At 36.8% G+C, this 574,342-nt stretch overlaps 5 protein-coding genes, 1 long non-coding RNA gene and 1 pseudogene across 16 annotated transcripts; 6 read left to right on the top strand and 1 right to left on the bottom strand.

Annotated features, from left to right (window-relative positions):
* The first annotated feature begins 283,448 nt into the window (after nucleotides 1-283,448).
* CENPE (centromere protein E) lies at nucleotides 283,449-360,387 on the top strand. 5 transcript variants are annotated; one of them, XM_013054029.2, is made up of 51 exons: nucleotides 283,449-283,591; nucleotides 285,089-285,180; nucleotides 287,454-287,543; nucleotides 287,657-287,775; nucleotides 288,674-288,793; nucleotides 289,208-289,289; nucleotides 289,447-289,514; nucleotides 289,587-289,652; nucleotides 293,257-293,308; nucleotides 295,317-295,404; nucleotides 295,739-295,868; nucleotides 296,933-297,052; nucleotides 298,081-298,239; nucleotides 301,346-301,490; nucleotides 302,125-302,213; nucleotides 302,884-303,051; nucleotides 307,040-307,114; nucleotides 307,558-307,677; nucleotides 309,808-309,930; nucleotides 310,014-310,179; nucleotides 310,554-310,708; nucleotides 312,448-312,762; nucleotides 312,877-313,149; nucleotides 313,303-313,467; nucleotides 317,532-317,735; nucleotides 319,331-319,489; nucleotides 323,122-323,412; nucleotides 323,537-323,695; nucleotides 324,696-324,986; nucleotides 326,396-326,638; nucleotides 326,793-326,951; nucleotides 327,375-327,662; nucleotides 327,813-327,917; nucleotides 328,097-328,384; nucleotides 328,963-329,121; nucleotides 329,289-329,570; nucleotides 330,241-330,399; nucleotides 331,455-331,724; nucleotides 332,380-332,538; nucleotides 332,717-333,007; nucleotides 334,717-334,821; nucleotides 337,147-337,365; nucleotides 339,513-339,710; nucleotides 340,369-340,572; nucleotides 342,540-342,752; nucleotides 344,760-344,945; nucleotides 351,824-351,936; nucleotides 353,996-354,093; nucleotides 356,169-356,352; nucleotides 357,302-357,588; nucleotides 359,889-360,387. In XM_013054029.2, exons 1-51 carry the CDS (start codon nucleotides 283,536-283,538, stop codon nucleotides 359,981-359,983), a joined length of 8,445 nt encoding a protein of 2,814 aa, XP_012909483.1. In that variant the 5' UTR covers nucleotides 283,449-283,535; the 3' UTR covers nucleotides 359,984-360,387. The 5 variants fall into 5 exon arrangements, with proteins under 5 accessions (XP_012909483.1, XP_012909485.1, XP_012909486.1 ...); XM_013054031.2 differs by lacking the exon at nucleotides 332,717-333,007; XM_013054032.2 differs by lacking the exons at nucleotides 307,040-307,114; nucleotides 332,717-333,007.
* A 4,706-nt stretch (nucleotides 360,388-365,093) lies between these two features.
* Nucleotides 365,094-387,387, top strand: BDH2 (3-hydroxybutyrate dehydrogenase 2). Its single transcript, XM_004748141.3, has 10 exons — nucleotides 365,094-365,227; nucleotides 368,150-368,241; nucleotides 369,137-369,215; nucleotides 371,344-371,440; nucleotides 373,014-373,122; nucleotides 379,057-379,117; nucleotides 380,075-380,188; nucleotides 383,463-383,521; nucleotides 384,067-384,159; nucleotides 386,267-387,387. The coding sequence occupies exons 2-10, from the start codon at nucleotides 368,170-368,172 to the stop codon at nucleotides 386,318-386,320; spliced, it is 738 nt and encodes a 245-aa protein (XP_004748198.1). The 5' UTR covers nucleotides 365,094-365,227; nucleotides 368,150-368,169; the 3' UTR covers nucleotides 386,321-387,387.
* A 1,622-nt stretch (nucleotides 387,388-389,009) lies between these two features.
* On the top strand, nucleotides 389,010-440,001 carry SLC9B2 (solute carrier family 9 member B2). Of its 3 annotated transcripts, none has more exons than XM_045067081.1 (12): nucleotides 389,010-389,532; nucleotides 399,982-400,073; nucleotides 400,758-400,938; nucleotides 405,840-406,010; nucleotides 410,792-410,934; nucleotides 411,766-411,893; nucleotides 413,316-413,491; nucleotides 421,677-421,783; nucleotides 426,091-426,240; nucleotides 432,777-432,885; nucleotides 435,767-435,903; nucleotides 439,396-440,001. In XM_045067081.1, exons 2-12 carry the CDS (start codon nucleotides 399,984-399,986, stop codon nucleotides 439,615-439,617), a joined length of 1,614 nt encoding a protein of 537 aa, XP_044923016.1. In that variant the 5' UTR covers nucleotides 389,010-389,532; nucleotides 399,982-399,983; the 3' UTR covers nucleotides 439,618-440,001. The 3 variants fall into 3 exon arrangements, with proteins under 3 accessions (XP_044923016.1, XP_044923017.1, XP_044923015.1); XM_045067080.1 differs by having other exon boundaries at nucleotides 389,013-389,532; nucleotides 399,938-400,073; XM_045067082.1 differs by lacking the exon at nucleotides 426,091-426,240 and having other exon boundaries at nucleotides 389,011-389,532; nucleotides 399,938-400,073.
* Nucleotides 440,002-446,525: 6,524 nt separating this feature from the next.
* SLC9B1 (solute carrier family 9 member B1) lies at nucleotides 446,526-512,879 on the top strand. 4 transcript variants are annotated; one of them, XM_004748154.3, is made up of 14 exons: nucleotides 446,526-446,678; nucleotides 446,923-447,052; nucleotides 447,689-447,922; nucleotides 464,435-464,504; nucleotides 466,199-466,337; nucleotides 482,749-482,919; nucleotides 484,097-484,239; nucleotides 486,025-486,152; nucleotides 500,290-500,465; nucleotides 504,912-505,018; nucleotides 506,139-506,288; nucleotides 510,195-510,303; nucleotides 510,752-510,888; nucleotides 512,545-512,879. In XM_004748154.3, the coding sequence occupies exons 4-14, from the start codon at nucleotides 464,436-464,438 to the stop codon at nucleotides 512,755-512,757; spliced, it is 1,542 nt and encodes a 513-aa protein (XP_004748211.1). In that variant the 5' UTR covers nucleotides 446,526-446,678; nucleotides 446,923-447,052; nucleotides 447,689-447,922; nucleotide 464,435; the 3' UTR covers nucleotides 512,758-512,879. The 4 variants fall into 4 exon arrangements, with proteins under 4 accessions (XP_004748211.1, XP_004748212.1, XP_004748210.1 ...); XM_004748155.3 differs by lacking the exon at nucleotides 447,689-447,922; XM_004748153.3 differs by lacking the exons at nucleotides 446,923-447,052; nucleotides 447,689-447,922.
* LOC106005406 lies at nucleotides 479,364-482,427 on the top strand (annotated as a pseudogene).
* Nucleotides 512,880-531,494: 18,615 nt separating the features above from the next.
* CISD2 (CDGSH iron sulfur domain 2) lies at nucleotides 531,495-546,758 on the bottom strand. The gene is made up of 3 exons (XM_004748152.3): nucleotides 546,525-546,758; nucleotides 534,251-534,465; nucleotides 531,495-532,604 (listed from the first exon to the last, which is right to left on the bottom strand). Exons 1-3 carry the CDS (start codon nucleotides 546,625-546,627, stop codon nucleotides 532,515-532,517), a joined length of 408 nt encoding a protein of 135 aa, XP_004748209.2. The 5' UTR covers nucleotides 546,628-546,758; the 3' UTR covers nucleotides 531,495-532,514.
* Nucleotides 546,759-546,814: 56 nt separating this feature from the next.
* On the top strand, nucleotides 546,815-565,392 carry LOC123388078. Of its 2 annotated transcripts, XR_006602622.1 has the most exons (3): nucleotides 546,823-547,041; nucleotides 558,304-558,499; nucleotides 560,946-565,392. It is a non-coding gene; the product is annotated as an uncharacterized LOC123388078 (long non-coding RNA). The 2 variants fall into 2 exon arrangements; XR_006602621.1 differs by lacking the exon at nucleotides 560,946-565,392 and having other exon boundaries at nucleotides 546,815-547,041; nucleotides 558,304-558,593.
* The last annotated feature ends 8,950 nt before the right edge of the window (nucleotides 565,393-574,342 follow it).

Below are 574,342 nucleotides of genomic sequence, written 5' to 3'. Positions count from 1 at the left end.
GAAATGTATCATTATTTAGGATTTAATTGTTGAATATAATTTTTTATTTTTTATTTTTTTTAAAGATTTTATTTATTTATTTGACAGAGAATTATTTGAATTAAAGATACTGTCAATTTTGAAAGTATCTTTGAGAGATACTTTTGAGAGAAATCACAAGTAGTAGGAGAGGCAAGCAGAGAGAGAGAGGGAAGCAGGCTCCCTGCTGAGCAGAGAGCCCGATGCGGGACCTGATCCCAGGACCCTGAGATCATGACCTGAGCCGAAGGCAGCGGCTTAACCCACTGAGCCACCCAGGCGCCCCTATAATTTTTTAAATGTTCATTTCAAAACATGTAAATGCTTATCCTACAATGTGAAAGTGTCAAGAAAAAAGCCTCATATTTTAAAGCAAACATTATCTTCTTAAATTTACAAACGATTCTGAGACTGGCATTAATTAACATTCTAATTACATATAGGACCATATTCAGCTGCAGCCCATGAACATGAAGTTTGGCTCTTGGGTTCACTGTAGTTAGCCACCACCAAATGCAGTTTGAAAAACCTATTTCCTGGCCTTCGTATGCTAGAAAAATTTAGTATAATTTGCTAAGACATCTAAGGAAAAATATTGCTTCAATCTGCTGTTTTGTTTGACTCTTTTTTTTTAGTTTATTTGTTTGTTTGTTTGTTCGGGGTTTTCCAGGAGATTTGTTGTTGCTGTGCTTACCAGCTTTCACCTTTTGAGTGTGACAGAAATACCTTAGGTCCAGATGGCACCAAGAAAACTGACATCATTCACTCGGTATTTATGACATTAAAGGAAAGTTATGAAGCAGAATTTTTAAGGTTTAAAAATAATAAAATGAGAACAATGTGAAAGAGGATTTTGGCCCTTTTGTCTGAAATTTGACACTGAGAATTATGGAATAATACACATGGAAACCATATCCAGTAGAGGTCACTTTAAATAAAGCTATGCTGATATGTTCACATATGTCAGGGCTTAGAATAATTTACCTCCAAAATTCACACTACCCTCTGATGTGAAAGTTAACTCCAAATTTTTTTCATTATTTGAAGGTAAAAACTGACTAGAAATAATAGGCAGATGGTTAAAACATCCTAGGATATTTTGGATTTAGGTCAGCAACAGAAAAATACAAAATATTTTGAGAAAAGTCTGAGGGAATCAAAAAGACTTGCGTCATTGTAAGTATTTTTTAAAAGAGCAAAGTAAATAAATAATGGAGGCTGTATTTTCATTATTTTGTGTCTGGAAAAAGTGCTTTTGAAATTATCTGCATAGGAAAATATTAAAGCAAACATGACTATTGTAGAACCTTATCTAACATCTTTTATTTTTTAGCAAGCTTAGTATTCTGCTGCATTATTCCATCTCCCAACTTCATGAGGATGACATTTCTGACCCAGCAGCCAAATCTGTATTCTTCTCCAGATCCTGCCAATCTCTTATCAACAGAGATCCGACCAACTTCAAAGTGACCTCCGTGCTTACAAAGCATGCAGAAGAATGCCAAGAAGCTTACCATCAAAACTCCGAAGCACAAAATAAAATTGAAAAAAAATCAATGCTAGCCAGCTCAGATTTGAACTTGAATTTTGTTAATGCAGAATTACATCAAAAAACTTCTGATTAATGTCTGGTAAATTATTCCATGGAATGCAAAGTCAGGAGAGTTACAGTTTCTCATACTTTTAACAGTAACAAATTGAGATCCCACTTGTTGCTGATAACATTCTAAAAGTTAAGGAAATGAATTGGAGCATGACACAGGCCATGTAGAATAATGTTCTAATAATTTCCCTTAGGGCTAAGCAGGAATGAAGAATAACGTACAATAGCTCTATACAAGGTCAGTGATTGTGTGTTATAAAATAGGCAAAAATTCTGTGTATATAAGAAATAAATATAAAGTTTGTAGCTAGTGAATTAAGTATTTTTAAGTTGTTCTGATTATACTGAATAGTTTAATACATTCATACCCTTTGTATATGTGGTTAATATGTGACAGATTTGCTTTTGCTTTTTTCTTTAAAACTATTAAAAATAATATTAAAAACAAAAGCAGTCCTAGTATTTCCCTACAGGCTAGCAAAATATATATTATGGAAGATCCTATATTATCTAAACACTCTCACCCTCAGAACTAGATTGTGCTTTGCTTTCTTCCTTAGTTATCCTCATTGAAAATATCTAGTTTTTCTAAGTTAACTTGACGCAGGAAAAAAAGCATCTATGGAAAGAAAAGTTATCAAAATGTACAAAATATTCTGTGTGGAGAGTACATGAATTGGAATATAGAAGGGAAAGAGTATGAAGTTGAGTACAGAGCATAGCATTTTAGAGAGCATCAGATCTCTAATAAATGACAGATGAGTTTAAATCTAAGCCTCACCAACAGCAAGCTGCGGGAACGGGGGCAAGTAAATCTGCTCTAAGCCTCATTTAACTTATCAATAAAAAATAGAAAATAGTGATTTTTTCAAAACACTAATGTGAGAACTGAATGAGCTGATGCATGAATAGGACAGGGCCAAACAATAAACACATGTTCAAAACATCATTAGTATCATTATGTGCATGGGGAGAATATTAAAAGAACCTTTTCATGCCTGTCATTCTGCCCCCATCCAAAGCTCTTTGAGGCATTAGTAGCCATATAGCCTCCTATCCCTTAGCCCTGGGCCATTTTCAGAGTCTGCACAAGACTTCATGGATTATGTATGAGTGTTCTGGGAATGTGCTACCTGGCCCTGGGCCCCCAGGCAGGGGAAAGCTGGATAGGTGAAGGGTTAGAAATGGCCAGTTAATAGAAGTAGCTTTGGATGAGAGAAGTTAAATCACTTCTTAGGAAAGATGCAGCCATTTTAGGTTGAAGAATAAGAATGTTAAACTTCAAAAGAAAATAGATGAGGAAGAGAACACAGAAAAATTTCTTTTCAGGCTTCCTGGGCAGCTCCACAGACTGCTTTCTTTGCATTCTCCTATCTGCTCTGAGAAGAGTGGCCAGAGACAATTCCATGTCAGATGTCAGCAGTGACCCTCATTGCCTATCCATTTCCAACACCTGTAAAGACATCTTCTTTGATCTACTTCCTCAACCCCACTCAGATACAAGCCAAGTATCCTCCACCATATCTTACCAACTTAACATAAAGGGAAGAGAAAAACAGGAGCAGGATGTCTTCACTGTCCACCACACATCCAAAGCATCAGGACATTCTCTAAGCTCTTAAAATATACCCAAGGTTCAACTGATACCATGTCAACTGCTACAAACCTGGTCCAAGCTACTATCATCTCCTACATGGATTATTGCCAAAGTCTCTACCCATGCATCCCTAAAATTGATTCTCAATAAAGCAATCAGAGTGATTCTTTTAAAATAACTTCACATCATTTTACTCCTTTGCTCACAGTCCTCTTGGGGCTTCCCACTTCTCCTAGAAAAAAAAAAAAAATTCTTCAATCACACTAGAAGGAAACTAGAACTCAATAACCAAAAAAAAAGGGGGGGGGAGGGATTCATAAATATTTGGAAATTAAACGATATGTTCTTAAATAATCAAAAGATCAAAGAAGAAATCACAGGGAAATTAGAAAATACTTGAGATGAATGAAAACAAAAATACAGGGTGGCTCAGTCATTGAAGTGTCTGCCTTCAGCTCGGGTCCCCATCCCAGGGTCCTAGAATGGAGTCCTGCATTGGACTTCCTGCTCCTCGGGAAGCTTGTTCTCCCTCTCTGACTCCCACTGCTTGTGTTCCCTTTCTCACTATGTCTCTCTCTGTCAAAAAAATAAATAAATAAAATCTTAAAAAAAAAAAAAAGAAAAAGAAATATTTATTTGGCCCTAGGTCCCATTTCTACCACAAAGCTCTTAAAACTCTTGGAATTTCCTAAATTCTGAGAGCAATGATGAGTTGTTATGTTAATGAGGTGACTTTTGGACCCTGCCTAAGGACTGGGATTAGATGCCATGTGGGCGAACCCTGTGATGAAAGGGTTGGAGATTTCAGTCCTATCCCTTTCCCTCTAGAGAGGGGCCAGGGAATGAAGTTGAATTGATCGCCAATGACAGTGATTTAATGTGTCATGCCTATCTGTGTAAAGAAATCTCCATAAAACAAAAGCACTGGGTTCAGGGAACTGCTGGGTTGGTGAACACATGGGGGTACTAGGAGACTTGTGCACCTGGAGAGGACATAGATGCTCCACACACTTTCCCCACAAGTTGCCCTGTGCATCTCTTCCATCTGGTTGTTCCTGAGTTATATCCTTTTGTCATAAGCAGGTGATCTAGTAAGTGAAATATTTCTCTGAGTTCTGTGAGCTGCTCAAGGAAATTAAGTGAGCCCCAATAGGAGGTGATGGGAACCTCTGATCTATAACCAGTTGGTCAGAAGTATAGGTAGCAACCTGGACTTGCAATTGGCATCCTGCATGGAAGAGGGTTGTTGGAACTTCCAATCTGTAGCCAAAGGTAAGAAACAGGTAATAACCTTGGCTTGAGATTGGCATATGAATTGGAGGTGGGTGGGGAAGCAGTCTTACAGGGCCAAGACTTTAACCTGAGGACTCTGATAGACTGTCCGAATTGAGTTGAATTCTCAGACACTCTGCTCCTGTCTGTGCATTGCTTGGTGTTGTGTGGAAAGACCACCTACCACTACCTCCCCCTCAACACACATACATCCACGTTTCAATTGGGTCCAGGAACCCAAAAGACCTGAAATGGAGCCTAAGAATGTCCTTCAGAAAACCCTAACCCAGAGGAAGAATTTACCCTAGACTCAAGCATACAGCAATAGGAGTCCAATTATATAGTAAAAAGTAATCTGCTGATTCAGTGTTTCTGGTTACAAGCAATAGAAATGAACTCGGGTAATCTTAGTCAAAAAGAATTTTATAAAACACGTTAGCTATCTAACAAACTCTCTTTAAGAGCTGGAAGAACATCCATGAAACAAGATGGGATTGGGAGGGAGACAAACCATAAGTGACTCTTAATCTCACAAAACAAACTGAGGGTTGCTGGGGGGAGGGAGGGTTTGGAGAAGGGGGGTGGGGTTATGGACATTGGGGAGGGTATGTGCTTTGGTGAGTGCTGTGAAGTGTGTAAACCTGGAGATTCACAGACCTGTACCCCTGGGGATAAAAATATATGTTTATGAAAAATAAAAAATAAAAAAGAGCTGGAAGAACAGGCCTAGGTAAATGCATTCACTGGCGACAGACAAAAGAACATCTGAGAGCCACGAAAGTAGCAATACTGCCACCAGAACCACTGGGCACAATCATTCTTCGCAAAACCAGGCAGCCAGCATGGCTTAAGTACTGCCGCTGCTTTAGCCTCTGGACGTTGCATGTTGGTGCCCCTGCAGCACAGCCTTCCCTGGACTGGGTCCTCCTGCGTCTCTGCTGCTTTACTTCACTAGCTTTGAACCCAAAGCCCACGGCAGCTGCATCTGATTGGTGTAGGCTAGGCTGCTGGGTGCATGCCCTCAGCTCCAGACCCAGTTGAGAATGAGGATTAGCTTTCCTGCTTCCAAAATGGGAGACAGGCTCTGCCTCATAGATGGAAATTCCCCAAACACTCATGCTAAGTATTCAGTAAGGATGGCAGATGTTTATAATAGGTGCCTTGGGGAAAGGAAATATATTTAAAGGTTACATAAATATTTTTAGTTAGTAGAAGCACAGCTTGCAATTTTCCTTTTATTCTTGTGTTAACCATATTTTCCTTAACAAGCAAATACTGTATATGTTACATAAATTTTCAAGAGCATCATTCTGCAGAAAAAAAGTGAAGCTTTCTGTTTTAACTGAATTCCGTAGGAAATGCGTCCACTTTTTTCAAGATTATTTGTACCATGGCTTGCAAACCTGAGAAATGATTGTTACGGTTTTTGGAGGTTAGAAAATTTGGCTATTGATTGGCAGATGACATCACTATTAGGGGAAATGAACATATTTACTCTCTAGATATAATGTGACATTCATAAACACATGTTTAAATTAAAGCCACTCCTGTGACTCTGACAAGCCAAACAATGAGTGGTGAATGATGACCCAGTCTCCTCCTAAGGAACTTGAAACTGCCCAGTCTGAGATTTCAGGAGGACAAGATGAAGACCTTTTTAAATTAATTTACATTTTACCACAAGTAAAATGTTCTTTTGAATTTATAACAAGACACCTACAGTTCCTTTTAAAGTATATTGGAAAGGCTATAGAAAACGATCCTGGTGTATGAATGAAAAGGTATCAGAATATGGTCCTGTGTGCTAAATCAGAATTCTCATTTGTATGGGAGGTCTCAAATGTTGGGTTCCAACTTTCTCCAACCTCCAAATAACCTAAGAGTGGATCGGTATGGGCAGTCCTAGGTGGTCTGAGAGGACAAATGCATTTTAATAAATATATCTCACAAGCATATGCTTATGCACCAGGCTAAGCAAAGTACAAAAACATGTAAAGCTTCAACTTTGTTTCTAAAAGGCAGACCCCAAAGGTACATGACTTTTTATTTAACACTGCACCCTTACGTCTTAGATAAGCAAGTGTAGTGGATGGAGAGAGTTTGCGGGAGCATCCTTGAACTAACTGATTTCAAATAAGGGATCATGATAGCAACAACTTCTGAGACCCCAAGAAGCCACTGAGAACCTAAACTAGGCAAAGAGAGATCAAGTGAAACTGACTTAGTGAGGAGTACAGTGGGGACCCTGGATCAGTGAAGAGTTGTATGATGGTTTTAAGCAAGAGGAACTGACTTGGACATGTTTAGTACTACAGGAAGAACACAGACATTTCAAAGACAATTTTGCATAGTTAAATATATGTTTATGTATTCATAGAATTCATGCTAACATGACAATCTTGACAAATAAAGCTCATTACTAAAAAATGAAGGAATTTGGCTGAAATTAAACTTTCTCTGCTTACATAATAAATGCATAAGAGATCAAGAGCATAAATTTCCTAGACAACACTCTTTACCCTTTCATTACAATGCCTCATGAGTATAGGTCAGAATAACATTGTTTCCTTACTTAATAATAGTCATCGGGGCACCTGGGTGGCTCAGTGGGTTAAGCCTCTGCCTTCGGCTCAGGTCATGATGTCAGGGTCCTGGGATCGAGTCCTACATTTGGGCTCTCTGCTCGGCAGGGAACCTGCTTCCTCCTCTCTCTCTCTCTCTCTCTCTCTCTGCCTGCCTCTCTGCCTACTTGTGATCTCTCTGTCAAATAAATAAATATTAAAAAAAAATAATAGTCATCTAGATTAACTGGTCCAAAAAACTATGAAATGTAATGGCTTTCATATCTGAAAACACACACACCACAAACATATATATAGATTTAAGTGGAAAAATGAGGTATCATTAGCCTCCTTTAATATTGAATATGGATGTTAAAATATAAAATAAGTAACAATACTCCTTATATAAAAATAAGCCCACAAAATAATTTATCATTACATTTATTTTTCACCAATTGCACAGAAGTTTTTCCTAATATTCTGGTATGTAATTCAATTGCTTGCTCTTATATCCTGAAAGGTGCTGTATATTAGGTGATTAACAAATATGTTAATGTGCTTTGTATGAACACCAAAGAATGGAACTTTTAATATAGAAGATTTAAATACTTTAGAAAAATTTGTTTTCAAGTTTTCAAAGTATGCGTGCAAAGAAAGATTTTATAGGCAATATCCTTCTTTGTTCTTGGATTATGGGAAACCTTCTTTCAGACTTGGAGGTCTAAGTTCCTAGTGAACCAAAATCTAGCAACCTCTTTACAAGATCTTTTGGCCCTGAGTAAAACTCAAGTAAACATGCCAGCTGCTCCCTTCAGGCTGAAAAACCTATCACCTTAAATTTAGAGATGGCTGCTCCCTCTCCTCACTTAACTTCCCTTAAACTTCACCTCCTGATTTCTCTCAGAAGTCAAAGGAACTTCTGCAATCATGAACCAGGTACTTCCCTTCATGCCTGCCAGAGTCCATGGAGATGATGGTCAAATATAAAATGTAGTTCCCACTTACTTCATATGATAACAGAAAAGCAGACTATTAAGGTCAGTCCTATACAGATAAAGGTGAAAGCAACTAAAACTATCTAAACATTATGTAATTACATTGCTAATACTCTTCAGTGATTACATGACATTTTATTGTTCAGAATGGGGTTGAGATAATAATAATGTTTCAATTTATTTTTATGATCATCCCCAGAGAATATAGTAAGTATATAGACTATTAGGCCAACATGCCATTCACAAAAATTTATATTTACCAAGGACCTAAGGATCTCCTTCCCACATAGACTTAGAGAATGCTCAGTTATTCCTCAGTTATTCCTCTTATTTTGTCTGTTTTGAAGGGCAAATATTTGTGTGAAGGCAAGAGGATTTAGTAGGAGATTGCTTTTTAAGTTAACATGTTTATTTCAGCAAATAAAGTTCATCAATCAACCTCACATTCTTTATTACCAATTAGAGCACTTAGTCTACATTTTTGAAGTCATGGGTGGTTTATTAATTTTTCACACAACCTTATAAAGTAATAAATTAAATTAATAAAGAAATTTAAAAAGATTTTCAGATCTTGCCCAAATCACAGCTTGCTACTGGTAAAACTTGGGAGGGAGACAAACCATAAGTGACTCTTAATCTCACAAAACAAACTGAGGGTTGCTGGGGGGAGGGGGTTTGGGAGAAGGGGGTGGGATTATGGACATTGGGGAGGGTATGTGCTTTGGTGAGTGCTGTGAAGTGTGTAAACCTGGTGATTCACAGACCTGTACCCCTGGGGATAAAAATATATGTTTATAAAAAATAAAAAATTATATTAAAAAAAATTTAAAGATTTATTTATTTATTTGGGAGATAGCAGGTGTATGCATGAGTGGGGTAGGTGCAAAGAGAGAGAGAGATTCTCAAGCAGACTCTCCACTGAGCACAGAGCCCAATGTGGGACTCGATCTCACAATCCTGAGATCATGACCTGAGCTGAAATCAAGAGACAAACACTCAACTGACTGAGTCACCCTGGTGCCCCTGGTGAAACTTAATTTTGGACCCACAAAGCTTGACTCAAGAAACTACTTACACCTTTGACTAGTAGTGTGAGATCTAGCCACATGAACTTGGTAAAGTAAAGGCTGTATATATCTGTCTCTGATAATCATCTTAACGTGTAGTGTTTTCTGAGAAGATGCTGGTCAGTAAGATGTTAAGACCTTTCATGAGGTCTAGTTAATACCATGACTACACTCCACTAGTGGTTCTTATTCTAAGCCTGAGGGTATCCCAGGGTTGATTCCAAATCAGGAGAGTGATGTTATTTCAGCAAAACTAGCAAGAAAGTGGAGAAAATATCAGATATTGGTTAACTAGCACACTAATGTCCTACATGGAAAAACAATTATTCAGGAAATTGATGAAAATGGAATCACAACAAGGGTTATTATATAAACATTTTCTTTTATTCACTTTCTTTATTTTTTTCCCTTGGACTACAATTCTTATCTGTGCCTAAGACACTGTTGATAATTATAGGATCTATCCTTGTTGAATCTATCTTGTTGAATCTTCAAAATGTTAAGCTCAGGTACATTTATGAACAATATTTTCATTACAACATAATAAATGATTAAGAGATTTACAGTAAGTCACCATGGAAACAAACTAGGGAAAGCACCTCTGTCTCCCTGGAAAAATTGCAATGAACGTAGAGATGCATAAAGAATAATTTTCACAGATGATTTTTGAACTGAATCCTGAAGCACAAAATGGAATTCTCCAAAGAGAAGGAAAATTACAGAGAACAGAGAGCACAGAGACAAGGAGGCCTAAAAATTCTACAAGTGTTTTTCCTTTTTTTGCATTAAATTACTTTCAAAGTTTCGAGTAAAGAAAGCCAATACTAAAATTGTCTCGGGGTCTGCATATACCAAATATTAGATTATTTCTGCTAGCTTTTATAATACCATTTAGATTCACACAACCAAAGAAGTGCTCACATCGTCCTCACATTCTCCTGATGTTCTTCCAGCCATACATCAAAGTCATATGAATGGACACTAATCTGATTACGAATGACCAAGGACTTTCCTGTCTGAAACATTTCACATCAAACTCAGAATGCAGAGAATTTCCTGAATCATTACAAGCAATGAAAGGAATTTTTAATTATTCTACACAATTTGTACAAGCTGTTGGATTTATTGAGTACATAACACTTTATTTTGACTCTGAAACATTAGTGCAATCATTTTTTTTTTTAGTTTCAGAAAGACTTTAATATGAAATATTCAGCCTTGTTTTATTATCGTACTGTTTAAAACAGATGTGTTTGCTCTGTGTCTGATACCAGCCTCGTCAGGGATGAAATGAAGGAAAAGATGAGGGTCAAGTTTGAGTGAATAGTTAAATGGCTTAGGGTGGAAGAAAGAAATATATAGATATCAGAATTGAGTGATAGCAAGTTCGGAGGGAGTCATGGCTGGAATGAAGATCATTAATGAAGTAATTCTGAGGCATTACTCCATTATCTGTCATTTGCACAAATATGGGCAAATTACTTGCCCATATTTGTCATTTATCATTATTTAAGAGATGTGTGCAATATGAGAATAACAAAATAGATGTTGATAGATAGATTGATAACAGAATTATTTTGCTACAGAACCATGTATTAACTAGAGTGGCCCTCCTTGGAATTATTATTATTTAAGTCAATATGACAGTTCAAACTTTGAGTAGATTTTTTTAAAGAGTGAAGTTGAACAAAGAGACTTATTATAAGTTCAGTAATACTAACATTTTTAAATTTACTTATTTATTTTATTATGTTATGTTAGTCACCATACAGTATATCATTAGTTTTTTGATGTATTCATGATTCATTGTTTGTGTATAACACCCAGTGCTCCAAGCAATCCGTGCTCTCCTTAATATCCATCACCAGGCGCCCCCATTTCACCCAACTCCCTTCCCTCTAACATCCTCAGTTTCTTGGAGTCCACAGACTCTCATTGTTTGTATCCCCTCTGATATCTGCTCCTTCAGTTTTTCCCTTCCTTCTCCTAATATCCTCCATGCTATACTAATATTTTAAAAAAAACTATTCCAATAAGCTATCCTACGCATAACGTAAAGTTTAAAAAAAAAAAACAGTTGAAATTGGTTTTGTCTTTATCCTTACTGTTAAACAGTCCTTCCACTCCCACTTATGACTGAGAAGAGAATAATCCAAGTATTTACTGTTCGTTCACACTATGCCAAGATTTGTGCCAAACACTAGAAATATCGTTAAGAACAACATGGAGATCAGGATGTCTTAGAACTTACGGTCAAGTAAGAAGACAGTACTCAAATAATTACCTGGATATGTATTTAATTATGACCATCAAACAGTTGCAAAGGAAAAATTCACAATGAGAATACATAGCAAAGAAACATAACCTAACCTGAGAGGTCAGGGAGATTTTCCTGAGAAACAGACATTTAAACAGAAAGCTAAGATGATCCTGAGTATCCAAAAGAAAATGGAAGATTATTTTTTCAGGCACAGATAAAAGCATATGCAAATATTCTGAAGCAAGAACTTGTTTGTGAAACTAGAAGTTTAATAAGGCTTCAGCATAGATATTGAAGGAGTGTGACATCAAAGAAGTCTGGGCCATGTGGTGACTGCCAATACCTCTGCCTGTTGCAATTTCTCAGGTGATAAGTATTTACCCTCTTAGATGAGAAACACCCCACAAATTGTTACATCAGCCTCTGAAAGACAGATAAGGCTAACTTCCTATGGAAAAGGAATAGATACTCCTTTTTTAAAAGATTTATTTATTGGAGAGAAAGAGAGAGAGAGCACTTGGGCAGCCAGTGGGGGAGGAGTAGATGGAGAGGGAGAGAAGCAGACTCCCACAGACTGCAGAGCCTTACTCGGGGCTCTATCTCACGACCTTGAGATCATGGCCTGAGGCTAAATTCAGAGTCCAATGTCCAACCAACTGAGCCACCCAGGTGCCCCTGAATACTTATTTTCTATATCCACATGACTTAGATTCCATAGTGGATTTTGTTGTCAAAATGAAACAACTAAATGCTGGAGAGGAGAAGACACCACTGGTTTCACTGAACTATAAATGGCACCAGCAAAGAATGTCCAATTTCCACTCCGTTTCCCACAACTCCATAGATACCCTCTGCTTAAGGTTCTCAAGTTGTAAATCCAAAGATTATTTATCTTACAAGACAACTCAGGAGCATTTGTCACATACAATCACTTGCTTGTTGCAATGTTTCTCTTGGATCATGATCTCTCTCCTGGTGCTCTCCCTATCTCACCAGCTACTCTTCCTGGTCTTTTTGATATGTCTCTCAAAGTGCAAATGTATCCAAAGCTAAGTCCTGAGCCCTTTTCTCTTCTCTATACTCTCCCATCCAGGACTATAACTTGATATATTCATATCTCCTAATTCATATCTCCAGTTCTGATTTCTCACTGTTCTGGATGTGTATATCCAACTTGACACCTCCATGTGAATGGAATCTTCACACAGACACCTCAAAGGTACATGGCCAAAAGAACTCAATATCCCCTGTATTATAAGATCTAAATTCTCAAGTGCTGCCTTGACATCTTTGAGCCTCATAGACCCCCCAAAAGTCTGGCTGTGAGCTCCTCTACTCCTGCAGAAGTGCTCCTACCCAGTAGGAAACTTTCTCTATCTGAACACTATCAGCGGGACCAGCTGCACCCACCCCCAAACTGATCCCCAAACCAATAGATTCACCTCCTTGCTAAACCCACAAAATTATTTAAACAAACTAATCATCCTCCTGCAGGAACCAGTGGGAACTGCACCCTCCTGTTACCCAGGATCTGCCTCCCCACAGTCCTTCTGGCTCGCCCACCTCCCAAGTGTAACACCTGTATGGCCTAGAACGGCATGCAGTGTTATCTTCCCCTGCGTCGAGAATACATGAATAATAAACTGCTGTCAGTCTCATCTGTCCAGAATTAGGTGTTGTATGTTTGACCATCTCCTGTATTTTAGGGCACAGGATCCTTCCTTCACTGATGGAATGAATAGGAGGTGATCATAACGCCCCCAAAACTAACTCTTCCTCTGATCCACATCTCAACACATAGTGCAACCACCATCCAACAAGTTGCTTAAACCAGTGATTTGATTCTTTTCTTTCCCTCCTACACAATCTAATCAGTTTAAAAGTCCCATCAACTCCTGCCTCAAAAACTTTCTTTCCATCTGCAATACCTCCGATGTTTCACTAACATTATCTTACTTACCAACTATGGTGACCCCTCCGACCTGGATCCTTCACATTTACTCTTATCACAAACAATTCATTACTCACACACAGTTGGTTTTAAACTCTCCAGTTGTTTTCTACCACACTTAGAATGTAAATTGTTTTGTTAGATTACAGAGTCTTCCATGATTTTATTCTGCCTGCCTCCTCGGCTCCTCTTGCCTTACGCTTCCTTCTCATAACTCACTCTGCTTCAACCATAGTAACCCTCTTCTGTCCCTAGAACTAGATCCCTGCCTTTGGGCTTTTACACGAGTTGTTCTTTCTTTCTGGAAAGAGTTCCTTCTGATCTTGTCATGGATGCCTGATTATTTTCAATCAGATCTCAGATACAACAGTATCTTCTCTTAGATATACTCCCTGATGTCTCAATCTCTGTCATACCACCTTCTTTTAATTTTCTTCGTACATTACCTCCATCTGATAGCTTTCTTGCTTACTTATTTGTTCATTTGTTTTGTGTCTGTTTTGGATACCAGACTGAAAGCTGATGAGAGCAGGAACCTTGGTTGGCTTATTTACAATCTCAGCATCCAGGGCTGTGACTGACATATAATAAGAAATTAATGGTTAAAAGAACAAATGAATAAAACAAAGGAATGCAACCATTAAAGCAAAAAGTTCATATTCATACAAACCATTATTCAAATCCCAGTGTATGATCTCTCTGAATCTTAGTTTTCTTCTGTTTCAAAAGTGGTTGCAGTCATTAATACTCCTGTTTCCAGCAGTTCCACATCCTCAACAACTTTTAGATTATCTTCTTTTCACAATTAGCTGTCCTGGCAGGGGTTCATTAAGTTAGATTATTGTTTTAACTCTTTGCTTATGACCAAAGAAGTTGAGCACCTTTTAAAAAAATGTATTGGTCACAGGCACATGGGTGGCTCATTCGGTTAACTAACTTGTCTGCCTTCAGCTCTGGTCATGATCCTAGGGTCCTGGGATCAAGTCCTGCAACAGGCTTTCTGCTCAACAGGGAGGCTGCTGCTTCTTTCCCTCTGTCTGCTGCTCTGCCTACTTGTGCTCTCTCTCTATCAAAAAAATAAAATCCTTTAAAAAAATGTATTGGTCATACTAATCTATTCTTTGATGAATAGATTGCTTGAGTCTTGATGAATAGTTGCTTGAGTCTATTGTTCAATGTTTTATTGGATTATTTGTTTCTTCTAATTGACTTGTAGGATATCTATGCATTTTAAATATGAGTGCCTTGTCAGGTATGTACATTTAAATATATTCTTCTACTGTGTAGCTTGAATTTTCTAACATTTGATTATATTTTCATGAATAATCGTTCTTAATTTTAATATACTACTATTCATCAGTCTTTCCCTTTATAGTTAGTGCTTTCTGTGTCCTTAAAGAAATGGTTGTCCACCTCAAATTTAGGAACATAATCTCCTTGGATTCCTTTCAGAATCTTTTTTGTTTTACTTTTGACATTTAGATCTGCAATCTGTATGGAATGATTTCTGTGTATGATGTGAAGTAGGTGTCAAAATTTTTTTTTTCTTACATATATCTAATTGCTTTAGCACCACTTCATGGAAAAGACCATCTTTCTCCTGCCTCACTAAATTGAAATGCCACTTGTTGTCAGTATAAATATGTGTAGGTATTTTTCTGGATCCCACTCTGTTCCATTGGTCCATTTGTTGATCTCTGGTCCATACTCTCTTAATACTAGAGCTTTTACTATGTTGGTATGTGTAGGTGAAACCCCCCCAATTCTATTCTTCCTTTTCTTCAAGATGGTCTTGGCTACTCTAAGTTCTTTGAGGTTTTGCATTAGCTTGTCATTTTTAACAAGAAAATGTGTTTACCTTCAAATGAAATTGCACTATATATAAGAATAAATGGGAGGAAAACTAATATCTAACCAACACTGACTTTTTAATTTACTAACATATATACTTCCATTCCTTTAGGTTTATTTCATTATCGTCAATAATAACTCATAAGTTTCTGTATAGAAACCATTGGACTTATTCATAAATACCAGATGTTTTAAGATACTATATTAATCGTATCAATTTATAATTTTATCATATACCAATTGGCTTCTGGTACATAGAAGTAAAACTGATATTTTTATGTTGATTTTGCATCTGGATGGACTTGCTAATTCACTAAGATGTTCTAAAAATATCTCTAAGATTTTGAGGGAATCTCTTCTCGGCCTTTTGGCTAAGATCAAGAGTAGATTTGGGGGGATATTCTATAAATAGCATCCTATCACTTGCAAATCATAACAGTTTTATTTTTTTCCCTAGTTCTTTAACATTAATTTCCTTTTCTGGCCTTTTTGCACTTGCTAAGAACTCCAGTAAAATATTGAATAGAAGTAATGATAGTAGTCATATCTGTTTTGCTCACATCTCAGGGGAATGTTATTGTCATTATTAAATATATTGTTTTTTACAAGATTCTTGTGATTACACTGGGACCACTGAGCTAATTAATGAATGGATGAATATATGAATGATGGATGGGTTGACTACCACCTCAAAAAATAGATTTTATAAATTCCAGACACACGGAACTCAGAAAGGTTTTTAACTACAGAGAAATGTTTACGTGGTCAACAATTTCATCCAGAAAAAAAAAAAAAAGATTCTTTTGTTTATTTTTTTTAAAATATATGGCCAAATTCAAGAAAGCAAATGATTCATTTTAAAATTGTGATTAGCACCAGATCAGAGATATAAAAAACCTTCGTCTTTGTGGTAGGAGTAGGGACAGTTGAAAGACAGTAAAAGAAACAGTTGTTGAAACTTTTTTTTAAAGAGGATAAACATGTATTTTTTTTTTCAGTGTTCCAAGATTCGTTGTTTATATACCACACCCAGTGCTCCATGCAATAGAACTATTTTGAAAGTTGTTTATTTTTTACTTAAACCTGTAACGTTCCAGTCTAGCTATGTACCTGAGAAATCGACACACTTGTATACCAAGAAATGCATTCAAGAATGCTTATACCAGTACTATTCATAATTGCCCCAAGCTAGAAACAACCCAAATGCCTACCAGTAGTAGAATGGATAAATAAATTGTGGTATATTCATTCAACAAAGTATTACAATAGCAATTTTGCAAACAGCAACAAAAATGAATGATCTATTGAGAAAGAGAGAGATGTCTAAGATTCCCAGTTGTTTCAGTCCTCAGCTGTTTGAGTCTCCCCAGACTAGGCCCCAAACGAGAGTGAACATGCCTTTGGAGATGACTCTAGTCCTAGCCACTATCTGGACACATCAGCATGAGAGACCTTGAGTGCAACAGCCAAGGTGGGCCCAGCCAAGCCCCACATTCATAAACAAAATAAACCATTTTGGGAAGCCTATCTGGATCAGTTGGTTAAGCATCCAACTCTTGATTTTGGCTCAGGTCAAGAGATCGAGCCCCATCTTAGTCTCTGAGCTGGGCATGGAGCCTGCTTAAGATTCTCTATAAAAAAAAAACCTAAATAAGTAAACTACTTTGACTATTAAAAAAACAATAACCATAACAAATTGGGCAAGAGAGTACTAAGAAGGAAAGTCCTCAGTGGATTGCTTGGTAGCCATAATCTTCCTTCCTTCAATGTGTAATAATGTCCACACCCTCTCCTGATGATAAGAATCAATCACCTCTGCCAGGTTGATGATTCCTCTTTCTTCGGGATGGTTAATGAGCATAAAGAAGACAAAATGCACAAGTGGAAATTGTAGCTTGTAATTCAATAACCCAGAGTTCTAGAAACCAGGCACCCAAATTTCTCCAATCTGGTCAACTGGAATAATGGCAAGTGATGATCTTGCTTACATCCCCTTGTTTTCCAGATCCATGTACTACGCTTTTGAGGACCAGAGCCATACAAAAGTCTTTTGTTCATTGTGTATACTGAGGTCTAGAGAATGACTCCCAATGATACTAAAATGTTGCCTTGAAACAGAACTTCACATGGACCTTCAGTAGTCCATTCCAATCCTCTATTAGGCAGCAGCTTCTGGGTGGTGCAAAAGGTCATATGACCAGTGAATTCCATGTTCATGGGTCCATTTCCACACATTGTTGCTATGAAGTGGGTCTCTTCAGTTGATACTATTTTTTCTGAGAATTCCATGACAGTGGATCAAAACAAATACATGTAGTGTCTAATGTTTATAATAATCCTTTGCAGTGTTCAAAGCATCTTTATAAAAACAATTATTTTGTCTGTTCATAACAATCATATGTAATAGGTATTAGTGTCTATATTTTACATTTAATTAAGTCAGAGTTCATGAGGTTAAGTTCTTTGAAATGTACAAATAGATAACGTATATTTAAAATACACTTTAAAAATACAATCCATAAAAGGACGTGGCATCTAAGAAGTATAGATGAGATGCCTATCTTATAAGTAGATTAAAAGTAAACAGGTGACCAAGATTAGAAGCAGTTATCACAAGTATGATTTCTTTAAAAATCATGCGAGGGGCACCTGGGTGGCTCAGTGGGTTGAGCCGCTGCCTTCGGCTCAGGTCATGATTTCAGGGTCCTGGGATCGAGTCCCGCGTCGGGCTCTCTGCTCAGCAGGGAGCCTGCTTCCCTTCCTCTCTCTGCCTGCCTCTCTGCCTACTTGTGATCTCTCTCTGTCAAATAAATAAATAAGAAATCTAAAAAAAAAAAAATCATGTGAAAAAAAATACTATAAGCCTCTATATTTTTCAGGGTTCTACTGAAAAAAAAAAAAAAAGATAAACTTGCTCTACCTACTTTGAGCAAAAGACAACTTAATTCATTGACCCTCCTAAATCATTAGAATGCCTTGAGAAGTAGGCCCTGGGCAAGTCTCCGAGAATGACTCTAGGAAAGATATCAGAGATGCCATCTGTCCAGAATGCCACCTGCTCTGCCTTTCCAAAGTTAGAGAAGCCAGATGATTCTTCATCATCCATCCAGAGTTCAAGATTAGTTGTAATCTTTGGGAAGACTTTTCAGAACCACCCCCCCCCCAGATTTATGCCACCTCTGTAACCTATATGATATTAGTACAATGCAGTTTCCATTTGCATTCCATTCCATTTGTTTCAATGGGCACTTCTCCTTCTAAAGTCAGTCCTTAAAAATGTGCTTCCTTTTTAGCTACATCCCTAAGTGTTTATCACAGGTCCTGAATTATTGTAGGCCCTCAATAAGTTGTATTAAATGCTTATTTCATATCAGTCATAATTTTATGAACTTTACATGAATTAATTCATTTAAAATTCATAATTTCCCTGTGAAGAAGGTCCAGGTATTTAACTCATTTAACTCATTTAAACTTAGGCAGTCCATATCCAGAGCTCACATCCTACCACCATTCTACCTTCCCTCATTGTAAAGGTAATGTCTCCCAAAGAAAGCAGTTTCAGGAGATAAGACAAAAAACAGTTTAAAAAAAAAAGAAGAAATATCAGTGAATAAAAGAAACACTGAAGCTCCACAGATTCAATCAAGTTATAGAGACTTTGAACTAATTTGATGAAACTTTAATGAAAAACTTTTGAAAGCCATCTACTTTGGAATAAATAACCATCTATCAGTTTATTGCTTTTTGCAATTAAAACAAAGTAAAGCTACAACCTGTTTATAAAGGTTTTAAATGTGACATTCTATGAAAGAATTCAGATATGGTAGTTATGATTTACGAAAAGAGCTCACAACTCCCTGATCTGAAGCTTGCCGAGATAAAGTGTGTTGTAGATGGAGAGTTTTGTGACAAGAGTTTTGGGGGAACATGACTAGAAAGTACAGTCTTTCAGCAGTGTGAGAAGAAAGGGCTATTGTATTTTAAGAACCCTTAAATAGTTTTTCAGTAAAAGTTGGATATTAAGTTAAATGACTAAAAAAAAGTGGTAAAGTGACTGATTTTCCATTGAAAGCATTATTTCAGGAATAAATATCTAAAAAGGCACACAATAATAAAGAAGTCAATGTGAGGATCCTGGACAACCTGGATATTGGATAATCATGCCCATGGAGGGCTATAAAACAGAAACTACTGCTTTGCAGTAATTCATATTAATTACTCATTTCAACGACTTTTGGGGGAATAGTGCACTACTCCTACAATCCATTCTTTAACAACTGAAGGAAAGGTGGATTAGATGACACAAGACTGCCCATAGCAAGACAGTGGCCACTCTGACACCATTCCTTCTTGTCCATGTGTCCGCTCTCTACTATATCTGGAGAGGATTTTTTTCCTTCTTTTTTTTTAATTTTTTATTTTATTTTTTTTAATTAATTTTTTATTTTTTATAAACATATATTTTTATCCCCAGGGGTACAGGTGTGTGAATCACCAGGTTTACACACTTCACAGCACTCATCAAAGCACATACCCTCCCCAATGTCCATAATCCCACCCCCTTCTCCCAAACCCCCTCCCCCCAGCAACCCTCAGTTTGTTTTGTGAGATTAAGAGTCACTTATGGTTTGTCTCCCTCCCAATCCCATCTTGTTTCATTGATTCTTCTCCTACCCACTTAAGCCCCCATGTTGCATCACCACTTCCTCATATCAGGGAGATCATATGATAGTTGTCTTTCTCTGCTTTACTTATTTCGCTAAGCATGATACGCTCTAGTTCCATCCATGTTGTCTCAAATGGCAAGATTTCATTTCTTTTGATGGCTGCATAGTATTCCATTGTGTATATATACCACATCTTCTTGATCCATTCATCTGTTGATGGACATCTAAGTTCTTTCCATAGTTTGGCTATTGTGGACATTGCTGCTATAAACATTCGGGTGCATGTGCCCCTTTGGATCACTACGTTTGTATCTCAATGTGCGAAAGGAATCCATCAAAATCCTTGAGGAGAACACAGGCAGCAACCTCTTCGACCTCAGCTGCAGCAACATCTTCCTAGGAACAACGCAAAAGGCAAGGGAAGCAAGGGAAAAAATGAACTATTGGGATTTCATCAAGATCAAAAGCTTTTGCACAGCAAAGGAAACAGTTAACAAAATCAAAAGACAACTGACAGAATGGGAGAAGATATTTGCAAACGACATATCCGATAAAGGACTAGTGTCCAGAATCTATAAAGAACTTAGCAAACTCAACACCCAAAGAACAAATAATCCAATCAAGAAATGGGCAGAGGACATGAACAGACATTTCTGCAAAGAAGACATCCAGATGGCCAACAGACACATGAAAAAGTGCTCCATATCACTCGGCATCAGGGATTTTTTTCCTTCTTAAAGGAACAAACACCACACATAACAACTGCTCAGCACTCCAAAACCCAAATGAAAATACTGTGAAAAGAATAACCACTTCCTGAAGCTTTTTCTAAGCCAATACTCATAAATATTTTATTCTGTTTCTGTTCAAGATGATTGCATTGGTCTTTAGCCACTAGTAGGAAAAAAAGAGAGAGAGATAAGCTACATCAAGTCTTTGTTCATTGGCCATGCCTGCCACCAAATATACCTTGATTAAGGTATATTAAATATTTTTCTTCATAAGACTATCAACATAATTTGTGTTTAATATAACACATTCACATATAACCAAAATAATAATACCATCAATAATAATAAGTTATTGGGTTAAAGATTCATTTCCTTAATTCTGACCTTTTCTTTTCATAAATGGCATGCACCTGTTTTGTATGTTGAGAATTGTTGTGAAACCTATGTATAGTAAAGAGAATATACTAATAATAACACATATAATTTAGAATCCGATAATGCTTTTCAATTCCACTGTATATAATATAGATGCAATTATGTTAAAATGGATGTACAGAAGTAACTTAGTTACTGAGTGAGCCAACCAAAATTTCAGGATTCAAACCTCATCATTGCTTAAATGTTGCTGTTTATCATACAAATTCAGCAACCCTCAGGAATTTAAACTTACTGAGTTTTAATGTGTGAAATGTATAAGCTACAGAAATATTCACAAATTTAGAAATCTTCCAAGCTAACCAGAACATGTGTTTCAGAGATAAGATGACTTTATGTTCTGGTTCCTCTGGGACAAAGCTATTTGCATCTATTGGCTCTGCATAATAATTAGTAGCACCCCTTTCATTCTTGATGGACTGTGTTCAGACGACAGATCAAATGGCTTCCCTGCTTACTGACGACAAAACTCTATTGTATTACCAAGTTTTGATAATAAATATTTATCAAAATGTTCATAGGCTCCATTGGTAAAAACAAGTAACAAAGATATATAAAGTGGTTTTGCCTTTGTCTCTCAATTATTTTAATATAGACTAAAGTGTTCTCATTTTATTAAAGTTCCATTACTAAGACACCTAAGAATTTGAACCTTTAGTTACACCTTCCTTTCTCCTTCCATCCAACCTGTCAGTGACAGGTCACAGCCTAATACAGCAGTCCTCAATGTGCGGAGGATACATGACTATTTTCATAATAAACTGTTCACTCCCTTTTTTCATAAATGTAAGGTAGAGTTTTCCAGGGACTATATGGTGTATGATGACATCATCACTCTGATAGTTAATGGAAAGTATGCTTATGTAGACTATCATGTTCTAGATTTTTCTAAATTAGGATATAGGGTATAGAAATGTACATGTTCTGTATGTATATGTTCTTTTATCTCAGTACCTCTATAGTATTGCTACTATATTCTTTAATTATACATGTTATAATCTATATAACATTATAACACACCGTGAATCATTACTTTAAAATTTTAAAATTTTTCTTATTAATTATGTCCCACATAGAAATAAAACAAGTAAGCTTACTACATAATCTTGCTTTATAAAAGTAGGGGGTTTTTTTAAAGATTTTATTTATTTATTTGACAGACAGAGATCACAAGTAGTCAGAGAGAGAGAGGAGGAAGCAGGCTCCCCACTGAACAGAGAGCCCGATGTGGGGCTTGATCCCAGGACCCTGGGATCATGACTTGAGCCTAAGGCAGAGGCTTTACCCCACTGAGCCACCCAGGCGCCCCTATAAAAATAGTTTTTAACTTTTTGGAAACTTTTCTAAATTTTACATTTTATGTAGAGCTGTCATTGTTTTAAGATTTAAAAGTATTTGATTGAAAAATTGAAGAAAAACTAATTTTTCTCATAGGTCATTAGACTTATTTATTTATTTACTTATTTAGTTTTTAGAGAGAGAGGGTGCCAGCAGAATGAGGGTCAGATGGAGAGGGAAAGGGAGACTCCCCAGCAAAATCCGCACTGAGACTAGAGCCCAACGTGGTTTTGATCTCATTACCCTGAGATCTTGCTTTATAAAAATAGGTTTTTTTTTTTAAGATTTTATTTATTTATTTGACAGAGATCACAAGTAGGCAGAAAGAGAGAGGAGGAAGCAGGTTCCCCAAAACCAAGAGTCAGACACCTAACCAATGAGCCACCCAGGTGCCCAGATCATTAGTTTCAAAAGAGAGGGGGCCCCCTCCAAAGAAACTGGGCAAAACTGTAAATAGCAACACAAAAATATGATGAAAGTTACCTTTCTCTTCATTTTATAGATATTAATAATTTACCTATGTGTCATTTTATTCAAAAAAATATTTTTAATAATATGGTGATATCGGCTAAGTTGCAGTGTCATTTTGAGACTGTGTACAGTTTTTGGTTCCTTCTACTTTGCAAAATGCATTTAAAGTTTATCCATATTGTTGCAGAATCAATAGTTCATTTCGTTTTATTGCTGAATAGAGAACTCCAATGTATGGATGTACCACAGTTCTTGTTTGTCTGCTTTTACTTCTGTTTATGTTTAGTTATTTGTTTTTATGCATTCACTTGTTAAAGGACATCTTAGCTATTTTCAGCTTGGGGCAGTTATGATATAGCAGTCACAAGCATTCGTGTACAGGGTTTTGTGTGAACATAAATTTTCAATTCACTTGAGGAAATGCCTAGGTATGAAATTTCAGATTGTAGGATAATAGTTTCTTTACTTCTATAAGAAACTGTCAAATGGCTTTCCAAAGTCACTGTATCAGTTTACATTTCTATTGGTAATGAATGAGAATTCTTGTTGCTCCGTATTGGCTTTTAAACAAGTTAAAATTCCTTTTATTTTATTTTATTTTTTTTTTTTTTTAAAGATTTTATTTATTTATTTGACAGACAGAGATCACAAGTAGGCAGAGAGGCAGGCAGAGAGAGAGGAAGGGAAGCAGGCTCCCTGCTGAGCAGAGAGCGTATTGGGCTCGATCTCAGGACCCTGAGAAACAAGAGTTAACCCTCTGAGCCACCCAGGCGCCCCAAATTCCTTTTATTTTAAACTGAAGTCTGGACTAACCTGGAAATCAGGGATGTTCTACAGCTATACTGCTTGCAGCTCAAGGAACCCACTTCCAGAAAACTGTTTCCTTCTAATTTCATCCCACTGCCAGCATAGTCCTCATTAACGTAATTCTCTCATTCTTGCCAGGTCCTGGTTATCAGCATACGACTGGTACAGAGAAAAAAAATCCAAGTAAAGGAGGATATGCATGAGGTTCAGCCACTCTGGAAAACAGAATGCAGCTTTTCATAAAGTTAAAACAAACATGCTAATCCTATCACTCCTGCCTATTTATACAAGAGAAATAAACTTATGTGCACACAAATGAAATAATCAAAATTTCATCCCAGGTGGCTGCAGACGTCAGTTTCCTGTACTCCTAACTAGGGTCTATTGCCCAAAGCAGTCATACTCATAGGACACCAGGAAGACCAGAACAGAAATATTATAAGCCTGATGGCAGTTAAAGAGAAAATAAATGTGTCCTTTTTTTGGTTCATTTTGAGTCTGAAGGGAATCAAAAAGCAGCTAATGTTCTCAAATAGATTTTAAATCAGTTTTACTTTAGAAATTGACCCTAGTGAAGTGTTCCCCTACAAAACAAACTCTGTTAGGGTAGAACAGATTATTCGTTTGCTCCAGTTTCCTAGGGAGATCACACCCAGAGTTTGATTTTTTAGCCTCTCTGAGTACATTAATCTCTCAGGTTTGTAGGAGAATTCTGCAAAACTACCTTGTAGAATAAAAGATAGAAAAAGATAAGAAAGGATTTAAAGATAATTAAGATAATATCTCAATACCTTCAAAAAATTACACAACTTAATCCTTGATTCTTAGACGTCTATCCAGTTCTGTGACATTTTATTCATGCAGAGTGATAGGCTTAGTTTTAAATTTGGTTTATTTTGCCTTAGCATGAGTTTGTCTTCTAATCTCTCTTTTATCTTCTTTTCCAGTTTTTACCTTTGTGAATTATTTACATTTAAATAAAATGAAGTGAAAATTAAGCATGTTTGTATATTTAGGGGATAAGGAAGAATAGATTTACAACTGAAGTGCATTAATTTATAGAATAGGCCTTTTCCTGCCATCTCAATTTCAACGAAAGCCTCAAAGCTGGAGAAAATGGTTGATATATTCCAAGAGGAAGTAGGTCCTTTACAACTTCAAGTTAAATGAAAATGAAATAGATCCATATGCCTAGAGAGCATTATGGTGGTCCCCCCCCACACACACACCATGAGGGAGAGTGGAGGGGTGCTTAGCTTCCTCCAAAAGCCAACCTGGAAAAGGGAAAAGGAGTTCATGGAATCTGCAATTGCTTGCAATGGTAGACACTAGAATCTTGGGTTTATGAGATCTTCTCTTGACGCTGACTCATGGAAGCATGGAAGCCAAGTGAGTGATGTTTTTATCCCAAGCACACTGACCTCCACCTGAAGTCAAGTAATGGTAGTGTTGCAGCTGGATGATGGAGCATTAATGATCTAAATCTCGGAAGTGAAAAGCACATACTTCTAAAACAGCAATATAAATACTTATTTACTTCTCTCAATTCATTATATCTCAAATATAAACCCCAGGTAGTCAGCATTGTGTAATGGATTACAGCCTAAGCTTTTTCATCAGTTACACTTGTGTCTTCATCCTTTCCTTACCATTTATGCAAACTTGGGTGTGTTATACAACCTCTTTAAGCTTCAGCTTTCTCACTGGCAAAATATCAATATATTATATAACACATATGTGTGTAATATAAGTTTCTGATTGTTGTACAAACTGAATAATATGTGAAAAGCACTAAGCACAACATAATCCATAGTCATTCTTCCACAAGTATTGTTGTTGTTACTATTATTATTTCCTTAAGGACAAGGTTCATATCAGTATAATAGTACCTACTTACATGTTCACAAATATTTGATGATTAAATTATTTTTTCTAATTACTATCTAGTACACATATACATTATGTCAATGGAAGAAGATATTTGAAGAAAATTAATGTGTATTGATGAAGACTATCTTAGTACAATTATGATCTATAAAATATCTAAACCACACTTTCAAATGTTCTAAGACAAGGATTCTAAGAAGCTTCCTAATGACCATCTCCAGTCTCACTGAACACATTTTTGATAAATTTTCTAACATGCATTACCCTTAAATTTTTTTTAATAAACAGGGTTAAAGCTGTTACAACCAAACATTAGCTAAATACCTGGCTTGTCATTTATGACAAAGCATAAAAGTCAGGGTGATTTGTAGAGGAAATAATACATTATCCATGGTGTCCTCTGGCAAACACAACAGATATTCTCAGAGAGCGACTTGGGGAAAGGTTTAATCATCCCACTAGATGACTCACTGAAAGGTGGGAGGTCAATACTGGTAATCTGAAGGCAAACATCTCTTTTCGACTTTGTAAGTATTCTGTGACATTTTTATATGTCCAGGGAAAGAAGGTTACTTGAATATATACTTGCCCTGTTTTTCTATGAAAATAGCTTCCAGAAATTTTAGCAGGTTTTGGAAACTGAGTGATCAAGTCTCCCAATCTATTTCAAGTTGTTTTTTCCTGCCCTTGGCTCGGGTCATGATCACAGCGTTCTGGATCCAGCCCCACCCTGTTATCCCTGCTCAGTGGGAAGCCTGCTTCTCCCTCCTGCTCCCCCTGCTTGTGTTCCCTCTCTCACTGTCTATCTCTCTGTCAAATAAATAAATAAAATCTTAAAAAAAATAATAACAAGTGTTGACGAGGATGTGGAAGGAAGGGAACCCCCATGCACTGCTAGTGGGAATGTAAATATAAACGTAAAGCCACTGTGGAAAACAGAATGAAAGTTCCTCACAAAAGTTTTTAAAAAACTACCATATGATCCAGTAAGTCCACTAGTGGGTACTTACCCAAAGAATAAAAAACACTAATTCAAAAAGATAGATGCAACCATATGTTTACTGCAATATTGTTTACAATAGCCAAGATATGGAAACAACCCAAGTGTCCATTGATAGATGAATGGATAAAGAAAATGTGGTATATAGATAGATAGATAATATTATAAATTAGTAATATTATTCAACCATAAAAAGAGTGAGATCTTGCCATTTATCACAACATGGATGGTCCTAGAGGGTATTAAATGTAAGTAAAGTAAGTCAGACAGAGAAAGACAAATACAATATCACTTTATTTATATGTGGAATCTAAAAAAACAAAGCAAACAAAGAGGCAAACAAACAAAGAACAGAAACAGACTCCTAGAGAACAAATAGCTGTTTTCCAGAGAAGGGAGTGGAGGATAGGCAAAAGAGGTGAAGCAGATTAAGAGGTACAATTGTCCTGTTATAAAATAAGTCACAGAGATGGAAAGTACAGAATACGGAATATCATCTTTAATATTGTAATAACACTGGATGGTGACAGATAGTAACTACACTTACTGTGGTAAACCCCCAGTAGTACCTAAAGTAATTGAATCACCATATTGTACATCTGAAACTATATAACATTGTACACTATCTATAGTACATTATACCTCAATAGTATATTGTACATTATACCTCAATAGTAAAATTTTTCTAAAAAGTAAAAAATAATAATAAAGATTTACATGTCAAAGGAGCAGAGGAAGAATTTACAATTACAAGGGTTCTAAATTGGATACTCTAAGGGAGGGGAAGGACCTCTAGGATATAGATTCTGTAAGGACCAGACTGGAAGGGAAGGCCCTGAAGACAGAAAGAAGCCTGTCTAAATTTTCACTTAACTGAGGAAAACATTAAGGCCATCTTGATCACAGCAAAGTTGATAACACAAAAGAAGAATTTATAAAATAAAGAGATTATATTATTTTCCTCATTTTCCCCTCAAAATTACCATGCCCTTTTATTTTATTCCACTTAAACTTTAATTCCTCATTTTTATACAAGTTTTTTTTCTCACGCTAGTATTCCTTGAGATTATATTACAATCTGCCTCTTGTTCTTGGGCTCCCAGGAATGCTTAGATCCAGATGCGTAGTAGCAACAATACAACTTCCCATCAAAGCCCCAGCTGGAACCCGGAGGCTAGTTACTTTCAAGTATGTCCCATCTTCCTCTGTATTCCCTGCCTTTCAATTGCCCTTAAGGTATAATCACATTGCAAACCTTCCATCTAATTTATATCTTCTCTTTCTCAGAGCTATCATTCTCTTATTGATTCTACTTCTACCTCCTTTTACAGAAACTACATAGAATCCCCATGCTATTTCCAAAGAAACTTCTCTATGATACGAAAGACCTTGACAGTTCCCTCTACCTCTTGGCCCTAACTGTAACCTGGCTCTCCTCTAATGCTATAATTTTGCTCAATAAATCCTCAAAAGAAAACCAATTCTCCCTGCGTTTTATAGTGAGGAGGTATGTACATCTTTCTCTTCACCGTTCATTCTCATTAGAGAATGAGATTTTCACTACATGTGATTCTCATTTTCACTACATGTGATACTCATCCAAAAACCCCTCCTCAGGGAGTCCCTGAATATTCAACTATACCTTGTATTACTCATTTTCCTCACTGTCATCAACTGACCTCCACTTCCTTATGCCACATTTACTGAGGACTTTGGGATCTGGATGATAGTCTTTCCATAGAGTCCAGTCATCATTCTGAAAAACAACGCCCATGTGGACGGCCATCTAACAAACTTGGCTCTCATTGCCCTCTGACAAAACACCCTTAAAGTTTCTATTCCAGATCTCCTCATTGTCCCAAATTCATTTTCTGATCTGAGATTTGCAAATATAATTTGTACCTCTATTTTTATACCTCCACCACTACTTCTTCTCACTAAATATCCACGTGGCCTTCTTTACCTAATAACCTCAGGAACCCACACCTCAAGGATGGGGAGGACATAGGAAGGATGGTGTTCAAGGTACTGGTGAAGGTATGTATAAAATTCCTGGACTTCCTGATATGATTGGAATGTGGAAATTCATTACTTTTCTCTTTCCAACTGCTTATTTGACATAACCATGTTTATCAAATGGGGTCATATAATGAGTCCACACCTGAACATTTTTTATTCCAACCTCCAACCCCAAAACTGACATACCCACAGTCTTTCCCATCTTAGTAAATGTTATCACTATACCTAGTTGGTCAAGTAAAAAATTTGCAGGTCTACACTGTACACAAAAATTAACTCAAAATTTATCAGAGGTTCAAATGTTCAGTGGGAAAATGATAAAACGTTTAGAAGAAAACATAGGAGAAAATCTGCATGACCCTGGGTTTGGTGAAGAGATTTTACATATCAAAAACATGATCCATGAAAGAAAAAAAATTATTGTTAGACTTCATTAAATTTTAAGTCTGCTCTGCCAAAAACACTATAAAGAAAATGAGAAAATAAGTCACAGATTAGACAGAAATATTTGCACGAAACATACCTGATGTAGGATTTATATGCAAAATATACAAAAAACTCTTATAACCAAATATGTATACATAAAACTCTTAATATATATAATATAAATATATGTAATGTATATATAAAACTTTATATGTGTGTGTATGTATATATAGCTATATACAAAACTTTACATATATGTGTATATATGTAAAACTGTATTTATTTATACACATATATATACATAAAACTCTTAACAGTAAAGAAAAAACAAACTTAAAAATTTGTTTACTTAGGTCAAGTAAGCAGGCAAAGATCTGAGAAGATACCTCACCGAAGAAGATATACATATAACAAATATATAAAAAGATGCTCAGTACCATTTTTCATTAGGAGATGCAAATGAAAACAATGTGATAACACAATGTTTGCACCTATCAAAATCATTGAAAATACAATGTAACAGAATTCGCATTCATTGTGAATGGAAATCCTTATGTGATTCAGAGGACAATTCTCTTCCCTTTTCTTATACAGACTGTTTTCAAGATTCTACTTGACATGGTCCACAGTATGTTTCATATTTTGAAAATTAGAAACAATTCTACAAAATAAAATTGAACTCCGGGAGTAGATCTTCCAAAATACATATTTGTCTAAGTATTTTATAAGAAATTATAACCAATACTGAAAGCCTTTTATGATTTTTCAGATTTACAGTCTTGCAGTTCAGTAAAAACAGGAATCAAAGTTTACTGAGAAATATTTAGTTGTCGGGCACCTGGGTGGCTCAGTGGGTTAAGCCACTGCCTTCGGCTCAGGTCATGATCTCAGAGTCCTGGGATCGAGTCCCGCATCGGGCTCTCTGCTCAGCAGGGAGCCTGCTTCCCTCTCTCTCTCTCTGCCTGCCTCTCTGTCTACTTGTGATCTCTCTCTGTCAAATAAATAAATAAAATCTTTAAAAAAAAAAGAAAGAAATATTTAGTTGTCATCTGCCTTCTCCTTTATACAAGTGAATTTAATATACTTTTTCCCCCCAAAACTGAGTTTGTTGAGAATTTCAATTATCCTTATGCATCCTTCAGATAGAAATTTTTTATTTCTTTGTAAGAAAAATAAATGTTTTTTAAAAAATAAAACATTACCCCTTTAACCCCTTTCTTTTTTCCATGTTATGATCTTGTTCTTGTCCATACACATTCATATTTTAAATAGTTGGAAAAAGAGTGTCAAGTTATAAATTCTCCACCTCTATTCCTATTCCTTGTTTCAGCCAGTATTTGAATGTACTTTCCAATCTAATACACTACCCCACATCCAGCATTTTTCTCGTTTTAGGAAAGAACGTAGAAACTGCTGGATGCTATGCTCCCCAGAGTTTGGCTCTGAGTCTTGAGTGATGAGAAAAATCTGAATGGCTTCAGAGAGCAAGGCACTCCCTTGTAAGAAAGAAGGCAAAGTAACTCTCCCCCCGCAGAACCTACCCTTGTAAATTCACAGTATTCTCTTGCTATTCCTAGTCTGCCTGAAAGAGGTCAGCTACATGCTAAATTTCAGGTGAAGATGTTCATGACTTAATATATTTTTTTAAAGATTTTATTTAATTATTTGACAGAGATCACAAGTAGATAGATTAGGCAGGCAGAGAGAGAGGGGGAAGCAGGCTTCCCACTGAGCAGAGAGCCCGAGGTGGGGCTAGATCCCAGGACCCTGAGATCATGACCTGAGCCGAAGACAGAGGCTTTAAACCACTGAGACACCCAGGCGCCCCAATATATTTATTTTTTTTAACAGTCCTGTTACCATGCACTGGAGAGAGCAAGACTTCACTCCAAAATGATCACCTACACCATGGTGAAATTCTAGACAGTTTAAGATCTCAGGGGCAGAGATTTCGAAAATGTCTTTCTGGTACCCTCCAATTGCCTTCCAAAAAAGGCAAAGCCAGCTGCAAGCTCATATCCCAAAAGACATAGCAGAGGATTAAGCCTACCATGTAATTATAGAAACATGTAGCTCAATAAATGCTCTTTTTATCCTTAATTGCTCCCAAGTAGACAAATTGGGACTGCCACTTATCTATGCATTTGTTGGATTGATAATTTATATATGTGACCCATTATACATTAATATTATTCAAGATGGTTTCTTCTATTGTTCACCGAATTCTTTCTCCTTAAGTTTTGCTGAGTGCATTGGCAGAGAATGTTTTCCTCTTTCTCTTTCATATCCTCTGCTCTGCAGTTTAGTACATATTGAAACTTAATGTCAATAAGAACTGCTAACTGCAGATAAGAGCTTCCATCTCTGTTCCTAAATCCCATTCTCTTCTCCAGTGTGTGTGAAAGAAAAAGGACATTATTCCTTGATACTGCCCTCCTTTGAAGTTATTTACTCTCTGAAGTGGGTACTTTTAGTGGGCTAATCATTCATCTCACAACTGAGAGAAAATGTTCCTTAAGTCATAAAAAAAGGCACAATTATTAAATATAGTACATATAATAACTTAATAAATTGCAATATTCATTGTTCCAGGCCTAAAATATCCTCTCCAACAAGTATTCCTTATATAAACGGATAACATGAAATGTTCAGAGTTAATGAAATTGACATACCCTAAAATGGTGTTCACTGGACTATAAATTGGTAACCTGTGTAACAGAACGTTCAACTGAACATTTCCCATAACTAGAATTTCCTATAGTAGGAACAACAATGGACCCCCAGAGATGTCCACACCCTAATCCCCAAAACCTGTGAATACATTACTTTACAAGGCGAGAGATTTTGCAGATGTAATTAAGTTTAAGGATCTTGAAATGGAGAGATTACCTTTGGTTATCTGTGTTAGCCCAGTCTAGTCACTGAGTTCTTAAAAACAAGGGATGTTTCTTTTCTATAGTTACAGAAAGTCACGAGACATGACTATAAATTATAAACTTGTTTCTCCAAAATTCACTTGTTGAAACCCTAATCCCCAATGTAACTGTTTTTGGAGAGAGGCCCCTGAGAGAGACAATTAAGATTAATGAGGTCTTAAGGATAGGGTCCTAATCTGGAAAGAGATTCCAGACCTCACTCTGGCACTCCCCTCTCTTTGTTTTGTTCCCTCCCTAACCCTCTACTGGCCCCCACCTCTGTTCATGGACAGAGAAGAAACTGTGTGAAGACACAGAAGGAAGGTGGCTGTCTAGGGCTAGAAAGAAAGGTCAGAAACCTGAGGGTACCTTGATTTTGATCTCCTAGAATGCTAAATTCTGAGAAAATACATTTCTAATGTTTAAGCCACCTAGTCTATAGTATTTTGTTATGGAAGCCTGAACAGACTAAAACATTACAGGAAAAGGTTCAAAGAAATTCCATATTGCTTGTTTTGAAAATGGGACAAAGGGGTCATGAACCAAGAAATGTGGATGGCCACCAGGAGCTAAAAATGTAAGAAAGTAAATTCTCCCCAGAGCCTTTAAAAGAGAACACAGTTCTGCCAACACCTTGATGTTAAACCAGTGAGATACATTAGACTTCCAATTGAAAGAATGATAAAACAATAAATTTTGTGTTGTTTTAAGCCATAAGTTTGTGGGTAATTGGTGACAATCACAATAGAAAACAAATGTATTTTCTAAGACTGAAAGATACACTATTGATAGCAGAATTGTTAAAAAGAGGATCCTACTAAAGTTTGTAACCCTGAACTCATCACCCTCTCCAGCTTCTATTTATCTGTAAGAACTATCATGTGGAGGCATTTTCAGGAAAGTGTTAAAGGCCTATAGTAATATCTTGCAAAGGTTGTTGATTCCCCTTCCTTCCTGTCCTCAAAAGAAGGGCAGGTTGCCCTCCACGCCAGGAGAGGGGAGTAAGAAGCTCCAGGAAGCAGCAAGGTGGTTGCTAGAGGAGAGACTCATCCATGGACTGGATATTTGCTGACTGCAGAAGCTTGCCGGTCTTTGTTCTGAGGCTACTGAGGAGATAGTATGACAGTCCTTGAAGAAACTTAGGGATGAGGTACAAGGATTAGAGCTTTCCTTTTGTCTGGAAGACTCAAAAGGCAAGAAGTGGCAAGAGCTGCTCCTAGTTGCTGATTGATAGAGACAAAAAAATTGCAGAAAAAGAGGCTTGAACTTCTAGAGCATAGTAGAGGAGCATGAATATGCATACTTTCCATAAGCCAAAATGGACAGTCTAGAAGTTAGCCAGGCTTGGTCAAGTTTCAAAGGACTTCCTCCCAGGATAAAAACCTTCCGTGGTTATGAGAACAAAGCAGAAAGAAAGAAGCATGGCATATGGCATGAAGAGCCATGAGAAGCTACTGGAGGTCAAAGAGTATTCAAAACATCTATCAAAGTTATCAGCTGGGTGGGTAGAGTTCTCCAATAACCCACAAAAAGGGGCTACAAGGGAAAGCTAACATTTATGCATCTGTCAGACAGAAAACCTAAAGCCAAGTTACAACAGTAGCATTTCCTCTGAGGTTTCTCCCTGCCCTGACATTGAAGGTAAAAGAATGCAGCACAGGGAGTAGAGAGTGGAAGAACAGGTGGAAAAGAGGGAAAGGCAGATCACATCCTCTTACTCCACTGGACTGTAAGAGCTGGCCTGAGCTGGGGGTAGAGTCACGGTGGGAGTCTGGAATGGAAGAGAGATTGAAGTCTCAATTTAGACAGGTCTTGTTTTTTTAACACATAAAAATCTGAAGTATTAGTTAATACCTGAAGAATGACTAGCAAACAAAGTGCCCCACTATAAATCTAATCTCAACATATTTATGCCTCGGCAATGTTAATGAGACCTGCCGATAAAACTAGGCAATAAAAGCACGACCTTTGAATTTCAATATGCCTCTGCTTATGTTCGTTTCTTCACTTTATTTTCCCTTCTGTATTTATAGATCTGGTGTGGTTCTTTCCTGTTTATCTTTCATCTTTTTTGTCTGTCAGTAGGGCCTGCTCCATCTGGACATCTGTTTGTCTATTTCTACAAATGTAGGATTAGCACAGGAAGAGTTAGCTGCCAGGAAAGGGTCATAACGACAATGCTGGTTTTATAGTTGGGAATGTCCTACTACCCAACCTCGTTTGTCCTCTGCCTAGGGGCATGGCTCACTTTGCTTTTCAGAATTTAGGAGATAAATTCAGAGAAGCTCCTTAAGTCACCCTCTCGCCATGTTGAATCTAATGATGTTGTTTATCCTCTCTTTTCCACACCTGCTCCCACCTCCATATGCCTCCTTCAATAGAAGGCTGAGATGCAGATGACAATGGTGTCTGGGTGACACCTGCAGGTCCCCCTTCATGTCCCAGCCATGTTGTGGTTTCAGTGGTATAGAGTTGAGTCTCTTTAGAGACACAGCCTTGTTTCCACAGCCCTTTTATGCCTCAGATCTTGCTTCTCTAAGCTAGGAAAGGAGTGCTATAGGTATCCTTCAAAAGCACTTTTTTGAGATACCACCATATCCAGGTTCTAAGATGATATGAACATTTCCTAGCATCTTGTTTCATATGTTTCATTAATACTACAAAAACAAAAAACATTTCATTAATACTACAAAAATAGTGCACGTTTAGTGAATTTTGGCATATTGTATCTATAATATCTTTTCAGTGTTCAGCTGGTGGTTAATGGTTTGGAGTTGAGACTACGATGCTATTGTTATTATTCATTCTTTGAATGACAAGGATTGATACTATTTTATTAAACGGTAAGGGATTATTTTTCTTTTTTGCTGTTGTGGTTGCTATTTGTTTTACTGAAAGACTAAAGAACATGCAGCCTCGTCTTCAGACACTTCATACAAACATTTTGCTCTCCTCATACTTAGCATTTCCTAATGACTTAAGCATACATAGTTCACAACCCAGACCTTCAACCATGCTGCCCCTTCCACCTCCTAAACGTCTATTTCTTCATGACATTTCAAGATTTACATCTTTGTGACAGCTTCTCTGATTTCTCCAGAAAGAGTTAGTCAGCCAGCTCGGCCTCACACTCCCACAGCATTTTTCTCCTTCCTTGCTCTAATTTCTGACCTTTAAATGGAAAGTCTCTCTTTCCTACCCCAGAAACTCCAAGCACTCAAATCATACCTTGCACAAAACAGATACTCAATAAGTTATATGGAATAAAATTCATAATAATAAGTATCAACTAATCAAAAAAAATTTAACAATCTATTCAGTAACTTGTATTTTACACAGCATGGAAAAAATAGACAAAATTATGTAAATCCTTTATAAAATGTTAAATATAAAAACATTCAGTACTTAAAGGAAATATAATTAATTTATATGAAAAATAACTAAGTAGAATATGGATATTGGAAAATTAAGCAGAATTTGAATATTGAAAAATTAAGCATCATTGCAACATAGTCATTCACTTATTTCATTTTCATACTTTTAATAGTATTCTCAAATCATTTTCAAAATGCAGTTCTACTAAAACTGAAATATTCCATTTTGCAGTGGGATAAATACTACTAATACATTTCAAAAACTCTGTGTTTTAGTGTATTTGCTAATATATTGTTTGTGCAGTTAACCAAAAAGTTCTTTGAAGAGAACTAGAAAAAGATATGGGATAATAAATGAAAACAAAATTGAGAGTTTGTAGTCATACATAATTATTGAAAGTACACATTACTAAATATATTTTCTAAGAGTTCAGGTTTAATAATCTCCTAATTTCTTCAGTGACGTTAACTTATCTCTGTGTAGTAGATATGTATGCCAAAAAATAAAACTACATTATTTATTTATTTATTTATTTATTTTGCTCATTTGCTTCTTTTTTTTTTAATTTTTATTTTATTTTTTTTCAGTGTTCCAAAACTCATTGTTTATGCATCACACCCAGTGCTTCATATAATACATGCCCTCCTTGATACCCACATCAGGCTCACCACCCACCACTATATATATATATATATATATATATATATATTTATTTATTTATTTATAAAGGTATGATCTCTGGAATTTGCTGGAATAAAAAGAAGAATAAATCATGATGATTGCTTTCAGGAGTCCCATAATAACTGAAGAGACCGTTGTTCAGCAGAGAAACTATTTTAAGTGCCATAAAGACATCTGAATGTTGTGCCAAAAGAACCTGAAGGACATGAGCCCTAAATGAGTAATATTTAGACTGAGTTTAAGAAGTAACTTGATAGGGGGGCCTGAGTGGCTCAGTTGGTTAATCCTATTCAATGGTTTCCACCAATGTTGAGATTAAGACCAAGAGCCTCCTGTGTAGCTGGTCCCCTGCTTACCTACAACCTGTGTAGCTGGTCCCCTGCCTACCAGTCCAAATTAAATGCCTGTCTCTTGTCTCCTTTCTCTTTGTGTTCCACCCACATAGATCTTCTCTCTGTCGTTCAAACAGGCCATGTTCATTTCCACCATGAGGTCTTTGTTAATGCTAATCCTTTTGTCAGGAAAGCCCATTCCTCTGTTTTTCACCTAGTTATTTTTTTTCTCAGATTTTAGCTTTTCCTGATCACCTTTTCCTCTCAGGATATATAACAGGAGCCTTTTTCAGACACTCGTGGTACGCCATCCCTTTCATTCAGGGTATTATTCTGTTTTAAATTTTGTGTTCATTATGGTGATTATTTAATATCTGTCTCCCTTCCTTCACTATGTTATAAATTTACTTTAAGAGGAACAACACTTACTTTTGCTCACCATTATATTCCAAGTCCTTCTTCCAGTAGCTATCATGTAGTGTCATCCAATAATACATGTGCAGGATCAAGCACAAATAAATAAGGAAAAGAACGTGGTTACACTGGATGAGGAGAAGAGAGAGGAAACGTGCACAATTTCAGAATCTTGAAAAAAACCTAGCAACTATGGGGAATGGCAGACATTCAATGCAGATAGCAATGTTAAGTTGCCTGGGGAAAGTCAGTCATTAAAAAACAAGAGAAAGGACAGAAAGAATAGCTTATAACATTCTTAAAAGGCTTAGTATGCCAGAATGGTTTTTGTTCATATTTTATAAGTTAGTGGGATCAACAGATGTTTTAAGTAAGGAAATGATACACTCTGTTTTGGTTTTTGGCATTGTAATTCTGGTGAGGGGTGAAGGATAAATTGGAGTAGGTAGAAATTGGTGGAGTAGAGATCATTTTGAAGGTTATTCCAAAAGATGATGTTACCTTGGAAAACAGAATGGAAGTGAAGGTGGAAGAAAAGAAGTTACAGATAACTTTCAAGAAAAAGCATCTTCACCAGAGAGCACATTAATTGTTGGGTGTGAGAGAGGAAAGATCTCTAGATTGGGAGACTGAATGGATGCCATTCCCAGTGCAAAAATGGATATAGAAGTAAGAGTAGTTGAATATAGAATGATAGTAACTTCGCTTTTTGACATGCTAAATTTAAGGTTCATATCGTGCATGTAATCCAGTTGTTCAATAGGAATATTTGGAAATATGGGGTGGAAATGCATAGTTATGAATCTTTAGAATGCAAGATGGCAAGTGAAAACATGAAAGTGGATTCATTCAACCAGAGATGCCATCTAGAATTAGATAAGTAAATTTTAAGAAAAAAAAAGAAAAAATAGAGGAGGAGTCACTGAAAGGGCAGAGTTCAAATGTTGCTAAAGATGGAGGAGACCCAGGGTATGTCCTGGCCTCAAAAAAAAAAAAAAAAAAAGAGGAAAAGTCTTCAGTGAGTGGTCTGCTGTGTCAAAGGCTGATGAGAAATAAAACACAATAAAAACTGAGAATACAGACTGTGGGTTATAGAGAGGAGAGGGGTGGGGGGATGGATTGACCCAGTGATGGGTATTAAGGAGGGCACAGATTGCACGGAGCACTGTGGGTTACACACAAGCAATGAATCCTGGAACACTACATCAAAAACTGATGATGGACTGTTAGTAACTGATGTTACTAACATAACATAATAAAAAAAAATAATTTAAAAACTGAGAATAGGACTTCAGATTTGCAATTAAGAAGATATTAGTGCTTTCAGAAGAACAATTTCAGTAGAATGGGAAGGACTGATGTGGATTTTTAGGCACTGATGAGTGAAGGTGAGGAAAGAAACAGCCATGTGGTTTGTTCTTTCAAAAAGTTTGTCAGTGAAGGGAGAGAAAGACCAAAGTGATGGCTACAGAGAGGAGCATATCGAGGAAAAATTTTGTTTGCTTGTTTATTAATTACTTTTAAATCATCAAAAGTACCCCCAAATAGTTAATGCCTGAGAGGAAAGAAGAGGTTGTAATAAAAACTAAAGAAAAAAATTACAAACTGTGAAATATTCTTAGTGTTTCCATTTTATGTTTTTATTATTTGAGATGGAAAGTAGCTTCACAGCTCATTAATTTATTTAGTCAAGTGAGTAAGTTTTGTATGAATATAATGTATATATCTATATGTGTGTATGTGTATATACATATATGTATATGTGTGTATACATATATACACACAATAATTTATATATACACACACACACACATAGAGAGAGAGACATTGCTCCCTCCTTAAGGAACTTAAAATCTTGTTAGAGAAAGAACATAAAATAATAATACAAAGCTTAATCATGATTGATTCGTTTAACAAATATCAATGCTTCCAATCAGCCAAACATTATGACAGATACAAAGAATTTGGTGGGAGTCATGCCAGATGTGGTTCTGGCCCTCATGCAACTTGCACTGAACATTAAAAATGAAACAAATAGCATATAATGCAATAGCTATATTATAATTATTTTCTATACTCCAGGTGATTTAAGGAAGAATTCAGAAAAAAAAAAACAACAACTTTAAAATCAAGTCATCCAGAACAGTCTCATCTCTGACAGCCAAACAAGTCAACTAGAGGAAATCAAGCTGTTACCTTAATGCCAGTGATAGTATAACAGGATGAAATGTTAAAACTAAGGATTGTTTTTACTCTTTTAATGCCTAATGAAGTATAAATTTTTATATGTATGTGAAAGTTTTTAACTTGTTCTCTTTAGGGATATCCCAATTCAGAATATCCAGGTGTTTACATTTTTTACATATTTATACAAAACCTACCCAGCCCTAGAAGATGACAGAAGACTATTCTTTAAACTAGATTCCTTAATTCATATGGCATCTTTTTCTTGATCTTAACTATGAACACATGCTTTGTCTCTTTCTTCCGCAGCCCTCCCATGTGATGACTCTTTTATCTCCTAAAGCACACATAGCATCTATCCTGGAGGCGAGGTCATGCTCTTCTATTCCATATCACCACTTCTAAACCATTGTTGTTGCTTATTCCCTAAAAAGTACCTGCTCTCAAGTATCTGGCAGGTTGTTTTTGTCTAAACCATTCATCCTTCTGTAAGTCTTAACTCAAATCCCCACCTAGACAATTCTTCCACACCTTGACTTTATTGACTTTATGACAAACTGCATTTCCTCATTTCATTCATTCTCCCATGATGGCAAGAAGCTATTCCTACCTTCTTTCACCTTAAACCTCCAACAGACCCTCCCTTCCTACTATTTTCAGCTACTGATCTTTTTTATGTCACAGAGAAAAGAAAAGCAATTAAGAGAGAATGTCTGCAAACTTCCATTACCTCACCTGCCCACTTTTATCTGTACTCATTCATGTTCTACTTTCTCTCCATTCATGCACTAGATCCCACCTTCTCTCACTTTCTCTAAGCAATTGCTTCTGAAATTATACCTCTTGTCTCATCATCACATTTTCACACTCTCTACTGGCTTATTACTACCACAATACAGACATGCTATATAACATTACTATCACCATACAAACATGCTATAATATCAAAAGTCATTCCTCCCTAGACTCCATATATTGTTCTAACTACCACTCAACTTTGGTTCTTTTTATAAACACACCTCTGGGAAGGACTGTCCAAACTTGCAAACTCCACTTTCCACATCGTCTTAAGCCTGTCCCAGTTAGACTTGCCCTTCTCAAGACAACCTCATTGTCAAATCTAATGATCAATCCCTTCTTGCTCAACTCTTTACAGTATTTGACAAGAGTGATCACTCCATCCTACATGAAACAGTGTCTTCACGTGACTTCTGGGATGCCACAACCCTTGAAGTCCTTCCTACATAACTCATTGTTCTGTTAGCCTCCTTTGCTGCATCTTCTTCTGTGTCTGTTCCATAAACTGGTCTCCCTGAGGACTCAGTCTTTTTGCCATGTTTATTCTCTCACATACTATTTGCACAGTAATAACTTCCAAATTTTTACTCTCAGCCCACATCTCCCATCCCACACTCTTTACTTTTTATCCAATTCTACATCTCCACCTGATTTATAATAAGTGTCTTATGCTTAATAAGTGCATGACAAAATTCTTGATCCCATTCACGTGGAGCTGATGACCATGGATTCTGAATGAGATCAAACAGAAAAAAATGTTTTTGTTTTTCTCCCAGTTTCAGCTGAAGCAGTTTAGGCTTGGAGTAGACAAAGATTTGGATTTAACTACAATCTGATTTTATAAACAATTACAAAGAAACAAAAGAGGGACAGTTGAAGTTGCATGTGTCTATATAGTCATGACCTACAAAGCTTTTGGCCTACTGAACCCTGGCTGCCTCTCAGACTTCCTCTTTTCCTATCGCTTTCTCTATGTCTGCTCCTCTCCAGCCATCCTGACCTCCTTGTGCTTTCCCATCTCTGAGTCTTTGGACTGCCGAGCCTTCTTCTTCAAATACCCTCATCCTGAATATTCAGAAGGCTTGCCCCTTAACTTCATCTACATCTCTACTCAAAAGGCACATTTCAGAAAGAACGTCTCTAATTAACTTATCTAAAATACCATCCCCATCACTATCACCTCTCACTTTATTTTTTTATTGGTAGCTATTATATTATATACTTATTACATTTCCTGCCTTACCTTTGAGAATATATGGTACATGAGGTCTGAAGTTTAGTCTCTCCTATTTAGCTAGAATTTAAATAGTGGTTCCAATAAAGCTAACACTCAAAAATATGTACAAAAATGTGATCACTCAAAATATTTATTTTGTGGGGTAACTCAGATGCTATCTACTTTATCATAACATTAATATTCCTACAGGAATAGTTATGGAAGTTCTGCTAATAACAACAAACTTCAAATGAGAAACTACATAGAGTACTTAAAACAGTGCCTGGCAAATAATGATCATTTGATACTTTCTATCATCATTAAGTATCAATAGAAATAATACTTAAAAACTCAGAAATGCTCAAAGTATATTTTTGGATTTATATGTCCTAATATTTTGACTAATAACAAAGAAGAAAAAGGATTTTAAATGACCATTTCTCTTTTTCTTCTTGATCATTCTAGTTTGTTTCTGCATTTCTGTTATAAATATTATGAAAGCTTTAAAAGAAAGGAGCTAGAGTCAATGATCTCTACAATGCCTTTAATACTGTAAGGTATAAAAGTGTATCATGCCACCAGCTCCATCCAGTCATTCATATTGTCCTCAAAAAGCTGCCTTGCATTACCCCCTTTATCTCGAATGGATCTGTGAAATACTCAATAATTACATGCATTCAGATAGATATGGAGTAATCAAAACTCTTATGAAAGTCAAAATTGCAATTATTCTATGAGATATATATCAGAGAAGTAAAACATACCTAGCATTGACAATTTAGTTATGGTCTTCTTTAGTTTGAGGATATAGTTTCCTATAACGTTCACTCTAAACTGCTTCAAGTCTGAGTCATAAGACCATTAAATTGCCTGGTTGGTCATCACCATGTTGCTCAAAACTCTCAAATTCAACATGTCTTAGCTGAAGTAACAACACAATTTTGAAATAAATACGGAGTCTTTCTTATGAGAATCAGGTAAAAGTAATAAAATCTAATATTTGGGTAATTCCATTGAATGAAATAAATTTTTTATTGCATTGGACAAAGGCAATTTAAAGAATGAAGTCATGGCCTCCAATTCAAGATCCCATCAAAGTAGAAATGAAAATGGCTACTGAGCTTCTCAATGTATAAGTAATTTTTTTTCAGGCTTTGTCCTAAGTGAATTTTTATAGAGAAACAATCTATTTCCTTTTTTTATATTTATATATTTTTTATATTTTATATTTGGAATTATTATCTGTTTCAAAATTTTTTTAAGATTTTATTTATTTATTTGACAGAGGGAGAAAGAGAGAGAGATCACAAATAGGCAGAGAGGCAGGCAGAAAGAGAAGGGGGAAGCAGGCTCCTCGCTACCCAGGCGCCCCCTGTTTCAAGTTTTTAATTTAAATTCTAGTTAGTTAACATATGATATGATATTAGTTTCAGGAGAATTTAGTGATTCATCACTTGCACATAACAGCCAGTGCTCTAATTCTTCTAATAATGATGAAGACCAGTTACTAGCTGTCAAGGTATGTTATTGATTTTTATCATTATTAGAATAATTAGAACTGCTCGGTATGTGTTTAGTCATTTTCCTTGTGTTAATCCCTGGTCATTTCTCCAAGTATTTGTGATCCCTTTCCTTCTCTGGAGAAACACAGAGACTTAAAAAGCTGTGGATTTTGTCAATGTGAATTTTTAAGTACATCAAGTTTCACAAGGCCAAGGAAGTAGATTTTACATCATCACATCTCACATGGATTTATAAGCCCTCAAATTACCCACTCAAAAGATAAGTGGAGGTATGATGGTGTTCTCCAGTATCACCCTAAGGTCCTTTAGGTGAATATTTCGTATCAATCATGCACAGTTATATTTTCTTAGAGAAAATTGCCTAGGAACTCCAGAAGTCTAGCAAATCACACACTAAGATGGTAAGATTAAGAAAGAGTCCATCCAGACACTTGAATATTAAACAAATTAGGAAAGTTCTCTAAAGCTCATTTTTCTCACCTGTAAAATGGATCCCATTTTATAACAATACAATAATATCTGCTGCCTTAGTTATTTGAGACACTGTAACAAAAATACCATAGACTAGGTGGCTTAAACAACAGATATTTGTTTCTCACAATTCTAGAGGTTGGGAATTCCAATATCACGATGCCAACAGATTCTGGTAGGGTGAGGGCATACTTCCTGGTTCACAGATAGCTGTCTTCTCAAATATCCTCACATGGTGAAGGGGTGAAAGAGCTCTCTGCAGTCTTCTTTGTAGGAGCAATAATCCCATTCATTAGGGCTCTACCCTCAAGACCTAATCACTTCTCCAAATTCCCACCTCCTAATACAATCACACTGGGGGTTAGGTTCTGAATTTTCCAGGAACATAAACATTCAGTCCATAAAAATTCATTATAAAGTTTTGAGATTTGACGATGTCTTATACAGATCAGGTGTTAAATATACGTTGAATGACTGATTCAAATAAGACATTACTATTTAAAACATTTTGACACAACTTGGGCCATGGTATATACTCAAAACATGGTAGAAGGAGAAATAGCAATAATAATAATGTCAGTACTTATGATTGTTGTAGTGTACTATTAATGTTAATATTAACGTTAATCAATGCTAATATTGATTTATTTAATATTGGTTTGCTTGATCATTTCTCCAAGTGCTGAGAAAACAAGAATTATGCCTCAATCAGGTTTCTACACTGTAGATGTATTGTATGCTTTTCATGTTCAGCTCTTCACCCACTCTTCACTGTATATAGATTTATCAAAACAAACTTTATACTACATTATTCTTCTTGTTTCTCCTTCTCTCCAAGCCTATCCTAAAAATCCTAACATCTTGTGAAGAGTCAGCTCTATGACATTATTGAATAGGTAATTACTTCAAAATAGGACTTGTGTAATAATCCAGATATGACCTAAATACCTATTGCAGCAAGGAGAGAGGATATATTTTACAAATTAATTATCCATGGGATCAGATAGACTTGGGTTTGAATCCTGACTCTGTTCTGCATTAAATTCTCAAAAATGATTTGATTTCTCTGAATTGCAACTTCCTCTCTTATGAAATGGTGATAAAAAATCTACACCGTTAGCTTATTGTGAAGATTAAATGAAATAAAATGTGAATTAGTATCAGTGGTAATGTTTAACAAACAGCCTTGCAGAAACAACATGATTTGTAGCATTTGTCAATTTCTGTAGTATAAATACTCTCACCATAGCTGTTGTTACCAACATAATGTGATTGAACAAAAAATTGTGCACCATCAGCTCTCATTAAGTTGATTCCAGTACAGCATGGGTTGATAGACTTTTGTCAAATAATTGCAAACAATTTCTATTTCTCTTTGGCAATATAGACCCAGTTGTTAAGTCACAGTAAGATAAGGTAAAATCCTTATAACGGAACCTAGTGTTTTATAACTCAACAGATTTTGTGAGATACTAATCCATAGCAAATTTAAAACTGTAAATGGATCTCTCTTCCCATTTTCTAGGCCACTGAGCTCTAATTATAGATAGTTCTCCTATTACCTGCATTAACTGTAAATTAATTCAGCATTAATAAAATTAGTAATGTCCAGAGATTTTAGGTATTTTTGAAAATTCAAAATATAATCTAATAAAGAATCCTGCATATAAACAAAAAAAAATAAAAATTTTAATTTATCCTATCTGTATTTGAATAGCTATGTAGAATATTATAAACTGGAAACTGTTCACATTCTAGAACAATATCTATTTCAGCACAGCTTGTTTTTTGTAACTGAACATCTAACAAAAGTCCTTCTTGCTAACTTATAATTGTATCACTGAAAATATTACTTATTATTTGGAGAAAATTTTGATAGCATACTAAATTATGCAAAAATTAGAATGCTTCAATTTCTTCCGTGGGAATATGTTATTATTAAATTTTAATGTAGCGTAGCCCAAATATTGTGCATTGTGTTCATAGATTCTATTCTAACACCATACTCTTAGAATATAATTTCTGATTTTTTCCTTTTTAATAAAAATTCTAATGTTGTTTCTACTCTATAGTACCAGAAAATAATAGGAAAAGCTAATAATAAATAACACTAAAAAGACATAGACTTTAGAAATGATTTTATATTGAGTTTTTCATGAAAGACCAAATGCAATCAAATAATCAGTATAGAAATAGTAAGAACACTTAACATGAGATTTACTCTTCTAACAAATTTTTAAATGTACAAGACAGTATTTTTAACAATGGGCACAATATTCTAAAGCAGATCCCCAGAGCTTGTTCATCTTACATAACTGAAACTTTATGCTTGTTGATTAACCACTTTCCCTTTCCCCTTGCTCCCAGCCACTGGCACCCACCATTCCACTCTCTTGATTCTGTAAGTTTGACAACTTTAGATACTTCCTACAAGTGGAACCATGCAGTATTTGTCTTTCCTTGTCTGGTTTATTTCATTTAGCATAATATCCTCCAGGTTTATGCATGTAATTGCATATTGCAGAATTTCTTCCTTTTCAAGCCTGAATAATATTCCATTATATGTATATACCATATTTTCTTTTTTTTTTTTAAAGATTTTGTTTATTCATTTGACACAAGAGAGAGATCACAAGTAGGCAGAGGGCAGGCAGAGAGAGAGAGGGAGAATCAGGCTCCCTGCTGAACAGAGAGCCTGATGTGGGATTTGATCCCATAACCCTGAGATCACAACCTGAGCCGAAGGCAGAAGCTTAACCCACTGAACCACCAGGCACCCTATGCCATATTTTCTTTATCCATTCATCCACCAGTGGTCATTTAGGTTTATCTTGACTAATGTGAATAGTGCTGTAATAAACATAGAAGTGTTATTACTCTTTAAGATCTTAATTCCAATTCTTTGGAATAAATATGAGAAGTGGGATTGCTGGATCATACAGTTGTTCTATTCTCAATTTTTTTGAGGAATCACTATAATGCTTTCCATGGCAGCCACACCATTTTGGATTTCCCCCAGAAGTGTATAAAGGTTTCAATTTCTCCACATCCTTGCCAATACCTGCTGTCTTCTGGTTTGCTTGGTTTTTGGTAACAATAATCCTAGCAGGTATGAGATGTTATTCCATGGCTTTATTTTGTATTCCCCCTAATATTGATGACATTGAGCATCTTTTCACATATCTGTTGGCCATCTGTATGCCTTCTTTTTTTTTTAAGATTTTATTTATTTATTTGACAGACAAAGATCACAAGTAGGCAGAGCGGCAGGCAGAGAGAGAGAGGAGGAAGCAGGCTCTCTGAAGCAGAGAACCTGATGCGGGGCTCGATATCAGGACCCTGGGACCATGACTGGAGCCGAAGGCAGAGGCCTTAACCCACTGAGCCATCCAGGCGCCCCTTGTATGACTTCTTTAGGGAAATCCCTAACCAATTAGTTCTTTTACTGTTGAGTTGTAGGAGTTCTTTACATTTTAGAAACCAATCCCTTATCAGATATAAGGATTGCTAATATTTTCCACCAATCCATAATTGCTTTTTCACTCTGTTGTTGGTGTCCTTTGCTGTGCAGAAGCTATCTATGGGAAAGTACTTCAATATAATAAAAATTTTTATGAAAACCCTACAGCTAACATCATACTCAATGGTGAAAAACTGCAACCCTTCCCTCTAACATTAGAACAAGGTGGGCGCCTGGGTGGCTCAGTGGGTTAAGCCGCTGCCTTCAGCTCAGGTCATGATCTCAGGGTCCTGGGATCGAGTCCCGCATCGGGCTCTCTGCTCAGTGGGGAGCCTGCTTCCTCCTCTCTCTCTGCCTGCCTCTCTGTCTACTGTGATCTCTCTCTGTCAAATAAATAAATAAAATCTTTAAAAAAAAAAAAAAGAACAAGGTAAGATGCCCACTCTCTCCTTGACATAGTAATGAAAGTTCTAGCCAGAAAAATCAGACAAGAAAAATAAATTTAAAAACACCCAAATCAGAAAAAAAGAAGTAAAATGGTCCCTGTTTGCAGGGACAATATACAGTGTACATTGTACAGTTTGCAGGGACTATGTACAATGATCTCGTACATAGAAAACATGAAAGACTGCATTAAAAAAATGTTAGAACAAATAAACAAACTCAGTAAATTTACAGAATACAAAATCAACACACAAAATCAGGGGTGCCTGGGTGGCTCGGTTTGTTAAGCATCTGCCTTCGGCTCAAATCAAAATCCTGGAGTCCTGGGATTGAGCCCCACATCGGACTCCCCGCTCAGCAGACAGCCTGCTTCTCCCTCCACCCCTCACCCCACTCATGATCTTTTTCTCCCTCTCTCTCTCTCTCAAATAAATAAATAAAATCTTTAAGAAATCTATTGTGTCTCTATACAATGACAATGAATTATCCAAAAAAAATTAGGCAAACAATTCCATTTATAATAGCATCAAAGGAATAAAATATCTAGGAATAAACTTAACTAAGGAGGTAGAGGACTTGCACATTGAAACCTACAAAACATTAATGAAAACATTAATGAAAGAAATTGAAGACACAAATAAATGTGTCTATCCATGCTCATGGATTAGAAGGACTTAATATTGTTAAAATGTCCATACTACATAGTCTACAAATTCAGTGTCATTCTTATCAATATCCAGATAGCTACTTATTTATAGGAAAAAAGGAAAAAATCCTAGAATTTGTATGGAACCATGGGGACCCCAAAAACCCAAAGCAATCTTGAGCCTGAAGAACAAAGCTGGGGAAAAAAAAATCACATCTCCTGATTTCAAATATCTTACAAAGCTATAGTAATTAAAATGATATGGTACAGGAATAAAGGCAGACATATAGACCAATGGAACTGAATCAATTCATTCTCAGAAATCAGTCCATGTGGGCACCTGGGTGGCTCAGTGGGTTAAGCCTCTGCCTTTGGCTCAGGTCATGATCTCAGGGTCCTGGGACTGAGCCCTGCATCTGGCTCTCTGCTCGGTAGGGAGCCTGCTTCCCCCTCTGTCCATCTGCCTGCCTCTCTGCCTGCTTGTGATCTCTCTCTCTGTCAAATAAGTGGATAAAATCTTAAAAAAAAAAAAAAGACAGAAAGAAAGAAAGAGAGAGAAAGAAAGAAATCCCTGCATATATGGTCAACTGATCTTCAAAATGGTGCCAAAAATACAAAATGTAGACAGTCTTTTTTTTTTTTAAGATTTTATTTATTTATTTGACAGAGAAAGATCACAAGTAGGCAGAGAGGCAGGCAAAGAGAGAGAGGAGGAAGCAGGCTCCCCGCCGAGCAGAGAGCCCGATGCGGGACTCGATCCCAGGACCCTGAGATCATGACCCGAGCCGAAGGCAGCGGCTCAACCCACTGAGCCACCCAGTCTTTTTAACAAATGTATTGGGAAAACTGGATATCTGTGTGCAAAAGAATGAGATCAGACCCTTATCTTACACTATACACCAAAAGTTACTCAAAATGGATTAAAGACTTAAATGTAAGTCTTGAGATTATAAAATTTTTGACAGATAACATGGAAGAAAATTTTCATGGCATTAGTCTTGTCAAAGATGTGCTGGATATGACACCAAAAGTATAAGCAATTAAAGCAAAAAGAGAAAAATGACATTATCTACTATAGGTAAATAATTTAAAATACTGAAAATAACACTAAATATATGCCTACTCCACCATAAGTAAAGCTGCTGTAGTATTTTTGTACAAGACATTTGATGGACATATACATTTATTAATCTTGGGTATATACCTGTGTATGCCTTAGAATATACTCTGTGTACACCTGCATATGTTTCAGACTAATGAATATATATGCTCACCAAAACACTTGTACGAGAATGCTTATAGAAACTTTATTCACAGTAGCACAAACCTGGAAACAATACAAATGCCCAATAATAGTAGAAGGACTTAGTAAATTATGGTCTATTCAAAATAAATGAAATCTTGCCATTTGCCACGACATGGATGGAACTAGAGGATATTATGCTGAGTGAAATAAGTCAATCAGAGAAAGACAACTATTATGATTTCCCTGATATAAGGAAGTTGAGAGATAAAGTGGGGGGTTTCGGGGGTAGGGAAGGAAAAAATGAAACAAGATGGGATCGGGAGGGAGACAAACCATAAGTGACTCTTAATCTCACAAAACAAACTGAGGGTTGCTGGGGGAGGGAGGTAAAGAGAGGGTGGTGGGGTTATGGATTTTGGGGAGGGTATGTGCTATGGTGAGTGCTGTGAAGTGTGTAAACCTGGCGATTCACAGACCTGTACCCCTGTGGCTAATAATACACTATATGTTTATTAAAAAAATTATGGTCTATTCATACATACACAGCAATAAAAACTATGAATCTATTGCCATATGTAATAACATGAATCAATGTCATAGATATAATGTTTACAGAAAGAAGTCAGGCATAAAAGAATTTATATGGTATATTTACATTTATTTGGATTTCAAGTATTATAAAAATTAATGTCTGGTTTTAGAAGTCAGAAAAGTAGTTGCCTTGTGGTGGTAGTCTTATTGAGTTGACAGTGACATGAGGAAATTTCTAAGGGGCCAGAAGTCTTTCATATCTTAATCTAGTTAGTGATCACATAATTCATACATGTTTTTAAAATTCATTGAACTATATGCTTAGGATATATGCATATATCTTACATCTTTTTAAAAATCTACTGCACTGTACACTAAGAAATGTGTATACATCTCTACATCTCAATTAAAATGATTAAACCCTCTAAATTAACTCATTACCTGTCTAGTACTAGCTCTGTGTAATTTTGCAACCAGTATTGACAAATGTGTTGAGTCACTTGTTAAAAGATAAAATAAAATAAATTTAGAAAATAGAGCCAGAACAGATAAAAAGTAAAAACTACTCATGTCCTATTAGCATATTTAATCAACAACCCATATTTATGCTTAGCTCATAAGGCAGTGAATTTGTATACACTTACAGGGAGATGTTTCAAATTTCCCAACCTATCATATCTTCTAATAGATGCCTCAGGTCTTCTGGTTTTCTAAGGAATTAGGATAAAAGTTAATGTTTTTGTTAAATAGTCAGTGCATTGTCTTGAAAAGCAATTCAGGAAATGAATTTTTTGCTCAAGAAAACACTGCCTTAAATATCACATTAGAAGACCTTTTCTTCTGGTTCATTTTCTACCTTTCTATCCTGTCATTCCGGATATTGTCTAAAAACAGGGATGACTGAAAAGTATAATTTTTTAACAGAGATGCTGTGTATTTGACTAAATGGCTACTTAGGGCGAAACGCTGACAATGACGGTCTACAAGCTCACCCACAGTTCTCATACCAGCCCTGTGTGCGCATGTGCACACATGCGCTGCATAAACAAAACTCCGTGAACTCTGCCACCGAGAGTAGAACAACATCTTTGACGTTCACAGACAAAAGGAACTGGGATTCCATCCAGGGGTTAAACATGAAGGGCCAGGAAGGTCCTAATGAGAACCTGAACAATTTTGAACCAAGTGAAAAACTGTCCTATATCCTAAGTGTTTTAGGAGCCTCCCGGAGATCGCAGCAATTGACAGCCCTGCAACAAGCACCAGCCCACACAGAGGAAGGCGTTCTCACAGCACCACAGTCCTCTGGGCCTTATTAGCAAATCCAAAAGGAAGAGGGAAATACAGAAACAGAAAAACAGACCATATTGTTGAGGGAACTTGTATCTTTGTAGGGGGAAAGAAAAAAAAAATGTTTAAAATGAAAGTCATAAAATTCTTAGAAAAGTTGTCTTGGGAATCAATTCTGCATCATTCTTGCCTAAATAAAGTTTTAATTATCAAATCTCATGGACATACAATCCTTAAGAATTTCACTTTCTGAGAACAATACCTCCTAAAAGAGAAAAGCATATAATAATGTCTTTTCAGAAAGGCTACTTAAAGAACTGACTGTGAAAATTGTACTGAGAAAAGTAGCTAAAAGACAGAAAACACATTTTATTTAAAAAAAAAACCTTATGACAGGTCATTTTTAAAAAGAGGAAGATATTATGGAGGCACATATTGCATGGAGCACTGGGTGTGGTGCATAAACAATGAATTCTGGAACACTGAAAAGAAATTTTAAAAAAATAAATAAAAAATTTTAAAAAGAGGAAGATAAGAGCTGCATACTTCCCTATAGAAAAAATTCTCTCAGTTTGTCTAAAGACTTTGAAGGGTAAAACATAATGCCATTACCTACAGTTTGGGGGGGGGGGCGTTTTTCTAATACACTTTCCTCTCTTTATTAGAAAGTAAAACAGGGACAGTGGTCCAAGGACAGGAACAGAGGTAGAGCAAAACAAGTATGATAAAGACATTTTCAGACAGTTCGAAAAGTCATGGTCCCAGCAAGAAACAGGCAGCTCACCACAGCTGAGTTATAAAAGATTATTTACAAAAGTCTGTACAGGGTGTAGAGAAATCAAAAGATGGTGCTAATTGTCTTTCTCTGCTTGACTTATTTCACTTCGCATAATACCCTCCAGTTCCATCCATGTCGACGTAAATAGTAGGTATTCATCCTTTCTGATGGCTGAGTAATAATATGCCATTGTATATTTGAATCACACCTTCTTTATCCACTCATCTGTTGAACATCTCAGCTCCTTCCACAGTTTAGCTGTTGTGGACATTGCACTGGGTATTAAATGCGACTAATGAATCACTGAACATTACATCAAAAACTAATGATATGGGGCACCTCAGTGGCTCAGAGGGTTAAGCCTCTGCCTTTGGCTCAGTTCATGATCTTAGGGTCCTGGGATTGAGCCCCGCATCAGGCTCTCTGCTCAGTGGGGAGCCTGCTCCCCGCCCCCCACTCTCTCTGCCTCCATCTCTGCCTACTTGTGATCTCTCTCTCTCTCTTGCTCTCTCGCTCTCTTTGTCAAAGAAGCAGAGAGCCAATGTCTCACTCACTCTCCTTTCTCATTCTAATCTCTTACTCAAGCCTCCACTGGAGGCCCAAGAGCAAAGGAGACTGTAGAAACTGTCCGGTCCCTATGAGATAGCTACCCGGGGCACAGAACAGGGCACAGAAAGGAGAGTGCATCTAGTGCATAAAACAGAAAAAAAAAAACAAAACAGGTTCTATCAAAATAACACCACAATGTGGTAGTTTATGAGAGTAGTTTAATTTCTACTTAGTTTATGTGGTAGTTTAATTTCTAATGAAATTAAACACTCTGCTGGAATTGCACAGAGGAAGAAATCTCTTGATTTGAGTAATCAAGGAACACTTCAAAAAGAAGGCATTGCTACAGAATGCTGGCTGCCAGAGGCTCGGGGCTGGAGACTGGACAGGGAGTCATTGTTTACTGGATACAGGTGCGGTTTTGCAACTCTTTTGAAAAGAGTTGTAGAGATCGGTGGCACAACAATGTGAGTAGTTAACACTAAGAACTATGCACTTGAAAAAGTAGTTAAAACTCAGGGGCACCTGGATGGCTCAGTTGTTAAGCATCTGCCTTTGGCTCAAGTCATGATCCTGGGTCCTGGGATTGAGTCCTACACTGGGCTCCCTGCTTGGCAGAAAGCCTGATTCTCCCTCTTCCACTCCCCCTGCTTGTGTTCCCTTCCTTGCTGTGTCTCTCTCTGTGAAACATATAAATAAAATTTAAAAAAAAATAGTTAACACTAAGAACTATCACTAAGGTGATAAATTTTATGTTGTGCATATTTTATCACAATTAAAATATTTTTTTTTTTTAGATTTTATTTATTTATTTGACAGAGAGAAATCACATGTAGGCAGAGAGGCAGGCAGAGAGAGAGAGAGGAGGAAGCAGGCTCCCTGCTGGCAGAGAGCCCGATGCGGGACTCGATCCCAGGACCCTGAGATCATGACCTGAGCCGAAGGCAGCGGCTTAACCACTGAGCCACCCAGGCGCCCCACAATTAAAATATTTTTAAAGGAGGAACTACATTTTAGTTAGATTTCATTAATATGCCAAAAGCTTTGCTAAGAAGAAATAAGAAGATGGAATAAAGGGCAATCCAAATGTGAGACTTTCTGTTCAGAGCTGAAGGAAAAAATATAGGAATGTCAGAGAACTAGCTACGAAATTTCAAAGGAATTGAGAAGAAAGTAAAATACATTTTTCAAAAAATAAACCAAGCAAAAACCAACCAAACAAACAAAGAGGCCAGAGGGTAGGAGTTTCTGTAATACAAGCAGTGTTTTTTATTAGTGAAAAAAAAAAAAAACCAGAAATACTGTGCTTAAAGAGTCTGAAAATATAAATTTATATCTGTATTTCAGGTATAAATAATTTATGTTATTTAGTCAAGAATTAAACAAAATCTCTGAGGCAAATTCATTAGTTTCCTATTTCTGTTGTAATAAATTACCACAAATTTAGTGCCTTAATAAGACAGATTTGGGGTGCCTGGGTGGCTCAGTGGATTAAAGCCTCTGCCTTCAGCTGAAGTCATGATCCCAGGGTCCTGGGATCAAGCCCTGCATTGGGCTGTCTGCTCAGCAGTGAGCCTGCTTTCTCCTCTCTCTGTGCCTGCCTCTCTGCCTGCTTGTGATCTCTGTCTGTCAAATAAATAAATAAAATATTTTTTTAAAAAGCACAGATTTATTATTTTATGGCTTTAAAAGTCAGAAATCAAAAATGAGACTCAATTGGACTAAAATTGGTGTATTCTTTCTGGAGGCTCTAGGAGAGAATCCATTCCCTTGCCCAGTTTCTAGGGATCATCTGCATTTCTCATTTCATGACCCCCCTTCCTTCTTCAAAGCAAGAAATGGCTGGTTGAGTCATTCTGACATCACATCACTGCACTGGGACACCAACTCTTCTGTCTCTCTCTTTCACATTTTAAGGACACTTGAGAGGAGATTGGGCCCACCCAGATAATCCAGTATAAGGTCAGCTGATTAGCAACCCAAGTGTAATTCTACCTGCAGCCTTAATTCTTCTTTGCCATGTAATGTAACACACTCATAGATTCTAGGGATTATCATGTGAACATCTTTGGGGAGACCATCATTCTGCCTACCACAGCAAAATTACACAAGAAAATTTTAAATTATCTTACCTCTCTAAATATTTTATCAGTGAGGTGTTTATCTAAATGCTACACTTTCACTGTCTATGTGAATTATTCTATAGTCACTACATATATCAGAGAAGGTGGGAAAGAATAAAAAATGGAATCTATCACTCAAGCTGACTAGTTGAAATTTAATCAGAAATCAAGCTCCCTTAGTTTTCAGTTGAAAGAGAATTCTTAAACCTGCTCGGCATGTATTCTTTATACCACCAAGAACAAAAAGAAATTAGAAAGAGCAGGCCTCAGTATGGTTGTTGATAGAAGAGTCTCTAATAGAAAAATGTATGATTTATCTGCCTACCGGATGGGCCCTGTGCCATTACACTACTGCTTTACAATTGGACAGAGCTTCCAAGTTATAGCAATTTTTGCATGTGTTTGTTCACTTGATTCTTTCCAGAAGTCAGGAGATTTGGCAACACTGAGATAACTTTTTTTGGGGGGGGAAGAAAATGTTTGCCTCCTAATAGATTGTCTCCTGTAAAATTATTATTGCTTTATTCTAAAATAAGACTTTGCAGATTCATTTTTTAAAATATTTATTTATTTATTATTTTAGAAAGAGTGTGAATATGCCGGGGTCACGGGTGGGCAGAGGGAGAGAAAGAATCTCAAGCAGAATCCCTGCTGAGTGCGAGCCCGACCGGGGGCTCCATCTCACGATTCTGAGATTATGATGTGAGCCCAAATCAAGTCAAATGCTTAACCGACTAAGCCACCAAGGCGTTCCCAGATTCAATCATATTAAAATAAAATCAGCAAAAGTGTATTCATAAGAATTCTAAGAAAGGGATGCCTGGGTGGCTCAGTCAGTTGGGCTCTTAATTTTGGCTCAGGTCATAATCTCAGGGTTGTGGGATCAAGCCCTGCTTTGGGCTCTGTGCTGGGTGTGGAGCCTGCTTGGGATTCTCTCTCCCTCACTTTCTGCCCACCACTCACTCATGCACATGCACATGCACACGCACACTCTCTCTCTCTCTCTTAAAAATCAAAGATAAGATAAAAGAATTCTCAGGAAACCTGTTTGTGACTGGAAGGAGTGCTTTAATAAGTCTGTGGGTGGGTAAGTAAGATCCTCACACTTTGAGTAACAATAGAGAGTATAACATTAATGGTGGGTAATTTCTAAACTCAGTCAATTCTATAGAGTTCGCTAATGTTTGTTTGAAATTGTGAATTATTTTATAGAAACCAGAACAGGTGTAGTTGCTTTGGTTAAAGTTTCCTGAAAATAAAAGAACAGATAATAAACTTGGAGACAAAAAAGAAGATAATAACTTTTAGTAGTTCAGTAGTCAGGGGATATGTGATTGTCAGATTACAGTTCGAAGAACAAAACCAATGAATTCAGCTCCTTCTTAGAAAAGAAATAGGAAATACAATCCCAATATATGGATAATTTAGGGAAGGATATTACTGAGTTATTTAAGGATAGGAAGGTAATTCAGGCAATTATTATTCAACAATCCTTTGGCAAGATCATATGTTTTCTTTCCCAATTCATATCTCTTCAGCTATATCAAAGCCTTTCAGTAGCCTAACCCTGACTGAAATTACCTAGTTTGTAGAAATCAGTGTGGAGAAAATCATGAAAAGTAGTCAGTGAGTCCTCAAATACATTATCATTCATTAATTTAATAAAGATACATTAATAATCTAGTGTGTTCAAAATAGCACACTAAAATGTTCTGAGTAAAAAATAAGTTAGTAAGAAAGTCACTCCCTAAAAGAACTTGTGATCTTGAGTCATTTGTAAAATATTAAATTTTTTTTAAAAGATCAAATTAATTATTCAGGCAAAATGATTGATGAACCACTTACTCTAGCTCAGTGCTATGTTTTATACTGGGATTGTTACCAGGCCAACAAATTAAATAACTTTGCAACTATCTTTCCCATTTATGGCAAATGCTATTGATGCATCTAGCTTCCCTTCAACCAAAAAGAAGATTATACTAAATTCCATCCTGAATTTCCCATAGTGATATTGTGCCAGATTATCTAAACAATGTTCTGCCCGTCCTCATAGGTCTAAACTAAGGATCTTGTGTACCAACATCTTAAGGAACATTTAGTTACATGGACAATTGCTTCCCTATAAATTACAGTGTACAAGTTGTCCTATGACTTGTATATGGTCTATCATAGGTTGAATTTCTATTTTAGACCTGGAAAGAACTTAGAGAAAATCGTATATTCCACTTCTATTTACAGATTAAGACTTAGGTCTGAAAAATTTAGAGACATTTCTAACATCACTCAGCTAGTTTGGGATAAATAATTATCTTTTTTGAGTCTTCATTAAATGCTAAACAATGTGGTATTTTATACGTATTAAGTGATTCTCACAAAAAACTGAAAGATGTTATTCTTATTCCCATTTTACATATTAAGAAAAAAAACACCTGATGCTCAGAAAAACCATATAAAATACCCAAAGTCAGACTAATCAAGGTATTTGAAGCTTTGAATTAAACATAGATTTGCCTGATAATAGTGCCCATTCTCCTAAACACTCTGAAATTGTTCAGCTCCTGATACTCAATTTCATACTTTACCCATTAAACTACATGAAAAAGTCAGTCTACACTATTATACATCAAATAATAATTAGTCTGAATACTTAGCTGAGTAAAAACCTAAAGCAAGAACCTAGTCCCAGCATTTCACAAGAATCCTATCCTTTAGGCTCTATTTCTACATCCACTCTATATTTGAAGAACATGAGGCACATTGAAGTTGAGTAATTTGTTCCAGGTCACAAAACTATTAAAAGGCCGAGCTGAGATTCATGCCCAGAAAGACTACTACCAGAACCCTGCTTTTTACCTCTATCCAATACTGCCCAAATCAGAGATATATGAAAAGAAAAAAAAAAAAAATTACTGTCACTTTTTGCAGTTGATAGGAATTTCTAATTAGGAAATCCAAAAGAATCAACTGAAACTTTATTTGAACTATTAAGAGAATTCATATAAAAGATAAACATTGATGTCAGCAGCTATCATGTTCACCAACATTTAAAAATTTGACAATTTAAGAAAAATAAGGATACAGTAAACAAATATAATGTACATGTAACAGAATAATATTCAGACAAAAGAAACTGTTAAGTAGATTTTGGATGTATTTACCTTAAAAGATATATTATTTTTAAGGTTATATAACAATATGAAGCAAAGAAATAGGAAACATCTCACTTATGTACTCTTTATATATAAATCATTGGCACTTTTTTAAAACAAGCACTCATTCATATATTATCTTGTGTTTAATTTTGAGTATAAAATTGATACATCACATATATGTAATAATTTATTATTTCTCTGAAAATGAAACTTTCTCCCCAAAAGGATTCAAGTTTAGGAAAATGTGGGTCTGTGCCATTAACAGGGCCACAAACAAAAAAGCTCATTTGCCCTTTTCTTTGACTATTTGCCAATTTGCAGAAAAATTCAGCATAGGTTGTGTTGGGTCGGCTGCTCCGGGAATACAGAAGAAACAATAGAAATAACCACCAGGCCACCATCTTCCAGCCCCCCCCCTTTCCTAACCCTTAACTCTCCCGCCATATGGATGTATGCCCAGGTCAGGTCTCCAGAAGTAACCCGATACCTATGCAAGAAACCAGAACATTAGGACTCCCCCAACCCTCCAATCCCTGAATACTGAACCTAAAATGGCTGTGAACCTATTCCCTATCTTAACCCAGATAAAAGACCCAATTGACAATCTCCGGGCGCGACTTCCCCGACTCCTCTCCAGAGTCACAGAAGCTCCATCGAGAGCACCTTTAATAAACCTTGCCTTGTGCCTACCTCGCCTGGTGTCATGTTTATCTCGCCTGTAAAACCTTACATTTGGTGCTGAAACCAGGAGGAGATTGAGCCCCCACCCTGGTGGGTAGGCTCTCTCCTCTCCCTATCCATACTGTGGACCTCACCAGTCACCAGGTGACCTCCGTGACCCGGAGAAGCTGGGAGTCATCCTAACCTCTACGGCAGTCAACACAGTTTTTCTGCAACCCAGTGGTGGATGAGGGGACGCCTTCCTTCAGCCCTCAGGTTGCCCGGCAATGGATCATAGGGACCTGCCAATCCAAATTTGACCCTAAAACATCCCTGGGGTGTTTTAGGACTGTTGGCCCATCATAAAACCCTGGAACTGGACCAGGACGTGCAAAAGCAACATTACTGTACTGTTGCTTGGCCACAATACCGATTAGACAATCAGTCCGAATGGACCCTGGAAGGCACGTTTAATTACAGATTCTCATGGACCTAAATAACCTCAGCAAACACAAGGCAGATGGGCCAAGGTCCCTTATGTTCAGGCTTTCTGAACTGGTGCCCTCATCTACCCCACCCCCTTCCCACTCCTATCCCATCTCCTGACAAAGTTATCAGCAGTTGTGGAACTTCAAAGTTTACTGAAGGTCAAATTGATGAGGGAGCAGAAGACTAGCTGAAAACAAAGCAAAAGCTGGCACCTTATACCCCCTCCCTTCCTCCCACCCCGGTAACATGTATGGCATTCCTCAGGCACTTCTGGCTGCCCTAAAAGAAAGAAAAATAGTTAACTTGCCGAAATCACAATCCTGCAAGACAGGAGTCTCCCTCAGTTTACAAAGGTCCTACTGATTTACAACAAAAAAAAAAACTATCTTATTAATAGCCCAACTTCCAGAGACAAGTAATTCAGTTCCTCAAGCCCTAACATCGCCCTCCCCTCCATAAAACTGAAGGAGGCTGAGGCAGAAGGAAATGGAAATAAAGTTAAATTTCTTCTAAAACTAAAACTTACTGACAAGCATGTTTGATAGCAGGAATGTAACATTCCACCAGGAAACTCCCAATTGTCTTCATGTTAATACCTCATTAGAGGGAAAAACAGCCTTGGCTTGATAATAACCAGGCCTCCAATTTCCTGACAGTCTTCTTTACCCTGATAGCCCTTCTGAACACCCACTTTGTCCTCACCTACCCACTCCTGTGTATATAATCAGCCATTCCTCAGAATATCAGGACAGCATCTCTCCTGTCCATGGGTCCTGTCCCCATGCTTTAAAGTTGTAGATGGTTTATGAAGGGAAGCCATTCAGGAACCCAGTGAAAACTTGGCCATGTTTCTTAACCGACTTACTGAGGCACTGACTCAATACACTTGCCTAGACCTGGCCTCTCTGGCAGGGGTGACTGTTTTAGCTACCCACTTTATTTCTCAGTCAGCTACCGACATTCGGAAAAAAAATAAAGAAAGCAGAGGAAGGTCCTCAAACTCCCATTTCTGATCTGGAGAAAATGGCATTTAAAGTCTTTAACTCCCGAGAGGAGGCAGCAGAACTTAAGCGCCAACCCAGACTCCAACAGAAGGTCCAACCGCAGACCCAAGCCTGGTAGCAGCCCTGAGGCAGGCAGGTTCTGGGGACAAGAGAAGGGAGCACCTAACTGCGTCCCTCCGGGGGCCTGTCTCAAGTGCAGGGCCAAGGGACACTGGGCCCATCAATGCCCCAATCCAAAAGCACTTACTAGGCTGTGCCCTCAATGCTGCATGATGGGCCACTAGAAATCGGACTGCCCCAGCCTCGGGGGATTCCCGGTGTCTCCACGTGGGGGAGACCCTGAGATGGTAAGTTTTGCCTTACAACTTCTCGGATTGGAGGATGACTGACGGAGCCCAGACTTGGACACCGCTCTCACCCATGCCGAGCCCAGGGTCACACTCCAGGTATTGGGTAAGTCCATTTCCTTTCTGTTGGACACTGGGGCTACCTATTCTGTCCTGCCTTCCTACTCGGGTCCTACTCGTCCCTCCCCAGTTGCAGTTACAGGAGTTGATGGTACTTCCTCCACTCCAAAGGCCAGCCCACCCCTTACGTGCAGCCTGGATGGGTTCGCCTTCTCACTCCTTCCTCATTATCTCTTCCTGCCCTGTTCCCTTAATAGGCAGGGACATCCTCCACAAACTTCAGGCCACCATTCATCTCTCTCCCTCTCCCTCGACTTCTGCTCACCTCATCCTCCCTCTACTTCCCTCTGACTCGTCCTCTATCCCGGACTGTCCCCCCTCCGGAGACCAGCAGGTATGGGACATTTCCAGACCTATAGGAGCAACCTACCTGTGAGGACTTAAGCCAATCATCGATCACCTCCGGCAGCAGGGTGTCCTTATCCCCATTAACTCTCCAAGCAACTAGATGTCACTGCCCAGGGATGGCAGCCCTGCCTCAGGGCCCTAGTGGCAGCCACTTCTCTTACAAAGGAAGCCCTCAAACTTACCTTAGGACAGCCCCTCAGAGTCTTCTCCCCCCATCGGCAGATGGACTTAGTCAGCCACAAAACCTTGGCACAACTCACTCCTTCCTGTCTCCAACTCTACCACCTGCTGTTCATAGAAACCCCCAGGTCACACTCTCTGTCTCCCCTCGCCTAAATCCCACCACTCTCTTGCCGACACCTTCGTCTACCCCCACTCCTTCCCACTCCTGCTCTCAATTCCTGGAAGAAGTCTCTCTTTCCCATCCAGGACTTTCAGACCAGCTGCTGCCTGACCCTGATCGCACTCTGTTCGTGGATGGGAGCTCCCTCATAGCGCCAGATAGACAGTGACAAGTGGCCTATGCAGTGGTCACCCTGGATGCTGTCATAGAAGCAGCCCCCCTTCCTATCAGGACTACTTCTCAAAAGGCAGAATTCATGGCTCTCACCAGGACCCTTCACTTATGAGGGCCAATGGGTCACTCTTTATATTGACTCCAAATATGCTTTCCTTATTACCCACACTTGCTCTGTCCTCTGGCGAGAAAGGGGATTTCTCACGACCAAGAGAACCCCCATAGTCAATGGGCCTTTCATTGCCAAACTCCTCGAGGCTCTCAATTACCATACTGAGGTGGATCTTGTCCACTGCCATGGCCATTGGGCATCCAAGGACCCCATCTCTTTAGGGAACAGCAAGACTAACTCTATTGCCTGACAGATGGCCTTAAACTCTTCCCCAGCCCCTCTCCTGTTTCTCAACACTCACCACAGTCCCTCATACACTGATGAGGAGACTCGGGCCCTCAAAACATTAGATGGCAGGTTGGGTGACAAGGGATGGTATTATGTCCAGGACAAAACTGCCCTCCTGAACAGCCTAATCCAAACCCTCATTACTGACATTCACCAGTCTCTCCACATCAGTCCAAAGGCCCTATGCCAATTTCTCCAACCTCTCTTTCACCTCCCCTCCTCCGAAAGACCATTAAGGAGGTAAACCAGGCCTGCAGAACCTATTCTGTGGTCAATGCCCGGGGCGACCTCCACAGACTGGGACCCACCCACCACCTCCACGGGCATCAGCCACGCAAGGACTGGCAACTTGACTTCACTCACATGCCTCTACACAAAACCTTCAGATACCTGCTAACTCTTGTGGACACCTTCACAGGCTGGATCGAGGCATTCCCCACCACTAGGGAAGCAGCAGACATGGTCACCACAGTTCCCACTGAGCACATCATTCAGAGATTTGGACTCCCTCAACCCCTACCAGCCTTCATCTCCAGCATCACACAACAAATCTCCGAGAGCCTTAACATCACCTGGAAACTCCATATCCCCTATCACCCTGAATCCTTGGGTAAGAATGAGAGGGCCAACAGTCCCCTCAAGGAACAACCCACCAAACTCACTCTTGAAACCCACCTCTCTTGGCCAACCCTTCTTCCACTAGCTCTCACCCACCTTAGGGCCTCTCCTTGTGGCCAGTCAGGACTCAGCCCCTTTGAGCTCCTGTACGGCGGGCCCTTCCTACTCAATCACAACCTACCTGCCTCTCCCCTAGCCCTCCTATCTTATCTGCCCTATCTGACCCTCTTATGAGCCCTCCTAAGGGCTCCTGCAGATACAACCATCCCCGCCCCCAACAGCCCAGATGGAAACTTCCCCCAGGCCCCAAATCCTAGGAACCAAGTTCTCCTACAAAAATTTCACCCAAAATCCTTACAGTCCCAGTGGACCAGTCCCCATACTGTTATTCTTACAACTCCCACCACAGCAAAACTTCTGGAGCACCACCCATGAGTACCTATCTCCAGCATAAAGCAAACTCCACCACAGGATGGCTGGACTTCCCAAATCCTGGGGCCCATGAGGTTGCAGATTTCCCGCACTTCTTCTCCTCACTCTCCCCGTCCTCCTAACCCTCCCTAGCCACTCCTCTATCACACCCGGGTTCAGGTGGTGCTTCTTCCTAGTGAAAACTTAAACTCATGGGGACACCACATGGTCTAGTCAGCTGGTCACTACAGATTGCCAGCCCAGAAAGTGCCAGCCCTAGCAGAAATGGCCGTCCTCTCCACCCCCTCCCGTGACAGAAAAGGGCTGTGTTTCTTCCCCTGGTTATTGAGGTCTCCTTGGCGTCTTCTCTAGTGGCCACTGGGCTGGGCACCAGGGCCCTAGCTCACTCCATAGATGCTACCCGAGATTTATCTGAACAGCTCTGAACAGCCATGGAGGCCTCAACCGAATCCTTGGCATCCCTACAACAACAGATTACCTCAGTGGCCCAGGTAGCCCTACAGAATTGATGAGCTCTGGACCTACTCACCACAGACAAGGGAGAAACCTGTGTATTCCTCAATGAAGAATGCTGCTATTATATCAGTGAATCCGGTATAGTCAAAACCAATATCAATGCCCTGGCAAAAATCTGCAACTACCTCCATGGCCAGCACCACCCTGAAACTACCCCCTCTCAATGGTGGCTCTCCCCCTTAATGACCTGGCTCCTCCTGATCCTAAGTCCTCTCATTCTCCTTTGCCTCTCATTACTAATCTCCCCTTGTGTTCTTCACTTCATTCAGGATTGCATCCATGAGGTTTCCAGGGTCACTGTCAACCAACTCCTCCTGCGTCCCTATACCCGCCTACCCACATCCAAAGGACCCTATAATGATGTCCCTTCCCAGCAGGAAGTAGTCAGATCTGAATCACCGCCCCTATTACACCAAAAAGGTCAGAATGTTGGGTCAGCGACTCTGGGAATACAGGAGAAACAATAAAAATGACCACTGGGCCACCATCTTCCAGGCAACCCCCTTTCCTAACCTTTGACTCTCGCGCCATAAGGATATATGCCCAGGTCATGTCTCCAGAAGTAACCCGATACCTATGCAAGAAACCGGAACATCAGGACTCCCCCAACCGTCCAATCCCCGAATACCATACCTTATATGGCTGTGAACCTATTCCCTATCTTAACCCAGATTTTAAAAGACCCACTCAACCCCCTCCCAGTGTGACTTCCCCGACTCCTCTCCAGAGTCACAGAACCTCGCCCGAGAACACCTTTAATAAATCTTGCCTTGTGCCTACCTCGCCTGGTGTTATGTTTATCTCACTTGTAAAACCTTACAGGTTGTACTCCTCAAAATCAGAACAAGGTATAGCACTGTCAACAGAATCTGACAGCCCTAGGTTCAAAAAAATCCCAATTCCTTAACTTATTGGGACTTTGCATTTAACCTCTCCATCTCTCAGTCTCTTTAAATGTAAAAAAGAATGAAGGACACAGTAAGAAAAAAGCACTGAGTGGTTAGTTGCCCTAGAGAGGCGGCTCAGCAAAATGGTTAGGGACAGTATCTGCTGCCAATCTTCCTGAATTCAAGTAATGGCTTCATCACTCACTAGCTGAGTGACCTGGGTTTCATTTAATCAACCTCTTTGTATCCCAGTTCTCCATTTGGAAAATGGGGATAGTAATGGATCAAGGTGTAGCATCAGTAAGCAAATTAGCACATACAAAGCATACCAAACAGTGCCAGGCTCATAGTTAAGTGCTATGCATGCGCCTTCTAAAATTATTAGTGCCCACATCCCCATTTCTTCAAGTTTTTATATTTATTTATTTATCTATTTATTTATTTACTTATTTATTGTTTCAGAGTTCCTCATCAATTTTTTTAAATTTAAATTTTGTTAGTTAATATGTAGTGCAGTATTAGTTTCTGGAGTAGATAGAATTCAGTGATTCATCAAATACCCAGTGCTCAGTCAAGTTCCCTTTTAAAACCATCTTCCCCTGAGGCATTGCAGAAAAGCTTGTAGCTCATCAGAGATCTTCCCACTGGTTTCCCAGGTATTTATGGTGGGATGGATCTGAGACTGCAGCATGGAGTTGAGAAATGTACTTGGAACCAGGATCTACCAACATGGAAAATCTATCATAGGTGAGGATATTCTTGATTCCTAAATATACTCTACCCTGTAATTATACTATGTTGTGTACACTCAGAGATCATTAAGCTGCACCAGGAGCTAGTCTCTAGCAAGTATAAGACTAGGTTATATGCGAGCCTGCTCTATCATCTGGATTTAGAGACTGTTACACTTCCAGACCAGATTCCAGTCAGACCTTACCATGTGCAATGATCCATTTCTCAGTGTGGTTTGGGATCAGGGAACCTGTACCTTCCTCTGCCCAGGAAAATGTTGCTGAGCCATCCCTCTGCCACATGTTTTGACTAAGCTTTTTCTAAATTATTCAGCTAAGTAGACCTTGGTTTTTCTCTTAAGTAATGTATATACCTGGTTTTTACCTTTTATTAATAATTAATATTCATTTAAAAAGTGGTAATCCAAGCCCTTAATATGTCACATTCTTTTTTTTTAATTAATTTTTTATTTTTTATAAACATATATTTTTATCCCCAGGGGTACAGGTCTGTGAATCACCAGGTTTACACACTTCACAGCACTCATCAAAGCACATACCCTCCCCAATGTCCATAACCCCACCCCCCTTCTCCCAAAACCCCTCCCCCCAGCAACCCTCAGTTTGTTTTGTGAGATTAAGAGTCACTTATGGTTTGTCTCCCTCCCAATCCCAACTTGTTTCATTTATCCTTCTCCTACCCACTTAAGCCCCCATGTTGCATCACCACTTCCTCATATCAGGGAGATCATATGATAGTTGTCTTTCTCTGCTTGACTTATTTCGCTAAGCATGATATGCTCTAGTTCCATCCATGTTGTCGCAAATGGCAAGATTTCATTTCTTTTGATGGCTGCATAGTATTCCATTGTGTATATATACCACATCTTCTTGATCCATTCATCTGTTGATGGACATCTAGGTTCTTTCCATAGTTTGGCTATTGTGGACATTGCTGCCATAAACATTCGGGTGCACGTGCCCCTTTGGATCACTACGTTTGTTTCTTTAGGGTAAATACCCAATAGTGCAATTGCTGAATGTCCTCTTCTTCTATATGAAGATTTTGGTGCATCACTGCAACTTTATAGCCAGTCATAACCAGTAAGCCTTTTTCCATTTTGTCCCAAGTTGTCCCTTTCAAGTTCCATTCATAAAATTTGTTACTTTTCTTTTGTTTCATTTTTATTGCTCCTTCCTGCATGAGAGTTGTTTTTGCTTTTGGGTGTTTTTTTTATTATTATTTTGTTTTGCACTATGGACATATGGGTGTATTCTGTATTCCTTATTTTGTCTTCCTCAAATTATAATTTATTTTATGGTCTTGTCCTTTTCTAACTAAAAAGAAAACAAAAATTTCCAAAAATATCTTCCAAGAGGAACTCATTCAGTAAACATAAATATGTTATTCCAAAATACCCATTGGAATTATTACAGTAATCTGCCCCCTTATCCACAGGGGATATGTTGCAAGACCCCAATGGATGCTGGAAATCATGGAGAATACCAAATGCTATATACATTTCTTTTCCCATACATAAATACATCTGACAAAGTTTAACTTTTAAGTTAGGCACAATAAGAAAGTAACAATAGCTAAAAACAAAATGGAACAATTATAACAATATGTTGTAATAAATATACTCTAACAAAAAATATACTATAACAAAAAAAAATATGTGAATGTGGTCTCCCTCAAAATACCTTATTTTACTACTATACTCACCTTTCTTGTGATGGTGTGAGATAAAACACCAAAGTGATGAGATGAAGTAAGGTGAATGACATGGGTGTTGTGATGTATTGTTAGGATACAACATATTAAGAGATCATCTGCTTCCAGGCCATGGTTGACTCCAAGTAGCTGAAATCACAAAAGCAAGACTGTGGATAAGGGGGCATCACGATATTTTCATCTCCCTTTACTTTTATTGCATTTAATTACTTTGATCCTATCACTATATACTATACATGAAAAAAAACCAAGGCTCTCAAAATGTCATACATATGGTTGACTGCCCTCGGTAAGATTTCTCCTGTGAGAGAAATAATTTCATTTCATCATTACAATGCAGTATTATTGCATTTATTGAGTTTGCTCTTCCAGAGCGATAAAATTAATCAACAATAAGGACAGGATTAGGATAAAACTCTAGTGATAAACGTTCAGATACTTTCATCAGCGCCTATATGAGTCTCTTGTTTTGTAATATGTAACTATGCCAACCATCCTTCTGCACTTGATTATGGCCTCTACTCATTCTTATGAGTCTCACGGATGAAACCTCTTTATTCCATTTTAGTGAAGCCTTTTCTGCAGGCCCAAATGCAGTTGGAACAGAGGAAGGAAAGAGCAATACATGTGTAAAGCAGTGCAAGATTTGAGTGTGGGAATAGGGTAAAGGGTAGGGAGCCTAAAATGGGATGTTCATTCATTTATTCATCAAAAATGCACTAAGCACCTTAAGTGCACTAGATACTGTGTGCTGGGGGCATATCAGCGGTGAAAGTTGGGGGCATTGCTAAAGGCTTTTTTTCAACACAATACTAGATAATTTAAACTTTTTCTTCTAGGTATTAGAAACCATAAAATGGTATTAAAGGAAAAATCAATATGATCTCACTTTTTTTTACTATTTTTTTTTATTTTCAGCATAACAGTACTCATTATTTTTGCACCACACTCAATACTCCATGCAATCCATGCCCTCTCTAATACCCACCACCTGGTTCCCCCAACCTCCCACCCCCCGCTGTTTCGAACCCCTCAGATTGTTTTTCAGAGTCCATAGCCTCTCATGGTTCACCTCCCTTTCCAATTTCCCCCAAATCCCTTCTCCTCTCTAACTCCCCATACTTTTTGAAATGACTTGTTATACTATGGAGCAGAAAAGATTGCATGATTAGAAAATAATAAAGTTACATTTTTTAAAAAAGATTTTATTTATTTATTTGACAGAGAGAGATCACAAGTAGGCAGAGAGGCAGGCAGAGAGAGAGGGGGAAGCAGGCTCCCTGCTGAGCAGAGAGCCAGATGCCAGGCTCGATCCCAGGACCTCAGGATCATGACCTGAGCCAAAGGCAGAAGCTTAACCCACTGAGGCACCGGCACCCCTAAAGTTACATTTTAAATAGTCAAGGTAAAGGACCAATGAGAAGACCAATCAATGACCAATCAATGGCAGTGGGACTGGTGTTGGGATATGTCTAAAAGATGCAATAACTAAATTGGCTCCTTATTAAATGATAGAAGTTCAAGAATCTTGGCAAATTTTTTTCTTATTTCCTAACATGAAACTAATGAAATCACTCCTTAATCCCATTAAATTAAAAATATTTTATTAAAATAAAATTTATAAATAAGCAGTGACTATTATAATTTTAGAATTATTTTAAACTAAAGCAGTATGAAGATTATATTAATGGTTAATGGGGGTTTATAGTAATATTTACTTTATTTTCACAACTAATGATCTATGACATTAGAGCATAAATAAAGCCAAGAGTAAAATAGAGGTACTGTCATATAAGAGACAGTTAATTTGGGAAGAATTGAGAACATAATCGGTGATACTGATATGTCTATCCTGTTTTTAATTATTTTATAATCAAATCAAGCCTCTTTTTCTCCTGTTTTCACAAAAAAATCCTTAATAATAAAAACAGTCACTGACACATATTATCTCTAAATGTCTTCAATAAATTTAACACTAAATAAATCACTTTGTCCATATTAGTTTCAGGAACATCTGAAATATAATTACATTGTTTTAGTTAGTTAAAGTTGTTTTTTAAAGTTTAAAATATACTTGCTAATCCTTCTTCTATCAAACATATGTGAGTTTTTACCTGTGACTTTTAAACACCAAATAACTTAAAAATAATACATCAGGCAGGTGTAAATATACATGTTCTAAAGACTTAGGGAAATCTTACATCAAACATTGCCTTTCTGATTCCACAATGATTTGATGCTTTGTGCCAGATTCTTTCACATACATTGTCTTGTTTGGTCTCCATAACCACCCTGGGAAGGACGATTTTACAAATGAAGAAACTGATAAGCTATTTCCCACATCACATGATTCAGAAATGGTGGAAATAATAATTTCAAATCTGATGCTGTTCTATATTGCTAAGATACCTCTGCAAATAATATTGACAGTCACAGTGATATGGTAACAATAAAAATTAAGAAGAAAAGAAATTCCAAATAACAAAATTAACAAATGGGGTGCCTGGGTGGCTCAGTCATTAAGTGTCTGCCTTCATCTCTGGTCATGATCCCAGGGTCCTGGAATTGAACCCCACATCAGGCTCCCTGTTCAGCAGGAGGCCGGCTTCCCCTCTCCCACTCCCCCTGCTTGTGTTCCCTCTCTTGCTGTCACTCTCTCTGTCAAATAAGTAAAATCTTTCAAAAAGAAAAAAAAAGAAAAAAGAAAAACTTAACAAATTATTCAGGAGGCAGAAAGATCTTCTCTTTGTAAGAAATACCCCTCTTTCATGATATCTAATAGGCACTATGAATGCCTAACCTGGATCATTTTTATTCCAAGTTTACAACCATCTAATTTATTACCATAGCCCTCCAGAACCACTTAGAACAGGAGCTTCTAGACCATATTTCAGCATATAATAGAAATGTTCTCTGGAAAACATGTCTGTGTTGTAGAGACATCTCAGAGCATATGGCCACTCTCTGGCTCAGTTCCTGGTTCTGCTTTGCAGATTAAACCACTCTTTATAGAATTAATCATCCCTATTGTTAAAACCACAGATGGGACCCTGTAGGATAGAGGAGACTAAGTAGAGCAAACTACTTTTATACTCATGGGCAGGGTTTCTTTGAGTAAAATTATATGGAAAACAACTGAATTACCAAGTATCTATTAAGGTCATGTATTTAATAAATAAAATAACAGAAAATAAAGGAAAGGGTTTACATATCTTTTATTTTCATAATAAAATAAGGCTGGAAAGGGAAAATTTAAAGCAATTTCCCTTTAGTATCTGTATAAAAGTAAAATAATTCTTGGGATGCCTGAGTGGCTTGGTTAATTAAGCATCTGACTCTTAATTCTAGCTCAGGTCACAATCTCAGTATCATGGGATCAAGCCTCACATTAGGCTGCAGGATCAGCAGAAAGTCTGCTTGGGATTCTCTCTCTCTCCCTCTCCCTCTGCCCCTTTTCCTCACCCTCTCTCTCAAATAAATAAATGTCTTTTTAAAAAAAAATTTAGTAAAAATTTTTTAATTTAAAATAAATAAAAGTAAAATAATTCTTTTTGTTCTATTCACAGCAGGCAAATTTTCCTAAATGACTAACCATAATAGTAACTTATAGCCTATAGGAAAACAATATGACTACTTTTACCAGTGTGAGATATTTTGATGCTACAACCAAGAGTAGGGGGAGTCACCATGAAGACAGTGAAATGAGCCATAAGACTTGGATTAAATACACAGTGAAATAAGCCAGGAAGACCTCCATTTCCCCCCAGGCATTCTTCCCCTGCATCATGTGCAATCCCAACTTGATTTGTTGAGCTAATAGTTTAAAGAATTTGAACAGTCAGCCCCAAGTCCTCTAGACCAGAAAGAAAATCTTGGACAGAAAAGACCATAAAACAAGTAGGAAAAGGCATTTTGGGTATTCCCATTTTATTAAGTTGAACTATTCATCACAATGATTAAATATGCATTAACTCTAATGTACTCAACTAATGTTATCTACTATTATTATCAGAGACTTTACAAGAGAAGACAATAGAGCAAAGGAAATGTCTTGCCTCCAAAGAATTTAAAAGCAGCCTTAGCAGACATTTTTCTAAAGAAGACATACAGATTGGCCAACAGATACATGAAGAGATGCTCAACATCACTAATCATCAGGGAAATGCAGATCAAAACCAAAGTGATATAACACTCATACCTGTAAGAATGGCTAATAACAAAAAGATAAGAAATAATAAGTGTTAGAGAGGATGTGTAGAAAAAGGAACCCTCATCCACTATTGGTGGGGATGTAAATTGGTACAGTGTCTATGGAAAACAGTATGGAAGTTCTTCAAAAAATTAAAAATAGAACCACCATAAAAATCCAGAAGTTCTACTTCTAAGCATTTATCTGAAAAAAAAATACTAATTTGAAAAGACACAGGTACTTCTGTGTTCATTACAGCATTATTTGCAATAGCCAAGACAGGGAAGCAGTACAAGTGTCCATCAATAGATGGATGTATAGGGATAGCTGGGTGGCTCGGTCAGTTAAGTGTCTGCCTTCAGCTGAGGTCATGATCCCAGGGTCTGGGTCGAGTCCCACACCAGGCTCCTTGCTCAGTGGGGAGGCTGCTTCTCCCTCTCCCCCTGCTTGTTCTCTCTCTTTCTATCTCTCTCTCTCCAATAAATAAATTAAATATTTTTTTAAAAAAATAGATGAATGCATAAAGAAGATGTGGCATATATAGGGAATACAATAGAATATTACTCAGCTACAAAACAATAATGAAATCCTGACATTTGAGAGAACATGGGTGGATCTAAACTGTATTATGTTAAGGTAAATAAGTCAGAGAAAGAAAATACTGTATGACTGTATTTCATATATGAAGTCTAAAAAACAAAACAAATGAACAAGAACAACAAAAACAAAAGACACATAGATAGAAAAAACAAACTGATCACTGCCAGAGGGGAAGTGGGGATGGGGGGGATGGACAAAACACATGAAAGAGATTAAGCAGAACAATCTTCCAGTTATAAGGTAAGAAAGACATGGGTATATAATGTATAGCACAGGGAGTATGGTCAATAATATTGTAACAACTTCGTATGGCAACAGATGGTAACTAGACTTACAATGGTGACCATTCTGCACTGTATATAAATATCAAATCTCTAGGTGGTACATCTAAAAACTGATACAATGCTGTATGTAAATGTTGTCCAGGATGCAGAAAAAGGGGAACCCTCTTACACTGATGGTGGGAATGCAAGCTGGTATAGCCACCCTGGAATACAGTATGGAGACTCCTCAAGAAGTTAAAAATTGAGTCCTACACTGTTGGTGGGAATGAAAGCTGGTGCAACCTCTCTGGAAAACAACTTGGAGGTTCCTCAAAATGTTGAAATTAGAACTACCCTATGACCCTGCAATAGCACTACTGGGTATTTACCCTAAAGATACAAACGTAGTGATCCGAAGGGGCACGTGCACCCGAATATTTATAGCAGCAATGTCCACAATAGCCAAACTATGGAAAGAACCTAGATGTCCATCAACAGATGAATGGATAAAGAAGATGTATATATATATACACAATGGAATACTATGCAGCCATCAAAAGAAATGAAATCTTGCCATTTGCAACAACATGGATGGAACTAGAGCGTATCATGCTTAGCAAAATAAGTCAAGCAGAGAAAGACAACTATCATATGATCTCCCTGATATGAGGAAGTGGTGATGCAACATGGGGGCTTAAGGGGGTAGGAGAAGAATCAATGTAACAAGATGGGATTGGGAGGGAGACAAACCATAAGTGACTCTTAATCTCACAAAACAAACTGAGGGTTGCTGGGGGGAGGGGGATTGGGAGAAGGGGGGTGGGATTATGGACATTGGGGAGGGTATGTGCTTTGGTGAGTGCTGTGAAGTGTGTAAACCGGGCGATTCACAGACCTGTACCCATGGGGATAAAAATATATTATATGTTTATAAAAATTAAAAAATTTAAAAATTAAAAAAAAAATAGAGCTACTCAGTGACCCAGCAATACCCCTACTAGATATTCTCCCCAAAGATCTAAATGTATTGATCTGAAGGGTAGCTACACCCCAATGTTCATAGCAGCAATGTCTATAAAAGCCATACTTTGGAAAGAACCTAGATGTCCATCAAAAGATGAGTGGATAAAGAAGATGTGGTACATGTACATAGGAATATTACTCAGCCATCAGAAAGGATGAATACTTACCATTTACACGACAGAGATAGAACTGGAGAGTATTATGCTGAGCAAAGTATGTCAATCAGAGAAAGACAATTTTCATATGGTTTCATTCATATGTGGAATATAAGAAACAGGGCAGAGGATCATGGGGCAAAGGAGGGAAAATGGAATGGGAAGCCATCAGAGAGGGAGAAAAGCCATGAGAGACTCTTAACTATAGGAAACAAACTAAAGCTGCTGGAGAGGAGGTGGTTAGGGAGATGGGGTAACTGGGTGGTGGGCATTAAGTGCATATGATATGATGAGCACCGGGTGGTATATGCAACTGATGAATTATTGAACTCTACATATGAAACTAATGCTGCAATATATTCAATTTAAATTAAATTGAATTAAATTTTGAATTGAATTTAAATTTTAAAAATATGGTAATTTTAAGAAAAATTATTTTTTGATAAAAAATAAAATTTTAAAATAAAAAGGAAGGAAAACACAAAGAATAGGACATGCAAGAGGAAAATGAATAAGGAGACAACTTATAATCACATTAGACAGAAGGATTCATGCTTTCCCTAACAGACATTTTGAGTTATTAGACAGTATATTTATTCAGGGTTCTCTAAAGAAGCAGAACTGAAAGGATGTAAAATACGTGTGTGTGTGTGTGTGTGTGTGTGTGTGTGTGTGAATAAATTGGAATTGGTTCATATGATTATGGAGGCTGAGAAGTCCCATGATCTGCAGTAAGCAAGTTGGAAATACAGGAGAGCCCATGGTATAGTTTTAGTCTGAAAGCCAGAGCCTGAGACCCAGAATCAGCCACTGCTTTGGTTCAGTCTAAAAGCAGAAAAAAACTGATCTTTCAGTAGGAAGGCAGTCAGGAAGAAATTCCCTCTTATGTTGGGGAAGGTCAGCTTTTTGTTTTGATCATGAGCTCAACTGACAAAATGAGACTCACCCACATTTGGAAGGGAAATCGATTCTACTTACCTCATCAGTTTCAGTGTTAAACTCATCCAAAACACTTTCACAGAAACACCCAGAGTAATGTTTGACATTACTCTGGGAGCCTGATAGCCTAGTCAAGTTGACACTAAAAATTAACTGTGATAGATAGAAAATCGGCAAATTCAGATGCTGTATAAAGCACACATCTTTGGAGACTAAAGCAGAAACTATTAATGCCCAAAACAGAGATCAGAGTAGTACCAGACCTGCAGTAACTGATTCTGAGGAAGAGCAGATATCCCCATATCCATAGGACAACATGCTGGATGGCATATCTCTACCCCCTTGAGGATCATGGGAAGCAGGCAGCAGTAGACATTGTGGTGAGTGAGCTTTCTCAGATATGAAGCACCCATCTGAAAATCACCAACTTTGTAAGAAAACAAATTTCACAGAGAGAAATGTACTCTACATTTAAAAGTATATTACATGTAAAATTAATCATGAAACAAATAATACATTTTGGGCAATTAAAACTAATACATTTACAAGATATGAGAAAAACGGTAAGGGACATGGAGAATACATCAACAAGATGCAACGTATATCTAAAATGAATTTTAGAATAAGCAGCAGACATAATGAAAAAGGGAAAAATATTACTGTAGGAACATTTATACAGCTGTTAAAAAAATAGATTTTCATCTTGAAAAGATTTTCAGAGTTATACTCAAGATGGATAGTAAGAAATCCAACCTTAGAAATTTTATAATAAAATATATGAATATCATGGATGAAGGATGAATTAAAAATTTCAGAAAGAACGTTTAAAGAATCACCTAAATTATTAAAATCATATTGGCACTGAATTTCTCATTAGTTACACTAGATGTTTAAAAAAAAAACAGCAATAAAACAGATTTAAAGTTAATTTGATTATTACCACAGTAAGCCAGTAATTCTAAATAATGTCAGTAATAAACACTCCTTTCCTCAGAAAACTTCTGGCGGTCTAAGTTTTAAATAAGTGCCCAGGTGACTGGGGATTCTCCATATTAACTTTCATGCTGAATACAATAATGCAAATTCTACATGAAAGTTAATTCGAAGACCAAACTTACATTTATGATTTTTTTCTGGTTTTATATCTGTCCCTTTGTGTGATAAAATTTTAAATTAAAATGAATAAGAAGTGTTCTGTTATTGTGAGCAAAGATAGATTGGCAAATTTGGTAACACAGTCTATTAGATAAGATTATATAGAGAAAATCAAGTTTGACAAAACAATTAACAAATTTTCCATAGTTAAGTGTTAATAACAAAAACTGTAAAGTTAAGTATTCATTACTGTAACAGACTAATATATTGGTGTGTTAGTCTTCTCAGGCTGCTCAGACTGCCATAACAAAATATCACAGACAGGATGACGCAAGCAACAGAAATTCATTTTCTCACAGTTTTGGAAAGTGGAGAGAAATCAAGTGTCTGGCTGATTCAGTTTTTGGATTCTCTTCCTGACTTGTAGATGATTATCTTCTGTCCTCACAAGGCCTTCCTCTGTGTGTGCACAGAAAAGGAGAGAAAGTAAACTCTCCAATGTCTCTTCTTACAAGAACACTACTAATCCTATCAGATCAAGGCCTCACCTCATGACTTCATTTCATCATAACTTCTTCCAAATTCCAAGTACAGCCACACAGGTCATTAGGATTTTGACATATGAACTTGGGAAGGGAGAGGTAACATAAATATTCAGTCCATAACAATCAGTGTATATAACAGACTACCTAGGTTTCCTTTGCAAAAAAACACATTAATGTAATTTAAAAATATCAGTCCATTATTTTTTTCACTTGTATACTGTAATATTTATTTTAGTTACTTATTATTCTTTTTCATTGGTATAATTACATATAAAAAAATCTATGAAAAGAAAATTTTCATGGTCTCCCTTTTTTTCTAACCATTTTTTTTGTTTCATTTCCTACTACTGGAAGTAATTTTCTCATATAAATAAGCTGCTCCAAAAATCTAATATACTAGGTGCAACTTATTGTTTTTATTAGCATAATCTCCATAATCAGCTTTGTGAGGCACAGAGTGTATTTAAAATTCTATGAAGGATTTGTGACTCAGGGAAAATTAGAGAGGTTCTCTGGAACTCAGGTTTCTACTCTATAAAATGTGTGTACCTTGCAGGCAGAGGGAGAAACAGAGAGTAGGTAGAAAATACTTTGCTAATCGCACTACTAGGTATTTACCCTAAAGATACAAATGTAGGGATCCAAAGGGGCACATGCACCCTAATGTTTATAGCAGAAATGTCCACAATAGCCAAACTATGGAAAGAACCTAGATGTCCGTCAACAGACGAATGGATAAAGAAATGTGGCGCGTGTGTGTGTTGGAATACTATGCAGCCATCAAAAGAAATGAAATCTTGCCATTTGTGACAACATGGATGGAACTAGAGGGTATTATGCTTAGTGAAATAAGTCAATCAGAGAAAGACAACTATCATATGATCTCCCTGATATGTGGAGGTCGAGAAGCAACATGGGGGTTTGGAGGGTAGGAACAGATTAAATGAAACAAGATGGGATCAGGAGGGAGACAAACCATAAGAGACTCTTAATCTCACAAAACAAACTGAGGGTTTCTGGGGGGAGAGGGAGTATGAAGAGGGCGGTTGGGTTATGGACATTGGGGAGGGTATGTGAGATGGTGAGTGCTGTGAAGTGTGTAAGCCTGACGAGTCACAGACCTGTACCCCTGGGATTAATGACACATTATATGTTAACAAAAATAGTTAATAAAAAAAAAAGAAAATACTTTGCTAAAATGTATTCTTTGAAAGACTGGTCTTTGTGTTCTATGGTCAGGTATGTTTGTGAAGTGCTGGTTTCTTTCTTTTCTTTTCTTTTCTTTTTTAAGAGGAAGTGCTGGTTTCTTTATAACACAACTCTCAGAGCACCCCTTACTTCCAGGCACCCTCAATCCCCCTTACCCTGCTGTCCCATTTCTTATAGTACATATGGCCTTCCTTATACTATATTATTTACATTTTATTAGGCTTATGTTTGTTATTTATCTCACTCACTGGAATGTAAACTTCAGAAGTTAAAGAACTATATCTGTTTTACTTTTTGATATATCTCAAGCACTTGGAATAACTCTTGGCACATAGCAGATGTTTAATAAATACTAGCTGAATGAATGAATATATGTATGAATGAAACATTAATGTGTTACTGTGCAAAATAAACCTAAAATGGTAATGTAACATACAAAAACATCTTAAATTTATTTGGCTTTAGCAAATGTTAGGCATGGATTTTCCCTCAAGACTGTGTTATTTTGAATAAAGGGTGAAGACTTCTCTGAGGAAATGATAGTTGAGTTAAGATTCAGTGAAAAAAAAAAAAACTACCATGCACACAGCCAGAGGAAGAATATTCTAAATGAAAAGGTTCTGAGGTGGACAGGAGTAGGACTTATTCAAGGGACAGAAAGGAGGAAAATGTGACTAGAACAGAGCAAGCTAGAGAGAAAGGGTAAGGAAATGATCTCAAAGGGACATCCAGAGACCAAATCACTCAGAAATTTGCCATAAAGATCCTCAACTTTACAGTAACCACTGAAGGACTTTTAAGAAAGGTCTTTAATGATCTGATATATAGGTTACTAAAAATCACTCTGACTACAATGCAGTCATGAACCAAAAGAAGGAGCAGAAATAGTAGTTAAGAAGCTACAAGAATTGTCCTGGCAAGAAATGATTGTGGCTTGCACTAAGGCAGTGATAGTAAAGATGGGGAGGAAGTAGACACATTTAGAATATACCTTGAACACACTTACGGATTCTGTGAGGAGAGTTTAGAAAAAAAAATGGAGAAATTTTGGATGACTTCTAGGTTTAGGGCTTGCATAATTGAGTGGATACTGGTATTACTTATTGGGATGGGAGAGACTGCTTGAGGAAGAGGTAGGTGTGGGGAGCCATCAAGAGTTCTGGTTTGACACTCTGGAAAACAGCATGGAGGTTCCTCAAAATGTTGAAAATAGAACTGCCCTCTGACCCAGCAATTGCACTACTGGGTATTTACCCTAAAGATACAAACATAGTGATCCAAAGGGGCACGTGCACCCAAATGTTTATAGCAGCAATGTCCACAATAGCCAAACTATGGAAAGAACCTAGATGTCCATCAACAGATGAATGGATCAAGAAGATGTGGTATATATACACAATGGAATACTATACAGCCATCAAAAGAAATGAAATCTTGCCATTTGCGACAACATGGATGGAACTAGAGCATATCATGCTTAGCGAAATAAGTCAAGCAGAGAAAGACAACTATCATATGATCTCCCTGATATGAGGAAGTGGTGATGCAACATGGGGGCTTAAGTGGGTAGGAGAAGAATCAATGAAAGAAGATGGGATTGGGAGGGAGACAAACCATAAGTGACTCTTAATCTCACAAAACAAACTGAGGGTTGCTGGGGGGAGGGGGATTGGGAGAAGGGGGATGGGATTATGGACATTGGAGAGGGTATGTGCTTTGGTGAGTTCTGTGAAGTGTGTAAACCTGGTGATTCACAGACCTGTACCCCTGGGGATAAAAATATGTTTATAAAAAATAAAAAATTAAAAAAAAAGAGTTCTGGTTTGAAATTTTTAAGTTTGAAGTGCCTATTAAGTATTCAAATAGGAATGCACAGTAACCATTTAAATATATAAATCTGGAACTCGGAGTCTGGATAGAAAGAAATATATTTTCAAAATTATTAGCATTTAGTCACTGTGACTAAATGAAATCACCTAGCAGGAAGATGTGGATAATGATGATTTCAGGTAGAGGGAAAGTACCAGCACAAGGAGACTAAAAGCAATGAATTAGCATAGAGAATCAATTTTGAAGGAATGAGTGGTGAATTGTATTGAATGCTAGTGAGTGGTAGAGCTAGATGAGTACAGAAGGGTTCACTAGATTTACTGCTGCCCTTGGAAAAATATAAAAGGGAAGGAAGGGAGGAAAAGTGATGAAGAGGGATGTTTCCATGAAGTGGAAGAGATGAAAGCCAGACAGACTAGAGTCAGTTGATGAGTAAGAGTGAAAAATGGAGAGCAAGACAAGAATCTTAGGAGAAAAACCTTAGAGGAAAAATAGTTGGGTTTTTTAAATGAATGACATAAAAGCTTACCAAGAACAGATGGAAATAATCCAACAAAAAGGAAGAAACTATTGATACAATTATTTAGAATGAAAAGGTCTTGAAAAAATGAGAGAAGTTGCGATCTGAAGTACAAGAGAAAATATTGGCTATTGATAGGTTTTAAATGAATTGAAGAATATGGTATGCATTGTCTTATGGAAATAGGGTTATAACATGGCAATATGTTATATTGATGAAAGCACTTCTGTGTAATTGTTTCTATTTTTTTTTTAATGAAGTATGAACAGTCATTTGGCTGAAAGTTGCAGTGACAGCTAAAAGGAGATGTTACACAGGTTTTAAGGAAGTAAAGAGAGCTGGAAAATAGATAGGGGCCAGAATGTGAATGAAATAATAAAGCAGATGATACAGAATCGAAAGATGTAGAAATAGAAGAATGCAACTATTAATATGTTTTAGAAAGATAACTATGGCAAGGGGGATGATGGAATTGGGAGCAGTTATAACACAAGAATTCATGGTTCAAAAGGTCCCCAAATGAGGACACTGATAGAAAAGATTTTTTTGAGATAGTGGTGGGGGTACCCAGAGGCAAGGTGGAGAGCTAGGAAATAGATTAGTTAGGAAATGAGTATGTGTTTAGGGAATGGCGTTGATCTCTTCCACTAGAATGCAAATTCTTTAAGGCAGGAACTTCATATATTTTGTTTACCATTTTGTCCCAGTTTCTAAGATATTCTCAAGAAATATTTGTGGAATGAATAAGCACGTAAGTAGTAGGCTTCTGACAAATGTTTCTTTCATTAAATTTCCGAAGGCTCAAGCTACTTTTTTTACGAATCACAAAATCATATTTTTGGTTTTTGTCGCCCTTTTCAGTCCACTGCAATGTTTTCTGAAGATCCTAGATTTTTAATACTCTTTCACTTTTGAATCCAGATTTTTTACTCTTACCTCTAAGGAATATTCATGACAATAATAATCTGAGACATATCAAAGTAACATAAAATGAAATATAGTAACAAAACACAATATTCTACTATATTAAATTATGTATTGTTTATTTGTAAGTTTGTCTCCTCCCACTAGAAACAAACTCTATGAGGACAGATATTCTTTTTGTTGCTGTGTTGATTTCTTTTCACTGATGTATTGCCTAGTTCTCAGAGGAGTGGTTGACACACAGTAGATTAAATTAATGAATTTGCTACAGAAAATGAGGAGAAGAGTAAAGCTAAATAGGATTACAGAGACTTATGACCTTAAAAGTAGGTTGTGATAATATTAAACAAGAACGAAGGAGAGAGTTCTGGGGGAAAATAATGAGTAGGTTTGGGGATATACATTTGAGATCAATGTATATCGCATTAGGATATGCTTTAAAAAAAGTACCTATATAAATTACTTCTAAACTAGGCTTTTTAACTCTCCCTAAGCCCATAAGCATGGTGCAATGTATTTAATACCCTTCAAGCCAGATTGGGTTTAGTACATTCTTAAAAGAAAAGAGGTATAAATCACCCCTTTATTCTTCCCTCCCTGATTCCAAGATAAGAGATGATCACAGCTTTCTGAGCCTTCTTCCTTAGGACAGAAAAGACCAGACATGTTTATAATATTATTAATGTCCTCTTTTGGACCCTGAGTCACTCTTCCTTGGCCTCCATCTGTTTCTCCTAGAAGAAATGATCAAGTGCAAGCTAGGTCTCAAAGCACACTGGTGCTGTGTACTGTTGCAGTCCCAGCCCTGAGAAAGCTCAGCAGATTCTCTTGCTCCACCACATTCATGACCTGTGTCCTGACCCATTCAGGCCATTTCCAGGGGAGTCCATCAATCTCCCTCTGCTGTGGCAGAAGTAGGAGCTTAGCCCTCATTGGCTTATTTCATCTAAGTCCTACTAGTAAGAGTAGCAAAGAATTATAACTACCCCATTACCTTGCCGTATTAAGGAGCAGAGTTCAATATAACGGATGTTACTTACATGTTAAAGCATTCTTCTAACCATCTCACACTGATCAATACGAAGTCTTCTCTAATTCACTGTACATCAAAGTTAAATCTAATCATGGTCAGTGAGAATTCGTACCCTTTTCAAGGGGAGATTATTGTAACATCAGTTACATAGAAAATTCCTTCTGCAGGTTTGCATTTTATACGCTTTTCTCCTAATCTTACCCAAGCAATCAATAATAATAATAATAATAATGCCCTCACAGATTTCTAAGCATGACTCTAATCTTTTTTATAATTATATAAAAACTGAATTACATAATTCTCATAATAATATTGTTGGTAATTACTATCATTATCCTCACTTTACAATACAAAGCTTAAGTTCAGAAAAAATTACTAACATTCCCAAGATGGATAATACCAGTGATGGAACTCAAATCCTGACCTGGTAATTGTGACTCCTAAAATAGTAATATGCAAATGTGACATATTTTGAATTTTAAAAGTAAGAAAAATTGTAAACAAAATATTTCCCAAGAAAAATCTGTGTATATGTACCAAAGAATAGAATAACTTTTAAATGACCAATACAGAGATTTGGAAAATATTTTTCACTGCTTGAATATTAGAGATCTATATTATAGCCATTACTTTGAGCTGCCTGTGAAGACAGCACTTACTAAGGAAATTAAAATCTGTATCTAAAATATTTAAGTTTCGGGGCACCTGGGTGGCTCAGTGGGTTAAGCCGCTGCCTTCGGCTCAGGTCATGATCTCGGGGTCTGGGGATCGAGTCCCGCATCGGGCTCTCTCTGCTCAGCAGGGAGCCTGCTTCCTCCTCTCTCTCTCTCTCTGCCCACTTGTGATTTCTGTCAAATAAATAAATAAAATCTTTAAAAAAAAAATAAATAAATAAATAAATAAAATAAAATATTCAAGTTTCTTTCTTAAACTTTCCCTGAGAAAACACACACAATCTATGTTGGAGTTTGAGCACATAAATGCAAGAAATGAAAATTAGTAAGAAACCCACTAAAATTTTCCATATACTCTATTGTGGGCCTTTCTTAAGCATTCAGAAGATAATTAAAAATACAGTGACATGTATGTGGAAGTATAAATCATACTATAGACCATATCAGCTGGTTTAATCCAATACATGTATTTCAGACATGATCCTATCTATAAATGAAATTCCAGTGATCAGATTCATATATACAATAAGGAAACCAAAAAAGATATTCTTGTTTTGTTGATGGTTTTATTTAATAGTTTATCTTTGAAACACAGAATTTCTTTTTTTTTTTATTTTATTTACTTTTATTGGACAGAGAGAGAGAGAGACCACAAGTAGGCAGAGAGAGAGGGGGAAGCAGGCTCCTGCTGAGCAGAGAGCCAGATGCAGGGCTCAATCCCAGGACCTGAGATCATGACCTGGGCTGAAGGCAGAGGCTCAACCCACCAAGCCACCCAGGAGCCCCTGAAACACAGAATTTCTATTCATTTTTCTAGATATGTCTCCTGAGGCAAGGGAATCAAAAGTAAAAAGAAACTATTGGAGCTACATCAAAATAAAAAGCTTCTGCACAGCAAATGAAACAATCAACAAAACTAAACAGCAACCTACAGAATGGAAAAAGATATTTCCAAATGATATATCCAAAAAGAGGTTAATATCCAAAATATATAAAGGACTTATACAACTCAAACCAAAAAAATTAACAGAGCATTTAAAAAGTGGGCAGAGGATCTGAATAAACAATTCTCTGAAGAAGATACACAGATGGCTAATAGACACATGAAAAGATGCTCAACATCACTAATCATCAGGGGAATGCAAATCAAACCATAATGGGATATCATCTAATACCTGTCAAAATGCCTAATCAAAAGACAAGAAATAAGAAGTATTGGCAAGAATGTGGAGTAAATGGAACCCTCATGCCTTGTTTGTGGGAATGTAAATTGGCTCAACCACTATGGGAACAGTATGGAGGTGTCTCAAAATATTAAAAATAGAAATACCACATGATCTAGTAATTCCACCACTGGGAATCTACCCAAAGAAAACAAAAACACTAATTCAAAAAGATATATGCACCCCCATGTTTACTGCAGCATTATTTATAATAACCAAGGTATGGAAGCATTCCAAGTGTCCACTCATAGATAAATTCATAGAAAGAAAGTGGCATGTATATATAATGGAATATTACTCAGCCATAAAAAAGAATGTATCTTGCCATTTGCAACAACATATATGATCTTGAGGTATTATGCTAAGTGAAATAAGTCAGATAAAGAAAGACAAATGCCATATGATTTCATTATATGTGGCATCCAAAAAATCAAAACAAATAAAAAAGCAGAAACAGATCCATAAGCACAGAGAACAAACTGATGGTTGCCAGAGGTTCAGGGGGTGGAAGGATGAGCAAAATGGTTGAAGGAGAGTAGAAGGCACAGACTTCCGGTTACACAATGAAGAAGTTATGGGGGAAAAGGTATAGCACAGGGAGTATAGTTGGTGATATTATAATAGCATTGAATGGTGACACATGGAAGCTACACTCATGGTGAACATAGCATAATGTATAGTCATCAAATCATTACACTGTATAGCTGAAGCTAACATAACATTGTGTGTCAACTATACTTCAATTGTAAGGAAGGAAGGAAAGAAAGAAGGAAGGAAGAGAAGGAGTGAGGAAGAGAGAAAAGAAAGAAAGAAAGGCAACAAAGACAGACAAATAAAGTGTTTTACTAAATAGTTAGAAAATAAACTGAGGCCTTCAGGGTGCCTGGGTGGCTCAGTTGGTAAAGCATCTGACTCGATTTCGAGATTGAAGAGATGGTGCTTAGTAAAAATGAAAAATAAAATGGGAGGAGAAGTTAAAGCAGAGTTTGGGAAGGATAGGGCTTATCTTTTCTTTTTCTTTTTTTCTCTCCTTAGCACTCTAAAATAGTTTGGGCTGGGCAGGACTGTAAATGTGGGTGGTTTCAAGGGAGAGAAAGAGGAAAGAACAGTTAGCAAATGGCATTTTCCTACTACTTTTCTCCTCATTCTTAGCTTTGCTTCATTCATAAAAAAAAACACAAAACAAAACAAGACAAGACAAACTATAGATCTTACACAAGATACAAGATGCTTTGAAGTTTTACCCAAAGCAAAAAAAAAATTTTTAGAGGGAAATTAATACAAAAGATTAGCAAGGTAAATGTTACAATGAACTACAAAATTAAATCCAAAGTGTGCAATGTCTGACATTACAGTTCTGGGTTCTCCTGTGACATTTGAAAATATTAAAAATTTTTAACAGTGTGTATGATAACATTTGCCAACTTATAATCTAACTTAAACACTTTTTAGTAGCCAAAATACCCGAGAAAGCAACTCTGTACCTTAATGATATTATCAGTGGTAGTTTAGAAACACTAGAATCTCAAATGCATTCATAGTATTAAAAAACTTTGGAATTTACATGTTATTTCTGCACTGAGACTGTACTGAAGCTGTTTACTTAGCATTACCTAATTTAGACTATTTAGCATTACCCTTTTATATAGAATATAGAGCTTACTTGTTGTTCAGCCTGAGAAAAATTCCTAAGGAAACAAAGTACCATGAATGCACTTGAGCAAAATTTGTCCTTCATTTAAATATAGGCTAAAAATAATGCCTAGGAGCAGATGAATCATTCAGGTCAATGTCAAGTACAACTAAAGAAGGTCACATGGGATTCTGTGTGATTTAAGGTGACAGTAGTTCACATGTGCAAAAGCATTCCTTTGTCCCCTAGGAGGGCCTGTAGGATGGCAGCAAGAATTCTGGAAGGTGGGGGACCTCCCAACTTTCTTCAGAGGGCATCATTGAGGATCTTCTTGGTGGATCAGCCAGACATGAGTGCTCACAGGTTGTTTTCAGGTTGCAAATTCCCCCTGAATTTTCTTCTTCCTTCACCCTAAAAAATATATTTGTCCCACCTTTGAAATTTGTTCAGTCTTGGTTTCTCTACCTACTGTAAGTAATGATAATAACAATAATAATATAGCTAATATTCATTGAGTGTCAACCAAATGCCAGGCATTTTTTGTCTCACTTAGAATTTATAAACCTATTAAATTCTCACAGCAATCCCATGAAGTAAGTACCATTATTATCCCTATCTCATAGATAAGGACACTGAGGCACAAAGAAGTTAAATATGTTGCTGGAAGTCACACAGTTAGGAAATAACATAACTGAGATTTGAACTCAGATAATCTGGCCCCAGAGATCATGCTCCTAACCATTAAGCTACTGCCTTCTTAACAATGGCCTCTTGGGAAGATGGCAGAGTAGGAGGACCCTGAGCTCACCTCATCCCACATTTTCAGATATCATCCACATCCAAGCCAACAAACCAGAGAGTGATCTGAAGACTGGAAGAACAAATTCCATAACTAAATACAGAGATGAGTGTTTCTGTAAAAGTATCAGTTAAGGAACACAAAAAGGATATAAAATATAATAGTATATACCTAAAACATGAAAAAGAGAGGAAAAAGAATGGGTTCAAACTTGAACTACTGTGAACTTAATGTAGACTGTTTTGTGCAGAAGAGGTTAAATACAAATCTAATGATAATCATATTTTATCATACAATAAACATACAAGGAATAAATAAGAAGAAATATATATCACTATATAATATTACTAAATTAAATATATCACTAAATAAATCACTAAATATATCACTAAATAAAATTAGCAAATATATCACTAAATAAAATTATATCACTAAGTAAAATTAGCAAAACAAGAAAGAGAGGGACAAGAAAGGATCAGAGGAAATCTTAAAAAACAACCACAAAACAAATAATAAAGGAGCAATAAATACATATCTATCAATTACTTTGACTGTAAATGGAGTAAATGCTCCAATCAAGACATAGGGTGACAGAATGTATAAAAAAAGATCCATCTATATGCTGCTTCCACAAGATTCATTTCAGACCTAAACACACCTACAGAGTAAAACTGAGGAGATGGAGGAACATCTATCATGCAAATGGATGTCAAAAGAAAGCTGGGATGGCAATACTTTCTTCAGACAAAATAGACTTTAAAACACAGACCATAACAAGAGACAAAGAAGGACTCTGTATAATCATAAAAGGAACAGATCAATAAGAAGATAAAATACTTGTAAATATTTATGCACACAATACAGGAGCACCCAAATACATAAAAAGGTTAATAGCAAACATAAAGAAACTATCTGATAATAATACAATCACAGTAGGGGACTTTATTATTTTTTTTAAAGATTTTATTTATTTATTTGACAGACAGAGACCACAAGCAGGCAGAGAGGCAGGCAGAGAGAGGAAGGGAAGCAGGCTCCCTGCCCAACAGAGATCCCAATGCGGGGCTTGGGACCACGACCTGAGCCAAAGGCAGAGGCTTTAACCCACCGAGCCACCCAGGCATCCCACAGTAGGGGACTTTAAAACCTCACTTATAGCAATGGACAGATCATCTAAACAGAAAATCAACAAGGAAACAATAGCTTTGAATGATACACTGGAACAAATAGATTTAACAGACATATTCAGAAAATTCCACCTTAAAACAGCAGACTACACATTCCTTTCAAGTGTAAATGGAACATTCTCTAGGACAGATCACATATTAGGCCACAAAATGAGCCTCAACAAATTCAAGAAGATCAAAGTCATACCATGTAACTTTTCTGACCATAAAGCTATGAAACTAGAAGTCAACCACAAGAAAAAAATATGGGAAGACCATAAATACATGGAGGTTAAAAAACATGCTACTAAACAATAAATGGGTCAAGTAGGAAATAAAAGAAGAAATTAAAAAGCACATAGAATTGCACTACTGGGTATTTACCCCAAAGATACAGATGTAGTGAAAATAAGGGCAACCTGTACCACTATGTTCATAGCAGCAATGGCCACAATTGCCAAACTGTGGAAAGAGCCAAGATGCCCTTCAACAGATGAATGGATAAAGAAGATATGGTACATATATACAATGGAATATTACACAGCCATCAGAAAGGATGAATACCCAACTTTTGTACCAACACGGATGGGTCTGGAGATTATGCTGAGTGAAATAAGTCAAGTAGAGAAAGTCAATTATCATCTGGTTTCACTTGTGAAGCATAAGGAATAACATAGGGGACATTAGGAGACGGAAAGGAAAAGTAAATTGGGGGAAATTGGAGGGGGAGATGAAACATGAGAGACTGTGGACTCTGAGAAAAAAACTGAGGGTTTTGGGGGGAAGGGAATGGGGGATCGATGAACCTGGTGTGGGTATTAAGGAGGGCATATATTGCATGGAACACTGGGTGTGGTGTATAAACAATGAATCTTGGAACACTGAAAAAAAAATAAAATTAAATTAAGATATTAAAAATTTTTTTAAAGATTTTATTTATTTATTTGACAGAGAGAGATCACAAGTAGGCAGAGAGGCAGGCAGAGAGAGAGAGAGGAGGAAGCAGGCTCCCTGCTGAGCAGAGAGCCCGATGCGGGACTCGATCCCAGGACCCTGAGATCATGACCTGAGCCGAAGGCAGCGGTTTAACCCACTGAGCCACCCAGGTGCCCCAAGATATTAAAAATTTTTTAAAGATTTTAAAAAAGAAAAGCACATGGAAACAAATGAATATGAAAACCCAATGGTCTAAAACCTTTGGAACACAGCAAAACCAGTTTTAAGAGGACTAGAAAAAGAACAAACAAAACCTAAAGCCAGCAGAAGGAAGGAAACAGCAAAAATTAGAGCAGAAATCAATGATATAGAAACCACAAAAACAATAGATCAATGAAACCAGGGACTGGTTCTTTGAAAAAAAACGAGTAAAATTGATAAAATTCTAAACAGATTATCAAGAAAAAAAGAGAAAGGATGCAAATTCATAAGAGTACAAGTGAGAGGAGAAATAACAACCAACACCATGGAGATCCAAACAATCATAAGAGAATATTCTGAAAAACTACATGCCAAGAAATTGGACAACCTAGAAGAAATAGATAAATTCCTAGAGCCATATGAACTACCAAAGCTGAAACAGAAAGAAATAGAAAATTTGAACAGACCAATAAACCAGCAAGGAAACTGAGTCAGGAATCAAAAACCTTCCACCAACAGAAGTCCAGAACCAGAAAGCTTTACAGGTGAATTCTGCCAAACACTCAAAGAAGCATTAATACCTATTCTTCTCAAACTACTCCAAAAAATAAAAAAGGAAAGAAATCCCAAATTCATTCTATGAGGTCAACATTACCCTGATATCAAAACCAGATAAAGACACTAATAAAAGGGAACTACTAGCCAATATCCCTGATGAACATAGATGCAAAAATTCTTAACAAAATACTAGCAAACCAAATTTAACAATACATTTTTTAAAAATCACTCACTATGATCAAATGGGATTTATTTCTGGGATGCAAGGGTGGTTCATGGCACCAAATTGTAGTAATCAAAAGAGTATGGTACTTACACAAAAACAGACATACAGATCAATAGAACAAAATAGAAAATCTAGAAACAAACCCACAATTATATGGTCAATTAATCTTCAACAAAGGAAGCAAGAATATACAATGTGAAAAATACAGTCTCTTCAATAAATGGTGTTGAGAAAACTGGACAGCAACATGCAAAACAGAGAATCTGGACTCCAGGAACCAAACTGAGAGTTACAGAAGAGAGGGAAGATTGGGGATAGGATAACTGAGTGATGGGCATGTGTGTTGATGAGTACTGGGTGTTATACAGAATAATGAATCGCTAAACACTTTATCAAAAACTAATGATGACTAATTTAACATAATAAAAATAATAATAAAAAAGAATGAAACTGGACCACTTTCTTACACTATACACAAAAATAAATTCAAAATGGATTTAAAGACATAAATGTGAGACCTGAACCACAAAAATCCTAGAAGAATACAGAGGCAGTAACTTCTCTGATATCAACCATAGCACTTCTTTCTAGATCTGGGTCCTGAGGCAAGGGAAACAAAAGTAAAAAGAAACTATTGGAGCTACATCAAAACAAAAGGCTTCTGCACAGTAAAGGAAGCGATCAACAAAACTAAATGGCAATGTACAGAATGGGAGAAGATATTTGCAAATGATGTATCCATTAAGGGTTAGTATTCAAAATATACAAAGAACTTAGTCACCTTGATACCCCGAAAACAAATAATCTAATTAAAAAATGGGAAAAAGACATTTCTTCAAAGAAGACATATAGAAGGCCAATAGACACATGAAAAGATGCTCAACATCACTCATCATTAGGGGAATGCAAATCAAAACTACATCACATCTGTCAAAAAGGCTAAAATCAACAACACAAGATGTTGGTGAGGATGCAGAGAAAAAGGAACCCTCTTACACTGTTGGTGGGAATGTAAACTGATGTACCAACTCTAGAAAAAGGTATGGAAAATTCCTTAAAAAGTTAAACTAGAACTACCCTAGGATCCAGCAATTGCCCTATTGGGTATTTACTCAAAGGACATAAAAACACTAATTTGAAAGGATACATGCATCCTTATGTTTATAGCAACATTATCGACAGTAGCCAAATTATGCAAGCAGCCCAAGTGTCCATCCACTGATGAATGGGTAAATTGACAAATGTGGTATAAATATATACACAATTTACTCAGCCATAAAAAAGTAAGAAGAAAGAATTCTTGCCACTTGCAATGTCATCGATGGAGCTAGAAAGTATATTGCTAAGCGAAATAAGTCAGTCAGAGAAAGATAAATACCATATGATTTCCTTCATATGTGGAACTTAAGAAACAAAACAAAAAAGTAAAAGAAAGAAAATAAGAGAGAGAGAAATCAAGAAACACTCTTATTATAGAGAACAAACTGATGGCTACCAGAGGGAGGTCAGAGATGGATGGGTTAAACAGGTGGTAAGCACAGGGTGATATATAGAAGTGTTGAATCACTATATTGTACACCCGACAATATAACACTGTAATCAAGTAACACTAATATAACACTGTATGTTAACTAACTGGAATCAAAATTAAAACTTAAAAATTGTAGGAAAAAAGAAAATAATGGCCTCTTCCCTGAATTCTTATCTATTCAGGTGTCTGAAGCCGTATTTCTCCTTGACAATGGTCATTCCTAGAATATGAAGGGATACCCTATATGCAGTTCCTATGCTGGCTGTCAGAGGCCAGAGTTCTTCTATGACTATAATATTAGCTCAAAACTTTAATGCTATGGCCCACTTGATTTGGGGCATTAGCTATGCTGCACTTTTTTAAGACCAGAATCAGCATATTAACTTTCTTTCTTAGAGATAAATAGAACAAAATAGAACAGGTTTCTGGGTGTCCAGAAAAAAACAAACAAACACATTGTTCATGAAAGTCTAAACTGGAAATGCCATATTTTGTCAAACATTTCAAGAGACTAAAGAATCAAATCATGTGTAGAGTTAACCTAAAGAAAGCATTTTGTACATCAGTAATATGTGTAAATATCCTTTATGTCTACAATGGGAATAGATGGAGCTGAGAAAGAAGTAATGAACTTACTAGGGGGGTATCCCACATGCATTCATTGACTCACTTAATCAACAAAATATTTATTGAGTACTTCAATAGCCAGTGTTAGGTGTTACGGATTGCTACTGGGAAGGTGGGGGGAAAGTGTAAGGGAACCACACTGGAAAGAAAAAGGCTGAGAAACCTAGCCTAGACTCTCAAACCTCCACAAGTCCCAGTCTTTTACACAGGAAGTACATGCTTGACGCTACTGATGAATTGTTTTCTTCACAGTATTTATGTGACGATAAAAACTGCTTCTGAAATAACTGGATCTCTATTGTGAATGATCCTGTATGTTTTCTTGGACAACTCAGAAACTAGCTTTCTGAAACTCTGTTTATGTTTTGCTTAAAGTATTTTCAGTACTCCAGAGTATCCAAAAATGTTTATTCCAGTAATATCTTAAAATGAAAACAGACAATAATGTTTGCTGAATACCTTTGCAGCAAAACTATATAATGCAAACACCAAAAGGTCATATTAATTACAAATCACAAATCAAAAGAATTATAAATCAAAAACTCAGATTCATATAGTTAAAACAATCATCATAAACAAAGAATTAGAAAGTATACTGAGTACAAAATCCTGCTCTATATTAAAATATGATGAAATTCATACTATGAAAAATTTGAGAACTGAAGCTAAAAGACTGGAAAAAGCAAAGAAAGTTTACAAGAAAGAATTTTAATAGGTTTGGAAATCTTATGCCTTGGAAAATATTACATGAGCTGAAAATGTTGAACCTGAAGAACCAAAGGTTGAAAAATAAAGTATTAAGTTTTAAAATATGCAGAATGTTTATAATAAATTCTGGCAACAACTATTTTATAATTCTCTAAATGACAGATTCAGCAAATACATCAATATGACAGCAGAATGTCATTCTTATCATCACTGTAGAATATATGGAGTATTTGGTACATGCCAGCACTGCAATAAATGCTTTACATATTTTATCTCATTTAAACTAAAGCACCCCTAAGTTTTAATAATCCCCCTTTGAGATATTAAAAAACTGAGATTCATAAATATTGTATAACTTGCCCAAGGTCACCCAGTTGGCAAGGGCGAAGCTAGAATAGAATATTTCATTTCAAAGCCAATGCTAAGAACCACTACTAAGATTATTCTAAGAGTGAACAAATTGAAATATTTAACTCCAGCTCCCTGGTTCTGCCTCTCCCCAACCATGGTAACTTAATTAATCACTTAAAGGAGGATTTATTTTCTTCATCTATAAGATGATCTATTGAAGGACTAACATCTAAGATTTCTTCCCACCCTACAGTTTGGAGGCTCTGCAACTTAGATAAGCCAGCCAACATATACCTAGACTTTGAGAATGTGTAAGAGACTATGCAGTATTATAAGAAATTCGAAATTATTGATTGTTGTCTCTGTCTTCAGAAGTTTACGTTGTGCTTAGAGTGATGGCAAGTATGTGAAAAGCTGCACAAAAGTTACATAACTGTTTGAGATGGCAAATGGCACCATGGAGAAAATAACTTCTACAGGAATTCAGAGTAGAGAAGGGTGTGGTTCAACAAAGAAGACATTAAGACAAAGATAGGATATGAGCAAGATAATTAAAAATGACACTTTGGGTCTACAAACGCAGGAGCAAATTTTATTACACATATGTTATGTGTCAAGCTCTCTATGAGGTGTTTCATTACATTACTTTACTGGGACTTCAAAATGGCAATCACACTGTACAGGTCAGGATTCGAAGATCCAGAGGGGTGAGGGAGCAGAGGACCCGTACCCCTGGGGATAAAAATATATGTTTATAAAAAATTTAAAAATTTAAAAAAAAAAGAATACGTGACAAGCTAGGGTGGAAACAAATTCAAATCCAGTGTCTTTGCACCATTTGACAAATTCATAGACACAACTTCAGTGGGACTAAACAATGCCAAAGCTGTTCAGTGGCCTGCAAGGGAGCCACTTTGGTGGGGAGGGGAGGGTGGAAGCTGAGACACAGAGGGAGGCCAACATCAAACAGAGCCTCTCAGTAGGGGAGCCCATATGTGAACAACAAATGCAGTTGAGACAAATTAACAAATGGGGGGGATGCCCTAAACCAGAAAGATAGTTGTCACTGTCCCACTTTACTGTGATTGCAAAGTGGCAAACAACCAGCTGACTCCAGCCTTCTGAGGGGTTTTACTTAATTTACAACAAAGTTTTTAAAGTTGTATATAGTTGCCAAAATTTACAAAATAGAAATAAAGACACCAAAATTCCTGTCTTCTTGTTTCAAAAATCAGACCACTTAATAATATTGGTCGTTCCCTTCCTGCCATTCCCAGAAGATAAAAGGCATTTTCCTTCTAAAATGGGTATGGGAGCACCTAGTAGCTCAGTCAGTTGAGCTTCTGCCTACTGCTCAAGTCACAATCTCAGGTCCTGAGATGGAACCAGATCAGGCTCCCTGCTCAGCGGGGCTTCTGCTTCTCCCTGTCCCTCAGATCCTCACCCCCCACTCTTGTGCTCACGTGTGCCTGCTCTTTCTCTCTTTCTCAAATAAATAAAATCTTTTTTAAAAATAAATAAAAGTGGAGCATAAACTCAATCTAGACAATTTCCCCATTCTAACAGAGTGGCTCTCTAATCTCTCCTGCTGATACTTGAGGGTAGTTGAGCTTGTAACCTATGTTTTGAATCTCTTAGGTGAGCTTTAAAACAGTTCTAAAACTGGCATTTTGAAATCATTAAGTTGGATAGGCATAGGCAGAATTGTTTGCATTTGCTTATTAATATGACCAGATGACAACATGATAAAATTATGAATGACTTTACTGTTTTCATTTTTTCAATTAGAAAAAAAAAAATTTCTTTCTTTAAAAATACTCTGAATAGTCATCAGCAGAGAGAGAGGAAGGTGAAAGGGATGAAAGTAAGGTTTAAACTGTATGTTACATTTTTTTTAGGTTAGGAATAGGTGAGAGAATTTTGTATCTTAATTTGTTGATTTAGTACAAAGAGACACATTACTTTATATTGCTAATTTTCCTTTGGATTATTGGATAGATGGATAGGTAAATAGGTAGATAGATAGGATAGAATTCTGAAATGTAATTCTAACCTACCTTAATATTGTGTCTTAATGGACAAGTGTTCAGTTGGAATTAATGATGTCATTTAATCTATAATTAAATGTTAAAAGTGCTTAGGAACATTTTCATTGGATTTTTTTGCAATTTAAAAATTAAAGTATTTTACAATTGTAGCAAGCTAACAGATTTATTCTTTCTGTAACTCAAATACAAAATAACTTTACTTTTCTTTCTCTCTTTTTTTAAAGATTTTATTTATTTATTTGAGAGAAAGAAAAAAAGAGAGAGCATGAGCCAGGGAGAGGGGCAAAGGGAGAGGAAGAAACAGATTCTTCACTGAGCATGGAGCCCAGTACCGCCCTATCCCAGGACCTGGAGATCATGACCTGAGCTGAAGGCAGGTGCTTAACTGATTGAGCCACCCAGGTGCCCCTTCTTACTCTTTTAAAACATATTTTTCTTACCTATTAGGTGGTTACAAAAGAACTTTTATAAAATATACCTAATATCTTAAAAAGAAAAGACAATGAATACCAGTATACTCACAATTAAATATCAAAAAGATAACATTACCATCATCAAAGTCCCTTTCTGTCCCTTCTCAATTCATTTTCCTCCACTTTACCACTTCAAATGTATGTTTTCCATTCCCCTGCATTTCCTCATGGCTGTATCACATATGTTTGTGTCCTTGATCTATGTATCTATCTATTTATGTATCATCTATCTACCTACCTACTTGCCTACCTACTTTTATGAAACTACAGTATACGTAATTTTCTGCAATTTGTGTTTTTACCCCTCATTATGTTTGCAAGCTTCATCTATGTTATTGAATATAACTGTAATATATTAGTGGATCTTTGTATCTCTTCATACAAATATACCACAACATATTCTTCTCTTCTACTGTGACAGATATTTGAATTGTGTACTTTTTTGCTTTGTCTACCTGTTTTTTTAATTTACCAGTGCATTTATAAACTTGTACAAAGGTCTCCTTAGAATACACACATAAAAGATAAGGTGATTTCCTCCATTATAGTACATATATGTGTATACATATAAAATATACATATATATACACAAATACATATATATATATATATACCTTCAATTTTATTACAAAACACTACACTACTTTCCAAACTATATCAATTGACCTACTATCAATGTATGAATATAGTTCTTGTATTTACCAACGCTTGGAATAAGAAGGCTTTAGTTGCTGCCAGTATGGTGAGTATGAAATAGTATCTCATTGTGGTTTTAATTTATATTTCATGATTATTAATGAAGTTGAATATCTTAAAATACGTTAATTAGTTCAGGTTTCCTCTTTTCTGAACTGCATCTTAAATCTTTTTTTTTTCATTTTCCTAATGAGATTTTTGTCTTAAATTTTTTGTCTTTGTTAAAAGGTTCTTCATATATTTTACAATAGTAATACTTTGTCAGTATATCAATGCAAACATATCTTCCAATTCATTGCTTGTTTTGTCACCTTCTTTACAGTATATTTTTCTGAAGGGAAGTTTTTAGTTATATTGTAGTCAAACATACCAGCCTTTCCTTTATGACGCATACATTTTGTGTCTTGTTATTCATCTCCTATATCAAGTTAATAAAAATACTTTTCTATTGTGTTTTCCATATTTTTGCCTTTTACTTTAAAATACATGTTTATTGCCTGTGGTTCTGTGGGTGGGGACTTGAAGCAGGGCTCTGGGATAATGGCTTGTCTGTGGTCCACAGAGTGTTTTGGGGGTCACTAATTCAGCTGGCTGGTGGCTAGGCTGGTTAAAAGGTCCAAGGTGGCCTCAGTCAAGCAATGGGTCCTTGGTGCTAACTGTTAATGATGGTGCTTCAGTTCAGGCACCCTCCTTTCTCCACACTCATTCTTCAGAACCTCTCTCTCCAAGTGGCATCTCCCATTATCTTTCACTTTTAAATTGTTTATCTATACTGAAATATTTTCACTAGTAGTATAAATTAGAGGAGTTCTTTTATATTTTTATCAAAGTATAATTAAATACAGTTTTATATTAGTTTCATATGTACAATATAGTGATTCAACAATTCTACACTTTGTTCAGTGCTCACCATAATAAGTGTATTCTTGGTTGGCTTCCCCAAACTACACCCATCCCTCCACCCACCTCAAAAATTTAGAGATTTAATATCGTATTGTTGAAATAAAACCTACTGAATTTTTAAAATGATAAATTTACACCTTTACAAATTGTCCACACATTAACTGAAAAGGCAATTTTGGTAAGTTAAATACCATGAGAAAATGATCAACCAAACCCAGAATGTGAGATTTTATTTTTTTTTTAATTTTTTCAATTTATTTATTTTCAGAAAAACAGTATTCATTATTTTTTCACCACACCCAGTGCTCCATGCAATCCATGCCCTCTATAATACCAACCACCTGGTACCCCAACCTCCCACACCCCCGCCACTTCAAACCCCTCAGATTGTTTTTCAGAGTCCATAGCCTCTCATGATTCACCTCCCCTTCCAATTTACCCAAACTCCCTTCTCCTCTCTAACACCCCTTGTCCTCCATGATATTTGTTATGCTCCACAAATAAGTGAAACCATATGATAATTGACTCTCTCTGCTTGACTTATTTCACTCAGCATAATCTCTTCCAGTCCCGTCCATGTTGCTACAAAAGTTGGGTATTCATCCTTTCTGATGGAGGCATAATACTCCTAGTGTATATGGACCACATCTTCCTTATCCATTTGTCCGTTGAAGGGCATCTTGGTTCTTTCCACAGTTTGGTGACCATGGCCATTGCTGCTATAAACATTGGGGTACAGATGGCCCTTCTTTTCACTACATCTATGTATTTGTCTCAGTCCAAAGTAAGGCCATGCCTCTTCCTACAGGATGAACTCCTGCTTCTTACAAGTATTTACATAATAACAAAAATTCATGTACTTAACTTTCTAAATGGCATGATTTCACCAAAGATAATGGCCACTCTGGAGAACTTTTGATATAATTCACATTTTTAAAGAGATATCTCAGAACAAAAGGGAAACTCTCCTTCCAATGGAAGCAGGACATTTTAAAATGAGCATTTTGAAATCACCTTAGAATGAAAACAAAGTATAATCATGAATAAATGTATGCCCTAATGGATGAAACAATTAGATGCTCCTACATCAGTCCTCCAACCCTAAGAAAGGAGTGTCTTAATAAATATACTTGTAGATACTGTAAACATAAAGGACTCTCCTGGGGGTTAAGTGGGTGAGAAATTTTCCTGTCTTGGCTAAGAAAACAGGAAATAGGGAAAAAAGTAGAACAATTAATCGATGAGGTGCTCAGAAGAAACTCTAAAGGAAAAGTCTCTCCAAAGAAGATTAAAGAGTTCTTCTTAGTATTTGTAGAGATAAGTACTTATATATTAAAGATTCCTAAAAAATTCCAGCAAATAAAGACACTGGACTATTGCTTGTAATGCTTAAAGAAGAGTATTCTGATAGAATCTTAACTCAAATATTTTAAGAATCCAAGTTCCCATATCTTATGTATTTTACAAAAAAGACTAGTTTATTCTTTTAATAAAAATAGTTATGTCTTCCCTGACTTATCAGCACAAAGTATAATATGAGCTTACATTTTTAGTCTACTAGGATGTTCTTCCTAAGTTTATGTAGAATTAATAATCAAATAAGCTACCAGTAAATCTACTTAAGCATAAGTCTTTGAAAAATGGAAGTTGGCATTAAACCAAACTGAGTCACTGAAACTCTGAAATTTTTGTTTCAACAGTAATTATGTCTTATAATATATGAGTTCATAATATTTTTTCAAAGATATTTATTTATTTATTTATTTATTTATTTATTTCAGACAGAGAGAGAGCACAAGCCAGGAGAAAGGTAGAGAGAGAAGCAGGCTTCTGGTGAGCAGGGAGCCTAACGTGGGGCTCGATTCTAGGACCCAGTGCAGGGCTCCATCCAGGATCCTGGGATCATGACCTGAGCCAAAAGGCAGATGCTTAACTGACTGAGCCACCCAGGTTCCCCAAGAGTTCAAAGATTAGTTTGCAAGATCTTTAGGACTACCATAAAACTGAGTTAAACAATCAGTATTAATTGAATACCTAGATCATTTCTAAGCATTCAGAATACTAAAGATTGATTACTAAGCATAGCTTTAAGTTTGCATACTTTAGCTTCTTATGTTTATAGTCTACAGAGAAGTTATTTTTCACTCTTTTTCAAGAAGTTGTAAAAAGGTATTTTTGTGTATGTAGAAAGTTATTCAATCTGTGTTCATATGCTCTGCTTATCGAAGATGTTAGTGTATGACAGCTAAATATTATCAAGCTCCTGAGTTTTCTCTGTGAAACAGAAATTGCTTCGGCCAAATGTTAAAATTAATATACTTTAATGAGACTCTACCATAAATAGTCTTGTCAGAGAGGCACAATTTTATGTGCAAAATAATAAGATATGGTTTTCTTTAGAAAGAGAGAATAGTTTTGTCTTAAAATAGAATGACAAGGACAAAACCTGATAGATACAGAAAGTAATAAAAGGCATACTGAAAGGAAGTTCCATTTTCTCAGGTTATAATAAGCACAGATAATGAGCCTGACAAGCAATGAATGTGTTAAAATCCTAGCAAAGATTGTTCAATTTTGATGGGCTTGTGTCCTCAATTTACTGTTTATTGCTTTCACCTAAAATATGAAGGGTTATTTTTTTTTTCTGCTAATCTGCTTGGATAGCAAAGATTGTGTTTTTTGTTAAAATAATTTTCTGTGCTTTCCTTTGGTTTTATTACATCCTTGTTTAAGAAAAGAAAAAAAAACTTCCTACTTAGGAGTTACAGTTCTTAAAAATTACCTTGTCTTCCCTGTTTATTTTTCAGTGTTTACTGTTACTCTCAATTGAGTAGCCAATTATTTCTCAACACTCACATTCCTAAATATTCAAATCCCTTGACAACCTTTCATTTTTTTTCCTTCCTAAGATTTAATCCTAAATGTTAAATGAAATAAAATACTTTCAGGATATCTTTTGTTTCTAAAACTATCTTTGGGATTTCCCAGAGGATCCCTAGAAAAGTACAAAGATTCATTCTTTCACTGTAGAAAAGAAGGTGACAGAAATAATTAAGATTGTTCCAAATATTACTTCTGGGGAGTTCCATGGCAAGAATTGTCAAATTAGAAAAGATGCTCAGCTTTCTCTAGATTAAATTGTGTGAGTAAATGCCTCAATATTTCAGAAACTATATGCTAAAGGGGAATTAACTAGAGACTGGTCGGTATCCTTGCTGGCCTTCATATATTTCTATTTATTAGAGTCTTATTGGCACTCTGCGTGATGTAGGCAACAGAAGTATAATAATTTATCACCAAAATTATTTTGATAATTAATTATCATGGTTTCATAATTACAGCTATTATTTAAAATGTTAGCTTGGTCACAATCTTACTTCTTTCATTTGAATCTAGCACTTTCTAGGACAGCGCTTTTTAATACAGGATGTACATCAAACTTATCCACAGAGTTCTATTAAAATAGAGGAGCATTTTTGTTATTTTGTTTTGGTTTTTATTTTTTATTATATTATGTTATGTTAGTCACCATACAGTACATCATTAGTTTTTGATGTAGCGTTCCATGATTCACTGTTTTTGTGTTACCCAGTGCTTCATGCGGTACATGCCCTCCTTAATACCCATCACTGGGCTAACCCATCCCTCCACCCTCTTCCCCTCTGAAACCCTTAGTTTGTTTCCCAGAGTCCATAGTCTCTCCTGGTTCATCTCCCCCTCCAATTTCCCCTCCTTCATTTTTCCCTTCCTTCTCCTAACATCCTCCATATTATTCCTTATGTTCCACATAAAAGTGAAATCATATAACTGCTTGACTTATTTCACTTAGCATAATCCCCTCCAGTTCCATCCATGTAAATGCAAATAGTGTGTATTCATCCTTTCTGATGGCTGAGTAATATTCCATTGATATACAGACCACATCTTCTTTATCCATTCATTTGTTGAAGGGCATCTTAGCTCTTTCCACAGTTCAGCTATTGTGGACATTGCTGCTATGAACACTGAGGTACATGTGCCCCTTCTTTTCACTACACCTCTCTCTTTGGGATAAATGCTCATAGGGCAATTGATGGGTCTTAGGGTCATTCTATTTTTAACTTTTTTTTTTTAATTTTTTATTTTTTATAAACATATATTTTTATCCCCAGGGGTACAGGTCTGTGAATCACCAGGTTTACACACTTCACAGCACTCACCAAAACACATACCCTCCCCAATGTCCATAATACCACCCCCTTCTCCCAAACCCCCTCCCCCCAACAACCCTCAGTTTGTTTTGTGAGATTAAGAGTCACTTATGGTTTGTCTCCCTCCCAATCCCATCTTCTTTCATTTATTCTTCTCCTACCCACTTAAGCCCCCATGTTGCATCACCACTTCCTCATATCAGGGAGATCATATGATAGTTGTCTTTCTCTGCTTGACTTATTTCGCTAAGCATGATACGCTCTAGTTCCATCCATGTTGTCGCAAATGGCAAGATTTCATTTCTTTTGATGGCTGCATAGTATTCCATTGTGTATATATACCACCTCTTCTTGATCCATTCATCTGTTGATGGACATCTAGGTTCTTTCCATAGTTTGGCTATTGTGGACATTGCTGCTATCAACATTCGGGTGCACGTGCCCCTTTGGATCACTACGTTTGTATCTTTAGGGTAAATACCCAGTAGTGCTATTGCTGGGTCATAGGGCAGTTCTATTTTCAACATTTTGAGGAACCTCCATGCTGTTTTCCAGAGTGGCTGCACCAGCTTGCATTCCCACCAACAGTGTAGGAGGGTTTCCCTTTCTCCGCATCCTCGCCAGCATTTGTCATTTCCTGACTTGTTGATTTTAGCCATTCTGACTGGTGTGAGGTGATATCTCATTGTGGTTTTGATTTGTATTTCCCTGATGCCGAGTGATATGAAGCACTTTTTCATGTGTCTGTTGGCCATTTGGATGTCTTCTTTGCAGAAATGTCTGTTCATGTCCTCTGCCCATTTCTTGATTGGATTATTTGTTCTTTGGGTGTTGAGTTTGCTAAGTTCTTTATAGATTCTGGATGTTTGTTTGTTTTTAAAGACCTACTATAGACTTACCAAGTTTGTTATCTGCTTAGCATAGTCTTGGTATGATATATATATATATTGTCTTTAGAAAATTGTGTGTTACATTTCTAGATATTTTCCTCTGTGAGAAAAATTCATAGATTTTTAAAAATAAGATGTAAACATTATCTGCTAAAACACTCTTCATGCTTAATCATTATACTTATAGCCATTTTGTCTAAAACTTCTAGATTTTCTTCATTATGTTTGTTTTGCATGCCACAGAAACAACCAAATTTCCCTGCATTACCTTATTGTTGTATAGCTGTATTACTATATGCATTACTGTATGAATTGCATTACTGTAATGAATTCTTATCAGATATTTCACTTTAAAAAATTATCAGTAATAACAACAGCCATAGTAGGTCTTTGTCATCTCCAGATACTCTTTGTTTGGCTCTGATACTTCCCTAAAGCCTCAACTACAAGTCAGGGTTTTGTGTTTAACAAAAGACTGTGTCACAGTCTGAAAACAAGGACCCTATCAGGTATTGGCAATAACTAGCACAGCAGTGAAACATAAATATCTGACTCTTTGACACATATCCCTCAACCAAACACAAACATCCTCAAAGACTGTAAGATTAGCGTTATTGGAGATCTCAAACTGAGACTTCTCAGGAATACAAAGCAGCTTGTCTTTAGATGTAGATAGCTTTCACCCAAGATCACAGAACAATACCACAAATTGTCACCTTTTAATCTGCATTCTTCTCTATAGTAACTACTTTCTTTCTTTTACTGGCTTATGGCTATTTTTAACCATGTGGCTTCTAAGTCCCTTATTGTTAATATTTAAGATTGTTGTCTGTACCATTAGTCACTGTCATGTCTTGGCATGAGTCCAATAGCTGGTTATAATTTTGCCACAAACTGGCTATAAATCATTCAATTGATATAGGTGAAGCAGATTAAAAGTTACAAACTTTCAGTTATAAAATAAGTAAGTCACGGGGATGAAAAGTACAGCATAGGGAATATAGTTAGTCATATTGTATTGAAGTTGTATGGTGACAGACGATAACTACACTTACTGTGGTGAGCACTGATTGTCAAGTCACTATGTTGACACCTGGAACAATTATAACATTGTATGTAAACATTATTTAATAATAATTTTTAAGTACTTAATCAAATTGGTGATGGGATTTGAATACATTTCCCTTTGGAAATTATCCAGCTTCCTTTGGTTCTAGTACCTTGTAATAAATAAGTTAGTTTCCTGGGTATCCAAACTCATTCATGTGACTATTTACATGGATAACACCAAAACCGTCCAAGCATCCTAAAATCTAAAACCTCCTATCATTTCATGCATAGTAAAGGAGGTTCTTGCTTGTACTGAAATAGTATTCAGGGACTTTTTGTGAAAGCAAGTCCTTGCAATGGAACTTTCATGGAAATAGAACTTGGAGGGGAATAGGAAATAAGTGATATATATTGGGGTCACTTTCATGGATCTTACAAGGAAAATATATTACTTTTCTTTTGCTTTAGATCCACCTTAATGATACTACAAATCACAACATGGCACAAATCTGTTCTTAATAAGCGGTGCCAAAATGTTATAGCATTATTTGAAAATTCCATTTTTCCAAAGATGGATCATTCCGTGTCCCCTGATGATTGGTATTGGATCTGTGGTATAAAAGCCTACTGGCTATTACCTCCAAACTGGACAGGAACTCGTTGTCTTGGCAAACTACTTAATGCCTGCTTTCAGAATCGTTTCTGACATCACCCAGAGTCTGTTTTGGCACGCTGAATTGTCTTCAAGGAAAAAGAAATCAGTAAGCAGTTTAGCTCAAGAAGGAGAAAGCCAGGCTCTGATTCAAGAACTGAAATGGTAATTACATTCTGGGGATTCTGAGAGATTAGTAGGTGATTTAGATAATGCCACTAGGGCCAGGAAACTCCTAAACCAAGAAGTGATGAAACTGGACACTGCTGGTTCTAAATAGAGTTGCACTAGATATACTATTGGCCCCTTGAGGGGTAATGTGTGCTCTTTTAGTGGAAGAACTTTGTACTTCCATGCCTGCAGACCTCTCTGATTTTTATGATTACTAAAAATTCCTGGGAAATAAACAAAGAACAATAGCACTCTGTGTCTGAAAGTGTGAGGGGAAAAAAGGACTTCTCATCTGTAGTGGACAACACTGAGTATACCTAATACTTCACTTGATGAATTCTGAACTAGAAATATCTACTCCCAAGTGCTTAGCAACTAATATAAAACACAGTGATGAGGGACTTTGTATGCAAAAAGATTATATATTCTGTTATTATTAACTGTCAAACTGGTTATTACATTCATTTCTCCAGAATATTATAAACACTGAAAAGAATTTTCAGCCCAAAATACGTACAGTTTCAAACCCGAGCACAACTTAAAAATTGAATTCTAAAGCTGAACTTGAGCTTAAGGCTTGATCGCATGAAGAATAGGGAACTTTGGTCAACTGTCCACAAAGGAAACTAAGAAAATTTTATGAAAGATTACCCCCTATATTTTAAAATTGGTTGTTCTGAGTGATAAAACAAGATCTTTGAAATAAATCTGGGTCAGGAGCTCACATTTCATTTTCTTCTCTGTCAATATTAAAGGGCTGAATTATGGCATGGGACTTCATACCATGTGTTTGACAGCACAAAATCAATACAGTGTGCTGCTGTGAATAAACTCAGTAGCAATAAAACCTCAAATCACCTGGATGATTTACTAGCTGAACTGGAAATCTTTAACAGTTTTGGTCTGACCAAAAGGTAGTAACTGAGGTAGTAACTGTAAAAAAGTAAATTGTGTCAGTGAGTTAAGAAAAACCACTATAATTACATAATACATAGTTTCTATAGAGGAAAAAAAATCACAAGACATATTCTAGAATGCCTTCTCCAATTTATCGAATCACAAAAATCACCTGATACGTTCATTTTAAAAAGGAGATTCCTTTGGAAAATCTGCTTCTGACAGACCGGTTGAGCTGGACTCAGGATTCTCTAATTTTTGCAAATGTCCCAGGTAACTTTGTCATCAGGGAAGTTTGAAAAACTCTTCTAGAGTATATGTTGTATTTTCCTGTAGGTCTCTCCAATTGTGAATCTTAATTCCTCTGGTCTAATGTTGCTCATATTACCCTAGTCCACTAGGCTAAACATCTAACACCTCCACTTCAGTTTATGCCTGCAGCTCTTAACATACTCAAAGATTAAAATAACCTCCAAACCAATAATCCTCTCTCTAGGCTCTTATGCCGATGCCAGACTAATCTTCTAAAACTACTTTCGTAATTATGTTAATCCCTTGATAAAGAAAATATTTTGAGAGCACAGCCAGTAAGAGTACAGGCTCTGAAGCAGACTTCCTGCATTGGAATCTTAACTTCACCAGTGACTCACTAGTTCTATAAATTTGGCAAGATATTTAACTTCTCAGAGTTCTATCTTACTTGTAAAATATGTAATAGTATATACTCCTTAAAACTGTACTTATTAATCAAATCATTAATCATTTCATCAAAATGAGATAATCTATGAGTATTGTCCCACGTTCTGGGACAGACTAAGTAGTTAATCAACATTAACTATTATTATTCTATAGTGAGAGGATAGCTTAAAATATTACTCTTTCTATCTTATTTCCTTATATGTAATTCTTCAGGCACAGGCATCTACTTTGCCTAAGTGAGATTAGAACCAGGAAACAGTTTTGAAAATTAAAAGAAACTGCTAGTGTTCAATTTTTGTTCTTGTTAATTTAACTTAAAATAAGCTCTTGAACCCATATCAAGAACAAAACAAAACAATGTTTTTGATTTGTGGAAGGCAAGATTATTGAGAAATAAAAACTCTTATGAATCAGAAAGAAAGGCCCAGAAAGAAGCAAAGCGTAGAGTTTGTGCCATTAAAATAGATTCAAAAAAGACAAGAGGGTGTCCCTGACTATTCTCTTCAAGTAAGACTAAATAAGAATCAACAGGACTCAGAAAAATTAAACTGCATGGTAATATGTAGGATATCTATGGACTTTGGACTGAAATGCTGAAGATAAGCCCTGAGACTCCAGGGAGAGGAGAGGAATTGCATCTAGATGCTGCCAGGCAAGGTCTGGCACCAACAGTAGGGAGCCAAGGCAAGCCTACTGCCCATCCCTGTGATAAGAAGCCCTGTGAGGTGTGATGTTTATAGCTGCCTGGAGAGGACATTCCTTTGAGAGCAGTCTGCAATTCTTCCCCAGAGCTATCAGCAGAAATGACACTCTCTGACTGTCAGGAATTTACTGAGTCCCACCCAAAACCTCCAATGTGGATTAACCTTTTTCAACAGTCTAGAACATTCATAAGCATCCCAAAATAGAGAGTGACTCCTTAGAGAAGTGGTAGAATGGAAGGGAAGTCCTCAGCAATCATACCTGGGCTGATAATACTAAAACTTATTACCCAATTACACGGTATTATTATAATGACTTGTTATTGTCTTTTATGCCATGTTTAAGCCCAGGGCCTCCATAATCTTGACTCCAGAATCCAATAATTTCATATTACTTCCCTCTTGCTCATAACATAAGTTATCCAGCCAAATGAGATTAGTCACCCAATATCTATAAACCATGATGATATCAATTGATGTTTCCAACCATGTTTAGGCTATTTCTTGTGTTTCTCCTTTGTCTATTCCAAACCTACCCGTTTTTCAATGTCCACATTACATCCAACCTTCTCCATAAAATTTCTATAACCAACCCCAAGCAAATCACCAATTTCTAAGCCATTTGTCAGCTTACAAATGCTATATAGGTGAGCCCTTGAGTATATATTTTCTTGTGTCTCTCTCTTTATATTTTGTGCATTTTTCTCATCTTTTCAAGTAGATTAGATGTTTTTGGTGGTTAAAGGCTGTCCTATTTGTCTTATGTATGTTAATATAATGTCATTCCAAATGCTGAGTCATATAGTAGATACCAAATAAATACCTATCGATTAATGAAGATGATCTGAACACTGTAGGTTTATAAACCACACACACATACACACACATACACACTATATATATATATATATATACACACACATACATGTGTGTGTGTGTGTGTATTTACATTCACACTTTAAATGCAATCTATTTAACTATGTACTAGTTACATTTCAAAAATGACATATAAGGGGCACGTGGATGGCTTAGCGGGTTAAAGCCTCTGCCTTCGGCTCGGGTCATGGTCTCAGGGTCCTGGGATCGAGCCCCGCATTGGGCTCTCTGCTCAGCAAGGAGCCTGCTTCCCCCCCCCTCTCTGCTTACCTTTCCCCCTACTTGTGATCTTTGTCAAATAAATAAATAAAATCTTTTTTTTAAATGACCTATAAAATCAAACCAACATCACTTTGGTGAAAATAAGGAAGTACAAACGAAAATTTTTCTGAAAGAATTTCTGTAAATTCTTTATAAACTTCTGTGTTTTGCATCAAAATGTGTTACATATGCTTTTTCACTTTTCTTTCCGTGGGCACAAAAGAAATCAACAGAAGTGTGTGAAAAATCAGTTAAAAATATTTTCTGACCTATAAAGTTCCCTATCAGTTTTTCTTGTTATACTGACCCAGCTTTAATATACTATTCTTGGTACTACAAAATCTTTAACATACGGAATTTTTCATAAAATATTAATAACTTAAAAATTAGTAAAATAAGGATCAGCAATATATGTTGACAGTGTTTCTTCTGGGGCTGATACCTGATTCGAATTATGTGCTAGACCTACCTGGTGGGGGTAAGTCAATGACCAGGGAAACAAAGACAACAATCCAGTTTCTTCAGAGGTTCTCTTTTTATTTTATTACCTCTGAGCAAGGATAAACTATTTATTCCAGACAACCCTCTGTTAATTCCCTCTCATTTCCCTTCTTCATGTCTTCTACAGTAAATATGAAGAGAAACCTAAGTGTGAGGGATATAATTATACTTGGTCTGCAGTGCAGCATTTGACTCCAGCCTGTCCATTCCCAGCCCTCCCCTGGTCTTTAAGTACACCTAGTTCTGACAGAAAGAACTGTTGTCCCTGGTTGGGAGTATGGGATCATTCAGTAAGATAATCTTTTTAATTTTTTAAGATTTTATTTATTTATTTGGGAGAGAGAAGGTCACAAGCTGGGGCAGGAGCAGAGGGAGAGGAAAAAGCAAACTTCCACAGCACAGGGAACCCGACATGGGGCTTGATTCCAGAACCCTGATATTATGACATGAGCCTCCTGGGATCATGACCTGAGCCCCTGACAGGCACTTAACTGACTGAGCCACCCAGGTGCCCGAGGAAAGTATTCTTTTTAAATTGGCCCAAATCAATTTAACTACATATAGCTTTTACAAGGAAAGATAGGCAAACAATAATATCTTACAAAATACTAGGCTGTAAATGGTAAAGGACTTTCTTGTGTCTACTCTGTTAGTAGTGTACACACACACACACACACACACACACACACACACTGAGGCAGCCATGGAGATGTGCTATTTGGGTCAATCTTAAAGAAAGAACATGCCACTCCGCTGCAACAAGTCCAGTTACTGACAGCTCCCAGCTCTTAGTGCCTTCAGTATCCACCTCAACTTCTGAGTGGAAGTCACACTCTGCCAACAGCTGGGGACTGAGCATGGTGCAGGCACTAAAGCCTCATTGTTTCTGACTAACTAACACCAGACTCCTCTATCCACCATCTTTGATGGGGAGCTCCTTGTCGTTTTGGCCACAGCTCTGTCACATTTGCATCACTGCCTAAAACTCTCCTACCCAGACATGCTCCACCTGCTTTTTCTTTGGCAGGTGTCAAAACTGTTTCTTCCTCCCTTTATCTCTCATAGGTATTTCGCTCATTAAGCCTCCTGGACTGCTAATTGTCTCACTGTCTTCTCCTCAGAGGATGCCAACTGACACACCATTTTTTATTTTATCTTGTAATATTTGAATTAAAATTTGATGTGTGTGTGATATCCCTGTATATACATAGACACACACATAAAATTACCTCATGCACAGCATGGAGAACAAGTACTTTTCAGTTTTTAGGACTGGTTGAATCATCTCAACTTTTCTGTAAGTTACTCTGAAATTTGTTACCCTCTTTTTGTTAAAAAAAGAAACCATCACTTCAGCAGAAACTAAATCACTGTGTTCAGATATAGATAAAGGAGCATAATAAGCAAATTCTTTGTATTACACAGAAGTCTGCCAAATGTTATTTCTTATAATCATTAGCTATTTGAAAAAGGTATTTGTAGGGTTTTTTGTGATAAATGTAATACAACAGAGTTTCACAAGTTGTTAGTAGAAAACCTCAACATTATTCCTTCACATCCATATTGGGAAAATTGCACTCTTTTGCTCTGAGCCATACCCACAGTTATTAAGAGAAAACTAAAATATATAGTATTAATACAGTACTGATCTCCATAAATAGCAATCATTAACAATGGCATAGGAGAAAACGTCCACTGAATGAAGACCTTGATTAAAAATAACTATTTTAAATATGGTTATTGAAGTAGGTATTTTAAATAGGATAATCAGGGTGGATGATCTGGAGTGAAACATCCACATGAGCATTGTCCTTCAAACAATCATCTTGGGAAAGTATAATTTATTCCAATAAAGCTATTTTGATCAGGTAGTTTTGTACTTCACTTTGAGAGTTATGTTTACTTTTAGTTTGTAAACCATTCCAAAAAAATGAGCTGCATAACTATAGTCACATATTTTTAAAATCCTCTAATATCTACCTTATACATAGCACTTATTTCAAGTAGCTTCTACGTTTTTCCAAGAATGAAACACAACTCCAAAGAATAAAGATATGCCACATTCAGAGACATTTTTTAAAAATATATTTCCCAAAATAATTCTCAGAAATTTCAGAAGTTTCAAACAATGGCAGAATTTCTCGAATGAATTAATAGTTCCCCACTATCAAATCTGAAAGAACAACACATACATTTTTTCCTCTGTGTTTGCAAAATTTGTTTTCTTACCTCTTAGTGACCTGCCATTCATCTTTAAATGCCTCTCAAAATATTTATAGCTCAATCTCCCCCAAAATAATGTTATTCATAAGAGACTTCCTCCCCTGGATACTTCCCTAGATTTACAAAAACAGTCTATAAACCTGTGGTAAATTTGGTCCTTTCTTATGAATAACACTTTTTGAAGATTCTCTTTCTAACACTGAGCTAACAGATTAGATTGTCAGATTTAGACAAACATGAATCAGAGATTTTGTTTTATTTTATTTTTAGATTTTATTTATTTATTTGTCAGAGAGGGAGAGGGCACAAGCAGGGGGAGTGGCAGGCAGAGGGAGAAGCAGGCTCCCCACTGAGCAGGGAGCCAGATGCGGGGCTTGATCTTAGGACCCTGGGATGGTGACCTGAGCTAAAGGCAGATGCTTAACTGACTAAGCAACCCAGGTGCCCCTGAATCAGAGATTTTAACCGGTATTACACCCAAGTAAGAAATGTCAATATTAAAAGGACCAAACAGACAAAGGAAGACATCAAGACCTATTCCCCCAGGTCCTCCTTTACTGGATCAGGCACCCTCCTCCTGGTCAAGAACGGATGAGGTTTCTAAAGGAGTTTCATAGAGTCCTCACACAGTGGGGCACCCAATTATAATTTTTTTTATGCCCCAGGGTCTTCCATAGTTTAGAAGACATTCTCCAGGGTGCCAAGCTCCTAATCCTAGTTTAATTTGGCTTAGCCTAGATATGATGCTGAAGGCATTTTCAAGACAAGGCTTTTTTTCCTGCCAAATATCATCAGTTCTTTCTCCTTGAGAAATTGTTGACAAAGAGACTAAAACTGCCTTAACTCCTTCCTCTCGAACACTTAGCAACAATTTTAGGAATGGGAAGAAAGAAAAGAAAAGAAAAACAACAGTAACAACTCTAGAAATCTTGTCTGTCTATGAGGTTATCTGATCTTGAGGTTTATGGTGGTTTAAAAAAAAAAAAAGTTGATGCACAACAATTAGAAATGGCAGTGAGAATACTTGGACTCCCAGTTGTTTAGTAACTGAAAATCACTTTCTAAGCAGGCAAACCACTAATCTTCTAAAAGAAGGTTCTATGGTAGATTATGGTCCCTTAACAAAAATGTAAACATAATGTGTCTGGATGTCATCATCCTCCAGTAAAGAACTTTAAAGAGTAAAGATACCATCTGCCAGTAAAGAGAAGTATGTGCTTCCAGCCACACTGGATGTTAAGAAGAAATATGAAGTTATTTAAAAGCATGGGGACATTAAGGGAAGGAAGAGAGAAATGAAGGGAGGAAAATCAGAGGAGATGAACCATGAGAGACTATGGACTCCAAGAAACAAATGGAGGGTTACAGAGAGGAGGAGGGCAGGGGGATGGGTTAGCCCAATGATAGGTTTCAAGGAGGGTATGGATTGCATGGAGCACAGGTGTTATACACAAACAATGAATCATGGGACACTGCATCAAAAACTAATGATGCACCATATGATGACTAGCATAACATACTAAAATACTTAAAAAAAATTTTTTTTAAAGCCGTACTACAACAAAGTCAAGTTTCTTGCAGTGACTTTCAAGTTCCTATATGATCTGTTCAATAAAAAACCTCATTTGTTTTCTGAATTTACCCTACTTAATCTCCTCTGGCCACACTGCCTATTTTCCTTGCATTGCCTATATTCCTCCACATGAACTGCTCTTTCTCTGGATGGGCAAGGTCACTTCTTCAGGCTCTTCTCAGATGGAATTTTCTCAATAGGTCTATTTTTTTTTTATCTATTCTTATTACCCCTAAAATAGAAAACCACTCCCATTGCCAACTCCATATACCCAGCTTTACATTTTTGTGCATTGTACTTATCATCTTCTACTATATATTATAATTTCCTTACTCAATTTATTTTTTGTGTCTGCCAAGAATGTAAGTTCCAAAGGGATAAGGATCATTTCCAGTTGTATTTATTAGAATATCCCAAACTTAAAGTAGTCCCTGGTATATAATAGGTGTTCAATAAATACTTACTGACTAAATGTGTCATTCTAAAGGCAACAATAATCAAGAAACACGGACATGAGACAATCAAGAACTGGCATGATATATTCAGAGCACTAAATGAGAAAAACATGCAGCCAAGAATACTATATCCAGCTAGGCTATCATTGAAAATAGGAGAGATTAAAAGCTTCCAGGACAAACAAAAACTAAAAGAATTCATAAAAACCAAACCAGCTCTACAGGAAATATTGAAAGGGGTCCTCTAAGCAAAGAGAGAGCCTAAAAGTAGGAGATCAGAAAGGAACAGAGACAATATACAGTAACAGTCACCTTACAGGCAATACAATGGCACTAAATTCATATCTCTCAATAGTTGCCCTGAATGTAAATGGGCTCAATGCCCCAATCAAAAGACACAGGGTATCAGAATGGATAAACAAACAAAACGCGGGGCTGCCTGGGTGGCTCAGTGGGTTAAACCTCTGCCTTCAGCTCAGGTCATGATCTCAGGGTCCTGGGATCGAGTCCCATGTAGGGCTCTCTGCTAGGCAGGCAGCCTGATTCCTCCTCCCTCTCCCTCTCTCTCTCTGCTTGCCTTTCTGCCTACTTGTGATCTCTCTCTGTTAAATAAATAAAATCTTTAAAAAAGAAAAAAAGAAAAGAAAAACCATCAATATGCTGTCTACAAGAAACTCATTTTAGACCCGAAGACACCTCCAGATTTAAAGGGAGGGGGTGGAAAACAATTTACCAGGCTAATGGACATCAGAAGAAAGCTGGGGTGACAATCCTTAGGTCAATTATATTTTAAGCTAAATACTATAATAAGAAATGAGGAAGGACACTGTATCATACTCAAAGGGTCTGTCCAATAAGAAGATCTAACAATTTTAAATATCGATGCCCCTAACATGGGAGCAGCCAACTACACAAACCAATTAATAACAAAATCAAAAAAACACATCGACAATAATACAACAATAGTAAGGGACTTTAACACTCCCTTCACTGAAATGGACAGATCATCCAAGCAAAAGATCAACAAGGACGTAAAGGCCTTAAATGACACATTGGACCAGATGGACATCATCACAGATATATTCAGAACATTCCATCCCAAGCAACAGAATACACATTCTTCTCTAGTGCACATGGAACATTCTCCAGAATAGATCACATCCTGGGTCATAAATCTGGTCTCAACTGGTACCAAAAGATTGGGATCATTCCCTGCATATTTTCCGACCACAGTGCTCTGAAGCTAGTACTCAAACAAGAGGAACTTTGGAAAGAATCTAAATACATGGAGACTAAACAGCATCCATCTAAAGAATTAATGGGTCAACCAGGAAATTAAAGAAGAATTGAAAAAACTCATGGAAACAAATGAAAATGAAAACACAAAGGTTCAAAATCTGTGGACAGCAAAGGCATTCCTGAGAGGAAAATATATAGTTCTACAAGCCTTTCTCAAGAAACAAGAAAAGCCTCAAATACACAACCTAACCCTACACCTAAAACAGCTGGAGAAAGAATAACAAAGAAAGCCTAAACCCAGCAGGAGAAGAGAAATCATAAAGATCAGAGCAGAAATCAATGAAACAGAAACCAAAAAAACAGTAGAACAAATCAACGAAACTAGGAGCTGGTTCTTTGAAAGAATTAATAAGACTGATAAACCCCTAGCCAGACTTATCAAAAGGAAAAGAGAAAGGATCCAAATCAATAAAATCATAAATGAAAGAGGAGAGATCACAACCAGTACCAAAGAAATACAAACAATTATAAGAACATACTATGAGCAACTCTACGCCTACAAATTTGAAAATCTGGAAGAAATGGATGCATTCCAAGAGACATATAAACTACCACGATGGAATCAGGAAGAAATAGAAAACCTGAACAGACCCATAACAAGTAAGGAGATTGAAACAGTCATCAAAAATCTCCCAAAAAACAAAAGCCCAGGGCCTGATGGCTTCCCAGGGGAATTCTACCAAACATTTAAAGAAGAACTAATTCCTATTCTCCTGAAACTGTTCCAAAAAATAGAAATGGAAGGAAAACTTCCAAACTCATTTTATTTATGAGGCCAGCATCACCTTTATCCCAAAACCAGACAAGGATGCCATCAAAAAAGAGAATTATAGACCAATATCCTTGATGAACACAGATGCAAAAATTCTTAACAAAATATTAGCCAATAGGATCCAACAGTACATTAAAAGGATTATTCACCACGACCAAGTGGGATTTATTCCAGGGCTGCAAGGGTGATTCAACATCCACAAATCAATCAATGTGACACAATACATTAATAAAAGAAAGAACCAGAACTATATGATCCTCTCAATAGATGCTGAAAGAGCATTTGACAAAGTACAGCATCCCTTCTTGATTAAAACTCTTCAAAGTGTAGGGATAGAGGGCACATACCTCAATATTATCAAAGCCATCTATGAAAAACTCACTGCAAATATCATTCTCAATGGATAAAAACTGAGAGCTTTTCTGCTAAGGTCAGGAACACGGCAGGGATGTCTGTTATCACCACTACTATTCAACATAGTACTAGAAGTCCTAGCCTCAGCAATCAGACGACAAAAGGAAATTAAAGACATCCAAATCGGCAAAGAAGAAGTCAAACTATCACTCTTTGCAGATGATATGATACTATATGTGGAAAACCCAAAGGGCTCCACTCCAAAACTGCCAGAACTTGTACAGGAATTCAGTAAAGTGTCAGGATATAAAATCAATGCACAGAAATCAGTTGCATTTCTTTACACCAACAACAAGACAGAAGAAAGAGTCAATCCCATTTACAATTGCACACAAAACCATAAGATACCTAGGAATAAACCTAACCAAAGAGACACAGAATCTATACTCAGAAAACTATAAAGTCCTCATGAAAGAAATTGAGGAAGACACAAAGAAATGGAAAAATGTTCTATGCTCCTGGATTGGAAGAATAAATATTATGAAAATGTCTCTGCTACCTAAAGCAATCTACACATTTAATGCAATACCTATCAAAATCCCATCATTTTTTTCAAAGAAATAGAACAAATAATCCTAAAATTTATATGGAATCAGAAAAGACCTCGAATAGCCAGAGGAATATTGAAAAAGAAAGCCAACGTTGGTGGCATCACAATTCCAGACTTCAAGCTCTATTACAAAACTGTCATCATCAAGACAGTAACCTACAGGCACAAAAACAGACACAGAGATCAATGGAACAGAATAGAGAACCCAGAAATGGACCATCAACTCTATGGTCAACTAATCTTCGACAAAGCAGGAAAGAACGTCCAATGGAAAAAAGATAGCCTCTTCAACAAATGGTCCTGCGAAAATTGGACTGCAACATGCAGAAAAATGAAATTGGACCATTTCTTACACCACACATAAAAATAGACTCAAAATGGATGAAGGACCTCAGTGTGAGAAAGGAATCCATCAAAATCCTTGAGAACATAGGCAGCAACCTCTTCAACCTCAGCCACAGCAACTTCTTCCTAGGAACATCACCAAAAGCAAGGGAAGCAATGGCAAAATTGAACTATTGGGATTTCATCAAGATCAAAAGCTTTTGCACAGCAAAGGAAGCAGTTAACAAGACCAAAAGATAACTGACAGAATGGGAGAAGATATTTGCAAACGTATCAGATAAGGGGCTAGTATCCAAAATCTATAAAGAGCTTAGCAAACTCAATACCCAAAGAACAAATAATCTAATCAAGAAATGGGCAGAGGACATGAACAGACATTTCTTCAAAGAAGACATCCAGATATCCAATAGACACAAGAAAAAGTGCTCCATATAGACTCGGCATCAGGAAAATACAAATCAAAACCACAATGAGATACCACCTCACACCAGTCAGAATGGCTAAAATTGACAAGTCAAGAAATGACATGCTGGCTAGGATGCAGAGAAAGGCGAACCATCCTACACTGTTGGTAGGAATGCAAGCTGGTGCAACCACTCTGGAAAACAGCATGGAGGTTCCTCAAAAAGTGGAAAATAGAGCTTCCCTATGACCCAGCAATTGCACTACTGGGTATTTACCCTAAAGGTACAAATGTAGTGATCCTAAGGGGCACATGCACCCTAATGTTTATAGCAGCAATGTCCACAATAGCCAAACTATGAAAGGAACCTAGATGTCCATCAACAGATAAGTGGATAAAGAAGAAGTGGTGTATATATATACAATCGAATACTATGCAGCCATCAAAGAAATGAAATGTTGCCATTTGCAATGATGTGAATGGAACTAGAGGGAAATAAGTCAATCAGAGAAAGACAACTATCATATGATCTCCCTGATATGAGGAAGTGGAGATGCAACATGGGGGGCTTGGTGGGTAGGAAAAGAATAAATGAAACAAGATGGGATCGGGAAGGAGACAAACCATAAGAGACTCTTAATCTCACAAAACAAACAGGGTTGATAGGGGGAGGGGGCCGGGAGAGGTGGTTGGGTTATGACATTGGGGAGGGTATGTGCTAAGGTAAGTACTGTGAAGTGTGTAAACCTGGCAATTCACAGACCTGTATCCTTGGGCCTAATAATACATTATATGTTTATTAAAAAAATAAAAAGAAGGAAATAGCTCAAGAAACATGATATGGGGACACCTGGGTGTCTCAGTGGGTTAAGCTCCTGCCTTTGGCTCAGGTCATGATCTCAGGGTCCTGGGATCAAGTCAGGCATTGGGCTCTCTGCTCAGCAGGGAGCCTGCTTCCCTGTCTCTTTCTCTGCCTGACTCTCTGCCTGCTTGTGATCTCTGTCTGTCAAATAAATAAATAAAATCTTAAAAAAAAAAAAAAGAAAAAGAAAAGAAAAGAAACATCATAAGGAGGCCAAAATGAACACCAGTGATACAGAAGCAAGACTCTGGAAGAACTTCAGGAAACTCTACATGGTAGTTAATCTGCCTTTTCAATACTCAAACTGCCAGGCTCAGGGACACTGGGAATGAGAAGAGATTGTGTCAGACAATGCTCTTTGGCCAACTCAAAAGTCATTTCCCAACTGTCCTTCCTATTCTGAACTACTATAGAATCCAAAAGCTAGATACTTGTTCTCCCAGACTCACAGTAATTTGTTGCCATATGACCGAGTTCTGATCAAAGAGCCACAAGGCAAAAAGGGAAATCTAGCATAGAGTTTCTGGGAAGGATTTTGTTTGCTGATATTAAAAAATAAAAAAAGCAGGGGAGGGTATGTGATTTGGTGAGTGCTGTGAAGTGTGTAAACCTGGTGATTCACAGACCTGTACCCCTGGGGATAAAAATATATGTTTATAAAAAATAAAAAATTAAAAAAAATAAAATAAATAAAAAAAGCAATAGATAGTACCAGTCTTTCCTCCTTTCTTACCACCTTGAATATTGGCATAAAAGCAGGGATTGCAGCAGCCACCTAGGGTGCAAAAGTCAAAAAAGGAAGCTGAGCGTGGACATAGAGAGTAGTATGCTACGTGAAGTAAATCAGACAAAGACTGATACCATATGATTTCACTTATATGTGAAATCTGAAAAACAAAACAAACAAAAAGCAGAATCAGACCCATAAATACAGAGAAGTGATGGTTGCCAGAGGAAAGGCGAGGATGGGCAAAATGAGTGAAGGGTAGTAGAAGATAAAGGTTTCCAGCTATGGAAGCAATAAATCATGGGGGTAAAAATTACTCATAGGGAATATAGTTACTGATATTGTAAAGGTTTTGTATGGTGACAGATGGTAGCTATCCTTGCAATAAGCATAGCGTAACATAAAAACTTGTTGAACCACTATGTTGTACACCTGAAACTAATATATCATTGGGTGTCAACTATATTCAAATTTTTTAAAAACTAATTTAAAACATTTTTAAAAGTAAGCTGACATAGTAGGATAGACATATTAGAGGCTTGTACAGCGGGTAGGATTGCAGGTGTCAATGCAGAGAAGCTGACCAACACGAACTTTCACCTGCCTACAGATTTGGTACATGAGAAAAATAAACCTTATTTAATTAAGCCTCTGGTTTTAGCTGAATGTACTCCTAATAGGCATAAGACTTTAACAAACTGGATCGATCTTTATTTCATTTTGTCAGAGTAGAATCAGCCTCATTTGGATTTTAGGAGTTTCGACTAAATGATTAATGGGTTATTTATGACATCTGTTACCCTCTATTTCCCAGTTGATAAAGCATTTTGTGAGACTGAAGCTAATGCCAGTAAGCATGGAAGGAACTTTGGGTAGATTAAGGGTTTTCTTCATTTTTTAAAAAGTTTATCTTAAGTGTTATTTTATGACCCATATTTTTTTTTCTCCCGCAAGATCTTTCAATGTTTTATCTTTCACCATTTTAAAATAAAGAAAACCATACATTTTGTGGCACATTGCAAAAATAAAAGGTTACAAGTGTTTCCTTTCTTTGTAATCAAAAGTAATTAAATATGTTGCTTTAAAGATTGCAAATGCCGGGCGCCTGGGTGGCTCAGTGGGTTAAGCCGCTGCCTTCGGCTCAGGTCATGATCTCAGAGTCCTGGGATCGAGTCCCACATCGGGCTCTCTGCTCAGCAGGGAGCCTGCTTCCTTCTCTCTCTCTCTGCCTGCCTCTCAGTGTACTTGTAATTTCTCTCTGTCAAATAAATAAATAAAATCTTAAAAAAAAAAAAAAGATTGCAAATGCCTAGGTCACCACAGTGATTCAGTATTCTAATACATAAACTAATTAATTATTCACAAATATTAAGCATCTACTATAGGTTCATTCACAGGCTGAGCTATGAATGTAATAAAAAGATATATTTTCTGTAAAATTATTGTTTTCACTATTGTATGGCCCATTTATTTATGTTAATCATTGCTTATGTTAGATATTGTGGGGATTTCTGGAATAAAGGTTCTCAAACATGAGGGAGGGTAAGAATTGCCCAAAACACATATTAAAGATGTAGATTTCTAGTCTTAAACTCCAAATTCTGATTTAATAGATCTGTGGTAACACCCAGTAATCTTCTTACATAATAAGCACCCAAGAAATTGTGATGGAATCAGAATTACTGGAATAGCATTTGAACAACTATCCTGAAAGGCAGACACAATCTTTCTAGTCCTCATTATTCAGGAGGGGCTCAATCTCTTAATAAAGGACACACAGGGGGCACCTGGTGGCTCACTGGTTAAGCGTTTGACTCTTGGTTTCAGCTCAGGTCATGATCTCAGGGTCCTAAAACTGAGACAGGCACTGGACTCTGCACTGAGTGCTGAGTCTGCTTGAGATTCTCCCTCCGCCTCCACTACCCCATTCACACATGCGCTCTCTCTCTCTCTCTCTCTCTAAAATAAATAAATAGACTTTAAAAATATATAGGACAAACAGTTGAAAAGCAATATAGTATCTCTACATACAGTTTTGAATAAATTACAGTATAATACATATAATAATAAGTATAAGGTGTTTTTGTCTTGTCTTTTTGTTTGTTGTCTTTTGTTTTCACAGAGTTTATATTATCATACTCTATTATTATTGAAAAGTTTTAACTATAATACAAGTTCAGACAGAAGTTAGAAATTTTATAAGTTCTTTTATATTTATTGATATTTATTGTCCTTATTGGTATTTGTTGGTCAGGTTAGTTAGAATAAATTGACTTTATTGTAAGCAAAACCTCCATTTTAATCCTTCTCACTTTGTTAAAGCCCTAATTTTTTTAATGTCTCTCAGCATTCATTCACATATAATTTCACTGAAAAGTCTGTAATTTGAATGCACATTTGTCTAAATATTGGAATTCCCCCAACAGCAGTGGATTAGTTTCCTTCAACCCTCTTTGATCTTCTCCCAAGAGGTAGAATCTTTATATATTTTATATATGTAAATCTATATATATATAAATATATAATTTATAACATAAATGTTATGTTAAGGCTCTGTTGATATCTTTGATTGGCCTCACTTTTTTTCTTATACTTTTTTTTCTTTTTCTTATACTTTTTTTAACTGAAGTATAATTAACATACAATGTTAATAACATAAATTATATATTAATATATATATAAATTTATATATATGAACAAAAGCAAAATTATTTTTGCTTTTGTTTCCTTTAGTCAATTTCTCTCATCCCTTTTCATTTCTTGTATGTGGTCTGATGTGTTCCATCACTCAGTCTAAAGTAAACTAATTATTTATGATTGAGAAGAAATTCACATCGTAAAAAAATGATAATGTAAACATTTTTCCACATGATGGATAACGGATGAAGTACTCTAACATATTGTGTCTCTCAATATGAGAGGCAGGATGAATATGAAAAGGATGGATTAGAATAAAAATTACTGACATTGAATGAAACATATATTACCAGATACATCAGAAACATATCCTATTGGCCTGTGAGGCTAAAATTGCTCTATATCTCTTCATCTTCTTTAAACAAACATGCCCTTCCAATTTTCCTCACCTCTCTGAACTGGCTGTCTCCAGACTTTGAAACTGAATCTATTTTTCTTTCCTTTGTGTCTCTGACATTCAGTGCCCCCACCCACCACAGCTCTGTTGATGCCTTTGATTGGCCTCACTTTTTTTCTTATACTTTTTTTTTCTTTTTCTTATACTTTTTTAACTGAAGTATAATTAACATACAATGTTCTACTAGTTGCAGGTGCATAAAATACTGATTCAACAATTCTATACATTATTTAATGCTTACCACAGAAAGTATAGTCAGCATGCCACTATAAAATGTTACTACAATATCATTGACCATACTCCCTGTGCTGTACTTTTCATCTCTGATCCAGTTATAAAATAAATAAGTCATGCCTCTCTCTTTTTCCCCAGTCACCCCCTCCATCAGAGGCTCCTTCACCTCACTTGCCTCTCCCAGGGGCTGCTCTCTCTGCACCCATTGTTTTTCCAATCACAGGGATGATATAAATTTGCTCCAAAATATGTTTATTTTTTTTAAAGATTTTATTTATTTATTTGACAGAGATAGAGAGAGAGAGAGGGAAGCAAGCTGCCCACTGAGCAGAGAGCCCGATGCAGGGCTCTATCCCAGGACCCTGAGATCATGACCTGAGCCGAAGGCAGTGGCTTAACCCACTGAGCCACCCAGGCACCCCCAAAATATGTTTATAATATCATTTTCCTGCTTAAGTATCTGTAGTCCATTCTCTATCTCTGAATGCCAACAAGTTTCTTTGTCTGCTGCATTGATTTTTCTCATATCAGCCATGGTATCCAAAGAGGTGTATATGGTATCCTCTTAGCCAAAACAGGCAGAGAATATGAGGTGAGAACCAAAAGACTCAGGAAAAGGAGGCAGTAACAGACTTTTACAAATCTAGGGAGTGCCAATTATTTGACAAAACTACATTATGCATGTTTATTTGTTAAAATCCATACTCTAAATCAGATTGTTTCAATAAGCAATTCTAATTTGCCAGAAAGTAACAGCAACACTTTAAGGCTCATGATAGATAAGCCAGCAAACGTGGTCAGGGTCTGAGGCTGTGAGAGCCCAAGAAGGTTAGGCATCTAAACAAGAAATCCTGGCTATAAAATGGTTACTTACACTTAGGAGAAAAGCAAAAACAATGTAGTTATATAAGAAACATTCCAAAATCTTTGGATTTTAAAAGTCTTTATATCAAAGAATAAAAATAAACAGGGTACATATCAAAGGATAAAAATTAAAGTTTGGTATCATTCTGCAAGTGTTGTCACAAAAAGACTGAAGCCGTAACAAGCTGATTGGGAAGACAGCTGAAGGCCACAGTAACAAAGCTTTTTAACATGGTCAGAAATAAGAAAAGAACAAGGGAAGAATAGAGCTGCTTTGAGAACAAATAGTGTCCTGTTGATGGGTGACAGTGGGAAAGCAAAACAGTTCAACTTTATTCTTTTTTTCTCTGTAAATAAGAAAGATTATAAAACAAAGTATAAAACCTTCTGGCATTCAGAAATCAAAGCCCAGGAGAAAAAAATGAGAAAGAGCCAGGCAACAAGGGCCAGTCTTCAGGCTAGGCTAATGATGTGTCAGACATAGAGACAGTATCATGAGATCTTTCTCTTAGCACATAACATAACCCTAAGTATAACTGAGAAGAAATGGGTTGCTCATGAATTTATAGTGGTTATAAGACAAAGCACAGAATAAAGTGTAAAATATAATGACAGATTGCTCACAGATAAAATACATCTGCCAGTTGTTCTCATTTCTCCTCTGGGAAAGATAGCATTGAGATGGGCTAAATTGGCATCCTTAACCTCCATCAGACCTTGTACACCTAGATACTGTACCATAACTTGGAACCATGAAGTGTGAAAAGGCATGTGACTCCCATGTCAGCTTTTGCCCTGAGGCAGGGCTGCAGAGCACTGGGATGAGGAAAGATCTGCCAGCTCCCACAAACCAAAGGAAAAAGGGGTGTATGCAGCTAGTATATTGATTTTAAACTCTATGAGATATAAAAATGAAATTTATTTTTTCAATTTCTGATTTAAAATCCATTGGTGAATCTCTCTTTCCTGTGTGTTAACTGCATTTTAAGTATTTCATACTTCTCTAGATATTTTGGTTATCCAAACTTATTCCAATCCATTCTAAAACTCCAAACTCACACCCAACTCTGAGCTTTCCTTTTCTTCCTATAAAGATAGGTATTGCAGTTCTGTTCCATGATCACCAATTTATTTAAATTTAAATTTATTTAAATTTTAGAAAAGCATGAGGTTAAAACACATAAAGCAACACATTTTCGGGAATGGAAATGGTATCTCAGAAAACAGAAAACAACCTCCTTATTTCTGTAGGTGAAGGAACCAATTCAGAGAAAGTAAATATCTTCTGAATGTTAAACTAAAGAAGACTTAGCCTAAAGAAGACCTAGAGAGTGAGCCCACAATTCTCTGTTTGATGCTTGCTTTATTGTAGCACTAATCCACTTTACATTAGTTTATTTGCAGTATCTCAAAATGCCAAACTAAAATGACAAACTTTTAAAAATTCTTTTTCTTGAAAATTATTTTTAATTTACTGCTTAAAATAGAGAATATGGCATTGAGTCTTCATCCGCATAGAGAACAGCTAGTGCTCTTGGAGTAGACTTATTCTGATCTACATAAACATGTAGTTCAAATACTGAACTTTGCTAAAATCTCCTGCATTTCCTAAGTCAATAGTATTTAGCATGTCATATGTCCAACTCATTCCCTATTCCTTTCTCCACCATACATTCAATGAATACCCAGGCCATATATTAAGATATTTTCACATATGCTGTGCAATTTTTATAGCCTTTCAATTTGTTAAGCTTCTTCCTGGAAGGTTCTATCTCTTCCTTCTTCATCTTTTTCATTCCTGCCTAGTCTTTCCACCACCCTAAACAGAATGGTAGTCTTCTGTGATGCATTTATTTCATTCTGTGACTCTATTATAAGCACTTTTTACTTTATAACATAAATAATGCATGTATGTTTTCCCAATGAGACATAAGTTCTTTGACAGCAGGAGCATGTCTTCTGCATCTTTATAAAAACAGAACCAGCTACAGAATCTGGCACATTGTAGGAGCTCAACAAACAATGTTAATTTATGGATCTGAACTTTTGGCAACAGATCCCAAAGTGTTCTGAATCAACATCTCTTCATTTAGGGAAAGAGAGCATTCGAAGAGGGCTTTATTTAGGAGTTTTTCACCTGCAGATGACATAAAACCAAAATGCAACAGATTACAATTTAAAATATAGGAATACATTGCCTCCATGACTGAGAATTCCAAATGTGAGGCAACCTTCACGAGTAATTTGATCTGAAACCTGGTTCCACTTGTCTTCTCACTGCCTTCCTTTCTATGTCAGCTTTATCTTCAAGATGGATACAGATGAGGAATACTTTGATTCCTTGATTTTGGAGAATACAATAGTAGAATGCTGATAAATATTTAACAACCAGGTTTCTGGGTGAAAAAAAAAATGGCTTTATTTTTAGCATTTGCAAATTCCCATAACATAAATACTCCCACCATAACCCATTTCAAGTTACTAATATGATGTCACTGTGCAGAGATACATAGTAGCATACCATTGTCTCATATTTCTGCCTTAAAAATAAAGTGAACATAACTTTAAGAGCATATATAATATCAGGGAGATCATATGATAGTTGTAACCATAAGTGACTCTTAATCTCACAAAACAAACTGAGGGTTGCTGGGGGGAGGGGGTTTGGGAGAAGGGGGTGGGATTATGGACACTGGGGAGAGTATGTGCTTTGGTGAGTGCTGTGAAGTGTGTAAACCTGGTGATTCACAGACCTGTACCCCTGGGGATAAAAATATATGTTTATAAAAAATAAAAAATTTAAAGGAAAAAAAAAGAAAAGAAAATACTAAGGAAGAGAAAAAAAAGAGCATATATAATAGTAAAATGATGAAGTGATAAAATTTGGGGTTTTATTAATTTTTCTTTTAATATACTTTCTTTAATAAGCCTATTTAATTTTAATAATGGCTGTGGATATGACTGATTTACAAAATTCATGAAAATTAATAGTTTAATGAATTGCTAACTCTTGTCAGCTGACTTCCCCATACCACAGATGATATCCTCACCCATGGCAACCAGATGCAGTTTATCAACAGCAACACATATTTCAAAACTACCTAAATATTAGAGGAAAGATATGTTGGTCAAGTAAAAGTTAGGTAAGATACTGAAGCAGAAAATGTCCATTGGAACATGACAGAATTAATACAAATGTTTTTCTACCTGCCTTCCAAATCAACTAAAATGTCCATGAAAAATTTTTAAAACAGTAAAATCCACCAGGCTAAAGAGAATGGGAGAGACCAAGTTACCAGGAAAAACATGTAACCCAGATTTTGGAAGCTCAGAAGTAGAGACAGGAAATGCAACTGTTTTATTAACAGAGTTTGGAAAAAAGAAATCTACCAATATAGGAGCATCTAGATCTATTTCTCATTCACACTTTCTTTTTTACACAGTGAGATGATCTTCTCTCCCCAAATATTGCAGGAGACAAAAGATGTATGTGGGTAGGGATTGTGGGGATGTGCGTGTGGATGTGGATGTGTACAAAACATGAGAAAGTGCTTAGTCCTGTTTTAAGATTGTACCAAGCAAAACCAGAGGCTGAACGCTGGAGCCATTATATTTGAATCACATTAGTGATTAGTGATATGCATAGTATAGCCTTGGAATACGGTGGTCTTTCTACCAACTCTAAGTCCTCTAAGCAGCTGCAGCTGTGTCTATCTTTACATGCCCCATTAATTCAATAAATGGTTTTTTGAGTGCCTGCTCCAAACCGACAAAAATTCATAGGCCTGGGGCACCTGGGTGGCTCACGGGGTTAAGCCTCTGCCTTCAGCTCAGGTCATGATCAAGCCCCACAAGGCTCTCTGCTCAGTGTGGAGCCTGCTTCCCTTCCTCTCTCTCGGTCTGCCCCTCTGCCTACTTGTGATCTCTGTCTGTCAAATAAAAAATAAAATCTTTTTAAAAAAATTCATAGGCCTTAGGTATACAATGAAGAATAAGAGGCATTTACTTTCAAAAGATACCCAAAGATTAATATAGAAGATATTTTTATAATGATTTCATTATTATAAGAATATAAAGATAGAAAAGAAGTAGGAATAAGAACAGAGCAAGCACAAAGCAAGCTGAATCCTAACAGCTAAGTAGGTGTTGAGTGGCATGGGGAAATTGTGTTTTGTCACAGAAATAAACTACAGGAAAGCCACCATGGAAAAATACCTCAAATCTGGGAATCAGTGAGTAGATCAGTATTAGTTCAGGGTAACTATAAAGTAGAAGGAGGAAATGGAGAAGATATAAATGCAGAGATAAACAGGCACCATATTATGAATTACCTTAAAAGTCATGTTAGGAATTTTGGACTTTGTCCTAAAAGTGATGATATGCTTCATAAGAAGTCACAATTCACAGTTTTTTCCACACCACTGGGATCTTGACATGACACTTGCTATTCTACCTGCTCTAGCTACCATTAGCAGGACGTGAGTATTTGTATCCAACATGAGCATGAAATCTTCTTATAATTCACAGAAAAAGAAAGATTAAATTATGTCACAGAAAATAATTCATGCTACATTCTACTTAAATTTCTACTCGTTGATTTTCAAGGTGCATTATACAATATTTACTTATTCTTCAAGCAATTTTCAGAATGCTCGTGTAAGGAAATTAAAGACCTAGCAACAAAGATAATTTAACTTGTAATATGCTTGGTCAGAAGGTGGGATTTTGGTGATTTAGTGTTTTCTTTAAATAATTCTTTATCGCTCATGGACAGCTATGGAATTCTAATTCTCAGAATTCCCGTGCAATGATATATTATAGGTGACTCTCTGACAGTCTGTTTCGCATCACTCTAATTTTATGGTCTTTCTTGTTATGTATAATATCCTCAAATTATCCAACACAACTTAATTTATGAACACTCAGGTTCTGAAATCTCTTGAGAAAAAAATTTTTTTTTTCTAGAGGTGAAAAGACCAGATGCATGCATCTATCTATTCAAAAAAGCCAGAATGAGAATGCAGGTAAGAGAAGGATCCAAGTCCACTGTCAGGATGAATATGGAAGCCGGCCAGTGGTAAATGAGGAGTATGTAAGAAAATTCAAATTTGTATTTAAGATCGATGTTTATGGACAGAAGATGAGCACGTGGATGTGTGTGTGTGCGTGCATGTACATGTGTATGTGTGACTCACACAAAGTCACAGAATTAAGACAAATGCTGTATTCTCACAATGTTGCTGCCCATGGGTCTCTGCTAAGCCATCTCTAACAGGTGAGACCATGCTACATCAAGTTTCCTCTGGAGCTTCTCTCTTCCTTGGATGGGCTTGCAGGTGGAGGTATCGAATTAAATTGTGGTCTTAATTTTTTAATAAATATGTCTTCACATAAATTAATAGACTTTTCATTAGCAAGAGCCATTCTTACCCAAATGCACTTTTGTGGGTGGGAGTGAAGAGCTTTCCTCTAAACTGTTGGTAGAGTATTCTAGCAGGACCTGTGTCTTCCTAGGGGTTGTCTTACCTTTAACACTAAGAGGAGCCGTTCCTGGACAAAGCAGCTCCTGAAAGTCCTGAGTGCTCATGATCTATTTCTGATTATTCAAACCTCTGCCCCAGTACAATCTCTCTGCTAATGCACACGGCCGGCTCATCTGTGTCATCCACCTCTCCAGTTTCCGGAGTGCCCAGGCTTCTCAACCACCAATCTTCATCTGCTGGCCTAGGGTCTAATCCCATTTTCTCCAACAAGCTAATTACTCTCATAAGAGGCTCTAGGCTTACCTGCAAATTTGCTTTATTCTCTCCTGCTCTGCCTTCCCTTTCTCTGCTCTAGGTATTTTGAATAATTGGCAAATGCAATAAAATAGTACATGCCTTATTACATGGAAAAATACAAGTCAAAGTACAAACCAGAGAGTAAAGCTTGAAATAAGAAATCAAAGGAGCAGATGCAAGATGATGATGAACTTAACCTACCAAGACTTGAAGGCTTGGTCTGAAAGTTTTAGAGTAACTGATACTCTATAATATATTCTGTAGAGTATATATATATATATATATATATATATATATAATACTCAACTGCAAGTAGGAAAATAGAATTTAAGCAGAGCAAAACAAACATCAAAGAGATTCAAGTTGGAGGAACTCAAATTAGGATTGTCAGATAAAAGATACATAATTAAATTTGAATTTCAGATAAACAACAGTTCAAATGTAATTTTAATTTTCCTAAATCTGGCCATCCTAACTCCAGTGGAATTTTTTTAAAGGATTTTTTTAATTTGTTTAACAGAAAGTTAGAAAAGAGCCAGAGGACATAAGCGGGGTTTGGGGAGTGGAATAGCAGAGAGAGAAAGAGGCAGGCTCCCCACTGAACAGGGAGCCGATGTGAGGCTCGATTCCAGGACCCCGAAACCATGACCTGGGCCAAAGGCAGACGCTTAACTGACTGAGCCACCCAGTGGAATTTTAATATATCCCCAGAGAAGTATTTAAAACTCATATTTACTCCTATTTAAATGTGCACACTTGGGTCAAAGAACTATAGACCTTGTAAAAAGAGGAAGGAGCCAACAACCAGTTATCATTCCATCTCTTGAAATCTTTTTCAAGTCAAAATTTACAGGTATGGTATATATCAACAATGGGTTTCCATGCAATTTAATTTCATTGAGCACATGAGGGACGCCTGGGTGGCTCAGTTGGTTAAGCAGCTGCCTTCGGCTCAGGTCATGATCCCAGCGTCCTGGGATCGAGTCCCACATCGGGCTCCTTGCTCAGCAGGGAGCCTGCTTCTCCCTCTGCCTCTGCCTGCCATTCTGTCTGCCTGTGCTTCCTCTCTCCCCCTCTCTCTCTCTGATAAATAAATAAAATTAAAAAAAAAACAAACCTACACATGAATAATGACACACATGGCTGCTTTATAAAACATACAATTTAGGGATACATAAAATTTAGCAAGCTTACTAATATATGACAAACTGAAGCAGATAGCTCTGGTTATGAATCTCATTTCCACTTTAGCAGTGTGACCTTAGGAAACATACAAAATTTACCACAGATTCTCACATTTGTACAATGAGAATATTACAGTACAGAATACTATAGAACTGCTATGAAGATTTAATAATACTAAAGTAGTAAGAGACTTGACACAGAACCTGGTTCCTAGAAGTAGTCAATAAATATTAGTTACTAGTCAATTCAATCTACATCTCTGGTCAGAAATACATCAATTGCATAAAACAAAACATACTAGTTATTACTATTTTTAAACAAATGTTACAAATATTTCTTTTCCTATTGCATATCTCTGGAATTTTGAAAAGTCATATCCACTATTCCACTGTTTACATCAGCCCCTCTATTACAGTTTCTTCAACAAAAAGGAAAAACGGGCTATGAGCTCTTGATTTCTGGCATTCTGCTCTACTAGGATGAGCTCTCCTCTTCTGAATCAACAACTAATTATATCTCTGCCTCTTTTACCTTACAATTTATGCAGTGACATTTTCTAATGATAATTGCTTTGTAAGGAGTGGATTGCTTCAGTGCTAAAACCTATTTGCTGAAACAAGACAAAGAGATGTCTAGCTATGCCATAAGCATCTAGGCTCTCAAAATTGTATTTTATATATGTGAAATGCTTTGGCCAGTCTTACCATAGCCAAAATTACTTCTGACATTTCCAAATGTCACAGGTAATTCAGTCTTAACAGCAAGGTTTTAAAATGTGTTACAAGGAAGACTTCCAAAAATCATGTCTGAGCTAGAGGAAGAATAGTGATTTTAGCTCAGGACCACTCAAAAAAAAAAAAAAAAAAAAAAAGAAAAGAAAAAGAAAAAGAAGAAAGAAAAAAAAGCCAAGTTATTTAGACATGCATTTGGAAAGCCATTATAATACTTGGAGAATCCCCAAACAGTTTGATATAGAATGTTTAATGTTATTTTAGTGAGAACCTAGCATTAATGCTTTCATGCATTGGATTCTAAGATGGCTGAGTTAGCTTTGGTCTATGTTATGACTACAGGCTACCAGTCATGACATCTCACTAAATCCCTGTTATGTTCCAAATAATTATGCCTGCCCTCCCAAAAAATATTTATATGTAAAGGTTTGGGGGGGGGTCTTTGGGAGGTAATTAGGACTAGATGAGGTCATGAGAGTGGAGGCCTCATGAATGATATAGTGATCTTATAAGAGTCATCAGAGAGCTTGCCTCTATGTTCTGCTCTCCATCATGTGAGAATAGAGAAGCTGGCCCTTACTGGAACTTGACCATACTTGCACCCTGATCTCAGACTTCCAGGTTCTAGAAATGTGAGAAATGAGTTCCTATTGTTTGTAAGTCATCCAATCTGGGGTACTTTGTTATAGCAGCCTAAACTGACAACTCAATCACAGTAACATGTTGCAAGCCTCTTTTACAAAGTATATCTTTCCCTGGGCCATATAATCGGCCTAAAAATCAGCAGGTGACCTAGTTATCTCTTCCCCTGGACCATATAATTGGCCTAAAAATCAGCAGGTAACCTAATCCAGGCCAATCAGAATCAAAGTATGAAATTGTATAAGTGGATGTCATGTCTTTTCTCAGTTGTAGGTCACTGGACTGGGATGATATAATCCTGAAGAACTCTGTTGGCTATGCCATCACTTTCCCCACCATATGGAGAAAGTCTGTCTTTTGTAAGTGGCCAACATACCAATGAAAACAGGACCAAGTGATGAAAGAGAGATGGGCTAGAGAAATAGAGCAAGAAAAATACCATTCTTTGAATTTATATGATTTTAAAGGTAATCACATGCTCTTGGAATTCTTAGTTACATACATGTTTCAATAAATTCCCATTTTTATTTTTTTAAACATAAGTCTGCAAGCATTTTCTTAAATTTTTTTATTTTTTATAAACATATATTTTTATCCCCAGGGGTACAGGTCTGTGAATCACCAGGTTTACACACTTCACAGCACTCACCAAACCACATACCCTCCCCAATGTCCATAATCCCACCCCGTTCTCCCAAACCCCCTCCCCCCAGCAACCCTCAGTTTGTTTTGTGAGATTTTATATGAATTTTTTTAAGATTTTATTTATTATTTGACAGACAGGGCAGGAAGAGTGGGAGAGGAAGAAGCAGGCTTCCTGCTGAGCAGAGAGCCTGATACAGGGCTCGATCCCAGGACTCTGGGATCATGACCTGAGCCAAAGCCAGATGCTTAACAACTGAGCCACCCAGGTGCCCCTAAATTCCCATTTTTAAACTAGTTTATGTGGGCTTCTGTTACTGCAATAGAATGACATCATGGTCATAAAATTTAGCCCACCTAAACAAAAGGAGTTTTCACATTTGATAGCAAAGCCAGTCTTAAAGACTGCTTTGAAGATTCAGTCACTTATTGCCATATGATGCTCTTAATAACATAAATGGATTTAGTTAATCTCTACAGAATAGTAGAGTTCAACTGGAAATTTCCATTGCAGTAATCATAAGCACACATTATGTTATCAATGCCAGGACCTATCCAGACATCTTTTACCTTTGTGCATGAATTATTAAATGACAAGATTCTGAAACTTTCACAGGATAGGAATATGTATGATGTTGGGACACCTGGGTAGCTCAGTCAGTTAAGCAGCTACCTTGGGCTCAGGTCATGATCTTAGGGTCCTGGGATGGAACTCCCTGTGGGACTCCCTGCTCAGTGGGAGAGCCTGTTTCTCTCTCTCCTCCCGGTTCCTGCTCTCTCTCTCTCTCAGCGCTATCTCTGTCACTCTCTGTTAAATAAATAAAATCTTAAAAAAGAAGTTAAAATAAAGAATATATATGATTTCACTTTCATGTACTCATCAGGTGAGTTATAGAAATAATTTCTGAGCTTAAAAATAGTAAAATATTTGTCCTCTCTTTCCAGAGGTCAATCAATAATGCTTTTTTCTTTTTTTTTTTTTTTTAATCAGTGGTATGGTACAGTGGGTTAAATAGTGCCTCCTAAAAATTATGTCCATGTAGAACGTCATTGGAATAAGGATCTTTGCAGGTACAGGGTAGACTCTTGGGATAAAATTATGCCAGGTTAGGGAAGATCTTTTATACAGAGACATAAAAGAAGAAGACACAGAAAGATGTATAGAAGAAGGCCATGTGAATTAGAGGCAGAGATTGGAGTGATGCCACTATAAGATAAAAATCAATTACTGAGAGCCTCCAGAAGCTAAAGGAAAGCAAGGGAAGATTCTTCCCTAAAGCCTTCAGAGGAAACATGGTTCTGCCAACATCTTAACTTTAGATTTCCAGCCCCCAGAACTGTGAAAGAATAAGCTTCTATTGTTTTAAGTTGACAAGTTTGTGATAATTTATTATGGCAGCCTAGAAAACTTACAGAAATGCATATTTCCTCTGATCAATTTGAGTGTTCTTTCATTGTTATCAAGGTTAGGTTTTTAATTGTATTCTTAGAAAATCTACCATAACACATTTTGCCACGTGTGAAAGTTTCTAAAAGTTTTGTGTTATTTTTCCCTGATAATTATCTCTTATGAAATAATTTTCTTGTGAAAGTATGGATCCACTGATACTCTGCAACTAAATTGTATTTTTCAACTATATTTTCTTAAACTTAGTATTTGAATAAAATGTCTACTAACATAAATTTATGCTGTTATTCAGAAAGTATCTGTTAAGTCTTAAAGTTAACAACTCCATAAGCAGTTCCTTTTTCTGCTTTAGACCTAGTTTGTTTGAGGGTTTCTTTGACTTTATAAATCCTATTTCTTATATGAAAGTCTCATGTCTCCTTTGCTTATTGTGATCTTCACTGGCTTGGGTTTCCAACATCAAGATAAAAATAAAAATAACATTTGAAGGACATTTTTCAATTTACAAGAAATTTCTACATAAAATATGTCATTCAGTATAAACAATTATAATTAATATAATTCTATCTTTTTAACATTTGGAATCTCTGGTTTTTAAGTAACAAATATGAATAACACTTCTGGGATTCTTCTTATAGATGATTGTCTTATATGTCCTACAGTGCCTACAAAAGTGCTTTCTAAATATAACTATCTGGGGCGCCTGGGTGGCTCATTGAGTTAAAGCATCTGCTTTGGCTCAGGTCATGGTCCCAGGGTCCTGGGATCGAGCCCTGCATCAGGATGTCTGCTCAGCAGGAATCCTGCTTCCTCCTCTCACTCTCTATGCCTACGGAACTCTTTCTGTCAAATAAATAAAATATATATATATATATATATATATATATATATATATATATATATCTTTAAATAAAAAAATAAATAATAAATAATAATAACTAGCTGCTCAGTGTTTGTCTAATGATTAGATAAATAAGTAAATGGCTTTCTATTCTTATTCCAGAGAGAAATGCAGCCTCAGATTCAATACATCCCTCCCACCTCCACTGTTTGTTATAGATAGCACTAAGAGCAGGAAAAGGAATACCATAGCACAGTTGGGCAACACCCCAAACCTGCTAAAAACCAAGGAAAACCATTACTGAGAGTAGTTTCCTAACACAGGATCTGTAAAGGACTCTTGGGATAGGGTCTACAAGAAATTTTCTTTTTTTTTTTTTTTCATAGATACAGCTTATATTTTTAATTCATTCCCACTATTCCCATTCTTTTCATTGTTTTATATAACTTTTTTTATTAACATACAATGTATTATTGGCCCCAGCGGTACAGGTCTGTGAATCGCCATGTTTACACACTTCAAGGCACTCACCATAGCACATACCCTCCCCAATGTCCATAAACCAACCATTCTTTCCCTACCTCCCTACCCCCAAGCAACCCTCAGTCTGTTTTGTAAGATTCAGAGTCTCTTAAGGTTTGTCTCCCACCTGATCCCATCTTGTTTCATTTATTCTTCTCCTACCCACCAAGCCCCCCATGTTGCATCTCCACTTCCTCATATCAGGGAGATCATACGATAGTTGTCTTTCTCTGATTGACTTATTTCCCTCTAGTTCCACTCACATCATGCAAATGGCAACATTTCATTTCTTTGATGGCTGCATAGTATTCAATTGTATATATATACACCACTTCTTCTTTATCCATTTATCTGTTGATGAACATCTAGGTTCCTTTCATAATTTGGCTATTATGGACATTGCTGCTATAAACATTAGGGTGCATGTGCCCCTTAGGATCACTACATTTGTATCTTTAGGGTAAATACCCAGTAGTGCAACTGCTGGGTCATAGAGTAGCTCTATTTTCCACTTTTTGAGGAACTTCCATGCTGTTATCCAGAGTGGTTGCACCAGCTTGCACTCCTACAACAGTGTAGGATGGTTCGCCTTTCTCTGCATCCTCGCCAGCATGTCGTTTCTTGACTTGTCAATTTTAGCCATTCTGACTGGTGTGAGGTGGTATCTCATTGTGGTTTTGATTTGTATTTCCCTGATGCCAAGTGATGTGGAGCACTTTTCTTGTATCTGTTGGATATCTGGATGTCTTCTTTGAAGAAATGCCTTTTCATGTCCTCTGCCTATTTCTTGAATGGATTATTTGTTCTTTTGGGTGGTGAGTTTGCTAAGCTCTTTATAGATTTTGGATACTAGCCCATTATCTGATATGTTCTTTGCAAATATCTTCTCCCATTCTGTCAGTTGTCTTTTGGTTTTGTTAACTGTTTCCCTTGCTGTGAAGAAGCTTTTATTCTTTTTTTGCAATTATTAATTTATTTTCAGCATAACAGTATTCATTATTTTTTCACCACAACCAGTGCTCCATACAATCTGTGCCCTCTATAATACCCATCACCTGGTACCCCAACCTCCCACCCCCCCAACACTTCAAACACCTCAGATTGTTTTTCAGAGTCCATAGACTCTCATGATTCACCTCCCCTTCCAATTTACCCCAACTCCCTTCTCCTAAGACCCATTGTCCTCCATGATATTTGTTATGCTCCACAAATAAGTGAAACCATATGATAATTGACTCTCTCTGCTTGACTTATTTCACTCAGCATCATCTCTTCCAGTCCCGTCCATGTTGCTACAAAAGTAAGGTATTCGTCCTTTCTGATGGAGGCATAATACTCCATAGTGTATATGGACCACATTTTCCTTGTCCATTCATCCATTGAAGGACATCTTGGATCTTTCCATAGTTTGGCGACCGTGGCAATTGCTGCTATAAACATTGGGGTACAGATGGCCCTTCTTTTCATGACATCTATATCTTTGGGGTAAATACCCAGGAGTGCAATTGCAGGGTCATAGGGAAGTTCTATTTTTAATTTCTTGAGGAATCTCCACACTGTTTTCCAAAGAGGCTGTACCAACTTGCATTCCCACCAACAGTTTAAGAGATTCCCTTTTCTCCACATCCCCTCCAACATATGTTGTTTCCTGTCTTGTTAATTTTGGCCATTATAACTGGTGTAAGGTGATATCTCAATGTGGTTGGTGTTAATTTGAATCTCCCTGAGGGCTAGTGATGATGAACATTTTTTCATGTGTCTGATAGCCATTTGTATGTCTTGATTGGAGAAGTGTCTGTTCATATCTTCTGCCCTTTTTTTGATATGATTGCCTGTTTTGTGTGTGTGTTGAGTTTGAGGAGTTCATTATAGATCCTGGATATCAACCTTTTGTCTGTACTGTCATTTGCAAATATCTTCTCCCATTCCGTGGATTATCTCTTTGTTTTTTTTTACGGTTTCCTTTGCTGTGCAGAAGCTTTTGATTTTGATGAAGTCCCAAAAGTTCATTTTTGCTTTTGTTTCCATTGCCTTTGGAAACGTATCTTGAAAAAAGTTGCTATGGCTGATATCGAAGAGATTACTGCCTATGTTCTCTTCTAGGATTCTGAAGGATTCCTGTCTCACGTTGAGGTCTTTTATCTATTTTGAGTTTATCTTTGTGTACGGTGTAAGAGAATGGTCGAGTTCATTCTTCTACATATAGCTGCCCAGTTTTCCCAGCACCATTTTTTGAAGAACTGTCTTTTTTCCACTGTATATGTTTTCCTGTTTTGTCGAAGATTAATTGACCATAGAGTTGAGGGTTCATACCTGGGCTCTCTACTCTGTTCCACTGGTCTATGTGTCTGTTTTTATGCCAGTACCATGCTGTCTTGGTGATCACAGCTTTGTAATAAAGCTTGAAATCAGGTAACATGATGCCCCCAGTTTTATTTTTGTTTTTCAACATTTCCTTAGTGATTCGGGGTCTCTTCTGATTCCATAAAAATTTTTGGATTATTTTCTCCAGCTCTTTGAAGAATACCGGTGGAATTTTGATCAGAATGGCATTAAAAGTATAGATTGCTCTAGGCAGTATAGACATTTTAACAATGTTTATTCTTCCTATCCAAGAGCATGGAATGGTCTTCCATCTTTTTTTGTCTTCTTCAATTTCTTTCATGAGTGTTCTGTAGTTCCTCGAGTACAGATAATTTACCTCTTTGGTTGGGTTTATTCCCGAGTATCTTATGGTTCTTGGTGCTATAGTAAATGGAATTGATTCTCTAATTTCCCTTTCTGTATTTGCATTGTTAGTGTATAAGAAAGCCACTGATTTCTGCAGTTTGACATTGTATCCTGCCACGTTGCTGAATTGCTGTATGAGTTCTCGTAGTTTGGGGGTGGAGTCTTTGAAGTTTTCCATATAAAGAATCATGTCATCTGCAAAGAGAGAGTTTGACTTCTTCATTGCCAATTTGGATACCTTTTATTTCTCTTTGTTGTCTGATTGCTGTTGCTAGGACATCTAATACGATGTTGAACAAGAGTGGTGAAAGTGGGCATCCTTTTCTTGTTCCTGATCTCAACAGGAAGGCTGCAAGCTTTTTGCCATTGAGGATGATATTTGCTGTGGGTCTTTCAAAGATAGATTTGATGAGATTCAGGAATGTTCCCTCTATCCCTATACTTAGAAGCGTTTTATTCAGGAACAGATGCTGGATTTTGTCAAATGCTTTTTCTGCATCAATTGAGAGGACAGTGTGGTTCTTCTCTCTTCTCATATTAATTTGTTGTATCACATTGATTGATTTGTGAATTTTGAACCATCCTTGTAGCCCAGGGATGAATCCCACCTAGTCATGGTGGATAATCTTTTTAATGTGCTGTTGGATCCTGTTTGCTGGGATCTTGTTGAGAATCTTAGCATCCATATTCTTCAGTGATATTGGTCTGAAATTCTCCTTTTTGGTAGAGTTTTTGCCTGGTTTGGGGATCAGGGTAATGTTGGCTTCATAGAAAGAGTCTGGAAGCTTTCCTTCTGCTTCAATTTTTTGAAACAGCTTCAGGAGAATAGGTGTTATTTCTTCTTTGAAAGTTTGGTAGAATTCCCCAGGGATTCCATCAGGTCCTGGGCTCTTGTTTTGGGGGAGATTTTTGATCACTACTTCAATCTCATTTCTAGATATCGGTCTATTCAGGTTTACAATTTCTTCCTGGTTCAATTTTGGTAGTTTATAGTTTTCCAGGAATGCATCCATTTCATCTAGGTTGCTAAGCTTATTGGCATATAACTGTTGATAATAACTTCTGATGATTGTTTCTACTTCCTTGGTGTTAGTTGTGACCTCTCCCTTTTCATTCATAATTTTATGAATTTGGGGTTTCTCTCTTTTCTTTTGGATTAGTGTGGCCAATGGTTTATCGATCTTATTGATTCTTTAAAAAAACCAGCTTCTAGTTTCATTTGTATGTTCTTCTGTATTTCTGGTTTCTACCTCATTTATCTCAGCTCTAATCTTGATGATTTCCCTTCTTATGTGTGGAGTTGGTTTGATTTGTTGTTGATTCTCCAGTTCTTTAAGGTGTAGAGACAGCTGGTGTATTCTGGATTTTTCAACTTTTTTGAGGGAGGCTTGGATGGTTGTGTATTTCCCCCTTAGGACCGCCTTTGCTGTATCCCATAGGTTCTGGACCGAAGTGTCTTCATTCTCATTGGTTTCCATGAATTGTTTCAGTTCTTCTTTGATCTCCTGGTTGATCCAAGCATTCTTAAGCAAGGTGGCCTTTACCTTCCAGGTGTTTGAGTCCCTTCTGAACTTTTCCTTGTGATTGAGCTCCAGTTTCAAAGCATTGTGATCTGAGAATATGCAGGGAATAATCTCAGTCTTTTGGTATCGGTTGAGTCCTGATTTGTGACCCAGTATGTGGTCTATTCTGGAGAAGGTTCCGTGTGCACTTGAACGGAATGAGTATTCTGTTGTTTTAGGGTGGAACGTTCTGTATATATCTATGAGGTCCATCTGGTCCAATGTGTCATTCAGTGCTCTTGTTTCTTTATTGATTTTCTGCTTCGATGATCTATTTCTGAGAGAGGCATGTTAAGATCTCCTACGATTAGTGTATTCATATCAATATGACTCTTTATCTTGATTAACAGTTTTCTTATGTAACTGGCTGCTCCCATATTGGGAGCATAGATATTTACAATTGTTAGATCACCTTGGTGGATAGTCCCTTTAAGGATTATGTAGTGTCCTTCTATATCTCTGACTACAGTCTTTAGTTTAAAGTCTAATTTATCTGATATGAGAATCGCTACCCCAGCCTTCTTTTGAGGCCCATTGGCATGAAAGATGCTTCTCCATCCCTTCACTTTCAGTCTGGGTGTATCTTTAGGTTCAAAATGGGTCTCTTGTAGACAACATATGGATGGGTCCTGTCGTTTTATCCAATATGCAACCCTGTGCCGTTTTATGGGTGCATTTAGCCCATTCACATTGAGAGTGATTATTGATAGATACGTTTTTATTGACATCGAGTTACCTTTGAAGTATTTCTTTCTGTAGATTGCCTCTATATTTCTGTTCAATGCTATTCTTAGGATTTTTCCTCTTTTATAGAGCCCCTCTTAATATTTCCTGCAGTGTTGGCTTGGTGGTTGCATAGTCTTTTAAGCCTTGCTGGTCTTGGAAACTCTTTATCTCTCCATCCATTTTGAATGTCAGTCTTGCTGGATAGAGTATTCTTGGCTGCATGTTCTTCTCATTTAGTGCCCTGAATATATCTTGCCAACCTTTTCTGTCTTGCCAGGTCTCTTTGGGCTTCCCTCTGTAAGTAAGGAGCCTCTTTGCCCTAGCGGCTTTCAAAAGATTATACCTACAATTATAATTCCTCAATTTGACTATCAGGTGTCGTGATGTTTTCTTGGAATGTATAATCATGGGTGGAGACCGTTCAGCCTCTAGTACATGAATGCTGGTTCCATTTGCGAGATTGGGAAAATTTTCATGAAGAACTTGTTCCACTATATCTTCTAGATATCTTTCTTTCTCCTCCCCTTCAGGGATTCCAATAATTCTGACATTGGAATGCTTCATGGCATCATTTATTTCCCTGATTCTGTTTTCGTGGTTTCTAAGCTGTTTGTTCCAGGCTTCCTCCTTTCTCTCTATCTGTTTGTCCTCCAGATCACTAGTTCTATCTGCTGTCTCAGTTACCCTAGCTTTGAGAGAGTTTAGATTAGATTGGAACTCATTGTGCATTGTGAACCTCTTCCCTGGTAGCTTTAAGCACGCCCTAACATTGTGAACATCATCTCTCTTCACTTTCAGCTTGGCCCTAATCAATTCCATTTGGTCATCCATGGCTTTCTCCAACCTAGCTATTGCCTGGATAATTGTTAGCCTGAATACTCTTTCTGACATATTGTCTATGTTGGTAGCCACTATCTCTGTTGCAGAAGGTCCATCCTCTGTATTTTTCTTCTGTTGGGCATTCCTCCTCCTAGTCATTTTGGTGGGAGATGACTGAACAGATGTAGCTGGATGTATCAACCGTGGTGCAGTCAAGATGCACCCTGGAACACTTCTGAGCAATCAGGATTCCCCACCCAAACGAGAGACAAAAGAAAAAGAAAAAAAGAGAGAGAGAGACAGGAAAGAAAGGGAAGATGAAAGAGAAGGTACATCCAGATTGGCCCCAAGGTAAGATTTATGAAGTAGACAAACAAAAACAGACAAACAAAAAGACTGATACAAGTATATGACAAGAGAAAAAAATATATATATATGCAAATAAAGGAAGAACCTCATCAAATAGAACCCCAAGTGTAAGATTTATATGCTATCAGGACAAACACAAAAACACAGAAACACTGGTGGAAGAAGAAGAAGGGAGAGTGGTTATAAATTCTAAGTATGTGCGAGGAAGTTTGTTTTGATTCTTCCTGGATGTATCTTGATATCTTTGTTAAAGGACTCAACTTTCCTAAGATAAAGGTGATTAAAAATTGGTTTACCTATAGGGGTAGTATTGATTGGGGAAAAGGGATTACTTTGAAGTTTAACTCTATATGAATATTAGAAGATAAAAATAAAAAGGAATAAACTAGACTAAACTAAACTAAAATTAAAAAAAGAAATTCAAAAAATAGAAATGCAAAAATAAAACATAGGTGTATGTATCAAAAAGTTCAGGTTAGAAGGGTATTATGGAACTTTATGTACTGTACAGCTCACTGTGATGGTAAATAGGTTAAAAAAAATTACCTGTGTGTAAAAAAAAAAAAAAGAACCAGAATAGTGGGAATGAGTGAACAATACAAGTTTTCCTATGAAGTAGTGGTTGTTCTCTTGAAGTCCTTTTTTTCTCTCTTTTTTTTTTTTCTTCTTGGTTTGTTTTCTGCGGGAGGGGCCTGCCACGTGGGTTGTCAGTCAATGATGTTTCCTGAGTTAAGTCCTCCCACGCCCCTCAAGGGGGTGGGCTCTGAGGAAACTGGTTTTTTTCAGGCTTTTGTTCTCTGGCGGTTTTTTGTTGTTGTTGTTGTTGTTTTTCAAGCACTGATGTCTATATTCAAAAGATGGGTGTATCGACTTACATGAATTTTCCTTTTTTTTTTAATTTATTATTTTTTATAAACATATATTTTTATCCCCAGGGGTACTGGTCTGTGAATCACCAGGTTTACACACTTCACAGCACTCACCAAAGCACATACCCTCCTCAATGTCCATAATCCCACCCCGTTCTCCCAAACCCCCTCCCCCCAGCAACCCTCAGTTTGTTTTGTGAGATTAAGAGTCACTTATGGGGGGGGAGGAGTCAAGATGGCGGAGAAGTAGCAGGCTGAGACTACTTCAGCTAGCCGGAGATCAGCTAGATAGCTTATCTAAAGATTGCAAACACCTGAAAATCCATCGGCAGATCGAAGAGAAGAAAAACAGCAATTCTGGAAACAGAAAAACAACCACTTTCTGAAAGGTAGGACCGGCGGAGAAGTGAATCCAAAGCGACGGGAAGATAGACCCTGGGGGGAGGGGCCAGCTCCCGGCAAGCTGCGGAGCAACAGCGTACAAAATAAGGACTTTTAAAAGTCTGTTCCGCTGAGGGACATGGCTCCTGAAGCTAAACCGGGGCGAAGCCCAAGCAGGGTCAGCGTGGTCTCAGGTCCTGCAGGGTTACAGAAGGATCGGGGGTGTCTGAGTGTCGCAGAGCTTGCGGGTATTGGAACGGGAAAGCCGGCTACAGAGACAGAGCTGACATTAAGCTCACAGCTCGGTGTTACCTTGAACCGGTCGCAGGCTCGGTGAGCTCAGAGCGTGGCCAGAGGTCAGGCAGACGGGAGTAACTGGGCGCTGTTCTCTGAGGGCGCACTGAGGAGTGGGGCCCCAGGCTTTCGGCTCCTCCGGGCCGGAGACCAGGAGGCCACCATTTGTATTCCTCTCCTCCGGAACTCTACGGAAAGCACTCAGGGAACAAAAGCTCATGAAAGCAAACCCGAGCGGATTACTCACCCCGGCCCCTGGGTAAGGGCGGTGCAATTCCGCCTGGGGCAAAGACACTTGAGAATCACTACAACAGGCCCTTCCCCCAGAAGATCAACAAGAAATCCAGCCGAGACCAAGTTCACCTACCAAGGAGTGCGGTTTCAATACCAAGGAGAGCAGCAGAATTCCAGAGGAGGAGAAAGCAAAGCAAGGAACACATGGCTTTTTCCCTGTGATTTTTTTTACTCTTGCAGTTAATTCCATTTTTTTCTTGTTCATTTTTTGTTTTTTTTCTCGCCTTCTGCTTAAATTTTTTTTTAACTTTTACCTTTTTCTTTTTTAACGTTTTTTAATTAGTTTATCTTATATATATATATTTTCTTTTTTATATTTTTCTTATTTGTTTTCTTTTTTTAATTCTTTTCTTTTCTTTTTTTTCTTTTTTCATTTTTTTTTCTCTCTTTCTTCCTTTTTGAACCTCTTTTTATCCCCTTTCTCCCCCCTCACGATTTGAGATCTCTTCTAATTTGGTTAAAGCATATTTTCCAGGGGTTGTTGCCACCCTTTTAGTATTTTACTTGCTCCTTCATATACTCTTATCTGGACAAAATGACAAGACGGAAAAATTCAACACAAAAAAAAAGAACAAGAGGCAGTACCGAAAGCTAGGGACCTAATCAATACAGACATTGGTAATATGTCAGATCTAGAGTTCAGAATGACAATTCTCAAGGTTCTAGCCGGGCTCGAAAAAGGCATGGAAGATATTAGAGAAAACCTCTCGAGAGATATAAAAGCCCTTTCTGGAGAAATAAAAGAACTAAAATCTAACCAAGTTGAAATCAAAAAAGCTATTAATGAGGTGCAATCAAAAAATGGAGGCTCTCACTGCTAGGATAAATGAGGAAGAAGAAAGAATTAGTGATATAGAAGACCAAATGACAGAGAATAAAGAAGCTGAGCAAAAGAGGGACAAACAGCTACTGGACCACGAGGGGAGAATTCGAGAGATAAGTGACACCATAAGACGAAACAACATTAGAATAATTGGGATTCCAGAAGAAGAAGAAAGAGAGAGGGGAGCAGAAGGTATACTGGAGAGAATTATTGGGGAGAATTTCCCCAATATGGCAAAGGGAACGAGCATCAAAATTCAGGAGGTTCAGAGAACACCCCTCAAAATCAATAAGAATAGGCCCACACCCCGTCACCTAATAGTAAAATTTACAAGTCTCAGTGACAAAGAGAAAATCCTGAAAGCAGCCAGGGAAAAGAAGTCTGTAACATACAATGGTAAAAATATTAGATTGGCAGCTGACTTATCCACAGAGACCTGGCAGGCCAGAAAGAGCTGGCATGATATTTTCAGAGCACTAAATGAGAAAAACATGCAGCCCAGAATACTATATCCAGCTAGGCTACCATTGAAAATAGAAGGAGAGATTAAAAGCTTCCAGGACAAACAAAAACTGAAAGAATTTGCAAACACCAAACCAGCTCTACAGGAAATCTTGAGAGGGATCCTCTAAGCAAAGAGAGAGCCTACAAGTGGTAGATCAGAAAGTAACAGAGACCATATACAGTAACAGTCACGTTACAGGCAATACGAAGGCACTAAATTCATATCTCTCAATAGTTACCCTGCATGTTAATGGGCTAAATGCCCCTGTCAAAAGACACAGGGTATCAGAATGGATAAAAAAACAAAACCCATCTATATGTTGCCTCCAAGAAACTCATTTTAAGCCCGAAGACACCTCCAGATTTAAAGTGAGGGGGTGGAAAAGAATTTACCATGCTAATGGACATCAGAAGAAAGCAGGAGTGGCAATCCTTATATCAGATCAATTAGATTTTAAGCCAAAGACTATAATAAGAGATGAGGAAGGACACTATATCATACTCAAAGGGTCTGTCCAACAAGAAGATCTAACAATTTTAAATATCTATGCCCCCAACGTGGGAGCAGCCAACTATATAAACCAATTAATAACAAAATCAAAGAAACACATCAACAATAATACAATAATAGTAGGGGAATTTAACACTCCCCTCACTGAAATGGACAGATCATCCAAGCAAAAGATCAGCAAGGAAATAAAGGCCTTAACGACACACTGGACCAGATGGACATCACAGATATATTCAGAACTTTTCATCCCAAAGCAACAGAATACACATTCTTCTCTAGTGCACATGGAACATTCTCCAGAATAGATCACATCCTCGGTCTTAAATCAGGACTCAACCGGTATCAAAGATTGGGATCATTCCCTGCATATTTTCAGACCACAATGCTCTGAAGCTAGAACTCAACCACAAAAGGAAGTTTGGAAAGAACCCAAATACATGGAGACTAAACAGCATCCTTCTAAAGAATGAATGGGTCAACCGGGAAATTAAAGAAGAATTGAAAAAAATCATGGAAACAAATGATAATGAAAATACAATGGCTCAAAATCTGTGGGACACAACAAAGGCAGTCGTGAGAGGAAAATATATAGTTCTACAAGCCTTTCTCAAGAACAAGAAAGGTCTCAGGTACACAACCTAACCCTACACCTAAAGGAGCTGGGAAAGAACAAGAAAGAAACCCTAAGCCCAGCAGGAGAAGAGAAATCATAAAGATCAGAGCAGAAATCAATGAAATAGAAACCAAAAAAAACATAGAACAAATCAACGAAACTAGGAGCTGGTTCTTTGAAAGAATTAATAAAATTGATAAACCCCTGGCCCGACTTATCAAAAAGAAAAGAGAAAGGACCCAAATAAATAAATTCATGAATGAAAGAGGAGAGATCACAACTAACACCAAAGAAATACAAACTATTATAAGAACATACTATGAGCAACTCTATGGCAATAAATTTGACAATCTGGAAGAAATGGATGCATTCCTAGAAACATATAAACTACCACAACTGAACCAGGAAGAAATAGAAAGCCTGAACAGACCCATAACCAGTAAGGAGATTGAGACAGTCATTAAAAATCTCCAAACAAACAAAAGCCCAGGGCCAGACGGCTTCCCGGGGGAATTCTACCAAACATTTAAAGAAGAACTAATTCCTATTCTCCTGAAACTGTTCCAAAAAATAGAAATGGAAGGAAAACTTCCAAACTCATTTTATGAGGCCAGCATCACCTTGATCCCAAAACCAGACAAGGATCCCATCAAAAAAGAGAGCTATAGACCAATATCCTTGATGAACACAGATGCGAAAATACTCAACAAAATACTAGCCAATAGGATTCAACAGTACATTAAAAGGATTATCCACCACCACCAAGTGGGATTTATTCCAGGGCTGCAAGGTTGGTTCAACATCCGCAAATCAGTCAATGTGATACAACACATCAATAAAAGAAAGAACAAGAACCATATGATACTCTCAATAGATGCTGAAAAAGGATTTGACAAAGTACAGCATCCCTTCCTGATCAAAACTCTTCAAAGTGTAGGGATAGAGGGCACATACCTCAATATCATCAAAGCCATCTATGAAAAACCCACAGCAAATATCATTCTCAATGGAGAAAAACTGAAAGCTTTTCCACTAAGGTCAGGAACACGACAGGGATGTCCATTATCACCACTGCTATTCAACATAGTATTAGAGGTCCTAGCCTCAGCAATCAGACAACAAAAGGAAATTAAAGGCATCCAAATAGGCAAAGAAGAAGTCAAATTATCACTCTTCGCAGATGATATGATACTATATGTGGAAAACCCAAAAGACTCATCTCCAAAACTGCTAGAACTTATACAGGAATTCAGTAAAGTGTCAGGATATAAAATCAATGCACAGAAATCAGTTGCATTTCTCTACACCAACAGCAAGACAGAAGAAAGAGAAATTAAGGAGTCAATCCCATTTATAATTGCACCAAAAACCATAAGATACCTAGGAATAAACCTAACCAAAGAGACACAGAATCTATACTCAGAAAACTATAAAGTACTCATGAAAGAAATTGAGGAACACACAAAGAAATGGAAAAATGTTCCATGCTCCTGGATTGGAAGAATAAATATTGTGAAAATGTCTATGCTACCTAAAGCAATCTACACATTTAATGCAATTCCTATCAAAGTACCATCCATCTTTTTCAAAGAAATGGAACAATAATTCTAAAATTTATATGGAATCAGAAAAGACCTCGAATAGCCAAAGGATATTGAAAAAGAAAGCCAACATTGGTGGCATCACAATTCCGGACTTCAAGCTCTATTACAAAGCTGTCATCATCAGACAGCATGGTACTGGCACAAAAACAGACACATAGATCAATGGAACAGAATAGAGAGCCCAGAAATAGACCCTCAACCCTACAGTCAACTCATCTTCGACAAAGCAGGAAAGAATGTCCAATGGAAAAAAGACAGCCTCTTCAATAAATGGTGCTGGGAAAATTGGACAGCCACATGCAGAAAAATGAAACTGGACCATTTCCTTACACGACACACAAAAATAGACTCAAAATGGATGAAGGACCTCAATGTGCGAAAGGAATCCATCAAAATCCTTGAGGAGAACACAGGCAGCAACCTCTTCGACCTCAGCCGCAGCAACATCTTCCTAGGAACAATGCCAAAGGCAAGGGAAGGAAGGGCAAAAATGAACTATTGGGATTTCATCAAGATCAAAAGCTTTTGCACAGCAAAGGAAACAGTTAACAAAATCAAAAGACAACTGACAGAATGGGAGAAGACATTTGCAAACGACATATCAGATAAAGGACTAGTGTCTAGAATCTATAAAGAACTTAGCAAACTCAACACCCAAAGAACAAATAATCCAATCACGAAATGGGCAGAGGACATAAACAGACATTTCTGCAAAGAAGACATCCAGATGGCCAACAGACACGTGAAAAAGTGCTCCATATCACTCGGCATCAGGGAAATACAAATCAAAACCACAATGAGATATCACCTCACACCAGTCAGAATGGCTAAAATCAACAAGTCAGGAAATGACAGATGCTGGTGAGGATGCGGAGAAAGGGGAACCCTCCTACACTGTTGGTGGGAATGCAAGCTGGTGCAACCACTCTGGAAAACAGCATGGAGGTTCCTCAAAATGTTGAAAATAGAACTGCCCTATGACCCAGCAATTGCACTACTGGGTATTTACCCTAAAGATACAAACGTAGTGATCCAAAGGGGCACGTGCACCTGAATGTTTATAGCAGCAATGTCCACAATAGCCAAACTATGGAAAGAACCTAGATGTCCATCAACAGATGAATGGATCAAGAAGATGTGGTATATATACACAATGGAATACTATGCAGCCATCAAAAGAAATGAAATCTTGCCATTTGCGACAACATGGATGGAACTAGAGTGTATCATGCTTAGGGAAATAAGTCAAGCAGAGAGACACCTACCATATGATCTCCCTCATATGAGGAAGTGGTGATGCAACATGGGGGCTTAAGTGGGTAGAAGAATCAATGAAACAAGATGGGATTGGGAGGGAGACAAACCATAAGTGACTCTTAATCTCACAAAACAAACTGAGGGTTGCTGGGGGGAGGGGGTTTGGGAGGAGGGGGTGAGATTATGGACATTGGGGAGGGTATGTGCTTTGGTGAGTGCTGTGAAGTGTGTAAACCTGGTGATTCACAGACCTGTACCCCTGGGGATAAAAATATATGTTTATAAAAAATAAAAAATTTAAAAAAAAAGAGTCACTTATGGTTTGTCTCCCTCCCAATTCCATCTTGTTTCATTGATTCTTCTTCTACCCACTTAAGCCCCCATGTTGCATCACCACTTCCTCATATACTATGCAGCCATCAAAAGAAATGAAATCTTGCCATTTGCGACAACATGGATGGAAGTAGAGCGTATCATGCTTAGCGAAATAAGTCTCTGGCGGTTTTTATGTTTGTTCACTTTTTTTTCTCTCACCTTGACTGCTTTTGATGGTTTTTGTAGTTTTAAAGGAAAACAAACCGCACCCTGATCTCCCTCTCAGAGAGAAGCCTCAGTCTGGGTGAAGAGCCTAAATAAGTTCCCCCTTGGCCACTGGCAGAGCAGGTTCCAAGTCGTGGTCCCTGGGGATGCAGGATCTTTTGCTTGTACCCAAAGCCAAGGAAGTGGCGGCTGTCTTGGAGCTCCCGACCACCAGAGAGGTTCCATGCAGCAATCGCACACTGAGATTTTCCCGCTGGCCCGGGCTAGGATTGCCTGGTCTTTCTGGGTCTAAGAGTGCCTGGCTTGCGCAAACCTCTTTTAGGGGTGGCTATGGGTGGCCGCGTGTCTCAGGCACTGAGAACGGGGCGCAGGTCCAAAAGTTTTTGCGCACCTCTGTCAGGGGAGAGATTGGGACGCACGTCTTAGGCTCTGAAACAATGGTGCGGGTCAAAAAGCACTGGCCAGGCCTTTGTAACTCTCTCAGGGGAGTATGAGGGACCTGTGCGCGTTATCTCAGGCTTTGTAACAGGACTCGCGTGTTCAGCCCACCGGCGTGGCTCCCGTCCCCTCACAGGAGCTAGAACCCACACATTCTCGGGCACGCTGGAGGCTTAGGAACCAAGACCTGGTTTCTCCGCCACACTCTTTCTGCCTCAGCGCCAGGGGAGGCTGTCCTGGGACCAGGGACGTAAGTCCCTGTCCCTAGCCACCCTGATTCCCACAATTTCCCCCCATGATCCTTTGCTCTATTGGAGTGCCTTCAACCAATCTCCAAGTTAATGCTGGTCCCCAGACGCAAAGCACCCTCACTCATTTTGGGGTATTACTTTCCAACCAGTCGCCTCTGGTGGCTTCCTCCCCCTTTTGTTTATCTTCTGACCTCAGTCCACCATTCCCACTCTGCTTTACCTGCCCATGGCGTCTTCTGCCCCTGTAGAGATCCAGACGTGTATAATTCTGATCTCAGGCTGATTTCATGGGAGTTCTTTGGTAGGTAATCAGCTACAGGTTGAAAAGGCGCCTCCTCCTACTTCCCCGCCATCTTGTCCCCCTCAAGAAGCTTTTATTCTTGATGAAGTCCCAAGAGTTCATTTTGCCCTTGCTGACCTTGCCTTTGACAATGTTCCTAGGAAGACATTGCTGTGGCTGAGGTTGAAGAGGTTGCTGCCTGTGTTCTTCTCAAGAGTTTTGATGGATTCCTTTCGCACATTGAGGTCCTTCATCATTTTGAGTCTATTTTCATGTGTGGTGTAAGGAAATGGTCTAGTTTCATTTTTCTGAATGTGGCTGTCCAATTTTCCCAACACCATTTGTTGAAAAGACTGTCTTTATTCCATTGGACGTTCTTTCCTGCTTTGTTGAAGATTAGTTGACCACGGAGTTGAGAGTCCATTTCTGGGCTCTCTATTCTGTTCCATTGATCTCTGTGTCTGTTTTTGTGTCAGTAACATACTGTCTTGATGATGACAGTTTTGTAATAGAGCTTGAAGTCTGGAATTGTGATGCCACCAACTTTGGCTTTCTTTTTCAACATTCCTCTGGCTATTTGAGGTCTTTTCTGATTCCATATAAATCTTAGGATTATTTGTTCCATTTCTTTGAAAAAATGGATGGGATTTTGACAGGGATTTCATTAAATGTGTAGATTGCTTTAGGTAGCAGAGACATTTTCACAATATTTGTTCTTCCACTCCAGGAGCATAGAACATTTTTCCATTTCTTTGTGTCTTCCTCAATTTCTTTCATGAGGACTTTATAGTTTTCTGAGTATAGATTCTTTGCCTCTTTGGTTAGGTTTATTCCTAGGTATCTTATGGTTTTGGGTGCAATTGTAAATAAGATTGACTCATTCATTTCTCTTTCTTCTGTCTTGTTGTTGGTGTAAAGAAATGCAACTGATTTCTGTGCATTGATTTTATATCCAGACACTTTACTGAATTCTTGTACAAGTTCTAGCAGATTTAGAGTGGAGTCTTTTGGGTGTTCCACATATAGTATCATATCATCTGCAAAGAGTGATAGTTTGACTTCTTCTTGGCCCATTTGGATGCCTTTAATTTCTTTGAGTTGTCTGATTGCTAAGGCTAGGCCTTCTAGTACTATGTTGAATAGCAGTGGTGATAATAGACATCCCTGCCGTGTTCCTGACCTTAGTAGAAAAGCTTTCAGTTTTTCTCCATTGAGAATGATATTTGCTGTGGGTTTTTCATTGATGGCTTTGATGATATTGAGGTATGTACCCTCTATTCCTACACGCTGCAGAGTTTTGATCAGGAAAGGATGCTGCACTTTGTCAAATGCTTTTTCAGCATCTATTGAGAGATGCATATCGTTCTGGTTCTTTCTTTTATTAATGTATTGTATCACATTGATTGATTTGCGGATGTTGAACCAACCTTGCAGCCCTGGAAGAAATCCCATTTGGTTGTGGTGAATACTCCTTTTAATGTACTGTTAGATCCTATTGGCTAGTATTTTGGTGAGAATTTTCGCATCTGCATTCATCAAAGATATTGGTCTGTAATTCTCTTTTTTGATGGGATCCTTGTCTGGTTTTGGGTTCAAGGTAATGCTGGCCTCATAAAATGAGTTTGGAAGTTTTCCTTCCATTTCTACTTTTTGGAATAGTTTCAGGAGAATAGGAATTAATTCATTTTATCCAGATAAGAATATATGAAGGAGCTGATAAAATACTAAAAGGGTGGCAAAGACCCCAGGAAAATGTGCTTTAACCAAATCGGAGGAGACCCCAAATCATGGGGGGAAGAAAGGGGGTAAAAATAGTTCATAAAAATAATTAAAAAGAGAAAGAAAATAAAGAAAAATATAAAAAAAGAAAAATATATATTTTAGACTGGTGAATAGAACAGGTTCACCCACTTAATTTTCAGAGTATTTTGGTCTCTTAGAAGAAAGTACCTCTCAAAATTTAAAGAATGAAAAACATATATAAGGGTAAACATGATGAAGGGATGGAATATTACCAGAAAGATGGAAAAAATTTTTTTTTTTTAATTTCTAAAAAAGGAGTTGATAAGTTGGTTGGGAGAATAAAGAAAAAGAAAGTGGAGAGAATTTTCTGAGGCTGGAGACTAGAACACAGTCCTGTGCTAGATTTAGGGTATATTTTGATAGATCAGAAGAAGTTCTATCCCAAATTTTTTTAGAAGAAAAAACCCAATGTGTATACAAAAAATAAAGTTAGATACAATGAAAGATAAAATGTGACTATAATAATGATGGTTCAAAAAAGATTTTTTTAAAGGTATTGTTAAGACAAACTAGTTAAAAAATGTTAAAAGAGGAAAGGGTAAACGTTTTTTAAAAATTAGCAGAAGGAAAAAATAAAGTTAAAAAAATTAATTAACTTTGCAAAACTAAAGAATCATGGGGTGAAAGCCATAAATTCCATGCTTTGCTTTCTCCTCCTCTGGAATTCCGCTGTTCTCCTTGGTAAGTGAACTTGGTCATGGCTGGATTTCTTGCTGATCTTCTCAGAGAGTGGCCTGTTGTAATGATTGTCACATGTTTTGCCTGAGGCGGAATTGCACCGTCCTTACCGGAGGCCAGGCCAAGTAATCCGCACGGGTTTGTTTTGGGAGCTTTTATTCCCCGAACGCTTTCAGTAGAGTTCCGGAGGATGGGAATGAAAATGGCGGCCTCCCAGTCTCCAGCCCAGAGGAGCTGAGCGCTCGGGGCCCCACTCCTCAGAAAAAAGCGCTCAATCACTCCCATCTCCCTGGCCTCCAGCTGTGCTCCAAGCTCACCTAGCCTGTGACCAAGCATCTCTGTCTCTGGCACACAGCCCTGCCTGGAGTCTCCAAACCCCAAAGATCCCTGCACTCTTCCAGGAGAGTCTCCCTGGGTCTTGTGGGGTCCCCACTCACAGAGCAGTAACCAGTGTAACAGATCATGATAAGGTAACCCCGAGTTGTGAGCTCACTCCTCAGCTCCGTCTCTGTAGCCAGCTTCCCTGCTTTAATATCTGTGAACTCTGTGACACTCAGACACCCCCAATCCTTCTGTGACCCCGCAGGACCTGAGACCAGACTGTGTTGTATGGGCTTCACCCCTGTTTAGCCTCTGGAGCAATGTCCCTCAGTGGAGCAGACTTTTTCAAAGTCCTGATTTTGTGCTCCCTTGTTCTGCCGCTTGCCGGGAGCCAACCCCTCCCCACCGCGGTCTATCTTTCTGTCACTTTTGATTCACTTCTCCACAGGTCCTACCTTTCAGAAAGTGGTCGATTTTCTGTTTCTAGAATTGCTGCTCTTCTCTTCGATCTCCTGTTGGATTTGTAGGTGTTTAGAATGGTTTGATAAGCTGTCTAGCTGATCTCCTGCTACCTGATGTAGTCTCAGCCTGCTACTTCTTTGCCATGTTGACTCCTCCTATATAACTTTTTTTTTTGTACAAGAAATATTGACTCCTCCTATATAACTTTTTTTTTGTACAAGAAATTTTCTATAAAAATGTACAAATATTCCTGGAGAGGAGCTGTATAACTTTAATCCTGTTCTTAAAAGTGTCCTTGATCTAAAACCAAGTTTAGACTTTGTTTTTAGAACTGATTCATGAGTGAACTGATTCACAAGTGTTGATAATATAAATCAGAGATAAATGTAAACAAACATAACGTATGTGTGAAGATATTTATTTATTGCTACAAAAGAAAATACAAAGCTATGAAACAGTTACCTGTGTAGCTACCTAAAATAGTCTTTTAACACTCAAGTTATACAGTGAGACAGTAATTTCATAATAGATAGCTATCTCATTATAAAATTGTGGTCTTGACCAGAGTTACCTGTCTCATATGTTGCCAGTTTCATTTATACTGTAAACACAAGAGGCTTGATTTGGCCAGCAAATTAATTTCACATTCAGATGCCTTGTTAGAGAACTTATCATGATTTATTTCCACATTTGTTACTTTACCTTAAGAATTTCATCATTATTCAGATGTAGTTGACATAAAAAAGGTAAGTAACCATCTTTTACTTAAAATCCATATATATAGAGGCGCCTGGGTGGCTCAGTGGGTTAAAGCCTCTGCCTTCCTCTCAGGTCATGATCCCAGGATCCTGGGATCGAGCCCCGCATCAGGCTCTCTGCTCGGCAGGGAGCCTGCCTCCCCCTCTCTCTGTGCCTGCCTCTTTGCCTACTTGTGATTTCCGTCTGTCAAATAAATAAATAAAATCTTTAAAAATATATCCATATATATATAGAAAATCTTCTATTAGACTTAGCACTTTTAATAAGTATCTGAAGTGAAAAATATTTCTTAAGTATAATTTGTCCACCATCCAGGAGATTTTTCTCATTTCTGGACCTCTTCCCATTTCTTGTAACCAGTTCTTCTTTTCTGAATTTAGATCTGGGTCCATGCCCTTTGTAGTCTCCCCCAAATAACAGGATAAGCACAGCAACCTCAGAAGAAGTGAAGCAAGAGATTGGGGGCATATTCTAATCACATTTTCAAGGTCTCTTGCATCCTCCCATATTGCTACACAAAACATAATAAAGATTATTTCCTGCTTCTGCTATATGCTGTGATAAGAATCAAGTAACAAAGAACAATGTCCACTCTGACCAATACTGAGAACAGCAAAACTTGCTCAATACCTACCAAAGTGTAAACTGACTCCTGATGTCACTGAATGGAGTTACACATTTCAGTGTGTTGGCAAGAAAAATAAAATTTGTGAGAGATGGAAAGCCAAGTGAAAAGGAGAATCAAGGACACATGTTTTAAAATCCTAAAACAGGAGAATTCCCCCACACCTGTAACTTTCCATTTAAATGCTAATTTGCCCATGATGATTTTTCATACTTTGTTGCTTTCCTTCTCTCCACCTTATATAAAATGGTGTTCATTTTGTGTGGGACCCAAGAAAACATGTCCTAAGATTCTATTTCAACTCACACTGTGATAAGAATACAAGCGTTAAACATTTTTTTAAATTGAGGTGAAGGGGCACCTGGGTGGCGCAGTCATTAAGCGTCTACTTTTGGCTTAGGTCATGATCCCAGGGTCCTGGGATGGAGCCCGCATCCAGCTCCCTGCTCAGTGGGAAGCCTGCTTCTCCCTCTCCCATTCCCCCTCCTCATGTTCCCTCTCTGGCTGTCTCTCTCTCTGTCAAATAAATAAAGTCTTTAAAAAAATAAAAATAATAAATTGAGGTGAAGACTTTATTGAACAAAGTATGAAGTTTCTCTAAAAAACATAAAAACAAAAGTTCAAGAAAGCACAAAGCATGTTAAGTCATGAAACATCTGCTCTACAAAGGCAAAATAACAGTTACAAAAGGCATCATTGCTATTAATATTTTTCAATATCCCCTCTTAAAGCCAGAGATCAATCAAAGGTTAACAACTGCCATAGTGAAGACCTACATAAACTTCTTACTTAGAATACCCAAATAGTTGAAAGCTTTTTCCAGATGTCACCTTTCTAACCAGTTTAGTATTTAATGATTAGCTTATATGGTAAAATTCAATCCTTTATTTCTGAGGCTATTCTATTAGAATTTTATCTTCAGTACAAAAGGGATATAATGTTTCTCCAGGAATCTTGGAACAAGCAAAGAAGGAAAAAGGCAAAGAAACAAAAAAGAAAATCTTTAAATACTTGAAAAGCCACCTGCCAGAAACACATGATATTTATCATTTTAGACTCTTCATAATATATAGGCATTATGGATGGAAATGATAATTGCCTACATGCCTTCTTCCACATTCTCCTCTATCCTTCATGTGCCATGTGTTGAAGATGGCAGTGCCAGAGAAGCGAGAAGCTGATCCCCTATATTACCACAGGGAGCATCACCCACCAAACATCCAATTAGACTGAGAGGGAAGTAAAATAAACATATTAGAAATAAGAAATAAGCATATTAAACTACTTACATTTTCACTATAGTTTTTTTAGTAAGATTAGCTTATTCTAATATAGTAATTTATAATTTGAAGTGAGATGTTGTCTTTACAAATCCTTAAATACACGTCATCTGCTGAGCTGTTGGATTCTGAGTGGTGAAAAATCTGATATCAGAGATGAAAAAACAATGGGCCTTATGCATAGTGGAAAATGGTTAGAGAGAATATAAAAAGTAGTGTGTGTTGGCTATTACAGGAGAGCAGCTATTATGCGAAACAGATAAGCCCAGGAAAGAATGTGCTGATTTGCAAAGGAATGGAGAGCTAATAAATTGGGCACCCTGAAAGAACTGGAAAATTTGATTACTTCTAGAAACCAAGCAGTAAGACATAACATAGAAAAAGTTGGAGGGACCAAAGCCCTTTAAGACACAGCCTTGTGAAGAAGGCAGAACAGGATATGGATCTTTAGCTTTGATATCCCATGATTAGAAGAGATAGGTATGAAAGTAATAGATCTATATCTTCATTAAACAATTTTTATCCTCTGAATACACACACATTTTCAAGACACCTTGCATAAAAAGATGATGTTTAACTATTTCTCCTCAAAGAAAGCGAGCAGACTTTCTATGTCTCGAGCAGTGAAGGCAATTATGCCTTCTCTACACTCCTTTTTTCCCCCCTTGCTGACTAGATGATGCAGGTATACTGAAGCCAAGTTTTGAGTATGGAGTAGCCTCATGATATACTGTGATAGATCTCTGAATGACTCCATGGAGCAAGCTTTCCTCACTACCTTTCCCCTACCACATTCACAAACAGATCAAGATCAGATTGTGAAACAAATGACTTTATACTGTATTAGGAACTGTGATGTTAGGATCTTGATAGCAATTAGCATTATTTCCCTAATACAAATGGATAAATAGATCATGTTATATTTATGTAATGGGATACCAAACAACAATGTAAATGAATAAATTAATAATTACAGGCATACATGATATCAAGGGCCAACCTTAGGAATAATGTTCCTGAGGCAAAAATAAATAAACAAGTTTAAAAAAAAGAAATAAAAAAAACAAATTTAATATCTCTAAGAGTTAAGCTATCTCTGAGAGTGAAGAAAGGAGTATGAAATTGGGGAGGACGATCAGACACAATGTTCAAAGATTAAGGTAATGTTTGAAGTCTTTGTATCATGTGTTTTTAATACATTTACTTTTTATAAAAATTTTCATTGTTCAATCAACATTTGCTTTAAAAAGCCTTAAAACCAATATATTCAGTAGTAACATTTTTGAATCACAAATATATACCTACAGGGTAAATAAATGAACAACTCCCCTAATAATACAGAGATATGTACTTAGCACTTTGTAAAAGCCTCCAATGATAGCATTAGGCAGGCTTCACAGAATGCTGCATCTCAAATAACTTTGTAGTCAACATGATGTTCTCTGGACAATTGAAGGCAATCATAAAGTGGCTCTAACAATTAAAAAAAATAAAATACAAATTACTGATATCAAATACACAACCAAAGAGTTTGAATAAAATTATTTCTTAAAATGTGAGGGGGCAATATTTACACTTATAAATTGACATACAGTATACAGTTTGAAATATGTATGCATAACTATAAAGTAAATATAAACAGATATGTAACCATCAGCGGTGTGATTTTTATACTTTTTTGTAAAGTTTTTCCCCATGGGTGTGTGTGTATCATTTTTACAAAAACTATAGTCATTCCTTTAAAAAAAAAAATCGGAAAATACTTTGTACCATAATGAGTGTTCTTAAATGACTTTGCCACTTTATGTTCTATATCATTTAGCTATTAATGCATAATAAACCACCCCTCCCATAATCTGATAGCTTCAAATAGGAGCCGTTTATTATTCCATCATGAGTCTAAGGATCTGCTGGGTAATTCTGCTCATCTGAACAGGTTCAGCTGATCTTGACTAGCCTAGCTCATGTTTCTTCAATGAGTAGATGGGTCAGCTGGAGGCTGGTCACAGCTGGGATGACCTGGCCAGATCCACCGCCACAGGCTGTCCCAGGTTTACTCTCATAGCGGAGGAAAAGGTTTACAAGCGGCAGTGAAATTACAATGCTTTTTGAAGCTTATATTCAGAACAGTCACTTCTACTGAATTCTTTTAATTTAAGAGAGTCAAAAGCGCAGCCCAAATTCAAGAGGTAAGGAAAAAGACCCCAGCTGCTGTAGGGAGAGATGTAGGTATTGTAACAGGATGATGGGGTGGGGAATAGGGCCATTTGGGCAATTAATCTATAAAGGATCTCATTTAGAGGCTAGAAATAAGAGCCAATTCTTCACTGAACCAACCCAAAATCTACTCCTACATCTCTTTGACATTACTTATTTCATCTGTCCAAATGCCCTGTTTCTCTAGAGCTTCCAGTGGGACCTGAACTGTGATAATTTTATATCTCATAATCCTGAGCCTCATTTCTACATATTTTAGTTTAGTCATTTATTTAAAACAAAACTACTGAGTACTATGCTAAGTATAGGAATAAAACAGTAAATGTGGCATAGTCCTTGTCGCCAATGAACTTTCAGATTAATGGAAACTGCAAACATGGGAATAGTGACTTGGGGGGAAAAAAGGGGGCGGGGGTTCAGTGTTTCATCTGAGTCTGGATGTGGTGTAAGGAGCCAGAGCTTCCATGGGATTAGTTGGTGGTGTTTTAGAATATGACGTACAGGTGCTGTTCCTGAAGCAGCAAGCAAGAAGGCAAGAGAGGAAATGAAACCAAGGAAACCAGCAGGTCCCATACAGAACAAATGAATAAAAGAGCATCACACATAAAGGACAGATGAACACAATCTTTCTTCTATTATCTCCTATATTGGGGGAAAAAAACCCAAAAACTTTGACCATCATTTAGTGTACATAGCTCTACATGTCCATAGAGATTCACTCCTATACCCAATGCCCAGCCTAGGATCCGGAGTTCTACTTCCTTCCCAAAATTCCACTTCAGAATACAGTGGAAGCCATCAGAACATAGTAGGACCTCTTCTTCCACCATTACACGTCCACATTAGCCAAATTCCTCCTAACAGGATGAAGTTCCAAAGCCTGGAACATTTGATTTCTTTCTCTAACATATATGCAATGCAGATATATTAAAGAAATATTGCATTGCCATACCATTTTCGTGATCTCCTTAATTCCTACTAACCTTAAGTTTCCCATTTTCTAAAAATCCAAAGCAATTTTAATGAATTTCTTCATGGAAAATAAAGAGGAGACCCTAATAATTCCCAACATGTAGCAATACCTATTCCCTGAAATTTCAAGACTCTGGAACCAAGTAAAAATTTGTGATCTCAATAATGACTGCCACAGCTTCAAAGGCCTCTCCTCATATTAAAATAACATTGGAGGTAAAGTTTTACACCTGTGGAAATTTGAAAAACTGCTATACCAGAGGACCACTGGCTATCCCTTTTTTCCATATGAATCTAAAGTTAAATATGCTGTTTCTTTTTTTTTAATTTTTAATTTTTAATTTTTTTTAATGTTTTTTAATTTTTTATTTTTTATAAACATATATTTTTATCCCCAGGGGTACAGGTCTGTGAATCACCAGGTTTACACACTTCACAGCACTCATCAAAGCACATACCCTCCCCAATGTCCATAATCCCACCCCCTTCTCCCAAACCCCCTCCCCCCAGCAACCCTCAGTTTGTTTTGTGAGATTAAGAGTCACTTATGGTTCTTGACCATAATCTTTGTATATATTTAATTACTCATCATGACTGCTATCACTACCTTTAATAAAATTACTGTATTCTCATATTGACACTATGTAAGGTCTGACTTACACGTTTGTGATAATAACAATAACAGCAATAGTTAAAATAAGTATAACTAAAATTTGTTGATGACTTTAATATCTAAAAAACATTTTCACATATACTATTTTATCCTTTTTCCTTGGAGCAAGTTATTATCATTTCATTTTAAACTTGGGATAATTAGAAATTGTTTTGAAATTTTTCAATAAAATCTTTTTATTAACAGGTTTTTATGTTACAAGAATAGTATATTCTTATGGCAAAACTAAACCATATAGAAATAGGGTAGGCAGAAGTTCAGAATGGCCCATGACCTTTGGCACTCAGTGATTATGTTAGAGTATATGGCAAAAGGGAGATTATACAGGTTGGGTCTAATATAATTTCATGAGCTGTATAAAAATAAGTTTTCTCAGGCTGGTAGGGAAAGAGGAAGTCAAAGAAATTTGAAGCATGACATCATAGCTGGTTTGAAGATGGATAGTGCCACATAAGAGGGATATGGGCAACCTAGCTAACTGACAGGAAAGAAACAAGACTTCAGACCTACAACCTCACAATAATGATTTGGGGCACCTGGCTGGCTCTGTCAGTGGAGCACATGACTCTTGATCTAGGGTTTGTGATTTCAGGCCCCATGTTGAATGCAAGGATTACTTAAGAATAAGATCTTTTTAAAAAAATGTACACACAAAATAATGACTCACTTCTTAATTTGCACATTTTACACCTCACTTCTTTCTCTAGTTTAATCGTATTAACTAGGTAATTATAGTACTGTTACTCTATTCCCAAATGCTTTTTGTTCCAAATAAAGCCAAGAAGAACAGTCATGCCCACGAGATAATAATAGTAGTGGTTTGTCTTTAACTTTACTATGAATATTGCTTGCTAAATTTTTTATAATTTATTTAATGTAAATACCAGATTGAGTTTTATAAATATTACATCATCAAATTTTCATATGTAATATAGGCTAAGTAATACTTATCCTCATTTCACAGTTGAGAAAACTGAAGCATCATGAAAAATGTTTTCCACAATGAATGATCATAAAATTAATAAATTGAACATGATCCCCATTAAGCTAAGATCAAATAAATAAAACTGAAACAAGTTTTAATTATCTCCGAAAAGAAGGTAAATTTGAATAAACCCCATGATACAGAGTTTTATATATATATATATATATTTAATATTTTATTTATTTATTTGTCAGAGAGAGAAATGGGGACAGGCAGAGGGAGAAGCAGGGTCCCCATTGAGCAAGGAGCCCAAGAGGGGACTCAATCCCAGAAACCTAGGTTCAAGACCTGAGCCAAAGGCAGACACTCAACTGACTGAGCCACCTGGGTGCCCCACTATACAGAGTTTTAAATGTGATAGAAAACTGTTGCTCTATTCCTCTTATCAAAAAAAATGCTAATAAATTCTCTATAGTCTTTAAACAAATGTCAGATTAAGAAAGTAGTCCAACCAGGAATCTGAGAATTTTATAAATCTAAGTAGACATTATAACATAGCATAAGTTTCCATTTTTATACTGAATTATTCTCATACTTATTTTTAATTAGAATTATGAGATACGGTTACATGAAGTTACATGTAATAAAATGCACTTTTATCCATATGATAAAATGGATATGTTATGGGTGCATTTTGTTTTTTGACAAATTTATGTATCCATATAAGCATCCTAACACAAACATATCTCACATCTTTTTGCAGTCAATATCCTCACTACCACACACAGCATCAGCGACTGATTTGCTCTCTGTAAATATAGATTATTTGCCTTTTCTTGAATATTATATGACTAGAATCACATAGAGTGTGTTTATTATGTCTGCTTACCTTCAGACAGCATGTTTTTGAGATTCATTCACATCGTTGCAAGGATCAGTATATTTCTCCTACATAATATCTGTGGAATGCATTTAAAGAGACAAAGGAAAATGCTAATTTTTAAAACTAATTTTTTAAATCAATAAAATAAAAGAATTAAAATAAGTGGACTAAATTCCCAATTTAAAATCTAGGAAAAGATTAACTTAAGTAAACAAAAAGAGAACACAAGAAAGGAAATAAAAGATAAAAGCAAAAAATAAGGTTAAAAAAAGAAAAATTGTAAATAAGTTAATAAACCAAAAGCCTAATTTTTTCAGAAAATATGTACTACTAATTTAATTAAGATAAAAGAGAAAACACAAATATACAAAATAAGAAAAAAGAAATAATTATTGCTACAAATGAGGTTTAAAAAATCATATGAAACTACTTTGTAAACCTCTATACAAATAAATTTATAAATCTGCATAAAGAGGATTTTACAGGAAAATATAGTCTATCGAAAATGAGTTCAATGGAAATAGAAAGTAGAAGCAGATCTATTTCCACAGGGGGGAAAAACAGGTTTTTTTTGTTTTGTTTTTATTTTTTGTCAAGGAACTATCTCACACATACACACACTCATACACATACACACACACACACACACACACACACACACCAGATTCAGAAGATTCTATGTGGAAATCTTACCACACCTTTCCAAAGCTATATAAATTTCTTTAGGCTACAGAAAATTTAGGAAACCTTCCAAATTATTTTAATGGAGCAAATATAATTTTGAAACGTATACCTGATCAATTCATCATATGCAAAAAAAAATTTACAGATCAGTATCACTTATGAACACCAGTGGAAAATTCCTAAATATTAGAAGAGAGACTCTGATGCTCCATTATGAAAATATATATCATAACCAAGTGGGATCTAAGCTAAAAACACAAGAATAGCCCAATATTAAAAAGTCTATTGATATAATTCATCAAATTATTTGATCTAAAAAGAAAAAAACATTATTTTCTCCATAAATGTTTAAAAAGGCCTTGGCAAAAATTCAATACCCATTTCTAATAGAAATTTCATGAAAATAGAAATGATGGGATACATCCTTAAAATAATAATATATATTACTCAATCCTCTAGTCAGTATCTTATGTAAAGAAAAACACTGTAAGGATTTTCAAAAAGACTGGAGAAAAAGACTGGAGACAGGACAAAGAGAGCCATTATATCCACTATTATTTAGTAATGTACTGGAGGCATCAGTTAGAAGAATAAAAAATTTAAAAGAAGCCAAATGATATGCATTTGCCAATAGCATGATACTCTGCCTGGGAAACATTATAAAATCTATTATAAAATGACAAAAAAAAACATAATTCAGCAAGGTAGCAGAATATAAGCTTAACATGTAAAAATCAATGACCTTTATATACACCAATAACAACCATTTAAAAGAAGAAAATGAAAGGATAAGTAAACAAATACAGTAATAATGTTGAAGATAAAATATTTAGGAATAAACTTAATAACTGTATTTATTTAAAAACCTTAACTAGAAAAATAGACAGTAGCAAATGGACAGATGCCTCTTTTACTTAGATATGACCACATTATCAAGATGTCAATTCTCCCTAAGTTAAATTATAAATATAATGAAGTGCCAGTAAAAAATACCAAAAAAGTTGTTTCCCCTGTGGCTAGACAAGTTGATACCAGTGTTCATGGGTAAAAAACAAAAATATATGTAAAAATAGCTCAAGAAATACTAAAATGAAAAAGCTATGAGAGGAGCCACAAGAAGATATTAGAATACATTACAAAGCCTCTATAAGGAAACAGTATGATACAAGAATGACAGATCACAACAATAAGTACCCACATTTTGGCTTCTAAATACCATTCTCCACTAAAATAAGCCAGATCTCAACAGATAAATGGTGAATTTCTAACCTGGGATATGAACACTATGAGCAATATCTCATTGTGTACAACAAAGTAGGAAGTGCTTATAAAGCAATTAAGGCAAGTGGAAAGGACACAAAAGTCAGCTTGAATGCCAAATCATAATAATAGAATTAATTAGTAAACTGTGGAAGCAAAATTAAGTCCCCTATATGCGACTGCAGAACCTGAGCTCTTAACCACACTACTCTGCCTCTTGGATGCATATATACGCAGAGATATACATACACTCCTGCAAACACACATCACAGGCAGTTTTGCTTGCAGTGTGCTAGAGCCAGAGCACAGCTGGTGAGAGCTACCTGAGTCTCTCAACTCTCCAGCTACCTCTTACCTACCAGTGTGTGTGCTGTTCTCCTACCACACACTTGTTCCAATTCCCCATGTAAATAACTCTTTGCTTCTGTTTGACTCTCCCCCTAGATACCACTTTCTCTAAAAAGCCATCCCTGACACCCCATTTAATTTCTGAACATTTCATAATTCCCTCATCAATTGTCACACCATTATATTAGAGAGTAATAATAGACCTTATATGAGATAGATTAGTGTCTAATACAGTTCCTGGTGTATAGCAAGTGCTCCATAAGTGTTTACTTAAATGAATAGAAAAAAAAATAGGTTCTATGTGTTTAATTAAATGAATAGGGAAAAAAATGTGTTCTAAGAGTCTTCCATAGGTATAACATATTCATGGAATATTTTACCTCAAGATGTTACACAGATTAAAATAAAAATTATAAACAACACATACATTAAATAGACAGATAAATGGAATTTTGACAATAGTGACCGCTATCTGGATAAATCCGGAACATTTGAAGGTCAGCATGAAGCACTTGGCCTCTAACACAGAGACTGGCAAACTACTTGCCCATGGGCCAAATCCAGCTCAATGACTGTTTTGTAAATAAAGTTTTATTGGAATACAGCCATTAGTTTACAGATTCTCTACGGCTGGTTTTTTTGCTACAATGGTAGAGTTGAGTAATTACAACATGCCAAAAAAAAAAAAAAAGGGATTTCATCAAGATCAAAAGCTTTTGCAAAGCAAAGGAAACAGTTAACAAAATCAAAATACAGCTGACAGAATGGGAGAAGATATTTGCAAACGACATATCAGATAAAGGACTAGTGTCTAGAATCTATAAAGAACTTAGCAAACTCAACACCCAAAGAACAAATAATCCAATCACGAAATGGGCAGAGGACATAAACAGACATTTCTGCAAAGAAGACATCCAAATGGCCAACAGACACGTGAAAAAGTGCTCCATATCACTCGGCATCAGGGAAATACAAATCAAAACCACAATGAGATATCACCTCACACCAGTCAGAATGGCTAAAATCAACAAGTCAGGAAATGACAGATGCTGGTGAGGATGCGGAGAAAGGGGAACCCTCCTACACTGTTGGTGGGAATGCAAGCTGGTGCAACCACTCTGGAAAACAGCATGGAGGTTCCTCAAAATGTTGAAAATAGAACTGCCCTATGACCTAGCAATCGCACTACTGCGTATTTACCCTAAAGATACAAACATGGTGATCCAAAGGGGCACGTGCACCCGAATGTTTATAGCAGCAATGTCCACAATAGCCAAACTATGGAAAGAACCTAGATGTCTATCAACAGATGAATGGATCAAGAAGATGTGGTATATATACACAATGGAATACTATGCAGCCATCAAAAGAAATGAAATCTTGCCATTTGCGACAACATGGATGGAACTAGAGCATATCATGCTTAGCGAAATAAGTCAAGCAGAGAAAGACAACTATCATATGATCTCCCTGATATGAGGAAGTGGTGATGCAACATGAGGGCTTAAGTGGGTAGGAGAAGAATAAATGAAACAAGATGGAATTGGGAGGGAGACAAACCGTAAGTGACTCTTAATCTCACAAAACAAACTGAGGGTTGCTGGGGGGAGGGGGGTTGGGGAAGGGGGGTGGGATTATGGACATTGGGGAGGTAATGTGCTTTGATGAGTGCTGTGAAGTGTGTAAACCTGGCGATTCACAGACCTGTACCCCTGGGGATAAAAATATATGTTTATGAAAAATAAAAAATTAAAAAAAAAAAAGTTTGCCGCTTCTCCAGCAAAAGGACCCTTACACCAAAACCACATCCTGCCTAAACTATTAGTACAACCTAATTTTTCATGTTTACAGTACTCGGGTCATTTTTCTCCCTAAACTTTCACTTTTTATCTTCATTAAATGAGTTGTTAGAGTTTTAAGAATGGAACTGGATAGAAAACAATGACATTTTTAATTATAAATTAGAACTAATGAAGAGAAGTTTGAGAAAACAACAAATCTAAAATGCAAATTACATGAAAATTCAATACTAAGTAAATAGTTCAGTTGTTAAACGAGAATTTAATTAAGAGCTAATATGACCTTAAAGAGATTATGGATGCAAAATTAGGACTCTAGAAAATTTTATATCACCAGAAATTATATCCTTTTTCATCTTTGTATTGGACCATCATAAACATGAATGAGTTCTAACATAAATGTTAATGAGTTCTAACATTTTCTAACAATTTAACAGGTAAATTTTTACCTGATTATCAAGGTCATATTTCACTAAATTTATGTCTTCTACAGAATATTTGCTTCTTTTTTTAAGTTTTATTTATTTATTATGGAAAGAATGTATGTGCACACAAACAGAGGTGGGGTTGGGGGAGAGGGGGAGAAAGAGAGAGAATCTCAAGTAGACTCCCAGTGAATGTAAAGCCAGATGTAGGCTTCAGTCCCACAACCCTGAGATCATGACCTGAGCTGAAATCAAAAGTCCGATGTTTAACTGACTGAGCCACCAAGGCACCCCCAGAATATTTGCTTCTAATTGAAAGGCCTGGGCTACTTGTTTATTGTCCCTTTGACACTATAAGTCAGATTCTGCCATTCAGTAAGTTGTGGGGAAACTGCTGAATATTCCAAGACTTTTCTTTAGACTGGATAATGAAGGACCATATCTCAGCATATGATCCAAACATCCTACTTTTTTTAAATAGAGAAATCCAAGTAACATATAAAATATTAATAAATTATTAATGTACACTCACATGTGTAAATGTAGAATAAGATTTATAGTCACCAAACACCTAAAGAGAATTAAATAACTTTACCAACTCATCATAGTTTAGAGTAACTGATAAAAGAAAGAGGGGTAATACTAGAAAAGAGTATTAACAAGATTAGATATTTTCATAGCTATTGCTAATCAGAAGCAATGAGTGGTTGTGGTGTGGGTACATTTCATGGAAACTCATATCATGGCCAACAGAATGAAATAAAAAAACTTGTATAATCAGTATTCATGACTCATGGAAGTTCACAAAGCCATCACCAGAGATCAAAACTCTTATATCCTGTATACCTGGCAGAAGGTATCTAATGTCAAGTTCATGCTCTCGCATGCAGTTAAGTGTGTGAAATGTGACAGATAGAAGGCTATTTAGAGTAACAAACCTCATTCTCTAAATATTATCCATTCCAAAAAGATCATAATACAGCACTAAACAGCGAAAAGCTCTATGTGAATATCTAATGGCTTCTCGAATTTAACATGTCCAAAAATGAGTTTCTAACTCTACTTTTCAAACAGCTCTTCCCACATGGCTTTCCCATCTCAGTCAACAGCAACTTCATTGTTTAGGCCAAACACCTCTGCGTCAACTCTCTCCATTCTCCATTCACATAGCCAATCTAAACTTGGCAGTTTTCTCTACAAAATATGGCCTGGACTCGACCACCACTTACCACCTTCTCTGTCAAATTCCCAGCACAAACCACCATGATCTTGCTCAGTGATTAATGCATTAGCCTTCTACAGGTCTCACTGCTTCTACCCTTCCATGATGCAGGTTTTTTCTCCAAGTAGACTTAAGAGATTCTTTTAAAATAAAATCAAATATGTTACTTTTTTGCACAAATTACTTTAGTGCCTTTTCATCTCACTCTGAGTAAAAATTGAGGCTTTCGTGTCAGCCTATCTTCTCCCCAACTTCTCTGCTCTTATTTCCTACGACCACTCTCTTCCTCTTTACTCTACTCCAGCCACACTGGCCAACTCCTCACAGCCATGTTCTTCAAAGATGCTATGCATGTTCCTGGTGCAGGCCTGTGCCCTTGTTGTACCCTCTCAGAGATAGTATTCCATAAGAAATCCACATGGCTCACATCACTTTCTTTCAAGTCTTTGCCCAAATACAGTTAATTCTTGTTATTTATAATAATAATGTTCTATATGGTCTATAATATAATAGTGACTGGAACACAGAAGACACCCAAATCATAACTGTTAAATGAATAAATGGTATTGGCTAAAAAAGAAGAGGCAGTTTTCTATCAACTATTCAAAGCACAAGATTATCATCAAAGAAGATCACAACCCAGCACAGACTCCAAGTAGGGAGCTTTGGGAACTACGTACTCTCTCCCATGAAGAACTCCTGAGGTGCCTGCGTGGCTCAGTGGGTTAAACCTCTGCCTTCAGCTCAGGTCATGATCTCAGGGTCCTGGGATCAGCCCCCCGCGTTGGGCTCTGTGCTCAGCAGGGAGCCTTCTTCCACCCCCCTCTCTCTACCTACTTCTCTGCCTATTTGTGATCTCTGTCTGTCAAATAAATAAATAAAATCTTAAAAAAAAAAAAAAAAAAACTCCTGAAGAAGGTTAAGGAAGGAATTGCTAAGATCAATTATATCTTGCCAAAAACACATTTTTATTATCACATAAAGTGCCCAAGGGAGATAAAAAGATTGCCATGATCCAACCTCATACATCCACTACTGTCATGCAGGGCCAGTGAAAAGAAGGTGACATCCCCATAACAACTTCCCTGTGTTACCTGATTCCTATAGGCGGGGGCAGGGTAGAGAGAGAGATGATACAGTGTAAAGCATAAGACAATGACCTCAATTTGTAAAACTCAAGGAATGAAATATCTACCCCTTATATCCACATATGCTATTCAGAATCCACTGTGCTGGCTGAAACCTTTTTTCTGTTAAACATTCTAAAATTTCTACCTTTCCAAAATGGCTACATTCATGACAAGTTTATAGCTCATTTGAGGCATCTATGTTTTTAGGCCTCAGCAACCAGGAAAAACTTGGATTCAGTACAGAGGAGGTTAGCAATATTGTTATCTCTTCCATTTCATAATACACACTTATTTACTCTAAAATAGAGATGCAGTTAAGAGTCTTAGGACCTGGGGCACCTGGGTGGCTCAGTGGGTTAAAGCCTCTGCCTTTTGCTCAGGTCATGATCTCAGGGTCCTGGGACCAAGCCCTGCATCGGGCTCACTGCTCAGCAGGGAGCCTGCTTCCCTCTCTCTCTGCCTGCCTCTCTGCTTACTTGTGATCTCTCTCTCTGTCAAATAAATAAATAAAATCTTTAAAAAAAAAAAAAGAGCCTTAGGATGTCATCATTTTTCCTATCTTATATGTCAAATAATACATAATCTTAGAACCACTGGTTTCTTAGATTCAATGAAATATGTTTAAAGCAATTTTAGAAGTATTAGCCAGAGCCAACTGAGATTTAGTAGAAAGGTACTGCCTATTAAAAGGAAGGGGGTTCATAAAACCTTTCACTTTAATAAGATTCTGAAATAACATCTCATGTAGACTGGTGTCTATTTTCAGAAAAAGTCATGTTTATAAGAAAACTTCATTTTTACTCTGGTTCCTCTTGATACCTTTATGACTGCTTTGGGTGGAGAGTTCATGGAGAAAGGAATTGCAAAAGAAATAATCCTAAGAGCTCATGGACCTGGACAAGCTAAAGCAGAATCCATGGGAAAGTGTCCTCTCCAGCCTGATGTTGTCCTCTTGAATTTTGGCAGAATACTCAGGCAGTGTAGACAATTAAGAGATGGTTCAAAAATCTGGATACAGTAATTGAAACCCTGGGTACTGAATTTCAGTACAGCTGTCACCACTGCAAGGAACACACTGAGAAAATAGGGTGGAAATGGTGTCGTATAGAATGTTCAGAGGGCACTTAATCTTAGTCGGTTCATCACAAAAACGAAGGACAGTTTCATCTTCCCTAAATAGTAATGTTAGTTATCACTGCAAATGAATCTTAGCATTACAACTCCTTTGAGTTCTCTCATGTTGTTCAAAAGATTAAGAGACTTTTTTAAAATCTTAGACTGGACAGTGCAATCATTTTAAAGCCTCTAGAATGGATCAAAGAAGCACAAAGTTTATTTATTAGGGAGAAAATGCCTTGTGAATAAACAGAAGTCTCCAAACTAAAAAAATGTCCTCATTGGTAGTTATTTTATAATGTTTTTAAAATAGTTCACATGCCACCATATATTAATTTATTCTTGAAATGAAAAGATAGCAACTTTTCTGGGGAATTTAAAAATAAATATTTAAAAACATGAATAAGGATTGTTGGTGTTTTTCTCTTTCTTATTCCCTTCCCCAAAACTCTCCTACCTGCTATAGAGGGACTGTGTGTGTGTGTGTGTGTGTGTGTGTTAATCAGACCATTTGCCCTTCATTATATGAACCCACTTCTTTCCTCTATTTCATTTCTTCTAAAATTTTTTAAAGAAGGCAATTTCTAACTACTCACTTGAGGAAATTAGTTTTGGATCAAAACAGATCTAAGGCCTGCCTATGTAGTTGAAGTTTCCCATCATGGGCTTTCAAGGTAATGTCCATGTAAGTCCAGCCAACTAATTAGCTGGCAGTCTTCTCCCTCTTATTTAATCAGTTTTCAGGAAAAGTCACGCTTTCTCACTAGTTATGGAATTTTCCTTGAATCTCAGTAACACAAGAAAGCCCATGGTACTTAACATGACACTTCTATTAACAGTCATTACACATGCTGTTTCTAAAATTTCCTATCCAGAAGAATAAGACTTATTTCTCCTAAATAATTTCTCTTTCAAAGTCTTCCACAGTCAAACCCAGCTAAGAAATAATGTAACAAGATTCTCTTCTACTCTCAAGTCTGACACTTCATTTTTCTTCTCACCACCTTGTCCCTTTAACCCCATTTGCAAATATATCAATTGGCTACTGTCCAGTTAATGTTCTCAGCTTGCTAACACATACAGTATAGGCTTTGGCTCCTTGGAGATCACTTAGAAACTATATAATAAAATAATTATGATAATAATAATAAAATAAACTATATAATAAGCATATACACATATAGGCTACATGTTTGTATGTGTGCATGTGTGTGTGTGTGGTTGTTTTTTAATATATAACAATAATTTGATTATTTTGTATTTGATTAGTTATCATTCATTTTATTCTTTAGAAAATAAAATTCATCTGGCTTTTATAAGAGGAGTTATATTTCATAACTTTCAAAGCACTACAAATTTATTCTTTAAACTGGTTAAACCGAATAAAAGACCAAATATGGTCACCAGTAATCATTTATCTTGTTTAACAGTCACATTTTTCTTTACCATTAGTTCTCTGACCCTCAGGTCAAGAAAACTTGTCTGTATGTATGTAAGTGGATAATTTCGCAAATTTTCAGCCCGCAAAGCTACTTGTAAATGTCCATATATAAACAAGTACAGTCCTTCAAGCAATGACACTGTAACTTTCCAGCTAGCACCTCACAGAGCTGAATAATGTCATCCCGTTGCTATAAGCATTTTCTCAGCAAGTTAACTTCTAAAGCTAAGCTGGATGGTGAAAGGCATTTTTTTATGCATTTGCATCTCTGAGCTCCTAAGCTCCTATCAGTTTTGAGTGCAATCAACTTGGTATTGTACAAGTTCTTCAGGCAGACAAACAAACAGTAGAAAATAATGTCTTCACCTTTAAGCACAGGGGATATTTATAATCTAAAAGAGTAATGCAAGCCAAAAATAACCCTAAGGAATAAAAGGTAAAATACTGCCTAGCTGACTTTAATAGTCCTCTACTGGGTAATATTTGAGACACAAATGATCAACCCTCTATTTCACTTTATTTGAATAGATATAGGATGTACATATATTAAGGAAAATGACCATGACCTTCTAAATTATAATGAAGTGATCTGTTACCTAGTTAGCAATTCATGTGTGAACTTCTATCCTTCTTATCCTTTTTAAATCCTGGATTCTCCACTCATGTAGTGTGTATCCTTGTCCTTCTGAAAACTATCACCTACTACAAAAGGAATGCTTATTCTTGTCTTTGAATGAAAATCTGTCTCTGTCCATGTTCTGCTGCCTGCAGTGTGGATGAACTTACAGTTTTTAAACCTTTATGAGCCAGCATGTTCTCATCTACCTAATGGGGATAATTATGACTTTCAAAAATTTTAAGTGAGTATAAAATGAAATAATGAACGAAGATCCTTTTTTTTTTTTTAATTTATTTATCTAGGGGCACCTGGGTGGCTCAGTGGGTTAAAGTCTCTGCTTTGGCTCAGGTCATGATCCTGGGGTCCTGGGATCGAGCTCCACATCGGGCTCTCTGCTCAACAAGGAGCCTGCTTCCTCCTCTCTGCCTGCTTCTCTGCCTACTTGTGATCTCTGTCAAATAAATAAATAAAATATTTAAAAAAAATTTTTTTATCTATTTGACAGAGACAGCGAGAAAAGGAACACAAGCAGCCAAAGTGGGAGAGGGAGAAGCAGGCTTCCCTCAGAGCAGGGAGCCTGATGCAGGGTTCCATCCCAGGACCCTGGGATTATGACCTGAGCCCAAGGCAGACGCTTAATGACTGAGCCATGCAGGCATCCCATGAATAAAAATCTTTAAAAAGAAATGCAAGGTGCTATGTCAGTGTAAATTACTATTTTCCATAGTTACATGCAATGACTAAATTACATACAACTTGTCAAATGTGTGCCCAAGTTATTATTCAAATCCAGTATTACCTAATGCAAATGTCAAATTTTGCCACAGCCACTAGAGTAAAGTAAGTGCTTTCCTGGTCTTTTACCTTGAGTTTTGCTAACCAGCAATGAAGAAAACCAGATATACATTACTAATATATTTTTATAGGTATTTTCACTTTTAATATAAACCATGAGAGACTATGGACTTTGAGAAACAAACAGAAGGTTTTGGAGGGGGTTCGGGAGTTGAGGGAGCCTGGTGGTGGGCATTATGGAGGGCATGTATTACATGGAGCACTGGGTGTGGTGCATAAACAATGAATTCTAGAACACTGAACAAAAATTAAATTAAATTAAAAATAAATATATTAAAATATGTATAAACATAAACATTATGAGATTTGCTTATTGGGTGATTGCAGGTAGACAGAAAGACCACTTAGGAACCACAAGTCTGTGCTTTCCTAATAAAACAACAACATCTTAATTGCATCCCTTTCCACTTATCTTTCTAATTAATGACCAAATCTGGCTAAACATATCTTAACTATGTCTAGGTCCCTTCATCCCTCTGAACACTGCTACTGGCCCTGTTCTGGTCCAGTACACCATCATACAAGTTGTTCAGATACCCTGCTGAATGTCAGGATTTAATACAGTGTAGTTAAGGACAAGCAGAATAATCATCTTTATTTGTGCTTGCATATTATTCTTGGGTTTGATCTTATTTTTCATAAGCACTAACTTCAGTGAACTCTCTCTAACCATCAAATATAACTCTCTCTAACCATTAAATATAGTAGAGAAAATATTTCATTTTTCCCCAGATCCACTTGATCATTCTCCATTTCTATATTCTGTATTTGTCATATTCTCTCTCACTTTAAAAATTTTACAAATTCTGATTCCTTACTTGGACTCTCATTACCCAAAGACCCTCCTCCATGAGTTCTCTTCGGTTCACACATCATTCAGATTATTTCTTTAAAGACACTCCTCTGGGAAGCCTTACTTGCCTATTCTTGAATACATAAGTGTCCCTGATATAACTACACATTGTATCCTCTAATTTCAACAGGGCTTTTGCCAAAACTGTGAATGAGGTTAATTTCTTCTCCACTGCACCTTTAGTTTGGTGAAGATAGTAACTGTGTCATTCTCTAATGACATTCCCTCATTCTCTCCCTCATTTTTTTTTTAATCCCACGCACCTAACACCATATCTGGTATATATTAGCAGCTCATAGTATTTGTTCAATGAACTGAGACTGCAGAGAGCAACATTTACCTCTTCCATCGATCTTTCCTATTTTCTTGAGGCCCTGTCTCCATCATATGTCAATATGTCTACTCAAAAATTTGGACTGGGGTGCCTGGATAGCTCAGTCAGTTAAGCATCTAACTCTTGTTTTTGGCTCAGGTTATGATCTCAGGGTCATGCGATTTTGAGCCTAGCATTGGGATCTGCACTAGGTAGGGAGTCTCTTTCCCATTCCCTCTGCGCTGCCCTCTAAAAAAAATGGATTTTGCTTCCGTTTGTAATTCATTCAAGATGTGATAGCTTTTAACTTCTTATATAAGTTAATGACCTTAGTTGTAAGTCCTAGGAAGTAATTCTCACTATATTAAATATTCTGAGTAAGTCACAGAATCTAAAGAGCCCAGCAACTAATCATAGAAACTTCCCAACCAGGGAAATAGCCAAATTCATATCTGGTCTCATTGAGACATCACAGCCATCTCCCAGGGGTGCAGACACCTTAGGTAATTCCACCAACTCAAGCAATGCTGGCCATTAGGTGCTCCTGCTATAAACCTATCACTGTTGTCTGTTGCCTCTGAAAGAAGATGCAGCAGTGGCCACTGCCTCATCTTTAGCTGAAGGCATTCTGAGTTGTCCCTCCCATATCTGAGCATGTGTATCTGCTTGTCAGACCTGGGTCAAGGGCCAAGCCTAGATGCAAGGGTGGCTGTGGAGAGTTCTTTAGTAGGAGGAAATCTATTTTATCATTAAGTTATATCTATCAAAACATCCAAAACAATGTACTGCATACAGTAGAACTTAAATGATTAATATTTTAATATAGGAGAAAATAGCAGACACATCAAATAATGACACCGACAGGGGCTCCAAAAAACACAGTTCAAAGCGGAGTCCAAATTTTAACACAATCCATGTGACCTTTTTATTTATGACACACCATCTGTGATATTACAAAAATCTAGGCCTATTTAAATGTTGTGCAAAATATATGAAGCAAATACTCCTTTCAGCAGCCCACAGGTGCTAACTGTATAGCAATAAGGAATAATGAAGCAATTAAGGGACTCCATAAAGAATATTATAGACTTACACAGTATTAGGAGAAAGGCATCATGTAGCATGCAGACGCCAACTCTCAATAACAGATTCTCAGACAGCTGGTCACCAGCACCACTCAGAGGAATGACTGGTAGACAGAAGCTGTAAAATTGGACTCACTTATCTCTGAAAGCCAACATTCCACCAATGAAACAGTAACAGAGAGATCAAAAACAGATTGCATACAGACACATGGTCTTTGCATCATAAAACCATTGTCTAACCTCATTCTACTAGAGCAATTCTTTGAACTAAAAGATACTTAGCAGATTTTAAAACCTCATTTCACAAAGCTAGGATTAGTAAAGATGCACTGGCATGGCATTATTTATGTGAACAAGAGAGAGATTTTATTTTCTGCCTGAAATACTGAAGTGCCCATATTTGAACAAGCTTCCTGCAGTAGGCTGTGACCAGGCCAGGCAGAGAACAATTATGTACTAGCTTGCTTTTCATGTCTAAGCTTGGATATAAAATTTAATCTGAGCAGAAGCAATTTCCCAAAAAATTCACATAAAAGAGATTACCATGGCTTTTCTTTCCACACACAAATCTGTTCAATAAAATCTTAGTATCTGGTGTCTAGCAATCATTCAGAAAGAATAAAGAAAGAAAAATTTAGAAAAGAGAGAAATTCTCTATCTTGCAGTTTACACTGTGGTGACAGGATTTCACACACAGCTTTCATAGATTAAAAACCTGTTAAGACCTTTGAGAAATCTCTCAGTCTTCCTCTCCATACCTTTTTTGGAAACATTAAAGATTTCAAGCCATGATCAAAAGGATAAGGTCCAAAATCTTTCTTTAAATGTCTGCAATAAGAAAACTCAGTGCCTTCCAATAACACTAAATTGTGGGGGAGGGGGAATAGGCATAAATTAAACAAATGGAAGAAACTCTTATCTCAGGAAACAAACTGAGGTTTGCTGGAGGGGAGGGGGATGGGAGGGATGAGGTGGCTGGGTGATGGACACTGGGGTGGGTATGGGCTATATGGGTGAGTGCTGTGAATTGTGTAAGACTGATGATTCACAGACCTGTACCCTGAAACAAATAATATGCTAATAAAAAAAATTAAATGGAAGGTGTGATGTCCCACAGCTTTTACACACACTATCCTAAAATAATTCCTTTAAATAAAAAGAAGATAGCAATAAATATTATCAGGATGATGCCATTTTTAGGACAATGATAATGCAGAGTGTTCCTTTCTGCACACTGGCAAAGACTACTAGCAATCCCTCCATTCCATTCTCTTTCTTGAAGCCTTCTTTTTTAATAGGCACTAATTTGTACCTCTACACATAGCTATCGGTCATAAAAGGTACTTTTCTCAGTCTCCCTAAGACTAAGAATCAGACAGTAGACCAGAAGCAGAATGTTTCAGAGCAGCCTTAAGGGATCCAACCTAAAATAACAGCCAGTACCTGCCCTTTTTGACTTTATCCTTTTCTAATCCTACTGCTCAGAATATAGTCGCCATTTTGAACCTTGGAAATGAGGCCCATTATCTAGGGATGGCAAAGTGACAACCTGTAAGGAATCCCACTCCTGGTACTACCTGCTCTGAACTTTTACAAGAGAAAAGAAATTTCCCTCTTTATTTAAACCAGACCTACTTGGGGCCTATATGACTTACAAGCAAACCTAAAGCTTTACACATACATTGATACATTGATACTATAGAGTGTATAGCAGCCACTACTAGTAGCCTACTCAATAGCCCTCTTCTCCTCTCTTTCTTTTTTTTTTTTTTCATTTCTTTTCAGCATAACAGAATTCATTGTTTTTGCACCACACCCAGTGCTCCATGCAATATGTGCCCTCCTTAATACCCACCACTGGGCTCCCCCAACCTCACACCCCCGCCCCTTCAAAACCCTCAGGTTGTTTTTCAGAGTCCATAGTCTCTCATGGTTCACCTCCCCTTCCAATTCCCCTCAATTCCCTTCTCCTCTCCATCTCCCCAAGTACTCCATGTTATTTGTTATGCTCCACAAATAAGTGAAACCATATGATAATTGACTCTCTCTGCTTGACTTATTTCACTCAGCATAATCTCTTCCAGTCCCATCCATGTTGCTACAAAAGTTGGGTATTCATCCTTTCTGATGGAGGCATAATACTCCATAGTATATACGGACCTCATCTTCCTTACCCATTCGTCCATTAAAGGGCATCTTGGTTCTTTCCATAGTTTGGCGACCATGGCCATTGCTGCTATAAACATTGGGGTGCAGATGGACCTTCTTTTTACTACATCTCTATCTTTGGGGTAAATACCCAGTAGTGCAATTGCAGGGTCATTGGGAAGCTCTATTTTGAATTTCTTGAGCAATCTCCACACTGTTCTCCAAAGTGGCTGCACCAACCCTTCTCCTATTTTTTAAAAAAAAGAAAAAAAAATCTGTTCTAGAAACAACTTTCCTAGACAATCCCCCCAAAAAATTATGGGGGCAAAAGAATTCATGTCAATTCCATTACCCTCTCCTAGATAATCATTTTCTCTTTCTTCTTTGTAGCAAAAGTGTCAAATATACAGTTACCCATGAAAGTAAGGAAGATTTATGGAATTACTTTTCCTAACTAATGAAAGGAAGACCCCTTTCTCCATTCAACCTTTTTTCCTGCCAGTAATGCCTTTATATAAAGATGTGATAGTTGAGGTTGTGGCAGCCGCCTTATAATCATGAAACAAGAACTCTGGAGAGAAAAAAAAGCAAACAGGTAGGTTATGACCTTGCTGAGCTGACCCACTAACCCCAGAAGCACTTATCTTCAGCTCCTTGATTATGTGAAACAATTTAATCTTTTAAATGTAAGTAACAAATGGTCCAGTATTTAGTTATAACAGAGAACTTTCTCTAGTGATACATTTTGTACTTACATAGAAAAAAAAATCTATTCATCTTTAGACATTAGGATAACAGGTGGGTTTATAATTACACTTTAGATTTGTAATGGTTGGATTGGTTTATAAATATAAATTACTTTATAATAAAAAACAATTATTTAAAAAAGAATGGACTTACAGTACCTCTACAAATATTTTTTAAATCTTGCTCATATATAGCTTGAAATATTTATATTTTCTTTATATATGAAAAATTATACTTTTTAATGTTTTATTCTCATAGATACTATATCTTTATCTCACAGTTTGCTAATCCACAAATATCTATTCAATAAATGGATCATTTCATTTGATATTTTAATACTTAGGCTTTGAAAGAAAACTCACTTTACAGAGAGATTATGTTGTCTCACTACCTAATAAGAAAACGCACATTGAGGGGAAGGAGTCAAGATGGCAGAGGAGTAGCAGGCTGAAATGACATCAGGTAGCAGGAGATCAGCTAGATAGCTTATCAAACCCTTCCGAACACCTACAAATCCAACAGGAGAGTGAAGAGAAGTAGAGCGGCAATTCTAGAAACAGGAAATCTACCACTTTCTGAAAGGTGGGAATGGCGGAGAAGTGAATCCAAAGCGACAGGAAGATAGACCACGGGGGAGGGGTCGGCGAGAGGCAAGCGGCAGAGCAACAGAGCACAAAATCAGGACTTTTAAAAGTCTGCTCCACTGAAAGACATTGCTCCAGAGGCTAAGCTGAGGTGAACCCCATGCAAGGACAGTGTGGTCTCAGGTCCTGCAGGGTCACTGAAGGATCAGGGTGTCTGAGTATCACAGAGCTCACAGGTATTAGAGCGGGGAAGCCGGCTACAGAGAGGATCCAAGAAGTGAGCTCTCAGCTCTGGGTTACCTTAAACTGTGATCTGTGGCACAGCCAGGCCACTGCTCTTTGAACAGAGACCCCACAAGTGGCAGATCTGGGGAGACCTCCCTGGAAGAGCAACAAGGATCTCCTGGGATTGGAGACTCCAGGCAGGGCTGTTTGCCAGAGACAGATATGCTCAGTCACAGGCCAGGTGAGCTCAGAGCGCAGCTGGAGGCCAGGGAGATGGGGGTGATTGAGCGCTTTTCTCAGAGGGTGCACTGAGGAGTGGGGCCCTGAGCTCTCTGCTCCTCTGGGCTGGAGATTGGGAGGCCGCCATTTGCAACCCCATCCTCCAGAGCTCTACAGGAAGTGTTCAGAGCACAAAAGCTCCCGAAAGCAAACCTGAACCGATTACTTAGCCCAGCCCCTGGCAACGGCGGTGCAATTCTGCCTTGGCCAAAGACATTTGAGAATCTGGTTCCCAAGAAGACCAGCAAGAAATCCTCCCAGACCAAGCTCACTTATCAAGGAGAACAGAGGAAATCCAGAGGAGGAGAAAGCAAAGCATGGAATTCATGGCTTTCTCTCCATGATTCTTTAGTTTTGCAAAGTTAATTAATTTTTTTAATTTTATTTTTTTCTTATTCTAATTTTTTTAACTTTTGGTCTTTCCACTTTTAATGTTTTTAACTAGTTTATCTTAACAATACCTTTCAAAAAAAATCTTTTTGAACCTTCATTGTTATAGTCATATTTTTATCCCTCATTGTATCTAACTTGATTTTTTTGTATACACATAGGGTATTTTCTTCCAAAAAATTTTGGGATACAACTTCTTCCAATAGATCAAAATATACCCTGAATCTAGCATAGGACTTTGTTCTAGTTTTCAGCCTGAGAAAATTCTCTCCACTTTCTTTTTCTTTCTTTTCCCAACTAACTTATCTTATCAACTCCTTTATTAGATTTTTTTTTTAATTTTCATCTTCACAATCATATTCCATCCCTTCATTGTGTCTGCCCTTATTTGTGTATGTGTATGTGTGTGTGTGTGTGTGTGTGTATATATATATATATATATAAATTTTTCTTTCTTTAAAATTTTGGGAGGTAGTTTCTTCTAAGTAACCAAAGTACTCCCAAAATCAAGTGGGTGGCTCTATTCTATTCACCAGTCTAATATCTATATTTTCTTTCTTTCTTTTTTTTTTATTTTTTTTAACTTCTTTTTACCCCCTTTCTTCCCCCCACCCCCCACGATTTGGGGTCTGTTCTGATTTGGTTAAAGCACATTTTTCTGGGGTCTTTGCCACCCTTTTAGTATTTTATACTCTCCTTTATATATTCTTATCTGGATAAAATGACAAGGCAGAAAAAACCACCAAAAAAAACCAAAAACCAAAACAAAAAAAAACCAAGAGGCAGTACCAAAGTTTAGGGACCTAATCAATATAAACATTGGTAATATGTCATATTTAAGAGTTCAGAATGATGACACTCACTAGCTGGGCTCAGAAAAGGCATAAAAGATATTAGAGAAACCCTGTCTGGAGAAATAAAAGCCTTTTCTGGAGAAATTAATGAACTAAAATCTAACAACGCTGAAGTTTAAAAAAGGTCTTAATGAAGTACAATAAAAAATGGAGGTCCTTACTGCTAGGATAAATGAGGCAGAAGAGAGAATTAGTGATATAGAAGACCAAATGACAGAGAATAAAGAAGCTGAGCAAAAGAGAGACAAACAAATAATGGACAACGAGGGGAGAATTCGAGAGATAAGTAACACCATAAGACGAAACAACAGAATAATTGGGATTCCACAAAAAGAAGAAAGAGAGAGGGGAGCAGAAGGTATACTGGAGAGAATTATTGGGGAGAATTTCCCCAATATGGCAAAGGGAATAAAAATCAAAATCCAGGAGGTGCAGAGAAACCCCCTCAAAATCAATAAGAATAGGTCCACACCCCATCACCTAATAGTAAAATTTACAAGTCTTAGTGACAAAGAGAAAATCCTGAAAGCAGCCCAGGATAAGAAATCTATAACATACAATGGTAAAAATATTAGACTGGCAGCAGATTTATCCATAGAGACCTGGCAGGCCAGAAAGAACTGGCATGATATATTCAGAGCACTAAATGAGAAAAACATGCAGCCAAGAATACAATATCCAACTAGGCTATCCTTGAAAATAGAAAGAGAGATAAAAAGCTTCCAGGACAAACAAAAACTAAAAGAATTTGTAAACACCAAACCAGCTCTGCAGGAAATATTGAAAGGGGTCTTCTAAGCAAAGAGAGAGCCTAAAAGTAGTAGATCAGAAAGGAACAGAGACAATATACAGTAACAGTCACCTTACAGGCAATACAATGGCACTAAATTCATCTCTCTCAATACTTGCCCTGAATGTAAATGGGCTCAATGCCCCAATCAAAAGACACAGGGTATCAGAATGGATAAAAAAAAAACAAAACCCATCAAAATGCTGTCTACAAGAAACTCATTTTAGACCCAAAGACACCTCCAGATTTAAAGGGAGGGGGAGGAAAGCAATTTACCATGCTAATGGACATCAGAAGAAAGGTGGGGGTAGCAATCCTTATATCAGATCAATTAGATTTTAAGCCAAAGCCTATAAGAAGAGATGAGGAAGGACACTATATCATACTCAAAGGTTCTTTCCAACAAGAAGATCTAACAATTTTAAATAACTATGCCCCTAGCATGGGAGCAGCCAACTACACAAACCAATTAATAACAAAATCAAAGAAACACATTGATAATAATACAACAATACTAGGGGACTTTATAACACTCCCCTCACTGAAATGGACAGATCATCCAAGCAAAAGATCAACAAAAAAATAAAGGCCTTAAATGACACCCTGGACCAGATGGACATCGCAGATATATTCAGAACATTCCATCCCAAAACAACAGAATACACATTCTTCTCTAGTGCGCATGATACATTCTCCAGAATAGATCACAACCTGGGTCACAAATCCGGTCTCAACTGGTATCAAAAGATTGGGATCATTCCCTGCATATTTTCCGACCACAATGTCTGAAGCTAGAACTCAATCACAAGAGGAATGCTTGAAAGAATCCAAATATATGAAGTCTAAAGAGCATACTTCAAAAGAATGAATGGGTCAACTGGGGAATTAAGGAAGAATTGAAAAAATTCATGATAATGAAAAAACAGCAAAGGCAGTCCGGAGAGGAAAATATACAGTGCTACAAGCCTTTCTCAAGAAACAAGAAAGGTCTCAAATACACAACCTAACCCTACAGCTAAAGGAGGTGGAGAAAGAACAACAAAGAAAGCCTAAACTGAGCAGGAGAAGAGAAACCATAAAGATCACAGCAGAAATCAATGAAACAGAAACCAAAAAAACAATAGAACAAATCAATGAAACTAGAAGCTGGTTCATTGAAAGAACTAATAAGATTGATAAATCCCTGGCCAGACTTATGAAAAAGAAAAGAGAAAGACTTATGAAAAATAAAATCATGAATGCAAGAGGAGAGATCACAACCAATGCCAAAGAAATACAAACAATTATAAGAACATATTATAAGCAACTCTATGTCAACAAATTTGACAATCTGGAAGAAATGGATGCATTTCTAGAGACATATAAACTACCACAACTGAACCAGGAAGAAATAGAAAACCTAAATAGACCCATAACCAGTAAGGAGATTGAAGAAGTCATCAAAAATCTCCCAACAAACAAGAGCCCAGGGCCACACAGCTTCCCAGGGGAATTCTACCAAACAGTTAAATAAGAACTAATTCCTATTCTCCTGAAACTGTTCCAAAAAACAGAACTGGAAGGAAAACTTCCAAACTCATTTTATGAGGTCAGCATCACCTTGATCCCAAAACCAGACAAGGATCCCGTAAAAAAGAGAATTACAGACCAATATCCTTGGTGAACACAGATGCGAAAATTCTTAACAAAATACTAGCCAATAGGATTCAACAGTACATAAAAGGATTATTCACCATGACCAAGTGAGATTTATTCCAGGGCTGCAAGGTTGGTTCAACATCCGCAAATCAATCAATGTGATACAATACATTAATAAAAGAAAGAACCAGAATTGTGATCCTCTCAATAGATGCTGAAAAAGCATTTGACAAAGTACAGCATCCTTTCCTGATCAAAACTCTGCCAAGTGTAGGGATAGAGGGTACATACCTCAATATCATCAAAGCCATCAATGAAAAACCCATAGCAAATATCATTCTCAATGGATAAAAACTGAGAGCTTTTCTGCTAAGGTCAGGAACACAGCAGGGATGTCCATTATCACCACTGCTATTCAACATAGTATTAGAAGTCCTAGCCTCATCAATCAAACAAGAAAAAGAAATTAAAGGCATCCAAATTGGCAAAGAAGTCAAACTATCACTCTTTGCAGATGATATGATACTCTATGTGGAAAACCCAAAAGACTCCACTCCAAATCTGCTAGAACTTGTACAGGAATTTAGCAAAGTGTCAGGATATAAAATCAATGCACCAACAGCAAGACAGAAGAAAGAGAAATTAAGGAGTCAATCCCATTTACAATTGCACCCAAAACCTTAAGATATCCAGGAATAAACCTAACCAAAGAGGCAAAGAATCTATACTCAGAAAACTATAAAGTACTCATGAAAGAGATTGAGGAAGACACAAAGAAATGGAAAAATGTTCCATGCTCCTGGATTGGAAGAACAAATATTGTGATAATATTTATGCTACCTAAAGCAATCTACATGTTTAATGCAATCCCTATCAAAATACCATTGATTTTTGGGGGTGCCTGGGTGGTTCAGTGGGTTGAAGCCTCTGCCTTCAGCTCAGGTCATGATCCCAGGATCCTGGAATCGAGCCCACATCAGACTCTCAGAGAGCCTGCTTCCCCTCTCTCTCTGCCTGCCTCTCTGTCTACTTGTGATCTTGGTCTGTAAAATAAATAAACTAATAAATCTTTAAAAAAAGAAATACCATTCATTTTTTTCAAAGAAATGGAACAAATAATCCTAAAATTTATATGGAATCAGAAAAGACCTCAAATAGCGAGAGAAGTGTTGAAAAAGAAAGCCAAAGTTGATGGCATCACAATCCAGATTTCAAGTTCTATTACAAAGCTGTCATCGTCAAGACAATATGGTACTGGCACAAAAACAGACACATAGATCAATGGAACAGAATAGAGAGCCCAGAAATGGACCCTCAATTCTATGGTCAATTAATCTTCGACAAAGCAGGAAAGAATATCCAATGGAAAAAAGATAGCCTCTTCAACAAATGGTGTTGGGAAAATTGGACAGCCACATGCAGAAAAATGAACCTGGACCATTTCCTTACACCATACATGAAAATAGACTCAAAATGGATGAAAGACCTCAATGTGAGAAAGGAATCCATTAAAATCCTTGAGGAGAACACAGGCAGCAACCTCTTCAACCTTAGCCACAACAACTTCTTCCTAGGAACATCACCAAAGGCAAGGGAAGCAAGGGCCAAAATGAACTAATGGGACTTCATCAAGATCAAAAGCTTCTGCACAACAAAGAAAATAGTTAACAAAACCAAAAGACAACTGACAGAATGGGAGAAGATATTTGCAAACAACATATCAGATAAAGAGCTATAAAATAGATAAAATAAAAATATAAATAAGATATAAATAAGATAAAATATAAAATCAGATAAAATCTATAAAGAGCTTAGCAAATTCACCACGCAAAGAACAAATAATCCAATCAAGAAATGGGCAGAGAACATGAACAGACATCTCTGCAAAGAAGACATCCAGATGGCCAACAGACACAAGAAAAAGTGCTCCACATCACTTGGCATCAGGGAAATGCAAATCAAAACCACAACGAGATACCACCTCACACCAATCAGAATGGCTAAAATTAACAAGTCAGGAAATGACAGATGCTGGTGAGGATGCAGAGAAAGGGGAACCCTCCTACACTGTTGGTGGGAATGCAAGCTGGTGAAATCACTCTGGAAAACAGAATAGAGATACCTCAAAAAGTTGAAAATAGAGCTAGCTACCCTATGACCCAGCCATCGCACTACTGGGTATTTACCCAAAAGATACAAATATTGTGATCCGAAGGGGCCTGTGCACCCACATGTTTATAGCAGCAATGTCCACAATAGCCAAACTATGGAAAGAACCTAGATGTCCATCAACAGATGAATGGATAAAGAAGATGTGATATAGATGATATAGATATAGATATAGATATAGATATAGATATATACACACACACATACATATACACACAATGGAATACTATGCAGCCATCAAAAGAAATGAAATCTTGCCATTTGGGAAAACATGGATGGAACTAGAGGGTGTTATGCTTAGCAAAATAAGTCAATCAGAGAAAGGCAATTATCATATGATCTCCCTGATATGAGGAAGTTGAAATGCAATGTGGGGTGTTTCGTGGGTAGGAAAGAATAAATGAAACAATATGGGATTGGGAGGGAGACAAACAATAAGAGACTCTTAATCTCACAAAACAAACTGAGGGGTGCTGGGGGAGGAGGGTCGAGAGAGGGTGGATGGTTATGAACACTGGGGAGGGTATGCGCTATGGTGAGTGCTGTGAAGTGTAAACCTGGTGATTCAGAGACCTGTACCTCTGGGGCTAATAATACATTATATGTTAATTTTTTTAAAAAAAGAAAGAAAGAAAACGCACATTGAAAAAAAAAAGATTCAAGACATAAAAGGAAAGGAAAGAATCAGGAAATCATATTAATAATTCCAAAAGAGTAATAAAGTGTATGAACTATAATCTTCCTAGGACAGAGCAACATTCCATAAAAGTAAGATAAAATTGGAATATCTTAGAATGTTAGAGGGAGATGGGAAAACAGGGTTTGGGCAAGAAAAGAGAGCATAGAACATCTATACCTGGTTATAAGCACCTGATTCATGCCAGGAGAAAGCAAACTAGTCAATAACTGACTAAAATATTGGAAAAATGAAAGCAAAAAAAAGTAGATTAGATTGTGTGTCAGGATAAGGAGGAAATGGACAGTTGCTGATAATTAAATGTGGGATGGCCAGGTAAGAAAGACAATGTACAGATAAGTCTAAGTTAAAAAAGGAAAGAATTATATAAAGCTGGACCCTCTAAAACCATATTCCATATTTGTGCATCTTATTTCACTTCGAGAAACTGGAGCAAATTTTTAGTAAATTGAATTTTTGTTTAACTTATACATGTACATAGTATGGAATTCAAAATGTGCAAAAGCTTATAAAGTAAAATACCACTTAAGTCCTTCCCCAGCAGCTATAATTGTCACTAGTTTCTTGTACGTATTAGGGAAACATTGTTAAAGACAAAACTTTTTAAAAATAGAAATTTTTAAAATTAGATTTGGGAGTAAGATTTGTCCACAGAGACCTGGCAAGCCAGAAAGGCTGCCAAGATATATTCAGGGCACTAAATGAGAAGAACATGCAGCCAAGAATACTCTATCCAGCAAGACTGACATTCAAAATGGATGGAGAGATAAAGAGTTTCCAAGACCGGCAAGGTTTAAAAGACTATGCAACCAACAAGCGAACACTGCAGGAATTACTAAGGGGGGTCCTATAAAAGAGGAAAAATCCTAAGAATAGCATTGAACAGAAATATAGAGACAGTCTACAGAAAGAAACACTTCAAAGGTAACTCGATGTCAATAAAAACATATCTATCAATAATCACTCTCAATGTGAATGGGCTAAATGCACCCATAAAACGGCACAGGGTTGCATATTGGATAAAACGACAGGACCCATCCATATGTTGTCTACAAGAGACCCATTTTGAACCTAAAGATACATCCAGACTGAAAGTGAAGGGATGGAGAAGCATCTTTCATGCCAATGGGCCTCAAAAGAAGGCTGGGGTAGCGATTCTCATATCAGATAAATTAGACTTTAAACTAAAGACTGTAGTCAGAGATATAGAAGGACACTACATAATCCTTAAAGGGACTATCCACCAAGGTGATCTAACAATTGTAAATATCTATGCTCCCAATATGGGAGCAGCCAATTACATAAGAAAACTGTTAATCAAGATAAAGAGTCATATTGATATGAATACACTAATCGTAGGAGATCTTAACACGCCTCTCTCAGAAATAGACAAATCATCGAAGCAGAAAATCAATAAAGAAACAAGAGCACTGAATGACACATTGGACCAGATGGACCTCATAGATATATACAGAACATTCCACCCTAAAACAACAGAATACTCATTCCGTTCAAGTGCACACGGAACCTTCTCCAGAATAGACCACATACTGGGTCACAAATCAGGACTCAACCGATACCAAAAGACTGAGATTATTCCCTGCATATTCTCAGATCACAATGCTTTGAAACTGGAGCTCAATCACAAGGAAAAGTTCAGAAGGGACTCAAACACCTGGAAGGTAAAGGCCACCTTGCTTAAGAATGCTTGGATCAACCAGGAGATCAAAGAAGAACTGAAACAATTCATGGAAACCAATGAGAATGAAGACACTTCGGTCCAGAATCTATGGGATACAGCAAAGGCGGTCCTAAGGGGGAAATACACAACCATCCAAGCCTCCCTCAAAAAAATTGAAAAATCCAGAACACACCAGCTGTCTCTACACCTTAAAGAACTGGAGAATCAACAACAAATCAAACCAACTCCACACATAAGAAGGGAAATCATCAAGATTAGAGCTGAGATAAATGAGATAGAAACCAGAGATACAGTAGAACATACCAATGAAACTAGAAGCTGGTTTTTTAAAAGAATCAATAAGATCGATAAACCATTGGCCACACTAATCCAAAAGAAAAGAGAGAAACCCCAAATTCATAAAATTATGAATGAAAAGGGAGAGATCACAACTAACACCAAGGAAGTAGAAACAATCATCAGAAGCTAATATCAACAGTTATATGCCAATAAGCTTAGCAACCTAGATGAAATGGATGCATTCCTGGAAAACTATAAACTACCAAAATTGAACCAGGAAGAAACTGACAACCTGAATAGACCTATATCTAGAAACGAGATTGAAGTGGTGATCAAAAACCTCCCAAAAAACAAGAGCCCAGGATCTGACAGATTCCCTGGGGAATTCTACCAAACTTTCAAAGAAGAAATAACACCTATTCTCCTGAAGCTGTTTCAAAAAATTGAAGCAGAAGGAAAACTTCCTGACTCTTTCTATGAAGCCAGCATTACCCTGATCCCCAAACCAGGCAAAGACCCTACCAAAAAGGAGAATTTCAGACCAATGTCACTGATGAATATGCATGCTAAGATTCTCAACAAGATCCTAGCCAACAGGATCTAACAGCACATTAAAAAGATTATCCACCATGATCAGGTGGGATTCATCCCTGGGCTACAAGGATGGTTCAACGTTTGCAAATCAATCAATGTGATACAACAAATTAATAGGAGAAAAGAGAAGAACCACACTGTCCTCTCAATTGATGCAGAAAAAGCATTTGACAAAATCCAGCATCTGTTCCTGAATAAAACGCTTCTAAGTATAGGGATAGAGGGAACATTCCTGAATCTCATCAAATCTATCTATGAAAGACCCACAGCAAATATCATCCTCAATGGGAAAAAGCTTGCAGCCTTCCCGTTGAGATCAGGAACAAGACAAGGATGCCCACTTTCACCACTCTTGTTCAACATAGTATTAGAAGTCCTAGCAACAGCAATCAGACAACAAAGAGAAATAAAAGGTATCCAAATTGGCAATGAAGAAGCCAAACTCTCTCTATTCGCAGATGACATGATTCTTTATATGAAAAACCCAAAAGACTCCACCCCCAAACTACGAGAACTCATACAGCAATTCAGCAACGTGGCAGGATACAAAATCAATGTGCAGAAATCAGTGGCTTTCTTAAATGTCTTCAAAATAATTTGTTGTTCATGGCTTAGAAGACTTAATATTAAGATGACAATATTTTTCAAATAGATCTACAGATTCAAAACAATCCCTGTCAAAATTTCAGCTGCGAAAAAAAGCAGCTTTCTTTGTAAAAACTCACAAGCTGCTTCTAATATTCATATGGAATTGCAAGGGACACAGAATAGCTGACTTAATATTGAAATGAATAACAAAGTTGGAGACCTCCTTCTTACTGATTTCAAAACTTAATACACAGCTACCCTAATCAAGACTGTGGTACTGGCTTGAGGATAGACATACAGATCAATGAAATAGAATTGGGAGATCACATATAAACCCCTACATTTATGTCCATCCGATTTTCTACAAGGATGCCAAGACAATTCGAATAGACATGAAGAATGTTTTTGAAGATTATCCTAAAATTGTGAAGATGATTATACAATTCTATAACTTTACTAAAAGTCATTGAATTTTACATTTGAAATGGGTGAATATTTTGATTTGAAAATTGTTTTTCAATAAAAATTTTTAATTGTTTTAATTCATTTGTTTATATTTGTCATTAAGTTGTATTTTAGTCTTATGTTTAATTTTTAATTTAAATAGCATTTTAATGATATAGCGTACATTCACCTAAATAATAAGGATCTTTTTTTGCTAAAAAGAGAGAAAATATTATCAGACACATATTAAAGCCATTTAGACAAAATAACTGATGAGTAAAGTCTAGCTATTATTAGTACAAAATTAAAGCAACTGTTAGCACCCAGTAATAGGTACCAAAGCTGCATGAGTAGACTCTATTGAAGTTAGGTAGGGAATCCAAAGATATACAGTGATAAAAAATAATAGAGACAAAATCTTGACTTAAATGTTTCACTGAATATAGGAATGGAAAAAGACTTGTACAGTCAATTTTTCTGAGGTCTTGTAAAAACAAGCCTCTTTCAAGCAGATTTTATATGCATTAAAAGTTTAAAAAAAAAAATCCAGGGTAGGGGTGCCTGGGTGGCTCAGTGGGTTAAAGCCTCTGCCTTTGGCTTAGGTCATGATCTCAGGGTCCTGGGATAGAGCCCCACATCGGGCTCTCTTCTCCACGGGGAGCCTGCTTCCTTCTCTCTCTTTGCCTGCCTCTCTGCCTACTTGTGATCTCTGTCTGTCAAATATATAAATAAAATCCTTTTTTAAAAAAAATCCAGGGTATAAAGTTATTATCAACAGAGATCAGTAAAAAAAAAAAAAAAATATTTTGTGACACCATTGGAACATCTCCTTGAAAGCTTAACATTAAAAACCAGGGGAAATTTATAGAATTTAGGGTGTATATCATCTGATTTAATCTTGTAGAAATTAGGAATGTACCCCTCCCTCAATTTGGGGATTAATCTAAACTGAGTCAAATCTTTCATAAGATTTGAGGTTAAGTCTTCAATTGACAAATAATAATTAAAGTCCTATGATATGCCAGGAACTGGGGATCTAGTTATGAACAGGACATATATATTCTCTGACCTCCTAGAGCTTATACACTAGTATGAAAAATACACTTTATACAGATAATCATGTAAACAATCATCTAATTAGTATGAGTCATTATGCTTAGTAGTATATCTATTTTATTCCTTCATTTATTCAATAATCACATATTAATTGAACACCTACTATGATCCAGGTCCTGTAAAAGTACATCTTGCTAAAACTCCTAAAATCTTGAAGTCTTAGTTATAGCCTAAAAATACTTTCATCCCAAAATGTCAAATGAATGTTCTCATTTTTGCAAAGTCTGAAAAGAGTCAGACCTTGGAGAAAAAATTGGAAATTGTATAGATGAGCTTATAGGACTTCAGTGAGAAACAGTATCCCCAACCCTTTCCCTGGCTTGGACTGCTTCTAGACTCCAGATGTGCAGACATTTTCAGCTGTACTTCTAATAGAGAGTGTCCATGGTGATAACTCAGGAGCTCTATAGGGAGATCACCCCCAGAAGCTCATCCAAGAAGCAGCACTTTAGCTACAAGAAAGATATCTTTTTAGGGTCAGGGATTTCATGAGAATGGTTCCATCAACAGGTTCTGAGAGTAATCACATTGGGTTGCTTACCTTACTGAATATGTAATTTAAAAAATTTTGTTAAAAGTTATAATATTATTTTCACTATTATCTAAAGAGATCTTAACAGAAAGTCTTATGCTTGGATCAGAGTGCTAATGGAAAGACAGTGACCACCTCTCATCCCTCTACCCTTTTTATTCTTTAAGCACATGCCAAGGCAATGGTGGTGGTAGTAGTAGTGGCCAAGGAGCTCAGGGAGCTAGTACTAGACGAAGTACAGATACAGCCAAAATCAGTGAGAAGACACCATTTGGGGGACATCCTGAGAGAGATTATATCATATAGGGAATCTCAGTAGGGGAGTAAGGACCCAGATCTCAAAAAGGATGCAGAAGGGATGACAAGCCTGTCATTGCTCAAGCATATCTGGGACTGAAAAGTGGATTACAAGAGCAGCACATTTGGTTTGCAGGTGCAACTATCATTTGCCAAATTAGAGACATTTGACTCTGACTGTTAGAACTACACTGTTATTGACATAAACAAGTAAGTCTTATAATCAAAACAAATAGAATAAAAGACTATGATGTTCCTTCCATAATTCAATCCTCAGTAACAGTAAAACAGCTTGTTTCCAAATTGAAATGCGAAGCATGTATGTTGGTGAGCACCTGTTAAAGAGGCAGCATGAATCTACTTGACCTAATTCCATTCCGTATGTCAGCCTGAAATGCAATAGAAAGCCCAGAGTAAAGATAAACAGAAAGCTCAAATTTCAATATGTGGTCTCCCCCTGCCATTTGGGAATAAATGGCACAGTAGTCAATCTTCTAAGTTTTAGCTATTTTCTTCCTTCTAGCCAGAAGGAGGGGGAGCAATTTAATCAAAAAGAGATCAGATAGTAAAAATAATATATAAAAGGAATCATCAAGAAAGAATGCAGTGAACATTTCCAAAATGAAAAAAAAATGATATAGTTAAGATTGAACATGACTACCATATTAATAAATAGAAGTATGATAAGTTTATGTACTAAATACAAAAACCTTTTAGAGTTGGATCAAAAAACACAACTATATGTTATAAACAAACAAAAATGTAAAGCAAAATGACTTGAAAATGTTGAAATGAAAAGCATAAACAATTGTTTACTTATCAAGGAAAACCCAAAGGCAAGATGGGGCTAGGTAAGGGAGGGAAGAATGGCATGAAGAAGAGAATTTTGTAATAATAAAGGTTATATCTGCTGTCAGTAAATAAATCCATAGATAGGTAGATAGGTAAATATGTAGGTATGTCAGTGAGTAGTTAAGTAGATAAATATAGTTAGATCAAATAAAATCAACAAACATAGGCAGAAAAAAATTATAAACAAATTAACTGTAATTTTTCTATTTTTAATTTTTATTGAAGTATGATTAACATTTTTCAATATTAGTTGTTGTTGTACAATATAATGACTCAACAATTCTATATATTTCTCAGTGCTCATCAAGATAAGCGTACTCTTCAAAAACAGAATTATCATGTGATCCAGTAATTTCACTACTCAGTATTTATCCAAAGAAAACAAAACAACGAATTCAAAAAGATATGTGCACCCTTATGGTTACTGCGGCATTATTTTCAACCTAACTGTATTTTAGATGAATAACATAATGACACTAAAGGGTTAGGGAGTGGGAAAAATTAACCTGAAGAGTTTTGAACAGAGTAGGTTGATTCTTTATCTTCAAGTGAAAGTAAAAAAAAAAAAAAAAAATTATTCTAGTTGGTAGATTTGTCTCTTGCAAGAATATGGAATAGCAACTACTGAGTTAGATTATGTTTAGCAAGATTAGCAGCTGCCTAAGATTAATTTATCTCTCATTACCAGGAAAGAGAGAAGGAAGATGACACAGCCTAATCTCCTTATAAATGTATAGCTAATAGACACATGGTTTATCTACGGAACCTATAGAATGATTTTATCAGGATGTCCCTGGTTTATGACTAATCATGGTAAACAAATATAGACTCTATAAATTTATAAGATAATTCTCCCTGGAAAATTTTATGTAATCTATTAATATCTGAGTATAAAATGGAGATTATATCTGAGTATAAAATACTCCTGTCTGTGTAAATTAGGAGCCTAGTCTGCACTCATGCTATTCAATTATACTTCTTTTTTCCAATAAAGGATAGTAAATTAATATATATTTTTAAAAATTCAGAGGATTCTCAATGTTATTAAGAGATTATATCATAAATAGATTTACTTACCATGACCTGAAACACAATTTTGCTGTTTTAAATTTAGTAATATTGATATTTTATCTATTTGCTTTATAGCAGATTTACTAAATACTACAGCTTTGATCCATAATTATAAAACTATAACCAAAATTGCAATTTTGTCCAATATTGGAATTTCCAACTCATCGGTATCTTAGAGAAGAATTAGAGCCTTGATTCTCCAACTTGTTACACATTAGAACTACCTCAAGTATTTTGGAAGCATAACCAAGTGCTCAGATGCTCTATTTCTATATTAAAAAATGACTCCAACACTTAGAGGCTTAAAACAACAATCAATTTGTATTCTACAATTTTATCAGTACAGAATTTATAGAGGGATTGGCTGAGTGACTCTTCTATTCCTGGTTGGGCTGAGCTGAAGGATCCAATACAGCTCCTCTGATTCTGACATCTGGAATCATGGATTCAAAAGGACCCCTCTACCTCACTACATATTCTCAAGGCTTTTCTGTAAGGCCCTCCAGCAGGTTTATCAGATCTCTTAAATGGAGACTCAAAACTCAAAAAGCTAGTGTTCTGTGAGTCTGGAAGAAAGTGCATAGGAAGCCTTGATATAGCTGCAAAAAAATTCCTCAGAATGTCACTCTACTCATTCTAGCCACTAACATCAGCCCAGAGTCAAGGAAAGAAAATCAGACTCTATTTCTCAAAAGGAATAACAAAAATTTTGCAGTATCCTTCATCCACTCTGGTGGACCTCACCTAATACTAATTAAAACAGGAATTCTAGAGATGGGGCCCAGCAAGAATATTATTTTAAAACTTCCTAATTCTAATGTCCTCTAAGGTTAAGAATCACTGAATGAAAGTAAAGGGCAGTAGTAATTTCCAAGTCATTCCCTCTATTTGTTAGTTATTTTTAAACTAACTTCTCAAATATTTTCCTTCCTATTTTTCCATAATCACCATCCTGATCAAAATAAGCATTAACATGTGGAATGTTTGAACTTATTTACACACACACACACACACACACACACACACACACAATGCTGCTAGTCTATCCCCAGGAGACAGATTTAAGATGATTTTCCAGCATTTATAAAGGATTTGTGTTGATTTATGCCTTCTTTGCCTCCAGGTGTTTCTTATACATGATTTCATTCATTATCACTTTTCTAATTATTTAAAATGTTTACAAAAATATTAATCTGATCTGTCAGTGTCCTTTTTTGAAGAATATGATTAACCAGCTCCTTGTTGCCAAATTCCATAAGTCAATACCATTTACCTTTTCAGTTCCATCCCCCTCACTACTTTTCATTCCAGCCATAATGAACTCTCTATTATCTCTTCACAAGGCTCAAATGTCTCTGTATATTCATTTTCCCAGACCTGCATTTCCTGCATATCTAAGATCTATGACTGCTACATCAATATCAAGCATCTTGTGATCTGTGCTTTTTGTTTTTTGTTTGTTTGTTTGTTTTAAAGATTTTATTTATTTATTTGACAGACAGAGATCACAAGTAGGCAGAGAGGCAGGCAGAGAGAGAGGGAGGAAGCAGGCTCCCTGCTGAGCAGAGAGCCCGATGCGGGGCTTGATCCCAGGACCCTGAGAGGTCCCACTGAGCCACCCAGGCACCCCTGATCTGTGCTTTAAAAGCCAACTCCAATGTCCTCTCCTTTGTGAAGACTTTTAATACCTACCATCCTAACAAACTACCAGAAAGATTTGTTCCTTTCTTTTGTTCCTGCAATTAGTGTGAAGTATTATTCTCTTTTTTTTAAGATTTGTTTATTTATTCAAGGGGGGATGGGCAAAAGGTGAGGGAGAGTTTTAAGCAGACTGTATGCTGAGCACAGAGCCTGACACAGAGCTCAATCTCATGACCCTGGGATCACATCCTAAGCCAAAACCAAGTCAGAGGCGTAAACAACTGTGCCACCCATGCACCCCAAGTATGAAATATTATTCTATTATAACACTCATTTCATCATATTCTAATAATTTTATATGTCTGTCTTTTTCCTACTGGAAACTCCAAAAGAAAGAAATTGAGCCATTAATTTCTATATGTACATTACTTAGCAGAGTGCCAGATACATAACTGGTGTCCAATCAATATTCTACTGCCCAGACTTCTTAAAATATGTCAAAACATAAAATAATAGTGCAATATAACTAGGAAGCCAATGATAAATTTTAATTGGTAGTTACAGTAATAAGAAATTGACTTTGGATGTTTTAAGTACCTATGCCAGTAATTACTCATTACTTCACTTTTTCTGTGTTGTCCCAAATGTGAATCCAAATATCTGTGGTATTCCATATAATTTTTTTTCATTTTATTTTATTATATTTCTTTTCAGTGTTCCAGAATTCATCGTTTATGCACCACACCCAGTGTTCCATGCAATACATGCCCTCCTTAATACCCACCACCAGACTCACCCACCCCCCAACTCTCTCCCCTCCAAAACCCTCAGTTTGTTTCTCAGAGTCCACAGTCTCTCATGGTTTGTCTCCCCCTCTGATTTCCCCCAACTCACTTCTCCTCTCCATCTCGCAATGTCCTCCATGTTATTCCTTATGCTCCACAAGTAAGTGAAACCATATGATAATTGACTCTCCCTGCTTGACTTGTTTCACTCAGCATAATCTCTTCCAGTTCTGTCCATGTTGATACAAAATTTGGGTATTCATCCTTTCTGATGGGGGCATAATACTCCATTTCATATATGGACATAACTTCTCTATCCATTCATCTGTTGAAGGGCATCTTCGTTCTTCCCACAGTTTGGTGACTATGGCCATTGCTATGAACATTGGGATACAGGTGGCTCTTCTTTTCACTACATCTGTATACCCAGTAGTGCAATTGCAGGGTTATAGGGAAGCTCTATTTTTAATTTCTTAAGGAATCTCCACGGTGTTTTCCAAAGTGGCTGTACCAACTTGCATTCCCACCAAGAGTGTAAGAGGGTTCCCCTTTCTCCACATCCTCTCCAACACATGTTGTTCACTGTCTTGTTGATTTTGGCCATTGTAACTGGTGTAAGTTGGTATCTCAATGTGGTTTTGATTTGAATCTCCCTGATGGCTAATGATGATGAAAACTTTTCCATGTGTCTGTTAGCCATTTGTATGTCTTCATTGGAGAAGTGTCTGTTCATGTCTTCTGCCCATTTTTTGACATGATTATCTGTTTTGTGTGTGTTGAATTTGAGGAGTTCTTTATAGATCTTGGATATCTGCCCTTTGTCTATAGTGTCATTTGTGAATATCTTCTCCCATTCAATGGGTTGCCTCTTTGTTTTGTTGACTGTTTCCTTTGCTGTGCAGAAGCTTTTGATTTTGATGAAGTCCCAAAAGTTCATTTTTGCTTTGTTTCTTTTGCTTTTGGAGACATATCTTGAAAGAAGTTGCTGTGGCTGATGTCAAAAAGGTTATGTTCTCCTCTAGGATTTTGATACATTCCTGCCTCACATTGAGGTCTGTTATCCATTTCAAGTTTATCTTTGTGTATGGTCTAAGAGAATGCTTGAGTGTCATTCTTCTACACATAGCTGTCCAATTTTCCCAGCACCATTTATTGAAGAGACTTTCTTTTTTCCACAGTATATTTTACCTGCTTTGTCGAAGATTATTTGACCATAGAATTGAGGGTCCATGTCTGGGTCCATGTCTCCCTATTCTGTTCCACTGGTCTATAATTCTTTAAACAAATGTAACAATTATAGTGTACGTCCAGATCCTTCACTCACTATCTAACAGGGTTTGGAAACAATTATCACTACTCTTTCCCCACACACTTTGGTAAGTTTTGGGTAAAAGACAATATGACTGCGCAGAAAGGCATCCAAATGATCAACTCTTGCCTAGAAAATAGAAAGTGGCAGATCTGAGAAATAGATCCAGGATATCTGCCTCCAGAGTCTATGATCTTAACTATGCTATTCCAGAGAACATATTTCCTTATCAGAGAGCTTTCTGCTTACCAGTAAATTAAGTGAGATTAATTTCCTAAACAAAGAATAACAATAACTAATTTACTGAGTGTTTACTATATGGATGGCATTATGCAAAGAACTTCCCTTGAAATATCTCTTCTAATGCTACAACAACTCAATGAAGAATTTATTTTTATCTCAATTTTATAGATGAGAACTCCAAGAATACTTACATATAATTAATCCTGCTGAGGACACTTATAGCCTTGGGCTTATTTCTATACAAGTTCCTAGGCCAGTACTACCAGTTTCACAGGGATATAAAAGTAAGTCATTTTCCCCCAATCAGGATAGCCAGTGACATATAATGGCCAGTGACAACAGCCCCTAGATTCCCCAAGTCAGCCTCCTTTGTTTGCAGACTAAACCTGGAAATTACTGATCCTACCTCACTTGTCCCCTCCCATTCCCCCTCTCCTCTCTCTATCCTCTCCTCACCTGTTTTAGTCCCCACCTTGATCAATTTTAATCCTTAATATGTATTAGTGGATAAAAAAGATATAGTTCCTGATTTCTGTGCATTGATTTTATATCCTGACACTTTACTGAATTCCTGTACAAGTTCTAGCAGATTTAGAGTGGAGTCTTTTGGGTTTTCACATATAGTATCATATCATCTGCAAATAGTGATAGTTTGACTTCTTCTTTGCTGATTTGGATGCGTTTAATTTCCTTTTGTTGTCTGATTGCTGAGGCTAGGACTTCTAGTACTATGTTGAATAGCAGTGGTGATAATGGACATCCCTGCCGTGTTCCTGACCTTAGTGGAAAAGCTTTCAGTTTTTCTCCATTGAGAATGATATTTACAGTGGGTTTTTCATAAATGGCTTTGATAATATTGAGGTATGTGCCCTCTATCCCTACACTTTGAAGAGTTTTGATCAGGAAGGGATGCTGTACTTTGTCAAATGCTTTTTCAGCATCTATTGAGAGTATCATATGGTTCTTGTTCTTTCTTTTATTAATGCGTTGTACGACATTGATTGATTTGCAGATGTTGAACCGACCTTGCAGCCCTGGAAGAAATCTCACTTGATCATGGTGAATAATCCTTTTAAAGTACTGTTGAATCCTATTGGCTAGTATTTTGGTGAGAATTTTCGCATCTGTGTTCATCAAGGATATTGGTCTGTAGTTCTCTTTTTTCATGGGATCCTTGTCTGGCTTTGGGATCAAGGTGATGCTGGCTTCATAAAATGAGTTTGGAAGTCTTCCTTCAATTTCTATTTTTGGAACAGTTTCTGAATAGGAATTAGTTCTTTTGTAAATGTTTGGTAGAATTCCCCCAGGAAGCCATCTGGCCCTGGGCTTTTGTTTGTTTGGAGATTTTTGATGACTGTTTTAATCTCCTTACTGGTTATGGGTCTGTTCAGGCTTTCTATTTCTTTCTGGTTCAGTTGTGGTAGTTTATATGTCCCCAGGAATGCATCCTGCTCCATATCACTCGGCATCAGGAAAATACAAATCAAAACCACCATGAGATATCACCTCACACCAGTCAGAATGGCTAAAATTAACAAGTCAGGAAATGGCAGATGCTGGTGAGGATGTGGAGAAAGGGGAACCCTCCTACACTGTTGGTGGGAATGCAAGCTGGGGAAACCACTCTGGAAAACAGCATGGAGGTTCCTCAAAATGTTGAAAATAGAGAACTACCCTATGACCCAGCAATTGCACTGCTGGGTATTTACCCTAAAGATACAAATGTAGTGATCCAAAGGGGCACGTGCACCCGAATGTTTATAGCAGCAATGTCCACAATAGCCAAACTATGGAAAGAACCTAGATATCCATCAACAGATGAATGGATCAAGAAGATGTGGTATATATACACAATATAACACTATGCAGCCATCAAAAGAAATGAAATCTTGCCATTTGCTATGATATGGATGGAACTAGAGGGTATCATGCTTAGCGAAATAAGTCAAGCAGAGAAAGACAACTATCATATAATCTCACTGATATGAGGAAGTGGTGATGCAACATGGGGGCTTAAGTGGGTAGGAGAAGAATAAATGAAACAAGATGGGTTTGGGAGGGAGACAAACCATAAGTGACTCTTAATCTCACAAAACAAACTGAGGGTTGCTGGGGGGAGGGGGGTTGGGAGGAGGGGGGTGGGGTTATGGACATTGGAGAGGGTATGTGCTATGGTGAGTGCTGTGAAGTGTGTAAACCTGGTGATTCACAGACCTGTACCCCTGGGGATAAAAATATATTATATGTTTATAAAAAATAAAAAATTTTTAAAAAGATACAGTTCCTCCCTCACAGGACTTATAAATTGGCAAAGAACAAAAATACAAATGTGATAAAAGATACAAAGTAATGCAGTATCTTAGGAAAAACCAAACTAGCTTTTGAAGTGGGAATAACTTCTTTGGGTATTTAAGGTGAAGTCTGAGAGATAAAAGGCAGAGAGAGGAAGAAGAAAAAGTTTGACTCTAACAAAAACTAAAATATCAACATCTTAATATGAAAACTTACTAGTCAATTACAAAACAGTTCAAACATAAGCAATCTAAGTCCAATCTATTTGCTTCATAGGACTAGGAACTCAGTCTTCTTCTCTCTTGTTGTTCTGCCTTATTCAACAAACAGCTTCCATCTTATTGTCTAAGATGACTGTTCCATCTCCCAATCTAGTTTCCAGCCATAGACAAAGAGAGGAGAATTGGAAGACATGGTCCTCACCCTTTAAGAGCATCACCTAGAAACTGTACGAATCACTTCTACTCGTGTCCTACAGTCTAGTCACAAGACCATGACAAGCTACAAGGAAATCTGGGAAATAAAGCATTTAGCTGGGCAGCCATGCTAAATACCTTATAATAAATAAAACTCTAGCATTCTATTAATAAAGAAGAAGCAGAAAGACACAACCTACAGAATATGAGAAGTCCTTGACAAAGAAAAGAATATAGTGAATCCTGGGAACTAAGAAAAGCCCAGTAAGAGATAAATCATGGATATAATGATAATATAGCAAGCAGAGGAAGACAATGAAAAAAATCTCATAGAAGTGATCCTAGCTCTCAATTTCTAAATTCTAAGTTCTCTGGTTTGAAATTTCAATTTCTTCCAGTCTTGAAGTCCAACCCTGACCCCTATCCCAACCAGCTACCCTCATGCAAAATGTCTTGCCTCAACCCTATTCTATCAACTAAGCTCCACTTTATCAATAGATCATCAGTTTTATAACCTATTCGTTCATCTGATATCTCTGGACCTCACTCTCTTCATCTGGCCCTCCAGGGCAGCCTAACCCACCTTATTGAGAAGATTTTCAAAGAAACTGTGACTTGCAAAAAAAAAAAAAAAAAACCAAAGGTTATTATTCACATATTATTTCACATGAGTTACTCTGGTTCAGTTATCTATAACAGGGCAACCATTGTAGAGTTGCAAAAAACTTTGTTTTCATCCACCTTTTATCATCCCATTGTGTGAGATCAAGAATCTCAATAAAGTGGTTTTTAAAAAAAGAGTCACTGTAGAGCACTCTATCTCCAGGCTCATGCCTTTCTCCTAAAAGTATGTTCTAGTTGCTGCTAAACTTTTAAAGCTAGAGTTGGGTGACTCTAAGGAAACATAAAAATTACCAAAAGAGCCATCAGGTAATCCAGACTGAAAGAATCAGAAATGACGTTCAGGTCTGACAATAGTTTGAAAAAAGAAAGTTAACCATAGTTCTTCAACATGGTAATAATCAGTATTAAATTTTTGAGCTCTTTATTAAGGACACCTTTTTTTTTCCCAACATAAGTAAAATTATATCTCAAGTAGATTTTTGTATCCAGATTGTTAGAAGCATTTTTAAAAGATTCTGAAAAAATCTTTGAAGTCTACATATTATCAATATCTTTTTATATACCATAATCTGTTAATCTGTTTCCTGGTTACGGGACATTGGTGAAGTTTTGGTGTTTTTATTGAAATTCATAATCTAATAACCAATCATCTTTGGATATAAATTTGCATAAATGTTCCTGATTATTTTCTTCTCTGGAACTGTTGTGTCTAAATATGTGATAAATTTCATTTTTAAAGGTTTTCTCAGTTTTTACCCATATGAGCTGTATATAAAAGTGAATTTTTCTTTTTTTTTTTTTTAAAGATTTTATTTATTTATTTGACAGAGAGAAATCACAAGTAGATAGAGAAGCAGGCAGAGAGAGAGAGGGGGAAGCAGGCTCCCTGCTGAGCAGAGAGCCCAATGCGGGACTCGATCCCAGGACCCTGAGATCATGACCTGAGCCGAAGGCAGCGGCTTAACCCACTGAGCCACCCAGGCGCCCCAAAAGTGAATTTTTCACTATGAGTTCGTCACTATTTTTAAAATAGTTTCTAATTAGATGTGTAAAAAACAATATCTTATGGTCTTAATTTGCATATTTTATTTTGGTAAAAAAAGTCAGGCTTTTGGAGAGTTCATATATTTAAGAGATAGATATATGTTTTGTCTATCAGTTATAGATCTGGTCCCATCTGTTTGGCTGGACCTCAAGGGGATGGGGTTTCTATTGTTCTGAAAGGTCTCTATGCAATCATCTTTTACTGTACTCTTTGAAACTATTAACTACTCTGTAGTCAAATTATGAATTTTTACCTTTGTGATTTCTTTTACTTCCTTTAGGAAATCCTTTTCATCTGGGCATAAGTATTCAACCATATTCCCTCTAGAGTTTGTAACTGTTTCCTTTTTAACATCTAACTCACATATATTTGCAATTTACTTTGAGTGAAAATGGAAGTTGATTTTTTCCATCCATTCAGATTTCAGTTTTCCCTTAGCTAAGATTGAAATTCTAAACATACGTGAGCAGTGAGAAAATAATTGCCTCAAAATCATGAAACTATATAAACTAGAATTTGAAAATGATGGCATAAGCTAGGGCAGAGGCAAGTAGCTTAAAAGTCTCCCCATGAAACTTGACCATTGCCTCAAAGAAGGTCAACTATTGGCTTGGGCTGGGATTTTAGGTTTTGTTTTGTTTCGTTTTTGTTTTGTTTTGTTTTGTTTTTTAATCCAGACATTCCCCCTCAAGGAGATCACAAAAGAGCAGTTTTATTTGAGAACAACATATTCTATTAATTTGAACCATTCTAGGATGTAGGAATCTGAACTATCTCACAACATTGCTTCAAATGTCTAATTCACTTAGTATGTAAAGACAGCCTTGGAACAGCCCCTGTCTTTCAGTCTATCCTAGTGACATGACAAAGCTGACCTTTCTATTGTAATTCCTTCAGGGCATGATTTTACAATAATCAAATAAAGAAATAAAAATCCACAGAGAAATCAACTTTTCTATACCCATATTCCATAAGAATTATACATACTGCGAAGTGATGCCTAAAACACATTCAGGAGGGGCTTTCTGGGTGGCTTAGTGGATAAAATCCTCTGCCTTTGGCTCAGGTCATGATCCCAGAGTCCTGGGATTGAGCCCCACATAGGGCTCTCTGCTTGGTGGGGATCCTGCTTCCTCCTCTCTCTCTGCCTGCCTCTCTGCCTACTTGTGATCTCTGTCTGTCAAATAAATAAATAAAATCTTTAAAATAAAATACATTTAGGAAAGAAATCACGTAAGTGATTCTTAACCTAGAAAGAAAGAAAACTATCAATAAAGGGGAGCATTCTCTTATTTATTAAGTTGCATTGTTTTATAATAACAACCTCAAAATTTCAGTAATATCTTTAGTGGAGTAAAAGAGTGGCCAGTCTTAGATGGAACTCCTTAAATAGAGCCTATATAGGTGATTCTTATAAAAGAAATTTACTGGGTGCCTGGGTGGCTCAGTCAGTTGAGTGGCTACCTTTGGCTCAGGTCATGATCCAGGGTCCTGGGATCAAGTCCCATTTTGGGCTCCCTGCTCAGTGGAGAGCCTTCTTCTCCCTCTCCCTCTGCCTACAGCTCTGCCTACTTGTGCTCTCTATCTTTCTGTCAAATAAATGAAATCTTTTTTTTTTTTAAGTAATTTATTGATGGAGGTCAGGAGATGGAGACTGAAGGATGCTGGATAGGGCAGGAGAGGGAAACTAAGCTAGGAGGAGCTCTCAGCTGGAGATAAGCTTCAGGCTTCAGATCCCATAGGGAGCTCAGCTGCATTAATTTCACCATAGAGCGGCTACCTCCTTGAGACAAGAAAGCCATTCTTCTATTCCATGAACACAGTTAGTCATTGGCTCTTGGCTAGGTGGCAGCTCTGAGCCCTGCAACTCTCACCCATATATGTAGTAGCCACAAAAATGGTATCTACTACAGCACCCCATTGCTGCTACCACACTCACCAAGCTGTACTCACTCTTCCTGGAATGTCTGTCCTCCCTACCCAAACTCCAAAGTTACCTCATAAGTGAAGTCTTTTCCAGCCTTCCACCCAGATACCTAAATCATTGCTCTTTTGTGTATATGTTCTCACAACCCTCTTTCTTCTACTGTAATATTTATCACATATTGTAACAATTGTTTTACAAGTCTTTTTCTTTCCTTCTGAGAACTCCTCAAAGAAAGAAATTGTGACGTTAATTTCTCTATGCCCCAATGCTTGGCACAGTGCATAATACAGAACTGGAGTTCAATAACTGTTGGAAATCCAAAGATCTAAAAATATGACCAAATTTTAAATTATGATGTTGCATAATAGGTATCCAACAATCAAACCTGGGCCACAGCCAATACAGCAGAACTTACTGTATTCCTTAAGTACCTGGATTCCTTTGGATTCCTTAAGTACCTGAGTGTCACTTGTGATCAGACTTTAGTATTTGCCTATCTTAGTTATTTCTCTGTCACCAGACTGAGAACTCATCAGTAGGATTTTCAACCATCTTCTTAAACTAATGTACCAGCTACACTATCTAAGATCTCTCATAGACAAATCAGCAAGTATGGAAAATAGTCCCTGCTACTCCATATCCAATGGCTCAATTCTTCATTCAAAAATTTCATGAAAAATTCAAGATGTCAATTAGCTAGCCATCACTGTAAAATAAACCATCTCAAAACTCAGTATCTTAAAACAAAAATTACTATTTCTCATGCATAGGTGTTGAACTACAGGTAGGAGAATCTAGGTCTGTTTTGATTAGGAGCCTTTGCTTCAAAATACTTGTCTCAGCTATTTATTGTGGGTTGAACCCACGGCTTCTCCATCTGTGTCCTTCTTCATTTACCTTGTAAAGTTTAAGGAAATAAGGCTTCCTTATGAGTGTGATGAGATCTGCAAAGTAGTACAGTGTCCTTGGGGGAAATGATTCATTAGTCTGGGGAGTCAGAGAATCTTTCCTAAGGAATTGGTATTTCAGCTGAGACCTGAGAGGTAAGTACCCATAGCAAGACAAAAAGAGAGAGGAATAGTAGACAAGAGATATCTGATACACAGATATGGCTGAACTGCTATAACAAAGGCCAAAATAGCAGTGGCTTAATTAAAATTAAAGTTCATTTCTCATCATGCAAAAGTTTGAGTGAAAAAGCTCTAGGCCATTATGAAGGCTCCATGGTGCCAGGAATCAAGGTTCTTCAGTCATCCTCAACATGCAGCTTCCATTCAAGAAATAAAGATGGATGTTTCAGTTGTGTCATTATCTCCACAAGGTCACAGCAGTCCAAAAATCTGGTGAATGCTGTGTGTTAGAGATGGTATCCTAGGTACAGGGGATCCTTTGCCATTGTTTCATGCTGTTCAATATTAAACTGTGAAGAAACTGAATTTTCTGCTTCAACTACAGGGACTTCATGTAGAAACCTGTTATGTATTTCTTCTCCTTCTAATATTTCAATTCTTATTTTTGAAGTCATAATGTGAAATGGGGATATATTCAGGAAGTACAGTTCTCCTAGAATATAAACATACTCCCAACTTCTTTGTTTTATTCATCATTTGAAAATCTTGGGGATATCAAATGGTAACTTGACCATGTATATATGTCTAGCCCAAATTACTGTAGTAGATACACTTAAAACAATACCCCTGGGCCATCTCTATACCATTTATTGACTTCACTGCACTCATTGCTATTTAAAATTATTGAGTTCATTTTTTTTACTCATTTGCCACCAGAAAGTAATGCCATGCTTATGCCATGGAGCATAGATCTTTCTTACCTTGTTCACCACTGTATGTCAAATGTCTTAAATTGTGCCAGACATAAATGTGCATTTAACAATTATTTTGTTCAATGAATGAATGAATGGCACCCAGAGGCTTATTCATATGGGGTGCAAGGGCTCAGAGAAAGAGTTGTGAACTGGAAAAGTGTTCCAAAATTATCTAATTTATATATTTAAATTAGACAAAGTAGATCTCCAAAATTCAGAGAAATTGACAGAATTATAAAAAGAATAAATAAATTAATTCATCATATTTCATATTCAATTTCTTAAAATCAAGGATTATAAAGAAAATTTCATTTCCACCCTTGTATCTCTCTCCTAAAGAAATGTACCTGGCAAATCCTGACTATAAAATCAATAAGTCTTGGGGATATAATGCATAGCAAGGACTATAGTTAATAGTGCTGTTATTGTATATTTGAAAGTTACTAACAGAATAAATCTTGAAAGTTTTTGTAACAAGAAAAAAAATAGGTAACTATATATACTGACAGATGTTACCTAGGCTTATTGTGTTGATCATTTCACAATATATACAAACATGATATCATTTGTAAACCTAAAACAAGTATAATGTTATATGTGATTATATATAAATTTTTAATATAATAAATGTACTTGTTCCTTCCCAGCTCAGAACTTAAACTGGGTGACTCAGAGGAAATAAGAAGATATAGATGAGTGGAAAGATTTTCCATGCTTATGGATTGGAGGAATTAATTTTGTTAAAATGTGCATACTACCCAATCTACAAATTCAATGCAACCCCTATCAAAATTTCAATAGTATTTTTCACAGACATAGTACAATCTTAAAATCTTCAAGGAATCATAAAAGACTCCAAATAGTGAAAAACAATCTTGATAAAGAAGAATGTTAGAGGCATCATACGCCCTGATTTCAAACTATATTACAAAGCTATCATAATCAGAACAATATGACACTGGCATAAAAACAGACACATAGATCAATGGAATAGAATAGAGAGCCCAGAAATAAACCCACACTTATATAGACAACTAATCTACAACAAAGGAGCCAAGAACATGCAAGGGGAAGAACAGTCTCTTAAATACTGTTGGGAAAACTGGACAGACACATGCAAAAGAATGAAACTATCTTACAACATACACAGAAAGTAAGCCAAATGATTTTACCAGTGGAATGTAAGACTTGAAACCACAAAATTCCTAGAAGAAAACAGTGGTAAGCTCCTTGACATTAGTCTTGGTGATGATTTTTTTGGATCTAACTCCAAGAGTGAAGGCAGCAAAATAAAAAATAAACAAGTGGGACTACATCAAACTAAAAATCTTCTGCATGACAAAAGAAACCAAAAATAAAATGAAAAATCAACCTACTAAATAGAAAGTATTTGCAAATCATACATCTAACAAGGGGATAATATTCAAAATGTATAAAGAATTCATACAACTCAATACCAAACAAACAAGAAAAAAAAAAAACAGTTAAAAACTGGCCAGGAGATATGACTAGACATTCTTCTAAAGACATACAGATGGCCAAAAAGAGAGAGAGAGAGAGAGAGAGAGATGGCCAACAGGTGAATGAAAAGGTGCTCAACATCACTAATGAACAGGGAAATGGAAATGTTGGTTTGCAAACGCTCCCATACACAGAAGGCAAGGCGAGACTGAAGAAATTGCCAGGCCACTCCAGATTGATGGTTGACAGATTTTTGTTTGTTTGTTTGTTTGTTTGTTTTTGATATATCTAGATAGTATTTTTACTATTATCTCAAGTATTATTATTGTTTTGTTTTAATTTTTTAAATTTATTTTCAGCGTAACAGTATTCATTGTTTTTGCACCACACCCAGTGCTCCACGCAATCCATGCCCTCTCCAATACTGGTTCCCCCAACCTCCCACCCCCGCCCCTTCAAAACCCTCAGATTGTTTTTCAGAGTCCATAGTCTCTCATGGTTCACCTCCCCTTCCAATTTCCCTCAACTCCCTTCTCCTCTCTAACTCCCCTTGTCCTCCATGCTATTCGTTATGCTCCACAAAGGTGACAGTTTTAATAAACTTACAGAAGGGGCTTGTCTTGGACAGCCACAAGACACAAACCAGTAGGTCTCCACATCTGCCTGCCAGAATCTTAAAAGTTTATATAGAGGCCATAACTGGATTCAGTCATGAATTTAGTCCAGATGGTCTCAGCAACACATTACTCTCTCAAGGCTGTGTTCTTAAAACAGCCCCTAGCATGGGAATGGTGGGCAGATGCACATTCTGAGGACAGGGGAGAATTAAGAAGCTTTGGATTGCCCAGGTCCAGCTTACAGGTCAACTAGCAGTCGTGTTCTCTTAATAACCTTCTCCAACACTACACCTATCCTGTTGGCTCTTATAATCTTACATTTTCCCTTCTTCGGCAGTGTGTCCAGAGTGGTCAGCAAAGGGTTTCACTAGGATGGAGGTAGCTCATTTGGCATCTATCTGATTCCAGACAGATGTCAAATGAGGCACATACCATAGCAACAATTAGGGTACATGCAAGAGAAAACACAGATCAAGATAATGATTCCCAAAATGACTAAATATTTTTTTCTACTAAGAAGTCCATGAATCTAGCCATTAATTTATTAAGTCCCCTAGGCTGAAGGTTGGATCATTCAGGATTTCACTTGTGTTCCTGGGTGACCTAATAAAGATGATACATTAGCAGATTCATCAGGTATGAACACACATTCTGTTTGGATAATGGCACAGGTACCTCCTTTTGAGGCAGTAATAATGTCTAAGGACATTCTGGTTTTGGAAGACAGCTTTTCTCAGAGACATTTCAGTATTAAGTAAGGATGGGCTTTGTTGGTTATCATTTAAGGCTTGCTAAGTGAATTTAGTAAGGGCTTCCATGTGTGCTCTACTGTTCTGCAGGCCAATGAAGGAACAAAGATGGCAGCCAAAAGATTTTACCAGTGGAAAACAGAACATGTCCAACTAACCTTGGAGAGAGGGAGGTTAGCAGCTATAGGAACTTGACCTAGTTGTGCATACAATACATGTTGGTTGGGGGAGGGAATCCTGTCTGAAGAGATAGACTGGGGGTGGGATATGCCAGACCATAGCTCCCACCTTCTCCCCCTTCAATAATGTGTTTTCCATTCCAAGAACTTCAACAGGTTCAGCTTGCATCAGGACAATGAAATCCCAATGGAGATGAGTACTTTCCCTTAATCCAGGATTGCAAATGAACTCACGCAACATTCCAGAAAAGAAACCGTAAGACTTCACTTTACTCCACTTATTTAACATGTATTAATTTGTATGAGGCTCATATCTTCAGTATTGTCTTCAGTGAAGAAAGAGAACAGTTAAGTGTGCCCCTTCAGAAAATAACAGGATACTTGATAAAAAAAAAATACTTACTCTTCCATTAAACATTTCCATTTAGCTAAACAAGTTTTTTTTTAATATTTTATTTATTTATTTGACGGAGAAAGAAAGATCACAAGTAGGCAGAGAGGCAGGCAGAGAGAGTGGGGAAGCTGGCTCCCTGCTGAGCAGAGAGCCTGACCTGGGGCTCGATCCCAGGACCCTGGGACCATGATCCAAGCTGAAGGCAGAGGCTTAACCCACTGAGCCACCCAGGCGCCCCAACAAGTGTTTTTTGTTTTGTTTTGTTTTGTTTTAATATGTATGTCTTGTGGAACAAAAAAAATTCCATACTAACTTGTTACTCCTGGGTTTCTCCTCTCAGTATTTTGCTTTCCTCTCATTCAAGCAAAGAATTAGATTCAAATAGAATGATATACAGCAAAATAATAACGGGGGCGCCTGGGTGGCTCAGTGGGTTAAGCCGCTGCCTTCGGCTCAGGTCATGATCTCAGAGTCCTGGGATCGAGTCCCACATCGGGCTCTCTGCTCAGCAGGGAGCCTGCTTCCTCCTCTCTCTCTGCCTGCCTCTCTGCCTACTTGTGATCTCTCTCTGTCAAATAAATAAATAAAATCTTTAAAAAAAAATAACAAAAACAAAAACAGAAAAACCCTAATTTTTCTCTCAGGCTTTTCTAAAAAGCCTAAGTCCCAGATAGATCAGGAATTCTGAGTTGTGTCATAGACAGAATAATGAGCACCAAATATGTCCACATTCTAATCACTAGAACCTGTGATTATGTTTCCTTGCATGGCAAAAGGGACTTTGCAAATGCTATTACATTAAGGATCTTGAGATGGGCAGATTACTCCAAATTATCCAGGTGGGCCCAAGGAATTCTCGAGGGTACTTAGAAGTTAAAGAGGGATATGGGAGTCTAAGAATCAGAAAAAGATGTGAGGATAAAAGTAGAGTTAAAATAATGTGGTTGCTAACTGCAGGACACGAGCTAAAGACAGCCTCTAGAAACTGGAAAAGGAAAGGAAACAAATTCTCCCTGAGAGGTCCCAGAATGAACACAGACCTACCAACACCTTGATTTTAGCTCAGAACTGTAAAAATAAATGTGTGTAGTTTTAAGACGTTAATGTTGTGGTCATTTGTTACAACAACAATAGGAAAAACTAACACAGGGTATCAACAAAATATTTTGGACAAAACACAGAGAGAGATCTCTTAACCCCTATACCCAACCCAACACCAAATAATAAAGTAGAGTTTCCCTGACTGGGGGCCTGGGACAGGGGAGAAGGGGAAAGGGGTAAATTTCCTCTCCGAACTCTACAGCAGTTCTATGTGAAATATCACAAAGACCTGGAAGAGTTTTGCCAATATGATATATCCAAGCTCATTGTAACATGATCAGCCTCCTAGGAAGATTCCCCAAGCATTACACTAAATTAACATAAAGCCACAAAATCAGAATGGCCATGCTAATTCAAACCATGACATATCAACTGCAACCTTCAAACTAAGATATTTATTTAATGATGACATCCTGTGTTCCCCAATATCTCGATATAACACATTTCTGAAACTAATTTGGGGGAAGGAAGCAGGAAATACAAGAGACTAAGTTTAAAATTTTCTGACTACCCAGAAATACTAAACAGTAAGTGGAGTCAGGAGAGTATGTTTCTCTGTAGATGAGTTTTTAAACTGCAGTTCATAACTGTCTCATAAGTATTCCTTGATTCTACACAATAGATGTTTTCTTAGCATATAGTAGATACACACAAAAAAGTATTTCTGTAAATAATTCATTAAAGTATAAATCAACTTTGAAATAAAAGAACAATTTAAATGAACAAAGTAATTGCTTTACAAATAAAATCCCTGAATTGGCTTTGGAATATAGCCTATAAATTTAGCTAGAAGAAAGGTATGCACCATGCTTCCAGTGAAAAATTATTTTCTCATTCTAATAACATCTTGATTGCTCTCTCTAGATTTTCCCTGAATTCTACATATCACTAGCTGTGAAAAACAGAAGTGGATGTATTATTTAAATGTATATCATATGACATTAAGTTCAATAAAGAAGTTTATTTTATAGTTTCTATACCATATATTTTGATCTATTTTAATATATGAACCACTAAAAGGAAACCAGAAAGCTTGAGTTAATCCTATTTATAAACTTTACTACTTGTATATATTTAAGCATTTTACCTGCCCCCTTGTATACTTCAAAGATAAATGGGACAGATATCTTCCTCTGTTTATTTTTTCATGAAGAAGTTATAGCACAAATAAGTATAACCCAAGTTCTTTAATCTTGACTAGCCTGTGGTATAAGAAAAAACAAATTAATAGTGGTAATTTGGATTTCATTTGCTCATTTCTCCCAACTCTATTATGTAAATAACCTTAGTCCCTACCTCCTTTAAATCACCAAAGCTCTCACACATTTATGAATGAATATCTTATAATCTGCTATGCCCTTTGCATAGTGTTGTCCTCTATCTCAAAGCCAGTTAGCTGACACTATCCCTGAATGCTGGGAACAGGAGTGCTGCCTGTGACTCTACAGCTGAATATGCTGGGGTGGAGGGAGACACAGAAATATGCTAGCGATCTCATTTAACGTTCATGACCGCCAGCTGTACACAACACACTGACACCACAAACGGGTCATATTTCAACATCCTCTCTTCTTCCACAACACATCTGCAATAATTATATATTTTACGGAATAATGAAAATTGAATTCTCAAAAAAAAAAAAACCCATAACAATTCACAATTTGAACTCTGTTCCACTGTTGTAACTTATAAACAGTTAAAAACTCCAAGTGCTCACATAGAAAATGGCAATATTGAAATAATTCAAGTACTGTTGTCTTTACAATCACTGAACTATCATTGTTTATTTTCAATTTACTGTTAACCTTGGGAATATATACAGAGGCGAATTCACCTGAAGCAAGAGCAAATGATTATAAACCATTTTAAATTACAAAAGAAACCACTGAAGTTATCTCTGCGTTGGAGCTCAGAGGCCAATTTTTTAAATAGTAATTCCCCAAAATAACTCAACAGAATACAATATTTATTAAAGAATAAGGACATTAGCAATGTAGCACATTTTAATGTGCTAAATTGAAGCTATTAAAACTCGAGAATAATTATAGCAACCATTTAGATTAGAACTTAGATTGATAAAACATTTTTTTCAGGGAGTACAGTATCACAGACATTGCTTAAAATTGCCTACATGTGATGATAATAAATAACAGACCAATTTTTTTTTGTTTTGCTTTGGTTTTTGGCTTATTTTGTTTTTCATTTTATTTCTTTTCAGTGCTCCAAAATTCATTGTTTATGCACCACACCAAATGCTCCATGCAATATGTGCCCCCCATAATGCCCACCACTTGGCTCACCCAACCCACCACTCTCCTCCCCTCCAAAACCCTCAGTTTGTTTCTCAGAGTCCACAGTCCCCCTCCAATTTCCCTGAATGCACTTCTCTCCATCTCTCAATGTCCTCCATGTTATTCTTTATGCTCCACAAGTAAGTGAAACTATATGATAATTGACTCTCTCTGTTTGATTTATTTCACTCAGCATAATAACAGACCAATTTTATTTTTTTAAGATTTTATTTATTTATTTGACAGAGACAGATCACAAGTAGGCAGAGAGGCAGGCAGAGAGAGGGGGAGGGAAGCAGGCTCCCTGCTGAGCAGAGAGCCCGATGCAGGGCTGGATCCCAGGACCCTGAGATCATGACCTGAGCCAAAGGCAGCGGCTTAACCCACTGAGCCACCCAGGTGCCCCGACCAATTTTAATTTAAAATTTTAACATAAATCTTAAATTTTTATTTAAATGTTTAATTTACTTGCATTGACATTTAATTATTGATTAAATTTTGATTTGAATTTAAGATTTAAAATTGTTTAAATTAATAATTTAAAATTATTTTAAAATTTTCTAGAAATTTTCAAGAAAATTTTCAAGAAAATTCATGGCTTACCGTCTGTACCCAGAGGGAACAGTTCTCATTATTCCCACCCTTGCCCGCTGTTGATGACCACTAACTTCAGCCTGGTCAAAATGACTGTATTTTCCTTTCTTCCCAAACCCCCATTGCCTCATTTTTCTCTTAACTTTTAGCTGATTTTGATGCATTGTAATTCCCTGAGAAAACAGAAGCCAGCATAAGAGAACTTCATCTTCCTACTATAAAATCAACCAACCCTCCATTATCAGTACTCATAGTCTCAAGTTACTTTTTAAAATAAATGAATGTCCAATTCCTTAACTTCCATACTGTATCCTTCCCCTTTGACTTACTCAATAATTTTGCTCTTGCAATTATCCTTCTCCTGCAATCAAGTTTTTTCTCTCATTTGAATCATTTCCATCAGAAAATCAATTTGTCATATCTGATAGTAAAAGAAAAAAAAAAACAAAAACCATAATCTCGTATTCCTTTCCACTGCTTCTCTATTTCCTTTCTCCAATTTGTTACGTAAGTCCTTGAAAAACATTTGTATATCCATTTTTTTCAAAGAAATGGAAAAAATAATCCTAAAATTTATATGGAACCAGAAAAGACCTCAAATAGCCAGAGGAATATTGAAAAAGAAAACCAAAGTTGGTGGCATCACAATTCCAGACTTCAAGCTCTATTACAAAGCTGTCATCATTAAGACAGTATGGTACTGGCACAAAAACAGACACATAGATCAGTGGAACAGAATAGAGAGCCCAGAAATGGAACCTCAACTGCATGGTCAACTAATCTTCGACAAAGCAGGAAAGAATGTCCAATGGAATAAAGACAGTCTCTTCAACAAATGGTGCTGGGAAAATTGGACAGTCACATGCAGAAAAATGAACCTGGACCATTTCCTTACACCACACATGAAAATAAACTCAAAATGGATGAAGGACCTCTGGGGCACCTGGGTGGCTCAGTGTTAAAGCCTCTGCCTTCAGCTCAGGTCATGATACCAGGGTCCTGGGATCTAGTCCCACATCAGGCTCTCTGCTCAGCAGGAAGCCTATTTCCCTCTCTCTCTGCCTGCCTCTCTGCATACTTGTGATCTGTCTCTCTGTCAAATAAATAAGTAAAATCTTTTTTAAAAAATGGACGAAGGACCTCAAAGTGAGAAAGGAATCCATCAAAATCCTTGAGGAGTAGGGCATGCAGAATAAATCTTTTGAAGATGTCTGGAATATATCTCTATAGGACCCTCTCTTTCATGATACTCATGTGATCATGATCATGTGAATTCTAGCTCCCTTGAAATCCTACAATCTCTCAACTCTATTTCCTCAACTCAGAGACATCTTCGGGTTCTGTTTGAGTTTACTTTTCCTCTTGGTAGACTGTAAATTCTCTCCAGGCAGTAATAAGAAGATTCAAAAGCACATCTAATTTCTTTACTTTCCCTCAGGGATTAGTGTTTTGTTGCCTGCTGTGCAATGTGAAAATTCTTATTTCTATGATTTGAACATTTTTTAAATTGTTAGAGACAGGAGAGTCAATCTGGTCCCTGTTACTCCATCATGATTGGAAGCTAGAAATGAGAATACTGGTACTTTACATTGAGACAAGGTTTTGAGATTTCTGTGAAGAGAACCAATCATCTTTGGGGATTATTGTTAGAAAACAGAACTATCCTGAGAAGGTAGAGCCTCTGTTACAAACCAGAGCCAACTGCAACTGCATACCACAGCACAAGCTAAGACTTTAATATAGTTTCATTAGCACACTTTAATAGATTTGTGTCTTAAAGTCTTAAAATTTAATCTTAAAAGAATATCTTAATGGAAGCTTAATTTAAGTGTCTTTACTTTCAACGCTCATGAAACTATGTGTTTTATTCATGAAACAAAGAGAATAACTTAAATAATACAGAAATTTTTTATAAATTTTAGAATGAAGTTTCTGCCTGCTAAATCATCTATCAAGCCAAAATTATTCACTAATCCCCTGAAAACAGATTACTCAGTAATTCTTGATCAAAAAGTCATATGTATTTTAACAGCAACAACAAAACACAAAAGAAAGAGAAATTAAGGAGTCAATGCCATTTATAATTGCACCTAAACCATAACATATCTATAAATAAATCTAACTAAAGAGGCAAAGAATCTATACTCAGAAAACTATAGAATACTCATGAAAGAATGTGAGGAAGACACAAATAGAAAAATGTTTCATGCTCATGGATTAGAAGAAAAAATATTGTGACAATGTCTATGATACCTAGACCAATCCACACATTTAATGCAATACCTATCAAAATACCATAAACTTTTTTCAAAAAAATGGAACAAATAATCCTAAAATTTATATGGGACCAGAAAAGACCCCGAATAGCCAGGGGGATGTTAAAAAAGAAAGTCAAAGTTGGTGGCATCACAATTACAGACTTCAAGCTCTATTACAAAGCTGTCATCATCAAGACAATATGGTACTGGCACAAAAACAGACACATAGATCAATGGAACAGAACAGAGAGCCCAGAAATGGACCCTCAACTCTATGGTCAACAAATCTTTGACAAAGCAGTAATGTTCATTGGGAAAAAGATCATCTCTTCAACAAATTGTGTTTGGAAAACTGGACAGCCACATGCAGAAAAATAAAACTGGGCCATTTCCCTATACCACACACAAAAATAGACTCAAAATGGATGAAAGACCTAAGTGTGAGTTAGGAATCCATCAAAATCCTTGAGGAGAACATAGGCAGCAACCTCTTTAACCTCAGCCACAGCAACTTCTTCCTAGAAACATCACCAAAGGCAAGGGAAGCAAGGGCAAAAATGTACTATTGGGACTTCATCAAGATAAAAACCTTTTGCACAGCAAAGAAAATAGTCAACAAAACAAAAGACAACTGACAGAATAGAAGAAATTCACAAATGACATATCAGATAAAGGGCTAGAATCCAAAATCTATAAAGAACATATCAAACTCAACACCCAAAGAACAAATAATCCAATCAAGAAATGGGCAGAAGACATGAACAGACATTTCTGCAAAGAAGACATCCAAATGGCCAAAAGACACATGAAAAAGTGCTCCACATCACTTGGCATCAGGGAAATACAAAGCAAAACCATCTCATACCAGTTAGAATGGCTAAAATTAACCAGTCAGGAAACGATGGGTGTTGGCAAAAATGTGGAGAAAAGGGGACCCTCCTACACTGCTGGTGGGAATGAAAGCTGGTGCAGCCACTCTGGAAAACAGTATGGAGGGTCCTCAAAAAGTTGAAAATAGAGCTACCCTATGATCCAGCAATTACACTACTGGGTATTTATCATAAAGATACAAATGTAGTGATCCAAAGGGGCATGTGCACCCAAATGTTTATAGCAGCAATGTCCACAATACCCAAACTATGGAAAGAGCCTAGATGTCCATCAACAGATGAATGGATAAAGAAGATGTGGTATATATATACAATGGAATAGTATGCAGTCATCAAAAAAATGAATTCTTGACATTTGCAATGACATGGATGGAACTAGAGGGTAATATGCTAAGTGAAATAAGCCAATTAGAAAAAGACTATTATCATATGATATCATTGATATGAGGAATTTGAGAAACAAGACAGAGGATCATAGGGGAAGGGAGGGAAACATGAAACAAGACAAAACCAGAGAAAGAGACAAACCATAAGAGACTCTTAATCTCAGGAAACAAACTGAGGGTTGCTAGCATGGGGGTGGGGTAGGAGGGATGGGGTGACAGGGTGATGGACACTGGGGAGGGTATGTGCTATAGTGAATGCTGCGAATTGTGTAAGACTGATGAATCACAGAACTGTACCCCTAAAATAAATAATACATTATATGTTAATTCAAAATAAATAAAGCCATATGTATTTTATTATTGAAAATAATAGCCTTGTTTTTTATTTAAAATATTTTCAAAAAATAAAATGAAAATATGTTCATATATAATATGCAATTATATATGTGTAAGTATATTGGATTTATTTCATATTGATCTTTCTGACAAGTCTCAATAAACATAATCTTAAAAATAAAGAATTTTGCTTTCTAAGCTTTGAGTTACTAAGTTATAAAAAATATAAATAGATTCACTTATAAAAATATTTGTTGAAGCTGTATTTTTTAAAAGCTTGGAAGAGCCTGTCTTTTATCAAAATACCTATATAGTGACCACAGATACTTTATGGGAAGAGACAGAGTATAAACAAGTAAATAAAAAGAAAAGAAAAACCTTCCTTGGTATGCCTATACTCAAAAGATCTAACCATCAGGCATAGCCCAAATATGTTACAGATTATTTACTTTTCTGTGTTTTTATTAAATTCTAAGATTCCACTGTCCCTTTATTATCTGTTACTTGAAAATTAAGGTTCCATTCATAAGAATCCTAAAAGTCAAATGGGAAATGGGGCATTGCCTGATAGTTCTGAGTTCATTTATGTGGTGCATTTCTAAACAAGCATTCAGCTTTTAAAAAATAAAAAAAGTCATGAATAATTTAGTATGTAACAGTTAACATTCTATAAGACACACTCTACAGGTGTATCGAATATACTTCAGAGTTGTTTTGAAAACTCTGAAAATTCTCTCATCCTGCTTTCTCTTTATATAATCTTCAATTAAGTCCCTTCACACCCTCAAACCCAAAATTCATAAATATTACATTGCATGTTTTCATGTATTTTTTTTCCAGAGAGCCAAGTGAGTTTTCTCCAACTGAACACTGCCTTGTCTAATGTGATAACTGTCTTGGAAGATGAATTCAATTCAATTTCAACAATTTCCTGGAGTGCCTACTTCTGCACTGAGGTCCTTGACAGAGATTAATACAACATGCAATCTGCCCCAACAAATAATAATAGCAAAGATTCCTTGAGCATAAGGATATGTTATACACTACTAAGTCCTTTACAGTTTAGCATTACAAGTGCATTTTAAGTGCTAACTCACTTAATTTTCACAACTACCTTCATTTTAAAGATAAGGAAAATGAAGCATTTTTTTTTTAAAAATGTGAGCCATTGGCTAAAAGCTACACAGCTGGTGATAGGTAGAGATGAGTCTTAAATCCAGGCTGACTGGCTGTTCACCACTATGCACACTGCCTTACCCAGAAAGAGGTAGGCCCATATATATCTATGCTCTAAGGGAATTTAATTACCCAAAACACAATAAAGGAAAGTGTCATGAAAGCATCAAAGACTGTGTGATTCATTTCATCTAGAAAAATTGAAAATAGCTTAATAAAAGAGATAATATTTGAGCGGAATATTAAAGTCTGAGACTACCAGCAGAGACAAAAGCAAGTGGCATTCCAAGCCAAATGCTCATCTTGGATGTTTGCCACATCCTATTTTTGTGGTTCTTAGACTCCATGATACATTAAGAATCCTACCTAAGATGCTTTCAAGCCATGTAAATTCCTTGACATACACTCAGGCACTTAGTTCAGAAAGTCTGATAATCTACATTTTCAGTAAGCCTCCAAAATTATTGAAATGCAGGTAATTTCAGGATTGCACTGAGAAATGCAAACCTAATTGATTTTCAGCACCAGCATCAATCTTTGCACATCCTCCTCCTGGAAGCTCAAACTCTCACCACCATCCTCACCCCAACAAGGAAATTCTAAAACTAATTCCAACATCCACCAAGTAGCATTTAAGAAACACCAAACCTCTACTCAGGATTCAGCATCCATCACTGTCACTGCTAGTCCAGCCCTGATCTTGCCTTTGAAGTCAAATAGTTAGAGTATTCCATTGCTCCCTCTTTTTTGTCCCCAGAACTGCTTCATATCAGTCTTTTCACAGACATGTGAAACATTAAAAATACTTGCTTTATTCTAAGTTCTATGCCTTAAGTGAGTTGGAATCCTTTATTACATAAAACACCCATAACAACATCTCCAAAACCAGGGCCCTGGATACTTTATTCTTTCCAAAGCCCCACCGATGAACTAGAGTGCTGATCCTGACCTCTAGTCCAAGGGTTAGAATGCATGGTACCAAATGACCAAATGTCTTCTTGCCTGGTTTTTCTAAGTATCACTTGCTTCTGGACTACCAAGCCATGCTCCAACTGTCAGCTGAGATGCCATCATCCATCCATCCATCCATCCATCCATCCATTCATTCATTCATTCATTCTGTACACAGCTATACCTTATCTCTGGCCCTGTTACTCATCATCTCCCTTAACCAGGTGGAAATTTGGCATTGTGCTATTAATTAGGAGGAAAGCATATTTTTTTTGCATTTCTTTATAAATTGAAGAATGTATACACAAAGATAACAGAGACAAGCAAAGGGTTACAAAGAGCTTTTAGAGCTTTCAGCAAATCAGGCAATATTTGCTTCCAATAAGAAATATAAACTATATAAAACTCTAAGATTCCACTGTTTCTTTTAGATATTACATAGGCTCTTTAAAAACATAACATTTATATGTAATTTCCTACCTGTAACAAAAATTAGGTCAGGACTCAAGAGATTGAACAAGAAATAAAAACAAATCTAGTTATAAAAACGGATTCATTTCCAGATTTTAAAAGCCAAAAATGTAAAAATTTGTCTTTAATACTATATTTTAGATGATAAAAGTGTAATCACAGAAAAAATGTGATTCATATTCAAAGGAAAACACCCATATTCTCACCACAAACAATATTAGTATTTTTGAGGCATATCCTTTTGTTTTTGTGATATGCTTGCTAAAGGTGAATTTCAATCAAGACCAAAACAGGATTCATCTTTTATATCAGAAGGAAGAGCCATACTCAAATGTATAATTTATCAATTTAAACAAAAGGGGAGGAGGTAGGATTCTTCCAAGGCTCTTGGTACTCTCAACCACCACAGGGATGCAGAAGGAAACCCTAATTAGAGAACAAAGATTTCAAGAGAAGATATGAGTAGAGAGCTATTGAAATTCTGGGTGTTCAACTGACATCCAAGGGAGAAGCATTAGGAATGCCTGCCCATACTTAAAGCTTAATAATGAAGGAGGAGGAGATACTAGCTTCAACAGAACTGCTGAGAAGTTTAATATGTGATCCCAAAATGGGGGTGTGGTGGACGAGAGTCCGACATTCCCCTGGAGAAATCTAAGGAATACAACAAAGGCCAACTTCTCTGATGGTGAAGCCAGGTGAACCATTGCTGCCTGGAGACATGGCCTAAACTTTCTGAGTTGCTCAAGTCAAAAGATAAGTGAAAATTTCCCAAGTGAAAAAGTACTAGGATTGTCTTGTGTCTGTCAAAGGGTAAATGGATCCTAGTAAGAGGAAACTGGAGATGGACTCAGGATTTCTAGGGGCTGCAGAGAGCTTCCCAGAAGAACACACAGAATAGTAATTCACATGAGAGGCATGGCAGGTAAAGAAGTCCCCAGATATGAGGTTCTGAGAAATCCACCTATGTGCTCCATGGAAGGAGTCATGCATCCGACATCTGTCAGCCCAGAGAGGCACAGCCAGTTCACAGCGCTAGTAGTTCCAGTGAGAACTTTCTTATCCCTCTTTTTCCTCCTTTCTCCCACATAGACCTATCATGAAAAGGCATGAATTCAAGATTGGACGATACTGCAGATCAAGAAAAGGAGGAGGAGAAGCCTCCTTCCTTGGGAAGGGTATATATATCCATATACCTTCCCAAAAGCAGGTAGGCCACCCGAAAATTGTCCTATCCAAAAGAAGGGAAAAAATTTAATTTTAAATAAAGTTTAGAATTTTGATTATTAAAACTTCACATCCTATTTTCTAAATGAATACTGTACTTCATAATTTAGACAATTGGTTTTTAAGTTTGCATTCAGGGGTAGAAACTTCCTCCACTAAATTAATTTTAAAGGGTCCATAGGAGAAAAAAATAAAATTTTTTATTCCATTCCTATAAGTTATCAACTTATTACCAACTTACTGGGCATATTAACATTATATACACATATATGAATATAATATATCAGAGGACACAATGTGTCCATACTATATATATCATGGAAATATAATACAATAACCCACACAACTTTGTCTCAGGTTTTAGTTTCATAAAGTAATATATTGGAAATTTTTTTTCTCTTGCCAACAGATATTATTCTACAACCTCACTGCTCCAATTGTCCCCAGAGCAGCAGCCAACAAAATGACCTAAGAGCTTTTTAGATATGAAAAGTCTCGGGATTTTTCCCAGAACTTCTGAATCAGAATCTGCATTTAAACAAGGCCACAAGTGATTCATTCTTCAGTGGTGTGCTAGAGGTGGCTGCATTTTAAGTGAGCCAGTAGTGGCATCTCTCCCCAACTCTACATTCAGTGGCATCACTTTGGTAGCATTAAATCAGACATGGTAGAATATTTGAACCACTTAAATCATCAAATACTTCACATAAATTTTATTTCAGAAAGCCAGTTGCTAAACATTTCTTAGAACACCCACTGATTCATATGTACATTAAAGTTGAGAGGCATTGATCTACATTATTTGTCATGATTGTGTTGTAGTGTATTAACAAAAACATGCCGTATTTAGTCGATCTATGTTTTATTCAGAGTGCTTGCATTTTTGCCACTGTAACACTAAAATGAACGTTCATATACATATATATTTTTTCATCTATACTTTTTTATTTCTTTAGGATAGAATTTTAATTGTGACTGCTGCATTTGTATATTAACATTTATCTTGGCACATATTACCAAATTCCCTTCAATTTTCATCTCTGCCACTGATCTAAAGAGGTAAGTCATTTTTTAGAATTCCCAGAGAAATCATCTATTAAGTATGCATAGCCAGAAAGCCAATAATCTGAAGAACAGTCTATACATTAAACTTATTTATTATTTTTCTTTCTTTGTTTTCTTTTATCTTACCAGTGATATCTTCCCCTCTCTAACTTAACCTGATCCCTACATTACTTTCCCCAGTTATTCTTAATCTTAGAGTTCTACAAACTGCCCATTATTAAATTTAAAAATTTGAGTGTATCTGTATGTGTACATTTCTATTGAAGAAGTTCTATGAATTTCATCATATTCTTAGAATAGCCTCACTTCAGTTCCAGTGTTGGAAATTCAGGTAATGAACGCTCATAAAGTCCATTTCGGATGTGAAGAAATATAACAGAGGACTAAAGAACACCTGCATACATGCAGTAACTGGGTTCCAACAATAGGGGCCAAATATAAGTTCACCTCTACAGTAAGTCTACTGCAATACGGTCAATTGTTTGTTTACAGACAGTTGTCACACTGTTATCTACATGTAACAATCTCCGTGCAAGTAGCCACCTTTCTACTACACAATATTCATCTGAGTAAAACTGTCTATGATAGTAGAAATTACACTTTTTTAAAAATCTGACTTGGTAAGGAAAGAATATGTGGAATCAAATAAACTAGACTCTTTCTTAAATTTTTAATTTAAATTCAATTTAGATAACATATAGTGTTAGGGGTAGAATTTTGAGATTTATCAGTTGCAACACCCAGTGCTCATTACAAAAAGTGCCTTCCTTAAAGCCCATCACCCAGTTACCCTTTCCCCCTACTCACCTCCTCTCCAGCAACCCTGTTTGTTTCCCATAGTTAAAGAGTTTCTTATGGTTTGTCTTTCTCTCTGGTTTTATTTTATTTTTCCTTCCCGTTCCCTATGTTCATCTGTTTTGTTTCTTAAATTCCACATATGAGTGAAATTATATGGTATCTGTCTTTCTCTGACTGACTTATTTCGCTTAGCATAATATCCTAAAATTCCAACCATATTGTTGCAAATGTCAAGATGTCATTCTTTTTGATGGCTGACTCATATTCCAGTGTGTGTGTGTGTGTGTGTGTGTGTGTGTGTGTACCACTTCTTCTTTACCCATTCATGTGTCAATGGCCATCTAGGTTTTTTCTATATTTTGGCTATTGTGGACACTGCTGTTATAAATGTTGGGGGGATGTGCGCCCTTTGAATCACTATTTCTGTGTCCCCTGAATAAATACCTAGCAACATAATTGCTGAGTCATAAGATAGTTCTATTTTTAACCTTTTGAGGAACCTCCATACTGTTCTCCAGAGTGGCTGTACCAGTTTGCATTCCCACCAACAGTGAAGGAGGGTTCCCCTACCACCACATCTTGGCCAATGGATGTTGTTTCCTGAGTTCTTAATTTTAGCCATTCTGACCAGAGTGAGTTAGTAACTCATTGTAAACGAGACTCTAACAGATACTTTTCAGTATGAATTTATTCACTCAATCTATAACAACAGCACATATTTTGTTCAAGTGCACTATGGTTCATGTTTAATTTCCTTTTCTTTCCTGGGAAGTTATAAAATCTTGAAGACATTAACAATTTAAAAGGAAATGAAAATAAAATAACAATAAACTTAACAGTCAGTTCAGAATATGGAAGAAAGGATTATTATACAGGTGAAGATACTCACAAAATATCAAAGCCTTGAAGATTGGAAGAATATAGTTCAGTTTAATAAGTAAATCACAAAGAGAAATTTAAAATAGTATATAATAAGCATATTCTAACAGGCCCTAAAGAACAGCACACAGACCAAGCTTACTAATCATTAATGGCATTCAACTATTCCCATTAAAAGCAAGTAAGATAATTTAATGTTTAATCGTCAATCAAGGATTGAACTGTACACCAAAGGAAATAAATGGAACTATTTATGCTTTATTGATTGTTCATATTTTAAGTAAGTATATTGAAATAACAAGTTTCAGCAAACTCTCATCCTGCATTGATGAAAACATAAAGTATCTGACAAAACAAAAGATGCTAGGCATACAACTGGTTAACAAACAAACAGAATTTGCATTTTAACATGACTCCTATATGATTGAAATTTGAGAAGTACAGTTGACCCTTGAAGAATATGAGGGAATACAAGCACCTCTATGTTCTCATGCTAATATCAACAGTTAATTAACACATACTCTGTATGTTGCATGTATTATATGCTGTACTCTTACAATAAATAAACCTAAGGAAAAGCAAATGTATATTAAGAAAACATAAGATTATTTGCTCCAGCTCCTTGAAAAATACTGGTGGAATTTTGATCAGAATGACATTAAAGGTATAGACTGCTCTAGGCAGTATAGACATTTTAACAACATTTATTCTTCCAATCCAAGAGCATGGAATGGTCTTCCATCTTTATGTGTCTTCTTCAATTACTTTCATGAGTGTTCTGTAGTTCCTCGAGTACAGATCCTTTACCTCTTTGGTTAGGTTTATTCCCAGGTATCTTATGGTTCTTGGTGCTATAGTAAATGGAATCAACTCTCTAATTCCCCTTTCTGTGTTTTCATTGTTAGTGTGTAAGAAAGCAGCTGATTTCTGTACATTGACTTTGTATCCTGCCACGTTACTGAATAGCTGTATGAGTTCTAGTAGTTTCAGGGTGGATTCTTTTGGGTTTTTCATATAATCATATCATATGCGAAGAGAGAGAGTTTGACTTCTTCATTGCCAATTTGGATACCTTTTATTTCTCTCTGTTGTCTGATTGCTGTTGCTAGGACTTCTAATACTATGTTGAACAAGAGTGGTGAGAGGGGGCATCCTTGTTGTGTTCCTGATCTCAGCGGGAAGGCTGTGGGCTTTATCCCATTGAGGATGATATTTGCTTTGGGTCTTTCATAGATAGATTTTATGAAGTTCAGGAATGTTCCCTCTATCCCTATACTTTGAAGCATTTTAATCAGGAACAGATGCTGGATTTTTTCAAATGCTTTTTCTGCATCAATTGAGAGGACCATGTGGTTCTTTTCTCTTCTCTCATTGATTTGTTCTATCACATTGATTGATTTGCGAATGTTGAACCATCCTTGTAACCCAGGGATGAATCCCACCTAGTCATGGTGGATAATCTTTTTAATGTGCTGTTGGATCCTGTTGGCTAGGATCTTGTTGAGAATCTCAGCATCCATATTCATCAGTGATATTGGTCTGAAATTCTCCTTTTTGGTGGGGTCTTTGCCTGGTTTGGGGAATCAAGGTAATGATGGCTTCATAACAAGGGTCTGGAAGTTTTCCTTCTGCTTCAATTTTTTGAAACAACTTCAGGAGAATAGGCGTTATTTCTTCTTTGAAAGTTTGGTAGAATTCCCCAGGGAATCCATCAGGTCCTGGGCTCTTGTTTTTTGGGAGGTTTTTGATCACTGCTTCAATCTTGTTACTAGATAATGGTCTATTCAGGTTGTCAGTTTCTTCCTGGTTCAGTTTTGGGAGTCCATGGTTTTCCAGGAATGCATCCATTTCATCTAGGTTTCTTAACTTATTGGTGTATAACTGTTGATAATAAGAGTTGTTATCAGTATGCTGTTATCATCAGCTACAACAGATGATTGTTTCTACTTCCTTGGTGTTAGTTGTGATCTCTCCCTTTTCATTCATAATTTTATTAATTTGAACTTTCTCTCTTTTCTTTTGGATTTGTGTGGCCAATGGTTTATTGATCTTACTGATTCTTTCAAAAAACCAGCTTCTAGTTTCATTGTTTTGTTCTACTATATCTCTAGTTTCCATCTTATTGATCTATGCTCTAATCTTCATTATTTCCCTCTTGTGTGTGGAGTTGGCTTAATTTGTTGTTGATTCTCCAGTTCTTTAAGATGTAGAGACAGCTGGTGTATTCTGGATTTTTCAATTTTTTTGAGGGAGGCTTGGATGGCTGTGTATTTCCCTCTTAGGACTGCCTTTGCTGTATCCCATAGGTTTTGGGCCGAAGTCTCTTCATTCTCACTGGTTTCCATGAATTGTTTCAGTTCTTCTTTGAGTTCCTGGTTGATCCAAGCATTCTTAAGCAAGGTAGTCTTTAGCTTCCAGGTGTTTGAGTTGCTTCCAAACTTTTCCTTGTGATTGAGCTTCAGTTTCAAAGCATTGTGATCTGAGAAAATGCAGGGAACAATCTCAGTCTTTTGGTATTGGTTGAGCCCTGATTTGTGACCCAGTATGTAGTTTATTCTGGAGAAGGTTCCATGTGCACTTGAAAAGAATGAGTATTCTGTTGTTTTAGGGTGGAATGTCCTGTATATATCTATGAGGCCCATCTGGTCCAATGTGTCATTCAATTCTCTTGTTTCTTTATTGATTTTCTGCTTGGATAATCTGTCTATTGCTGAGAGAGGTGTATTAAGATCTCCTACTATTAATGTATTCATATCAATATGACTCTTTATCTTGATTAATAGTTTTCTTATGTAATTGGCTGCTCCCATATTGGGGACATTGGTGCACCTTGCCTGCAGCACAGTCGAAACATTCAGCTACAACTGTTCAACCATCTCTCACCAAAATGCCTAGGAGGAGGAGTGCCCAAAGAAGAAAAATTCAGAGGCTGGGCCTTCTGCAACATAGCTAATGGCTATTGACATAGACAATATGTCAGAAAGGGAATTCAGGCTAACAATTATCCAGGCAATATCTAGGTAGGAGAAAGCCATGGATGACCAAGCGGAATTGATTAGGGCCGAGTTGAAAGCCACCAGGGATGATGTTCACAATGGTCTCAATGAGTTCCAATCTAATCTAAATTCTCTAAAAGCTAGGGTAACTGAGACATAAGATAGAATTAGTGATCTGGAGGACAAACAGATTGAGAGAAAGGATCAGGAGGAAACCTGGAACAAACAGCTTAGAAACCACGAAAACAGCATCAGGGAAATAAATAATGCCATGAAACGTTCCAACATCAGAATTATTGGAATCTCTGTGGGGGAGAAGAAAGAAAGAAGACTAGAAGATATAGTGGGACAAATTCTCTGTGAAAATTTTCCCAATCTTGTGAATGGAACCAGCGTTCATGTACTAGAGGCAGAACGGTCTCCTCCCAAGATTATAGAATCTAGAAAGACCTCAAGACACCTGATAGTAGGGATGAGGAATCATAATAGTAGACAGGATCTCTTGAAAGCCGCTAGGACAAAGAGGCTCCTTACATAAGGAGGAAAGCCCATCAGAATAACATCAGACCTGTCCACAGAAACCTGGCAAGCCTGAAAGGGCTGGCAAGACGTATTCAAGGCACTAAATGAGAAGAACATGCAGGCAGGAATACTTTATCCAGCAAGACTGATATTTAAAATAGATGGAGAGATAAAGAATTTCCAAGACTGGCAAGGCTTAAAAGAGTATATGAACACCAAGCCGACACTGCAGGAAATATTAAGGGGAGGTTCTATAAAAGAGGAAAAATCCAAAGAATATCATTGAACAGAAATATATGGATACAATCTACAGAAGGAAAGACTGCAAACATAACATGATGTCAATAAGAACGTATCTATCAATAATCACTCTCACTGTGAATGGCTTAAATGCACCCATAAAATAACACAGGGATGCAGATTGGATAAAACAATAGGACCCATCCATATGTTGTCTACAAGAGACCCGTTTTGAACCTAAGGATACACCCAGTCTGAAACTGAAGGGATGGAGAAGCATCTTTCATGCCAATGGGCCTCAAAAGAAGGCCGGGGTAGCGATTCTCATATCAGATAAATTATGTACCCAATATGGGAGCAGCCAATTACATACGAAAACTATTAATCAAAACCTATGGGATACAGCAAAGGCAGTCCTAAGGGGGAAATACACAGCCATCCAAGCCTCCCTCAAAAAAATTGAAAAATCCAGAATACACCAGCTGTCTCTACATCTTAAAGAACTGGAGAATCAACAACAAATTAAGCCAACTCCACACACAAGAGGGAAATAATGAAGATTAGAGCATAGATCAATAAGATGGAAACTAGAGATATAGTAGAACAAAACAATGAAACTAGAAGCTGGTTTTTTGAAAGAATCAGTAAGATCAATAAACCATTGGCCACACAAATCCAAAAGAAAAGAGAGAAAGCTCAAATTAATAAAATTATGAATGAAAAGGGAGAGATCACAACTAACACCAAGGAAGTAGAAACAATCATCTGTTGTAGCTGATGATAACAGCATACTGATAACAACTCTTATTATCAACAGTTATACACCAATAAGTTAAGAAACCTAGATGAAATGGATGCATTCCTGGAAAACCATGGACTCCCAAAACTGAACCAGGAAGAAACTGACAACCTGAATAGACCATTATCTAGTAACAAGATTGAAGCAGTGATCAAAAACCTCCCAAAAAACAAGAGCCCAGGACCTGATGGATTCCCTGGGGAATTCTACCAAACTTTCAAAGAAGAAATAACGCCTATTCTCCTGAAGTTGTTTCAAAAAATTGAAGCAGAAGGAAAACTTCCAGACCCTTGTTATGAAGCCATCATTACCTTGATTCCCCAAACCAGGCAAAGACCCCACCAAAAAGGAGAATTTCAGACCAATATCACTGATGAATATGGATGCTGAGATTCTCAACAAGATCCTAGCCAACAGGATCCAACAGCACATTAAAAAGATTATCCACCATGACTAGGTGGGATTCATCCCTGGGTTACAAGGATGGTTCAACATTCGCAAATCAATCAATGTGATAGAACAAATCAATGAGAGAAGAGAGAAAAAGAACCACATGGTCCTCTCAATTGATGCAGAAAAAGCATTTGAAAAAATCCAGCATCTGTTCCTGATTAAAATGCTTCAAAGTATAGGGATAGAGGGAACATTCCTGAACTTCATAAAATCTATCTATGAAAGACCCAAAGCAAATATCATCCTCAATGGGATAAAGCCCACAGCCTTCCCGCTGAGATCAGGAACACAACAAGGATGCCCCCTCTCACCACTCTTGTTCAACATAGTATTAGAAGTCCTAGCAACAGCAATCAGACAACAGAGAGAAATAAAAGGTATCCAAATTGGCAATGAAGAAGTCAAACTCTCTCTCTTCGCATATGATATGATTATATGAAAAACCCAAAAGAATCCACCCTGAAACTACTAGAACTCATACAGCTATTCAGTAACGTGGCAGGATACAAAGTCAATGTACAGAAATCAGCTGCTTTCTTACACACTAACAATGAAAACACAGAAAGGGGAATTAGAGAGTTGATTCCATTTACTATAGCACCAAGAACCATAAGATACCTGGGAATAAACCTAACCAAAGAGGTAAAGGATCTGTACTCGAGGAACTACAGAACACTCATGAAAGTAATTGAAGAAGACACATAAAGATGGAAGACCATTCCATGCTCTTGGATCAGAAGAATAAACGTTGTTAAAATGTCTATACTGCCTAGAGAAGTCTATACTTTCAATGCCATTCCGATCAAAATTCCACTGGTGTTTTTCAAAGAGCTGGAGCAAATAATCCTAAAATTTGCATGGAATCAGAAGAGACCCTGAATCGCTAAGGAAATGTTGAAAAAGAAGAAGAAAACTGGTGGCATCACGTTACCTGATTTCAAGCTTTACTACAAAGTTGTGATCACCAAGAAAGCATGGTACTGGCATAAAAACAGACACATAGACCAGTGGGAACAGAGTAGAGAGCCCAGATATGGACCCTCAACTCTATGGGCAAATAATGTTCGACAAAGCAGGAAAATATACAGTGGAAAAAAGACAGTCTCTTCAATAAATGGTGCTGGGAAAATTGTACAGCTATATATAGAAGAATGAAGCTTGACCATTCTCTTACACCGTACACAAAGATAAACTCAAAATGGATAAAAGCCCTCAATGTGAGGCACGAATCCATCAGAATCCTAGAGGAGAACATAGGCAGTAACCTCTTCGATATCGGCCACAGCAACTTCTTTCAAGATATGTCTCCAAAGGCAAAGGAAACAAAGGCGAAAATGAACTTTTGGGACTTCATCAAGATCAAAAGCTTCTGCACAGCAAAGGAAACAGTCAACAAAATAAAGAGGCAACCCACGGAATGGGAGAAGATATTTGCAAATGACAGTACAGACAAAAGGTTGATATCCAGTATCTATAAAGAACTTCTCAAACTCAACACACACAAAACAGATAATCATGTCAAAAAATGGGCAGAAGACATGAACAGACACTTCTCCAATGAAGACATACAAATGGCTATCAGACACATGAAAAAATGTTCATCATCACTAGCCATCGGGGAGGTTCAAATTAAAACCACATTGAGATACCACCTTACACCAGTTATAATGGTCAAAATTAGCAAGACAGGAAACAACATGTGTTGGAGAGGATGTGGAGAAAGGGGAACCCTCTTACACTCTTGGTGAGAATGCAAGTTGGTGCAGCCATTTTGGAAAACAGTGTGGAGATTCCTTAAGAAATTAAAATTAGAGCTTCCCTATGACCCTGCAATTGCACTACTGGGTATTTACCTCAAAGATAGATTGTAGTGAAAAGAAGGGCCATCTGTACCCCAATGTTTATAGCAGCAATGGCCACAGTCGCCAAACTGTGGAAAGAACCAAGATGCCCTTCAACAGACGAATGGATAAGGAAGATGAGGTCCATATACACTATGGAGTATTATGTCTCCATCAGAAGGGATGAATACCCAACTTTTGTAGCAACATGGACAGGACTGGAAGAGATGATGCTGAGTGAAATAAGTCAAGCAGAGAGAGTCTATTATCATATGGTTTCACTTATTTGTGGAACATAACAAATAACATGGAGGCATGGGGAGATGGAGAGGAGAAGGGAGTTGAGGGAATTGGAGGGGGAGATGAACCATGAGAGACTATGGACTCTGAAAAACAATCTGAGGGTTCTGAAAGGGCGGGGGGTGGGAGGTTGGGGGAGCCAAGTGGTGGATATTATGGAGGGCACATATTGCATGGAGCACTGGGTATGGTGCATAAACAATGAATTCTATTACACTGAAACAAATAATTTTTTTAAAAAGTACATGAATATATATATATATATCCTCTCCTACTACCCTGAAAAATATACCTTGACCAAACCCTGGGAAAGTAGGTTCAAACGTCTAACTCTGATTCCTCAAAGTTCCACACCAGTACCTAGGGCCACTGAGAAAATCATACCCCCTTCTCTGTCTCCATCTCACCCATGGCTTATCCCCTCTTCTTTTCCATGCCTAGTCTGTTCTTGCTACCTTAAACTCCTTCCACATAGCTACATCCCAAGTCTGCAGGAGTCCACAGGTAGACAGGGCTACTTCATGAGAAACGACCTAAGTCAGAGGTTCCTCAAGCCCTTAAAGTGGATTCAGACCATTTAGTTACAGAATTTCAGGGTCTGGGTCCACATATCACAGTTCAGAGGCAGGCATAGGTACCAGATGGGCCCACCTCCCAAGCAGGCATATCTTTGTAGTCCTACAGACTCCTAGTCCTTAGAGGGGCAGAGGGCAAGAGGAAGACCCAAAGGAGGCATTATGAGTAATAATGTAAACTAATATCTATATTAGATATAGATATAGATACTAATACAGATATTAGTGTGGGGCTACCGTAACAAAATACTGCATACTGAGTGGTAAACAACATAAACTTATTCTGGAGGCTAGATGCCCAAATCCAAGTCATCAAAAGGTTGGTTTCTTCTGAAATACCTCTTCTTGGCTTACAGAATACCACACCCTCACTGTGTCCTCACATGGTGGTCCCTCTCTCTCTGTTTTCTGTGCCTTAATCTACTTTTCTTATAAGGATACCAGTCAGGTTACATTAGAGTCAACTCTAATCCTATTTTGCTTTCATTATCTCTTTAAAGGCCCTTTCTCCAAATACAGTCACATTCTGAGATACTGGGGATCAAGACTTCAACATACAAATTTAGAAGTGGGAGGACACATTTGAGCCCATAACAATACCCAAAGAATAGGCTCCTTTGGTCTGGGTTTAAGGGTGGTACTAGAGATTACTATATAACCTGGAGAATTTCAGATCATGCATGATCAGGGAACCTAGCCCTCACATAGTAATCTCAAACTTCTACAAAATAATGAGGCAATGGAAAGTTGGCAGCTTGAGTGGGATGAAAGGAGTTCCATGAGTCATGAAAATTCACCCTGTGTTTTCAGAGTAAGCATCTTTATTCCTAGCCACCTATGGAATTTACATAAGGGACAGATACAATAAATATGAAAAAAGAAACAAAAAGCCTGAATCACCTTCAACCTTAGAAAAATCACATCCAAACCAGTGCTTATTGTTAAGCACCAATGCCTGAATTTAGTAATATATAAATTATGTCCAAACCAAAAGAACCTTCTGTATATTAGTGTTCAATACATATGTGAAGCTTTGGTTTAGTAACAAAAAAAAATTTAATACTTGTAAAACAGACTTGCAACTGAATTGTTGAAAGATTACTCAATCATTAAACTATAATATTAATCAAGATCTTAAAATGCTGTTTGTTGTCTAGTCTCTCTCCAATATCCTCACTGAATTCCCAGAAAGAATATACTCTAAACTTCTTTTAATCTATCCTATTGGGAAAGCCCCTATGAAAATTAAAGAGTATAATTTGCCACCACAAATACCATCTCTTAGTGACCCATTTCTACCCTCTTTCTCCCCACATGACTTCTCCAAAGGTAGGCAGAATTTCCTTCTAATATCTAATAACCCTCACCGCAATTAAATACCAATTCCTTTTTATTTTCTTCAGCAGAAAACGGACAATAAATAATATCACCCTCTGCTTATAAGATTTTCTTACAGTTGAAAACATTATTAAATTGCTTCTCAGTCTTCAGCCTGATAAGAAAAAATGAAGTTCTAGTAATTGTATATATCATGAGGTATAATCACTGAGCAAAACCAGGTATTCAGCAACTGCATTTCACCATCTGTAATGAATGCCCAGCTCTACTGGCTTACCCTATCAGAGTCATGGCTTACAAAAAGTCAGCTAGTTGGATCAAAGATCCAAACTTAGAACACACAAAACAACAACACAGGAATGAAGCAACATAATATAACTTTTGTATGCACACCTTTTTTTTCTTCATGCTAAATGCCTTAGGTGTTATAGTTGAAAAACTTTAAGACTCAAAAATTTTATAGTGTTCAACTAAGAGGAAAACAAGCAAGATGAATGTTGAAGGGTAAAATTAAAAAAGAAGTAGTTAATTTTATGACCAGTAATGATACTGTGGTGAGATTATCAAATCAAACAGATACTGGATAAATAGACCTGAGAGAACTCCTCTCTGCCAATGCTTGCTATTAACTCTACAGGTCCAGACTCCTGGGACAAATACAGTTTTATTCTTAACCCACAAAAGAATAATATTATTAGTGCACTTAAAAATCATCTGAATGTATTTTAAAGCTGCATAAACATAAAAAGAACAGAATAAACATGGCAAGAATAGCTAAGAGCCATGAGAACCTCAAAAGTCATGTTATAAGCAGCCCTACCCTCAGGTTCTTCACCACCTAGGAACAAACATTCCAACTGAAGAAGATTGTTTTTAATTTGGTTTTGTTTATTAATTTTTATTTTGGCTAGGTTTGTTGTGGGAATTTTGGGTTTGTTGTTGTTGGGGCGGGGTAGAGAGAAAATAATATAATCAGAACAAAACAAAGAAGCAAGAAGCTCACTACTTGGAACCATCTATCATCTACAATACATTGCTAACAAATAACAGAAAATTGGTCTCCTATTTGCATCCATCCTTGCTTTAAAGAGAAAAGCCTTTACACAAAAATGGGTAAAATATATTTTTAAAAACACACAAAAGACCCCAAATAGCCAAAGCAATCCTGAGAAAGAACAAAGCTGGAGGCAACACCCTCCCTGATTACAAACTCTGTTACTATAGTAATAGTAATATATAATAATTAAAACAGTACATTATTGGCATAAAAACAGACACAAAGATCAATGGAACAGAACAGAGAGTCCAGAAATAAATCCACACATATATGCACAATTAACTTATGACAAAGGACTCAAGAATATACAGTGGGGAAAGTCAGTCTCGTCAATAGTGATGCTGGGAAAATTGGACAGTAACATGTGAAAGAATCAAACTGGACCACAATCTTGCAGCATACATAAAGATTAACTCAAAATGAAGTAATACTTGAATGTATTTAAGACCTGAAACCATAAAACTCTTAAAAGAAAACACGGGCAGTAAGCTCCTTGACATAGCTCTCCTCCATGATTTTCTGAGTCTGACACCAAAAGCAAAAGCAATGAAAATGAAAATAAACAGATGGGATTACATCAAACTAAAAGTCTTCTACACATCAAAGAAAACCATCAACAAAATAAAATGACAACCTACGTAATGGGAGAAAATATTTGCAAGTTATATAAGGGGTTAATATTCAAAATGTACAAGGAAGTCATACCACTCAATAGATAAAAATACAATAAATCAGATTTTAAAAATGGGCAAATCTGCATAGATATTTTCCCAGAAAAGAAACAGAGATAGCCAACAAGTAGATGAAAGTATACTCAATATCATTAATCATCAGACAAAGTCAAATTAAAACCACCATTAAATATCACTTCACAGCTGTCAGATTGACTATTATCAAAAAGACAAACAAGGGTTGGTGAGGATGTGGGGAAAAGGAAACCCTGTGCACTGTTGGCAGGAATGTAAATTGGTGCAGCCACTACGGAAAATAGCAAGCAGTTTACCCAAAAAATTAAAATAGAACTACCATATGATCTAGAAATTCCACCCTGGGTATTTATCCAAAGTTTAAAAAAAAGTCACTAACTAGAAAAGATATATGAACCTTCTACGTTCACTGCAGCATTATTTACAAAAACCAAGATAGGAAGAAACCGAAGTGTATGTCAACAGAAGAATGGATAAAGATGTGGTATGTATCTACAGTGGAATATTATGGAGCTATAAAAAGAAATGAAATCTTGCATTTGTAACAACATAAATGGACCTCAAGGGCTTTATGCAAAGTGAAATAGGTCAGACAGAAAAGGATAAATATGGTATGATGTCTCTTATTCCACAAAAATTATATATAAGGAATCTTAAAAAAAAAAAAAAACTCATAAATTCATAGTAACCAGAAGCAGGGAGTATGGTATGGGAGAGATAAGTGAAAGGGGTGAAAAGTTTAAATAAACAAACAAATAAATAAATAATTTAATGATTAAAAAAGTTTACAAGAGTTCCAAAGTTTACTTCAAACCTGTTTGAGGAACATAACAGATATGTGATATTTAGCTTGTTATTACATTTTTGTCCATTTATCAGTTCCTCACATAAGGTCATACTGTAGCAGACAGAGCCAGTTGGTTTCAGGTAATGGGTTTTGACCTGCACTCCTGGTCACTCATGGTTTACTTGCGTGAGATAAGGGAAGGAATAGCTCACCTAATAGCTCCTTTAGCTCTTCAACAAATCTAAGGACATCATGTCCTTGAAGTGTGGATTTCTTTTTTAAAATCCAGATGAACACTTCTATGTTTTTCTGTATCTTTTACATGTATTTGTTTCCATATTTTTATGTATTTTTTCCATATTTTTAAACTTTCTCACCCTATTTCTGAATCTTAATGTCAACAAAGGTAACAGCTGTGCTCAACATTAACACTCTCAGGTGTCAATATAACAGAAATGTGGATTTTAATAAGGAACGCCTCTTGAAAATGAATTTATTTCTGTTTTCAACCTTGTAAATGAAAGACTCTTAAATAATAAGAATTTTAAATTCAGAGCTAGATTTAAATATAGTGCACAAATTTGCTAGCTACTATTCCCTCACTGTGCATGTTAGATAGTGTCCACTTTTTCTTCTTAACTTGCAGACTACTGTTGTGCCTAACAGGGAGCAATTTCAATCCTTCCATAACTTTTTTAAAGGATTAAAATCCAAAAAGGATTAAAATCCAAAATTGGTGACTCTGTTTTAAATTCAGAGGGGCTTAACTAGGATGAATTTTATCCCTGAATACTAAAAGGATTTGCAAATTCAAAGCAGGACAAATGGCAGCATTTGAGACATTAAACCATTCAAAAGAGATGACAGAAGACTGAGGATGAGCAAGCAAACATTTCATTTTCTAAACATATTATCTGAAAACTACAGACTTCTAAAATTTATTTCAACCACTGGTGAAACAAAAAATAACAATAAAAACAACCAAAAAGAAAAAAAAAATCTGGAACAAATCATTAAAAAGGTATGTAAACATTTTCAAGTGTTAATGACTAGGAGCCAGCCTGGCCTTTGAACAATAAATCATGCAAATTAAGCTAATATTTTTTCTTATAGCCAGACTGGCATAGAATGCTATATTTGGATTACAGAAAGACATTTGAAGTTTTTAATGATATCTTTACTAATTAGGTGGAGAAATGTGATCTGGATAATATCACAAGTGAGTGATTTAATACCTAAATGAATGAGAACTACAGAGTGCTTAATAGATAAAAGTGGATAATAGATAAAATTCAAATTAAGAGTGGTTAATAGATAAAATTTAATATATAACATCATGCTTTCACTACCACTTGAAAGGAAAATTTGATTATCTATTTATAAAATTTGTAAATAAACAGAAATTAGAGAAATAATATTCTTGACACCATAATCCAGATCCAAAATATGCAGTAGCCTATACTACAAAACCCATTAGGAAGATACAAACATTTTAAAGGAAAAGTCTAAAATACTACCTATAGATTCCAAAATGCAAATACCCAAACGCAAAATTAGGGAAACATGCCTTAACTAGGTAGTTTGGTTTTGGGGGGTTTTTTGGGTTGTTTTCCAATTCTGCTAAGATTCTTACCAACAACCTCAGGGCAATGCTAACTTCCTAATAACCCAGGGAGGTAAAAAGACAATTCTCTAGACCTTGAACAAGATGCATGCAAAGGACCAGAAGCAAATTATGCTCTTCAGGCTGAGAAGCCAGCAAGTAACTTTGGTTAACCAGGGCAGGGAGCCTGAGGTAAAGAGAAACAAGGAAAAGCAGCTAGACCAGAGGAAGGAACTGATGCAAAAATAGTCTGGGAATAACTGTGAGGGCAAGAAGCAAGGAAACAGCAAGACTTCAGAACAAAGAAACAATCATCCCAATGCCATCTTAAGTTTATAATTTTTTTGCTGCTCTGTGGCTTACAGACTACACAGTAGGATAGTGGCTTGAACCATGCTGAAAATGCTGTATTACCATCCAGGTAGATTAGAGACCATCTGAGTAACAGTGAAAAGACGAGGTAAACACCTGTCATACTTGAGGAGGCATGAATAATTCTCCCTACTGCCCTGTGTGGTTGGCCAGTTCAAAACAGAAAACTTTCAAAGGAAAAAGTTGAATGCAAGGCATTGTGCGAGGCATTCTGGAAGAAACAAATATAAGCAAGACACATATGGGAAAGTTTTCATGCACATTTAATCCAAGACAGTATCTGTTGTGTTCAATGAATAGGACAAACACAGTACTAGACACATTTAAAAGATAGCAAGCTCCTTCTGGCTGGGTTTATGAGAAAGCTTTCTTGAAGCAAATGGCATTTAGCAAGTTAAAGTTAGTAGCATGGGCCTTCCCCAAATACAACAGCCCTCAAAATACAGAAAACTGTATGCTTAGCTTGATCTCTTCAATTTGCCCTTCAGATCCTCTTCCAGCCTCATCTCTTCCCTGGGAAACTGGCCTGTGGGGACTGCTGCAAGCTTCCAGTTGGGTTCAGTCAATCTGAGGCAACAGCAGGACAGCAGAAAGCAAGAGACTTATGAGGTCAGAGTCTCTCTTGCTCCAGTTCCTCCCTGCCGGCCACCCAGATTACATGTGTCTGCCTCTCAAAAGCCAGCTCCTGTCATAGGGTCCTCTTTATACAGCTCTCTCAGCAAGTTCATGAGTCACTCTCTCCCCTTGCCCTTTTAGCCCTGTCCACAGCTTTATATATTGTCCTTTCATGAAACTCTGCTCAATTACCCAGTTTGAGTGTGGTATCTCTTTCCTGCCAAGACCCTGGCACATACAGTGAGCTTTTGGGTCTCATATTCATATTTCTAAGCTGAAGACTCTTATCAAGCCTTAAAATAGGAGTCTGTGAAAGGAGAATGAAACAGGGATTTCAGACCCAATCTGACTATAAAGGACTCTTAGAAAGGAGATGAGTTTAGGCAATTGGCAGAAAGAGGCACAAGGTCTTGCTCTTTCCAGCATCATTAATAACTTTGTGCTTGCATATTCGGAATCAGAAGGACAGATGTGAAATGTGAAATGCACTACCTCAATAAGATAAACAACCCTTAACTTTGCACAACTGGACTAAGCTAATGACAAATTAGTACTCTTGACTCACGCATGCCTAAGAAGTATGATCCCATTAACCCTGCCTCAGCTGTTGGCATCACCCATATCCAATGGCTCCTGGCTACTAACTGCCCCAGGCGAAGCCGCCAAAAGACCAAGCAAAAGCTTCTGACTTAAGTAATAAAAATGAAATAAAGTAGGATTTGCCATTTGGGGGAATCTGTTGCTTGCTTTATTAAAATGTTGCAAAGGCAGAATTGACATTATTAATAATATTATTCCTTAGATTAGGCAGATCCATGTGTTTATTTCCTTACTATGTTTTTCTCCTTTTTCTCACTCCATCTGGTCTCACCCTTGTCTCTCAGCAACCAAAGACTCAAAGCTGTGCCTGCAAGAGATTCCACAGAATTTGGAGAGAGCAGACAAGGCTCACATAACTGCACAGCACCACCAACAATTTACAATTAAGAATTAAACCCCCCTTCTACCACTTCCAACTTAGAGGAATTTTTCAATGACTGTGTCTTCCCAGGCCCCAGCCTCATATCAGTCTGTAGTCTCCACCCTCTTCTTACCCCTCTGCTCTCTTCCTCTTCCCTACCTAGATTGCTCAGCTCTGAACCCTCCAAATTTGTTTATTTCTTAGTACAGAGAAGTTTAGCAATCTCCCTATGCTTCACTGAGCCCCATAAAGCCTTATCTTGGTAATCAAATATCTCTATTAATCTAGGTTCCCAAATAAAGACAATTGTCTCATTGAGATAAACCCTCTACCTTTCCTTAGGTTTCTCTCTACCACAACTATGAATGCACTTTATAATGGAATGGATTTTCATGTGCATATTTTAAGAAAACTTGACAAAATCTAATCACTTCCAGCTTACAGACACCATCAGTGTCCATACCATAAGGTTACAGAAGAGATGGAGGAAATACACCATTGGAAACTTCCTTTCCATGATAAGGTTTTTTAAATTTTGAGGCTTAAAATACACAGTACTTTTGAAGAATAAATGAAACAAGATGGGATTGGGAGGGAGACAAACCACAAGTGATTCTTAATCTCCCAAAACAAACTGAGGGTTGCTGGGGGAAGGGGGGTTGGGAGAAGGGGTGTGGGGTTATGGACATTGGGGAGGGTATGTGCTATGTTGAGTGCTGTGAAGTGTCTAAACCTGGTGATTCACAGACCTGCACCCCAGGGTATAAAAATATATTCTATGTTTATTTAAAAATAATTAATTAATTAATTAATTAATTAAAACAAGCAACAACAACAACAAAAAAAAAAATACACAGTACAAACCTCCAGACTCTCACTCCCCTTTGCACTACAAAGCAAATGCCAGAATTGTTTCACAAGGCAAGCTGACCCTGGCTGGCACGCACAATCAACACTGCAGACTTTAGAGCTCTTGGTACAGATTTTTGCACACAGTGGGTGCTCAATAAATATTGCTGGCTGATTGATTCAGGCTCCAGTGATCCAGAGAGCTCACACAGAAGCAACCAGTTTGAAAGAGAAATTGTGCGTGAGTTGCAAGCTAATAACTATTATACAAGCAGAATCCGACTAGGGAAAACTGATTCTAGAGTAAACTGAATGCAGTTTTCACTTTTTAATTTTCAAACAAGTACTCTTTTGAGGGCTAAACTGTAATCCCCGCAAATTTATATGTTGAAGTCCTAACCTCCAATACCTAGAAGATCACTGTCTTTAGAGATGGTCTTTAAAGAGATAATTAAGTTAATAAGAGGTCATTAGTGTGAACCCTATTCCAGTATGACTAGTGTCCTTATAAGAAAAGATGATTGGGACATAGACATGTACAGAGGGAAGAACATGTAAAGACATTGGGAGAAGACAGCCATCTATAAGCCAAGAAGAAGAGACCAACCCTGCTGACACCTTGATCTCAGACTTCAAGACTCCAGAATTGTGAGAAAATCCATTTTTGTTATTTAAGCCACCCAGTCTATGATATTTGTTCTGGCAGCTCTAACAGAGCCATACATACTCTCATAATTTTCTAGTAATACGGTCCTGAATATCTGGGGGATGGGAATTTGCAGAATTCTCTAAAAGCCTGAAAAGTCTCTGAAATCTTCCTAAAATCTGCTCATAAGGGCAAAACCACAATTTTACATTTAATTCTAGGGGATTCATGGACCTTTTTGATCCCAGACCATAATTAAGATTCTCTGTGTGTTGTATCAAAAGCTATCAAAAGATATGCATGAAAAATTTGCTTGACTAGTTCTGAGAGTTCTACAATTGGTATACCCAAATCTCCAGTGATTGGTATAAGAGGTATGGTCATTATCTTTGCAACCAAATAATAAATAATACATTAATTAAATGATTAATTATATAATATTTTAAAATTTCACAGAGAAAAGTAAGAAACTAAGGAAACAAACCTTGAATATAACTTTGATTCAAAATTACAGTAAAATAGGGGCATGGGGCCCCTGGCTGGCTCAGTCAGTTAGAGCATGCAACTCTTGATCTTGGGGTCATGAGTTCAAGCCCCACATTGGGGGTAAAGTTTACCTTAAACAAAATTGTTTTTGTTACAAAATTATAGTAAAATAATTGTGAAAAAATAATTTAAGGAGCAAGTTGAATATGCTTAAATATTTCTCCAATCTAATACTCAAGAAAATATTGATTGATATTGATATTGAAAGTATTGAGTATATACCAATATTGAAATATTTATATTAATCAGGAGTTTTCAAAAAAGTGAAGAAAACTTCCATGCAAAAATGAAATGAACAGGGGCACCTGGGTGGCTCAGTGGGTTAAAGCCTCTGCTTTTGGCTCAGGCCATGGTCCCCGAGTCCTGGGATCGAGCCCCGCATCTGGCTCTCTGCTCAGCAGGGGACTTGCTTCTCTTCCTCTCTCTCTGCCCGCCTCTCTGCCTACTTGTGATCTCTGTCTGTCAAATAAATAAATAAAATCTTTTAAAAAAAAAATGAAATGAACTAGAAAAATTATACTCTTTTTGAATTACAGTATTATATGATTTGTGTCAATAAAGGAGTTTCCACTGAAAAAAGAGAAGAAATCTGTCTCCCCCAAAACAGGTTATGAGGTAAGATAACTCATGACTGGAAATGTTGGACCAGGGGACAGATAATCAGTTGTTAGGGGTATAAGAAAATATTCTGGTAGGGGACAGGGAGTTGAACTATATGTCTCAAACACCTACCTTTTACTAATAAGGGAAATGTTACATGCAAAATAAAATTCCACTGCAGAGTATACTGTGTCTTAAGAAAGACAAACTGATAGAGGAACTCAAAGAAAAGTACTACCTTTTGTATGTGAACTGCTAACTCTGAGTTCCCTGAACCCCTTTCCTTTGTTTTCCAGCTGATCACAGAGGTGAAGGGACAACATAATCAATTCAAGGTTACATCTCAGAGAGCACAAAAGGGGCAGCTGCCAACAAAAATCAAACCTGCTGCTTTTCCACACAAGCCAGCCAGGAAAGCAAAACCCACATCCACTTTAGAGGAAGGAGAAGGAAGGAACCATACAGGCACCATCAGCCAGCCACCAGCATGAGCACGCATTTCCACACCTGAGACTGATGAGCTCTCCAACACCAAAAGATCTCCAACATCTGCCTTTTTCCATACGTGTGAAGTATTTCTTGTTAATTTTTAGTTTTAAGATTCACCTTGAAATATAGCTTATTCCAGAATATTTTTAACATATTCTGTTAAAAATAAAATATATATTTAACATAAACATTCAGAAATAGATTTCCTCCTTAAAAAAATGAAAATTTTCCCCATAAAAATTTATAATAGTTTGAATATTTTAGACCAAAAAGTTTTAAGTCTTTAGCACTAGAGAAACTACCACATTAAAAAAAAAGCAGTTATTTTTATTTAAAAAAAATGCATTTGCAGATAAATATTACCTATCAATGTCTACTAAATGCCAGAGATGGTTTTTTTCTTAATTTGTAGAAGTGGAAAGATATGTGTTAGTGAGTCATTTAATTACCTTATCAATATAAGCTAACATTTATTGAGCCACATAATGTGCCAAGCACTTTACATGCTTTATAGCATCTATACTTCACAATGGCCCTAGGAAGCAAACACGATTAAAAACTCCATTTTGTTGATGAGACAACTGCAGCACAGAACAATTAAGTAATCTGCCCAGGATTACACACCAAATTAAGAGGTAAACCTACAATTTACCTCTGATTCCAAAGCACATGCCCCCTATGATATTCTGTTTAATTCTTCCCAGTCTTGGTTTGCTTGGTGTTTTTTGTTTGTTTGTTTGTTTGTTTTGCTTTCAGGAAGTGAGGGCCTAGGCCATCTATGGAGTTTTTAATAACCATAACAGAATAGCTTTGAGAAAGTAATTAAAAATTAGCAATATGCAGCCTAAAGATACAAGCAAAATAATATATGACACAAAAGCAAATATACAGAAGCAAATCATTTCATAGTATGGGAATCCCATTACTTTCCAATCAAGCACTTCATTTTTCAAGTACTATGCACTGAGCCACACTGCACTCCTCTAAGCATGGTACTCAGGCAACCACCTCCATCCCGTACACTCCACAAATTGTTCTGTCCATTTTTCATGAGTAGTTTATGACGATACCAAGACAAAGCTAAAGAAAGGTACTTCGGACTTCTCTGTAAGAGAAGGATTCTCTTGTTCTCCTCACTGCCACCCACCGATCTTCGGGACACCATTCATCAACAGTGAGCTCCTTCTACTATGGCTGGACCATGACAGCTAATTTTACTCACAATCATGATTCTCAACAACAACCGCTCAAAGGTGTTGATAATTTGATCTTACAGTAATTTGATCTTACAGTAGTCCCCCTTTATCTGCGGGGAGTCCTCTCTCCAGTGGATGCCTGAAACTACAGATAGTATTGAACGCTATATATAGTGTTTTTCCTATACTTACATACTTAGAATGAAGTTTAGTTTATAAAGTAGGCACAGTAAGAGAGTAACAACAATAACTAATAATAAAATTGAACAATTTTAACAACGTAAATGTGGTTTCTCTCTCTCTCTCAAAATACCTTATGATACTATATTCACCCTTTTTCTTATGATGTGAGATGATAAAATGCCCACATGATGAGATGAAGCATGGTGAATGATGAAGGCACTGTCATATAATATCATGCTACGATTGACTTCTAATGATTCATCATAAGGACTGTCTGTTTCTATGGTTGACCTCAGGTAACTGAAACTACTGAAAATGAAACCATGGCTAAGAGGGGACTTCAGGCATACCTCAGAGCTATTATGAGATCACTGCAAGAAAACCAGTATCACAATAAACCAAGTCAAACAATTTTTTTGGTTTCCCAGTGAATATTAAATTTGTGTTTACACTGTGCTAGTAAGCCTATTAAGTGTGCAGTAGCATTATGTTTTTTTAAAAATACATACCTTAATTTAAAAAATACTTTATTGGGGTGCCTGGGTGGCTCAGTGGGTTAAAGCCTCTGCTTTCGGCTCAGGTCATGATCCCAGGGTCCTGGGATCGAGCCCCACATTGGGCTCTCTGCTCAGCGGGGAGCCTGCTTCTCTCTCTCTCTTTCTCTCTCTCTCTGCCTGCCTCTCTGCCTACTTGTTATCTCTCTCTGTCAAATAAATAAATAAAATCTTTTTTTAAATTGTTTTTAAAAAATGCTTTATTGCTAAAAAATATTGCTATCATCTAGGCTTTCAACAAGTCATACTCACTGATCAGATAACCATAACAAATATAATAATAATGAAAAAGTTTGAAATATTTTGAAAATTGCCAAAAGGTGACAGACACAAAGTGAGCAAAAGTTGTTGGAAAAAATGGTGCCAACTGATTTGTCCAACAAAAGGCTGCCAGAATCCTTCAATTTGTGAAAAAATGAAATATCTAAAAAGTGCTATGACGTGAAGCATGATAAAACAAGGTATGCCTGTATTATATTCCATCCATTCACTGAAACTTATATATGTTTCTATCTTGGAGTTCTGCTTACTGCCTTATTCCCAATGGTTTTAAGGATCATCTAAAAAACCACTTCAATATTACCTTTACTTATTGTTTATTATGGTCTTGATGTATAATTATATTTTCAGCTTAGTTCCTTCTGATTATTTCTGATTCTTTTTTTTCCTTCTCTTTATTGCTTAAATCCATACTCATATTTCTCTTTCACTGTATCCTAAAGCAAAGTCCCACTACATTCCAATTCTTATAAGACTAATGAACAAAAATGTTTTTCCTACATAGGTTTTCTACTAAATTTAACCCATATAAATAAACATGCAAAAAACTGATATACTCTTGTGCAAATTAAAATGGGCAGAATACTAGTCAGAATGTGCCCTAAAGAAACCCAAAAACATTATTCAGAAAAAAATAGCTAAAGTCTTTCCATGTAAAAAAACTGATGCTGTCATTCACCCTCAACAATAACATTTAATTGGACATGTTGAAAGATGACATATGCTAGTTTTTTTTTTTTCAAGGAAGCCTTCAGATCTTTTCTTGGCTTGAAAGGTATATTTTAAGGAAAGAAAAACTTTAATTACCTAGACTAGCCTTGGACATAAAGGTAGGCAGGAATGTGGCAGAGACACAAGGGGAACAGAAAGAACAAAGGGCCTAGTTAAGCAGTCATACAAAAATTTTGACACAATAATACAAAAGCCAATTACAAAATGACAAGCATTCTAAGTGCTTGAGTCCTTTGGGTTACACTCATAATATTTAAAATCATGTTCTGTCACTGATATCCTTTATGCAAACAGTGGTTAATATTCTCCCTCCATAAATTATGGGATACCCCAAGCACATACGTGATGGCAAGTGGCAAGAAACTAAAAGTAAATACAGTCATCAAGTCTACAAATCTGAGCCAAAGAGGAGCAACAGCCATATGTTGAGGCTCACTAAATAAGAAGACATATTCCTCAATACTGAACTTTTCAAATTACATATTATCAAATGTAGTGCCAAGATCTTCCAATTGCTCAGACCAAAAACTTTGTACTTACATCAATTGACCAGCAAATCCTATGATACCTACTTTCAGATTGTATGCTGAGTCGCTTCTCCTCACCTACACCACTACCTATCTCTTACCCCATTCCAATCCACTTCCGTCGCTTCTCTGGTTTATTGCAATAACCGCATTCCTAAATATTCTCTCTGCTCCCAACACCCAACAATCTGTTCTTAACTGGGTAGCCAGAAAAGTCCTTTTAAACATAAGTAACATATCACTTTATGCTCATGATTTCAACAGCTTCTCATTCCATTCATTGTAAAAGTCGTGAGACCCACCATGACAGACAGTATCTATGTAATTTGTCCATCCTCAGCTCCACCACTTTTCTGGTCTCTTTTTTCATGCTGTCCTATTCCATTCCAGCCACACACTGGCTGCCAAGCTCTTCTGCCAACATTCTAATTCCTTCCCATCTATATTAGTTACGGTTCTCTAGAGAATAGAACCAATAGGATATATACAAGAGGAGATATATTCTAAAAATTGGCTCGTGCAATTCTGGAGACTGAAATTCCACAACTTGCTGTCTGCAAGCTGGAGAACAAGGAAACCCAGCAGTGGTGTACTCAGTCTGCGTCCAAAGCCCTGAGAACAGGATTGATGTAGTTTTGGAATGTTGATGAGGTCCAGAGCCAACCACTAAGAAAGAATTTCTTGAGATGTTTTGGTGCAAAAAAAAAAAAAAAAAAAAAATGGTGATTATAGCCCAAGGACAGGTCCAGTGAGCCAAAGGAGTTGCTGCACTGGGATTGTGAGGAATGGCTGATTACACACTTGGGAGTGAGGGAGATAAGGAAAAAGGGAGGTTTTCAAAAGGACTTTGATATGCCAAAGAAGACTCTCAAGATATTGGAGGCCTTGCTATTGCCAAGCTAAGACTGTTTTTCTTTCTTCTAGGAATGCATTAACATTAAGACAGTTGGGAGTTGAAAAGCTTCTGGAGCATAGGTATTATTTCTTCTTTGAATGTTTGGTAGAATTCCCCAGGGAATCCATCAGGTCCTGGACTCTTGTTTTTTGGGAGGTTTTTGATCACTGCTTCAGTCTTGTTACTAGTTATTGTTCTAGTTATTGGTCTGTTCAGGTTGTTTCAGTCTTGGTAGTTCCCAGGTTTCCAGGAATGCACCCATCTCTTCTAGGCTGTTTAATTTATTGTCATATAGCTATTGATAATAATTTCTGGTAATTGTATTTATTTCCTTAGTCATGCTCTTTCCCCTTTCATTCATAATTTTATTTATTTGGGTCCTTTTTCTTTTCTTTTGGGTAAGTCTGGACAGTGATTTATTGACCTTATTAATTCTTTCAAAGAATCAGCATCTAGTTTCGTTAATGTGTTCTACTAATGCATTTCTGCTTTCTAATTCATTCTTCTCCAGTCTAATCTTAATTATTTCCCTTCTGGTGTCTGGGTTAGGTTTAATTTGTTGTTGATTCTCCAGATCTTCAACTATTCTTCTACACCATACACAAAGATAAATAGACCCATCAATTGTCCTACTGGTTATTTACCCCAAAGATATAGATGTAGTGAAAAGAAGGGCCATATGCATCCCAATGTCCATAGCAGCAATGCCCACAATAGCCAAACTGTGGAAAGAGCCAAGATACCACTTATCAGATGAATGGATAAAGAAGATATGGTCCATATACATAATAGAAAATTATTCAGCCATCAGCAAGGATGAACACCCAACTTTTGCAGCAACATGGATGGGACTGGAGGAGATTATGCTTAGTGAAATAAATCTAGCAGAGAAAGTAAATTTTCATATGATTTCAGTTACTTGTGAGACATAAGGAATAGCATGGAGGACATTAAGAGAAGGAAGGGAAAATGAAGGGGAAGAAATCGGATGGGGAGGTGAACCATGAGAGATTATGGACTCTGGGAAACAAACTGAGGGTTTTACAATAGAGGGGGTGCAGGGATGGCTGAGCCTAGTGATGGATATTAAGGAGGGCATGGATTGCATGCAAACATTGAATCATTGAACACTACATCAAAAACTAACAATGTGATTAACATAAAATAAAAAAATAATAATAATAATTTACTTCTTATTTAAAAAAAAGAAAAAAGACAGTTGGGAGTTTCCTGGAGAAATGTTATACTCTTACAAGTCCCTGTCAGTAGGCTGCGGGTCATTAAGAAAGTTAACTTTATATTTCCTTCTGCCTCTGTTTCCCACATCACACATGGAAGGGAAGGTGATGTTAGGACCCCGGGGATTTGAGTTATGAGTCTCTAGGAGTTAGGTTATTGATAAGAATGCTTTCTCCTCAGCTTCGGCCAATGGCTACATCTTATATAATTATAGTCAAGTATCAAAACTAGGAATTTTACAAATAAAGCCATTATAAACCATAGAAGATTTTTGGGCAAATAGTTTTCATTTCTCTGGGATAAACGCCCTGGACTGCAATTTCTGTGTCATATGGTAAGCGTATGTTTAGTTTTTTAAAGAAACTGCCATACTATTTTCTAAGGTGGCTGTACCATTTTACACTCCCACCAGCAATGTGTGGCAGATTCAGTTTCTCAGCATCCTGGCCAGCATTTGGTATTGTCATATTTTCAAATGTAACTGTTCTTATAGGTATGCAGTGGTATCTCATTGTGGTCTGAATTTGCATTTCCCTAATGGCTAGTGATGCTGAACATCTTTTCATGTGTTTATTTGTCATGTATACATCCTCTTAGTGAAATGTCTCTTCATGTCTTTTGCCTATTTCCTACTTCAATTGTTTGCTTCTTAACGTGAATTTTCAGAATTCTTTATGTATTCTAAAAACTGGTCCTTTTTCCAACATAAGGTTTGCAAATATTTTCCCCTGGTTTAAAGCTAATCTTCTAGACTTCTTAATGATGTCTTTTACATTTAAAAAAAAAAAAAGTCTTTAATTTTGATGACATGCAATTTATTGATTTTTGTATTTTATGGATTGTGGTCTTTTGCGCCATGTCTAAGAACTTTTCACCAAGCTCTAGATCCAAAATATTCTTCTCCTATGCTATCTTCTAAAATTTGTATGTATTATCTTTTGCATTTATATTTATGATGCATTTTGGCTTAATTTTTGCATAAAATGTGAGATTTAGTTCAAGTTTTTTTGTTTTTATTTTTGTCTATGAATAGAAAATTGCTTCAGCACCATCTGTTGAAAAGATTGTCTTTCCTTCACTGAAGCGCTTTTGCACTTTTGTCAAAAGTCAGGTGGTCATACTTTGTGAGTCAATTTCTGGATTCTCTATCCGTTCCACTGATCTATGTGTCCACCTCTATGTCAATACCACACAGTCTTGATTACTGTTAATAGATAATAAATCTTGAAATTAAGCACACTTTTTCTCCCACTTTATTTTTCTTTTTCAAAATTGTTTTAGCTATTCTATTTCCTCTATCTTTCCATATACATTTTAGAATAATCTTGAGTGTACCTGCAAAAAAATCTTATTGGGATTTTTAATACTTATATCAATTAGAGAAGAACTGACCTCTTTATTATACTGATTCTTCTAATCCATGAAATTGTCACATCTTTCCGTTATGTAGACCTTCTTTGATTTCTTTCATCAGCATTCTGTAGTTTTCAAAATAAAGGCCTGCAGATGTTTTGTTACACTTACAAGTAAGTATTTCTTTCTTTTTTGAGTGATTGTAAATGGTATTGTATTTTAGTTTCAGTGTCAACACTCATTCATGATAAAAACTCTCAGAAAACTAGCAATAGAAGGAAAGTTCCCCAGCTTTAAAGAACATCTACAAAAAACCCTTAGCTACCATCACACTTAATGGTCAAAGACTGAATGCTTTCTCCTAAGATTGGGGACAAAGCAAAGAATATGTTAACTACTATTACTCAGCATAGTATGGGAGGTTTTACCCAGTACAATAAGCAAGAAATGGGAACAAAGGGTTTGCAGACCAGAAAGAAAGAAATAAAACTGTCCTTATTTGCAGATGACACAATGGCTTACAAGAAAATTTCAAGGAATCTATTTTAAAAAACAAAAAAAAAAAAAAACAAAGAAAATCAAACAAACAAAAAATTCCTACAACTAGTGAGTTCAGAAAGGTTTCAGAATACAAGATCAACATACAAAATCAATTACATTTCTGTGTAATAGCAGTGGGCACCCTCTCTCCTACCTCCTTTTAGAAGCAAAGACGAATTTTTATAGCCCCATCTGTCCCTAAGGCTCTGTTCATTTTTTTTCAGTTTTCCTCTGTTGTTCAGATTGGATCGTTTCTATTGTTCTACATTCAAAGTCACTGATTTTTTTTTTTTTCACTCTGCCTCTCCATTCTTCTATTAAGGCTATCCATTGGATTTTTATTTGGCTTTTTGTTGTTGTTGTTCTAAAATTTCCTTTTGGCTCTTTTTTATATCTTCTATTACGTTGCTGATATTTTCCATTTTTTGCCCAGACTTTCTGTTTTTCAATGGTTTCAAGTGTATCTGAAAGTGTTCACTAAAGCGTTTTTATGATGTCTTCCTTAAATTCATTGTCAAATAATTCTAACATATTTAACATCTTGATGTTGGTGTTGATTGTCTTTTCTCATTCAGTTTGAGTTCTTCCTGATTCTTGGTATGAAGAGTGATTTCCTATTGAAACCTGAATATTTTGGGGCGCCTGGGTGGCTCAGTGGGTTAAGCCGCTGCCTTCGGCTCAGGTCATGATCTCAGGGTCCTGGGATCGAGTCCCGCATCGGGCTCTCTGCTCAGCGGGGAGCCTGCTTCCCTCTCTCTCTCTCTCTGCCTGCCTCTCCGACTACTTGTGATTTCTGTCAAATAAATAAATAAAATCTTAAAAAAAAAAAAGGGCATTTCTAAAAAAAAAAAAAAAAAAGAAAGAAACCTGAATATTTGGGGTCTTATAAGCATCTGGATCTTATTTAAATCTTTTTAAGCAACCTTTTAAAAAGATTTATTTATTTATTTAAGAGTGGGAAAGAGAGAGTATGCAAGCAGGGGGAGGGACAGAGGCAGAGGGAGAAGCAGACTCCCTGCTGAGCAGGAGCTCCATGCAGGGCTTAATCCCAGGAACCTGAGATAATGAACTGAGCCAAAATCAAGAGTTCCATGCTTAACCAACTGAGTCACTAGGAGCCATAGCAACTTTCCTGTGATACCACTCCATTGCAGGAAAGGGGGCATCACTTCAGTACTACCAGGCACTGATGGATACACAAGTTCTCCACTCAGCCTCTGTTGGAACCTGAAGGGGCTAGGTGTTCTTGATGCTGGACAGAGTGGGAATTTAGGATCCCACTAGGATGATACCCTGGCTGGGAGGGTAAGGGGTGCCATGTCACTGCTCCACTGACATGGCAAGCAAGGGAGGAGAGCTTCGTTGTGCCCAGCAGGGATGAAAGTCTGTTTCTGACTCAGCCTTCTCTGACACCCCAGCATGAAGACTGGGGCAACTCCTACTGTCTGGTAAGGGTGGAAGTCCAAGGACTCTATCCAGTCTTCACTGGAAGGTGTCATCACAAAGCTGCAGTTTTCTTCTGTGATATTTGGCTGGAGCAGATCATTTATTGTCTACATATTTTCTGCCTTTCTAGGCTGCCCCTTCCCTCATCCTTTAGTAAGAGAGAACAGGCTTTTCTTGGGCTTTGTTTTGCTTTGTTGTTTGTTTGGGTTTTGTTTTGTTTTTGGGGGGTTTTTGGATTGTTTGGGTTTGGGGTGGGGGCTATTTGGTTTGTTTTGCTTTTAATTTTATTTTTGTCTGGCCTATTGGCATTCTAATGTGTAAAGCTTCTCCAGGACCTGGTTTGGGATGCACAAGTCAAGGCAAAAAGAAAACCCAAGGAATTCACCACTGTGTCATTCCTTGGTCCCAAGATACATAGGCAGTTTATCTTGTTCCCTCTACCTTTCAGGGTCTTCCTATGTTTGTGTTATATTTAAGTCCAGAGTTTTTAATTGCCCTAAGAGGAGGAACTAGAGAAAAATTAAATCTATACCATTGTCCTTCAAGTGAAACATCCTTAACTCTTTTGTAGAAGAAAATGAAAAATAGTCCACTATAGCCAAACTCAAAATTCCCACCATTTATCTATTATTGAACTTTACTTTTATTTAATCATCAATAATTACTGAGTTCATCTATCACTAAGTACCTCTTAATGAAAAACATTATGTTTAGGAGAAAATAGCCTCTGTTGTACCAGCTTTGGAAACACAAACCTGTGAAGAGATAACAAATATTACCCTATATGCAGTAAAGAACATCAGGTTATAAGAATTTTGAGTTATTAGGTCAAATTATTCTTAGCTATTTCTGCCTTAAATTAAATATTTTTAAAAGGTGTAGTCTATATTATCATGAGATGTTTAATTTTCTAATTTTCTAAACGTATAATCCCCTCAGAGATCATAATGCTATAATTAGCATTATCCTAATATGATATATATATATATATATATATATATCATATATCACAGTGGCTCATATTGTTCTTAATTCTAAGATATTTTAATTTTCCCCATAATTCTAAGCTCTCTGCTGAAGATGGCCATTGAAACATAGTTTTTCAGAATTGGAATAAATCTTATATCTTAGTTATTGATCTACTTTCTACTCATTTTCCAAGAGTTTCTCTGCTAAAACTGAGAAACTTGGCAGACACTGTATATCACACTCCTCACTATATGGCTTTAAAATACGCTGGCAAAAATGGCCCTCAAATTCTGCTTCTCTACCATACCTATCACCTACCCTTTCCTTTTCCACTGAGAGGTTGCCAATCCAAATTATAAAACAGGTGAGGAAACTTTCTCTACTATGGATCCAAGACCAGGAGGAAAAGATTAGCAAAGCTAAATTCATTATTAACAAGATTGGGAGTGGGGGGTAGGAGGAGAAAGGGGGAAGTGACTGCCTTATCAAACCATGGACAAGAAGTTGGAAAGTACTGCCTTTTCACATGCAAAAAGTTCTTCCTATCTTTTTTGTTATGATTTTATTTATTTATTTATTTATTTATTTGTCAGAGAGGAGAGGGGAGCGAGCACAAGCAGGCAGAAGGGCAGGGAGAGGGTGAAGCAGACTCCCCTCTGAGCAGGAAGCCCAACATAGGACCCGATCCCAGGACCTAAGCCGAAGGCAGGCACTTAACTGACTGAGCCACCCAGGTGTCCCAAGATCTTCCTATCTTTAATAATTTTTGCAAATATATTCTACTACTAACCCAGATACTGAAGACAGAAATGTGTATTTATCTTTCTTGTACACGGCAATAGTCTTTCATATACTGTACTTCTCAAATTGGTCTCTAAGTTTCTCAAAGGCAGAGGTCATGCCCTATGATCTCTGAATCTATGAATCTATGAATTTCTAAGCTCCAACCCAGTGTCAAGAACATAGTGATGTTCAATAAACATTTGTGAATAAAAAAATAAATGTACTTGAAGATCATCTACTCACTACCTCCTTACTAACTTAAATTTCAAGGTCAATTTTTATAATTACTTCCTTAATCATACACACATATTATAACTCCATGTCTAGTTAAATCCAACACTCTACCTACAACATTTGCTTTAGCACTGAACATAGATAACCATAAGCCATACTTGACATGTCTGATCACTCTCCTTGAAACACTTTCTATACTTGACTTCTGTTATGAACTGAATTGTATCCCCCTAAAATTCATATATTGAAGTGTTACCTCCCATTGTGACTGTTTTTTTGAAATAGGGCCTTTAAAAAGGCAATTAGGGTTAAATGAGGTCATAAGAGTATACCTTAATGCAACAGGATTGGTGCCATTAGAAGAGGTAAAACACCAGAGCTCATCTTTGTACATACACAGAGGAAAGGTGATGGAAAACATAGCCATCCACAAGACAGTTAAGAGGAAACCGAATTTGCCAGAACCTTCATCATTGAACTTCTAACCTCTAGAACTGTGAGAAAATAAATGTCTATTGTTTATGCTGTACAGTTTGTGGCAGTCCATTATGGCAGCCTAAGCAGAGTCATACAACTTCAAACACATCACACTGTCCTGGTTTTTCTCTTACTTCACTGGAGACTCCAAATCCATTTCCTTTGATAGTTCCTCCTCAGCTCTCCATCTTTCCATATCGGGATGCCCCAGTTTCTTTCCTCAGAAATATTCCCTTTACAATATATACTTCTTGTTTGGTAATCTGTCTCAACCTCTTGATATTCAGCATTAATTATGTGTTGATGATAACCAAATGTATGTTTTTGCCCACACCCCTTTCCTGTTATCTATCTATTCAGCATCTCAAATTTAACATATTGATCTTTCTCCCACAGCATGCTTCTGCCACATTCTTCTCCATTTCAGTCAGGGGCAAATTCATCCTTCCAGTTGCCCAGACCATAAACCTGGGAGCCATTCCTTGACTCCTCCATTTCTCTTATATAGTACATTCAATGTGTCTGAAAATTCTACTGGTTCAGCTTTCACAATTTATCAAGAACCAAACCACATCTAACCATCTCCCATGCCACCTGTATGGTTCAAGCCACCCTCACCACTCATCTGGATTCCTGCAGGGACCACTTTGTCTCCCTGCTTCCGCAGAAGATTCTCAATAGAGCAGCCAGTGTAACCAGTTAAAACATAAATTTTACCATGGCACTCCTCTAATAAAAATCAACTACAGTAGAGTAGATTTCATTCTTTACAGTCACTTTAAGACCAAAATGATCTGTATCCCACACACCAATCTTTCCCCCACCACATCTTTGTTCTAATAATATGTCTCCTCTCCTTTTTGCTCACTTTGCTCTATCCATAAAGAACTCTTTGATCTTTTTTCTAAAGAGAGAGCATGCATGAGGCAGGGAGGGGCAGAGGGAGAGGGAGAGAGAGAATCCCAAGCAGGCTCCATGCTCAGTGCAGAGACTGACACAAACAAGGTGCTCAGTCTCACAACCCCAAGATCATGACCTGAACAGAAATGAAGAGTTGGACACTTAAGCCACCCAGATGCCCCTCTTTGATGTTCCTCTAATATACCAGATATTTTTCACTTCTGAGGTTATGTATTAACTATGGCTTCCTGTCCTATAAAATTAAAATAATATTTACCTTGGGTAGGTGCCATTAAGGATTAAAGATAATGTATAAAAACTACATGGCACATAACAGACATAGCTCTTAACATGGAAATTAAATTTCCTTATAAAAAGTTCAAAGCCTTATTTTTATTGCAGTTAAATAATCTCAAATATTTTTCTGTAAAGAATTTAAAGAGTTTATTTAAGTCATTAGAAATTATATAAACTAAAGCAAAATATAATAAAAATATCTGAATTCTTGGGTCTTATCAAGATGCAGAAAGTCAAAAAAACATACTTCAGATACAAAGAACAAACAGCAAAACATAACATCTAACAGCAACAATTATTACCTATAATCCAGCATTCAAGACACATATCTCCTTGATTTTATATTCTAGGAAAGGGACACTAAGAAAATTCATAATATAAAATTTCTAGTTCATTGTATTTTTTTTCTTCTTTATTTTACCAAAAAAAAAAAAAAAAAAAAAAAAAAAAGACGTACCTCCTAGAGAATGTGAGAAGATATTTTGGCTTGGTTTGGTTTTTCCAAAACCTGTAACTTCTCACCATAACACAATCCTTGGAATAAAAACAGACTTAGAGACAAACCTCCCTTCATCCCATTGTGGGCTCTGAATGAGCCTGAAAAAGCAAGGGTTTCAGAATCAGACACATTTATATCTGAATCCCAGCTGTGATTACATGTAAGATGCTGGACAAGCTGGTAAACCTCTTAAATCTTTGGCTTCCTCATTTATAAAATCAAGATAGGAAATTTGCATGGATTAAAGAAAATAAATGTGAACTCTCTGGCCCACTAGAAACTCAGGAAACATCTCTCATTACTGTGGATTAACTTCATAATAAAAAAGCTCTAAGAGATGGTGTTTGGCTGTAGAGAACTTCTGTTGTACTAAATATTACTAGCTTTCATTTGATATTCTCTATAACACACTCAAATAGGTACACTTTCAAGCTTTTTTCCTGATACTTTTCTAACAAAATGGGAGAAAATTCCAACTCAAAGAATTATTGGCAAAAGCTGGTAGCAAGTTGTCTTTAGGTAATAAGCTTTACTACAGTATTTAACAATAGGTAAGAGAATGAATGAATGCTAGAATCACCATAGCTGAGGGTCAACATTGACTCTACTCAAGTGATTTTAGGGAACTCACTTAACCACTCTGCATCAGTTTCTTCTTTGTGAAATAGAGTTAGCTCATAAAATTCTTGAGGGTATTAAATGAAGTAATACATGCAAACTGCCTAGAACAGTGCCCAGAAGGAAACAGACATCCCATAAATGTTTTCTATTAATACTCTGAAAATATAAACTTAGAAACAACTTTCACAATTTCAAATATCAGATGTATTTTTCATTACCTGATTATTTTGTCATATGCAGATTTTTTTCTAATTCAAAAACCAGAAACTGGTACAAACAATTCCTTACAAACAGAATATATATATATACCTATTATCCTTATAATCCTTATTTTTTTCTGAGGGCAAGGAGAGCAAAAATTTATTTAAATTATTAATCAAGGGAGAAATTCTAGATTTTAATCAATTCCATGTATAATTTCTATATTGTCTGTGGTAAATTTTTAAAAATCAATTCCACATTATTTATATTCAAAATAACATGCTTTGGAAAAGTGTCAAAGCTTAATGTCAATTCTAAACAAAATTCAAAACTAAATTATCCACACGTGATCAATAGATGACTTAAGAAAATAAAATGTCAAGAGTAAATAATGTCAAACTAATCTAATTTCTTTCACTGGCAAGTTTTCTTCTGAAGTGAGAAACAGGAGAATCTTATTGATTTTGTGGTCTTTTTTAGATTTTTAACAAGATATTTGATGAAATAGTTCATATTACTTTTATGATAAAAAGAAGAAAGTATTACCTAAGTGAAATTACTACTAAAATGAACTTCCAATAATTTAAAAATAGCAGCCAAATTGGGGTGCCTGGGTGGTTCAGTCAGTTAAGTGTCTGCCTTTGGCTCGGTCATGATCTCAAGGTTCTGGGATGGGACCCCACATTGGCTCCATGCTCAGCAGGGACGCTGCTTCTCCCTTTCCCTCTGTCTAGCCACCACTCATGTGCGTGCACACTCTCTCTCTCAAATAAATAAATAAAATATTTTTTTAAAAAAGCATCCAAAGTTGGAATTATGCACATAATGGTGCATTAAAATCTATATGAATACACACACATATTTGTGCATTGCATAACCGGTGCAACTAAACAGAGGCAATGAATTATTAGTTTCTTCAACTATAAATTTGAAGGGATTTTAGCATGATCAAAAGTTTGGCAACAATTTAAAAGGGAGTCTCTAATGAAACACAGTAGAGTTCAACCCTTGGCTCTTTCCCACTTAATTTTTCCAAATCAATTACGTGTATGAAAACAGAAAGCATTCTTCACCAATTTTCAGAAAGATAGCACTGGGATAATAGCTAATAAATAAAAAAAAATCAAGATCTAAAAGTCTGAATAAGCTGAATCATTAGCATGCAGTAATCAAAATGAAATTTAACCGTGTAGGGGTTTTTTTATTTTTTGTTTTTGTGTTGAGCTCTACACCCAATGTGGGGCTTGAACTCAGTACCCCAAGGTTCAAGAGTCACATGCTCTACCAAATGAGCCAGCCAGATGCTCCAAAAGTGTGAATTTTTTTCCCCTAGTTTTCAAAAAATCAATTGTACTAGTGTCTCAAGGAGAAAACCTAACTTGGTAGAAGTTCTTATGAAAAACACCTGAGGGATTTAGTATACTTCAAGTTCAATATGAGACAAAAGAATAATGGACTTTACAAAAGAGCTAATGCAATTTTAGATGGTAATTGAAGTATATTGTGCAGGACTAAGTTACTGACAGTACCACTGTATTTTTCATTGGTGAGACTCTTCATGAAGCACTGTGTCCAGTCTGAGTATCAGACAACAAGATACACTGTAATGGAAAGTACTAAATCAGGTTAAAGTTAAATTATGGTCAATAGTATCTTCACAGCTGGTACTTCAAAAAATCTATACAATTATTTCCTTAACTTTCATCTTAAAATCAGCCAAATCACCATTTAATTTCAATGCATTTTTGAGATCTTTATATCACTATCATAAATAGAAATCCAGCACCACTTCCCAAAAGTAGAGAAAATGAAAATAATACTATTACATCTTAGCTGGTTACTGTTGTCAGCCAGGGCTCAGTTTAAGACCTGCTCCTTCTTTATAGGAAGTCACATTATGAAGTATTAGTTGTTAAATATATCCTACCATCAAACTTAGATCTTTCTTTACTAATGAGAAGAATTATAAAAGTTTTAAAAAATCTGTGATTAGATGTTATTTAAGACCATGTCCCTCAGGTGTACTGTCTAAAATTATCTCCTTTTTTAAGTAATGTGTGTCTCCACTTTGGGAAACTAAATTAAAATTTACTGGTATACCAGGCTATTACAGTCTGGAGATTTAATATGGAGAACACTAGAAACACTAGAGAGCTCCTTACTCAAAAATATCTCCCCTGAATAATGAGAAAATTATCTGGATATGTATCTATTTGGTAATGGTGCCCCACTGACCATGATTTATCTGCTCTTGGCAACATCTTTCATGGAGACATTTCTTATGGGACAAAAGGATAAGTGTCCATGAAAGATAGCGGGCTGAGGGGACGGGGGTGAGAGGGAATGGAAAGAAGTAGGGAAACCTGAAGAAAAAGAAAAAAAGGATCCATGGTTTCTACTCTTTGGTTATCTTCTTCATCTTAATTCCTCTCTTTATCATTAACCTAAGTGTTCTGAAGAGACTGATATATCTGTGGAATTCATTGTCCTCAAATGCCTGAAACCAATTCATTCTCTAATCCAAGAAAACATCTTTGCTCATTATAATCCAAAAAATTGAGATAAAAATTTCTACAGAATAAAATGTCCTAAATTCACAAATCATTAACAGACTCATTAAGATTATAAATCTTCTTGGCTTAAAGTTCTCTGACTTGGCAACTTGTTCGAAGGATGAATTTTCAATAACCCTAATTGCCTAGATAAATAGATAAATCAAAGAGTATATGAAATGTGAAAACAACCCATGATAAATCTAAAGAAAGGCTTCACTTTCACATCAAATATTTAACACTAACGCAGTGTCATACATACAGTAAGTGTTCAAGATGAATTATTAAGTAGCTTTTCAGCATCACTCAAGAAACAACAATAGTTTGATTGAAAAAAAAAAGAAGAAGAAGAAGAAGTAGCATAGATCAGGAGAAAAATACATATATATTTATTCAGTGTCAAGAAATTCCCAAAATTCTTTTAAAATCCACTTAAGAGTTCTCCAAGTGAGAAAAACACACATACAGAACTGACAGAGTTTAAGTAATTTCTCAAGACTAAAGAGTTAGTAAGTAGCAGGGCAGGAATTAAACCCAAGCAGTACAAACTTCCAGGTATAAGATGAATAAATTCTGTGGATGTAATGTACAGCATGGTGACTATAACTAACAATACTGTATTATATTCTTGAAAGTTGCTAAAAGTAGATCTTAAATATTCTCACCATAGAACAAAAATTTTTAAAAAGGCAATTATGTAAGTGATAAGGGTGTTAACTAACCTCATTGTGGTAATCATTTTGCAATATGTATGTATATGAAATAATCACATGTATGTCTTAAACTTAATATTCTGTACTAATTATGTCTTAATAAGGCTAGAAAAAAAATGCCTTAAAGAAACTGAGGCAGCAAAAACCATCTGAGACTCAGGGACAGCAAAAGTTATCCTGATAATTATCATCATCATCATCATAGCATAACTTTCTCATCAGATCTTCTCAAATTAGATTCTCAAAACTTAGCAGGCCACAACAGACACACGAAAAAGTGTTCAACATCATTCAGCATCAGGGAAACACAAGTCAAAACCTCAATGAGATACCACCTCACACCAGTCAGAATGGCTAAAATTAACAAGTCAGGAAACAACAGATATTGGCGAGGATGCAGAGAAAGAGGAACGCTCCTTCGCTGTTGGTGGGGATGCAAGCTGGTGCAGCCACTCTGGAAAATAGCATAGAGGTTCCTCAAAAAGCTGAAAATAGAGCTACCCTATGACCCAGCAATCATACTACTGGGTATTTACCCTAAAGATACAAACGTAGTGATCCAAAGGGGCACGTGCACCTGAATGTTTATAGCAAAAATGTCCACAATTGCCAAACTATGGAAAGAACCTGGATGTCCGTCAAGAGATGAGTGGATAAAGATGTGGTGTGTGTGTGTGTGTGTGTGCATGTGCGTGTGCGTGTGTGTTTAGGAATACTATGCAGCCATCAAAAAACCCCGAAATCTTGCCATTTGCAACGACGTGGATGGAACTAGAGGGTATCATGGTAAGTGAAACAAGTCAAACAGAGAAAGACAATTATCATATGCTCTCTCTGATATGAGGAATTTGAGAAGCAGGATTGGGAGTCATGGGGGGTAGAGAGGGAAAAAATGAAACAAGATGGTACCAGGGAGGGAGACAAAACCATAAGAGACTCTTAATCTCAGGAAACAAACTGAGGGTTGTTGGAGGTTGAGGGGGACATAGCGTGGCTGAGTTATGGACATTGGGGAGGGTATGTGCTATGGTGAGTGCTGTGAATTGTGTAAGACTGATGATTCACAGATCTGTACCCCTGAAACAAATAATACATTATATATTAATTTAAAAAAAAAAAAACTTAGCAGGCCACATATTTTTTTTTCAGGCCACATGTTTTCAAAGATCTAGCATCTAATATAAAGAGATAGTAGTGTCTAATATTTGTTGTATATATGAATGATTGTGAATAAATACTATTTATGAGAATTATCAGCATCTATTGAAAATTACTTAAATTAGTTGTAACAGATACCCCAAAATTATGAAAATATATTAGTACTCCAATTACTCTTAACTTACAGTGTTTTCATAGCAATAATGAAGTAAAAAGAGATATAATTAATAAGTGTGATATTCTTTCTTGTACTTCCAAGTTTCTTAACTCATATCTATCGTAAAGCACATACAGTATTGAGACTTTCAAATACGTCAAAGAAACCAGAAACTATGTTTGGGTAAATTATTTAATAGATGGAAAATTAAGAAGAAGTCAGGTTGGGCAAAACATGAATTTTCTAAAATATGGTTTTTTCCCATATATTTAAGTAAGGTCAGACATTCTCTGCCAATAATAGCATTCTAACAAGAAAAAACAAACAAACAAACAAAAAAAAACATTGTTATTGCAGACACATGAAAAAGTGCTCCATATCACTCGGCATCAGGGAAATAAAAATCAAAACCACAATGAGATATCACCTCACACAAGTCAGAATGGCTAAAATCAACAAGTCAGGAAATGACAGATGCTGGCGAGGATGCGGAGAAAGGGGAACCCTCCTACACTGTTGGTGGGAATGCAAGCTGGTGCAGCCACTCTGGAAAACAGCATGGAGGTTCCTCAAAATGTTGAAAATAGAACTGCCCTATGACCCAGCAATTGCACTATTGGGTATTTACCCTAAAGATACAAATGTAGTGATCCAAAGGGGCACATGCACCCGAATGTTTATAGCAGCAATGTCCACAATAGCCAAACTATGGAAAGAACCTAGATGTCCATCAACAGATGAATGGATCAAGAAGATGTGGTATATATACACAATGGAATACTATGCAGCCATCAAAAGAAATGAAATCTTGCCATTTGCAACAACATGGATGGAACTAGAGCGTATCATGCTTAGCGAAATAAGTCAAGCAGAGAAAGACAACTATCATATGATCTCCCTGATATGAGGAAGTGGTGATGCAACATGGAGGCTTAAGTGGGTAGAAGAAGAATAAATGAAACAAGATGGGATTGGGAGGGAGACAAACCATAAGTGACTCTTAATCTCACAAAACAAACTGAGGGTTGCTGGGGGGAGGGGGTTTGGGAGAAGGGGGGTGGGGATTATGGACATTGGGGGGTGGTATGTGATTTGGTGAGTGCTGTGAAGTGTGTAAACCTGGTGATTCACAGACCTGTACCCCTGGGGATAAAAATATATGTTTATAAAAAATAAAAAATTAAAAAAAAAAAAAAAAGAATTTGCTTGTCCATCCTTTCTGCAGCCATAGGGAAAGTGGATGAGAGATAATGTATTAGCTCTCAACCTGTCAAATCAGCAGTATTAAAAGCCAATGATAAAATTCATTACAGGCTACTGAATAGGTTCACAAAAAGAGAGAGGAGCAAGGGAACTCAAACCGTTTTTACTTATAAATCAACAAATATCAATTATAAACTAAGTGAAACCGATTGCTAAGTGCTGTTGAGAATATAAAAACTTCATGTGACACGCAATTTCTATACTCAATAATGTGATTTTAAATTCAGAGAAATTTTTTAAAACACATAAAAATGAGTAAGCAATATGAGCAAGCAATTATATTAAATGTAAATATTATCTTAGTGCTTCTCAACAAAGGTCAGCAGACAAAACAGACTACAAGCTTCCACTCTTCTTGAAATGTAGAGAATCACCTGAAGATGATATTTTGTTTTTATGATGCACAAACGTGAAAGAATTCTGAAACTCAGTAGAAGTCTATGAGGGATTACTTCAACAGAAGATAAAAATTAAGTCAGAGGACTCATTACTACCACAGGCAGTAGCCAGGAAGAGATACAGAAGCATTTACTCTAAGCTGACTGACAGTTCCAACTGCTGAGGACATCCAAGGACTTCAAACTTCAAGTAAAGTATCACAAATGTATTACTAAATACATGCAAATTAAAGTCTGTGGATCAAAGTGTTACTGAAATATGCAAGTAATAAGAATTAGAAGAGTACAAAATGCTACAGAAGTTTGTGTTTATCCTGTTAAACACTATAAGAAATATTTCTCTTACTGTCTAATTTTGTTATTTACCATAGCATTTTATATTTTTAAGTAAAAGTAAAAACTAACCTGTATTTTATATAAAGCACTAGATGAATGAGACTAAAATGCCCAGCCACCCGCTCAAGAAAACACGCTTCATTCAAGACAAACCTTAAAATCTTTAAATGATAGTACTGTGGGGAAAAAACCTAAAACATAACCACATGTACTACAGACACATAAGCATTTGAGTATAAACATCATATTAAAACAGTGGCTGACCTATATTTTATTTTTGTTGATGTTTATCACTACCATTTAATCCAACAGAGATTTATTGAGTACCCATTATGGACTAACCAGTGTGAAAGATGCCAGGGTAGAGAGATGAATGAACAAATTAAATGGTGGTTCTGAATCTAGCATCAATTTCTCCCCACAATTTTCACACTCCCTCTTCCATTCATCTCATCCCACCTAAACTGAATTTTGAACCAATAAAAATTAACCTGATAAAAAGTATTTGGATATGTGCATCTCATTTTAGATTCGATCAGAATATTTTCCAATTTCAGTGAAATAAGCAAAGTAACTCAATAATAAAATTCAAAATAGACTATTGCACAGTTTTACTTCCACTTTGCATTTTACAGGAATAGTTACCCTTTTCAAGAGTCCTCTTTTAATCTGTCTCTCTCACACGTACCCTTACAACATTAATCCACATTTAATCTTTTAGATGTCAATCATTCTGAGCTAATTAGTTAGCTTCCTGAATGATCACAATATCCACATTTTCATTGGGCATGTATATTATTTAAAACCTAAAATCAAATAATGTGCTATCTCTCTTAACAGTATATGAAGTAAAGGCTATTAAAATAGCTGTATAGAGAGGCAAAATATAAAACCCATCTTGGATGTGAACTCATTTCTGCTGATTCACTGTGAGAAACAACATAGTGGGAAGGTAGAGGAATTTAACTTGAGCACCCCTGAAGCCTCAGGTAGGTAACAAGGTGGGCACAGGGAGTGCTTTGTCTGCCTCTACTAAATGAAGGTCATGATTTTGGAAATGAAAACTGAACAGCAACTACACAGATGTTGCACAAGTATAGGGTTTGTTCATTCATAAACCCTACGGTGCCAGGATAGTGGAAAGCATTAAGACGAGGGAGAAAGTGAATAATGAAATCACTAGAGATCCCCATATAGAAGAAAGGAGTGACACTTCCCTGACAGCGGTTACAAATCCAGCACAAAGGCAAGAAATTGTAATCTCAATTAATCAGGATATTATGCTAAAAATCACATCCTTCTTTAGAAATAAAGTACTCTGCTCAGAAATTCTTCCTCTCTCTCTCTCTCTCTCTCTCTCTCTCTCTCTCCCTAGCATTCTCGTTTCTCTGATAATATCTTCATGCACAAAATTGAAAAAAAAATAATATTTTATTTTGGACTCATTTGTAATGTAGATATATAGAAATTTATATAGAGAATGGCCTCTTCATTTTCAAAATAAATAATAACAGAGAAAGGAAATACTGGAAATAGTCCATCATAATCAAACTGCTGATACAAAATGTATTGAGAGAGAAAAGGAGAGAAAAATATGATGATCTCCAAGTTTTAAACACAAACATCACAACAGTGACATAAAGCCTTAAAATAGGTTTATTTGGAAAGGTTTAAGCCCAGGATATGCTGAAATTGTGGGAAATACAAAAAGAACTGAAATTCAGCTAATTCCAAAGAAGCAGTAATCAAGGAGTGTCTATTTCCCTGCTGGAGGTAGAGAATAATGTTAAGGCATAATAAAGGAAAGGAAGAAAGATCCATTAAGCAATTTCATTTTCATCTTCCCCAACGAGTTTAATCTTTATCAATATGTTGTCTCATAAGCTTGCCTGAGCTGTTAAGATACCAACTGCAAATGCTAAACAACTTATGGCAAGCCAATGAGGCAGGACCAAGTAACCCTTTCCCATGGGGAACAAATATCAGACATTTCATTTCACCCATAAATGTTTTAGGATATATGTCTACCAGAAAAGGATTCTTAAAAAAATACCAACATCACGCTTCTTAAGATTAACAACTTTTTCATATTATCAAATACCTAGTCAATGTTCAAGTGTCTCTAATTGCTTCATTAATGTTTTAGAGTTGATTTGTCTCAAACAAGAACCAAATCAGGTCCATATGTTGCATTTGATTAACATGTTTCATAAATCTCTTTAATTCACACATTCCCTCTCCCTCTTCCTTTCCTCACATTTTATTTTATTTTATTTATTTTAAAGATTTTATTTATTTATTTGTCAGAGAGGGAGAACAAGCAGGGGAGGAGCAGGCAGAGGTAAAGAAGCCGGATCCCTGCTGGGCAAGTGGCCCAGTGTGGGACTCGATCCCAGAACCCTGGGATCATGATCTAAGCTATAGGCAGCCACTTAACCAACTGAGTCACACAGGCATCCCACAATTTTTTTTTTATTACTTTAAAAAACAGGACTATTTTTCCTACACTTTTCCACATTCTAAGGTTTTGCTGACTATATACCTATGGTGTCAACATATTATTCCATCTCCTATGTTGGATATAGAGGTCTGATTAGATACAGTTTGGTATTTTGTCAAGAATGAGTCATATTTTTGTGGTGTACCTCTACTAGGAAGTAGGCGGTATTCAGTTTTCCCTCTTTTTGTGAGTTTAGGTGTTGCTGGCCTGATTCTTCCATGAAAATGTTTTTAACAGCTATTATTGGCTAGATATACTTTTTACTAGAAATTAGAAAATGATAATGGTCTCATCATTTGATTTCTTCTTTATTAGCTGGAATACTTTAGTAAAGATCTACTTATGACCTATATGGCTACCCTGAGGTTCTTCATACAGGAAAGACATGTTTGATACACTCCCTTCCTTACCAGGATGGAGAAGAGTAAGTTGGTTCTGTAACATTCTTCAAAGGTAAACAATGAGTATTTTTCTTAAGTTTTTATTTAAATTCAGTTAGTTAAATACAGCGCAACATTAGTTTCAGGTGTACAATATTAGTGATTTAACACTTCCATACAAGACCTGGTGCTTATCTCAAGTGTGGTCTTAATGCCCATCACCTATTTAACCCATCCCCACTAACTACTCCCCTCCTGGTAATCATCACTTTGTTCTCCATAGAGTCTGATTCTTGCTTAGCTCCTCTCTCTTTTTTTTCCCCCTTTGATCATTTGTTTTGTTTCTTAAATTCCATACATGAGTGAAATCATATGATACTTGAGATTCTTTCTCTGACTTATTTTGCTTGGCATAATACTCTCTAGCTCCATCCACATCATTTCAAATGGCAATATTTCAAACTTTTTTATGGTTGAGTAGTATTTCAGTGCCTGTGTGTATGTGTGTATGTGTATGTGTACCACATCTTCTTATCCATTTATTTGAGTATCATTATGAAGTCATGAAGTTTTACACATTTGATGTCCTTTTAATCTAATATAGTCATTAATCCTCATATGAGGAGGGCTCTTTTAGTTCCTATGCCATTTTTGTCATAATTCATAATAGTATTTGGTAGCTTCCTAATTTTCTGGTATAACAAGGTCTTTCTGACTCCTCTTGTACACTCTCTGCCCTGGACTTGGAAACACTCATTTCTGCAAAAACTGTGGGGATTTTTTATGGGAAAAAAATATTTAAAGACCACAGGTTGGGTACTATTATGTATTGTCTCAGGACTTTTATAGCAGACAGGGCTAGGGAACAACTCATTTGAAGAGAAAATATATCATCATGAATTTATGTTAGTATTTCCAATCCATATTTAGCTTGCTATTTTTAGTTAATTTTTTGTTTGTACTTTTTTAAAAAAGATTTTATTTATTTATTTATTTAGAGAGAGAGAATGAGAGGCGGGGAGGGTCAGAGGAAGAAGAAGACTCCCCACTGAGCAAGGAGCCCGATGAGGGTCTCGATCCCAGGACTCCAGGATCATGACCTGAGCCGAAGTCAGTTGCCAACCAACTAAGCCACCCAGGTGCCCTGTTTGTACTTTTATGTCACTTGACTTATGCTAAAAATATTGGTTCCTAACAGCCTTAACATAATTACTTATTAATTAGTTTTGAACAATATTCTCACTAACACTGATAACTGAAAAAAACTATTGAATATTTCTTTGCAGATCTTTTTCTCCTTGGAACATCTTCACCAGAGTTGTACAGTCAAAATTACTATGTTTCAAGGTCCTTTGAAGAATCTACCCTCTGTGTCATTAACCTACCAACTCAATCTGTTTCATTTTGCTCCCAATTTTTTAGGAACTCCTTTTAATTTTTTATTAATTTATTATATAGCTATATAAAACATTCTCATGGTTCCAAATTCAAATCTAAAAATTAAAATTAAAAAGATAAATTCTGAGAACTCCAACTTCCATTTCAACCCCTCTACTCTGTTCCTTCCGCATTCATTGTGATTCTCAAAATATTGTCCCCTAGGAACATTTGGCAATGCCTGGTTGTCACAACTAGATAGGTACATTGGTAGGTAGAGGTCAGTATGGTGTTAACCATCCTATAATGCACGAGATAGTCCTACAACAAGGAATTATGCAGTCCAAACTTTAATACTGCTACTGTTGAAAAACCCTGCTCTATAAATAACACTTACTCCTTTTAGTTTGGGGTTACTCTTTCATTTTTCTAATACAAGCCAAAGAAAAATTACTTCCTTAGATAAACAGATAAACTATGCATAATACATAGTTTTCTCCTTAAAATTTTTTATGTCATGATCTACCCTGGAGCTCATTTCAAAGCAACATATATATATATTCTTCATTCTTTTTTTATAGGAGCATAGTACTTCATTATATGGGCACATAATAGTTTATTCAACTACTTCTTATTCATGGATATTAGACAGACTTGAAACTTTCTCTATTGAAAACAATTCTGCAATGAATAGTGTTGTGCATATTTCCTCTTGTACTTTTGCAATGTCCACACATTTGGATGAACTTCTAGAAGTGAGACTGTTAGGTCAAAGAGAAAATTCAAATATAACTTGGTAGATATTGTCAATTCCCCTCCATACAGGTTGTACTTCTTTTCATTCTCATCAGCCAATGAAATGTGTTTTCAGATTCTTTATTATTGAAGATGGAGAAATTGTATGTTGGTATAATTTTCTTTTGTGCTTTTCATTACATGTGAGTTGAATATTTTTCATTTCATCGAGGACTATGAGCATATATTATTACTTTTAGTAGTTAACTTCTGCCAATTTTTCTTAGTGTTAATGGTCTTGCTCTACTGTAGTTTTAGAAGCTCATTTTGCATTAGCAATAGAAACCCTTTGACTGTAATATAATCCACACTTTTTCTAGTTTGTTTTTAATTTTAATTTTCTTACAGTTTTTTCTTATGTGAAATTTCTTTATTTTAGCACAATCAAATTTATCTGTGATTTCCCAATATCTTCTAAATTTTTGAATTTTTAGTAAGAAAATTTTCTCATTTACAAATTATAAAGGAATTCCCCCATTTTTTTTCCAGTAGTTGCATGACATTTCTGATACATTTGGAATTTATCCTAGTATACAGTTCAAGGAAGGAAAAAATTTTATCATTTTCCATGTAGCTATTCAATTATGCCAATACCATTTATTAAAGTATCCATCTTTTCAACATGGCTTTGATATGCCATCTTTATCTTATAACAATTTCTATATGCATTTGGGATTATTTCTGGGTTTTTTATTCTATTTGTCTAATTACACTATTTTGTCTATTACATTGGCCTATCTAATTCATGCACCAATAATATCTGCTAAAACTAGCATCCCAATCATTTCTCTTCTTTTTTAGGGCTTCCCTAACTATTATTGCTTGGTGTTCTTTCAAGTAAAAATTGAATAAACTAGTGTATCTCCACTTTTCATTTGAATAATTATTTATAAATTAACTTAGGATGAGTTGTCATTTTTCATTTCTCCAAAGAAGACATACAAATGGCTAACAGACACATGAAAAAAAAGTTCATCATCATTAGTCATCAGGGAAATTCATATCAAAACCACATTCAAACACCACCTTACATGTCAGAACAGCAAAAAATTAACAAAGCAGAAAACAACAAATGTTGGAGAGGATGTGGAAAAAGGGAAACTCACTTACACTGTTGGTGGGAATGCAAGTTGATGCACCCACTTTGGGAAACAGGGTGGAGGTTCCTCTAAAAATTAAAAATAGAGCTACCCTATGACCCAGCAATTGCACTACAGGGTATTTACCCCAAAGACACAGGTATAGTGAAAAATGGGCTATATGCACCCCAATGTTCATAGCAGCAACATCCCATCCACAATAGTCAAACTGTGGAAAGAGCCAAGATGTCCTTCAACAGACAAATGGGTAAAGAAGGTATGGTCCATATATACAATGTATGCCTCCATCAAAAAGGATGACTACTCAACTTTCACATCAACATGGACGGGCCTGGAGGAGATTATGCTAAGTGAAATAAGTCAAGCAGAGAAAGTCAATTGTCATATGGTTTCACTTATTTTTGGAACATAAGGAATAGCATGGAGGACATTAGGAGAAGGAAGGGAAAAAATGAAGGGGTGGGGGATGAGAGGGGGTGCTGAACCATGAGAGAGACTATGTACTTTGGGAAAAAAACTGAGAGTTTTAGAGGGAAGGGGAGTGGGGGGATGGCTGAGCTTGCTGATGGGTATTAAAGAGAGCACAGATTGCATGGAGCACAGGGTGTTATACTCAAACAATGAATCTTGGGACACCACATCAAAAACTAATGACATACTGTACGGTGACTAAAATAACATAATAATAAAAAAAAAGTTAGGGTTGTCATCTTTATGTTATTCAGTCTTTCTGGTTAATAATATAATGTGCCTTTCCAATTCTTCCAATCAAATTTTGTGCATTTTTATAGTTTTCCTCAGTTAGGCTTAAATATTTCTTAAGCCCATACCTAGATACTCTATTTTCAGTTCTTCTCATTTTCTTTTTTTTTTTTTTAAAGATTTCATTTATTTACTTGACAGAGAAAGAGAGAGAGAGACAGCGAGAGCAGGAACACAAGCAGGGGAAGTCGGAAATGGAGAAGCAGGCTTCCTGCAAAGCAGGGAGCCCAGTATGAAGCTCGATCCCAGGACCCTGAGATCATGACCTGCGCTGAAGGCAGAGGTTTAACGACTGAGTCATTCAGGCACCCCTGGTTCATCTCATTTTCTAATCATAAAGAGGATACTCCATTCCTATTGTATTCTAATAGATTATTATGTGTAAATATCAATACTATTGATTTTGTCTATTGATTCTTTAACAAACTATTTTCCTAAATATCAGATGAATTTGAGACAGTTTTGCATTCCTTAATAATAGCTGGAAGAAGTCCAAAGAAATACTGCTTTATTATGTTTGAGAGTTCCTATTTTTAGCTCAGGTTGATGTGGCCAAGGGAAACAGATTGCCATGAATCAGAAGAGTAAAACAAGTACCACTGAGAAAAAATAGAAGCCCCATCAGAAAAGGAAATAGTAAAAGCACACTTAGGGGAGGCAATTTTCTGAAGTGATGGAAATACTTTGTGTATCTTGTTGGATTTGTGCGTATGCAAGTAACACGAATTTGTCAAGATTTATGGGATTACACATGTAAGATTTCTACATGTCACTACACAGAAATTTTATTTCAATAACCTGTAAATAAAAAGAGTACCTAGGTTTTTTTTTTTATTTATTACTTTTTTAGCCTAAATAAATATCCACTGAAAAACATCAAACCAACTGCTATAGATGGTTAAAATTTTCCACCCCCTCCCCAAGCCTACTCTTCAGACGAAATCATTGTCAGTACTTTGATGGTCATAGTCCCAGACTGCCTATAACATATAAATTCTCTCTGCATTCCTCCTTCCCTTCCTCTCTCTCTCCCTTTATTTCCTACCTCCCTTTTCTTTCTATCTCCTCTCCCCTTCTTCCTCCTCCTCTTCATCCCTCTTCTATTTCTTCTTCCTCCCATCCTCTCCTTGGTAAAGCCAAGAATCCACACAATTCAAATTCAAGGAAGAGAAACCTAAAGGAAGAGAAACCTAAAGCAACCAAAAGCTAATATCAAGTTCTTTTATTTCTCAAATAAAGCAAACAAGACATATGCTTCATAGTAATATTTCTTAAAATCCCCCCCTTTATCTAAAAGATTTATTTATTTATTTAAGAGAAAGAGAGAGTGGGAAGGTGGGGAGAAGCAGAGGGATATAATCTGCAAGCAGACTCCCCACTGAGTCGTGGGGCCAGACACTGGGCTCAGTCTCGGGACCCAAGCAATCATGACCTGAGCAGAAACAAAAAGTCTGGGGCACCTGGGTGGCTCAATGGGTTAAGCCGCTGCCTTCGGCTCAGGTCATGATCTGACCTGAGTCAGAAGGATCGAGTCCCACATCAGGCTCTCTGCTCAGCAGGGGGCCTGCTTCCCTTCCTCTCTCTCTGTGATCTCTTCCCTTCCTCTCTCCTACTGTGATCTCTCTCTGTCAAATAAATAAATAAAATCTTAAAAAAAAAAAAAAAGAAAGAAACAAAAAGTCTGCCAACAAATCAACCAGGTGCCTCAAAATTCCCCTTATTCCATCAATTTCTAGTATAAATGAAGGACCTTCATCAACTTCTAGGAACAATCCTCTGAATTATCTCTTCCCCATTCCCAGATTATACTCTTTTTACCTCATTCCTTCTCCCACTTCTACATCGCTAACACAAGAAGTACTCACAGCTTAGACTGCTGTTGGACCATTAGAGAGAAGAAAAAATGTGAGAAAGCAGAAGCCACCAAAGAGTGGGAAGGAAGCTGAGAACAATATTTGTCATAATAAAATTATATGCATATAGGTACAAAGATACAAATTATAATCCTATTTTACAAACATCCCGCAGTATGATTTTCAATTTACTCAACTATAAATTCAAAGTACTTAACTGTACCAAAGACAGATTCTTTAATTATTTCAAGTCACTAGACAGGTCACAAGACTCAGAGGTGTGAATTGGATAAAATAGCTAGGTCTGGTTCCTGTTACTGTGAATAGTAACTAGATTGCTGATTAATGAGTGCTGTGTTCTGGAGAGTGTTTTCTAGTGACTTGCTGTAGAATTCTATCCTTGTCCCTGCCCTATTCAACATCTTTATTGCTAATTTAGATAGTGATATAAAAATCATGCTTCTGAAAATTGTCTGACACAAGTATAAGAGGAATTGCTAATGCAATGAGTGACATAATCAGGATTCATAAGTTTAATTAAACTAAAAATCAACAAGAAAAAATATAAAAGTAAAATATAAAGTTTGAAACAAACCAAAACCTCAATAACTTAAGTGTAAAATGAAAGACTAACAGCAATTCCAATAAAATAACCAAAAAAAGTACATGCCCAAAAGTAAAACATTAAGTAATAATAACTCATGAAATCTAAAATAGCTAACGGATTTCTTCATTTGCATTAACAGGAAGTTAACATCCAGATCAAAGGAGGTCATAGTACTCAATACCCACTGTAACCTGACAATGGTCAGCAACATTAATTGACTTAATTCTTGGCACCACACATAAGAAGGACATTGACAACAGTGCATTGAGAGGACAACAAAAACAATGAGGTATACAAAGTCTACTTTATATGGGGTGTGACTTAAATAACTAAAAGTGATTTACCTATAGAGGTCCTAATTAAACATCTGAAGATCTGGCATGTGAGAAAGAGGACAGATACAGTATGTATCATCCAAAAGGAAAAAATAGGATCAATGTATTGAAATTAGTGAAAAGCTATGCTTATTAGAAATAGCCATACACAAATTTTAACCTGCCAGCCTATATATAAAGAGAGAATAAAGAAAAATGTATATTAATTTTAGAGATAGCACATCATTTATTTAATGTGTATTTTTTCCTTTGTTAACTGAAAAGCAAAAGAAACATTTTATATCTCAATGTGTTATTACCAAGATGTCTATTTTTGCAAACTCCGGTTATGTAGAAACCCCCTCTCTAACACAAAGTCCAACATGTCTAATGTGAGTAAGGTTAGTGACATAGAAGAACTGCATCATTTAAACTAGTGGTTTTGAGCCAGGAGTGGTGGTACCATACCACATTTGGAAGAATATGAAGATGTTTTGATTGTCACAATAATTAAGGATGGTATTCCTACTTATTGGGTGGTACCATGGATAATAAACATTCTGGAAAGCATGTGAGGATACCTTAACAAACAAGCAAAAACTACTCTGCCCAAACTCCCAATAGTTGCCATGTTGAGAGAAACAGGTTTAGACCATGATTGTGTTCATGACACACTGTGAATACTAGAATTTTTTGCTGCAAATTTAAAGGAAAGCAATTGTATCCACATATTATTACAGTATTCTCTTGGATGACCTTATCTTAACTGTGAGAGTTGAGGTGTTTATTGCCTTGATTTCTATCTCATAAACTCCCCAGCCCAACTGCTAATTTGTTCCAGTAAACATGAACTTTTTGTTCATGGTGTTAACTCAGTGATATATGACACCTCTTATATGTTCCTTGTGCTCCACTCCTCACATCTTTTTTTTTTTTTTAAAGATTTTATTTATTTATTTGTGAGAGAGAGAGAGTGAGAGCGAGCACAGGCAGACAGAGTGGAAGGCAGTCCACTCCTCACATCTTATAATGCTCACAGCCACAGGTTCAGTCTGTCAGACATGCCTACAATAGTTTCTATTCTCCCTAATAGTCAAGACCCAGTGAGCAAACTCTAGGAACACATTTTGGGAGGATTTATAGCATGCATGCCACAGGAAACCAGTTGAGAATCAAGGACGTACAAACCATCAAATTTTAATTTTACAAATTTGCAAGTAAATTCCCCAAGCTCTTTCTTTTCTTATGCTAAGCCTTCCTTTCATATTTTTCACCTAAATGAATATAAAAGCTTGTAAGAATGATAATTTATCAAGAGTCTTCAATTAACACTTTGTTTTTTACATCCTTTTCCAAATGAGGTATGCTCTGCTGTCAATAGTGATACCAATCATTGGTTAGTTAGGTCTTCTACTGCCTCCTTACCCTGGTCCACCCAGAGCTAGAACAGTTTCTTTGCCCTAGGATGCTAATCAAACTCGTTTTCAATAACAGATGGTTCAACAGCTGTTACCATTTGAGAAATCCTTTTGTTCTTATCCCAGAAAATTTTGTGTATTCTCACTAAATGTAAAGGGAAGAAATGAAAGAAAACCCAAGAGAGAGAATGTGGACAAAACTATTTTTCAGAGAACTCTGTAGCTTAACCTATGTGCCATGAAATTAGTGATGTGCTAAACGACATAGAAATTTGACAATTTAAAAATCCTCACAATATAGTGCGGGCTATTTCCTTGCCCATGTACATAAAGAAATAAATTACGGACACAAACTGCCATTTATGTAAACACACAAATAGAACCCCTAAGACAGGGTTTGGTAAACAGGCCCACAGGCCAAATCCAGGCTGCTACCCACTTTTGGATGGCCCAGGAACTAAGAATATTTTCTACATTTTTGAATGTTGAATGACTGAATAAAAACAAAACAGAAATAATATTTTATGATATGTAAAAGTTAACTGAAATTTAAGTTTCATTGTTGAAAATTATTTATAGAACATCACCACACCATTGATTTATGAACTGCATATTCCTGCTTTCACACTGTGATGGCAAAGTTGAGTAATTGCAAAGCCTAAAACATTTATGGCATGGCCATGGCTTGTTAGGGAGAAATAAAGGATGAAGAGTCTCAGAAAAAGTTTAATCATGCAAATAGATGCTTAGTAAATACTTTTGAAACCAGTGGTAGTGGGACGGAAGCATCGGAACTGTACTTCACTTCTCATTCAGTGGCCAACAACTCAGTCTTTAAAGTTTAGATAGCTCGACCATGAAATAGAAATGAGAATATTTAACTGACCTTTTTAAAAATTAACTATGTAACTGAAGTATAATATACATAATATACAAACTACAGGAGTTAGCTCAATGAACATTCACAAAGTGAACACACATTTACAACCTCCATGAAGATCAAGACATAGAATACAATAGGACCCTCAAAATCCCCCTTCTAAAGTACAATGCTCCTCTTCCCAAAAAGAAACTACTATTGTTGGGGTGCCTGGATGGCTCAGTCAGTTAAGCATCTGCCTTGGGCTCAGGCCATGATGCCAGGGTCCTGGGATCAAGCCCGGCATCCAGTTTCCTGCTCTGCAGAGAGCCTGCTTCTCCCTCTCCCTCTGCCTGCTGCTCTACCTTCTTCTACACTCTCCACACCTCACTCCCCAGCCCCCGTCAAATAAATAAATAAATAAATAAATAAATAAATAAAATCTTTTTTTAAAAAACCACTATTGCTGGTTTCTAACACTATGAATTTGTTTTGCTTATTTCTTATCTTTATTTAAAGTAGATCAGACAGTATATATATATCCTTCTGTGTCCAGCTTCTCCTGCTCAGTGTTGCATCTGTGAGTTTTACCCATGTTACTGTAGGTTGCAGGACTCCCTTCATTTCATGTCTGTATTGTGTGTCATTGTATGAAAATACTATATTTATTCATTCTACTGTTAATAAGCCTGTAGTTCTTTCCATGTTTTGGCAATTGCAAATAATGCTGCTATGAACACTTTGTGTGTGGGGGTGGTGTGAGATCCTTAAGCAGGCTACGTACTCAGCACAGAGCCCAACACAAGACCCCTGAGATCATGACCTGAGCAGAAATCAAGAGTTGGATGCTTAACTGACAGAGCCACCCAGGTGCCCCTGTTATAACCATTTTTATGTGTCTTTTGTGCACATATGTATGGATTTTTGTGGCATATACAAAAGTTTCTATGATATATTTACTTATACCCCAAAGAGTATTAGACAGTTTTAACAATTGCTATAGTCAGGTTGGAAGTATTATTAGTAGCTACTGTTTAAACTCTACCTAAAGAAGAATTGTTAGGAATGAAAGGTAATAAGATTCTGAAAGTACAAACTGGAGAGAAATAATGAGACCAAAAAAAACCACCCTGCATTTTTTTCTTTTAATGAAGAAATGTATGGGTAAGAAAAAGCAAAAGAGAAGAGGAAAGAATTTACGGAGATAGAGAGATAAGACAATATGGCAGAAGGCTAGTCTATAGATGTAAGTGGTCTATGAGAAGTCACCAAAGAACTTTGAAGAAGAGGAATATTAAACATTCAATATTACCTTGCATGAACTGTAATATGTAAACCATCTCTGTTTACTCCCACCTGAAAACTCTGCAGCTCATGCAAATGCCTTTGTGAGTAAATTGGTCAAATTGTTTCTTTCATGAATAGCAAAAAAAGAGGGAGTTACTACACATGTAGAGTGATATAGCACAGCAAATTTAAGAACAGAGTTAGAATACAGAACAGCAAAAATAAGAAATAAGCGAATGTGTTGAGTGTCTGAAGCAATGACTGTGTCTTATTTGTTATGGACTATGGAAGCAAACAAAGGTAAGCAAGATACAGTTCCACATTGAAGTCCTATATAATTGGCAATCTATAAATATTAAGCAAATTGTTTTTTATAAGTTATATGGCTTTATTTTTTAAAGATTTTATTTATGTATTTATTTGAAATACAGAGCACAAGGCAGGGGAGGCAGGCAGAGGGAGAGGGAGAAGCAGACTCCCCTCCCCACCCCCACCCTGACTGAGCAGAGAGCCCTAGGCCCTCAACATCAGGACCCAAAGATCTTGATCAGAACTGAAGGCAGACACTTAACCCACTAAGCTGCCCGGGCACCCCTATACAGCTTTCTTTAAACATACAAAATAACAAAACAACAAAATAACAAGCAAAACATTTATAAATATATTACCTATAGCATGAAGAGTCCATCTTCCACATTCATAGAAAACCTCTCCATTAAATATTAATTCAGGGTGTTTAAAATTTTAACATAGAGATTAAAATAATCATTACAAAACTGCTAAACATTAAGTAGACAGCTTTTTCAACTTTTAATTTTAAGATTATTGTAAACTCAGTAAATTATAAAAGAAAAGATGGAGGGAGGCATCATATGCCCTTCATCTAGTTTCCCCCAATAACATCTTTCATATTTACAGTGCAATATACCAAAACCAGGTAAATTACATTGGCACAATCTACAGAACTTATTGAGATTTCACTAGTTTTTTATGTACTCACGGCTGTGTGTAGTCACCCATGTAGATTTCTGTTATCACTACCACCATCAAGATACAGAACTGCTGTATCACAAGCTCCCCACCTCAAAGCCCCGATCTCTTTATACCAACTCTCACACCACACCCACCTCCCATCCCTAACACCTGGCAACCAACCATTTATCTCAATGTCTCCATTGCATTTACCTCCCCAAAGAAAGTCTGTCCAAGCACATTTCTGCATTCAGGAAGTGGAATTAAAACAAGGATATTTAGATGTCACAATAAAGGACATTCTTAGTTCATCCATATGGCCTAACTTACACATTTTTAACTCTAATTTTTTATCTAAATATAAAATTTGAGGATCTTCAAACAAGAACCTTAGCATGTTTCAACTACCCATTGAACACTATTCCTCTCTCATATCCCTTATTATTTATAAGGGTTTTGTCTTTTCTTTAAAAAAATTTTTTTTTAATTTTTTAAAAGACCCTAAAAAACAGATTCTTTTTTAGAATCAGTAGTTGGCTAAATGCATCAGAATATTTGCCATTTCCTGAATTTGTCACTGTTTCTCCCATTCCACTTCTCCCCTCCTCCCCCACCCAGCCCGGCCACAGCACATGTTTTGGTAGTTTTTCAATGAATATCTAAGTCCTCTTATTATTTCTATGTTTGCAAATGTCAGTATAATTCTACCCTCACTCTTGTAATAGGTTCACTAGACATAAAATTTTAGATGACAGTTATTTCACCCCAGCATTTTGAGGATAATTAGTATATCACCTTCTGTTACAAGTTTCTGTTGGTGGGGAATTTGCTGTCTAATGCCAATCCTCTTACTCCTAGGTAAATTTTTTTTTTCCTTTCTGGAAGCTTTAAAAATATTTCTTTTTCTTCCTCAATGTTACCCAATTTCACAAATCTGTGACTAGGTTTGAAATTACTTTTAATTATTCTACTTGCTCTTTGCAATACATTTTCAATCTCAGGAATTCTGAAAATTCCTCAAATTTTGAAAATTCCTCAGTCATTTGAATATTGAATATTTGTTTATTTCATGTTTGGAATTACTGTTAGTATTAAGTGCAAATATTGGAGCTTCTCTAGCTATCCTTCATGTCTTTTCATTAATCAAAATCATTTTGTTTATCTGGGCTACATTCTGAGCAAATTCCTTAGTATTATTATTAGTATATATCTTGCAATTAGTATTATCTTGCAATTCACTAGTTCTCTCTCTGATTTTGACCTCTCTAGGAGGAAGTCAACTTCTACCTACAGCTTTTGTTGAAAGTGTTTCCTAAAATAAATTTTCCACATTTTGGAATTTGGAGCTTTTGGGTTCTCTACTTGAAAGACTTGAAAGTTCTTGATGACTCTCTCTTTCCTCTTCTCACCTCTCTCTTGTCCAGTATTTTGACACTCCAGAACTAAATCTCCTATCAGCAGCTCCAAGTTCCTCGCTCCCAGTAAATCTGAGCATACTACAAATCAGTTTGCTGCTCAAGACTGGTAAAAACATTATTTCCAGAAATCTCCATAGATTCAAGCTTTGCATAAGCCACAGCCCCAGGCAGTCAATGGTAGTAAGATTCCAGTCTTCCCAGCTGAATAGAGAAGTCCTGTTGTAGCCTCTGGATTCAAACCAAACCCAACTTGTTTTTTTGGTTTTTGTGGGGGGTTTTTTGGTCCTTACCCCTTTACCTCACAGGAGTCAAACATCCAGAAGATCCTCAGCTTTAAATTTTCACTCCTTTATACTGCTGTATCATTTCTGATTTATAGAAATTCTGACTTTATTTTAATTTTCTCCTCTTATACTGTACCTAGCGTTAAAAATGGCTTTGGATGCAGAGAGTAGAGTGAGGTCTTGAAATACTCAAAAGAAGGAATTTATAATCTTGGTTCTTTCTGTTTTATATTTATCAATTAATATTTCTTATAAAATAAGGGAACCACATTCATTACTATATAAGACAAAATCCAATTTCATTAATTTAATTGATACTTAAAGAAATAAAATGATGTACATAATGCTTCAAATGCAAAAACACTGTGCTTGAGAGACATAAAATAAAAGACATGTAAATGATCACTTACCTTTCATTGTCTGTTGGTTGAAAACAACTCCTAATACACAACAGCTTAGCTAAAATAAAAATCAAAAGCAAACATAACAAAGATTCAGAAAGAATATATTTGACGGTGTGTAGCAGAAAAAAAGTAGGAGTGAGGAGTGAAAGGAAATCTAATTAAAAGTACATTTATATTTCAGCATTTACCATTAAATACTCCAAATTTTAAATAAGTGAGTGAGTGCATGCGTGTGTGTGTCTGTCTATATGTCTATATAAGGAGGAAAAACAGGTCTACAAGGAATGAAAATGCAGTTGCAATTTTGAATATTTTGGTCTAAGCCATTATTAAATGTGAGTAAAACAAAACATGCAAAATTAGGGCAAAATATTTTTATGTTTTGTTGAAAGATGATTCCTAAATTCCTAGTTCTGGGCACAAAGAGATACTCAATTACTAATTGTTGATCAATCAATAGTATGTGGCTTGACATACTGTATCTTGATTTCATGAACATAATTAACAAGGCTCTTGTTACCTGGGTAACAATTATAGAAATAAGACTGAATAACAAGTACAATTACATAAACTAATCATTAGTTCCTGATCTTCCTCAATGTTCATTTACTAGTGAATTGAAGTAATATGAATCAAAATGAAAATAAAATAACAGTTACAGACAATCTAATTCCAGGACAGACAGGAAGAATGCCAGCTATAGTCACCCATCTGGAAAAACTGATAGGATCCATCTAGAGGCACTTCTTCTAACAAGGTGTCATTAGCTACATGAGTTGCCTTCTATTTTAACAGGCTGCTCCCTACATAATCCAGGGAAACCAGCCAAAATTCTATTTTCCCTTTCCCTTATACTTTACCTGGAGACCTGCTCTGGGTTGTCTGGCAACCCAAATGGATTTCACTGATGAGAACAATGTGTTCGTAGTAAGCTCTACCCAGGTAGCAGGCAGAGGAGGGGAAATGTCATTCTTGTCTATATCTTTCCTAGCTCTCCCCATGAACCATAAAATAAATCATTCTAGCTAACTTTCTCCAGACTTCATGATGATTTCTCTTCAATCATCCTAGGTCAAATTACATAATTTGATCAAAGAAACAAGGACTGGTAAGAATTATAATTTGGACAAGCTAGAAACACTTTTATTTTATTTTACTATTTCTTCAATTAGCAAGCAAAGGAGATCAAGCACATTTAGAGGTACAGGTGAATTCTACTTTCATGCTTCTCACAAAGTCAAGACTAGATTTAGTGAAGGATCCACATCCATATACCCAAGCACGCCAGAACTACTAATGTTTGGTTTTCATTCTCTTTTAGACAGGAAACATCAGTCCACCACACTAGTTTTTGGAAGCAAGGTGGAGAGGACTGCATTGGAAAGCAACCTTTTCTCTTTGGGAGGGCTGAAGGAATCTCTTGCCTATGGTTCATTTGATAAAGTACTGATTCCTCCGTGTTATTTGGTCATAACTGACTCCTGCCTCGGCCACTGATCCCCTGTGTTTCATTCTCCTCTGGGGTCCCCTCCCTCTAGGAGTGTCTTTGGAGGAAGACCTGCTTAGGGAGAATGAATCCAGCTTCCTTTCTGTTGGTGTACATCTAACCCATAAGAAATAACATAAGAACAAATGGCCAGATTTAGGGTTGATAAATTCTTTTTGTAATTTTTTTATAAGTTGTTTTATTTTTACTAAAATAGCATAGGCATATATTTTACAAATCAAGGAGTGCTAAAAAGCTTAAAACAAAAAGAGCAGTTCCCTTATGCCCTCTACTCCCTATCTACTATCCACTCCCATTCCTCAGAGACAGCGACTTTCAAATCTCTTAACTTGTAATGTGCGCACTAAGCATGTTTCTAGTTAATAGATACACAAATTTCTACAGGATTAGGTTGTTATCATTGGGTTATTTGTTTGTTTCAGTCTGAAGAAGCCAAAATCGGCAGTAAGAGAAAGTGATTAGCTACTTCTTAGGGATATCCTGGGATTTGCTTCTACTTTCAGTTAACTTTCCAACAGTTTCTCATAAAATGACAGTTTATCTCACAAAGAGATCAAATTACAAACCCATTAAGAAAAAAACTGAAAAACAATTAAGAGTACATGCCAGCAAAAAGCTCAGTGTTTTACTGGGGGAAGTGCTACTATTGGGTTTTCAAATAAACCCATTCCATGATTATTCTGTGTACCAAAAAAATCCATGCTGCTCCCATGTATATATTTGCAAAAATATTTCAAAATAACTTTCAAAAACTAAAGCAGTCATGCTTACAATACTTAAGAGAAACATTCATAACAGTAAGGTTAAACCAGCATGTTTTACCAGTGAGCGATCTTAAACTTCACCAAATTAAATAAATATTAACTTTAAAAGGTCAATGTAGCCTCTGGTAGTAAGAAATACACATTAAAGATTGTAAAAGTCAAAGAAGCAAAAAACCTAATACACAGAAATCAAAATCAAAACAATCATTCTTACCCACCATGCAAATGTAAAAGTATGTGCCCCACATGGTGATTTGTTCTGCTAATTATATATGCAATGCCTTTTATGGATCCTAGAATGAAATGATGTGCTTCTCAATATTACTGGTATACACATATTCCTGGGATTACATTTCAGAGACAGCACTAGGCCTGAAAAAATTATGTGTTTAGGGTCTATTCTAGTTATAGTATACTTACTAAACATTTTCAAGAAGACGGTTACTTCATGTGTATTTACAGCTACTTCTCTCAGTACAGAAAGAAGATGAAATTTGATACCTGATAAGGAATATCCACTCAAGGACTTCAGATAACTTTTTTAAAGTGATTCTTCTTTTTATTATTTTATAGCCTTTTTTCTGAAATAGAGAATAATTCCTGAAGCAAGATCCTGGAGAAGCCTGAAGAGGACAGAATCAGCGTGTAAACAGAAGAATCCGCCTCAGTCTCTCAGAGGTGAAAAATGGTTCATTCTCCAGAAGTGTGTGAAAATAGAATTGGAGGGATATGGGTCAGTTGGGAGACCATGGGAGACAGAGGGTAGGAGAGCTGGGAATTGAGATATCTTGCCTGGTTTCTCGGTAAGGATGAATATGGGACGAAGGCATGAGGAGAGTGAGGGAGGTTTGGAACCGTCTCTGAGGAAAAGAGGAGGAATGTTTACCAAGGATAAGGGAGGAAATGTGAGCCCATGAAGTTTTTATTATCTAAGCCTAGAAGCAGCAGCTTTAAGTGCAAGGCCTGCTTTCTGGCCAGAAAGAAAAGAATGGATTTTGGTGGACTCCCACATCTGGTCTGCAGCACTGTGACTACCTGAGCTACCCTCAGCATGCTGCATGGCTTTGCCTACCCCCTCACTCACTCCTATTCTAGTTGACACGCATCCAAACTCAGTTTTAACAAGTTCCTCTTTTCATGAAGACGTCATAGACTTACTGAAGCTGGCAGGAATCCTCGATATTCTCTGAGCCAATCTCCTCATTTTGTGGATGAAGAAATCACATAAATAAATGATTTTCTGGTATTTTGGCATAGCTTGGAAACAGTGGAGTTGGGCTGACCGAGGTCAGTGCTACTTCCATGACGCCATTCAAATCCCATGTAACTATGATTAAGAGGAAAAGGATACTAGGTTTGTGATCATTACAAATAGTTATAGCAAAAGTAAAGATAAGACTTGTGCTTTGGAAATTAAACATCGTATCTATTAAAGAAAAAAGCATTCTTGATGAAGGTAATATATGATATAAATACATATTGTAATTTATTTTATATGAAATCCATAAAGCAAGTGAGGACAAGAGGATAATTTGAATTGATGCTTATTTCTAATATCAGCAGCTTCCCTGAATCATAAAATTTGCTGCAAAACAATCAAGAACTGCAAAACAATCAAGGCTATGCCATGCTTTTGGAAGGAGTACAGTGCCCTCTGCAGCTTCAGCAGAAATAAACACTGTTTGAAGGGAAAAACGGTAATTTAAACATCAACATGGAAGTGTGTGCAATTAACATGCCTCAAAAATTTACTTTACCTTCCAAAACTGAATGAAAATATTTATGTAAAGATCACATTTTTAGCAAAGTGCACCAAAGCATGTACAGCAGGTATTTTTGTAAAAAGATACGCAATATGGGAAAAGAAATACATGTGCACATCTACAGATTAATTTGAGGATAACACTCTAGGAAATGGCAAAATTGCCTTTGGGAAGACGACAGCACCCTGGGGGTCAGATGTGACAAGAATTTTTATTTTTTACTGTGATTCTTCATGTACTACTTAAATGTTTTCATCACATGCATGTATTAATCTTCCAGGTAAGAAAAAAATTAATCAATAAATGTTTTAAGTACCTTTTAGAGAAAGGATATTTATCCAAATCTTAAGCTACGCTCTCTAGAAGTTCCATAACTTCAGACAAGTTGTTCAATCAGTTAAAAACAAAACAAAACAAAAAAAAAAAACGGGCCCCAAATAAAGTCATTTATGCCAATACTCGCATCACCAAACTGAGACTTAATTAAGGTTTCAGCTCTCCCAGAAATGGAATCTTCAAATCAATCAATCAGGAATCACCTAATCTGCACTAAATAGGTAATACGCCTAATAAGCCCCTACTATCCCCTAAAGGAAAGTAACTTTTCAATAACTGACCTCCTTTTTTTAGTTTAGTATGACTTCCTTATTCCCTTTCCCTTCTGCCTATAGAAGACTCATTTTGTACAGCTCCTCAGGGCTCCTTTCTGTTAGATTGGATGCTGCTCAATTCGAATCACTTTTTGTTCAAATTAACTTAAAATTTTTAATATGCCAGTTTATCTTCTAACAAATCTCTCTGCCCTCCCTGACAAATTAAAACATAGCTTCCTTCACTTTGTTTTATCTTATTAGATACAGCCCAGCATGTTCACAATTTAAAGTAGTCTATACTAGTTAACCAAAACCAATCCTGGATGAGTAGATATTTTACACACAGTTTTTAATCTATTAACTAATTTCTTAAAGTTGAGGGAAATAATTAATATTCATTAATTAAGATATTCATGATAATTAAATAGCATCCAATGAAAGGTAGGTCTATTTTCTAACACACTCCTCCCCTCCAAAGATTAGTTGTCCTCTGTGTAGCTTTCCAGAAATTATGTTAAATAAGTACTTAAAAAGTGACTGAATAAGCAATTTTATAATTGAATGTTTCCTAGACTCCAAATCTCTTTCTAGGTGTAGGTGGTAAAGGATAAAAACCAAGTTGCTAACCTCATAGAGCTGACAGTTTAGTGGGAGGAGACAAATAATTTTTACATAAATTGATACATACATATTATTTCTGAAAGTTATAAGTCATGTTTTAAAAGAAAAGTAAAGAACGCAAAGTCACAGACAAGAGTGTTGTTATTTTATAGAGAGAGTTCTGAGATGGTGACATCTGAGCAGATACCAGATTTTTTTTTTAAGATTTTATTTATTTATTTGACAGAGAGAGATCACAAGTAGGCAGAGAGGCAGGCAGAGAGAGAGGAAGAGAAGCAGGACCCCTGCTGAGCAGAGAGCCCGATGCGGGACTCGATCCCAGGACCCTGAAATCATGACCCGAGCCAAGGGCAGCGGCTTAACCCACTGAGCCGCCCAGGCGCCCACAGATACCAAATTTAAATGGAAGAAGGAAAACATGGATATCTAGGGTAAGAGCATACGAGGCAGAGAACAGCCAATGCAAAGGCCTTCAGAGAGTACCTGTCCAGTATCTAAGAAACTGTCAAAAGACCATTGTAGCTGTAGTGGAGAGAGCAAAAAGAATGGTAGAGGGTAAAGCCAGAGGGATAACAAGGGACAATACCATGTCAGGGAGACAGCTGAGACTATGGATCTTATTCTGAGAAAAATCAAGTTTAGGGTGGTACTGGGGGTCTTAAGAGAAAATTAACATGCCCTAACATATTTTTTAAGGATCACTCAAATCACTGTGTTGTGACTGACTGGTAGTGGAAGGTGGGCAAAGATAAAAACATGGAGATGAGTTCAGTGAGAGATAAGGGTATTTTGGACCAACAGGTAGCAGAAGTTGTGATAGATGGTCATATTCTAGAATTTTCTCAAGGTAGCCCCAACAGAATTTTCAGGCATGCCAAATGTAGACTTTGGGAGAAGGGAAGTAGCTGTGGTTTGGGAAACTGGAAGGGTGGACTTGCCATCAACTGAGATGTTGAAAATTGCAGATCCTCTAGATTTTGAGGGGAAGATCACAAATTTGGTATTTTAAGTTTGCAGTATCTATTAGATATCCAAGATGGAAGAAATTAAAGCATATGTTTGCTAAAGACCAGTCTATTAGAGAAGGGGAAATAATAACATCAGACAGAGAGAAATTAAGCAGGAGGGGGCAGGGTCTAATGCAAACATGGAAAATTTTTCAGAGTGAAGGATAGATAGTTGTTCATCTAGTTACAATCTAGAAGATGAGGTAAATGGGCACAGACAAGTAGGTGGGTAACCAGGTTGGCAGGAATCAGTGTAAGTTTCTGCTATTTACTTCTATTTTCATAATGAAATAGAAAAGAAAATCTTGTTTCAATAAATTAACGAAAATCTTTCTATCCCCTTGCTTAAAACCTCCCATTGACTTTCTCTCACCATTGGAATAACAGCCAAACATTTACCACAGCCCACAAGACCCCACAGGGCCTACCCCTCACCTATCTCTCCATTACCCAAAATGTTTCAGCCACATGGGCCTTTATTTCCATGCCTCAGACATGTATAAGACAAACTCATCCAAGCCTTGGGTTCTCTGACTGGGACCCTCTGTCTGGGACAAGTAAAAGAGGTACCCTATCTTCCCAAGTATGACTAATTCTTATCATATAGATCCCACCTCAGAAGTCCCTTCCCCAGGCCTTTCTTGAGCATCCCATCTAAAGTAGCACCTCCTTTTATCAAAAGTTATTTTACTTATGTGTTATTGTCTGCTTCTTCCCACGAATGTTTCATGAGAAACCATCACCCCTAACTCGCCTCCACCTTCTCATTCTCTCTCCCCTGATCTGCTGTTAACTCTTCTCAATACTCATTACCACTGTATATATAGGGCATATCCATCTCCCCTAAGAGAATAATAGCTACATCCAGCACACAGTAGATACTCAATGAGTATTTCCAGATCAACATATTTGGGAAATTAAATGAAAAAATGCATGTAGAGCACACAACAGAGCACCTGGCACATAGTAAATTTCAATAAATATTAGCTGCTACGATGATGACAACAAAGACTACCATGGCAACAATCACAAGCACAACTATGAAAGGCAAATCCTCTGTGCTCTTGAACCAATCCCCTTCGTGCTGTCAGAGACTTTTTCTCACTAATTGCATGTCCCTCTTTCCTCTTTACAGACTCCTTCCCTTCAGCTAAAATGTGCAATATTTCACCAGTATTTTTTTTTAAATCAGTTAAAATATATTTTTCTTAACTCTGTCTTACTAAGTATAGCTGAGTATCTTCACAGGGCAGCTACAAAAAAAAAAGGATATACTAGCTTACAGTTGGTTAAACAAACAAATCTTGAATGATCATTCATTTTATTTACTATTTTTTTCTATTAGCTAGTTTCTTCAAGTTGAACAAAACTACTTAATATTTGCATGGTTAAAATATTAATAATTATAAAATATTACACAACATAAGGTAGATATATTATCTCTGTCCTCCCTCTCCAAGGAAATCAGGTGGATCTTTCCAGAAATTGTGTATGCATATCCAGACATAAAAATATCCTTTGACATACCAAATAGGATCATATTGTGAACACAATTAAACACTTTGGGTTTCTTTCAGGTTATGAAACACCTTGAATGGCTTTCCAAAGTTCACATTAAGAGCTGTATCATTCTTTTACTGGCTACATAGCATTTCATTGTATTGATAAAATGCCATCTATTTAACTAGCTTCACATGCATTATTTATTGGCATTTAACGTGTTTTCAGCCATTTCCTATTGTAAACAATGCTGTAACCCATATACATATATCCTTGCAAAGTCCTTTAAATACATGTATAAATAAATTCTTAAAAGCAGAATTGCCTTCATAAAAGGCACATGTGCCTTCAGTTTTGTTTTGTTTTTTTTTTAATGTTATTTATTTATTTGACAGAGAGAGATCACAAGTAGGGAGAGAGGCAGGCAGAGAGAGACGGAGAAGCAGGCTCCCTGCTGAGCAGAGAGCCTGATGTGGGGCTCTATCCCAGGACCCTGAGATCATGACCTGAGCCGAAGGCAGCGGCTTTAACCCACTGAGCCACCCAGGCGCCCCGTGCCTTCAGTTTTTTATTGATATTGCCCAAATGTCTTCCAAATAGTTTTATTAAATCACTAGAATTTTCTAGTCTTCTAAATAATAAAAATTATTAGTAACCGCAGGTCATATTTTTGGTGAGGGAAAGGGAATAATTCCTGAAGCTCCTTAAATCTACTAAGAAAGCGAATGAAATCACTCTTCAAGAAAATATTAATACTTTACCATGTTACGTGTTTTTTAAAAAGAAAGGAGCACTATTTCTGGGAAAGAATTATTTTCCCACCTTTGCTAATAAAAGTTCACCTCATTTCTGTTTTTTTTAGCCCTCAATAATGCCTGGGTGGCTCAGTCGGTAAGGGTCTGCCTTCAGCTGAGGTCATGATCCCAGGGTCCTGAGATCCAGCCCGGCATGGGGCTCCCTGCTTGAGGGAAGCCTGCTCCTCCCTCTCCCACTCCCTGTTTGTGTTCCCTCTCTTTGTCTCTCTCTGTCAAATAAATAAAATCTTTAAAAAGAATAATAACTTTTTCTAAACCTCTTAGGAACTCACAGCCAATGGAAACAGGAGCTGAAAGAAAAAGGAAAACATTAAGCTCGGTTTCTAAGGAGCACGACAAGATTCTTACGTTTCTGGGCAGTGCAGTGCAGTGACTTTGAATTCTTGTCGTTAGAGACGTTTTTAATTAGAAAAACAAAAACTGTGAGTGGATTGTTTTAAAGGTCTGTAACTCTCGCCGACGAAAAAATTTTTTCTCTGCCTTATTTGCCCTACAGATTGCAAACTCTTCGGGTGAGGTGGAGGACGGGGTTTGTAAACGGCTGCCTGCACTTCAGGCGCTTTTAGCGGATAATAACTGTCCGAGCTTTAGCCAGAAGAGCCGCTCACCTCCTGCTCCCCTCAGCCGGGCTCTGCGACTTCCTAGCCTGTCTCCTCCACATCCTTTAACCCCCCCCCCACCCTTTATCCGTGGACGCGCCGCCGGCCTCGCGTCCCCCCGCGCTGGGCGCTGTGGAACAATCCGTGACGTCATGAGGCCGCGGCTCAATCAGACGCAGCGTTTGGGAAATTTTAAACTTAAAGGCGGGGCGACCCGTGCTCTCGGAAACCCAGAAGGTAGAGCGTCTGGGCCAGTTCTCGGGGGTCTAACCGAGCAGGATGGCGGAGGAAGGGGCTGTGGCGGTCTGCGTGCGGGTCCGGCCGCTCAACAACAGGTACGTAGGCCAGACCCAGACCGGGATCCCTCTGGGGCCTCGGGTGTGGGCCTGAGCCGGAGAGTTCTCGCTGCTCGTTCCCGGGTCCGCGGCTTGGGATCTCGGCCTCTTACCGACTTTGTGTCCCTCTCTGTAAGTGAAGGAGAAGGATCGGAGGATCTGGAAGGTACTTTCCATCTGTAGGAGTCTCTTAAACGTGTAACTCGGGCTGGCCAACGTGAAAGACCTCGCCGCTGGCACCGCACCTTCTCCATCTGAGCCTCCTTACCACACCCCACCCCATTCCTTAAAGGATGTCTTATCGGGTAATTCTTACTGGCACTCATCACAGTTGGTCATTTTGCACCTAACTCTCTCCCTCTTTGCTGTGTACTCCTTGAGAGCAAAGACTAGTCTGTCTTATTGCACTGTATTCCTAGGCACTCAAGACTTCATTCAGTCAATGACTGAATTCAACGTCCGGAACGTTGAATGGCTGAAATTTATCAATCTTTTTTTTTTTTTTTTTTTTTTTTTTTTTTTAGTTCAGTGTGCACTATTAAACAGACATTACCATCATTGCCCCTGGGGATCCACATTCTAGGAGGGCAGACAGGAAATGAAGTAAAAAATAGAGAATGTTAAGTTGACATTCATGTTACGGGAGTAATAAATGTTATAGAGAAAAAGCAGAAAGGGGAAGAAATGAAGTCTTTGCTTCTCTAGTCTCTGGCTCTTACCCCAGAATACTAACATACTTTGTGTTTGAAAAATATGTGTTAAATATCACAAGACGTTTAATAAATGACAATATCAAAACGAGGAATTTCCTCTTTTTAAAGGGCTTCTTATCTAATGTATTAGGAGACAGTTACATAAAGAAACCATTACAATACATGGTAAACAAGTGTTATGATAGGTGGAGAGTGTTTGCTAGAGGAGTCATTAATCCCTCTGAGATGACACTAGTGACAGGGGGTGTCAGGAAAATCCCGACACTTCATGAATTAAAGAATAGTTAAATAACTTAATGGAAAGGTTAGTCAGGTATTCCAGACACAGAAGGGCTGCATTTCTTATTTCAATGGGGACCTTCAGGTAGCTGTATGGAGTTAGGTATATATCAGAATTTAGAGCAAGAGAACATTAAAGAGAGAAAGAAACATGATCCAAGTCTAGTGTGCCATATTAAAAATTTTAGATGGTCTTTTTGAAGTTTTGAGCAAGAGGGACATAATCAGAGTTACACTTTCAGTGTATCTTTTTACCAACCAGTACCGGGTAGGAGGGTGGAAATGGAGAACTTGACAAGGAAATCTCTATGAGAAGGCAGGAGGTCACTGGCCCCCACTTAAAAGTGTAGACTCCTCAAAGGTGGATTTTCCATATTTCTCATATATAGTATAAGTCAATACTGTCTTTTAAAGTATTCTTCAGAAGATGGAATCTTTTTTATCTGTCATATAACATGACTTCTATGATCAGTTATACTAAAATGCAGTGTTTTTATTGTTTCAGAGAAGAAGCTCTTGGAGGAGATACCCAAGTTTACTGGAAAACTGACAATAATGCTATTTATCAAGTTGATGGCAGTAAATCCTTCAATTTTGGTAGGCTTATCATAGCATCAAAAGTTAATCTGTTATCCTTTTCCTATTAGGAGTTAAAAGGCTTATCAGTGATAGTGGATTTGTCATTAAAGATCAGACTAAGCCTTATATAAACTGCTTCAGTAGAAACTAAAAAATTGTTCATCCATCATGTATGATAAGTAAGATAATAAACTGATATTTAAAATGAAGTTATAGTCATAGTGCCTTATGGTTGAAACTAACATTCTTTCCTTTCTTCACTAGTTTTTTTGTGGACTAAAACCCCATAAACCCTAAAGTATGTTGCTTAATGTCAATTCATGTTTATGATCTTTCAATTTAGTATATATTTCCCACAGTTATTTTTGAGAAAATTCTTTAAAGAATAAATAGTAAAGATAGTCCTTCATTTTCTGTTGGAATACAGCAGAGACCTACCCTGGCTTTTGTGGAACTTATCATATGGTGAGAAAGACTTTAAACGAGTAATTATACATGTGTTGACATAAGCTTTGGGAGAGTTTACAGCAGGTCTAACTAGTCTAAAAGGATGTTTAAAAGGGTACCACTGATACTGGGACCTGCAGGATAAGTGAGACCTAGCAAAGGCAGAGGGACGTGGAGATTCCGAAGATTGACAAGGCTGATTTGTGTATTGATTTAATATAGATGCATTGGTGACAGCGTGTCAGACACAGTTCTAAGCGTGTCATACAGATTAACTCAATCCTCCTAACAAGTTGATATTGTAGGTACCTTTCTGTTTCAGTAAGGAACTGAGATAGGCCTGGAGTCACACAGCAAGCAAATGGAAGAGTCAGCCTCTAAATCCAGCCACACTAACATGCTGCCGCTTAGACACCTTAGAACAGCATTGAGGTCTTCTCAACAACTTGTAAGAATGGTTAGGTTGTTGAACTAACATTAAACTAGAAAGCCATCATAAAAGGTTTTGGAGCGGGGCGCCTGGGTGGCTCAGTGAGTTGAGCCTCTGCCTTCGGCTTGGGTCGTGGGATTGAGCCCCGCATCGGGCTCTCTGCTGAGCAGGGAGCCTGCTTCCCCCTCTCTCTCTCTGCCTGCCTCTCCACCTACTTGTGATGTCTGTCTGTTAAATAAATTAGTTAATTAATTAATTTTAAAAAAAAAAAAGGTTTTGGAGGAAAGATCTATGGAAGAGAAAATAATTTCTGGTTAAAGGACTGTTTTAGAGCATTAATATAATTTTTAAAAAGGTAAAACAATATATCCCAGAGATTAAAAAACCAAGAGTGAGGGATACACAAGCATTCAGACACATGTACTATAGATTCCCAGTAGCTGTGTATGTCCATAGAGGATTTAGAGTTATCCACCCATCTAAAGCAAATGGCATTAAGATTTGAATCATCCTATCATTCTCCATGCTCTGAAATCATAACCCCTAAGCTGCCTTCAGATGGCACTTTGGTTTTCCATTTTGTTCTGCCAAAATGGCAGATGTGTAGTCAGAATGTAAGCAGTCTGACCATTGACTTTCTTGTTAGAGATGGATACATTTCCTTCCTGATTTACAAATCCATTTCTTGTGAGATTTTTAATATGAGACCAGCATTGAAAGAGTAGGCCATTTTTAATGTGCTGATTATGCTAACAAAACCAGAGAACCACATCCTAAACTAGTGAACTCATCAGCATGAATGCACTGTAAACCCAGCCTCCTTTAGCAGCCAGCCAACTAGTCATTCCCTGTAACCTTTCAGCTTTTCTCAGGTCTCCTCCATATGTGTGCATTTCTCAGTTAAGTTTGAGGTAGACCTTCTTGTCAAATATGTTATAAACTTTAAAATTTATCAAAGCATAGTAATAGTTCACATTTCATAAGTATTAACCATATATTCATAATAATTCTATGAGGAAGAGAACACATATCCATTTTGCAGATTAGGTAAGTGAGGCACAGAGACATCAAGTACCTTGCCCAAAGTCCCACAGCTTATAAGTGGTAGAACCAGATTTGCAAAAAGTCTGATTCTATACTCCTGAACTCAGCCACTATGTCCTACTGTCTCTTGAAAATGCATAGGATAGCTGAGAAGTCTGATGTGTATTTTTTCTTTGTGAGGACCAACACATCTTACATTATAGAGAAGTATATTTTCAAAGGACCAGTAAGATGAAGAGAATATTGTGTCCTAAATATTTTATCTTACCATAGCCTGATAATCTTATTTCTTTGGACAACCACTAAGAAAACAAAGTTGATTTGTTTGATTTAACCACAGTGTGTATGTGTTATTTTTTTTTTTTTTTAGATCGTGTCTTTCACAGTAATGAAACTACTAAAAATGTGTATGAAGAAATAGCAGTACCAATCATAGATTCTGCCATACAAGGCTACAATGGTTTGTATTCACTGTAGAAATATCTTAGTATGAGTTCTCTATTCAAGTATTAATCGTTTTACACCCCATAGATTCATTTTTAATCTTTGCGTGTGTGTGTTTTGTTTTTACAGGTACCATATTTGCCTATGGTCAGACTGCTTCAGGAAAAACATATACCATGATGGGTTCAGAAGATTATTTGGGAGTAATACCCAGAGCAATTCATGACATTTTCCAAAAAATTAAAAAGGTAAATACCTTAGCTAAATTTCTGTTACATATAGGTAAAAGTATTAATAGTCTCTTGTAATGACGAAAGGAAGTAGATTTATAGTTGTCTCTTCATTAGCCATGGGTAAAGAAGGCATAACATAGATTCACTTTTTTCCCCACAAACTTACTTTGTAGAGACTAAAGGCCTTTCGGTCATTCACTTAAATTCTGAAACAATGCCAATCACACCAAAAAGTGGTTGTTGAGGAACAAGAAAATCTTATCAGAATGGTTAGCTCCTCCTTACTTGTTTGTTTACCTACCAGTGATTATTAAGGAGTAGAGAAAAGTAGAGGTAGGAAAAAGGCCAGAATACGCAACCTAACTAAAAGTTTGTTTTAGGTTTATTTTTTCGTTACTGTTTTAATGTCCTTATTTGAGTATCTGTTGGTGGGGTTTTATTTATTTATTTATTTGTTTATTTATTAAAGATTTTATTTATTTATTTGACAGAGAGATCATAGTAGACAGAGAGGCAGGCAGAGAGAGAGGAGGAAGCAGGCTCCCCGCTGAGCAGAGAGCCCGATGCGGGACTCGATCCCAGGACCCTGAGATCATGACCTGAGCCAAAGGCAGTGGCTTAACCCACTGAGCCACCCAGGCGCCCTGGTGGGGTTTTATTTTGAGTTTAGAGAGTTGGACTGGGCATTCCCCTAATTATTTGATACTATACTTTTCATTATTTCTGAAACATATTTTTATATTTTTGTGTTTATCATCAATATTAAACCATATGAGGTTTCATTTCTTGTTTGCTTCACAAAGATAATTTCTGAGAATATTTTAATATTTAATGCTAGCACATAAGTATTCAATATTAGGTTTTTATAAATGGATGATCTCTGATGTTTTTATACATTTATTTTTCCCTCTAGTTTCCTGACAGGGAGTTTCTCTTACGTGTATCTTACATGGAGATATACAACGAAACCATTACAGACTTACTCTGTGACACTCAGAAAATGAAGCCTTTAATAATTCGGGAAGACTTCAATGTGAGTTACAGAGTTGAAATAGCTCTAAAAATAGTTGCTTATTGGGATTATTGTTCTTGAACATTTACCTTTAATTACTATATTTTTTAAACTATCTCCTGTTTTATGTTTTATTTTTTCTTTCGTGTTTATAAAGATAACATTTGAACAATATGTATAATTTTAAACATTGGCAATTGTAATATTTTGGTGTACGTACCTTAAAAAAGAACAAGATGGAAGTATCAGGTTAGAATTTGCTGTGCTTTGGTATAGGAAATAAATTGTACATATCATTAGTTTACTTGTTATTTTCATACATTTTCCACCAGTAGCTTCCACAAATGAATTCTATTATAGTTGACAACTTCTTTTTGAGATGTACACTTTTTAGTGACTTCTCCTCTACTCTTTTCATAATTAAACTTGTTTCAGAGGAATGTGTATGTGGCTGATCTCACAGAAGAAGTTGTTTACACATCAGAAATGGCTTTGAAGTGGATCACAAAAGGAGAAAGTAAGACTTTATAGTGTATTTCCCCAAAACACTTATAAAAAGTATTCAGTTAAACGTATTTAGGCTTCAAGTCACACTTTTCACTCTTAAAAATAGAAGTTAATGTTTTTCTTTGTATTTTAATGTACACAGCTGAAATATGACTTACTTTTTACAGAGAACAGACATTATGGAATTACAAAAATGAATCAAAGAAGCAGTCGCTCCCATACCATTTTTAGGATGGTAAGTAACTCTCTGTTTGGCCTTTCCAATTAAAAGTACCCTAATTTTTTACAAGCTTTCTTTTCTCTCTAGATTTTGGAAAGTAGAGAGAAAGGGGAACCTTCCAATTGTGATGGATCCGTCAAAGTGTCCCATTTGGTAAGTATTGATGGACCACAGTACTGTACTGTATGGGCCAAAGCATAATTTAATTTGGCTGCTGAATGTTTGGTTTCATAAGGACTGTTAACTGAATCAAACAGGCAAAAACATGCATAAATTAGTAGTTTAACTAGTCTCATTAGTAAACATGGGATTACTAGCTAAAACATAGGAAGAATTCAGAGGGTCTTTCTTCCTGTTATGTTATGGCTGCCTTTCCTAAATTTAGATGGAAGGACTTTTCCTAACCAGAGTTGTTGGAGGGAGATTTTCGATATTCATTTAAGAGTTAAGAGTGTTCTTGGAACAGTGTGGGAAGAGGTTTCTTGGAACAAGAGTGGAAACCGTTCTGTTTTGTTGTTGTTGTTGTTGTTTTGTCCCAGCCAATAGAATTGAGACTCATGAGATCAACAAAAACCTAGCTGGGACTGTTAAACAGTAAATCACATCATTTAAGTATATTCTTAAATATAATAAGAAAATGTTTTGTGTTATAAACATAGTGTTTTAGACTATTAATTCCTTGAAGGAAAGAGTGATATCTTAGTCATCTTTATAGCCTCAACACATTATACATAGTTTATATTCAATACCTGTTTGTTGAATAGTGAATATATACATTATGGAAACATTCTTTTTTTGGACCAAGTAAACCTTCCATTTCCTTCTTACTGCAATATATTATTTCTCTCTCTTTTTCTGTGCTTCCTTCCGTTCCTTGCCAATATTCTCTGTTTTCAAGGTCTAAATTTTTTAGCATGTGGGAAATGACGTAGGATTATTCTATACTATTTGAAAATTTCAGGAAAAAAAAATCTATAATATGTTTTTTCATTTTCAGATTTGAAAAATCAGTCTTGATTAAATATCTAATTCTAGTTCACCTCAGTTATTTACTTTACAGCATAAAATTTTAGTTAATGGCCTTGCTTTGATTTAGCAACAATAACACAAAACCTAACTTCTGTTTTGTCTTCTAAACCTAATCTGTGATACTTCACTACAATTTTAACATTTCTCTTAATAAATGTTTTTAATACTCTTGACATACTCTTGACATTTGGTAACTTTTTCCATATTCTTTGATGCTATATCAAATGGTACTATAGATACCTTCTGGTCCAACGCTTCACCTTCTCACTTACTCTAAGCATCTTCAGAAGAAATCTTCCCCAAAAAAGTCATTTTCAGGCTCTTTGGAGGTGGCATGCGTGCATTTATTTACTTACTTACTTACTTATTTATTTTAGTGTCTTTTGCTCTTTCGGTTCTTAATACCCAGCTTCTTTCAGCTCCATTCCTTCTTTACTCCCTTTGTGGTTTCTTTTTCCTACCCTCCTATCAAAAGCATAGGAGTATTGTGCTGTGGCCTTCTTACTTCTGTTTGCTCTCAGACATCATTGCTATGTCAATGATAGTCAAATATTTATTTTATCTAGAGTTTCTGAGTTCTAATTCATGACTGTAAAGATGATTATAATTGTGTGTCCCACTGTTATTTCAAACTTCAATGTGTCTAAAACAAAATTAATTTCTTCCTATACTAATGAGTATTCCTGTTTTCTAGTAGTACCAGTGTTACCCTGGTCACCTAGGTCAGACCCAAGTCAATTCTGACTCATCTTTTTCTGCCTTCCCCTTTTGTCCAGGTATTGACGTTTCTTATTCATTATTCCAATGGGTGTCACACTCATTTAGGCTCTCATCCCTTGAATTACTATATCATTCTCCTAGACCTGGCCTCAAGACTCTAGTTTTCCTTTTTGCAATCTGTTTGCAGATTTTTAATTTTTCTAATATTACTATGTACTGCCCATGTTGTTTTGCCACTCTTAACTAACATACTTTCACTTCCTTCTACTCCTTGTGAGCTCCTCTCTTATGGACACATTGGGCCTCCTGGTGTCTTTGAACAGTGATACTGGTTCCCATCTTTATTCCTTAATTTATGCTGCCTTTCTCACCATTTTGCCCCTTTATTATGGTTCTAGGTCTTCTGTAATATAGATACTATACAAGAAAGATTACACTTTGAGCATTTTGGAGAAAGTGGTGTCTAGATATGACATAATTAAAGCAGGAGTACATAATTACTGTCCATCCCTGAAAGTGTCCACAGAGAGAGAGAATTTAAATCTCTGACCTTGTTTTAATGCATTAAGAATATTTGCCGAAACTTCATCATGTTCTGTACATAGTACAGCTCCAAGATTCAAAGAATAAAGAAGATATCCCTCCACCACTTATGTCTCCATGACTACCTCCTTAGCCCAGGCCTCTCACTGAGATTCCTGCAGGACCCTCCTCCTTGGACTCCCTCCTTCCACTCTTGCCCCTCTCCAGTCCTCCACCCAGGGACAACAGGCAATCCTTCAGAAAGTTAAATGAGGAGATGTCTGTCACTCTCGTACTAAAGCCTTTCCTGTCATATTTAGAAAATCCAGAGTTCATACTCTTCCTTACACTACCCTCCACAGTCTGACCCCTACCTATTTCTCTTACCTTATATTGTCCTATCTCTCCTTCACCATGCTGCTCTTGTATTTTTTGAATACACCCAGCTCATTACTGCTTTATGACTGAGTGTACTAGCTATTCATTCTATATAGAGTATGATTCCCTTGGTCTTTGCTTGGCTGGCCCTCTCTTCTCTGTCATTCCAGATCCTAGCTTAATGCAAGGCCTTCCCTAACGCCTGGTCCCAAAAACTTGCTCTGTACTTTCCTCTTCCCTCTTCCAGCACTCTTTTTAAATTATCTCTATTACATTTACCATGATGTGTTTATCTGTCTTTTTCTCATTTCTCATGAACGTCCTCCTCTCCCCATCCTGCCTCATGTGGAATAAAAGTTCTGTGAGAACAGAGAACTTATTTGTCTGGTTCATTACCATATCCCTTGCACCTAACACATGACAAGCAGTCACTTTTTTGTCAATAATATTTGTGAAATGAAGAAGAGACCCATGCTTTTAAAGATGCTGCAGTGTAGTCATAGACATAAATGACTAGCTCGGCACAGGAAGTACTAAGGATTAAGCATATCTTTAAAGACCACTGGGTACGCTGTTGAAAGAACAGCTCATTCAAGGTGTGAGAAAGGAAGGATAAAGGTGGCAAAGTTTTACTAAGGAGGTAAAAATCAACTTTGGTCCTGAATAAAGAGTAGGGACAGAATAGAACATTAGAACTGAATAAACAAGGGAATGGTGAAAGGTAGCTCTTGGAAGTATAGAAATACATGAGGCATTTAAGGCATAGCGAGTAGGTCAGCTAGAATTCTGACTAATGGGTAGATTTAAGGCTGGAGCAACACAAGTCCCAATTGTGAAGAATCATATTCACTGGTAAGGTTTTGAAATTTGTGTGTGAAATGGAGAACCTATTCTGAGAGCATTATGGGGGATATATCATAAAGAAGGAACAAGGTATACAGATGAATTTGACTCAGAAAGGGGAAAGCCTAATTAGCGCAATGAAAGACAAGCATCTAGATGGGGTATGCAAATAAGCTGTGTATTAAAATTTGTTCTTTCAGTACTTGGGTTTTTTTAGTTCAAGTTAGACTTAGTTCAAATTATCTACCTTTCATCTATCTTACAGAATTTGGTTGACCTTGCAGGCAGTGAAAGAGCTGCTCAAACAGGCGCTGAAGGTAATGGAAACTTATAAACGTGTTGTTCTCAATGTCATCTTGTTCTTTTACAGAATTAAAAAAAAATGCTACTTACACTCTAGAAACTAATAAATCTAGTAATTTTGTGATGAAAGTCTTTAATATAAAAAGCAGCTTCTGGGGGCGCCTATGTGGCCCAATCAGTTGGGTGTCCAGCTTCAGATTTCAGTTTAGGTCATGATCTAATGGTTGTGACATCAAGCACTGTATTAGGCTCCCACTGGGCATGGAACCTGCTTGAGATTTTCTCTCTCCCTCCCCTTACCCCTCTCATGTTCTCTCTCTTTCTCAAAAATTTCAAAAAAAAAAATTTTTTTTTTAAGTCCATTTAAAAGCAGCTTCTATATCTGGCAAATTATCTATTTTGGGCTTCTATAGCATCAATTAAAAAACTAAAACCATGCAGTTGATAGGATTGCATAGCTGCAAAGCTTGTGAGAGTGCCATGAAAACCATCTAGATTTTCATAATTAGTAAGGAAATTCAGAAGGGTGGTGGAGTACAAAGTTAATATACAGACATTAATAACTCATAATACAAACAACAAGTTGGAACATTTAGTGTACAAAAAGACTCCATCCATTTACAGTCTTAATAATGACTTAAGAGATCTAATACCTAAGTAGAAACTCAACAAAAATTACCCAAGACCAAAATAAAGAACACTTTAAAACAGACCTAAAGGACATAATCTAATACTTAAACAAATGGAAAAGCATACTTAGATGGGAAGTTTCATAATCATGAAGATGTCAAACCTTTCTATGTCAATTTCCTATAGCCTGACACAGAGACTGCTCATCTGAGCATGGCCTACATCCACCAAACCAGTGGATCCTGCAACTAATTGGCCGAACTAATCTAATGGCCCTCTGTGAACAAGAAATACATGCTCGTGTTTTAAGCTGGCATGTTACAGCAGTGTAATAGCAGTAGCTGAATCATGCTCCGGTGAAATAGCAGGTGTCCAAAATATTTGTTGTAATACTTTCTGCATATGTGGTAGATTGAAATCTTGCATGTCCCCCAATAGGGTGCTGAGCGAATAAATTCTGATACATCCATTCAGTGGAATTTTATGCTATAAAAAAGAATGAAAAACACCAATGTTTACTGATAGGCTATATTGCCAAGCTTAAAAAAAAAAATACAAATTAGCCTATATAATGTGCTACTATTAGTATAAAAAGGAAAAGGAAGAAATAAATGTATGTGAACTTGTATTTGTAAAAATCTCTACAAGAGTAGACTAATAAAAGTGGTTTCCTGGTAGGAGGATAGATCTGTTTGGATGGAGCACAGGAGTAGGAGAGAGCTTTTTCAGTGTTCTTTTGGATTTTTTGGACATATGAGCCATGTGAGCATTAATTTAAAAATTGGAATATTGTTGGTGGTGAGCTGATAGGAATTAATTTGATTAGTCTATAGTTGCCTATATTTGGAGGTTTGGAAAAAAAAACAGATTTGAACTGAGGAGTTAGACAGGCTCTCTTAGGAAATGAACTTTTCTTCCCTCTAATTCTTTTTTTTCTTAGCCATCTGTTTCTTTTTGCTCTTTCTCTCAGGTGATAACATTTCTAGTTTACTTAATAGGCTGGAGGAATAGGGAGAGAGCTCCTTTTACTAGAGGTATTAAAAGTGGGCTCAGGGCGCCTGGGTGGCTTAGTGGGTTAAGCCTCTGCCTTCAGCTCAGATCATGATCTCAGGGTCCTGGGATCGAGTCCTGCATCAGGCTCTCTGCTTGGCGGGGAGCCTGCTTTCTCCCCTCTCTCTCTCTGCCTGCCTCTCTGCCTACTTGTGATCTCTCTCTGTCAAATAAGTAAGTAAAATCTTTAAAAGAAAAGAAAAGTGGGCTCAGATCTAATCCAAAGCAGAGACTACAATCTGACCCTTTAATTTCTAATTTCTTTTATGACTTAGTGATAAATAAGTTCATCATCTAATACAGAGGTTAACTTTAGATTTCATATTTGCCTAATAAATGCAGGTGTGCGACTCAAGGAAGGCTGTAATATAAATAGAAGTTTATTTATTTTGGGACAAGTGATCAAGAAACTTAGTGATGGACAAGTTGGGTAAGTTTATTCCATTGTACATTTACCTATTGTACTTAAGGTTGAAAATTATAGTACTTTAGTAACACTCAAATAATGTACTGATATCTTCCCTGTATTAAAAACCTTTTGTGATTCTGTGAGCATGGCTAGCTTCTTAGACATATGACTGTAACCTACTATATTTACTTTTTTATCTTAAATATAATTTAGTTAGTAGTTTTGATATGCCTCGTGTAACCTATAAAGAATTAATTTTTAAACTATACCTAATTTAAGGTTCTGCATTAAAACCAATCACATTTGTTGTATAAAAATTCTACTATTTTTTTTCCCAAACCCCTTTCTCACTAAGCGGTTTCATAAATTATCGAGATAGTAAATTAACACGAATTCTCCAGAATTCCTTGGGAGGAAATGCAAAGACACGTATTATCTGCACAATTACTCCAGTGTCTTTTGATGAAACCCTTTCTACTCTACAGGTGAGTTTGATTTTTATTTCAATATGGGGGAAAATCATGTTTAAGCAGAAAAATTACACACTGAAATTAGACATTTTTTTTAATTACATAACATACCTTTTGCAATAAAACTGACATATTGCCTACTAAATACTATTCCTTTATTTTCCCAAATTTCAATCATTCATATCCCAGCTCCATAATTTTTGCCACATCCAACACTTCTTTATAAAAAAAAACTCACTTTTTCTATTTATTACAGAAGGAAACTGTGTCAGTCCAATGAATGAAAAAGTAGTATCACTTTCAACAAATAGGTGAACCAAAAAACACGTGTGTGTGTGTGTGTGTGTGTGTCTGTGTGTATTTATAACAAAGTAATTCTTGAACTGCTAGCTGGTTGTTGCTTATCTTTGCTCTGAGCCTATGGCTTACATTTTCTGTTAAAAAAAAGTGGGGGGGATGAGAAGTGTCAGTGAACAGCTGTCTCAATCAAGGATTTAGTGTTATTTAGTGGTCACCTTCATGGACCCACTTACAGTTACTTCTGCTGTTCACACGCTAAGAAATATTATTCTAAATAGTTATCGAGCACTGCGTCGAGGTAGTGTCAGAGAAACAAAGAAAGTATAGTCCCTGACTTCACAATTTATAGCATCAAAATTTAGAGCCTTAGAGGAAGATGAGACTTGTCTTCCAATGTGATTGCCTTGGATTAATTAACTATTAATAAGTAGACTAGAGTTCAGAGGAAGGAGAGATAAGTAAGTTCAAGTGGAAGCAAAGCTTCAGGATAGAGGGGGAAGTTGTGCTGGACTTGAGGGGTGGCTGGGATTCCAGTAAGCCAGTGTTTGTAGGCTCTCTGTTGGCATCCATCCATCTTCAAGATATTTCCTTCACTCTTCTGAGGACTAGCAGCCAAGGTAAGCTACAAGAACATGGACTAATCTACCATGTTCAAAAGTATTAAGCCACCAAGGAAGAGTATTGATCTTTCTTTATAAAACTTAATTATAAAAAACCTAAATATTATTAATTATGTTAATTTTTTATATTGAACACTTAGCACTCATATCTTTCCCCAGTTTGCCAGCACTGCCAAATATATGAAGAATACTCCTTATGTTAATGAGGTATCAAGTGATGAAGCTCTCCTGAAAAGATATAGAAAAGAAATAATGGATCTTAAGAAACAGTTAGAGGAGGTATGTATGAACCATGTATTTCAGTAAAGATCAGGGACAGATTGAGAACTAAGATCTGCCCACATGCTCAGAGATTCTTAATTCATCAGTATCCAAGGTCTGTAACCTAATTTAAAACATCCTTCAAGGACAGAGAAATCAACTCATAAAAATTTTGGTTTAATTTACTATAAACTAAAAACTTAGGTTTCTTGAAATTATTTTAGATTTTGTTTTTCATTTCCAAAGGGCAAAATTTGAGATTTTCAAATGAGCCAAGTAGAAACATTCTTTCTAAAATGTCACAAATACATAGGGAATTAGGTTAAAAAGAAAGACCATGTATAGTTACTTAAAACCTTATTTTTTGTATTTTCACAGTATCTTGAATTCTTACCTGAAGGTAAAGTCTAATAAAGTAGCATAATCAGTTGTCATTGTAATTTGTTTGTGTTAACCATTGTAGTTTTATATTTTGTAAAAACCTTGTATTTTAGTTATCTTTTTTAAAATAAGTTAAAATTTTAAAAAAGTAAAATAGAATGAGCTAAAATATCCAATGGAAGTCTTATGAAAACATCTGTTCTTTTACCATAGGTATTTAAGTCTCTGCTTTTATGACTTTTCTGCCTATTATTTATATATTTATAGGCAGTTAATAGAATGGCTTTAACAGCCTTGCTATAATCTTATATATAGTATCTAGAATACACAGGAAGAAATGTGTATTTTACTTTATTTTAGGTTTGAGAAATTACTGATTATAGTAACTGCCATAGTAGTAGTATTTTGTAGGTAGGGTCTATTTCATTTCAATAAAGTCCAATGCAGGGCTCGATCTTACAACACTGAGATCATGACATTAACTCAAATTAAGAGTCAGACACTTAAAAAAAAAAAAAAAAAAAAAAAAAAGTCAGACACTTAACTGACTAAGCAACCCAAGAGCTCCCACATACAAATTTAATATTCTATTCTTTTAAGTTACTTTCAAGATTTTAAAATCTACTACATTTATTATTAACATAACTTAATATTACATTCTATAGGTTTCTTTAGAGACTCGGGCCCAGGCCATGGAAAAAGACCAGTTGGCCCAACTTCTAGAAGAAAAAGATTTGCTTCAAAAAGTACAGATTGAGAAAATTCAGAACTTAACACGGATGCTGGTAACCTCTTCTTCCCTCACATCACAACAGGAGTTAAAGGTAAAACTTAAAACATGACAGCTCAAACTTGTTATACAAAGACTAGGATTGGTATTCCTGTATGTTTATTACATAGTTACACATTTCTTATCCTTTAATATAGTATATTCAGAAAACCCAGAACATTTTGTGTGTTAGTCTATTCATCAGCAAAACCTAAGAGTTCATTAAATATACTGATCTTTAATCCCTTAGGATCTAGAGATCCTAATTCAAGAAGTCTGAAATACAAGGAATTTATATAAATATGCTTCTTAAGAAATTCTAATGAAGTTGATCAGGTGATTAAGAACCATCCCTATCTAGGTTGAATGATAATATTTTCTATTTAAAGATACAGAAATATTAATCTCAAGAAAATTGATCTAGAATATAGATCAACATAGTGATCACAGTTCTGACTTCTAGTATATGTAGTTTTTGTTTTTACTAGAGCTGGGGGTATTTTCAGTCCAGTAGGCACTTTTTGACTGATGGTATCATGATTAAAAGGATGGCCTCTGGGGGCACCTGGGTGGCTCAGTGGGTTAAAGCCTCTGCCTTCGGCTCAGGTTATGGTCCCAGGTTCCTGGGATCGAGTCCCACATCGGGCTCTCTGCTCGGCAGGGAGCCTGCTTTCTCCCCTCTCTCTCTCTGCCTGCCTCTCCACCTACTTGTGATCTCTGTCAAATAAATAAATAAAATCTTTTAAAAAAAAAAAAAAGGATGGCCTCTGGAGCTTGTCTGCCTGGATTTGAATCCTGGTGCTGTCAATTCCTAATTCTTTACCTTAGGCAATTTCTTAAATCCACTTTGCAACAGTTTCTTTATCTATGAAATAGCTTGATTCCCAACTCCTAGGATTGTTACGATAATTAGGTGAAATAATACATAGAATGTGCTCAACACTACATTTTCCAAATCCATAAATGAATGGTCTAAAGATAATTATTAATAGTATAAATAAACATTATATTCAAGTCACCATACTAGGTATATAAAAGACATTCCAAGAGCTATTTGTTGACTGAGTGTTGAATAAGAAGCAGCCCAGTGGAACTTTCAGGGAAGAATATTTCAGGAAGAGTCCACATGTAAAAAAGCTTGGAGTCATAAAAACAACATAATGTATCCCTTAGACTTAAAATGTTTTGGTGGCAGGAGCATTTTAAATCCTAGAATTTGAGGATTTGAACATTGCATTATGCTAAGGGCAAGGAAACGTCTGGTAGGTAACAGGATAACAGTTGTATTTCAGAAAGGTATGGCAGCTTATGTGCATCAGATGGTTGGGGCTCTACAAGGACTGTAACTCTGGAGATGGAAAAAAATGGGTAAATTGGAGACCTATGTGGGAGATAGACTCAACAGGACTTCGTGATTATTTACATGTACGGGGCAGAGAGAGAGAGAACGGTATCCAGAATGATTTGCAAACATTGCTGGGTAGCTGGTAGCAGTAGTCATTGTTAAGGAACACCGAATAAAGAGCAGTGCATCTCTCGGGGTTTTATTTGGGACATCTCCAGTTTAAGGTTTCAGACAATGAAAGATGTGAGGTAGAGTTATCAATTTGGACATTAGCTACTGCAGATCTAAGTCAAGTCATGGGAATGAATGGGCTTGTTCTGAGAGCATGTTAGGAATGAAAAGAAAACCATACCCCAGAACAACTTTTAGATAAAGGTAGAAGAATCCCAAAGGGAGCCAGGATTCGCTCTAGAGTTAAGAAGGAAGCCGGGTGAATTGTGGTCACTTAGGGAAGAGAATATTTCAGAGAGGTAGTGGTCAGCGGTGTCCCAGTTTGCTAAGAAGTTAATTAAGATAAATATAGACAAAAACTTTTGGGATTTGGAAACAAAAACTCATTTACAAAGCAATTTGAGTTACGAACTAGGAGGGAAACCCACCTTACAGAGGGTTGAGATGACCCCAAGGGATGAGATCATGAACATAGTAGAGGGGATTGATCTCAGAAAAAAAGAATCATTTATAGATCAGCTCACCTATAAAAAAGATGTAGTAATAGGATAGTTAGAAGGATCAAGTAAGAGGAGATAGTACTTATATCTCACAGAGGCTCAGGAGAAGAATGGTAGCTGTGCAATATGGAAAAACACAAGCAGAGGAGGAGAAACCAGCAAAGCCAAATGAGTGGTGAGGACAGCTAGCTGGGTGGGATTAGCAACAGGAGACAGGTGTTCCTGAAAGGATGCGGAAGGAGTAGACAAATGATGAAGAAAGAGCACAAAAGAGAATCAAAAAGAAACTTGTAGCCAGAGAGAAGTAAGGAGTGAAGGGTTTGTTTTTTAAAAACCAAAAGCAAGGGCACTTGGGTGGCTTAGTGGATTAAGTCTCTACCTTCGGCTCGGGTCATGATCTCAGGGTCCTGGGATGGATTATCAGGCTCTCTGCTCAGCAGGGAGTCTGCTTCCCCCCTCTTTCTCTGCCTGCTTCTCTGCCTACTTGTGATCTCTCTCTCTCTATCAAATAAATAAAATCTTTAAAAAACAACAACGACCACAAAAGCAAACCAACTAGAGCATTCATTCATCAGGCTGTTATGAGGGAGTTGGCGAAGATAACAGACGAATAGATAACCCAGGGAGCAAGGTCCCCAGGGAGAAAGCAACAATGAGGTTAGGAGCACTGAAGGAGGTATTAGTTTTACTTAATTGGAAGAGAACTGGCATTGTGAAGGCTGTGTGGAGATTGACTCACTGAAGGAAGTTCCAGTAGACCGTCTCTCCCTTTCCAGTTAGAGCTGGTCACCCCAAAGTGCTTTTGGTAGCTGTGGTATGGTGGCAGCAGCTTCCCTACTAGAGAACACTGGATTATTTGGAAAGTTGTAAACCTGTTCCTTTCCATTAAATCCCAGAAAAGTTTGTAGGGAAACTTTCAAATAAAACATGAATTTTAAATAATAGTTTCATCAAATATTTTATGGGGTAAAAACTGATTTTAAAATGTTTTCTTAGGACATCCTTAGACTGGTATGTTATTAAAGTAGGCTTAAAAAGAATTCTACCAAGTCCATGGTTTCCAAAAAATGTAAACTAATTCCCTCATTTCATGATATTTGAGCCCAGATCTGTGTGAGGTAATTTCGATTTTTTTTCCTCTTTAGGCTAAAAGAAAACGAAGAGTCACTTGGTGCCTTGGTAAAATTAACAAAATGAAAGACTCAAATTATATAAATGAATTTAATATGTCAACAAATGTAACAAAAACACGTAAGGCGGCTGTAAACGTAGTGGGGGAAATTGATGAATGTGAGTGCTTTTTCAGCTGTTTTTAATTACAGAAGCATCCCTTTAAAGAACTACATTATTTATAACTCAGTTAATGTGATAAACACATTTAATAAATATATGCATTTTAGATGCAATTACAATGGAGATAATGATAAATAATAGTGCTTTCAAGAAAGTGAACATTCTATATTATTTTCACACTCTTAAGAATGATACAGTTTAGTTGAAACGTGAGACATTTTGTTGTTGGTTCTAATCATTATCCAATTAAATTAGTATCCATATAACATCTGTCTTAAACTTTGTTTAATCTTGAAAGAGTAGCATTACACACGTGTGTTTCATAATAATGTCTCCAACATCAGCAGTATTTTTTAAATCTATTTATAGGGATCAAATCTCAGAGTTAGTATTTGTCCCTGTTACCTATATTGTGTCAAGGATCAAATATTTTATTGCTAATTCTAACCAGGGATCTCAATTCATATAATAATATAATAATATAAATGATCATATATGTTAATATATTCTTGGCATTCATATTGTGAGCACATTAGCTAATTAGAGCTTAGTATTACCCCTGATCAGATTATTTTTTTAGTCTTTGACTTTTAAGAATCTATGGATAAATTTCTTTTTCTCCCAATTCTAGCTTTCTGCTCAGAGTCTGATATTTTCAGTAATACTTTTGATACATTAAATGAGACAGAGTGGAATCCAGCAACAAAGCTACTAAGTCAGGTATCTTAAATGTATTTTATAAAACATTATCCTCTTACTCTTTAAAATTCACTTTTTATTGATGTTTAATTGTTGTAGCACCACATTGCTAGCTCTGACTTAATTTCAGTAACAGTTTTGGTTCTAATCACTCATTACACTCCTAGTTAATAACTGGCATGTAGAAGGAAACTAAAAATTTTGTAATGCAGGTGTATGGTAATAAGTAAACCTTTGCATCTAGTTCTTTCCCAGCAGATCTTGGTATCTATGATTTTTTTTTTAGTTTCTCTTTTTCTTTAGACAATCCCCTAAGGGTTTTATAAAGTGTCAAAATTCTCAGGTATATAGTAGAATGACACAGCAGGGAGGGGGTAATATTGCTAAATTATACTGAAAAATAAAAGTAAATGTATTATATGTGGTTTCACCAAAATTTTAGGGAATACTACAGTGAATACTTTAGTAGGTATATAGAGTCCATATTGACTTTCTAGACTACTAATGTCCAAAGAAGTACAGTATAGTTTTATAAATGTCTTTGTTAAGAAAATTTCATTTTAGTTTTAGAATAAAATTGCAGTGATTCTTGGGAATTATTATTATCATTACTTAACCATTGTATTAGTTAAAATTAGGTGTTATGGTTAAAGTTAGGTGTTATAGTTAAATCTGGTTTTGGTTACAACAGGAAAACTTAGAAAGTGAGCTGAATTCACTTCGTGCCAACTATGATAATCTGGTATTGGACTATGAACAACTAAGACGAGAAAATGAAGAAATGGAATTGAAATTAAAAGAAAAGAATGATTTGGATGAATTTGAGGCCCTTGAAAGAAAAGCAGAGAAAGATCAGGAGGTAAGAGATATGGAAACATGAAACTAAAACACTTTTAAAAGAAGTATCATTCTCTTAAAGATATTTATTTCTATGCATGATGTATGGAAAATCCAACCATTTTCTATGTGTACACACAATATAGAGAATTTAAGAAGTAATTCATTTATATTATTTTTTAAATATTTAAATCATTTGTTTCACATATGAATTATTTTGCTCAAACATTAATGTGTTGAGCACACCAGAAATACTGTCTAGAATATAACCATTTCCTGCTGAGACCAATATGAATTTTACTATCTGGTTGAATGTTTTATTCATGGATACTCTGTGTTAATGGATTTCATTTTCTTTAAAAGTATATTCCCAAATATTTAGAACATTATTAGAATAGCTGGTAAAGCTGATTTTGATCATGTCTTTTTCCATAGCAGAGAGTTATGAAAATTAGTGTAACTAATACTAAATACTAGTAATGAAATTTTTAGAAATGAAACAGATCACTTAAATTTTCCAAATATATAATATTAAGTTACATGTTAAGAGAACCTAATCCAGAAACACTCAGACTTCAGACACTTAGAAATTGCCCAAGAAATTCAAGAGATTTCTTAAGAGCAGACTGTCCTTAACCTAGAGGTCACAGACATTATAAAATTACTCTGCAGAATTTTTAAATGCTTATTCATTATTCTGGAACAAAAATTTATAGCCATTATCAGATGATGAAGCAATCTTTGGCTCCCCCTACCCCTCAAAATAAGAGCCAGTGTTCTGGTGTAGTTAAAATATGAGTTAATTTGCAGCTACTTCTGAGATTTCTGTGAGGATAACCCAAAGGGCCACAATGTTTTTACCTCAGTATTGTTTCATTTCTTACCCTCTTTTTTTTTTTTTACATAAGGAAAAAAGAATTCAGTGCCAAAAGTATTATTTCCATTCTACCTACAAATTAAAGTTAATCCTGGGACGCCTGGGTGGCTCAGTTGGTTAAGCATCTGCCTTCGGCTCCGGTCATGATCCCAGAGTCCTGGGATCGAGTCCCACATCCGGCCCCTTGCTCAGCAGGGAGTCTGCTTCTCACTCTGCCTGTTCTGCCTGCAGCTCTCTGTGCTCCTGCTCTCTCTGACAAATGAATAAATAAATAATCTTTTAAAAAAATAAAATAAAGTTAATCCTGCATTTCATGAGTATGTATCCTAAGATGCAAAGTCTGTATGTTCTCCACAGAGTTTTATTTAACTTATTTTAAAATTTGCATGTTAACAAAATACAAAATGTTGTATATTGACCTGTAGACTTCAGTCAATAAAAGTGGAGTTTTTCAAGGAAGAGGGTGGTCTAGTGTCATGGCTAAGAGCATGGTCTCTGGAGCCAAATTTGCTTCTGAGTAGGATACAACGCCTTGAGCGAGTCCCAGAATCTCTTAGGATTTACTTCCTTTTTCTCTCCACCCTGGAGGTTGAACCAGGTGCTTGCCAAGGCCCTTTCTAACTCCAAATTTCATCTAATTGTATCTTACTTATTATAAATAATATGTCATAAAATTAACTTTGGGCATAAGTATAGCAATAATTTCTCTAAGTTTTTTATATCATTTATATAGTCAATTAATAATAAAAACTGAAGCTCATAGAGTATATGACTTGACTCACATCCTGATTTTTTTTTTCCTTTTATCCACAGTCAAGGGGGAAAATAATCCTATTCTTTTCATCTTCATTTGGACACAACTAAAATTCTAGGTTCTATATGGTAACCTAAAATATTAAGTAATATAAACTTACTCTTTTGAAAGGTAGCTCTATTCTATTTTAAACTAAAAATACAAGTCTGTGTATACAGTAAAATATGTTCCCAAACCTCCATTTTGGGGAAAAGCTTAGCCAAAAGAAGTAAAAAATCAAATTATGGCCTTGGGACATGTGGTAATTGCCCTGGTTTGCCCTAATGATCTTATAAATCACCAGAGCCCTATATAATTTTCAAATGGGCATATAGGAATACAGTATGCTTAAATAATAATTTTTACAAGCAGGGGTAAACAAAGTCAAGTATCATCAAGCTCAGGGAACAAAGGAAATTCCAACCATCTACCTGATTTAACTTGCTTAATTTTAGAATTTTAACAACTTGGAGGTTTTTGTCTTAAGGAATTAAATATTTTTGTTTAATCTGCTGAACATTACAGTTGAAATCTGTAATTTTTTTTTATATAGCCGCCAACTAACTTTTAATCATATCATATATTTTCTCTTTATGCTTAGCATGCTAAATAATACCTCATTCAGACGTTGTTGTGCGGGCCTTACAAAAGTTCATCTTTAGATTTAGATTAATGAGAACTAGTACTTAAAGTGCTATTTTAAATGAGAGGTGAGAGAAGTTTTCTTTCTAGATGTTTATTTTCTAAAATAAGAGTAATTTTTAGTTCTTCCTTATTGGTCAATGTGATTTTGTTACACAGAATTTAGAAACAAGAAGAAAAAGATAAAAGATGGAGTTATTTTAAATTACAGCCAACACAAATGTCTAAAATTTTGCAGAACAGTTGATAGCCACTAACCACATGTGACGATTAAGTACTTGAAGTGTGGCTGGTCTGAACTGACTTAAAAACATGAAAAAAAGAGAATGTAAACTATTTAGTTTTTTATATTGATTACATGAATAAGTGGTAATATTTTGGATATATTAGGTTCAAATATATTTTTTAAATTAGTTCTATTTTTTTAATGCAGCCAGTAGGAAATTTTCAATGACTCACATAATATTTCTAGATGATACTGACCTACAATAGGAATGTCAACACTAGTCTGAATCTAAAACTAGTTAGAACTGAATTAAGCATTCAGAAAATACTACTTTAAAAAGATGCTATTTTCATAAATCCCTTACATTCTACAAGAATTTGCCTTTACTTTTTTCTTCTTTTTTATTTATTTTTTTTTATTTTGTTTAAATTTAGTTAATTAGCAGGTAGTATATCATTAGTTTCAGAGGTAGAGTTCAGTGATTCATCAGTTGCATGTAACCCCCGGTGCTCATTACATCATGTGCCCTCCTTAATGCCCATCACTCTGTCACCCCATCCCCCCACCCACCTTGCCTTTCCTTTTTCAGGACTCATTGAATTATGAAGATTTCATAATTCTAAGAGAAAGTATGTTTATCTATGATAAGTTGTCATTTATGTGTTTTGACACAAAAATATGTAGTATTCAAATATTTAATGCTCCAGATATTTGATGGAAAGGAAACTTTAATAGAAATATATGTATCTTTAGGTATTCTTTATACTTTTAGACAGCTGAAAAATATAAAATTAATAGCATATCTTTCTAATATTTTCTGTGGAATGAACAAACAAGGTAATAATTGAAAATCTTATATATATCTCTGGCTTTAGTGAATAGTGATATTATTTTAAAAGCACCACATGAAACTACCCTAATCCAGACCTAAATTTTAAAACCTAAATCCTTAAAAAGCATGCCCGTATAAAGCTAAATGGCTAATTTGTGGGAAGAAAACAAAAAATCTTGTAGAATAAATACATTTCTGCACTTAACTTCCCCAAAACAAAAATTTATTAAGAGTTTTAAAGTTTAATTACCAGTATATCTCCTCCAAGGGATGCATACTAATTTGCTTTTGACATTTTTATAGCATTATTAACAGACAGCATAACTGTTACTTGGGTCATGCTGAGGTGTTTTTCTTGTTTGCTTGTTTTACAAGGTTTGGGGATATTTTTGTTTGACTTACTGGGTTCCTGTTTGTTTTGTCTCTTCAAATAATGAGATGCTCTGTAACAGTAGCTTGAACAATTGATCTCTCAATCCCTTCTTAACTGTTTTGGTGATTCTGAAGCAGTGAATAAATGCTATCTTTTGGGGGAGTTCCTTTTTTCTTTTTTCTTTTTTTTTTTTTTTTTTTTTTTTTTTTTTTTTTTTTGCTTTATTAACTATGGTTTGCTCTGTTGCCTATTCACATGCTCTTACAGATGCAACTAATTCATGAAATTTCCAACTTAAAGAATTTAGTTAAGCATGCAGAAGTGTATAATCAAGATCTTGAGGTGAGCATTTATGTTGGTATTTCTATTATAAAGAACTAGAACTATAAAATGTACATCATACATAATTATTTCAGAAAATAAAAGGATCATTTTGTTTTTTAAATATCAGCTTTTTAGGGGTACCTGGGTGGCTCAGTGGGTTGAAGCCTCTGCCTTCGGCTCAGGTCATGATCCTAGGGTCTTGGGATCGAGCCCCACATTGGGCTCTCTGCTCAGCAAGGAGCCTTCTTCCTCCTCTCTCTCTGCCTGCCTCTCTGCCTACTTGTGATCTCTGTCTGTCAAATAAGTAAATAAAATCTTTAAAATAAATAAATATATATATATATATCAACTTTTTAAATTTTACTAACAGTTTTAACTATTAAACATAAGTTCTTCTTACTCTCCTAAAATTTAAATCCAATAAAATATGTTTCACTTTATTTTTTTGTTTCCACTTATAGAATGAACTAAGCTCAAAAGTAGAGCTGCTTAGAGAAAAGGAAGACCAGATTAAGAAGCTACAGAAATACATAGACTCTCAGAAGTCAGAAGATATGAAAATGGACTTGTCGTACTCATCGGTAAGAATTAGGTTTATTTTGTTGTTTAATCATGTAGGCATTTATAGTACACCATCACCATTATTATAGCAAATGCTTTTATTGAACTCACCATGTGCCAGATGTTGTAATTTTTTTACATATAGTATTTTATTTAATTTGTCAATGACTCTGAAAGAGAGACTGTTAGTATCATTGCTGTTTTTGGGTAAAGAATCATTTGTACAGAGTTGAGGATATCTTTCTTTGAATATTAGTAAGTCAAGGATGAGTTTCCATTAAAAATCAGTAATTCAGGGGCACCTGGGTAGCTTGAAGCCTCTGCCTTTGGCTCAGGTCATGGTCCCAGGGTCCTGGGATCAAGCCCCACATCAGGTTCTCTGCTCAGCGGGGAGCCTGCTTCCCCCTCTCTCTCTGCCTGCCTCTCTGCCTACTTGTGATTTCTGTCTGTCAAATAAATAAACAAAATCTTTAAAAAAAAAAGGTAATTCAAAATTTTTTATTTTTTAAATTGTTTTATATAAATGCGTGCTGAAGTATGTAGTCAGTATGTTCAGGTGAACACTTGTATTGGTATTGATAATTAACTAGAACTGTACATATGGCATGTAATTGAGCATGATTTTATAAATTTTATTAATATTAATGCGTTCTTATAATTTAAATAACTATTTTAACAGTTTGGTATTTTTTGGAAACTGTAGTTCTAGATGATTTTAGTTGGTATAAGATATGTCACTGGGGCACCTGAGTGGCTCAGTTGGTTAAATGACTGCCTTCAGGCTCAGGTCATAATCCCAGGGTCCTGAAATCAAGCCCCCGCATCAGGCTCCCTGCTCAGCAGGGGTCCTTTTTCTCCCTGCCTCTGCTGCTCTCCTGCTCTCTCTCTATCAAATAGAACAAAATCTTAAAAAAAAAAAAAAAAGATATGGCATTAAGGGTCTTCTGGGTGGCTCAGCAGGTCTGCCTTCCGCTCAGGTCATGATCCCGGAGTCCCAGGATCAAGCTGCATCAGGCTCAGTGGCGTCTGCCTCTCCCTCTGCCCTTCACCCCACAGGTGTGCTCCTTCTCTCAAATAAAAAAATAAAATCTTAAAAAAATAATAATAATAATGGCATTAAATAACATTTAATCTCATGGCAAAATTGTTAATTTTTGCTACGTGCTTTCTATTCTATTTGCTTTGATATTCCTGATTACTTCAAGAAAGTATCAGTTTGATTCTAGTTTTTAACACTCTTTTTTTTTTTTTTTAAATATTTTATTTATTCATTGGACAGACAGAGATCACAAGTAGGCAGAGAAGCAGGCAGAGAGAGGAGGAAGCAGGCTCCCTGCCGAGCAGAGAGCCCAATGCGGGGCTCAATCCCAGGACCCTGAGATCATGACCTGAGCTGAAGGCAGAGGCTTAACTCACTGAGCCACCCAGGTGCCCCTTTAACACTCTTTTTAAGAAGGCAACAGTTTCTAGCTGAAATTTTGGTTTCTGTCATTCTTTGGTTTCCATTTGAGTTTTTCTGGAGTACTTTTTATTACGTTCTATTAGGACTCTTTGGTTACCTGTTATCAATGACAAATGATCCTTTGTAAAAGTAATCTTACTGTTTTAAGGCACTGGGAAGATAGGCACGTTCGTATCATCCAGGAGTGTCTGTTGATAAGAGTGGCAAGCAGAATTGCCCATTTTTTAAAAGTTGTTATTTCTTTCTCTTTATTCATCCAGTTCATTCATTCATTCATTTGTGCATTAATATGCTGCCAAGGATATATGTGGTTGAATTTATGTAAGCTAATTTTCAATTTGTGATTTCATATCCTTAATCTTAACTATGACTACTCACCTGCCATGTTTTACAATGACTTAAAACTACACAAGAAATTTTAACAAGCTGGCTGAACAACAATTGTGTTAACCTTTTTTAAACAGTAAGTTTCCTTAGTCTACATAATGCCTCTATAACTTGGGAAAGCATAATCAGAGTTTTTTAAATATTTTTATAATGGAAAATATTATTTCAGCTTTCATAAATAATGAACTTGATAATTAGCATATTTTCACCATTCTTTATTTATTCAGAATAATGTTCTCTAAAATCTTTTCCAACTCTCACTAAGTTAGATTTCACTAAATTCTTTTTGTCGTGTATATAGGAAATCACTGAAGACCTAAGACAAATGAAACAGACTTTGCTTGATGCTGAAACTGTAGCCCTTGATGCCAAGAAAGAATCAGCCTTTCTTAGAAGTGAAAATCTGGAGTTGAAAGAGAAAATGGTAATTGTTTTCTGTAATATTTATAATAAAACAGTTGTCACAACCAGTACATTTCTGTGAATTTGCAGTGTTTCTCCTAACAGAAAGAACTTACAAGTACATACAAGCAAATGGAAAATGATATTCAGTTATACCAAAGTCAACTGGAAGCAAAAAAGAAAATGCAAGTTGACCTGGAGAAAGAACTACAATCATCTTTTAATGAAATAACAAAACTCACCTCCCTTGTAGATGGCAAAGTTCCAAAAGGTATTTCATAATTTCAGACTTGATTCTTTGCAGATCTGACTTTGTCTAGAAACCTACCTGAAGGATTAGAAATTTTTTATTATCTTATCTAATTGTTTTAATAGCCTAATAATGAGTTTCAATATTATTTGAGATCAGTATTTATAACTGCTTTCCTGAAATTCTGATTCTTAAGGGTTTAGGAATTATTTTTCAAATAAATTAGACCTGATTTTCAATAAGTGGTTGAAGAACTATTAACTGTTCACCTGTTAACCAACATTGACTCTTTCTTTCATAAATTTTATACAGTCTGATTAAATAATCTAACTTTGCATGTAATTTAGATTGTCCCAATAACTGCAGGCTGTTTTAATTTACCCAAAATGTCCTAGATTTGCTCTGTAATATGGAATTGGAAAGAAAGATTACTGACCTCCAGAAAGAACTTAATAAAGAAGTTGAAGAAAATGAAGCTTTGCATAAGGAAGTTAATTTGCTCTCAGCATTGAAATCTTTACCCTCAGAAGTAGAAATGCTGAGGAAAGAGGTAAACTCATTTTTAAGCAAATAACTCTTCTTTTGAAATAAAAACCTTTGTAATAGCACTTTAAATATTTTGCTGTAGTGTATCTTAAAATAGCAGTCAAGAGACTGTAAAGATTTGACTCAACTTGTTAGGAATAGAAATGAATGTAGTTCCTCCTCTAATTTCCTTATATTATTAGAAAGCACATTTTCAAAGCCTATTTAACAGTATGCATAGTAACCTGATCAACGTAACAACCATTTCTACAGTCCTCAAATGTTTCACTTAAACAGAATTCTAGGAGGACCTGGGTGGCTCAGTTCGTTGAGCATCTGACTCTTGATTTCAGCTTGGGTTGTGATCTTGGGGTCGTGGGATCCAGCCCCACAGCAGCAGTCTGCTTATCCCTCTCCCTGTGCTCCTCCCCACTATGCTCACTCACTGTCTGAAATTAATTTTAAAAAAAAAATTTTTTAAAGCAAGGTTTTATGGGGGCATCTAGCTGCTCAGTTAGTAGAGAGTATGAACTCTTAATCTCAGGGTTGTAAGTTCAAGTCCCACATTGGGGGGAGAGATGACTTAAAAATAAAATCTTTGAACAGAGTTCTATGGTCCATACTTTTTTCATCGTTTTTTTGGTACTAATTCTGTCACTATGTTGAATAAAAAAGAGCAATGAGATATAAAGGAGGGAATTGATAAAGTTTAGGGGTAAATCTTGCAGTGTAAATCTTGCAGGCTAGTGAACAGTCCTATAAACCATCTGCCAAGCTTTCCTTTCTCTTTACCTTTCTAAAAGAAATAAAACTGACAAGTGGTTGAAGACCAAATGGCAGATATCATGCTAAAGGACTCTAGGAACATTAATTAGTCATTCTAAAAACTCTTTAAAGTAGGTGCTGTTTTTTAGCTCAGCAAGTAGTTATGAAGCCAGTAGTTGAGCCAAACAGAAGTGCCTCCTATCCTGAGCCCATGATTGAAACAACCCTGCTGTGTTACCCCTGTCCTTAGTCTCTGCTTTAAGTTTGCTTCTCTTCTTCGCACCATTTCTACTTTACCATTAACAAGGATTGTACTGTTCATAAGCTGGATATGGTTTATTTAAATAATAATTCAAATAAACCTTAATTATTTAAATCATTCAGGGATTACATTTTTAGAAATTGGAGCTGCATTCAAAGGCTTTAGAAAAAATGTGTCAAATTCTAAGAAAAAAAAAACAAAAAATGATACACCAAGAAGTTAGAAAATACTTTAGAATGATAGATAAGGAAATAAAGACACATCCTGAAATAATGTTTTTCTACTGAGTATCCTTCTCCATGTAATCCTTATTAGAACCCAAAGAGATTAGAAAACAAAACTGAAGGTAAAGTTAAAGAGGATAATATACAGGGATGGTAACAATAAAAATGTTGCCTTTAGGGGCACCTGAGTGGCTCAGTGGGTTAAGCCAATGCCTTCAGCTCAGGTCATGATCTCAGGGTCCTGGGATCGAGCCCCACATGGGGCTCTCAGAGCTCAGCAGGGAGCCTGCTTCCCCCTCTCTCTCTATCTGCCTGTCTGCCTACTTGTGATCTCTCTCTGTCAAATAAATAAAACCTTTAAAAAAAAAAAAATGTTGCCTTTACTTAGTAAAATCTTTGCTTAATTTCAATGTCTTCCCCTCCCCCAACCCCAAGGAAACTTTGTTTCACCTAAAAGCTGCTTCAGTAGATCCTACAATGCTAACATAGCTAAATTTTACTTCTTTTCCATAGATGCATGATAAATCTGAAGAACTTTGTATAATAACATCAGAAAGAGACAAATTGTTTTCAGAAGTAGTTCAAAAGGAAAGTAGAATTCAAGACTTACTTGAAGAAATTGGGAAAACTAAAAATGACCTAGCAACTACCCAGTTGAATTACGAAAACACTGACCAAGAATTCCAAGATTTTAAAAATCATCATATTGAATTTGAGCAAAAGTATAAAATGGTCCTTGAGGAGAATGCAAGAATGAATCAGGAAATAGGAAATCTCTCCAAACAAGCTCAAAAACTCGGTTTAAGTTTGGATGCTTTGAACACAGAGGTTGGTACAAGACATCCTCTAGGGAAGCAGTCTTTAGCCTTCTGAGGTTTGGCTTCCATATGTATATACCACAGAATGCTCTGCTTTTCACATTTACTTTTTCTTATTTTAAAGCTTGCTCCCAAATCTGAAGAACTTCAGCCAAAAACAACTGAGAGTCAAAAAAGTTCAAATGAAGTGGAAGAGCTGAAGGAACAATTAGAAAATAGAGATTTGAGGCTGCAAACTATGGAAAAGGAAAAAACAATGATCGCTGAGCAACTTCAACAAACTTTAGCAGAAGTAAGAACCTTAACCCAAGAAAAGGAGGACCTAAAACAACTCCAGGAGAGCCTGCACATTGAGAGGGACCAACTCAAAAGTGACATTCAGGATACTGTAAACATGGTAAGGCTATGACTGAGTAAACTGAAAACGCAGAGCCTCTTTACAAACAGTACCGGAGCCATCACTCGTGATTAATGATCTAGTAGTCACTATACAATTACTTCCACTATTTCATATTATTCTAATGGAAATTGTTTTATTTCTCTGACAAAGAATATAGATACCCAAGAACAATTAAGAAATGCTCTTGAATCTTTGAAACAACACCAAGAAACAATTAACACACTAAAAATGAAAGTTTCTGAGGAAACTTCCAGGAGTTTGCATACAGAGGAGAACCTAGGAGAAAGAGAAACTAAGGATGAATTCCAGGAAAAGGTAAATGGTGTTTCCATTCAAAGTTTTATATATGTGTAGATGAGCTTTCTCTTCTACCTCAAACACTTAAGTACATGCTGATAATTGCAATCTTGTTTATTATTCACAGTGCTGTTAACTAACAATACTTTATAAGCTGTAACCCTAATGTCTTTAAGATAATTTCAGATATAATTGCTTAAAATCAATTTAAAAAAATAAACAAAAATTAATTCAAACTTTGAGCTGATATTTTCTGAGGCCTGATGTATTTTAAATGTCTTTAAAAACCCCTTTGAATTCTAAGAATATAAGAGAGATTACTAATTATTAACCATGTCTAAAATATTTGTTTTATGACAGATTTTACATAATAAACTTGCTTAGAGATCCCTATAAAATCAATGTGTATATTTTATTTATGCCTGTTTTCTAGGGTTTATGCCATAATTTAACTATCAGGTTTTTAAATCTCACCTTAATTTATTCTAAGTAGTATGGTTTATTTTGTTCTGAGATCTTAGGAGAGTAAGGGCTTAGCTGGTTTTTTAATTATGTACAAGAAAGGCTACGAGATGCTAATGATGATTTTTTTTTTTTTTTAAGAGATATGTGTTAGTCCAATAGGGCAGCCATCACAAAATATCACAGACTGCTGGCTAAAACAACAGAAATTTTCTTTCTCCTGGTTGTGGAGGCTAGAAGTCCAAGATTAAGGTGCTAGAAAATTTAGTTTCCGTTAAGTCTTCTCTTCGCTGCATACAGATAGCACCTTCCTTCTGTGTTCTCCCAAAACATTTCTCCTATGCTCAAGTTGAGAAGGAGCACTGGTGTTTCTTCCTCTACTTAAAAGGACACCAATCCCGGGGCGCCTGGGTGCTTCAGTCAGTTGGGTGACTGATTCTTGATTTCAGGTCAGGTCTTGATCTCAGGGTTGTGAGTTTGAGCCCCACGTCTGACTCTGCACTGGGCATGGAGCTGAATGAATGAATGAATGGACACCAGTCCTGTGGTATTAGGGCTCCAGTTTTATGACCTCATTTAATTACCTTAATTACCCACCTTAAAGGCTTTCTCTTCACATATAGTCACATAGGGTTTAGGAGTTCAACATGAATATTGGGAGGACACAATTCAGTCCGTAACAGGTAATTGTCTATAATTTTACCCAATGGATTCATTTACTTTATACATTTCTGTTTTTCAAAAGTGCCTTTGATATATATTATCAACAAGGTATTTTATACTCTCTTTCAATTTTATGCACTTAATACTATTTAATCCAAAATATTTGCTACTAGGAATTTAAAACATCCATCAGTGGAAGACTGGTGAAATAATCTTTCATACATCCATAGCTTGGAATTGCATATGTATATATAATATGTATCTATGTACATAGATAATGCAACTGGGTTTATACAGTCATAAAATTTTTAAAAACTGCATATTACATGCAAACAGAAAAATCACCAGGATGGACATATTATTAACTAAAAACAAATACTGCTTCAGAATAATTCAGTAAGCTTCAACTTATATAAATAAATCTCTTTATAGATGTATATGCTTTATATAATGTGACTTTATATAATGTGCTTTTTTCCCCCATTTGCCGTGGGGTACAGTATTTTTGCCTTGGAAAAGCTTTTCCTCTCTCTCCCTATGCTTTAGTACTTCTCTCGTAGAAAAGCATTTTCACTTGTTCTATATGTTTTATGTTCATAGCTTATCTATAGTTTGGATCAATCAAATGAGCCAAAGGCATTTGACTTTGATTTAAAATTTATAACTTTCACTTTCATTGGGGGAAGGTTTTTTGAAAAGATTTTTGAAAGTAAGATACAACAATTAATAGCTGCTTTTAAACAAATGCAAAAATGCAGTCATAGGGCCTCATGAGAAGGGGTGTAATAGCAGAAGAGTAAGGGAAAAGGAGAGTTCTGTTCACTGGGACCAGCTGGTGTGTAGTATTAAGTTTATGTTAGAAGCATCTATGTTGATAAAAAAGGTCCAACAGGCTTTTCTGTTTCCCAGGGGTTTCTCAAATCTGGGATGGAAGGCTGGGGTCAGCTTGGTCTTCTGTTACTATTGTTAATGATGGAATCCCACATGGACCCCTCTGTTCATCTGGGCCCCACAGGGCTGCATTAGTAGGTCTCTCATAAATCCCCTAAAGGTGCCCACATTGAATCCTACTTGATGTTTCTCTCTCTAGAAAGGCAGTTTCTCTAGTGTCTTGCAACAGAAAGTTTAAACAATGATTAGTAAGCTTATCTCATGTAAAGGACACAATTCTTTTTTTATTTAATAATAAAATCTGTTAGATTTTCTCATGGTAGCTGAAATACTTTCTAGGCTGAGTTTAGTTCTAAAATATCCTTTGGGTATTCTCACATACTTTGTCTCAGCCTGCTTTGTCCTTGTGTACAGTCCTATATTTAGGAGCACAGATGTAAAATTCTGAAGTACAGTATCTGACAAACTCATCCCAATGACTCTTTGTTCTTTACCTTAAGTTCTAATGTATTAGATCTGTGTTTGCCATTGTTAGAAATGCAAGCATATGCTAATAGTAAGATAATAGTAAAAGTATGATTTGTCCAAACCCATTCTAGAGAATTGAGCAACTACTCAAAATTATAATTTGAAGATTAGGTAACAGCATGGGAAAATGTATGTGATCTAAATGGAATAAAGCAAAATTGAATATTTTATATATATATACTTAAAATTACTGTATTCAAAAGAAATTTTTCAAGGACAGACTCTAAAAGGAAATATTCTAGAATTCTGGTAGTGGGTTGTGTGAAGCTGGTACATTGGATGATTTTTTGTTCTCTTTGTTTTTTAGTTTTTTTCCAATTTAATTGTAGATTATTATAAAAACTTTTTTGGGGGCGCCTGGGAGGCTCAGTGGGTTGCGCCTCTGCCTTCGGCTCAGGTCATGATCCCAGTGTCCTGAGATCGAGCCCCGCATCGGGCTCTCTGCTCGGCAGGAAGCCTGCTTTCCTTCTTTTCTCTCTGCCTGCCTCTCTGGCTACTTGTGACCTCTGTCTGTCAAATAAATTAAAAAAAAAAAAAGTTTAAAAAGCTTTTTTTAAAGATTTTATTTATTGGAGCAAGAGAGAGAGCATGGGTAGGGACAGAGGAGAGGAAAAGAGAACCTCAAGCAGACTCCCCACTGAATGTGGTGCCTGACACAGGGCTAGATCTCACAACCCTGAGACCGTAACTCAAGCCAAATCAAGAATCAGATGCTTAACTGACTGAGCCACCCAGGTACCCCATTATTAAAATTTTTTAAAACTTCATCAAATACAACCAATATGGAGCTATATTTATTTTCTGGGTGTGTAAAGTTACATAGTGATAACCTAATTTCACACCAATGATTTTAATGCCAGTCTTCGTCTCACTTGATCAAGAAGGATACATGTTAGGTTACCTTTGCTTAAGACTTACTTATGGATAAATTAATTTATATAACATGCTTTTTTTAAGCAGAACATAAAAAGTATGTATTTTTAAAAGGTGGATTTTACTACTATAATATTAAATCTATTTTTATCAAAGTTATTTTGCCCTCTCATATGATAAAACTCCAACCTTTTGTGAATACGACTGCTTCTGAAAATAATGATTTGTTGTGAGTTGGAGCATAGAGAATCATTTTCAGCTTTTGATGAAAAGAACATGGTGGAGTTCAAGGTGGCTTACTCTTTCTTAAAATCAGGTTGACCCATCATCATACATGAAGATAATTGTTAATTATCTACAGCTGTTCAGGTAGTTCTTAACCCATGAAAAAGAGTACACTTAAGGGCACAAACTCTAGAGCCAGACCTCTTGGCTTCAAATCCTGAGTGACCTTGGGCAAGTGACCTATCATCCTCTCTCAGATTCATGTTCCACATCTGTCAAATGGAAATAATATTCCTACCTACCTCATAAGGTTAGAGTGAAGAGTAAATGTGTCAATAAATGAAAAGAATGCCTGGTAAATAATAAGTAATGTAAGTTTTTGCAATTTTCATTACTATTAAAATTGTAATTAACTGAGAAATTCTTTATTTACATTTTAGATGGTTGACACAAATAAAAAACAGAATTTGAAAGCTAAAAATACTCAAGCACTGATTGTGAATGTTGAAGATAATGAGCTAACTGAGCAACAGAGAAAGATGTTTTCTTTAATACAGGAGAAAAATGAACTGCAACAAATGTTAGAGAGTATTACAGCAGAAAAGGAACAATTACAGACTGACCTAAGGGAAAATATTGAAATGGTAGGATTTAGCACATAATTAGCAATATATTCTTGTCTTGCATGTTGTGGATTTTTACAACTTTATTGAGGCATAATTTACATGTGAGAAATGCAAGTGTACAGTTTGATGACTTTTGACAAATGTCTCTATTTGTGTACCCTCCTCCCCAGTCAAGGTGTAGAACATTCACCTCTCCCTTCAGAGCTCTCTTGTGCCTGGACCCCTGCAATTCTGATCTCACTCTCTACCCCATGTAGTCGCTGTCCTGATGGTTTTTAACCGTAAGACACTTTGTCTCTTCTAGAACTCCATACAAATAGAATCATACAGCATGTACTCTTTTGTACCTTACTTTTTTTACACTCCTTTTGATTGCAGGGTAGTGTTCCATGTATGAATAGGCCACAAGTTGTTTAGCCTTTCTCCTGTTGATGGAAATTTGAGTTCTGTCCACTGTTTGGCTATTTTGAGTGAAACTGTTGTAAACATTCTTACACAAAACTTTTTATGAACATTTCTTTTTAAAAGTTCTCAAGTGTATCTAAATGGAATAGCAAGGTCATAGCAGATTACTAGACTGATTTCCAAAGTAGTTGTGCCATTTTACATTCCCAGCAGCAAATTAAGAGAATTCTGATGATTTCACATCCTCACCAATGCTTCATATTATTGGTGTTTTCAATGTTAGCCATCCTATTGGGTATGTACCTCATTGTTTTCATTTGCCTTTCCTTAACGATTAAGGATATTGATCATCTTTTCATATGCTTATTGGCCATTGCATATCTATCTATAAATTATCTGTTCTCTCGGTGATGTGTTATAGATTTTAGTGTACATGTCTTTATTCACGTTTTGTTAAATTTGTCTCTAAATGTTTCTTTTCATTTATTCTGTTGTAATTTTTAAACTTCATTGTTAATGTTTGCCATATTGTCAAATCTACTTTAGTTTTTGATTCCGTATTTAGAGACAATATAATATGTATAGATTTGAAATTGACATTTTTTTGAAGTTTGCTGTGGATTATAGGAGAACCTGAACTTTTGTATAATTTCCCATATTTCTTGGGGTTTTCTGGTCAAAAGAGCTAAGTTCAAAGAAGAATACAGACAAAAGTCATAGTCTGTTCTTGGTCTCATGTTTGTGGTGTTTTTGTGGTCATGACTTGAGACTGTCACTGTTTAAGCTAGGGTTAGCCTACATCATGCTAGCAAAAGATAGTTGCCATTTTGAGCTTGCTGTTAACTGGTGCTCTAAATCATAACTATTCTGGCGTATGAAGAGCCCATAACTAGTCTTGTCATCAGCCCATGAAAGTTAGAAATAGTCTCCTTTGGCTTAAGGGTAGAAAATGGGCAAACCTCTCAAGATAAAATATTAAATCCAGTTCTAATTTTCATGATAGGAATGTAAGTGAAGTAGTAATGAAACAGCATAAAAAATAGATGTTTGGCATCTATATGATTAAATTAAAGACTCTCTAAGATAGCCTTTTCCAATAGAGTTTACCATGATTTCTTCATTTTTAGGCTGAGGTAAATGCTGATTTTTACCTGATTTATAAATGTAAGGTAATATGTATCTTAATCTCAACTTTTTTAAAATTCTAGACTATTGAAAACCAAGAAGAATTAAGAATTCTTAGAGATGAACTTAAAAAGCAGCAAGAGCTCGTCGTACAAGAAAAGAACCACACCATAAAGAAAGAGGAAGAGATTTCTAGGACCTGTGAGAAATTAGTAGAAGTTGAAGAAAAGCTAAAGGAAAAGGTGAATTTTTAAGTTACCTTCCCAACCATATTATATTTCCTGACTAAACTTTTTTTTTTTTTTAACACATTTTGATTGCTCTAGAGCTAAATTCTAAAAATAGCATGTATCTCCCAAGTGAACACATCTTAATGCTAATATTGTGGACAGTTTCAACTCATACCTATATTCAAACCAACACTCTTTTTTTTTTTAATTAACATATAATGTATTATTTGCTTCACGGATACGGGTCTGTGAATCATCAGTCTTACACAATTCACAACATTCACCATAGCACATACTCTCCCCAATGTCCATGACCCAGCCACCCTATCCCTCCCCCTATCCCTCAGGAACCCTCAGTTTGTTTCCTGAGATTAAGAGTCTCTTATGGTTTGTCTCCCTCCCGATCCCATCTTGTCCCTCTCTATCTCCCATGACCCCCCACCCTGCCTCTCAAATATCAGAGACATTATATGATAATTGTCTTTCTCTGATTAACTTATTTTGCTCAACATAATAGCCTCTAGTTCCATGCACGTCATTGCAAATGGCAAGATTTTGGTTTTTTGATGGCTACATAGTATTCCTCTGTGTGTGTGTGTGTGTGTGTGTGTGTGTGTGTGTGTGTCTATACCACATCTTCTTTATCCATTCATCTGTTGATGGACATCTAGGTTCTTTCCATAATTTGGCTATTGTGGACATTGCTGCTATAAACATTCGGGTACATGTGCCCCTTCAGATCACTACCTTTGTATCTTTAGGGTAAATACCCAGTAGTGCAATTGCTGGGTCATAGGGTAGCTCTATTTTCAACTTCTTGAGGAGCCTCGATACTGCTTTCCATAGTGGCTACATCAGCTTGCATTCCCACCAACAGTGTAGGAGGGTTCCCCTTTCTCCGCATCCTCACCAACATCTGTCAATTCCCGACTTGTTAATTTTAGCCATTCTGCTGGTATGAGGTAGTATCTCACTGTGGTTTTGATTAATATTTCCCTGATGCCAAGTGATGTTGAGCACTTTTTCATGAGTCTGTTGGTCATTTGGATGTCTTCTTTGCAGAAATGTCTGTTCATGTCCTCTGCCCATTTCTTGATTGGATTATTTGTTCTTTGGGTGTTGAGTTTGATAAGTTCTTTACAGCTTTTGGATACTAGCCCTTTATCCAATATGTCATTTGCAAATGTCTTCTCCCATTCTGTCAGTTGTCTTTTGTTAACCAACACTGTTTGTGAGGATTATATTATTCTCATCTTCAGATGAGAGAGGCCTTGATTCATTTAAATTATCATATAATATATTCATTCATCAGAAACTTTTTGGAAACTACCATAGCCTAGATGCTGTTCTGGGTGCTTGAGATCCATTAGTCAATAACACAAAGATCCTGCCTTTATTAAGATACAGTAGTGATTCTTTAAAATGTAAGCTTTATGACTATTACCATCTCTTAGACGTTTACAGTTTCCTGTCTCGTTTCTTTTATGGAAGTAAGGTGCTGTTGTAGTATTTGTACTGTAATAATTGTACTGCCCATGTAAGAGCTTTCTATTTACTCTAAGGACAGTGCCACATGCATTATAAATGATATATTAAGATTTCCACTGCACTTCTGTGGAGTGTTTTTCTCCTACTAAGTATTCTCTTATTTCTCCTTCCTTTCACTATAACCTAACTAAATTTACTAAAACCTGATGTCTGTTTCATACTCATTCTAAAGAAGTTAAATTAATAGGCTTATGTAAATTTAATGCCTCAGTAATGAGCACTAGGTATTACATAAGACTGACGGATCACTGACCTCTACCTCTGAAACTAATAATACATTATATGTTAGTTAGTTGAATTTAAAAAAATAAAGAGATATAGACTTATGCATATTTATTAACTTAAAAAAGTTAATGCCTCACTAAAATTAACAACTCAGGAAACAACACAGGTTGATGAGGATGCAGAGAAAGAGGAACCCTCTTACACTCTTCGTGGAAATGCAAACTGGTACAGCCATTCTGTAAAACAGTATGGAGGTTCCTCAAAAAGTTATAAATAGAGCTACCCTACAATCCAGCAATAGAATTACCGGGTATTTATCCAAAGAATACGAACAGATTCGAAGGTGCATATTCACTCCAATATTTATAGCAACAATGTCCATAATACCCACAATATAGAAAGAGCCCAGATGTCCGTTGACAGATGAATGGATAAAGAAGATGTGATGGTATATATATTTATAATGGAATATGACTCAGCCATCAAAAAGAACGAAATCTTGCTATATACAATGATGTGGATGGAGATCATTATACTAAGCAAAATAAGTCAGAGAAAGACAAATACCATATGATTTCACTCATGGGTGGAATTTAAGAAACAAAACAGATGAACATAGGGGAAGGGAAGGAAAAATAAAATAAGACAAAAACAGGGAAGCAAACCATAAATTCTCAATTATAGGAAACAAACTGAGGGTTGCTGGAGGGGAGGTGGGTGGAGGAATGGGGTAACTGGGTGATGGGCATTAAGGAGGGGACTTGAAGTAAGCAGCACTGGGTGTTATATGCAACTGATAAATCACTAAATTCTACCTCTGAAACTAATACACTATATGTTAATTAAATTGAATTTAAATAAGTTTAAAAAAATTAGTGTCTCAGTGGTTTTTTGAGCTACCCCGTAAGGACCTTATTAGAAGTAAAAAATAGATTATCCAAAAATTTTTAGGAGATGAGGAATTATAGTTATTTGTCAATTATACCTTTATATTTAATTAATCTTTTTTTAAGTTTTTCTCATATTCACTTTGTTTCCTTGATTAACCTACTGACACTGTATTAGTTTCCTGGACCCTCTATCAAATTACCATAAACTTGGTGACCTAAAGAACAACAAATTTATTGTTAGATGTCTGGATCTTAGAGGCCCAAAATCAAGTTGCTGGCAATACCATGCTCCCTCTGAAGGCTCTAGGGAAGAATGTCTCCTTGCATCTAATAACTGTCCTTCACTCCCAGCTGCCCTTAGTGTGCTGGGCTTATAGCTTTATCACTCTTATCTCTGCCTCATCTTCACTGGACTTTCTCTGTATCTCTGTGTGTCCTTTTTGTCTCTAATAAGGACATTCTGCATTTAGGGCCCACCCTAATCCAATAGGATTTTTTCTCAACGCTTAATTAATTACATCTGCAAAAACTGTACTTTCAAGTAAGGTGATATTCTGAAGTTCTGAATCGACTTGAATTTTGGGTAGGACACTATTCAGCCCACTACCGTCACCATGCTTAGAAGGATACTTTACTTTTAAAGCTGCTTGTCTGTATACATTGGGAGTGTAGCCAGGGCTGTGATAATGATTATTTCAGTTCAGCAAAGTATATTTCACATGAGATTTTAAGAGTATATAGGGAAATTGATAATTAAAAATTTTATTTCTTAGGGCACCTGGCTTAGTGGTTTAAAGCCTCTGCCTTCAGCTGGGGCCATGATCCCAGGGTCCTCTGCTCGGGCTCTCTGCTCGGCGGGGTACCTGCTTCCCTTCCTCTCTCTCTGCCTGCCCCTCTGCCTACTTGTGATCTCTGTCAATAAATAAATAAAAATCTTTTTTAAAATAAATAAATAAATAAATAAATTTTTTTTTTCTTAAGAGCCAACAACTACAAGAAAAACAGGTACAACTTCTTAGTGTACAAGAAGAAATGAATGAGATGCAGGAAAAGATGAATGAAATGGAGAATTTGAAGAATGAATTAAGAAACCAAGAATTAACATTGGGACGTATAGAAATGGAGAAGCTGGAATTGGCTCAGAAGCTCCATGAAAATTATGAGGAAATGAAATCCATAACCAAAGAAAGAAATGATCTAAAGGAATTACAAGAATCATTTGAAATAGAGAGAGAGAAACTTAAAGGATACATAAAAGAAATTGAAGATACAGTAAGTTATTACCCTTATCTTTCATCTATTGAATGTTTCTTTAAAATGGAGCCAGTTGGAAAAGGGGGAGGCAATGTTAAGTTAATCTGGCTGAAATATTCATTAAATATCACTTCCTACTAAGGGTCTAGAAACAAAAGAAGAACTAAAAATTGCCCACGTGCATCTTAAAGAACAACAAGAAACTATTGACGAGCTAAGAAAAAACATTTCTGAGAAGGCAGCTCAAATAATAAATATTCAGAAGCGTTTAGAAAAATCCAATACTGAATTACAAGAAAAGGTATGTCCCTTCTTCTCTCATTTGTCCCTTCTTTCCTTTTTTCTTTGAAGGAAAGATGAGCAATAAGTAGTGACTATGTTAGTAGTTCATCCATTTATTGGATACTATTTATTGAGTGTGTAATATGGCAGGCAGAGTCCTGGGTTATAGAAATAAAATGGGAACAAGGTGAACAAAATTTCTATGATTATAGAGCTTACTCTAGTAGAAAGAGGTAACTAGTAAATTAGTAAATGAATGAATAATATAATTTAACATAATGGCAAGTACTGTAGAGGAAATAAAACATTGGGATAAGTGAACCAACTTATGTTAAAGGCTGCTGTGTGCAAGCCATTGAAACTATGGATATGACTAAGACATTGTTCTCTCCACACACACACACCCCAGTATGGGCATATAAAATAATCCCTCAATTTGAGTAGGACAAATGCAGAAATACGATATGCACAGTTACATGGAACCACAAATGACCATAGGAAAGAAGAATTAATCTGTAAACAAAAAAATTGGCACATAGCATTGGAGCTCATCCGAGAATTAGGGACCATTATTTATTGAGATGTAATCTGCTCAGTGATTATTTTTCTCCTGTGGCATTTGGGAACTAGTATAGAAATGAAGAAGTGTGCAAGTGACAGAATTAACAGTGTGTTAGTCAAGTATAAGAATTGATTCACTTTGGTTGTAAGCTAGAGCAAAAGAAAATTATGGCAGAATATGACCAGCAGAAAAGTCATAAATAGCTTCAGTAGGAATCAAGAGAAAATTAATAAGATGGAGTTCATGATCCACAGTTAGCTATGGTTTCAGGATCACTTATTTCTGTGGATAGTATCCTCATCTTGTCCCTTTAAAAAATTATGATAACATGGCAGCAGCTCTTTCTGGCCATGGGTCCTGTCCCCCTATTTTGATAAAATCACCTTTTTGCACACACACAAAAAATTATGATAATAATCTCTAGATAGTAACCTTGGTGTTTTATGCATATCACAAGATCCCAGTGCTTCCTGAGGAACAGGAGCTACTGCGTAATGTGAAAGAAGTCAGTAGTACTCAGGGAACAATGGATGAAGTGGAGCTGTTGGAAAAGCAGTCCAAAGCCAAGGAGTCAGTGACACCGGCATGCACAGAAATAGAAAGGATCAAGTTGACTGAAAAACTTCCAGAAAGTCATGAAGAAACAAAATCTCTGACTGAGGAAAGAGACAACCTTCAAACGATAAAAGAAGCGGTTCAGGTTGGACAAGATCAGCGGCAAGAAGACATTAGAGAAACGTTGGCTCAAGTAAGTTTCATCCTTTCCTTCCATTTAATAAGTGTTTTATGGGAATCAATCTTGGGGAAAGGAAGGTGCTGTGTTATAGTTACAATGTTATGATCATGTTTTCTTTAAATGTCTCTTGATTATGAAGTGATTAGAAATAGAACTAAAATTATAAATACTAAAAAAATGCTGAAATTGAGAGAAAACATTTCAGAAAAGACAGCAGTCTTCTTTTTTTGTAAGATTTTATTTATTTGACAGAGAGAGATCACAAGTAGGCAGGCAGGCAGAAAGAGAGAAGGGGAAGCAGGCTCCCTGCTGAGCAGAGAGCCATAGGATCATGACCTGAGCCGAAGGCAGAGGTTTTAACCCACTGAGCCACCCAGGCGCCCTGACAGCAGTCTTCTTAAATATTTAAAAATGATTTAGAAAAACCAATTACAGGAAAGGATAAAGCCAGAAAAACCATGTTTTTCCCTTCTTTAAATCTATTCCTACAGCATCTCATAAGGCACTTCCTCAATCTGAGAATCACCCTTCCTTCCCAGTATCCTTTCCTCCCACTCATTCTATAATCCAAGCACCAAACCTTGTTGATTTTAAGTTGCTTATGTGTGTCTGGGTGCATGTGTGTATGTGTGTGTGTGAAATCTTCCACCTTTTCTCCCCACATTGCCAACACCTTAATCCAAGCCATCATTATTTCTGTCCCTGGCTTTCTGCGGTAGCCTTCTTATTGGTCTACCCATATTCATTCCTGTACTTCTGTAATTCATTTGCCATTCTGAACCCAAACAATATTTTCTTCTTAAAAACGCTTTAATAGTCTATCCCTCCTCTTGAACCAAAGACTGGAATTCTTCACACGGCCTCTGAGGCCCTGGGTCCCATTCCTTGCTGGTCTCCAGCCTTATTTCTGCTCACTCTTAGCCCCGCTCATGATACTCCAGCTTAGGCTTCTTCATCTCGTGGCTTCCAGATGTTCTGGTCTCACTGCCTGCAGCATTTTTCTCCACCCACACCTAATTAATACTCTCACCCTTTAGTTCTCAACTGAAGATTTCCATCCCCCAGGAAGGCATCCTAACCACTCAGGGTAAATTAGGTTTACCACATACCCTGCAGGAACCCAGAAACTCCTTTGGTAAGATTTGGCATAATGTCTCTTTCCCTCTAAAGTGCAAGTCTCAAAAAGGCGAAGATTATGTAAGTCTCTTCTACCATTGTATCTCCAGCCTCTAAGAGGGTAGTAACAACACAGTTGAGCCCTCAGGAAATACCTGCTCAATACCTGAGTAATGACGAGTGGGAGAGTGAAAAGAATGCTCTGTAATGAGCCACTGAATCCTGACTTAATCATTTTAGAAAAGGTCCTGATTTCTTTTCCCCTAGACTAAAAGATCTTTGGCTGTCAACACTATTGTTTTTAGGATTCGCTTAAGATCCAGGATCCTCAAGACAAACAAGATCAGTCCTTCAATGTGAAAGAAAAGTACGAGGAGGCTGAGGAAATTCTGAGTGAGCTGGAGCTACCGCAAGAGCAGCTCGAAGCTAGAGAGGCGGCACTGCCACGAGCCGGCGTGGAAAGGCTTGAGATGGCGGAGGGGCTGCGAGAAGTTCTTCAGTCTGAAACTCACCAACTCAAAGAAAACATGCGAGAAATGACAGCTATGGTAAGTTTCATCCTTTCCCCCATATGCTTTTTTTTTTTAAATTATTTTATAAGCAGGTATTTTTTGTAAAAATTAAACCTTTGGGAAAAGGAGTTAGAGTATGATGGCTATAATGTTTCTATAAATTTCTCAATAATTTCCTCTAATAATAAAGTATCTGGCAACTGAAGAGGAACTGAAAGTTGCTCGTTGTCACCTGAAAGAACAGGAGGAAACTATTGATAAGCTGAGAATGAATCTTTCCCAGAGGGAAACTGAACTCTCCAGCCTTCGAAAGGAATTACAAACAACTAATAATGAATTACAGAAAAAGGTAAATTGGGGATGAAGGGCATGTAGGAAAAAACCTGAGGGAACTAGTTAACTGAACTACAGAAACTAATTTTGCATGCTAGATTGTTATCCAGAACATTCTGGGTGTTTTTCCTTTAGAAACTAAAACAGATCTGGGACTCCTGGGTAACTCAGACTGTTAAGCATCTGCCTTCAACTCAGATCATGATCTTAGGGTCTTGGGATCAGGTCCCGCACTCAGTAGGAAGCCTGCTTCTCCCTCTATCTCCACCTCTTTCCCCCCATCCTCTTGCTCTCTCTTTCTTTCTGTCAAATAAATAAAATCTCTTAAAAAAAAAAAAAAGGAAAATAAATCTGTATATATACACACCCATACACATATATAAATACACACATTTTACATGTATGTATATTTTGGTTGTTAATTTATTATTATTTTAAGATCCAAGAGCTTCATGAGAAACAGGAACAATTTATTAGCACCAAAGAAATCACTGAGATGCAGGAAAAAATGAGTGAACTGGAGCAATTAAAGGAGCAACTCAAAGTCAAAGATTCATCATTGCAAAGTATAGAAAGTGAGAGGCTCAAGTTGACTGAGAAACTTCAGGAAAGTCAAGATAAAATAAAAATTATAATTAAGGAAAGAGATGAACTGAAAAGGGTGCAGGAGATTCTTCAGATGGAGAGAGACCAACTCAAAGAAAACATTAAAGAAGCTGTAGCTGAAGTAAGTGTCCTTCTTCTAATTTTTTTTAGGTACAAAAACAATGCTAAGATAGTTAACAGTGATATTCCGTGTTATTTTATTAACTTTTATTCAATCAGAAAGGGACTGAAAATCAAAAAGGAACTAAAAACTACTTATGTTCTTTTGAAGGAGTACCAACAAACCGTTAGTATGAGGAATATTTCAAAGAAGACAGAACAAAAAGCAAATATTGAAAGAGATGCAGAAAATTCAGATGCTGAATCACAGGAAAAGGTAAGGTCTTATTTTGTTAAGTTGGAAAATGACATCTGATTATTGTGTTGCTCATTTCCCTGTGGAAGAAAACAGTATGTACATTAGATAAAATGTAAAGATGACTGACTTAATTTAGAAACAATTCCTCTTTTTCCTACAAATTTCTGCCTGTGTCCCAACTTGTTTTATTTTCTCAGATTCCAGAACTTCAGGAAAAAGAACATCAGCTTCTTATGATGAAAGCTGTCAGTGAGACTCAGGAAAAAATATGTGATGTGGAATACTTCAAGAACAAGTTTGAGGCCCAGAAGTCAATTCTGGAAAATACAGAAATGGAGAATGTAAGGTTAACTCAGAGACTTCATGAAAACCTTGAAGAAATGAGATCTGTTATCAAAGAAAGAGATGATCTTAGGAATATAGAGGAAACTCTCAAAGTAGAGAGAGACCAGCTCGAGGAAAACCTGAGAGAAACTGTAATTAGAGTAAGTTACCGTCTTTCCCCCATCCTATAAATACGATTTTGTGTCCTAAAAGAATCATGGGTGATAGGGTTGGTGGGAACGTAAAACTGGTCCAACCTTGGGGAAGGTTGGAGGGGGGATGTTTGGTACTATCTTCAAATATTTCGATAAATTTATTCATTGACCCCAAAAGTCCAGTCATAGCTATTTATCTTGTACACATTAACACAAATTGTACAAAGATACCTGTAGAAGGATATCCATTGCAAAAATTGTAATAATAAAACAAAGCAAACCAAAAAATAGGGAAAATGCTTAATGTCCATTAGCAGGGGACTGGTTAATTAAGTGCCACACATCCAGACCATAGAATACTAGGCCACCAGTAAAGAAAGAGGTAGTACCATGGTGCTGATTTGGAAATATCCTATTAAGGAAACGGGTAAATTGTAGAGTAATATATCTAGCATGTATTGACATTTAAGATGAACTTAGAGGATGAGTCCTAATGGAGGCAGGGGGCATAATTACCTCTTACCTTCTCACTGTTTAAATTTTGTTACTCTGAATATATCATTTTCCTTTTTCTAATGATAAAGGAGCTGGAAAAACAAGAGGAACTAAGAATTGCTTATATGCATGTGAAAGAACACCAGGAAACTATTGATAAACTCAAGGGCCTTGTTTCTGAGAAGACAGATGAAATATCAAATATACAAGTGGATTTAGAGAACTCAAATGCTGCCTTAAAAGCACAGGTATTTTATTTTTCAATTTGAGAGTTTGAATTACGTCTTCTGTGTAATGAAAGAGGATATGAATTATCCTACAATTAAAGGCAAAGATGAGCCTTCTTAATTTCAAAGGGGTTATTTAGCATTTTTTTCGATATCTATCTATATCTTTATTTTATGATTATCTCAAGATCCAAGAGCTTCAGGAGAAGGAACATCAACTTCTGAAGGTAAAAAATGATCTCAGAGAAAATATGGATCAAACAGAGCAATTGAAGAAGCAATTAGAGACCCAGAATTCAACCCTGGAAAGTATAGAAACCGAGAAGTTAAGGTTAAGTCTCAAACTTCACAAAAACCTTGAAGAAATAAAATGTGTCACTGAGGAAAGAGATGGCCTCAGAAGTGCGGAGGAAACCCTTAGGATGGAGAGAGACCAGCTCAGGGAAAGCCTCAAAGAAAAAGAAACTAAAGTAAGTCACTCTTCCTATACTAGTGAGTAAACGTGATGTTTTCCTGACAGCAATGAGCCTTTCTTTGACGTAAGTGGAGGTGTTAGTGTGAGTGAACTGATAACAAAATTTCAGACGGGTAATTTGGTATTGTTCTAAAAATATCAAATTCTGTAAGCAGTATTTTTTTTTTGTAGATTTCATCCTACATGTATATTTATATACTACACAAACACACATACTCACAAGTTGTTCATTGTAGTGATTTGTAATAAAAAGTGGGAAACCATCTAAATGTCCATAAGAAGGAAACTGTAAATATATCAGAATACTATGCAACACATTAAAAAAAAAAGAAAAGAAAGCAAGAAGTAGATTTGAATGTCCTGATTTGGAAGCCCAAATCACTCAGAGGGAAAAGCAAATTTTGAATAGTATATGGATCATGTGTTTGCCTAAAGTAGAAGTAGGTTGTGGGGAGGTGAGGACTGGGAAAGGGAGACAGGGAAATCTTAAAACTTCTTAAACTTATTCTTAACTTATCCTTATCCTTAACTTATTCTACAACAAAGATATAGACTAAAAAGTAATGGCTTTATTATTTATACTAAGGAAATATATCATTTTCAGAAAAAAAATGCTACTTAATATTAAGCTGTGTCACATTCTTAAAATTTCTCTAATGATAAAGGACCTGGAAAAACAAGAGGAACTAAGAATTGCTTACATGCATGTGAAACAGCACCAGGAAACTATTGATCAGCTCAGAGGCCTTGTTTCTGAGAAGACAGTTGAAATATCAAATATGCAGTTGGATTTAGAAAATTCACATGCCAAATTACAAGAAAAGGTATGGAGAATTTGCTTGTTTGGATATTTGATTTATTTGTGCCCAAAGTCCTTTGGGGATGTAAAACTGTTTAGCCACGTTGGAAAACATCTTGGGAGTTTTTACTAGCGCTGAACATATACCTCCCTGTGGCTCTGCATTTCTGTTCCTGAGTATGTACATAAGAGGAAACAATGCATCCTTCCACATAAAGTTATGTACAAGAATGCTCATAACAGTTTTATAATCATAATGGCAAAAAAAATGGAAGATAAGTGAAATGTCTGTCAATAGGAGAATGAATAAATACATTGTGATTTTAAGTTCCAAAGCAGGCAAGACTCATCTAGGATGCAAAATGTTCAGAATAGTGGTGAGCTCTAGGAGGGGGTGCGCACAGGAACTTTGTGGAGTGCTAGACAGTTTTTAAATTTTAGTCTGGGTTATAATAATATAGATGTATACCATACATCAAGAATAATTAAACTTTACACTTAAGATTAATGTGCTTAAAAATATTATACCTCAAGAGTGCCTGGGTGGCTCAGTCAGTTAAATGTCTACCTTTGTCTCAGGTCATGATCACTGGGTCCCAGGACTGAGTCCCACATCGGGCTCCCTGCTCAGCAGGGAGTCTACTTCTCCCTCTGCCCCTCATCCTGCTTGTATTCTCTCAAATAAATAAATAAATGAAAGTCTTAAAAAAATTTATACCTCAAAGGAAAATAAATTTTGTGTAAAATTATGCAGAATATTAATGAGCAACATAGGAAGACTATTGTCTTAATCCATTTAAAAACTATTCTTTAGGGGCGCCTGGGTGGCTCAGTAGGTTGGGCCGCTGCCTTCGGCTCAGGTCATGATCTCAGGGTCCTGGGATCGAGTCCCGCATCGGGCTCTCTGCTCAGCAGGGAGCCTGCTTCCTCCTCCTCTCTCTCTCTCTCTCTCTCTCTCTTTGCCTGCCTCTCTGCCTACTTGTGATCTCTCTCTGTCAAATTTAAAAAAAAAAAACTATTCTTTATTCTTTGCTTAAAAACTATCTGTATTCTAACACATTATTTTATGATTATCTTAAGATTCAACAACTTAAGGCAAATGAACAGCAACTTTTTAAGTTAAAGGAAGATGTCAGTGAATCACAGAAGAAAATGTCTGAAATGGAGCGATTGAAGAAACAACTTAAGACCCAAAGTTTAACTCTGGATAAAATAGAAATGGAGAACTTAAATTTGGCTCAGAAGCTTCACGAAAACCTTGAAGAAATGAAATCTGTAATGAAAGAAAGAGATAATCTGAAATTGGAGAGAGACCAGCTCCAGGCAAACCTACAGGAAACGATAAGTAGAGTGAGTTGTGTGTGCTCTTTATATCTACCCAGTATATGTGGGGCTTTTTTCCTTTTTTTCTTTTTTTTCAGTATATGTGGTTTTAATGCCAGAAGCTTCCTTCTTATAATACTGTTGGTGAAAATTTAAATGTTTTAATCTTTTCAAGGAGACATTTTGATACTGCCTTATTAAAGATTTGTCAGCATATATATCTGCTACAGTGATTCTATCTGTAGTAATTTATCCTACCAACATATTCACACATTTGGGCAAAAATACAACATTTATTGCAACATTATTAGTGCTGACAGAAATCTAGAAGTATCCACTAATAAGGCACTGGCTAAGTGGGGTCCTTTTTTATGTGTTAATGATTTAGAATGATGTCCAAGTGGTATGAGAGAGAAGAAAGCAGTGGCAGAGTGCACCAGGCAGCCCAAGGAGGATGGAGGAGAGTAGGGAAAGGGGTTTTAGTTTGTGTCCTTCTGGATACAATTCTGTATCCTTTGGATACAATTTGTATCCTTCTGGATACAATTCTAATCTGGGGGTGGTGTGCTGATTGTTTTTAATTATGAGCATGCACTTTTTAAGACTTTGTTTAACTAGTCCATCACTAAGGAAAGGTAATGTGCCTTGATATAATGATATTTTTCAATTTTTTCTAATAAAGGATTTGGAGACACAACAAAAACTAAAAATTGCTCATATGCATTTGAAAGAACACCAAGAAACTATTGATAAATTCAGAGAGAGAGTTTCAGAAAAGACAACTCAGATTTCAAATATTCAAAAGGATTTAAATAAATCTAAAGATGAGTTACAGAAGAAGGTATGTGTTGTTTTGTTCTTTGGGGTATAACTGTCTAAAACCATTTGTGGTATGAGAAAAGATATAGATACAGATATATAGATAGAGACATAGATGTACATGTATAACCAGTAAACACTATTTTCCTTCCTTGAGGGAATTCTATTTGCATTCTAACTTGTTTTATAATTATCTCAAGATACAAGAACTTCAGAAAAAAGAGCTTCAGTTTCTTAAAATGAAAGAAGATGTCAATAAAACTCATAAAATTATAAACAAACTGGAACATTTGAAGCAGCAATTTGAGGCCCAAAATTTATCTATGCAAAGTGTGGAAATGGATAACTTATACTTGACTAAGAAACTTCATAAAAGCCTTGAAGAAATAAGAATTTTAGCTAAGGAAAGAGATGAGCTAAGGAAGATAAAAGAGTCTCTCAAAATGGAAAGAGACCAATTCAGAGAAATCTTAAGAGGAATGATAGCTAGCGTGAGTTCAGAATCTTCCCTTATTTAGTAACTGTTTATAAGAATCAAGCTTTTTTGGAAAGGGGAATAATTTGGTTTTATTGTTGTGGTGTTTTGGGGTTTGTTTTTGTTTTGGAGGGACTTGTGGTTTTTTTTTTTTTCTTCTTTTTGGAAATTTCTACTAACAATAAAGAATAATGGGGAAGCTATAATTTTTTACACAAATAGAAGATTATACTGTTTTAAAAGAAGCCAAAATGTTTTTCAGGAAATATCATTTTTATTATTTACTTTTAAGAAAAGATTTGTTGGGGCACCTGGGTGGCTCAGTGGGTTAAAGACTCTGCCTTCGGCTCAGGTCATGATCCCAGGGCTCTCTGCTCGGCAGGGAGCCTGCTTCCCCTCTCTCTCTGCCTACTTGTGATCTCTGTCTGTCAAAAAAATAAATAAAAATCTTTTTAAAAAAAAAGAAAGAAAAAGATAAAAAATAAAAGATTTGTTACATAATGCGGACTATTTTCTTTAATGTAATTTTTAAAGGGGTTTTTTAAACCAGAAAATGGCATTAACCTCAATAGGAAAAGATATGAAGGACTAGATTTATAAAACAATAAGTGCCCATTTCTCTGCCTCCACAGGACAGAATTTTAGGCATGCGTCCTTCTCAGTAAAGTTGAAGGGAGGTGGCCAGACACACAGAGGAAGGAAGTTCAGCCAGTGTGACTGTTTAATGTATTTACAATCACGTCTTAAAAAACTCAGCTAATCCTCTAGAAAATAACATAAATTTCAGATAAAAAAGAAATTCTATAGGGGCGCCTGGGTGGCTCAGTGGGTTAAGCCGCTACCTTCGGCTCGGGTCATGATCTCAGGGTCCTGAGATCGAGTCCCACATTGGGCTCTCTGCTCAGCAGGGAGCCTGCTTCCCTCTCTCTCTCTGCCTGCCTCTCCATCTACTTGTGATTTCTCTCTGTCAAATAAATAAATAAAATCTTTAAAAAAAAAAAAAAAAAGAAATTCTATAAAATCTATAAAACTTTTTTTATTTTCATAATTCAACAAGAATAGAAGACCGTATCATTTGCAGTATTATCAATAGAAACATGAACACTTAGGAACCATCCTTATGAGGACCCTAACTAAATTTGTAAAGAAATTTAATTCATTCAACAAATATTTATTAAACAGTCTTTCTTCTAAGTAGTGTAGTGAATAAATGGGAGAAACAGTCATTCTTCTAAGTAGTGTAGTGAATAAATGGGAGAAAAGGTTTTATTTTATACTTCTAATCAGAAGTACAAAATGTAACAGGATATGCATTTTGTGTTCCAAGGTACGGGGAAGAGTATGAATAGAGATATTTCAGGTGGTTTTGCTAATGTATTACTTGGCAGCAATTCTAGAGACTAATTCTAATTCAGAGACTTGGAATTGTAAGAATCAGGTATAAATCTAATATCTAGTTTTCAATTCTGATGGTTACAGGAATAAATCCCACCTCAAAAAATATGTCGTTCTTCCACATTTTTTCTCAATGAGTTGCGGCCACTCACTACAATACTTAGTAGTAGTGTTATTCATTTTCTAGACATTTTTAACTTTGTTTTTGAGTTATAAGTTTATAATTCCATTATTGAAATGATGGGGGAAAATGTAATTAGAAAAACATACAGACATTATATGTGGATGTAATTATAGTTGAAGCTTGTTTATTTCTTTGTACCAATACAGGACCAACAGAACCATAAAGAGGTAGTAAAATATGAAAAACAGTTACAATGTAATGAAAAACACTTACTCACAGAAAGCCTAAGAAAAAAGTGCTCTAGGATAAAAGTAAGTGCCTTGTGTTAAAATTACAAATGAATATTGGTATTCTTCCAAAGGCCTAAATGAAATCCAAGGAACATCTATGGAATGAATAGAAAGTGCTCAGTGTTTTTTTTAAACTTCATGATCTAGTGTATGTGTGCATGTGTGTGCATATGTACATACTTAAACACACAAAACAGTGGGGGGTTATGATTTTAAGGCCCTACTGGAAAGGTGGTATTTGAGCAAATACCTAAAAGAGGTAAAGGATTAAGCCTTAAAGCTGCCTGGGGCAAGAATAGGATGAGAAGGAAAAATAGGGCGTACAAAGCTCTTGAGGCAGAAGCCTGCCTGATGGATTCATGGAGCATTAAGAAGGGGGAAAGCTGATAAGAAATGAGGTCAGAGAGCTCATGGGGAAGATGCAAGCTGTGGGGCCTTGAAAGATCTTTGGATTTTACTCTGAGTGAGTCAGAGACCTTTTGGAGGGTTTTGACCATGAGAGAGACGTGATCTGACTTACATTTTAAAGGGATGACTCTGATTGTTGTGTTGAAAATGCACAAAGTGGAAGGAGGAGGAATATTTGAGAGACTAAGTTCAATAATCCAGGCCAAGATGATGGTGGCTCAGCCTAAGGAGGTATCAGTGGAAGCAGTGGGAAGTACTTGGATTCTGAATATATGCTGAGGGAAAAGGCCAACACGACTGTTACTCCTCTCCGAATGCAAGATCCCTAAAGAATTTTTGTGTGTGTTTATTCACTTAGCACATTCCTATCAGAATATGTATTAAAAGTACAAAAGAAGTAATAAAAAGTAATATGTATTTTTAAAAAGTCTTAAAAAAAATACATATTAGAAAGTAAAAAAGTAATATGTATTAAAAGTACAAATCAAGGACTACACAGTGCTGTTCCATATCATAATGTGATTCATACTAAGACCAAAGGCAGGAATCCCCTTTCCAACATCCCAGATAAATGAACACCTAGCTTTTCCTTAAGTTATTGAACAAGAAGTTCATTATTGTCAACAGCCCCTTATTCCATATTTAGCACCCTGAATTAAATGTGTTATTTTTATATGACTAACAATTTGAACTACTGTGTTCCTCTGCTTATACTTTGACTGGTGTGTCCTCTGCATGGCCTCTAGTCATTTGAGCTCAGAGGCCAGACTTATTGAGTGTCTACCATATGCACTAATACCAGGTGCTTTTACCTCATGAGATGATCTTTATTGCTCCATTTACAAATAAACTGAAGCTCAGAGAGGAATTTAGTAGTTGCCTAAGTTCACATGGCCAACCTTCGAAAGATCATCTTTGAAATCAGGATTTGAAATCAGGTATAAGTTTAAAACTTAAATATGGAAACATTTTTACAAATAAAATTTAATTTCCTTAAAGTCATAATGTCTATATATAATTTGTAGATTACAAATAGATACAGTTATCCTATAACATTAACTTTCCCCCAGAAAACTTTGTAGCAATTACCATAATCTTCATTTTGTAACTGGGAAACTGGTTCAGTGATTTCCCTAGTCAGGAAGTAGCAGAGATAGAACCTGAACTCTAACTCTGATAAAAAGTTAGAAAACTCAGATTCTAGGCAGATAAATAGAAATATGTAAAGAGGCTACACCAAGCTGGCAAATAGCTAGTGTGATTCTTTGTGAGCCAGCATTCAGTCTTGAACTATAATACATACTAGATTGAATTCACTCAAATTTATCTTCACTCTTTGTAGATTGTCATTTGAATCATGAGTACTCAAAAAACTTAAGAAAATGTATCAAAATGATAACAGTGGTTGTTTCTGGTTTTCTTTGTTTTGTTTAAATTTTTCTAATTTCACAATAACTAAATATTACTTCTATAATTCAAAATCAACAATAAGACTTTTTTTTAACACAAAGGTCTTAATTTCTGTACTACAGAAAATGTTAAAGCATAAGTTTTATTACAATTCTAGGGCAAGGATGATAGGGAAAGAGAGGGAAAAAAAGAAACAAGATGAAACCAGAGATGGGAGACAAATCATAAGAGACTTAATCTTAGGAAACAAACTGATGGTTGCTGGAGGGGAGATGGCTGGGTGAATGGGGTAATTGAGTGATGGACATTGGGGAAGATATGTGTTATCATGAGCACAGAGTATTATATAAGACAGATGAATCACAGACCTGTACCCCTGAACCAACTCATACATTATATGTTAATTAACTGAATTTACATTAAAGAAATTAATTTAAAAATGAAAACGAAAAACAATTCTAGGACAAGGACTATTTGTTGTTAAGTTAGGATGAATTGTTAAACTGAATGATTTCTAATTTTCCTTAGGAGCTTCTAAAGAGATACTCAGAGATGTATAATCATTATGAGTGCTTAAATAGACTATCCCTTGACTTGGAGAAAGAAGTTGAAACCCAAAAAGAGCTTTCAGCTAGAGTAAAAGCAAACCTCTCACTTCCATATCCACAAATCAAACAAATTCAAAAACTTCTCACCGCAAACCAAAGATGTTCAATGGAATTCCACAGAGTCATGAAGAAACTTCAGGTACCATCTTTTTTAGTAATATCTTTGTAAATATTGCTATAAATTTTAGTTTTAACATAAGTGTATTTAAGTCCTATGTCCTACTTTGGGAGTTGGCATATTTGCTATTTAGTATATTTACTGCTGAATTAATTAATGTACATCTCAGAATAGTATGTATGAGACCCACTGTGCCTCTAGGACCTGTTCATTCAACAAAACTTGAGCTCTACCTGTGAGCCTAGTAACCCTCATGGTGCTCCAGATACAGATAGGAATAACGTCTCAGGTATATCCTACTCTAACACATGAGGCAAACGTATAAGGAGCCAGTAAATGTGATAGAACCGCATGCAGGTTGTGTGACATATCAGATAAAGAGTTACAAAAAAGGAGATTGCAGGAGAAGCTGGAGTCCGTAGTAATGCTTAGAGTTCATTTTGCAGATGATGGGAGCCACTGGGCAGATATTTTTAAGTGGTAGCGGTAGCATGACCAGATTACCATTTTAGCTACTGCACCGTAGAAAAGCAATGAATTTGTGGCAGAGAGAAGAGACAAGAGGCAGTTATAGTGGTCCAGATGAGATATTTTAGGTGACCATATTATTAAAGAAAGGATTCATAGGCACAGGAAGGATAAAAGAAATTAAATACTCAGCTTAAAATAGTAGGTTCATGTGATGGAGAGTGGAGGTAAGGCGGGAGATGCTTAGATTGAGTGCCAGGATTTGGGCATGGCCAGATTTGTGGAGAGTGGTTACCATTAACTGACAAAGAGAAAAGAAAAAGGAGCAAGGCAGGCAAGGCAGGAAAAACAATCAGGTGTTTAGTTTGAGATATTTGAGGTAGAAATAGCCATGATGGAGCATTCAAGAAGAGAAACAAGTAGGCATTTAGTTGTGAGTCTGAGGTTTGTCAGGAGACAAGTCAGGACTAGAGATAAAGGTTTGGAATTCATCAGCATATAGATGCTAGATAATACACATGGGAATAAGGTCACCCAGAAAGTGTAATAGAAAAATAAGAGCCTTGGGTTAAGATGAGAACTCTGGAAAAGATAAATTTTCAAGAGGTAGTAGCAGAAAAAAGAGCAACAAATGGATTTGAGGTTGGAAATGGCAGAGACAGGAGAAAATCAAGCAAAAGCGGTGTTGCTCAAGTCACTGGAGGACAGCATGTCACAGATGAAGTGCTCAAGAGTGGCAGATACTGGGGCGCCTGGATGGCTCTGTCGATTAAGCAACTGCCTTTGGCTCAGGTCGTGATCCCGGGATCCTGAGATTGAGCCCCCACATCGGGCTCCCCACTCGGCGGAGAACCTGCTTCTCCCTCTCCCTCTGCCTGTCACTCTGCCTACTTGTGCTCTTTTTCTATCTAAGTAGATAAATAAATCTTTTTTTTTAAAAAAAGAGTGACATATTTCAAACAGCCAGCATATGAATCAGGAACCATGCCCTCCGTTTGTTGATAATAGAGCTTATTATTGACCTTTGTCAGAGCACTTTTAATTGAGTGGTTAGGGAAGAGCCAGATTCTAAGAGGTTAAGGAGTTGTGGAAATTGAGGGAGTAGGGAGTTCCTGTCTGTCTTTTCTAGGTAGATTGCCTCTCAGGCCCTGATTTTCTTCCACAAATACTGGCAATCAGATATCCAGAATTTATCCAGGAGATCCATAGAATATATGACATTCAAATTATTGTCACCTTGAGGCCAAACAACTAACTACATGTGAGAAGTACATCTTGAGCTGGTATACCCACTTTGGTTACCCAACCAAAGTAGGCAGGAGAGGATGTTGAAAATGTATCCCAGGTATCCAGCTGGGATACCTACGTGATTGGTGATAGAATTAACCAAAAAGTTAGCAGAAGGGAAAGGTGAGTTTATAGGGAAAGAGATTTTGTTACATTTTAACAGTGAATCTGAGGTGATTATAAGACATCCATGAGATGTAGCCAGTAGGGAATCTGAAGTAAGGAACATGAAGTCTAGAAGTTAGCTCTCAAGATACTGGGAAAAGAAAACTGGGGCTAGAGAGAGGCTTTTTCCTTCTTTCTCACTTACCAGAAGATATAGATAAACGAGATGCCATCCCTTTTTGTCTTGAGAGTTTAAAATTTCCTCTAAATGGGATAAAAGGTTCATTTCCCAATTTGTTTTCCACAAGTATGTGTTAAGCCATGTTACAAAGATAAAGGAAGAACAACATGAATCCATCAATAATTTTGAAGTGGTTTTTATTGATGAAGTGGAAAAGCAAAATGAATGGCTAATTAAAATACAGCACCTTCAACAAGATTATGATGTACCAACCAGAGAATTAACGGACCTCAAGTTGAGCCAGAATATGGATCTACATATTGAGGTATTATTTGTTTTAAATGGTTTAGTTAGTTTTTAACCCTTTTTATCATATAGAGAAGGTAACTTTGCATGCGCTTAGAACCATTTTCATTTTTCAGAAATTTAAAAATATGCTGCAGGGTGACAACTGGCCAGATGTAAGGAGTACCAGGACTCCACAGACGCAGAAAAATGGATTTAGTCCCAACAAGGGGAATTCAAAGAACCCCACAATAAGTTTCCAAATGCTTTCTAAAATGTCCTAGATCCGTGGCTGGGAGTCAGGAGCAATGTTATTACAACTTGTCATGGAGTATCCTTGCTCTCCCCCAGCAGTGTGAGGCTGGCATCCAGTCCCAACATGTGTGGAAGGCCTGGTGCACAGAGGAGCTGCATGCAGAAGCCCTGCATATGTATGAGTAGTAGTCACAGATAGTTTTGGTGGTTTTTAATTCCAGCAGGAAGAATTTGTAGACATTCCTTACATAGCTTATACTGCCAGATTTTTATTATTCAAATAACTAGAACAAAGGTTTAAATTAGAATTATGTTTATTTCAATATACTCAAAATATTAAGATGAGAGTTCAGTAAGATATTTTCCCCTTTTCCTGATATTTGTATGATATTTAGATAAAAACTCTTAATGTACAGATGACTCAATACTTATTTTTCAAACAGGAAATTCTCAAAGATCTTTCAGAAAATGACTTCCACTGCATAAAGACTGAATTTCAGCAAGTGCTGAGTAATAGGAAAGAAATGACCCAGTTTTTGGAAGAATGGTTAAATACTCATTTTGATATAGAAAAGCTTAAAAATGGCATCCAGAAAGAAAATGAGAAGATTTGTCAAGTGAATAACTTCTATAATAATAAAATAATTGTAAGTAGTGATTTTTGTGTGGCCACCTCATTCTTTTTATTGTTTGCTCTAATTTGTACCTTTTTCTTAAAAAAGACTTAGAAGAGCAATTTAATCTTAGGTATACTTCTTTAATTTATTTGTATATACTTTATTTTTTGTTTGAAAAAAAATGTGTAAACATGTTCTTCCTCTAACATGTTATATATGCTTCCTTATTAAGATAATGAAAATAACCACTTACACTTGTAAAGAAGATAAAATCTTGGGGTGTAATAATCAATTTCCACTTAGGGAATCTTGAATGCTCTTTCCTTTCTCACTTCTCACTGCCTCTGGAGGAATTGAGCTTTCCCCCAAGTAGTCTCAGACAGTGAGACTTGAGCCTCTTTCAGAGCTACAGGGAGCAGCTGTGGCCGTGCCAGAAACAAGTTTGTGCAGCGACGTCACAAAGATGTCCTTTTCATCTTGGTGGTATCACTGCCTTATGCCCTGATCCTTCAGCTCTGAGGTTCAGAGATGTGGTGTATATCTTTGTTCCCAAAGCAACTGGCTCTAGTGTACAGATTCACAAGAACCAATATGGCTTAAGACCAGCTTGTTAATTTGTTTTGCTTTCCACCGATCAGAATATTCATTCTGCTCTCAAGTAATCCCTATCTCATATACCTGGTAAAATATGCAGTAGTCAGAAAGTTACTTGTTATATATGTGGCACGAGCAAAGGGAGCTAGATTAATATTAAAACCTCTAAAATTGGTTTTACATTTCATATGTTTGGGTAGATCTTGTTTGACACTTTAATTTCATCTGAAAACTATACTTAAATCACACTGAAATATAGATAATGTTTTTAAAATATGCTTTCCTGTGGATATTCCCGTTTGTTGTATACCTCAAGCTATCAAAACAGTAAATGACCTACCTCCCAAAAAAAAAAAGTTCACAGCAGAGGAAAAGCATAAAAACCCATATGTGAATAAGATAATCCCCATAAAATTTAGTGCTTTTCTTGTAATATTGACGACCTACTTGTGAATAGAAGGTAGGATTCCTACCATCTGAATGAGCATAGAGATGTAGCTTCTTCTAGCACCTTGAATGTAGGAATTGATAAATTTATTGGTATGAAGCCAGTAGTCCAGAACCAAGAAGAGTCCAGTATCCCAGCAAGAACACAACTAATTTAGCATCCAAGTCTGATAGAAGTGCCTTAAAGATATAGATAAAAACCAATAAGGCATTAATGATGAGAACAAAAAGTATATCCCATAAGAATTAGGAAATAAAAAGATAATATGAGTAATTTCAGAGTTAGCCTTCAGTGTAAAGGAAGGTAGTGATTGTTATTCCATGAACAGAAATACAAGATTTTCAGATTAATTACCAAAAGTCAGTGAATTCTTTTCCCTCTAAACACTGAGGTTTAAAATGAAACAGGAAAATAGATTGCTGTTAAATTTACTGGATATACTCTGCCATTATTTGTCAGTTAATGTTCATATATGACATCATAAATGTCATAACATAATGACTTTAACCAACACGGTTCTGTAGATTTCTGCTTCATATATTAGCACTGATCCAATAAAGTGAGATTTAATCATCTTGCAAATCCATACAAATCCTCTCCAGTCCTTATTCTTCTTTTATTCTCATCATCAATATCCAATGCCTTCTGAAATTCCAGGAACTGAGGCAAACCACAAATGGTCACATTCTTATAAAGTACGGTTCTTGGATGTTCTAAATAATGAATTTCAGCATATGCCTTGTCCTAGAATTCTAGTAGTTTTCATAGTGTTTTGTTTTTTTTTTTATAAACATATATTTTTATCCCCAGGGGTACAGGTCTGTGAATCACCAGGTTTACACACTTCACAGCACTCACCAAAGCACATACCCTCCCCAATCCCACCCCCTTCTTCATAGTGTTTTTTTATACGTAATTCATTTTAGAGTTATAATGGTGTTTTACTATTAAATAGGCTATAATGAATGAATCTACAGAGTTTGAGGAAAGAAATGCTGCTGTAGCCAGAGAATGGGAACATGACCTGAAATCAGTGAAAGAGAAAAATGAACAACTATTCAAAAACTACCAAACTTTGAAGATGTCCCTGCCGTCTGGTATCCTTGTTCATTCTGCTACAGAGGACAATAAGAATCTTCATGTTCCAGCAAGAGCCACACACGCAGAGGTATATGATTTCTTATAAGATGTTTTTCAATTTGCAATTTGATTAGTTAAAGCTATATTTTATATAACATTTCAGAGCAAAATTATAGTATCTAATGTATTAGACAACATGAACCATGTTTGTGATGTGATGGGTTTCCTTTTTAAATTGAATTCTATTGTGCCTAATCACTCAAATAACTACAGAGCTATATATATTATATGAAATCTTCCCTTTGAATTATAAAACAGAAGTAACTCATAGCTTAATTTGATTAAGAGGTATATATACCTCTTAAAGTGCCATTACTGTACATTATAAATTTTTTCAATCATGTAACTTTTTATTGAACTATAATCTGTGTCTATTGATAGAACTAGCTTAGAGGGAAAGGGCAATTCAGGTTTTATCTAATTATCATCAAAGCCTTAGTATTGGTTAATATTATATCAAAATTAAAATGGAAGAGACTAAAAATATAACAGATGTCTTAGTGCAGATTTACCTGGATCTAAGAATCAATACATTATTTGAATGATTTAGTTATTTTATTAACTAGCCTTAACTTGGAAATCTGTGAAGCAAACATGCTATTTTATTTTGTTAGCTCACAAAATGACTTAGTGAAGAACCCAAAAGTAATTTGTAATTTGTCATTTTTACCAAAATAAATACTTAAAATAAATACTTAAAATATCAGCCACTAGTTTAATGATCAATTACTGGTAGAAACTAGATCACTAGTACAGTCTATTGATTTGCTCATCCCTGCAGACTTCAGTAGCTAGTAGAGTCAAAAATAGCAGAAATATTAACCCCATCTACCAAAGCAATAAAGAAGCAGAAGGAAATTCCATCTTCAGTAATCCCAGGAAATACTCTATCAGATCATTATTATCCGCTATTACTTTGGTAATTATGACAAATTAGAGTATCATAGAATAGTTTGGTAATGATACAGAAATAGACAAATAGAGCAGTGGACCCAAGTAGAGAGTTTAGCAGCATATTACTCAGGGAGGAGAATTCAGTGTTTGATAATGGCAGCAGCCTACTCGGTGGGGAAAAGATGATTTAATTAATGTTTGATTCTGACAACCAGCTAGCCACCTGGGAAGAAAAAAATCTGGGTTTCTACCTCACTCAAACAAAAATAAATTCTGGATGGGGCAAGAAGAAACAGATATTTTCTAGAAAAACCTGTATATGTGTGTATGTAGGTGAACAATCTTATAAATATGGACAAATTCAGGTATTTAAATTCAGGTATTTTTTACTTGTAAAAAACTGGAAATAACCTAGATATTCACTGGCAGGTTATGGGTTAACTAATTTATAGTACCTCTAAGAAGCAGGATGTATGTATCCATGAAAACAAAAACGTGGAGAGATCTGTATGTGTTGATAATGGAAATACATTGTCAGGTTGAAAAAAACAAAACAAAACTATATATTCAGTATGTTTTTACTGTATGTATGACTGACCATTTTTATAGCTATATATGCTCAGATAGACATAGAAAATTTTTGGAAGGATACACTTGAAAGAGTTCAGTAGTGGTTGCTGCTGGGTCAGCTAGGGTTCTGAGACAGGGAAACTTAACCCTTCATTACATGCCTTCGAATTTTTCCACATACCTGTATTTTTTAATTTTAAAACTAGGTAATAAAAATAAAGGAAAAGATATGTTATACGCATTACTTAGAGAGTCAGTTAATGAGTGTATTTCCTTTAAGTGGTGTTAATTTAAAATGTGTGTTTAATATGCCTAGCACAATACTAACCAGTAAATAAAATAACACTAACCCTTATAATATAAAATTTGGGTCTTTTTAATCCAAGAATCATCAGCTTCTAAATAAAGAAAACAATACATGTATAAATTGAGTGACATTTGGTTTCTCTTCTATCCTTTGATAGAATGCAATCTGAAACATTAATACCTATATATAACCATATTTGTCTTACACCTACATACTGTGATTCTGCCTGCATGGCACATCTCATATGTGGACTTTTTCTAACAGAAAATTCAGGAGCTGGAAACTTCACTGCGTGAAGCTAAGGAAAGTGCTAAGTACAAGGAAAGCAAGATTATAAAGATGCAGGAAGAACTTGAGATGACTAATGACATAATAGCGAAACTTCAAGCACAAGTTAATGAATCAAATAAATGCCTTGAAAAAACAAAAGAAATGATCCAAGTACTTCAGGTAACTTAACTAACTCATTTTCTAATAAATGGGGTTTTTTTTTCTTTTACTTTTGAATTTGGAGGATAATTTGGAACTCCAATCTTTTGAACTTCCTGTTACTTATGTAACATCTAAAGTTCAGTACTCAAGCTTAAAAAAGCAAGTGGAAATTTAGAAATGAAATGCAAGAGTAGATTTTCTTGTAAGATAATGATTATTTTCTATACTCCTAGAAAATTTGTTTTTTAAAGACATATATTCTTTATAATTTAAGATGTGTATTTTTATTTTTCAGAAAATAAAGCTCATCTAAATATTTACTCTTTATTAGATAAGTGTATTTTAAAATTCTTTTTTTTTTTTTAATTTAATCTCATTATTGAGCCCCACGTGGTTGCCTCTGGGCTGAATCTGATCTGTTTACTTTAGAAAGAACAGTAATTTGTCCTGGGATGCCTGGGTGGCTCAGTAGATTCTGCTCAGGTCATGATTCCAGGGTCCTGGGATCCAACCCCACATCAGGCTTTCCGCTCTGTGGGAAGTTTGCTTCTTCCTCTCCCTCTATGCATTCTCTCTCTCTCTCTCTCTCTCTCAGATAGATAAATAAATTAAGTAAATGAGGAGTGCCTGGGTGGCTCAGTGGGTTAAAGCCTCTGCCTTCGGCTTGGGTCATGATCTCGGGGTCCTAGGATCAAGGCCCACATCGGGTTCTCTGCTCAGCGGGGAGCCTGCTTCCTCTTCTCTCTCTTTGCCTCCCTCTCTGCCTGCTTGTGATCTCTGTCAAATAAATAAATAAAATCTTAAAAAAAAAAAAATTAAGTAAGTGAAAGGGAAAAAAGGAAGCATAGTAAATTGTCTTGACTGTGAATGCCATTACACAAGTCGTACCTTCATTCATCACATCTTCACCACTCCTTTTTGTTTTAGTTCCTACCCTTCTCCTGCTTCTTTTGCTTGAGTTTGACCCTAATAGGCACTTAAGTTTGCTATCTCTTCATTTCAGTTAAAATCAGGAGCAAGTCAAGAATGTCTGCTCCTTTCATCATTTTAACACTGTTTTAGAAGTTCTGGTTCATTCAATAAGACATGAAATAGAAGAGGCAATAAAAAACAGTCTCAATCTTATTAAATGTAAAGCTAAAAAACATAAGAACATCAATCGTAAAGCTTTATAATTTTTAAGAGTAATTATTTAATATGTCAAATCACATTTTTACTTAATCAAGATAGATTTGTTGAGTATCCGGTATAGGTTGGTTTTTGCTCTGGATGTCATGTGCACAGCAGTGGAAAGAAATAACAGCCCCTCGTTTCTTTCAAGGAACTTACATTCTGGTTCAGGAAGAGAGAAAATAAGAAACTATATATGTGTGTCAGATGGTAAAAAGTATGGTAGGAAAAAATTAAGCCAGACTAGACAAGGAGTGTGTGGGTACTAGGTGAGAGTGGGGGCATGAGGGAAGCAGATATGATCTTACAAAGGGTTGAGCTGAGGAGAGCTGTACCGCTATGCTGACTTGAGGGGATGGGTGAGCTATGTGGTGGGGAAGGGTCTTCCAAGCAAAGGAGATCACAAATAGTGTATGTATGTTTAAGAAACAAGAAAGTGATAAACCATAAGTGACTCTTAATCTCACAAAACAAACTGAGGGTTGCTGGGGGGAGGCAGGTTGGGGCGGGGGTTATGGACATTGGGGAGGGTATATACTATGATGAGTGCTGTGAAGTGTGTAAACCTGGCGATTCACAGACCTATACCCCTGGGGATAAAAACACATTATATGTTTATTTAAAAAAAATTAATTAAAATGTGCAAAAAAGAAAGAAAAAAGAAAAAAAGAAAACGTACAAAACAAGTATGTATGTTTAAGAAACATTCTCCTGAGCAGAATGAGCAAAGGGAAGAGATGGGAAATAAGGTGAGAAGTAGCAGAGAGTCAAATCATAAAAGGTCTTGCAATCTATTATAAGAACTTTGGTTTTTATTTTGAGTGAGACGGGAAGTCATCAGAGGATTTTGGCAAAAGGATATAATGGTCTGATGTAATTTTTTAAAGCCTGCTCTTTGAAAATAAAGTCCAGGAGGGCGTGTTTGTTAATGTGACATACCAACTACTACAACAAAGGGACCCAAACTACAGCAACTCCAACAAAAGGGAATCTTATTTCTCTGTCCTATACAAAAGTGTGAATTCCATGTGAATTCCAGCTTCCTTCCACGTGATCATTCAGAGGCTTACTTCTCTCCCATCCTGTTTCTCCACCACCCCCTCAGGGGCTGTTTTTATGTGTATGGTTAAAGCCAAGTTGTAAACTGTCCGTGCCTGGGTTCACAGGAAAGGGACAGATGGAGAAGCTAAAATTGTCTTAAAGTGGTACATACTCTTTCCTCATATTTCTTGGAGTCAGAGATGATTCCAGATTTTTTGGCTTGAACAACTAGAAGGATGGACTTGCCATCTATGGAGAAGGGAAAGACTGTCAGAAGAGCAAGTCTGAAACCGTGGGAGCTAAATCGAAACTAAGTTTTGGACACATTGAATTTGAAATGGCTATTGGGGACTCCCAACTTGAGATATGACTGAAGCAGTCATATGTATACACAAATCTATGTATGTATGTATACACATAGACTTGACGTGTGAGTTTGGGGAATTGTCAGCATATAAAAGTCATGAGACTGGACAAAGCCATGAGCATAATGGTTAAGAAATAAGGAGTAACCAAAAGATACCAAGATGGAGCAAGCCAGTTAGTTGATTGGGAGTGGGGGTGGGGGGCGGTAACAACACAGTGCAGATAGCGGTTTCAGTCTCTGCACAGAAGTGAAGGAAGTGGATCAAGATAGGAAGTAAGCAACAAATTTCTCCACATTCTGTGTAAATTGATACAGACATCTATGGAGAGATAAACATCTTTCCTGCTTACCAGAAATAACTATTTCTGGGTTATGGCATTGTATATTACCTACAGGGAAAGAAAGAACACAAGACTTTCATAAAATCTTCATATAGTTTTTTTTTTGGTATTATATAAACATTCTATAAAATGCAACAATGTTTTTAACTCAAGACTTGGCATAAGAAAACACTTTTAACCTATTCACCACTATTTTAAAACATCTTAGATATAGCTGTCTAATATAATAATGTAGGGTTTGTTAATTGAATAGAGAAGAAAGTAATTTGAACAAATGAATCATTGAAAATTTTGTTTAAATCTTGATACATTTCCTTTGTTACATCATTACAAATTGTTTATGTCAAGTAGCAGTGAATGGATCAAAAATTTAAACTGTAGTAGAACTTCATGGACATCCTGCATGAGGGGGGAAAAAAAAGATCTTATTTATAATGGCCACAAAATCTAAAATAAGATGATTGAATGACTAACCTTAACAAAATGAGGGCAACATATATGAAAAGAAAAATAAAACTTTAAAAAGAAATATAGAGGAGCATGTGGTTTATAAGAAACACACCATTTCCTAGATTGGAACCTAAATACTATACAATCCTAAGTTTTTCCCAAATTAATTCCTAAATTTCATGTAATTCAAATCAGAATTTCAAAGGAATTCTTTTTTAGATAGAGCCACTAGAGTTTCTCAACTGAAACTCTCTAAAAATACAAATGATAAATAGGTGTTGTTAACCATGAACTTTATATTTTCAGTCTTTTCCATTTATTCAGTAAATCTAAGACCATCAGTATTTCTTGAGTGCAGCTTTGGTCACATACTATATGTCTGAAATATGGAATTCTGTTATCTTTCATTTCTAATTCAGTATTTTCAGTTTTGATTTCTTTTACGTGAGAATGTTTTAAATAATGTTATATATGACTAATTTATTTCATTATATTGTGGCAAAAAACTAATTTCTGCATTTCTCAAATATATTGAAATTTTCTTTCTAGTGTCGTAAATGAATACCTTTTTTTAAGAGTTCTTTAAACTTTTAAAAGTAAATTAAATCAATGGAAGAGAATAGAGAGCTTAGATATAGACCAACACAAATGCAGCCACTGGATCCTTGACAGGAGAACAAAGGCAAGTCAGTGGAGAAGTTTAGTCTTAGCAACTAATGATGCTAGAACAACTGGACTTCCACAAACAGAAAAACAAATCTTAACACAGACCTTCTATCTTCCAAAAGGATTAACTCAGTTGATCAAAAATCCAAATGTAGGGGCACCTGGTGCCTCAGTCATTAAGCATCTGCCTTCAGCTCAGGTCATGATCCCGGGATCCTGGGATCGAGTCCCGTGTCAGGCTCCCTGCTTCTCCCTCTCCCCCGCTGCCTTGTGCTCTCTCTAAGTAATTAAAAAAAAAAAAAAAAAAAAAAAAATCTAAATGTAAAAGACAAAACTAAAAAACCCTCAGAACATAAAATAAAAAACCCAAGTGACTGGGTTTGATGGTGTCTTTTTAGATACAACATCAAAAACATGATCCATTAAAGAAAAAATTTTTAAGTTGGACTCCGTTTAAATTAAAAATATCTGCTCCGTGAAAGACAGTTAAGAAAATAAAAGGACAAGTCACAGACCAAAGGAAAAAATTCTGCAAAACACATATCTGATAAAGAGCTGTTGTCCTAAATATGCGAAGAACTTTTAAAACTTGATCATAAAAAAGAAAGTCGATTAAAATAAATAAAATCTTTTTTTTAAAAAAGTCAATTAAAAAACAGACAACAGGGGTGCCTGGGTGGCTCAGTGGGTTAAAGCCTCTGCCTTTGGCTCAGGTCATGATCTCAGGGTCCTGGTATCTAGCCCTGCATCGGGCTCTCTACTCGGCGGAGAGCCTGCTTCCCCCTCTCTCTGTGCCTACCTCTCTGCCTACTTGTGATCCTCTCACTCTTTCAAATAAATAAATAAAATCTTAAAAAAAAAAAAAGACAACAGTTCTGAGCAGGCACTCCACCTAAGAAGATATATGTGTGACAAATAAGTATATGAAAAGATTCTCAGCATGGTATGTCATTAGAGAATTACAAAATACCACTGCACAACTATGGTATCTCAAAATGCCATCATGGCCAAAATCCCATGCGCCACACTAAAAATGCTGGTGAGGAGGTAGAACAGTAAGAATCCATTGTTGTAGGACAGCAACTGGGACAGTCCATTTGAAAGAGAGTTCAGCAGTTTCTTAGAAAATTGCCCACACTCCAGCCAGTCACATGCTCAGGGAGGCACTGACATCAGCATCTGACTCAGAAGGTGGGGTATTGAACTGGTGCTGGGACGAAGCAAACACTGGGCTCCTCCAAGAATGAGCTTATCTTATGCTGTCATCCACCTCCTTAAGCTGATCATCTTTCATTTTTGGAGGTTTTGCATCTTTTTCGTCTTTGCTGGCCATGGTATGCGTGTAAACGTTTCTCTGGGCGTTGGGTTGGGAAAGCCTAGAGGAATAAAGAGAGCTCTCTAGGTCCCTATTTATTTATTTTTGTTTAAAGATTTTATTTATTTATTTGACAGAGAGAGTGAGATGACAAGTAGGCAGAGAGGCAGGTAGGTGGGGGCAGAGCAGAGAGCCCGATGTGGAGCTCGATCCCAGAACCCTGAGATCATGACCTGAGCCAAAGGCAGAGGCTTAATTAATCCTCTGAGCCACCCAGGCGCCCCTCTAGGTCCCTATTTAAATGGATTTTATTTTTTGTTCAATATCTATGGCTGTGGTACGGTGCTAAAAAGAAATGAGTGATTTATTCAGCAGTAATAAGAAATAAGCTATTGAGCCACAAAGACATGGATGGACCTTAAATGCACACTGTTCATTAAAAGAAGCCAAACTGAAAAGTGATTCCAACTATATGATATTCTGAAAAAGAAAAAACCAGGGAGACAGTAAAAAGATCAATGATTGCCAATGGTCCAGAAGGGGTAAGGGAGGGAAGGACGAATAGGTGGAACATGGGGTTTTTAAGATAGTGAATGTATTCTGTATGATACTGTACTAAAGAACATGTGTCTTTGTACATTTGTCAAAACCCATAAACTATACGATACAAACAATAAACCCGAACGCAGCCTGGAATGTATCAATATTGGCCCATCACTAAAATGTGATGTTAATAATAGGGGAAATGGACAACATGAGGAGGGAGACGGAGCATGACAAGGATATATAGGAACTCTGTGCTCTCTGCTCAATTTTTCTATAAACCTAAAGTTGCTCTAAAAATAAAAGTCTATTTATAAAAAAGTTTAAATATATGTATGTATTTACATATGATGTTTTTTCTCCAAGTAGAAAGTAGATGTATTTTCAGCACTGGAATGAACCATCTTTGAGTACAAATATCCCAACATTTTATAGTACTTTGGACCTTGAATTCAATTCTAGTTTGATATTTATATTGCCATTCTGACATCTTTTTATTTCATTTTCCTGATTTACCTTTGTCTACCCATTATTTTCAACCTTTCTGTTTCATTTTGTTTCTATCATTTTTAAATGAAGAAAAATTTGTTTTAGGAAATGAAGGGGCACCTGGGTGGCTCAGTAGGTTAAGTGCCTGCCTTTGGCTCAGGTCATGATCCAGGAGTCCCAGGATCAAGCCCCTTGTCAGGTTCCCTGTTCAGTGAGGAGTCTACTTCTCCCTCTCCATCTGCCCCTCACCCTGCTCATGCTCTCTCTCACTCTCCTCTCAAATGAATAAAATTTTTTAAAAAGTGGAAGTCATGTGTTCTTAATTCCCTGTTAGCTTCCAATAATTTCATGTATACTTCACATCAAATATGTACATGTTGTTCATTTTAGGGTTAAATTCTGTGCTTTTCACTTTTCATGTATTTGGAGTTTACTGTTTTAAAATGTTCCTGCCAAATCCTACAGCTCTTTAAAACTGCTCTGAAATTATTTTTCTCTTCTCTAAAAAAATTAGGACAAAGTTGCTTTAGGAGCTAAGCCCTATAAAGAAGAAATTGAAGATCTCAAAACGAAGCTGGTGAAAATAGACCTAGAGAAGATGAAAAATGCTAAAGAGTTTGAAAAAGAGTATGTCAGAATTTCTTATCTTTTTCAGGTTGCTTACCATACTGTTGAAATAGGTATTTTTTTCTTGTATTATGGAAATCTTCTGTATTATTACATATTTCTTTTACCTGTAGTTGGATATAAGTACTTATTTGAAATGTTTTAAAATCTGTGATTTTTTCTGTCTTTTTTAGACAGTTATTAGTTAGCGTATCATGTTTTGAAAATGCCAAATAAATACTCATAATTATCATTAAAAAAAAGAAAAAAAGTATGTCTTTGCCTTAACTGAACATGACTTTAATAGTTTAAGTTTCGGGAACCCTTAAGCTCAATCACTTAAGCATCTGCCTTCGGCTCAGGTCATGATCCCAGGGTCCTAAGATTGAGCCCCACATTGGGCTCCTTGCTCAGCAAGGAGCCTGCTTTTCCCTCTTCCTCTGCCTGCTGCTCCTCCTGCTTGTGCTCTCTCACTCTCTTGCTCTCTCTCTCTGTCAAATAAATAAATCTTTAAAAGGAATAAAAGTTAATTTTCCCATCTAAATTTTTTTGCATTAAAAAGTTAACTTTTTAAAATATATGAAAGTATTATTACTGCTTTTTAACCAACTGAGCCACCCAGGCACCCCTATTACTGCTTTTTAAAATAAATACAAACATCCACAGATTTTAAATTTGCTAAATTCTCATTACATCAGCAAAATTTTTTAAAAATAATCAATGATCATTTGATTAAAAATAATCAAATGATCAATTACTAACACACTATGTCTTTTGATGCTTCTTGCTATCTTAAATAAACAGCATAAAAAACGGTCTTTATATGCTTGAAATTGAATGTTAAGAACCTAAATATATGTGTATCTTTGTGTATTTAGCAGTTCGACCAAGGTTTCTGTTGGTTCTCTTATTTTAACTTGCTCTTCCTATTGTGTTTTTGTGTAAAATTGTATATCATTTTAAATTATGGTACCTAGTACCCAAAAAGCATGACTGAGTTCTTTTTATTTATATGTACTATATATAATGGCATGCCTGAGATTCTTAATGATATAACATAATGAACATTAAACAGTCAGAGACAGTGAATTGGAAATATAATATTGCCACTTATTATTATATCACCTTACATATAAGCTGTTTAATCTCTCTGGCCTTTGTATTCATAATCAGTAAGTACAGGTTTGTATTAGATGATTTCTTAAGACTCCTTCTGACTCCTAATGCTTTTTGTTCTTCCTCTAAATATTTAACAATGATACCAAATTTGCCCAAAAAGTAACACTCTGAAGCTTCATGCATTCTAACCAGCCTTCCACTGATAAGACTATGGGTTTTAGTGAAATTTACACCTATCAGTTTCCTCATTACAAAAAAGCAATTTCAGGGGCACCTGGGTGATGCAGTCGGTTAAACATCTAACTCTTGGTTTCAGCTCAAGTCATTATCTCAGGGTCCTGAGATCGAGTTCTGTATTCAGCTCCACACAGAGTCTATTTGCTTTTTTCTCTCCCTCTCCCTCTTGCACGCTCTCTCTCTCATATAAATAAATGTCTCTCTCTCTCTCTCAAATAAATAAATAAATCTTTTTTTAAAAGGCAATTTTACATATAGAATAGAATCAGCAGATACTTTCAGAGTCTCTAAAAGCAGAAAGTCTCATGATTTAACACTGCTGATTAACACTTAGGCCAACAATTCCTAAAATGTCACTTTCTACTAGGGAACAGTGAGCAGAATTTGACCTTTGTATCACATTAGACTAGAGCTGCAGTCAGGGTTTGCTTCCCTGACAGTGTTGAAATAGGTAAAAGTTCTTTTCACTTTTATGCTCTGGTAATTGTATCTGATTAACAAAGCTATTGGGCTTCCAGAAATTTAAAAAGAATTTTAAAAATTACTCCTGCAACCAAATAGAATATTTCCAATTTGATGGCATTACACCTATAAAATACTTGATACCCTACTGCAATTTATGGGTTTTATGTCAATGTGATATAACTTATTGATAGTAGTTCTGTTTATTCTTCCATGAAAAATTAGTTACAAAGCTTTTACATGTTTCTGTTGTTCTTTTTAGAATTACTTCTACAAAAGCCACTGTAGAATATCAAAAAGAAGTTATAAGGGTATTGAGAGAAAATCTGAGAAGAAATCAACAAGCCCAAGATACCTCAAGTAAGGAGAAAATACTGATACTGCCAGATCCTTTCCATCTTATTTCTCAATATACTTAGACCTTTTGAAGACTGTTATATTTGTGACGGTCAAGAATAAACTGTTAATGACTAAGTTAGAAAAAACTATTTTTGAAATGAATTTATTGGGATCATATTTATCCTGTCATATCTCTTTAGTTTCCTGTAATCTCAACTATTTATCCATTATAGATTCTAAAAAAATAAGAGTTTTACCTTTGCATTATCAGATCTTTACATGTGGGTGAAGATATCTTCAGTACTATAAAAGAATGATGTAACTAGCAAGGTAAAAGTAACCTTCCCAATAAAGATACAACCATATTGTAATAGACTTTAACCATATGCACAGCAAAAATACAATCAGCACACCGTGGAAAAAAGGAAATAATATCCTACATGTTCTTAGTACTGAAAATAGAGTTAATGCTTACTTGCAAAGTCATTCAAATTTATCTTTTCAATACAGTTTTCAAGTCTAATGATCAAATTTCTGCATGTACATTCCTCAACATGTACCTTTTTCCATATAACTCTCTTTGTTTCATTTGAAAAGAGAGGATGTTGAACAGTACTTGGGACAGCTTTGTGTAGTAAACAAGCAGTGAACTAAGTCAGGACCAGTCCTCATTTGATGGCTTTATGAAATCAAGGGGATGATACCTGACCTCCATATATATATTTATATATATGTGATATATATAAACTATATATAGTTTACATATTATATTGTATATGTATACATATATATTTTTACATATATTACATATATACATATACATTTATATATTTACATATTGTATATATGTGTGTATATATTTTTTACATATTGTATATATGTATGTGTATATATGTAAATATATGATATATTATAACACATATATATGTATTGTAAGGCTCAAACTGAAAGTTATGTGTAAAAGCACACTGAAAATTCTGAATGTCAATCCAACATAAGGTAATACTTGTGTGTATTATTATCCACACATTTTTTTAAAAAATGAGATAGTTTTAAAGATGTTGTCTCATACATGTTTGACCTGAACTTCTCTAGTATCTGTTGCTGGAGAAGTTCACCCCTACCTGGAAAACTTTAAGAGACAGAACTAGAAACAAGCATGATTTGTTGTCATTGTTTCTTTCCCAGGTACATATATCTGAACTCAGAGTAATTCGAAAGAAAATGGACTTTGAGTATCTTATCCCCACACACCTCACCCTCTTTTGTAAATTGTCAGTTAAGTGGTGGCTTGTTCTACTCTATAAGTGCATCAAATTTTTAGACATTTTTAAATGCCTAAATATTTTTTTTTAAGATTTTATTTTATTTATTTGACAGAGAGAGGTCACAATTAGGCAGAGGGGCAGGCAGAGAGAGAGGAGGAAGCAGGCTCCCTGCTGAGCAGAGAGCCCGATGCGGGACTCGATCCCAGGACCCTGAGATCATGACCTGAGCCGAAGACAGAGGCTTTAACCCTTAGCCACCCAGGCACCGTAAATGCCTAAATTTTTAAATGCCTTTAAATTTTAAAATTTACAAAACATGTCCTTATCTTTTTTTCACACATATAGTGTAGAATACTTAATAATATATGCTTTTGTATCATTCTGAATTTTATTTAGTTACAACTATGTCTTGAGAATTTAGAGCGCACTGAATGACTGGTGGTGGACCCCACACACACATTTTGTGCTATGAGAAGCCCTCCAGGGTGTCCACTGATGCAGAGGAGAGAGCAGGGAAGGACAACACTAATGGGGGGGTGGGGCCTGCTGCTGCCCTCATAGTGGAAGCTTCCAGCCAGCAGTGTTGTGCTGATGGAACTGGTGGCTGGAGAGAAGGGGGAGGATTCTAGGGACAATTAGAAGTGTTGATCAAGCAGGCTTAGCAGAGGAGGTAAAAGGAGGAAGGAAGGATGGCTTCTAGGGACCTGGTGGTGATTGAGATAGTCTGGTTTTTGCAGTGACTTAATGGCTGTTCGTAGTATTTCCTCTATTTTAAACTTTGGAGATAATGAAAATGATGCCCTATTGGTGTATTTGCCCCCCTCACAGTTGTGTCAGAATGTACGGACTCTCAGCCTTCAAATAAACCCTTAACTTGTGGAGGTGGTAGTGGCATTGTACAGAGCACAAAAGCTCTTATTTTAAAAAGTGAATATATACGGCTAGAAAAAGAAGTCTCAAAGTTAAAGCAGCAAAACGAACAGCTAATAAAGCAAAAGAATGAACTATTAAGGTAAGATATGCTTACGTGATATTGAAAGTATGCTTCTGGCTATTACATGTGGGGAGTTTGGTATATACACCTTCATACAAGTTTTTGCAGTTGGCAACCCTTCACGCATATGGGGAAGTAACTTTTAGAATATATGTAATAAATGTTTTTTAAAAGGAATAAGACTGTACTACCCCCATTCCAGATGTTTGCTATCTGTCAATTGACCTATTTTTAACAAGGCCAGAAACAGGAAGTTAAGAAAAATCTTTAAGGGGCAACTTAAATTCTTTTTTTTTTTTTAAGATTTTATTTATTATTTGACAGAGAGAGGTCACAAATAGGCAGAGAGGCAGGCAGAGAGAGGGGGAAGCAGGGTCCCTGCTGAGCAGAGAGCCACTTAAATAGACCGCAAGTCTGCATACCCAAGTCAAAGGAGAACTCATGGAGTCCATTATTATTGTAGCCTATTTTCTTTTTATTTTATAAACAATTCTAACAAATTTAATATTTGGCTTTTATCAACAATTAGAATCTTGTGCCAAGCACTTTATCAATGATACAATAGAAGAACAATAGGTAGTAAACAAATAACTGTACAACTAATTTTTTGCAATGAGTGCTATTAAACAGCAAGAACAGAAAACTACAACTAGGATCTTTTCTAAATGTGGGGAGGAGTGATGGTGAAGAAACTGATAAAAGAGTAGCTGTGGAAAAGGGCAACAGTTAGGTCAGATGAAAGGAGAGACTGGAAAGCCTTTTAGGCAGCGGGCAACAAGTGCACAGGCTTTTGGTCACAAAAAATAACCAGTTAGTGGAACTGAAAGACACAGAATGTGGCCAGGGAATAGAGAACAAATGTACCAGGTGAATAAATGCAGGAATTGTACAGACTTACAGTCTCTCTCTCTCTCTCTCCTCTCTCTCTCTCTCTCTCTCTCTCTCTCTTTTTTCTCCTCTGTTCAAGCAATAATCATCATCTTTCCAATGAGGTCAAAACATGGAAGGCAAGAATCCTTAAGAGAGAGACTCAAAGAGAAGTTAGTTGTGAGAATTCTCCACAGTCTCCTAAAGTGACTAGAACACCTACCAAAAAGAGGCCGCATACACCTTCTCAATGCAAGGAACGGAATTTACAAGATCCTGTGCCAAGGGAATCACCAAAGTCGTGGTTTTTTGACAGCCGATCGAAGTCTTTACCAACGCCTCATCCAGTTCGTTATTTTGATAACTCTGGTTTAGGCCTTTGCCCAGGTATGTAAATATACTGGTTCTTTGGAAATCAGGGGATAACTGTCAGAACTTATCTTTAATTTGTGGCCCTGAAGGGCAAGGTTAGACAGATATAGTTGAACAAGCTACAGTGCACAGACTTCATTTGGCATTTCTGTTGTAAGAAAGTTTCTCCAAAGCACAACACTGATATCCATCATTTTTTACCCCAAACTGAGTCTTTATTCCACCTCTTAAACCTTCAACTTTTCCCTAAGATATCAGAAACTCTATTAAAAATATGAAGACACTACCCTATAAACAAAACTTTCAGTGAAGAAGCCTTTCTTATCAATGCGGTGGGCCAGTATTTCCAATAGCATTATCCTCATTTTACACAAGCGAGATCATAGACTTGTTTCATTTACTTATTAATTTATCCAATCAGCAAAAAATTTTGGTCTCCAACTATGTGTCAGAGATGAGACCCTGATGGTACATTAATAAGCTAAGCCAGACATGGTCCCCACCCTACAGAAGCTTACAGTCCTGCTGAGAGATACAGTAATCAAGTAATCAAAAATAAAAATAGGTAAAATTCTAGAGCATAAAAGGCTGTGAGGCATATAATAGGCTTTTGTTTCAGGAATAGTAAGGAAGTCTTCCTTGAAGAAGGACTCGGAGATCTAAAAGGTTAATGTGAGTCAGTTTAACAAAGAGAGGAGGAAGACGTATTTCAGGCAGATAGAACAGTGACACCCCCAGGGTAGGACGGACTGTAATCAGGGTCGGGGCTGAAAGAAAGCAAGCTGGCCAGAGCACAGTGAACCCAAGCTGCTGGGGGTGGAGGCAGTGCCACCAAACAGAAGAGCCAGGTGTGGCAATTTGTCGATTGTATAAAGGAATTTTTACTTTTTCCTGAAAACATATAGACAAAGACTTTGAAAGATTTTAAACAACATGATGGGGGGAATCACAATGAGTTATAAATTTTGAACACAGAACCTTAGCTCTATGGTGACCAACAACTAATAGGAGCAAGAGTTGATGACAGTTGTCCAAGCAAGAGGTGTGATAGTAGCGGGGACTTGAGCAGGCTCAAGGGAGATAGAGAGAAATGGATGGATGGGAGAGATTTGGGAGTAAAATCAGCAGTGCGAGGCTCCTGACTGGTTGGAGGGAGGCCGTGTCAAGGGTCACCCCCACCTCAGCCCAGGTGCCAGACACAGAGGGGTGGATGGAGGATTGGCAGAGTGCTCTGTCCTACTATGGTGCCCTGAAAAACTGAGAAACTTTTAATCACCTTTTGATTTCATCTGATAGTGCAAGGGACATAGACTGATATGAATTAATTCAACCACAAATAAAGATGCTTGAGTCTTTTTATCAATATATGCATCACTCTAGTACTGTTTTTAACTGACGTAAATAAAAGAGTAAGCTAGAAGAATATATGAATCAAAAACTGACCAATTCAGGGGTGCTTGGGTGACTCAGTTGAGCGTCTGCTTTCAGCTCAGATCATGGTCCAAGTCCTAGAATCAAGCCCCACATCAGACTCCCTGCTGAGCAGAGAGCCTGCTTCTCCTTCTCTCTCTGCCTGCTGCTCCCCCTGCTTGTGCACACTCTTCTCTCTCTGTCTGTCAAATAAAATCTTAAAAAAAAAAATTTTTTTTCAGAATTAAAGGATATAGTCCCAGCCTGAATTAGTAAAATACCATTCAAAAAGAATTTTAATGTTAGTTTTTAATTTGAATTATAAAAAGATAAATTTTCTCAACAACTTGAGATAATTGCAAAGACCAGGTATGTGAGATTTATTTTAATTAATCATTTGAAAATGAATATTGCTTATAAACATAAATACAGTTGAAGTGCTTTTTAAAACCTCAGAGTGTTCAAAGAATGACTAAATATTCTCCAAAATATATACTATTTGCTTAACACAGCTTTTTTTTTCCCCCCCTAAATTTAGGGCCAAGGAAAATTAGACTCAATCTGTGTTTGATTCACTTTTAATCTCAAACTTAAGTGACACTTTATTACTTCTTGGCTTTATATACAAAACGGGTTAGGGTTAGGGTTATAACAGTTCTGTAACAGTTGATTTTATGAGAAAATAGACAGTAAACAGTAAACTTCTCCACCTCAGATGAAGTGACATTCACCTTTTTAATGACCAAACATGAGGACATTAATGACCATATTGTCATTTTTCATGCTTTATATCTCTACTGTCTTAAAATCGTTTCCATTTCCAGTTGTATTCAAACTGTGTCTGTGTGCGTGTGTGTGTGTGGTTTTTAATAAGATTACTTTTGGATTTTCTTGTCTTTTCTCAGAAGAACAAACTGCTGGAGCAGAGAGTGTGGGTCCTCAGCCAGCTCCGTGGCACACCTCCTCAGGAAAAGATGCACCCGAGTGCAAGACACAGTAGACTCCTTTCCTATTGCTTTTCTGGGGCCCCAGCATTCCCTGCTTGGACATGACTGTTTATTCCTTCATGTGCCTGTCCCTGGCAATGTTATCACAGCCCAACTTAATCTCAATTCAGTTTTCTTTTTGCCACTTGAAATCGAAGATGAAGGAATAGAGATTAATGCCTTCCAGTAATTTAGAATGGTGATAGCAATATCTTCTTGAATGTGGTAATACTTTAGAAGTTGAATTGTTTGTATTTATTTATATATTTTGTAAAGAATAAAATTATTGAAGGAATGTTCCAGTCTTTCCATGTATACATAAAATGTATTCATTTTTATTAATGTAATGTTATCCACATATGACTTAGATAATTCCAAGGCATGATGCATACATTAAAGTGTCATTTAATTAACAGAATTATAAGCTCCTTTTTAAGTACCTTGAACATTCAATAAATGTTTAATTAGTGGTTCTGAATCACAACTCCCTATAATGGTTTAATGGTTTCTTGGTGGGGTACTCAGGGTATATTTGGCTCCACTTGTTTGTTGAATTTTTCAGAATCTCAGAATTTTGCTATGAGAATATATACATGCTTTCGGGATTTAAGTGGCTAAGGGATAGCAAAGTGCTATGACCTCTTCATTTTCTAGGCTAATCTTTCTTTTGCTATAATAAATACAAAAATTCTCTCTCACTTTTCTGTCATCCACTAGCCCCTTAGACAAGCACTTTAAATTGGTTTGTTACCAGATTTTGTAGTCTACTGCATTTTACTCCCAGCTGGAAGAACTTTATGGACCATGTAGTCTACCCTTTTATTTCAGGCATGAGGAAACAGCACCAGAGTTTCTATCGAAGTAGAAAGTCTTCTAAACTGAGAGTCCCCACAGATATATAAGGCATCTATGGATGGGCTTCATGCAGTCTGTAAAACCTCGGAAATTTTATGTTAATTTGATAATTTTGTCATTTTTCTAGGATACTTGGATCCATACTTTTATCTTGTTATTAAAGGGGAGGTTAAGAATTGTGGTTTTAGGGAGGTTTTATAATATTAATTTTGTATCATAAGACGTTGAAAAACCATATAAAACAGCAAGTTGCATAAGGTCTAGAACAGAGTTAGTGATTTCAACTCATTCTTGGCTCTTTGGTAAGATTCATTCAAAGAAAAAGATTATGAATTACATCATAGCCATCATTTTACAATCCATGGATGGATATTTTCCCTTAATATACTATCATAGGAATTCAACAGGGGTAAGGAGAAGGTGTCCCTTCCTTTAATTCTCTCCCCCAAGCCTGCATGTCTCTTCAGAGTCTTGTTTCTCCTTTTCACTCTTCGGCAAATAAGATACTATGACAGAGCTATAGATGAGATTCTTTACCATGTCTGCTCCTCTGCTGAATAAAAGTAATTCAAAGTAGTAATTTCACCTGGATATAAAACTAAGGCCACTAAAAGTATAATCAGTCATCAAGTATCTGTCCAGTCCGTATAATGTTGCTTAACTCTAAAATTTGGATGTCCATATTCTTCCTCAGCTTTGGGAAGTTTGGAGCCATTATTTCTTCAAATAAGTTTTTTGTCCTTTTTTTCTCTACTAGAAGTACCATAATGCATTCATCGGTTCATTTGCTGACGTCCCATAAGTACCTCAGTATTTCTCCACTTTTCTTTCTGCTTTTTTTTTTTTTTTTTAATTTCTTCCCTTCTTCTTTGATTCTTCCTGCTGCTTGATCAGGTCTGCTATTGAACCCCACTAGTAAATATTTTTAATTCAGTCACTGTATTCTTCAGGTCCAGAATTTCTGTTCAGTTCTTCGTAATAGTTTTTTTCTTTGTTAATAACGTCATTTTGTTCATACCTCATTTTCCTGATTTCATTTAGTTGCCTATTTGCATTCTCTTGTAGGTCATTGAGCTTCTTAAAAACCATCATTCTGAATTCTTTGGTAGTTCATAGATCACTGTATCTTTGAAGTTGATTTCTGGAAATTTATTTCGTCCTTTGGGTCATGTTTCGTGTGTGTGCGCGCGCGCGCCTTCTGAGTTTTTGCAAAGTTTTATGCATTTGGAAAAGCAGCCACCTATTCTAGTCTACAGAGATTCTGGGGATCTCTGAAACCTTTTTAGGAGGTGTGACTTCTGGGCTGTGAGTATAATTTGCCAATTAGAGAGGTTTACGAATTTCTCTTCTAGGAGCTGGATCTCTTGCTCCCTCTGGTGTCTGTCTGCAGTACAGCATGTTCCCTGCTCCTTTCTTCTCATTGGCCCCCAGGAATCCCGTCTTTCAGCTCCCCAATAGCATCCCAGGTAGGCAAGACAAATATCAGTCTTCGACAGCCCTGCAAAAAGTTGGAACACAAAGAACATACTCCACTCTTCTCACTCTCTCCCAACCGTGATGAACCATTCCAGCCTCCATCTGGGGCACTGTAAGCCCTATAGTGCCAACTGTTGCCAGTACCATCAGCACTCCAAGTCAGGCAAGACAGAAACCCTTGGGCTTCCCTACAAAAGGCCAGAACTCTGGGTTAGTTTTCCACCCTTCTCTTTCCCACTACTCTCCTGGAGAAACCAGGAGCCAGAGGCTGAGCTGTGATGGCTTGGGCAAAGGGTGGGGTCGGTGGAACAAGAGGTAAAGGGAAATGACCCTTCTTGCCCATTTCAATGCAGCTGTTCTCAGCTCTCCCCTGACCTGGGGTACTGCAGCTTCCTAACTGACTTGAGTTCTCATAAAGCTATTTTAGTCTGTATATTGTTTTAAGTTGGTGTCTCTGTGAGAGAAATAGAGGTAGAGCTTTCTAGTCCTCTGTGTTGTCAACATCTCCCTCAGAATGTTGCTTAACTCTTATGATCTGGGTTTCAATATCATGATAAATGTCTGTGAAAGTCAACAATGAAACATGCAAAAAGGTTAAAAAGCAGTAATGTAGTCAGACACTAAAATGGTCTGGAAAGTAAAGTCAAGACCAAAGAAGACAAATAGATCATTAATCGTGGGAAACATTTTCTGGAGAGCCTGACAAAATTATATCCAGAAAACCTAGTAAAAGCCTACCATTTATACTCAGCAAATATTTAACTGCTGTTTATTGTGTGCCAGTCACTGAGCTAGGCACCAAAAGTTACTGCCTTTGCAAACATATTTAGTTGGAAAACAAACATCTCATAATATGTGCTGACTGCAACATAAGAACGAAAAAGATATGGTCCCTAACCTTGAAGAAATTTAGTCCATGGAAAATACACATGGGTAAGAAAATTTTTGCAACACCACATTACTTAGTCTGTCAGAGAGTCAGCATTATTGTTGGAAATCAGGACAAAGGGAGGCTCAAGAAAGCTGCACAAAGAAAGAAGTGTTAGACTTGGCCTTGATTAGAGAATCCTCATATCCATAAAAAATGTATTCTAAAACCCTCAGAAGTTAAAGACATTGTTACTAAAGCAAGGAGCACAGCTGAGTATTTTTAGAGATCATTAGACTCCGTTAGAAGCTACCCTGGGCAATGAGAGACCGTCTTACCAAAGACTTTATGTGCATATGCTTATAGATGCAGAAATTAGATCAGAGATTTTTTTCAATCCATTTTTGCCATCTGCTGTAATTATAGTCATCATTAACACTTATTAAGTACAAATGTAACAAATGGTGTGCTGGTAGTTGTGAGTGCCTGGTCATTTCTCCTCACATGCCTGAGCCAGGTGCTATGTTTACCTTCTTTACAGAAAAGGAAACTGGGCCTTGGAGAGTTAAATGATTTACTGAGCTAGTGAAGAATGGGGGACTTATCTTACTGCACAGCGTTTCTTCTGAACCACCATGCCTGTTATGAGTATACTTCGCTCCAAAGACAAAAAACTTGGGGAAAATGTAATCCAAAGAAGTTACTTTTTCTCACCTAAGAATTCCAATGGGGGACATGCCTGAGTGGTTCAGTGGATTAAGCTTCTGCCTTCAGCTCAGGTCATGGTCCCATATCCTGGGATCAAGGCCCACAGCAGGTTCCCTGCTCATCAGGGAGTCTGCTTCTCCTCCTCTGCACCCCCACCCACTGCTTGTTCTCTCTCTTACTCTCTCAAGTAAATAAATAAAATCTAAAAAAAAAAAAAAAAAAGAATCCCAGAGGAGTTAGTCTAAGGCTGTGGCACAGAGGCTGTCTTCAAGGAATCAGGTTCCTTTCCTTATCCTGCTCTGTCCTTAATAGGTGCCTCTGACCTCCTGCCAAGTCACACAATTGCTGCCATGTCCCAAGACAGATCCACATTCCAGGAAAAAAGAAGGGAAATCCTTTAAAAGGAGCTCTACCTTTCTATCCAAAAGGAAATCCTCCACAACTAACATTTCATTGGCCAGCTCTAGCAACAAAGAAGGCTAGGAATGTGAGAGTTTTTTTGTTTTCTGGTCTTTATAAAATAAAAGACAGGGGAAAGTGTGGTGGGTAGATGTTGAGTGAACCAACGAAAACAATACATGTACAAAATAACCTACGCAACCACTCTGCTCAATTACACACCTGCTATAGTATGACTTAATAAGCCTAGTACACATGACCTAGTTTTTTTCGATCTGTACTGTCCGTTCTTTTCGACTAAACTTGATTTGTTGCTCTTACCCAACATGTTCCCTTTCAGGCCTCCACGTTGTAAATCTCAGCGTTACCTGGACCCTGCCCCTCCATGTACTCACAGTGCCTGCACCCCACCAGCAAATATGAACAAGTGTTAGAAGACAAAGAGTGTGACAAAACAACCGTAACTATACCTTAAACAGAAGGGAATTTTTATTTCTCTCCCTCAAAACAATCTTGGTGAAGGGCCAGGAAGGAAGGCTCCACTATCTTAAATGACCTAGGGTCCTTCTATGTCACTGACCTGCTATCTTCCAAATGATGTTTCTGACTCATTAAGTTTTTAATATCCTAGAACAGCACAGAGTAGGCACGAACAAACAACAAAGACTTGGATTAAAGTGACGTAAATTATTCCCATTTCCTAAGTAAGCCCCTGAGGGGCGTTTCCATTTTTCACCTTCTCCTTGGAGTCAGCCGTTCTACCAGAGGTCCACTAGATGGCAGCACACACACACACGTATAGTAAACAAACAGGAGCCTCCTTTTCTTAAAACTGAAGGAAACTACAAATCCCGGCGTGCATGATGAGCCTGACTTGCTTCTGCACAAAGGTCTCATCAAGTCTGTGGCTGGCCCAGGGATCCGGAGGACGACATCCACTTGCTGCTCTAAAGTAAGATTTCCTAATATTTTTTAAGTTACACTTCAGACTGGGCGGGGGGGGGGGGCTTCGATTTGCTTTGCTCTGCAGGGTACCTATTTCAAGATTAATCTTAGCAGTTAGATCAAGATAAGGGTGTGTTTTTAACAAGTTTGAAACTCTGGTATAGCTAAGTTTTTCAATGTGGCTTTCACGTTGGATTTATTGAGAGTTGCCTCATTTTACCGTTTCAGGTCGCGTCTGCACTCACTTTCCCAAATTCATTTTAGTTTGATAGTATTGTCTCTTGTAACAGTAAGGATTTGTCCCCAAAATTTGGTTCCCGGGAGGCAAGGCCGGCGAGGGAGAGGTCTCAGAGCGAGCGAGGCGGCCGCTCCGTGCTGGAACAGTTGTTCAGCAAGCGCGTCTCCGGGCGCCCCAGATTTGTGGGGGAACCTCTGGTGCGCGCCTTCTGTTTCGGGCGCCTCCGGCCGGCGGTGACGGGGGTGCGAAACAATAGCTTCCTGAGACACCGTGCCCACCATGCCCTCGATCGGGGCGCGGGCGGGGCGGTGGGTATCGGAGTCTCTTCTTCTATCTCTCAGCTCTCAGCGTGTTTACAGTGCAAATGGGTCACTCGCGTAAGAATAAAGAAAAGCGAAAAAACAGCGGGACTCCCTGGCATCCTCCCGGGCTCTGTAAACGTCGGCCTCCCGGGCACCTCACGAGCGCAGACTCAATCCGAGGACTTCGGGGAAGCTGCAAGCAGGTCCCCGGAGCCGGTTGCTGGTGGGGCCCTCTGGGAAGCAAAACTCCAACCCCCGATTAAGCTCGCCCCGCGTTACGAGAGGAAAGGCTAGGGTGGGAGGAAACGAGAGACCCGGCCGTCGGATCCCGAGGCAGGACCACGCACCGCGCGGCTGGGAGCGAGGGCCGCTGGCTGGGCGGCGCAGGGGCGGGAGGGTCCCCGAGGTCTCTGTGTCGCGCAGAAGTGGTCCTGGAACTCGCGCCCTGGCCTCCGCGCGGCCGCGTGCGGACCTAGAGCGCGGGAGGGCGTGCCAAGGCCGCAGGATACAACGCGACCCGCGAGGTCTTCTCTTGCACCTGCAACCCGGAGGTCTAGGTTTGAATTCACAGCCCGGAGACAAGGGGAAGACCACTTAATCCTTCTGAAGGTAGTGCACGGGTGACCAGACTCAGTCTCCAACTGAAACACGGCTGTCGTCCAGCCCCCCTCTCCGTCTCCTTCCTCCCTGCGATTTTCACCCGCCCTTCAGGCCACAGCACACCCTCCCAAGGAAACCGTCCCACGGTGGTCTTTCTAAAATACGTGTCAGTTCGTGTCACTCTTTCCATCATTCCTTTAATCCCATTGCCTACAAGAGTAACTGGCGCCTCAGCATTCCGAGCTTAGATAAAGCATGGAGGCTTGGTTACAGCAGAAAGCCAAGGTTGGCTGGGGAGAACAGACATGGGTACAAAAAGAAAGGACTGGATCATGTGAGTTCTCTAGGCAAGACTAGCTACCTATCTGTTCTTTATCAGGTAGGTAATTGAGCAGGGTGATTGTGTAGGTTATCTTACATGGCCCATTTAAGGGGGCTCGCTCCCCCCCCCCCCAGCTTTTCTCTTTTTAGAGAATAGAAGACAAAACTCTCAAATTCCTAGCCTCTGCTGCTAGAGCTGGCCTGTGAAATGAGGGTTGGAATTTCTAAGGAGGGCTTCCTTCTTGAATAGAAAGTGAGGACCCCTCTGGAAGGCTTTTAGTTTCCACCTTTTTTTTTTTTCCCCTGGAATGGGGATGTGATGACTTGGGACAAAGCAGCCATTGTGTGACTTGTTGTGAGATAATAGGAACCCATCAAGGATAGTGGGGTGAGAAAATGTACTCAGTTCCTTGAAGAAACCCTCAGTTGATCATCATTTGACCTTAACTACCCCAACCTCATCATGAGGCATTCCTCTCATCCTGAAAAGCTACCGTCCAAGATCCAAATATCTTTCTTTTTTTCAGATTTTATTTATTTGGCAGACAGAGAGAGCAAGCACAAGAGGGCACAAACAGTGGGGGAGCTGCAGGCAGAGAAAGAGGGAGAAAAGCAGGCTCCCCTATCAGCAGGGAGCCCTACGAGGGGCTGGATCCCAGGGCCCTGGGAACATGACCTGAGCTGACAGCAGACACTTAACCGGTTGACTGAACCACCCAGGCATCCCAAGAACCAAATACCTTATGCATATCTTATTTCCCCAGGTCAGAATTCCTCAGTCCTCTGTTCTGAAAATTACTGCTGGTATCTATTAAAATTCAAGTAAATGCTTAAACTTTAAGAGAGGATCAGCAGCGTTGTGGGGTGAAATCTTACATAGCAAAGGAGTCAGGAGGCCTGAGTTTAGTTCTCACTCTGTCATTAACTGGGTCTGCGACCTTAGGAAGTCAAATCAGTTTTCTCATCTATAAAATAGGAATATTGGACATGATTTGATTTTCCAGCTCTTTTGTTCAATGACTCTCTGAGGCCAACCATGAAATCTTTCCAGTGACAAGGAAAAGCCAGAGACAACTGATAGTGCAAACCCCAAGAAAAGATACAGCAGAGAAATTGAGAAGCAGCCGCCACTAGCAAGGACATATATAACACCATAGCAGTTTGTATAGGGACGGTGGGACAATGGTGATGCTAGTGGGGGGAAGGACCCTGCCTCTGCTATGTCAGTATCAGATGCTGTCTTCTCTAAGTCCTCAAGAAACCAAATGGTGGATTAAAGTCCAATATCTGTTATCACTTCAATGGGTTATGCTAAATGTTTTCTATATACTAAGCTAGGTATCTAGAGTCAGCATTCATGGAGAATTCAGATGACAGGTCATTACGTTCTTAAAGAGTTCATCGAACTGTTGAATCTAGAAGTCACTGCACAGGACTATATACTAAGCCATTACACACATGTGTCTAGCTTAAACTGCAGGCTCCGTTATGGGTCGCCTTGATGGGAAGGTCATCGTCGTGACAGCCGCCGCTCAGGGGATTGGCCGGGCAGCCGCCTTAGTAAGTTATTATCTGTTGTTTGCTTACTAGCTTTTGAGGTATTGAATTATGTGGACAGATCCTGTAGCTATTTAATTTTGCTCTACTTTTTTTTTCTTTTTTTCAATTTTGTGTTTCTGTTGTCCTAAGTTACAAAAAGAAAAGTCGCTATCCCTCACCCTGGGCAGATGAAGGAATGAACACATCACATGTTTATTATGTGACATTACTGGTACCTTTTGACTCTGAGAGACTTCTTTCTGTGCTCAGTTTCTTTGCATTATGATATATTTGCTGCAGGGGCCCTACCAGAATGCATAGCTTTCTGAAATTATGGCAGTTCAAGTACAGGACTCTAGAATTACAAGACTACCAGGTTACCTTTACCTTCCAATTTATGTCAACTTCTTGCACATTATAACCCCCACCTGAGCTAATTAATGCACTTATGGTATAGTCGTATTAGATATAGTTTGACATTTATGAAAACAGTAGTATACTCTTAGGTGAAAAAGTATTGAAATAACCCGTTTTCTCTTATTACTTGGAATATAATAGGAAATGGAAAATAGTAAGAACTTGCTCAGAAATGAAGTACAGGCTATCACATCACAGAATAGTATTTTGAGAGGTGTCAGTAACAGAGTCCTAGTTTTTAAAAACACGATTTTATTTGATAATGCTTAAAGGGAAAAGCCAACTGACAAGCACAATGTATGTCATGTTGTTCTAATTAATGATAAAAACAGTAACAATGGGAAAGGTGAAGTGAGAATAGAGAGCTTGAAATTCCACCTATTTTATAAGGAAAACAATGAAAATAAGATGAAGAGGGAAAGGCTAACTGACTTTCTACTCACAAGAATGGAATCAAATCAAATAAACAAAGAATTTACTTGCACATTGTGTCTCCCAGGCTTTTGCAAGAGAAGGTGCCAAAGTCATCGCCACGGATATCAATGAGTCCAAACTTCAGGAACTTGAAGAGTGCCCCGGTAAGCAAGTTGACAGTGTGAACTTGGGATTCAGGTGCTGAAAGAAAATTCTTTAGCTACTTAGTTACACTGGCCTTCTCTTCAGAGCCTGATTCCCTGATATCCAATCCATACTGTGCGAACCCACAAAAATCTATATATTTAAATGTATAAGCAACATTTTAAGATGTATACCTAAAATATTTTTTTCGGAAACATGTTGAAAGATTCAGTACTCAGTGACAAAATAACACGAAAATTTAACAGTTGCTAACTTTTTTTAAGTAAACTCTAGCCCAACATGGAGCTTGAACTCATGATCTTGAAGTCAAGAGTTGCACGTTCTACCAACTGAGCCAGTCAAGTGCCCCTGTTAATGTTAGCTTTTTTAAAAATGATTTTATTTATTTATTTCTCAGAGTGAGGGCACAAGTAGGGGGAAAGGTAGAAGCAGGCTCCCTGCTGAGCAAGGAGCCCAATGCTGGACTCAATCTCAGAGCCCTGGGATCATGACCCGAGCCAAAGGCAGATGCTTTAGCAACTGAGCCACCCAGGCATCCCTTACTGTTAACATTTAATGATGACTTTCCATTTGAGTGCCTCTCTGTGAGGGAAGCACTGTCCAATAGAAACATGATGTCAATGTTGATGTCAATGATGACTGTCAATTTTTGTAGTGGCTACATTTAAAAAGTAAAAAGACACAAGGGACATTAATTTTAATAATATATTTCTCAGGGGCTCCTTAGTGGCTCAGTTGGTTGGGTATCTGCCTTCAGCTTGGATCATGATCCTGGAGTTCTCGGATTGAGTCCCGCATCTGGCACCCTGCACAGCAGGGAGCCTGCTTCTCCCTCTTCCACTCCCCCTGCTTGTGCTCTCTCTCTCTCCCCCTGTCAAATAAATAAATAAATAAATCTTAAAATAATAGTACTAACAATAGATTTACTTAATTCAATATATCTAAAATATTATAATTTTTACATACATAGTATAAAAAAGTTACCAATGGAATACTTTACATTTTTATACCAAATCTTTGAAATGTACGTGTACTTTACACTTCCAGTACATTTCAGTTCAGACTATCTGCACTTCAGATGCTCAGTAGCCACAAGTGGCTAGTGGCTACCATACTGGACATAGCTCAGCCGTAAAATCACGTGTCATGATGAGAAACTGTAAAAGATTAAGTTGTCTGGGTGCGTATTGCCCCTCACCGTACCACACTGAACCTAATCCCAGCATCAGAGGTCTTCTAGTGGCGTTACTCAGAAAGAAATCAGGACGTAGAACTCATTTGAAAGCTAACTGTTTCAGCAAAGTAGAACTGGTTACATGATCAGATACAACTTAGTCCACTGAATTAGTTAACTGAATTAGACCGTGTTGAGTTACCATTTCAACAAGTCTAAGGGAAGCTGCTGTCCTAGAAAAGCAAGAAGCAAAGAAAGTTCTTCTGAAACTCGGTTTTAGTTTTCCCTTTCTTCATTTATAATCCTTCTTTTCTATATTCAAAACGGAAGAATAAAATAAACCATATATTTTTTAAATCGTGAAAGTAACTGCTTCTTTCATTAAAGCATATTTGTTGGTTTAGGTTGGGGGGGTTGTTTGTTTTTTTGGTTTTATTTTAGTAGCTAGTACAACATGTCTTTCTCAGACCCCATGCCAGATCTCTCATGGTTAGTGTTTCCATCTCTTCTTCTGGCCTCATGTTTCTTCTTGCAATTCAGTCCAGAAATAAGTGATGGTACCCATGACCGGCAAAGTCATTTCTAGTAAATAGAAGAATTGACATAAAGGTAAAGGGCACAAACAGAAACAATCGCTTCTCCCACCACCCCTGTCCTTCCCCCGGAGACAGAATTCAGGATCACTGTAGCAGTGATTCAACCTCTGGGGAAAGGAAGGGCTGGAATGGACCCACTTCCAGATGTTACTGCTGGCTTACAGAGGCATCTGATACAGAGCTCTAGATGGGGAGGACTGTAAGATTCTGAGATTCCTAAGACCCTACTAATGGCCAACAATCCTGTGAAGCCTAACTGGACAAATATTATAGTCTTTACACTTCAAAACAGCAAAATCTTCAAAGCTAACATTTTTATGAGTAAAGGTAAATCGTGTCTTTTGTTTTATTTTTCAGGTATTCAAATTAGGACCCTTGATGTCACAAAGAAGAAACAAATTGACCAGTTTGCCAGTGAAATTGAGAGACTTGATGTTCTCTTTAATGTTGCTGGGTAATGCACACACTTTAATTTCACTGTCCTTACAGAAAGTTTTCTCTTTTACTTAATGACATTTGGTACTATGGTGAAATGAGTCATCATGAACCATAATATATTTCTTAGGAAATACAGCTAGAGTTTAGACAGAATTTTTATTCCAAGATTCAGCAAGTGGACCAAGCCAGAGAAGTGGACATGGGCTGAGTCCTAAGGGGAATTAAGGTCTGCTCAAGAGAACTGGTAGTAATCCAAACCTGTTGACATTCTTAAGGCTGGTAATGCCTCACACTGGTCGGGTTATGGCTGTTCCACTAAGACGTATAAGATAAAATGAAAAACTGTTTTTCAGTAGATGTCTTTAAAACAAGTATATTTACCACAAACCAAGTACTCAGCCTATTGAAATGCAGGTGTTCCCCGTTTTTTGGCACAACCTTCCAGCCAGTCCTCTACACTGCCCAAGCTCAGGGTTTCTTACTGGAACAATGAGCCCCACCCAGCAAAAGAAGTTTCCGTGTTGCACTTCTGCGTAGAGTGCAAAGAGAATGGCCTAATTGAACTTATTAGGGTGGTACCAACAGTTCTGAACCATGTGTGAATGAGAGGAGACTGGAACTGAAGCAGCCACACCGAGGACAGGCAGTGCTACTATTTCACTACTCAGACGTAGCCTAGTAGAGGTAAGCCCAACAGACGTTTACACAGGAACTAAGTGACATTCCACTTTTCTTATGTTGTGTTGTATTTGTACTGCCGCATTGACAGAAAAATTCCAGAGCCTTCTAATATATTTTTGTTCTTCTTGCTAATCATGTTTCAGTGAAAAAAAAAAAAGTCCATTTGTAGTTTGTCATATGTTACAATGTGTGGAAATTAAGTCAAAAAAAATTTATGATAATCTATTTTATAAACTGCTCATTCTTTATATGAGAATATACTGAGAGCCATCACAAAAAGAAAACCAGGAAAATTAGGTTTTGAACATCTATATATTAAATTTTCAGCAAGGTAAGAGGTATAGAAATAGAGCGTGTGGTTCTTGCTGTCATATGAAAGATGAGCAGGTTATTTACGAGTGTGTCTTGAAAAGGAGTAAAGGCTGCTTGGAGAGTTTGGGCTTTTTCTGCTTTGTTTACTTAATATGTTAGAACTGTATGATAGCAATATTACTTTGCAGCCCTGAGATTTGGAGACACTGGTTTTCCTTGCAATTTGATTTCCCTTTGAAAACACTAAATCTGTGTCACCAGAGGGCACTGTTGCTCTTGACATAGGAGTCAGGGCTGGCATTCTAGTCTCACGTTTGTTTATCATTATTTCCTGTGCAGTTGCCGTCCAGCTTATGTTTGGTGGCCCCAAACCTCTGCCTTTCTTTTTTAAAAGAAAGATGTTTTCCAATAAATTTATTTAGATTAAGTTGAATACTCATTAACCTAATGTACTAAGTCATATTCCAAATTGTTAAAATCTTCAAAAGGTAAGGTCAATGGCCTGAGTCAATATATGACAGTAAAATATGGTAAGGAAATGGAATACAGATCTTCTTAAATGATCACTTTTCCCCATTGATCAATCTTTCTTCCAGTTTTGTCCATCACGGAACCATACTGGACTGCGAGGAGAAAGACTGGGACTTCTCGATGAATCTCAATGTCCGCAGCATGTACTTGATGATCAAGGCATTTCTTCCTAAAGTAAGGACCACCACCACTAGGATAAGCACCACTGGATAAGTAGGCCTCCACACCGGGCACCCAGAAAGGGTCCTCGCATATGCCGAGCAGTGGCAGTAGCTACCATAATGACTAACCTGTACTGAACACTTATATCAAGCATTTAATATGAATTAACTCATTTAACCTTCCAGTTAAGAAATGGTCAAGAAATATTAAGCACTTTCTATTTGCAGGTCTCCATTCTAGGTGCAGAAGATCCATCAGAAAACTAAACAAAGTCCCTTCTCTAAGAGAGATCCTATTTTTGAGGAGTGAGACAGGATAATGGATATGAGACATATAGCTTGGAGAGTGATTAGAAGTAATATGAAGAAGAAGCTAGGATCTCAGGAAAGTCCAGGAGGGCCTCTCTGAGAAGCTGGAATTTTCATAGAGTTCCAACTGAAATGAGGGTGCTAGCCATTCAGGCATGTGAGGAAGAGGGCCCCAGGGAGAGGGACAGCAAAGAGGCATGCAGGACCAGAAGAATGTGATGAGCTAAGTGCTACTTTATCACATCCACAGTACAAAGGATAAAACTGGGCAGTGAGATAACTTGCCCAAGGTCACATTAACTAGCAAGTGGTTAGAGCAGGATCTGAACCCTGGAAGTTGGGCCCCTTTTCAGATTTCAGTGTCCAGGCACATGCTCTCAAGGTGGACGTACCACCATTGCTTTTCTGTTCTCTGAATATTCTCCTTGTTTTTAGGTGAGCCACAGAGGCACCAGAGAGGTGAGAGACAGTATATGCTAAAGAGAGAGCATTCCTCCTGGGTCTGCTGCCCTAGAATTCCACAGCCTTCACACAACTCATCAATGTTTTTCATTTTATTTTAGAAACAAGTGTTAAATGCCTTTTGATATAAAGCACACACTAGGTGTTCTGGGGGGAGGGGAGAGTAAATAGGAAAAACAATGAGTTCAAATGACCTTACAAGCCAGTAGTAAGCCAACTGCACAAGCTCAGACGATGAAGGGACAGACTCAGTACAGAACCAGTTCAGTCCAAGGTTGCCAACAGAACCCTAGTGAAATGCAGAGGAGCTATTCTTGTCTTTCAGCCCAGCTGGATTAGATGACAGACATGCTGAATGCTGCCAGCCCAGCACAGAGAAGAGCTTTTTTAATGGCAAGGCAGGGCTGATGCTTTGCTCTGAACATTCAACCTAATGTTAAGAAGGATCCAGATGAACATTAAAAGGGAAGTTAGGAAAAATTGACTTAGAAACAAAGAAATTTGTTTTAATCTGCTTGTTTAGCACCTAAAAAGGATCTCTCAGTGGGTCCATAGGATGTTGACCAGCAATTTTTTTTTAATATAAATCTCATTTTTTCTACTTACTTGGAGTTCATGAGAATATGCTATTTGGAACATGGATTATTTTTTGAAGACTGATTCTAAGATATGGGAAAGAAGCAGAGGCTATAGTAAAAGGAGAAAGCTTAGGTCACAGTCACACCAACATAACCAGCCTCCTTCATGTCTGGAATGCTTTACAAATATGAGTGAAGGCAGCAAGGGTGAGGTATGGTCCCATGAAGCTAAAATGTATACTTGTCAGTAAGTGTTAACTTTTGAAATAGCAAACACTAACTTGCAAATTCGTGAGTTTACCTATGATTGAAAGCATCTTAACAGTAATCTATATAAGCAGTAACACCCATTTATTTAAAAAAGTCCCAAGAGATATTAATGACTAGGATAGGCAGGATAAAAGTGACAGTAACCAACCTGACCCCAGATTCCGGACTCTGGCATCACAGCCTGAACTCTGCCCCTCCTTCACTGTGTGCCTTGGGAAATGGCACTTGTTCTCTATTTAAAATGAGAGTGAGGGCGCCTGGGTGGCTCAGTTGGTTGGACGACTGCCTTCAGCTCTGGTCATGATCCTGGAGTCCCGGGATCGAGTCCCACATCGGGCTCCCAGCTCCATGGGGAGTCTGCTTCTCCCTCTGACCTTCTCCTCGCTCATGCTCTCTCTCACTGTCTCTCTCTCAAATAAATAAATACAGTCTTTAAAAAAAATTTTTTTTTTAATTAAAAAAATAAAATAAAATGAGAGTGAGAAATTACATGATCCCTTCCAGCCTTCCAGCTCCAATGTCTGGGATCCTCTGGGTTCAATTACTATGATGCACATTTCCAGGTTAGAACTTTCAGGTGGTGGGGGGGTGGCGCCTGGGTGGCTCAGTGGGTTAAGCCTTTGCCTTCAGCTCAGTCACGATCTCAGGGTCCTGGGATCGAACCCCACATCGGGCTCTCTGCTCATCAGGGAGCCTGCTTCCCCCTCTCTCTGCCTGCCTCTCTGCCTACTTGTGATCTCTCTCTCTCTCTCTCTCTGTCAAATAAATAAATAAAATCTTTAACCAAAAAAAAAAAAAAGACTTTACAGGGGAAGCCAGTATTTAGAGTCCAGGCAGATCTGAAAAGTCAGGTGGTCAGAACAAAGAAACACTTTTGGAAATTTTTGTTCATGGGTAGACGTACTGAAAATCATTCCAGAACTGGAATATGAGTCAAGAGGCAAAGAACAATTTTAAAATACTCTAAGAAGAGGTCAGTGCAAAATCCAAAGTCAGGGAAATCTTGGCTATGTGAAGGTTTCTCTCCTTTGTTGTATCTTAGAAGACTCTTAGCACATAGAAGTGCTTTGTCAAGTATTTGTTGAATCAATCAATCAATCAATCTAGGTTGTCAGTCCAGGAAAAGGTCAGACATGGACTCACCAAAGACCCAAGAAACCAAGGTCTGCTAGGTTTAGGAGCTGAGGTCAGTGGGGACAAAAAGCTGGGTCAGGGTAGGACTAGTTGATCTAGTTGATGTACAGTTCGAGGGAATTTTCAGAGCTCTTCCCAGCCTCTGCCTGAGTTTCTGGGAGGTGAATCCTACAGAGGATTCCCACATAGGAGGCATTTCACTTTATACAAGTCGTATTTGCCAGAGAGGGCTGTCGAGTGGGGAGCAAGGAAGAGCACCACATTCTACCAGTAGACACTGAGCCAGCGTTGAGAAGACTGCATGGAAGGAGGAGAGGATGGGGCTCGAGAACCAGCAGACAGACCTGGTTGAATGGATGGCACAAGTGTTAGGGCAGCACTAACATCTCCTAGGTGACTCTATTCTAAAGTTTTGCCTGAGGAACTGCTGCATTTCAGAAGATGAGAGGCTGAACTTATTTAATAGTTCATCTTTATACATCCAGTTGGAGTCTATGTGTCCTATAGGCATTAAAAATGGGTTACATATGACAACGATAGCTCAGTAAAATGAAAAAAAAATTAAAAAATGTAAAAATGGGTTATTTGCAAAGTTGGATACTAAAGAATAATAAGGCTTTGTTTTCAAGCCTGCACTTATTCTCCTGGTCTTTTTTATGAGGACCCCATTTCATTATGATCCTCTTTATCACATAACTAAGCAAGTTGGGTTCAATATTTTCATGGCTACTGCTGTCTCTGACTTGGATGGGTCGCCTCAGCCCCCCCTTGCACCCTTTAATCCAACACAATGCCTTAGCTTGTTTTAGACTCTCTGCTCCAGAGTGCAAATGGTAACTAAGTATCAAAACAGAAGGGAGGGGAATACTATGGGGAGACCTCTGGTCCCCGGAGGAGGCTCATCCTGGACCACTCAGTTACTCACCTCCATTCCTGCACCTCTGTCTGAAAGCTGCTAGAGCAACTCACCCCAGCAAAAGCAACTTCTCTCTCTACACTGACGGCTGAGACACTTTCTTTTTAGAAACTGTTTCCTTGACTCTGATGGCCCATCGTGTCCCGATTTTCCTTCCTCTGTTCTCTGGAGTGGTCTTCCATTCCCTCTGACCAGCTGTTTTTCCCCTTTACCACTCTCAGTGTCCACCATCCCTTCTTGTTCTTTATGGTCATCCTCCGAGCCTCTGATTTCAATGAGAAGGTAACGCCCATTGGGCAGGGATTCTCTCCAGCTCTTGCTTCTTCCCCCAAAGCATTCATGGGTCCACATGCCCCCAGACATCCCTACATGCCCTGGAAAACACACATACATGTTATACTTAAGTATAAATTCATCTGAAAACATTGTTAATTCATAGCAATTTTTTTTCATTCATTATATTATTCCTTTAGGTCTGGGGCAGAGTCCAGCAACCTGCACTTTACACTAGCATCCCAGAGTGCCTGCATGGCATAGTCGGTCAAGTGTCTGATTTCAGCTCAGGGCATGATCTCAATGTTACGAGATCCAGTCTCTTGTAGGACTCTGCACTCAGCAGAGTCTGCCTAAGATTCTCTCCCTCCTTCTACGCTTCCCCTACCCATGAGCTCTCTAAATTAATTAATTTTAAAAAGAAGCTTCCACCCCAAGAGATTCTGATTCATCACAGTGTAAGGACCACCTACTGTATACCACATCTAGGAGGACGAAACAGCCGCAGACCCTCCCCTTCAGACCTTTATTTTCACTGGTGGCCTCAGTGGGATTGTTTCCCAAAGACGGAGCACCCAACAGGGTTAGGGGTGAGTTTATATGGTTACCAGTGATGGGAGATGGTAACAGGACGTTTTTCACGGTTTCTCAGGGCCAATTGGCCCCCTTTATGTGGAAGTATAATCTATATGGAAGCATCTCAGGAGAGTGCTAAATCATCCCAGGGGACTTGTTTTCTTTTCTTAACCAAGCAGGGCAGCCATTTGGTCTTTTTCTGTCTCAGCAGGAGCAATGGAGAGCAGTGGACAGTAAGGGGCTGAGGTCCAGGGGTCTCTATCCGCCTCATATCCTCCCTCTTGATGATTGGCAGAGGTATCCTAGAGATCATCATTATCTAGATTTAAGGGACCGTATCCTTGGAAGGCAAGGATACGGGCAGTCCTGTGTTGAGAGATGGTAATTTCTGATGAAACAGAGGAGGCTGTTGAGGAGACAATTCTGGGGGAGGTGTTCTTAGGAAACACTCCTTCAGTGAGGGAGGCAGGCCTCACTGTGTGTAACCCTTCACCATATCCTGCACTTACTACCTCAGCTCTCTCCACCTCTGTTGCCCACAGACATTTCTGCATCTCTGTCAGCTTCCAGTGGGTCTCCTTGACGTAGTGCCACAGTAGTCTTAGTGTTCCCCAAATGCAAACATGCCTCTGTTCTGCATTAAACCCCTCATTGTCACCACCACACTGCCTTCAAGGGAAGGCCCAAATTCCTAAATGTAGTCCCCAACGGCCTCAGCAGCCTCATTCCTCCCAGGCTCGGCATTCCAACCAGACCCATCCCTTCGTCCCAGCTCCATGATACAGCCTTTCTACATGTGGTTCTTCCTCCTTAAAACACATTTCTCTTTTATTTTTCTGATTAATGCCCTGGTTTTCAAAACTCAGGCCACCTCTTTCCTCTTTTGGATCCCTCCTCTGAGTGTCCCGCAACCTGGATTGGTTCCGCCCCCCTAATCCCCCTCTGTGGAGGTCTCTGCTGTCTGTTGCTTGATGGTGGTTGTGTCAACCCCTCCAGTCTGCAGGCAGCTGTCTACAGGCAGGGAGTGTGTGGTTTATTTTCCAAACTCCTGGAACTAGCACATATCTGATCATAGTAGGTCTTCAACAAACATGTGTCAAGGTAAGAGTTTTCCAACAACAAGAATACAAAGTAATGATTAATGTTCATTAACTTTCCATTTAGCTCAGAGCTCCTTGGTCTTGCCGACGCTCTTGTGCCAAAGGAAGGCGGTAATCCCCCTGGGAAATGTTCCTGCCAGTGAGTGCGTGAGCATGCCACCCTCTCCCAGTAATGACTGGGTGGCACTGTTAAGACTGCTTAAGAGCACTTCATGTTAATAGCTAATAAGATGCTTCTGCAAACCATAAGTAAATGCAAATCTTTTAAAGAGGTCATATTTTTATCTTGCAGAGTAGCATTTTTTTTTTAATTTGTTTTGTTTTGGCAGATGCTTGCACAGAAATCTGGCAACATTATCAACATGTCGTCTGTGGCTTCTAGCATCAAAGGTAGGTCTGTCTTCCTCTGGGAATCACGATGCACAGACTCCCATAACTTCACGATCTGTGGATTTTCACAAATAGCATTGATTATAAAGCCCACACATAATTTCAAAACCACTTTTTTAAAAATTGGTATTATGTTCCTTACTGTCAATCCTTTTTGCTTTCATTGTAAGCCAATCGTAAAAAATGAATTTGTTTTATTTGCTCTTCTTTGTATTCCTTCTAATGGATATGGAAAGGAAAATCAAGCTGGAAGAAAGAAATATTTGTCCATTTAATTAACCAAAAAAATGTATTGAACACTATGTGCACCTCATGGTCCAAAAGGGGGAGAGTCAGGCAAATGCATGTCTTCTGTAGTGTGATAGTATTACCACACGGGTTTGTGCAAAGTGCTGGCACGATACGGGGGAGTCCTTTACAAAGTCAGCTGATCTGGGCCCTAAACAAGTCAAGTCCATGAGCCAGAACTATGGTGCCAAGTGGAAATGACGTCACAGTCTGGCAGATGATTTGCGAGTTTCAAATGAAAGCACTACTGCTGAGGTAGCGTCCCTTCTCTGCACAAGAATGCACGGGAAGCCCGCCCAAGACAGGAAGGCAAAGAAAGGGTGGGCCTCTAGATTTTTTGGACCGGTTTGTTCTGTTGTTCTTTCCCCGGATTCTCTTTTGGAATCTGCCCAAGAGTACTGCCCACCAATGATGAAAACCTAAGACCACTGCTGTCCCCTACGTGTGGGTTCTCAACACTTCAGTCTCGACTGAGTTGTGCCAAGAATGATACTATTTTCCCAGAAATTCCAGAAACCAGCCCTCTTCAGGGAGAAAAATCTGATACCAAATTTTTAAATGGGAATGGGAAGAAGCATGACAGGGGCTACTAGGGACAGTTATTTATGTTCCCTTTCTCAAGGGGACGGTTGTTTTGTTCTTTCATTGTTGCCTTCCTTTCACCCTCAGGAGTTGTGAACAGATGTGTGTACAGCACAAGCAAGGCAGCTGTGATTGGCCTCACAAAGTCCTTGGCTGCAGACTTCATCCAGCAGGGGATCAGGTGCAACTGCGTGTGTCCAGGTGAGGTGGGCACCACAGGACGGCACACCTGTCCTTCCTGACACCCTGGCTGCCACTGTGAAACCTATCCATGGAAGCTTGTATACCATGTTATATTGTATCCTGTCACTGAGGAAAAGCTCAAATGGAAAAGGGTTTAGGCTTATTAAGGTAACAGTCCAACAGGACTGCCTGGGTGGCTCAGTCAGTTAAGCATCTGCCTTCGGCTCTAGTCATGATCCCAGAGTTCTGGAATTGAGCCACAGGACAGGCTCCCTGCTCAATGGAGAGTCTGCTTCTCCCTCTCCCTTTGCCCCTCCCCGCTCTGGTGCTCTCTTTCTCTCTCTCTCAAATGAAATAACATCTTTTAAAAAAATAGATAAGAGTCCAACAGTGGGTTGGGAATGAGATACTTAGTCGGAGTGTACCATAGATGCAAGGGGTTTAAGTGGTATTCATGTGTGTAGAACAATTCCAAATCTCATGGCCAAGACACGTAACTGGCCAGAGCTTGGTGTTCTGCAAGCAGACTAGAGATGACCTTGTCAAGGGGAAGCCAAAAAGTAGACCATGCTCGCAGGACCACAGGAAGAAAGTAAGAGCATCCTCCCAGGACACAGGGAGCTACTGAGTCTTGTCAATCACCTGGGGCGAGCCATAAATAAAAAGGAGGGATTAACACCTTCCTTGATGCTATCAAAAGAGGATCAGCACACTGTGGCCTGCAGGAGGAATCTGGCCCACCTCCTGTGGAGTAAAGACAGTCATAGTCTGAGACGTCCCATTGAGTTTGCATACATATTGTCTATGACCATGTTCCTGCTTCAAAGGACCAAATAAATGGTTCTCAAAGCAAAATTATTCCCTATCTGGCTTTTTATCAAAATGTAGGCTGACCTCCCATTGAAAAGAAAGAAGAAAAGCAGAACTTACTAGACAAGATGTTCAATCTCTCCAAACTTACTTCATAGGAATAACTTACTTTCGTAATAACTGTGTGTTGTCTAGGAAGTAGATAGGCCCTTCCACTGGTTCCACTGACATAAATGAATACAGGGAGCCTAAGAAGAATTACTAACTTCTCTGAAAAGGAATTAAATATCACATCTCCAGGATCAAAGCGACCCTCGGGTTTACAGCTGGTATTGGGGAGTTCAGGATTTCGCGCTTATTTGTGGAACTTTTTGAAACCTAAAATGCATGCCAGAATTGGGGGAAAGAGCGGATGTGGAAAATTTTTGTCATTTGGAAAGTTCATACCAGCTTTTTACATATTCCACCATGCTCTCCCCTCAAGTGAAAAACCACTGATTTATCAGTTTGAAAGAGGAATACAAAACACCCTTCAAGCTACAGAATTTCCAGTTAAAGTGCTCTGTTTGATTTTTCTTGGACTAGAAAAGTAAACCTAGGTAACACCAAGAAAAAGGAGGATATAGTCAAGCCGGTTTCACTGGGTTTTAACATACCACTGGTGACACTTGGCTCTAGCTATTTTGGGTGCCATTTACCCAGTGGAATAAATGGCAAAATGACTTGGAAAATGTGGTTGTTTGAGCAGCTGGACTTTTCAGAAGACTGGAAAATATATTATCAAACTGTCTGGAACAAGGAACTAGCTGTGACTCAAGAGCCAGTCACAGAAGAAAACCTGACAAGGGATGAATGTGTCTGGGGTGGCGCCAATAGCGGTAGAGTCACAACTCTTCCACCAGGCTCGTGTAGACTGGCGCACGCCATGTCAGTCTGTGCCGTGACACAGGAGACTCAGCACAATGGAATTAAGTAGAAAGCTGGCTCTGTGGTTCCATTTAATAGCCATTAAGAGCAGCCGTATGAAAGATGATGCTCACTTGTCTGAGCAGGGGGGAAGGTACCAAAGTTGCATTTTAAAACTGGATTTTGAGGATAATGAGGATATTGTTTAGTGAAGGCTTCGGGTGTCTTAAGCATACTGTTGGTAGGATCTTGGACTGTTAGGAGGCTATGGATGAGAGAAGTGAGGAAAATATTATTGGATGTGGAATCTTTTTTATGTGGCTCTAGAACATTTATCAGCACTATTGCCTGCAGTGATATGGAAGATAGAAAATGTTCCTTTTTTTTTTTTTTAAGATTTTATTTATTTATTTGACAGACAGAGATCACAAGTAGGCAGAGGCAGGCAGAGAGAGAGGAGGAAGCAGGCTCCCCGCAGAGCAGAGAGCCCGATATGGGGCTCGATCCCAGGACCCTGGGATCATGATCCGAGCCGAAGGCAGAGGCTTTAACCCACTGAGCCACCCAGGCGCCCCTAGAAAATGTTCCTAATGAACCAGGTGACCCACTAAAGGCAGTTTTCCACCCTGAGGTCGAAAGGGCTGCCCACTGCTGGCAGAATGTGAGAGGAGACAGGTAACCTAAAGAAAGGGTGTTAAACACAAAGGAGCTAGATAGAACTTCCTGAATGAAGATTCCCACCTTCTCCAGGGAAATGACAAATGATGCTAAAATTGAGAAACAGTTTCCTGGTAAAACCCAATGGCACTCTCAGGACCAGAGGGTATGACTCTAAAATAACTTGTTATGACCTTACATGTATCATGTGGTCAGCCCACCACAAAAAAGGCCTTCTGAAGACAATTTGTAGATTACATAAATTAAGAAAAAAATTTGGGCAACTTGCTCTGTGGGAGCCTGAACTGAGTGGGATTTCTTAAATTTTAGCGTCATTCTTACTTTTTTTTTAAATGAAATGATTTCAAATTATATTTTTTATGAGAAACATGAAACTATGTTTAAATATAGGAATTTGAAACCGGTGAAAATAGGCAAGATAATCAGGAAAATGTAGACCATCTTAATTACTGAGGACCACAACAGACATGGCACTGTCCCCAGGATTCCCCAGAGTGAACCTGACAGCAAAGAATGGTTTTGAGATCATGAAGTCATCCTGTTCTCTTGTACTGTGAAGCACTTATATGGATGTGTGGACATCTCAGGGTTGTTCTGAGAAGTAACTGAGATAATACATGTAAAAGTGACTAAAATCCTTAAAGTGTCAGGTCAATGTGCTGTGACTAAAATATGTCTTGGGAATGCTGGGCATTTCTTCCAGAATCCTTGCCTCATGTCACAAGGAATTATGATCTGTATTTTTAAATATCATAGAAAATGGAGGTGAAACTATCATTCATATTCATGGAAAAGGGTTTCACCGATTGTTGTATCATATGTAAAGGAAGTTTAAAGTTTGTCAATGTCTTTTTCAGTTTGAGTAATTAACCAAGCTGAATGTCCCTCTTTGATTTAGGAACGGTTGATACCCCATCTCTGCAAGAAAGAATACAAGCCAGACCAAATCCCAAAGAGGTATATCTATTTTAAATGTGTTTATATCATCTGGTTGAAAAATGTCCTCTTCCTTACCTAGAGTAGACAAATTCTAGAGACAGAAGAGTGGCTGCCAGGAGGTGGTGGAGGAGAGAAGGGGGAGCTATTGATTAATCGGTATAGAGTTTCCATTTTGCAAGATGAAAATAGTTCTAGAGATCTGTTGCATGATAATGTGAATGTACTTAACACTACTGAACTCTACACTTAAAAATGGTTAAGATGATAAGTAACATACTATGTGTATTTTACCACAGTTTCAAAAATTTTTTTAAAAAAGCCCACTTCTTTAACTGATCTGATATAGTGTCTGTAGGTTTAAGCATAACACATAGTTTGAGTACCTTGGAAGTCACTTAGTCCTACTTGGTCCATAATGAATGAAATTAATGATATTCTCATTATAATACATGATTACTCAAGGTAGCACACCACTGGTACCTCTGTAGACTCTTCTTGCCTTTGACCTCCAGAGTTCTCACTACACCTCATGTCACCGATACCTGGTATGTTTCTGGTCTTAGGCACGGAACGATTTCCTGAAGAGACAGAAGACTGGAAGATTTGCAACCGCAGAAGAAATAGCTCTACTGTGTGTGTATTTGGCTTCTGATGAAGTAAGCACTCTTCTTCCCAGGGAGTTCATTATCCTCACTTGGCCATGATTGGCTTATCAAAATAAGGTCACATTAGAGAGTTGCAGCATACATACACTAAGAGGTTGCGCTTACAAGCTAGTGATCAGTTGTGATTTAATTTGCTCAAAGAAAGACCGTGTGATCAGAGCCACCAATTCTTCCTCATTCAACTCTACATGTCACTAAATCTTGTAGCAAATGATGGGGAGGATAGAAAAAATTAAATTGCTCAATTTTATGAGAAACAATTGCTTTCAATTAAATTGCTCAATTTTATGAGAAACAATTGCTTTCAAATATTGTAATTGGGGAAAGCCTGATTAAACGTAAGTCAAGCAATGAACCTCCAAAATTATGAGAGCTTTAGGGGAAATGGGGAGAGAGTTCAACAGATGTAATTGTCTCTAGAAGACCCAGGATTGGCATCTGGTATTTTTAGTTTAGGAGACTCCTACTGGCTCTTTTTTCCTATGAATTCTTGTTTGTCATCACATATGGGAATTCCTATTTCTAGCTCTTTCCACTTTGCATTTATCTCGTAACCAGTTTCTCCCTTAATAGCTATTGTATATATTCTTAAATGGCACAGAACTACGAAAGCAGAAACTATATTTATAAGGCATAGAGCACAAGAGAATCCCCCTCTGTTTTATGTGTTTGCGTATGACATGACCAGGGAACCGCCGTGTATGAGGAGAGAGGAAGAAAGGGACCCAGGCGGGCATAAGGAGGTGTGTTACTGATGCATTAGCTCTTCTTTACGTAACTTGGTACACACCAGGCGTTTGGTGAATGTGACAAATACAGTGGCTGAAATGTGTTAATGGCAGAAGCTACCACTTCTCAGATTTGTTAACTACAGTTTTTCGTAGCTGCGGGAATTGCTAAACAAATTACTAATGGAACAAGTTCATGGGCCTTTGTGGTCTCTTTGACTCTGTATCTACAGAAAGGCTCGTTTGATTTGGGGTGCTGCTGAGGACCTAAATTGCCCTTGTTTAGTCAGATCTTAGGTTACCAAATACTTGGAAATGTTCTGGCTTGAAATGTGCAATAAAAAGATCTTTGGACTTTTAGAGGAACCCAGAGGATTCCTTTAAAAGTATGTATCAGAAAGCTTACTTTTTAAAAAAAAGTATCTATGTATCAGAAAGCTTACTTTTTAAAAAAACACTTTGAGGATTTGGGGTCATTTCTTGGTAAAGTGCCTGATAACCCCTTAATTTATCTATAATATTTTATCAGTTTTCATAGGTTTAAAAATTTCTGTTCTCATACTATGAAGTCTTTCCTTCCTGTCTCTTCCATTATCTCAGACTTTAGATAAATTTAAAAGTAAGAAAAGAAATTTAACATCCATGCTTAACTTAAAAGATTTTGAAACCCCTACCACAATGATCATTTCAGCTTTATTTCTTGGGAAAATGAAAAATTTTATGGAAAAAAAGCAATTTTTTAAATTCCCTTAGTTTTGTACAGATTTAAATATCTGAAACTAGTGTAGAATATTTTTTCATATTTTAATAGCTATAATAATATTATTCATATAAATTTAAAAACACATTTAGTGTGCTTCAGGAGATACCTATCTATTTTGGAAATACCTTTCTATTTTGATCAACTAAATATACAGTATTTTATATAAAAAATTCTGTTTGGTAATTGACACGATCACTTTATGACTGATGATGTTCAAAAATTTATTAATGTCATAAAACTCAGCTACTTTAGAATAGTTCTGAATTTTAAAATGAAAATGTGCTATTTTAGCCTATACTTTATCCTAATTTAGGGAGTGGCTGCATATCTATAAACTTAATTTTCTGATTCTGAGACCAAATACCTGCTTAGAATGTGACATGTGCTAAAAACACTAGCCAGAGGCCAGTTAACTCCAGATCTCAAGAACATGCAGCTGTTTCAAATCATCCAAAACTTAATTGACATTTTCCTAAATTTTTGTTAGGTGAGTATGCCTATTACTATGAATACATTGTTTAGCTATCTCAGTCATGGGGAAATTGGAAAAAACACAATGTGTGTTAAACCTCGTAATTATTCTTTCTCCTTGTGTTTATCACTGCAGTCTGCCTATGTAACAGGTAATCCTGTCATCATTGATGGAGGCTGGAGCTTGTGATTTTGATCTCCTTGCTGGGAAGGAAGGCGGGCCCTTCCTGTCCACAGTGAACCTGGTTATGAAGAAAATTCACCCATCATGTCTTTCCTATTAATGGCATATTAATGAAAACAACCCCTTTTTAATGATGTCATTGTTCACGGGAGTCACATTCTTTAAATATATTAATCTTTTTCTAACCTCTTCTGAAATCATTGTAGAGAGATGACATAAAGGATAATGAACTCATTGTAAATGAATAGTTTTAAAATAAACAACAATTTGCAAGCATATAAAATGAAAATGTGAATATGAAAAATGGAAGGTTTTTAAGAAAAAGGTATTAATTTGTATTTTACTTCTATCTCAAATTATTCAACTATTTTGTACAATTCTGCATTGGTCTGTACATGGATACTAATTTTAAAATTTTCACCATTATAAATGAATACAAAGTAGGAAGGAATTCAGTCAGCTTCAGTAACTTACATTAAAAGGAGTTTAGATTCAGAACTATACTATTGATCTGTTATATAAAAGAAAATAATCATCAAGTGTTTATGCTTAATGGATGTTATCACTCAAAATTTAGTACTGTTTTCTTAGCTTAAGTAAAAAAATCTTTCTTAAAATAAGCAATGATAATTAGTATGAGCCTAAGAAACTTATGATGAACTAGCAATATTATCAACTTGAGTGATATTTTTTAGGTTAAGTGTAGATTTTTTTTCACCAAATTCCTAGTTAATAGTAAAAGGACATGAAATTTAGAAACAGTCTCTGGATAAATAAATGTAAGTGATTCATATAACAGGAAACAAAATTAAAGAAAATAAAATTTTCAAGGGATAGGTGAAATAGATAGAGAATTAAGGAAAACAAACTTTCAGTTTTAAATAAGTCACAGAGATGAAAAGTACAAAATAGGGAATATAGTTGATAGTATTGTAATAACATTGTATGGTGACTATACTTGCCATGGTAAGCATTGAATAATGTATAGAACTATTGACACAGTAGTTGTACACCTGAACTTAATACAGCATCGTACATTAATTATAATTCAATTAAAATATGGTTACAAAGTTTTTGGGTTTGTTTGTTTTTTTTTTTTTCCAAGAAAAAGCTTAAGCGGGGCACCTGGATGGCTGTTAGGAGTCTGCCTTCAGCTTTAGTCATGATCCCGGGGTCCAGGGATGGAGCCCTAAATTGGGCTCCCTGCTCAGTAGGAAGCCTGCTTCTCCTTCTCCCTATGCTGCTCCCTTTGCTTATCCTCGCTCTCTCTCTCTCTGTGTCAAATAAATAAAATCTTTAAAAAAGAAAAGAATAGAAAAGAAAAAGCGTAAGCAAATTCATGAATGATAATTCGATAAGATTATTGGGAAGAAATTTTTTCATATTCTTTTAGTTTTAGCATTTTATGTTTGTTTTTTGTTGCTACTTCAGAAGACTAAATGGTATTATGCACATATAGATAATAAATGAGCACTTAGTCTTTCTTTTTAAAACCTTAATTAATAATATTATCATAATCAAAATGCTGTAACTTCTCATCAGGCGAAGTGATGGAAGACTGAAGCTTATAAGTGTGTTATGAGGTACTTTCTGCTGTGAGCCAGTATACATGAGTATGTATAGCTATGACAAATGAATTCTAAATAAGCACACAATGAATTCTGCAAAATGAATTCTAACATTTATAAAAAAAGGCTTTCTCAGAGTTCTCTCAGCTAACTATAAACAATAAAACATTATAAATAAGAGCAGAGGTAAAATATCACCAAAAAGTTCAATGTTCTCCAAAGTCATGTTAATCAAATGGGGTGATGTGTCAATGAAGAGCACATGACTGAAAGAAAAGGAAAAATATATTTCATTCCTGTGGTAAGAGGAAGCTGGATACCTCCAGAAATTTCTGCAAGCTTTAGGAGAGGAAGAGCAGTTCACGAAAATACAGTAATCACTTTAGATGCCCTGAACATTATTAGATGGACGTGGGTTCATGAACCCACACGACTCACAAAGGAGGGCCTGAGAGACAAGAATGAGTGGTTTCTATCTGGTGGAGACATCGCCTTGATGTTGTCCTTCTTGCTTTAAAAGTGGTGATTAAAACTGACCCAACGAGTGAAAAACAGGTAAGACGATTTTTATTCCTGAAGGAAATGAAAATTACCCCGAAAGAGGCATGTGCATATACACACACTCACTTGAAAAGCGGAAATATAAAGGAAAGGAAGACAGAAATGGAAGGGAATTAATATATATATATATATATATATATATATATATTTAATTTCTTTATTTGAGAGAGAAAGAATGAGAGAGGCAGCATGAGAGGGGAGAGATCAGAGGAGAAGCAGACTCCCTGCTGAGCAAGGAGCCCAATGCCGGGCTGGATCCCGGGACTCCAGGATCATGACTTGAGCCGAAGGCTGGCGCTTAACCAACTAAGCCACCCAGGTGCCTCTGGAAGGAATTTTAAAGGAAAAAAGAAACTGCTGACGGGAAGGTTAAAATCTGAAATGATACAGTAAGACGGGCTGGTGTTAAAAAAGCAATAAAGAAGCGAGGGGCGGGGTGGGAGTCCTTCATCCCACCTAATTGGGTCACCCAAAGAATCCTGTCTTCCCACCGCTTCTGCGAAGACATTTCTAAAAAGCACATCTGAAAGGTGGAGCTAAAACCCAAAATGTAGAAGTCGTTTTAGGGAACGTTAAACGTCGTTAAGTGGCTGTCCGGCCTCCACCCCTGGCTCTGGAAGAGCCAGCGCTGCGCGCACTCGCCAGGGTCTCGTCGTCGCCGCGGTCCGAGCTCGCGGGGCGACCTTTCCTGGGGACGCGCTGGTCCGGGCACCCGCGGTCCGCCAGGCCAGAACCCACGACTGAAACATAGCGGGGCCGCACCGAGGTCTCGGGAAGGGGGCCAATGGTCCGCCAGGCTTCCCGGCCTGGAAAGGCAGAGGGCGCCTGGGGCGGCCGCGCTGGGCCCGGAGGAATCCCTCCCGCGCCACCTGGCCAGACCTCTTTCCGCCGGGCCGCTCCGCGCGTGCGGGGAAGGCGGAGCCTCGGAAGCCCCTGGCACGCCCAGCGCCCGGATATTTGCATATTTCGCAGCCTCGGGCTCCGCTTGGGGAGATGCTCTGTCTGGAGACCCTGCGCGCCTGGCTGGACCGGGCTTCTCCGCAGACATTTTACCCTGTTTCCCACCCTTCCTGCGCTGGAGACCGCGAGGTGAGTAGCCCTCAGAAGATGCTAAGGGCCCAGAGCGAGTTTTTGTTGTTTGTTTGTGTTCTAGTTCTCAAAAGAACTGGAGGGTGTTGCTACTGTGGGCTTCGTTAGCATCGCGAAAAGCTGAGAACCACCAGATCCTACTGAGTGGAAAATACAACCGCCTACTCAAAGTGCACACTGCCTGTGGCTTTTTTTAAAACTTATCAGCCATCGGCTTGTTATCTCGCCCTCCACTCTGGTGATTTGTTGCCCTAAAAGATTAATATCAGAAAGCCACCATTTCCTTTAGCCTCCTGTCAAGAAACGGACACCAGTGGACAGAGAGAAGACAACTACCTTCCTTAGCCTGGTTAATCTCTGTTTTCATTGAAAGACTGACACCCCACTCCTCCACTCTATAAGGGGAACTCCACCTGACGTTATTGCTGCTGAAAACTGCTGTCATAAAGTTCTGGCTTACTGTTTTTAAGAATGAAATATTTCACTCTATTTTTTTTTTAAGACTTTATTTATTTATTTATTTATTTATTTGACAGAGCGCGCGCACAAGCAAGTGGAGCAGCAGGCAGAGGGAGAGGGAGAAGCTGACTCCCCGCTGAGCAGGGAGCCCTGTGTGGGCTTGATCCCAGGAGCATGGGATCATGACCTGAGCCTAAGGCAGATGCTTAACCAACCAACCAGGCGCTCTTGAAACATTTTGCTTTAGCAAATACCTGTGTGTCTTCTCTGGGCCAAGTAGACATAGGAACAAGAAATACAAATATGAATTATTTGTTTCTGCCATTCGGCACCCCAAAATCCAGTGAATCAGAATATACTTAAGTGATTAGGTACTGTGATTTGTGCTATACTACTGATGTGAGCAAAGTGGCTGATTCACATAATATATTTTCTAGAATATTAATATCTTTAGAATTATAACCCTATTGACTAGAGTTTTGCTTTTTTTTTTTTTTTAAGGATTTCTATAGAAGTGGGAAAAAGTCTGTGATGTAGGTCTGTCTTGGAGCTACTCTAAAAATTGCTGTGCTGCATATAGAGGGTTGGCATTCACATCCATTCCTACCTGCATCTAGTATGCCTTCATGTACAGAACAAACTGGAAAACTAAAAACACTTCCTAGACTCCATTCCAGCTAGAGCTCTAGGTGTAAAATTAGGGTCTGGCAAGTAGATGAACTTGTCTGAAATTTCAAAAGCAGAGGTGAGGTACAAGCAAGCTCCCTGCTATTTTTGGCTGTTTGCTATTGGCAGGGAAGGTCCAGGAGATGCCAGTCCTTGTCTTCAGAACTGTGGGTATGGGGAGAGACTGAACAGCAGCAGTGACAACCAGACTCAGCATTGTCATGTCATATCACCAGCTCTGTGGCTGTCAAGAAGCAGTTGAGGGAAGTGGTGAACCTTATGTTCCTTGTCCAGGCAGCTTCCAGATCCCAGCTCCTTGGAGTCACAGCTACAGTGGTGTTCTTGAACTCCATAATCCTTGCCAGCCCTTCGGATTGTAGCAAAAATAGTAAATTCTTCAGTGGCTCATTGGTTAGTGTTCTAGATGTCATTCCTGGAGGCCCAGTCTAGAACCTGCACTTCTAGCCCTTTCAACATTCTTTAGCCTTTAAATAATTCACTTAATTCCCTGTGTAAATCCTCTTCCTGTTTAAAATACCTGAAGTGGCTTCAATTTCCTGTACTGACTGATTAATATGTTTGCTATGTGGCTTCTGTCACATAGCAAATCTCTTCCATTTTTTTTTTTTAAAGATTTTTATTTATTTATTTATTTGACAGACAGAGATCACAAGTAGGCAGAGAGGCAGGCAGAGAGGAAAGGGAGCCAGATGCAGGCAATCTCAGGACTCTGGGACCATGACCCGAAGGCAGAGGCTTTGACCCACTGAGCCACCCAGGCACCCCTCTCTCCCATTTCTTTAGATGGGAAATGAAACCATGAGATTAATTCAGGGGCTTGCAGTGATGTGAATGCCCTCAGTTGGGCTCCACCCTCTGCAGCTGCCACAGACCACCCCCACACATTTGAGTTTGGCCCCTGAAGGTATTTGAGTTTGTTACCCTCTAACTAGGTTAACTCTGAATTCTCCTGCTCTACAAATGTAACATAAAATGCTTCACTTAAAACTTCTACAGAGTATGTTCCGTAACAAAGGATTGTTGAATATCTATTTAGTATTTTCTAGCCTTGTTGATACCTGGTAGGCCAGCGAATCTTGGTCAGCACACAAACACTAATGATAGAACACATCGTTCCTCTGAGAGAAAAGGATTTATAGCTTTCTCTACACAAAGCCTCAGAACATTATATATGGGGAAACAGAGCTACCTATATATGCACTTGTGTAATGAGGGAGTGTTCTAAGTGTTTTGTAGTTATGTGTCACACATGTTAAGAGTACAATTATGAGAAACTTTAAAGAGTTTTTAACAGCCTTCTAAAGTCATTGAGTGTCTCTTATCCATATAATAAAATCTCTTTACCTTTTTTAGAAATCTATTTTATTTATTTTCTATTTTATTTATTTTTAAATTTATTTTTATTTATTTTTTATTTTATTGATTTTTATTTATTTAGTTCAGATTAAAAGGCTTGAATTTGGCACTCTTATCTGTGCTTTTCAGTACAGTATATGTATGCTTTTTTTCTCAAGGAAAATCTTATGAAAGGAAGATAAAGCACGGGGAGTACTCAATTAATACTGTATTAGGATTTTCTGTGACAGAGGCATTATCACCATTTTACAGTTGGGGAAAAAAAACCTATCCAGACTGGCTAACTAACTTGCCCCAAATGGCCCAATCAGGAGGCAGTGACACAAGGATTTACATTCAGGGTTTTCATCTCCATCTTCCTCTGACTTCTCTACATTTTTGCAGCACTATGCTAATTATATTCTAATTAATGTAAATGTGCATAGAATTCCCTACATGCACTTTTCCTTTTCTCTCCTCATCCAATGGTGCCCAACAGCCTCGCCCGCAGATTCTGTTGGCAATAAGTAAATCATGCTCAGCCCTAAGCCAACAGCTGGCATAAAGGAATGGTGGCACAGAGATTGATTTAGACCAAGCATGATTTATCCCTAGGGGTGGAGAAGGTACACACTGGCATACCTGAGTAATGGCTCTTAATAGGTAATAGGTTGCGTTGCCACACTTGGGGAGATTGAATTTTGGAAATTCTGATTTCAGTAGGCCTAGAGGTAGTATTTTACATCAAAAGAAATGAAATCTTGCCATTTGCGACAACATGGATGGAACTAGAGCGTATCTTGCTTAGCGAAATAAGTCAAGCAGAGCAAGACAACTATCATATGATCTCTTTGATATGAGGAAGTGGTGATGCAACATGGGGGCTTAAGTGGGTAGGAGAAGAATCAATGAAACAAGATGGGATTGGGAGGGAGACAAACCATAAGTGACTCTTAATCTCACAAAACAAACTGAGGGTTGCTGGGGGGAGGGGGTTTGGGAGAAGGGGGTGGGATTATGGACATTGGGGAGGGTATGTGCTTTGGTGAGTGCTGTGAAGTGTATAAACCTGGTGATTCACAGACCTGTACCCCTGGGGATAAAAATATATGTTTATAAAAAATAAAAAATTAATTAAAAAATAAAAAAAAATAAACCCTGAAAAAAACAAAAAACAAACAAAAAAAAACTTTGAATTAAATGCATTTGTCCTTGGTAGGGAAAGGAATTAGAAAGCAGAGAAGCAAGTGTTGGGTCCCTTCTCACTAAAAATAATTTGCTTGTTTTCATATCTCATTACATAGTGTTTTACTTCACAATGATTCAATCAAATCACTGTACCAGCTAACCAAATAGAACAGCAGTTGTTTTCCTTTGATTACTTGGTCTTGTGTGGTCGGCACACCTAACACTTTCAGATAAGGTCATTCTGTTCCGGGAAACATTCTTAGTCATTTTAGTAATTAATGCAAGGAAATTTTAACTTGACCTTCACTTGACCTGAATTTCTCACTGCTGGGTAGGTATCCTTTTGGGGAATGAACATGAGATCAAAGTTGATTAGCAGAATCCAGAAACTGGAAGGTTTCTGTATGTTGCACACAGACACTATATCAGACTGTGAAACTCCACTTTCAAAACAAGTGATAAACAACAAAGGTAGGAGTTTTTATTGTCATTACAGTGTACTTAATAAAGAGTTGTGGAGGTGTTCTTTCAAATGTATGACTATAGCCCATACAGTACTCTAGCCATGTATATAAATTCTCATTAAGATTACCCCATTAAGTATTGGTCTGTCCCCAGGTCAGAGAAAATAACAAGAATTACCAGCCTTTATCTGTGTAATGACTCCTTTACAGTAAGTTAGTTGATAGCAATAAGCATATTTTACTTGACCAAGAGCCTGTGGACATTCACAAATTGAGAGTTCTTTTATTTCCTCTAGAATATTACAGAAAACACTTTTAAACATTTAGATTATTAAAATAATCCACAAAAGAGAAGGCTGACTTAACAGACATTTTTCTATATGTGAAAACATATTTACAAAAGTGGTTTTCAAAATGTGCTTCACTTGCCAGGAGGAATAGGGGTCAGTGGACAGGGCTCCTGCAGCTCCATCTTTATTGGTCCTATGTGTTAGATTTCAGGATAAGGTTTTATTTGATGAAATATTTCTTTATTTAAAAAATATTTAAAACTGCTGTAGAAGATGTTAGGCACTTCTCCATCTTCTTAGAAAAACACAAAAACAAACAAACAAACAAAAAAATACCTTAAATTGTAGCATCGGGATTGAGTTACCTAAAATAAAATTACTAGATTTTATCTCTGAAAAATATTATTACTGAGGAAAGCTGTATCATTTTCTTTTCACTAAAAGTTTAAGAATTATGTAGCTTTTAAAAATGTATTTTGAATTGCATAAGAAAATCTTCTTATCATAAACATCCTAACAATGCAAAAATATGGAGAATAAAAATGAAATTCCCTCTAATTCCATTTCCTTCCCCAAAGGCAACTACTATTAACAGACTTTTTCAATTTATTTACATACATATATATATGCATAATCATTCATATTCTTGATCTGTTATTCTTGATCTACAATTTTCTCTCAAGTTTAGAGGAAGGATTTAGGAGACTGTTCTTTTCAAGTCCACAGCTCTATGATTTGGGTGGCATATGTCCCTGGTATTGCAACATGAAGTGCAAATTAAGCCAATATGGTTTCTAAGCATGTAGGTCAGTTCTGTAGAAAATTCTGTATACTGGGAATGTTAAAGAGAGGCATAAGTGGCCAACAACCTTTGCGTATGTTTTTAGAAAACTCTTGACCTGTTAGTGGGGAATCACAACAGTCATAACAGCGACATCCTTTGGCTTAGTTCAAAACACATTCTTCTATTGAAATCTATGTTTGTGTCACAGAACTTTAATTAAATTAACATGATTTACTGAATTATGAAATCTATAAAATTCTACCATTTGACATGAGATAACTTTTTTCTAATATGGTTTATTGTTGTGTATTGGTCTGCATAATGCAATATCTTGATTGAGAGCAGAAAAAAAATTTTCTTCTGTTTGTAGACACTTTTAGTATTTATCTAAAATGTGCTTTGCCTTCTTACTTCTCAGTAACATTTTTTATATACAAAAATATGTCAAAATATCTTAGTTTAACTGATTTAAAAATAAGAGTTCCTTAATCCTTAGAATCTTAAGGTATATTAAAATGGCAAGTTGCCACTTAGCCAATTAATTAATAATTCATAATATGTAAATAATATTTGTCATGAGTACAGATTAAAAGTTCCTGTTTCATTTATTTTGCCACCAATGTTGTGTAACCTAAATGGTTTGGTAAATTTTGTTGTTTATAATAAACTGTATAGCAGTCGTAACAATGAGAAAGAGTAAAGCTAAAGATATTACAGGATAGAAAATAAAAATATTTTCTTATAGGATATGTTTCCAAACTTACAATTAATTATGGCTATACATGAGTAGGATTCTAAACAAAATGTTACAGCAAAAATATAAAATATAATGCAATGATTTGGTAGAAATTACATGAAATCAAAGATACAGATTAAAGAATTCTCTCATTTCACAAATTTTTACACAGTTTTACTATGATACTTGGCTTATACTGGCTGTGTTTATTGAAAATAGTTATTTAGCTTCTCTAGCCTTTAGTTTTCTCATACAAATATTAAAGATATTGAACCAGGTAATTTCTAAAGGCCTTTCCAACTTTTATTATCCCATTAAATTGTGATTCTTAATTACTAGGAAACCATCTAGTCTTTCCATATTTCCCCACTTTTTATTTTTTTATTCAAGACATCCAAGCACCTCCAGCTTGATCCCAGGACCTGGGATCATGACCTAAGCCTAAGGCAGAGGCTTTAACCCACTGAGCCACCCAGGTGCCCCAAAGTATTTCTTTTAAATTAACTTTCTGGATAACTGATACCTATTTTATTGAATACCACATTTTCTAAACATTCTTTTTACATTTCTAAGCCATACTATATACTTTAATGACTCCTAAAACAGAAAATATTAGCACATCATTTTTTCCTTTCATTTTCTTGAAGATGTAAAATCATCTTCCTAAACATCTGTTATTATACAGGGGATCCTTCAGGGTAATTCAGGTATGAAGGTTCTTACTGAGAATTCATTTGGTGGCAAGTGACAGAAATCCAACTCAAACTGGTAAGGAATTTATTGGCTTAGCTATAACTGAAAAGGAGCTGCCTCCAGGTATATCAACAATGTGGTTATCAATTTGAGGCTTTCCCTTTCTCTCCTTCCATATTAAGTCACTTCATTCTTTGGAAGGCTTCTCTGTACATCACAAGGATTGCCAATAGTGAGTCTGGGCTTAGCAAACCCAACAAAAAGAAAGCTCTTTCTCAGTGGTTCCAGTGAACACCTTAAAGCTGACTCATTGGCCAGGTGTGGATCACATTCTCATGCCTAAAACAATCATTGTGACTGGGAAAGAAGTTCCCTCATTGGCCAGGCTTGTCCTTATCTTCAGAGCATTGGGAAAGCATGGGGATTGGGAAGGTGAGGAGGACATGAGTTTCAAATGAACCACATAGATGGAGGAAAGAGGAGATGGGGATTATACAAAAGAAAATAATATGCTAGAACCAAAAAGCCAGGGAGAAAGAAGCTTGGCAGACCAAAGCTGCAAATACGGAAAAGATATTTATCCCTATATTTTTAGCCTTAAATTTCTATCTTTCTGTCTCCTTCCTGTCAGCTATCACTCATGCTGCTCTCAGTTTGCCTATCGCAAACTCTTCCTATATTTTAACTTATAAATCATATCTTCTGTGGGTTTGGAAACCAGATGAGCAAAGTCATTTGAGTTGAGAGTTAGTGGACTCTGAGAGCTTCTCCATAAGTTAGGAGTATAAACTTGGTGCTTTTTAATTGATTTCATGACATATTTTAGACTCTTTAAAAGGTCATTTTTGCATATTCTCAGATTTCTTTGCTAAAACTGTCTTCATGGTAGGGGATACACTATTGTAATGTCAAGACTCGGAATTCCCACAAATTGCATAAATTGTGCAACATGCCAAGTTTGGGTTATTTACATTAAAAGAGAGTAGAATAACTAATAAGGTAAATTCTCAAGGCTCCAATTTAGCCAATAGTTTATGTCTATTAGAACTTGTTAGCTATTTAAAAATATTCTTCATAAATGGCATAATTGGCTGATTTTGGAAATTTAATAAAGGAGTTGATTCGAGTGGCATTGCCCAGGAGTTCTTGTATAATTCTGCTAGCAAGACAGAGAAGAAACAACGATGAATCAAGAAGCTAGCCTTGAAATAAAGAGGTAAAAGGCATCATCAAAGAAAATCAATGGGGATTAAGTAGTAAATTCTGCAAGACAGGGTGGGGTGGGATGGGGGGGCCCTGTCCTGCTTAATAAGGAAAGCAAAAAGAATCTTAGAGATTTATATTAATTAGGGAAAAGGATTTGAGTGGCTCATAACCAACACTATTGAATGTTTACTATATGCATGGTTGGAACCACTCTTATCTCCATTTTATAGATAAGGAATTAGTTACAAGGAGGCTAAGAACTTTGGTATATGATGGAACTAGACTATAGACCCACCTTTCTTCAACTCCAGACCCAGCAGACATCACCACTTACGATATGAGGGGTCATTGTCTACATAGAGTAAAGGCCAAGTGCCGTTGTTTGGGATGTGATATCCTGACGTTCCAGCCTCATTTCCCATTGCTCTCAGCCTCCCAGTACATGCTGCAACAAAGTTTCCCCTTACATCCCCCTGGCTTCCATACCTCCATACCTTTAAGACAAGGGTTCTCTGAACCCCACATTTTTTTCTGTCAAAATGCCATTCTTTCTAATTGTGAGTCTAAATTTTGGAATGAGTTTATAAATTTTAAAAATCATATCTGCATTTATACACACATATATAATTATACATACATGAATTTGTTATATATGATATATAATAAAAATCAAACTGAAGGTTTTTTGAGATGCCAAGCTGGCCAACATTGTATTTTATAAGGAAGAAAAATAGTGGTTGTGGTGATAATGATGGTGGTAGTGATGGAAAGGATATAATTTTCATTGGAATATTAAATGCAAACATCTTGGCAATTTGTTAATAGAAAATGATTCCTTGAGGCAGGGGTCCTGTCTAATTAATCCTTGTCTTTATGGCCTAGTGTAGTGTGTAGGACATATTAGGTATGTGTTGAATTCAATTATCCCTTCTCCCACATAATTTTCTCTTTGCTTCTACCAGGGTTTATAGTTCATACCTCCATTAAAATATCTTCATACTTGTTGCATTTGAAGTAAGATTGATTACTAGTAAAAAGAATACTTGACTAACAGTGATTTCAACAATTGCATCAAAGTTTGGCATCCTAGATTGATGGAGCAATTCAAGGATATCATCAAGGAACCAGCTCTTCCTATCTTAATTATCACCCTTAGTGCAGGGCTTTTAATTCTCATGGTTGAGAGAGGACCACTGGCCTTCCAGATGGTATATCTACATTCTAGGGAGGAGAAAGAGAAATGTTAAAAGGCAAAGAGTAAACAGTATGATCCTCAAAAAGCCTTGCTTTATTGTCTGGGAATGAAAGCCCTACCCAGGGACTCTCAATTATATCTCATCACACAGAACTGTGACACTTCACCACCTGGAGTTGCCCAAATGAATAGGAATTGGAGTTTTTGGCTTTTCAGCCTATAGCATGGGAAGTCTAGGGCAAAGAGATTGAAGTAGTTGTTTATGGAGTCAACTATAAATCTGTCCTACAGGGTTTTTTAGGTTACATCATGTAAGTTTATTTTTCCTGGTATATTGTCAACCTACAGAGAACAAAAATATGTTTTTGTAATCTCCAGATTACCCACAATGACTATCAAGGGACAAGGCATCTAAGACATTGTGGCCATTCAATCAATGTTGTATTATTTTCACTTTAATTTAGAAATATGAACATGAAGGAATTAATGATTCTAGTTTATCTGAAAATGATGGAATCCATAGATTTCTCTTCAGTGACTCATTTCAACATTGAAAAATTACTTGGAGCTTTCCTGTTTCATCAATTTGCCCCATTAAAGAGAATAATTTAACAATAATATTGCTTGGCATATTGAAAGAATAACTCAAAAAACAAGGTGGGAGAGAAACCATATAAAAATATTAATAAGGCCTTTACCAAGAGAGGTAAGGGTAAATAAGAATTACTATAATATATTGCAATCAAAGGAAAGATTAGCAATTGAAAGTTAAGAATAGGGATTCCTGGGTGGCTCAGACAGTTGAACACCTGCCTTCAGCTCAGATCACGATCCCAGGGTCCTGGGAGAGTCCTGCATCCAGTAAGTAGCCTGCTTCTCCCTCTGGCTGCTGCTCCCCCTGCTTGTGCCCTCACTTGCTCTCTCTCTCTCTCTGAAAGATAAATAAATAAGTAAATTTTTAAAAAGAAAATTTTTTTGAAAGTTAAGAATAGTCCAATTTAAAGTATTTTAGACCTTGAGAGTTCTAAGGGAAAAAATAAGTGCAAGTCACTCGTTTAAATTGCTCAAAATGCTGCTAAATCCATTCATGTAAATCTCCACCTTGTTCTTTTTTTTTTTTTAAAGATTTTATTTATTTTATTTATTTGTCAGAGAGAGAGAGAGAATGAGAGTGAGCACAGGCAGACAGAGTGGCAGGCAGGGTCAGAGGGAGAAGCAGGCTCCCTGCCAAGCAAGGAGCCCGGTGTGAGACTCGATCCCAGGACGCTGGGATCATGACCTGAGCTGAAGGCAGCTGCTTAACCAACTGAGCCACCCAGGCATCCCTCCACCTTGTTCTATATCTATACTATTTCTTCTTTAAAACAGATCCAATTCCTCTTCCCTGTATCATCTTTTTTTCTAATTATAAGTCATGGGGGATGAAGATAAAGTCATTGAACACGAAGATTTGGAACCATCTTCAGGAATGGATCACACAGCTTCTGCATATCAAGAAATACAGGTAAACCTATGATCAAATGTAGAACATTCTAACCATTTCCTTAAGGAAGGTACTGTTTCCAAATCTATGATACATTTGTGTTCTCTTCATTCTCCATTACTCAGTTAATAATTCTCCCCATTCTTAATACCCAAACTTGTACAGTAGATTTAACTACCAGTTTTCCTGGTAGTCATTAGTAGCTAGACCCACATAAGGCTGGAAAAATAGAGAGCCTGTGAAATGCTTTGTGTTCCCAACCTAACCCCTGAAATGGTTCTGGTTTCTCCCCTCTCTTTTTTTATTGCTTAAATTCAAGTAGATAAATGAATTTGAATTTGTCTTCACCACAAATGGTTCTCTTTTTCTGGACCACTTTGATATATTTACCAACTATTGCCTTGAATAATACCTTAAACAGGCTAATTTTAAACCCAGTACTACAAAACAAAATGGAATACTATGTGACTCAAGCATTTATAATATTACCAATAGGGACTCAATGTTAAATACTCCTAAACATAGTTTTGGTTCTAAGCATTTACTCATTAGCTATTAATATAGCTGTGCATTTCCACTATAAAGTGTTAGCCTTGATTCTCACAATGGAAATTTGATCTGTGATGTGATGGCTCTAACTATAAAAATGTACAGCAAATACATGGTTTTCTGTATTTAAGGTTTCTTAAATTGCTTTAATCCCAGGAGGAAACAGTTATGACCTCCAAAGCAACAGACGCCAAAGAACCAACAGAAGGAAGTAACCTCCTGAATAGCCATGAAAAAAAGCTACAAAAACTACCAACTGAATCAAATAATTTGCAAAGACTAAGACAAACATTTTCTTGTCCCCCACATGGTTTTCTGGATAGAGGAATAACAAATGGTATGTAAATGGTAAAAAAATAATTCAGAAAGAGAGGGTAAAAGATAAAATTGTTATAATGAGATATTCCAAAATAATATGGTTTAAAGGATAGAAAGAAGTTTACTTATTTCACACATAAAAACTACTGGGTGAACAATTTACATGGTACTTGGCTCTGCTCCACAAGTCACTGAGGGTCCCATGCTTATGGGTCCACCATCTTCAACATAAGGTTTCCCACAGTGCTGTTGCCACTACCATTGTAGCAAGCAGGGAGAGTAAAAGAGCAGAGATCAATGACATTTTCCTTTTTTGTATCTGAGTAATTTCACAAAATTACATTAGGACTCCAGAAAGAAAAATGATGGAGAAATCACTTGTAATCAGAAAAATACTACATAAACATTGGTTTTAATTATTATTAAATAATGGAACTAATGTCTGAACAAACACAGCTCAATCTATCCTATCAAATGAATCCATCATTCTATAAGTAAGGATCCTAGTTTCCAATTCAACTTATTCCAGTATAACTACAATTACCTAAAATATTTGGGGGCTTTTTCTTTGGGAGTTTATCTCAACACTATTTCAAATATTATCTTTAGGAATGGATTTGGTTTTTGGAGGCAGCCAAACATTATTTTGATAAAAGATGGGTGTTCAGATTCAGTAATGCTATTTTTTGTTCAAAAAAGAAAGTTGTGTGTGTGTGTGTGTGTGTTAACTTTGTACATTGGAGGATATGTAGTATAGCAGGAAAAAGGAGAAGGGGTTTGGAAATTGTCTATACAGGCAAATTTAAAGACAATTTCAAAAATTATGTTGAGGAATGACAGTACCACTGGAGCATATATATGGCTTCCCAAATAATTATGTTGAAGAACATAACACGTTTGATCTAAAAGTTGTGTTTACTAAAAAATCAGACTCATTTCTTTATTGTTATACTTCATTTGTGGGCTCTGAAAGATATTTTACCCTTCTCAGCTGGAACAATGGAAACCAAGTATAATGTGTTATATTCTAGCCTCCACATGTGGTTTTAATGAAATTAGGTAAGTTCCAAAATATACATCAGTTGATAAGGCAACAGTTAATTTAATACCTATTCTGTCCTTTTTATTATTTTTTAAACTTTCACCATTCAAATTATGGCAGATTTCCAGTTTAAATATTTATAGTAAAAACAGATAGGGATCGCGTTAAGGAAAGAGTATAAATCAATAAAGTAATTTGGAGACTCATTTTTTTAAATTCTATGATCATTGTCCAGAAAGTGGCCTGAGAAATGGGAACTCGTGATATAAAAACACCTCTTTACTTGTTTTCCTGTGCCTCTGTTCCTGAGGCTTACAAGTCTGCTCTTTTTACCCCTGTACTCCTGCCCATGTCCCTTCAGTGTACTTAAGTATTTTTCTTAAGAAGTAGATCTTACATGTGAAAATATGATTTTCCAAAATCACAAATGAGAAGTAAATTACTAACTGAATTAAATGTGATTTAGAGAAACCTTGTAAATGCACACTTATTATGTATTTAGAACTGCATTTTACATATGAGAAAGGAATGTTAGAGGTTTAAAAGAAAAGCGGTCTTGAAGTGGAAAAAATTAATTCATCTTTTGAATTTAGTACAAAACAGGTTTTATTCTGTGATAAGATAAAGTTTAATAGCTGGCAATTCCTCCTTTCCCATTGCACCTCCCATACTACATTTCACCTCCTATACCCAAATGGAAAATACAGAGAATTCTTTAGTTATTTCATTGTAATAGCATCATAGTCTACAAAATCTGTAATAATTCTGTAAGGGTTAAAAAATGGGACATTGGATTTGATCTCCAGCAATATGGTAGATGACACTCAATGAACAATCCTATCATTTATGTCAGTGAAAACATCTGAAAATAATATATTAAGTCTTTTAAATGTACCTGTCATCTATCAAGAAAACAGGAACTTGTCAGACACCAAAAACAGTATGCCTAGGAGAGATATTTTTTTTAAAAAAGATTTTATTTATTTATTTGACAGAGAGATCACAAGTAGGCAGAGAGTAGCAGAGGAGGAAGAAAAGCAGGCTCCCTGCCTAGCAGAGAGCCCGATGTGGGGCTTGATCCCAGGACCCTGGGATCATGACCTGAGCTGAAAGCAGAGGCTTTAACCCACTGAGCCACCCAGGTGCCCCAAATAAATAAAATCTTAAAAAAAAAAAAAAAGTTCAACATCTTTAAAAATAGTCCCAGATTGTTAAGATTCTAAGCACATGGTAGGAACAAATTCAGATCCTATCTGGGAAAACTCACATTCACCTCCAACAATTCCCAAAGACAAAGTTTCAGGGAAGAGCTCACTGTTGCCAAAAAAACAAAACCAAACAAACAAAAACAGAAATCACAACACACACAAGGAAATAGATTTCAAAAATTTGCATTATCAGGAAATAAAATATAAAATATTCTCAATATCTATAAAGAAGTAAATGAGGTAGGAAATATAAAACAAGTAACTGTTTATAAATATGAATTAATTTTAATAAGCACCAAATTGAACTTCTAGAAATGAAAGACATGGTACAGTAATTGAAATTCAAAACCCAGTAGATCAAGCAGCAGAGTAAGTGAAAAGAAGATCGATAATCTAGCAACTAGATGTGAAGACATTACAAAGCAGTACACACACAAAAATATGGACAGCATGAAAACTAGGGTTAGGCAAATGGAAAAAGGACTGTGACTGTTTAATTATTTAATCATTGTTCCAGCAAAAGAGAATAAGAAGAATGGCAAAGAGGAAATATTTGAAGAAATAAAGATGAATGTTCCAGAATTGATGGAAAACATAAATTCCAAACAAACTAAAAGGAAGCTGTACTGAAATTAAACATAAGTACTGAAAACATCACACTGAAATTGCAGAAAACCAGAGAAAAAAATAAAGATCTTTAAAACAGCCAAAAAAAAAAGATTTCCCTAAAAGAGACTTAAAAACAATAATGAAAGCCAGAAAATCAAGGAATAGTATTTTCAAGGAAGTGGGAGAAAGTAACTCTCAGCCTAGAAGTGTATACCCTGGAAAACTATCTTTCAAGAATGAGAATAAAGGGGTGCCTGGGTGGCTCAGTGGGTTGGGCCGCTGCCTTCGGCTCAGGTCATGATCTCAGTGTCCTGGGATCGAGTCCCGCATTGGGCTCTCTGCTCGGCAGGGAGCCTGCTTCCTCCTCTCTCTCCCTCTCTGCCTGCCTCTCTGCCTACTTGTGATCTCTCTCTGTCAAATAAATAAATAAATAAATCTTTGAAAAAAAAAAAAGAATGAGAATAAAGGTAATGCAAATAAATAAAACCAAGAATTACTGCCAACAGATCTTCATGAGAAATATAGTGTACTCTGATACAGTGTTTCTGTACCATGAATTAATTCATATATGATGATAAATAAGGAATTGTGTCAGTATAATATGAAATGTTGCATTAGTACATATTTTTTCCTGTCATGCTTACATTTTGCATCATCAAGCAATAGCACATGAATGCAAAACACACTGAAAAGCCAAAACAGACCAAAAAAGATCAGGTGTATGGTTTCTTACAATTAAAGATAAAGTCTTACTAAAATGAGGACTTTCATTTTCTTTTTAAGGATCGTACTTATTTATTTGACAGAGAGAGAGAGAGAACAAGCAGGGAAAACTGCAGGAAGTGAGAGAAGCAGGTTCCCCACTGAGGAAGGAGCCCAATGTGGGACTCGATCCCAGGACCCGGGGGTCATGACCCAAGCCAAAGGCAGCCACTTAACCAACTGAGCCAACCAGGCTTCCCTAAAATGAGGACTTTTAAAAAAGCTTAACTCCTTCAGGCTGTTAGTTACTGGCTGAGGGGCTTCAAAGACTTTTCAACTTCTACACCATTAAACTGTCTAATGAAACCACATGTGGATGTAGAAGATGACAGTACAGTTAAAATAGCTGCCAAAACTTTTTCCTCAGTTAAAACAACCACACATTTTTGATTGATGGAAAAAACTGTAATCTGGATCAGATTTAGATGGAACTGCTTTCTATAGAAAGCAAATGCTTTGAGGATTCTACATGTTGAAGTTGTGGGTTTCCAGGGATTAAGTCTGCAAAAAAGAGACCATGAGATACAAATGTCAGTGGAGATTTAACTGTACTGGTACTTTTATTAGGATTCTTACGTTTTTTGTCAGTACTTTGGTCACAAATTCTGAGTTTTGAGTGGTCTGCCCAACTGTTTTCTGAGGAGTCTTTTTGTTTTCAGCATACAATTTAGTACAACACAAACTTTTCAAACAAGGAAACATTTCATATCCTAATAGAAATACCTTTATTAAAGAAAATTCTTCAGGCAACAAAATAATTGTCCCAGATAAAAAGGGTTGAGTTAGCATAACAAATAATGATCAAAATAGAAAATAGAGGAGTATATGGATAATTCCAAACAAACATTGTCTATAGAAAAGAAACAAAAACTGTTTAATTTACAAAAGAACTAAAAATACTTGAATGTGATTGTTCAAGCATTTTCCTGTTCCTATGAAGATAATAGAGATAGCCAATGTTACTTTTTTTTATTAACTAGTGACTATTTTTGGTAAAATTATAAAGAAAAATAGGGTAGGGTAATGGTGTAAAAAAAAAAAAGTTTCTTCTGGCAGTGTGGAAGGAGATTGGGAATGGGATCAGGAGGGGCCATAGGTGGATCCAAAGGCACTGGTAATTGCCTATTTTTTAAGATGGTTGGGAATTACCCAGTTGTTCATGTTACTAATGTTCTTTAAAATTTACACACGGTTATAAATGTATGTATGTATATTCAACATTTTTAAAATTTTTACATTATACTAAAACCTGCATATGACAAGTTACTGGTTAAAACTAGTTTTCCTGGTTTATTTCAGTTACCATGGTGGTTCTTCTCTGGGCTGTAGTTTGGTCAATTACTGGCAGCGAATGTCTTCCTGGAGGAAACCTATTTGGAATTATAATCCTATTCTATTGTGCCATCACTGGAGGTAAACTTTTGGGGCTCATTAAGTTACCTACATTGCCTCCACTGCCTCGTCTTCTAGGTAAGTGCTAAACACTTACTGTTTTCTTCAAGAATATATCATATCTTGGGGCGCCTGGGTGGCTCAGTGGATTGGGCCTCTGCCTTCAGCTCAGGTCGTGATCTCAGGGTCCTGGGATCAAGCCCCGTGTCAGGCTCTCTGCTTGTGGGGAGCCTGCTCCCCCCCCCCACCTCTCTGCCTGCCTCTCTGCCTATTTGTGAACTCTGTCAAATAAATAAATAAAATCTTTTAAAAAAAGAGTATATCATATCTTAAAAATTGTAGTTTGGAAAGCTTTTGGAAGTAGATATAAAATATTTCTGTATTTGCTGTGCTGGCACCAAAAGCCAATTGTTAAGTTTTGAGTTAAACTCAGCAATTTGTAAAAAGTAAATTAAATTTGCAATTTTAATTTCAACTTCAATTAAATAATTTTCATTAAAAACAAGACCAATAGATACTCAAAATTGATCACTTCCTAATTATTTTATGTCACGACCAGTGCGACAAATCGACCAGGAACATGAGGGTAAGAGGATGAAGAAAAGAACTCGAAAAGCAGAGAGATGGGTGCAGGAGGAGCACTGAGGAGGATGTCCAACAATGCCGATTTTATTCCACATCTTACAAGCATTTATAAGGCAGACCACAATAGAAGGAGTAATACATCAGTATCTAGTCAGATACCGCAAGTTCCTATAACAAGTTTACATTAACTACTAACAAATCTCGTGATGCCAGGTAATCACGGCTAATGCCATTAGCTACTACTGATACAAGAAGTTACAATCAACCAGGGAGTGGGTTATGAGAAGTACAGGAACAACAAGGACCAACTAAGAATTTATGACCCTGACCACATTGTTCCCTTCTGTAGGGAGAACGTGTGGGAAGTCACGTAGGCGAGCGCACATAGCACAGACCCTTTCTCAGTGTTACTCAACTTTCCTGTCCTTAACCCCTTATCAAGATGTCCGGACTTTAAAGGAGACACAAGTCAGGGCCTGGTTTGATCCACAACTCAACTATGCCGTGGCCTCCAACAATTTTACTGCATTTTCCCCTTATCTATGCTCTTAAAATTATAGAACTAATATATAATGGTGTGCCACTGGCTAGCTCTTCCCAATTGCACGTTTGTTGACATCATGTTGGTAGGTTAACATCAACCATGGTAGAAGTAACTATAAGATAGAAGTCAGCAAATGCTGCAAAACAGGGCTCAATGTATTGCAAGTCACTCACATCATTGACAAAGGAGTGAAGGGGTCATCTGCCAAATCAATATCAGGAGGCCGTATCCATCCAGACCATCAGCAAAGGAAACAGTGTTCCAGGGAAGTCATTTTCACGTTCATTTGGAGAATAAAAAATACTTCCTCATTCCCCTCCACCAAAACTCCAAAAGAAACTCTTAACATATTTTTGAGTTCTTATTAGATTATTATTTCTTTTGAACTGTGGTCATTTCAGCGTTCTTTGTAATGAAAGGCCTGAAAATTTCCTTGAAGTCCATTAACTGATCAAGAAATTACAGGACTTCCAAACATGAGATACTATTGCAACTATTTTTTTTTAAAGACTTGTTTATTTACTTGAGAGGGTTGCAGGAGGAGAGAATCTCAAGCAGACTCCCTGCTGAGCATGGAGCCTGGTGCAGGGCGCAGTCCCACCATCAGGACCTGAGCCAAAACCAAGAGTCAGACACTCAACCAACTGAGCCCCCCAGGCACTCTGACACTGCTGCAACTATTAAAAAAATGAAGCACAGAATAGAATATGTTGTACATAGGTACAGAAGCATGCTTAAATAGGTAGAGAAACCCTCAAGAGTGAAAAACTTTAGTGAATGAAGATCAAAAGTTTGCAGTCGTGATGTCTTGTACTTGTCTCTTTATACATGTAAGTAGTGTTTTAATTTACCACAAGCATAGAGTCTCCTTATTATTCTTCTAAAAACAACAGTTGTAGGCCAGTTCATACTTGCAAAAATTCTGGAAAGACCCTGACTGCAGAATTCAGAACTTAAGAGACCTTCTAGATTAAATGGCAGTTGTGAGAGACGCTTGGAAGTGATGCTTCTTGGTCTAACGGGGTCTGGAGCAAGTCACAAAAACTGAGTTTGTAATTAGCTTCTATTCTCTTAGCTTACACACAGAACATTTCAACATTAGTAGGTTTGTTTAATCATTTAATGTGTCATGCTTGTAAGGACGTGGTGAACAGAGGATACTGCTGGGAAAGAACAGAGGCTGGCAGCCTGACAGAGAAGTCTTTCCCATTATAGGGGCATGTGGGCTCAGCAAGGGCACAATTCTCTCACAAACGCCTCAGCTCCCTCAGTCACTGTCAACTACTTACATTTCCCAGAATGTATCACACGTCATCTTCACACCTTGGAAGAAGCTGTTAACCCATCCAGAAACTTTTCAACTCCCAGCCCCTTCTTCCCTTCTCTGAATCCCTCGGACTCACCTCTCCTGTCTGAGTTCATTCAATACTTCCACAAAACTTTTTGTTTGTTTGCTCCCCAGTGGCTGAAAGCTTGTTGACGTGAAGTACCAAGTTTTTGTTCATTATTATATTTCTAATACCTACTATGGTGTCTAAAATACTGAAGGCAGGGCTCCTGGGTAGCTCAGTCAGTGAAGCCTCTGCCCTCAGCTCATGCCATGATCCCAGGGTCCTGGGATTCAGCCCCACTTTGGGCTCCCTACTCAATGGGAGTCTGCTTCTCCCTCTCCCTCTGCCCCTCCATCTCACTCATGCTTTCTCTCTCTCAAATAAATAAATAAAATCTTTTTAAAAGTTAAAAAAAATTAAAATACTGAAAGCATTAGGTAAATGTTGAAAGGCTGAACAAAAGAGTCAGCAGCGGACATGACAAAGCAATGTCTATTTTATCATAACTCACCTATAGGCCTTTGCAAAGCAAGTTATGTATTTTGTATCAAGTTATCTGGCTTGAAGGTAAAATAGAACCCGTACAGGTATTTGTTGACAATTCAGGTAATCCAACATAGCAAATAATTTCAGGAGCTGCTTGCTATTTGCACACAAAAGGGTAACTGAATTGGGTATTGTATTAAAATATTCTGTTTAGAATTTGACCACATTTCTATCCAAATACTGCATCCTATTTCTCCCTTGCAGGTTCAATAATTTAGGAACAATTAGTGATTCTAATCATTTTTTAAAGATTCATTTATTCATCTTAGAGGTAGAGAGTGGAGAGTAGGGGCAGAGGAAGAGAATCTTTAAGCTGACTCCAACTGAGCATGGACCCCGACATGGGGCTCTATCCCACAACCCTGAGATCATGACCTGAGCTGAAACCAAGAGCCAGGTGCTTAACTAACTGAGCCACCCAGTTGTCCCTGATTCTAATCATTTTTATCTGCACATTAAAGCCTTTTTTTTTTAGCTCCTCTAATTTAACATATTATTGTAATTTTTTATCAAAAGTTTGACCTTATTTCATCTAGGGACTAAGCATAAAGGATGTGGTTCCTGGGATTATAAGGTAGTCTTTTTCACACCTGAAGTGTAGGAAATACCTGGCAGAATGGCTAAAATAGACAACAAAAGAAAAACAAGTGTTGGTAAGGACGTAGAGAAAGGGGAACCCTCTTGCACTGTTGCTGGAAATGCAAACTGGGGCAGCCACTCTGGATAACAGTATGAAGGTTCCTCAAAAAGCTAAAAATAGAACTGCCCTGCAATCCAGAAATTACACTCCTAGCTATTTACCTGAAGAATCCAAAACAGTAATTCAAAGGGACACATGCATCCCAATGTTTATAGCAGCATTATCGATAATAGCCAAATTACGGAAATAGCCCAAACATCCATCAACTGATGAATGCATAAGGAAGATGTGCGATATATATATATATACAAAATAGGATATCATTGAGCCATAAAAAAGAATGAAATCTTGCCATTTACAAGGACATGGATAGAGCTAGAGAGTATTATGCTAAGTGAAATAAGTGAGAAAAAGACAAATACCATATGATTTCACTCATATGTGGAATTTAAGAAACAAAACAGTTGAACATGGGGGGGGAGACAAATCAGAAAACAGACTCTTTTTTACAATTTTACATTCAATTAATTAACATATAATTTATTATTGGTTTCAGAGGACAGGTCTGTAATTCATCAGTCTTATATAACATCCAGTGCTTATTACATCGCATGCCCTCCTTAAAGCCCACCACACAATTACCCCATCCCTCACCTTTCTCCCCTTCAGAAAGCCCTCAGTTTGTTTCCTATGATTACGAGTCTCCTGGGGCACCTGAATGGCTAAGTCAGTTAAGTGTCTGCCTTCAGCTCGGGTCACGATCCCAGAGCTCTGGGATCAAGCCCCACATGGGGCTCACTGCTCAGTGGGGAGCCTGCTTCTCCCTTTCCCACTCCCCCTGCTTGTGCTCTGTCTCTCTGTCACTCTCTCTGTCAAATAAGTAAAATATTTTTTTTTGAGTCTCTTATGGAGGAAAACAGACTCTTAACTATAGAAAACAAACTGATGGTTACCGGGAGGGGGATGGTGGTGAGTTAAATAGGTGATGGGGATTAAGGAGGGCACTTGTAATGAGCACCAGGTGATGTATGGAAGTGCTGAATCACTATACTGTACACCTGAAACTAATATTACACTGTATGTTAACTAATTGGAATTTAAATAAAAACTTTTAAAAAAGAATATTAAAGAGACATGAACCCAAAAATAAAGTGCCAAAAAAATTTTCTATATTTGTATACTAACTTAAGAGTTGTTGGCTTCTTCATCCTAGGCATGCTGCTTGCTGGGTTTCTTCTCAGGAATATCCCTGTCATCAGTGATAACATACAGATCAAGCACAAGTGGTCTTCTGCTTTGAGAAGCATAGCCCTGTCTATCATATTGGTCCGTGCTGGCCTTGGACTTGATTCAAAGGTATGAAGTATAAATTTCTAGTTGTTGACCACGAATTGTGTTCTTCCAATACTGCAGTTCTTGGGACTCACTGAGCTTTAGACACTATGTGTGACAGTCTCAAGAAGAGAATGGAGTTTATTTCATTCAGGGCGACTATTCCCAGAAGAGGTCCCATATATTTTTCTTGGAGCATTGTGGAATTACTGTCAGGGGACAGCACTAAGAATAAAGGCTCCCCTTTTCTCTGACAGAGATCTAGGTCATCCTTGTAAATAATAGTCATGAGAGAAAATACTACATTTTTGGTGTGCAAAGCCATATGCTAGTATTTAGGGCTAACCATACCAGCTCAAGAAGCTGTGTGGTACATAAGATGAGTCTCAAGCATGCTTATTTTAGTGCGATTTCTAATGCATGTTTTTGAATGAGGTAATGAATGTTCTTACAGATGAAGATTTTCACTCTGGCCTCTTTATTTAAAAAGTTAATTCAGAGTGTTCAATCAGCTAGTTTGGGTATTACTGAGCACAGACTCTAGAACATCCTGCCTGAGTTCAAACCTAGCTGCACAACTCACCAATTTCATGATCTTGGGCAACTGACTTTAACTGGTGCATTTTTAGATGAAGATGTCTAAAAATAATGGGGATAATAATATTATCTATATCATAAGGTTGCTATGAGGACTGAAAACACTTAGAACACTGAAATGTTTGTTAAATAAAACTCATTACCTAGAAAATTTATGATAACCCAGACATGGTCTGAGTACTGAAGAAAAACTATTAATGTCATAATCTCTTCCTGTCTTTATAGGATTATTTTAGCATCTCTATTTGTATATTTCAGGCCTTGAAGAAGTTGAAGGGTGTTTGTGTAAGATTATCCATGGGTCCTTGCCTGGTGGAGGCGTGCACGTCTGCTCTTCTTGCCCACTTCCTAATGGGTTTACCATGGCAATGGGGATTTATACTGGGGTAATGGTTTTTCTTTGTCATGTGAAAATAATGCAGGGATGTTGAGGGCTTTCTCTGATTCCATACAAGAGAATCCATAACAAATTTTCTTAAGGATGTCAGAAATTACAACATAGATATCTAGCATCATCTAAATATTATAACTTCAAAATATACTGTATATAGAATATCTCCAACTGGGCGCCTGGGTGGCTCAGTCATTAAGCATCTGCCTTTGGCTCAGGTCATGATCCCAGGGTCCTGGGATAGAGCCAGGGAGCCTGCTTCTCTCTCTGTCCCTCCCCCTTCCTGTGTTCCCTCTCTCACTGTGTTTGTCTCTGCCAAATAAATAAATAGAATCTTTAAAAAACAAACAAACAAAAAACCCTAAACATTTAAAAAAGAAAAAAGAGTATCTCTAACTTTCACAACGATTATGATGTAAACTATTGAAAAAGTAATGGTCTTTTACCTACACCTGATCACCTGATGCCATGCTGGTAAGAGAAATGCCACCTTTCAACCTCAAAGTCTGTGCAAAAGATAATAAATACGTCAACAGTAATCAACCCTTAATGCTGTTTTTCTCCTTCTGACACCAGACAATTATGATTAGGTGGTTCTGCTGTCTCTTCCTTCCACTGACAGTTCTTCAAGTCAACAAGGTCAACAGCCATGAGAAGTAAATAAATGTGAAAGTACTTAGTAAGAATTTAGTACTAAAAGTAGGCAAGAAATTCTTACTTTTTATGGTGGAGACTGTGAAGCTGTACTGCCTGGATTCCAATCCCAGCCCTATGACTTTCCAGTACGTGACCTTTGGCAAGGTCATGAATCCCTCCACGTCTCAATCTCCTAATTTGCAGAATGAAGATAAGATTGTTGGATTAAATTAGTTAATATATGTAAAGGACTTAAAATAGTGTTTGGCACCCAGTAACCACCGTATAACATTTTCTGCTGTTAACAGCTCTTACTGGGGTTGCTGTAGCCAGCACTGCCATTATGGCCTTCTCTAATCCATTGTCTATATTACGTACCAAGTCCCGACAGAAGGTCTAACATCAGTCAGTTCCAATTTAAAAAGTCCACAACTGTGTTTTTCAGCCGTCATACCATGAATGTGTGTGTTTACTTTTAAAGGCAGATTCTTGAAACTTAACCCCATGAGGGCTTCCTTACCACCCATATTTATGTATTTCCCAGAAACCTAAGTAGTTCCAGTACAACTTGTTTGTGGCCACACTTGGAAAAAGGGCTCTATAGAATTTGTGTGTGTGTGAGTGAGAGTGTGTGTGTGTGTGTGTTTCTGGCTTAGTGCTTTGCTGCCATTTGTAGTTGTTTAAAGAGTAACTTCTAAAACGGTAGACTTTACTAGAATTTCCACAACAGTAATAACAATGAGTAAAGTGCTATCAACTGTTTAAAGTGCTGCCTACTTAGTTTTGTTTTAGGTGCTGTATCTCCAGCTGTCGTGGTACCCTCAATGCTCCTTTTGCAGGAAGGAGGCTATGGGGTTGAAAAAGGCATCCCGACCTTACTCATGGCTGCTGGCAGCTTCGATGACATTCTGGCTATCACTGGCTTCAACACATGCTTGGGCATGGCCTTTTCCACAGGTAAACTGGTCGGTTCACAATGAGCTGTTCTCTTATGCTGTAAAGACATAAATTATGATGTGACAAGCTAGGCATATTTGCTTGATAGTTGAATAAGGCAGACTGAAATAGAGAAAGCAACTCCAAGAGTTAGTTCTATACCCAAAGAGGGGTCAGTAGCTTTCTATTTTATTCCCTTCAACCTCTGGACACGGACTCTGCAAGTGGTCTGATAAGTGCATTAGTGGGTGATCCAGAGTAGTCAGGTTTAAGGAAGGATTTGAATGGCTTTTGCAATGAGTCTTCTGGGAAAGTGAAATATTGCAGACTTCACACATAGATGAGTAGGTTTTTCAAAGAGCACAAATGACCTGCAAGCCATCCAAGCAGAAGGAGCAGCATTCTTCTAAAATAGGTATAGTTGGGGCGCCTGGGTGACTCAGTGGGTTAAGCCTCTGCCTTCGGCTCAGGTCATGATCCCAGGGTCCTGGGATTGAGCCCCGTATCGGGCTCTCTGCTCAGCAAGGAGCCTGCTTCCTCCTCTCTCTCTGCCTGCCTCTCTGCCTACTTGTGATCGCTGTCTGTCAAATAAATAAATAAAATCTTTTAAAAAAATAAAATAAAATAAAATAGGAGTAGTTTCTGCTCTCTTCTCTTTAACAATTTATGGGCAATAACCACAATGATTTTAATGTGTATCTTATTAGTACTTACCAGTGTCCGATATGGATATATTTTGTGCTAAATAGTAATAAGAGAAGGGCGCAAGGCACTGTTTGTCCCACACTATTATCAACACTTTTACTCTCCTTTAACACAGCACAAGTTTCTTTTTAATCCGTGTCCGAGATTGGGAGATAAGATCTGCAATTCAATATTATTGGCAAAATGTAATTGTGGCATAAGTTTAATTTCCAAGAATTATGGGAATTATGGGAAACACTTTCTTGAAAGGTCATATGTTCTCAGTTTCTCTACCCCCATCTTCCCAATTACAATTTATGCTGATTACCTAGAACCTCACCTCTTCCCACTGCCCTAACGTTGCCTTTAGACATCCAATCACTAAATTAATCTTACCAAAATATAGTTCTCATAGTGTTACTTTGTGGTACAAGAACCAATTAGGATTTGCTATTACCTATTAGATCAAATCTATACTCTTGTCTTTATTTTCATTCTACTGTATGTGTCCAGACATGTTCTCACTTATCTCCTGGTATGCTTCTTTATTTATTTTGTTATTTGTTATTTAGTTATTTTGTTATTTTGTTACTTTATTGTTTTCTCTTTCCCAGATTTATTGAGGTATATGTGACAAATTGTAAGACATTTAAAGCATGTGGTGTGATGCCTAGTATACATGTATACATTGTGAAATGATCCTCTTGTTGAATTAAATAACAATTCTATTACCTCACATATTTACCTTTTGTTGTTGTTGTTGTTGTTGTTGTTGAGAACATTTAAGCTCTACTTTCTTAACCAATTTCATTTATCCAATATAGTTAACAGTTACCATGTTAAACATTAGATCCTCAGACCTCATTCATCTTATTGTGAAAGTTTGTACCCTTTTACCAACCTCTCCCCTTTTCCCCTACCCCCTAACCCCTGGCAACCACTTTTCCACTCTCAGTGTCTGAGTTAAACTTTCTGTTTGTTTGCATCTTTGAAACAGTGTTCTCAACCTCAGTTGCACACTAGAATTACCTGGGGAGCTTTTAAAAATACTCATCTGTGGGCACCACCTCAGACCAATTAAATCAGAGCCTTTGGGAATGGAAACCAGGCATCAGAGTTTGCATTAGAACCATAGGGGTTGGAAAGAAGAGAAATTGGGGAGGTGAGGGAAGGCTTACTGGTGTTTTCATAATCTGGGGAGTGTGGGCTATGGATAGTTTAAGAATTTTCCTAGTCAACAATGCTATGTTCTCTCTGCCCTGCTCCACTAAATGTAGTGCTTAGACATTTTGGGTGGGAACTACCTGGAACCTTTTAAAAGGTGGATCACAAGACCTGCCAGGCTTACTGAATCAGAAATTTAGAGTTGTGTCCAAGAAGTCTTTTTTTCTTTCTTAAGCAACTTTACATACCAGGGACTAAAATTAATTAGTTAATTTCTACACATTTATAGTAAATTATTTACTGTAATTGCTTGAGACATATCACAGCTAGATGCTTCTGACAGTCACACCATCACCTAAAAAAGAGCTGCTCTAGCAAAATAAAATTACTACTGAAGTAATTACTTTTTTAAATAAGAGAGATGATTGAAACTATCAGGAAGGAAAAACGGTTGCCCCTCTACCCACCTTAGGTCCATTGGCTGGGGCCCTGTAAATCAGACTGACAAATACAAATTAACAAGAAAAAAACAGTTTGCCAGCCTGTGCACCAAGCTTACAGAGGGGAGTACTCAGTGATGACTAACTCAAAGAGGTCGTTAGAATTTGGGAGCTTATCTCTATGGCATCTGAGCAAAGAACAATAATTTTGTAGAGAAGTGCAAGGTAAAGGACAAGAACTCAGCTGTTGAAGGCAGCAAATTGTGGAAAGGCAAATTGGGACACTAATGGTAGCGAGGGCTGCTTTTAGCAAAGGTTGTTACACAGATTCCTCTGATGCCATCTTTAGGCTGATAAGAGCCTGAAGTTGTCTCAGCAGTTAACTTCTGTCCTTCCTGGTCGAGGGGAGAAGGACACTTTAAAAGGTATGTCCTTCTTTTAGGTAAATAGGAAAGATGGACATCTTTTCTTGATTCTGTTTCTTCTCAGTTGCCTTCTGCTCAAAATAATCCTTATGTGAAAGTGGCCTACCTTGGGATGGCATGTTCTGTTACCCTAAACTACCGTATTGAGAAACTACATAACTAGTGAGCACATTTTTTTCTTAGAACAGTGTGGGAGAAAGGTCCTTATGTGTTTGAGCAATTTATTATAATTTTCTGTACAATGTGCTAGCAGGTTTTTAAAATTGTTCTAAATTCTGTTTGCTATGGAAGAAAACTATATATATATATATTCCTTGTTTAATTGTTTATTGGGGCTTTTGTTAGTTTGATTTTTTATGTCAAGTTTTTTTAATCCCTGTTAGTATAAAGTGTAATATTAGCTTCAGGAGTAGAATTTAGGGATTCATCACTTACATACAATGCCCAGTGCCCATGAGAATACATGCCCTCCATAACACCCATGACCCATTTAGCCCATCCCTCATCCACTTTCACTCCAGAAACCCTGCTTGTTCTCTCTAGTTAAAAGTCTGTTTCTTTTTTTTTTATCCCTCTCTCTCATTTTTATCCCTATGTTCCTCTGTTTCATTTCTTATTCCATGCATGAGTAAAATCATATGGTATTTGTCTCTGACTATCTAGCTTAGCATAAAACTCTCAAGGCTCCATCCATGTCATTGCAAATAGCAAGATTTCATTCTTTTTCATGGCTGAGTAATATTCCATTATTCTACCACCTCTTCTTTATCCATTCATTAGTCAGTGGACATTTGGGCTCCTTCTATAATTTAGTTATTAATGATAACACTGCTGTAAACATAGGGGTGCAAGTATCCCTTCCAATCATTACTTTTGTATCCTTTGGGTAAACACTCAGGAGTGCAATTGCTAGATCATAGGATAATTATATTTTTAACTTTTTGAGGAATGTCTAATACTGTTCTCCAGAGTGGCTGCACTAGTTTGCATTCCCATCAACAGTGTAAGAGGGTTCCCCTTTCCCTACCTCCTTGCCAACACCTGTTGTTCCATGTATTGTTAATTTTAGCCATTCTGACAGATGTGAGGCAATAGAGATCTCATTATAGTTTTGATTTATAATTTCCTGATAATCAGTGACATTGAGCACCTTTCCATGTGTCTCTTAGCCATCTATTATTCACTCACTTCTTTAGAGAAGTGTCTATTCATGTCTTCTGCCCATTTCTCAACTGGATTACTGGCGGTTGGAGGTGTGCTAAGTTTTATAAGTTCTTTATCAATTTTGGATATTAACTCTTTATCAGATATGTCATTTGCTAATATCGTCTCCCATTCTTGAAGGGTGACTTTTAGTTTAGTTGATTATTTCCTTCACTGTGCAGAAGGTCTTTATCTTGATGAAGTCCCAATAGTTCATTTTAGCTTTTGTTTCCCTTGCCTCAGAAGACATATTTGGTAAGAAGTTGCTATGGCCAGGGTGTAAGAGGTTGCTACCTATGTCCTCTTCTAGGATTCTGATGGTTTCCTGTCTCACATTTAGGTTTTTTACCATTTTAAGTTTATTTTTGTGTATGGTCTAAGAAAGTGGTCAAGTTTTCCCAACATCATTTGTTAAAGAGACTTTTTTTCCACTGAGTATTCTTTCCTGCTTTGTCGAAGATTAGTTGACCATAGAGTTTGGGGTCCATTTCTGAGTTCTCTGTTCTGTTCCATTGATCTAAGTGTCTGTTTTTGTGTCAGGGCCATACTGTCTTGGTGATTATAGCTTTGTAATAGAGATTGAAGTCCAGAATTGTAATGCCTTGAGCTTTGCTTTTCTTTTTCAAGATTGCTTTGGCTATTCAGGGTCTTTAGTGGTTCCATACAAATTGTAGAATTGTTCTAGCTCTGTGAAAAATGGTGGTTGTATTGTCATAGATATTGCGTTAAATATGTAGATTGCTTTGGGTAGTATATACATTTTAACAGTATTTGTTCTTCCAATCCATGAGCTTGGAATGTTTTTCCATTTCTTTGAGTTTTCTTTCACTTCTTTCATAAGTGTTCTACAATTTTCAAAGTACAGATCTTTTCCCTCTTTGTTTAGGCTTATTCCTAAGCATCTTAATGGGTTTTGGTACAATTGTAAATGGGATTTATTCCTTGATTTCTCTTTTGCTGCTTCATTATTGGTGTGTAGAAATGCAACAGATTTCTGTATGCTGATTTTGTATCCTGCAACTTTCTAAATTTGTGTTTCACTTCTAACAATATTTTGGTGATCTTTTGGTTTTTCTACAAAGAGCATCATGTTGTCTGCAAATAGTGAAAGTTTGAATTCTTACTAATTTGGATAGCTTTTACTTCTTTTTGCTTTTTGATTACTAATACAAGGACTATGCTAAATATGAGTGGTGAGAGTGGACACCCCTGGATTGTTCCTGACTGTAAAGGAAAAGCTCTCAGTTTTCCCCATTGAGAATGATATTTGTGGTGGATCTTTTGTATATTGCCTTTATGATATTGAAGTATATTCCCTCTATCTCTATTTTGTTGAGCATTTTTGTCAAGAATGGATGCTGTACTTTGTCATATTTTTTCTGCATCTATTGAGAGGATCATATGGTTTTTATCCTTTCTTTTCTTAACACGGTGTATCATGTTGATTGATTTGTGAATATTGAACCACCCTTACAACCCAGGAATAAATCCCTCTTAATCGTGGTGAATTATTCATTTACTGTACTATAGGATTTCCTTTGCTAGTATCTTGTTGAGAATTTTTGCATCCATGTTCATCAGTGATACGGACCTATAAGTCTCTTTTCTAGTGTGGTCTTTGTCTGGTTTGGAGGTCAAGGTAATATTGGTCTCATATCATGAGTCTGGAAGTATTCTTTCCATTTCTACTTTTTGGAACAATTTGAGAAGAATACATATTAAGTCTTCTCTAAATGTTTGATAGATTTCCCCTGGAAAGGCATCTGGCCCTGGATTCTTGTTTGTTGGGAGATTTTTGCAGTCAAATGCTTTACCACTGAGCTATACCCCCAGTTGGGAGATTTTTAATTCCTGATTCAATTTCTTTTTTTTTTTTTAAGATTTTTTTTAATTTATTTATTTGACAGAGAGAGATCACAAGTAGGCAGAGAGGCAAGTGAGAGAGAGAGGAGGAAGCAGGCTCCCTGCCAAGCAGAAAGCCCGATGTGGTACTCGATCCCAGGACCCCGAGATCATGACCTGAGCTGAAGGCAGCAGCTTAACCCACTGAGCCACCCAGGCGCCCTGATTCCTGATTCAATTTCTTTTTTGGTTATTGATCTGTTCAAGTTTTCTCTTGCTTCCTGTTTTGGTTTTGGTATTTTATATGTCCCTAAGAATTTGTCCATCTCTTCCAGATTGCCCAATTTGTTGGCATATAATCTTTCATAATATTCTTTTATAATTACTTGTGTTTCTATGATGTTGGTTGTGATCTCCCTTCTCTCATTTGTGGTTTTTTAATTTGGGCCTTTTCTCCTTTTTTTTTTTTTTTTTTCAGTAAGTATGGTTAGGAGTTTATCAGTTTTATTAATTTTTTCAAAAAAGCAGCTCCTGGTTTCGTTGATCTGTTCTACTGGGGGTTTTTGTTTGTTTGTTTCTATATCATTTATTTCTGCTTTAATCTATATTATTTCCCTTCTTCTGGCTTTAGGCTTCATTTGTTGTTCTTTTTCTAGCTCCTTTCGTTATAAGGTTAGATTGTATATTTGAGATTTTTCTTGCTTTTCTAGGTAGGCCTGTATTGCTATCTACTTCCCTTTATGACTGCTTTTGCTGTCTCCCAAAGGTTTTGGAGTGTCCTGTTTTCATTATCATTTGTTTCTATGTATTTTTTAATTTTTCTTTAATTTTCCTGGTTGATTCATTCATTCTTTAGTAGGATGTTCTATTTTTCCCCTAAGATTTGATTTATTGATTTATAGAGAGAGTGAGCAGGGGAAGGGGCAAAGGGAGAGAAAGAATCTCAAGCAGACTACACCAGAGTGTGGAGCCCAGTACAGCACTCAGTTTCACAACACTGAGATCATGATCTGAAATCAAGAGTCAGACCCTTAAATGACTGAGCCACCGAGCTGCCCCTAGTAGAGTGTTCTATAACCTCCATGTATTTGTCATCTTTCCAAATTTTTTCTTGTGGTTGACTTTAAGTTTCATAGTGTTGTGGTCAGAAAATATGCATGGCATTATCTTAGGCTTTTTGTACTTTTTGAAGCCTGAAGACTGTCCCATGTGCACTGATTTGTGACCTGAAGGATGTCCCATGTGCACTTGAAAAGATTGTGCATTCTGCTTTAGAATGAAATGTTCTGAATGTATCTGTTAAGTCCATCTAATGCAGTGTGCCATTCAAAGCCATTGTTTCCTTGTTGATTTTCTGCTTCAGTGATCTGTCTGTTGATGTAACTGGGGTTTTAAAGTCCCTTAGTATTATTGTATTATTATCAATGAGTCATATTATGATACTTAAAGAAGCTATGCAATAAATAAAGACTCTTCTGAAGCAATTTAAAAAATAATTTGTTTTCAGACTTCTAGAAATAACTTTTGAGGGAAAATTGGATGGTCAGACAGTTAAGCAACTGCCTTTGGCTCAGGTCATGATCTCAGGTGCCTTGGATGGGCTCCCTGCTCAGCAGAGAGCCTGCTTCTCCCTCCCCTTCTCCCCCTATTCTCTGCTCATACTCTACTCTTTCTCTCTCTCTATCTCAAATAAATAAAGAAAATCTTTTAAAAGAAAAAAAATAACTTTTGTGAAAGAATAAATCCCCTACGCTCACTATAGTAAGAAAAGATTCTTGGGGCTCCTGGCTGGCTAATTTGGAAGGGCATGTGACTCCTGATCTTGGGGTTGTGAGTTCAAGCCCCACTGGCTGGCTAATTTGGAAGGGCATGTGACTCCTGATCTTGGGGTTGTGAGTTCAAGCCCCACATTAATTACAAATAAATAAATAAATAAATAAAACTAAAAAAGAAAAATATTTTTAATTTTAATTGCCAGATTTTTAAGATAGTATATTCTATATATATCAGAGCTACTAAAATCAATATATTATTAGTAAAAAAAAAAAATTAGGCTCTTAAATCGCAATTTGAAAAGAGGATATGTCTTCTCACCTAGACTTTGCCTATTGTATAGTAAAACAAATTAGCTCTGACTCATCAATTTTATCTTTTATATTTTCTTAGGCCTTTAAGTAAATTTTTATTGAAGTGGATAAACAAAAAAGTACAGAAATCATATCTTTTGCCTGTCTCTTGAAATTTATCTGCAATAATATGCATAGCTTTCATATAATATAGGTCCATTTTATTAAACATTTTAAGTCATATATACTTAAGAATGTGGAGAACAGGAAATATCTATATAATTTTCCTTCTATGTAATTGGGTGCTTTATGTTGATGATTAAAGTCTAAGTATTTATGGATTTAGAGTTCTGTCTAAAGTTTTTCTTTTTATGTTTTTAAGGTTCCACAGTTTTTAACGTTCTCAGAGGAATCTTAGAAGTGGTAATTGGTGTGGCAGCTGGTTCTCTTCTTGGATTTTTTATTCAGTACTTTCCAAGCAGTGACCAGGTAAAATAAATAATCTATGGGAAAGTAGTCTTTAAAATGTTATTGGAAAACATTCTGAAATAGTCCCCTAAAAGCCAATGTGAAAAATATAATTTAGAAATGGCTCCCCAAAAGACAACTATCATATGATCTCCCTGATATGAGGAAGTGGAGATGCAACATGGAGGGTTTGGGGGGTAGGAAGAGAATAAATGAAACAAGATGGGATCGGGAAGGAGACAAACCATAAGTGACTCTTAATCTCACAAAACAAACCAAGGGTTGCGGGAGGGTTGGGGGGAGGTTATGGACATTGGGGAGGGTATGTGCTATGGTGAGTGTTGTGAAGTATGTAAACCTGGCGATTCACAGACCTGTACCCCTGGGGATAAAAATACATTATATGTTTATTTAAAAATTTTAAAAAGAAAAACGAAATGGCTCCCCATTCTAAAACTGCTTATTGCCAAATCAGTGCCACCCATGAGATTTATAAAGAGGGCTAGATACACATTTGACCCTTGAACAATGTAGGGATTAGGGGCACAGACCCCCTATATGGTCAAAAATCCATGTATAACTTTTGAGTCCCCCAAAATTTAACTACTAATAGCTCACTGTTGACAGAAAGTCTTTCTGATAACATAAACAGTTGATTAACACACATTTTGCATGTTGTATGTATTATACATTGTGTTCTTACAATAAAGTAAGCTAGAGAAAAGAAAATGTTATTAAGAAAACCGTAAGGAAGAGGGGCACCTGGGTGGCTGAGTGGGTTAAAGCCTCTGCCTTCTGCTCAGGTCATGATCCCAGGATCCTGGAATTGAGCCCCGCATCCAGCCCTCTGCTCGGCAGGGAGCCTGTCTCCCCCACTCTCTCTCTACCTGCCTCTCTGCCTACTTGTGATCTCTGTCAATAAATAAATAAAATCTTAAAAAAAAAAAAAAAAGAAAAGAAATCATAAGAGAAAATACACTTACAATACTGTATTGATAAAAAAAAATCTGCATGTAAGTGGACCCATTGCAGCTTGAACCTGTATTGTTAAGCATTAACTATATAAGATTTTAATACAACCCTAAAATTTTTTCCTCAAATTTATATTTGGTAAACTTTAAATTTCACTGAAGAATAAATAACACCAATTTCCAAATATGTAAGCCATTTTTGTTGTTTTTATTTTTTATTTTACTATTATAATGTTCAAGTAATCAAAATATAAAATGACTTTTGGGCCCCCTTTTTTAGTATTAGCATACCCCAGGTTCTAATACCATCAAATACCTAAACCTTAACATCTCATTATAGTATCATCCAATATTTCTTTCCAAGGAGATCAAAGTTCTTTGTTATACACAATGACTTCTTAATATTACAGAGTTCTTTTTGTTTTGTTTTCTTTTACCCTCTTAAGTCTCTTGGAATAGATAAATGTATAAAAATCTTGTTTGTTTCCTATAAGAAATGGCATTATTTTGAGATTTTAGGACATTTTGAATGGAATTAGAAATTTTACTAAAGTAGAACGTGAAGAACATTAATATTTCCATTATCAGAAGGTATGCTGATTTGAATTTTTGCTATGCTCAAAAAAATTCCAACTAAAATTGTAAAAGATTTTATGAATGCATGAAAGAAAATCATGGGATTTTCTAATTATACAACAAAATAAAGAGAAAAATAATGACTTACATTTTGTTGCTTACTCTATATAAAATGAGAGGTAAGTACAGTAAAGTGCTATTCCATTCAATATGGCAGCCACTAGCTAGCTACATGTGGCTATAGCAGATAGAGAACATTCCAATGGTGCATTTATAGAAATTTCCATCATCACTGACTATTCTTTTAGAAAGCATTGATCCATTGCAAGCATATAAATCTATGCAATCTACTGTAAGCCACATAAGACCCATGAAGCAAGTACTATTAATATGATCTTTTTGCTGATGAGGAAATTGATATTCAGGAAGAAGCTGAAAAAGTTCACATAGCTGGAAAGGAACAGAGCTGGGAATGAACTCTGGTAGTTCACTACCAGAGCCTGCATGACTCCAAATCAAGTACTTCTAAAGACCCGCTTGCCTTCTAAAGTGATCAAGAAACTTGGACCATGACAACATTTTTCTAGATATATTTCGTAAGGCAAGGGAAACAAAAGCAAAAATAAGCTATTGGAACAACCTCAAAATAAAAGGCTTTTGCATAATGAAGGAAACCATCAACAAAACTAAAAGACAAACTACTGAATGAGAGAAGATATTTGTAAATGATATAGCCAATAGGGCTTAGTATCCAAAAAATATAAAGAACTTATACAATTCAAAAAAAAGAACTTTTACAACTCATCACCAAAAGAACACAAATAATCCAATTAAAAATGGGCAGAGTACCTGAATAGATATTTTCTGAAAGAAGACATACAGATGGACAACAGACACATGAAAAGATGCTCATCATTACTTATCATCAGGGAAATGCTAATCAAAACCACAATAAAACATTACCTTACACGTTTCAGAATGGCTAAAATAAAAAAGACAAGAAATAACAAGTGTTGACAAGGCTACAGAGAAAAAGAAACCCTTGAGCACTGTTGGTTGGAATGTAAATTGGTACAGCCACTATGGAAAACATTATGGAGGCTCCTCAAAAAATTAAAAATAGGAATACCAGATGACCCAGTAATTCTACTACTGGATATTAACTCAAAGAAAATACTAATTTGAAAAAACTGTGCACCCCTGTGTTTACCACAGCATTATTTACAATAGCCAAGATATGGAAGCAATATAAGTGTCCATTGACAGATGAATGGAAAAGGAAGGTGTGGTATGTATACAATGGAATGTTGAGCAGCCATAAAAAAGGTTGAGATCTTGCCATTTGCAACTACATGGATGGCTCTAGAGGGTATTATGCTAACTGAAATAAATCAGACTGAGAAAGACAAATAGCCTATGATTTCACTCATATATGGAATCTAAAAGCAAAATAAATGAATAAACAAAAATCAGAATCAGAACTATAAATGGAGAGAACAAACTGTTGGTTGCCAGAGGGGTGGGGGAAAGGGAAATGGGAAAAAAGAGTGAAGGGGAGCGGAAGTTACCTGCCTTCAGAAATGGAATAAGTCATGGGAATAAGAGGCATGGCACCAGGAATATAGTCAGTGATACCGTAATAGCATTGTATGGTGACAGCTGATAGCTATGCTTGTAAGCATAGCACACCATAGAGAGAAGTGAATTACTGTGTTGTATACCTGAAACTAATGTAACATTGTGTGTTAACTACACTCAAAAAAAATTAAAAATAATTTTAAAATTTAAAAAAGGTGATGAGAAGTTTAAAAGGCTGATGAGAGAAGAGTAAAGGAAGAGAGGTGCACATTTCTTAGACCTTTAACAACAACAAAAAAAACTACTCTCAATCTATAGCCGCTTAAAGCTTCTCAATTTTGAAGGGTTTAGAAAGAAAAACCAGGAGAGCATCACAATGAAGAGTCAAGAGACTAAAAATAATAGAGATATCACATCTATAACCTTCACAAAAACCCTGTAACAATCAGAGAAAGACAACTATCATATGATCTCCCTGATATGAGGAAGTGGAGATGCAACATGGGGAGTTAAGGGGGTAGGAGAAGAATCAATGAAACAAGATGGGATTGGGAGAGAGACAAACCATGAGTGACTCTTAATCTCACAAAACTGAGGGTTGCTGGGGGGAGGGGGGTTGGGAGAAGGGGAGTGGGCTTATGGACATTGGGGAGGGTGTGTGCTATGGTGAGTGCTGTGAAGTGTGTAAACCTGGTGATTCACAGACCTGTACCCCTGGGGATAAAAATATATTATATGTTCATTAAAAAAATTTTAAATAAATAAATAAATAAGTAAAAAAAAAAAAAAAGGCCAAAAACCCTGTAACATAACTGCTTTCAGGGAGGAGGAAACAAAGCCTGAAGAAGCTAGGTAATGGGAACCCTCCATACGCTAGGGGTGTAAAAGAGCTGGAATTCTAACTCTGGTCTGTCAGGCTCCAAAGCCCATGCACTTTTTTCTGCTGTTGCATTCAGCCCTCTGAAATTCCATTTTTGATAACTGCAGAGGAAGGGAACTAGCGTTCCTAAAAGAGGAACCGGCATCTATACATGTGCCAACTCTACCTTCATTAAGGAAAGAACAGCAAATGTTACGGTGTGCATTTATGGGCACAGGCAGACATTTTTATTTCCCACTAAGTCCTGAATATGGAAAAGTCAATCATTAAAAAATCAGCTATATGAAATAATTGATCTAACCAACCTCTTTTCTCTCCTCAAGGACAAACTTGTATGGAAGAGAGCATTCCTTGTTTTGGGGCTGTCTGTGCTAGCTGTGTTCAGCAGCGTGTATTTTGGTTTCCCTGGGTCAGGAGGACTGTGCACATTAGTCATGTCCTTCCTTGCAGGCTTGAGATGGGCCAGCGAAAAGGTGAATTTTAAGTTCTTCTACTCATTTAAGTTACTTCTGATCAGATAAATTTTTCCTTTCCAGATACTTTCTTCATATCAAGTTAATATGTTATTTAATCATAAGAGCTATTTTCTGTGCATAAATATATCCCAAGTGTAAACACATGTGTCCTCTTCCCCCTTATATACAAATCTATAATTTGATATCTTTACTTAAAATACATCATGGTCATATTTCCATGCTGCCTGCCTTATTCTTTGTAAGGGCTACAGAGTATTATATTGTATGCTGTATTATAATTAACCAGTCTCATATTAATAGATAGTTAGATTGTTTCTGGTTTTCTGCTAAGATAAAAACTGTTTCAATAGGGGCGCCTGGGTGGCTCAGTGGGTTAAGGCCTCTGCTTTCGGCTCAGGTCATGATCCCAGGGTCCTAGGATCGAGCCCCACATCGGGCTCTCTGCTCTGTTTTTCTTTCTTTAAATTTATTTTTTCATTTAAACTCAGCTAATTAACATTTATCATATTATTAGTTTCAGAGGTAGTGTTCAGTGATTCATCAGTGTTATATAATACTCAGTGCACATTATATCATGTGTCCTCCTTAATGTCCATCACCCACTTACCCCATTCTTCCAGTTCCTCTCCTCCAGCAACCCTCAGTTTGTTCCCTATACTTAAGAGTCTCTTATGATTTGTCTCCCTTTCTGATTTGTCTTGTTTTATTTTTCCTTCCCTTCCCCTATGATCTTCTGTTTTCTTTCTTAAATTCCACATATGAGTAGGGTCATATGCTAATTGTCTTTTTCTAATTGTCCTAGTTCACTCAGCATAATACCTTCTAGTTCCACCCATGTCATTGCAGATGGGAAGATTTCATTCTTTTTGATGGCTGTGTAATATTCCATTATATATGTATGTATATATACATATACACATATATACATATACATATATATATATATATATATATATATATATATATATATATACACTACATCTTTTTTATCCAGTCATCTGTTGGTGGACATCTGAGCTCTTTCCTTAGTTTAGCTATTGTGGACATTGCCGCTACAAACATTGGGGTGCAGGTCCCTCTTCGGATCACGACATTTGTATCTTTGTGTTAAATACCTCATAATAAAATTGCTGGATCATACGGTAGCTCTATTTTCATCTTTTTGAGGAACTTCCACACTGTTTTCCAGAGTGGCTGCACTGTTGCATTCCCACCAACAGTGTAGGAGGGTTCCCCTTTCTCCACATCCTCTCTGACATCTGTCAGTGAGAGACAGACTGACATCTGTCTTTTCCTAATTTGTTAATTTTAGCCATTCTGATCACTGTGTGTGGTATCTCATTGTGATTTTGATTAGTATTTCCCTGATGCTGAATGTTATGGAGCATTTTTTCAGCTGTCTGTTGGCCATGTGTATGTCTTCTTTGGAGAAATTTCTCTTCATGTCTTTTGCCCATTTCTTGATTGGATTATTTGTTCTTTGGGTGGTGAGTTTGGCAAGTTCTTTATAGATTTTAGATACTAACTCTTTATCTGATAGGCCATTTGCAAATATCTTTTCCCATTCTGTCAGCTGCCTTTCGGTTTTGTCAACTATTTCCTTTGCTGTGCAGAAGCTTTTCAACTTGATGAAATCCCAATAGGTCATTGCCTTTGTTTCCTGAGCCTCTGGAGACATGTCTAGCAAGAAGTTTCAATGACTGAGGTCACAGACCTGTTCTCCTCTAGGATTTTGATGGATTCCTGTCTCACATTTAGGTCATTCATCCATTTTTGAGTCTATTTTTGTATGTGGTGTAAGAAAATAGTCCACTTTTATTCTTCTGCATGTGGCTGTCCAGTTTTCCCAACACCATTTTTTGAAGAGACTGTCTTTTTTCCATTGTATATTCTTTCCTGCTTTGCTGAAGATTAGTTGACCATACAGTTGAGGGTCCATTTCTGGGTTCCCTATTCTGTTCCATTGATCCATGTGTCTGTTTTGATAACTACAGCTTTGTAATAGAGCTTGAAGTCCAGAATTGTGATGACACCAGATTTAGTTTTCTTTTTCAGCATTCATTTGGTCTTTTCTGGTCCCATAGAAATTTTAGGATTATTTGTTCGAGCTCTATGAAAAAAGCTGATGGTATTTTGATAGGGATTGCATTGAATGTATAGACTATTCTAGGTAGCATAGACATTTTAACAATATTTGTTCTTCCAATCCATGAACATGGAACGTTTTTCCATTTCTTTGTGTCTTCTTCAATTTCTTTCATAAATGGCCTGCAGTGTTCAGAGTACAGATCCTTTGACTTTTTGGTTAGGCTTATTCCTAGGTATCTTATGGTTTTTGGTACAATTGTAAATGGGATTGACTCCTTAATTTATCTTTCTTCTGTCTCGTTGTTGTGTATAGAAATACAACAGATTTCTGTGTGTTCATTTTTATATCTGGCCACTTTGCTGAATTCCTATATGAGTTCTAGCAATTTGGGGATGGAATCTTTTGAGTTCTCCACATAGCATATCATGTCATCTGTAAAGAGTGAGAGTTTGACTTCTTCTTTGCCACCCAGATGCCTTTTATTTCTTTTTGTTGCCTGATTGCTGAGGCTAGAGCTTCTAGTATGTCTATGTTGAACCATAGTGGTGATAGTGGACATTCCTATTGTGTTCCTGAACTTAGGGGAGAAGTTCTCAGCTTTCCCCCAATAAGAATGATATTTGCTATGGGCTTTTCATAGATGGCTTTTATGATATGAGGCCTGTTCCCTCTATTCCCTACACTGTGAAGAGTGTTAAGAAAGAATGCTGTACTTTGTCACATGCTTTTTCTGGATCTATTGATTAGATCATACGATTCTTATCCTTTCCTTTATTAATGTAGTGTATCACATTAATTGATTTGCGGATGTTATACTACCCTTGCAGCCCAGGAATAAATCCCACTTCGTTGTGGTTCTTTTTATAACTCCAGAATCCTGAGACCACACTGTCCCACCTAGGATTCCACCCCATTTCACCACCTGAGTGCCTTTCAGGTGGGGACATGAGGACATTCCTCACCACAGCAGACTTCTAAAAGTTCTGATTTTGCACTCCATGCTATATCACTTTCCTGTAACTAACCTACAGAGGCTCCCTCCCCCTGGGGTTTATCTTCTGATATGTCATCTCTGATTCACTTCTTCGTACCTCCTACCTTGCAGAAAGTGGTGGCTTTTCCATTTGTAGAATTGCAGCAATTCTTTTCTTAGATCTCCAGTTGAGTTCACAGGTGTTCAGGATGATTTGATAGCTATCGAGCTGAATTCCTGGGACCAGACAAAATTAAGGTCTCCTACTCCTCCACCATCTTCCTCCTATCTCCCAGGGATCTATTTTTCTGAAGAAATTAATAAAAATCAGATATTTTGCTAACCTAAGAGGTAAAAAATGTATCTCATTATTGATCTGATTTACATTTTTTTTGAGAGAAGCTACTTGTCTTTTCCTTTGCTTACTAACCAATTTGTTCAAAAGTCTGTGTCCATTTTTAAAAGATTGTTTTGGTTTTTCTTACTGATTTTCAAAGTTATTAAGATTATTTCTCCATATGTAAAATGGAAGTTAGCTGGTGGCCATTCACTAATTTTAATTTCAAGTTACATGTTTGTAGATTTGAACTTGACAGGAGCAAATGCTGTTCTATTTAATGAAGAAATTAGATGTAGCTGACCTAACTAAATGCAGATATATCATTTTGGACAACCTGGAAACAACTGTTCAAAGTGACTAAACTTAAAATAATGCCATATGGAAAAATATGTGAGGGTTATAAAGCTTGAAGTTAGGTATATATTCAAATTCAGTTGAGTGAATCTCTGTAGAGGTATACTAGAAACATAATTTCCTTGTGAGCAAAGAACACTCCGATGGGAGGCTCTCACTATACAAGGAAGTGATTACAAAGTTAGGACAAGTATAACTGAATAGTCTTGCTTCAGAGGAGAAAGGGATGTTAGGGACTGCCTGGAGCATTGTCTAGAGAAGGGTATTGGGGCCATGAGAAAGATAGAACAGATGAATGGGCTTCAAAGGAATGGAGAAAGTCCACATATGAGTGAAATCATACGGTATTTGTCTCTGACTAACTTATCTAGCTTAGCATAGCACGACTCTGTAACTCCATCCATGTCATTGAAAATGGCAAGATTTCATTCTTTTTGATGGCTTTGTAATATTCCATTATATATATATTCCACCTCTTCTTTACCCATTCATCAGTCAATGTACATTTGGGCTCTTTCTATAATTTGCTATCATTGATAATGCTGCTATAAACATCAGAGTGCGTGTATCCCTTCAAATCAATATTTTTGTACCATTTGGGTAAACACCCAGTAGTGCAATTACTGGGTCATAAGGTAGTTCTATTTTTAACTTTTTGAGGAATGTCTATACTGTTCTCCAGAGTGGTTGCACCAGTTTGCATTCCCACCAACAGCATAAGAGGGTTCCCCTTTCTCCACATCCTTGCCAACACCTGTTGTTTCATGTATTGTTAATTTTAGCCATTCTGACAGGTGTGAGATGATATGTTATTTTTTTTCATTTGTATTTTCCTGATGATCAGTGATATTGAGCATCTTTACATATGTCTCTTAGCCATTTGTATGTCTTCTTAGGAAAAATGTCTGTTCATGTCTTCTGCCCATTTTTTAATAAAATTTTATTGCCAGTCTGTATAGTTCTATGCTAGGCACTAAGTGGATATTCTCATTTATTTTCAAGCACAAAAAATTTAAAAGTATTAACATTTCCATTTTATAGAGATCATAAATCAGAAAGACACACACACACACAAAAAAAACGTGTTCAAGGTCACAAAATTAGAAAGTGGCACTGAGATTCAAGTCAGGTTTACCTGACTACAGAGGGTTCTATTCTGTAATACAACTGTATTACAACAATAAAACATTCTTGGGCAGGGCACATTTTCGTATTTTGACATCTATTTGAAAACACATACCAAGTGTATTAAAAACACATTGTTATGCTTTGCAATTTAAAATTAAGTCTCTGGGGGTGCCTGGGTGACTCAGTGGGTTAAAGCCTCTGCCTTCGGCTCGGGTCATGATCCTGGGGTCCTGAGATCGAGGCCTTCCCTTAAATAATTAGTCATGGCAACAGAAGGCTAAGTAACCTAAGATTAATAGATTTGTTCTTCATTAACATGGATACCAACTGAAGTCTGAGCTTTAGCTATGGTATACTCTAAAAACTATATTAAAGATGGAAATGTGGTGACTGGACCTCAGTTTTGGTAGAACTAGTCATTGTCACTAAATGATAAAGGATCTTGGATGTTATCTTATAGAAAACTCTCATTTTAAAGATGAGAATGAAGTAATAAGGGCCTTGCAATTTAGCTGGTGGAAAAAAAGAAAGAAAGAAAGATAGATAGATAGATGAGAATGAACTGATAAGGGCCTTGCAATTTAGCTGGTGGAAAGAAAGAAAGAAAGAAAGAAAGGCTTTGTTCACTGGATGGTACAGAAGACACCCATGGTGTCCTGTCTGGACAATTTGCTGGAAATCTATATTCCAGATTTGCAGGAAATTCACCATCTAGTGTGCATGGGGAAGTATTTTGCCAAGGGATTTGGCTATGAAACTCCCTTAGGGTAAGCTTAGGGCCTCTGCTGGCCACTGGGTGCTACTAGCTGCCATGCACTGCTGGAGCCCAGCACTGTGGAAACCATCTGTATACTAAAGAAACCCAAGTGTGCTATAGGATCCTGCAGAGAGGAACCCAGGAAATCAGGAAGAGCTTCTTCCCTGTAATATCTCTTCAGCACCCTCTACTGACAAAATTTAGTGATGCCACGTAGCAAAGGAGAAATATTTAAAGGCCTCAACTTCATTTTCTCCGGAACAACAATGAAATGTGGATTTGGAGCTAAGGGGTAATAAATTAATAACCACAGCACTTTACTATATGTGAATTATATTTTTGTGCATGATTTGGGATAACCTTAAACTGTTTTTTATAAAGATAAAATTGGAAACAACATAAAGGCCCGTCAATAAAGAAATGATTACATATACTGATAATTCCATACCACAGATTACTATAGAGCAAAAATTAGATGTGTATTTAAATATATTTACGGCTATTATAAGATCTCTGAATGATATTGCTGAATGAAAATTAACAAAATTTTAAACTATAAAATAATCTAAGTATTACATGTATACACACACCTATCATATATTCAGAAGTAGAAGTCCTTATAAGATTATTTTATTAGATTCTTATAATTAGCATAATTTGTAAACCAACTCTAAATCACCTCATATAATAACTTTGTTAGAAAGATCTTCATGTAATTTTCTGTTCTCTTATTTCTGTTTTCTTATTTATAAATTTCAGAGAAATAAAGCCTATCTCAGGTCAAATTGACTCAATTTTCAAATTAGTAAAATTCTTAGAACTTATAACTTCATATAATAAAAATCTGTGGTGTGTGTGTGTGTGTGTGTGTGTGTGTGTTTGTTTCTTTTAGGCAGAGGTTGAAAAAATTATTGCAGGTGCCTGGTACATTTTTCAGCCCCTTCTCTTTGGACTGATTGGAGCAGAAGTATCTATTGCATCTCTCAGACCAGAAACTGTAGGTAAGAATTTCAAAGTAGTACATTTGCTAAAATCAACTTTTATATTCAGTGGAATACCTTCAGTAGGTATAGTTATTATCACAATTGTATAAAAAGTTAATAATAATCTAAGTCTCTTAGAGCAGTTAGCCAGAAAATAATTTTTGTCAATCTCAGGCATAAATTTTATACCTTTAATGTTATTCCTTGTAAAGAAAAGTAACACTACTAACTACTATCCAGAAGATGCAGGTCTTAAAACTTTTTTTCCAAGGACAAAAATGTTCAATTAGACTTGTTCTGATCAAGGGCCAGAATTATTCATCAGTTCTGTAATATATATCCATGGAACAAAAATGTTTGTTCATTCATTCATTCATTCATTTATTCATACATTCTAAAGCCATCATATTAAAACTTTTGATTTCATAACACTGCACTTAAAAATTTATTTGTGCACATATACTCATTATTTCCTCCATTCCACTCATTCCATATTCTTCTATCTTTACTGGGAATCCCATCTCCCACTACCTCCTTCAGGACCTCATACATAGATTCTCCCCCTATTCTCATGTCACAGTTTTTTTCCTCTTTAGAATTTAAATAAATTCTAATCTCTCCTCTCTTAAAATAATGTCTTTCCATTCCAATACATGCTACAACGTGGATGAACCTGGAGGACATTTGTCACCAAAAGACAAATACTGTGTGATTCCACCTATATGAGGTATCCAGGTAGTCAAATCATAGAAACAAAAAGTAGAATGGTAGTGGCCAAGGACTTGGGGGAAGGGGAAATGAAGTGTTGTTTAACATTAATGTTTAATGATCAGTTTTGCAAAATGAAAAAATGCTGGAGATTGGTTACACAAAAATGTGAATGTTCAACTTAATCCTACTGAACTGCACACTTAATAATGATTAAGATGGAGGGTGCCTGGGTGGCTCAAAAAATAATGATTAAGATGGTAAACTTTGTTATGCATATTTTACCACAATTTATATATGTATATGTATATATACATATGTATACATATGTGTATACACATATGTATATATGTGTATATGTGTATATATATAAACTCCTTTTATATATGTGTATATATATAAACTCCTTTTTCCACTCAACTTGCCCCTTCACCCACCACACTTTGTTTTTACTCCTCTTTTCGAACTTTTCCAAAGAAGTAATGATATTCCCCTTTGCCATTTCAACTTTCACTCTCTTCTTCAATACATTTCAGCCCAGCTTCTGCCCATACAATCGACCCCGCTCTCAACAAGGTTATATTGCTAAGTACACTGAATACTTATCAGTCCTTTTTTTTACTCGATAACTCAGCAGCATTTGATGCTATTGATCTCTTTAAAACATGTTTTCCATTGAATTCTGAAACTTCATATTTTTCACTGCACTCTGAGTCCTCACTTACACTACATGTAGCTTAAATGCCGCTCTTCGTCAGGGTTGTTCCAAAGGTTTCTAAGCTTCTCTATGTCATTTTTCTGAGCTTACCTACATTCAGTAGCTTTGATAATAAACTACATAATTCCAAAATTTTTATCTCTAAATGAGTGTATCTAATTGCTGATTGGACATCACTACTTGTAAATCTCACAAAACTTCAAACTCGGTACGTTCAAAATTTCTAAATCCTCTTCTCTCCAAACCTTACAATGCTCCCTCCTGGCAATGGTATAATCTCTTTTGTTTTTTGTACTTCAGGCAATAAATGCTTTTGAAAACCTACCAACTTTTGAAAACCATTGAGGGATTGAGCAGTATCCCTCAATAAAAAGCCACAACACCTTTCTATAAGAAGTCATATTGCAGATTCACAATAAGTCCTCTGGCGATGTCTATCTGGTTTTATTATTTGTTTTACTCGCCTTTCGAACTTGAGAAAGTCATTTATCCTTTCTAAACTTCACTTTTTTCAATTGTAAAATAAAAAAGATTATACCACAGATTGTAAGAGTTAGGTGCTGAACGCACTTAAATTTTAATACAGAAACTGGTACAGAGTAAACACTTAACTGCTTTTTAGAAAATCACCTTATCGGCAGTCATGTTAGCTGTGCCTTTCTTAGGTTCAGTAACCTAGTCACAATCCCCAGCGTGCAAATCAAGATGAACTTACCTTTGACAGCAAAGGATTCTAAAGAATGGAATGAAGTAGCTGTGCATGTGTACCTGGGCTAATGGGTAGTCAGTGTATAAACCAATATGGTGAAAAAAGTGTAGACAGCTAGTGTCCATTCTGATTGGTCAGTGCTCTGCCAGTTCTGTTCTGATTGACTGACTGCTTTCATCTTGACCAATAAATATCTTTAATATCACCTCTGGTTTATACTCCATAAACAATTCTCAACCATTTTAATGAAAATATTAACTTTTTCTTTTCTATGACTTCTTATCAGTATGTTTATACTGTATGCACCTTATAGTACATTAATTCATTATGTTTCTGTTTTCCTCTGACTTTGAAGTTCATAGAGGCAAACAAAGTCTGTACATTATACATTTTTGTATACCCAGTACCTAGTCCAAATCCTGTCATGCACAGTTATCATTTAATAAGTTAATGTTGAATAAACACATGGAAGAAAGTTTGGTTTGTACGATAAAGCATGAGAGAAATAACATTCGTATCTCCTCTATAATATATATCAAATATGTTTAATTAATTTCTGGCTTAATCTAGGAAAAATACCTTCTTTTAAAAAAAGATTTGATCTTTGTTATTGATGTTTTGATAAATTATGCCTAACCATTTTGTCTTCTTAATTTTTAATATATTTAGATAATTACAGTTGATAGTATTTTGAATCAATAACCATGAGATACAGTTTCTCCCCCAGTACTTTATTATGTCTAAAAATTAAATATTTCTTACAGGCCTTTGTGTTGCCATCCTGGGCATTGCAGTATTGATAAGAATTTTGACTACATTTCTGATGGTGTGTTTTGCTGGTTTTAACATCAAGGAAAAGATATTTATTTCTTTTGCATGGCTTCCTAAGGCCACAGTCCAGGTAATGATGGATGGGATGGTGTAGCATTTTAACTCCTATTTCTTTATGACACCCTGAAATTTTAAATAAGAGGGTTTATTCAAATTTGGTTGAAAAGATGTAATCTAAATTTGATTTGTGAAAAGGGTTTTTACTAATCTATTCTTTAAAAGTTTTATTTTACATATACTGATTTCCTAAATATGATGGCTCATTTAAATTTATCTAGATCATCAGCATTATTTTAATCAACTAAAAATCCAATAAATTCCCACACTAACTAGAAAGCAATAGTCATGAGAAGAAAGAGTTTGAATTTTTATCAGTCAGAGCCCTCTAAATCACCCAGAAAGATAGCTGTTAAACCTTTTCATTTCAATATCTTCCAAGAAGAGAGTGAAAAATAAATAGCATGGTGCATCTTAGTATTTGGAAATACTTCAATGTCAGTATAATTGATGATCAGTTATGCTTGACCACAGTCTTTATATATAAAGGAAAAAATTTATTGAAAAGCAACTGAGAAAATGCTTTATTGATTTTCTAGATTATTGGTTGGTAGTAAATTTTTCAAACTAGCTAAAACTTCTGTCAAATATATCAATCCCATTACCCAAAAATTGTACACTGTAATGAATAGGGCATGAAGAGATAGGTGCTTGAAAGTATTAACCAGGTATTTAGTAAAATTTAATTACTAATTAAATTAGAACTGCATAGATTATTTGTTGCAAACATAATTTATTTCTGATTATGTTCTTTATTTTCAAAGTAATTATAGCAAACAATATTGAACTATCTCTTTCTGATTATTTTGCAATTGTTTAAACACGGAAATTTTTGTTTTATGAAATGAAAATCAGATGTCTTCTTTTTTTGTTTTAGATTTATTTATTTGAGAGAGAGAGCATGCACCCAAGTGGGGCGGGGGCCAAGGAAAAAAATCTTACTTGGGGCTCAATCTTACCACCCTGAGATCATGTCCTGAGCCAAATCAAGAATCAGATTTTTTTTTAATTTTTAATTTTTTTATAAACAAATAATGTATTTTTGCTCCCAGGGGTACAGGTCTGTGAATTGCCAGGTTTACACACTTCACAGCACTCACCATATAGCACATACCCTCCCCAATGTCCATAACCCCACCATCCTCTCCCAACTCTCCCCACCAGCAACCCTCAGTTTGTTTTGTGATATTAAGAGTTTCTTATGGTTTGTCTCCCTCCCGATCCCATCTTGTTTCATTTATTCTTTTCCAAACCCCCACGTTGCATCTCCACTTCCTCATATCAGGGAGTCATATGATAGTTGTCTTTCTCCGGTTGAAGAGTCAGATTCTTAACTAAGTCACCCAGGCATCTCCAAGATGAGATGTTCTAAAATTAGGAAGCTTTGGGGGATCTGTATGTGCTATAATTATAAGCCAGATTTTGTGTGGCTGTGGACTTTGGCATTATTCCAGAGAAGTTTTATTTCCATCAGACTTTCAAAGAAGTCTGAGACATAAGGGATAAGAATACTGTGAGGTCAATAGCCAAAACTATGGAAAGAACCTACATGTCCATCAAGAACCTTCTTTATAAATGGATAAAGAAGATGTGATACACACACACGCACACACACACACATACACAAGGGAATACTATGCAGCCATCAAAGGAAATGAAATCTTGCCATTTGCAACGACAGTGGATGGAACTAGAGGGTATTATGCTAAGCGAAATAAGTCAATCAGAGAAAGACAACTATCATATGATCTCCTTGATATGGGGAATCTGAGAGGCAAAGCAGGGGTTTGGGAGGTAGGGAAGGGAAAAATGAAACAAGATGGGATCAGAAGGGAGGCAAACTATAAGAGACTCTTAATCTCACAAAACAAACTGAGGGTTGCCGGGGGAAGAGGGGTAGGGAGAGGGCGATTGGGTTATGGACATTGGGGTGGGCATGTGCTTTGGTGAGTGCTGTGAAGTGTGTAAACCTGGCGATTCATAGACCTCTACCCCTGGGGCTAATAATACATTATATGTTAACTTTTAAAAAGTCAAAAAAAAAATGAATACTGTGAGGTTAGTAGTACAATAAGTGGAACAGTTTCTCCCTCAGAGTATCTTTAGCTTCCTTGCTACCTCTGGTAACTTTAGTGGATAAATATCAAAATAATCACTCTAATAACTTTGGTATGAGGGATGAGTTCCTAAACATTAAAATTTGAAAGATGGCACTCTCCTGCTACCAAAGCCAGTATAAAATAAGGAAATGTTATCAAGAACATGTTGAATAATGCATGTTCATCTTCATTATTACAACAATAATGCATGTTGTAAAGAAGGCTGAAAAACTATCTGTACAGTAATATGAACAGCTGAAACTCAAGAGTTCTATAATAGAAGAGTATATTCAGATATTTGTGGGCAATTAGTAGTCTCTGCCATTGTTTCATGCATACTGATATTTTCTCTTCTGTTTCATTGTCCTAGAGGCTAACGTTGTTGTGTTCTGTGGAACAAGGGAGTAACCAGATTGTTTAATATATTATTTCCAGGGCACCTGGGTGGCTCAGTCTTTAAGCATCTACCTTTGGCTCAGGTCATGATCCCAGGGTCCTGGAATAGAGACCCATATCCAGCTTGCTACTGGGCAGGAAGCCTACTTTCCCTCTCTCACTCCCCCTGCTATGTTCCTGCTCTTGCTGTCTCTCTCTCTGTCAAATAAATAAATAAAATCTATATATATAGATATAGATATGTATATATCTATATATAGATATATATATGTATATATCTATATCTATATCTATATATGCATATGTTATTTTCCGATGTACATTAATGTTGCATTTTGCCTGTAAAAGAGAATAAAAATTTTCATGAAACTTTCCAAAAGAATTAAATCTTAAATAAAATATTTTACCAACTCCTGAGGCAGAAATTAACTAAATGCCTAATAAGATTAACTTCAGGTATTGAAGGAGCTTCTTATTGTCAAGTTTCATGATGTTTAATTAGTTAGCCTCTAAAAGAAGTACCTATTCTTATGGGTTGTTTTTTTGTTGTTTGTTTGTTTTTTTTTCATTTAAAACTTTACCATCTTCCAGTATCACTGCATTTTTTCATTTTTTCATCTTTTTTTTTCTTACTTTGAAATTAGTAAAGATAGAAGAATAAGATGACCAGTAACTCTCATCTTTACTCAGGTGGAATTTAGTATATATGGTATCATGTTCTAGTTAATTAATATCGTGAGTCTGACTTTGCCTTGTGTTTTGACATATATTTGCCTGATATTTTTGTAGCCCTACCTTATGCAAATAGGTACATATAAATCATTATTCTTTCCCCAAGCAGGGAGAGTTTTCAAACAACCAAAACACTGCAGTATACTTTGAAAGAAGACTAATAGAACTTTCTTAGCTGAGCAAAAGAACAGTAATTTGTTTTTGCAAATGACAAAATAATTCAGCTTTTCTCTATGCACTTGTCTTATGTTTCCATTGTTACCTTTAAACTTTTATAGGCTGCCATAGGATCTGTGGCTTTGGACACAGCAAGATCACATGGAGAGAAACAGTTAGAAGAATATGGAATGGATGTGTTGACAGTGGCATTTTTGTCCATCCTCATCACAGCCCCAATTGGAAGTCTACTCATTGGTTTGCTGGGTCCCAGGCTTCTCCGGAAAGCTGAACATCAAAATAAAGGTGAAGAAGTTCAGGAAGAGACCTCTATACAAGTTTAGAGGTGAAAAGAGACAAAGCTGAGTGTAATGATTAGAAAGCTGCTGCCAGAAACTTCTTTTACCAACTAGCGAAGTCTATGTTATCTAGATGCATATTGAGATATGTAATGTTTAAGCTTTAAATGTAATAGAACCAAAAGTGTGGCTATTTATTTAAAGAGCATTTTTAGCCGTCCTTTTCATGTCAGTGGTAATATTCTACATCTCCAACCTAATTTCTTGACCTCTCTTTTTTTTTTTTCAAATACCTCTTAATTGTGTATCTTACATTGTTTAGTAAAATGTACTACCACAATTTATTTTTTTGAGATTTTACCTATTTATTTGACAGAGACACAGCAAGAGAGAGAACACAAGCAGGGGAGTGGGAGAGGGAGAAGCAGGCTCCCCACTGAGCAGTAAACCAGATGCTGGGCTTGATCCTAGGACCCTGGGATCATGACCTGAGCCAAAGGCTGATGCTTAAAGACTGAGCCACCCAGGCTCACCACTACCACAATTTAAAATTAACATGGAAAAGATCAAGTTCAGTATCCTGTTCTACTAACCAACAGCTTGATTTAACTTACTGTTACTGTCATAATTTCATGATTCATGGTCATCTGACCACTCAAACCTTGAAATGTTTTGGACTCCTCTATACTTTTTTATTTTTAAATACCATAATGCAACACTTCATCAGTTTCTACTCCCACTTTTTGTGCCAATCTGCCTCTTCTCCATTTTGACCTCTCTTGTTACCCTTCTGTGAATTATTTTAACTGATTGGTCCCACCAAAGTTTTCAAGTGTGCCAAGTGTCTTCATTGGCTCTTCCTCTTGCACCTATCTAAAGACCTTATCCTTTCTCCTAACTGACAACACAGAGTCTCCCATTTTAGCAGCGCTTCTGAGTTTGCCTTCCCCTGAGGAGTGCCCTGGTTCAGCCCTTTCTTATTTGTTTCTTGTGACCCATATCTTCAGGCTCTTCCTTTGCTGTAGGTGAGAGATAACTGTCAAATTTATGCCCACCTCATAAACGAAATATTAATTAGAGTAAGGTAAAGTGCTATAATGAGAAACCAAAAAATATAGAACTTAAAATAGAAATTTATTTCCCTTTCGTGAAACTGGCTGACTGGTTGATGCTGTCATGATTAGTCAGTTCATGGTTTTCCTTAGAGACCCATGTCCTTCTATCTTGAGGCTCTGACATGTCTTAAGCCCTAAGACAGGTTAAAGATGAATGTCTCCCATGTCTCCTTTCTAGACTTCAGGAAGAAGTGGAGAGGGTGAATCCAAAGCAAGCAATTTATTTTTGAGTAAATGATGTGAATTTGGCCATATATCTCCTCTTACATTCTACTGGTGATGACCACACCCAGCTCTGAAGAGGTCTGATAGTATTACCTCCCACTAAGCATCCTTTAGTGAGATTCTTAGGAGTAAGAAAAGTTCAGATTTGGGAGACAGAGGTACCATTGTATGGAATGTTACCATCACTTAGTAGTATAATCTTGCATGTTAGCAGGCTTTCTAAAGATAGTACCTTAAACTGAAAGAGTGATTTCTATGGCAAGATTTTCAACCATTGTGGCATGCTTGCAGAGAAGACAGTAGAAGAAAGGCTTATCTACATAGGTCACATTTTATCCCACTTACTCAACAGACCATCTTTGCTTTAATGTATCATCTTTAAATTCTCTTTGACTCTAGATCAATTTCTGCCTAGTTGCTAGAATAATTATATTTGAATATAGTTCACAGTGTTTTTCATGGTGTATGTATCCCTGAAGCATTTATTACTTACTCGTCATATCCCTGAACTCAGAACTCTTTAACCCAGAATCCAAAGTTCAGTCTAATCTTAAAGTAGATATTAAAATGTGTGAAATGAATAGATTATAAATATTCTGATACTACCAAGATGATTTGCATAAAGCCTATCCATTCCTCTTTTGTCCTTAGACTGCTGTTCCAGATCCTTTCTCCATGACTTTTACCTCTATTTAAAAGCAGCTTAATTTTTATTAAGCTTACATATTATGAAGCCATAACAGTTTTATTTTTACATCAGCCTGATGTTGGTTACTCTGTGGTACTGTGTTTTCTTCTAGTTCATGCTCTTTATTTGGATTGTATTAATTTACACAAAAATTCAGATAGATATTTCAAACTGAACTTAATTGGTTAGGTGTACATTGGTGGCAGCAACATAAAGCCAATGTTCATCTGGTTCTCTCTTTTGACAGGCTCTAAAACCAGATTCATTCAACAAAGACTTAATGGAAGTTTTTGATGACCTAAGCACATCATCAAAACTGCTATTGTTCCTGTCCTTAAGGATCTGTCAGTCTGATGGAGGAGACAGATAAGAGATTTCAAAACAGTATGATAAGTGCTATAAAGCAGCAAATATGGGAGTCAAGAAGGCTCATAACAGGAGCACCCACCTAACCCAGGGGTAGTGTAGTTTAGGCACAGCTTCCAGAGAAAATAGGGTCTTGGCTAGGATGTGGGAGATGATTAAGACTTAGACAGCAAAAGGCATGTGACCCAGAAGGGTGCTGCAGTTAGTGCTAGGTCCCACATTCTCCAATAGTTTTTGAGGCTCCAAACGCTTATTAACTTATAAAAAAAATACAAACGCTTATTAACTTATAAAAAATACAACTGGTATAAGTAAATAAGAATGTTGTTATAAATAGTCAAGACCCCAAAGAAGAATGAGAAGTGGAAATTCACAGTGTAGAAAGGGCGGAAGAAGCCATTTAGCCACTACCAATAGCCTGTTGCATTTTGGAGAGCATGCAGCGAGTTCTCCTTCTCCTCAGTGAGCAGCCACCATCTAAATCTCTAAATGTCCAGTATGGGCCTGTGCAGGGCTCACCATTGAAGCCTCAGGTTTATCACCACATTGTGAGTCACAGCTGTCCACTTGGTTGGTGAACTCAGAGTTAACCTGATATAGAGTGTTGACTCAGGTCAACCAAACCTACCCAACCCCAACCACAGATAGAAACAATTACTCTAACCCCTGAGTCCCTATAAAAGGGATGTATGTATCCTACAAAAGGGATATATATAAAAGAGAAGATACTTCTGTCAGAACACTTATAACTCTTTTTTCAGTTTGTCTACATTCTTGTCTCCTATGAAATCAGCTCCTTAGGAGTGAGAGCCTTGTCTTGGTTATCTTTGGACCCTCACTAGTTTGCACATGGCATGAAATACAGTAAGCAATTAATAAACATTTATTGGCTGAATTGCTGAGGGGATCCTCTTCCAGTATAGAAAACCACTTGCCGGGGCACCTGGGTGACTCAGTGGGCTAAGCCTCTGACTTCAGCTCAGGTCACGGTCTCAGGGTCCTGGGATCAACCCTGGCATCGGGGCTCTCTGCTCATTGGGGAGCCTTTTTCCCCCTCTCTCTCTCTGCCTGCCTCTCTGCCTACTTGTGATCTCTCTCTCTGCCAAATAAATAAAACAAAATAAAATCTTTAAAAAAAAGAAAACCACTTGCCACATAATAGTTCAGATCTTAGTCTCCTTGCTCTGTCTTAGTCTCTTTGGGCTGCTATAAAAGATACCACAGACTGAGTGACTTAAACAACACACAATTATTTTCTCATAGTTCTGAAGGATGGAAGTCCAACATGAGGGTGCTAGCATAATCAGGTTCTACTGAGGGCTCTCTTCTGAGCTTGCTTATGGCCTCTTTCTTGCTATGTTCCCACGTGGTAGGGAAAGAGATGAGAATGGGGTGGGAGAGGGGGAGTATGTACACTCTCTGGTATCTTTTCTTACAAGCACACGAATCCCATCATGAGGGCCCCACCCTCATGACCTCACCTAATCCTAATAACCTCCAAAGGCCCCATCTCACAGAACAGCACCTCGGGGATTAGGGTTTCAACATACGAATTTGGGGAAAACAGTCCACAACAAGGAGGTCATACTTCAAGAACACTTCTAAAAAAATTACTATAAGTACTTGTTCTACCATGTCCTTTTTTCTCTATGATCAGTTCCATCCATCTCTCCTCCAAGAGGTTTTTTTGTTTTTTTATTTGGGGGGGCGTGGCTGATTAGGCTTCAGCTCTAAATTGTTTTCACATCCCAGTATTTTTCTCTCTTTTTAACTCCAGATAACCTTGATTGGACCTGGGTGTCCTTAAAGTTTCCTCAGCCACATATTTGCAAATGATCTCATCCTTTACGCTCTTTAAAAATAGTATTTTTTTCCTGATTGCAAGATAAGACATTTTCACCGCAAAAAATTTAGAGCACAGGAAAGTACAAGGAACAAAACTGAAACTACTCAATGTAAACATCCACTTTATTTTCATTCTTTTACATTTTACTCTTGCAGTTCAAAGGATGTCTTAAAGATACATCATCCACTGAATTAGGTGAAAGGCATCATAAATACTTTATATTTGACTTCTGTGAAGATATACAGATTGAAGAACTTTTATTGTATATAATGAATACTGAACTTTCCAAATACTCATTCAGTCACCTGGTAATTGTCAAATATTCATTTTGCAATGAATAAAACTGACAAATCCTTACCTTCATGGAGCTTATGTTTTAAAATCCATTCATTCACTCACTCAGAATGCACTCATAATACTCTACTAGATGCCAGGAATTATGCTAAATACCCAGGAATTCAGCAATGGCCAAGATGTTCAAGGGCTCTGCTTAATGGAACTTGATTTCTAGTGGGAAATGGACACTGTAGAGAATACAAATATGAATAAGACATGATACTTTTCTTCAAGAATTGGATCTTCAATTTAAATTGATGTATTAATATTAGAGAGTAAGAAAAAGAAGGAGAGAACGAGGTCATGAATGGGCATATTAGGAAAGTTTGAAATAGTAAAGACTGGAATATAATAAAAATTGGCACTTAAGGTTGATAAAGAAAATTAGTGACAGGAGGATTGGAAAAGAAAATCGACAGTTAAATTGTACCAAATAGATCACTGACCACATTTCTATCTTTATTACTTGATCACCTTTCAATTTATTGCTTCCCAATGTACAAAACCATTTATATAGAAGACATTTTTAAAGCAATTTTTATCATGTCAAATTTAGTGAAAAATGCTATCATTAATAAGTTTCTCTTCATTCCTCAAAAGTGTTTTGTTTTCAATGACATGGTTGCAATCATGTAATCAACTTCATTATTAAGTTACTATTGAGTTTTTATAAGAAAATGCATCAATGTTTTTTGAACCATTATTAAATTTTCATCATGTTATCTTTAAATAAATGAAGGACATTATTTTTTAAATCTTTCAGAACATTGTATTTCTAGATGAATAGTTTATGTAGTTCTTTGTAAGCAGTGGGAATTGCTTTGCAATTTAGGAGTAGGTAACACAGGTTTTAGTTGATGAGCCCAAATTAAATCTGGTTTGAGCCTTCCGATGAGAATTCCAAAATCCCACTTGTTGATGTGCCTCCATCCTCCTTAGATGGACCCTAAAGCACTAAACTCTTCAGTAGTTCATTGCATCTGGAGCACAGAGCATGGCCCTGGAGGCTATCAGACTCCTCTCAAAAGCCTTCCTAACCAACGCTACCATTTTGACCGCCACCAGTACCCTGTTTTTCACTTCGCTGCCAGGAGAACAAAGCATTTCCCTAATGCTATAATCACAAAAAATCTGGCCTACTCTCCTGAAACAAGGGAGAAAATAACTTTCAGTCCTTGCTGGAATGCATACACCATGCTAAAGATGAAGATTTTTTTTTTTTTTTATCACCCAATAAAGAACTGTAATTTAAGTCAGATTTTAAAGGATAAATAAGAAAAAGGGAAAGAGAACACGCTTGATCGCTTGATAGAATAACTTTAGGGGCGCCTGCGTGAGTCGGTTAAACGTCCTACTCTTGATTCCGGCTCGTGATCTCAGGGTCTGGGATGGAGCGCCTCCTAGGGTTGGAGCCTGCCTGGGATTCTCTCTCCCTCCGCCCTGCCTCCATTCCCCACCCACCCCAACCCCCACTCCTAGGCATACACTCTCTCTCTCTCTCAATAATAATAATAATAATAATAATAACTTCAAAAAAACCCCACATAGGCTAAAAGGATTACAGTGTGTGCAGGAGTTGAAGTTCTTTGGAGTAGCAGGAGCAAAGTTAGACAAGGGCAGTTTATAAGAAATTTGGACTTAATCCAATGACAGTTGTTTATCATCTTTTAGGAATCTTGGAGATTCCATCAGAGGAGGCTTAGGATTAAGAATCCAAAGCTTCTAGGGGCCCACCCTCAACTAGAGTAGCTCTGCTTTCGTTTCATAAGAAGGTCTCCACTTAAGATTTCATGGGGGGAAAAAATAGGTTTTTGGTAATAACAGGACACTGAGTGTTTGCTTTGTACCAAGCCCTGCTCCAGACACTTGTCATGTATCAGTTCATTTTTCTCACACCACCAGCAACCACGTCCTCTACAGCAGAGAAAACGGAAGCTCGGGCCGGCTCCGTATTTGTCTGTCATCCCATAGCTATAGAGTGGCAGTGCTGAAATTTGAGCCCAGACAGTCTTAACCACAGAGACTGATATTTACAACTGATATTTCAGCTGACTGAAGAGGAAACATAATGTGAGTTGTGACAAGTCACTTCTGGCGGGTGCCGCCGCCTGGTGCTGCTTTTTGGCTGAAGGGCCCTGTGATGTCTACCCTGTCCCTGGACTTTGACAACCCAATAGATCAATATTCACAAGAGACGTGGAAAGGAAAGGGTCGAACAAACTGACAGCACACCAGTCGGTTCCAGCAAACCCCAAAACCCTCACCTCGGCAGGCCAGAGCTCCCACCACGCCGCTCAATGGCGCTTCCGCCACTAGCCCCGCCCCGCCCCGCCAGGCCCCGCCCAGACCCCGCCCAGACCCCGCCCCGCCGCCCTCCGCGGAGCCAGCGGCGGTAAGCTCGGCCCTAGCGGCCCGCGCGAGGGTTGGGTCTCGGCGGCTTTCTCCCGCCCGCGCGGCGCGTGGTGTACGCGGCGGTTGCTGGGCGCCAGGGCCGCTCCCGGGGTAGCGAGGGATGCTGAAGGAATTGTAGGTACGGTCCATTTTTCTCAACTCTCTCCCTTTCCAGGCCCTTGGGCACTCCTGGTCCCTGGTCTCCCGCGGTCCTTCCCTTCCTGCGGACCTGAGGAACTCCTTACCTCCCGCTGCAGCAGGATGCGTAGCTCCGAGGCTGGGGAAACAGCCACGAACCCTCTCCCTGACTCGTTGCTGTACTCCCTCATCCCACATCTCTTCTTTATTCTTTCCCTTCTTCCTCTGTTTCTCTCGTTTTGCAGGTAATTCGCAAGTAAGAAAAAAGAGGTCTGTCAGTCAAGATTGACTGCAAAAGTAATTTGATTAAGGGCAGACTGTTGTACAAACGGTGACTATCTGCAGATGAACCTTAACATGCTCTTGTGACTGGAGGTGTGTTCCAGGATTCGTTGCTTATTATCCCTGGAAGACCTTCCTCCCTAATTTACCCTCCTCGCGTTCCCCCGGCCCCAGCCCCTTTCTGTTGGCTTTATCACAGGGGACAAGCCCCTTAGATCAATGCTTTTGAAGGATTAAGGACAGTTGTTGCACAGGGACCAGGTGTCCAGTTCATCATTCAGGAGTGGTAAGAGCTCTGCAGGCCCTACCAAGTCCCTGACACCCGTCGATGTGTGCCCTAGAGTCTGTGAAAAATTAGATGGTGCAATGGGAGAGGAGCACTTGACCCCCATACTCCCTAATTTTCCATGAGGATAAATAGAATTGATATTTGTGCAACAGCACTGTGGAAAAGTAACACTTGTTACTATCGCAACTAAAGAATTCATGACCCCGGATGGTGTAGTTACTATGTGCCTATGAAAAGGGCATTCATATTTATTGCCTTCTGTGAGTACCAAAATTTATATAGCTTTTTATCAGTTGGCTCTTGTCATGAGCTCCCACCCATTACCAGACAAAAGGAAAGAGGCTTGTGCAGTAGGGGTACTATATAAATAACATGTTTATGCTACCTCTCATTTTGTACATTATTTGCATATTCATATGCTGTTTATACATTTCTGTCAGATGGAGTTGGCTCACAAAATTCCAGTTACTGAAGAGGGAACTAAACACAGATTAAACAGTACCTGAACTTAGTATAATATACATTCAGTAAATATTGAAGGAATAAATGGATGAGATCCTCAAGGAGTCATGCCTTATACACCTTTGTAGTCCCTGGACGCAGAGCCAAGTCTAGCTCCAGGAAGTTCGCAAATGTGAGAGAGGTTGAGTGACTCACTCAGGAACGGGAGTTCAGTAAGTATCCTTAGGGAGCTACTATTTTGCCATTATTCGGAATAAATGGTAAAAAAAAGACTGGCAAGATCCCCATTCTCATGGAACTTAAAATTTAGTGAAAAGGGAAACAAGATACGAACAAGGAAAATTTGGATAATGTTAAGTGACTTGAAGAAGTAAAACAGTATGAAGTGAGAGAGATACTGGGGAAGAAGTTGCTTTAGATTTATTTGTTATGGAAGGGCTCTCCAAAGAGCTAACATTTGTACTGAGACCTCAGTGATGTAAAAAAGCCAACCACAGAAATATTAAGGATCAGAGCACTGCAGTTAAAGGACACTCCAATTGCAGAAATCTTACAGTAGGAAAGAGCTTGGCTCTTTCAGGGAACACCATAAGATTTCTGTAGCTGGAATATGGATAAAGTGGTGTAATATGACTTTAATGAGATAAGTAGGAGCCAAATCACATAGGGCTTTGAATAGGTCATGGGGATCTATCTACCCATGGAATAAGTTTGGAATTCATTTAAAGTGTGATGATAAACAAGCAGGGAGTTTTCTGGAAGGGAGTAATATAATCTGATTTACATTGAAAAAAAGATGTGTTCTTCCTGTTATGTGGTTAATGTATCATAGGGATTGGGGGAAAAGAGTAGTAGCAGAAGATAGTTGTGATCCAGGAAGAAATGACAGTAGTTTGGTCTTAAGTGGTATAAGAAGTGGATGGGTATGAAATGTATTTGTAGGCAGAACCTACAGACTTGATGATGATACGAATATTGGGGTTAGAAAAAAAGAGAAGCTCCTAGGCTCTTCTCTTTAATTTGAGTGGATGGTTGTGCCATATACCAAATGAAAAAGACTAAAGAAGAAAATGTGTGTGTGTGTGGGGGGGTTACTTTGCTCACCTTCAGTTTGATATGTTTATTAGAAATCCAAAGTAAGTCCTGTGTCTTGAGTTCTGTGTAAGGAACCAAAGATACAAAGTTGAGATTTATCAGCACATAGAAAAAAACTGCCTGGAGAAAGTGTATTCATAGAAAGCATTCCAATGATTAGAGGTAAAGCAGAAGAAAAGAAGCAAGCAAAGGAGATGGTGAAGGAGTAGCTCAGGAAGTAGGAAGAAAACCCAAGAATGCGGTGGCCTAAGAGCCAAGACAACAAAGCATGGCTAGTGTTATTGAAACATACTGAAAAATCAAATAAAGAGATCTGATCATTGGATTTTGGCAACATGTAGTAGTTATGTGCCTTGACAAGCAAAATGAAGAGAAAATGTAATGCGAAGAAATAAACAGCACTATAGATATCTCATGATATTTCATGAAGAAGAGTGAGAAATGTAGGTAATAGAGGAATACGTGGGGTCAAAGTAGAATTCTCAAAGATGGGAATACTGAAGTGTGTTTCTAGGCTAATGGGAATTATTCCATAGAGGAGAAAAATTATAGTATAAGAGAGAATGTGTATATTTTAAGAGTGAAGTCTTTGATAAAACAAGAGGGAATAGGATCCAGGGAATATGTAGATGTATTGGCTCAGAAACATGAACATAAAATTTATAGTAATAGGAAGAAAGGCAATGAGTATAGATAGCCATGCAGGCAGATGAATAGATTCAGTGATCTCAGGAGAGAGTTTCTGCCTGATACTGATTCTCTTTTTCTCAAGAAAGTAGAAGGTCTGAGGCTAGATCAGTAAGGAGAGAGAGGAAGAATGTTTGGGTAGAAGGTTTAAGGGGTGAGAAGAAGACATAAAATAGACATTTTATTTTATTATTTTTTTAAGACTTTATTTATTTATTTGACAGAACACAAGAACGGGGAGCAGCAGGCAGAGGGAGTGGGAGAAGCAGGCTTCCCAGAGCAAGGACCCTGATGCTGTGCTTGATTCTAGGGCCCTAGGATCATGACCTGAGCTGAAGGCAGACACCTAACTAACTGAGCCACCCAGATGCCCTAAAATATCATTCTAAAGGACAGAAGGCTGTCATACTTGCCTTGGTCTGTGTGGGCTGCTCTAACAAAATAGCATAGACTAGGTAGCTTATAAACAATTTTATTTCTCATAGTTCTAGAAGCTGGGAAGTCCAAGATCAAGGTGCTGGCAGAGTCAGTGTCTGGGGAGAACCCTATTTCTGGTTCACAGTAGCCAAAATGGAATAAGCTCTCAGGAACTTTCATCCAGGGTATTTATCCCATTCATGAGGGTTCTGTCCTCATGACCTACTCATATACCAAAGACCCCCACCTCACAATGCCATCACCTTAGGGGTTAGGATTTGAACATATGAATTTTGAGGGGATACAAATATTCAGTCAATAGCAATACTAGAAAAGCATAGAGTACATAGCTGGGTAGGATCAAGTGCCCATTTGAGATTTGTGGCCTTATTAGTGGGTAGCTGAGATAGGGTGGAGGAAAAGATCATAATAGCCAAGGAGTCATAAGACCAGACTGTTGGGAGGGTTGGCTTCCTGGTTATTAGTGATAAATTAGTGACTGAGCAAGTTCTTGAACCCAGATATCCTGACTTCCCAGCTCAATAGGTTACCATTTTATTGATAAATGACTCACAGCATTATTCTTTGGTGCCACCTCCCCTTCCAGTTAACATTAAGAAAAAAAAAAAAAAAAGACTTGATTTTTTTTTCATCCATGTTTCTAAATTCTAGATTTTCATAGGCTGCTGCTTTTTTCTCTCTTATCCCCTTTAATATTTACTTGTTAAATTTTAGGTTTGATTTTGTTGTGTGGGGGCTTTTCTTTTAACCACTTCCATCAATATGTGTTTATTAAATTGCAAAACCCTAACTCTTAAATAGTAAAGTGGGGATGAAGGATGAAATTTGGAAATCCTGTTGCCTATAGAGCTGGAATGACCAGTAATAGGGAGACTTAATTTGCATTTACTCATATAATAATAATAATAATAATAGTATATAACAATAATAGACAGCATTCGGGTAGCCTTTTGCATTTTATAATATGCTTTTTTTCTTATTTTTTAAAATTTTTTTATTTTTTTATAAACATATAATGTAATTTTAGCCCCAGGGGTATAGGTCTGTGAATCGCCAGGTTTACACACTTCACAGCATTCACCGTAGCACATACCCTCCCCAAAGTCCATAACCCCACCACCTTCTCCCGACCCCCCTACCCCCAGCAACCCTCAGTTTGTTTTGTGAGATTAAGAGTCACTTATGGTTTGTTTCCCTCCTGATCCCATCTTGTTTCGTTTCTTCTTCTTCTACCCCCCAACCCCCCACATTGCATCTCTACTTCCTCATATCAGGGAGATCATGTGATAGTTGTCTTTCTCTGAATGACTTATTTTCCTAAGCATGATACCCTCTAGTTCCATCCACATTGTCGCAAATGGCAAGATTTCATTTCTTTTGATGGCTGCATAGTATTCCATTGTTTATATATACCACATCTTTATCCGTTCATCTGTTGATGGACATCTAGGTTCTTTCCATAGTTTGACTATTGTGGACATTGCTGCTATAAACATTGAGGTGCACGTGCCCCTTCAGATCACTACGTTTGTATCTTTAGAGTAAATACCCAGTATTGCAATTGTTGGGTCATAGCGTAGCTCTATTTTCAACTTTTTGAGGAACCTCCATGCTATTTTCCAGAGTGGTTGCACTAGCTTGCATCCCCACCAACAGTGTAGGAGGGTTCCACTTTCTCCACACCCTCGCCAGCATCTGTCGTTTCCTGACTTGTTAATTTTAGCCATTCTGATTGGTGTGAGGTGGTATCTCATTGTGGTTTTGATTTGTATTTCCCAGATGCCGAGTGATGTGGAACATTTTTTCATGTGTCTGTTGGCCATCTGGATGTCTTCTTTGCAGAAATGTCTGTTCATGTCCTCTGCCCATTTCTTGATTGGATTATTTGTTCTTTGGGTGTTGAGTTTGCTAAGCTCTTTATAGATTTTGGATACTAGCCATTTATCTGATATGTCGTTTGCAAATATCTTCTCCCATTCTGTCAGTTGTCTTTTGGTTTTGTTAACTGTTTCCTTTGCTGTGCAAAAGCTTTTGATCTTGATGAAATCCCAAGAGTTCATTTTTGCCCTTGCTTCCCTTGCCTTTGGCGATGCTGCTAGGAAGATGCTGCTGCAGCTGAGGTCAAAGAGGTTGCTGCCTGTGTTCTCCTCAAGGATTTTGATGGATTCCTTTCTCACATTGAGGTCCTTCATCCATTTTGAGTCTATTTTCATGTGTGGTGTAAGGAAATGGTCCAATTTCATTTTTCTGCATGTGGCTGTCCAATTTTCCCAACACCAATTGTTGAACAGACTGTCTTTTTTCATTGGACACTCTTTCCTGCTTTGTCGAAGATTAGTTGACCATATAGTTGAGGGTCTCTATTCTGTTCCATTGATCTGTGTGTCTGTTTTTGTGCCAGTACCATACTGTCTTGATGATGACAGCTTTGTAATAGAGCTTGAAGTCCAGAATTTGGCTTTCTTTTTCAATATTCCTTTGGCGATTCGAGGTCTTTTCTGGTTCCATATAAATTTTAGGACTGTTTGTTCCATTTCTTTGAAAAAAAAATGGATGGGATATTCATTTTATGTTTTTATTTTCTCTTATCTCTTTTAATTTTATAACTACCTTTTTCAGATGAGGACACTGAGGCTCAGAAAGGTTAAGGGTCTTGATCAAGGACACCTACCTAGTAAGTGGCAGAATTATTAACCACAGTGTTCTGACAACAAGTCCCATATTTTTTAGTGTAGTAGTTTGTCTCTTTGCTTTTTATACTTTATTATGTCCAAAATGATATCAAAGAAAAACAGCTAGGTAGAAAGTAATGGCTGGCAAGAGGCCTTTTACAATTCAAAAACTTTTTCTGTATGTTTAAAATTCAACAGTTAATGAGATTAGATAATTACCTACCATCTGTGTTAGGTAATTTAAAGAACTCAGAGATGATTATGAAATCACTGATTTAATCTAGTAGGGAAATGCAAGTCACTAAACAGCATTTCTTGCACCCTCTCCCAAGCACATTTTATATGTGCTTCCACAATACCCTGTATTGACTAAACTCTATGTACAAAGGAGAATTAATTCAGTACCAGTTACACAGTGGGCTGTCAGTGAATATTTGTCAAATAATAGCATGATGATAGTTAAACGAGCAATTGTAATAGTGAGATGAATGCTGTGGTAAGGGATGGATGCTGTGATAAGGATGCATCCTAAAGGGAAATTCTAAAGGGAGGAGCTCAACACTGATAGAGAGTTATTTGTACAAAAAACAGTGGTGTAGGGTTGGAAGACAATATACAGAATATATAAAGTCTCAGAGATATGAGGGTTGGCAAGTTTAAAGAACTAAAATACAGCTGAAGTTTAAAAAGCCAAGTAAAAAATGAGATTGGCAAGGACAAGTTTAGCCCTTATTAAAGTGAGTTCCATAGCTGAGTTTGAGTTTGGACATTTTTCTTCTATGGGGAGCCATTGAGAAATATTAGGCAGGAAGTTGCCATAATCATGCTATATTTTAGATTATGCTGCACTGTGGACATTAAAAAGGGAGGCCCAAGACTGGAAGTAGGGAGAACCAGTTGAAACATCATTACAGAGCTTATGGGAAAAGGTGCCTATAGCCTGGACTGGAACAGCAGCAATTTATAATGAGAGCAGTGGACAAAATTTTCAGTTACTTAGGAGCTTGTATTAACATGATTTACTAATCAGTGGATATCAGCAGGGAAGGAGAAGGAATGACTCCTTGGTTTCTAGTTTCAGCAACAGGTAGATGGTGGCTTTGTTCTCTGAAATAGGAAATTCTCTGAAGAAGGAATAGACTTAGTGGGGGAAGGTTTTGAGTTCAGTTGTGCATATATTGAGCTTAAGATGCTTGTAAACACAATGAAGTAGAGATATCCAGTAAGTACTTAAATACACTATTTAGAAACTCAACAGAGCTTCTCTAGGCAGACTCATCAGCATATTGCTCATAATTGGAGCCATGAGAATAAAATAAATTTCTTAAGAAATGTATATAGAAGAAGAAGAGAAGAGGGGATAGGGAAGAGTGCTGAGGAACCCCAACACTCAAAGGATGGATAGAGAAAAAGAAGACCAAGAAAGGACAACCAGAGAGCTAGAACGAAGGTTGGACAAGTGATAATATGATGTGAGAATTCAAAAAAAGAAAGACGACTTAGTTTTGTGCAATGCCTTATAGGAAATTCTGTTGGAAAGACCCTTAACCAATACATTTCATTTACAAAGAAGAGATGCAGTGGTAAAGTATTACAAGCAAAGAAAACAAAAAATGCATGGGAGAACAAGTAACAGTGTAATGTGACTGAAATGTAGAATCAAGAGAACTAGAGAGAAAACCATGATAGTTTGATGCCCTATCGTGGAAAACCACGGATTCTGGGTAAATTGTTGGTAACTTTACTATTTGGTGAGGAAAACCATTATGGTTAGGGCTAAGGGAAAGACAAGGATATAAAACATGTTCTGAACCCTGGAAAACCTTACCATTTTATTGTAGAAACATGATCTCGGCACCTGAAAAGAATAAAAATTCAAGATAATACCTGATTAATGAGAACAAACACCTAATACTATAGGAATTTTAACAGTGGCAAAGTCGATTTGAATTGGAGTACTCATTTAGTCCAGATTTGTATTGTCCTGATTAAATAATAATGCCAACTAGTCATTATCTTAAAAACAAAACAAAAAGTCCTGTTCTAATTTGAATGCTCTTTATAAAGAATATTCTCTTTGTAGATACAACTTTCAAATTCATTTGTTCAGAAAGGCTTATACTAAGTTTTTACTTGATGATCTTTGACATACACTCAAAAAGACTTCTTTGTATGAAAGATAACAATAGCTCCAAACATCCTAAAATAATACATGTAAATACACATTGATGCTTATGCTTTACCTAACATTCATTTAATAAATATATGTTAAATGAGCATTATGTGTCAGTAATACTTAGTGACTCTGGGCATGGGCTACATATTGAAACACACCTGAATTCAAATCCCAGTTCTGCTTTCAATGGAAGGAATAAAAGCTGCAATCTCACTTAGAATAGTTTATACTTAATTCTAAGTATTAAGATTTTTTGAAAGAAATTTCAGTTATTATGTATCCAATTATTAATACTGCTGTCAAACTTAATTGATATTTTTACATCTGTAGGGGAGAGAAATAAGGAATGATTTTAAAGCATTTGGTTAAACCACAGAGTGAATGATCCATACTTAAAAGAACTAAGAATTGGCCATAAATTTTGCTGAATGGTAGGGATAAAGTCAATAGATGTCGCCGTTGCACAATACTGCTTCAAAATGATAAACAGTATAGAGTACAAGAACACAGACCAAGGAAAGACAACTAGTTGTTTCTATTATATGATATACATACATACATACATATATACATATTTATATAAGATGTGTCGGTAGTTCCCAAGCAACATGTGTTGATATTCTCTCATGCTGTTTCTTAGTAAGTCCATAAGTGAATAGAAAGGAGAGTAGACTTAAAAGTGGCAAAAACCTTTGATCATCTAACCTCCTCCCTCTCTCCCCCATTTTACAAGTCTGGACAAGGAAGTGAAGTGACAAGAAATTGACTCAATACTATGTAGCAGAAAGCTTGGATTTCCCAACTTTATGATACCCTACTGTTTCTGTTAACATTTATAATAAAAGAGACATTCTAATAAAACCAGAGCCTCTTAAATCCATCAAAACTTTCTACCACTTTAAAAGCAAAATCTAACAATATGATAGCATCCCCCATTTCTAATAAAAATTATCAGTTGAATACCATAGCTTTTGCTATGAACTGTAAAAGCATCTCACTTTATCCCCATAATAGCAAGATATGTAGTCTATATTTAATTATTTCTGTCTTATTCCAAAAAAGATTTTTTTTAAGATTTATTTATTTATTTATTTATTTGACAGAAAGAAATCACAAGTAGTCGGAGAGACAGGCAGAGAGAGAGAGAGGGAAACAGGCTCCCTGCTGAGCAGAGAGCCTGATGCGGGACTCGATCCCAGGACCCTGACATCATGACCTGAGCCGAAGGCAGCGGTTTAACCCACTGAGCCACCCAGGCTCCCCCAAAAAAGATTTTTAAGAAATTTATTGAGGGGCACCTGGATAGCGCAGTCCGTTAAGCATCCCACTCTTGGTTTTGGTTCAGGTTGTTATCTCAAGGTTGTGGGATTGAACCCCTCATCGTGCTCCACACTCAGCATGGAGTCCGCTTGGGATTCTCTACCCCTCCCTGCCAACTCTCTTAATCTCTGTCTCAAATAAATAAAGTTTTAAAAAGAAGCTTACTGAAATAAATATATCATAAAATTAATAATGAAACTGAAGTAATCATAAAAGATACTAGAATATAAAAACCACTATTAAGTCTTCTTTTTGTTAATATATGAAAATCATGCCATAATGTCTAGTAGAATCAGATTTGATTGGCTAGTGTCAAATTTTGTTCTGCCTTCTCTACCTGTGAGCACAAAGTAAGAAGAGTAGATAGTATTATGCTCATTAAAAGATAACCAGATACTATAATTTCCCCCAAGATCATGCAAGTAGTATATTTCTGATTTCAAAGCCCTCATTCTTTCCATTTTGCTGGCTATCCAGACATATAATGAGAGGACTCCTAACAGGATACAGTCACGTAACCCCTAGACACCTGGATTGCCACAATTCTGATTTATACAGGTAGGCTATTGTTTATATCAAATTTATTTTGAAAATTGCACAGAGTTGTTGACAAGATTTATTCTGTCAAGAAACTGACTCCTAAGAATTTATTAAAAGAAAAATAAATGTTAGGAGCTTATCTACATTTTAAATTACAAAATCGAGTCCCACATTGGGCTCCTTGCTCAGCAGGGAGCCTGCTTCTCCCTCTGCCTCTGCTGCCACTCTGTCTGCCTATGCTCGCTCTCTCCCCTCCTCTCTCTCTGATAAATAAATAAAATATTTAAAAAAATAATAATAAATTACAAAATTTGTATTGTATTAAGGAAATTGGCATTTGAAAAATTGATTATCTAAGAAAAAGACATCTCCAGGGGAAGTGAGAAGTCCAAAGGAAAACAGATAGGCACAATATTTAAAAAGAAAGAAGGGGGCAATGGGGAGAGAGCTAAAGCTCATATATCCTGCCTAGCCTGCTTCCGATCCCTAAATTACTCAGGTATCTGGATTTTCCTCTTTATCTTCCCCCTTTTTTGTACCAAAAATCTTTTTAAAAATCTTTAAAAATCTTAAATCTTACCTTAGCCAGGGTCCTAGCTCTCCAAACCTTCCTTTCTTCTTAACATGCAGAAATGTTTCTGTTTTTGTTGTCATTTTGAGTATGTGGCATTTTAAAATTCTCAGTTCTTGGGGCACCTCGGTGACTCAGTGGGTTAAGCATCCACCTTCAGCTCAGGTCATGATCTCAAGGTCCTGGGATCGAGCCCCACGTCGGGCTCTCTGCTCAGCAGGGACCCTGCTTCCCCCCTCCCCACTCTCTGCCTGCCTCTCTGCCTTTTTGTGATCTCTCTGTCAAAAAATAAATGGAATCTATAAAAAAATAAAATTCTCAGTTCACTCCATATTTGTTTCAAAAATATTTATTAAGTGTTTACCACATAATAGATCAAGGGTAAAACTGGTTATTGTCCCTTCTCTCGTGGAGCACACAACTTTCCAGTTCCCTCCAAGATGTAATAGGTTCACTGCAACCTCTTTTTTTCACTGCTCACAGTAAAAACTCTAGACAAAACCTGAAGAGCAACTACATGAAGATCAAAAAGTAAAAAAGCAAGTGGATTGTGAAGAAGAGTCAAAACTACAAGACTGAATTTCTTTTGCAGCTTTGACCTGAAGGCAGGCTCCAGTCATAAAACCAATGCAATGATAGCACAGGAGGCCAAAACTACAATAGAAAACCTATTTTTATGACCTGCAGATGTGGGAAAATGGAGTCTATAGTTTAAAGAGAGAATGAGGAATCCTCCTTATTGATGTTGTTTTCCTTTTGTGACTTTTCCCCATTAATTAATTAATTAATGATTTTTCCTCTATTAATGACATTATGGGCTATTACAACTCAGAGAAAAACCAGAGTTTTTCAGGTGGTCTGAAAACCATATTCAGACCAAAGAAACCAGGAAAAAAGACCTTGAGAGATAGCAGGGTATATAGGATATAGATATAGGAGAAGAAAAGAACTGGAGAATGAGTTTCCTTACCCATCCAGGGGCTTTGGGTCATCTCCATCTGTGCATGCATGAGACAGAACATTGAAAATAGGAACAGACTCAAAGGAACCCTAGAATTTTTAGTTAGCAGTTAGCAGAAAAAGATGTTAAAATTACTATGACTGTAAGAACTAAAACTAGGAAACTTAGAAGAAAATATAGGAGAAAACCTCATGATATTAGATTTGGCAGTGATTTCTTTGATTAGATAGCCAAAGCACAGGCAATAAAAAATATAGATACATACATTGGACTATATCAAAATTTAAAATGTTTGTGTGTTGAAAAACACCACCAACAGAGAGACAAGACAAGCCACAGAATGAGAGATTAGTGCAAATAATTGATCAGGCAAGTGATTAATATCCAGAATATATAAAGAACTCTTACAACTTGAAAACAAAAGTGAATAACCCAGTTAAAAACTCGGCAAAGGGGTGCCTGGGTGGCTCAGTCACTTAAACCTCTGCCTTCAGCTGAGTTATGATCTCAGTGTCCTGGGATGGAACGCCGCATCAGGTTCCCTCCTCAGCAGTGAGTTTGCTTCTCCCCCTTCTTCCCCCTCTGTGATCTCTCTCTCTCAAATAAATAAATTAAATCTTTAAAAGAAAAACTGGGAAAAGGACTAAAATGATATTTTTTTCTTTTAAATTATTTTTATTAACATATAATGTATTATTTTCCCAGGGGTACAGGTCTGTGAATCATCAGGCAAAATAGATATTTTTCTTTTTTATTTTAATATTTTATTCATTTATTTGTCGAGAGAGATCTCAAATAAGCAGAAAGGCAGGCACAGAGAGAGAAAGGGGGAAGCAGACTCCCCGCTGAGCAGGAGAGGCAGATGTGGGGCTCAATCCCAGGACCCTGAGATCATGACCCGAGCTGAAGGCAGAGGCTTAAGCCACTGAGCCACCCAGGTGCCCCCAAATAGATACTTTTCTAAAGAAGTTATACAAATTGCCAATAAGGGCTCAAGGATGCTCATAATCATTGGAAAATGGCAATGAAAACCACAGTGAGATACCATTTCATACCCATTGGGCTGGCTATTATGAAAAACAAAGTAGCATGTGCTGCCAAGTATGTAGAGAAATCAGAACCCTTGTGCAGTACTGGTATGTATATAGGATTGTATAGGCATAGTCACTGTGGAAAACAGTGTGGCAGTTCCCCTAAAAATGAGACAATTATAATATGATCCAGCAGATTTCCTTCTGTGTATATACCCAATATAATTGAAGGCAGATACTTGAACAGTTATCTGTATATCCATGTTCTTATCAGTATTATTCACAATAGACAAAAAGTCGAAATGACACAAATATCCATCAATGAATGAATGGATAAACAAAATGTGGTATATATATACAATGGGATGTTATTTATCCTTAAAGGGGAAGGAAATTCTGATACATGTTACAACATGAATGAATTTTGAAGACATTATATTAAGTGAAATAAACCAAATGCAAAAGGACAAATATTATAGATTCCATTTATCTGAGGTACTTAAGGTACTTTAATTCATAAAGATGGAAAGTGGAATGTGGTTTCCAGGGAGTTAGGAGAAGAGAGAATGGTGAGTTAATAGGAAATTGGATACAGAGTTTCAGTTTGGGATAATAAAGTTCTGGAAATGATAGTAGTGATTGTTGCTTAATAATATGAACGTACTTGATGCCAGTGAACTGTATACTTTACAATGGTAACTTTTTTGTTATATGTATTTTATCACAATGGAAGAAGATTTTTTAATAACTATGATTAATATCAGCCAAGAACATATTATCTTCAAAGGAGCCATGGTAAGAATTAACAGTTAATGTCTCAATAGAAATCATGGGAGCCAGAATAGAGAGGAACATCTTTAAAATTCTTAAAATAACTTCTGATATGGAATTCTGTATTCAGTGAGAATAGCTTTCAAAAGTAAAGGTGAAATAAAGACACTTAAGGCAAACAAATAAGGAATGTGTTGCCAACAGATATATATTAAAACAAATATTGAGGACAGACAATACCAAGGTCAACAAGGATATAAAACTGTAAAGACAGGTTACAACTAGTGCAATAAGGAAAGAAAAAAATAAAGTATATAAAATTTAGAAAGGAAGAAATAAAACATTTGCTGACTATGTGCTTGTGTACTTAGAAATCTCAAAGAATCATTAGAATAAAGTGAATTTATCAAGGCTTAGATATAAAGTAAATAAATTAAAAATTACTTGTATTTCTGCATACCAGCAAAAAAACAAGTAATAAATTTTTTAAATGGTACCATTTGGTACATCCCAAAAAACATCAATACCTAGAAATAGGTCTAATGAAAGATATGTAAGAGCTCTACACTGAAAACTATAAACATTACTAAGGTAAACTAAAGAAAATCTAAGTATAAAGAGATACAGTGTTCAAGAATTAAAAGACTCAGTAGTGTTAAGATGTCAGTTCTCCCCAAATTGACCTACAGATTCATGCAATTTCTTTTTTTTTTATTTAATGCAACTTCTGTCAAAATTCCACCAGAGAGAGAAAGTGTGTGTGTATAAATAGACAACCTTATTCTAAAATTTATGTGGAAATATAAAGAGATAAATAGTCAATCCTACTCTGAAGGAGAACAAAACTGGAGAACTTCCAACACTAGGTAACAATTCCTATTATACAAGTACTAGTGTAGTGTTGGCATAAGAATAGACAAATAGCCAGTGGAACAGAAGAAAATGAAAAATAAATTCACATATATGTGGTCACCTGATTTACAACAAAGGTGACACTGGAATGCAATGGGTAAAGGATGTTTTTTTTTTTTAAGATTTTATTTATTTATTTGACAGACAGCAAGAGAGGGAACACAAGTAGAAGTGGGAGGGGAGAAGCAGGCTTCCTGCTGAGCAGAGAGCCCGACTCAGGGACCCTAGGCCATGGGATAATGACCTGAGTCAAAGGCAGACACTTAGTGACTGAGCCACCCAGGTGGCTTTTTAATAAATGATACTAAGTCAGTTCAATATTGATACAAGAAAAAATGAATTTTACCTCTTCTCACACCATACATAAAAATCAATTCCAGATGGATCTTAGAATTAAATGTGAAAGGCAAAACATTAATGCATCTAGAAAAATATATAGAATACCCAATAAGTTTGGGGTTGGCAAAGACTTAAAAAACAATAAAGCTCTAATTATAAAGAAAAAGGATAAATTAGACTAAATTAAAATAATAATTTCTGTTCGTTCAAAGACATCATCAATGTGAAAAGACAAGCCACAGAATAGAAGACAACATTGCCTATTTATATATCAAATAAAAGATTTGATTCTGGAATACATAACTAAAAAAAATCAGTAAAAGTCTGCCAATACATTTTTTTAAATGAGCAAGAGATTTAAACTGACACTTTACTACAGAAAATATTCAAATGGCCAATAAATATGTGAAAATAATGTTAGTCACCATGAAAATGCAACTTAAGGGGCACCTGGGTGGCTCAGTACGTTAGAGCTTCTGCCTTCGGCTCAGGTCATGATCCCAGGAGGCTGGGATCAAGCCAGGCATAGGGCTCTCTGCTCAGCAGGGAGCCTGCTTCCCTTCCTCTCTGTCTGCCTGCCTCTCTGCCTACTTCTGTCAAATAAATAAAAATTAAAAAAAAAAAAAAGAAAAAGAAAATGCAACTTAAATCCACAGTGCAACAGCTCCTGAATAGCTAAAAGGAAAAATATGATACCAAGGTTAACAAGGATTTAAATAGTATTAAAGAGTATTTGGTTCAAATTCCAGCTATGCCATTTGCTAGCTGTGTGATATGCGGAGTTTGAGAGGAAGGGTGGAGGATCATAAGAGGTAGGGAGGGGAAAAAATGAAACAAGATGAGACGGGGTGGGGAGACCATAAGAGACTCTTAATCTCAGGAAACAAATTGAGGGTTGCTGGGGTGGGAGGGAGGGATAGGACAGCGGGGTGATGGGCACTGGGGAGGGTATGTGCTATGGTGAGCGCTATGAATTATGTAAGACTGATGATTCACAGACCTGTACCCCTGAATAAATAATACATTATATGTTAATTTTAAAAAAACTCATAGTGTTGTGGAAATGATTCATGTTGAATGCTTAACTTAATCCAATTTGTATCAGCTTTTATATCATTTAATCCTCACAATAACCAATATATTTAGCAATAAATCATTACAGGTAAGGAAATTGAGGCCTATGGAAATAAATCACTCCTCATGGTTATTAAAAGATAAAGGGGTGAAATACATTTCTATATCAGCTCCAAAGTCCTTACTTTTAGTTGCTCTGCTTACTACCTACAGTTCCTCTCTTGGCAGATATGTAAAGAGAGTATTGAGTAGTTGCCAGGCATAAATGTTACTTGACACAGTATCAAATTTCTCTTACAGCGGCTAACATGTACATTTATTGTTCAGACTCCTTATCTAGGTTTTGAAGTTCTGTTGCATGGTTCTCTTGCCTGGATTCCAAGTCCTGCTATCCTAACCATGACCTAGTTATAGATTTTTTTTTCCTTAAGATTTGTTTATTGATTTTTAGAGAAAGAGGGGGGGCTGGGGGAGAGCAAAGGGAGAGAACATCTTAAACAGACTCTGTGCTGAGCACAGGGACAGACTCGGGGCTCAATTTTACAACCCTGAGATCACAACTGAGCCAAAACCAAGAGTTGGAGGTTCAACCGACTGAGTCACCCAGGTGCTCCAACATAGCTGTAGATTTTAAAATACGCTACCTAGTGTCTTATACAATTCTTGGTGCCATGTTTGCTTCTTCCTGTCTACCTGCCTAGTTATGACTCACAGTTTCTCCTAAGTTAGGTCACAGCTCAAATGTCACCTTGATGATCATTGTAACATCTTCTAGGTTTATTTTCTTCAGTACTTAATCACAACCTGAAAATATATTGTCTTTCTCTTCCTCTCACCAAGAATATCATCTCCAGAAGAGCAGAAACCTACCTTTGTTTTATGTTATTTTGCTGTTTTATCTTCAGAGCCTAGAAGAATAGACATTCAATAATTACTGTATGGATGGGACTTTGTGTCCCGATCTCACAACTCTTGTGCACTCCAGCTCAAATTTCTTAATATTTCTAGCCCTGAGCCTATCCTTTCAGAACTTGACACAGTTTGGGTGATTTCACTTACTCTCCTTGTTCATACAGCTTACTCACTTTTAACTTCTAGTCTCACAGTTAATGACAGGCTCTCATTCTAATGACCAAATAGTTTCTATATTCCCTTCATTAAAATGGAATTTTACTTTAAAGGGACTTAGCTATTTTTCATCACATCTTAAAAATAAAAGTTATTTTCTGTTTTAATGTCGTAAATTAGTTATGATTCCTTATAGGATTTTACACACTAATATTTTACTTCATTAAAATGAGGCAATAAATGTAAAGCACTTGGCATATGTGGTGGATACTCAAATGTTAATGATTTTTTTTTTTAAATTGCTTGTCTTTTTTAAAAAGTCTAGATACAGGAAATACTGTGAGGTTTGGTCTTATCAAGTACCTAAAAATTCAGACTTGAAGTTTTAAATTTTTTCCTGAACAGTAACTCAGGAATTGAAAGACATTTTTATGGCAGCAGAAGTCACAGAGAAGGTAGAAATAATAGATATTTAAAAATAAGTTTCCAATAAATAAATAAATAAATAAAATAAGTTTCCAGACCTAATTCTTCTCCTGATATGGTCCTATTTCATTCTGTTTTTTTCTAGTTCATTGTTATTCAAAATGAAACTTATTTTATTTTGTTTAAATGTTGCACCTATGGATCTTTCAAATGGACTACATATAAAGATAGTATGTATCAATAACTTACAGATGTAGGTATTAATGCAGTTGATCATATTTAATTTTAAAAATTTTGGACTCTTCTGACAGGGATGTGACTGAAATGCTGGAAATTATTTTAGTGCATAAAATAAAGAACTGGGTTTTCTGATACATGCTTTTACGATATGACCCACCATTATGAACTACTGAGAGGTATTAAATTTCTGTGTGATAATGGTCTTTAAAACATATGTACATGATTTTGCTTCATAACTTTACAATGAATATTTGGGACTGTCTTAACTATGAAGATATCTGGCTTGACTGTGAAACAACTTTATGATAAAAAATCATTAAAAAATTAATCCCTCTTATACATGTTTGTTTCAGATATCTGTATAGTACTATTTTATTCAAATTGTTTTTCTTTTAAACATTAGCATGTACACCACAGAATCACAAAATGAACATCTGGAGGATAAACACACCCCATCATCTACAACTTCTCAGGTAAAAACCTAAAACTATTTTGTAATGTACAATATAAAAATCAATCTGATCTTAAAGTTTATTTTTCAAGTTTACCAGTTAGGTTTCTATTATATGTCTAGTTAAAAAATGAGAAGGGGTCACTTAAAAATAACTAGTTTAAACAGGTACTAAGAAATGAGCAAAAGGAATGAAAAGATGGAAAGGGGTGACTAAAGATTATTTTGGAGTAAAGAGTTCAGATATCAAGAATAATGGAAATATGGCTTATTATTTCTCACCATATCTAGGAAAAACTCAATAATTTAGACTATAAGAGGTAAAGAAATTAATTAAAATGGTGTGTTATATATTTGAAAAGAACCAAGTTTTTATTTTTCTAAGAGTACAGAGTAAGTCATAAACCTTTTGGTCTATTTTACTCCATAATAATTGCTTATGATTAGAATTATAAATTATTTACTTTTTTAAAACAGAGGCTTCTATGGTTCTCAAGGGCCCAAATTTTCTTCTTTTAAATATTTAAAATATTCACCATTGATTCAAATTACTTGTCTGTAAAGACTTTATCCTAGTCTCTGTCAATTTGTTATAAATTCTGAAATAATAAAACTTAAAATAGTATGGTCTTACCTCATATGACCTTTAACCCACACTAATCAAAATTCATCTTTGTGTCTTTACCTTGGCCCTTGTGTATAGTGACAGACTTCCCACAGAAGCCTTTATAACAGAACTCCAAAAAATTAATTATGATCAGATTTAAAGAACTTTGATATTAAAAGAGCTGCATAATTCATTTACATCAGCTGCTGTGATGCCTTTGCCTCCCTAGTCATTAAATGTTTCCTCTTTGCTTCCTTAATATGTCCATGCCTCTAGCCTTTGCTCCCAGTTCTTCTGATAATCCTGTGTTCTCTCTCCACTGCACTCAAAGTATTATCAATACACTCAAAGTGTTGGCCTGTGTGTACACATGCATACATGTGCATGCACACACACACACCATGACAATGAGGCAAAACTGATGATTTCTATTTCAGGGTTAATGCTACTCTGTTTTGTTTTGTTTTTGTTTTTGTTTTTGTCTTGTTTATCTTGGTAGAAACCTCTCAATATTCTCACCAACTAAGATGTCTTTTTTTTTCTAAGCAGTTTCATAATTAGACTAACTACCATTAAAAGCCTGGAAGATGCAGCTAAACCCATGAATTACCTAAGGATGTTATCTATAATTAATAGTGGGAGCATGAACCTTAAATTTCTGAAAGCTTTATCTGTTTTTCTCATTTTTTTCAGTTGTATAATTTTTCAAAGAAATGAGTCCAAGTAAAATTATATTTCACCTCCTTTCCAACGTAGTTGTATTTTCATTCTACAAAAGTTTTATTAAATAATCGTTGGCAGTAAGACTGAAGAGGAACACTTTTAATTATTCTGCCTACAGTATAGCTCATTTATTCAATATGCATAAATCACAAATTAAAAATAGCAGGGACTCAAGTCTATAAAAGCTAAATCAAGGTGCTCTACAAAGTGCTCTGTTGTGACATCCTCAAATACCTATTGATATAGTGCATGAATATTCTTTTATATGTGTAATTCTCCAGGGTGACAGTAATGATATGAATTTAATTATGAGATTTGGTGGTTTTGTACTGTCATAAAATTGTATGAAAGTGTATTTTTTCAAAGATTTCCTTGCTTTACTTCAGATCCTCAAAGATAGTAATATTAGTGAACATGAAGAAACTAAGGAAACAGTCTTGTCACAAACAGAGGAAACAAAACCACAGATGGAAAAGACTTGTTCTTGTCCTCCACAAGGAAAACTGAATAAATTTATTACAAATGGTATGTGAAATAAGAAATGTAAGTAAAGAGAAAACCAGAGATGTATTTGATAAATATATATTTTTAAAGATTTTCTTTATTTATTTGACAGAAATAGAGCACAAGCAGGGAGAGCAGCAGAAGAAGAAGTAGGCTCCCCGCTAAACAAGGAGCCTGATTTGGGGCTTGATCCCAGAACCCTGGGATCATGCATGACCCAAGCAGAAGGCTGACACTTAACTGAGCCATTCAGGTGCCCCTATATTTGATGAATATGATAAATATTAAAACACGAACCAACAAAGCCACTGCTAAATCTATATATTTACTGTACACTTTAGCTATATACTTCAGTTCTTATTACAAGCAATATGTGGACAAAGAGGAAATATTTCCTTAACTGTCAAAAACTAATAATAATTGCTTAACAGATACATATTTTAATTTTTTCATGACTTCTATTAAATCTTGGGGATTAGAAACAGCATAGATTAAGGGGCGCCTGGCTGACTAGGGCAGTAGAGCATCTGATTCTTGATCTCAGTGTTGTGAGTTCAAGCCCCACAATGGGTGTGGAGCCTACCTGGAAGGAAGAAAGGAAGGAAGGAAGGAAGTAAAAGAAAGAATGACATTGATTAAATGATTAAAGATTTTTATTTAAACCCTACTTTTGATATTTAGTTTTTTAAAGATTTATTTTTGAGAGAGAGAGAGAGTGAGGAGAGGAGCCGAGGGACAGAATCTCAAGCAGACTTCCCATGGAATCCAGAGCCCATTGTGGGGCTCAGTCTGACAACCCATGAGATCATGACTTGAGCCAAAATCACCAGTTGGACATGTAACCAGCTGAGCCACCCAGGTACCTCTGATATTTAGTTTTAAGTCAGCTGGAATGAACATTATACCCTTGGCAATATTAAGGTTCTTAATAAAATTAGGACCCAAATTTTTAAAGAGCTGCTGCCTTGTAAAGGATTGTATATTGCTTTACCATTAAAATTTTAAAGCATCTCATTGTCGTATATTTATATATTGTCACCTAATATTAATAAAAGATTTTCTTGATTTTTATCTAGATATTCTATATGATTTAACTTAGATTTTGGTCTCCATAAATATAGATCCTATAAAGAACAATATTTAGTTTAAAATATGATGAACAAGTAACTGAAGTTTTAAAATTTTCTTTTTAAGATTTTATTTATTGAGAGGGAGAGAGAGCATGCACATGCGGAAGCTGGGGGAGGGCAGGAGGGAAAAGGGGAGAGAAAATCTCAAGCTGACTCTGCACTGAGTGCCAAGCCTGACACACTTGATCTCATGACCCTGAGATCACAACCTGAGCAGAAACAAAGAGTCAGACACTTATAACCAACTGAGCCCTCAGGCACTTCTAAAATTTTACTTTATTTACTGCTTACTAAATTTAAACTTTTGAAACCAGATTTTACTAATTGATTTTTCCCTTAGTAAAAGTTACTTTTTAATTCACATCAATATTTTTTTTAAGATTTTATTTATTTGTTTGACAGACAAAGATCACAAGTAGGCAGAGAGGCAGGCAGAGAGAGAGGAGGAAGCAGGCTCCCTGCTGAGCAGAGACCTCGATCCAGGACCCTGGGATCATGACCTGAGCTGAAGGCAGAGGCTTTAACCCACTGAGCCACCCAGGTGCCCCTTAACATCAATATTTTTAAGGATTCTAAAGCTGAACTTGAATATCTGACAGTGAAAAGTGATTGGACTTCTTTGTAAACATAATTTCTGCACATAGATCTTACATGCACATTCCCATGACCATATACTCTATACAGTTGGCATTGTCTATACAGCAATTGTTAGGAGTAGGGTCAGGGCCTGTGAAGAGAGGAAAATGTATTGGTCACCAAAGATTATCCACTGAGATTGAGAACTGCAGTTTGCTCAGGAACTAATTTAGGAGTTTTATAACACCAGTATTGAAACTACAAATATACTTGGGTTTATAACTGGTTTTCCCCTTTGTTTGCTTTCATTTTTGATTTTTCAAATTTAGAGAAATTTATAGGAAAAGGATCTTCCATGTTTCTATCTTAGGGAGTGTATATTCTTGTATTCTCTTTTTGTGTCTCTGTCTGTCTCCATCTCCATCTGTCTGTCTGAGTCTTATCTCTGTCTCTCTCACACGCACAACTACACCCTATATATTGGTGTACAGAAACTCTTAAAACATATTTTCTAGATAATAGCATATATTCTAGATAATGGAGATAGAGCTGCAGTTTCTCTATAAATCATATTTAATTCACCAATCCCATAATGTATATGTTAATTTAGTAAGAAATCTAAACTCTCAATCACATGCAGAAATCAATCTCCTCACTTTTAATCACACTATTTATGTCTTTTATTTGGGTGGCAGCTTGCCTAGTACCAAAGAAATGGATATTCTAGAAAAATAAGTTTAGGTTTTAGGCTATTATTCTTTTTTTGTTTCTTTTAAGTTTGCTTTCAGTAAAGATACTTTGTTTTCAATAAAAGGTACTTTATAACCTTTTTCATAAAGTTGTTTTTCCTTTAAATAAATAAAAGGAAAGCTTTATTATATGTCCAACTATGACTTTCAAATAATCTTAGGGCCAGAATTTCCCCATTAAAATCTTATCATCAGAAAAAAAAATCTTATCATCAGTATTATGAAGTAAGCAGTCTTGAAAGTTTAGAGCTCAAAAATAATATCCCAGATACTTTCAATTTCTGGTCCAGCATCATCCCTCCTCCTTAACATATAAAAAGCTGACTAAACTGAAAAATTAATGACTCTTATTTTATTTATTCCACCAAAAAGGTAAGGCTAGAGGGCAAATAACTACCCCCAAATTGGAGACAGCATGAGGACACAAAGGATCATAACTTATCAGAGCAGAAACCTCTGTGAGAACCAGTACTAGGGTAGGTATACCTACATTTTAATTGACAAATTGGCTAGGGACTCAGGATGGATAAGTCTGAGTGGGGTAGGCCAGTCATGGTGCGGGAAACACACTTTTGTGAGTTTTACCTCCAGGAGCCATCTGGCAGGTGGAGGGGGAAAGTAATCATATGCAGTATACTAGAGCTTTCTGCTCTTCTTAAGAATACCTTCCCTCAAGAGAAACTGTTTGATCAGAACCTAACCTATGGGGATTTTATCTGAACCAAACTGGCCAGAGAAAAGAGAAATAACCAAAACTTATCCCCTCTGTATAACCCCCACTAGCCATCCTATAAAACCTAATGGGATAGGAAAAAAAAAAAACAACTAAGAGTCACTTGTGAGGTTCATAGTACAGGAGCAAAGGCTCACTAAAGACTGGTTCAACTCTATAGAAGTCTTCCCCTTCCCACACAACTTACCACTCTATTACCAAAGGTCTTTTTACCCAGGACAATATATTCACTTTTAAGCAAAAATATGTAAGATGTATTTAAAGACCAAACAAACAAACAACAACAACAACAAAAACAGTTTAAAGAGACAAAATATCAGTAGACCCATATATTGCAGGGATGTTGGAATTATCAAACTGTGAATTTTAAAAACTATGACTAATATACTTAGGCCCCCAATGGAAAAGTAAACATGTAAGAATGGAAGGGTAATGTAAGGGGGAAATGGAAGTCCTCAGAACCAAAAAAAAAAAAAAAAGCTAGAAATTAAAAACACTAATGGAATCAAATGTCTTTGATGGCTTCATTAATAGACTGTACACAGCTGACAAAAGAATCTCTGAGCTTGTGGATCTGTCATTAGGAAATTCCAATGCTGAAAAGTAAAGAGGAAAAAAAGGTTGAAAAAAGGGAACAGAATACACAAGAACTGTGGGATGACTACAAAACATAATGGGATTAGCAGAGAAGAAGAGAAAAGGCAGCAGAATAAAGATTTGAAAGCAATAATAACTGAGAATTTCCCCCAAATTAACACCAGATGGAAAAGCACAGATCCAGGAAGCTCAGAGAATTCCAAGCAGGATAAATACCAAAAAATAAACAAACAAACAAAAATACTACACTTGATTATATCATATTCAACCTATAGGAACTCAAAGATTTTTAAAAGTCTTGAGAGAAGCCGGGGAGGGGGAGCACTTTACTGATAGAGTAGCAAAGGTAAAAATTATATCTGACTTATCTGCCGAAATGATGCAAGTAAAAAGAGAATGAAATGAAATATTTAAAGTGTTGAGACAAAAAAAACACACCAGCCTAAAATTCTGTATACTACAAAATCATCTTTCAAAAGTGAAGGGTCTCTTGGGTGGCTCAGTGAGATAACTGTCTGATTTTTTATCTGAGGTCATAATCTCAGGGTTGTGAGATTGAGCTTCGCATCAGGGTCCACACTGGGCATGGAGCCTGCTTAAGAGTCTCACACACACACTCTCTCTCTCTGTCTCCCAATGTTCCTCACCCCCAAATTAAAAAAAAAAAAAAAAAAAAGTGAAAGAGAAATAAAGACTTTCTCAGACCAACAAAAATCAAACCAGCAAATCTGCCTTGCAAAATGTTAAAAGAAATTCTTCAGAGAGAAAAAAATTATATGGGTCAGAAACCCAGATTTACATGAAGAAGGAAGAACATCAGAGAAGGAGTACATGAAGGTAAAACAAAAACTTTTTTTTAATATTCTTAAATGATTGAACACATAACATTTCACAATAATAGCAAAAATATGTTCACTGACTATATGCATTATTCTCAAACTTACATGGAACATGCACCAAGATGGACCACATTCTGTCATATGCATACAAAACACCTTAATTAATCTAAAAGAATAAAAATCATCCAATATATGCCCTCTGACAATAAAGGGTTTAAGCAAAAATTCCAAAGGCAGTTGGAAAATTCTAAAATACTTGGAGATTAAACAATACATTTCTAAATAGTACATGGGAACCTCAAGTGATATTTTAAAATAGTTGGAACTAAATGAAAATAAAAATACAACTTATGAAAATTTGTGGGATGCAGTGAAAGCAGTGCTTAGAGGAAATTTTATAAAATTTAGGGGTGCCTGGATGGCTCAGTCAGTGAAGCGGCTGCCTTCAGCTCAGGTCATAATCCTGGAATCCCAGGATTGTGCCCACATCCTGCTTCCTGCTCTCTGGGGAATCTGCTTCTCCCTCTACCCCTCCCCATGCTCATGCTCTCTCTCTCTCTCTCTCTCTTTCTCTGGCTCATTCTCTTTCAAATCAATAAATAAAATATTTTTAAAATAGTGAGAATTTATAACATTGAATGCACATTTTAGAAAAGAATAAGAATCTAAAACCAATCTTCTAAGCTTCCACATTAGGAAACCTGAAAAAGGAGCAGATTAAGCCCAAAGTAAACAAAAGAAAATAAATAGCAAAAATTAGAGCAGATATCATTGAAACTTAAAACAATAGCAAAAATTTTAGATGCCTGGGTGGCTCAGTCTTTAAGTATCTGCCTTCAGCTCAGGTCATGATCCCAGGGTCCAGGGATTGAGCCCTGCATCAGGCTCCCCACTCTGCAGGAAGCCTGCTTCTCTCTCTCTCTCTCATCCCCCCTATTGTGTTCCCTCTCTTGCTATGTCTCTGTCAAATAAATAAGTACAATCTTTTTTTAAAAAAATAGCAAAAAATCAATGAAACTGGTTCTTTTATAAAAGAACCAGTTCTTTTATAAGGTTGTTTTATAAGGTTGATAAGCTCAATAGACCTCTAGCTAGGCTAAGAAAAACACAAAGAAATTATAATCCACTAATATTAGAAATTTAAGAAGGGACATCACTACATCACTACCCATAGACCTGTAGAAAGATATTAAAGATAAGATAAAAAGATAATAAAGGAATGCTATGAACATCTCTTAGCTCACCAATTTGATAATTGAGAGGAAATAGCCATTTTCTTGAAAAACACAATCTACCAAAATATACACAAGAATAGTGCTCGCTTCGGCAGCACATATACAAAATATACACAAGAATAGACAATCTTAATAGGAATATATCTATTAAATAAATTGATTCAAAAATTAATAACCTCCCAAAACAAAAGGCACCAGACCTAAAGTGGCTTCACTGGAGAATCTTACCAAACATTTAAGAAAGAAATTATTCCAATTTTCTACAATCTCTTCCCAAAGATGGAAGCAGAGGGATAGTTCCCAAATCATTCTGTGAGGTCAGCATTTGCCTCATATCCAAATCAAAAACATTACAAGAAAAGAAAACCATAAACCAGTATCCCTGATAAGCACAGAAGATCCTCAACAAAATATTACTAAATTGACTTAACAATGTATAAAGGAATTATACATCATACAACCATGTGAGATTTATTCTAGGTATGCAAGGTTGGTTCATATTTGAAAATGAATGATTGTAATCCATAACATGAACAGGCTAAAGAAGAGAAATCATATGATCATAATAATAGGTGCAGGAAAAACATTTGACAAAATCCAATATCCATCATAATTTACAGATAGAGGGAAACTTCCTCAGCTTGATAAAAAAAAAAAATAAAATATACTAAAAACCACAGCCACCATTATACTAAATGGTGAGAAACAGAAGCTTTCCCACTAAGACGAGGAATAGGACAAGGATGCCCTCTCACACTACTCCTTTTCAATATCATACTAGAAGTCCTACCTAATACAATAAGAAGAGCAGAAACAAAACATATGAAGAAATAAAAAATACAAAAACAAAGTATATAAAGAAATAAAACTTCCCTTGTTCACAAATGACATGATTGGGTAGAAAATTAAAATAATCAAGAAGAAAACTCCAGAGACAACAAATAAGCAAGTATAACAAGATTGTAGGATAGAAGGTTAATAATACTAAAGTTAGTTATTGTCTTCATATGTACCAACAATGAATAAATGGAATTTGAAATTGAAAATAGGGGCACCTGGGTGGCTGAGTGGGTTAAAGCCTCTGCCTTCGGCTCAGGTCATGGTCCCAGGGTCCTGGGATCGAGCCCCACATCGGGCTCTCTGCTCAGCAGGGAACCTGCTTCCTCCTCTCTCTCTCTCTCTCTCTGCCTACCTGTGATCTCTATCTGTCAAACAATAAATTTTTTAAAAAAATCTTTAGAAAATACATTACTATTTACATTAGTGCCCTTAAAGATAAAATACCTAAGTATAAAGCTAATAAAATATGTACAAGATCTATACAAGGAAAACTGCAAAACTCTAGTGAAAGAAATAAAAAAAGAACTAAATCAATGCACAGATTTTCCTTGTTCATGAAAAAAACTCAGTATTGTCAGGATGTCAGTTCTTTCCAACTTGATTCATAGATTCAATACAACCTCAATCAAAACCCGACAAATTACTTTGTGGATGCCCACAGACTCATCTGAGGTTCGTATAAAGTGGCGAAAGACTGAGAAGAGCCAATGTAGTATCACAGGAGAAAAATTAGATGAGAACTAACACTACCCAACTACAAGACTTACTATAAACCTACATATCCTGTGGTCATCACATCAATATAGAAGAGCCTTACAGCAATATGACTTTATTTTTCCCTCCTCTGCCTTCAGGGCAAGATTTATATATATTTTTACTTCTACATTCTTACTTTTACTTCTACATTTATGTATATACTCTTCTACATTTGCTTTTAAAAGCCAAAAGTCTTTTTTTTTTTTAAGTTTAAAAAAGTCTCATATTTGTCCACATATTTACATTCTCTGGTTCTCTCCATTTCTTTCTGGCAATCTGAATTTTTATGTGGAATTTCTTCCCTTCAGTCTAAAAATCTTCTTGCAGTGTTTTTTGCAGAATAAGTCTTATAGCATTCTTTCAGCTTTTGTCTGAAAGTGTCTCAATTTGGCTTTTTTAAAATTTTCTAAATAGAGGTATAATTGACATATAATCTTATATTGGTTTTTAGGTGCACAATATAATGATTCCATATTTGTATATATTACAAAATGATCACCACAATAAATCTAGTAAACGTCCATCATCATACACAGAAACTTTTTTTCTTATAATGATAAATTTTAAGATCTACTCTTTTAGCAACTTTCAAATATATAATACAGTATCACTAACAATAGCACCATGCTATACATTACATTCCAGTACCTTATTTATTTTATAACTGGAAGTTTGTAACTTCTGACCCCCTTCACCTATCTTGTCAACCCCCCCGCCATCCCTGCCTCTGGCAACCATCAGTTTGTTCTCTGTATCTGTAAGCTTGATTTTTAGATTCCATGAATAGGTGAGCATGCAGTATTTTAGTCTGACTTACTTCACTTAGCATAATACCTTCAAGGTCCATCCATGTTGTCTCAAGTGGCAAAGAGTTTTATCTTTTCCTTTCTTTTCTTTCTTTCTTTTTTTTATTTTTTAAGATTCTAAAGTAATTTCTACTTCCAACATGGGGCTCAAACTCGCAATTACCAAGAGATCAAGAGTCACAAGCTCCAACAACTGACCCAGCCCTGCACCCCAAGTTTTTTTCTTTTTTGTGACTGAATATATTGCATATATATACCACAATTTATCCATTCACCTTAAATGGCTACTTAATGTTGTTTCCCTATTTTGGCTATTATAAAGAATGCTGCAGTGAACAGGAGGAGGATGCATATATCTTTTTGACTTACTGTTTATTTTTGTTGTATAAATACTCAGAAGCAGAATTGTTGGGTCATATGGTATTTCTATTTTCCTTTCTTCTTGAATCAGTTTTGGTAACTTGTATCTTTTTCTGGATTTGTCAGGGTGCCCAGGTGGCTCAGTTGGTTAAGCAACTGCCTTTGGCTCAGGTCATGATCCCAGGGTCCTGGTGTCAAGCCCCACATCAGGCTCCCTGCTCCTCAGGGAGCCTATTTCTCTCTCCCTCTCTGCCTGACACTCCTCATGCTTGTGCTCTCTCTCTCTCTGTTAAATACATTAATAAAATCTTTTTTAAAAAGTAGAATTTGTCTATTTTATCTAGTTTTTTAATTTTTTAGCTTGAAGTTTTTTACAATATTTGCTTTGTGTTATTTTAATTTCTCTAAATCTAAAGTGATGTTTCCTCTTTAATTCCTGATTTTGGTCATTTGTACCTTCTTTTTCCTTTGTCAGTCTAGCTAGAGATATCTATTTTATTGATCTCAAATAATTTTTATTTCATTGATTTTCTCTAATGTTTTTGTTTTGTATTTAATTATTTTCCACTTCAATCTTTTTTATTTCATACATTCTACTTACTTTTGGTTTGATTTTCTTATCTTTTTTAAGTTGTTAAGGTGGATGTTTTTATTGTCAATTTTAGATAATTCTTTTTTTCTAATATATTTTTTAAACATTTTATTTATTTATCAGAGAGAGAGAGGGAGAGAGCGAGCACAGGCAAACAGAATGGCAGGCAGAGGCAGAGGGAAAAGCGGGCTCCCTGCTGAGCAAGGAGCCCGATGTGGGACTCGATCCCAGGACGCTGGGATCATGACCTGAGCCGAAGGCAGCTGCTTAACCAACTGAGCCACCCAGGTGTCCCCTAATATTTTTAAAGCTATATGTTTCCATCTGTACACATCATATCCCATTAATATTGATATGCTGTGTTTTCATTTTTATTTGCTTTAAGATAAGTTGTAAGTCCCCTTGTGTTTACTTCTTTGACTCCTGATTATTGTTTGCATAATATGTCTTTTTTCATCTTTTTACATTCAGCTTATCTGTTTCATCCAAAGTATGTTTCTTATAGATACCAAATAATTGGATATCTTTTTTTTAATCCAGTAAGATAATCTTTGCCTTTTGAATTTAGACCAAACACATTTAACATAATTACTGGTTTAGTTGAACTTATGTCTACCATTTTATTACTTGTTTTCTGTAAGTGTCATGTCTTTTGTTTTTCTGTTCATTCTTTACTGCTTCTTTTGTGCTAACCAAATTTTGTTAGTGCACTATTTCAATTTCCCTGTTAATTTTTTAGCTATATTTTAGGGGTTTTAGTTTTAGTGATTTCTCCTGTGAGTTATAATTATTATCTTCAATTTTTCACAATCTCCTTCAGTTTAACATTGCCTTAATTCCTGTGGTGTACAGCAGCTTTGAGCCAATAGACCTCCATATGCTATAAATTCAACAATATTTTGTTAAATTTATTGCTCTTAATAACCTTAGTTTTTAAAAATGAATGTATGTATATATGTATATACACACACACACAGTCTTCTATACTTAAGCATTTATTTTGTTATATTTATTGCTCTTAATAATCTTAACTTTTTAAAAATGTATATATAATATGTATATATATTATATATGTGTGTGTACATATATACATATACATACATACAATCTTCCTTACTTAGATATTTATTTACCATTTCCAGTGCCCTTTATTGCTTCCTACTGGTCCAAATCACAACCTTTTGTCATTTTCTTTCAACTTAAAGCATTAGTATTTCATTAGTGGGGTGAATTTTGTCTATTTTTGTTTGTCTGAGAATGTCTTTATTTCATATTCACTTTGAAGAATAGTTTTACTATTCTTGATTGACAGGATTTTACTATTCTTGATTGACAGTAGTTCTTCTTGATTGACAGGGTTTTTTCCTGCACTTTTTTTTTTTTTTTAAGTAGCCTCCATGCCCGGTGAAGGGCCCAGTGAGCCTATGCTCAATTCCTAATAAAGGAATTGAACTCACAACCCTGAGATCAAGACCTGAGCTCAGAGCAAGAGTCAGGTGTTCAGCTGACTGAGCCACCCAGGTGCCCCTTTCTCTGCACTTTTGAAATGTCACTCTACCGCCTTTTGGCTTTTATTTTTCCTGATGAAAATGCTGTTCTTAATTGCATTATTGTACCCTTGTACATGAGTCATTTTCTTGCTACTTCCAAGACTTTCCTTTTGTCTTTTGTTGTTAGCTATTTAATGACGGTGATGTCTCAAGGTGTAGTTCTCTTGTGCCTAGTCTACTTGGAATTTGTTGAGCTTCTACATCTATACACTTGTATTTTTTATTAACTTTGGGAGATTTTCAGACATTATATTTTCAAATATGTTTCTACCCCTTCTTACCTTCCTCTTCTCCTCCTGGGACTTCCTTTATGCATATGTTAGTACTCTTAATGGTATTCTATAGGTGTTTGAGGTTCTGTTCATTTTTTTTTAATTCCTTTTTTCCTTTAGTTTTTCAAATTCATTAATTAATCTCTGTTGATCTATATTCAGGTTCACTGATATTTTCTTTCACAAGCTCAAAAATGCTGTTGAGCTCTTTAGTCAACTTTTCATTTCATTGTTGTAGGTTTCAATTCCAGATTTCAATTTTTAAATAAATTTTACCTCTTATTAATATTCTTTATTAAGTTACATATTACATTTAAATTATTTGAACATATTTAAAATGGGTGTTTTGAAAACTTCATAAATCCAACACCTGGATTCATTTACTCATTGTCTATTGCCTGCTTTTTTTTTTTTTTTCTGAAAATGGTTGTACTTTCCCGTTTCTTTGCATGTCTAGTAAGTTTAGGTTGAAAAATGAAACGTTTAGTTACACATTATGACAATTTTGAATTCAGTTTTAGTTTCTTAAGGTGGTGGTGGTTGTGTTGTTGTTGTTGTTGTTTGGGTAATTTGCATGTACTTAAATCGGTGGAATCATTCTGCCCTATGGTTTGCAGCAGGTGATGTCTCTTAGTTTTTGTTTATTTGTTTTTAGCCTATCCTCCTAGGAGTTTCTCTTTTGTCTGCATAACTTAATAGTCACCAAGTGATTTAGGGGAGATACTATGTTCAAGTCAATAAGGCTTCCACCTTCTGTCAAGTAATCTGTAGGTGGGTTGAAGAAGACATTCAAAATTGCTGCTGGTAATCAAGTCTCACTTTTTCTTTCTTGCTTCTTCTTCTTCTTTTTTTTTTTTTTCCATACTCTCTGGAGTCTTCTCTGCGATTGCATACTTTCCCAATCAGCCATAGATATACAGAGAACTTACCTTAACCTTTCTGATTCTGTACTATCTAAGATCTCACAGTTCAATTTTTAGCTTGTCTGCCACTCATATCAACTTGAACTGCAACCTCAAACTAACACCACTACATGTTTTTTTCTGCTGATTCTGAAAACAATCCACAATTTTTAACAAAATTATGGGTTTTCTCCCTCTACTCCATATCAAATCTGTTCCACCTCCTCTGACAACAAAGCAGCTGGTTTTTTATCTACCTCTATACTGGTATAACTGAAGTTTTTCCCAAATGAAGGAGTGAGGGAAAATGAGGGGAAGAGAGAGAGCAATCCCAGGCAGGAAGGCCTCAGAGTTTATCAGTCCTCCCCAAAACCCTGGCTCTTTTTCTTAAGGAGTAAATTCTTCTCTCAGGGAAGTACAAATCAAAACTGTAATGAGATACTACCTCACAACACAAGAAACAACAGGTGTTGAAGAGGAGGCAGAAAAAGGAGAACCCTCTTGCACTGTTAATGGGAATGCAAACTGGTACAGCCACTCTGGAAAACAGTATGGGGCTTCCTCAAAGAGTTAAAAATAGAACAATCTTATGATCCAGAAATTACACTACTAGGTGTTTACCCAAAGAATACAAAAATACAGATTCAAAAGGATTCATGCACCCAATGTTTACAGCAGCATTATCAACAATAGCCAAACTATGGAGAGAGCCCAATGTCCATCAGCTGATGCATGGGTAAGGAAGATGTGAGATATAACTGAATATTAATTGAATATTGAATATTGATCATTGAATACTACTCAGCCATCAAAAATAATGAAATCTTGCCATTTGCAATGACATGGATGGAGCTGAAGTGTATCATGCTAAGCAAAATAAATTAGAGAAAAATGCCATATGATTTTATTCATATGTGGAATTTAAGAAACAAAAGCTACCCTAAGATATATAATGAAGTAAAGCTCATAATATTACCATAACATTTTTAAAATGTCATATGTTTTGAGAACAGTTTAGCACTTTAAAGGACTCACATATACTTTTAAAATATTTTTTAAAATAATAACACTTTAATTCTTCCCCTGAGTGACCTGAAGTGACCTCAGAAAATGGTTTGCTATTTGCTTGACCCAGAAAACCATACAAAATTATGCAAATCTAGAGGTTCAGCACAGATGCGAAAATTCTCACCAAAATACTAGCCAATAGGATTCAACAGTACATTAAAAGGATTATTCACCACGACCAAGTGGGATTTATTCCAGGGCTGCAAGTTTGGTTCAACATCCGCAAATCAGTCAATGTGATACAACACATCAATAAAAGAAAGAACAAGAACCATATGATACTCTCAATAGATGCTGAAAAAGCATTTGACAAAGTACAGCATCCCTTCCTGATCAAAATTCTTCAAAGTGTAGGGATAGAGGGCACATACCTCAATATCATCAAAGCCATCTATGAAAAACCCACCGCAAATATCATACTCAATGGAGAAAAACTGAAAGCTTTTCCGCTAAGGTCAGGAACACGGCAGGGATGTCCATTATCACCACTGCTATTCAACATAATACTAGAGGTCCTAGCCTCAGCAATCAGACAACAAAAGGAAATTAAAGGCATCCAAATCGGCAAAGAAGAAGTCAAATTATCACTCTTCGCAGATGATATGATACTATATGTGGAAAACCCAAAAGACTCCACGCCAAAACTGCTAGAACTTGTACAGGAATTCAGTAAAGTGTCAGGATATAAAATCAATGCACAGAAATCAGTTGCATTTCTCTACACCAACAACAAGACAGAAGAAAGAGAAATTAAGGAGTCAATCCTATTTACAATTGCACCCAAAACCATAAGATACCTAGGGATAAACCTAACCAAAGAGGCACAGAATCTATACTCAGAAAACTATAAAGTACTCATGAAAGAAATGGAGGAAGACACAAAGAAATGGAAAAATGTTCCATGCTCCTGGATTGGAAGAATAAATATTGTGAAAATGTCTATGCTACCTAAAGCAATCTACACATTTAATGCAATTCCTATCAAAGTACCATCCATCTTTTTCAAAGAAATGGAACAAATAATTCTAAAATTTATATGGAACCAGAAAAGACCTCGAATAGCCAAAGGGATATTGAAAAAGAAAGCCAACGTTGGTGGCATCACAATTCCGGATTTCAAGCTCTATTACAAAGCTGTCATCATCAAGACAGCATGGTACTGGCACAAAAACAGACACATAGATCAATGGAACAGAATAGAGAGCCCAGAAATAGACCCTCAACTCTATGGTCAACTAATCTTTGACAAAGCAGGAAAGAATATCCAATGGAAAAAAGACAGCCTCTTCAATAAATGGTGCTGGGAAAATTGGACAGCCACATGCAGAAAAATGAAATTGGACCATTTCCTTACACCACACACGAAAATAGACTCAAAAAGGATGAAGGACCTCAATGTGCGAAAGAAATCCATCAAAATCCTTGAGGAGAACATAGGCAGCAACCTCTTCGACCTCAGCCGCAGCAACATCTTTCTAGGAACATCACCAAAGGCAAGGGAAGCAAGGGCAAAAATGAACTATTGGGATTTCATCAAGATCAAAAGCTTTTGCACAGCAAAGGAAACAGTTAACAAAATCAAAAGACAACTGTCAGAATGGGAGAAGATATTTGCAAACGACATATCAGATAAAGGACTAGTGTCCAAAATCTATAAAGAACTTAGCAAACTCAACACCCAAAGAACAAATAATCCAATCAAGAAATGGGCAGAGGACATGAACAGACATTTCTGCAAAGAAGACATCCAGATGGCCAACAGACACATGAAAAAGTGCTCCATATCACTCGGCATCAGGGAAATACAAATCAAAACCACAATGAGATATCACCTCACACCAGTCAGAATGGCTAAAATCAACAAGTCAGGAAATGAGAGATGCTGGCGAGGATGCGGAGAAAGGGGAACCCTCCTACACTGTTGGTGGGAATGCAAGCTGGTGCAGCCACTCTGGAAAACAGCCTGGAGGTTCCTCAAAATGTTGAAAATAGAACTGCCCTATGACCCAGCAATTGGACTACTGGGTATTTACCCTAAAGATACAAACATAGTGATCCAAAGGGGCACACGCACCCTAATGTTTATAGCAGCAATGTCCACAATAGCCAAACTATGGAAATAACCTAGATGTCCATCAACAGATGAATGGATCAAGAAGATGTGGTATATATACACAATGGAATACTATGCAGCCATCAAAAGAAATGAAATCTTGCCATTTGCGACAACACGGATGGAACTAGAGCGTATCATGCTTAGCGAAATGAGTCAAGCAGAGAAAGACAACTATCATATGATCTCCCTGATATGAGGAAGTGGTGATGCAACATGGGGGCTTAAGTGGGTAGAAGACGAATCAATGAAACAAGATGGAATTGGGAGGGAGACAAACCATAAGTGACTCTTAATCTCACAAACCAAACTGAGGGTTGCTGCGGGGAGGGGAGTTGGGAAAAGGGGGTGGGATTATGGACATTGGGGAGGGTGTGTGCTTTGGTGAGTGCTGTGAAGTGTGTAAACCTGGTGATTCACAGACCTGTACCCCTGGGGATAAAAATATATGTTTATAAAAAATAAAAAAAAAATTTTAAAATGCAAAAAAACAAAATCTAGAGGTTCAGATCTGGGTACTCACTTTAGGAACACATATATAACTGCCCAGGCCAACAAGGGTATGCATATTCAAAAAGCCACCAAGTATCTGAAAGATGGTCACTTTGCAGAAACAGTAAATGCTATCATGATGAAGTCGGTAGGTGTGCCCAGGCCAAACAGTGGGGCTGGACACAGGGTTAGTGGCCCAAGAAGAGTGCTGAATTTTTCCTGCCTGTGCTTAAAATTTCAGAGAGTAATGCTGAACTTAAGGGTTTAGATGGTGATTCTCTGATCATTGAGCACATTTGGGTGAACAAAGCCCCCTCGATGCAGCACAGAATTTACAGGGCTCATGGTCGAATTAACCCATACATGAGCTCTCCTTGCCACACCAAGATGATCCTTACTGAAAAAGGGCTGATTGTTCCTAAACCAGAAGAGGAGGTTGTACAGAAGAAAACAATATCCCAAAAGAAACTGAAGAAATAAAAATTTATGGCCCAGGAGTAAATACTGCACAGAATAAATGCAAATAAAAATAAAAAGAGAATGTTAGTTGTCTCTTATTACTAAACATATTTCAAGTATCCTAAAAAAGAAAATAATAATAATACTTTGTTAAAAGCTTGTCCCATAAATTGATAGGAACTTTGGAATATATATTAAACGGATATGATTTCAATTATACTAACAAGCAACATAGTCAATGCTATGTATCATTCATTATATAGGACTATTAATAATGACATTTGATAAAATAGAATTCATCTTTTTTATGTGTATATCTATGTCTATGTAGATATATGGTTGTATGATTTTTTTATATTTCAGGAGTTACAATTTTTATGGTATGGTGTGTAGCCTGGTCATTCTTTGGCACTGAAGTTCTCCCTGGTGGAAATTTATTTGGACTATTAATGATCTTTTATAGTGCTATTATTGGGGGGAAGCTTTTGGAACACATTAGAATACCTTCAGTACCTCAACTTCCACCTCTTATTGGTAAGTGTACAGTTAGCTCTTATTTCTTTGTTATTAACTATATGTAAATTATGAACATACTCTATATAAAATAGATATAATTTAGAAAGATTTCAATGTAATATGATTTTTATGTATGTATTTACCATATATGTATGCTTATAGCTCATTTCTAGAACTATTTATTCTTTCTACAAATGAGCACACAGATTTTTTTCTTAGAATATTTTTGAAATAATTTAAATATATCCAATATATTATTCCTGTTGCCTTATTGTTTAATAGGACATTTTTTAGTTAATTTAAATATATTGTAGAAAAAGAAACACTTGGAAAAGACTGAATTTTTCTGTAGATAACCTAACTCAAATACAATTATAAGATTCAAATACTGTAGTGATTAGGGCATAAGAAGGTTTTATGGCTTTTGAGTAAGCTATATGGGCATCTCTACTATGTACATTCTTGGATGCATCATCTGCCTAACTAGTATTTTATCATTACTATTACTATATAACTCTCCGTCTGGACAGAGGAAAATTAGTGGAAGAACATCTATTAGTGGTGTCTCATATTTTCTAAATATTCAATACATCCAAATATTCAGTATACTTTCATTAGAGACAATCACTCCATCCTATTATGTCCACAGCACCCTTTCAGCACCTGCTAAGTATTTATTGCATCTTTTTATTTGTCCAAAACTTCCACTCTTGTCCTAGCTTAGGCTATTTGTTTTCCACTTTTTGATGGACTATGGCAGAGCCTTCTAATCGTTCTCCCCTCCAGTTTTATATCTATATAATTCATCAAGACCATCACGTGGAAAATACAAGACTCGTTATGTCACTTCCTCCTAAAACTTTCCTAAAGTTTCCTAAAACTCTGGCAAAGCCGTGTGAATGGAGGCTGCAGGGGGGGTAGCTTTATATTATCTGTCCCCTCCTGCTCATTTTCCTACTCCCTTCCTTGCCCTTTATGTCCCAACAACACTGAATTACTTGTTGTAGCCTTTTAAGATATGTCATTTTTTATGCTGCTTCCTCTATGGCGAAGCTGCCCTTCACCTTTATGGCGAAGCTGCCCTTCACCAAAGCAATGAGATACAGTGTGTTTGAAGAAGGGAAATTATACATTTCTCTCTTCTAACTTAGAAAAATTAAATGAATGAGACGTGCTTTATTTTCTTTCTTTTAAGGGATGTTATTGGCTGGTTTTACTGTCAGAAATATTCCATTCCTCAGTAATTACATCCGTATTAATAACAAGTGGTCTTCAGCTTTAAGAAACTGTGCCCTTACCATTATCCTAATACAAGCTGGACTTGGACTCGATCCACAGGTAGATTTCTAATTATATCTTTAAAAAAATATTTTAAATATTTGGGGCTTATAGAAAAGAAAAAGAGGCAAAATTTTTGTTATAGCTATTCTAAATGAAGCCTGTAAGTAAAACTAAGAGAAAGGATTTTTTTGTTTGTTTGTTTGTTTATTTGACAGACAGAGATTACAAGTAGAGAGGCAGGCAGAGAGAGAGAGAGAGGGAAGCAGGCTCCCTGCTGAGCAGAGAGCCCTATGTGGGACTCGATCCCAGGACTCTGGGATCATGACCTGAGCCGAAGGCAGCGGCTTAACCCACTGAGCCACCCAGGCGCCCTAAGAGAAAGGATTTTGCAGAAATATTGGCATCTTAAAATTTCTACTTCTGGTCACCATTATTGCTGATATGAAGAGAATCATTATGATGTGAGATCTTCATTAGAGCTCATCTTTAATTACTTGTATAGAGATATATTCCCTTGTACAGCATTTGTATTGTTTGGGAGCTGCAGGTTTTCTGTGGAGAACTATTTACTTTCTAGTTAATAAAGGATAAGGTCCACTTCTAAACTGTTTTTATTTTGTTTTTCAGAGGGCTTAAGTATTTTGGTAATGTTTTTGTTTCATGATCGTTATCTACCCACCCCACCCCCACAGAATATATGCTTGATTAACTTTGAATTATTATAGAAGATAATCCTTTTAAATATTTCTTAAAATATTAATATCTAGAATGATAAATCTATTTGGCTTTTAAAAAGACGATTATTCATGAGTATAACGGTACTCAAACAACAAGTATAAGAGTTTAGTGGAAATATCTCAAGATACTTGTAAGAGCATATTTTCAAGAGCCTAAAGACAGGGGCACCTGAGTGGCTCAGTTCGGTTAAGCATATGCCTTCTGTTCAGGTCGTGATTCCTGAATCCACAGGGTCCTGGGACTGAGCCCCACATTGGGCTCCGTACTCTGTGGGGAGCCTGCTTCTCCCTCTCTCTGAAGCTCCCCCTGCCTCTGTACTCTCACTCACTCTTTCTCTCTCTGTCAAATAAATTTTAAAAATCTTAAAAAAAAAATCTTTTTAAAAAAGAGCATAAAAGGGGCGCCTGGGTGGCTCAGTGGGTTAAGCCGCTGCCTTCGGCTCGGGTCATGATCTCAGGGTCCTGGGATCGAGCCCCGCATCGGGCTCTCTGCTCCGCGGGGAGCCTGCTTCCCTCTCTCTCTCTCTCTCTCTGCCTGCCTCTCTGCCTACTTGTGATCTCTGTCTGTCAAATAAATAAATAAAATCTTTAAAAAAAAAAAGCATAAAAAAACTTATAATTTATTATATTCTGAAGTAGAAAAATAGAACCAATGAAAAAATTCTAAATTTCTCCCTTTTAGTAAGTTATGCTGTCTTTAAGTGATGTTCTCTTTTGGCACATTGGTATTTTCTATTATAATTATTAAATTACTCAAACAAGTCATTTCTAAAAGTTAACTGATGGAAATAAACATAGGTTACTTTCATTATATTATTTACAAGGAAGATTAAGGAAGGTAGAAATAGTTATTTAATTACAGACAAATTGATCTTTTAAAATAGTTTAGATACAAAAATGTTTTACAAAATGTGAAATAGTTTATAATCCAATGGACCTACAAAATGAGCTGCATTAGCATTTCAAGCCCAGTGGGACAATCTGGAAGTCTTAACTTAGTAAAAGCTAATTACTCAAAAAAGACTATATATTTCAGAATTTACTTAAATAATTTCCTTGTTGGCCATTATAAGTTTGTCTAAATGTGATTATTTTTATATTTCAGGCTTTGAAGCATTTGAAGAGAGTTTGTTTAAGGTTGGCTATTGGTCCTTGCCTCATGGAGGCATGTTCGACTGCTGTTATTTCCCACTTCATTATGAAATTTCCCTGGGAATGGGGATTTCTGTTGGGGTAACTTTTTTTCATTTCCTCTACAAAAATATCCAGTTAAGGATGCTCGGTTTAAAATTATTGAAAATAATAAAATTATTGAAATAATCAGAATATTATATAGACAAATTTCTCATTAAAATTCTTTTCACAGTGGTAGAAAACCTTGAAAGTTCAATTGATTAGAAGCAGAGCCGTGTTCTAAATCTATCATATCCTTAACAAACTTGCATAGTCCCTTAATGTTTAGGGCAAGATAATTCACTTGATCAATTTATTCCTTCTCTCCTATTATAATCTATTTCTACTTTTTAACCCATCCAATGGCCTTTTCCTTATATGTTGTATATATATATTATATATACACATGAGAAAGATTTTGTATAGATATAGATATTATAACAAAAAAAAAACCTCTTTCCTATATCTAGTGTCCCATGTATTTTTACCCACTATCCATTTCCCTTCATGTTCCACTTCCTCAGAGTAATAGTCTATAATCACTCTCTCTAGATCCTGAACTTTTCATTCTTCAATGCACTTACCTTTTGCCTCTACTTATCCATTGGAAAATATAGTAAAGTTCACCCATTACATACTTACTGCCAAATGCAATGGATTCTTTAAAGTTAATTTTTATTATAAAAGTAATACCCAAGTACATTTTACTTTTAAAAAATTAGAACTTTACAGACAAAAGTAAAATGCCTTTTAACCATGTCTTCAAATCCTAGTGCCCATACCCCTACCCAAGGTAACAACTTTTATAAGTTTTATGTTATCATACTAGACCTATAAAATTAACATTCCATATCATTTATATGAAAATACATAAAACAGGGGCACCTGGGTGGCTCAGTGGGTTAAAGCCTCTACCTTCGGCTCAGGTCATGATCCTAGAGTCCTGGGATCGAGTCCCACATCGGGCTTTCTGTTCAGCAGGGAGCCCGCTTTCTCTCTCTCTGCCTGCTTCTTTGCCTACTTGTGATCTCCGTCTGCCAAATAAATAAATAAAATCTTAAAAAAAAAAAGAAAGAAAATACATAAAACAGTCCTGTTATCCAGGGATATATGTACTATGTACATATATATCATATAAATTTTATCAAAGAACGTATCACTTTCTTTGCAATTTTCTCAACAGTATTCTTGAGATTATACACATTTAAAAATGTAGTTCATGGGCGCCTGGGTGGCTCAGTGGGTTAAGCTGCTGCCTTCGGCTCAGGTCATGATCTCAGGGTCCTGGGATCGAGTCCCGCATTAGGCTCCCTGCTCGGTGGGGGGGCCTGCTTCCCTTCCTTTCTCTCTGCCTGCCTCTCTGCCTACTTGTGATCTCTCTCTGTCAAATAAATAAATAAAAGCTTTTAAAAAAATGTAGTTCATTTGTTTAATTGTTGTATAGTGTTACATTGTATGATAAGACCAGATTTTATTTACCCTGTTATAACAAATACATTTTATTTGTCTCATTTTGCACAAATATGAGTTTTTCTAGAATAGTTACCTAGGTTCTGTGCATTTTCAGTTTTGATGGATACTATCCAAATGCCTTCAGCTCATACTAGTTTGCCCCATCACCAGCAGGGAATGAAAATAACTTTTATTCTTTCACATCCTTGCAAATTTTTGATATTGCCGAACTTTTATGATTTCTTCTAATCTGGTGAATGAAAAATGATATTTCATTGTTGTTTTAATGTGCATTTATGTGTTTATTAATGACCTTGAGTATTTTTATGATGAAAAAACTGTATTTAGATTTAGCCAGCTGAACTCAGTTTAGATGATCCCAATTTTGTTGGCAACACCCAAAGCATCATAGTCAGGGGCCAGTAGAACATATGCCTTCTTCTCTCCATCAGGTCATCAAGGTGTTGACCTGGGCCATATCAATGTCCTAGAGCTTTTTCACAGCCTGTTTCATCTGGTGCTTATTGGTCTTGACATCCACAATGAACAAGCGTGTTGTTGTCTTGTTTTCTTCATGGCTGACTCAGTAGTCAGGGGGAACCTGATGATGGCATAGTGATCAAGCTAGTTTCTCCTGGGGGTGCTCTCTGGAGGATATTTGGGCTGCCTTCAGAGACACAGAGTCTTGGGTCGTTGGAACGTAAGTAACATGTGGATCTTCTTTTGTGTGTATGTGTGTGACTGTAGATGCCTTTTGGCACCGCTTTCTTGGCCTTTTGAAGCCTTTGCTTTGGCTTTGGCTTTCGGAGGGGCAGGGGCTTCCTTCTTCGCTTTCGCCGCCATCTTCCTAAAAGGGATTGCCCGAGTATTTTTATACTAGCCTCTTCATACCCTTTTTCTATATTTCTGTTGAGTTATTCTTTTCTTTCTTACTATTTCAATGTTTTGTTACAAGTATTCCAAATACCTTGTCCTAATACACCACTAGATATTCATCTTTGCTTACGGTGACTTTCTATCTAAAAAATATATTTATATTTAAAAAATATATTTAGGGGCACCCAGGGGTACCTGGGTGGCTCAGTGGGTTAAAGCCTCTGCCTTCGGCTCAGGTTATGGTCCCAGGGTCCTGGAATCAAGCCCCACATCGGGCTCTCTGCTCAGCAGGAAGTTTGCGTCCCTTCTTCTCTCTCTGCCTGCCTCTCTGCCTACTTGTGATCTCTGTCAAATAAATAAATAAAATCTTTTTTTAAAAAGAGTATTTTATTATTTCCAACATATTGAAGAGCAAATTACATAAAACCATTCCTTGATTTTGAAAATCAAAAAGAAAAATGAGGGCATGGGGAAACATAACTGCTTTTGCTATACCAAAGGGTTTTATTAATGTAATCAAATTTATCAATATTTCTTTTTCTGTTTAATGCCTTTTCATGTGTCATTCAAAAGGTCCTTTTTAACCTCTAATCACAAATTTATTTATATTTTATTCACATTACTTTTAAATTAATTTTTTAAAATTCTTTTAAAATAGCTAGAGTGGGGCACCTGGGTGGCTCAGTGGGTTAAGCCTCTGCCTTTGGCTCAGGTCATGATCTCAGGGTCCTGGAGTCAAGCCCCACATTGGGGCTGAGCGGAGAGCCTGCTTCCCTTCCTCTCTCTCTCTGCCTGCCTCTCTGCCTACTTGTGATCTCTGTCAAATTAGTAAATAAAATTTTTAAATAAATAAACAATAAAATAAAATAAAATAGCTGGAGTTTATTACATATGAGGAACTAGCTACATTCATTTCCACGTGAATAGGTAGTTGTCTCAACACCATTTATAGAAAACTTTTTTCTTGACCCCATTGATTTGAAATGTTGATTTTATCATGTAACAAATCCCATAGATTTGTTTTTATACTTTGTGTTCTATTTTCTTGCAATCTCTTTTGTCTATTTCTATGTCAGTATTCTAAGGTTTTTGCTATTTTGCCTCTACAAAAACAGTATCCTCTTTTTTACACACACACACACACACACACAACGTCTTCATTATCCATTCATCTGTTGATGGACATCTGGACTGCTTGCACTTCGTTTTGGACATATTTTATTGCTATGTCTTCAAGTTCATTGATCTTTTCTTCTGCAGTGTTCAACCTTCTCTCACTCCTATCCAGTAAATTTTTAAAAATTCAGATACTGCTTTTTTTGGTCATAAGCCATCCTACATTTCTTTCCAACTTTATTGAGATATAATTCACATATAACATTTTGTAAGTTTAAGATATACAATGTGTTGAATTGATACACTTATATATTGCAAAATAATTACCAACATAACATTAGTTAATGCCTCCATCTTGTCACATAATTTACCTTTGTGTGTGTGTGTGGTGAGAACATTTAAGACCATCTCCCTTAGCAACTTTCAAGTATATAATACAGTACCATTAACTATAATCACCATGCTTCACATTAGATCTCTGAAACTTATTCATCTTGTAATTGGAAGTTTATTCTCTACTAACCGACATTTCCCCATTTCTCCCACCCCCCAGACTCTAGTAACCACCGTTTTACTCTGTTTCTATGAGTTCATCTTTTTTAGATTCTACACATAAGTGAAATCATACAGTATTTGTCTTTCTCTATTTCACTTAGCATAATGCCCTCAAGGTCCATTCATGTTGTTGCAAATGACAGTATTTCTTTCTTTCTCATGGCTGAATATTCCATAGTGTATTCCATACATACATACACACACACACACACACACACACACACACCACAGTTTCTTTATCTACTCAGCCATTGGCAGAAACTTAGGTTGTTTCCATCAGATACTGCCATTTTTTATTTCCTAAAGTTCTCTTGGTTCTTTATTCTGTGTTCCACTTTTTTCTCCATTATGTTCATGTTTTCCTTTAGATGCTTAAGGAACATATTTATATGTAACATATTTATAACAGCTATATTAACATTGATTTATCATTTCCCTCATCACTCTCATTTGTGGATCTGTGTTCTATTAACTGATTTTTCCCCCCAGTTATAGGTTACATTATCCACCCCTTCATATGTCTAGTGGTGAGATGCTGGATTTTGAAAGTTTTACATGTTGGGTTTTTTGGGTTTTTTTCTTTTAAAGATTTTATTTATTTATTTGAGAGAGAGGAGGAGACGGGAGAAGGTCAGAGGGAGAAGCAGACTCCCCACGGAGCTGGGAGCCCAATGAGAGGGACTCAATCCCAGGAATTCAGGAGCGTGATCTGAGCCAAAGGCAGTGGCTTAACCAACTGAGCTACCCAGGCACTCATGGTGGTTATTTTTCTTTAGAATTACACTTTGTCCCAGAGGGCAGTTTTAAATTATGTGTGAATTCGTTGATGCTTTCAAGTCTCATTTTTAAGATCTTTGGGGGATTATCTAGAGTAGCCTCACTATAGGGCTAATTTAGTTTCCTTCTACGGTGTGGCCCTTCTGAGTTTCTACTGAATACCTTATGTGCTTGACAAGGTATCTCCACTCTAGTTGGTGGGACCCCAGAGGTTTTCCCAGCCTTGTGTGAGCTCTGGAAATTATTTATCCTGCTACTTCAGTGATCTTTCTTTAGGTGTTGTACTTGCCCAGATTTCTGGGGTTTTACTCTATGCCCTTCCTCACTGGTATTCAACCAAAGACACAGAGAGTCCTTCATGCAAATTTCTGGAACTTTTGTCTTTCCCGCCCTCAGGTACTCTGCTCTGAAAATTTTAACTGCCTTGGCTTTCCCAGACTCTTTCTTCTCAACTCAGCAAGTTTGTTGGGCTTTGTTTAGTTTTCCTCTACCACACCCTTGAACTTGCTCCCAAGCAGAAAACCTGGCTCAGTTGGTGGTAGAGCATGTGACTCTTGATCTTAGTGTTGTGAGTTCAAGCCCCATGCTGGGCATAGAGATTACTTTTTTTAAAAAGTAAGAAAGAAAATTTTTAGAAAGAAAGAAAGAAAGAAGGAAGGAAGGGGGAAGAGAGGGAGGAGAGGGGAAAGAGAGAAAGAAAGGAAGGAAGAAATAAAAGGGAGAGGGAGAAAGGAAGGAAGAAAAAGGACAGGAGAGAAGAGAAGAAAGAGCAGGCAAGAAGGAAGGCAGGAAGGGAGGAAGGAAAGTGTCCAAAATTATTTTCCTTAAACTTTTAAAAACTGTTCTGTTTTCCTTCATCTCCTTGCTATTGAAAAGTCTGATGTCAATCTAATTGTTATTCTTTTGTAGGTGATCCTCTGTCTGGACTTTTCTTTGATTTTCCAAAATATTACTGTAAATTATTTAAATATGGATTGTTCCATTGTCTGTGTGACCCTTTATTTAGATTTAAGGTCTTTTGTTTTTGTTTTTAAACAACTTTGTCTTTTTTCTTTTTAAGATTTTATTTATTTATTTGACAGACAGAGATCACAAGTAGGCAGAGAGGCAGGCAGAGAGAGAGGAAGCAGGCTCCCTGCTAGAGAGCCCAATTCAGGACTCGATCCCAGGACTCTGGGATCAAGACCTGAGCGAAAGGCAGAGGCTTTAACCCACTGAGCCACCCAGGTGCCCCAATCTTTTGTTTTTAATTAAAGGAAATTTACTTTCATTATTTTTTTGAGTATACCATCTTCTCTAATTTAATATATTTATCTTTCTGGCACTCTTTTTTTTTAAGATTTATTTATTTATTTTAGAGAGAGAGTCATCAAGTAGGGGAAGGGGCAGAGGGAGAGAAAATCCTAAAGTAGACTCCCCACTGAGCATGGGGTCCTATGCAGCTCAATCCTAGGCCACTGAGATCATGACCTGAGCTGAAAATCTGCTATTTAACTGGCTGAGTCACCCAGGCCCCCCTCTGGCACTCTTATCATCTAAATAATGAAACATCTACTGCTATTCTGTTTTTTTTAAGATTTTATTTTTAAGTAATTTCTACGTCCAACGTATTTTTATTAAAGAATAACTCACATACAAAGTAGTGTAAAGATATGAATGTACAGTTCCTTGAATGTTTAAAAGATGAATATTCATTTAACCATCACCCAGATAGGACCCCAGAAGTGTCCTTATGCTCTCTCCTAATCATTTCTCTCCCTCCTCTCCACAGATAACCACTATACTAACTTCTAACACTATAATTTAGTTTGCATTTTATGAAATCATATAGTATATATTCTTTTGTGTGTAGCTCTTAAACTCAACATTATATTTGAGATTCACCTATGTTATTATGTGAACAGAGTTCACTTTCCTTTTCACATAGTATATCATTGTATAAATATACTAGTTTGTGCCTTCTATTGCCAGTGGGAATTTGCATTGTTCCTAGTTGGGAGTTGTTATTACCAATGCTCTTACAAACATTCTTGTAAATAACTCTTGGTCCACAGTTTTCTATAGGTGCATAACTAGGAGCTGAGTTGTTGGTTCACAGGGTAGCTATATGTTTAAAAGTTTGGATTATGTCAAATTATTTTTCAGAATTCCTAATTTACATTTCCACCAGTAGTATATAAGAGTTCCTATTATTCCAATTCCTGCCAACACTTGGAATCATCAGTCTTTTTAATCTGAACCACTCATATGCTGTGATATCTCATTGGGATTTTATTTCTATTAACCTGATTTATAATAAAGCTAAAGAGTGCCTGCTATGTTTCTTTCCCATATTTCTAATGGGCTTTTTGTTATTGTTGTTTTTTTCTGATTTATTGGTAGGAGTTCTATTTTTTTCTTCTTCTTTTTTTTTTTTTTTAAATTTATTTATCAGAGAGAGAGAGGGAGCGAGCACAGGCAGACAGAATGGCAGGCAGAGGCAGAGGGAGAAGCAGGCTCTCTGCTGAGCAAGGAGCCTGATGTGGGACTCGATCCCAGGACACTAGGATCATGACCTGAGCCAAAGGCAGCTGCTTAACCAACTGAGCCACCCAGGCATCCCTGGTAGGAGTTCTTAACACATTCTGGATATTGGTCCTTTGTTAAATGCATTGCAAATATATTTTTCCATTTATCAACTACCATTTTCACTCCATTAGTGGCAGAAATTTTTCATTTTTAATGTAGTTCAGTCTTTCATTCTTTTTCTTCATTATTGGCATTTTCTGTTTAAGAAGTCATTCCCTATCCAAAGTCATAAATATATTCTCTATGTTGTTTTCTAGCAATTTTACTGTTTTAACTTTCACATTTAAATCCATAATCCAGGGGCGCCTGGGTGGCTCAGTGGGTTAAGCCGCTGCCTTCGGCTCAGGTCATGATCTCAAGGTCCTGGGATCGAGTCCCGCATCGGGCTCTCTGCTCGGCAGGGAGCCTGCTTCCCTCTCTCTCTCTGCCTGCCTCTCCATCTACTTGTGATTTCTCTCTGTCAAATAAATAAATAAAATCTTTAAAAAAAAAAAAAAAATAAATCCATAATCCATAAATCCATAATCTACCTTAAAGAGAGAAAGGGGGAAGCAGGCTCCCTGCTGAGCAGAGAGCCAATGTGGGGCTCGATCCTGACCCACGCTGAAGGCATAGGCTTAACCCACTGAGCCACCCAGGCACCCCTGACTGGTACATTTCTAATATTGAGTTATTCAACTCAAACCCATGGTGTGCCCCTCCATTTATTTAGGTATTCTCTAATTTTTCTTAATCAAGAGGTTTTTATTTCTTACATAGAGTTCCTGTGTACATTTAATTAGATTTATTCCTAGGCATTTGATAGTTTTATTGCAATTATAAATAGTACTTATATATTATGTTTTTATTATTTGTCGCTGGTATTTAGAAATATTATTTAATTATTTTCTAAAAATTGCTTTTGTCTCCAGCAACCTTATTGGGCTCATTAATTCAAATTTATCTGTGGGTTGCTTTGGTTTTTCTGCATGTACAGCTATATCATCTGTGGGTAATGACAGCTTTACTTTCTTTCCAATAAGTATACCATCTATTTTTCTTTCTTTGTGGCACTGATTAGGCCCTTAAATATAATAATGTTAATTAGAAGTGGTGATAGTAGGCATCTTTGTCTTGACTCTGTATTTGTCATGGTTTTTGTAGCTGCCCTTAATTAAATTAAGGAAATTTACCTCAATTCTTAGTTTGCTACATTTTCATTAAAAATTGGTGTAGAGGGGCACCTGGGTGGCACAGTCAGTTAAATGTCTGCCTTCAGCTCGGGTCATGGTCTCAGGGTCCTGGGATCGAGCACCACATTGGGCTCTCAGCAGAGAGTTTGCTTCTCCATCTCCTTCTGCCTGCTGCTTTGCTTATTTGTGCTATCTCTCTGTCAAATAAATAAATAAAATCTTTTTTTTTAAATGGGTGTAAAATTTATCAATTGTTTTGCTTCTATTGAGATAGTGTGAACTTTCTCCTTTATTATAGTGACTCATGTTGATTAATTTTCTAATGTAAACCAAACTTTCATTTATGAAATGGATTCAGTTTATTTACCAAACTTATAATTTTCAACTTCTTTGTACCATTTTGTCTTAGATGTATATTTCACTAACAGAGCTAACGTTTTAAAATTCAGTCAAAGAGGCTCTTTCTTAACAGGTCCATCCAGCCCATTCCTTGTAGGTGAATTTTGACTTAACCTTGACTTAACCTTATTTTGCTTTTCAAAATATTCATGTGAATTTCATGTGAATTCATGTGATTCATGTGAATTTCATTCTTTTTTCACTTTTCCTACCTTTGTTGAATTAACAGTATTTTCTTTGTTCCACTTTTGTTTATTCCTTTAATATTTAGAAATTAGAAATTCATTCTCCTAGTAATTTCCTATAATTTTGGGAAAAACATACTTAAATTTATAACATTTTTTCACTATCCTTCACTCCCTCATATATTCTCCCACCAGTTGATATAATCTATAATTTTACTCCAAAATTATTTTTAAGTTTTCTTTACAATGAACAACATGATTGGACTATTCCCTGAGAGAGGACAAAAGCCAGTAGCTAAAGTGATCACAAGTTAATGGGAATTAAAAGTATTGCAAAATATTTAGGGAAATCTATCACTTCGAGGTACATGTTCATTAAGGGGAAGGAATTTATACCGAGAAAAGAGATATAGCAATTAATTTCACTGCTCATCATTATCTCTTGTGATGATAATCATAATAGTTATAGTAGTAGCATACATATATATAGTGCTTACCATGTGTCAGGTACTTTGTAAAGTACTTGATAATTAATTTATTTAATCCTCACAAAGACCTATAAAGTTGATACTATTATTATTATTCCCACTTTTTTGCATATAAACAAAGAAAAGAGATATTACATGGTTTTCCTAACATCAGACAACTAAATAGATACATCAAGAATTTTGGCTATGGCTAGAGACTTTATTCTTAACATCTACATTATGCTGCCTCTGCCCTTGTATTTTTTTTTTAAGATTTTATTTATTTATTTGACAGAGAGAGAAATCACAAGTAGCCAGAGAGGCAGGCAGAGAGAGAGAGAGGGAAGCAGGCTCCCTGCTGAGCAGAGAGCCCGATGCAGGACTCAATCCCAGGACCCTGGGATCATGACCTGAGCCAAAGGCAGCGGCTTAACCCACTGAGCCACCCAGGTGCCCCTGCCCTTGTATTTTTTTTAAAACTCCTTTCTTTTGTACTAAACATTCTTCCTGATAAGTTGATCTTCTAGTTCTTTTAAAACTGATAAGTTAATAAGAAACTGCATCCTTGAGGGTCTGAACATAACTTTGTGACTCTGTATTGAATTTTAGATTCAAAATTCTTTTCCCTCAATATTTTAAGGATATCAGTGTCATCTCTTTGCATTAGTTTTGCCCATAAAGAATCTCCTATCAAACTAATTTTTCATTCCTTTTCTAGGTAGACTAATACAATCTTTTCTCTCTCCCCCTCTCTTTGGAAGCTGGGTTTTCCAAATTTTTACAATTAAAAATTTCATGCTATACAACGTATGTTCCTTGGACAGCAACATTAGTATCACTTAAAAGTTAGAAATGCAGAATCGTGGACCCCATCCCAGACTTTTTGAAACAGAATCTGCATTTTAATGAGATTCTCGTGTAAATAATTTTCATATTAATATTTGATTAGAGCAGCCTCAAGTCTTTTTATTTAGTGAACATTTTCAAACATGTACAAGAGTAGAGAGAATAATAACAAAATAACAAGCACCAAATATCCTTAATTTAAAGTTAATAGTCCCTAATGAATCCTAAAGTAAATTACACACAGGATGGCATTTCATCCCTATACCCTAGAGGATGCATTTCTAAAAGGAACAGCATTTTTCTTACTAAATTAACAACAATTCCTTAATATCGTTAGGAAAGTCTTTTTAAAATTTGTTCTACTCAGTATCTGGTGTAATGTTTCAATCAGAGGATTGTGTATCTTTTTCCAGGTCTTGATTATATCTTTTACCTCTCGGAGGTAAGAATTTTCTTCTATTATGTCCTTCAAGGTAATAGTTTTCTTCTATTATGTCCTTCTGTAATTCTCTTCTCCATACCTATTAAGTTTTCCTTATACTTTCTATGTGTTTACCTTTTTTACCTTCTATGTGTTTTACCTTTCAGTATGTTCAGTACACACTGAAAAATTTTCTCTGCACAGTTTTCTAGCTTATTAAATCACTCTTCAGCTATGTTTGTATTTTTTTTAATTTGGGAAATTCATTGTTAATTTCTAGGAACTATCATTAAACTTTTATGGATAGATGTAGTGTACTTTCATGATTCAGAGGATATTTACAGTTATTCTGAAGTCATTTTGGTGGCTTTCTTCCTATTATATCTCTTTTCTCGGTATAAATTCCTTCCCCTTAATGAACATGTACCTCGAAGTGATAGATTTCCCTAAATATTTTGCAATACTTTTAATTCCCATTAACTTGTGATCACTTTAGCTACTGGCTTTTGTCCTCTCTCAGGGAATCATGTTACCAAGCAAGGTATCTTAGAAGCTCAGGCTGAGATTAAGCTTCTTATGCAAGTAATGTATTGAGTGAGGTCTCCATAGAAACCTCTGAGTGAAGGAAGCTGGATACATTCTGGAGAAAATCAGTGGTTCCCAAACTTTACTATGTATTAAAATCACCTGGGGAGCTTTCGCAAATCCCAACAATCAGAAGAGTAATATCGGCAAGATGGCATAATAGGAAGCCCCAGGCTCTCCTTCTGGCACAATACTGACTTAAAAACATAAGAACCAGATTATCTTTGTGAGAACTCCAGAACCCACTTGAGAAGTTATAGTATCCCATCCAAGTGCAAGGCCAGGAGACACATTGGAGCAGTTAGAATAGTTCATTGCATTTACCCACTATGCCTCATCCCCTCCCTGCACAGCAAGGTGTAACCAGGAGAAAACTCCCAACTCCTGGCTTCTCTATCAGGAGGGAAAGAAAAAAGCTGGAGCATGTGTCCTACAATTTTTTTGACCCAAGGGACTGGTTTCTGTCTCACCTGACTCAGAATGCTAGCAGAAAAAAGAGTGGAACACTTTGGATATCTGAGGCCCATTGAGAACAGAAGACCTCAAAGAAATATTTGCAACATCCATTATTTGCAATAGCCAAGAAGTGGAAGCAGCCCACACTGACAGATTAATGGATGAAGAAAATGTGGTATATACATAGAATGGAATATTATTCACCTATAAGAAAGAAAGAAAGAAAGAAAGGGAAGGAAGGAAGAAAGAAAAAAAGAAAGAATCCTATTACATTCTCCAACATAGATGAATCTTGAGGACATTATGCTGGGATAAATAAGCCAGGACAAATACTGTATGATTTCACTGATATATCTAAAGTGGTCAAAATCATAGTAATAGAAAGTAGAATGTTGCTAGGGTCTTGAGTGAGGAAGGGAGAAAGGGGGGTTGTTTGATGGATATAGAGTTTTAGCTTTGTAAGACAAAAAGTTCTAGAGATCTGTTATACAACAATGTGAATATAGTTAACACTACTGAACTGTGCACTTAAAAATGGTTAAGAGGATAAATTTTATACTATGTATTCCTTACCACAATTTTTTAAAAATTATTTAAAATCCTAGTATTCAGGTCAAATTCCATTTTAAATCAGATCAATATGTCTTAGAATGGGAGTCAGACATTAGTATTTTGAAAGGTCTCCAAGTACAAGGTAGTCAGCCTCTAAGATCACTCCAAGCGATCCCTGCTTTCTGATATCTATACCTTTGTGTAATACCCTCTTCTTGAATATGTGCTGGACTTACTGACTTGCTTCTAATGAACAGAATACAACAGAAATTATAGAATTTCATGACACCTACTATGCCATGAGAAGACCATGGCTTCTATTTTGCATGTTCTGTCTTGCATTTTCTTTGATTACTTATCTTGGGAGAACCCAGCTGCCATATTATGAGTAGCCCCGTTGAGAAACCCCCAGAGCAAAATACTGAAAGCCTGCTAACAGTCATGTGAGTAAAGCAGATCTTCTACCTCTTGTGAGAGACCTTGATTCAGAGGCATACAGCTAAGTCACATCCAGATTCCTGACCCACAAAAATTGTGTGATAATAAGTGCGTGTTGTTTTAAGCTACAAAATTTGGGAATAATTTGTTAAGCACCTACGGATAAATAATGTACGAAATGATTCCAACGTGCCGTAAAGGTCAGAAACAATCGAACTAGGCAAATAAGTATTTTTAGAGAATTCTAGGCTCTTCTTGAGTCCACAGGGAAATTTTGAGAGAAAACTATAACAGACTGTACAGCCAAAGAAGCAAAGGTACTAAACTATCAGACCCTCTATATCAGTCAGTAATTCACAGAAGCTGTCTGGAAGAAGGAGGAGTAGGAGGAAAACCTCCTTAGCAACCTCAAGTAAGCTCTTCTTAGCAGGACAATATTGCTAAAAAGCTGCAGGTGTCAGAGATTAGGAGCCAACAAGTAGGGGATGTGTGCACTGGCCTGCTAAATGTGTTCTGGTTGGGCACCAAGAACATCTCTACACAAGGTATATACTTCAACCTTTATAAAGTGAATGTGGAAGTGATGAGGTAAGGTACTGAATGAGATATACCAACAAAGGACATCCTGAGTGGGAATGTCCTCATTCCTCATGGGTGTCATCATCCATCCCAGGAATTTTCTCAGTTGTCTTTGCAACTTTGGTGCCTACACTCATTGTTCCTTCTTTGGGACAGACATCTGTTCCTTACTGACTTGTTCAAGAGTTAGAAATGGGGTGGAGAGTACATTTGTCTGGCCATTCTTACAGTGGTACCCCAAATAGTCACCCGTTGGATTTCCTCAGATTTCTTCTGCTCACAGCATCTGCCATTTCTGTATTTGGAGCATTTTTAGAAGTATACCATATTTTTTGTAGCAGTGTTTACTCACACACACTTGATTTATGATTTCCTTCTTCAATCTTAAAATCTTATCTTCCTGGGATATACTTGGTTTCTTACCCATTGAGGTGTCTCCTTTTTTTTTTTTTTCCTAGTTAGGTTATGAGTTTTCGTATTATTTTTATATCTTCATCTCAAAGGACTTAGGGATGAAGCAAGAGGCAGTTTGTGCCCAAACCAACATCTTGAATGAAATCTTTATAAACTTTTAGCCAGCAGTAAAAAATGTGTGGAAAATTTTACCACCATTAAATGACATTGACTCAGCATTTTTACTTTTGAAGTTATAGTAAATCTGTAAAGGTTAATGTATTTGTTGTAAGGTTTAATATAAAACACTACTTTGCTGAAAGAATGTTTTAAAATTGGTTTTCAAAATCTTTTTCATAGTTTTGTAGTAGGTGCTGTCTCTCCTGCTGTGGTTGTCCCTTCCATGCTCCTTTTGCAAGAAAATGGATACGGCATTAAGAAAGGCATCCCAACATTACTAATGGCTGCTAGCAGTTTAGATGACATCATAGCAATCACTGGATTCAATACATGCTTGAGCATCGTCTTCTCCTCAGGTAAACAAAAAACAGCAACTGCCATCTTATTCACAGCTTTTTCTGGTTCTTTAAACAAGGTTTCTGGCTTTGCTTCTTTATTAACATGTATTTTTACATGTAACATCTTTTTATTCTTCACAAAAAGCTCATTCTAGAGCAGGGAAGAGAAAGTGGATTAAGAAACTACTATTTAACACACATGGTTTTATTTTCATAACCATATATTGTAATTAATCTGATAACCCATATTATTACCTGGTTTTTTCATTCGTGTTGCTTTATCACAGTTTTCAATAGAAAATTTTAAGTAACAATATTACTAGTACTGCTATTTGATATATGTTTCTAAAATATGCCTTTTTGGCCATCATTATAAATAACTGGTTGCTCTGTTACTCAGACAACCTAAATATATAGAGTATGGACAACTGTGTGCCTTTTTGGCAGTGGTGGGACAAGCTCAGCAGCAATTCTGAATCCCAAGATAATATTTGCTCTTGGATGTCCCAAGAAATTGTGAAAGTAAATGTTTCCAAGTTTTTTAATGCTTTAATTATCTGCAGTGTTTGAAATTCTGTCTTCTGTATTATTTAAGCACCAAAATATTTCTTAAGTTGAAAAGTAATATGTCTAAGTTTCTCTTAAGATCAAAAGACATAAATAAGAAGGAAAAAAAAGGAAAAGATAAAAATAAGCCCTGCAACTTACCCTCAGGAATAATAACTGACTCTTTTTTTTTAAGATTTTATTTATTTATTTGACAGACAGAGATCACAAGTAGGCAGAGAGGCAGGCAGAGAGAGAGGAGGAAGCAGGCTCCCTGCCAAGCAGAGAGCCCAATGCAGGGCTTGATTCTAGGACGCTGGGATCATGACCTGAGTCAAAGGCAGTTGCTTAACCAACTAAGCCACCCAGGTGTCCCAAGACATTTTATTTTTAAAAAAAAGTTTTAAGTTTTTCGACTTATGGCCTACCAGGGTGTAAAAACTTGCCAGTTTCTCTTCACCTTCTTCAAAACTCAGTATCATTAGTTTTTTATATCTTTGTTAATTTGATAGGTGAAAGGTGAAGCCTCTTTAAATATTTTTAATGATACTAGTGATATTTTTAAATGTTCACATTTATTGACTATTGGCATCCTAGAATGTTTTATAAATTGTTTTTCTTGAAACCTTTTGCTTATCTTATAGCCATTGTTCATCTTTTGTTCTTTTTTGTTAAGATTCAGCATAAAAATAGGATGATAACCTTGTTTTAAGTCCTATAGTTTTCTACATTTATAATTTCTCTTTTATCTTTTTTTGCAATTCAGATTTTTCAAATTTTTATTGTCAAATGTGACAATCCTTTCCTTCATGACTAGTATCAATAATTCTTTTAAAAAATATTTTTATGTTCCTCTTCCATTGTGTCAACAACTGTGCCAAACACTGAGGATAAACAGTCAACTACAATACTAGCTTTTATAATTGCTTGGTGCTTGCTCCAAGTTCCATAGCTATTTCCAGTCATTTCATAGTCACCCCACAGTATGATATTCATTTTACAGAATAGGAAACTAAGAAACAGGGGTTCAATAACTTGCTAAAAGTCACAGATCCAAAAAGTAGGGAAGCCAAGATGCAATCTGGCATTCTGACCCTAGACCCACATTTTTAAGTGCTATTCTACACTAGTTACCTAGAAAAGAAGACCATATGGTTCATGTTCTCAAGGAATTTGTGTTAAACAAATAATTACAAAATGTGATGAATAGTACATAGTGTAGGGTACTATGGAACATGCTACAGAAGATCAAACCTAATTTGTGAAGGACAGAAAAAGTAAAAAACCGAAAGCAGCTGCATGCTTAGATAATTCTCTTTACTCGTGACCATGTATACAGTCACTTAAAATGTTAAGGACTTTGGGGGCACATAACAGGGTCTGCATTTGACTCAGGTCATGATCCCAGGGTTCTGTTCACTACTCATCAGAGAGAGTCTGTTTCTCCTCTGCCCCTACCCCCTCTCGTGCTCGCTCTCTCTCTCAAATAAATATTTTTTTTCTCTCAAATATATTTTTTTAAATGTTAAGGACTTTTAAGGTTTTATTTTTTTTACATAGATCTTCAGTACATCTATATTTTGGAATATGATAGATACAGAGACCTAATCCTATCTTCTGGATCCGTTGGCCTTTTTATCATTGTATGATGTCCTTCTTTATCTCTTATGACTTACTTGTATTTACTTAAATTCTATGTTGTCTTATATAAGTGTGACCACCCTGCTGCCTTTTGGTGATCATTTGCATGGACTCTCTTTTTCCATCCATAGTTATAAAACTTGAAGTGATAATTTACTTTCACTCACATATAAAAATTCTAATCCTTTACATCTCACCTCTTTCCTTTGTTATCCAGGTCGTCTATCTATTAATACAGTCTTTTTTAGAAATGAAATCTTGCCAATTGCAATGACGTGGATGGAGCTAGAGGGTATTATACTTAGCGAAATAAGTTAATCGGAGAAAGACAACTATCATATGATCTCCCTGATATGAGGAAGTGGAGATGCAACGTGGGGGGTTTGGGAAAAGAATAAATGAAATAAGATGGGATCGGGAGGGAGACAAACCATAAGAGACTCTTAATCTCACAAAACAAATTGAGGGTTGTGGGGAGGGGGGTAGTGGGGTAGGAGGAGGGTGGTTGGGTTATGGACATTGGGGAGGGTATGTGCTGTGGTGAGTGCTGTGAAGTGTATAAACCTGGTGATTCACAGACCTGTACCCCTGGGGATAAAAATATATTATATGTTTATAAAAAATTTTTTAAAAGATTTTTTAAATACTGTCTTTTTTTTTTTTAAGATTTTATTTTTCAGAGTGAGAGAGCACAAGGCAGGTTGAGGGAAAGGGAAACTCCCTGCTGAGCAAGGAGCGCAATGTGGACTCCATCCCAGGAGCCTGGGATCTTAATCTGAGCTGATGGCAGATGCTTAACAAACTGAGCCACCCAGGCATCTCTATTAATACAATCTTATAGTTATTTTTATGTCTCTAGCTTAAATTCTGTAACAGAATTGAAAGTGATTTAGTCACCACCATTACAGTATTACAGGATTCTGAATTCATCTATGTATTTACTTTTACCAAAGATTTATATTTGTGTGCTTTTGTGTTGCTAACATCTTTCTACTTCTACTTGAAGGATATCCTTTAATGTTTCTCATAAGGCAGGTACAGTGGTAATGAACTCCTTCAGTTTTTGTTTATCTGAGTCTTAATTTTTCCTTCACTTTGAAAGTTAATCTTGTAGGATAGTACTCTTCATTGACAGTTATTTTCCTTTCAACACTTTGAATTACCTTCACACCACCTTCTGGTCTGTAAGGTTTCTGCTCTGAAATCCTCTGATAATTTTATAGAAGCTTCCTTGTACATGATGCATCATTTTTCTCTTGCTGCAACTTCTTAATTAGTTTGTGGGGTTCTTTTAAGGCTTTTGGACTGTATCTATTGTTAATTTAATGCCTCTCTGGGGGATCAAGGTTCTGGGGCTTCCCATTCTACCATCTTGCTATTGTCATCCTGCATTTCTATTATTTTTTCATGGAAAAACATTTCTAAAATATATGTATTTACACACTTCATTGAGCTAAAATACCCATAGCATAACAATTTTTTAGTGTGCCGTGGGATTTTTAAAATTTTTTACTCTGAACTACAGATACAGGTACATAAAAATATGTTGGAAACTCAATTTACTGCTGACTCAAATATTCCTAGGGTTGACCCTGTAGTAAATCTTTTTTTTTCTCTTGTTGTTAGATTTTTCTTTGTATGTTTAAGTCATTTGTTCTTTGTCATAACAGGGTATCAGAGAAGGAAACATTACCAGACATGTGCAAGGTGCCAGAGGTGCTCCTTTGTCCAGCGTCTGTCCATTCTTCCACCTCAGCGGGTCTTTAAAGTTGTGTTTATAAGGGAGCACACTGTGGCTTATTATTTCCTTGTTTCCTGGTCTACATTTTCTTTTCTTTTTTTTTTTTTTTTAAGATTTTATTTATTTGACAGATGGAAATCACAAGTAGGCAGAGAGGCAGGCAGAGAGAGAGGAGGAAACAGGCTCCCTGCTGAGCAGAGAGCTCGATGTGGGGCTCGATCCCAGGACCCTGGGATCACGACCCAAGCCGAAGGCAGAGGCTTTAACCCACTGCGCCACTCAGGCGCCCCCTTGGCCTACATTTTCAATGAACATTTCTAACTTGTGTGTATTTATTAAATTATTTGAGGGTACATAATGTATCAAATAGATCTTTATGTTATCAAGTATATGAATATTAAAGGCCCATTTTTGCATATTTGTTCTAGAAGATATATGCTTTTCTCTATGAACCACCTAGACTTGATCTTCTGATATGTTAGGTATGTGAAAATAATTACTCTATGAGATGTGTCCCTTATTGTGTGCCCTTACAGATACTATACTTAATAATGTCCTTGCCTCTTTTCGGGACGTACTTATTGGCATGCTGGCAGGAGCTGTTCTGGGAATGTTTGTTCAGTATTTTCCCAGTGGAGATCAGGTAAATGAAAAGTTAATCTATTTTTTAGAAGTATAGTATTAGACATTTCTTTCAAAAATTGAAATTTCTAGAGGATCCATGAGCTTTTAAATGTAGTATTTAATTCTCTTTCGCCAAAATAGCCCATCATGCTACTCTCTGCTTAAAATGGAGCACATTTGTGATTGATGCAGGTCAACGCCCTTGATTGAAGTCTCTGCTTCCTGATTCAACAAATAAGAGTATCAGAAAATGTCCTTAGGGCTCCTGGGTGTTTCAGTTGGTTAAGTGTCTGCCTTTGGCTCCTGTCATGATGGGATCAAGCCCCACATCCAGCTCCCTTGCTCATCAGGGAGTCTGCTTCTCCCTCCCCCACCCCCTGACTGTGTTCCTTCTTTCACTCTCTCTCTCTGTCAAATATATAAATTTTTTAAAATCTTTTAAAAAAATAAGAAATTTTTAAAAAGAAAACTGTACTTAAACCAGAGTACCTTCTCCATTCCACCCCAGCCCTATATTCATTAAATTGCCTCCTGACCACTGGCAATTTTCCCTAATGTTTTGCCACTCAAATTTTCCCCTGAACATTTTTTGGAAAGTAGATTGCCATTTATCTCTGCATATTTTCTGACTTAAATTTACTCCCACTGCCTTTGACTAAGGCAACCTTGTCAACCCTTTCCTCCCCTAAAGGATATGCTATTACTCTTGTATTTCTGTAACTTCCATCTTATCTTTAACAGCTATCTCAGCCAAAGAGATATTCAAAACTTTATTTTTTAACTGGATATGTTATAGGAACTACAATATGTATATGTATATGCTACAGGAACTACAGTTTATACAGTTTACTTTGTTTATATGGGTCTCTTTCCTTCCTTCTTCACTTATAGCTGAGGTACTATACCCATTTTACTAACATTAGTATGAGAGATGTGGCAGAAGATAAAACTTAATAATTGTAGATTTTTCCACTTGGTCTGCTAAAATATTTAGTGAGGAAGAAATAAAAATTTTAGACACTATTTAATATAACATCTAGAGCCATGATACCAAAGAGTGAATAATACATGGTACAAGATATAAATATTGTTTTATATATTAAATGTAAATTAATTTCTAAATATCTATCTAATTCTAGACAAGACGTCCAGTGAAGAGAGCTTTCTTTATTTTGAGTATGTCTCTTACTGCTGTCTTGGGCAGCCAGCGTATTGGTTTACATGCAGCTGGAGGACTATGCACACTAGCATTAACTTTTGTTGCAGGGATGAACTGGTCCACAGAAAAGGTGACTATTTTTAATACATCACTTTTTAAGATAAAATAACCGCATTTTTTTACATCCATAATAGATGTTTAGGAAATCTCTTCATTCTAGTTGGAAGATGTTCCAGAAATTTGTGTCTTCAAGGATGTGTATAAATCAATCAAGGAAATAAGATATTTAGGAAAAGGACCTGGAAATACACTAAAATGCAATCAGAAGTTGAGTTAACAATCAGGCTGCTTTCTTTTTCTCAATTTTTATGCAATGTGATTATAGAACTTTTATTGATTTAATTATTTTATTCATTAAAATAATAGTTATACAGTTAATCCATGAAAATGCTCATAAAAGATTAGAACAATACAAAAAGCCCACATATAGAACAAAATGTAAAAGACTTCTTTTCCCTTACCACTCCCAAATATCAGACCCCCTTCCCAGAATCAATCATCTCTTTAATCAGTTCTCCTTTTGTAGACATTTAGATCCTTTCCATTTTTGTTATTACTAATGTGAAGCCATGAACAATCCTGTTCATGTATTTTTTTGCTAATGTGAAAGTGCTTCTGTAAAACAGATTCCTAGATATGTAATTGCTGAATTTAGAAATGGAATGTTTCTATTTTGAGGGGTACTGCAAAATTATCTTTTCAAAGATTTTAAGCATCTGATGGGTAAGAAATGATATAGCATTATTATTCTTCATTTATATTTCTCTGATCAATAGTGCAGTAATCTTCTCTTCATATATTCTTTTTTAACTACCTGTTCATCTTTGCCTGGTTTTTAATTGGTTGATTTGCCTTTTGTTTCTATAGTTTTCCTATATATTAGTGCTACTAATCATTTGTTATGTATATATTGCATATAATTTTTGCTTATTTTTAACTTTGTTTATGATGTCTTTTGTGTTGAAGTAAAATTACTTGTAGTCAGAAGTATTTTTCTTTTTTGTTTTGAATTCTGTATCTTGTTTAAGAAGGATATCATCACCCAAGATTATAAGATTATAACCATAATGTTTTCTATAGTATCACCTAATTCTTTCGTAGTTTTTGTTTGTTTTATTTTTGCATTTAGTTCTTTAATTCATCTGGAATTTATTTTTGTAAATGCTGTGAGATAAGGATATGTATGTGTTCATAAACATGTATACACATACATATAATATATATATATGCATATAAACTGGGTAGTCATTTTTTACTAAATTATTTATGACTAATCCATTATTTATTCAGTGATTTTAAGAGCCTCTTTTAACATGAGCTAAATATATATATATGTGTATATATATATATATTCATTGCTGGAATCTATTTAATCCTACCTATCTAGTCCTGTGCCAGTACCACTCTATTTTAAATCTGTCATTTTATGTCTCAAAATCTAATATGGAAGATCCCTCTCTTTGTACTTATTTTTAAAGTATTTCTTGACTGTTCCTGCACAAATGCTTTCTTAGATAAATTTTAAAATCAGCTTGAGAATTTCCCAACCCAAAAATTATATTAGTGTTTTGTTTAGTATTCCAATAAAATCACAATTGTTAAAAAAAATTAAATGGTCAGTAATAAATTACAATTAAATAAAATGAAAACTACTAAATTTCACCTGAGACACCTGGGTGTCTCAGTCAGTTAAGTGTCTGCCTTCAGCTTGGGTCATAACCTCGGGATCCTGGAATGGAGCCCTGGGTCTTCAGCCCTGCTCAGCGGGCAGAGGGAGTCTATTCTCCCTCTCCCTCTGTATCCACCACTGCCCCCCTCCCAGCTCATGCTCTCTCTCTCAAAAATGAATAAAGTCTTTATTTAAAAAATTAAAAGAAATAAATGGGATAATGTGCCACCATGAAGAAAGAGTAAGATTGTTTTTTCTTTGTTTTTTTTTTCTTTTTTTTAACTTTACTTTTATAAATTAGAAAACCCAATCGTAAGGGAAATAATTACAAACGTAGTTTATACCCCAAACAAAGGATATCACAGTTTTATATCTCTTCTTTAAAAAAAGATAAGTCCAGGGCGCCTGGGTGGCTCAGTGGGTTAAAGCCTCTGCCTTCGGCTTAGGTCATGATCCCAGGGTGCTGGGATCGAGGCCCCCATCCGGCTCTCTGCTCAGCGGGGAGCCTGCTTCCTCCTCTCTCTGCCTGCCTCTCCACCCACTTGTGATCTCTGCCTGTCAAACAAATAAAATAAAAAAATAAAATAAGATAAGCCCAGACTGAAACTAAAATCTCTTCATCCATATTCCTTGAGAAGAGCCAGAGTACTGTTACATCAACTGGGGACTTTGTTGTAACCACCTAATCAAGGAAGTAGCATTGGAAGAGGTTCATTCTCAGAAAGGAGAGCCAGGCAGGCAACCAAATTAAGAGTCTATTTATGGTTTTGGTTTGGTTTTAAAGAAAAAATAAAATTGAAGTTTTCAACATGGGTCCTTCAGAAGCAGGCCTAACATTTACTGACATTTTTTGCCTGGTAGTTTAGGACATATCAAGATTAACTTTCATGGGATTGGTTTCCAAGACAATTATTAGTAGAGGTCTTCTCAACTCCCTTTTGAGAGCTGAAATGGTTGCATAATATTGAGTATGTGCTCATCAGGCATGATGTAGTTCTAGTTCTGTCTCTGTTCCATTACCTTATAAACAAAAGCTAGAATTGTTATTAAACCATTCAAACATGTCTGGAACTCCGAAGACCTTATTTGTTTACTGGCAAAATTACCAAATAATATTTTTATTGATTAGCTTTATAGACTTTTTTTCTGGTTTCAAGAACCATTAATTTTTATTTTACTTCTTTTTTTAAGTTTTTAATTTTAATTCCAGTAAATTAACATGCAGTTGTTATATGTGTATCAGGTGTACAATACTGTGTTTCAGCACTTCCATACACTAGCCAGTTATCATCACAGCAAGTACACTCCTGAATCCCCTTTACCTGTTTCACCCTTCCCCTCACCTACCTCCCGTCTTGGAACCATCAGTTTATTCTCCATCATTAAGAACCTGTTTCTAGGGGAGGGGTGCCTGGGTGGTTCAGTGGGTTAGAGCCTCTGCCTTTGACTCAGGTCATGATTCCAGGGCCCTGGGATCAAGCCCCACATCAGGCTCTCTGCTCAGCAGGGAGCCTGATTCCTCTTTTCTCTCTCTCTGCCTACTTCCCCACCTACTTGTGATTTCTGTCTGTCAAATAAATAAATAAAACCTTTAAAAAAAAATAGAACTTGTTTCTTGGTTTTTCTCTCTCTTTCTGTTTTTTCCCTCTTTCCACATGAGTGAAATCTTATGGTATTTGCCCTTCTTTGATTTATGTCACTTAGCATTATACTTGCTGGCCCCATCTATATTGTTGCAAATTACAAGATTTCATTCTTTTTTACTGTTGAATATTATTCCTGTGTGTGTGTGTGTGTGTGAGTGTGTACACACACATACGACATGTTCTTTATCCGTTCACCAATCAACGGACAGCTGGGCTGCTTCCATGTCTTGACTATTGTAAATAATTCTGCCATAAGCTTTGTAGATTTTTTAAAAATTATTTATTTCTTTATTTGACAGACAGAGATCACAAGTAGGTAGAGGAGGCAGGCAGAGAGAGAGGAGGAAACAGGCTCTCTGCTGAGCAGAGAGCCTGATGCGGGGCTCTATCCCAGGACCCTGGGACCATGACCTGAGCTGAAGGCAGAGGCTTTAACCCACTGAGCCACCCAGGCGCCCCTGTAGATTTTTTTAAACCAAATTCTACTCAAGTGTTTGAATAAAAGAATTAACCTATTCAATTTTTAAGCTTTAACATTTCTTCTACAAATAAAATATCTTAAGTTTATTAAATGTTGAGAGACTTTAATTTCTAAAAAGCAATTATTTTGTGTCACAATAACTAAACACAATAACTAAAAATACATTATTCTTTCCTACAGATTAGAGTCCAAAGAATTATTAAAACTACATGGCATATTTTTCAACCCCTTCTTTTTGGTTTGGTTGGATCAGAAGTATCTGTTGCATCTCTTAAATCAAATGCTATTGGTAAGTAATTGCAGGCACAAAAAATATGAGCTTTGAAAATATTTAAGCAAACAATGAATAACTTTTTTATTTTGTTTACAATATGTCTTGAATGCTATAAGAACCTTCTTCAGAAACTCATGTTGATACAGTTAATAACATACATTTGCTCTTCTGTTACCTCGTATGCTCTTCGTTACCAAAGCCAGCTCTGAATACCTTCCCTGAGTGATCTGAGGAAATGCAGTTTGAAATTCTTTTCTGACAGAAAATATTACATACCATCAGCAGCTTTTGAATACTTTCGTTTGTAGGGAAAGTTCAAAGTCTATTAGCTCAGAATTAAATAAATATATCTTATCTTTCATGGTTCCTCCACCATAAGATAATCTCTTGCACTTTTTCTAGACATAAAGAACCACTTTTTCCAAATATTTAGTTGTTTATGTTTTTTTTTTAACTGTTGTAGGCATTTGTGTTGCTACCGTGAGTTTGGCATTATTGATTCGAATTTCTTTTACATTTGTATTGATGTGTTTTGCTGGCTTCAATTTTAAGGAGAAAATATTTATCGCTTTATCGTGGATGCCCAAAGCTACGGTCCAGGTAAGAACGTATTAAATCATGTTAATAATTTTTAATGTTAATGATTTTTTTAAATTCCAAGTGAAATGTTACCTTAATTACAAAATGTACATTATTAGCCTTACTTTTAAAATATTTGATTGAGCATAACTACTTACTGAAAATAATGTAATCTTTTTCAAAATCTGTTTTAAAAGCAATTCTTCTGAAGTTGAAAAGTGTACCTTTAATGACAAATACTTCCTAAACTTCTGAAACATTTTTTTTTCTGTTTTCCCAAAATATAAGAATATATCTGGATACTGGAATGTTTACATTTTGCTGAATATTACAGTGATAAATGTAATGACTTTAAAGTGGAGACACATTCTTTTTTTTTTTCTTTTAAAGATTTTATCTATTTATTTGACACAGAGAGAGACAGTGAGAGAGGGAATACAAGAAGGGGGAGTGGGAGAGGAAGCAGCAGGCTTCCCGCCTAGCAGGGAGCCCAGTGCCGGGCTCAATCCCAGGACCCTGGGATCATGATCTGAGCCGAAGGCAGACGCTTAACGACTGAGCCACCCAGATGCCCCGAGACACATTGATTCTTTTAAAAATATATCTTTCTTACCCTTGTCACCCACTCCACCATATATGAATGCACATATATTATTTTTAATTATGCATTTAATTTATATGATTTTAATTAATGACTAAATCTCCTCACCAGACTATCTGGGAAAGACAGGAACAGTGTTTTCTTTCATTAATTTTCTCTTAGTACTTAATATACTGCCTGGCATGCAGGGGGTACACAATTAGTAAGCACAGCATACCTACAAGAATGAATAATGAATGATGAATGAATGAATGAATGGGGAGATCTTATAGTTTTGCCCTCTGATTGAATGTTAGTTAGTCTGCTCCTACAAAGAGGTATTACTACTTATCATTAGACTTTTTAACCTGGCAGTATAATGTCTTGATTTCTGGAGATTCTTTTTTCCACTGTTACTCCAAAACAGAAATTTGTGAGTTCTTGTACAACAAAATTCTTACTATGTCATGGTTGGTTTTCCAACCTGCTTTTGCAGGTTGATGGGACCAGCCTGAGTGTTTTGAATATCATGTTACTTACTTAAAACATTAGGCAAGTTACTTCCTAATCTCCCCTGTCCACTTTGTAGATTCCAAACCTCTTGCCAGTTTTACTGGACACACTGCCTCCCAAGCAGGAAGACAAGAACATAAGCAACAAAATCCTAGAGAACCATAAGAAACCCTAGTATTTTGTGTTGTCTTATTATATCCAAGAACTTTATCATCTGTGGTAAAGGCAAATAAGCAAAATCCTGCTTTAGCTAGAACTCCTGAGGTTCTGAGAGTAATGTGAGCACTCCAAAAAAAAGATATTTAAACAGGAGAAAGCTGAGATGATAAAAATATAAATCGACCCCAAAATGCATGCACAATGATTTGTCAATATTTCACTTTTCATCCAGATATATTTCCTAGGAAGAACATAGAATTGATTAGTAATTCCTAATAATTCCTCCGCACTTTAAGGCTTGTCTCTTTTCTGATGGCCTACTACTAGGTTTTGTTTATTTTAACAGGGCCATTAACTTTTGTCATATATTAGCTATTTAACATTTTTCTTTATTTTTTCTTTATCTTTTTACCCTCTAACTGCAGGCTGTATTAGGTCCTCTGGCTCTAGAAACAGCAAGAATCAGCGCACCCCACTTGGAACCATATTCGAAGGATGTGATGACAGTGGCATTTTTAGCCATCTTGATCACAGCTCCAAATGGAGCTCTAATTATTGGCATACTGGGACCCAAAGTACTTACACGCCATGATCCAAACAGCATCAGTATGGAACTGACAGAGATGGAACTTCATTAAAAAGTTTATTTGCCTTCTTCTTTTAATATATTATCTTACATGAGAGAAAAATTAAAACATACAAATATGTGGAGATTGTACATAGTACCAAGGATTTAATAAATATGTGGTTTCATTACAGAGCTTTCCTATAATTTTTTACTCCAAGGTTAATTTAATAAAACAATGTAAATAGAATGCCCAATAGTATTTATGTATTTCAAGAACAAAGTAAATCTGTAAATATTCTAGGAAAGTTTAAAGTAATCCATTAGGCTGAATCTACTGTCACATTACAAACTTGGTGTAATAAAAAATTAAATTAACCCAATGACAGAAAGATAAGATATTCTAAACCTCCATACAGGAGAAGTAGAACTCATCACCTGTTTAGTAATTTAGTTAAAAAGATCACCAGAAAAGGGGAAAAAATGCCAAGAATAAGTGGGTCAACAAAATGGATTTCGAATTCTGTTTTTTGTGACTATCTGAATGAATGGTATATTAAATAAAAGAACCAAAATTAGACTTATTTATTTCTTCAGTACCCTTAAAATGACAAGTTTAATAGTTTTTAAATGAAATATTATGTGAAGTATTTATTTATAGATTTAAAATTAAATCACAAATGGAAATAAACCATGATTTTTCAGTGAGTATAAAATGAGGAGTTAAAGTCAGCCTGCAGAAATGAAGGATTAATAGACTTGTCCATGTGAGATTTTCTTTTCCTCAGTAATATAGAATTTCCTTTCAATTCTAGCTGATTAAATCTGCTATGCTTATATAGAACCAATCACAAGGAAAATGCAATTTTCAGTTTATTTCAAGATTATTTTAAAGTTGGAAGGGTCAGGGGTGCCTGGGTGGCTCAGTGGGTTAAGCCTCTGCCTTTGGCTCAGGTCATGATCTCAGGGTCCTGGGATGGAGCCCTGCATCGGGCTCTCCACTCGGCGGGGAATCTGCTCCCACCCCACCCCCCACCCCCCACCGCCTGCCTCTCTGCCTACTTGTGATCTTTCTCTCTGTCAAATAAATAAATAAAACCTTTAAAAAAAAAAAAGTTGGAAGGGTCATGTAAAATTTTCTCAAATAGCCTTAGTGGATGGCTTCTTAACGTCATTCAGACTTCTTTGGCAAAAGCCAAATTCAGGAATTAAACATTACTTGGTTTCCTCTTCCCTCTTCCATGTAAGTAAAATACTAAAATAGCAAAGAATAAAATTTACACATAAATTTGCAAAGTGAAGCAACTATAATTTAAGGCAACCAAAACTATATATGTATATACTGGGACCTTTCGCAAAATATAACACTAAAACTGTCAAAAGTTTACACACACACCTGGATAACTCTGGGAGGAGATAAAATCGCTGCTGTTCTAGAAGCATTTTCTTCTACATTCTTACAACTCAGCGTCAATCCTATGCCTCATTTTCAACTATTTTAATTCTAGTACTAAAATTCTAAAAATTTAAAATTCTAAACTGCCCCAGTGTTTTGACTAATGTTTAAATCATGGGGGCATATCATTTTTTACTAATATGTAAATGAAAAAATATTTACATTCACAAGGTAGTATTTTACATTTACAAGAGAATTAGATTTTAAAATAGAAAATTGATCTTAATAAAAGATAAAGTTATAATAAATCATTTTCAGAATGAGGAAGTATGTTTTTTAATCAAGGGGAAAATTCTCGTTTTTTGTGATTTATAGTTTTTTCTTAAGTATTAAATTTAATATTTATATGTTCATTAGACCAAAACACTCTACTTTTAAAAAGTATTGTTGCAGGCATTCAAATAATTTGAATTTTTGATTTTCTATATAAAATTTTTTTTTAATTACCTTCATTAGGGGCACCTTCACCCCAATGTTCATAGCAGCAATGTCCACAACAACCAAACTGTGGAAGAAGCCACGATGTCCTTCAACAGATAAAGATAAAGAAGATGTGGTTCATGTATACAACGGAATATCACTCAGCCTTCAGAAAAGATGACTACCCACCATTTACATCCACATGGATGGAACTGGAGGGGCTTATGCTAAGTGAAATAAGCAGAGAAAGACAATTATCACATGGTTTCACTCATACGTGGAACAAAATAGTGGAGGACCACAGAGAAGGGAGGGAAAACTGAACGGGAAGAAATCAAAGACAGAGACAAACCATGAGATTCTGGACTCCGGGAAACAAACAGGGTTACAGAAGGGAAGGAGGTCAGGGGAGGGGGGAACTGGTGATGGATATTAAGGAGGGCACGTGTTGTGATGAGCACCCGGTGTTATACACAACTAATGAATCTTTGAGCACTACATCAAAAACTAATGATATACTGTATGCTAGCTAACTAAACATAAATTACCTTCATTAATGTCATTTTAAAATTACAAGCAGTAAAAAAAATAAAATTACAAGCAGTTAACCATGTTTACAGTATTTAAGTGTCCGTAGTATTTAAACAAACACAAGAACATTGTTCCTTATAAATTTGTCAAGTATGTCTTTGTTTATTCACTAATATTTTTACACTATTTAAGGAATTTTTATTAAATCACAATCCAAATTACATTTCCTTGCTCAGTTTTCAATTCTGTTACTTAAAACAAATGACATGCTGAGATATTCCACAGTAAAGATTTATAAAATCAGAGGAATGCTTTAAATTTGTGTACTTTGCTGAAAACTGTTTTTCCCAGGATCTATAAAACATTAGTTTTGGGACATCTGGGTGGCTCAGTTGGTTAAGCATCTGCCCTCGGCAGCGGTCATGATCTCAGGGTCCTGGGATTGAGCTCTGTGTCAGGCTCTCTGCTCAGCAGGGAGTCAAAGTCTCCCTCTATGCTCACTCACTCTCTCAAATTTTTTTAAAAATCTTTTTTAAAAAGTTTTTATAGTACTAGTTGTGTGTGTGTGTTTGTGTGTGCGTGTTTAAATCAGGAAGTAATCCAGCATTATTAGACCTGGCATTTGCTCAGTACATAAGCTTCAAAGTTTCTTTTCCTCTTTTGCATCTATTTTATATTTAGCAATTTTCCCCCATAATATGTAAGCTTTTAGTGTTTAGATATTTTTCTTTTGTGAAGCATGCATTTCTATTCATGGTCTGCAATCAATTTTAAACAATTGGAGCTCCAAGGACATAGTTAATTACTTCCTGGGCAGCCTTTTTTGCTTGGTGGGCTTGTAGTACACCAACACTTCAGCAACCTCAAATCAGAGAGACTCTGGAGCTTCAAGCCTGTGAAGGAAGAGGTTCTGAATTATCAGTCTCCAAAAACACATGGGTGATTTTGACGAGCAACAGTAGGGTGCATGGCTAGAATAAAAGGAGTCATTCACACAAATTTGTTTTTGTACTTGAGGAGGAGCAGATGCTAACGTGAAAGTAGTCACAGTCTCCTGACCTTGTACATTAACAGTAGGCTGCTGCATGGTAACCTGTAGCTTTACATTAAGACATTGTGGAGGATTACCAACTCCTACAGCTTATTTATACTGTGGAAGAACACTGACGGCTGGAAGAGCTACCACAGCAGCTGCTGCAGTGGTGGACCCACTGTCTGTTGGGTTAGCAACATACTGTTGACATGACTCATGACGGTAGTCCAGGAGCAGCTGGTAGATAACACCAGGCATTATTTGGAATGGATGAGGTCTGGGACCCTGAACAGTCCAGCAAGGTCTTGGCCTTAGTCAAGCAATTTGGTGAGGAGGATAGTATGCAGCATGGGTCTGAGTCTACAGGATCCCTGCCAGGAAGTATCCTGAAGGACAAGTATACAGGTATTGTAGTTGTTTCCAGCTGGTGATTAAGTTTAATACTAGCTGTTATCACCAGAGCCAGAAGTCCCTTGTATTCTGTTTATGCCAACTTGGTATTTTTTTAAATATGCAGGGTGTTTTAGCCCAGGACGATTTACTTTTTGATTCTCAAATTGTCCCAAATATGGCCCTTGGGTACCCTTCACAGTTGATTCTGTACTCTTTGGACATGAAGCCATAGTGTTTGAATGCTTTCTTCCTTTCAGACATAACAAGCTGTCCCAGATTCATAAGCATTTTCCCTACTCCAGACCTGGAATCAGCTAGTCTCCAAAAGACTGGTATCTTTCCATGAAAATGAGTATGTTAAAACCAAAACCTGAAGGTTAGGAATGCTATTGCTGGAGAATCATTGTATCTGGATCTTGTCATAAACATTGCTAAAAAATACAAGTTTTAGAAATCAAAAAATACATCTTTTAAAATAAAAAGTACAGCTTTTACTATTACTATTATTGGTGATGTTAGAATATAATTCATAGCACAGATTATATGTAGTCAAAATCCCTTCAGAGCTGATTAATGAGGAGAAAAAGTAAATATTATATGAAATAATGCAATCATGGGACATAAATTCTATAAGATAACTAAATATTTTAAGTTTCCTAAGTTATCATAGTCTTTGAATCATTTAAAAATAAACTATGAAAACATGAGATCAAGCTGCTATTTCTAATCCAAATGTAATATAGGGCTTTTGCCTTTATCTTTTTTCTCTTTCACTGAATATATTGGTTCTTAATATTATTAATGTAGTATTTATTAATTAGCTTTATAGTATTCAAAAATTTCAAAATAGCAATACCAATATTATTACTTATAATTACTGAATTAAGTTTAAGATATGTTGCAGTTTTTTCATCCTTAAGACTATATCTCACCAAAGATGTCCACCAAAAGTACTAAATTCTAAAGCTCCTTGAAATTATATATATAACTACATATATATAGTATATAATATATATACCTGGATATACAGTTCGATTTATTTCTTTCTATTTGCTTTCAGTTCTAAGAATTGGTTTTAAACAAGATTTATGTATAATTTTGTATACATAAAACATTTATATAGTTTAAAAGTCAAAACTATAAGAAAAGCTCTATTTGGAAACTCTTGCTTCTTTTCCTGTCCCTTAATAACTCTAGCCCACTTTCTTTTTCTTTTATTTAATTTCTATTTTCTGCTCTTTTTTATATTTAAATAAAGATAAGCAAATAGATATTTTATTGTTGAAAATTATCCCCTTCTATTTGCACAAATGGAACATATTATGTGTATTTTTCTGACCCATGTGAGTCCATAGAAACTGTCCTTGTCCCTGTTTCCCACTGAACATTACTATATTGTGGCCGTGTCCCATTAGTTTGAGCAGTCCTCTGCCGAGGAATGCTTTTCAGTCTTTTGATGTTAGAAATAATCCCACAATGAATGAACACGTGTTTATATTTTGTGTGTGTTTATATGAGTGCGTATGTGTGCATGTGTGTGTTCCTGGGCAGAGTCTTTTCGAGATCACACCAAGAGCATATATATTTTCAAACTTTGGGATTCTTCCAGTCTGATAAATGAGAGATAGTATTGCAGTGAAATTTTACGTTTCTTTAACTATGAGTGAGTGGGCATCTTTTTCATTGGTTTAAAGATCATTTGCCTTTTTTTCTGTGAAATATCTGTTCATGTCCTTTGTGATTTGGAGTATTTCTCTTTTCTATTTTAAAAAGCTCTTTACAGGGGCGCCTGTGTGGCTCAGTGAGTTAAAAGCCTCTGCCTTCAGCTCAGGTCATGGTCCCAGGGTCCTGGGATCTAGTCCCGCATCAGGCTCTCTGCTCAGCAGGGAGCCTGCTTCCTCCTCTCTCTCTCTGCCTGTCTCTCTGCCTATTTGTGATCTCTGTCTGTCAAATAAATAAATAAAATCTTAAAAAAAAATAAAAAGATCTTTACATAAAAAAGAACAGTCAATTGTCTGTGATATAAATTACAAATATTTTCTTCAGTCTTTTGATATTGCTAGTTGTGCTTCTTTTGTTAAGCAGAGAGTTTTCTGTTCATATAGTTGAATATATGAATCTTTTCCTTTAGGATACTAGATACTGATTCATGGTTAGAAAGGAATTCGTTCATTTTTCCTTTAGCACTTGTATAGTTTTATTTCTCACTGTTACTTCTCTAATGCATTAGATTTTATTCTGTTATTTGATGTGAGGTATGGATTCTATGTTCTATTTTGCCAAATGGTTATCCAGTTATCTGATCCTAGATCAGTTTCATAAAGCTGCTGAAACAAAGTACCACAAACTTGGTAGTTTAAAACAATAGAAATTTATTTTCTCATAGTTCTGGAGACTAGGAAGTCCAAAATCATGGTGTCAGCAGAGCCATGTCCCCTCCAAAGCTTCCACGGGAGGACAGAGACTTCCTTGCCTCTTCCAGCTGGTGGTAGTCCCAGGCGTTCTCTGCCTTGGCAATGTATCACTCCAGTCTCTGCCTCTGTCTTTACATGGCTTTCTCCCAGTGTGTCTTCATCATCTTCCCTTTGTGAATGTCTGGTTCTGTGTCCAAATTTCCCCTTCTTAGGATGTTAGTCATATTGGATTAGGGCTCAGCCTACGCTGGTATGGCTTCACCCTAATTTAAATAATTACATCTGCAATGACGCTGTTTCCAAATAATTCTGATGTTTTGAGGATTAGGACTTCAACATATCTTCTACATATTAGGACTTGAACACAATTCAACATGTAATAAATAAATAAATTCAGCCTATATTTATTAAAATAACTATCCTTTTCCCCTCTGTGATTCAAGATGTCTTCTGTATTGTATATTAAATTTCTATATGTACTTGAGTCTATTTCTGGAGTTTTATTTTATTCCACTGATATATCTAGTCACCTATTAAAGCCAAAATATTTTTCTTAAATATTTATCTTTGAGAGAGAGTGAGAGGAGGAGCAAAGGGAGAGGGAGAGAATTTCAAACAGACTCCGCACTGAGCATAAAGCCCAGTGATACGGGGCTCAATCCCTCTACCTTGAGATCAAGACCTGAGCTGAAATCAAGAGTTGGACGCCTAACCAACTGAGCCATCCACGTGCTCCAGAATATTTTACTTTTAGTAGCTTTATGTTATGTTTTAATATCTGGTAGAGCTAGCTACCCTCAATGCTCCTTTTCCCCTAGGACTTTCCTTGCTTATTTATTTTTCTCATGAACTTTTAAGATGAACTGTTTAAATACAGAACATAATTCTTGCATATCACTCTGTCTGCATCTTGAGAACAGTAATGTGTGGTAAAGTATCCAATCCAACATCCACTGCACAAAGAGAGACACAGAAGGAGGATGTGGATCAGGAAACATAAATGCTTTTCATAAAAGAACTGAATAGACTATGTTTAAGTGACTTTCATTTGTTTAAGGGAAGGAATGACTGCTGTATTTAATATCCTTGCTACTACATTAATTCACATGGTACATTATACCCCCATGATGAGAGTATTCTTAAGGTTCTATTATTTTTTAATAAAGACAGTATTTTTGTTGTACTTGTTCATAGGAGTTATTGTCTGTTGGAATGTACACAAAATTACTTCATGGTGGCGTGCCTGGGTGGCTCAGTTGATTAAGTATCTATCTTCAGCTCAGGTTATGATCCTAGTTTCCTGGGATTGAGTCCCACATTGGGCTCCCTGCTCAGTGGGGAGCCTGCTTCTCCTCACCCTCTGCCCCTCCCCCCCAACTCATGTTCTCTCCCTCTCAAATAAATAAATGAAATCTTTTTTAAAATATTAAAATCTTTTTAAAAATATTTTTTCTTTCACTGACAACATATTACTTATTTTTTTATTATGTTAGTCACCATACAGTATATCATTAGTTTTTGATGTAGTGCTCCATGATTCATTGTTTGCGTGTAACACTTAGTGCTCCATGCAATATGTGCCCTCCTTAATAGCCATCACCAGGTTCACTAATCCCCCCAACTCTCCTCCCCTCTAAAACCCTGTTTATTTCTCTGGGTCCACAGTTTCTCATGGTTTTTCTACCCCTCTGATTTCCCCCCCTTCATTTTCCCCTTCCTTCTCCTAATATCCTCCACTCTATTCCTTATGTTCCACAAATAATTGAAGTCAGATGATAATTGACTTTCTCTGCTTGATTTATTTCACTTAGCATAATCTCCTCCAGTTCTGTCCATGTTGATTCAAAAGCTGGGTATTCATCCTTTCTGATGGCTGAGTAATATTCCATTGTATATATGAACCAATCTTTATCCATTCATCTGTTGAAGGGCATCTCTGCTCTTTTCGCAGTTTGGCTATTGTGGACATTGCTTCTATGAACATTGGGATACAGATGGCCCTTCTTTCCACTACATCTGTATCTTTGGAGTAAATACCTACTAGTACAGTTGCTGGATTGTAGGGTAGTTCTATTTTTAACTTTTTGAGGAAATTCTGTACTGTTTTCCAAAGTGGCTGTACCAACTTGCCTTCCCACCAACAGTGTAAGAGGGCTCCCCTTTCTCCACAACCTCTCCAACATCGTTTCCTGCCTTGTCAATTTCTGCCATTCTAACTGGTGTAAGGTGGTATCTCAATGTGGTTTTTTATTTGAGTCTCCCTGATGGTTAGTGGTAATGAACATATCACTTAAAATATTGTTATCAATAGTTCATATCAATTCCAATGAAATAAGTATTGGGTGCATACTACCCCCATGGAGGTAGTGTAATTTGGGCTACATAGTTCCTTTTGTCTAAGGCAACTCTTGAGGAAGGTCTTGCTTGTGGTCTCTCAACAGACGACACTCAAAGCAGGCAAGGGAATGAATGTCTCAGTCCTGAAAGAGGGATATTGGCTACACATCACCACCCTTTGTGCCATTTAGATCTTTGGATCTATTGCTCCATATAGATCCAAATTTCACTCCCATCTAGGAAAATCTCCTCCAGAATTCTTTTCTTTTGCTGAGAAATTTATGAAAGGAACATTAATGGAATGAACTATAGGTCCTTACCTCTGCAGCTGGTCTTACACCCTCACCTGCCTCCTCTGCTATCCACATGCTATCTACTCCACATTTCTCTTATCCTCAGCTCACACTTCTGCTGGTCTCTGTCACTTCTCTGGCAGGGTGACCCAGATCATCATCCCTGAGTACACTTAGCCTAGGTCGTCATTCCTCCTCTACTGAACACAGAATGCAATGCTCAGCTATGGTACTGCACTTGTCTACATAAATTGTGCCATCAAAACTGAACAAAAGATTACCAGTGGATCACTTGGAAGGTGCCAAAGACATTCCTCTCTCCTTCCATTTTGTAACAACATTGAGAGAGAGAAGCAGCAAAATTTCCCAAGCGGTCACTGTGAACAATGGTAAATCTCCCACTCTTTCTTCTACCCTTGATCCTCTGTCTGCCAGAGACATGGGACCATATAATGGTCATTGATCTAGAGTGTATGCTGGTGCCCCATCCTTGTAGCTTCAAAAAACTTCTAAAGATTTTTCTTTCTTTCTTTCTTTCTTTCTTTCTAAAGCTTTTTCTATTGCTCTATCAGTTTGGCAGGTTCTGGTTGTAATGATTTCATAATTTTTGCTGGATCACTGATTCACATTGTCATGTGTCCATTGCTGCAACCACTGTACTATAAAGTGTCTTCCTTGGTCCAATGCAATGATGACCAGGATTCCATGTTTGTGGATCAACATTCTGTGAGCCCTTGGATAATGGTACCGTTTGAGGTCTTAGGAGTAGGAAAGTAAGCCCATATTCAGAATAAGTCTCAGTTCCAGTCAAGACGAATTGCTCTCTTTCCTAAATGGGAGGGATTCAATGTATTCAATTTGCCACTGTGTGACTATTTGGTCTTCCTGATGGATGGTACCATACTGAGCCTTCAGTGTTGTTCTCTGTTACTGGCAGTTTGGACATTCAGCAGCAGCGGTAGCTATATCAGCCTTGGTCAGAAGGAACTTCTGCTGTTTGGGCTTCTTTATAGTTTCCATCCCTGCCACTACATTTATGCACAATTGTGCCAGTACTTAGGTGGCCAATAGAAGAAGCTGGCTGATGTTAATTGGCTGAATCATTTTGTTGCCTTGGTTATTGGTAGATACCCTCTGTAAGAGTTAATATGTGATACAAAGATCTTCATATCTTGTCTATTTCCATAGTTTCATCCATATGCCTCTTTCCCAGATTTCTTTGTCTTCAATTTTACAAGCTTTCTCCTTCCAACCCCTGACCTATCAGCCAAGCCATTTGGCTATGAATATATGAGTATATTCTTACTTTCGGCCACCTCTCCATACATGCAAAATGAATGACAAGGTACAAAGTCCAAAGTTTAACTACTGGCAAGATGTTAATTTTTGCTCTTTCCAGAGCTAAAGTAGGCAGCCATACAATTTTGGCTTTCATCCATATCCTGAGCTAAACTTTTGATAAACCAAGTTTAACCTTTTTCCTCTCTAAGCAATATGGGAATACCTACACAACTATAGTTGCGAGCTGAGGTAGAGAAACTAGTGAAATAATTTTTGATGCGCCACCTGCTCACACTGTTTACTTGTGCCTTGTACTATTTCTCATGCCCATGCTACTTCCATCCTGTGATGGGTTACTACGAGACCTTATGACTCAGTAGGCCTAACAAAACCAAGCTCATGATGAGAGGTTCTAGTCGCAAGGTCACTCAATACCCATTGCCAGGTGAACCCAGTATTATTAAGGTGTAGAATTATACTATACAATATGACATATAATTTCCAGCAGATAACACGGCCTTGCTAGAGAACCCCAGAGAACTATGTCTTGATTCCTCCTATTGCAGTTTGCTGTACACTCTACATGGTGTCTTTCCCACTGCATGTATCTCTGCCAGAGTCTGCTGGATTGTACGGCCAAGTGGTAGGGCCGCTTGTACTGTGGCTTGGACCTGCTGCAGAGCCCTTTCCTACTCTAAGCTCCTGTCAAAGCTGGCAGCCTTCTGTGTCCCTCAGCAAATGTGTCAGAGCAGTATCCCTAAGTGTGGACTATGCTACCGCCAGAACCCAAAGATGCCCATGAGACATGGTGGGAATACAAGATGCAATAGTTTATACTTTATTTTAAACCTACCACATAGCACTGGAACACTGGACCCTTAAAATCTCTAATGTGGTAGGTCCCTTAATCCTCAAAGGGTTTTCTCATACTCTGAGGGATGTGCCTGTCCCACATGTCCAATATACTTGCAACTTCTTATTTACCCAGTCTGTTTTAACTGGTCCCTATAATGAACAAATGTGACATTCTACAGAATATCCAGAAGTCCGGGTCTCTTTGGACTGTATTATGACAGAGGGTAGAAAAGCTAACATAGACTTTGGACAAGCCTATAAACATATATTGTCCTTTCATGAATGTGAATTGCTTCTAGTAAATGTCCCTTAAAGTACTGCTTCAGGTGTAGTGTACAGCTATTGGTCTATAATCTTTTAATCTTTATCCCATTTAAAATATGTTCTAAATTTAGTACAATTACTTAGTTCCATAAATTATTTAGATTTGTGCTTTTAATTTCTAAAATTTACGTATCTCTTTTGGATCACTTATTTATCTATTTATTTATTTTTAAATTTATAAGACAGAGAGGAGGGGCAGAGGGAGAGGGAGAAGCAGACTCCCTGCTGAGCAGACAGCCTGATGCGGGGCTCCATCCCAGGACCCTGGTGATCATGACCTGAGCCGAAGGCAGACATGTAACCAATGGAGCCACCCAGGCACCCCTGGATAAGCTTTTGTTATTTATTTCTAATACTAGTGCTTTGTGTCTATATATGAATTTTAAAATATGATACCTTTAGGCCCAATATGTGGTCAATTTTTGTAAATATTTCAAGTTTACTTAAAAAGAATGGGGATTGGGGCGCCTGGATGACTCAGTGGGTTAAAGCCTCTGCCTTCAGCTCAGGTCATGATCCCAGGGTCCTGGGATTGAGCCCCACATCGGGCTCTCTGCTCAGCAGGGAGCCTGCCTCCCTTCCTCTCTCTCTGCCTGCCTCTCTGCCTGCTTGTGATTTCTGTCAAATAAATAAATAAAATCTTAAAAAAAAAAGAATGGGGATTATTTGATTATAGTTTTATATCATCTCTATAGCCTTGCTATGTTTTTTTTTTTAAGATTTTATTTATTTATTTGACAGAGAGAGATCACAAGTAGGCAGAGAAGCAGGCAGAGAGAGAGAGGAAGGGAAGCAGGCTCCCTGCTGAGCAGTGAGCCTGAAGCGGGGCTCGATCCCAGGACTCCGGGATCATGACCTGAGCAGAAGGCAGCGGCTTTACCCACTGAGCCACCCAGGCGCCCCTAAGTTATTTTTTTTCAAAGATTTTATTTATCTGACACAGAGAGAGGAAACGCAAGCAGGGGAAGTGGGAGAGGGAGAAGCAGGCTTCCCACAGAGCAGGGACCCCATTGTGGGGCTCCATGCAGGGCTCCATCCCAGGACTCTAGGATCATGACCTGAGCCAAAGGCAGGCGCTTAATGATTGAGCCACCCAGGTGCCCCAACCTTACGAAGTTTAAATCCATTTAGTCAATTATTAAAAATTATGTGTTAAAATTTCTGTGTATTTGTGTATTTATCAATTATTACATATAATTCTATTAATTTTGGTCTTATTTATTTTGAAAATATATGATTAGGTGTCTACGATTTTAGAACTGGTAGATCTTCCTCATGAATTTTTACTTTTATTATTATCTAGTGAAAGGGAGTGAGTTTGAACATTTCAAGGCTGATCACAGGGGGAAGATATGGCCATAAGGTGGCAGTAGCATACACAAGCTTTATTTGGGTGCTACTTTGAAGGTTTGCTTACTGGTAAGGCCCCAACACCAGACCATTTAGAGCCTTAAGACAAAGAGGCCATCATTCAGAAGGGGAAGACAGCAAGGGAACTCCTAGAGGAGTAAGGCATCAGAAAGAGGGCTTATGTGTGTAGGTGGTTTCTGTAGTATAGTAGAGATGTTAACTGTTTGTAACCTATATTGCAATTTTCTCCGTATTTATATTATTATTAGACTTTATCTTTTATCACAAAAATTGTTCATTTTTGCAGCAGTTTTCCCCTGTCATTAGTCTACTTTCTCTCCCTCTCCCCCTGGCTCCCATTCTACCTCTAAGATGATTTTAAAATTTTAGGTGTCACATCAAAGCATGTAGTGTAAATTGATCCAATTTTGTTTTGACTTGAAACACATTTGTCATATATTAAATGTTCATATATATCTGGAGTCACAATTCTACCAATCTTGTTTATTCTTACTTAATGCAATTGCTTTTCTTATATTAGCTGACTTGATTCCGATGGGTTTATAGGGTATGCTGATTATCTGGTGAGTAAAGTCTCTCTCGATGGTCTTTTCTTTTGGGTAGGATTTTCTGACTATTCTTCTATATGAACATTAAGATAACTTAATCCAATTTTTAAATACTCTTGGGATTCTAATGTGAATTTTATTAAATTTATATATTGATTTAATTTTTTATTTTTATTTATCTTTAACCCTGAGATCAAGAGCTGAGCTGAGATCAACAGCGGGACACTTAACTGACTGACCTACCCAGGTGCCCATATATATTAATTTTAAAAGATTTATACTTTTACACTAGCAAATTTTTTTCATATGTTTAAATGTCATTCAATTGTTTTAAATAATATTTTCATAGGTTTTTTTCTCCCCTGTGGTCTTTTAACTTCCTTGATAAATTTTAGTTGATACTTATTAATTTTTTTCACTATTGTGATTTTTCCTATTAGCATATCAGGGTGCTTATTGCTATTAAATTTTGTAGATTCATCTTATTTCCAAATACCTTACAAAATCTCTGTTTTTCCTAATGTCTGTTTTCGCAGGTATATAATTACATCAACAGAGTTTTCTATTTTTCCTGTATTTGTACTGATTATTTCACTTTTTTAAAAATTTCACTTTTTAATCTTCTCACATTCACTGGATCCTCCAAGATAATTTTTAATATTATATAATGACAGTAGGCATTCATTCCTGCTAGTTAATGATTTTATTTTCTTAAAAAAATTTTTTGGGGGGTGCCTGGGTGGCTCAGTGGTTTAAGGCCTCTGCCTTCGGCTCAGGTCATGATCCCAGGATCCTGGGATCGAGCCCCACATCGGCCTCTCTGCTCAGCAGGGAGCCTGCTTCCTCCTCTCTCTCTGCCTGCCTTTCTGCCTACTTGTGATATCCGTCTGTCAAATAAATAAATAAATTCTTTAAAAAAAATTTTTTTTAAGATTTTATTTATTTGAGAGAGAATGAGTGAGAGAGATCATGAGAGAGGAGAAGGTCAGAGGGAGAAGCAGACTCCCCAAGAAGCTGGGAGCCCGATAGTCCGGAATCATGACCTGAGCCGAAGGCAGTTGCTCAACCAACTGAGCCACCCAGGCGCCCTAGTTAATGATTTTAAATGAGCTTGATTTTTGGTTTTTTTTTTAAGATTTTATTTAGTTATTTTACATACGGAGAGAGATCACAAGTAGGCAGAGCGGCAGGCAGAGAGAGAGGAGGAAGCAGGCTCCCCACTGAGCAGAGAGCCCAATGCGGGGCTCGATCCCAGGACCTTGGAATAATGACCTAAGCCAAAGGCAGAGGCTTTAACCCACTGAGCCACCCAGGCGCCCCTAAAGGAGTTTGATTTTTAAATACTTGTAGTCTTTTCATAAATACCTTCATTGTTTAAATGGTTTCCCTCAATTTCTATTGAAGAATCTTGATTAGAATCATCAATCTCCAACTGATGTTATTGAATCTTAGCGATAGGTCCTCCAGCATCTATTGATATATTTTCTTCTGATTCATTTATGTAATTGATTGTTTTTAATCAATAGATTAGAAATAGAGTTTTAAATTAATAGATTTACTGATCAAAATACTCTTAATTCCTGGAGTGTATTAACCTTTTTCTTATTAACTGTGTTGAATTTTTTAGAATTTTTATTGATATGTATAAATGACATTGCTCTGAGTTTTTGTGTGTGTGTTTATCAGCTTTTCATATTGTTATATAACTATATGAAATGAGTTGGTAATTTTTTCCTATTTAAAAAATCAGTAACTTATTTTTCTTACAATCTTAGTACTTTTTACTTTATTTTTTATTTTAGGATTTATTTTATTTTAGAGAGAGAGAAGGGATGCTTGGGGAAGTAGGGCAGAGGGAGAGGGAGAGAGAATCACAAGCAGATTCTGCACTGAGCATAGAAACACAATTGGGCTCAATCTGATGAACCTGAGATCAGGACCTGAGCTGAAACCAAGAGTAGGACACTTAAAAGACTGTGCCACTCAGGTGCCCCAAGTACTTTTTAAATTGTGGATTTTAAAAATCGCTTTTAAAAACCTCACTTTTATGTTCTTATTTGATAACCTACTTACATTTTAAATTCCATCTTGGGTTACTTTTGGTTATTTATGTTTTTCTAGGAAATTATCCATTTCCTCTAAGTTTTTCAACATGTTACTTATATAGTCGTATGCAGCATTTTAAAATGAACATCGTTCTATCTTCATCTTATTTCACTTCTCAGCAGCATTCAACATAGTTGAAGACTGTACTAAGTTTTGCATCTCTTAAATTTGTTGAATGGGTGTTATGGATTCCTATCTTCAGTGTGATAAGGCAGAGGAATGTATGATGAATACTAATGGAAAATTACATAAAATTTGAAAATTTAGTGAATTATTTCTTGACATTTTTTATTTTCTCATGAGTACAGGGTTCGCCTCTGTAATTAGGCAATTTACTACCCTTTTCCCCTTTTCTACATAATGGAAAATTCCAGTCTTATAGGAGAGATCAGGAATTTGTTAACCCTGGCTGATCTCCTTGATAATCGTAAATATTGAATTTGACAACAGAGAATAGAGTCACAGATATACTCTTTTTATAAGCAAAGAATCAAATACTTAAACCAAAGGACAATTAGAGGGTGATGTCATCTCTGAGTAACAACTTAAGTATGCCTCTCTGAACAGATTTCTAGTGTCTTTCAAGACCATAATGAATATAAAATGGCATAATACAATCACAAATAATATAGACTGTCTCCTTCTTATATTAAAAAAATGCTTGCTATGACATGACTCCACTGAACTGGATCTCTGCAAAAGATAAAAGTATTCACTATCTGAACATGTTAAAATAAAGTGAGCTTCCAGGAAGGGACTATCGTGACAAACTACAACACAGCTTCAGATGATGTGGCATAGCAAAAACGAAACAAAACAGCTATGGGAGTCCTCTGCAGTCCAACCTCTGGTGCAAAGGGACCCCTTGACCAGCAAGTCACAGAACTGCTGCTGTGCGGTTTTTCAAACAAGCATATTTTATCCTCCCAAAGGTGGAAGTCCTCTAACGTGATTTGTGTGGTTTAAATCACTGTTCCTCTAGTTTTCCTCATACTTTAACAAATTAAATTGTGTAGTGAATTACCGCCCTTAAACTTGAAAAATGTTTGTAATTGAATGGAAGAATTTCCTATGATAATCCTCCACATATCCAAGAATGACTCAAGGTATTTCCTGCATAAAATTTTCCTCCTGGATATATCACTTAAGTACTAAACTTTTCACTATTTGAAGTGGAAACTGGTATCACCAAATGCAACACATATCCTGTCTTCTTAAATACCATACACTACCTATCTTGATTCAAATTCGTCATGAGGGACGCCTGGGTGGCTCAGTTGGTTAGGCGGCTGCCTTCGGCTCGGGTCATAATCCCAGTGTCCTGGGATTGAGTCCCGCATCGGGCTCCTTGCTCGGGGGGAAGCCTACTTCTCCCTCTGCCTCTGCCTGCCATTCTGTCTGCCTGTGCTCGCTCTCTCTCCCTCTCTGACAAATTAATAAGATCTTTAAAAAAAAAAATTCGTTATGAAACATCATTTGTATAATTTGATCACAGAGATGCTCTCAGGGACTGTGGTGTGCAGGGTCCTATGTTAAATTCTCAAGCTGCCATGCTTTTAATGTTCACATTAAATTTATTGTTTGGGTCCCTCCCCTGCTCTCAGCTGTTACATTTTATTGTTTACCTGCCACTAGCCAAGACCCTGTCTATTCTTTGTTTTTTGTTTTTGTTTAAGGAGCAGAAACCAGATAACCAAATTTATCGGAATTAGTTGTGAAGTAAGAATACGCAGACTCTGAGGAAGGGGACCCAAGGCACTCAATTTTTAGATGTTTCTGGTCGCTAGTTAATAAGATATCCACCATAATTTAAGAACCCTAATGAACAGTAGAGTTTTCAAAAATCTCTTTGCAGAGGGAGAGTCTGACAGCATGCTTCTACTGGGAAACTATAGGAATCGCAATAAGGAAGGTAGAACTCTATGGATCAGCAACTGGCTTAAGTAGCTTCCCATAAACTTATTAACAAATTAGGTTACAAAATACAAAAGCAGTTCAATGAATCATCACATGAGGCACTGAACTCAAAGCTGAATTGTAAGGTGCTTTCACAATACAACTTCCTTAATTACACATATGAATGAGTCATTAATACCTTAAGCCTGCTCAACACTTTTGGATACCTGACATTTATGTAATGGTGGTGCTCATCTGCTAAGTAAAGCAATGAGCAATTCCCTGGGTAAGGAGAAACAGACCTCAAAACAATCACGTGACAGTGATAGCGTTGTTTCTTAAAGGTTCTAGAAACCCAAGATAGGTATTTCAAGAGCTGTTATTGTCTGTTGTAACAATTAAGAAGCAGTTACTAGATATCCATTTTTTAAAAGCAGACAGAATTCTGTGAATTTACAAGAGGAAGTGACAGCAACTGACAATAATGCTTATGTAAAGGGAGTCATTAAAATAACAGCTTGCTACCAGCCCCAGGCTTCTGAAAAATCTGTACAGGTAGGAAAATATCTGGACACAGCTCTTTAACATATTTTAAAAGTTGAAAATGTGGGGAGCAAAACTATCCTGAGAGTATAGCCCTGATACTTCTGGGGTGTTAAAGTTACCTTTTATGAGATAATTAGTTTTCCAATTCATTATATATGTTTGGTTGACAAAACTTAAACTTGATAATTTCATTTTAGTCTCCACATTTTTAGGAAATTTTACCTTCTGTGAAATCTAAATATGGGAACCATTAGAATATACACGTTGTGCTGCAGTAAATAATTTTAAAGAAAAGCATTTTATGACCACAGACCAGGGATATTCAAACTTTTGATACAGAAGATTTTTCCCAAAGTCTTATGATCAGCTATGGAAAAATGCTTGCTTCATCTGACAGTGAAGCCCCTTAAGAGCGTCGAAGAGAAGGCTGTAGGACAGAATACCCAGAGCCAGTGACAACAGGGGTAGATTGCTCCCTCTTCATACATGAGGAAAGAGCAACTATTTTGTACATATGCCTTGTAAAACTTCTCAAAATTGCAACTGCCTTTCTAACTCTAACTTTAAAATTCCTGCTGTTGGGGCGCCTGGGTGGCTCAGTGGGTTAGAGCCTCTGCCTTAGGCTGCAGTCATGAACTCAGGATCCTGGGATGGAGCCCCCCCCCACCCCTCCACCCCCCCCCCCCCCCCGCATTGGCGCTATGCTCAGCAGGGAGTCTGCTTCCCCGTGTCTCTCTGCCTGCTTATGATTTCTCTGTCAAATAGATAAAATCTTAAAAATAAATAAATAAATAAAAGAAAAATTCCTGCCGTTGGTCACAAGAGTCAAGATCAAAGATCACACAATAGAACCTACTGACATTACACATAATAAATTACAAATCTACATACCAGACTTAGTGCAGGGTCTTGTATATATGCATGCTATTAACTTTGATTATTATTGGGAGAATTAAATATGTTGGCCTCCTGTACCTTCCTTGTATATAAAAAAGACACAGTAAACTGACAGGATTGTACCTTTAATAGACGACGTAAGGATAGCTATTAATGTAAGAACTATGATATACAATAAAACCAAATAGACTTAGGCTAAAAAATTACAAAAGTTTTAAGATTCTCCAATAAGTTAATTTTGCAACCTTTTCGTATTTTATGCTTTATTGGCTTACACTGTTATAAAGAGAAAAATGTAAAGGATTTTGAACACTAATTTATCATTTTAATATGAATTCAGATGTTTTTTATGTTTATTTCTAATTAACCTTCAAATTGCAGCAGCTTGGGAGTTTAAGTATTCTTGCCACCCCATTCCACTCTGTCACTGAGTGGAAAGTTCAAGATACTTTTACAAAACACACACCTAAACAAACATAAACAAGCCTTTTATAAAGTAAACAAATTTTTTATAATGCATATAACTGTTCCTTTTTGGAACTTTCTATATCCAGTTCATGTCTTTTCAGAAACTGGGATATTCACACTTACTAGACACAGTCTTTATAAAGCAAAGCATTTATCTCTTTAAAAACTCAAGTAATTCTTGAAAGCAGTGTTTTTCTTATTGATCTGAAAAGAATGGAGAATGGAAGGCCAAGAGGAAAAACCACTTCAAATGATCAAAACAGAAGGGGACTGAAAAATAATATATTTAACAGTGTACGTAGGGAGAAAAACTTTAATTGTAGATTCTGTAGAAAATATTGAAATTCAGAGGAATAGCTTTGGACTCACTACCAAAACATATTTTTCTCAGTTAGGTAAAACCAAGACTGTTGCTTTTATTCAGGAAGATACATTAAGAATGAAAGGGGTGTACAATTTAACCTCTATATAAATGACTGAATATACAAAATATCAAATATGAACAGTAGTGTAGCAAGAAAATAAATTGGCAGAAATAATTACTCAACCAGTAGCAATCATTAAGACCACCATTTGAAAGACCCTCTATACACAAAGAATGAAAAAATATTGTTATAAGATTTTACAGCACACAACCGAATTCAATCCTAATTCATTACTATTATACTTCTTTCTTCTTCAGTATTAGTGGACCCACATTATCTCCTGTCAATTCATTATGTTTATTATGTGAACCATCACAGGCAGGAAACTAGAAAGGAAAAAGAGTTACAAGTGTTATTTTATTTATTTTTTTCTTTATTATAATTTTTAATTTTTTATTAACATATAATGTATTACAAGTGTTATTTTTAAAATGATGTAATAAGTAGGAATATTTATGGAATGTTCTTATAAAGAAATTACATAACTTTGAAATAGATCATCAGCTTTCCTGAGTAATGTGTATTCTACATCTAACCTAACTCAATCCAATATCAAAGCAAATCTAACAATTTTAAATAATGTATTATTTGATACAGATTTTCAATAAAGAGCTTTGAATTATTTCAAGAGTCAATTAAACAAGTTTAAAGGGGGACCAAAATAAGCCCTTGTTCTCTGTGGAACTCCAAATTAGAGCTTACCTCTTCGTTTATTTAAATTTAAAAAGAATGTACAGTTGACCCTTAAGCAACACAGGTGTGAACTGTGTGGGTCCACGTAACTGTGGATTTTTTTTTCAATAAATCTCTTATATATATATATATATTTTTTTTTTTAACCATAGGAAGAGAAAATTTCGTATTTTTTTCTCTAGCTTACTTCATGGTAAGAATAAAGTAAGTAATACATCTCACATACAAGGTATGTGTTAATTGTCTGTTTATGTCATCAGTAAGGCTTCTGGTAAACAGTACGCCATTAAGTTTTGGGAAAGCCAAAAATTATACCCAGATTTGACTGTGCAGGGGGTGGCTGCCCCAACCTCCATGCTGTTCAAGGGTTAATTGCAATTTAAATTCAAAAAACATTACTTCATGTTTTCTTATTATAAAACTCACACATAACATTTTTAAAACAAACTTTAAAAATACATTTAAAAATTCACTCATAAGTAACAATAATCAAGATTTTGATCTATTTTTCCTCTGCATTTACTGTATTCCTTTTTTAAAAAACAAAATTGGGATCCCACTGAATGTACTGTGCATTTATTAATTATATCATGTTCTCATGTCATTAAAATAGTCTTTAAAAACGTGATTTGTAATAGCTTCCTAACATCCCTTAATTTGTATTATGCTATACTTTAATCATTCCCATTTTCAGATACATATCTAGATTATTTCCAGAACTTTGCTATCACAAAAAAATGTTGTGATGAACACTCCCATACTTAAAACTTCAAATAACCTATGATCATAGTACTAGAAGAAAATACATATCACCAGCCACTTGTAATACTCATCACTCCATATTCTTTATTATTTCAACATTAAAAGTCATCCATAATTATAGATGCCATGTATTAGCTTATCTATATATAAGGTACTGTACATACAGCATCTCACCAAATCCTAAAAACTATCTATGATGTTGACCTATTATTGGGGAAAAAAAAAAACCCAACCCTGAACATCAGAGATTTAGGATTAAGTAACTTGCCCAACCAGAGTCACACTATCAGTGGCAGACATGAGCTCTAAAGCATCAGATTTCTATCCTTCCTTGCTGCTGTAACTTTTCTAAAATAGGTACATATCCATCATAAAATGCAAACTTTAACTTAGGAATACAGAATTTCAGAACCCTGTGGAAAAATCGTTCATCTCCCAGAACCTCAAAAGTGATGATTTAACAAGCAGAACAACTTTAACGGTGTGGTGTTAGAGTACGTTTGAGCACACATCTTACCGTCTTAGAACGCCAACACCTACAGTAAGCTGCTTTGGTGAGACACAGATCTTCAATGTTTATTTCATTCACCACTTTGGGATTTTCCTTTTGTATTTTAAGATTAATCAAGCTATCCTTCTGTTGTTTTTTCTTCAGGAGGAATGGACGAATTGCAAGGTAGCCAAGTAGTGCAAGTACACCGAGGAAAGGCAGTAACCGAAGCCATTCTGCAACTGAACACGTACAGATTTAAGTGTGCGGCCCTTTCATAACAGAGTTCAAACAGCACGTGTTGTCCTTGAGCTTACTCTTTCCCTATTCTTTACTTCTCATGTTAATCTCAAAACTAACTTATCTATAACACAATATAGATAACTTATCTAATTAACACAATCAAGCCACCTATACCTGAGACCACTTCATTTTATCTGTAGGCTAACTTAATACTTAAAACACAAAACTTGGAGAAATAGATCCTATCTTACGTCAAATATTTTATTTCATTATCCTCACACAAAGTATATTTGTGTTTACTTTGTTTTTGTTTCAGGAATAATGATCACGATTATTACAAACAAAACTGATATATTTTATAGGTTTAGAAAACATTTCCACCATGTCTAAAATCATGTAACAGAATACCCAAAAATGAATATTTTACCCTTGATTTAGGATTTCAGAAAGAACATGTCTTCAGTGCTTTAATTTACATTTTTGGTAAGACATAGTGATTCCTTAAGAAATGTTTCTAGAGGGGCGCCTGGGTGGCTCAGTGGGTTAAAGTCTCTACCTTCGGCTCAGGTCATGATCCCAGCGTCCTGGGATGGAGCCCCTCATTGGGCTCTCTGCTCAGCAGGGAGCCTGCTTCCCCCTCTCTCTCTGCCTGCCTCTCTGCCTACTTGTGATCTCTGTCAAATAAATAAAAATCTTAAAAAAAAAAGAAAGAAAGAAATGTTTCTAAAAGCTACTATTTTAAAGAACTAATTGAAATTTTCATACACTGAATGTTCTCATTATTAGATACATCTTTTTCCCTAAGCGTTCATTAAATGCCTTCGGGAGTACAAAGTACTGTCTTAAGGGGGTTAAGTGACTAAATAAAATGGTCCCTATGTCTGTGAAGACAAACACATAACCAAGATTTCAACATTTCAGCATGCGTTCATCAAATGTTGGCTAGTGCCATGCCTCTGTAAGAGAAACATTTGTTCTTAAAATGTTATCCTTTGACAATCTTCCACTGAGTGCTTACCTGCTATCTTGCTAAGCACTATGTAGAAATAGCTTAGTCAAGAAAAAAAGAAGAACTAAAGATCATGTGCCAAGGCATGCTAATGAATGTTAACACACTATGCTAAGAGTACAACTGCATTACTTTATTTAATTCTGTTAAGCTGTTTTAAACAGCTATACTTGGTAGGTACCATTATTATATCCATTATTCATGTGGGTAAACTACAGCTTAATAAGCAGGTTTAGTGCAGGAAATAAATCCTAACCTGTTTTGATTTCATCGAATCCAACAGATTTAAAATTTTATCTGTTCTTCTCTTGGTAAAACTACCCCAGAGATAATTGTTCTTACTATTCAAGTATTAAAGGAAAAAACTGGCTTAGTATGAAGTCTTCCAAAATGAAACTATTTTTGATACACCACCATGCCAAAGTTTCTAAATGAAACACATATCTATATACTATATGAATAGAAACTGTAACAGTGCCTAGCAGAGAAGATATATAATAATTTTTATCAGTAGGTTATGGAAATTGGTAGCCACTCCTTTGAAAAAATATTGCCAACTCAACATAATAGTATATAGTTGAAATCTTTGGGGATATAATCTTTTAGTTGCCAGAATGAAGCTCTGTAAGGACAAGGACCTTACCTATCATGTTCACCATTCTATTTTCATAACCAAAGTGGAGACACCCCATAGATTCTCTGAATGAAGTTCTGGAAATGAAAAGAACTGTTTCTTGAGGAGAAGGGCTCAATCTATAGATCAGTTGTTGTCTAATATAGTAGCCACAAGCCACACTGCTTTGATTTGTACCTGTGATTTTATTTTAACCAGGTATGGTAAGATGACAGACAAGGAGACAACTGCCTTGAAAGAAAAGTTTACTGTTTGTATTCCCAAGAGCAGCTACACGATGTCACAGAGCCACACAGGAAGTACCAAGTTTGGTCAGGAGGAAGGCAAAAGGAAAACACCCACACAAATCTTGTGTTTTCCATGGAAAAGGTGAAGGAATAATTTCCATGGGCTCTGGACTATAGGGGTAGTCCCTAGTTGTCTAGTACCTAGCCCTCGGTGATTAGGGCAGGAGAAATACTGGTGTGCTACGTGAGAGCGTTTTAAAGGAGGTGGTTGGTTTGCATATGAAAAGTGTGTTCATAGGGCAGGTTGTTCATTATCTCTAAGAATTAGCTGGGAAGGTGCAGGTTCTTCTTGGCCCTCATGATGTCAAAGCATCATAAAATATAGAAAATTTAAGAACATGATTAAAACACACATAAAGCTATAAACTTTAAATAAATTTAAATTAAGTAAAATTTAAAATTCAGTTTCTAAGACAAACTAGTTACATATCACCAGCTCAATAATGACATGGTACTTGTGGCTACTCTGACAGCCAAAGAACATTTCCATCATGTTTTTTGGATGGCACTGCTACAGACCATTGTTTCAATAAAGTAACATCTCTATAGCATGGCAAGGCTGCTTTGACAACTTCGGCACCCATCTCTTACCTACCTGAAACCACCCAAAGCTACTATCTAGTAGCTGCCTTCCTGTGTTCTTTGCATAAGGGATTCCTTCTTTCTGCCTCTAGTTTACTGGACTGATTTGTGTAGATCCTTTAAGATTAATGTCATATATTGCCTTCTCCAGAAGTCTTCCTTGATTTCACAAAGCAAAATCTATCACTTCCTCTTGTACTTCCAAGCCCTTTACCTGTTTGTTTTATCACACCATTTTCATCTGCTTATAAAACTGACTCATTTGTCCCTACCACTCTCTCTCACACAAAGTAGATACCTCATAGGTGTTTTATGAATGACTTAATGAATGAATGCAGAGCATAAATGTCAGTCCCTTTCTCACTCACCACACAGTACTTAATTATTTATTTGCACTTATCTTGTAGATCCGGCAATGAATATCTATTGACCCAATACTCAGTAAAATATTTTAAAGTAGTAGATATCCAGTAAATGTTTATTAAATGTAGAGTAAATTTTAAGTATTATTCTGTATATTACAAAATTATAAAGTCATGAGGTTAAATGCTCAAACTCAAAAAGTAAATAGAAATTTAAAGATGAAAACCTTAACCTAGATTCTTAAGTTTGGCATTTCCTGTCCTAGCCCACAAATCTCAGGGAAAAAAATGGTGTTAATACTTTTAAAAATCTACTTCAGAAAATGTTCCTTTGACGTACTTAATTCCTCAGTAAAGCATTACTCTGTGATAGTATGGGAATAAAAAGTACTATTACCTCCTACAACAAAGGAATTCAAACAAAAGCCTGAGTACAATCTACTTTCTGAAGGTGATAATCTTCAATTTAATTAAAGAAAAGGTTTATAAAGAAAAATAATAAAGACTTTGAAGCTTAATAACTTTAAATGTATTTATTAAGGTTGATTTTTAGCAAACAAATATGAAATACAGAAAAATCAAACAAATTTTTAAAAATTTTAAAACAGCTATTTCCAATGAACCTACCTGATACATGTTGAGCTATTACAGAAATTTTAGATACTTTGAGGGGAAAACTATTACCTCCTAATTGTCAGGTATAATGTATATTTTGTACAGTATATTCTTTATTTTTATTGTTTAGGATTATCAAAAACAGCACTTATTTACAAAATTTAGGAAAGTATAAAAATAACTTATAATACTATCAGTCAAGAGTTGATAACATTTTTTTTTTTTTTTGCTCTGTAAATACGTGTTTTCAATACATAAAAACCGAGACCATGTTGTATATACAGTCCATATCTTACATTTTTCACTTTATATCAGGAACATTTCCCAATTTCTTAGCATCATTTGGAAACATGAATTTTAACAGCTACATCCATCTATCATGTTCCCCAGTCAGGATGTAAGATCTACAAAAGCAGACACCTTATTTGTCCAGATCACCACTATATCCTCCGTGCCTAAATAATGCTTGCTTCAATTTATTTTATTTTATATTGAGTCATAATTTATAGTATAGACTGTTGAGCTTTGAGTTAAGTGTTATACTGGATGAGTCTTTACACCTACCTATACCTATAAACACTACCTGAAGCAAAATACGGGGTATTTCCCTCACTCTAAAAAGTTTGCTCTTGGAGGCACCTGGATGGCTCAGTGGGTTAAAGCCTCTGCCTTCAGCTCAGGTCATGATCCCAGGATGGGATCGAGTTGGGCTCTCTGCTCAGCAGGAAGCCTGCTTCCTCCTCTCTCTCTGCTTGCCTCTGCCTACTTGTGATCTCTATCTGTCAAATAAATAAATAAAATCTTAAAAAAAAAAAAGTTTGCTCTTGTACAATCAATACCCTCTGAGTTCCCTTGCCAATTTTAGTACTTAATATATTTTAATGAATTAAGAAATCTGATCTCTTTGCTATTCTTAAACAATTCCAATTTAGTTTTTGACTACACAGTAAGTACCCACGATGTGGAGACAATGTGCTAATGAAAGTGTAGCAGCTTTCTTATCTGTTTCTATGTACCCAGTGCTCAGTACAGTGCCTGGTACAAAAGTAGGATTTCAATACATAATGAATTCACAGTTTACTTGTGGAATAAATCCAAATTTTCAAATACTCGGAATTAGGTTTCTTTGGTCTATAAAACAGAACTACATAATTCATTCATTTGTTCAACAATACAAGTACCCACCACATCCCAAATATTACATTAGGTGCTGGGGATTCAGGCAGATGTACAAGGTCCCTGTATACTCATACAGTATACATTTTAGATGAGGAGACAACCACAAACAGGTAAACAAATAAATAAGCAAGATAATTTTAGACTATAGTAAGAGCTATGAAGGAAACAAACAGGATCATATAAGAAAGAGACGATCCTAGGGGCAAAGCAATAGGCTGACTGCAACTTTAGGTAAGGGACACAGGAAGGAAAAAAGATCTTTAAGCCAAGACCTAAAGGAAAAGCAGAGAGCTCAAAGACTTGAGGAAAGAACTTTCAAGGCACAGCAAAGAATACATGTAAGGAAACTTCCAACTTCATAGAACTGTTGGGAGGAATGAATGAATGAAGTTGGAAACCACTCTAGAAACTTTTGAGCACTATGCAAAAGGAAGCTACTAACACATTCCACCCTGAAACTAAAATACTGGTCTCCTCACTCACTCACTATCCTCTAACAGACTTATGTAAACCAAGACTTCAATTAATTTTAACTGAATTGAGTCTGTACCCCATTAAGCTGGTATTTAAGGTAACTCCCATTAGTATGCACTTGTTTGCCTTTATTCAAGGCTTATGAATGAGAATAGTGTAAGTTAACAGATAAAAATTCTGTTTAAGACATTTAAGAAAAAAATCTGAAGCGCCCTCAAGAAGTGTAAGACCTCACAAACAGATTAGGTGATATGAGAGGTGAAGATACAAAAATTATAAGACATAATCCCTAACCCAAAGAAACTTTTCATCTAGAATGGAATACAGATCTATAAAAAAGGATTACAATACTGTATAGTATGTATAATTATAAATAAGCAGTACAGAAGATGACATGATTAACTCCGCAGGGATGAGCAGACTTTACAGAGAAGTTATGGCACCTAACTAGGTTTCTGAAAGATGAGTAAGAGTATAGGAGTCCACAGGCTTATGGAAGGAGGGGCTGTATTTCATACAGAAGAAACAGCATAGGCAAAGGCAGAGATACCAAGATGCATGAAAAGTGACAATACTGCTGGAATATCATGAAACAGGGAAGGACTATACAGGTGACCAGGTGCCAAATGATAAATAAAAATCATCAGGAGGGGCACCGAGGTGACTCAGTCGGTTAAGCGTCTGCCTTCCACTCAGGTTATGACCCCAGGTTCTGGGATGGAGTCTCATGTCAGGTTCCCTGCTCCTTGGGGCGCCTGCTTGCAGCTCTGCCTGCAGCTCCCCCTCTTTCATACTGTGTCAAATGAAGAAATAAAATCTTAAAAAAAAAATCAACAGGTAGGTAATAATCTACTCTGTACATGAAAGGGAACCACTGATATATCTAAATATTAACATAAATAGAAAGCTATTTTCTATGAAATCAGATGGAATTATGGTATCAGATGGAAGATGGACTGGTGGAGAAACAGGTAAGAGCAGACAGGGCTGGTAATGGGAGGACAAAATGCAAGACAATCTGTTAGAAATCCACAGAAATAATTCTGAAAAAAAATCATGCAAACTTAAACTGAGGCAGTGGCCATTAAAGTAAAAAGGGCCAAATGGATCCCCTGAAACTGCCTTAACAGTGTATGTGTGCATGCATTTTTTGAGAATAGTTTGATGCTTTCATTGGGAACACCGAGTAGGTCTGTGATCAATCTTCACTTGCCTTGAAGCATAAGAACCACTAACTCAATAAAATCGATAGGATTGGGTGCGTGATCAAATATGGAGGAAGTGAGGCTTTTTCTGATTCCCAGATTTCTGGTTTCATTATCTGAATGGATGGAGATACTGGTCTCTAATTTAAAAACAAAACAAAACAGAACATAAGAAGAGCATTTTTTTTTTTTTTAAAAGAAGAGCAATTTTAATCAGATTAAGACCAGTGTAGTGTTGTAGAAGAAAGGGGAAAATATGAGGTGTTGACATCTTTAAAGAATATAAAAGAGAGGGGCGCCTGGGTGGCTCAGTGGGTTAAGCCTCTGCCTCCAGCTCAGGTCATGATCTCAGGATCCTGGGATCAAGCCCCGCATCGGGCTCTCTGCTCAGCAGGGCCCTGCTTCCCCATCTCTCTCTGCCTGCCTCTCTGCCTACTTGTGATTTCTCTTTCTCTGTCAAATAAATAAAATAAAGAATATTAGAGAGAGACTAAAAGGTCAATAGTTAGCAGCAAAAAATTAGGGATACAGAAGGATGGCACAAGTCACAGTTTTCTTTGAAACAGTGAAGTAGTACAGTGTGGAAGCTGCTCTGCAGAGCCTAAAAGATGCCAACTTTCTCTGCCCCCTCATCCCAGAGAAGACAAGGAAAAGATAGAGAAAGAAAAGATACCACTGAGAGAGCTACAGGCAGGGGAAGTGACTTCCTCAGGGAAAGCTCTGTTTCATTTAGGGCAAGGAGGTGCATCTATGAAAAATTATGAAGTAGACAAGCCAGGAGTAGAAGATAACAGTGTGAGAGATCAAGGGTGTGAGAGTGTGGGGTGTAGGTATTTTGGGCTATAATTAAGTCAAGTACATGGACCTTAGTGTGACCTCAACATTCAATCCACTAAAAAGGGACCCAGTTAGGCAACATTCTGCTTACTCATTTGAACGTAAAAGTCTTAAATTTCCTCAAATTTTTTTCTTTCAAATTTTTCACTTCAGAAAGATCTTCCTCCTCTCCAGTGAAGTTTTCCTGTTTCCAATTTTTTTTAAATACCTGTTTCTAAGTTAAAAAAAAAAAAATCAGACCACACTCATTCTAAAATACCAAGCAGAGTTCTAAATGTGTTTTGTAATATTCTACTTCCCACTATTAAGATAAGCAACAGCCTCAGAAGGTACACTGAAACAACTCATACCATCAGAGTAACAAAATCTACACCAAAAAGAACATTTCAAAGCAACCTGCATAGCAAGCAATTTTCACATAATTTTTTGGAAGTTTAGATACTGTTCAAAGAATCTCCTCAGAGAAACAGAATTCAGATTAGGACAGGGCAGATTCAAACTTTTATAAAGATAGGCTACCTATCACACCCTATTCCTGACCATGATATATAAACAAATACAATGATAAAAACATTTGTAGAAGCACACGTAGGCACACATGGATCTCTATTAGGAATAATATTCTAAGAATCTAGGACAGACTTTTGCCATCTCAAAAGGTGGTGTATAATGATACTATTAAAATAATGTTGGGAACATGGTTGCTGATAGTTTATTAACGTGCTTTCTTATTAGATAAAATAGAAATATTTCTATTTCTGAATTGTAAAAAGAGGAAAGTAAAATATTTTCAAGGGATGGTTTTATTATTGCCACTTCAAATCTAATACGAACTGTTCAGGACCAAAAGCCAATAAAACGAAATTAATGATCAATTTAAAAAACTTTTTTCCATTCATTCTTATGAACAGTGTTTTGGTGTCTAGAATATTTCCTGGACCAAGTACTCAATAAACACCTGATGACTTGAAAAATTTTACACCGCAAAGTAGTTAGATGGCACAAAATGTGTTAATGAGACTGAAACTGTTCTCCACAAAGGCTAGTATAATCTTTAATTCTTTAATTACACTGACTTAAATACAGTTGGTCTCACTAGGAAGAGGGAAAAAACTTTTAAAACTTCTGGGAACTATGAAACTCTTTTCCCAAATTCTCAAAAACAGTTTTTTAAGATAAAATTCTTTGATCTTTTAGAAATAATCTCTAGTATTTACATAGTAATAAATGCAACTTTCTAGTTTGAATTTAATAATTTCTTATACATCCCTATTGAGAAAACTCACCTTTTACTCTATTTCTTTAAAAAATATTGTGACAAATTTTACATACACTAAACAGATCTTAGGTGTTTAGCTCTGAGCAGTACAATTAAATATACCCCAGCAGCCTCCACTGAAAACATAAAAACATGCAAAATACTCTACCACCCAAGAAAGTATTCTTCTGTCCCTTTCCAGTCTATCCTCCCACCAGTGATGTCTACAAACAAAGATTTTTCACTCAACATTAAGTTTTTTTGAGATTCATCCAGTGGATCAGTAATTCACTCCCTTTTCCGGCTAACCAATATTCCACTCTGTAGTGTAGTATACTACGCTTTGTTTATCCACTCTCCTGTTGGTAGATATTTTGGGTGCTTCCAGTTTGGGGCTATTATAAATAAGGTTGCTATAAACATGCCTGTAGAAGTCTTCTTACCCATCTAAGTTTTCAACCCTTTTCCACTTCTAAATTCTTCATTCAAAATTGGCCCTTTCTAGGTAAACAGAGCTAATGCCTTTAAAGCTGTCAGCTCTGACATGCTTGTGTTACTCCAGAAAACATACTGATTATCTTGGGATTCACTGCATTATCTTTAGGAGCAAAACTGTTATGTTTCAAAGAAGCAAACAGAGTCAAGGAGGGAAGAGCTACTACATTCAGTTTCACAGCAAGCTTTTAAATCTAGAAGTAAACTACTTCTGACTTCCGCATAGGAGGATTTTGTTGTTGTTCTATTTTAAAAGTTTATACAACAGGGAAAGCTTTTTTAAGGTCAGAGTATTAGAATAGACTACATTTCCAAAGGGCAGAATCATACAAATTTATCTTAAAAGACTCACTGTTAAACATAAGACCTAAACAAAAATAGGTAAGTTGTTTCTAATAGATAAGGACGGTCTGTAAATATTGTATGGTGATTAAGGATCTCCAAGTGTTTACTAAGAATGCAGAGTCATCATGAGAGAGCCAAGTGCTTTTAAAAAAACCATTACATGTAAATAGGGAAGGGGAAAAAAAAGCAATGAAAATGTAAGCCATTACTTCCTTCTAATTTTCAGATAGAAAATGGAAACACTTTTGGTGCCTTAGACATTTTAAACATTTGCTGAAAAGTGGTCCTCCAGGTTATTTCAACAAAAGTCTAAGTATGGATTCTGTAAGTAGCTCAATCAAGACAGATAAATGTAATTTATCTATTATTTAGCTATTACAATCTACTCTGTAGGGAAGACTCAGAGTAGAAATTGATCAGTGGGAATTTTCTTCCATAGTGCTCCAAAACAAATTATGCAATTGTTATCTTGTTGTCTAGTATGAAATAGACTACCTCATTTTTTCATAAAGCAGTTATTACAAACGTTTCCTAACAAGCAATACAATAAGAACTAAAATAGACACATTATAATGGAACTTAAATACATGTTTTTAAGATATTTCTCAATGTTGTCACTCTCCCTGAGACAACAGTCCCCACTTTAAATATTCAACAGCTTTGAAGAGGAAGTTACTATTATTATTGATTTAAGGGAGAAAAACTTTAGGCTAAGTTTCCTTAATGCCTTTAATAGGAATTAAATATTTGTTGACAGTGGAGATTTTGAAGGGGAAAAATAAAAAATGGGGAAAAAAAACACTTCTAAAATCTAGCCATTCAATCAAATTACATACTCTGTATTGTTACAACTACACTGCATTTACAGAAAATTGAAACTAATGTAAAACCAGCCACCACTGGAATCAGCACACATAATTCAGTTTACACTGGACTGCGGTGGGAGTAAGGGGACTTCTTTCTTTCCTGTTAAAAACTTGGCAGTTAATTTGGGCAAATTATTAATATAAGTTGGGAACTGGGAAATAATGTCACAAAACAATTATATTCTTCTGACCTGGTATTACCACTTTTGTGAATTCATTCAAGGGTATAATTCAAAGGAGGAAAAAACCCTTAACAACTGGTATAGGGCTACTTACCAGAACATTATGAATAAAAGATATATATGCACAAACATTACAAATTTCCAACTGTAGGGGAATGGTTAGGCCTACCATGACGTTAGTCTAAAAAAGGATTATACAGTTGTTAGAAAAAGAGAAATATATTAAAATATGTAAAGTACTAAAGTAAAAGCAATGATAAAGGGAAAAAGTCAAAATTTTATATAACTGCAGAAAATCTATCAGAATCACAGGATCAAAATCTTTTGATGTTTATAAATACTTGAAACATTTTTTCATTTTATGTTACTTTTACCCTGATTCTGAGGTTTGATGCTTCTTTCAATGTTAATTATTCAGTTACCACGCTTTCTATTCAATTACAAGCTTCCTACCAAGCCAGAATTCAAAGAATCTCTAGATTTAGAATGTCCTCTAGTTTACCTCTTCTAAATCTACTATCTGACTCTGCCTTTTTTTAAAAAATATTATCCTTTTTTAGGGACAGTATTCTCTTAAAAAAAAAAAAAAAAAAACAACGAAACAGAAGCATTCTGTGTATTGGGGCTGAAATCCATCTCCAAATAATTTTCACTAATTTGGTCCTAGTTCTGTCTTTTGGTCTACAAAGAATATGTTATTCTCCCTCCATCAATAAGCCTTCCAAACGCTATGTTTCATGTCAGCTACCACAGAACTCCAGACTGTTCCAGGCTAAGGAGCCCTATTGATCTTAAAATTATCTTAATGCATGTTTTATTCCCATTCTGGATCTAGGAGTTCAAAGTTTGCCAAATCAAAATGGTTGTTTCTCCCCTCACCATCCCAATCAGTCTCAGTCTGGTTTGCAAATACCCCTCTTAGACTGTTAACATCCCAAACCCAACAAAATCTTCCAAGTGTTGGCTGCATTATGGAAATTTTCGTCTTTTAGATGTGAAATCCTGAATGTGTGGGGTTTTTGTTTTGTAAAGAACGGATCTTAAAACCACGATGTTACATATATATTCATTAAATTTCATTATCTAACATTTGATCTATCGTACTGGCCTTTGAATACCTTTTGGCCAATTTTTCTTTCCTGAACTCAAGTTACCTTAACTACATCCAGGCCCAAGGTAATGGAGTTGACCTCGAATGCCCTCGGGGTACTTCAAGTCTTCCCTGTGGGAATGGAGGTTGTTCTCGGATTTTGTTACCGAATAAAGCTGTCATACACATATTGCGTGTATGGCTCTGTTCCTCCCCGCCCCCCCCCCCACACACGCTGTGGGTAAAACCCCGCTGAGAGCTGGGACTGTCTGATTGCACAGCGCCTTAGATAACGACGGCTTATCCTACTCTAACACAAACAAGCACACAGCAGTGAGAGATACAGAGAGAGAGATGAAAGATACGGGCTCGCTACCAACTCCTCACTTTCTCTGCAAAAACCCGGTCTCCCATCACGAAAGGACTCGGAAAAGGCACTAAGACAACGACGAGAGGTGGAATCATCCGCGCTCCGAGGCGGCTGCGCCGGCGCCCGCCCCCCGCCGTCTGCGCACAGGGTCACGGAGTAACGCGCCACTCGCCAAGCCCCGCCCCTTGGCCGGGGGAGGTTTAGACCACCCCCCACTCCCACGTTGGGAGACGTGCACTGATGGGGACTGGAGGAAGGCGGGGATTACCTGTGAGCCGGGCGAACCCGGTAATGCTCTCGGGGACAGGAAGCCGCTTTAGATACGCCGGGAGCTGCACCTTCACGATGCGGGCCACGCTCTCCAGCACCATCCTCGCCAGCAGCGTCCACTCCCCTCCCGGCCCGCGCCGTTCTCCGGCCGAGCTGTCGCGCGTGCGCGGAGAGCGGAAGCGCCCGGCGGGCGCCGCGGCCTGGGTCCCGCGGCAGGCAGGAGGGGGCGGTGCTGAGGGCCCCCAGAGGAGAGGTTGACCTGCTGGGCGCCGATTGGCAGCCGGCGAGTGACGTGCGCGCGCCGCGGACGCCAAGGGAGAGCGCGCGGCCGCGAGGTGTGGAGTCGCGGCAGGGATGAGTAACGAGGCCCTCCGGGGAATCTCGGTTTTGAAGAGGGCGCGCGTGCACGCTGGGCCCTTCGCATCCGTAGACGCTCGAGGCCCGCAGAAAGGATACTGTGGCCGATGAGGTAAAGCATGTGAGGGTGCTTTGTAACCGGAAAGCGCCTTTCAAAAGTGAGTTGCTCCTGGCGTCGGTTTTTACTTTGGCGTCTCGTCCCGGCCCCTTTCTTCCCGGAACCGGTCGGGTGCCGGGGCCCTAGGATTGCAAGGTCACCACGATCACCCTCCCCGCCACCCTGCGGTGCCTGACTCCGTTCCCTCACCCCAACAAGCCAGGTTTAAAGAGAAGGTTAGGGGCGCCTGGGTGGCTCAGTGGGTTAAGCCGCTGCCTTCGGCTCAGGTCGTGATCTCAGGGTCCTGGGATCGAGCCCCGCATCGGGCTCTCTGCCCAGCGGGGAGCCTCCTTCCTCCTCTCTCTCTGCCTGCTTATGATCTCTCTCTGTCAAATAAATAAACAAAATCTTAAAAAAAAAAAAAGTTGTTTATGTTAGGATTTCTTTTCAGTTTCCTTTTGAGAGCTTACTGTTGGTTTGGTGAAAGTAGGACCCTGAAGCTTGTTTACTATGAATATGATATTCTCAGATATCCTCGTCCTCTGGATTGTTCTTTTAGAGGTTATCTTTATTATTTTCTTAAAGATTTTATTTGTTTGTATTGTTTGACAGACAGCATAAGCAGAGGGAGCTGCAGGCTCTCCAGGGAGCAGGGAGCACCAAGAGGGACTTGATCCCAGAGTCCTGGGATCATGACCTGAGTCTAAGAAGGCTCTTAACTATCTGAGCCACACAGGCGCCCCTTAGGAGTTATCTTTAATTTCTGTTGATCAGATGTAGAAGTACCCTTGGAGAGATGATGGACCTAGGGGTGGGTTGGGAGTGAGGCAAATTAGGGGAATAAAAGATTGGAGATAACCTCTAAATACTTTTTTGTTTTGTTTTGTTTAGATTTTATTTATATTTGACAGATCACAAGTAGGCAGAGAGGCAGGCATAGAGAGAGGGGGAAGCAGGCTTCTTGCTGAGCAGAGAGCTGGATGCGGGCCCTCATCCCAGGACCCTGAGATCATGACCTGAGCCGAAGGCAGAGGCTTAACCTACTGAGCCACCCAGGTGCCCTAAATACTTTTTTCTTAATTAGAGGCTTTGTAGCCTTGACAAGGGCAAAAAGCAAGCTGTGTTGAGTGAGATTCTTTAGGCTTCTAAGGTTTTTCTTTAAGAGCATTAAAAAATAAATGCTTAAGAGATACAGCGTAGTAAAATGTTAGGGTGCCAAAGGTAGAATCTGATGCGACAACTGTGCAGATCGGTATATATGGGATATCTCCAACACCTGAGAGAGCTTCGTTGTGCCCCTTCCAACCATGTCTCCTTACCCCACCACCACTACTATTCTGTCTTGCTTTACATGTTCTTGGACTTCGTATAAAAGGAGTTATACAGTATACATAGTTCTTCTTTTGTGATTGGCTTTCCTGAGCAGTTTATGTGGATAGCTGGTTTGCTGTTTCCAAGTAGAAGAAATGTAATGAGTGGAAGTCTTATCCCCATATCTATCTTTTTTTTTTTTTAAGATTTTATTTATTTGTCAGAGAGAAGGAGAGAGAGAGCACGTAAACAGGCAGAGAGGCAGAGAGAGAAGCAGGCTCCCTGCCGAGCAAGGAGCCCAATGCGGGGCTCGATCCCAGGACTCTGGGATCATAACCTGAGCCTAAGGCAGTGGCTTAACTCACTGAGCCACCCAGGGGTCCCCCTCCCCATATCTATCTTATCTTACCTTTTCTCTTTCTTTCTTTCTCTAATCTTATAATTCAGAGGAGATGCATTACACAAACTACATTAATGTATAAAAGGTGATAGTTTCCTAACCCCACCAATAAAATTCTTACTGTGTATTTTAGGGAATATTTTCTTAAATTCCTTTTACTTTCAAATATAAATGTTGTTTCATTCATATCTTAATTTGCATTTCATTTCCACAACCCTGCCTTCTTGGTAGTATGTGAAACAGAGGGACTGAAAATAATATCCTACACAGAAGTGACAGGCTTATCTAACTACTTTCTGACATGGTGTCCAACAAAATCTGGTTTTATTAGTATTTGTATCTTAGATTTAGATGCCATTTTTAAAAGCCATAAAGATATTTTATGGTTAGAAAAGAACAGACAAAATAATATGTGAATAAAGCTAAAGGAGTTATTATTTAGTGTTAAGAATTTGAATGAAGATTGGTAAATTCTCTGCCTACTTTGTGTCCTAGCTAGATCCAAGTCTCTAATTTCTTTACAAGTTTCCTTCTGTAAGCTCATCTAGTCCCATGAATTCAAATGTGATCAGTATGTTGACCTAGCCCAGATCTCTAATCCCAGGCCAGATTTCTCTTGTACAGCAGTCCCAAATGCCTCCTGGATATCTCTGCATCTTTACTCATTTTGCTAATGCTTTGCTCTCTCTGTGCATCTTTACTCATTTTGCTAATGCTTTGCTCATCTTTTTCATTGATTTATGTTTTCTGTAAAATAATACCTTGTTGGTTATATTGGTTACCGGTCTTCTTCCAGTTTAAGACTTTTCTCTGACCTTTGTTTGTGGTGTCTTTTCTTGTACTGAAATTTAGTTTTAATGTAGTCAGATTTATCTTTTCCATTATATTTTGTGCTTTGGAGATCTTGTTTAAGAAATCCTTTTCTACTTCAAAATAACAAAGATTTTTATCTATCTTTTTACTAAAAGTTTAAAACTCTTATTCTTCATATTTACGTTTTTAATCAACTTATTTTCGTGCATGAGGTAGGGATCTAATTTTATTTTATTTTATTTTATTTATATATGTACAATCGTTCTAGAAGCATTTATTGAATAATTTAATTTTTATTTTATGTCACTCATCTCAGAACAGGTTTCTACACATATGTGGGTAGTTTTCCATCAGTCAATTTGTATGACTTCTGTGACATTACCACAGTATTATAATTGCTACAGATTTATAATAAGTGTTAATATCCAGGAGGATATTAACAGCAGTTAATAACCCACATATTTTTTCAAAATTATCTTGGAAATGCCAGTTATAGATAACTCTATATAAATTTTAGAGTTTTGTTAAGATCTATTGAAAAAACGTAAGAGTTTTATTGAAAAATTGTTAGAACCTCAGTTTCTCCCCTAATATGCCTATATTAATGGTTGTTATGACTAGATAAAATTAATCGTTTTCATGTGCTTAATGAATGGTTGCTGTCATTTGTATCATTATCATCATCATCATCAGTGAATGAGCCTTTACTCTGGCTTTGAGATCTTAAATTCAAAAATACTACCTTCTGAACACAACCTACTATAGCTCTTTATACATCTTCCACTCCCTTACTCCTACTAAACTTATTCTTTAACTTTATCAAGATATTCAGTGTTGAAACTCTTTTTCTAGTCTGTCAGTCCATTCCTGGATTTATTAACTTTTTTCATTCCTTCAGATCTTCACTATTTTACATTACTTACTAAGCTTTCTAATTGTTACTACCATGCTTATTTTAAGCTTTGATGACTCTGAATTTTAGTTAACAGATAAGCTCTTCTCACCAGCATCTCTAGATGTGGCTGTAATTCCTCCTATAATTAACATTTTCCCGGCTCTCCAAGTCTTCTGCACCCTGTGTTCTAGAGCTCATCCTCCAAGACCTTGCTTCATCAGTTACCATCTCAAATTTTCATTTTTCTTTCTCTACTGGCCCCACAAACTGTTGATCTCCAGGCTTTTAGATTTCACCAGTAATTTTTTTAATTGAGATAATCAACATAGGTTTGCCAACTTTTTATTTTGCCAAGAAAAGATACTTAAAAGCAATATAACAAAAAACTACTATCACCTACTACTAGAAGGTAACATTAACAGTAAGACCATAGACTTTAGAGCTAGACTGTTTAGAATTTTGGCTCTGCCGAAATAAATTCTGTGACCTATAAAAATACAGATAATACCTACCTCTTAAGGCTGTATTGTATATACTAGTTTAGTGGATTAATATATACAAAGCAACTAAACCCACTTGGCACATACACATGCACAGTTGCATTATCTTCTCTCTTACATCACTGTTAGCACATCTTGTTTATTATAGCTACACTTGGTTTTTTACCATGGCTGCACTACGTCTGTGTGGTCAGTGTGATGATAGTGCATGTGTCAGTGCTAATCATATGTGGCTGTTGGTGATCTTATTAAGATTGCTTAAAATGCTTCAAGGGGACCACATGCACATTTCTATAAAGATAGCAAGTAGACAAAGAGTAGATTGTACAAGTTTATAGAGAAAAAAAACAGGTTTCATATGAGGCACACAAAGGTAAATGTGTTGGACTTCTCAGTAACAACTCTGGAAACAAAAGGGTAACAGAGCAGTGCTTCAGAATTCTAAGGGAAAATTAATTCTAGTCTAGAATTCTATATAAGCCAACCTACTTATCAGTTATGAGACTAGAATAAAGTTATGTTCAAACCTAAAAGGTCTCACACTCCATACATCCTCTCTCAAAAAGCTAATAGAGAATGTGTACCACCTAAATGAGGATTGTATCAGGAAAAAGCAGGGCATGTTATTAAGGAAATATGAAATCCAGAATAAGAGAGAGGTAAGGGAATTGCATTTGATGGATTGGAACAGTAAGATGAAATTAATGGAACACCTAACACAAGGATAGCTTTTTACCGTGCATCACTTTATTATGCTTCACAGATACTGTATTTTTTGTAAACTGAAGGTTTGTGGCAGCCCTGCACAGAGCAAGTCTCTCAGCACTGTTTTTCCAGCAGCATTTGCTCACTTTGTGTTTCTGTCACATTTTGGTAATTCTCACAATATTTCAAATTTCATTATTATTTGTCTTGGTGATCTGTGATCAGTGATTATGACTCACTGGAAGCTCAGATGATGGTTAGCATTTTTAATAATAAAGGATTTTTAATTAAGGTATGTACATTGTTTGATGTAATGCTATTGCATGTTTAGTAGATTATAGTACAGAGTAAACCTAACTTTTATATTGAGTGGGAAACCAAAAAAATTATTTGACTCACTTTATTGAGATACTTGCCTTATTATGGTGGTTTGGAACTGAACCCACTATATTGCTTAGATGTGCCTGTATGTCTGAACAGATTATTTGCAGGCTTTCCCTCTTGGGTTGCAGTTTGGGGTTAAATGAATGATTTAGAAACTAAGCAGATTCTTAAAAAGATTTTTTCTTAAACTTTATTCAAACATTTTTTTTTTAAGATTTTATTTATTTATTTGACAGAGAGAAATAACAAGTAGATGGAGAGGAAGGCAGAGAGAGAGAGGGAAGCAGGCTCCCCGCTGAGCAGAGAGCCCGATGCGGGACTCGATCCCAGGACCCTGAGATCATGACCTGAGCCGAAGGCAGCGGCTTAACCCACTGAGCCACCCAGGCGCCCTTATTCAAACATTTTTAAAGGGATAAACAAAATTTATTAAAAAGAGTGTTTTGATTTTGGCATTTGGTGTCACATTATACTTCCCCTTTCTTCTTGAGGAAACATGTTTTAACTGCTTTGTCTTACCCACAGTTCTAAGAGGAAATGCAACAAACTGGAAATAAAGGCAAAATTAGAGAAACAAAACTGGTGTTGGTAAATTAATAACATACGGTAAAACTTTAAAACCATCTTCCATAGTACTTCCTAGTACTGTAAACAAGCAGATTGCCTAATGGGAAATTCCTAGAAATTCTTAGAGACATATGGTGGACTAGAGTGAGCTTTGAAAAAACCTTTCTACTCTATAATTCTTTTTTTTTTTTTAAGATTTTATTTATTATTTATTTGACAGAGATCACAAGTAGGCAGAGAGGCAGGCAGAGAGAGAGAGGAGGAAGCAGGCTCCCCGCTGAGCAGAGAGCCCGATGTGGGGCTCGATCCCAACCATGACCCGAGCTGAAGACAGAGGCTTTAACCCACTGAGCCACCCAGGTGCCCCTGTAATTCTGTAAGTGTATAGAGTTCTTCCTCAATTTATGATGGGTTGTGCCACAACAAACCCATCGTAAGTTGAAAATACTGTAATTTGCAAATGAATTTAATACACCTAACCTAATGAATATCATAGCTTAGTCTAGCTTACCTTAAACATGCTTAGCACACTTACATTAACCTATAGTTAGGCAGGATTATCTAACACAAAGCCTCGTTTATACCAAATATCTCACCTAATTTATTGGATACTGTATTGAAGGTGAAAAATAGAGTAGTTGTATTGGTGCAGAATATCTGTATATGTATTGGTTGTTGCTGGTGATTTCGTGGCTGGCTGGGAGCTGTGGCTGCTGCTACTGCCCAGGATCACTAGAGTGTATCGTTGTCACTATCACTAACCCAGATGAAAGTCCTAATTCAAAATTTGAAGTACAGTTTCTGCTGAATACACCTTGTTTTTGCTTTATTATAAAGTTGAAAAATTGTGAGTCAAACAATACTGTATTGACACGCCACTTTTGCAGTCACTGACTAGAAAAAGATTACAATTAAGAAGTAAATGCAAACATAATAAATGCAACATATATAATAAAAAGCTTGATTCTGTAGACTTTTGAAGTTTTCTTTTTTGGAAGCCACCTTTCTTTGCCATAGAAATTCCATATATACTGTAATCTTCATAGGTAATCATTAAAATAATATAACAGATTCTTCATTACCTCATAAGTTTATGGAACTAGCCTACTCCAAGTGTGATCAATTGGGCAGTAAAGAAAACAGGAAACAAATGCTTTGTGATAATACTGTTGTGCATAGCATAAATTTGAGATAGCTGAATTGTGTATGGAATCGTGCTATTTAGATTAAAAGCACCCATTAATATCTTGTTGATGACTGATTTGTTAAGGACATATCTAGGTTAAAAAAAAAACCTATAAATAAATGGTTTAAGAATATAAGCAACACCAAGTGTAGTAGATTAATGATTTCCTGATTCTTCCATGTCCTGTTAACTTATAAAATATTCAACATGTCAGTTATGACTATTTACATCTTTGCAGCTATATTTCCTTTTTGTTCTCATAATTCTTAAGCATATTGGGTTTTTTTTTAGTGGGTGTGGAGGGAATGCCTGGGTGGCTCAATCAGTTAATCTGCCTTTGGCTCAGGTCATGAATCCAGGGTCCTGGGAACAAGCCCCATATAGAGCCCTCTGCTCAGCAGGGACCCTTCTCCCTCTGCTCCTCCCTCCTCCCACTCCTGTGCCCTGTGTTCGTTCTGTCTCTCTCTCTCTGTCAAATAAAATCTTTAAAAAGAAAAACATTTTTTTATGTGCTACCCTTGATTAATGTGATATTTTTAACAGATTACTTCTTTAAATCACAAATTTTAAGTTTCACTTAAGGCTTCTGGGGCACTTGGGTGGCTCAGTCAGTTAAGCATCGAATTCTTGATCTCAGCTCAGGATAATATATGCATAATATTATGCATTTGTCAAAACCTACAGAACTGTACAAAAGAGAGTGAACCCTACTGTAAACTAAGGACTTTAATTAATACTAATATATCAACATTGGCTTATCAAAGGTAACAGATATACCACTAATACACACTAATACAAGATATTAATAATAGGAGAATATGTACGTGTGATATAGGAACTCTCTATTTTCATTTACTTGTAATCTCTGTCAAATAAATAAATAAAATCTTTTAAAAAATTTTTATTTCATTTTAATTTATCTATGTTGTTCTTTAAACTCATATTTCCATACCTAAGAGTCTCCCATGGCTTTTTAATGATTTCTTGTTCCTTCTTTATATATTACTAACCTCCCACTCAGCATCCTCTTGACTCCTATTTTAAACTTAGTTTCTTTTTTTTTTTTTTTAAGATTTTATTTATTTGACAGAGATCACAAGTAGGCAGAGAGGCAGGCAGGCAGGCAGAGAGGGGGAAAAGCAGGCTCCCTGCTGAGCAGAGAGCCTGATGCAGGGCTCAATCCCAGGATCCTGGGATCATGACCTGAGCTGAAGGCAGAGGCTTTAAACCACTGAGCCATCCAGGCGCCCCTAGGCTTAGTTTCTTTTTACACTGATGATCCTTTTTAGCATTCCCAATCGGCTTTATCCTACTTTATTTTATAGCAAATACTACTTTCTAAAACGTTTTATTCCTTAGATAGTAAGTTGTTTGATGTTTTTGTCTCTGTCCCTCATGCCATTTCCTACCACTGCAAATAAAACACACGAGAAGAAAGGTTTTTGTCTGTCTTATTCACTGATGAATCCTCAGTGCCTGACACTAGCAAGTGCTCAGTAAAAATTTGTTGATTAATTGAATTGTTTTTAAATTCTTAAACTTAAAACATGTTTTAAAATACCTATATGCCTATAGTTCTGCTTCAGTTGGTATATGTTATGTAATTTGCTGTGTTACATAATGATCATACTCCTCAGGTGTCTAGATATTTGGTTCACTAGCTTATATTCTCTACTACCTTTTTTTTTTTTTTAAAGATTTCATTTACTTGAGAGCGCACCCTAGAGCGAGCATGAGTGGGGGTGGGGTTGAAGGTAGGTGGAGGAGCAGAGGGAGAGAGAGAAATAGGGAGCCTGATGTGGGACTCCATCCCAGGGCCCTGAGATCATGACCTGAGCCAAAGACAGACACTTAACTGAGCTACCCGGGTGCCCCTCTGCTACCCTTTCTGATAGTGGATATGGAGGAAGAGAAAAAGAGCAGACCTAGCTTTTATCCCTTCCCACAAGTTTAAAGACTAGAGAGCAGAGAGCTCCAGGTACCACAGAGGAGCTATAGTGCTTTATCTCTGTTGCTACTGTTGACTAGTTCTCTAGTGAGGATTTACCTTAAAACTCACAAGCTAGGGGTGCCTGGGTGGCTCAGTTGGTTAGGCAACTGCCTTCGGCTCAGGTCACCATTCCAGGTTCCTGGGATCCAGCCCCGTATTGGGCTCCCTGCTCATTGGGGAGTCTGCTTCTCCCTCTCCCTCTGCTGCTGTGCCTGCTTATGCTCTCTTGTTCTCTCTCTGTCAAATAAATAAATAAAATATTTAAAAAAAAAAAAAGGGCACCTGGGTGGCTCAGTCATTAAGCGTCTGCTTTCGGCTCTGTTCATGATCCTGGGTTTCTGGGATCAAGCCCTGAGTCAGACTTCCTGCTCAGTGGGAAACCTGCTTCTCCCTCTCCCACTCCCCTTGCTTATGTTCGCCCTCTCACTGTCTCTCTGTCAAATAAACAACATCTTTAAAAAATTGAAAAAGGGGCGCCTGGGTGGCTCAGTAGGTTAAAGCCCCTGCCTTCGGCTTAGGTTATGATCCCAGGGTCCTGGCATACCATGAGGAGGGAGTACAAAGTTTCCTTAGACATTCTCTTTTCACCAAGTCATTAAGAAGCACTTTGGTGATAGGAGCATCAGCATTCCCAAAGAGCTCTGAAGCGGCTGTCCTCTGTCAAAATGATGGTGATGAATGCTGTGGTAGAATTGTTTCCTAATTCCAAAGAGAACAATGCCATCCCAAAGTGGCAAAGCCCACATGATGGCATATAACAACCAGAGACACTGTGGACACGATTACCATAATAAGTCAAAAAAGAAAAGTTAGTCAGATTGTTTTGACCTGCAGGGAAAGAGGGATAATGACCAAATGATAACAAAGTCCCTAGAAATGAAATGGCTTAAGTAGGACATGAGGTGCTGCCTGACATATATAGGTGGGAAAATTCTGAACAAACTTGTGTTGTCATAGTGAAATTTGAAGACTCCCATCCGATTCACAGACCTGGAACTCCTTGATAATGGAAGGAGACTGGGTCCCTGTGAAGAAGTACCCAGCAGTGCAGCCACAGTTGTATAACCATGAACCTTCCCCTTATCCAGTGGTTTCCAGACTTGTCTGTACTTTAGAACACCTGAGAATTCTAAAGAACATACTCCAAACCAATTAAATCATAATTTCAGGGAGTGAGATCCAGGCACTGATACTTTTTAAAACTCCCCTGGTAAATTATGTGAGAATTTAGGGGATCAACTGCCATAATCCTTCTCTAGTGGCCACTTACTGAAGAAAGGAAAATACCAGACCTCCTGAGGCTTATTAGATACTGCCTCTTAATATCTGTTGATACCTAGAGACTCCAAACACCATCCTGGACAACTGGTTGAAATAGAAAGTCAAGTGATGGATATAGTCTTGGCCTGAGTCTGGGTAACAGTGAGTCCAGGAAGACCCATATTGTGGCTATTTCTCCAGTCCTAGAAGTGTAGTAAGAGTAGATACATTTTAATAACCAAAGCAGTGTTCATTTTGTTTTCCTGACCAATGGAGTGACTGCTGTTACAGTAGGAAGGGCTATATAGGTGCTCATAACTGCTTGCTACCACTCTCACACTAGACTATATACAGAAAGTACCACATCCTGGGAAGCTCATGCTGGAATAGTGATTCATACCACATTCCCACTTAAATTCCTTTTGTGGTCACCAGATGAGTCATAGGGAATGACAGTGTAAAAACCAGAGGGGTAGTAAAGAATGACTGGATTACTGCAGAGTTTGGTCAGGCGGAGATGCCAGTGGTAGTTGCTGTTCTCAGTGTGGGATCTTCACTGGAGGAAATTAATACAGAGTTTGACATGATATATAGATTTTGGTCTGGAAGTGCCCCCTTCACTCCATTCCAGTTAGTGAGGGAAGTCAGAAATAGATCACACTGAACTGCCAGGGACAGAGTGCCAGTTGGACCTTACTGTTTTGTTGCAGGGCTGTGTCAGCTTTCTGTTCTGTGGTGTGAAGGGACCTTGATCATCTTGCTATGTCATAGAATGTTTACAGTAGTCTATTATAAAAATGAATGTTAAATGAATCCAATGAGCAGGAAGTAGTAGTAAGCACTCCACATGTTTTTGTAAGACCCATGCATGCAACATTAAGGTGCAAGAAAAACCCTGTAAAACTTCCAGGACCTGTCACAAATTTCTAGGAGTCCAATGTCCTGAGACATGTTAGGTTATCCATTCAAGTAAGTGACAGTGTATTGTGTTTTTCATCACAAGCAATAAAGAAAAAGGCAAAACATATGGCAGACCTTCTTGGGTTCTGAAGACAACAAAATAGGACATTTGGGTGGCCTCCTCTAACCTATTTTCTGGGTAACTGTAGTTTTCAGTCGAGCCCAGGGCAAACTATCTTGCCAGTTGGACCTTGTGATTGGGCAAATCCAGTGGTATTGGAAACTCATGTGGTAGAAATGTTATATGAAGCCTCTGATAAGTGCCAATAGGAGAATTACAACACGGATTCCTTGATTTTTGAGTAAAGATCTATTTTCCTCAACCAGTGTTTTGTTTTGTTTTGTTGAAAAGTAGCTCCTGATTTGCTGCTGGTACCTGGTAGAGATGGAAAACTTGACCATGCGACATCAAGTGACTGTGTGAATAATCAAACCAACCATCATGACCTGGTGTTATCTGATTCACCAGACCATACAACTGATGAGCACAACAGCAGTCCACGCCCTACAAGACTGGGAATACCGTCACAACTAAACTGAACAAGCAGGTGACTCAGACTATTAGTACCCGACCCTATTCCTTTAGCACTTCTCCCCCAATCCATATAAACTGGCTTCAAAAGAGTTCCTCTAACCAATTAATGGAAGAGAGAAACGTTTGTTTGTGGGTTTTTTTTTTAAAGATATTTATTTATTTATTCATCAGAGATGGAGAGAGAGAGAGGCAGAGGGAGAAGCAGGTTCCCCACGGGGTAGGGAACCCAGTGCAGAGCTCAGTCCCAGGACCGTGGGATTATGACCTGAACTGAAGGCAGCCACTTAACCCACTGAGCCACCCAGGCACCCCTTGGTCTTATTAATTCAAAAAAGGGCCTGCAGTGAGTTTGCAATAACTGGGTGTGAGTGGTCACTATACAACATCACTCATTAGTAGCCCTGAAACACAACAGTAAAAAGAAATCCTTTCATTGAGAAGAACTTTAGGAGACGATGGCCTGAGGTAAGGGTTCGTTTTTAATGGCTTATGAGTTGAAGGCCTGGACAAGAGCTTAGAACAAACTGGAAAACTGATTCAGTTTATGGGGCTAGCCAAGAGACAATAACCTGCAAATTAAGGATGCTGACCAATGGAATGAAGTATATGCTTAACCCCAATAATCAATATATAGTGCTATCTTAACCAGAAAGTACACATGGTGGAGATGAGAGTAGCTCCTCTATTTTATACATGTCTAATTAAAAAAAAAAATTGGCATTACGTTTTCTACATGAAATTACAGATCCACAAAACTAAGTGAACCACAAGTAGGAAAATTACAATGAAAATCACACCAATGCATGTTATAGTCAAACTGATAAAACTAAGAAAAAGAAAACCATCTTAAAAGCATTCAGTACAAGTACACATTACACACAAGCTATTATTGCATTTATTTTCAAGTTTTTTAATTGAAACATAACACATGAATAGAAAAGTACACAAATACAATTATTTAGCATGACTTTTACAAAGTGAAGATAACTATGTAATCAGCACCCACTTCATTAGCTTCAACACTGATTACCCCATATTTAATATACCACATTTAATGAATCTACCACATTTATCCATTCTGCTGTTGACAGCCAAGGGAGGTATTTCAATTTGGAGCTATTAAAAGGACTGCTACTATGAACATTCTTGTGTACCTCTTCTGATGTACACATGTATGCATTTTTGTTGGGTTTTCTATTATACCTAATAACCCACTTGAAGAATTTTTGGTCCCTGAAACTTTGGACTTAGTAGTTTTGGAGGTCTTAGTACTGAAGAGAGGAATGTTTACTAGGAAGTCTTCCTAGGGAAGTAGTTTCAGTGAATTATAAGTGGACACTGCTCAGTGGCAGGTATGGGATTTTTCTGTCACAAACCAACAAAGGGATCACTCTTCTGGCAAGGTGAGGGATCCCTTTTATCTTTTTTTTTTTTTTTTTTAAGATTTATTTATTAGAGCAGGGGAAGAGGGAAAAGAAGAGAGAGAAGCCTAAGCAGACTCCACGCTTAGCATGGAGCCCAAATTGGGACTGATCCCACAATCCTGAGATCACAAACTGAGCCAAAACCAAGAGTCGGATGCTTAACTGACTGCAACAACCAGGTGCCATGGGATCCCTTTTATTTATTTATTTTTAAAGATTTTATTTATTTATTTGACAGAGAGATCACAAGTAGGCAGAGAGAAGGGGGAAAGCAGTCTTCCCACTGTACAGAGAGTCCAGCGCGGGGCTCAATCCCAGGTCCCTGAGATCATGACCTCAGCCGAAGGCAGAGGCTTAACCCACTGAGCCACCCAGGCACCCCATGGGATCCCTTTTAATGAGGAAATTGCATTGCTGCTATACGATGGAATAAATATGACTATATATGGAATGTAAGAGTATTCTCTGAAATGCTTACTTGTATTCTCTTAGCCAGTAGTCCAATAAAAAACTAGAGTAGCCCAAAAAGGACCTCCACTAGGACTCATATAAGAATGAATGTTGGAGCACCCAACCTTGTAAAGAATCCTGTTCAGGGTGCATCTGGGTGGCTCAGTCTGTTAAGCATCTGATTCTTTGTTTCAGCTCAGGTCACAATATCAGGGTTGTGAGATTGAGTCCTGCCTCAGACTCTATGCTCAGCATGGAGTTGGCTTAGGATACTCTATCCCCTTCTCCCTCTACTTCTCTCCCTACTCTCAATCTCTCTCTTTGCTCCTCTTCCCTTTTTTTTTTCCTCTCTCTCTCTCTCAAATAAATAAAATCTTAAAAAAAAAATCAAATTCCATTCAGGTGAGGTACAGCAAAAAGTGAGAGAAACCAAGAATGGATGGTGAAAGAGAACAACTATTTTTATGAATCTATGCCTCATAACCAGCTTAAAAAGCAAGTTTTATAAGACTATTTTGGAACTTGTTTGTTTTCTCCTGTACTATATATGAAGACTTCTGGAGTGGCTAATGTTTATGGTTTCAGGACTGAATGACACCACCCCATAATGATTTTGTAGCTGATGGGAGGAAATTGTGTAGTGGAAGAGTGAGGTAAGCGTATTTATTCCCTCTGGCTTCCTCCAGTAGAGGCTACCTGGAACTGGATGTATACCTTGACCTTAGGTCATTGCCTCTCTCAAAGTAAACTCTTCACAATTCTCTCTTCCCTGGTTCTGATTAATTTTTTCCTCTTCTGTCTTTTAGAGCCCCCCCTTGTAATTCTGTTATACCCTACACACACACATTTGTAACTAGTCGTTTTGTAGGTAAATCTTTAAATTATCCTAAGTGTATCATTTGTTTCCTGTTCAGATTCTTGGACACATGAACAGTTTTTTGGTTTTGTTTTGTTTTGTTTCCGTGCCCAACATGGGGCTTGAACTGACTCTGAGATCAAAGTCCCGTGCTCTACCAACTAAGCCGGCCAGGCATCCGTGAACTTTTTATCTCTTATATTGCTTCTTGCTTGAAATCTACTTGGATTTAACATAGTCACACCATCTTTGTTAGTTTTTGCATGATGTATCTATCTTTTTACTTTAAGTTTTTCTACATTCTATTACTTAAGATTTGTCTCTTGAAACAGATTAAAGGTGTACCTTTATAAATCCAAGACAGTCTGTGTCTTTGCATTGGGATAATCAGTTTCCATTTAATGTAATTATTGATATATTGGCTTTAAAGCTGCCATCCTGATGTTTTTATCTCACCTGTTCTTCATTCCTTTTTTCTCTACTTTCTTGGGGATTGTTCAAGTTTTTTTTTTTTAATTGTTTTCTTTTGATTAGCTTTTTGGTTTTATGTTCTTTTAATATTATTAATTCCTCTAGAAATTAGGATGTACATCCTTGACTTTTAAAAGCCTAAGATATATTAGTACTTTATCCACTTCCTGAACAATGGGACCAGCTTGGACCACTTTAAGTTTGTTTACCTTCCCTTCTCAATTACTGTATTGTTGCATTTTTAAATCTGTAAGTTTTTAACATCACAATATATTAGCATTGTTTTGTAAAGTTACTATTTATTGAGATTTACCTATATATTTTTCCTTTTCATTGCTCATCTCTTCCATAATCTGAGAGCATCCATCTGAGATCATTTCTCTATGCCCAAGGTCCACTCTTTCTTGTAAGGCGAAATGCTGGTACAAATTGTTTCTGTTTGTTTGAAAATGTCTTATTTTGCCTCAATATTTGAAAGTTATATTGTTTGAACATAAATTCTGAGTTGATGATATTTTCCTTTGGTACTCTAAAGATAGCATCATTTTGGTTGCAACCATTGGCCTTACTGTCATTCATCTGATAAAGTAATTTATCTTTTTCCTTTGGATGCTTAAAATTTCTCTTTGGTTTTCAGCAGTTTTATTATGATGTGCTTAGGTATGTTTTTCTTTGCCTTTTTCTTGCTTAATGTTTATAATGCTTCTTGAATCCAAGGCATGATGTCTTTTACTTAGTTTAGACATCTCTTCAGGTATGGTTTTGTTATAGTCTCTCATTCCTCTCCTTCTGGGCCTTAATTATAACTATATTAAAAATTTTTTTCTTTAATTTTGTACTGGAAGTCTCTTCCACTGTTTAAAAATTTTTTGCCATTATTTTCATCCTTTGTCTCTAAATCTGAATATTTTCTTCTGAATTCTGTCCAGTTCCCTAATTTTGTCTTCAGCTATTAAGTCCATCCACTGGGTTTTTAATTTGTTACAGTCTTTCAACAATAGGATTTCTATTTGTTTTTGTGTTCATTCTCTATACATATTCTTATTCTTATATTTTAAGTTCCTGAGCATTTTGAACAGCAATTCAAAGTCTTTGTTTCATAATCCCTGTGGGTTTTGTTTCTATGATCTGTGGCTTCTCTGGTTTTGTCGTACCTTCTCACATACCTGATTATTTTGTGTGTGTGCTGGGTATTATATATAAAATACTGCAGAAGTATTTTGAAGCTCTGGATAGCATTGCTTTCCTCTAGAGAGGATTTCTTTTACTTCCATTAGGCAACTCAACTGGAGCTGTTAGCAGACTCAGATCACTATAGTCAAGTTAGGGCCAGAGATGATTCAGTCCCTGCCATTTCTTACCTATTTTCAGTTCACTTTGACTGCTAGGGTACATCCCTTCAGGATCTCAACTGAAAGGCTGGGTGAGGTGTTTATCTCTTCCTTGGTGAGCCCTAAACTCCAGTTTTTCAACCTCCCTGCACCCTTTCCTAGGCCTGTGAGCTCACAAAAATCTGTTTACCTTCTCAGTCGCTTTTGGAAGAGACCAATGCCTCAGCAGAATGGGGGGAACCCCAGATATTCAAGCATCTCTCCAACATATCTCCCTCTCCTAGATCTTGGCCCTGCAATCTTCACCAATTTGGCAGCTTTTCAGTGCCTCTAAAGAAATACAGTTTTCTTTTTCTTGGTCCACTTTTCTAGTTATTGTCAGCTAAAGCATGATCAAAACCCACCTAGTTCTTCATTACCAGAAGTGTAACTGCAGAGTACTTTTTTTTTTTTAATATTTTTTAAGTAATCTCTATACCAAATATGGGGCTTGAACTCACAACCCCAAGATCAAGAGTTATATGCTCCACCAACTGAGCCAGCCACGCACCCTGAAGACTCATTTTTAATGTCAAAAATTTTTATTGGAGGCCCCTGTCCCCTCTCTTATCAAAACATACAAGGTAGTAATTGTACATGTTTCACATATAAACTATAAATAAATATGTAATAAACATAATAGTGTGTTATTTATTTATGTCCAGGTTCCTTGCAATAACTGTTACTCAGGGATTTGTAACTCAAGGAAGGGAAACACTACTGGAAGCAAAGGCAAAGTCTCAGGAAAGTTACGATATATTTGAAAGATATTTTTAAAATTTACTTATTAGAGCACACGAGCTGGTGGAAGGGAGACGCAGGCTCCCTGTTGAGCGGGAAGCCCAACAGGCTTGACCCCAGGACCTAGAAATAATACCTGAGCCAAGGGCAGACATTTAACTGACTGAGCCAGCCAGGTGTATTTGAAGGAACATGAGGAGCCCAGCTTGATTAGAGATTTCATATACAAAAGCAGAGATCAAGTTCTGATTTGTATTCTCTATATAATTGGAAGCCATTGGAAATTTCCTCATTGTGGTTATCTTTTAATAAAAGCTGTGTTTACTCTGATAGTGACATGCAAAATAGACTGAAGAAGTAGGAATAGAGGCAGAGAAAACCATTGGGAATCTATAGTAATGGACCAAATATGAGTTGTTGATGACAGGCGTCATAGTGTAATGAAAAGAATGTTGACACTAGAATCATAGGACTTGTAATTACTGGTCTTGTCAACTTGGGCAAGTCATTTAACCTGTCTGATTCTACTTATTTACATGCCCATCACCTTGGAGGCCTTTAATAGGAATGATGAAATGCTAATAACTTTTGCTTAACTCACAGAGTGGTTATACATATATAATGATAAGAATCTTTTTAAATGTATATTATAAAATTTAAGCTGTAATATGCAATTGGAGATCCAAAGAAGAAAAATGGAAACTGGTAAGGAATGAGAGGGTCAAAGAAAAAAATGAATCCTAGTGACTAGAAAATAGAGTCACTTAAAACAGTCTGTCAGTAGAGGAACGGATTTGGGAGATCAGGACAAAGTTTAGGGAAAAAACAGTGATTTATTTCATTTTAATTGTGGAAATGGGGATTCCTGGGGGGCTCAGTGGGTTAAAGCCTCTGCCTTCGGCTCAGGTCATAATCCCAGGGTTCTGGGATCAAGCCCCACATCGGGCTCTCTGCGCAGCATGGAGCCTGCTTCCTCTTCTCTCTCTGCCTGCCTCTCTGCCTACTTGTGATCTCTGTCAAATAAATAAATAAATAAAATCTTTTTAAAAAAATTGTGGAAATGTTCAGCTGGCAGTTCTGTTGCATCTATTAGTTTTATATATTCTTAGATATTTTTATGTGAGATGATTCAATCTCCTTTATAAAATTAAAAGTTTTGAGAGAAAGAAGTTATCTCCTTGAGAATATGTGTTTCCTCCTCATTTTTAATTTAAAAAATAAAGCCTGTACCTGCTTATTTGATAAAAAGTTCCATCTATTTTGTCCAGTTTATTAGTAAATGTGATTATATGGGCACTTCCTGGTTTAAGAATTATTTGTTCCTCTAACTTAATACCAAACTGATATTCTTCAATATGCATCACTCTAAAAGTTACCACAATTAGTACTTTAGGTTACTAGTACCCTACTAAAAATCAGGCGAACATTTTAATTTCTATTTGAATTTCATGTGAGATATAATAAATATCTTATTGAGAGTTATATGCATGATCAAGGCACCTGGTAGCTCAGTCAGTTAAGCGTCCAACTCTTGGTTTCAGCTCACGTCAGACTCTGTGCTCAGGTTGGTTGGGGGGGTCTACTTGGGATTTCCTCTCTGACCCTCTCCTTCTGCCCCACCCCCACCCCCACCACACATGCTCACATGCTCAAATAAATCTTGGAAAAAAGGGAAAAAGTCATGTGCATGCTATATTTGTTTTATATTTTAAATGTATATGCCTTTAATTTAGACCATGAACTTTAAGATGTTTTCTTTTCCTTTTTATTTTTTTATTTTTTTTTAAGATTTTGTTTATTTATTTATTTGACAGACAGAGATCACAAGTAGGCAGAGAGGCAGGCAGAGAGAGAGGAGGAAGCAGGCTCCCCGTGGAGCAGAAAGCCTGGTATGAGGCTCAATCCCAGGACCCTGGGGTCATGACCTGAGCCGAAGGCAGAGGCTTTTAACCCACTGAGCCACCCAGGCACCCAGTTTCCCCTTCTCTTAACGTAAATAGAAATTTGGTTATACAGAGCTCTTTGCCTTTTTTTTTTTTCCCATTACAATTTTCAATATTTAACAGCCCTTCTAGTTCTATTTAAAATAAAATATTCTGTATTTTTTACATGGGACCACAGAAATAATGTACTGCATTCTCCCTTATCCAGTAGACTTTGGCATTCTCAACCTCAGGGTACTTGGAAGTAAGAAAAAAAAGCAGCAGGGAAAATAGGTTTTATAAGCTTTATTCTGCAACAAAAATATTGATCTGTTCTTGAGGAATTAAGTGTTTCACAAAAGTGAGTTCTCCATTTGACTAAAGCTTCAGTTATTCATCATGGACAGTATGTCAGTGCAGTCTGAAGGTCCTTGCCATTACTGGTGAGCTGATAAATGTTTGACAACTAGCTCATGGCTGGGGGCAGTGGGGGGGATTGATCATGTGCAAATTTCAGGGGGTAAATAATCCTGCTTTGGCTCATTTCAAGCTACCACAGGACATCATGGAGCACAGAATGGAAGGAGATGTATAATTATAAAATGTTATTTCTACAATATGGATATGATAACCACAAAAACATGGAAAATAGTAAAAATAGAGTGAATTTTGAGTATTACTAAATCTTATATATTGGATGTTAACATAATTGTCAGGTTATATAATTAATTTTTAATAATGGCTGTGTTTAACATTCTGTAAATTTTTTTTTTAATTTTCAAATTGGTACTCATAACATAAGCCAGCTCTAGCAAACTACTGCCTGCACACTTAGTTTTGCAAGTGACTTAGGCACTAGCCAATATGAATTGAATCCTTCATGCCTTTTTCATATTCCTCCATGTTTTCCTTGTTATGATTTTACTTTTTAAAAATCTTCTAAGGCTACTGTAAATGTTCCATTTGTGTCATCTGTAAATAAATACAAACAAAAGGAATTTGATAAACAGTGGGAAAAATATAGAGACCTTTCTTCAAAGAAGATATATAGATGACAAAGCAGTACATAAAAACATGTCGAACATCTTTAGTCACTAGGTAAATGCAAATTAAAATGACAATGAGATATACCACTACATACCTATTAGAATGGCTGATTGAAGATACTAGTCATAACAAGTCAGGAGGAACTGAAATTCTCATACACAGCTGGGGAGAATGTAAAATGGTACAACCACTTGGAAAGCAGCTTGGCAATTTCTTGAAATATTAAACATATACCTATCAAATGCCAGCTATTCCACTCCTAGCTATTTACCTAAAAGAAATAAAAACCTATGTCCATACAAACACTTGTAGAAGAATATTTGTTATAGGAATGCTCAGGTGGCTCAATCAGTTGGGCATCTACCTTCGGCTCGGGTAATGATCTCAAGGTCCTGGGACTGAGCCCGAGTCAGGCTTCCCGCTCAGCAGGAAGTGTGCTTCTCTCTCTCCCTCTGCCACTCCCTGTACTTGTGCTCTCTCACTCTCTTTCAAATAAATAAATAGGGCCTTTAAAAAAAAATAGTATTTGTTATAGACAAAAACTGGAAACAACCAGAATGTCTACTGATGGGTAAATGGATATGGAAATTGTGGCATACCCACACAAAGGATACTACTCAGCAATAAAAAAAAAAAATTTATGAACTATTGAGTTGCACAACATAGGTAAATCTCAAAATAATTACGCTGAGTAAAAAAAGTCACAGAGGGCATACAGTTTTACTTATTTAAAATTGTAGAGAATGCAAACTAGGCCAGAAAACGGATCAATGTCTTCCTATGGATACGGGAGAGAGGGGTTACCAGAACAACAGGGTTTACAAAGGAGTACGCAGACACTTGTAGTGATGCATATGTTTATCATATGATGATTGTTTTGATGGGTATATACATATGTCAGATTACCAAACTGTACACTTTAAGTAAATGCAATGTATGTCAATTGCACTATAATAATGCTATGAAAATTTTAAAACTGGTCTCAGGGCGCCTGGGTGGCTCAGTCGTTAAGCATCTGCCTTCAGCCCAGGTCATGAGGACAGCCCAGGTCCTAGGATCGAGTCCCACATCCAGCTCCCTGCTCGGTGGAAAGCCTGCTTCTCCCTCTCCCACTCCCCCTGCTTCTGTTCCCTCTCTCCCTGTGTCTCTCTCTGTCAAATAAAAATTTATTTGAGAGAGAGTGCATGTGCATAATATATTTCATGTTATTTGTTCCTCACATAACTATTATAATGAGGCTTTGGTATTAATATTTGACCACTGGTTTTTCAGACTGTGTTCAGTGAATACTAGGGATACTCACAGAACCATCTAAGGTATCCTTAGTGGGTATGGGATTGGAGATAGAGGGAAAGTGATAAAGATTCTGAATGGGCAAGGCTTCAGCCTCCCAACTCAGGCAGCTTGTTTTGTAGACTTAAGGACTCTTGGGAAAGAAGTGTGAAAATCATCTAAGTTTTCCAAAAGCCACACTCAAAGGCTAATACATAGTAGTTTGCTGAATAAATGTCTAAATGGATTTTGATTAAATTTAAAATGCCACTTTTACTTCTTTCTGTACTCTTCACGTGGCACATAAACTTTTATTCTGCCATTTGAGTTTCTTGAGATGGGAGTATTAATTTTTGAGAAGAGCTGTTGATTTTATACTACAGAAGGTAACAACTGCAAGGAAGACAAAGAGTAGAAGGATCCTGAGCTCACCTCCCCCAAGGGATACACCAAGGCTGCAACTACTTTTAATGCAAGTCACTCTGAGAACAACCTGAAGACTAGCAGAACAGCTTTTCCACAGCTAGAGATATAAAGAAAAAAACCACATTCAGAAGGGTAGAAGGGGCAGAGACTCAGGAATCAAAACCCTGGCCCAGCAACCCACAAGCAGGATAGATACCACAGGAATGGAGGTCCTCTCCAAGGAGGGAGGGGAATCAAGCCCTACATCGGTACCTCTGGATCTGGGGACCTGCACAAAGAAAATAAACCCCCATAAAATCTGCCTCTGAAAATTAGCAGGGCTTATCTTAACGCCAAGAGAGCCAGAAGGCTGTAAGAAACCAAGACTACGCAGGGTCAGAGCACTATATCACTTGGTCTGAGATCCAACATAGAGGCAAGCTGTTTGAAAAGCAAATGGTTATACATGGGTTTATATGTGAAGGAAATTTACTGATTTTAGGGTGTATGCTAAAGGGTCAGGGAAATGCTGGTGGGCACCATTTTTCCTGCCGCCTTTTAGCTTAGCTGGCCAGATGCTTGTGGGAGCCAGTTCTGACACTCTCCATCTGTCCTGATAATACCACTTTCTCTATGCCAGCGTTCCCCAGCAGACCTGCCCATCCCAATCGGCACCACAACTGCAAACACTATTTTGTTCTGAAGATTTTACTGGGGTAATCTCTACACTCGATCAAGACTCACATGCTCCACTGTCTGAGCCAGCCAGGCACCCCAGCAGCCTCAGTTTTGAACAGTGTTTCCCCAAAGCAACTTTCATCCCACCACACATGGTGGGCAGCCCCAGCCCAGGCCAGTACACCTCCAGAGCAACTCTTGCCCCAGGAAGTGGGTGTGCTAGCCTCACCCATTAGCATGCCCCAGCAGTTGTGGCTAAAACTTAGCCAGCTATGCTGGGAGCTGACCCCATCCACCAGTACACCCACGACAGTCAGATCTCTTAGCTAGCTGCTCAGGGGTCCAGCCCTGCCCACCAGTATGCCCACAGTAATCACGGCTAATCACTGTAACCAGCTATGCTAGAGGCCAGATCTGCCCACAACAGGAAGGTTGCATGCAGGCAGGGGATATCGTTGGGAGTACTTGGTTCTGGTGACACAGAGGACTGTGTGACTTGGCCCCAAGGGACACCTTCTACATAAGGCCATTACTTTCAACATCAGGAGACATAGCTGACCTACTTAATATAGAGAAACAACACAGAGTCAGGAGACAGAAGAATATATTCCAAACAAAAGAACAAGACAAAACCTCAGAAAACTATGAAAGAGATAAGGAATCTGATATAGAATACAAGGTAACAGTCATTAAGATGTTAATCAGATTTGAGAGAAGCATACAAGCTCAGTGAGAACTTAGACAGAAAATATAAAAATTGGAGCTGAAGAATACAATAGCTGAGGGATGCCTGGATGGCTCAGTGGTTAAGCTCCTGTCTTTGGCTGAGGTCTTGATTATGGGGTCCTGGGATGGAGCCCCACATCAGGCTCCCTGCTCTGCGGGAAGCCTGCTTCTTCCTCTCCCACTCCCCCTACTTGTGTTCTGTCCCTCACTGTGTCCCTCTTTGTCAAATAAATAAAATCTTAAAAAAAAAAAAGTACAATACATGAAATGAAAAATACACTAGAGAAAATCAACAGCAGATTAGAGAATGCAGAAGAATGGAGCAGTGATCTGGAAGACAGAGTAATGGAAAGCAGCCAAGCCATACATAAAAACAAATTTTAAAAAATTAATAAAGATAGGTCAAGGGACTTCTGGTACAACATCAAGCATACTAACATTCATAGTATAGGAGTCCCAGAAGGAGAAAACGGCAGAAAACTTATTGGGGAAAATAGCTGAAAACCTCCATAAGTTTAAGAGGATGAAAACAGACATCCTGGTCTAGGCTACACAGAGAACCCCAAATAAGGGAGCCCAAGGCAGTCCACCAAGATATATAGTAATTGAAATGTCCAAAATTAAGGATAAAGAGAGAATCTTTAAAGCTGCAAGAGAGGGGCACCTGGGTGGCTCAGTGGGTTAAAGCCTCTGCCTTCAGCTCAGGTCATGATCCCAGGGCCCTGGGACTCAGCCCTGCATCAGACTCTGCTCTGCGGGGAACCTGCTTCCCTCTTTCTGCCTGCCCTCTCTGCCTACTTGTGATCCCTGTCTGTCAAATAAATAAATAAAATCTTAAAAAAAAAAAAAAAAGGCGGCAAAAAAGCCAATAGTTACATACAAGGGAAATCCCATAAGGCTATCACCTAAATTTGTCAGCAAAATGTTTACAAGCCAGAAGGGAGTGACATGATATATGCATGATAAGTGCTCAAAGGAAAATAGCCAAGAATACTGGACAAGGTTATTATTCAGAATTGAAGGCGAGTTGGTTTCCCAGATAGACAAAAGTTAAAGTTAAGCACCACTAAACTAGCCTTATAAGAAATATTAAAGGGAATTCCATAAGCAAAAATGGAAAGGCCATAATTAGAGAAAACTATAAAGGAAAAAATTCCACTTGTAAAACCAAACACATAGTAATGGTAGTAGATCAATTACTTATAAAGAAAGAGCTGGCTATTTGAAAAAATAAAATTGATAAACCTTTAGCCCAGACTCATCAAGAAAAAAAGACAAAGAACAGAGCTTGGATGACTCAGTTGGTTAAGCGTCCAACTCTTGATTTTGGCCCAGGTCACAATCTCAGTGTTGTGAGATGGAGCTCCACATCAGGCTCTGTGCTGGGTGTGGAGCCTGCTTAAGATTCTCTCTCTCCCTTTTCCTCTAAAAAAATAATATGAGAAACAAAGGAGGAGATGTTACAAGTGACACCACAGAAATACAAAGGATTATGAGACTACTATGAAATATTACATGCCAACAAACTGGACAACCTGAAAGAAACAAAATTCCTAAAAACATACAATCTCTGGAGACTGAATCAGGAAGAATTAGATCTGAACAGATGGATTTACTAGTAACAAAATGGAATCTGTAATCAAAAACTCCCAACATTGGGGCACCTGGGTGGCTCAGTGGGTTAAGCCTCTGCCTTCGGCTCAGGTCATGATCTCAGGGTTCTGGGATCGAGTCCCGCATCGGGCTCTCTGCTCAGCAGGGAGCTTGCTTCCCTCTCTCTCTCTCTCTACCTGCCTCTCCATCTACTTGTGATTCCTCTCTGTCAAATAAATAAATAAAACCTTTAAAAAAAAAAAAAAAAAACTCCCAACAAACAGGACCAGACACCTTTAGAGGTGAATTCTACCAAACGTTTAAAGAGCTGATACCTATCCTCAAACTATTCCAAACAAAAAATGGGGTAGGGATGCTTCCAAATTTATTCTGTGAAGCCAGGAAGGATTATCCTGATATCAAAACCAAAAATACTACAAAGAAAAATTACAGATCACTATCCTTGATGAACATAGATGCAAAAATCCTCAACAAAATTCAGCAAACCAAATTTAACAATATGTTAAAAGGATCATTCAACACCTTCAAATAAACCAATATGATAGACCACATTAACAAAATGAAGGATTAAAAATCATATGATCACCTCCAAAAGTGCAGAAAAAGCGCTGGACAAAACTCAACATCTGTTCCTTATAAAACCTCTCTGCAAAGAGGGTTTAGAAAGAATGTACTCCAACATAATAAAGGCCATATAGGACAAATCCATAGCTAACATCATACTCAGTAGTGAAAAGCTTAAAGCATTCCTCTAAAATCAGGAACAAGACAGAGATGACTACTCTCGCCACATTTATTCAACACAATAGTATAAGTCTTAGCCACAGCCATCAGGCAAGAAAAAGAACAGGCATCCCAAGTGGTAAGGAAGAAGTAAAACTTTCACTATTTGCAGATGACATGATACCATAGATGGGAAACCCTAAAGACTACACCAAAAAACTATTAGAACTAATGAATGGATTCAGTAAATTTGCTAAATACAGAACCAATATACAGAAATCTGTTTCATTTCTATACACTAAGAACAAAGTACAAGAAATAGAAATTAAGAAAACAATCCCATTGACAACTGCATCAAAAAAGAATTACCTAGGAGGGCACCTGGGTGGCTCAGTGGCTTAAGACTCTGCCTTCAGCTCAGGTCATCATCTCAGGGTCCTGGGATCAAGCCCTGCATCGGGCTCCCTGCTTAGCGTGCCTCCCCTCCCCCTCTGCGTGCCTCTCTGTCTACTTGTGATCTCTGTCAAATAAATAAATAAAATCTTTAAAAAAAAATCTTTGACCCCGCTTGCTCTAAGATAATTCCCTATCTTCTAACTTGCTATCATGATCAAGCTCTGCATTTTTTCACTTTCCATTCACTCCCTAACATGCTTAAATTTAAATTCTGTCGGGATGCCTGGGTGGCTCGGTCGGTTGGGTCACTGCCTTTGGCTTTGGTCATGGTCCCGGAGTGTGGCTTGGGTCATGGTCCTGGAGTCCTGGGATCGAGTCCCGCACCAGGCTCCTTCGGCCAGGAGCCTGCTTCTCTCTCTGCCTCTGCCTGCCACACTGCCTGCTTGTGCTCTTACAAATAAATAAATAAAATCTTAAAAAAAATTTTTTTTTAAAGATTTTATTTATTTATTTGACAGGCAGAGATTACAAGTAGGCAGAGAGGCAGGCAGAGAGAGAGAGGAGGAAGCAGACTCCCCACTGAGCAAAGAGCCCGACGCGGGGCTCCATCCCAGGACCCTGGGATCATGACCTGAGCCGAAGGCAGAGGCTTTAACCCACTGAGCCACCCAGGCGCCCCTAAAAAAATTTTTTTAATTCTGTCGACACTACCTCAATAAAATTCTGAGTCATCAGGGACAAAATTTAGTTGACAAGTTTCTAATCTTTAGTATATTTAACTTTCTATACCATTTCACACTTGATATTTTGAATAGGTAGTCAAATATATTTTGAATGAATAAATGATAATTGATGGAGGGAAGGGAAAAAGTTGCTCTCAAACTCAAGAGTACCCAAGGAATAATAAATAGCTGTAGTACTCAGAATAATGTCTCCCCCTGATCTTCAACCCCCACAGAAGATGTCTACATCCCAGTTCCTGGAACCTGTGAATATGTTATGTTACACAGCAAGGGGGAATTACGATTGTGGATGGAATTAAGGCAGCTAATCATCTGGCCTTCACATGGGTAGATTTTCCTGGATTATCACAAAGATCTTTATAGGAAAGGAGGCAGGCAAGTGTGTCAGAGTGCCGCGATGGGAGAAAGACTCAACTGGACATTTCTGGCTTTGAAGATGGAAGGGGATCATAAGCCATGGTGTTAGCAGCCTCTAAAAACTGGAAAGGGCAAGAAAAGGGACTGAACCACCAGAAAGGAACAAATCTTATACCTTGATTTTTAGACAAGTAGAACCCATTTCAGACTTCCAACCTCCAATATCTTAGTTATCCAACCTCCAGATATCTTAGTTATCTAAGATAACTGTTGTTTTAAGCCGTTGAATTTATACTAATTTGTTACATCAAGAGTATGACAATAGCCATTTCTAATTTTCCTTTAAAGTATAGTTGAATCTTGTGATTTTTTTTCCTATTGAGTCTGATCTGTTGAGTGGAGGCGTGGAAATAAGAAGGAAACCAGGATCAAATGAGAGTTCCATTAACTATGTCACAGCAACTACTCTCTTGCTGACCTTCATACTATCAGCAGCTTGCTTATACTCTGATATAAATACTAACATCCTACTATCAGAAATTAAAACCCTAATGAAAACTTAACAGGTACATACTTGCTTGAGGAACAAAAGTATAAGGAAAAAAAGAATTGTATTCTTCTTTTCTATTCTGTGAGATTGTAATTCACCCATCCCATACCC

Source organism: Mustela putorius, unplaced genomic scaffold, assembly GCF_011764305.1.
Source record: "Mustela putorius furo isolate JIRA1106 unplaced genomic scaffold, ASM1176430v1.1 tig00003871_pilon_pilon_pilon, whole genome shotgun sequence".
Taxonomy (NCBI): domain Eukaryota; kingdom Metazoa; phylum Chordata; class Mammalia; order Carnivora; family Mustelidae; genus Mustela; species Mustela putorius.
The sequence above is the reverse complement of the archived record's forward strand: the minus strand, read 5'-3'. Positions and strand labels throughout refer to the sequence as shown.

Excerpts from the sequence above, each read along its gene's own strand:
- CENPE (XM_013054029.2), top strand. The coding sequence starts at position 283,536 with ATGGCGGAGGAAGGGGCTGTGGCGGTCTGCGTGCGGGTCCGGCCGCTC. Across the intron at positions 323,413-323,536 it reads TAAAAGAAATTGAAGATACA|GGTCTAGAAACAAAAGAAGA; the intron begins GTAAGTTATTAC and ends CTTCCTACTAAG. Across the intron at positions 326,952-327,374 it reads ATAATGAATTACAGAAAAAG|ATCCAAGAGCTTCATGAGAA; the intron begins GTAAATTGGGGA and ends TATTATTTTAAG.
- BDH2 (XM_004748141.3), top strand. The coding sequence starts at position 368,170 with ATGGGTCGCCTTGATGGGAAGGTCATCGTCGTGACAGCCGCCGCTCAG. Across the intron at positions 371,441-373,013 it reads GTTCTCTTTAATGTTGCTGG|TTTTGTCCATCACGGAACCA; the intron begins GTAATGCACACA and ends TCTTTCTTCCAG. Across the intron at positions 373,123-379,056 it reads TCAAGGCATTTCTTCCTAAA|ATGCTTGCACAGAAATCTGG; the intron begins GTAAGGACCACC and ends TTGTTTTGGCAG.
- SLC9B2 (XM_045067081.1), top strand. The coding sequence starts at position 399,984 with ATGGGGGATGAAGATAAAGTCATTGAACACGAAGATTTGGAACCATCT. Across the intron at positions 400,074-400,757 it reads CTGCATATCAAGAAATACAG|GAGGAAACAGTTATGACCTC; the intron begins GTAAACCTATGA and ends CTTTAATCCCAG. Across the intron at positions 426,241-432,776 it reads TGAGATGGGCCAGCGAAAAG|GCAGAGGTTGAAAAAATTAT; the intron begins GTGAATTTTAAG and ends TGTTTCTTTTAG.
- SLC9B1 (XM_004748153.3), top strand. The coding sequence starts at position 464,436 with ATGTACACCACAGAATCACAAAATGAACATCTGGAGGATAAACACACC. Across the intron at positions 482,920-484,096 it reads TCAACTTCCACCTCTTATTG|GGATGTTATTGGCTGGTTTT; the intron begins GTAAGTGTACAG and ends CTTTCTTTTAAG. Across the intron at positions 505,019-506,138 it reads ATTTTCCCAGTGGAGATCAG|ACAAGACGTCCAGTGAAGAG; the intron begins GTAAATGAAAAG and ends ATCTAATTCTAG.
- CISD2 (XM_004748152.3), bottom strand. The coding sequence starts at position 546,627 with ATGGTGCTGGAGAGCGTGGCCCGCATCGTGAAGGTGCAGCTCCCGGCG. Across the intron at positions 534,466-546,524 it reads CGGGTTCGCCCGGCTCACAG|TTGCAGAATGGCTTCGGTTA; the intron begins GTAATCCCCGCC and ends GTACGTGTTCAG. Across the intron at positions 532,605-534,250 it reads GGTGTTGGCGTTCTAAGACG|TTTCCTGCCTGTGATGGTTC; the intron begins GTAAGATGTGTG and ends TTTCCTTTCTAG.